Raw genomic sequence first — 506,399 nt, 5'->3', positions numbered from 1 at the left:
ACTGGGGTCTGGTCACATGATCCGAGTGTATGCACCTGAATGGTGAGAGTGTGTAACGTCCTGGAAGGTCTATGTGTTGGAAGGTCCTGGGAGTAGGATGGACATCCTGAATAGCACACGGAGAGGCCGTGGACCAGAATGGCCTCTGTGTTGGAAGGTCCTGGGAGTAGTACTGGACTTCCGGAAGAGCACGGGGTGAGGCCATGGTCCTGCAGAGCCTGTGACAGCTACAGTGTTGGGGAAGCTACCATCCTTCTGTGGGTCTGGAACTGTCAGGTGGCCTGGTGAACAAGGCATGATCCGGGACGGTGATCCCAGTTAGGCAGCTTCCCCGGGAGAGAGGACTGACGAGTCAGCATGTGGAGCAGGAGCTCCTGTAAGGTACCGTATATACTCGAGTATAAGCCGACCCGAGTATAAGCCGACCCCCCTAATTTTGCCACAAAAAACTGGGAAAACTTATTAACTCGAGTATAAGCCTAGGGTGGAAAATACAGCAGCTACCGGTGAATTTCAAAAATAAAAATAGATGCTCCATACCGTTCATTATTGCCCCAAAGGAGGTTCCATATAAAGCTGTGCCATATATAATGCTCCACACCGTTGATTATTGCCCCACAGATGCTCCATATATAGCTGTGCCATATAGAATGCTCTGCACCGTTCATTATGGCCCCATAGATGCCCCATATACAATGCTCTGCACCGTTCATTATGGCCCCGTAGATGCTCCATATAAAGCAGTGCCATATATGCTCTGCACTGTTCATTATTGCCCCATAGATGCTCCATATAAAGCAGTGCCATATATGCTCTGCACTGTTCATTATGGCCCCATAGATGCTCCTTATAAAGCTGTGCCATATATGCTCTGCACTGTTCATTATGGCCCCATAGATGCTCCACATAAAGCTGTGCCATATATGCTCTGCACTGTTCATTATTGCCCCATAGATGCTCCATATAAAGCAGTGCCATATATGCTCTGCACTGTTCATTATTGCCCCATAGATGCTCCTTATTAAGCTGTGCCATATATGCTCTGCACTGTTCATTATGGCCCCATAGATGCTCCATATAAAGCTGTGCCATATATGCTCTGCACTGTTCATTGTTGCCCCATAGATGTGCCATATAAATCTGTGCCATATATAATGCTCTGCACCGTTGCCCCATAGATGTGCCATATAAATCTGTGCCATATATAATGCTCTGCACCATTGCCCCATAGATGTGCCATATAAAGCAGTGCCATATATAATGCTCTGCACCGTTGCCCCATAGATGTGCCATATAAATCTGTGCCATATATAATGCTCTGCACCGTTGCCCCATAGATGTGCCATATATAATGCTCTGCACCGTTGCCCCATAGATGTGCCATATAAATCTGTGCCATATATAATGCTCTGCACCGTTGCCCCATAGATGTGCCATATAAATCTGTGCCATATATAGTGCTCTGCACCGTTGCCCCATAGATGTGCCATATAAATCTGTGCCATATATAATGCTCTGCACCGTTGCCCCATAGATGTGCCATATAAATCTGTGCCATATATAGTGCTCTGCACCGTTGCCCCATAGATGTGCCATATAAATCTGTGCCATATATAATGCTCTGCACCGTTGCCCCATAGATACTCCACATAAATCTGTGCCATATATAATGCTCTGCACCGTTGCCCCATAGATGTGCCATATAAATCTGTGCCATATATAATGCTCTGCACCGTTGCCCCATAGATGTGACATATAAATCTGTGCCATATATAACGCTGCTGCAATAAAAAAAAAACACATACTCACCTGTCTTGCTTGCAGCTCCTCAGCGTCCCGTCCCGGCGTCTCTCTGCACTGACTGATCAGGCAGAGGGCGGCGCGCACACTATATGCGTCATCGCGCCCTCTGACCTGAATAGTCAGAACAAGAGGACGCGAAGACAGAGCGGCGCCCGGCGGGTGGAACGTGGACAGGTGAATATAAAATACTCACCTAGTCCCGGCGATCCTGGCGCTCCCCCTGCCTGTCACACTGTCTTCGGGTGCCGCAGCTCTTCCTCTGTCAGCGGTCACCGGCACCGCTGATTAGAGAAACTAATAGGCGGCTCCTCCCCTATGGGAGTGGAGTCCATAATCATTTCTCTAATGAGCGGTCCCACGTGACCGCTGAACAGGGGAAGAGCTGCGGCACCCGAAGACAGTGTGACAGGCAGGGGGAGCGTCAGGATCGCCAGGACTAGGTGAGTATGCCTCAGCGCCCTCTCCCCCTCACCCGCCGACCCCACCACCGACCGTGACTCGAGTATAAGCCGAGAGGGGCACTTTCAGCCCAAAAATTTGGGCTGAAAATCTCGGCTTATACTCGAGTATATACGGTAACTCCAGATAAAGGGGGTTATGGGCAGATGAGTATCTGCCAGTGGAAGAGACTGTTAGTGCCTATGATGTTCCATGGAAGTTAATGAACTGTGTGGTCTCCCACGGTAACTGGACGAATTGAGGTCTGGCGTGTTTAGAGACTGCAACTTAATGTCGTGCGATGTAAGTAGAGACATTGATACGGCGCACGGACACCCCCGGGAACCAGTCAGAGGAGGACTGGCCAGAGTAGTGTCTGAAAAGTGATTGAAGCCATGTACTATCAACTATATGTGTGTGATGTGTAACATGGTGGTTTAGGATGCCTAAATAAACCACATGCGATATAAACCTGGTATCACTGTAATCGCACCAACCCGAAGAATAAAGTCACCTAATCACTTATACGGCACGAGGAACGGCATAAACAGGAAATAAAACCAATTCTTCACATACTGTTGATTATTTCATTCTGCCTCCCAAAAATCGCAGTAAGGCTTGGCGCACATTTATCGTGCACTGAGCGCTTGCATTGGAGTTTCTGTGTAAATCTCTGAAATATGTGATTCAGACAGAACCTCTGGTAGAAAATTCCTTATAATGAGACAGATGTAGGCACTGTGGACACCGTCTGACCTGTGATCCGACGGTGTCCGTCTTTTAGGATTGCATAAAAGTGCTGTCGGCCACAGTTTTATGCACCTCTGAAAAGCACACCGCTGAACAGAGGCCAGATGGAGTCCAGAATTACTCTGCTGCCTCATTATAGTGAATGGATCCCTCAGGAGTTTTATCTGAATCACGTTACTCAGAGATTTAGATGGAAACCCCAAAGTAACTGTGTAGAGCGCCAGATAAATGTGATCCCAAATGTTATATAAAATGTTCCCAATAAAAGCTTCAACTCAATCCCCCCAAAAATCAAGCCCCCACTCAGGTCTGTCTCCTGATCATGGAAATATAGGGAGCTTCCACGTTACTGGTAATACAAAGGTTCTGGAAAAGAGAAATGGCTCCTCACCCGCCAAAAGAAATTCAGCAATTCTACGCTCCCAAATCCAAATGCCCCCTCCCTTCTTAGGCGCACAGTGTACGCGTCTACGTTTGACATTTCTGAAGTGATGAAAGCCCACCTAACTTACAAGTGCATGCCTCGAGAAGCACGGGCTGGGCATAACGTACTGGTGACTGCAACATACTGGTCACTATAGCGGCAAGTTGCAATTTTCACTCACAAACTCATGGAATGCAACGACCCAACGGAGTCGGTCAGCAGACGGCACAACTCACAACGAGATGGAACAGGGGAGAGGAAGGCCCAACCGTCAGGAAATGAGGGATGGACACCCCCTGAGCTCAAACCTGAGCCTGTCTCTGCACTGCACTAATGCCCTAAGTGGTTCATTCCCCTCACTGCCGTCAGGAACCTTGTCCCTCGCTGACACCTAGCACTGTCCTGGCTAGAGTACGGATATCAGAGAGGCAAGTACCCTCATAGAAGTATGTTCCTTGCATGTGATGGGAGGCCAGAGTGCACAACAAACTCATACCCTTACTTCATACAGAGAGAGACACCACCCTCTCCTGATCCATCCTCCTGAGAGGACACCGAGACTCAGGGTTTACTTGTGATGAGGGTTGAATCCTGACCCTACTTCCTGGTAGCACATTAGCTGCCTCCACTGGAGAAGAGGAGGTAGGTTTAAGAAGGATGGCACTACTTCCCTGGACCGCTAATTTATGACCGGGTTGTGTCTCTTCAGCCAGGGAAGGCCTAGGACGATAGAGGTTAGCATACCCTCCAAGACTTAGCACGACAGGGACTCCTCATGAAGAGTCCCTATAAGCAGGTTAATATAATCAACGACTTGGGACACCCTCCCCTGGCTGAGTGGGACAGAGTTAGTTGCCAGAACACCAATGGGTCTCGCTAGCTTCCTACCCATCAGACCATGGATCCGAACAAAGTGAGAATCAACCAAATTGACTCTAGCTCCACTATCCACAAGCATCGGTATAGTCTTAGTAACCCGGCTAACCACCACTTCAGCAGGAATTGTACACTGAGGCGAAAAGATGGAGGAAATATACACACCCTGGTTGCCTCCCTCCACACGACCAGGGAGATGTGGCTTTTGAGATGGTGTATATCCTTTGGCACGTGCTGGGCAGACATTGATATATTGATCAGTCAGACCGCAGAAAAAACATGCCCCCATCCCACGGCGAACCACAGGCAACCTAGTCTGAGAAGAAACTCCTCCCACCTGCATAGGTTTGTCCATCTGCACCAGTGCATCCTCCTCCTTAGAAAGAACTACAGGGGGTAGATTTGGTGTATGTCTGTCCCTGAGGCGTCTATCCACCCGGATAGCAAGGGCCATGGTGGCCTCCAGTGACCCAGGAGTAGTATACTGCACCAGTGTATCCTGAAGCCTAGGTGACAGCCCCTGACAAATATGGCTCCTAAGAGCAGAGTCATTCCACTGCGTATTAGTCACCCAACTCCGAGCAGTACTCCTCAGTCGGCCGGCCCCCTAGCTTGATGTTACGGAGTCGAGACTCCACCAGGGGGATGCCATCAGGATCCCTGTACACCAGCGCCAATGCTGCAAAAAAAATCATCCATCAACCGCAAAGATGGTGAATCGGTCGGCATGGAAAAGGCCCAGGATTGGGGATCACCCTTGAGAAGGGAGACTATAATCTTTGCACGCTGTTCCTCATTCCCTGAAGAAAGAGGGCAAAGCCTAAAATATAACTTACAGGCTTCTTTAAATACAATAAATTTAGCTCTCCCTCTAGAGAATTTGTCAGGGAGAGATATCTTGGGTTCCGGTTGAACCATGACATGGGCCGAGACCATGAACCCAGACACCTGCTGGAGCTGCTACACCACCTGAGACCGCAGCTCTGTTAACTTATCCGTGAGAGTCTGGATCAGACGAGCCAAAGCCTTTACTTGTGCCATAGGTTCACCGGAAAAAATATGGGTTAATGAAAATGTCACAGAATGTAACGACCCAGGGGATCAGTCAGCAGATGGCACAACTCACTCAGAACAGGATAGAAATGGGGAGAGGAAGGCCCTACCGATAGGGAATGAGAGACGAACACCCCTGAGCCTGTCCCTGCACAAGACAGACAAGGTGAAAACACCACAGTTAGCTTCCAGACTCTGCTGCTAAGCTCCACACTGCAGAAGACATGAAACAAGGACCTCAAACAGCTGATACATGCTGACACCAGAAAGCTCCTTACTAATTGGCTGGTCTCCAGAGAAACTCAATCACCAACAGTCAGCTGATGCATCAGGCGACCATTTAAAGGATGGTGGGAGTGGTCACCACCCACATCACTGACCTAGCAACTCTGCAATTGCAGTACACAGCCAGCAAGGGTAACTGACATTAACCCCTGCTGACCTGAAAGGAAAAAAAGCTACATTTAAATCATAGTGTAACCAGAGCTGCCACGCATGCAAAAATGGATTGTGACAGATACATTCATTACTGCTTGTTTCTGGAAAATACCCATGGAGTCACTACACATGTAGATAAATTCCCCAAGCGGTACAGTTTCCAAAATGGAGTCACAAGAAGGAGAATTTGCTCTTCTAGCAATTAGGGGCCCTGTATATGGAGTCTGCAACTGTTCTAGGAACCTAGAATCTGGGCTCCATGCAGCAAATAGCGGTCCGTTCCTCCCGAGTCTCTCCGCATGGCTTAGTACTGCACAGCCACGTATGGGGTATTATGACGTTCAGTAGAAATTGTAGGATAAATTTATGTGCCATTTTTAGACACATCTTGTGTGAAAATGTAAAATCTGGGGCTAAAACAACATTTTGGTGGTATAAATGTAGTTATTTTTTGTTCACTGCCCAATGGTATAACATTCTGTGACACACCCGTGGTGTCAATATGATCACTGCTCCCCTTGATGATTTAATTGAGAGGTGTAGTTTGTAAAATAATCACTTTTGGGGAGTTCTGCTGTTCTCATGGGTTCTCCCAGTGAGTCATGGCACCTTCAAACCATAGCAGTAAAGTCTGGCACTATGCCTTCTGAGCTTTGCACTGTGCAGATATTTCATGTAGGGTATGGTGCACTCAGGAAAAAAATGGACCTCAATTTGTTGTAAAAAAAAATTCCTACAAAATTTTCCTTACAAAAATTAAAAACTTGGGGCTAAAACAACAAGTTAGTGGTAAAAATGTAATTTATTCTTTGTTCGCCGCTCAATGGTATAACATTTTTTGAGGCACATGTGGTGTCAATATGATCACTGCACTACTAGATAAATTCATTAGGGAACGTAGTTTGCAAAATGAGTTCACATATAGGGGGTTCCTTTTGTTCTGGCACCTCAGGGGCTCTGCCAATGTGACATAACACCCTCAAACCATTCCAACAAAATCTGGAGTCCAATATGGTGCCTCTTCCCTTCTAAACTTTGCACTGTGCCTCAAAAGTATTATTCCCCCACATATGGTGTATCAGGAGAAATTGCACAACAAATTGTGTGGTGCAATTTCTCCTGTTACCCTTATGAAAATGCAATATTTGAGGCCAAAATAACATTTTTGTGGGGAAAATGTGATTTTTTTTATTTTCACGGCTCAACATTATGAACTTCTGTGAACCACTTGGGGGTTCAAGATGCTCACCACACATCTAAATACATTCCTTGAGGGGTCTAATTTGCAAAATTTGGTCATTAGTGGGGGGTTTCCACTGTTTAGGCACATCAGGGGCTCTCAACACGAGACATGTCCTCTAATGATTCCAGGAAATTTTACATTCAAAAAGTCAAATGATGCTCCTTCCCTTCCGAGCCCTGCCATGCGCCCAAACATTAGTTTTCTCCCTCATATGGGATATTGGCATACTCAAGAGAAATTGCACTACAAATTGTATGGTCCAATTTCTCCTATTACCCTTATTAAAATGCAAAATTTGGGGCTAAAATAACATTTTTGTTATGCATCTAAATGCATTCCATGAAAGGTCTAGTTTCCAAAATGGGGTCACTTGTGGGGGTTTCCACTGTTTAGACACATCAGGGGCTCTCTGTTGTGAATTCTGTTCTCGAGCTCCCTCCTGTGGTTATGAATGGTACTTCGGTGAGTTCTGTTCATGGACTCCCTCTGGTGGCTGTGAGTGGAGCTGCTGGTTCTGAGATTCCTTCTCCAGCTGATCTCGTTCAGGCCTTGGCTGGCTGCTCTATTTAACTCCCCTCAGATCTTTACTTGATGCCAGCTGTCAATGTCCGAGTACTGGTTCAGTTCTCTTGGATCTTTCAGATGACCTGTCTATTTCAGCAAAAGCGAAGTCCCTACTAGCTTATTTGTTACCAATGTGTTTTTGTCCAGCTTGCTATTATGATTTAATCTTGTTAGCTGGAAGCTCTGGGATGCAGAGTGGCACCACCGCGCCGTGAGTCGGTGCGGTGGTTTCTTTTGCACACTCTGCGTGTTTTTTTGTTAGTTTTTTATGCTGACCGCAAAGATACCTTTTCTATCCTCTGTCTGTTTAGTTAGCCTGGCCTCCTATGCTGAAACCTATTTCATTCCTGTGTTTGTGACTTCCATCTTAACTCACAGTCAATATATGTGGGGGCTGCCTATTTCTTTGGGGAATTTCTCTGAGGCAAGGTAGGCTGTATTTTCTGTCTTTAGGGGTAGTTAGCTCTTAGGCTGTGAAGAGGCGTCTAGGCAGAGTCAGGAACGCTCCACGGCTATTTCTAGTTGTTGTGATAGGATTAGGGGTTGCGGTCAGCAGAGATCCCACTTCCCAGAGCTCGTCCTGTATTGCTAGTTTGCTCATCTGGTCATTTCTAGTGCTCTTAACCACCAGCCAAACATAACAACTCTCCAAATGGGACATGAAGTCCGCTAATAATTCCAGGAAATTTTACATTCAAAAAGTCAAATGATGCTCCTTCCCTTCCGAGCCCTGCCATGCGCCCAAACAGTAATTTTCTCCCTCATATTGGGTATCAGCGTACTTAAGAGAAATTGCACATCAAATTGTATGGTGCAATTTCTCCTGTTACCCTTTTGAAAATGCAATATTTTGGGCAAAAAACATTTGTGGGGAATTTTTTTTTTTTTACAGCTCAACGTTATAAACTTCTGTGGAGCACCTGAGGGTTCAATGTGCTCACCACACATCTAGATCGGTTCCCTGAGGAGTCTAGTTTCCAAAATGGTGTCACTTGTGGTGGATTTTCACTGTTTAGGCACACCAGAGGCTCTCCAAAAGGGACATGGCGTCCAGCAAATTTTGCATTCAAAAAGTCAAATGGACCTCCTTTCCTTCCAAGCTCTGCCGTGCCTTGAAACAGTTTTCTCTCTGCTTCATATGGGGTATTGGCATGCTCAGGAGAAATTACACAACAAATTTTGAAGTCCATTTTTTCCTGTTACCCTTGTCAAAATAAAAAAAATTTGGCTCCGAAGTAAAAAATTTTGTGAAAAAAAGTTAAATGTTCATTTTTTTATTCCACATTCCAAAAATTCCAGTGATGCACCTGAAGGGTTACTAAACTTTATGAAGGTGGTTTTGAGCACCTTTAGAGGTGCAGTGTTTAGAATGGTGTCACTTTTGGGTATCGGCTATCATATAGACCCCTCAAAGTGAATTCAAATGTGATGTGGTTCCTAAAAAAAATAGTTTTGTAAATTTTGTTGGAAAAATGAAAAATCGCTGGTCAACTTTTAACCTTTATTACTTCCGAACAAAAAAAATTTGGCTCCAAAATTGTGCTGATGTAAAGTAGACATGTGGGAAATATTGTGTCATCCAGTGTCTCTGTGATTTAAAGGCATGAAACTTCAAAGTTGGAAAATTGCAACATTTTTGCCAAATTCCCGTTTTGTTTTTTTTTAAATAAATAAAAAAATAAATAAAAGAAAAGACCAGATTTGTCCTGATGAAGAGGTCCTGCGTGACTTCGAAACATATTGACTTTTAAACCTGTTTAATGAATGTTGTTAATTTTATTTATGACGCGTCATCAGCAGCGCATGAGTGATACCTCCAGCCTCCTTTCGTTACCTTGGTCTACTTCCTCACCGGTATCCGTGCAGCAGCTGTTAAACATGCCCGTTATGTGTTGCCTTTAGCAACCTAACAATGTGAGTGCATCCTCTTTTTTGACACTCCATTGTCACTAGATAAAACCCTATTTCTTCCCAGTTTTTTACTCATTGAGATGGTTTAGTGAATCATGAGCTGCATTGAGCAGGAGGTTGTACTTCATGACCCCTGAAGTCCCTTCCAACTCTAACATTCTATAATTCTAATTGGTATTGCCAGGTTCTGAACGACCCAAGCTATAAAACTGGCACATTATTTATTCCATATGGAAAACGCCATAGAAAAAATAATAAAAAACGTAAAAATGTTTGCTTTTTCATCATACTGACTTTTATTCATAGTGAATAAAATGTCGTATATAAAAAAAAGTATACATAAAAACGCCAAACCGTCTCGCTAAAACCAAGACATAAAATGGCTCGTTTGGCAAAAAAAAGTCACAGTTCTCAGCGTATGAATATGCAAAAACAAATTCATTTTTGTAAAATATTGTTTTTAGTGTGTAAAAATAGCAAAGCATAAAAAAAATCTGTATTTTTCAGACTATAAGGTGCACTTTTTTCCTCCAAAATTTTGGAGGAATGTGGGGGGTGCGTCTTATAGTCCGGATGTACCATATAGTGTGGCTGTGGATGGGGAGGGAGCGGTAGCGGTGAAGCAACGGGTCACAGGATGCAGGAGTCGGCTGCTACAGCTAACACGTGTGCCCTCCCTTAAAATTAATTTTCACTGCTCCCCACGTCCATAGTCTCTCCCACCTCTATGTACTGAAGTCGGCACCGAGAGGTGGGAGGGACTATGGGAGTGGAAATCAGTGAATATTCATTCTTTTTAATAGTGTGCACACGTGATCACACAGCAGCTGCAGGAAGCCGGCCGCTGCGGCTAGCAGTGTACCTGCTCTTAACCTCTTCGCGCCACAGTTCTTTTTCGTTTTTGCATTTGTTTTTCGCACCCCTACTTCCCAGAGCCATAACTTTTTTATTTTTCTGTCAATATGGCCATGTGAGGGCTTGTTTTTTGTGGGACGAGTGGTACTTTTGAACAACATCATTGGTTTTACATGTCGTGTACCTGATAATAATAATAAATAATAATCTTTATTTTTATATAGCGCTAACATATTCCGCAGCGCTTTACATTTTGCACACATTATCATCACTGTCCCCGATGGGGCTCACAATCTAAATTCCCTATCAGCATGTCTTTGGAATGTGGGAGGAAACCGGAGTGCCTGGAGGAAACTCACGCAAACACGGAGAGAACATACAAACTCTTTGCAGATGTTGTCCTTGGTGTGGTTTGAACCCAGGACCTGATAATATTCACCGACACAAAGCACTATATACAAAAGATAAACCAAATAAGACTTATCTACTATATAATTGTCTAAGGCTCACTTCCGTCTGTTTGTCCTTCTGTCTGTCACGGATATTCATTGGTCGCGGCCTCTGTCTGTCATGGAATCCAAGTCGCTGATTGGTCGTGGCAAAACGCCCACGACCATTGCCACGACCAATCAGCGACGCGCACAGTCCGGAAGAAAATGGCCGCTCCTTACTCCCCGCACTCACTGCCCGGCGCCCGCATACTCCCCTCCGGTCACCGCTCACACACGGTTAATGCCGGCGGTAACGGACCGTGTTATGCCACGGGTAACGCACTCCGTAACCGCTGCTATTAACCCTGTGTGTCCCCAATTTTTTACTATTGATGCTGCCTATGCGGCATCAATAGTAAAAAAATTTAATGTTAAAAATAATTAAAAAAAACAAAACTGCTATACTTACACTCCGTAATAGGGAGCAGAGGTGAGTTAAGATGAGGTCCAGTGTGTGACCATCTTTGTGGGTGGCTGTAGAAGACCATTGAGTGAGGCCAAAGGAGGAAGTAAGAGATAGAAGTTTAGTGGCAACTGAGAAGGAAGTGTCAATGGGGATGTTGAAGTCGCCCATGATGATAGTGGGGATGTCCACGGAAAGGAAATGAAGTAGCCAGGTGGTGAAGTGGTCAAAGAAGGTGGTGACTGGCTCTGGGGGGCGGTAAATGACAGCCAGTTGCCAAAATTGTCACTGAGTGAACCGTATAGTTGTCTCAGCTTTATATTTTACATAGAGTGTATAAGTCTCCAGGTGTTTTGTATAAGGCAGGATTGCATGCTAACTCTGAATGCCCTAGGTGTAAGAATGAAAATGCTGGAATATTTCACATGATGTGGACGTGTCCAAGATTGGCTGATTTTTTGGTTGGTGGTTTTGAGTCATGTGGAAGGAGCTTATAGATATGTGGTACCAAGAGAACCGGTGGTTTGTTTGCTGGGTTATGTAGAGGAGATTAAAGTGGATAACACCCTGAAGATATCAATCGCTAGATTAATATATATGGCTCGAAAGGTAATAGCGAGGAATTGGATGAAAGAGGAACCGCCTTCAAGAGGAGAATACCTTATATATGTGAAGCATGGTCTTGCTCTGGAAAAGGGGGTTTACAATAAAAGGGGGGAAATGGGGGTGTTTGACAAATTGTGGACTCCTTGGATGGAAATGGACTAGAAGGTGGATAAGAGGGGAAAGGTTTCGGGGGTCTTTATCTGGAGGAAGTATTGTCTTCGCCGTGACAGTTGGTGAAAATGGCTAATATTCATCTTTGGAGGATTACCGTATGTTAATGAAAGAGTGTGAGCTGTCTAAATGTGATGGGGGGGGGGGGGCTAAGTATGTGATGTTGGGGTTTGTTACTGTTAAAATCTAAAATGAAAGTATTATGGTACTATAAATACTGTGATATTATTCTTAATAAAAATCTATTTGAGTTAAAAAAAAAAAGAAATATAATATAATAAGAAATGCATGATACTGACCTAACCCCATTAGGGGCAATGGGTCAAGGGATTTGGATCTATAAGGGACTTTTTAGGGTAATGGGCTTAAAAATATCTACACAAAGCAACCAAATTGCAATTGGTCATTCAGGCCCTGTGGTTTGATGCTCTTCATGCAAAAAATCCATTTAGCATCTTTCTGGAGAATTAGGCGATCCCAATCCCCACCTCGCACTGATGGTGTCACCACTTCCATCATAGAAAAACTAAAACAGTTCAAGTCACCTCCATGTATGTATGCGTCTGTTTAGTATGTCCCCTATGTGCTCCCCCACCCTTCTACGTAGCTCCCGTTTCGTCTTGCCACATAATCCTTAGGGCAACTACACTGGAACAGGTACATAACCCCCTCAGTCTTAGGCTGCCGTCACACTAGCAGTATTTGGTCAGTATTTTACATCAGTATTTGTAAGCCAAAACCAGGAGTGGGTGATAAATGCAGCAGTTGTGCATATGTTCCTATTATACTTTTCCTCTATTTGTTCCACTCCTGGTTTTGGCTTACAAATACTGATGTAAAAAATACTGACCAAATACTGCTAGTGTGACGGCAGCCTTACAGTGAGCAAAGTGTCTCATGTCATACACGTTTTTCGTATGGGAGCTAGTAAAAGTGTGGCCTCTGGAGATGTACTTGCAAAACTTAAATTTTCCACATTTGAAAGTACCATTATGTCTATTCTCCAACCAAGTAGAGGATACCCCCTTGGGGTTCCAAATGATGCCTTTAAATCATTGAGCAAAAAGGAAAGAAGCTCACTGCTTGTGAGTAAGATCAAAGGCGGAAAGTAATGATCTTAGGATCGTTGCCACTTTTGACGATCATTCATACGAGGTTAAAAATGCTATTTGGAAATATAGAGGTATCCTAAAAATGGATCCGGATCTGTGTGATATTATTCCCGATTCCCCACTAATTACATATAGAAGGGGGAGATTCATTCATAGTGCCTTTGAATTAAAGCTGCCCAATCCACTGTTGATATAGCGTCTCTAAAAACGATTCCCCGACATCTCAGGCTGCGCCATGCTTGTGACCCAGACCTATTAAATATCCGTGGCATAGATCGGGTACACTGCGGAATTGGGGAGGTGACATGAAACACAGGCTGGCGCAGCTTGAATGTCGCTGGATTGTAACTTTGGATACTGTGACCCCTTTGGGGCTAAATGAAAAAATAAGTTTTTCCTCGTTTTTGTAACTGTGTGCGTCTTATCTGGTATTACCCTTGCTTTGCATTGACATATTAGATCATCTACCTTTGGATTCCTTGTTTTTATTGTTTTAATCTAATATTGGTGTGTTTTTGTGTTTTTCACTTATTTTATTAGTGTATATTAAACTGGATTCATGTGCTTTGGCCTTTGACATCATGCCGTATCCATTTTGTGACTGACGTTCCTGCGGGCGAGTGACGTTTTGGCCTCCATATCTCTATCTGGGGTAAATCATCATTGGAATCAGCAGTATACCATGGACATGGGACTATTATTATTATTTTTTTCATATTTCATTTTCTTCAGATTTCATTTTTTATTATTTTTCATTATTGTTATTCTTTCTGTTTTGTCTACTTTTATTTTTTATTATTTTCATTATTTTGTGGCAATTTATAACATTGCAATTTGTAGCTTATATATTTATTTGGTTTTTATATTTATTGCTGTGCTGCAGTGTTATATTTTGAATATTGTGTCCTGCCCTCTTCTGCTGCCCACAGTAAATATGGCCACTGCATTACTTCCTGACGCGGGTTGCACATGCGCGTGGTTGCATCCTCCATCTTCATCCCCTACGGTGTTTGTGTGAAGCGGTAAGTCTAACTGTTGTCACGGGAACTGATTCGCAGTCCTCACCGCTTCCTGACGCCGGACGTGATGATAGGTTGACCAGTGTTGGGCCCCACCCTCATGCGCTCCTCAGACGCGGCCGGCAGTAACCTCCATCGCAGGGGATTGGTTCTCGGTCTCACAGAGGGATACTTAAACTAGCAATATGGCATATTTACACACTGCCCCTTGAAGAAGCAGCAGCGAAACGCGCGTTGGGGTATCTGTGCAGTGGAGCTTGGCATCCAATGGGTAAGAAATGCTTGTCTTTGACATACATGCACTTTAGGCCTTTTAGTTTTGTCTTTTAGGGAGTGTGTTGCTCATGCCATACTATTCATTTACTGAGTAAAATGTCTTTTGACAATTACCATATACCTTACCCATTTACACATGGTTTTTATGAGGTCTCTTTTTTCTATATTCACATATGTGTGGTTATTCAACTTAATATTTTGATTGGGGAACATTTTTGTTCACTTTGAGTGCTCTCATTGTATGGACTGCCTGACCCTGCCAGTTTGCATCATTGCTTATTAGACCTGTCCAGTAATTTTAGGTTTTACTATGTGCACTTGTTTGCCTTTTTTGTATTGAATCATTAATAAATATATATATTTTTATATAACTTTTTGGGGCAATAGTGAGTATTCATCTATTAGTATTTAGGTATATTTGGGAATCTACAGCTCTTGTTTTTGTCCTTATGTACATTATAATATAGTCTCTTCAGAGTATTCCTTATGAATATGGTCATTGCGTACTATCAGTTCTGGTATGTTAATATGAAAAGATGAGAGAGGCCTGTAATTGACATCATAGGTAGACCACAACTGTGAAAGTCAAAATGAGGAAACAAATCCAGACAATCACCTTGTCTGTTTTGGTAAGATTTATTTTACAAATTACAGTGGAAAATAAGTATTTGGTCATCTAAAAACATGCAAGATTTCTGGCTCACAGACCTGCAGCTTCTTCTTTAAGAGGTTCCTCTGTCCTCCACTCATTACTTGTAGTAATGGCACCTATTTGAACTTATTATCAGTATAAAAGACACCTGTCCACAACCTCAAACAGTCACACTCCAAGCTCCACTATGGTGAAGACCAAAGAGCTGTCGAAGGACACCAGAAACAAAATTGTAGCCCTGCACCAGGCTGAGAAGACTGAATCTGCAATAGGCAAGCAGCTTGGTGTGATGAAATCAACTGTGGGAGCAATAATAAGAAAATGGAAGACATACAAGACCACTGATAATCTCCCTCGATCTGTGGCTCCACGCAAGATCTCACCCCGTGGGGTCAAAATTATCACAAAAACAGTGATTAAAAACCCCAGAACCACACAGGGGGACCTAGTGAATGACCTGCATAGAGCTGGGACCACCATAACAAAGGCTACCATCAGTAGCACACTACGCCACCAGGGACTCAGGTTCTGCAGTGCCAAACGTGTCCCCCTCCTTAAGCCAGTACATGTTCGGGCCTGTCTGAAGTTTGCTAGAGAGCATTGGGATTATCCAAAAGAGTACTGAGAGAATGTCATATGGTCTGATGAAACCAAAGTAGAACTGTTTGGTGGAAACAAAACTCGTCATGTTTGGAGGAGACAGAATGCTGAGTTGCATCCAAAGAACACTATACCTATTGTGAAGCATGGGGCCTATTGTGAAGCATGGGGGTGGCAACATAATGCTTTGGGGCTGTTTTTCTGCAAAGGGACCAGGACGACTAATCCGTGTACATGAAAGAATGAATCGAGCCATGTATCGTGAGACTTTGAGTGCAAGCCTCCTTCCATCAGCAAGGACATTGAAGATGAAACGTGGATGTATCTTTCAGCATGATAATGATCCCAAGCACCTCGCCAGGGTAATGAAGGAGTGGCTTCGTAAGAAGCATATGAAAGTCCTGGAGTGGCCTAGCCAGTCTCCAGATCTCAACCCCATAGAAAACCTTTGGAGGGAGTTGAAAGTCCGTGTTGCCCAGCAACAGGCCCAAAACATCACTGCTCTAGAGGAGATCTGCATGGAGGAATGGGCCAACATACCAGAAACAGTGTGTGCCAATCTTGTGAAGACGTACAGAAAACCTTTGACCTCTCTCATTGCCAACAAAGAATATATAACAAAATATTGAGATGAACTTTTGTTAATGACCAAATACTTATTTTTACACAATAATTTTCAAATTAAATCTTGCCAAATCAGACAAGGAGATTTTCTGGATTTGTTTTCTCAATTTGACTCTCATAGTTGTGGTCTACGTATGATGTCAATTACAGGCCTCTCTCATCTTTTTAAGTGGGAGAACTTGCACAATTGGTCTCTGACTAAATACTTTTTTCCCACTGTAGCTTTCCAATGATTGCTTCTCCCATCAGGACTTAACGTTATCTTTGTAGCAGGTTGTAAGGTCAAAGAACAGGGTCCCCTGTTGTCTCCCAACTATCACCAACGTGACGTTCCACACACCCTGGAGACATGTAAGGTCAGCTTGGTACAGTTTTACAAATACACCCCCTGTCCACACAGGCTCAGGGAGGCACGGGGAGTGAGAGGATGTGGCTCACACAACCACTGACATGGCATCACACTCGCTCACAACCCTGACAGGCTGAGAGGCCACTTTCACTAGCACCACTGAAGCAGAGCGCTGCCGCCATCCTTATTAGATATAAGCCCAGTCCGTTAACATGACTATATCGGGCCAGAAACCAGCCCTGGTGGATTCGTGGATCGAGATTAAAGAGCAGCCCGAGATTAAATGACGTATTTAATCACTTTAAGGGCACACTAGACAATACACAATGGTTACACATATACAATTGTCAGATATGCAAATACACATAGTGGTAAGACAAAAGATATAGGCAGATGGATCATGTCAATTACCAGTTAGATGTTAGACCATGTGTGTGCTGGACCGCAGGGGGCATGGGCTCCCAGCTGGCTCCTAGCTCCTTCACAGAACGTTACTCCCCTTTTGAAGTGGACTGCATGGATAACAGAGAGAGGGACCACATGGCCTTGCACTAGCCTTTATCACCTTTGGGTCACTCCCCTTTTCCCTATGGGCTGAACCTAAAGAATTTTGTGTGGGCATCATTGTCATTGTGATGCTAGTCACTTCTCATGGACAAGCCGTGAGTCAGAATGGTCAAGGAGTCCAAGGTCAGAATCCAGGAGGGTACGTCATAAACAGAAGGAAGAGATAAAATCCGTTCCGAGGTCAGAGTACCAGGAGGATAACGGATCAGAGCTGAAGAGGTTAAACAGACGGATGGTCAGAACGAAGTCCAAGGTCAGGCAACAACAGATCAAGCATACATAACTCAAGGCACAGGAGCACAAACCTCACAAGCTGAATGTTCGTCTGGCAGAGGTCTGGGATCCACAGCTCAGTTAAGTAGCATGGCAATCACCTGGAATAATGAACACTTGAAGACAGCCGACGCCTTCAAGCCACAGACTGGATAGTTGAGCTGTCAATCAACACACTGTCAGCTCAGTACGCCCCTGTACCAGATTGGATGGCCAAGCTGTCAGTCTAAGTACTGACAGCTTCAGCACACCCCTATACCAGATTGGACGGCCGAGCTGTCAGTAACTGCATCTCAGACAATCTGAGGTTCTTCCCTATCAGATTTTGGGCTTTGTTTTATATGTTCACCCTTCATTGCACTACCTGACTGGCTATATGTCTAGATAGACTTGGGTTTCGGAGTTCCAGCCCTTCATTTAATTGGTTTATCTTGCATGGTAAATATCAGTTAAATTCTTGCAGTGAGTGTATTTGTTTTCCTTCCCAGTTCTTCTTCCTTTCACCTCTTTAGGTTTTTGGGAGGTCATTCTTGTTTCATATATTTTTGGCTCTCCTTAACTTGCCCTCTCTACCTTATATGATTGTGTTTTAATTTTCTCACTGTGCCTTTTAGTATGCTCCTGCACATTTTCCTCTCTTGATGGCAGTGTGTTGCAGCCTTCCCTCTGGTTCCTCAGGAGGTACGAGAAACCCTTCTATGGCCTTTTAGGGAGCCAGGTCCAAGGTGATATTTTTGAGTTGTGCTGTTAGGGTCTTTTAGTCTATACAGGGAAAAGTTGGATATGGCTGCGGCGCCTCCCAGTAGTACGATATGATACGATATAATACACTTTATTGATCCTGAGGGAAATTATGGTATTACAGCAGGTAGGTCTTCCCTCCTTTTGTTACCCATTAGTGAGTGTGTGTTACGTTCATAACAATCATACTATATTGGAGATCACTGATGGAACCTCATAATTTGTGTATGGGAAATTTGGTGACATTGTGTGCACTCTAGGGTTAATTATATTGTGTTTGTTGGGAGTTATTATGGGGGCATTTTACTGTGTTGGAGGTACTGTGGCATCGTCGAATTGTGTTGGATCACTGTAGCTGTAACATGCTGTGTTGAAGGCACTGGGGCAATATCCTACTTTGTTTGGGGTACTATGGGGTCATCATTCTATGTCTATGAGGGATAATGTGAGGGAAGATTATCAGGTGGTTTCATATTGTGTGGAGAATGGGCATTTTTGTGGGTTTCAAACAATGAGGATCATGAAAGGGATATGAGAACAATAAGGAGCTTCACTTAGGGGCACAATTACTGTATATTTTCTCCAATTCATGTGCCTCTCTCTTTAAATCTTGAGAGGTATGTCCTTCTTTGATTGAGCCTTTATGTAATTACCTCGCCTATTCCTCTGAATTTTTTTTATTTTTTTTAGGGATAGAGGTCAGTTAGGACTCTTATTATGGAACTCCATGATTTCTATAAATTTCCCATGATCATGCGTGTTGATCATATTTGTAGTACCATTACTTATTGAAATAGACAATATCGGCAGCTTGCCTCCTGCTTGATACATAGGAGCCTACAACAGGCTTTAGTTAGCTACACAATATACCAGACTTATTACATTATGTATTTTTTATCACTAACAGGCAATTAAATGTGGATTTTTGTTTCTGTCTAATAATTAGTACATCATACTGCCTACATCTAGACACTGAATATACTGTAATTACTACACTGAGTTCCAGTGTCCATTGTAATAAACTACTGTGTTTTTTTTCATCACTTAAAGCATTTAAATGGGTTTATAGAATAACGCGAAATAATAGTGCTGCATTTAGATTTGTACATTTTTACAATTACTACTTTTATAGCTTAAAGCCGAGAAAACCTATTAAATATATCAGTTTAGCCTTTTGGCTAATTTGATGCTTCTCGGCAAAAGCTGCTGCTATAGTGACAGGGATATGGCCCCATCTCTTGTCGCCCCCTCCATCTCGCTGCTCACTGGCTGGAATGAACATCACCCTGGACATTGCCTTATCATCCTCCTCATCAATGGCAGTGTGACCGAGGAGCTTGGTATGCTCATCACGTCTGCTCATCACTCCCTCCTCTATATCCAGCTGTCACATTGAGCAAGGGAAGGCAGCTTGCCCTACTCTCATCTTCCTCCGATAGGTGACTCCAGCTTTTGTATCAGTCTGAGATTAAACAACATTAGGAAGTGGAGAAATGTCTTAAAGGATACATCTGCAATATATGCAAACTGGCACGTAATAACAGAATAGATACCCACCTTTGGTACCCAGAACACATAAACTCAAAGAAAAGTGCAGCTATTTCCAATCATCTTTTAATAGATGTGTTTAAATAGTCTACACCTTAAGACGTTTCTGTCTAAATTTTTCCTACCAATTATGTAACGTGTTGTCCATGCTCCTGGTGGACAATCTAATGACATTTCATATTGCAATTCCTATTTTTGATAGAATTGTATGTGTCAAGAGCATCATTACTCGCTTGTCTCCTTTTTACATTTCCCCCTCAGTAAATAAAGGAATTGCTTAACCAAACTGTAAACGTATACTTTTTGCCTAAACTATATATTGTTGCCCTTATTCCAGCACTGGATTCCCATGAAGCTGTTTCCCTTCATTGTTTTTCCCCATGCCTAATGTTTTAATGTTTTATAGATAGGAAGCTTTTTTATTGGTAATGTTCTCTCTATGTAATACAGTTGCATTGTCTCACTTTATTATTTGTTTATTTTGTACACATTATGGGAGATGATGGCAAAATATAGATGAATAAAATATATTTACAAATATTTTATCACTTGGGTTTTTATATATAACCAGTAATGGTAGCTACAGATAATTAACCATTTTTTTGTTTGTTTCTATCAAAGCTAATGTTACTTTAATTACAGGATGAAAGGAAAAAAAAGTAAAAAAAAAATAAAATAAATAACAACAAAAATGAGCATATACTCTACAGCAAGTAAATTAATAAAGTATAACGGTATATATAAATAACATAGGGTTTTTAGTGAAATAACATGTTGATAACATAGGGTACTTAGTTTTTCTTTGGTCTTGTCTATGAAATGGCCACAGTGTGAACGTGCTCTTACACTTTACATGTATACCAGCTTATAGTCCAGCTCAGTTTTTTGGTGCATCCTTAAAGACATGGACACATGGAGAAACCACGCTGTCTTGAAAGCTTGCTGCTTGTCAGATAGCCATCAGGTAGCAGCTACTGAGAACTTTCAATTTTTATCTTTACTAGAGGATAATAGGAGCTCTTAGCAAGTGTGAGACCTAGCACCGCTCCATCCATCCCCATCACCCAGATGTGTCTAGCACTACTCGCAGAGTAAGGGGGCTGAGGAGAAGGTTTTGGCAGCTGGGAGCTCCTCCTTCTCTCCCAGCTTGGGAGGTAGTATCCCCCTCTGCTGTTCCACACAAGGAGCTTTCTCTGTGTTTCTCTCCTCCCTCTCTTTCACGTACAGTCACAGAAACATACACACAGAGAGAGACAGCACTACACACTCACACACACCCACTCACACATACACAAAGCAACAAGCGCAAGCCTGAGAGGACTAATGCAGACAGAGGCAGAAGATGGCTGACCTGACAGCAGGGCACTCTCAGCCCAACAGCCTGGCATCCCCAAGCCCTCCCTCCTCACACAGTCCCTGACGTCTTTCACCTCTAGATAGCCACTCCACTTTCCTTCTCCACCATCCTACAAATACGCTTTCATACACGCAGCCATTTCATCAGCGCAAACTATAGAAGAAATGGCAGAAATGGAAAAAGAGGGGAGACCACCGGAAAATAAAAGAAGCAGGAAGCCTGCACACCCTGTGAAGAGAGAGATCAACGAGGAGATGAAGGTAAAGGGCTGCTGCTTTGTCAGGGTATCTTTCCCATAATGTAGAGGTGCCTGTCATTTTGAGCAGAATGCATTGACTGTCTCAGCCCCGCCTCCCTCCTGGGTTCAAGACTCATTCACACACTCAAGTCTTGTCCGTTGACCAGCCATCATTGTGTGTCACCGAAGCTGACCCTTTACGTGGACTGCATGGTGCTCTGTGCACTGCGTATGCTCCTGCGGTCACCCACCTCTAATGACTGCACACCTCACCTACACACCATAGGAAACCCAGAATTCCCAGTCCGAATGCCATGACATCTTCGGTTTATTGACTTAAGAGTTAAAGCATCTAAGAGTTTGCCTTACCTGCTTTTAGCTAAGGAGTGTGCTTTGTGTAGATGAAGCATGCCTCACTTCTCAGCAGCTGTGTCTCCTAGAGTTAGGTGTAATACACCCACAATTGCTTATCCTCTCATTGAGTGTTTTTTTTTTGTTCTATAATATATAGTGTTTCTTGTGTAAGACAAACCCCAGGAGAGCATGTTGTGTTCAGTAGTCCTGCACAACCATGGCCACCCAGATGTTCTGCAGAGGTTGCTTTCAATCTGGTCCTTCAGATGCTGCACTACAAAGAAAGCCAAACCACCATAGAAACCTTCTCTTAGTCATTGGGACCAAAAAGTACTCAAGTGTAAATATAGTTACTTTTTCTAAGGACGGAGCTTACTTTAGAAGAAATGTGCAGGTTTGAGGAGGCGGTGGACAGTTATTACAGTTTATATTTTTCACACACCGCTCTTATACTGTACAGCAATTCATCTCTCTGAGCCCACCTTTGCAGACCACGAGGCCCAGCTCCAATTTATAGACTTACGTATCTGTCTTACCTGATTGAAAATCTATGTAACTTTCTGATGGCAAATTTCCATTCCAAATCAGTGATCCTTGGTATTTTTCAGTTTTCAGGTTGCACATCGTCTAAAGTGGACAGGCATTTCTCCACATCAACTCAGAGGGTCTGTTTTATTTTTCTGAATACAAAACATAAACTATAATTGAAATGGTTAATTGCCTTCCTGCACCCCCCCTCTACCCCACCACCACCCACCCCTTACAGGGCTGCCTAAATCTATCACATTGTCATTGGCTGCTCAGAGCCATCGCTTAATGTGATCTATATGGATTGCAGCTTTTAACATAGGTTCTAGAATTACAAATTAGCTAATTTTAATCAAAACATGTGAAATGTTATCCTGGCTGGATATAAAGGCTGACTGTGCTGGATCCTCTGGGTTTGTTTTGTTTATTTTGGCTGCAGGCTCTCTCAGTGGTTTGGGAGATAGTTGTTCTTCATAGCAGATGTTTGTCTGAACGAGTGGGGATGAAACAAAAACAACATTGTAAGGGGGAAAATTACACTTTTATAACTGATACTTTACTATTGAGGACTAAATCTTATAATGGATTCAGCCTTTCCTTCCACTTTACTGTTACTTTTCATCAGGGTACTATAACTTTTAGTAGCCCTTGATGAGAAGTTTGAGATCTTTTCATTTTATTTGCAGGACTAATGGACAACTTTTTTGAAGGGGGTTATCAACCTGTCTAAGTGTTATTTTTATTTATTATTAAAATATTAATTTGTATTCAAAAGTGAAGTATTTTATACACATCTTACATTCTCCTCCCAAGAGTAATCACTAAAAGTGTTACTTAGATTATTACTTTAATCTATGTCTGGGAAAGTGACCATCAGTATGGCTGCCATTACAGAGGGTATATCTACAGTATGGACACCATTAAATAGAAAATGTGTAGAAAATGCATCATGTCATAAGTAGGCAAATTTTGTATTCAGGATTCTGGAAAAGCTGTCTGACAACTTCAGCGGTAAAAGCTGTCATATTGGTTGTCAACCAGATTTCCTCAAAGCAGATATTGTATTAAGAAATAGGTATACAGCATATTATCTTATTGGTTAGGGGTAAATTCTTTAAAGTTCATAACTTTTGCAGTACATATATTTAAAAAATAATAATTTGAACCCAATTTAGGCTAAAACTCCTCAGCAAAATGAAGTTGCACATGAATCGCACTCGCGATAAATTGTAAAGTGCTCCGGAATATGTTGGAGCTATAGAAGTAGAATTATTATTAGCGACAATTGTTGCCTATGGAGGAAAAATTGAAAAGAACCTTGTAATTATCCCAAAATTCCAGAATTTTTGTAAAGTTGCAAGGTTGCTTGAAACTCTTCTTCTCAAACCTGAAGTTGTACTGGAATCACAATTTAAAAATGATTCGCCCATGACATCATGTTGCAATGTAGCCCTCGCCTTGCCGTAAGAGGACCACAAGCATGCTCATGTTTCACTTTTTCCTGGGTCCCTGAATACAGTAAGCATATAGTGGCAAAATGGTCAAATAAGTTTGATACAAAATGTCAAGAAGGACACAATGTGTTCTTGTGTAGTTTCATATCTGCAATATTCAAACAGTCTGGCTATGTTTCCCTTCATCTGAGCAGCTTTCATCTGGACTAGTGTAAAATAAGCCCTGGTAAGTAATCACTGCAGAGCAGAAAGAAAGGAATGTATACAGCAATAGACGGTCTAAGCTGTAAAAACTGAAACATGAGCACTGGCCACAGATCGGGTATCAAGGCTTTAAGGTAGGGGAAATGAAAGAAATGAAGGAGAGGGAAACACGAGAGTGGGAATGGAAAAGTCAGCTTGGAAAGTAAAGGGGTAGGAGGAGGCCCTCCTCAGGGAAATTTGGCCCAGGGATTAGGGAATTTTATCATGGTGTACAGTGACCTACTCATGTTTCAAACCACATTGGATTGAATTGCCTCTCCCTGCTAACAGAAGAAAAAGAACTGGTGTGCACACTGATTCCCTGTCTACATCCTCACAGTTATAAAAAGCTATTAGGTTTTTTTATTAACCCTTTTAGAGTCTTTCCAGCATAGAATGAGTTAATTGATAACTGTCAGTATGTCCAGACATTGTCATCCATATTATTGATGCTGGCAAGTAATATAGTGTAACGCTCGGCTTATGCAATTCAAGCTCTAAACTGCAGCTGCCCATGTTTTTTACAGAAGTAGCGGGAGTCTGTGAGGCTTTGTGAAGTAGCTTGTACGAGTCTTCTGCTAGTAAGAAATATACAGTGCACTTCTTCTAATTTGTGAACTGTGTTCACAATTTTGAGGCTGTTTTTATACTTGTTTTATAGTCAAAAGCAGAAGTGGATCTTAAAGGGAACCTGTCAGTCGAATCATGCTGTCCAAACCACGGGCAGCGTAAATCGGAAACTGGCACCTGCATTACAAACATCTCATCATTTCAGAGAAGAACATAGATGAAAGCGTGATTGTTGGTGGGGTGACTAGTCCAAGAGGTAAGTCCTCACTGGCGTCTCCCTGCTCTCTCAACTACACTAAGAGGTCGCTCCCTACTCACATAAGGAGGGACCAGACCAGGGAAGAAGGTTGTGAGGACATACCTCTTGGACTAGTCACCTCCTCCATGGCTTTGCTGTCAACTCTGTCATGTTTCAGAATAAGACATAGATGTTTGCAATGCAGGAGCCCATTCTTGAATCATGCCGCCTGGGCACATGAATCAACTGACAGGTTCCCTTTAGGATCCTATTCTAATCTAAGTTCTCTGAACCTAGTCTTATAGTTACCAGTCGCCACCTTCAGCTATTCCTGGCGCTGCTTCAGTCAAGCTGCACATATTGTGACCGCAACTTCTGACTGACCGGAAGTTAGTGGTAACAATCACAAGCACTCAATGGAACTCTCTGAATTCCTCGTTCTGGCTTTCATAGACTTACATTCAGTTGTGACTTCCAGCTCAATCAGCAAAGACTGGAGCGATCCGGCAGGTCACAAATTACTGGAGACTGACCGGAGCGGCACTAATAAAAGATGAAGACTGCAGGTGGTAAGTACAAGAATAGGGTCAGGGAACGTAGATTAGTAGCACCACTGCAGCACTGCAATAAAAAAAATGCTGGAGTGGTGCTTTAACCAAGAGCAAAATGAGCTTCAAAACTATGAACACACACCTGGAATGATAAATTATAATACGTTTATAAGAAGCGCACTGTATATTTCTTATACCAGGAAAAGTCACTAACAGAAGATGCGTATCAGAAGGCAGGTTGCCTTTGAGGTAAATTTGCACCCTTCTGTACAATTTTTCTATTTTCTGCTATGAAGAATTTCTGTAGTTATGGTGTGACCCAATGATATCAGTAACACACAGACTCTTTTGCTCTCATAAACTCAGCTTTACTCAAGGGAGACAAGGCTGAGCCACTTCAGTCGCACCTGTGTTTAGTAGAGCAGAACCAACAAGTGAAGCAGTGGTCAGAAGATAGGAGATTATACAGAATGGTACCTATTTACATTAAAGGGAAGCAAACTAGAAAGGAAATTGTAAACTTCTGATTTTTTTACCCCAACTCTGTTTTTTAGCTGCCAAAAAGCATGTGCCAAATTTGTACCAAGTATAAACATACTTAAAAGAGTATTATCACCTTCTACCATGATGGCATCTCACTTAGACCCGCAAAATGAAGCGAGTGCTGTGCTGTAATAGCACTGTGTCCTTTTATCTCTACACGTTAGTGGTGCTGGCAACTTGGCTGAATAATAAAATACACTTGGCCCCAGAGGTCAACCCCCATGATGATAAAGTAATGACATATCAGCACGCAACATCTTTTTGTTATGTAAATCCGCTTCAAAATCCACCTGAAAAGCCCTTAAAAATACTTAAAAAGAATGAACATATGCACTTAAATGTCAAAACGACTTGCTGTTCATATGTTCAGTGTTTTTGAGCTTTTTTTTAACTACTTCAGGCTTCGGAAGTGGTTACAAGAAGTGACCTTACCATATTTCAGGCAGCTTATTATCATTTATTATGCTCTGCCTATATAATGCGCTTTACAGACATCATCATCTCTGTCCCCATTGGGGCTCATGATATAAATACCCTATCGATATGTCTTTGGAGTGTGGGAAGAAATTGTAGAACACCAACACACATACAGGGAGAACTCCTCGCAGATGTTGTTCTTCGTGGGATTTGAAAACAGGACCCCAGTGCAAAAAAAATGCTAGCATCAAAGCCATCAGAAAAGGTGACAGCAAAGGTGCCAAGAAAGATGCTACAGCAAAAATACCACCAGTGTTATCCTGAAGCGTCTTCTGCTAGAAAAACTCAATGGGTATACAATCATCTAAAGGACGTTGTGTGCACATACCCTTAGATGGCCTTAGCGTGTCAGCGTGTCCGATACTGAACATTATTAGTAATGTGTCCAAAATGACAAAATCAATTCTAACAGAACACAGGAATTTACATTGGACAATTGAAGAATTAACTAGATTCATAGAACTTTCTAATTTAGGTCAATGCACGTCGATAGTGAGGGTAATACAGCTCTGGCAAAAATTAAGAGACCACTGCAAAATTTTCAGTTTCTCTGATTTTTCTCAATATAGGTATATTTTTGTGTAAAATGTGAATTGTTATTTTATTCTGTAAACTACTGATAACATATCTCTGAAGTTCCAAGCAATACATTTTGTATTTATTTTCTGAAAAGGAGAAATAGTCAAAATTACAAAAAAAGACCCAGTGCTTTCAGACCTCAAATAATGGTAAGAAAACAAGTTCATAATCATTTAGAAACAACAATACTAATGTTTTAACTCAGGAAGAGTTCAGAAATCAATATTTTGTGGAATAACCATGATTTTTAATCACAGCTTTCATGCGTCTTGGCATGCTTTCCACCAGTCTTTCACACTGCTTTTGGGTGACCTTATGCCACTCCTGGTACAAAAATTTAAGCAGTTATTTGTTTGCTGGTTTGTAACTATCCATCTTCCTCTTGATTACATTTCAGAGGTTTTCAATGGGGTTCAGGTCTGTAGATTGGGCTGGCCATGACAGGAATTTGATGTGGTAATCCTTCATCCATACCTTGATTGACCTAGCTGTGTGGCATGGCGCTTTGTCCTGCTGGAAAAAACAGTCCTCAGAGTTGGAGAACATTGCCTGAGCAGAAAGAATCAACTGTTTTTCCAGGATAACCTTGTATGCAGCTTGATTCAAACGTCCTTCGCAAAGATTAACCTGCCCAATTCCAGCCTTGCTGAAGCATCCCCAGATCAACACCTGGTCGTCTAATGGTTAGACAGAGACCTGGAGAGGCGTACAAACCACAGTGTCTTGAACCAACTGTGAAATTTGGTGGAGGATTGGTGATGATCTGGGGATGCTTCAGCAAGGCTGGAATTGGGCAGGTTGTTCTTTGCGAAGGATGTATGAATCAAGCCGCATACAAGGTTATCCTGGAAAAACAGTTGATTCCTTCTGTTCAGGCAATGTTCCCCAACTCTGAGGACTGGTTTTTCCAGCAGGACAATGCACTATGCCACACAGCTAGGTCAATCAAGGTGTGGATGAAGGACCACCACATCAAATCCCTGTCATGGCCAGCCCAATCTCCAAACCTGAACCGCGTTGAAAACTTCTTTAATGTAATCAAGAGGAAGATGGATAGTCACAAGCCATCAAACTGAGAAGAACTGCTTACATTTTTGTACCAAAAAAGCAGTGTGAAAGACTGGTGGAAAGCATGCCAAGACGCATGAAAGCTGTGAGTAAAAATCATGGTTATTCCACAAAATATTGATTTCTGAACTCTTCCTGAGTTAAAACATTACTATTGTTGTTTCTAAATGATTATGAACTTGGTTTTTTTGCATTATTTGAGGTCTGCAAGCAATGCGTTTTATTATTATTTTAACCATTTATCATTTTCAGAAAATAAATATAAAATGTATTGCTTGGATATTCAGAGACATATTGTCAGAAGTTTATAGAATAAAAGAACAATTTACATTTTACTCAAAAATATACCTATATAGAGAAAAATCAGACAAACTGAACATTTTGCAGTGGTCTCTTAATTTTTGCCAGAGCTGTATATGCAGATTAAGGGCTCATTCAGATGTCCGTGACTTTTCTTGTATGCAAAAAAAAATGCAGTCAAGTCCACAAATTTTGGACGTGACTGATGCCATGTGCTCATCTGCGTAACGGACTGGTCCAGGAGCTGCTTACTATTTACATGCGCTAATCTAGTCAATTTTGTGACCAGATTAGCGCATGCTACCTTTTGTTTTGACGATCGTGTGGGAAATCACCCACTTGCACTATTATATGGGCTACCATTATCCTGTGTACAGAAACAGAATAAAAATATGTTCATATCAACGTACCTTAAGTGTGAGAAAGTATACAGCACCCTCCCATATCCAGTTTGAAAAATTGCCTCTTTTATATCTGACATAGCAGTTTCACTGTGATTAGACACTAACACTTGTTGCCTTTTCAGACTGATGGATATTATGTTTCATTAGCTTATCATTCGTGTAATGTACATGACAGTTGTAGCAAATATAAATGTGATACAATACAGAGCTGTGTTCAAAAAGTGCATGACTCCGCATAGTTTCCTCATATAATATTTCAATTGGAGAATCATAAAAAATATGTTTACCTTACAGTGACCTTTATCACATTTCTCCCCCTCAGCTATCTCATGCTGCCCCTGTTGCTTTCTTTTACTCCTAATAGCAGTCACATAATTGGGAGACATTTTTAACATACATAGGTTATTTTTTATAAGTCGGTCTCTAAGATCTCACTGTAAAAGCAATCTGTACATCTACTAGGTACAATATTTAATATTTATATTTTGGTAATTCTTCAAATGGTTATTCCCAAAATCACAAGGTAGTCTTATAATAATGTACACATATACATATTCAGTTGTACCAATATAACTTGTTTTGCACATCACAACACAAAGAATTACCTTTCAGGCTGAAAGGAGAGATATTCTTAAGAATAGAGCTGTAAACCAAGGATGGGAGGAGCTGAACTGTTTGTTGCCTGCTGCTGAGAGACCAGTGATATTAAACTGCAAATGTAGTTCTATTGATGCATATGGCAGAAGATTATCTTCCACCATATGCATCAACATAGCAACAATTTCACATCACTGATCTGCCAGTAGCAGGCAACAAACATAGTTTTATACTGTACAGGAGGACAAACACAGGCAACAAACATAGCTCTATGTGAGTGTTGAGGAGTAGATGAGAGTTGAGCTTTGCTAGAATCAGCAGTGTAAAATTACACCGCTGTTATACTGATTGAGACGGTAGAAGTTAAAATCATTCAGGCAGGGTACTGTATAGGAGAAGAGATTTCACAGAAGCATAAGATGAATTATATACTTAGATTAGCTTGATGATAACTCACAGAGGTAGGGCTTGTCAGAAGTAGACAGAGGAGGGATAGGTCTGCAGCACTGATGAGACGCAAGTACTGTTCGGAAACGTAATTTTAGCAGATAAGAATAGGACCCATTCAGCTAAATTTCAAGCTGGATACATAAAGGGGCATGTAGAGATGAAAAAAAATCACAAAGTATAAAAAAAAACTTGTGTAGTTCTTAGTGTGCATATTAACAATTACTGTAGTATGCATTTGCTGTGCTTTCTAAAAAATCAAGTGAGTCTGCAAACAACCCTTTAGATTTGATAATATGGAAAAAATGTTGGCTGTATTTAATAGATATAAACATATTTCATTTGTCCTATGTATTATAATGCCAGATCTCCATCCCATACCCCTTAAATACGGGATTTTATTGCTGATTAAGCCTGAGGCTTCATGGCGACCTTGGTCATGATATAGTTCACATGGCCAAAGTTTGGCCTGTATCACTGCTACATTTCAGCATAATGTAAATGATAGGGATCACAGTTTGCAACCAGCCAGGCACTGCAATCAAAACAAGCAAGTCAAAATCCCACCAGTTCTGACTTTTTTGACTTGGTTGTTGTGGTCGCGCTTCCTAGTGAGTCTCAATGCTACCACATTATACTGCATTGGAGCAATGGCATAGAACAATCTTCGACCGTACGACCTGAGGCCAAAGTCACCGGGTGACGCCAACCTTAATCTTTACGTATATAAAGATTTGACACCATATGGTAAAATGCACTGAACTCACAATACTATAAAGTCAGTAAATGTAATCTATTAGTTGTCCCATTGTATCATATGTACAAAACTCCATTAAGTCTACGTTCACATTAGCGTTCGGCGCCGCAGCGTCAGGCGCCGCAGCATCGCCGCATGCGTCATGCGCCCCTATATTTAACATGGGGGCGCATGGACATGCGTTGTGCTGCGTTTTGCGACGCATGCGTTTTTTTGGCCGCAAGCGTTGGGCGCAGAGAACGCAGCAAGTTGCATTTTTTTTGCGTCCAACTTTCGGCGAAAAAGGACGCATGCGTCACAAAACGCAGCGTTTTAGCGTGCGTTTTGTTGCGGCTTTGTTTGCGTTGTGCGTTGCATCGCCGACGCAGCGGCGCACAACGCAAATGTGAACGTAGCCTTAATTAGATTCTTAATGGGGTATTCTCATCTTTTACATTATGGCCATGGGATATGATCCATGATCATATATGAAATATATGATCCATGCGGATCTCACTACTGGGATCCACAGTTATCTCTAAAATGGGGCCCTGTCATGCAGAGGAGAAGCTCTCCCTATACTCTTCTATGGGAGCTTCAAAATAACTGAGCAAATAGGGTTCATAACAAAAAGCACTCTCTCTGTACAGTACCTCTCCTGGTAACTCTCTGTGGAAAGATCTGCAACACCCGGGCAGGAGGGCATTGGACTTTATATTAATGAATGATTGGGTTCAGACCTCTGGGAACTGCACCACTGATGAATTTATGCCATTTGTCATCATCATCTCAGACTATTTTTTTTAGATGTTTTTGTGATGTTTCTGGTTGTGTTTTCATTATTTTTTGAGCCAATGCAGAGAATTCTTTCTAAAAAAGGGGAGGGAATATAAAAGAAGCACTTATACCTGTTTCTGGTTGATTTATCTTTGTCTGAAACAACTGGATCAGATGATGCCTGGATGATTTTCCTGTAGCTTTGCTTCATTAAAAAAGAACATTCTTACAATAAGAACTGTGAACACAAAATCAGGAGTTTGAGACAGAAAACTGTCATTTGTTGTGTCTGTCAAATGTAACTGATGGCATATGTACAGTATGTGTAGTAAATCAGCAAGACGTGAACACGGTATCCTATTCATAAAATATGAGAGTATTTATCAACACTCTGCTCCCGCTGAAGGCGCTCGTACCATTGGCTGTAAGACATATTGAGCCCACTGGAGTGGATTAATTCAATAGACATAGCTCTCATAGCCTGGGAAATGCTCTGGGCAATTTCATTTGCAGCTTAAAGATAATGGGGGCTATGGTTCAGAAATGGTGGTCTTCTCACTACAGGACGGCAAATTAGGGCACGGATTTACGTAGCACAAGCCTGATTATAGAAGCGGGTCTAGGAAACAATATGTTCTTTTCCAGCTTGTGCATCAGTCAGAGATGATGAGAAGGAGCTACAGGCTGCTAGCTGGATATTCTAACTTGTGGAAGCTCCTATTTAAAAAATGATGTGAAATAAGGCTCATTTCTTAATGCTGTCCTATGAATTTCTGCTTCGTGCTTGTGAATCGCTGTAGGTTAGTATCTGTCGTAATGATATGTCACTGTTGTTTCCAGCATTTTGGCATTTTAGCTGCAGAAAATGTTGATAGAATGTAGAACAGCAGTTAAGGAGCGTTCATCTGGTATCACAGTGTGTTATTATCCTCTGCATTCAATCATGGACACCTATACATGTAAGATAACTGATAAAAGACAATCGGAAAAGGTGGTACTAGATGTAAATACGATGTTCACAAAAGATGTTGATTTTCTTCATTTTTTAATTGAGTTGCCCTAATTCTTCATTAATTACATTTATGCTGAAATTTTTGTGTCATATTTAATGTAAATTGGCCACGTGAACTGGGACATGACAATATACTGTGATCGATCTGGCACTGTATTCATACATTGTCCTTGGCCTTGTTCTTGACTCAGCATATCACGAGATGTATGGTATGAGATGACCAGCTATTGACCATGATTTTGTGATAGTCTGCCATGAGAGGTCTATGCTATGTTTATCTATGAGTAGCAACCCAGTAGTTGGGCCTTGGACTGCAGCCTCTCAAGGGTTTTGTTAGCATGTTGTGATATTGGACACGAGAAGGCATTTACAGAAATATAAGTAAACCGTGGCCCACTTCATCAAAGCTCAAGATTCATGGTGGCTCAGTATTTAGCACTAGTGATGAGCGAATATACTCGTTACTCGAGATTTCTGGAGCACGCTCGGGTGTCCTCCTAGTATTTTTTAGTGCTCGGAGATTTAGTTTTCATCACCTCAGCTGAATGATTTACAGCTATTAGCCAGGCTAAGTACATGTGGGGGTTGCCTGGTTGCTAGGGAATCCCCACATGTAATCAAGCTGGCTAAGAGATGTAAATCATTCATCTGCGGTGATGAAAACTAAATCTCTGAGCACTAAAAAATACTAGGAGGACCCCCGAGCGTGCTCCAGAAATCTCGAGTAACGAGTATATTCGCTCATCACTATTTAGCACTGTAGCCTTTCAGCACTGGTGTCCTGGGCTCAAATCCCAAAAAGGACAACATCGGCAAGGAGTTTATATGTTCTCCTTGTGTTTGCGGGGGTTTCCTTAGGGTACTGTGGTTTCCGTCCACAAACTGGTTATTCCCAGGAAATTTAGATTCTGAACCCTAATGGGGACAGAGATAGCAATATCTGTAAAGCGCTGTGGAATATGATGGTTCTATATAAGTAAACATAATAAATAAAAAATAATAATACGCCAAAAAAGTGGCGTCAAAGTTTTGAAAGTGGCTATATTCTGATGCAACTGGGAATTACGGTAGCTCCTCTAATTCATAACGAGTTGTGGCATTTTAGAGAATGGAGTTAGATTTCTGGTGTAGGGAACACAGGCGCACGTCACTCATCAGATGCTCCAGATTCATAAAGAGGTGTGCACCTCTTCATGAATAAAGAACGTCTGACTCCACCACACCCCCTCATCAAGACCGGCAAGAAAATTGCTGCTCTTGATGATTCGGGGTCTAAATCTGCAAATGCGTGACACATGGAAAATCATTCCTGTGATTGCAGAAAATATTTGATGAGTATTTGTGCAACAATCACCGTGATATTAAATATTGCAAATATGATAATAAGTATTATAGTTCTACCTTGACCATGTTGACCCATTCATATCTTGAAGACTTAGTCCATGTTTCCTTGTAGCAAACACACTGTGTTTTTTAGCTGCATTTTTTTGTGCTGCATTTATTTGTCCAAGCAAAGTAGATGTGATTCTGCAATAACTCATGCCCCCTGTGCATCTAAAGACACTGTTGAATTGTGAGGGTTTTTTTAAAAAAAAATTTTGTCCTAAAAAATATGCATGCAAAAATACATGCAGTTGTTTTTTTAAGTTCAGAATCAACACTTCTTATTTATTCCAAAAGAAAAATGCATTATAAAACACTGTTTCAAATCTGCACTAAAATGCGTCAAATAAAGGGAAATTCCAGCAAAACAATTGATCAAAAATGCAATAATCAGTGATGTATTGCTATTGCATCTTATGGTGCGGACACCTGCAGAAAACATTTACACTACACCGACAGCTGTCAATAACTATCACTGATAAGTGTATTTCTGGTCTCTTTGTTAAAATCTATGTCTTTGTCCAGATGTTTGAAGGTAAGAAGTAGTTAATAAGCAGCAGATTTATCAGGCATCCTTGCTTTTAAAGGGATGTTTTTCTGAGTGCTTTCTCCCTATGGCTTTCAAAATGTGTTTCCAGTGGGTGTTCACTTTGAACTAGCTACTACACATCATTTTCTCTCACATAGCCTGTCATTTGTCTCCCCCCTCACTAGCGCTGCCTCCAGCTCCCTTTTCTTTCTGCTCAGCTTGTTAATGCAGTGTGAACTTATTATGTTTTATGGTCTCATTCCTTTTCTTTATATTTAAATAGTGTAAGTAAATGTGATGTCTGATTGTATAATTTCATCATTACTAGCAGTATATATTGTATAAATCAATTCCCTGATTCCTGTCAATGAATGTAGTGGGCACTGTATTGTAGCAGGCATCATTATGAGGATGCTCGCTATTCAGCGATTTCTAATTGCCAGAAAAGAGCCTGTGCAGTTAATAGCAGTATCCAAATAAAAATCATTACACTTATTAATGGTGACAATTATTCTCAAAACGGCAAAACCTTTTTCTTTTATTTTGATATTTCGGAGTAAGGCATTATTTGGTGAGTTTCACACTTACTGTGTACCCTGTACCCCCAGGAGGGGTAACACCCCAAAACTTGTGTCTGAAAATTGAGATTTTTGTTTAGCATTTTTCCTAAGTCATATGGCAAGGCTCGTTAAAGGGAACTTGTCACTTCCAAAATCGAAGTTGAGCTAAGCCCACCAGCATCAGGGGCTTATCTACAGCATTCTGTAATGCTGTAGATAAGCCCCCGATGTATTCTGAAAGATGAGAAAAAGAAGTTAGATTATACTCACCCAGGGGCGGGTCTGCTGCGGTCCGATAGGCGTCGCGGTCCGGTCCGGGGCCTCCCATCTTCATAGGATGACGTCCTCTTCTTGTCTTCACGCTGTAGCTCCGGCGCAGGCGTACTTTGTCTGCCCTGTTGAGGGCAGAGCAAAGTACTGCAGTGCGCAGGCGCAGGGAAAGGTCAGAGGCCCGGCGCCTGCGCACTGCAGTACTTTGCTCTGCCCTCAACAGGACAGACAAAGTACGCCTGCGCTGGAGCCGCAGCATGAAGACAAGAAGAGGACATCATCGTAAGAAGACCGGACCGGGCCGCGACACCCATCGTACCGGGACCGCCCCTGGGTGAGTATAATATAACCTCTTTTTCTCATCTTTCAGGATACATCGGGGGGCTTATCTACAGCATTACATAATGCCGTAGATAAGCCCCTAATGCTGGTGGGTGGACTTAGCTCACCTTTGATTTTGGGGGTGACAGGTTCCCTTTAAAGGGTCGATATTTACTTTAAGGATTGCTATTTCCAATAGGTGGCACTGTAGAGTTCAAGTACTTTTCTTCTCTGAAGAGGTCATTTGCATATTTAATTTCTCAGAGTAGCATAGCATGGCCTATAAGTTTCGTTACCCTGTCATGTCAGGCATGTCACTCCAGACCTCTGTTACATACAGGGAATCTGTGTAAGTGAATATGGTACAGTGTTTGAAGATCCGGTACTAGATTTCTCAACAGATCTAAGAGAGCTATTTAGTAATATATGCACTTTGGATTGTGATATCTGGTGACACTACTTTCAGCTGTGGCTTGCATCTGTGGCTCTTTTTGCAGCATGTTCCCTATCTTTTCCTAAGCTACACAAACTCCCATCATGCTAATGTCCTCAATTCTATGCCTGTTGCTGCGAATCTAACACTGTTTCTGTACCTGATATGTTCCCCAGTACCTCCAAACACTGTACATTATTATACCATACCTACAGTGACACACTTAAAAAAGTGCCACATCAAGATCACCCTAAAAGCTCCATTTTGTGTCCCAGACATGAGCAGTGCATCACACCGTAAACCCCCCTTTGTGTCTCACAAAGTATTTATGCCACCTGTTGTGCCCCAAGTGATAATAGTGTCCACACATAGAAATAGTTATCTTCTCAGTGGCAAAAACATTAATAGCGCTCCTTATAAGGGCCAAAAAGTAATAGTCCCTCAAATAATAATATCTACCTTCGTTCTGCCTCAAAACAACAATATTTTCCACTTTTGTGCCCACTTCATAGTTGAAATTCCAACTTTGTGCCTTCTACAAGGTGATAATGCCTCCTTTGTTGCCTGTAAGGATTCACACTCTCTGGTAGACATTAGGAAGTGTTCACAGAGGCAATGCAGTTTTGGTCCAAACACATGCAGTTTTTATTGCTTTCCACAGGTTGTACAGCAGCAAAACAAACTCAAAACTATAAATCCAGAGCCTTGTGTAGGTGCTAACCAAACAGAACAGAGCCTTGGCTACTCATACATGGCTGAGCTAGCCCCAGCCTGCTATTTTTCATATCAACCACCTATACTTGCGGATCTCTGCACATAGCCTGTGCAGACAACACTTTTCAGCTCCAAGACACATCCAGTCAGTTCAGCTTCCCTTAGCTGACACAATTGCTTGTGCTGCTTCCAGCAGACTGACTGACTTCCCAGTCGCTCCATTCAGAAAGAGACCCCAGGATGTCTCTCTCTCAGCTATAGATCACATCTTGGCTGGTTCCCCCAATTAATCTACTTCCTGCTTCTTAGAGAAACCATCCAGGTGCTTCTAATCAAACACTGCAAAGATAGGACTTAACCCCGTCTTTCTCAGCTATGCTACAGGCCCTCGAAAATCACAGAGATGCAGTTTTTTTGTGTGTGAAGATCCAAAAGGGCTAGTTATTATTGATTTTGGAGGGCATTAGTGGTAATACAACTTATGTCTCCCCATGATAGAAAAAGAGTGCCCCTGGTAGCAAAATAGTGTTTTAGTTAGTAAAATACTGCCAACATGTAGCAAAATAGTGCACCATAGTAGAAAATATCCCCCATGAAGAAAATAGTACCTCTTTTTTTTCTCATAAAAATATACAGGTTGTTCTGACCTTACCTCAATTCCACTGTGGAATGTGTAGTTGCATGGTGCAGTGATATCATTCCAACATCTGTTCCCGGGATGCTAGCCCCTTGGGACAGAGGAAACCAATATTGAAATTTGTATAGAATTTGCATTTACAATTTCTATTCAAAACTGTCTCTCTGTTTATAGACCACTAGTTTTGCAACTTTTAGACAAAAAGCCTAAAGTGGTGTGGCCTAGTGAAATGCAAGGCAGTGCTCCCTTCTCTGCTGTTGGTTTCAACTCTATTCATGTGTAGGGGATGGGGATAAAGTTAAAAGTTAAAATCATTGTAGAATTCAGGGTATCAGGCCAAAAGTCTGGTGTACTGGGTTCCTGTTGGACCCTCCTTAGGGGATGAAGACCCTAGGCAATTACTAGATGTAAGAGCAGCATATTATAGCTAAGGTCCCACTCACAATTAAGCAAAAAGATTCTCCATTCTTCACTTAAGCGCCCTACATCCTTGGCCTGGCATTCTGTCACTCCTTTGCCCTTATTAGGCTTTGTGATGTCATGTGGTGTGTGAGTGTAGCGCTCCCACCGCCGCAGGGCCGAGGGGTACCCGGTACCGGGCCTGTGAGTCTCTGCTCTGGGGTTGTCACGGTGGCTAGGCCCCGGTCCGTGACCCTGCCGTGGGGCGCACAACAAATAATTGATATGAATGGTGCTGATGGTGATGTGTGGAGGGATGGTGGTAGTGGTCGTGCCGTAGTGGTGCGGTGCAGTAAATAACGAGGACACCAGGTTGCAGTCTCTTTACTTCTTTACTGAAGATCTCAGGGTCCTCAGTCCAGAATACGGTTCACCAGGCTGCGCAAGTCCGGCCGGTCCAATGGCACCTCCAGAGTTCTCTTCACAGGTGGAAATCTGTGCCTTCCTGCTTGCGCTATGTGTTGTGGTCCTTCCCTGCTGTGCTTACGGAAAGTCCCCACAACTGTTGTGTCTGTTTCTTAAGTTCCCTCACAACTCGATTAGATGATGTTCTGCTAATCCTCCGTCCCTCCCTGATGTTCTGGTTGGGACGGCACCCGTTTGACGCGTAGGCTCGGAGCTCTTCCGGGACCCTAGAGTCGCCCCTCTCCACAAGTTGCCCCCCAAGACTGCATAGGTGATTTAAGTTAGACAGCCCGCCTTAGACTGACTGTCCTGCCGCTGTTTAGAGTATTGCTTGAAGCTAGATATTATGATACTCTCTCGGCGTTCCGGCCACCGGTTGTGCGCCTCAGTAGGATGTTGCCTCGGTCTTACAGCATGACTCCTACTGGTGTTCTCCTATTGCTTTGATCTCGTTTCTCACTCAGCACAATCTATCTCGCTTCTAATCCTTCCTTGGGCACCGCCGCTATGCTGAGCAGGCACGGTCCCGTTACGTTCACTCAAGTTGCCAAGCCTCTGTCAGGATCCCACCCCTGACAGAGACCCTACTGTATCTTCCCCCACAACACCCTCTGCCACAAGGTGTTGCCTGGTTCCAACCCAGTCAGCTTCTCATCTAACTTCCTGCCTGACCCCCAGTTTACCCACTATGGTGGGGAGTGGCCTAGTGAATAGAACCCTTAGCTCCCCCCGGAGGCCCAGCTGTGAAATGTATTGATGTCTGTGATACCTGGTCAGATGAACTCCTTCAGTGCCATCAGACGTGCCATAGCTCCCCTTAGTGGCGGAGCCACAGTACTGCAATGACCAGGACTCTGGGGCGCTGCACTCCCCCCTGGTTAACCCCTTCCCGACCCATGACGCCACATAGGCGTCATGAAAACCCGTGCCAATCCGACCCATGACGCCTATGTGGCGTCATGGAATGATCGCGTCCCTGCAGATCGGGTGAAGGGGTTAACTCCCATTTTACCCGATCTGCAGAGACAGGGGGAGTGGTGCTTCAGCCCAGGGGGGGTGGCTTCACCCCCCGTGGCTACGATCGCTCTGATTGGCTGTTGAAAGTGAAACTGCCAATCAGAGCGATTTGTAATATTTCACCTAAAAAACAGGTGAAATATTACAATCCAGCCATGGCCGATGCTGCAATATCATCGGCCATGGCTGGAAATACTTTAGTGACCCCCCCCACACCCACCGATCGCCCCCCCAGTCCTCCGTTATGGGGTCTGGTCCCCTCCGTCCGCCTGCCGGCTCCCCCGTCCTGCTGTCCGCTCCCCCCTGTGGTCCGATCACCCCCCCTGTGGTCCGATCACCCCCCCTGTGCTCCGATCCACCCCCCCACCACCCCTTCATACTTACCGATCCTCCCGGTGTCCGGCCGTCTCCTCGCTGGGCGCCGCCATCTTCCAAAATGGCGGGCGCATGCTCAGTACGCCCGCCGGCAGATTCCTTACAAGAACATTTTGATCGCTGTGGTAGGTTCTACTACAGCGATCAAAATAAAAAAAATAATAAATAAACCCCCCCTTTATCACCCCCATAGATAGGGACAATAATAAAATAAAGAAAATATATATATATTTTTTTCCACTAGGGTTAGGGTTAGAACTAGGGTTAGGGTTACGGGTAGGGTTAGGGGTAGGGTTAGGGTTATGGCATGTGCGGATTTGGCCGCGGATCCGCAGCGGATTGGCCGCGGATCCGCAGCGGATTGGCCGCGGATCCGCAGCGGATTGGCCGCGGATCCGCAGCGGATTGGCCGCTGCGAATTCGTAGCAGTTTTCCATCAGGTTTACAGTACCGTGTACACCTATGGAAAACCAAATCCGCTGTGCCCATGGTGCGGAAAATTCCGTGCAGAAACGCCGCATTGTATTTTCCACAGCATGTCAATTCTTTGTGCGGATTCCGCAGCGTTTTACACCTGTTCCTCAATAGGAATCCGCAGGTGAAATCCGCACAAAAAAACACTGGAAATCTGCTGTAAATCCGCAGGTAAAACGCAGTGCCTTTTACTTACAGATTTTTCAAAAGTCGTGCGGAAAAATCTCACACGAATCCGCTACGTGGGCACATACCCTTAGGGTTAGGGTTGGAATTAGGGCTAGGGTTGGAAATAGGGTTAAGATTAGGCTTGTGGTTAGGGTTACGGATAGGGTTAGGGGTGTGTTGGGGTTACAGTTGTGGTTAGGGTTGGGATTAGGGTTAGGGTTGGGATTAGGGTTAGGGTTGGAATTAGGGTTACGGGTGTGTTGGGGTTAGGGTTGTGGTTAGGGGTGTGTTGGGGTTAGGGTTGGGATTAGGGTTATGGCTACAGTTGGGATTAGGATTAGGGGTGTGTTGGGGTTAGTGTTGAAGTTAGAATTGAGGGGTTTCCACTGTTTAGGCACATCAGGGGTCTCCAAACGCAGCATGGCGCCACCATTGATTCCAGCCAATCTTGCATTCAAAAAGTCAAATGGTGCTCCCTCCCTTCCAAGCCCCGACGTGTGCCCAAACAGTGGTTTACCCCCACATTTGGGGTACCAGCGTACTCAGGACAAACTGGGCAACAACTGTTGGGGTCCAATTTCTCCTGTTACCCTTGCAAAAATAAAAAATTACTTGCTAAGACATAATTTTTGAGGAAAGAAGAATGATTTTTTATTTTCACGGCTCTGCGTTGTAAACTTCTGTGAAGCACTTGGGGGTTGAACGTGCTCATCACACATCTAGATAAGTTCCTTGGGGGGTCTAGTTTCCAAAATGGGGTCACTTGTGGGGTGTTTCTACTGTTTAGGCACATCAGGGGCTCTGCAAATGCAACGTGACGCCCGCAGACCATTCCATCAAAGTCTGCATTTCAAATGTCACTACTTCCCTTCCGAGCCCTGACGTGCACCCAAACAGTGGTTTACCCCCACATATGGGGTATCACTGTACTCACAACAAACTGGGCAACAAACATTGGGGCCCAATTTCTCCTGTTACCCTTGAGAAAATAAAAAATTGCTTGCTAAAACATCTTTTTTGAGGAAAGAAAAATGATTTTTTTATTTTCACGGCTCTGTGTTGTAAACTTCTGTGAAGCACTTGGGGGTTGAACGTGCTCATCACACATCTAGATAAGTTCCTTGGGGGGTCTAGTTTCCAAAATGGGGTCACTTGTGGGGTGTTTCTACTGTTTAGGCACATCAGGGGCTCTGCAAATGCAACGTGACGCCCGCAGACCATTCCATCAAAGTCTGCATTTCAAATGTCACTACTTCCCTTCCGAGCCCTGACGTGCGCCCAAACAGTGGTTTACCCCCACATATGGGGTATCACTGTACTCACAACAAACTGGGCAACAAACATTGGGGCCCAATTTCTCCTGTTACCCTTGTGAAAATAAAAAATTGCTTGCTAAAACATCTTTTTTGAGGAAAGAAAAATGATTTTTTTATTTTCACGGCTCTGCGTTGTAAACTTCTGTGAAGCACTTGGGGGTTGAACGTGCTCATCACACATCTAGATAAGTTCCTTGGGGGGTCTAGTTTCCAAAATGGGGTCACTTGTGGGGTGTTTCTACTGTTTAGGCACATCAGGGGATCTGCAAATGCAACGTGACGCCCGCAGACCATTCCATCAAAGTCTGCATTCCAAAACGTCACTACTTCCCTTCCGAGCCCCGGCATGTGCCCAAACAGTGGTTTACCCCCACATATGGGGTATCAGCGTACTCAGGAGAAACTGGACAACAACTTTTGGGGTCCAATTTCTCCTGTTACCCTTGCAAAAATAAAAAATTCTGGGCTAAAAAAATATTTTTGAGGAAAGGAAACACATTTATTATTTTCACGGCTCTGCGTTATAAACTTCTGCGAAGCACTTGGGGGTTCAAAGTGCTCACCACACATCTAGATTAGTTCCTTGGGAGGTCTAGTTTCCAAAATGGGGTCACTTGTGCGGGAGCTCCAATGCTTAGGCACACAGGGGCTCTCCAAACGTGACATGGTGTCCGCTAATGATTGGAGCTAATTTTCCATTCAAAAAGCCAAATGGCGTGCCTTCCCTTCCGAGCCCTGCCGTGTGCCCAAACAGTGGTTTACCCCCACATATGGGGTATCATCGTACTCAGGACAAACTGGACAACAACATTTGGGGTCCAATTTCTCCTATTACCCTTGGAAAATTAAAAAATCCTGGGCTAAAAATAATTTTTGAGGAAAGAAAAATTATTTTTTATTTTCACGGCTCTGCGTTATAAACTTCTGTGAAGCACCTGGGGGTTATAAGTGCTCACTATGCATCTAGATAAGTTCCTTGGGGGGTCTAGTTTCCAACATGGGGTCACTTGTAGGGGAGCTCCAATGTTTAGGCACACAGGGGCTCTCCAAACGCGACATGGTGTCCGCTAACGATTGGAGCTAATTTTCCATTCAAAAAGTCAAATGGCACGCCTCCCCTTCCGAGCCTTGCCGTGCACCCAAACAGTGGTTTACCCCCACATATGAGGTATCGGCGTACTCAGCAGAAATTGCCCAACAAATTTTAGGATCCATTTTATCCTGTTGCCCATGTGAAAATGAAAAAATTGAGGCTAAAATAATTTTTTTGTGAAAAAAAAGTACTGTTTCATTTTTACGGATCAATTTGTGAAGCACCTGGGGGTTTAAAGTGCTCACTATGCTTCTAGATAAGTTCCTTTGGGGGGTCTAGTTTCCAAAATGGGGTCACTTGTGGGGGAGCTCCAATGTTTAGGCACACGGGGGCTCTCCAAATGCGACATGGTGTCCGCTAAAGATTGGAGCCAATTTTTCATTCAAAAAGTCAAATGGCGCTCCTTTCCTTCCAAGCCCTGCCGTATGCCCAAACAGTGGTTTACCCCCACATATGAGGTATCAGCGTACTCAGGACAAATTGGACAACATTGTTCGTGGTCCAGTTTCTCCTTTTACCCTTGGGAAAATAAAAAAATTGTTGCTAAAAGATCATTTTTGTGACTAAAAAGTTAAATGTTCATTTTTTCCTTCCATGTTGCTTCTGCTGCTGTGAAACACCTGAAGGGTTAATAAATTTCTTGAATGTGGTTTTGAGCACCTTGAGGGGTGCAGTTTTTAGAATGGTGTCACTTTTGGGTATTTTCAGCCATATAGAACCCTCAAACTGACTTCAAATGTGAGGTGGTCCCTAAAAAAAATGGTTTTTTAAATTTTGTTGTAAAAATGAGAAATCACTGGTCAAATTTTAACCCTTATAACTTCCTAGCAAAAAAAAAATTTGTTTCCAAAATTGTGCTGATGTAAAGTAGACATGTGGGAAATGTTATTTATTAACTATTTTGTGTCACATAACTCTCTGGTTTAACAGAATAAAAATTCAAAATGTGAAAATTGCGAAATTTTCAAAATTTTCGCCAAATTTCCATTTTTTTCACAAATAAACTCAGAAATTATCGACCTAAATTTACCACTAACATGAAGCCCAATATGTCACAAAAAACAATCTCAGAATCGCTAGGATCCGTTGAAGCGTTCCTGAGTTATTACCTCATAAAGGGACACTGGTCAGAATTGCAAAAAACGGCAAGGTCATTAAGGCCAAAATAGGCTGGGTCATGAAGGGGTTAAACACAGTACTCCGGGACTGGGAAGAAAACAACAATACAAGTTAGCAAAAAGACATACAATTTTGTTGAGTGCAATAACAATAAGTAAGCTTGAACAGAGCTTCCCTTTATGGGAGGTGAGGACGCTTGAACGTTACAAACATGGTTAACATTATAAATTACAGGCTATAAATAACTCCTGTTACCCAACCGGGTATTCTACTTAGTGCAAACGTTTGCATAATAAGTTAACGTTGTCCTTAAGGATGTACACTCTGAATCCGCTAAAGACCTTCTTATAATCACATTATAAGGCAATTTAACTTTTACATTCTCCTTCTTTAGATCTGCAGGACCGCCTGTCCTATCGGCACCAGACCTACTGCCTCTCCTTTCTTACAGGACCGCTCCTTTCAGCCCGAGCCTTCTGTCTTTTCAACTACTATACACAGTATAGAACATAACATTACTTTCAGTTTAAGAGCACTGAGTCATCTCTACATGACTCCTATGAGGACTCAGGGTTTACCTTCTATCCTCATTATCTATCAACATTATTAAACATTTTCTATAGAACATCAACCTTCTCATTATTTTTCTCGCTAACATGCACGCTGGACACTTCGTCTACCCCTATGGGCCCACTGCGTCCTTCTTCTAGCTTTCACTTTCTTTCAGGGAACATCATCAGCATTTCTTTACAATTAACTAGTTGGATACATATAACTTTCTCTCACAAACATTATCATCACTTCTTCTTTATCAAAGCATTATTGCTATTTCTCAGTCTTAAAGCAATACGATTCTCTCAAGTGCAACATATGAACACCCCTTTAAGAGGGGACCAAGTCTCTATGAGGTAGCATATCTTCTCAAGCTACCAGTCCTTACTCAGCAAAGGTTCCAGTGTGGTATCTTCACAAAGAGTCCTTTTTGAAGTAAAACCAGTAGGGAGCGCCTTTAATAAGGTGCAAACTATGTACAAAAAGTTTGTATCATGCACTGTTCATGATTGCGGCAGTTCTTAAAACTTGCGCAAAACTCAGAAAAAATAAACAAAACACAATAGGGATCCCGGGTCAACAAAGGGATCCCTTTAAAAAAAAGTTAACCCTGAACGGGTTTGAGCAGCAGAAATTCAGGAAAACAGTAACTATATACATACTCATGGTATCGAGGTTTATTCTTCCAAATCTGGGGGTGGTCTCCGCGAGTACTGCCCTCCTCCCGCCACCACATAGAGGGCGTCTGCACCCTGGATAGGGGTCTGGGTACTCACGGTTCTCCTCGGAGTAATAGTCCGTAGACACTTGGCACACAGGGAGATTGGGGCGATGACCGTTGATCTTGGGGAATCATCAGAGGCTGGTGGTGTCACTTCCGGCTTGTATTTTCGCACATGCAGGGCATACCACCCTTTGTCCCCCCAGTGGCGGGTATACCGAACTCGGTCCCCTGGATAGAGGTACCGGCCTGGGTGTCCCTCAATAAGGTGCGCCTCTACATCCCGCCGGTTTACAAACACCTCCAAGGCAAGACCGGACTCTTTAATGAAGCCCCAACCTCCCTGCAGGCGGAAGGTGCTGATCACGCCGCAGCGCTGCGGGCCCCAGTTCTCCTCGGCAGCCTGCCGGATCTGGCTTTAGTCTGAAGGTCCTTCTCTCGCTCAGCCTGACGCCGGAGCTCCTTCTTGCGGGCCCACTCCTCTTCCTGCTGGCGCAGCTGTTGGCGGTATTCCCTCTGGCGGATGACCTCGATGCTCTCCCCTTCTTCCTGGCCATCCCCTGGGAACCCCATCAGATTGGTAGTGGCCGCGCGGGTCCACTTAAAGGTTACCCATTCTCCCTGGAGCTGCGTAGTCTGCTTGATGGGTCGTAGGGGGCTATCGGCTGTCTGCAGGGTTTCCCAGGGTCTCTCGCATTCAATGCGGCTACACACCCGGCCGGGTGGTCATGGTGGAGGTGAGTCTACATCTACCAGCAGGGGCTCCTCCGTCGCCGCGCCAGAGTCGGCGCCGCTACCTGCCTCTGAAGCATCTCCGGTGCCAGCCTCCTCTGTTGTCGGCGGCGGGATCGGCGCCAGATGCTGGTGCGGCTCCTCGCCGGAGGTGGTCGCTCGCTGACACAGACTCCGGAACTGTCGGCACAGCTCCTCTACCTCCGCCCCGAGGATCTCCTGATTCGCGCAGCCTGGCAAGAGCTCCTTCGGCTCCCATTGGCGGGGCTTGATGCGGGTCTCCTCTCCCTCTCCGGGGTGACTTCCGCGCTCCATGCTGCCAATCGGATTCTGCCTCGTGGTGTTCAGAGGTTTTCGCCCTTCCCCTTCCGGAGGGCGGCCCTTCTCTCCTCCACCATCCCACACTAGGAGGTGGACCCTTCTCCTTGATGAGCATATTTTTTGGACATAGTAATACCGGTGAGGGGCAGGTTCCATCTTCGCGCCACTCTTCCAAGCTACGCCCACGATGACACGCCCCATCCTTCCTGCGCGCCACATAGTACTGTAATGGCGGCAATTTTGGCGGGGAATGGCGCAGCACAGTCTTTGCAATAAAGTACAGTCCAAGCACAATAAATCACAGTTCCTAGGCACACATGACCTGATTCTTCAGGCTTAAGTAGATCCTGTTCGTGACGCCAAGTTTGTAGCGCCCCCACCGCCGCAGGGCCGAGGGGTACCCGGTACCGGGCCTGTGAGTCTCTGCTCTGGGGTTGTCACGGTGGCTAGGCCCCGGTCCGTGACCCTGCCGTGGGGCGCACAACAAATAATTGATATGAATGGTGCTGATGGTGATGTGTGGAGGGATGGTGGTAGTGGTCGTGCCGTAGTGGTGCGGTGCAGTAAATAACGAGGACACCAGGTTGCAGTCTCTTTACCTCTTTACTGAAGATCTCAGGGTCCTCAGTCCAGAATACGGTTCACCAGGCTGCGCAAGTCCGGCCGGTCCAATGGCACCTCCAGAGTTCTCTTCACAGGTGGAAATCTGTGCCTTCCTGCTTGCGCTATGTGTTGTGGTCCTTCCCTGCTGTGCTTACGGAAAGTCCCCACAACTGTTGTGTCTGTTTCTTAAGTTCCCTCACAACTCGATTAGATGATGTTCTGCTAATCCTCCGTCCCTCCCTGATGTTCTGGTTGGGACGGCACCCGTTTGACGGGTAGGCTCGGAGCTCTTCCGGGACCCTAGAGTCGCCCCTCTCCACAAGTTGCCCCCCAAGACTGCATAGGTGATTTAAGTTAGACAGCCCGCCTTAGACTGACTGTCCTGCTGCTGTTTAGAGTATTGCTTGAAGCTAGATATTATGATACTCTCTCGGCGTTCTGGCCACCGGTTGTGCGCCTCAGTAGGATGTTGCCTCGGTCTTACAGCACGACTCCTACTGGTGTTCTCCTATTGCTTTGATCTCGTTTCTCACTCAGCACAATCTATCTTGCTTCTAATCCTTCCTTGGGCACCGCCGCTATGCTGAGCAGGCACGGTCCCGTTACGTTCACTCAAGTTGCCAAGCCTCTGTCAGGATCCCACCCCTGACAGAGACCCTACTGTATCTTCCCCCACAACACCCTCTGCCACAAGGTGTTGCCTGGTTCCAACCCAGTCAGCTTCTCATCTAACTTCCTGCCTGACCCCCAGTTTACCCACTATGGTGGGGAGTGGCCTAGTGAATAGAACCCTTAGCTCCCCCCGGAGGCCCAGCTGTGAAATGTATTGGTGTCTGTGATACCTGGTCAGATGAACTCCTTCAGTGCCATCAGACGTGCCATAGCTCCTCTTAGTGGCGGAGCCACAGTACTGCAACGACCAGGACTCTGGGGCGCTGCATGAGGCCTGATCACTAAGCCTCAACCAATATCTTGACAAGTGTCATGTTGTAATGTCACAATCTTGAAAGGCCTACAAAGCAAAAGAGAAGGCCAGGATTGAGCTGAACCTTACATGACATCCTGATTTTTCAGGGCCTATTAAGCACAAAGTCATGCCCAAAATGCTAGGCCAGGGATGCCGTTTTCAGAAGTTAAGACTGCCTTGATTTGGCTGTCACACAGGACTGGACTGGATGCCAATAGTGTGAACAGGTGCTGAACCTAGAGTCACCAACTCGTATACAGTTAAATAAATAAGGCAGCACACTGAGGCGCCAAAACATGCAAACATGAAACATGAAAATTGAACTGCATTACTGCATTAGAAATATGAAAAAATTAGAGCATTTAGCGCATAAATTGGCCAATTCATGTGTACCTGGTAGCCACATTAAGGCATCTCTTGTATACCAGGACCTAGACATTCCTTTCCTCGCTGAGAATAAACGTCTTCATCTGAATGGGAACCTACTGTGAATGTCTGTTTGACCAATAAGGGAATCACCAGATAAATGGGTGCATAGCGGTGGAGGCTACCACTGCCTAAAGTGCAGTATCTTGGACTGAATCACTTTCAGTCTACGTTCACTTGGGTAGTGATCCCCATTTATCTGGTGATTCTCTTATTGGTAAAACAGACATTTTTTTCGTCCCATAAATTCTGGAGTACGCAACTGACGAAGGTCTATGTTTGAGACCGAAATGTTTTGGTGTACCACTGTCTGGGATTGAATAAAAACACTTATTCTATATGAACATAAGTTGAGTACGAGGTTCTTTTTCTTTATACATACCATTCTATCATAATACTGTTCAATAATGAAAACTTATTGATTACAAAAAAAAGCAATATGCTCCATTGTATACTGTACATAGGATCAATTCTTGCCTAAAAGTAATCAAAGGTTCAAGAGGACACCTCGATCTGGAAACAGAGCATTATACAGAAGTGGCTTGCAGTAATGTGCGTACTATGGTTATGTTATGGCACTACATCGTTCAGAAAAGTGTATTAAACATGTGCTGTTTGTGTGCAAACTGATACCATACAACTAGCTCACAGACCAACGCAAGTCAGTCAGGTAGTTCACATGAATATTTTTACACGCAAACGATGGTCCGTCCACATCCCAAAAAAAAAATCTAAGCTTGTGCTACTGTGATCCATTCTGAGGATCAAACTGGCCCATCGTAAGTCAAATGATCACATATGAGTTACCATCTTTCATACGTCATCAGTTTTCCACAGATCCATTGCAATTATAATAATAATAATAATTTTTATTTATATAGCGCCAACATATTCCGCAGCGCTTTACAACTTATAGACGGGACTTGTACAGACAATAGACATTACAGCATAACAGAAATCACAGTTCAAAACAGATACCAGGAGGAATGAGGGCCCTGCTCGCAAGCTTACAACCTATGAGGAAAAGGGGAGACACGAGAGGTGGATGGTAACAATTGCTTTAGTTATTTGGACCAGCCATAGTGTAAGGCTCAGGTGTTCATGTAAAGCTGCATGAACCAGTTAACTGCCTAAGTGTGTAGCAGTACAGACACAGAGTGCTATTAACTGCATAAAGTGTATAAGAACATGATGCGAGGAACCTGATTATGTTTTTTTTTTTTTAATAGGCCACACAGGGATAGTTAGGTTAATGCATTGAGGCGGTAGGCCAGTCTGAACAAATGAGTTTTTAGGGCACGCTTAAAACTGTGGGGATTGGGGATTAGTCGTACTGACCTAGGTAGTGCATTCCAAAGAATCGGCGCAGCACGTGTAAAGTCTTGGAGATGGGAGTGGGAGGTTCTGATTATTGAGGATGCTAACCTGAGGTCATTAGCAGAGCGGAGGGCACGGGTAGGGTGGTAGACTGAGACCAGAGAGGAGATGTAGGGTGGTGCTGAGCCATGGAGTGCTTTGTGGATGAGGGTAGTAGTTTTGTACTGGATTCTGGAGTGGATGGGTAGCCAATGTAATGACTGGCACAAGGTAGAGGCATTGGAGTAACGGTTGGTGAGGAATATGATCCTGGCTGCAGCATTCAGGACAGATTGGAGCGGGGAGAGTTTGGTAAGAGGGAGGCCGATTAGTAGAGAGTTACAATAGTCCAGACGAGAATGAATAAGTGAGACAAGAGTTTTTGCAGAGTCGAAAGTAAGAAAAGGGCGAATTCTAGAAATGTTTTTGAGATGCAGATAAGAAGAGCGAGCCAGTGATCGGATGTGGGGGGTGAATGAAAGCTCGGAATCAAGGATGACCCCAAGACAGCGGGCATGTTGCTTTGGAGTAATGGTGGAACCGCACACGGAGATGGCAATGTCAGGCAAAGGTAGGTTAGTAGAGGGAGAGAACACGAGGAGTTCAGTTTTTGACAGGTTCAGTTTCAGATAGAGGGAGGACATGATGTTAGAGACAGCGGTAAGACAATCACTGGTGTTTTCTAAAAAGGTCGGCGTGATAACAAGAGCAGAGGTGTATAATTGGGTGTCGTCAGCATAGAGGTGGTACTGGAAACCAAATCTACTGATTGTTTGACCAATAGGGGCGGTATACAAAGAGAAGAGGAGGGGGCCTAGGACTGATCCTTGAGGAACCCCAACAGTAAGGGGAAGGTGAGAGGAGGAGGAACCAGCAAAACATACAGTGAAGGATCGGTCAGAGAGATAGGAGGAGAACCAGGAGAGAACGGTGTCCTTGAGGCCGATGGAGTGGAGCATAGTGAGGAGGAGCTGATGATCCACAGTATCGAATGCTGCGGAGAGATCCAAGAGAATTAGCATGGAGTAGTGACCATTAGATTTAGCTGTTAGTAGGTCATTAGAGACTTTAGTGAGGGCAGTTTCAGTAGAGTGTAAAGAGCGGAAACCAGATTGAAGAGGGTCGAGAAGAGAGTTATCTGAGAGATAGCGCGTAAGACGGGAGTGGACCAGGCGTTCGAAGAGTTTAGAGATGAAGGGAAGATTAGAGACAGGTCTATAATTAGCGGCACAATTTTGGTCGAGGGATGGTTTTTTAAGTAATGGATGTATGATGGCATGCTTAAATGAGGAGGGAAAAATACCGGAAGTGAGGGAAAGGTTGAATATTTTTGTTAGGTGAGAGGTGACAGCCGGGGAAAGGGACTGGAGGAGATTTGACGGAATGGGGTCACTGGTGCAAGTGGTCGGGCGAGAAGATGCAAGGAGCCTGCTTACTTCTTCTGTAACTGGTTCAAAGTCAGAGAGTGAACTAGATGCAATGGGGGAGGGAGGACAGTGCATGGTATGAAGAGATTGGGAGATGATTTCCTGTCAAATGTGGTCAATTTTTTCTTTGAAGTAATTGGCCAGATCGTCAGCGCGGAGATCTGTGGTTGGGACCTCCTCTCTTGGGTTGAGTAGGAACTGGAAAGTGTCAAAGAGACGTTTAGGGTTATTTGACAGTGAGGTGATGAGGGTGTTGAAATAGGTTTGTTTGAAGAGGTGAAGGGCAGAGTTGTATGTTTTAAGCATGAACTTATAATGGATGAAATCTTCGGGTAGATTAGATTTTCTCCACAGACGTTCGGCGCACCTGGAGCACCGCTGCAGGAAACGTGTTTCTAAGCGTGTGCCACGGTTGTCGCCGTCTGTGCCGAGTTGTTCTATGTATAGGAGGTGCAGCTTCATCCAGGGCGCTTTGCAGGGTTTCATTGTAATGCTTCAGAGCAGAATCAGGACATGAGATGGAGAAGATTGGGGCCAATGAGGACTGCAAGTTCTTCATAAGTTTCTGGGTGTTAATGGCCTGTATGTTTCTATAAGTGTGGAAAGTGGGGGTGACCTGAGCGGGATGGCTGTTCTTGATAGAGAATGAAAGAAGGTTGTGGTCAGAGAGCGGGAGAGGGGAGTTTGATTATAATTATAATCATCTAATTATAAACATATCATGTTTTTTTTCCAGGTGAAAAAAGAAAGAAATATTGCTTATACTCATGTGAACTCAGACTTATGTATATTGTATAGTTTCTGCCGCAATGTTTTAGATTATGAAACATACTCCGATGATCATTAATTACTATGGTTCTCCAAAGTACCGATGTAGCAGCTGACAACATGACTGCGGTAGTCAATCACTGTCCTCAGCATTGTATAGTATTCTGAGGCCAGTGATTTTTTTTTCCGGATAACTATTAGTGATTTTGTTATTTTATACAATTCCCACACTTTGAATAATTTTTTGTAAGTATGGAAAATCCCTTTAACCTTCATAGTATATTTTAAAATATGTACAGTAGCTCGCTTTTTTAGCCCACTTAAAATGTTGCCAAAAACCTTTATATTTTGCTTCTTTTGAGTAACACTGTATTTTCCTGTAGCAATATTTGTAAAAGGTTTGGTTTAGACGGCCACACAAGTTGGAAGCATCCAACTAGCTGACCACAGATTGCAGAATAAAAGATCTCTTCATGTACAACTTATTATCCATTCAAGTATAACTTCCATTTCCTCTTTCAAGTGAAGTTTTAAACTTATATTCCAATAACATGGGCACTAGAGAAAACTGTAATAACATGTAGTATCTTTGTAATATACTTTACTTGTTTACATTATTATATTTGAGTATATTTTTACTCTGTAAATCAATTTGTTTTTTACTTGAAACCATTGCTAACAATTGCTGCTTATGTGTTTGCTATTTTATGTGTCTATTTAGCACCCTGAATGTATAGTATTGTCCTGCTAATTGAATCATCAACTCAACATGGCCATTTTCACATGCCGTGCAAAATTTCAGCTGCAGAAAGTAGATAAATTCAGTAACAATATCCAAATATTTTACTGCAGATTGGTCCAATTACACTGACAGTAAATATGTAAATAGCGATAGATCAATGCTACTTTATGTTCTCAAATTGAAAGATCTTTTTTTAGCTACTGTAAAGTGGCACAGAATACATGGCCTTTCCACTCCCTGAAATGGTCATCAACATTTTTATACCTGATTAAAAAATTTTTTTTAGAATTTCTCAATCATAGTTCTCAAGTTTGCACTGAGCAATTATCCTTAAAAATTCATTTCTAACCACTTATACTGATAATTACCCAGTATGAATGCACAGATCAATGATAATAATTTGGGCATAATTTACATTGATTTTGGATGGATAAAAATGAGCAGAGGATTCTCCTCCTTAAAGGGAACCTGTCAGCAGGATTGGGCTCAGTAACCTACACACAGTGTCAGGTCGGCGCCGTTATACTGATTACAATGATACCTTGGTTGATGAAATCTGTCTTGTGGTTGTTGTGTAAGCTTTATTTTCAGTTTTGAGTTAATGATATGCTCATGCTCCGGGGCGGCCTGTGGGGGGCTTCATGTGGTGCTCTGATTAGGTGTTCATAATGCAGACTGCTGACAGGCCACTGATCCCTCACTGACCTGCCCCCTAGTTTACATAATGAATATTATATATAGCTTGGAAAAAAATCCCCTTCTACAGGCAGGCTACAGTGGTGGCGCCTGCGCTGCAGCATGATCACATGTGTACTGTGTATATAAACCACCCTTCATGAGTTAATGTACCTTTATGCAAGCAATAACATAAATACAGTAGAATCATAATAGGATCCAACAACAGCAGGTTGCAACAAATTGTATTTTCATTTACTGACAATTAGATTATCTTTAGGAGAGGTCAGAGAGTGGATGAAGAGTTCAACAATCAGAGGAGAGAGAAAAGGGCCCCTTGCAAGAACAATATATGGGCCCTTTGCAGTCCAATAACTAATCACAATGCACCCCTTTAAATTTCTGTGCCAGATCCTTCTTTAGCGGTGAAAATAAACTTTCCTATGTAACAGGTTGCAAAATTGGTATGTCCACCACTATGGGGAGGGCTTTGGCGCATTTTTAGACTCATACGGTCTGTCCTTTCAGGTAGAGTTCTCAGCAAGTATCCTTATCATCAGAGGCAAGAACACAATGACAAGAAACATCTCTATACACAACTGATAATACAGGATCTACCAATCACAATAGGCGATGTCACAGCTAACAATCAATGCTCCCCCTTTGTTTACAATGACCTTTGCTCATGATCAGTAGAAGATTCAATGCTAAATTTATGGTCAGAGTGTGTTCATTGTGGCTGTATACATGTGTTGTTTCCTTAAACAACAAGAAGTTAGAGTCTAAAAAAGCCCCAGTGGACGATCTGTAGACTGCAAGATTTCTATTTTTTTCTAATGCAGATTGTGATATAGAAAAAAATTGGCAAGATTTAAAAAAAAAAAAAAAAAGACTTTTAACACAAAATTCCTTATTTACAAATAAACAATTGGTCTTTTCTTATGATAGCATCACCCCCAAATTGCCTGTACAATGATCTGGGGATCTTAGCTCCTATAAAAGACATAACATCATTGTATATTTTAGTGATACAGCACTTGAGAAAATGACTTTTATATAAACCTATAAAATGACTAACACGAGCAAAATGTAGTACAAATAATTAACCTTTATTGAAGAATTATTTGCTTGATTAAAACTAATTACAAATCTAGAGGATAATCATGTTACCAGGAATTAAAGGGGGAGTATATTTAATGATTGTGGTACATAAGTTATTTATATAAAGTATAGATGCATACATGCAAATTATAAAAAAAAATTGTAATCCATGAATAAACATGCAGAGAACTATAGGATGGAACACGATGATGGAAGGAGTGCTAGGTTATAAGTGCCACAACGCAGCTTAGTAATAAATCATTACATAAAGATTATGTTTGACATCAAATCCAGGCTACAAAATACTCACAAACAAGGCATAGTGTAATATTCACCAGAGCTGCGTATGAATCATACTCCCATGTACCGTATGTTCTGAGGCACGTTTCGCTGTCGCTTCCTCAAGGGGGAGATCCGTTCAAACTGCACAGATAGTTATTTTTGGAATGACAGACTCCATTTAAGTCTTTCAGATAACTTGTTTCTATAAATGACCAATTACAGCTACAGGGTTACAGTGCCCCAAATCTGCACAGATGGCTTAGCATAGCAGTTAGGCTACGTTCACATTAGCGGCGCCCGCCGCAGCGGCGGGCGCCGCAGCGGCGCCGCATGCATCATGCGCCCCTATATTTAACATGGGGGCGCATGGACATGCGGTGCACTTGCTTTTTGCGCCGCATGCGTCCCTGCGGCGCCCGCGTCGGGTCGCGGAGGACGCAGCAAGTTGCATTTTTGCTGCGTCCAAAATCAATGAAAAAAAGGACGCATGCGGCGCAAAAAGCTGCGTTGTGCATGTGTTCACATTTGCGCTGTGCGTTGCGGCGGCGACGCTGCGGCGCACACCGCAAATGTGAACGTAGCCTTAAATCTTACAACAAAATAATTACAGAAACTGTTATCTTGCAGCACTAAGAAAATCTTTATTGGACATTCTCCAGCAGAAGTGCTGGTTCAGCCTAATTAGCGGTAGATATTAATAAGGATTTATAGCACTACTGGCCACGGCCATCAGCTCAGCAAGAGGTTTTATTCCTTGTTGTTAAGGTTGCCTGCTGCTGTTTGCTCCAGCAACCTCTGTTCCAAGCATTAAAATCTCCTTTGTTCTAGCATATTGATTGGACAATAGGACTGGAGAGACTGGATTGAAAGCATGCTGGCTTTAAATGGCTTCAATAAGCTATAGAGCATGTAGCGAGACATTAGTCGTCCAAAGTTTTGGAAAATCACTGTTAAAAAATGCAATTCAGGGCAAGTTTAAAGTGGCTACAAAAATTCATTCCAACAACTGGACGCTTGGCAGTCACTTGGAGAACTGGTGCAGTACAAAGCAGAACATCTTAGTAACATATCTTTGAACATCTGCCCCCACATTAGCAAAAGATACTCTACAGAAAGTGTAGCAGCTTCGAAGATCAATAGCATTAAAGCTATATTCTCATTTCATACATTTATGGCATATTCACAAGGTAGGACCTGCAGCTATCTCGAGAACGAGGCCTGGACGTGCTGCTGTCAATGGAGAGGTGGTCAGAATTACCAAATGAATAGGAACTCTGACCAACTCTCCACTGACAGGGACTCGTTCTCAAGATAAATGCAGGACCCATATATAGGATCTGCGTATACTATATATTGATGGCATATCCTGGGGTTCTGCCATAAATGTATTATAAAACCCATTTAATTGTTCCACTGTTAAAGGTTACCATTGATATAGACAACATGATTTTTCCATGTTAATGGCTACCTTTAAAAAAAGTTTAAACATTTTTCAATCAACAACCTTCATTCCTTCATCATTTTCAGACCCCTTTATATGTAGTTTAAAGCCTGCTTCAAGTTTCAGATTTTGTCTTATGTGAAAATATTTCAGAGGAATACATGCTGGATATCAGGTCTGTACATCCAATCATCCAATGTTCTACTGCCTTCTCTTGTTTATATAAGGAGGGGGGGCGGGTGTGAAAAAAGTATTGAATATGTCACCAAATTTTTAAGTAAATATATTTCTAAAGATGCTATTGACATGAAATTCTCACCAGATGTCTGTAACAACCCATCCAATCCACACAAGCAAAGAAATCAAACCATAGATATCCATAAATTAAGTTATGTGTAATAATGAGAGAAGACACTGGGAAAAAGTATTGAACATGCTTGATGAACTTTATTTAATACCTCATACAAAAGCCTTTCTTGGTGATGACAGCTCAAGATGCCTCTTGTATGGAGAAACTAGTCGCATACATTGCTCAGGTGTGATTTTGGCCCATTCTTCCACATAAACATTCTTCAAATTCTGATGTTCTGTAGGCTCCTTCTATGAACTCGGAGCTTTAGTCCCTTCCATAAATGTTCTCTTGGATTTAGGTCAGGTGATTGACTTGGCCATTCTAGCAGCTTTAGTCTGGCAGGGGTTGTGGATGGTGTTCATAGGAGACTGGGATTTTTTCAACAAGACAGAAATGTGTAATTTGTAATTATTACATATTGCTTAATCTATAGACTTCTGTGGTTTGATTTCTTTACCTGTGTGGATTGAATGGGTTGTTACCAACAACTGGTGATAATTTCATGCCAATAGCACCTTTAGAAATATATTTACTAAGAAAATCAGTGAGGTGTTCAATACTTATTTCATCCTTAATAAGGATTATTAAATCCTTATTAATATCTACCGCTAATTAGGCTGAACCAGCACTTCTGCTGGAGAATGTCCAATAAAGATTTTCTTAGTGCTGCAAGATAACAGTTTCTGTAATTATTTTGTTGTAAGATTGCCGTATATCAGCACAGCTTCTATCCTGCTCTTAATTCCTCATTCTCCATAACCTGATTTATCTGCCCTCTCTGAGATACTTTCTCCTCTCTCCATTCTGTGGTTATTTGTGTACAAACCTTTCCCTCCTACTATCTCTAATACTTAGGGAATGGAAGAGGAAATCAGAGAGAGCTGTCACAGTCTGGAGTTCTGACATATATATTTTTTTGCAGAGCACTCTACTAGATAAAAGACTTACAAACACTCTGCTGCTACAAAATGGTATAAAACTTTTAATGAAAACTATTTGTAAAACCGCTTAAAGGGGTTGTCCCTTTTAAACAACTGTGCGCAATAAGCTGCTGTACTTAGGCAGGCGCTGGCGAGGAAGATCAATGCAGATACAGCCCGTACAAGGGAGGACAGGGTTCAAGAACAGGTCAGTGTCACGATGATGGGAAGGGGGTGATGTTATAATTAAGAGAGGAGGCAGGGATTTCTTCAAGGCATCACACGCCGCAGAGCCTGGAAGAAATCACCACAGCTATAAGGCATACAGGTAAGACTGGTTTAACCATTCAATTACCTGTATGCCCATAGTAATCATCCAGTGGGTGACAGATTCCCTTTAACAATATCTGATCAATAAAATTTCTGTTTCTCAAATCTTAGTGATCAACTGTAATTGACAGCAAAGATTGTGCCGGGAAAAAACTATGCAAAGGCTCGAGGGTCCCATGGGTCACAGAGAGGGGGGCTCTGGAGGGAGTTGAGTATGTGGTATTCCTGCTCAGTTCCATTCACTTTAATGGAGATGAGCTGCACAAGACATAACTATGAACTGGTGTGGCATTATAACCTATGAACTGGTGTGGCATTATAACCTATGAACTGGTGTGGCATTATAACCTATGAACTGGTGTGGCATTATAACCTATGAACTGGTGTGGCATTATAACCTATGAACTGGTGTGGCATTATAACCTGTGAACTGGTGTGGCATTATAACCTATGAACTGGTGTGGCATTATAACCTATGAACTGGTGTGGCATTATAACCTATGAACTGGTGTGGCATTATAACCTATGAACTGGTGTGGCATTATAACCTATGAACTGGTGTGGCATTATAACCTGTGAACTGGTGTGGCATTATAACCTGTGAACTGGTGTGGCATTATAACCTGTGAACTGGTGTGGCATTATTTCGGGTGCAAGGCAGCAATGTTTTTTTCTTATATTGGAGAGCCCCTTTACTGTAGCAAGCAATGTCAGGCAACTGCTGACAAGGTAAAACTGATTATGAGTATTAGGCCGGCGTCACACTCAGCGTATGTAAATACGGTCCGTATTTTACGGCCGTAATACGCAGAAATGTTCCAAAAATAGTGATCCGTATGTCATCCGTAGGCAGGGTGTGGCAGCGTATTTTGCGCATGGCATCCTCCGCATGTAATCCGTATGGCATCCGTACTGCGATATTTTCTCGCAGGCTTGCAAAACCGACATCTAATGGATTTATGTGCTCAAATGTTCGTTAAAACATATATACAATATATATATATATACACTCACTGGCCACTTTATTAGGTACACCATGCTAGTAACGGGTTGGACCCCCTTTTGCCTTCAGAACTGCCTCAATTCTTCGTGGCATAGATTCAACAAGGTGCTGGAAGCATTCCTCAGAGATTTTGGTCCATATTGACATGATGGCATCACACAGTTGCCGCAGATTTGTCGGCTGCACATCCCAAAGATGCTCCATACAAGGCAGGATGGATCCATGCTTTCATGTTGTTTACGCCAAATTCTGACCCTACCATCCGAATGTCGCAGCAGAAATCGAGACTCATCAGACCAAGCAACGTTTTTCCAATATTCTACTGTCCAATTTCGATGAGCTTGTACAAATTGTAGCCTCAGTTTCCTGTTCTTAGCTGAAAGGAGTGGTACCCGGTGTGGTCTTCTGCTGCTGTAGCCCATCTGCCTCAAAGTTCGACGCACTGTGCGTTCAGAGATGCTCTTAGGCCTACCTTGGTTGTAACGGGTGGCGATTTGAGTCACTGTTGCCTTTCTATCAGCTCGAACCAGTCTGCCCATTCTCCTCTGACCTCTGGCATCAACAAGGCATTTCCGCCCACAGAACTGCCGCTCACTGGATTTTTTTTCTTTTTCGGACCATTCTCTGTAAACCCTAGAGATGGTTGTGCGTGAAAATCCCAGTAGATCAGCAGTTTCTGAAATACTCAGACCAGCCCTTCTGGCACCAACAACCATGCCACGTTCAAAGGCACTCAAATCACCTTTCTTCCCCATACTGATGCTCGGTTTGAACTGCAGGAGATTGTCTTGACCATGTCTACATGCCTAAATGCACTGAGTTGCCGCCATGTGATTGGCTGATTAGAAATTAAGTGTTAACAAGAAGTTGGACAGGTGTACCTAATAAAGTGGCCGGTGAGTGTATATATATATATATATATATATATATATATATATATGTCATTGAGACATATATATATATATATATATATATATATATATATATATATATATATATATATATATATATATATATATATATATATATACTGTATTTATATTTAATTCAGCGCGAGATATGTGAAAAGCCGGTAATTCAATTACAGGCTTTTCATTTCTCCTTCCCAAACCCGACAGGATATGAGACATGGTTTACATACAGTAAACCATCTCATATCCCTTTTTTTTTTTGCATATTCCACACTACTAATGTTAGTAGTGTGTATGTGCAAAATTTGGGCGCTGTAGCTTGTAAAATAAAGGGTTAAATGGCGGAAAAAATTGGCGTGGGCTCCCACGCAATTTTCTCCGCCAGAGTGGTAAAGCCAGTGACTGAGGACAGATATTAATAGCCTAGAGAGGGTCCATGGTTATTTCCTCCCCCTGGCTACAAACATCTGCCCCCAGCCACCCCAGAAAAGGCACATCTGGAAGATGCGCCAATTCTGGCACTTGGCCACTCTCTTCCCACTCCCGTGTAGCGGTGGGATATGGGGTAATGAAGGGGTAATGTCACCTTGCTATTGTAAGGTGACATTAAGCCAGATTAATAATGGAGAGGCGTCAATTATGTCACCTATCCATTATTAATCCAATAGTATATATACTGAGGAAAAGTATAAAGGTACCTTCACACTGAGCGACGTTACAACGAGAACGACAGCGATCCGTGACGTTGCAGCGTCCTGGATAGCGATCTCGTTGTGTTTGACACGCAGCAGCGATCTGAATCCTGCTGTGATATCGCTGGTCGGAGCTAGAAGGCCAGCACCTTATTTCGTCGTCAGGTCGGCGTGTATCTTTGTGTTTGACAGCAAAAGCAACGATGCCTGCAATGTTTTACAATGGTAACCAGGGTAAATATCGGGTTACTAAGTGCAGAGCGGCGCTTAGTAACCCAATATTTACCCTGGTTACCATTGTAAAAGTACATACTCACCTTCTGATGTCTGTCACGTCCCCCGGCGTCCACAGGGTTACGCGCTGCTGCCGAGAGCTTCCAGCACTGAATGTGTCAGCTCCAGCCGGCCGTAAAGCAGAGCACAGCGGTGACGTCACCGCTGTGCTCTACTTTACTGCCGGCACTGAGTGCAGGAAGCTCTGAGCAGCAGCGCGTAAACCTGTGGACGCCGGGGGACGTGACAGACATCAGAAGGTGAGTATGTAGTGTTTTTTACTTTTACAATGGTAACCAGGGTAAATATCGGGTTACTAAGCGCGGCCCTGCACTTAGTAACCCGATGTTTACCCTGGTTACCCGGGTGCTGCAGGGGGACTTCAGCATCATTGAAGACAGTTTCAACGATGCCGAAGTCGTTCCCCTGATCGTTGGTCGCTGGAGAGATCTGTCTGTGTGACAGCTCCCCAGCGACCTAAACAGCGACGCTGCAGCGATCGGCTCGTTGTCTATATCGCTGCAGCGTCGCTGAATGCGACGGTACCTTAAGGCTATGTTCACACTGGGCGGTTTTGCAGTTTTTTATGGTAATTTTCAGCTGCGTTTTACATTATCAGCTATGTCTATGAGATTTCAGAAATCTCATACACACATTGTTTTTTTCGTCATCAGTATTTTGTGCTTTGCTGTGTTTTTTGGACATAAAGCATGTCATTCTTTCAGTGTTTTTTCAGCGTTTTGAATTGACTAGAAAAAGCACATAAAAAATGGAACAAAACCACACCAAAAACTGCGCATAGAACGCAGCAAAACCTGAGTTTTTGCAGCAACTTCTTTTTTGCTGCCAAGCATTTAGGTTTTGCTGCAGAAAAAAACACAGCAAAAACGCCCAGTGAGAACTTAGCCTACTAGAAACACATCACCACTTCTGCATTTATCACTCACTCCTGGTTTTGGATTACAAATACTGATGTGAACTACTGACCAAATACTGAAGGTGTGATCGTGGCCTAGCAAGTCTATTCAGATAGGAAATAATACAGAAGCCGGTAATATGCAACGTTGTAAAAACAAAATATTTGGATGAAAACTCTAATTGCAGCCAAATTTGTCACTCAGTAATGGCTGTGACGCACAAGTGACCGATTACAAATTATTTTTTTTATTCTGCATGCATTATAGGACATAATAAAGTTTCTACTGCTTATGATGTGTAAAATAATGCACAAGTACTAGAATCCTAGTTCTAGCCAGATAAAAGTACTCATGGCTGAGCACCATTAACCCAACAGAGAGGAATATAATATATTCAATATATGCATTGTACTGCAGCCTTATTATAGGCTTGTAGGGCTGGGTACTTGGTGAATATTTTAGATTCTCTGCTGTTCTCATCAGATATAAATATGTATATGCACCTTGTTTAAATTCTACCCATGGTTTTCTTTGTATGTCCTTTCATCATCTATCTGTGCCTGTTATTACTTCTTCTCCTACTGTTCCCTGGGTCGACACATTCTATTTTTCCTTTTGGATTTTGTTTTAAAACAAATGTCCAGGCCACTGATAGGGCATTTATTTAGGGTCTCCCACAGGGTGAGAGTAACCATCATTTTAATTTTTATGAATCAACTACAACCCCTGGCAAAAATTATGGAATCACCGGCCTTGGAGGATGTTCATTCAGTTGTTTAATTTTGTAGAAAAAAAGCAGATCACAGACATGGCACAAAACTAAAGTAATTTCAAATGGCAACTTTCTGGCTTTAAGAAACACTAAAAGAAATCAAGAACAAAAAATGTGGTAGTCAGTAATGGTTACTTTTTATAACCAAGCATAGGGAAAAAATTATGGAATCACTCAATTCTGAGGAAAAAATTATGGAATCATGAAAAACAAACAGAAAAACACTCCAAAACATCACTAGTATTTTGTTGCACCACCTCTGGTTTTTATAACAGCTTGCAGTCTCTGAGGCATGGACTTAATGAGTGTCAAACAGTACTCTTCATCAATCTGGCTCCAACTTTCTCTGGTTGCTGTTGCCAGATCAGCTTTGCAGGTTGGAGCCTTGTCATGGACCATTTTCTTCAACTTCCACCAAAGATTTTCAATTGGATTGAGATCCGGACTATTTCCAGGCCATGACATTGACCTTATGTGTCTTTTTTCAAGCAATGTTTTCACGGTTTTTGCTCTATGGCAGGATGCATTATCATCTTGAAAAATGATTTCACCATCCCCAAACATCCTTTTCAATTGATGGGATAAAAAAGTGTCCAAAATATCAACATAAACTTGTGCATTTATTGAAGATGTAATGACAGCCATCTCCCCAGTGCCTTTACCTGACATGCAGCCCCATATCATCAATGATTGTGGAAATTTGCATGTTCTCTTCAGGCAGTCATCTTTATAAATCTCATTGGAAAGGCACCAAACAAAAGTTCCAGGATCATCACCTTGCCCAATGCAGATTCGTGATTCATCACTGAATAGGACTTTCATCCAGTCATCCACAGTCCACGATTGCTTTTCCTTAGCCCATTGTAACTTTGTTTTTTTCTGCTAAGGTGTTAATGATGGCTTTCGTTTAGCTTTTCTTTATGTAAATCCCATTTTCTTTAGGCAGTTTCTTACAATTCGGTCACAGACGTTGACTCCAGTTTCCACCCATTCGTTCCTCATTTGTTTTGTTGTGCATTTCCTGTTTTGGAGACATATTGCTTTAAGTTTCCGGTCTTGACGCTTTGATGTCTTCCTTGGTCTACCAGTATGTTTGCCTTTAACACCCTTCACATGTTGTTTGTATTTGGTGCAGATTTTAGACACAGCTGACTGTGAACAACCAACATCTTTTGCAACATTGCGTGATTTACCCTCTTTTAAGAGTTTCATTCTCCTCTCCTTTGTTTCAATTGGCATAGTAACTAACTGTCCCATGCCCATATACCCATCATATATATCCTCCATCCCATAGTCCCGTGCCCATATTCCCTTTATGACATCATCTTCGCCATGGCAACCATTATGACATCATCGTCACCATGGCAACCATTATGACATAATCATCACTATTGCAACCTATTATGACATCATTGTCGCCATGGCAACCATTATGACATAATTTTCGCCATGGCAACCTTTATGATATCGTCGCCATGGCAACCATTATGACATCATCGTCGATACACACACACACTCGTTTTTATATATATATATATATATATATATATATATATATATATATATATAGATAGTACACATGAGAATAAGCAACAATAAGCAACTTTGTATTATATCTTAGGCTACTTTCACACTAGCGTCGGACGACGCACGATGAATTGCGTCGTTGCGATGTACTGACGCTAGCAGTGAATGCACCGCACAACGGGGGCAGCGGATGCTATTTTTCAACGCATCCGCTGCCCCATTGTGAGGTGCGGGGAGGCGGGGGCGGAGTTCCGGCCGCGCATGCGTGGTCGGAAAAGACGGGAACGTCGCACCAAGAAACGTTACAAGCAATGTTTTTTGGTGGCGACGGTCCGACGCAACACGACGCAACCGTCGCACGACAGTTGCGATGTGTGGCAATGCGTCGCACTGCGTCGCTAATGCAAGTCAATGGAGAAAAAACGCATCCTGCAAGCACTTTTGCAGGATGCGTTTTTTCTACAAAACTGCGCATAGCGACGTGCAGTGCACGACGCTAGTGTGAAAGTAGCCTTATCAGAGAGATCTGCTTCTTTCCCTGCCATGCCTGATCAGTCATTATCCAAATTCTCGGCTCTAGGTAAAATCTGTATTCAGTGAGGACATTTCCCATTACTGATACAACTCTATGTAGACGGGAGGAGGGAGGAGCTAAAGGCAGAGCTCCGCCTCCTCCACATATAATGTTATCAGTAGCAGCCGCCATCTCCTCTCAGTAATGGAAAAGTGTTGTCACTGAATACAGATTTTACCTCAGAGCTGAGACTGTTGATAATGACTGATCAGTCCTGGCAGAGAAAGAAGCAGATCTCGCCGATAAGATATAATACAAAGTTGCTTATTTTCATGTGCACTATTGAGTTATGAAATACAAATTAAAATGAAGGTTAATCTTTAACAATTGTTGGGGCCCCTGTTCTAAACCACGTGACAGTGATGTGAGCAGGACAATGCTGGTAATGTGCCCACTCCATGTCTGTTATGGGTGTATGCACCCTGACAGGACACTGCTTCATTATTGCCACTTCAGGACAATGGTAGCCACAATAAGGGGGACATTTGTTGTGAAATATTTTGTCGCGGTTGCGATTGGTGAAAATAGTCACTGCAGTGAGCCTGATAATAACTAAATGTCATGGCTGAATCCTCTATTCTGACTAGGTATTATATCTAAAGTGACTCTTTGGCCAATGGGAAGTACAAAGGTAATGTGCACAATTACGTCACAGGACAGGGATAACATATACTGTGATGTCACAGTACAAGTATAATGCACATGATGGTGTCACGGTGTCACACCACAGGAACAAAGGTGCCGATTTACTTCTATGTCATGGGTAGGCATACTGCACACGTGATGTGACTGTAGAGGCATAATGCAGTAATGTCACAATGCAAGGTAATGAAAAAAGAAATGCTGGAAAGAAGACATAAAGCACAAAATAGGATTAAAAAATGAGAAAGAGCAGCATCTAATGCCCCCCTTTCATAATGATCACTAATTGTATCTTCTGTAAGAAGGGCCTCCATGTATAAAAGAGTTTCCCACTGCTGAACAGCCACTTATCACAGGGCACAGGGAAGTGAAAAAAAAAAAAAAATGGTATATTGATACTCAGCCAGTTAAGGACTCAAGGGCAAGCCAGTGGCTTTGATTCTGGGGTTAACTATTCAACTACATGTAATATTACTAGATCCTTGTTCACAAAATGATTCTGCATAATATAAAACTATGGTAGTTTATGAAATTAATGGTGAGATGCCACCCTTGTCCGTACATGTTGCATCATATGAGCATTGCAGCCAATCAGCAACCACCGATCAACTGTAGTGATTTTTCCATAGGCACAAAATGCGAACATTGTAGCATGATGTAGGGGCTGAGACGCTGATTCCAATGATGTATCACTTATTAGGCTGTGTGTTGTTGTGTCAATAAACAGTCTCTCTGTCATTGTACAGTGTACACAGAAAGCTGCCAATCAGTGGTGTGGGCGGGGTAATATAGGGCTCAACATTCAGAGAACTGCTACACCTACAGTAGAAAAAGTGAAAGTGTATCAAAATGACAGCATGCAGACCAGTAAGTGACACATCGCTGTTATCAGGGTCTCTGCCCCTACATCATGCTGCTCTCAGATTACATAGCAAACACCTTCTGACAGATTCACTTTAAGTACTGCATTCTGGGAGATACTGGATTTTATGCACATATGACCCAGTAATTCCAAGAGTGTCTACTACATTAGATGAAGACGTCCATATCAATCGATTGCCTGTCTCATAGCAGATACATTTCGTTACACAAGCAGCACAGTTGACAATGATGCAATTAGGGATATTAATTGGTACTGCCAAGTTTTTTTTTTACTGACAATTAGTAATAATGGTCTTAGCTCTTAATATGTAGCATATAACCTCTGGGTTATTTCTAGCACAGTAAAGATGTATACAAATGAAGCATGTAATTCCCTATTCGTATTTCTTAGTGACTTTACTAAAGCAACTGATTTAATTTGTCAGGCCGATTATACGGAAAATCTGGTATGAAACTTCTGCCGCCAGTCGGTTTCTCATGTGGAAAAACTAGTGTTTTACATGTGGATGGTTTTTATTTCTGTCTCAGCAACTGTGTCAATCTATATATTAAAATTACCAGATCAGTAAATTTAACAGAAAACGAACTTTATGTAATATATTCTTATAGGCATGTCAAATCTGATGGCCTATCCTACGTGAGTAATGAGGAATCCCGGCTGACCATCTAAGGTGGATGGGGTGTCACATACAGACGTCCTGGAAAGAATGATGGATTTCAACATGCCTTATCCTTTGTTACCACGTGAGATAGGGAGCTGCCCGCTTATGTAAGGAAAGGGTGCAAGGGAGAAAGATGAAGGTGGCATCAGAAAAACAGATCCCAGCATGTTATTGGCATCTTCCCCCCTTGTGTAGCATTTAGTGACACTGGGGGAATCAGGAACTTTTCTTCGTGATATCACCCCCCTTACCAATCAGTGAGTGTATGTGCCCTCCATAGGGCTATTTATTTCTGCGTACATTTCTATTCACCCCCTGCATGTAATCAGGATGTTTGACAGCTGTCTGCCTCAAATGCTTATTGGAATGATGAAGATTTTTGGTCCCTTTAGTTCTGCTGTAGAGGTGTACATAGAAATGATGGGGCCACATAGAAAAATTAGAATAAGCCCCACCCAATAATTAATTTCAGTTCTGAGACCAGGCATTTTTAGTCATAGTTCCAATTAAAACATTGTTTACACTATGTACTATATAGTTGTATGTATCAGCAACAGTGGGTTCATAAATATGGGTCAGCTTCCAAACCAGACTTTTATTTATACTGGAAAACTGGCATAAGTACACTGATACATTTTCCTAATGAGCTCCAATTTCCCTGGTTATATTCATACTAGCTATTGAACCCGTACTATGCCCAGGTGGCAAGCATTTTTATTGGTACATTTTTGTTCATACATTTTTATTGGTATATTTTTGTCTCTCTCTGTCCTCACCCTCTCTCTCCTCACCTTCTTTCTCTCTCCTCTCCCTCTTACCTCCCCCTCTCTCTCTCCTCACTCTCTCCTCACCCTCTTTCTCTCTTCTCTCCCTCTTACCTCACCCTCTCTCTCCTCACCTTCTTTCTCTCTCCTCTCCCCCTTACCTCACCCTCTCTCTCCTCACCCTCTCTCTCTCTTCACTCTCTCCTCACCCTCTTTCTCTCTTCTCTCCCTCTTACCTCACCCTCTCTATCCTCACCCTCTTTCTCTCTCCTCACCCAATTCAATTCAAATACGTTTTATTAGCAGTACCAAAATACAATTAGTGTTGCCAAAGCAAGAAGAAATAAGTGTGACTGGGGAGGGGATCAGGGTTATGGGGAAGGGACTTTGGGGGGCACAGTTTTGGCACGAATAGTCCATTCGGAGGTCTTATGTTCCTCTCAGCTTATAACATGTGGTGACATATTGGGCAGCCATCTCCACTGTTGATTCCTCTTCCCCCAGTAGGATGCAGAGTGTTCTCTCCTCGTCCGTGGATGGGAAGTCCGAGATGTGAGTCAATGTGATGTTTCTGAAAGTGTGAGGCCCTGACTACTGAGTATTTGTCACAGTGCAGCAGGATGTGCTCTTCCTCTTACAGGGCACCCTGCTGACAGTGCTGGAACCGTCTGTTCTCCTGTGGATTGTATGTCTGTCGGTGCCACCCTATTTCCACCTCTAGACTGTGGGCACTCAGTCTGTAGAGATTCAGGGTCTGCCTGTCTTTGGGGTGGTGTAACCTCTCCAGATATGGGGCTAAAGTGTAGTCCCTATGCAGTGATAGATAGATGGTGAGTTTCTGGGCATTTTCTAATTCACTTTTCCATCCCTTTCTCGTCTTGCAGTTCTCTGAGGTCCCATTTATTTGGGCTTTTGTCAGGGTGTGTTGCTGGCTTTGGCTGGACTGGCTGCCAGGCTTCCTGGCTTGCTCTAGGCATCGGCTCAGAAGGACTTAATGATGGTAGGAGCTAGGGTTGCTGCTCTGTATGTGCACCTGTTGTGATAGTGCCCTCTCGTGTATATATTAGTGACCCATATGGGGAGTCGGCCCAGCTCTGCCCGACAGGCTATATTTGAGGGCCTGCGATGGACCTGGAGGAGATATTTGCAGAACTCCAGGTGGAAAACTTCGGTAAGGCTGAGATCCTATTTTATCTGGTCTGGGTAAGTTGCTTTGCCCCATACCTCGCAGCCGTGCAGCAGTATAGGAGTGATGACACTGTTGAATATCTTAAGCCAGACTTTCACTGGTGGTTTGAGGTGGTACAGTTGTCTTCTGATGGCATAGCAGGTTCTGCGCACTTTTGTTTTCAGGGCCTCTGCTGCTTGCTTGTGGCTCCCTGTTTGGCTTAGCTCCAGATCGAGGTACGTATAGCTTATGGTCTTCTCCAGCGTGGAGCCATTTATTGTGAGGGAGGGAGTGGGGCTTTTTCTTGGTTGCTTTTCTGAAACACCATGCCTTTGGTCTTCTTTTGGTTGATGGGCAGCACCTATGTGGTGCTGAATGTTTCCAGCACTGCCAGGCTATCTTGGAGACCTCTCTCGGTTGGGGAAAGTAGCAGGAGGTTATCTGCATACAGCAAGAACTTCACCTCTTGGTCCTGCAGACTGAGCCATGGGGCAGAGGAGGATTCCAGAGCTACAGCCAGTCCATTTATGTAGATGTTGAATAGGGTTGGGCTCAGGCTGCATCCCTGTCTGACCAACAGCTCTGCTTGAAGAAACCCGTCCTTTTCCCGTTCACCTTCACGCTGCAGTGGTTTTCAGTGTATGAGCTGGTGATGACACCATAGGTTCTGCCGCCTATTCCGCTCTCCAGTTGCTTCAGTTACAGGCCAGGGTGCCACACTGATTAAAGGCCTTCTCGAAGTGCACAAAACATGCAAATATTTTACCTTGTTTTTTGCTGTAAATGTGGGTCTTGATGAGGCTGTGCAGGGTGTAGATGTGATTTGTGGTGCGATAGTTCAGCATTTACCCAGCTTGGCTTCTGCTGATGATGTCATGTTGGGTGAGGAAGGTGGTGATCCCTTTCCCAAAATGCTGATGACACAGATCCCTCTGTAGTTATTTGGATTGTATGGGTCCATAATCTTGTAGGAACCGTGATTGCAGCTTTGGGGGAAGTAGCCGGCACTCAGGACGTGGGGTGAATAGTTTTGCCAGTGCTGCATGTATGTCTGGTGAACTGCATTTCATCATCTCTTGCAAGATGCCGTCACTGCCCCCAGTCTTCTTGCATTTCATCCGTTTCATTCTGTCCTTTATTTCCATCACATTGATTGGTGTGTCCGGAAGATTTTGGAAGTCCTTGATTGTCTCTTCCATGCTCCTCAGTTTTGTGGTTAGATGTTCCTGTTCTGGGGTTAGGTCTTCTTCTGGTATGTTCCTGTAGAGGCCCTCGAAGTAGCTGTGCCAGATGTTGCCGTTCTGTATGTGGAGGGTGCTCTGCTTGGGCTTCGTGACGATATGACTCCAGGTCTCCTAGAATGAGTTGTCCTAGAGGAACTCTTCAAGCTGCTGTAGTTTGTGGGAGATGTGCCTCTGTTTTTGTTTCTATGAGGATGCGCTTGTATTGCTTCTGTAGGATGCCATGGGCCGTTCTTAGGTCTCTGTTGTTGGGGTTTCTGTGTTTTTTATTTGAGGCTACACTTAGGGAGTTGCATATTGCCTTGCATTCTTTGTTGTACCATTTTTGGCACTGTTTATTTATAGGTCTCTTGGGGTTAGTTCTTCTTAGGCTAGCTAGTTCTGACATGGTATATAGGATGTTATTAAAGTTTTTCCCTGCCAGGTTGTCCCCTAGATAGTTTGGTGTATAGGGACTTGGGTTAAAGTTTACAAGTAATTCTTGAATCTCACTTCTGTTGGTCATGTTGGTGTATTCATTAGCTGTTTGGACTACTTGAAGGACGGTAGCTTGTCCGTGGATCTCATGTACAGCAGTGTTTGGTTGTGGTCTGACAAGTGGGTTTTGGGGGTGACTATGAACACATTTATGTTTGCTAGGTCTATGTCTGTTATGGCATCATCTACCACACTTCTGCCCATGTGGGAGTTTAATTTAGATCTCCCTAATGAGTCCCCCCTGCAGTGTCCATTGAGTATATAGAGCCCAAGGCATTGGCACAGGTTCAGCAGTGTTCTGCCGCTTTTGTTCATGATTCTGTCATTTCTGTTTCTTGCTGTCTGTATTGAGTCGTTGTAAAAGGACTCATCTCCCACTATGTATGTGTTTCCATCAGGTAACACATACTGTAGTCCTTCTCTGTACCTGTCCTGGTGTTGAGGTCTCCACAGATGACAACCCTGCCCTTGCACTAGAATTGAGCTGTCTCCCTCTGTAGGACCTCGAAGATGTATGAGGAATGTGGATTCTGATGGAGGAATGTAAGCTGAACAGAGGTAGATGTCCTGTTGAGAGGTGAAAATGGAGCTGCTTATGCTCATCCAGATGTGGCAGTCTCCTCTTTTTATTGGCTTGATATGTTCTTTGATCTCCCCTTGTACCATATTAGTGTTCCCCTTGAGCACCGGCCTTGTTTGGTGTTCTTGTTTTTCTGGGCAAAGACAGATAATTCCCTGTATCCCTAGATGCAAGAGATTCCTCCACTTCTCAAGCCCATGTCTCCAAAAGGATCTGAATGTCAATTTTTTTTAGCCTTTGTTTGAAGTCTGGGCCATATGTCCTGGACCCAAAAGCTGAAACATTCAGTCCTTGAATGTAATATTTTGTCGTTATACCTTATAATAAAGATAGATTTTCATAGGACATAATCGGTTCTAGTGGTGGATTTTGGTTGCATATTTTACGGGTGTCCCATGAGTTTGCTGCACAATGTGTTGAGCAGCGTCCTTATTTCTGCCATGTTGCTGCCCTCTGTTGCTTTATGTTGCCATTGTGGGGCATGTGGGCACCTGTACTTCTGCCCTCTTTGTGGGCTCTCTCTGGGAATCACTGTGGGTTGCCATCTGTTTGGAAGGCGTCTTGCTTGTGGTCTCGGAGGTCTGTTTAGAACCATGTCCTTTAGCTCTTTTGCTAGATGGCTGACTCCTTGTTTATTGAGATGTTTGTCACCATATAGATGATGGAGCGTTATTTCTTGATGTCTTGCCAGCTGTATGTTTGGTGTTGAGGTAATGCTGGTGGCCAGCTCTGTGTTGATTTGCTGGGTTACCTGATGGCATATATCTTTCCTTGGAAGCAGGGCCGACAGGATTATTTTGGTTCTGGGGATTTTTTGCTGGGTTGAAATTGCAAGTTTTGACAGGTCTTGTGTGACTGCCTCTTGGTGGATATGGTATGAGTCAGTGTGTAGTGTGAGGTGTGTGGGCTCTGTGAAGTATGGGTTATTGATCACCTCCTCTGCTTGTGGGATCGCTGAGCACTGAGCAGGGAATTTTTTAAGACCCGTGCCCCCGGGAACAGTTTCTTATTGTCCAGATATTTCCTGTTTGAGTCTATTAATAGAATGATGTCAGGGCCTGGTGTTTTATTTGGGTCATTTGTTGTCTGTGTGCCGTTGGGTCCTTGGCTATCTTTTGCCTTGGGTTGCTATGATGATGGGGCTGTTGTTTCATTGCTAGGGTTGAGGGTGGAGTTTTTCTTTGTGGTGTTGGGTTAACGGGTGTTGGTTACCCTGGTTTGCTCTGCAGATGGGGCTGTGTTTTTATTCCTGGGTTTGTGTGTAGAGTCCATCTGGCTGACCCTGTCACAGGTCTGTGATGTGTCAGGCATTGAGGTAGTTGGTGCAGTCATGAGGGGGGCGGTTTTGGGGGGGGGGGGGTGATTGTATTTTGCTGTGCTCTCTTGGGTTCTTGTTGTAGATTTGATGATTTTAGCTGTGTTATTTCTTCATTGAGGTGTGAATTTTCTTTCTGCAGCCTTTGGAGTGACCATTGCATTTCACACAGGTCTGTTTTCACCCTTGATATTTCATCTCTCAATTGGTCATTTGCATTTTTCGCACCTTTGCTTCTTTGAAATTCCTCCTTGAATTGGATAAACTCCCTTTCTACTTGGGACAGGCAGTCTCTGAGTGTATCCGTGTGGGTTGTGATGTAAACAGGGCCAGGGAACAGCTGGGGTTCCCGATCCCCCCGGTACCACCCAGTGTCCATGGGTCCTCCTGCTTCCCCCGACGGCCGCCAGCATATCCTTCCGGTAAGAAAATGGCGGGCGCATGCGCAGTGCACCCACCGATATCTGCAGGATGGCACTTGGCAACAATAGGAGAATTTTCCTATTGGTTCAATTTGATCACTGTGATAGACCCTATCACAGTTATCAAAATAAAAAAAATAGTAAATCAAACCCCCCTTTAATCACCCCCTTAGTTAGGGAAAAATAATAATAAAAAAATGTATTTGTTTCCATTTTCCCATTAGGGTTAGAGTTGGGCTAAAGTGAGTTGGGCTAAAGTTAGGGTTGGGGCTAAAGTTAGGGCTAAAGTTAGGGTTAGGATTGGGGCTAAAGTTAGAGTTAGGGTTGGGGCTAAAGTTAGGGTTAGGGTTGGGGCTAAAGATAGGGTTAGGGTTGGGGCTAGAGTTGGGGTTAGGGTTTGGATACGGTTACAGTTGGGGTTAGGGTTGGGATTAGGGTTAGGGGTGTGTTAGGGTTAGGTTTGTGGGTAGGGTTATGGTTAGGGGTGTGTTGGGGTTAGGGGTGTGGTTAGGGTTGGGATTAAGGTTAGAGGTGTCTTGGGGTTAGGGTTGGAGTTAGAATTGGGGTGTTTCCACTGTTTAGGCACATCAGGGGCTCTCCAAATGCGACATGGCGTCCAATCTCAATTCCAGCCAATTTTGCGTCAAATGGTGCTCCTTCCCTTCCGAGCTCTGCTTTGCGCTCAAACAGTGGTTTACCCCACATGTGGGGTATCAGCGTACTCAGGACAAATTGGACATCAACTTTTAGGGTCCAATTTCTCCTGTTACCCTTGTGAAAATAAAAAATTGGGAGCTAAAATATAATTTTTGTGGAAAAAAATGATTTTTTATTTTCACGGCTCTGCGTTATAAACTTTAGTGAAACACTTGGGGGTTCAAAGTTCTCACAACACATCTAGATAAATTACTTGGGGGTCTAGTTTCCAAAATGGGGAGGGGGTTTCTACTGTTTAGGCACATCAGGGGCTGTGTAAATGCAACATGACTCCCACAGACCATTCCATCAAAGTCTGCATTCCAAAACGTCACTACTTCCCTTCCGAGCCACGACGTGTGCCCAAACAGTAGTTTTCTCCCACATATGGGGTGCCAGCGTACTCAGGGCAAATTGGATAACAACTCTGGGGGTCCAATTTCTCTTGTTACCCTTGGGAAAATAAAAAAATTGAGGCTAAAAAATAATTTTTATGGAAAAAAAAATGATTTTTGTTTTCACGGCTCTGCGTTATAAACTTTAGTGAAACACTTGGGTGTTCAAAGTTCTGACAACACATCTAAATAAGTTCCTTGGGGGGTCTAGTTTCCAAAATGGGGTCACTTGTGGGGGGCGTCTACTGTTTAGGCACAACAGGTGCTCTGCAAACGCAACATGACGCCTGCAGACCATTCCATCAAAGTCTGTATTCCAAAACGGAGCTCCTTCCCTTCCGAGTTCTGCCATGCGCTCAAACAGTGGTCCCCCCCCCCATAAGGGGTATCAGCGTACTCAGGACAAATTGCACAACAACTCTAATTTCTCCAGATACCCTTGGGAAGATAACAAATTGCTAAAGATCAAATGGCTAAAGATCATTTTTGTGGATAAAATATGGATTTTTTATTTTCATGGCTCTACGTTATAAACTTCTGTGAAGCACTTTGGGGTACAAAGTGCTCACCACACATCTAGATAAGTTCCTTGGGGGGCTAATTTCCAAAATGGTGTCACTTGTGGGGGATTTCCACTGTTTAGGCACATCAGGGGCTCTCTGTTCAGTTTCTCTTTTTCCATCTTTGAAAATAGTGAACACTGATTGTGAATTAAAATGTTTGTGAAAAAAAGTTAAATGTTCATTTTTTCCTTCCACATTGCTTCAGTTACTGTGAAGCACGTAAAGGGTTAATAAACTTCTTGAATGTGGTTTTGAACACCTTGAGGGGTGCAGTTTTTAGAATGGTGTCACACTTGGTTATTTTCTATCATATAGACCCCTCAAAGTGACTTCAAATGTGATGTGGTCCCTAAAAAAAATGGTGTTGTAAAAATGAGAAATCGCTTGTCAACTTTTAACCCTTATAACTTCATAACAAAAAAAAATTGTTTCCAAATTGTGCTGATGTAAAGTAGACATGTGGGAAATGTTATTTATTAACTATTTGATGTGACACATCTCTCTGATTTAAGGGCATAAAAATTAGAAGTCTGAAAATTGTGAAATTTTAATTTTTTTTGCCATATTTCCATTTTTTCAATAATAATGATAAAAATAAACGCAAGTCATATCGAACAAATTTTAACACTAACATGAAGTACAATATGTTACGAAGAAACAAACTCAGAGTCAGTTAAATCCGTTAAAGCGTTCCAGAGTTATAACCTCATAAAGTGACAGTGGTCAGAATTGTAGAAATTGGCCTTGTCATTAAGCTGGAAATTGGCTCTGTCACTAAGGGGTTAATGTACCGGAATTCCTGTTGAAATTCCCCTATTTTGAGTTGTGTTCCTTGTACAATGATAGTTCCATTGTTATAAATATTTATAGAGAGATTAAAAGTCTCAGGGCCCTACTCATCCTGTACTCTACATTGTTTGTAATGTTTGCTGAGAGTCTGGACCCAGTTTTTGTGGTGCCCCGACTAGAATAACACTTTTGTTTATTCCCCTGTTCGTTAAGGCTACTTTCACACTAGCGTTGTGCACTGCACGTCGCTCTGCGTCGTTTTGTAGAAAAAACGCATCCTGCAAAAGTGCTTGCAGGATGCGTTTTTTCTCCATAGACTAGCATTAGCGACGCAGTGCGACGCATTGCCACACGTCGCAACCGTCATGCTACGGTTGCGTCGTGTTGCGTCGGTCCGTCGCCACCAAAAAACGTTGCATGTAATGTTTTTTGGTGCGTCGTGTCCGCCATTTCCGACCGCGCATGTGTGGCCGGAACTCCGCCCCCGCCTCCCCGCACCTCACAATGGGGCAGCGGATGCGTTGAAAAACTGTATCCGCTGCCCGCGTTGTGCGGCGCTTTCACTGCTTGCGTCGGTACGTCGCAACGGCGCAATTCGTCGTGCGTCGTACGACACTAGTGTGAAAGTAGCCTAAGGTCTATCAAGAGGGTCTTAGGATTTTTTTTGATGGTGTACATTTTAATGGCTTTTATTCCTTCCATGGATCTGTCATTCTCAGGGAAGGTTATCACTAATGTGTTGGGTCCACTGCTGGCTCCACCTGCTGTCTCCAGGTTACCAACCTTGCCTGCAGTGCTCCCTGTGTAGTTTCATTTTGAAATTCTTTCTTTTATATTTTCTAATGCGTAATATATGGTAAGGTCTTATCTTAGCAATATATTGGAATAGAGCTTTTACCTTGGGGGTGCACTGTGCTTTATTAGGCTACTTTCTCACATCAGGTTTTTGCCGTCATGCTGGTGCAGCGCCCCAGAGTCCTGGTCGTTGCAGTACTATGGCTCAGCCACTAAGGGGAGCTATGGTATGTTTGATGGCACTGAAGGAGTTCATCTGACCAGGTATCACAGACACCAATACATTTCACAGTCGGGCCTCCAGGGGGAGCTAAGGGTTCTATTCATTAGGCCACTCCTCACATACTGGTAAAACTGGGGGTCAGGCAGGAAGTTAGAGAGAAAGCTGACTGGATATGAACCAGGCAACACCTTGTGGCAGAGGGTGTTGCAGGAGAGGATTCGGTAGGGTCTCTGTCAGGTTTGGGACCCTGATGGAGACCTGGCTACAGGAAAGAAAGTAACGGGACCGTGCCTGCACAGAGAAGCGGCGGTGCCCTAAGGAAGGACTAGAAGAGAGATATATTGTGCTGAGTGAGAAACGAGATCGAAGCAATAGGAGAATACCAGTAGGGGTGATGCTGTGAGAAGAGGGCAACATCCTACTGAGGCGCATTACCGGTGGCCGGAACGCCGAGGGAGTATTTCAATAGACAGCTTCAAGCAATACTCTAAACAGCGGCAGGACAGTCAGTCACAGGCGGGCTGTCTCACCTTAATCACCTATGAAGTCTTGGGGGGCAACTTGTGGAGAGGGGCGTCTCTAGGGTCCCGGAAGAGCTCCGAGCCTACCCGTCAAACGGGTGCCGTTCTAACCGTAACAACAGGGAGGGACGGAGGATTAGCAGAAGATCAGTTAATCGAGTTGTTGTGAGGGAACTTAAGAAACAGACACAACAGTTGTGGGGTACTTTCCGTAAGCATAGCAGGGAAGGACTGCAACACATAGCGCTAAGAAGGAAGGCACTGATCTCCACCTGCGAAGAGAACTCTGGAAGTGCCATTGGACCGGCCGGACTTGCGTAGCCTGGTGAACCATATTCTGGACTGAGGACTCAGAGATCTCCAGTAAAGAGGTAAAGAGACTGCAACCTGGTGTCCTCGTTGTTTACCGCGACCTGCACCCCACAACTGCACCGCTACACCGTCACTCATTCTAGCGGACGTCCCCCACTGACAGACAGGGCCACGGACCGGGTCTAGCCACCGTGACAACCCCAGGACTGAGACCCAGAGGCCCGGTGCCGGGTACCCCTAGGCCCTGCGGCGGTGTGGGGGCGCTCCACTGGATCCATCGACTTTTGAAAAATACGGATCCATTGTAAATTGTGAAAAACTGAGAGAGAGAGACTCCAGAATGGAAAATGCAGCTACGGGGCATGCTCAGTGTAAAAAAAATGGAATCGGTAGCCGGATTCACTCATTTCACCTAACGTTTCATCCGTTTATGGCTGGAACCGTTGCCGTACGTTTTTTCACTGGACAGAAAAAACTTTCCTCTGGTTGTTTTCTCCGGCCGCCGGAAAAGTTATTTTCTATGGATCTGGCAAAAAACAGATGAAGCGTTAAGCCATCCGTCACAATCTGGCGCTAATACAACACTATGAGAAAAAAACGGATCCGGCGGAAAAAAAACAGATCCATTTTTTTTCAAAATTCGCCTGACGGCAACAACCTGATGTGTGAAAGTAGCCTTAGGGTTTGGTGGTTGTCTGTTTGCTGGTTTTCCACTGAGCGATCTTGTCTTGCTTCTGTATCTTTGTGTCTTGATATTTCTTGTGACTTTTCTTGTCATGGCTTAAAATACTTAAAATCTTTGTCCGGTGTGCTTATGTTCTTATGTCTGTAGATTTCCGGGATATGTCCTTCAATCTGCTCATTATAAAGTATAAACTTGGGTTTGATCAGGAGCTCATCTTCCAGTGACCAGCTCTTCTCGTGTCCTGTGTTCCTCTCTTTCTCTCTCTTTTTACCCTCTCTCCCTCCCTCTTTACACTCTCTCCCTCTTTACCCTCTCTCCCTCTCTCTCTCTTTACCCTCTCTCCCTTTCTCTCTCTTTACCCTCTCTCCCTTTCTCTTTCTTTACCCTCTCTCTCCTCACCCTCGCTTTCCTCACCTCCTCCATCTCCCTCTCCTCTTTCTTCACCCTCTCTTTTTGTTCTCACCCTCTCTCTCCACATTCTATCCTCACCCTTTTTCTGACTCCTCACCCCCTTCCTCTTTCTCCTCACCCTCTCACTCCCCCTCTCTCCTCCCCCTCTCCCCTCACCCTCTATCTCTCCTCACCCTCTCACTCTCCCTCTCTCTCTCTCTTATCACCCTCTCTCATTCCTTACCCTCTCTCCCCTTACTCTCTCGCTCCCTACCCTCTCTCTCCTCACTGCCTGTGAAGATGCTCCAACCGATATCCTTGAAACAATGTCAACACTGTGCGGCTTTCGCTGAATCTTGCGCATGCATCGGAGGCTTTGGACAAAAGGACTCATCTCTGGTTATAGTATAGGTTGTAAAAGATAATACACTGGCTACCTCCAGCCACCACTAGGGGGAGCTCAGTGCATATGGATTTACACAGCTGTCAAAGAACTCAACATGAAATGTAAAAATCTGTGTGCACTGTGCTCCCCCTAGTGGCAACTGCAGGAAAAAAGCTATGACTGGGATGAGGAGCAGGAGAAGCAATTCAATGATGGCCCCCTCTTACTTACTTACTCTTACTATGGGCCCCACAACAGTCCTGTGATATGCCTCTATGGAAGATACTGCACTAAATATGTGTATGTACGCGCATGTATAGCATGTAAAAACTCTGCACATCCCGATCTTTTAGTTTTGGCAGACTTTGTGTATATCAGGCTTTGCTTGTTTAAGATTTTTGGCTTCAAATTATAATTCTTAAACTTTTTTTTACAAAACGGTACAGTTTGAAGCAAGATTGTAGCTGGTTTGTATTTCCGTAATGTGCCTTGTGTCTACATTTAGAAGATATATGGTTATAAAATATCTTTTTATTTTAGAATTCTTGCTTTATTTGTGTGCGTGAAAATTATCAAAAGGGTTATGTCATTTTACGACAATACGTTACCTTTAAATGATCACTTTTTTTTTACCACTTGTTTAACCATTCACTCAAAGCACAAGTATTATATTATATGGAGTTTTTCTTATTGTTATTGGGGTTATTTCTCTAGTACAACTATTATTTCTGTCCAGTGAAGAGAAAAGGCAGCACTCACAGTACCGGTCATTTGTTCTTTATTCAAGACCCATGAAAGCGCTTGCAGCGTGAAATGTCCATAGTCCTCCACTGTTCCCACCTCTTCTCCCCTGGCCTGGCGCCACGTCATACTACTCTCTCTATCCACTGGCAAATATTATGTATATAAACTCTTGAGCAGATATCATAGTGGGGATTTTCCACACTCAGGTACACAGGAAAAATCTTAGAATAAAGAGACAACTTCAGTAATTTGGAAACGATACAAAAAAAGCAAAATGAGAATATAGTCTAATAATATTGAAGTAGTCATTCTTATTATCTAGAAGTTGCTACTACAGTGGCTGAGAATGCGTAAAAAAAGAAACCTATGGGAAAAATATTGGACAGTCTGAGAGACTGTAATTCACCCTCGTACGCATTGATTTGTCCATCCCAACACAGTCGTTGGATTGTGCCGACTTTATTGTGGTGTAATTTGATGCTTTTCCTTAATGAACAACATGTTTAAAACTACGTATGCCTATTTATTTGGAATAATCTCCATTTTCCAAAGCTAAAATTACATTATTGCTTGAAATGTTCTTCTAAGAGTGTTAACATGATATCTAGACAGCACGTAAGATACATAAACTACAAGAAAAGAAGTATAGAAGCACTTGTCACTATAGAGAAAAAGTTTATTCATAGGCAAAACACCAGAATGATCACTTTTAAAAATAGTAACCACCACTGAAAAACAGAAAAAAATGAGAAAATCTCAATAAGGAAAACAAATTATAGTTACAAACTATTAATTAAGTTTTGGCTCCTGTTTTTACGTCTGATTTACTAATATATGCCTATTACTGGTTGTTCATATTTTTACTCTTCTTTTTTGAAAGAGGAAATGAAAGCTGAATTAGGCTTTTCAGTCAACACGTATTGATCAGATTCTATTAAATACACATGGGGCTGGATAAGTTGAGCTCGCGTAATGGTTTGTAAAACAGTAAATGTTTTCGTTCAATGAAAGGTTTTATTATGGAAAACAGGATCGAGCTGAGAAAGACATGTTTGATATCTAGAAATGTGGGTGATTGACAATGAAAGATGTATGTTTTTGACATTGCTTGTGATATACCCACTATAGAAGAACTTTTTTCCTTGAGTGCTCAGTGAGTATATTTATATATCTATGGGGATGACCAGTTTTCAGAGACATTTTTGTTTTTATAGGACATTTTTGTGTTTTGAGAAATCAATACAAGTGCCATCTAAGATTCTCCTGAGACTGGTGGAAGTGTGTACATTATTGACACCGGTACATGACCTTGCTAGACATCTTTGAATGAATGACTATCTTCACAATATGAATCTTTTCTAGTCCATAAGAAATAAAGAAATGCATGCTGTGGAGGCTGAATTGTGTAATGATAGTTTGATTGATACTGTACCTCAATTATTTTTCAGTAAAATGTTGTAATAAAGTATAAATTCATATTGAAAAATGTATTGCAAATAGAAGTAGTTATTTATTTTAAAATCTAGTGCAGAGGAAAAAAAGCAATTTGTTCTGTAGAAGATAATCAGATGAATTTTTACCACATAATTAGAGCTATATATACACTGCTCAAAAAAATAAAGGGAACACTAAAATCCCACATCCTAGATATCACTGAATGAAATATTCTAGTTGTAAATCTTTATTCATTACATAGTGGAATGTGTTGAGAAAAATAAAACCTAAAAATGATCAACGTAAATCGCAACTAATACTCACGGAGGTCTGGAGTTGGAATGATGCTCAAAATCAAAGTGGAAAATGAAGTTACAGGCTGATCCAACTTCAGTGGAAATGCCTCAAGACAAGGAAATTATGCTCAGTAGTGTGTGTGGCCTCCACGTGCCTGTATGACCTCCCTACAACCCCTGGGCATGCTCCTGATGAGGCGGCGGATGGTCTCCTGAGGGATTTCCTCCCAGACCTGGACTAAAGCATCCGGCAACTCCTGGACAGTCTGTGGTGCAATGGGACGTTGGTGGATAGTGCAAGACATGATGTCCCAGATGTGTTCAATCGGATTCAGGTCTGGGGAACAGGCGGGCCAGTCCATAGCTTCAATGCCCTCATCTTGCAGGAACTGCTGACACATTCCAGCCACATGAGGTCTGGCATTGTCCTGCATTAGGAGGAACCCAGGGCCAACCGCACGAGCATATGGTCTCACAAGGAGTCTGAGGATCTCATCTCGGTACCTAATGGCAGTCAGGCTACCTCTGGCGAGCACATGGAGAGCTGTGCGGCCCTCCAAAGAAATGCCACCCCACACCATTACTGACCAACTGCCAAACCGGTCATGCTGAAGGATGTTGCAGGCAGCAGATCGCTCTCCACGGCGTCTCCAGACTCTTGTCACATCTATCACATGTACTCAGTGTGAACCTGCTTTCCTCTGTGAAGAGCACAGGGCAACAGTGGTGAATTTGCCAATCCTGGTGTTCTGTGGGAAATGCCAAGCGTCCTGCACGGTGTTGGGCTGTGAGCACAACCCCCATCTGTGGACGTCGGGCACTCAGACTATCCTCATGGAGTCAGTTTCTAACCGTTTGTGCAGACAGATGCACATTTGTGGCCTGCTGGAGGTCATTTTGCAGGGCTCTGGCAGTGCTCCCCCTGTTCCTCCATGAACAAAGGCTGAGGTGGCTGTCCTGCTGCTGGGTTGTTGCGCTCGTAAGGCCCCCTCCATGTCTTCTGGTGTACTGACCTGTCTCCTGGTAGCGCCTTCAGCCTCTGGACACTACTCTGAAAGACACAGCAAACTTTCTTGCCACAGCTCGCATTGATGTGCCATCCTGGATGTGCTGCACTACCTGAGCCACTTGTGTGGGTTGTAGAGTCCGTCTCATGCTACCATGAGTGTGAAAGCACAACCAACATTCAAAAGTGACCAAAACATCAGCCAGAAAGCATTGGTACTGGGATGTGGTCTGTGGTCCCCACCTGCAGAACCACTCCTTTATTGAGTGTGTCTTGCCAATTGCCAATAATTTCCATCTGTTGTCTATTCCATTTGCACAACAGCATATGAAATTGATTGTCAAACAGTGTTGCTTCCTAAGTGGACAGTTTGATTTCACAGACGTTTGATTTAGTTGGAGTTATATTCTGTTGTTTAAGTGTTCCTTTTATTTTGTTGAGCAGTGTACTGTATATAAAAATATAAATCTATATTTCTGTCTGTAAAACTAAGTTCCTTGTGCATATACTTAATATGCTAATTCTAAATCCCTGTTCCTTCTGGAAATTAATTTATTTATTTTACTCACTTATATAGCGCCTTTAATTCCACAGCACTTTACAAACATTAGTGACACTGCCCCCATTGGGGCTCATGATCTAGAATGACTATCAGTATGTCTTTGGAGTGGATTTCTTGTTATCCAAAACTCATTCAGCCTATCTAACAATCCAGAAATATATGGATGTGAGATTCATAAATTGAAGGAGGAAAGGTAAAAATCAGATCACCCACCAGTATGAAAGCAGCCCAGGTTTTGACCAGGGGTGCCCAAACTTTTACATGCCACTTAGCGCACTTAGAGGAAAGATGCACCAAAATATGTGATATGACACTTGGGAGATTTTTCGCCTCTTTAGCAGCCAAGGAGATTACACCTTTTTCTGCAAGATAGCCTCCGAAAGGTGCCAAATAGAGAATAAGAGATGGATATTGTGATACACCACAAAACCAAATTACTTATTTTTCTGTTGTTTGCCTTGTCAAGGAATACAATATAGGAAAAATGGAATGTCCCTCTGTTGGAGAGATCAGTCAACAATCTTATCGATCGATCATTTCCAATAACTAGCAGATAATATGGCTGGGGCTACATGGCGACTCAAACTCATGGTGTCACTTCCTATGGTGACTGCGACACAGAGGCGCACATTTTTCCAAGTGTATTGGATTTTCTATCAATAGTTGCAAGTCATAGTCAATTCACTTGCCATAGACTTCAATGCAAATCTATAAGGATTGTGACTTGTGTGCAACTTATCTGTGATTTGGCTTTTTTTACAGCAAAATCTCAGCTCTGAAATAGTCACTCAGCAGCAAGTTTCACACAAGTTGAACAGATGTTTTTGGTCACAGGACTTGTCTGAGGATTACTGTCATACGACACATGTCGCCGTATAGCCTCAGCCTCACTATAAGGGCTCATTTCCACTTGCGAGGAAAACGGACGAGTGCAATCTGATGAAAAATCGGATTGCACTCGGACCAATGTTATTCAATAGGTGTCTTTTCATTTACGATTTTTTTCTCAGCCGAAATCGGACTGAGAAAAAAATCGCAGCATGCTGCGTATTGCTGCGATTCTCGGACGAGACTCGCCAATGCAAGTCAATGGGTTCGAGAAAAAAATCGCGCAGCACTCGCACCATGCAAGTTCTGTCCGATTTTTATGCACCGGTGTCCTTTGAAAAGCCGGTAATTTAGCGCGGTGTACAGTAAAATCACACTGACAGGTTAGAATAGAATAGATATATACACATAGAATGTGTATATATACATATATATATATGTCAGTGAGACACCTATATATGTATATTTATATTTAATGCAGCGCTAGATAGCATAAAAGCCGCTAATTCAATTGCCGGCTTTTGCTCTCTCCTTCACAAACCCGACAGGATATGAGACATGGTTTACATACAGTAAACCATCTCATATCCCTTCTTTTATTACATATTCCTCTTTACTAATGTAAGAAGTGTCTGTGTGTCAAATTTGGGGGCTCTAGCTATTAAATTAAAGGGTTAAATCGCGGGAAAAAATTTGCCTGGGCACCCGCGCAATTTTCTCCGCCAGAGTGGTAAAGCCAGTGACTGAGGGCAGATATTAATAGCCTAGAGAGGGTCCATGGTTATTGGCCCCCCCAGCTACAAACATCTGCCCCCAGCCACCCCAGAAAAGGCACATCGGGAAGATGCGCCTATTCTGGCACTTGGCCACTCTCTTCCCACTCCCGTGTAGCGGTGGGATATGGGGTAATGAAGGGTTAATGTCACCTTGATATTGTAAGGTGACATTAAGCCACATTAATAATGGAGAGGCGTCAATTATGATACCTATCCATTATTAATCCAATAGTACGAAATGGTTAATAAAACACACACACATTATTACAAAGTACTTTAATGAAATAAAGACACAGGGTGTTGTAATATTTTATTATTCTCTTAATCCAGCTGAAGACCCTCGTTCTGTAAAAAAGTAAAAATAAAAAATCAACAATATCCCATACCTTTCGATGATCAGTCACGTCCCACGATGTAAATCCATCTGAAGGGGTTAAATCATTTTACAGCCAGGAGCTGTGCTAATGCAGTGCTCATGGCTGTAAAACCCCGGGGAATGAATGGAGTGCAGGGGAATGTCCTGTAGTTACCTTGAGTCGTGGTGATGCGCCCCCTGCTGGATGTCCTCATATGAACTCGAGTGTTTGACACTGAAATACTGCAGCGTTTCAGAGAACATACTTTAAAAGCTGTCATGGAGACTAGTCGGACAGGTGGGTTCCCAACAATTTCTCCCCACTTGCTGCCCTGGCGTATCAGGTCTGTCCTTGCACACATGTATTGAGAGACCTGTCACTTCAGGGCAGCGGGCAGGGAGAAGCCACAGGGTAGCAGCTTTAACATGTATTTTTCTCTGAAATGCTTAAGCAGTCAAACATACATGGTTGAAATCGTACCGCCCATGTCTGACACATTCTCTCTCTCTCTCATTATCCTGGCATTTGTCACACATTAATAATAATGGTTATCCTAATTGACCTAAAACGGGAAAGGTTTATTCTGATTTCATGTCAGATATTGAGAAAAACAAGCATATGTGTCTTTTTATATAGTGTATGTAAACTTCGGGTTTCAACTGTATGTATTGTTACCATGTGCTTTGAGTCACAGGAAGAATACTTAAAATTTTTATATATATTTGACTCTTTGTCCTGATGACTTAATATTGTGGCAAATTTTTGTTCTTACGAATAACTATAATATTTTTTCTCTTTTATTTTAGAATTTTGCTGAGAATACCATGAATGAACTACTTGGCTGGTATGGTTATGACAAGGTGGAGTTGAAAGACGGGGAGGATATTGAAATCAAGAACTACCATACAGATGGGGTGGGACGGCAACATATTTCTGTTCTGAAAGGTAAAATAACTTTTATAAATTTGGGGCATGAAGACAATGAAGTCAAAGAGACAAAAGCAAGCATGTTAACCCTTTAACAACCGGCGATACACATTAAAACAGCAGCCTCTAAGGGGCCTTATTCCCTCATCGCCGTTTTAAAACAGCAATCGGGAATACGGATATAGCGCGACAGTCTGAAGATTTTCCGGTCCCCGATCATGTGACAACGGCGAGCACATAAAAAGAAAAAGCGTGCCCGCTACTTAAATCATTTATTTCTCTTCTGAGATGATATACATGTCAGTGGAGAGAAAAAATATGTCACCAAGCCCCCCACCCCGGTACCAGCGCCATTCCCCGGTACTTCCTGCTCCATCCCCCAGCGCTCTGTGTCCTCTTCCTGAAATAAAATGATCGGCACCTGGCAACAGCAGGGATTTTTTCTATTGGTTCCTATCACAGTAAATAAAAGCCAATAATTAGTATGTCATCCCTCTGTGCCATCCCCTTAGTTAGATTACTTTTTTTTTTAGAATTTCTTTTTCATTCTTTGCCATTAGGGTCAGGGTTGGAGTTGGAATTAGGGTTGAGGGTTCAGGTTGAGGGTTGGGTTTTGACGATATGACGATTAGTGTTGAGCGCAAGTGTTCGCTTCCCTTTCTTTTTTGCATCATTTCCTGCTGTCCATTTAATAGAAATGGCATTTTTGCTTTATCAAATTGGAATGACTGGTAAATGGGAATTGCTAAATAGAGTAATATTTGGATTTTATTTCCATTACATCAAGCCTAACAATGTTTTTATGTCTAACGTATAACAATTATCACATTGGTTTTACATTGTGGTAGTATGCCCAGACATGGAGGTCTTGAAGTGGAGATCCACTTGAGATCCATATTAGATAGCTTACGTTTGTCCAACAGGTATGACTGCTTGGCTGAGTGTTCTTGTGTTCCCTATCAAAGAGCCTCAATGGCAGCTAAGGATCAGCCATTGAAATTTCAAAGACCAGATGCTTCTGTCTCCCAAAATCCTCTTACAGCAGAGAGGTTGGAGGTCCCCATACACATTAGATGGCTAACCGGTCAGCAACTTGTATCTAATGTGTATGGGTGCTTTACATGTAAATGGCTCTTGCTTTGGTGGCCATGGCCTGCTATTCATTTGAATGGTTGTCATGTAGTGCTTTATCTTCTCAAAGTTGCAGCAGAAAATGTTTGACGGGCCTCAGCTTTGCTAAACGCTGGAGTCCTCAGGGGCTAAATCAGCTACTATCAACTAATCAGCTGATCTTTTTATTTTTTCTACTCAGTTTTTACATCTATTTGGCTTTTTTTTTTGCCTTGCTAGCTGTAGGTCAATAGGAAAATGTTAAATGCATTACATACAGTGAACCTTTCTGTAGCATATTTAATACTTTTGTGCCTTTTTGATTGCTTGGCATTTGTTTAATGAACATGCTTTCAATATGTCAGTTTTGTTCATGCATTTTCCTATAGATTTCTCTGCAAGATAATTAAACATTTTAAAAATGCTTATGTGTAAAAAAGAGTCTCAAATAAAGGTGGCTAGTATGTTTTTAATTTGCTTGTCACATTTTACAATTTCAATTAACTTGAGGTGTTGATGTTTTCTGGCCTCAAAGTGGCCCACACATAAAGGGTGTTTGGTGTAAAAGCAGATTGTCAATCCAAAACCTGTCACTGCTTTTTGGAATAGAAATTGTGATTGGTGATCGCATTGAGTTGAGCTGATCCTGGTTTTCAGATGAATGGCGAATCCAGGATATGATTGAGTTTTTCCCTCTGCAAAAAAAAAAAAAATACAAATTATTTATTCAGACTGATTTTCTTCCATTGCATTATTTGGGAGTGTAAACTGTCCAATAAGTCGCCTTGCTTACTAAAATCTGGGCATCAAATAAAAAAAAATATGTTAATTGGCAAGATTCAGGAGAAGTTCAAGTTTCCTCTTACTTGTATGTTGATAGAATATTTCGGAGGCAAAAATAGCTCAGTCATGAAGCTTGGGATATGTGTTAGGCACTGCCAGTATAAATAAGAACTGATATACCAGTGTAGATTGTGATCATTTGTCTTTTGCCAGGACAACCAAATAAAAAATGTAAAGACACCATCAGAAATTAAGCTGAAGAAAGGGCCAATTACACCGTACTGACATTGGCAAAATGTAATAATCTAATGGAAAATATAAAAGGGGCTGTTTAGGCGATTAGTAAAAATGTCAATTTTTTCTTGCTGACAGTAATAGGAGTAGCAGAGAAGACTTAGGCCATGTTCACACGCAGGGGTGGATTAAGGGTAGCCAGGGCCCCGGACTGTTCAGACACTGTGGGCCCCCCGGTCATGCGACGGGGTCATGCAACGGGGTCATCATTTACCTGAACCAGATTATTCCAGAAAAATAGTTGCTGTGTGAAACTATAACCTGTCTAACATCCAGTGATCTAGTAAATTTACCCTTCAGTTAGGAAGAAAAAATAAAACACAATACTATCACCATAAGTGCCAGTATTCACAGGAGATCTGTACTTAGTATGCAGTGTCTGTGTGGAAGTAATACAGTGATCACCGGTGACATTATACACAGGACCTCTGTATATAGTACACAGTGTATAGTGTCAGTGTATAGGTAACACTGACTCACCAGTGACGTCTCTAGGTGAAGTCCTTCATCTTTCATCCAGCACAGACCGCCATAACTTCATCCAGCCAGGACTTGTCTCTGCAGGAAATAACACAGTTATCTCGAGCTCTGCCTGCTGAACACATTACTTAATTTTTCCCAACTTCTACATTACACCACATGAAGAAAAAGAGGCGACATAGTGTCACTCTACACAGTAACAGGACCGCCCCCCCATTTAAAACAGTGTCCTTACAAAATAAAATAAATACATCACTGCAGTAATAATATCCCTTAATTAGCCCCTATGGTAATAGTAATATCCCCCATCCTGGGCCCCGTGTATCTCATTCCTGGCTTCAGCCATATGTTCTCCCATCCTGCCCTCGTGAGTATCCATCCTGCCCCATCAGTCTCCATTGTATCCATCCTGCCCCATGATCCTGCACGATCTGTCTCCAATACTGCCCCATGTCTTTCATTCTGCCCCGTGTCTCCAATCATGCCCCATATCTACATTCTGCCCATGTCTCCAATCCTGCCCCATCTGTCTCCAGTCCTGCCCCCAGTGTGTAGAGCATCTCTGCCCCCAGTGTGTCCAGCATCTCTGCCCCCAGTGTGTCCAGCATCTCTGCCCCCAGTGTGTCCAGCAACTCTGCCCCCAGTGTGTCCAGCAACTCTGCCCCCAGTGTGTCCAGCAACTCTGCCCCCAATGTGTCCAGCAACTCTGCTCCCAGTGTCCAGCATCTCTGCCCCCAGTGTGTCCAGCATCCTTCCCCCAGTGTGTCCAGCAAATTGCCCCCAGTGCGTCCAGCATCTCTGCCTCCAGTGTCCAGCATCTCTGCCCCCAGTGTCCAGCATCTCTGCCCCCAGTGTGTCCAGCATATTGCTCCCTGTGTCTCCAGCATTCAGCCCCCAGTGTCTCCAGCATTCAGCCCCCAGTGTGTCCAGCATCCTGCCCCCAGTGTGTCCAGCGTATTGCCACCAGTGTGTCCAGCTTATTGCCCCCAGTGTGTCCAGCTTATTGCCCCCAGTGTGTCCAGCTTATTGCCCCCAGTGTGTCCAGCTTATTGCCCCCAGTGTGTCCAGCATATTGCCCCCAGTGTGTCCAGCATATTGCCCCCAGTGTGTCCAGCATATTGCCCCCAGTGTGTCCAGCATATTGCCCCCAGTGTGTCCAGCATATTGCCCCAGTGTGTCCAGCATATTGCCCCCAGTGTGTCCAGCAATCTGCCCCAGTGTGTCCAGCATATTGCCCCCAGTGTGTCCAGCATATTGCTCCCAGTGTCTCCAGCATATTGCCCCCAGTGTCTCCAGCATATTGCCCCCAGTGTCTCCAGCATATTGCCCCCAGTGTCTCCAGCATATTGCCCCCAGTGTGTCCAGCAATCTGCCCCAATGTCTTCAGCATATTGCCCCCAGTTTGTCCACCATATTGCCCCCAGTGTGTCCAGCATATTGCCCTCAGTGTGTCCAGCATATTGCCCCCAGTGTGTCCAGCATACTGGCCCGGGACTGCCGGATTGCCGTTCGAAATAAAAAAAAAGTTCTCCTCACCTGTCCGTGCTCCAGCGGCGAAGCTCCCTGCAGCAGCGCGCACTCGCCGGCGACTGACAACAACATCAGACGCCGGCGACGTGTGAGCTGCGGCTTATGTCAGCTGCCAGCCTCCGATTGGCTGGCGGCTGTTAACTATTGGCAAGTGGGCGCACGCCCGCACATCAATAGCGTTTAACTGCTGCAGCGCCGGTAGGGGCCCGGTGAGCAGATGAGACAGGGCCCGATGCTGACCCCCTCTGCCTACCGGGCCCATACGCCAGTCAGGGCAGTAATGCCCTGATGGCGGCGGGCAATCTAATCGGTAGCCTATGGCCCCCCCACTCCACTGGGCCCTGGGCTACCGCCCAGCTTGACCTATTATAATCCGCCCCTGTTCACACGTTCAGTATTTGGTCACGTTTTTACCTCAGTATTTGTAAACCAAAACCAGGAGAGGAGCAATCACAAGAAAAGTATAATAGGAACATATGCACCACATCTGTATTTATCACCCACTCCTGGTTTTGACTTACAAATACTGATGTACAAAACTCACCAAATACTCGATGTGTGCATGTGGCCCAAACACTGAACTCGGGAAGAAGTAAGGAAAGCACTGTGTTTTTTTTTATTTTTTTAAAGAAACTGCATCCAATTGAAAGTGGTTTCCTGAAACCAGAAAATCCTTTTAACTAAAGCTTAATAAATCATGATTGCCAGAGGCAAAACTGTATTTTGTAAAGATGCTGGGTACTGTATACATATGGTGCAAAGATAGGATATTCCCCTTTTATCAATAAACGCCATTATCATTAATTATGCAATTACACCCATTTTGACAGGGGAAAAAATGGAATAAATGTCCTATATGAAAATGTTTTCATTTTTGTTGGATCTAAATGATGTGGGACAGATTTAATAAATAGGTGACACCGGGCATTTTTAACTAAAATTAAATACAAATATCATTTGGACATATCACTGTTGGGTAAAAAGAGACTAGTTGGGGAGCAGGGAAGTATTGTCACTGGAGATCTATGTGTTTATTATCATGTAAAATAACTCTATAAACCTGCAGATATGCGTTTAATTTGCAGTTTAATACTCTTTTGACACTGTAGCATTGCATGGAGAGCCCCGCTACTAGGAGGAAGGGAACTTTATTCCCCGGGAGCATTCGGCTTACAGTCATAGGGATAGTGCTGGCCCCGTTTCAGTCGCTGCTCTGTGCATAGAGATCAGGGGCTGTAAACCCCCCTAGCACTGACTGACAGCGGGCTCAGCATTAGTGTCAGCTATCAGTCAGTGCTGGGGGTGCTGTTATAGCCGTTGCTCTCTATACACAAAGCGCCGACTGAAACCGGGCCAGCAACATCCCTATGGCTGTAAGCCGAACGCTGATGGGGGGATGAATAAAGTTACAGTAATTTCCTACCGGCAGCAGACCACACAGTGTTACAATGAGTGACATTAACATAATTGGCTTGCTTCTCATGAGAGAGTATACAGAAGTGTGAGCGAGCCCTTAGACTGTCAAACGGTCTAGACAAAGTCAACAGGTTTAGATGGAAATTAATTTTGTGGGTGCTTTGTTGCAGTAGGGTTGTGAACAATTTTCAGCACCACTACCGCATTCCGCATTGTGTAAATATATGCTATAAACAACTTAAAAAAAAAGTGTCTAACCGCTATATCCCTACACCACGCCAGAGAAACATATTCAAAGTACTGACATGGGCCACGTCCATCATTCTCTATGAAAGTGGTAGTCATTTTACATGAAGAGCTCCCAAGTGTCGATGGAGAGTTAGGTAGTGGGAACAAGACCCCCAATCTCATCTTAATTACTGATTGTCATATCTGTATAAAAATCTGAAAAGTAGTGCTTGGTACATGGCTTCCACCCCAATAGATCCCAGAAGTTACTTTGCATATCATGTACACAAGGCTTTTCCTCTGAACCCAAAGCAAATATTCTCTAGCCACACGTTCCCTTGCCAGATCATAAAGTAAGTAATCAGTATGCAAAGAGCATTGCGGAGATTTAGCCGCAACTCGTCAATGCTACTACATTCTGTCCTTGCAGCTTTTCTTTTGAGCCACCTCTTTTGTTAGCTGTAGGCCCTGCTGTCCACTTATCCACTCTGAATGCATCAGTTCCATATTGCCAGTCACTGTTCACTCAGACTTGACTTTCTGTCTGCTGGCAAAACTTATGTAAAGCTTTCAGCATTACTTTCAGGAATAATTATGCTGACTCGTGAGGCTTAGCTCTCGTTTGCATATATTACGAACTCCATTCTTTTCATTGCCCTATGGCTGCGCTTATGGTTTTTTGTAGCATAAATTATTGTTTACAATGCAGTGTAAAAGTATTTGCTCCCCTTCAGATCCACCATATTTGTCCCACTGAATGGTTTTTGATTTCTTAGTAAAATTAACTTATCAGGAACATGAAGCCTGCCATCTATAACACGAACATATTATAGCTGTTTATTTGTAACCCCATTTATTATGGGGATGAAATTATCCAACATCCATATAATCCATATAAAGATTGTATTGCCCTCTTAAAAATGTGTAACTTGTTAGAGGTTCTGATTCTAGAATTGATTTCTATGGCATAGTTCCTTAGCTGTCCCGATTCATCAATTGTTGTGCCAGACTCATCTTATTTAAAAATATATGCAAATTTTATCTTGATACACAAATATTGCATGATTAAATTACCCTTTAATCATAGCGGAATGTCTCTTCCACCAGCTTATTGCAAATTAAGACAGGCTGCAGAGAGGAAAACTGGTTAAAACGTAGGGTACAACTCATATAATGGCCAGAAATAGTGCTATTCTTCATTTACTCCAAAGACTTACTGATAGGGAAAATTATATTGTGAGCCCCAATGGGGACAGTGATGATAAGGTCTTTAAAGCACTGTGGAATATGATGGCATGATATAACTAAAATAATAATAATAATAATAATCTTTATTTCTATATAGCGCTAACATATTCCGCAGCGCTTTACAGTTTGCACACATTATCATCACTGTCCCCGATGGGGCTCACAATCTAAATTCCCTATCAGTATGTATTTGGAATGTGTGAGGAAACCGGAGTACCCAGAGGAAACCTACGCAAACATGGGGAGAACATACAAACTCCTTGCAGATGTTGTCCAAGGTGTTACTCCTTTTAACTGATTCAATGGAAATACACTGCTCAAAAATATAAAGGGAACACTTAAACAACAGAATATAACTCCAAGTAAATAAAACTTCTGTGAAATCAAACTGTCCACTTAGGAAGCAACACTGTTTGATAATCAATTTCACATGCTGTTGTGCAAATGGAATAGACAACAGATGGAAATTATTGGCAATTATCAAGGCACACTCAAAAAAGGAGTTGTTCTGCAGGTGGGGACTGCAGACCAAATCTCAGTACCAATGCTTTCTGGCTGATGTGGCTCAGGTAGTGCAGCTCATTCAGGATGGCACATCTATGCGAGCTGAGGCAAGAAGGTTTGCTGTCTGTCAGCGTAGAGTCCAGAGGTGCTACTAGGAGACAGGCCAGTACACCAGGAGACATGGAGGGGGCCGTAGGGGGGTAACAACCCAGCAGCAGGACCGCTACCTCAGCCTTTGTGCAAGGAGGAACAGGGGGAGCACTGCCAGAGCCCTGCAAAATGACCTCCAGCAGGCCACAAATGTGCATGTGTCTGCACAAATGGTTAGAAACCAACTCCATGAGGATGGTCTGAGTGCCCAACATCCACAGATGGGGATTGTGCAGGACGCTTGGCATTTGCCACAGAACACCAGGATTGACAAATTTGCCACTGGTGCCCTGTGCTCGTCACAGATGAAAGCAGGTTCACACTGAGCACATGTGACAGACGTGACAGAGTCTGGAGATGCAGTGGAGAGCGATCTGCTGCCTGCATCATCCTTCAGCATGACCGGTTTGGCAGTTGGTCAGTCAGTAATGGTGTGGGGTGGCATTTCTTTGTAGGGCCGCACAGCCCTCCATGTGCTCGCCAGAGGTAAGCTGACAGCCATTATTTACCAAGATGAGATGCTCAGACCCCTTATGAGACCATATGCTGGTGCGGTTGGCCCTGGGTTCCTTCTAATGCAGGACAATGCCAGACGTCATGTGGCTGGAGTGTGTCAGCAGTTCCTGCAAGAGGAAGGCATTGAAGCTATGGACTGGAATGCCTGTTCCCCAGACCTGAATCCAATTGAACCCATCTGGGACATCATGTGTCGCACCATCCACCAACGTCACGTTGCACCACAGACTGTCCAGGAGTTGGCGGATGTTTTAGTCCAGGTCTGGGAGGCGATCCCTCAGGAGACCATCCGCCGCCTCATCTGGTGCATGCCCAGACGTTGTAGGGAGGTCATACAGGTACGTGGACACACACTACTGAGCATAATTTCCTTGTCTTGAGGCATTTCCACTGAAGTTGGATCAACCTGTAACTTCATTTTCCACTTTGATTTTGAGCGTCATTCCAACTCCAGACCTCCGTGGGATATTAGTTGTGATTTACATTGATAATTTTTAGGTTTTATTGTTCTCAACACATTCCACTATGTAATGAATAAAGATTTACAACTGGAATATTTCATTCAGTGATATCTAGAATGTGGGATTTTAGTGTTCCCTTTATTTTTTTGAGCAGTGTATTTAATAACCTCTACTAGGTTATTGGAAAATTAACCCATAAAATTAAGTTATGTCCTACTGGAGCTCTTAGATACAGCTATAGTGGGAATCCATTATAATATCAAAATAGTGCATACTCTGGTTGTCTTGTGGATCAGTAAAAGTCTTTGACCTTGCACAGCAATGTAGAGTAAATTCATAGTGATATTTTTGGTGCCTTCTAGAAAAGTAGTGCTATTTGCTAAAATGACTATCTTTGGGTATGTGCACATAACATATTTAAGACGTCGATGCCCCTGTAGAGGTTCTCCTAGGCGAAGCCACGTCAGGAAAAGTAATTTTCCTGACATGGTTTAGCTGGCGGCTATGCTTTCACTTTTGCGGCAGCACTGCTGACAGGGTTTCTTCCCCTATACTGTAAAGTATGAAGCGCGGGCGGGTTTCCAAGTAAAAGTTGCCCTAAGAATGAGCATTTCACTTTTATTAACTGTTTAATGAGGTTGTTCACTACATTCTACAATGCCCCCACCGATTTAAATCTTGTAAAGAAGTATTTTTGTAAATACCTTTTGTTGTCATCTGTGCCTGTGAGCAGCACTATTGCTGACCGCTCACTCGGCATTACATGACCTCAACTGCAGATGCGCTGATGTCACGTCAAGTTCCAGAACCCCTTGCATCACTTGGATGTGACCCAGTTGTGCGCAACACTCCTGTCACGCTTGGACACGGGTAAGTCCGGTGGACGACACGGCATATAAATACGACGGGATGGAAAAAGGAGATGAAGGCCCTAAAGGTAGGGGATGAGGGATAGGACACCTCCTGACACCAATCTGTGCCCCCAACTGCATGAGTTTGTCTGACAGCACCTGTATGACCTCTCCCCTATTCACCTGGTGAATGAGCTGCTGCAAGCGCAGCATCAGTGACTAGTGGTGACATCATCGCGGTTAACGCCGGTCACTGAGGGTGCGTTCCCAGCAGGGCTGAACTGCGGGTACCTAAGCACTATGAAAAAAAGACAGTGATGAGGTCACCGCAGTTCAAGCTCAGTGAGTTCACAGCAGATCATCGTGAGTTTGAACTGCGGTGACCTCACCACTGGCTTTTTCCCACGGTGCTGATGTCCCCGCAGAACAGCCTGGCTGGGAACGCAGCCTCACTGAGCAGTGTTAACCACAATGTTGTCACCACTGGTCAATGATGCTGTGCTCGCAGTAGCTCATTCACCAGTGGTTCTCAGCCTGGACGGTCGCATCTTAGCACCGTCCAGGTTGAAAACTATTTATCCCCAGGCATGGATTACAGTGTGGCACAGAGCAACGAAGAGGTGAGGGATATGGTTGTTGTTTTTTTTTTTGTTTTTTTTTACAGAAGACAAGGGCTTTGGTGGAATAGGCATTAGGTGAGTACAACTGTGTTTATTATTTTTAAATAAAAATTGAAAACTGTGTTCTGTTTTATTTATAATACAAGACTTTATGCTGGCTTTCTTTTTCTACCATATAGCTATAGGATTAGTAACAGATAGGTGTCTTATAGATGCCTCTCCATTACTAAGCCATGGGCTTGATGTCACATGACAATACAATGGTGACATCAACCCCACCAATATGAACCCCACTTGCCACCGCTACAGAGCTAGTGGGAAGAGCCAGGCAAGGCGCCAGAATTGGCGCATCTAATACATGCGCCTTTTCTGGGCAGCTGCAGGCTGCTCTTTTTAGGTTGGAGGGGGGGTCTATATCAATGGCCCCTTACCTGTCTGAGAATACCAGCCCCCAGCTGTCAGCTTTAGCAAGGCTGGTTGTCAAAAATAGGGGGGACGCCATGTCGTTTTTTTTTAATTATTGAAATAATTAAAAAAACTGCTTGGGGACCCTTCTATTCTTGATAACCAACTGTAGGGGTTTCACTCGCTCAAGTGCGACGGCTGACACTTAGGAGGCACGTTCCATCAAAAGTTCAAAGGTTTATTGCTCCATAAACCACATAGCAAAACAGAAAACAAATAGCTTTTAGCTTAGGCAAAAAGGAAAAACAAGTGTCCAGTCCTTCAGGCTCAGTCCTGGAGCCTTAACACACTCTGGAGGCTAGCACCTCCACACATATCTCCTGTGTTAAGCATTAGCCTTTCTTTTATAGGTCTAACCACTCCCAGAACCCATCACATGATTAGACATGTGGTTATGACATCACCACAGGTCCTGGAACACATATAGTTAGGCATGGTTACATCACCACGGCAAGCCACCTATGTGACACATATCTCCCGTCGACTAGACAACCTTTAGCCACGCTACACAACCTTGCTGAAGCGGACAGCTGAGGGTTGCAGCCCCCAGCTGTGAGTTTTGCCTGGCTGGTTATAGAAAATAGAGGGGAATCCATACCAGAATTTTGTTTAAAATTATTTATTTACAACGCAGGAGCCGGCTGATGAATACTCCCGTCAGCCACCGCCTGCACTCACTGTTATTAGTGGCAGCAGGTGTAGGCTGATGCTAGTAATAGTCCATCAGCAGCCGCCTGCTGTTGCTTATATAAGTTGAATATAATTCTCATCATTCTCCCCTGCTCGCGCTGATCACCGGCAGAGCAGGGGAGAATGATGAGAGCCGTCTTCAGCACCCGACGCCATGGAACAGTGCTTACTGTAGCACTTCTTCCCTGGCACCTGGCCGTGTGGTACTGATGGGCACATGGTTGCTACACATGTGCCGCAAGTATTATACACACGGACACTGACATCTCTGTTATCGTTTTTTTCCTGCACCGGAAATATCAGGACGTGTGACACCAGCCTAAATTTGTCTACAAATCTGTCTGCAATGAGAGATCAAAATTCACCTGCTAGCTATACAGAGGATAGAAGCTGAAAGGAAACCAAAGTACAAAGGCTTAAGGAGAAACTGCTGAGGCTTTTAGAGCAGGGAGAAACTGCTAAAAGTTCAAGATACAAGTCATATCATGGCCAAAAATAGTTTTATTCATCACGTACACAGAAATTATCAACATAATCTACTATGGTAGGTGCCATGTAGATAAGAAGTGAGAAGAAACACAGTAGTAAAATTAAAAAGAAATACTTTATTGAATAACAAAGATAAAAAAAATAGTTAAAAAGACAGGGTAGAGAAAAGCCTCTAAAAAAATGGGGAGCAGAAGCAGCATCAAGTAATATACGTTCACAGAAATGACAACTTATTCTGAAAAGCCACCTAAAAGTACAATTACAGTTAGCATTGTAACTGGAGGTCCTTCTATACTAAATGTTAATTCAACATTTCTCATTTTCACCATAAGGCCTCATTCAGTTGTCTGATTTTTGCGTACGAGTGCTATCTGTGTTCTTTACGGATAGCACTTGTGCCTATAATAGAAAATGAGGTAATTCTCAAAGGAACTGATAATGCAGCTTATTCAAGCATTTATAAGTATTTTATTATGCTGATTTGATGGTTCCTTTTTTGTTACAGCATTTTTCGGGGGCTTGTCCATTTGCTATTTTTCTTGTCATATGTATTGCCACATTCATATATGGATTCTTTTGCTCATTGAGCTAGTTCTAGGTGCACGCATATAGCGGGCAAAATTAGGGGTTTCTCTTCTACTGTATGTGCTATACTGACACAGTGTACATAGAGTGTTTATGATATTGTGTCTTCAGTTTATAGCCTATTGACAGACTATCTGCATATTTTTTGTATGTATATGTACACTTTGCTATGGCCAGATTGCTTTATGATGAATAAAATTACATGATTTTCTTAAGATAGTGTATCGGTCTCGGGGGGCTTACCCCATTGGGGGGTTTGTATTATTCTGTTTTTAAATGTTTTAAGCTGTTTGGTGTGTTTTTGACTTGAATAAAATTGCTATCTTTATTTATTTTGGTGATCCCTGGTTCTAGTATGTTTCTTTCTTTTTTCAATGCAATTTCTCCTGAGTACAACGATACCCCATATGTGGGGGAATACTACTGTTTGGGTGCACGTCAGAGCTTGGAAGGGATGGAGCGCTATTTGACTTTTTGAATGTAAAATTAACTTAAATAATTAGCGGATGCTATGTCGTGTTTGGAGAGCCCCTGATGTGCCTGAACAGTGGAATCCCCCTCAAGTGACCACATTTTGGAAATTATAAACCTTTGGGAATTCATCTACAGGTGTGACAATTTTGACTATGGGTGTTTTCCAGAAACAAGCAGCAGTGGAGTTTGCTGAGTGAAAACTGCAAACTGCCGTTGTAGTGACCAGTACATTATGACCAATTCATGCTTCTGGAGACGCCACCTGTAAATTAGGCGGGCTCTCAACACTACAGAAATGCCATACATGTGGGATCTAAATGTGGTTTAGGCACACTAGGGCTCAGAAGGGAGGGGGCATTAGGATTTGGGAGCGGAGAATTTGCAGAATTTCTTTTGGCGAGCGTGAAGCCATTTCGCTTTTCCATAGCCTTTGTGGTACCAGTAACGGGGAAACACCTATATTTCCATTAACAGATGACGGACCTGAGTGGGAACTTGCTTTTTTTGTGGATTTAGTTGAAGTTTTTTGGGGGAACATTTTACAAAACGTTAGGGATCAGATTTATCTGGTGCTCTACGCTGAGCACTTACTTTGGGGTTTCCATCTAAATCTCTGAGTAACATGAGAGATGAAACCCCCGAGGGATCCATTCTCTGTAATGAGGCAGCAGATTTACAGCAGGGAGCCGGCCCTTTGTACTAGATCGTTCATAAACAACCCAGCACTACTGCAGTGAATGTCTGTGTAATCTCAGCAGCACCAGTCTCTGTACAAATAGGTATTTCTACATAAATATCTGAAAACGTATAGCTATGTTATGCTGCTCCACATAAAAAGTGAAAAAAAAAACATATTGACATACAAGTAACATTAGGTTTCATTTACTGCAAGATACTGTAACCTATGATTAACCCCTTTTTGCCATTGGATGTACTATTCCGTCCATGTGGGGTGGGCTCTAATTCCCAAGGACGGAATAGTACGTCCAGCGCGATCGGACGCGCTCACGGGGGGAGCGCGGCCGATCGCGGCCGGGTGTCAGCTGCCTATCGCAGCTGACATCCAACACTATGTGCCAAGAGCGGTCACGGACCGCCCCCGGCACATTAACCCCCGGCACACCGCGATCAAACATGATTGCGGTGTGCCGGCGGTACAGGGAAGCATCGCGCAGGGAGGGGGCTCCCTGCGTGCTTCCCTGAGACCCCCGGAGCAACGCGATGTGATCGCGTTGCTGCAAGGGTCTCTTACCTCTCCTCCCTGCAGCAGGCCCAGATCCAAAATGTCCGCGGCATCCGGGTCCTGCAGGGAGGGAGGTGGCTTACCAAGTGCCTGCTCAGAGCAGGCGCTGGTAAGCCTGCAGCGCTGGAACTCAGATCGGTGATCTGACAGAGTGCTGTGCAAACTGTCAGATCAGCGATCTGTGATGTCCCCCCCCTGGGACAAAGTAAAAAAGTTAAAAAAAAAAATTCCACATGTGTAAAAAAAAAAAGAAAAAAAAAAAACCTAAAGAAAAAAAATATATATTATTCCCATAAATACATTTCTTTATCTAAATAAAACCAAATCAAACAATAACGACCCCACCTATAAAACTATATCACTAGTTAACCCCTTCAGTGAACACTGTAAGAGAAAAAAAAAAACGAGGCAAAAAACAACGCTTTATTCTCATACCGCCAAACAAAAAGTGGAATAACACGCGATCAAAAAGACTGATATAAATAACCATGGTACTGCTGAAAATGTCATCTTGTCCCTCAAAAAACGAGCCACCATACAGCATCATCAGCAAAAAAATAAAAAAGTTATAGTCCTCAGAATAAAGCGATGCCAAAATAATTATTTTTTCTATAAAATAGTTTTTATTGTATAAAAGCGCCAAAACATAAAAAAAATGATATAAATGAGGTATCGCTGTAATCGTACTGACCCGAAGAATAAAACTGCTTTATCAATTTTACCAAACGTGGAATGGTATAAAAGCTTCCCCCAAAAGAAATTCATGAATAGCTGGTTTTTGGTCATTCTGCCTCACAAAAATCAGAATAAAAAGCGATCAAAACATCTCCCGTGCCCGAACATGTTACCAATAAAAACGTCAACTCGTCCCGCAAAAAACAAGACCTCACATGACTCTGTGGACTCAAATATGGAAAAATTATAGTTCTCAAAATGTGGTAACGCAAAAAATATTTTTTGCAATAAAAAGCGTCTTTCAGTGTGTGACGGCTGCCAATCATAAAAATCCGCTAAAAAACCCACTATAAAAGTAAATCAAACCCCCCTTCATCACCTGCTTAGTTAGGGAAAAATTAAAAAATTTAAAAAATGTATTTATTTCCATTTTCCCATTAGGGTTAGGGCTAGGGTTAGGGTTAGGGTTAGGGTTGGGGCTAGGGTTAAGGCTACAGTTAGGGTTGGGGCTAAAGTTAGGGTTAGGGTTGGGGCTAAAATTAGGGTTTGGATTACATTTACGGTTGGGAATAGGGTTGAGATTAGGGTTAGGGGTGTGTCTGGGTTAGAGGTGTGGTTAGGGTTACCATTGGGATTAGGGTTAGGGGTGTGTTTGGATTAGGGTTTCAGTTATAATTGGGGGGTTTCCACTGTTTAGGCACATCAGGGGCTCTCCAAACGCGACATGGCGTCCGATTTCAATTCCAGCCAATTCTGCGTTGAAAAAGTAAAACAGTGCTCCTTCCCTTCCGAGCTCTCCCGTGCGCCCAAACAGTGGTTTACCCCAACATATGGGGTATCAGCGTACTCAGAACACATTGGAGAACAACTTTTGGGGTTCAATTTCTCCTGTTACCCTTGGGAAAATACAAAACTGGGGGCTAAAAAATAATTTTTGTGGAAAAAAAAATTTTTATTTGCACGGCTCTGCGTTATAAACTGTAGTGATAGAATATATAATCACTGCACTCATACGATGAAGATACTTGATTCATGTGAATAATTTTATTGGATAAATGTTCAGGTGAAGCGATAAGCTTCGCTTCACCTGAACATTTATCCAATAAAATTATTCACATGAATCAAGTATCTTCATCGTATGAGTGCAGTGATTATATATTCTATGACTGAGAGGACCACGGGTTCCGTTCACTTGCACCGTCACTTCCACATTTGTCGAGTGCTAGCCTTCTATACTCTCTATTAACTGTAGTGAAACACTTGGGGGTTCAAAGCTCTCACAACACATCTAGATGAGTTCCTTAGGGGGGTCTACTTTCCAAAATGGTGTCACTTGTGGGGGGTTTCTACTGTTTAGGTACATTAGGGGCTCCGCAAACGCAATGTGACGCCTGCAGACCATTCCATCTAAGTCTACATTCCAAATGGCGCTCCATCCCTTCCGAGCCCTCCCATGCGCCCAAACGGTGGTTCCCCCACATATGGGGTATCAGCGTACTCAGGACAAATTGGACAACAACTTTTGGGGTCCAATTTCTCCTGTTACCCTCGGGAAAATACAAAACTGGGGGCTAAAAAATAATTTTTGTGGGAAAAAATTTTTGTTTTATTTTTATGGCTCTGCATTATAAACTTTTGTGAAGCACTTGGTGGGTCAAAGTGCTCACCACACCTCTAGATAAGTTCCTTAGGGGGTCTACTTTCCAAAATGGTGTCACTTGTGGGGGGTTTCAATGTTTAGGCACATCAGTGGCTCTCCAAACGCAACATGGCGTCCCATCTCAATTCCTGTCAATTTTGCAGTGAAAAGTCAAACGGCGCTCCTTCCCTTTCGAGCTCTCCCATGCACCCAAACAGTGGTTTACCCCCACATATGGGGTATCAGCGTACTCAGGACAAATTGTACAACAACTTTTGGGGTCCAATTTCCTCTCTTACCCTTGGGAAAATAAAAAATTGGGGCGAAAAAATAATTTTTGTGAAAAAATATGTTTTTTTATTTTTACGGTTCTGCATTATAAACTTCTGTGAAGCCCTTGGTGGGTCAAAGTGCTCACCACACCTCTAGATAAGTTCCTTAGGGCGTCTACTTTCCAAAATGGTGTCATATATATAGCCCCCAAAGTCAGCAACATTACTTCATTTGTAATTACTAGATTACAACAAACCTAAAGCCTTGAGCCAGGCAAAGAGGGATGTCCCAGTGCACAAACACAATTAAAAAAACAATACTGAATTATTTGTGGGAGCACAGTAGTGGCAAAAATGAATAAAATATAACTTTTATTAAATATGGGTTAAAAAACATACATGTGTCCAACTCAGTAGACACAAAGACAGATTGGTGAGTGAGCCAACAGGGAAACCCCCATGGTAGAAATAAGTGGCACATAACAGACAATTAGCATAAAATATAGAAAACTTTGTAATGTATACAAAGCATAATAATAAAATAGAAAATTAAGAATTAGTTACAGAGGATAGATTACTAGGATTGGAATGCCAGAAAAACACTTATTGCCTAAAGAAAATGTAAAAGGGTAACATGCTAAAGTAGCAGAGTATGACAGTTCACCCACAAATCACACCCGATGCATGTTTCACAAATTGTTTGCCATTATGAGTGACTACATGAGAAATTACATAATAAATATTTACGATATTGGCTGCCAACTAAAACAGCAAGTACAGTGGCTTGCGAATGTATTCACCCCCGCTTGTTTTATTACCTCTTTTGTTAAATTTCAACCTGCGTTTAAACATTTTTGTAATCCGATTTGTGTGTGATGCATCAGCATTATATAGTCTAAATTGGTGATGTGAGAAAAATATAGGCATAATAATTTAAATTTATGGGATCAAATAACTAAAAATTGGTATGTGCAAATGTATTCACCCCTTTTGCTATGAGCCCCTAAAATTTCTGGTGCAAGCAATTACCTTCATAATTCACATGCTTAGTTAGAGGAAATCCACCTGTGAGCAATCTAAGTGTCACATGGAATGTCAACAGGTTTGGACTGGCCCAGGAGTATCAGGGGAATCCCCCTGTGGGCCCCTGTGCAGATCTGGGCCCCCAACCGTACTGTATGGGCAGTACTTGTCATAATTCACTCTATACAGATAAAGGCAGCACCTCATCATTCATTAACCAAACTACCCAGTTTATTTTATAGAGATATGGGTAAATTTGTGAACCAGGGTTGTATATTATTTGTATGCAGGTGAAAAGTGGGCTCTCAAAGTCAATGCCCTTGGCTCCCCAGTCCGACACTGAATGTCAGTATATAAACGCATTTTCTTAAAGTCCACAGTGGCTGCAACATCATTAAGCAAGAGGCAGCACTAGCCAAACAACACCATGAAAACCAAGGAGATCTCCAAACAAGTCAGGGACAAAGTTGTTGAGAAGTACAAGTCAGGGTTGGTGTCACAACAAGCTGGGAGCTGTGCACACGTTCAGGTTTTTTTGCGTTTTTTTCATGATAAAAACGCTATAAAAACTCATTAAAAATGCATACATTATGCATCTTATCATTTAGAATGCATTCTGCAATGTTTTGCACATGATGCTTTTTTTTCCACGAAAAAAAAGCATCGCGGTAAAAAATAGCAGCATGTTCATTAATTTTGCTGTTTTTTCTCGTTGTTCCCGCTATTCTATGAATTGGGAAAAAACACACAAAAAACGCACAAAAAACGCGCAAAAAACGCATGAAAAACTGGCAAAAAACCGCATGTGGATTTCTGGCAGAAATGTCCGGTTTTTGTCAGGAAATTTCTGCAAGAAATCCTGACGTGTGCACATACCCTAAGGGTAGAAGATTACTGTGTATTGTGAATCACAGATCTTTCATTTAGCCTGTATGTTGGGTCCCATATTAAATGAATTTGGATTCCTCTGGTGCTGAAGAGGATACGATCTTTTCTATGCTGGACAGAAACTGTTGGAGCGCCCCCACACCGCCGCAGGGCCTAGGGGTACCCGGAGCCGGGCCTCTGGGTCTCAGTCCTGGGGTTGTCACGGTGGCTAGACCCGGTCCGTGGCCCTGTTTGTCAGTGGGGGACGTCCGGTAGAATAAGTGATGATGATGGTGCAGTAACGGTGGTGTAGCGGTGCAGTTGTGGGGTGCAGGTCGCGGTAAATAACGAGGACACCAGGTTGCAGTCTCTTTACCTCTTTACTGGAGATCTCTCAGTCCGCAGTCCAGAATACGGTTCACCAGGCTGCGCAAGTCTGGTCGGTCCGATGGCACTTCCAGAGTTCTCCTCACAGGTGGAAATCAGTGCCCTCCTTCTTAGCGCTATGTGTTGTAGTCCTTCCCTGCTGTGCTCACGGAAAGTACCCCACAACTGTTGTGTCTGTTTCTTAAGTTCCCTCACAACTCGATTCACTGATGTTCTTCTCGTATTCCATCCCTCCCTGTTATTCAGGTTGGAACGGCACCCGTTTGTCAGGTAGGCCTGGAGTTCTTCCGGGACCCTAGAGACGCCCCTCTCCCGCAATTGCCCCCCAAGACTTCATAGGTGATGTGTGGTAGACAGCCCGCCTTAAACTGACTGCCCTGCCGCTGTTTGGAGTATGGCTTGAAGCTGTATGCTATTCCACTCCCTCGGCGTTCCGGCCACCGGTAATGCGCCTCAGTAGGATGTTGCTCCGGTCCTACAGCATGACCCCTACTGGTATTCTCCTTTTTGCTTGATCTCGTTTCTCACTCAGCACAATCTATCTCGCTTCTAGTCCTTTCTTGGGCACCGCCGCTATGCTGAGCAGGCACGGTCCCGTTACGTTCTTTCTAATGCCAAGCCTCTGTCAGGATCCCACCCCTGACAGAGACCCTACTGTCTCTTCCTCCACAACACCCTCTGCCACAAGGTGTTGCTTCGTTCAATCCAGTCAGCTTTCTCCTCTAACTTCCTGCCTGACCCCCAGTTTACCCACTATGGTGGGGAGTGGCCTAATGAATAGAACCCTTAGCTCCCCCCGGAGGCCCTGCGGTGAAATGTATTGGTGTCTGTGATACCTGATCAGATGAACTCCTTCAGTGCCATCGGACGCACCATGGCTCCCCATAGTGGCGGAGCCACAGTACTGCAACGACCAGGACTCTGGGGCGCTGCACTCCCCCCTGGTTAAACACAGTACTCCGGGACTGGGAAGAAAACAACAATACAAGTTAGCAAAAAGACATACAATTTTGTTGAGTGCAAAACAATAAGTATACTTGAACAGGCTTCCCTTTATGGGAGGTGAGGACACTTAAACGTTACAAACATGGTTAACATTATAAATTACAGGCTATAAATAACTCCTGTTACCCAACCGGGTATTCTACTAAGTGCAAAATTGTCGAACAATAATTTAACATTGCCTTTAAGGACTCACACTCTAAATCCACTAAAGACCTTCCTATAATCACATTATAAGGCACTTTAACTTTTTCATTCTCCTACTTTGGATCTGCAGGACCGCCTGTCCTATCGGCACCAGACCTACTGCCTCTCCTTTCTGTTACAGGACCGCCCCGTTCAGCCAGGGCCTTCTGCCTTTTCAACTACTATACACAGTATAGAACATAACTTTTCTTTCAGTTTGAGAACACTGAGCCGGCTCTACTTGGCTCCTAGAAGGACTCATTCACTAACCCCTACGGGTTCACTTTCTGTCCTTAGTAACACATTATTAACTTTCGATGGGGAACGCAGGGTCTACCTTCTATCCCCCCTTCTTTTTCTTACCAACATTATTAACTATCTTCTTTTCATAACGTTAAACTTGCTCTCTACTATGCATGCTGGACACCACGTCTACCTCTACGGGTCCACTGCATCCTTCCATTACCTTTCACTTTCTTCTTTCCAAAAACATTATCAGCATTTCTTTACATTTAACTAATTGCATACACATAACTTTTACATGTAAACGTTATCATCACTTTTCTTTATCAGCATTATAGCTATTGGCCTTAAAGCATTATCAACAAATGAACATCCCCTTTAAGAGAGGATCAAGTCTTTCTGAGGTAGTTCGTCTTCTCAGACTACCAGTCCATGCTCAACAAAGGTTCCGGTACGGTATCTTCACAAAGAGTCTTTGTTTAAGTAAAACCAGTAGGAAGCTCCTTTAAGAAGGTGCAAACTATTTACAAGCAGTTTGTATCATGCACTGTTCATGATTCAGCAGTTTGTAAAACTTGTGCAAAACTGTAGAAAGACAAACAATAAGGATCCCGGGTCAACTAAGGGATCCCTTTAAGAGTTAACCCAGGACGGGTTTTAGCAGCAAAACAGCAAGGAAATAAACAGTTAACTATTTACAGTTTCAGGTTTCCGAGGCTTAGTTGGATGGCTTCCAGGGCTGCACCTGGCACTTAACCCTTCTCGGCCTGGGAAAAGTGAGGTCCAGGGTTACACCCAGTGCTGGACAAACGCCGTTAATCCGTCTTTCATGTATGGTTAAATCATGCGCAGCGATGGAGATCTGCGCAGCTTGAGTAGGGGCATTTGTTGCAGCAGAGGTAGAGGCTGCTGCAAGATCAGTCACTGGAACGGGGTCAGCAGCTGTGGCACCAGCAGTCACGGGAGTGGTGTCAGTTGTCAGGGCAGGGTCGTCCTTCATACCTGCTTCAGATGCGGTCCCTCCGGTGCCGGTCTGCTCCGTCTCCACTGGGGTCTGGAACGCTGGTTGCGGGACCTTGTGCTGCGGCGTTGTCATCTCTGCTCGCAGCATACCCCTTCCCGGCAGCGCCTTGCTTTCCAGCTTCGGAGCGCTGGGACTTCTTTCCTGCTCCGGACCAGATGAGGCTGCCGACAGATGTCCGGTGAGGCTCCTGATGATGGCCTTCTTCCACCCGGCCTCGGTGCTCAGCTGCGTCCGCCGGGGTCGGTCGCCGAGCTCGTCCACTCCGGCCTGCAGGAATTCAGCGTCAGCGGTGGAGGCCTGGTTGCGGTGCCCCTCCGGGTAGCTGGGGGAGTCCTCGGCTCCGACCCCACGCTCCGGCTCCGGGTGGCTCGCCATGGCGTCCTCCATGTCTCTGACTTCTGCTTCCTGGTGCTTTTCCCGCTCTCTCCTTCGTGGGCGGTTTCGTTTTCTCTGTCTCTGCCCACCGTTGAGGATCAGGAGGCGGATCTCGGCTGCTGACGGACACGTCCTCAAGGGGCCGAGATATTTAGACTGGGCGGCCATTGTCTTTCGCGCTCTTCAGCTTGTTCACGCCCACTTCCACGCCCTTCTTCTTCTCCTGCGCTCTCCTTAGCGCTGTAATGGCGGCGGTTTTGGCGGGAACTCCTGGCGGCAAGTGGCAACACACAGTCCTTGTAATAAAGCACAGTCCAAGCACGATAAATCACAGTTCCAAGGCACACATGACCTGATTCTTCAGGCTTAAGTAGATCCTGTTCGTGACGCCAAGTTGGAGCGCCCCCACACCGCCGCAGGGCCTAGGGGTACCCGGAGCCGGGCCTCTGGGTCTCAGTCCTGGGGTTGTCACGGTGGCTAGACCCGGTCCGTGGCCCTGTTTGTCAGTGGGGGACGTCCGGTAGAATAAGTGATGATGATGGTGCAGTAACGGTGGTGTAGCAGTGCAGTTGTGGGGTGCAGGTCGCGGTAAATAACGAGGACACCAGGTTGCAGTCTCTTTACCTCTTTACTGGAGATCTCTCAGTCCGCAGTCCAGAATACGGTTCACCAGTCTGCGCAAGTCCGGTCGGTCCGATGGCACTTCCAGAGTTCTCCTCACAGGTGGAAATCAGTGCCCTCCTTCTTAGCGCTATGTGTTGTAGTCCTTCCCTGCTGTGCTCACGGAAAGTACCCCACAACTGTTGTGTCTGTTTCTTAAGTTCGATTCACTGATGTTCTTCTCGTATTCCATCCCTCCCTGTTATTGAGGTTGGAACGGCACCCGTTTGTCAGGTAGGCCTGGAGTTCTTCCGGGACCCTAGAGACGCCCCTCTCCCGCAATTGCCCCCCAAGACTTCATAGGTGATGTGTGGTAGACAGCCCGCCTTAAACTGACTGCCCTGCCGCTGTTTGGAGTATGGCTTGAAGCTGTATGCTATTCCACTCCCTCGGCGTTCCGGCCACCGGTAATGCGCCTCAGTAGGATGTTGCTCCGGTCCTACAGCATGACCCCTACTGGTATTCTCCTTTTTGCTTGATCTCGTTTCTCACTCAGCACAATCTATCTCGCTTCTAGTCCTTTCTTGGGCACCGCCGCTATGCTGAGCAGGCACGGTCCCGTTACGTTCTTTCTAATGCCAAGCCTCTGTCAGGATCCCACCCCTGACAGAGACCCTACTGTCTCTTCCTCCACAACACCCTCTGCCACAAGGTGTTGCTTCGTTCAATCCAGTCAGCTTTCTCCTCTAACTTCCTGCCTGACCCCCAGTTTACCCACTATGGTGGGGAGTGGCCTAATGAATAGAACCCTTAGCTCCCCCCGGAGGCCCTGCGGTGAAATGTATTGGTGTCTGTGATACCTGATCAGATGAACTCCTTCAGTGCCATCGGACGCACCATGGCTCCCCATAGTGGCGGAGCCACAGTACTGCAACGACCAGGACTCTGGGGCGCTGCACTTGCAACTCCATTTTCAGCTTTTTCTGATTGGGTAATTACCTTTACCTATAAAACCTGGCCAGACCCTCTCTGTCTTGCCTGTGAAAGCTTTGCTTCCTAGCTCCTTCGAGACGCTGTGCGGAATTGGGGATTGTTGTTTCTACTAGAGATTGTTGTGTGCTGCTTTTTGAGGTGTATACTTTCCACTTAATTCATTTTCCCATTTGGTTAGTACCTGCCTATCCTTCCCTGTATACATCCCTACAATTGGTGAGTGTTTTTGTATGCAAGTTGCTTTTTGTTATTCCTGTTTGTCTTACGTGTTTATATACTAACATATCTGTCCCAGGCCTCCTGGAGGAGGGCGAGGGGACAGCTCAGGGTATAACAGGAGCATAGTAAGGTCGGAGACTCGGGCCTCTCTACCATCAAGAGTACCAGGGTTAGTTAGGGTCCCAGTTCCAGGGACATTTGGAGGTCCCTCTTCCTTCCTTACTGAAGACCGTCACAGTGTGACAGTTGGGTTATAAAAAAATCCTGATATCTGATGATACCCCATAGCACCATCAAATCCATTATCATCAAATGGAAAGCACACAGGAACTGCAATAAACCTGCCAAGAGAGGTTCACACTCAAACTCTCAGCCCGGGCAAGGAGGGAATTAATCATAGAGGCAACACAGAGACCAAGGGTAACCATGAGGGTGCTGCAGAGTTCCCAAGCAGAAATGGGAGTATCTGTCCGACCACAATAAACCGTACACTCCATAGAGGTGGTCTTTATGGAGGAGTGGTCAGAAAAAGTCTTTACTTACAAAAAAATTGTAAGGCCAAAATAAAATTAGACTCCCCAAATATATAGAGAAAGATGCTGTGGTCAGATGAGACTAAAATTGAACTTTTTTGCCACCAAAGTAAACGCTATGTCTGGCGCCAAACCAACACAGCTCATCACTCCAAGAACACCATATTTTTCATCAACAGGGACAAAACCTGTTTACGTCAGTGATTTGAGACTGGGATGGGGGTTCACCTTCCACCAAGGCAAAAGCATACCGCTAAAACAACACTCGAGTGGTTTAAGGGGAAACGTGTAAATGTTTTGGAGTGGTCTAGTCAAAGCCCAGGCCTAGTCCAATTGAGAATCTGTCGTCAGACTTGAAGATTGCTGTTCACCAGAGGAAATCATCTAACTTGAGGGAGCTGGAGCACTTTAACCGGGAGGAATGTGCAAAAATCCCAGTTGCAAGATGTGGAAAGCTCATAGAGACTTATTCAAAGCGACTTGTAGCTGTAATTGCCGCAAAAGGAGGTTCTACAAAGTACTGACTTTAGGGGGATGAACAGCTATGCACATTGAAGTGTTCATTTATTATTATTATTATTATTATTAATTTATATAGCACCATTAATTCCATGGTGCTGTACATGTGAAAAGGGGTTACATACAGGGTTATAGATATCGTTAACAGTAAACAAATTTACAGTGACAGACTGGTACAGAGGGGAGAGGACCCTGTCCTTGCGGACTTACATTCTTCAGGATAGTGGGGAAGAGACAGGAGGTTGGTGTGCTGCAGCACTGGTGGTGGTGAGGCGGCAGCTCGGGTGGGCATGGCAGCAGCTCGGGTGGTCGTGGCGGCAGCTAGGGTGGTCGTGACGTGGCGGCAGCTCGGGTGGTCAGTGACATGGCGGAAGCTCGGGTGGTCAGTGACATGGCGGCAGCTCGGGTGGTTGGTGACGTGGCGGCAGCTCGGGTGGTCGGTGACTTTGCGGCAGCTCGGGTGGTTGGTGACGTGGCGGCAGCTCGGGCGGTTGGTGAGGCGGCAGAATGGTTATTGCAGGCTGTAGGCTTTCCTGAAGAGATGGGTTTTCAGGTTCCGTCTGAAGGATCCGAGGGTGGTGGATAATCGGACGTGTTGAGGCATGGAATTCCAGAGGATGGGGGATATTCGGGAGAAATCTTGGAGGCGGTTGTGTGAGGAACGAATAAGTGTGGAGGAGAGAAGGAGGTCTTGGGAGGATCGAAGATTACATGAGGGAAGATAGTGGGAGATTAGTTCAGAGATAGGGGACAGGTGGATGGCTTTGTAGATCAGTGTTAGTAGTTTGAACTGGATTCGTTGGGGAATTGGGAGCCAGTGGAGGGATTTGCAGAGGGGTGAAGCAGGGGAGTAGCGAGGAGAGAGGTGGATTAGCCGAGCAGCAGAGTTGAGGACAGACTGGAGTGGTGCAAGGGAGTTAGCGGGGAGACCACAGAGGAGGGTGTTGCAGTAATCGAGGCGGGAGATGATGAGGGCATGCACAAGAGTTTTAGTAGATTGCGGGCTGAGGAAGGGACGGATTCTGGCAATATTTTTGAGTTTGAGGTGACAGGAGGTGGCAAGGGTTTGGATGTGCGGTTTGAAGGACAGGGCAGAATCGAGAGTTACCCCGAAGCAGCGGATTTCAGGTGCGGGAGAGAGTGTGATGCAGTTTACTATAATAGATAGTTCAGGTAGGGGGGATACGCGAGATGGGGGAAAGATGATGAGTTCGGTTTTGTCTACATTGAGTTTTAGGAAGCGACAGTTGAAGAAGGAGGATATGTCTGACAGACACTCCGGGATTCTGGATAGAAGAGAGGCGACATCTGAGCCAGAGAGGTAGATCTGAGTGTCGTCCGTGTATAGGTGGTACTGGAAGCCATGGGACTTTATGAGTTGTCCTAGGCCAAGGGTATAGATGGAAAAAAGTAGAGGCCCTAGGACAGAGCCTTGAGGGACTCCAACAGAGAGGGGGCGGGGTGAGGAGGTAGTGTGTGAGTGGGAAACGCTAAATGTGCGGTCGGAAAGGTATGAGGCAATCCAGGACAGGGCAAGGCCTTTGATGCCGAGGGAAGAAAGAATCTGTAGCAGTAGGAGGTTATCGACTGTGTCGAAAGCAGAGGACAGATCGAGAAGGAGGAGGATGGAGAACTGTCTGTTAGCTTTGGCTGTAAGTCATTAGTAATTTTGGTCAGAGCAGTTTCGGTGGAGTGGTGGGGGCGGAAACCAGATTGGAGGTTGTCAAGGAGAGAGTTAGATGAGAGGTGGGAGGAAAGTTGACCATGGACATGCAGCTCAAGGAGTTTGGAAGCAAACGGGAACAGTGATATGAGGCGATAGCTGGGCATAGCGGTTGGGTCAAGGTTAGCTTTTTTGAGGATGGGTGTGATGGTGGCATGTTTGAAGGCAGAGGGGAAAGTACCAGAAGATAGCGATAGGTTGAAGAGATGGGTTAGGGCTGGAATGAGAGTGTTAGTGAGGTTGGGGAGCAAGTGGGAAGGGATGGGGTCAAGTGCACAGGTGGTGAGGTGTGATTTGGAAAGGAGGCGAGTAAGTTCATTTATTTTGTCCTGTTTGTTGTTTGCTTCACAAGAAAAAGAAAACCAAATGTGTGCAGTTGTAGGCATGTTCTTTTCATGAACTGATGCAAGCCCAAAAATAAAAACTATGAAATTCCAGATTGCGAGGCAGCAAAAGACAAAAAATGCCAAGAAGGTGTAGAATCTGTTGAGTTGTGGGGTGCCAGTTAATATTAATTAACAATAGCTGCAGGATCTTTAAAAGGGGATTTATTACAAATAGGATATTTACAATTATATACATAAGGGAAACCTAACTAAGGGACAATGAAAGAGACAAGGTAATAGGAGATAGGAAGTGGGAAGAATGCCTAACTAGCATGGTGTGCTATCTTTATATTAGTCACACGGTCGGACATAGCCCATACATTACCCATCCCTAATAACACCTCCACATGAAGGTACCATCCAATCAGGTAACAACCTTTTGAGTTCTCCAGTTGCTGATGTGGATGCGTTCCTGAAGGTGGCACTCTTAGGTCCAGAATGGATTAGAAGGTCAAGCGTCAAACGTGATTGAAGTGGTCATCATCTTAATGCAGATGGCATCCTTGTATATAGCCTAAATGTAGTTTCATCAAAAAGGCCTGAGGACAGGTTCAAATTCCATTTAAGCTGGAGTCATGATGTCCATCAAGAACAATGATTTGTAATCCAAACACCACAGAGGTTATGTACCTTTCAAGGAACCAGAGATAGGATGTTCAATTTAAGAGCATTGGTTAAAGGTACCGTCACACTCAGCGACGCTGCAGCGATATAGACAACGAGCCGATCGCTGCAGCGTCGCTGTTTAGGTCGCTGTAGAGATGTCAAACACAGCAGCTCCACAACAATGCAGGAGCGATCCTGTGACTTAGCGGTGACTCACTTATCATTCTCACAGGTCGTTAGCTCCATGCTTAACATTGCTGACATCGTTGCTTTTGCTGTCAAACACGACGATAAACGCCGATCTGACGACCAAATAAAGTTCTGGACTTCTAGCTCCGACCAGCGATATCACAGCGGGATCCAGATCGCTGCTGCGTGTCAAACACAACGAGATCGCTATCCAGGACGCTGCAACATCACGGATCATTGTCGTTCTCTTTGTAAAGTTGTTTAGTGTGAAGATACCTTTAAGGTACCTTCACACTGAACAACTTAACAACGATAACGATAGCGATCCGTGATGTTGCAGCGTCCTGGATAGCGATATCGTTGTGTTTGACATGCAGCAGCGATCAGGATCCTGCTGTGACATCGTTGGTCGGAGCTAGAAGGCCAGCACCTTATTTCGTCGCTGGATCACCCGCTGACATCGCTGAGTCGGCGTGTGTGACGCTGATTCAGCGATGTCTTCACTGGTAACCAGGGTAAACATCGGGTTACTAAGCGCAGGGCCGCGCTTAGTAACCCGATGTTTACCCTGGTTACCAGTGTAAATGTAAAAAAAACCAAACACTACATACTTACATTCCGGTGTCTGTCGGGTCCCCCGGCGTCCGCTTCCCTGCACTGTGTCAGCGCCGGCCGGCCGTAAAGCAGAGCACAGCGGTGACGTCACCGCTCTGCTTTAGGGCCGGCGCTTACACAGTGCAGGGAAGCGGACGCCGGGGGACCCGACAGACACCGGAATGTAAGTATGTAGTGTTTGGTTTTTTTTACATTTACACTGGTAACCAGGGTAAACATTGGGTTACTAAGCGCGGCCCTGCGCTTAGTAACCCGATGTTTACCCTGGTTACCCCGGGACTTCGGCATCGTTGGTCGCTGGAGAGCTGTCTGTGTGACAGCTCTCCAGCGACCACACAACGACGAAACAGCGACACTGCAGCGATCGGCATCGTTGTCTATATCGCTGCAGCGTCGCTTAATGTGATGGTACCTTTATACTCCAAAACCACAGGGGTTATGCACCTTTCAAGAGGACAGACAAGATGGCAATCTCCCATGTAGATGCTCTCTTTATTCTATCAACAGAACAAAAGGCACCACACCACAGGACACACAATTCCCTTCCTGCCTCACAGGTTTTATGACTCCCCACAGCACATGGTTTATCCCTTTGACGTAGTTCTTTGATAATCTTTAGTTCTATACAGAGTTTGTGAATCAAATTGTCACCTCAGTCATTCATATTACATGTATTATCGAAATTGTCCATGTTGGGTTCCAACAGGGGGTGAATACTTTCGCAAGCTACTGTATAAAAGAATAACAAAAAAAAAACAACTAAACGAGTATAAAATCTTTTAAAAAAATCAAGATAACCAAGGTACAGATATACAGTAAATATAAGTTCAGCTCACTGTAGAAGACATCTTTTGGTGTTTGGAGCATAGGAAATGCTGAGTCAGAGCACAGGGCAATCACATAAAGAGGAGAAAATCCAGCTTAACGAATGGACAGTATGCAAAGTAGCGCAACAAGTTATTTGGGAAACACTGAATTAATTAGTGAAGCAATTGTGATATTATATATATATATATATATATATATATATATATATATATATATATATATATATATTGTATATATACACAGTGGGGAAAGAAAGTATTTTGTCAGCCACCAATTGTGCCAGTTCTGTTCTCACTTGTCTGATATGGCAAGATTTAGTTTGCAAATTATGGTGTAAAATAAGTATTTAGTCACCTAAAAACAAGCAAGATTTCTGGCTCCCACAAACCTGTAGCTTCTTTTTTAAGAGGCTCCTCTGTCCTCCACTCATTACCTGTAGTAATGGCACCTGTTTGAACTTGTTATCAGTATAAAAGACACCTGTCCACAACCTCAAACAGTCACACTCCAAACTCCACTATGGTGTAGACCAAAGAGCTGTCGAAGGACACCAGAAGCAAAATTGTAGCACCAGGCTGGGAAGACTGAATCTGTAATAGGCAAGCAGCTTGGTGTGATGAAATCAACTGTGGGAGCAATAATAAGAAAATGGAAGACAATGGACCACCGTAACAAAGGCTGCCATCAGTAACACACTACGCCACCAGGGACTCAGATCCTGCAGTGCCAGACATGTCCCCCTGCTTAAGCCAGTACATGTCAGGACCCATCTGAAGTTTGCTAGAGAGCATTTGGATTATCCGGAAGAGTATTGGGAGAATGTCATATGGTCTGATGAAACTAAAAATTAGAAATTAGAACTGTTTGGCAGAAACAAAACTTGTCATGTTTGGAGGAGACAGAATGCTGAGTTGCATCCACAGAACACCATACCTACTGTGAAGCATGAGGGTGGCAACATCATGCTTTGGGGCTGTTTCTCTGCAAAGGGACCAGAACGACTGATCCGTGTACATGAAAGAATGAATGGGGCAATGTATCGTGAGATTTTGAGTGCAAACCTCCTTCCATCAGCAAGGGCATCGAAAATGAAACGTGGATGTATCTTTCAGTATGCTAATGATCCCAAGCACACCGCCAGGGAAATGAAGGAATGGCTTCGTAAGAAGTCTCCAGATCTCAACCCCATAGAAAACCTTTGGAGGGAGTTGAAAGTCCGTGTTGCCCAGCGACAGGCTCAAAACATCACTGCTCGGGAGATATGCATGGACTAATGGGCCAACATATCACCAACAGTATGTGCCAACCTTGTGAAGACTTACAGAAAACGTTTGACCTCTGTCATTACCAACAAAGCCTACAACCTGCAGTAACCACCGATCGACCAAACCGCTGCATGACCAGCTCTATCCTCACCTACTGTATTCTCACCCATCCCTTGTAGATTGTGAGCCTTCGCGGGCAGGGTCCTCTCTCCTCCTGTACCAGCTGTGACTTGTATTGTTTAAGATTATTGTACTTGTTTTTATTATGTATACCTCTCCTCACATGTAAAGCGCCATGGAATAAATGGCGCTATAAATAATAATAATAATAATAATAATAATAATAATAATAATCTATAATATAACGCTGGGAGCGTCACTCTGTCCGAAGCCTCTATAGACTGCGCAAGCGCAAGCGCCGGCGCAGTCCGGACCGCACAGAGCGACGCTCCCAGGAGATCGCGGTATGTGTAAGCGCTGAACGCACACCGCGATCTCCACCGGACAAGCAGGGACGAGCCAGGAGGCGGAGGGTGAGTATACTTACCTGACCCGTTCCACCGACGCGCTTCCGGGCCGTGACTGTCCCCCTGCTCCCGGAATCGGCGCCTGCGCAGTCCGCGCTTTCCGGCGCCATTTTCTTGAAGACACATTGCAGTGTCTTCAAGAAAATGGCGCCGGAAAGCGCGGACTGCGCAGGCGCCGACTCCGGGAGCAGGACCAAGAAAATGGCCGCACCCAGCACAGCCGTCGCGCCCAGCACAGCCACGCACAGTCGCCCACAGCAACGCACAGCCGCCGCACCCAGCACAGCCGACCATAGCCGCCCACAGCCACGCACAGCCGCACCCAGCACAGCTGCCCACAGCCACGCACAGCCACCCATAGCCACGCACAACCGCCGCACCCAGCACAGCCGACCACAGCCACGCACAGCCGCCGCACCCAGCACAGCCGCCCACAGCCACGCACAGCCGCCCACAGCCACGCACAGCCGCCGCACCCAGCACAGCCACCCACAGCCGCCGCACCCAGCACAGCCGCCGCACCCAGCCATGCACAGCCGCCTACAGCCACGCACAGCCGCCGCACCCAGCACAGCCGCCCACAGCCACGCACAGCCGCCCACAGCCACGGACAGCCGCCGCACCCAGCACAGCCGCCGCACCCAGCACAGCCGCCCACAGCCATGCACAGCCGCCCACAGCCACGCACAGCCGCCGCACCCAGCACAGCCGCCCACAGCCGCCGCACCCAGCACAGCCGCCCACAGCCACGCACAACCGCTGCACCCAGAACAGCCACCCACAGCCGCCGCACCCAGCACAGCCGCCGCACCCAGCACAGCCGCCTACAGCCACGCACAGCCGCCGCACCCAGCACAGCCGCCCACAGCCACGGACAGCCGCCGCACCCAGCACAGCCGCCGCACCCAGCACAGCCGCCCACAGCCATGCACAGCCGCCCACAGCCACGCACAGCCGCCGCACCCAGCACAGCCGCCCACAGCCGCCGCACCCAGCACAGCCGCCCACAGCCACGCACAACCGCTGCACCCAGAACAGCCACCCACAGCCGCCGCACCCAGCACAGCCACCGCACCCAGCACAGCCGCCGCACCCAGCACAGCCGCCGCACCCAGCACAGCCACGCACAGCCGCCACAGCCACGCACAGCCTCCGCACCCAGCACAGCCGCCCACAGCCACGCACAGCCGCCTACAGCCACGGACAGCCACCGCACCCAGCACAGCCACCGCACCCAGCACATCCGCCGCACCCAGCACAGCCATGCACAGCCGCCACAGCCACGCACAGCCGCCTACAGCCACGCACAGCCGCTGCACCCAGCACAGCCGCCCACAGCCACGCACAGCCGCCCACAGCCACGCACAGCCGCCGCACCCAGCACAGCCACCCACAGCCGCCGCACCCAGCACAGCCGCCGCACCCAGCACAGCCATGCACAGCCGCCTACAGCCACGCACAGCCGCCGCACCCAGCACAGCCGCCCACAGCCACGCACAGCCGCCCACAGCCACGCACAGCCGCCCACAGCCACGGACAGCCGCCGCACCCAGCACAGCCGCCGCACCCAGCACAGCCGCCCACAGCCATGCACAGCCGCCCACAGCCACGCACAGCCGCCGCACCCAGCACAGCCGCCCACAGCCGCCGCACCCAGCACAGCCGCCCACAGCCGCCGCACCCAGCACAGCCGCCCACAGCCACGCACAACCGCTGCACCCAGCACAGCCACCCACATCCGCCGCACCCAGCACATCCGCCGCACCCAGCACATCCGCCGCACCCAGCACAGCCGCCGCACCCAGCACAGCCACGCACAGCCGCCACAGCCACGCACAGCCTCCGCACCCAGCACAGCCACGCACAGCCGCCCACAGCCACGCACAGCCGCCTACAGCCACGGACAGCCGCCGCACCCAGCACAGCCACCGCACCCAGCACAGCCACGCACAGCCGCCACAGCCACGCACAGCCGCCGCACCCAGCACAGCTGCCCACAGCCACGCACAGCCGCCCACAGCCACGGACAGCCGCCGCACCCAGCACAGCCGCCGCACCCAGCACAGCCGCCCACAGCCACGCACAGCCGCCCACAGCCACGGACAGCCGCCGCACCCAGCACAGCCGCCGCACCCAGCACAGCCGCCCACAGCCATGCACAGCCGCCCACAGCCACGCACAGCCGCCGCACCCAGCACAGCCGCCCACAGCCGCCGCACCCAGCACAGCCGCCCACAGCCACGCACAACCGCTGCACCCAGCACAGCCACCCACAGCCTCCGCACCCAGCACATCCGCCGCACCCAGCACAGCCGCCGCACCCAGCACAGCCACGCACAGCCGCCACAGCCACGCACAGCCTCCGCACCCAGCACAGCCACGCACAGCCGCCTACAGCCACGGACAGCCGCCGCACCCAGCACAGCCACCGCACCCAGCATATCCGCCGCACCCAGCACAGCCACGCACAGCCGCCACAGCCACGCACAGCCGCCGCACCCAGCACAGCCGCCCACAGCCACGCACAGCCGCCCACAGCCACGGACAGCCGCCGCACCCAGCACAGCCGCCGCACCCAGCACAGCCGCCCACAGCCACGCACAGCCGCCGCACCCAGCACAGCCACCCACAGCCGCCGCACCCAGCACAGCCGCCCACAGCCACGCACAACCGCTGCACCCAGCACAGCCACCCACAGCCGCCGCACCCAGCACAGCCGCCGCACCCAGCACATCCGCCGCACCCAGCACAGCCGCCGCACGCAGCACAGCCACGCACAGCCGCCACAGCCACGCACAGCCTCCGCACCCAGCACAGCCGCCCACAGCTGCCGCACCCAGCACAGCCGCCCGCACCCAGCACAGCCACGTCACATACAGCCGCCCGCACTCAGCACAGCCGCCCGCACTGATGGGGGCGCAGGATGGAGCAGCACGTGATAGGATGGGGGCGCAGGATGGGAGCACATGACAGGATGGGGATGAGGATGGAGCAGCACATGACACGATGGAGCAGCACATGACACGGTGGAGTGGCACATGACAGGATGGGGGCGCAGGATGGAGCAGCACATGACACGGTGGAGCAGCACATGACAGGATGGGGGCGCAGGATGGAGCAGCACATGACACGGTGGAGCAGCACATGACAGGATGGGATGCAGGATGGAGCAGCACATGACACGGTGGAGCAGCACATGACAGGATGGGGGCGCAGGATGGAGCAGCACATGACACGGTGGAGCAGCACATGACAGGATGGGGGCGCAGGATGGCGCAGCATATGACAGGATGGGAGCAGCACATACCAGGATGGAGACCATATTCCAATATAAATGCTCGCCACCCGGGCGTAGAACGGGTTCAATAGCTAGTAATATATAACAAAATACTGAGATGAACTTTTGTTAATGACCAAATACTTATTTTCCACCATAATTTGCTAGATAAATCTTGCCAAGTCAGACAAGGTGATTTTCTGGATTTGTTTTCTCATTTTGACTCTCATAGTTGTGTTCTACCTATGATGTCAATTACAGGCCTCTCTCCCCTTTTTAAGTGGGAGAACTTGTGCAATTGATGGCTGCCTAAATACCTTTTTCCCCACTGTATATAAAAATGTGTATGTTGAATTTATTGTTTTCTTTCTATTTCAGAAAATTCATTGCCAAGGCCAAAACTACTAGAGGAAAGTGTTATCTCACCATTCAATGCAAATCTAAATTATTCAGGGCTTGCTGCAGGAAATGGGTTCACAGAGCTACCAGCAGGATCAAACGATCATGGAAATCATGGAAATATGCCAATTGTTGTACCTTTAATTCCTCCTCCTTTCTTGAAACCACCAGCAGGTATACAATGACTTTATTTATATTTGTATAATGCGTGTTTGTAAAACTTGATGGATTGTGTTGCTGTAATGAATATAAATGTCCATATGCTGTTGTAAATAGATAGACACTTTAGCAATTAAGCACAAATTACACAAAATTTGAATATATTAAAAAACTCTTGTTAATTTAAACCATCCGGTGACCTTCACATTGTAGCTAAATTCAGCTGAAAAAAAATCTAATGATTTTGCTGCAAATCGGTACTGAACCTGCAGCAAAACCCATATTTATTGCATATTTTGCTGCAGATTTGTCATACATTTTATTTATTTATTTTACTCACTTATATAGCGCCATTAATTCCACAGCACTTTACAAACATTATTGGCCCTGTCCCCATTGGGGCTCACAATCTAGAATCCCTATCAGTATGTCTTTGGAATGTGGGAGGAAACCAGAGAACCTGCAGGAAACCCACACAAACACGGGGAGAACATACAAACTCCTTGCAGATGTTGTCCTTGGTGGGATTTGAACCTAGGACCCCAATGCTGCAAGGCTGCAGTGCTAACCACTGAGCCACCGTGCTGCCCCAATTTCAGCATTTATTCAGAAGAGCGCATACACTGCAGATTTTTGTATGGATTTTTCCAATCAGAAAATCCATGCGGTGTTTCAGTTCCAGCAAAGTGTGTAAGGCCCCTTTCACACATCAGTTTTTTCCGTCAGTCACAATCTGGCTTGACGGATCCATTGCAGATTGTGAAAAGCTGATACGACGGATTTGTTTTTTCGATTGATCCGACTTGCGGATCTGGCAAATTGGATCCTAAATAAATCGGAGCATGCTCAGTTAGGGTACTTTCACACTAGCGTTTTTTGCAATACGTCGCAATGCGTCGTTTTGGCAAAAAAACGCATCCTGCTTGCAGGATGCGTTTTTTCACCATTGACTAACATTAGCGACGCATTTGTGACGCATTGCCACACTTCGCAACCGTTGTGCGACGGTTGCGCCGTGTTGTGGCGGACCGTCGGATGCAAAAAACGTTAAATGTAACGTTATTTGCTGCCGACGGACCGCCATTTCCGACCGCGCATGCGCGGCCGGAACTCCGCCCCCACCTCCCCGCACCTCACAATGGGGCGGCGGATGCGCTGGAAAAATGCATCCGCTGCCCCCGTTGTGCGGCGTATACAACGCTAGCATCGGTACGTCGGCCCGACGCTCTGCGACGGGCCGAGTATGACGCTAGTGTGAAAGTAGCCTTAAAAAAAAATGGAATCCGTCACCGGATTCCATCATTTAATAGATCCGGCACCCATAGGCTTCCATTTGAGCAAACGACGGACGGCGACGGATCCGTCGCTGTCCGATTTTTCAACATACACAAAAAACGTTACTTTGTCCATCGTCTCCGGCCGCCGGACAAACAATTTTCGACGGATCCGGTGAACGACGGATGAAACGTGAGGCCATCCGTCGCAATCCGTCGCTAATACAAGTCTATGAGAAAAAAAAAACAGATCCGGCGGCATCAGTTGACGGATTGCGACTGATAGCAAAAAACTGAAGTGTGAAAGGGGCCTAAGTATTTGTAAGCCAAAATCAGGAGTGAGTGATAAATACAGAAGTGATTACACATTTCTATAAGGCCGGTTTCACACGTCAGTGGCTCCGGTACGTGAGGTGACAGTTTCCTCTCGTACCGGAGACACTGACACACGTAGACCCATAAAAATCAATGCATCTGTTCAGATGTCATTGATTTTTTGCGGACCGTGTCTCCGTGTGCCAAACACGGAGACATGTCAGTGTTCGTGGGAGCGCACGTTTTACACGGACCCAATAGAGTCAATGGGTCCGCGTAAAACACGGACCTCACACGGACATTCTCCGTCTGGGGTCCGTGTGGCGTGCCGGAGACAGCGCTACAGTAAGCGCTGTCCCCCCCACATGGTGCTGAAGCCGGTATTCATATCTTCCCTGTAGCAGCGTTTGCTATAGAGAAAATATGAAGAATAGTGTTAAAAATAAAGATCCATGTGTCCGCCGCCCCCCCACCCCCTGTGCGCCCCCCCGCTGGTCAGAAAATACTTACCCGCTCCCTCGCTCCTTCCTGGTCTGGCCGCGCCTCCTACTGTATGCGGTCACGTGGGGCCGATCATTTACAATCATGAATAGTCGGCTCCGCCCCTATGGGGGGTGGAGCCACATATTCATGACTGTAAATGATCGGCCCCACGTGACCGCATGCAGGAGAAGCCGCGGCCAGACCAGGAAGGAGCGACAGCCGACGGGGGACCCGGGTAAGTATTTTCTGACCAGCGGGGGGGCGCACAGGGGGTGGGGGGGCGGCGGACACATGGATCTTTATTTTAAACACTATTCTTCATATTTTCTCTGCAGCAAACGCTACTGCAGAGAGGATATGAATCGCAGCTTCAGCACCATGCAGAGTGGGTACCACACGCTCCGTGTGGTACCCACTCGCCATACGGGCGGCACACGTGTGCCGCAAGTATGGCCTCCGTGAGTTCCCAGGCACACGGACACGGATAACTCCGGTACCGATTTATTCCGGTACCGGAATTATCTGGACGTGTGGGACAGCCCTTATACCGATTTTGGGCTACACATCCTGATGTAAAATACTGACCAAATACTGAACATGTGAACATGGCCTAAGATTTTAATGCTTCGTCCTCATGCTGCATAAAACATTAACATTTGATGCCAATTTTAATTCTTTGTAGTGCATAGGCTGACGTACAATTGAACCTGCAACTAATTTGGATATAACTTACACAGTTTTTGCTGAAGATTCCTTGTAGAATTTTCCACAGATTTTTTTCTACTGAATTTACGGCCCGAGTGGCATAAATTAACTTGATGCTGATTTAAAATCCACACTGCAATATTATAAACAGATTTTATATGCAACATGTGGGTGAGACTTGTTAAAATTTTATCCATTTTTCGGTACAGTAATAAACTGCGGATTCTACACTTGAAAAATCTACAAACAATCCATTCTCTTTTAATATATTTGACAGTAAAAAAAATAAGATCAGAAAATGTCAGCAAAACACTATCTCATGAAACTAGTCTGCTCATATCATATTTTCTTCTTTTTAATTTTAATATTGTAGATATATGGTAATACTAGAAATGTTTTAATAAGAAACACAGTTATTATGTTTTTACTTTTTAAAAATCCTTGATAAATTTTAACATGAATTTATGTAAAAATGCGAAAATAGACCTAATGAAAAAAAATACATATACTTAATGAAAAAATGAAATACAAATCGGATAATATACAATTTAGCTATGACGTTTTCTGCTTATTAGTATATGCTCACAAATGTGTATTACATGATATGATCTTAAAATGTTACTCTTAAAACTCGCAAATGATAAAATAGCTATTATAAGATATTTTTATACTTCATCTCTAATTTTAGAACAGAGAGATAATTCTGAAATAGATATAAAATGAATAAATCAGATTCTGAAAAAAAAAATCTAATGCATGAGAATACAATGTTTTGATTATTCCTCTTGTACAATTCAGTAAAGAATTCATATTTCCTATATATTTGCTTTTTGCAATTTATTATTGAATTTATACTGACCCTGAAATAATTAGGAGCTACAATGGAATGCGAGAGGTTGGTGACCACAACTACATAAATGATCCAGATGATAGTTCATACGCCCTCAAATAAGAGAAGATGTCAGTGAATGAGGTCTCATTCGCAACACTGTATTGAAACATTTGAGAACTTGATGAATAGCTTTGTCAATTAAATCAGTATGTATCGGATCTGTACTTGTTGTAGTTGCATCATCTCTGGCAGAAATCAGATGTGGGAGAAAAAGTAGGGTAGTTCAACTGCTAAACTACAGCAGAAAGCCGATAGCCACTCTTGCAGACCCTTGCATGAGAACCTCTAGTGGGCATTTACCTCTGCAACCCTAGCCCCTTGTCTGATACAGCATCTCCTGCAATCAGTTGTAAATATTACCGGGAAATGGAGCTACTAGATAGTGATGGTGTCACTTTCAACTTTAAGTGGAGTCTTTTTTTTTTTTAAGTGAAATGTAATACATATTTTCCCTGTTGCCAAACACAGAAAGGAAAATTAGCTTCAATGGGTTGCCCAGCTTTGGGGTACAAGTCGGCAGTCATTGTATGTGACTGCAGACTTCTGAATCCTCACATTGTGCGCATTGCGTGCAGTGAGGATTCTCCGGTGCTGGTGCTGTAAGCAGTCGGTCATGTGACGTCATCTATCTGCATACTCCTGGCCACATTCAAACTAAACGTGTCTGGCCTCGCTCAATACACTTTCATTGAGTGAGGTTGTGAATGTCTAGTAGGCATGTGACCGAATCTTTGTGAATCACATACTTGCGGTCACATGCCCGCCTTCTTCCGCCTACCGAAGACAGTGCGTGCGATGTGAGGATTCACAAGTCTACGTTCACATAGAGTGATTGCAGACTTGTACCCTTAAAAGTACAGTCAAATAAATATCTGCATCAACTAACATTAATCTGCATCAACTACAATTAACTCTACATTTAGGACCCTCCAAGCACCTTCTATGCATTTGATCCAATCATGTTTAAAATGCTTAAATATAATGGGAAAGCCTATTCATGAAGATAGAAGACTGTGACCATCGGTATATGAGCAGAATTGAAAGGTTTTATGTGTATAGGGTAACCCAAGCTTAGTCTTGCTCATGACAACCCAACCAATGCTATTTCTGTATATCTGACCAATGTGACCTGAACTGGGAAGTCCATTGTTATTGACAACTTTAATGCCTTAGTCTTTACAGTGAAAACTTTGCTACATAATAGATCCATACTAGTATGTCATTTATAAGTGTATGCATTATCCACTGCAATATTTCTTATTTATCTATTTACTACAAGAAATGACATGATATATTTTCATATATTTCAAGTAAATTATTTACATCCAACCTTAAAGTTTGTCAAAATGAATCTTTTATTGCATAATAAGGTATCTGTTGCGTGTTATCATGTAATGTATTTCCTTTTAGTTGGGCTTTTTGCCAAGACTTATAAAATGGTTTTCTTTTACACGGTTAGATGAGAGAGCACTTTATGGTGATTGGATCCTATTTTCCTGTCTACCAAAATCTTTTTCCTTCTCTCATGACCTTCTATCTCTTACCGGAGACACCCCATTCTCATGTCGTCTTATTCACACAGTCACAAAGTTACTATTCAATCTTCTGATATATTCAGTTTCTTCACATGTTCAACCTTGCTCTCATATCTCACTTATGTAGCTAAATTCTCACACTCAAGACTCGCTTATCTGGACGTGTAAATTTAGTTTTTGTTGAAGGACACGGATCATTATTGACTTATTTTACCCACCCCTCTTACAACATTGTTCCATCTTCTTGCATAAATAAGGAAAATGATCACCTTTAAATCTCTACATTAAACCTTGTAGACTATTCTTGCAGTGCATACTTCATTTTAAAGGCTAAATAAAGATTAATTTTGTTTAAATAAGTTTTTGTCCAGCAAGGAAAGTTGTGAAACTTTGCAAATCAATTTATTTGTACACGCCATGTGGCTTCATTCCTTTTTAATTTTTTTTAAATCATGTACGGGCTTTCAAACCCCTGTTTTTCCCCAGTCTATTTTCCTGCCTTCAGCTGTATTGATAACATACTCATTTGGAGTACTGATGCTGGCAGTGAAAGTGTCAGCACCTACTTCCTCCTCTCAGAGGTCTGCTTACCAGAACAATCTCCTGCAGCAGGCTTGGCAGACCCTCCCTGACCCCTGTATAGTATTCTGTAATGGAAGCAAAGTTAATGCTTCCATTACAGTATACAGGGGGCAGTGAGGGATTGTATACTGACACACACCACAGACATGATTTATCTTACTGCAGTGTGAGGATAGAGCGCTAGCTGAGCTCACTAACTCTAATAACAAGCAAGCCTGCCGCAGAAGATTGTTCCGATAAGTGCAACATTGAGACAGATGCTGCCCTATCACTGCCAGCATCCGTACTCTGCATGAGTATGTTCTAATGTCAGTGCAGCTAAAAGCAAGCAAATAGAATGGGGAAAAGCAGGAGTTTGGAAGCTATCCCCTAATAAAGTTTGCAAAATATCATAGCTTTCCATTCTGATTTCTGAATAAAATGCTACACATTTTTTTTTTTTAAATTAGAGTTTAGTTACTCTTTATGTCTAACATAAGATGCATGTACTGTTCATATAGATCACGCACAGTGCCTTGAAAAAGTATTCATATCCCATGAACTTTTCACATTATGTCACAATATACCAACAAACTTAAAGGCCGCCTGTCAGCAGGACTGTGCACAGTAACCTACAGACAGTGTCAGGTCAGCGCCGTTATACTGATTACAATGATACCTGGGGTGATGAAATCTGTCTTGTGGTTGTTGTGTAATCTTTATTTTCAGTTTTTAGTTATTGATATGCTTGTGCTTTGGGGGGTGGCCTGTGGGGGTCTTCATGTGGTGCTCTGATTAGCTATTCATAATGCAGACTGCTGACAGGTCACCGATCCCTCACTGACCTGCCCCCTAGTTTACATAATGTATATATTATATATACATTGAAAAAAAATCCCCTTCTGCAGGCAGGCGCCATGGTGACATGATCATGTTTATAATGTGTATTTCATTCTTTTATTTAATTGTATCCATAAGTTCATTAAAAAAATGAAAAGTTTGAAAATGGTGCCGGCCTCCCAAGCTTGTTAGAATTGACTCTTACTTTCAAAGAAGGCACCCTCACACCATGTTATTTCTCCCACTCTCACAATCTCTATTCCCATCAGTTTCTATCACAGTATTACTTAGATCACAGTTTCTTATATTTAGACCTTGCTTTCCAGAGTCTTGTCTACCCTCTGTCCACTGTTCTAAGTTTTGTTTCCACATCTAGGTCACTTGATCTAAAGGGTTCTGCCTCTTTGTCACTGCTCTCTGGGCCTCTGCCACTGATCCCTGCATTTCAAGGGTTTGGTTTTCCAGGGCTCTATCTCTTAAATGTACTTTTTCAGTTATGTGCTCTCAACAACGGATGTTCAGACCATTTTTCAAGCCTCCTCTACTGTAGACTGTACTGCCCACAGAGATCCAGTGCCAGCAAATTCTATAGGTCTAACACCCTAGGCTGACAATACACCTCAGTATTCATAGGTCTATGACAAATCATATGCTGCACCCTCAACCCAACCTACACCATAAACTATATAAATCCTAGACAACTGATGGTCAATTGCTAGCTCTTTGATTCACTCACAAGGCGTCATTTAATAGAGCTCCTAAACTGCCTTAAGTTCTGAGGTCTGCACATGCTTCCCCATCTTCTCTCTACAGCTTCTCACAGGCCTTTACGTCATGTGTCCTGATAGCTGGTCTTCCACTTTTGGTCATCCTGTACCTATTGCAGAGGGACTAGCTGCTGCTCCAAGTGTCCACGGTCCCAAACTATCACTCTCCCTGACTAAACACTCAGGTTTAGCAATGCCCATGGTAAACTGCACATTCCCTAAATATCACCAATCTTCTACTCTGTATAATCATTTCTCTGTGCTCCACTCCTGATTTCACCGTCCTCCATACCTACCTTGTGATTAAGGTACATGACACAAAAAGGATAAATAGGCAGTCCATACTCTCTAACAATCTGGGATAACAAATGCCACCCTTGTTTAGCTGTCCAAATCCTATGTTGTCAAATTTGGATGGGTTTGTCAGTATAAGTCCGTGGGCAACCAAAATGTTAACACTGACGGCTGTAAAATGTTGCTTCTAATTTTTGTAAACATTTGAGCAACAGAATTAGATCACATCTGTAATAAGTTGGATAGACAGCAACAGTTTCTCATGGTTCATATAAACAGGTCACTCATATGATTTCTTTATTCAGTATTTTTTAAGGATACCCAAGAATTACTGTCGACGTCAGAGGTGTCAAACTGCATTCCTCGAGGGCCGCCAACAGGTCATGTTTTCAGGATTTCCTTGTATTGCACAGGTGATAATTTAATCACCTGCACAGAATGATTCCAGCACCTTGTGGAATGCTAAGGAAATCCTGAAAACATGACCTGTTGGCGGCCCTCGAGGAATGCAGTTTGACACCTCTGGTCTACGTCACCTCATACAGTGCAGCTGATTCAGTGTTCAGGGAAAATTTAAGAGTCACGTCTATTTTCTTCCAAGTGGAAGTGTACTATTAATCAGTTTCCAATATATATTGTGACTTTCTGTCTAGAAATAAAAAAACAGTCTTTGCCCAGATCTCCTGACACATATCTTTCCATATGTGGGAAAATTGTAAGAAATCAGATATTCCTATACTAAGCTAAGCTAGGAATACATGGAGTAATGACCATTTCATTCACATATACTCTACTTTTAGTGGTCCTGTTCCTGTGTATCACTTTTAACTAGACTGTCATAGGCTATACGTGCCACTCTGCTACTGAAGCATGGATATATTTGCCAATTATAATGATACAAAACATGTCGTGTTTCTTCTATGCTACAGAGGATGATGTGTCAAATGTACAAATCATGTGCGCCTGGTGCCAGAAAGTGGGGATTAAGCGCTATTCTCTGAGCATGGGGAGCGAAGTGAAAAGCTTCTGCAGTGAAAAGTGTTTTGCAGCCTGCCGAAGAGCATACTTCAAGAGAAACAAGGTAAGAAATACAATAAAAATCACCCAAAAAGCACCTAGGTATATTTTGCAGGCTTATATGTGGTTTTCAACAGACACATTTGCATGGTAAAATATAATGTCGTAATATCATTGCCTTTGATTTTACAACACCTTAGTAAACAAATGGTATCTTTCTGCAGGATTCATGTTTAGATTTCATGTTTTACAGGTTACACAATTTACATTTAAATCATAATACCTTTATTAGTGCACAACATTTTCCATTATATTTACATCACATTATTGTAACCTCATTCAGACAGATCAGATTAGGATCTATTGTACTGTAAATTTAATTTAGCAGAACGGCAGAGGGATGCAGGTGTCCCATTCAAAATATAGATACAGTGTCTTTTCTACTTAATATTTTTAGCAGATTTGGTGCAGATCCAGAGCCTGCGCTACTAGATAATAGGCATGCTATATATGCTGCCCAGAAGTCTTCTCAGGTATGGTAGTGTAATTTGTTGTAGAGTTTCATTGTGTAGAATCCAAACAAAATCTACAATAAATCAACTGCCTAATTTTATGGCGGTGCATTTGGCAGCCTTCTTATTTTCCATGGAACTAGTCAAAGGTCAGCTTCAGCGGTCAAGTTGTATATTTAACCCCTTCATGATCCTGGGTATTTTTGTTTTTTCTTTTTCGTTTTTTGCTCCCCTGCTTCCCAAAGCCATAACTTTTTCCATCAGTATGGCCATGTGAGGGCTTATTTTTTGCGGGACGAGTTGTACATTTGAATGACATATTTGGTTTTAGCATGTCATGTACTAGAAAACAGGAAAAAAATTCCAAATGCGGTGAAATTGCAAAAAAGTGCAACCCCACACTTGTTTTTTGTTTGGCTTTTCTGCTAGGTTCACTAAATGCTAAAACTGACCTGCCATTATGATTCTCCAGGTCATTATGAGTTCATAGACACCAAACATGTCTAGGTTATTTTTTATCTAAGTGGTGAAAAAAAATTCCAAACTTTGCTAAAACAATAACATTGCGCCATTTTCCGATACTCATAGCGTCTCCATTTTTCATGACCTGGGGTCGGTTGATGGTTTATTTTTTGCGTGCTGAGCTGACTTTTTTAATGATACCATTTTGGTGCCGATACGTTCTTTTGATCGCCTGTTATTGCATTTTAATGCAATGTCGCGGCATCCAAAAAAACGTAATTCTGGCGTTTCAAATTTTTTTCTCACTACGCCGTTTAGCGATCAGGTTAATCCTTTTTTATTGATAGTTCGGGCGATTCTGAACTCGGAGATACCAAATATGTGTATATTTGATTTTTTTTATTGTTTTATTTTGAATGGGGTGAAAGGGGGGTGATTTAAACTTTTATATATTTTTTTTTCATATTTTTTTAAACATTTTTTTTTATTTTTGCCATGCTTCAATAGTCTCCATCTGAGGCTAGAAGCTGGCACAACACTATCACCTCTGCTACATAGAGGTGATGCACAGATCACCTCTATGCAGCAGAATTACAGCATTGCTATGAGCGCCGACCACAGGGTGGTACTCATAGCAATCTGGAATCAACAACCATAGATGTCTCAAGGAGACCTCTGGTTGTTGTGCTGACGCATCGCTGACCCTCGATCATGTGACGGGTCAGTGATGAGCGCTTTTCCGTCCGGATGGCCGGAAGCGGTAGTTAAATGCCGCTGTCAGCGTTTGACAGCGGCATTTAACTAGTTAATAGCAACGGGTGAATCGCGATTCCACCCGCCGCTATTGCGGGCACATGTCAGCTGTTCAAAACAGCTGACATGTCCCGGCTTTGATGCGGGCTCACCGCCGGAGCCCACATCAAAGCAGGGGATCTGACCTCGGACGTACTATCCCTTCCGAGGTCAGAAAGGGGTTAAAGAGGTGCTATCTCCTCCTTGGAAACCTCATGAAGTAAAAGAAGACCCAAATATAAAGTTTTCTTATTTATAGCTAGAGAGAGGAAGGCTAAAATCAGGGCTGTCTGCTGTCTCACTATTTTGACAACTGTGCGAGACTTCTTGCTTCAAAGCTGGAAGATTTCACTGTGGCGGGGGAGAATATGAGTGTGCAGGAAGTTAACAGAGGTGAAGCGGGGATTTGTGCTGCTTTCTTACTGCATGATTAATGTTCTAACGTCAGAAGCAATGTAAGATGGAAAATTGTGTGTTAAAGGGAATCTGTCAGCAGGTTTTGCTACCTCATCTGATAGCAGCACAATGCAGGCAAAGAGAAGCTGAATCCAACGATTTATCACTTAGTTTAGTCGGTGCAGACGTTCTGACACAGTCAGAGTTTTTAGATTTAGCAATACCACAGAGATTCCCACCCAGGCTCTGTATATACAATGTCATTAGACAGTGAGGTGCCTATCACAGGAGGGGAAACGTTGGACTAGCATGCACGCGCTGCTGTGTCACAGCAATGATAAGCTCCTGTTGGATTTTTTTTCATCACTTAAATAAAAAAACCTATGCATGTTTGGTATCTACAAACTCGTAATGACCTGGAGAATCATAATGGCAGTTTGGCATAATTAGCATTTGGTAAACATGGTAAAAAAAATCTTAAAAACAGTTGTGTAATTGCACTTTTTTTGCAATCTCACCGCACTTGGAATTGTTTTCCCATTTTCAGTACACGATATGGTAAAACCAATGGTGCCGTTCAAAAGTACAACTTGTCCCGCAAAAACAAGCCCTCACATGGCCATATTGACAGAAAAATAAAAACGTTATGGCTCTGGGAAGAAGGGAGCAAAAAACAGAAACACAAAAAGAAAAAGGGCTGCGGCATGAAGGGGTTAATGGAAATCTGTCAGCGGGTTTTGCTTTGTAATCTGAGGACAGCATGAGCTAGGGATTAAAACACTGAATTAAAGATATGTCATACATCAAGCTGTGTGATGTTGTTTACTGAGGCTGCCGTCACACTAGCAGTATTTGGTCAGTATTTTACATCAGTATTTGTAGCCAAAACCAGGAGTGGAACAAATAGAGGAAAATTATAATAGAAACATATGCACCACTTCTGGATTTATCACCCACTCCTGGTTTTGGCTTACAAATACTGATGTAAAATACTGACCAAATACTGCTAGTGTGACGGCAGCCTGAGACTGAAGGTTTCTTCACCTGGTATAATTGCTGTGGCTATCTGGCATGAGGGCAAGTGTCTGACTCCGCCCCTTTCTGTGATAATCAGCTCACTGTCTATAGAGTATGTACACAGAGAGCATGGTGTGGGTGGGGTTAGCTCTCAGCTGCGCTACATTGTTAAATCTAAAAACTGATTGTGTCAGAACTGCTGCACACATTAAACTAAGTGATACATCTTTGGATTCAGGGTCTCCGTGCCTATATCATACTGCTCTCAGATGCGGTACCAGAAACCCAGAAACCTGCTGATAGATTCCCTTTAATTAGGGTGCAGACTATGCCGATGACTTTTTACATGGCTAATTAATAGTAATATTCTATGTGGAGTAAAATTCTGGCTCCTGGTTGGAGGTAAAAAAATGTTTTACCGAAAGATGCATTTCACTGATTTTCTTCGCAATAGGAGGCATTGGAGAAATAACCATGTTTATGCATCAGTTTAAGTGAATTTTTAGAAAAAATAGATTGCTTCTAGCACTGTATTGTATTGACCATCGAATCGGAAATTGACAAAAACAGGCTCATCCTGGCCAGAACTGAGCACAATTGCCTCCACTCAGTTTTTATCTCCCAGAAAAGAATAACTCACCACTTTTTAGCCTAATCTGGTAAAATGATGGTAAAACATTTTTCTTTGGAATCTAAAAATCTAAAGGATTTTTCCTGATTTGCTAATGTTACTTTTTCTCAGAACTGTCTGTTTAGCTATCTCAAGTGCCTTTCCCCTTGCAATAACAGCTGTGAAACGTCTTTTGTTATCCTGCATAACATACAGTACTTTCCCTATCAGGATGCCAGTACCACATCCCATAATGTGGCCTTAAAATATGACTTCACAATGCAGAATAGATATTTATCAAACCACTAAAAGACCTACTTTGTACAACATGTAGGCAGGTGCTGCCTTATCTTTTTATTTTCATAAAGTGGGCCATTTAACTTTTTTATAAAATATCTTCTACCCTCATATATGTGCTTCCAATTGTTGAGTGCAGGCCTGAGGCTCCCACCGCTCCCTCAGAAACCAGCTCTGAGGCACCACTCTTCAGGCAGAAGCCTTCAGCTCCTGCATGAGCAAACACAAAGAGCAGTGTACATGCTCAGCTGAGAGTCTATGAGCCCATGCTCTGATCCGTATACAGGCATTGCTCTTTATATATGACATCGGGCATAATTATTTTTACATCCAAATTCAGAAGAAAAATTAACTTTACGCTTCTGTGACACATGTGGCAATGCAAAAGAGGTTTGAAAAACAGAGCCATAATAAAACCTATATGAGGCCTAATGAAACAAATATTATATAAGCTTTGCTTACACAGGTATGGATAAGCAATTTTCCTACATTAGTATCTTGAGCAGCAGCTTTCATTTGTAGGTTTGCAATTATTAGTCTAAGGCCGGGGTCACACTAGACCGTAATACGGACGAGTGCTATGCGATAAAAAATCGCATAGCACTTGGCCCAATGTTAATCTATGGTGCAGCTCCCATCATCCGATATTTTCTCCGCCGTATTCAGGATCCGAGTGAAATCGCAGCATGCTGCGATTGTCAGCGTATCTCGGCCTAGACTCGCCAATGCAAGTCTATGGGTGCGAGAAAAAATCGTATTACACACGGACCATGCGTGTGCATTGCGAGAAATACGCAGCGGTGTTAGAGAAAAGCCGGCAATTCAATTGCCGGCTTTTCATTTCTACTTCACAAACCCGACATGATATGAGACATGGTTTACATACAGTAAACCATCTCATATCTCTTTTTTTTTGCATATTCCACACTACTAATGTTAGTAGTGTGTATGTGCAAAATGTTGGCGCTGTAGCGTGTAAAATAAAGGGTTAAATGGCGAAAAAAATTGGCGTGGGCTCCCGCGCAATTTTCTCCGCCAGAGTGGTAAAGCCAGTGACTGAGGGCAGATATTAATAGCCTAGAGAGGGTCCATGGTTATTGGCCCCCCCTGGCTACAAACATCTGCCCCCAGCCACCCCAGAAAAGGCACATCTGAAAGATGCGCCTATTCTGGCACTTGGCCACTCTCTTCCCACTCCCGTGTAGCGGTGGGATATGGGGTAATGAAGGGTTAATGCCACCTTGCTATTGTAAGGTGACATTAAGCCAGATTAATAATGGAGAGGCGTCAATTATGACACCTATCCATTATTAATCCAATTGTATGAAAGGGTTAAAAAAAACACACAAACAATATTGCAAAGTATTTTAATGAAATAAAGACACAGGGTGTTGTAATATTTTATTGCTCTCTCAATCCACCTGAAGACCATCGTTCTATAACAAATAAAAAATAATAAACCAACAATATACATACCTTCCGTAGATCTGGGACGTCCCACGATGTAAATCCATCTGAAGGGGTTAAAATATTTTACAGGCAGGAGCTCTGCTACAATGCAGCTGTGCTCGTGCCTGTAAACCCCGGGGAATTAAGGTAATGTAGGTCAATGACTATAGTTACCTTCAGTCGCGGTGATGCGCCCTCTGCTGGATGTCCTCATATGACGTCGAGCGTGGGAAAAAGTTCCCAGGCTGCAGTTCATGAGGACATCCAGCAGAGGGCGCATCACCGCGACTGAAGGTAACTATAGGTCCTTACACCATGGATTGATAGCAGCTGACATTACGCAGCTGACATCAACCCTAAAAATCATTACACATACCAGAATTAAATGCTCTGGCGGCTGGGAAAAGCAGTAGAGTTAGCGCTATTCCCAGGCGCCGGGTGCTAACTACAACTGTCATCATCCTTGCCTGGTCTCCCTGCGAAGCATTTCTGTTGTATTTACATGCGCTGATCTCAGGCCACTAATCGAATGTGATCGACAATACTGAAGTCGTTCGCTTGTTTCCCGGCCACTTTACACCAACTGAGAAAGAATGAAGGGAACAGAACAATCACAGTTAGATCAATCTGTCCCCATACAGTATCATGTTATTAGCAGCACAATTACACTTTACAACGGCGATGTGCTGCTGAGAACAAGGATTTCTGTTCCCACATAAACAATCCAATCACTTGATGAATAGGCAGCATTTTGCTTGTTTAGTATAATACACCCCATAGTCCTCCATACAGGGGCGTAGCTAGAGCTTTTGCCGCCCGGGGCTGTTCCCGAGTTTGGCGCCCCCCCCCCCCCAGAACGTATGCGATTTTCACACTTAGTCATGTACCGACGAGCTCCTCTCCCTTAAGCTCCCAATGTTCAGTGAAAAACTGAGAGAAGCAGAAGAGAAGCTCGTTGTTACAGGACCATGAGTATGAAAATCGCATATGAGTGACGTGTCCATCTGTCGACGACTGGAACCTGCAGAGGTGAATCCTGACATCGCAGCTTCTGAATTCTCACAACGCATGCACTGCACACTTTTAGGATTCTCCCTTGCCGGTGGACAATCATGTCAGCACAAGCATGCGATTTGTATACTTCTGACCACATTCCGACTAGACGTGCCCAGCCTCGCTCAGTTCATTTTCATAGAGTGAGGCCACACATGTCTAGTCAGCACGTGACCGCATGTATGTAAATCGCCAGCACCAGAGAATCCTGACAGTGTGCAGGGCGCACTGTGAGAAGTCAGAAGTCTGCAGTCACAAAGAATGACTGCAGACTCATCACAAACCTGGACATCCCCTTTAATGCTCCTAACATAAATAAAAACATGAGAGTTAGTCAGTATCACAAATAACATGTACATCCAGGTACCTTATAGATGACGTCGCCTCTGGAGTTGTTCTCCTTCATTTCTTCATCTTGTCCAGACCCAATGATGAGTTTTCTCATCCACAGCCATCTCTGCAGACTTCCATCTTCTCCGTTCTTTTGCAGAAAATCTCCACATGATGCCCTTAAAGATACAAGTGTCATTATAATGCTGTCTGCACCCATCCCCCATACTGTTTCCTCATATATGCCCCCCCATCTCCCCCTTTGCTCTTCATTTTGTGTCCTCAGATCTCCCCCACACATTAAATCCCCCCATCCCCATGACAAATCTCCCCCCACACACATTCAATCCCCCATCTCCACACACAATAAATACCCCATCTCCACTCATATTAAACATCCCCCCACAATAAATCCCCCCATCTCCACTCATATTAAATATCCCCAATCCAATAATATATCCCACTATCCCCACTCACATTAAATCCCCCCCACTCACATTAAATCCCCCCACAATATATCCCCCATCCCCACTCACAGTAAATCCCCCCCCACAATATATGCCCCCCATCCCCACTCACAGTAAATCCCCCCCACAATATATGCCCCCATCCCCACTCACAGTAAATCCCCCCCACAATATATGCCCCCCATCCCCACTCACAGTAAATCCCCCCCACAATATATGCCCCCCATCCCCACTCACAGTAAATCCCCCCCACAATATATGCCCCCATCCCCACTCACAGTAAATCCCCCCCACAATATATGCCCCCCATCCCCACTCACATTAAATCCCCCCCACAATATATGCCCCCCATCCCCACTCACAGTAAATCCCCCCCACAATATATGCCCCCCATCCCCACTCACATTAAATCCCCCCCACAATATTTTCCCCCATCCCCACTCACAGTAAATCCCCCCCTGCACCTTCGGTGTCTTCAGCTCCACTGGAGCACTTACCACCGCTCTGCATCTCCTGCACCTGCTCTGCCTCTGCCGCGCAGGTGAGTGACGTCAGCAGCGTGATCACATGACCTGATCACGCTGCTGGCGTCGCTCTGACCCGGAAGTCAGAGCTTCAATTGTACTCGCATCACAGATACGAGTACAATTGAACACTGGGAGCCGGCGCGCTGCAGCTTCTCTGTGCCGGCTGTCAGCTTGACAGTCGGCACAGAGAACAGCTGACTCCCAGTGCGGGGGGTGATAGAATGCAGCCGCCGGGGGAGACACTGCGGACCGCCGCTTTAGGCGGCCCGACTGCGCCCCCCTGCCGGCTGCTCCCCCCTAGATACGCCACTGACTCACTCCCGCATTGTGCCGCCCCCCCGCATTGTGCCGCCCGGGGCGGCCCGCCCCCCCCGCATCCCCCTTCCTACGCCACTGCCTCCATATATTATAATGTGCACCTCAGTCCTCCATCTACTATATAATTGTCTAAGGCTCACTTCCATCTGTCTGTCTGTCCTTCTGTCTGTCTGTCACGGATATTCATTGGTCGCGGCCTCTGTCTGTCATGGAATCCAAGTCGCTGATTGGTCTCGGCAGCTGCCTGTCATCGCTGCCGCGAGCAATCAGCGACGGGCACAGTCCGATTAGTCCCTCTCCTACTCCCCTGCAGTCACTGCCCGGCGCCCGCTCCATAATCCCCTTCCCCTCCAGTCACCGCTCACACAGGGTTAATGGCAGCGGTAACAGGCCGCGGTGTAACGCACTCCATTACCGCTGCTATTAACCCTGTGTGTCCCCAACTATTTACTATTGACGCTGCCTATGCAGAATCAATAGTAAAAATGTCATGTTAAAAATAATAATAAAAAAAAAAACTTGCTATACTCACCATCCGCCGCCTTTCGCGCTCCTCGCGATGCTACGGTGACCGCTCCATGCAAGCGGCAGGTTCCAGTCCCAATGATGGTACGCCAGAAGGACCTTCCATGACGTCACGGTGATGTGACCACGACGTGATCACAGGCCCTGCGACAAGGACCTTCCATGACGTCACGGTCATGTGACCGCGACGTCATCACACCCTGGGACCGGAAGCTGCTGCCTGCGGTCGTCACGGTCATGTGACCGCGACGTCATCACAGGTCCTGTGCGCCTGCGCTAGAAGGACCTGCCATGATGTCACGGTCATGTGACTGTGACGTCATCACACCCTGGGACCGGAAGCTGACGCCTGCACCACGCACAGGACCAGGACTTCAACGGGCCTTCGGAGGGTGAGTATATGTTTATTTTTTATTTTAACTCTGTATACTATGTGGCTCTGTGCTGTATACTCCGTCGCTGTGCAATATACTACGTGGCTGGGCAATATACTACATGGCTGGGCAATATACTACGTGACTGGGCAATATACTACGTGGCTGGGCAATATACTAAGTACGTGGCTGGCCAATATACTACGTGACTAGGCAATATACTACGTGGCTGGGCAATATACCACGTATGTGGCTGGGCAATATACTACGTGACTGGGCAATATACTACGTGGCTGGGCAATATACTACGTGACTGGGCAATATACTACGTGGCTGGGCAATATACTACGTGGACTGTGCAATATACTATGTGGACTGTGCAATATACTACATGGACATGCATATTCTAGAATACCCGATGCGTTAGAATCGGGCCACCATCTAGTATAGTATAATACTCTCCTCAGTCCTCCATATAATATATTAAACTCCTCAGTCCTCCATATAGTATAATACACTCCCCATAGTCCTCCATATAGTATAATACACTCCTCATAGTCCTCCATATATTAAAATACACTGCAATTTCTCCATATATTATAATACCCTCCTCAGTCCTCCATATAGTATAATGTACTGCCACAGTCCTCCATATAGTATAATACACTCCTCAGTCATCCAAATAATATAATACATTCCTCATAGTGCTCCATATCGTATAATGCCCCACCATTGTCATCCATGTAGTACAATTCACTTCCCATAGTATAATGCACCCCATAGTTCTTCATATAGTATAATGTATTCCCCATAGTCCTCGATACAGAATAATGCAGCCCACATATAGTATAATGATGCCACCCCAGAGTATAATGTAGCCACCCCACAGAATATATTGTAGCCCCCTGAGTATAATGTAACCCCCCAGAGAATATAATGCAGCCCCCTCATATAGTATAATGCAGCCCCTGCATATATAATATATGGTAGCCCTCTCATAGAGCATAATGCAGCCCCCCATAGAATATAATGTAGCCCCTCCATAGAATATAATACAGCACCCCATAGAATGTAATACAGCACAGCCCCCATAGAATGTAATGCAGCACAGCCGCCATAGAATGTAATGCAGCACAGCCCCCATAGAATGTAATAAATCCCCCCATAGAATGTAATGCAGCACAGCCCCCATAGAATGTAATGCAGCCCAGCCCCCATAGAATGTAATGCAGCCAGCCCCCATAGAATTTAATGCAGCCAGCCCCATAGAATGTAATACAGCACAGCCCAAATAGAATGTAATGCAGCCAGCCCCCATAGAATGTAATGCAGCACAGCCCCCATAAAATGTAATGCAGCACAGCCCCCATAGAATGTAATGCAGCACAGCCGCCGTGGAATGTAATAAATCCCCCCATAGAATGTAATGCAGCACAGCCCCCATAGAATGTAATGCAGCACAGCCCCCATAGAATGTACTGCAGTACCCCCCTATAGAATGTAATGCAGCCAGCCCCCATAGACTGTAATGCAGCCAGCCCCCCATAGAATGTAATGCAGCACAGCCCCAATAGAATGTAATGCAGCCAGCCCCCATAGAATGTAATGCAGCCAGCCCCCATAGAATGTAATACAGCACAGCCCCCATAGAATGTAATACAGCACAGCCCCATAGAATGTAATGCAGCACAGCCCCCATAGAATGTAATGCAGCCAGCCCCCATAGAATTTAATGCAGCCAGCCCCCATAGAATGTAATACAGCACAGCCCAAATAGAATGTAATGCAGCCAGCCCCCATAGAATGTAATGCAGCACAGCCCCCATAGAATGTAATGCAGCCAGCCCCATAGAATATAATACAGCACAGCCCCATAGAATGTAATACAGCACAGCCCCCATAGAATGTAATACAGCACAGCCCCCATAGAATATAATGCAGCACAGCCCCCATAGAATGTAATGCAGCCAGCCCCCCATAGAATGTAATACAGCACAGCCCCCAAAGAATGTAATGCAGCCAGCCCCCATAGAATGTAATGCAGCACAGCCCCCATAGAATGTAATACAGTGCCCCCAATAGCTCCACAATGCAGTTATCACTCATTGATATATTAAAGGGACTCTGTCACCTGAATTTGGCGGGCTATGTAAATGCCCTCTGTCCGGTCCGATGGGCGGTGTTTTCTCTCCTTTCATTCAGCCCTTCCTTTCCCGCTGGCCGCAATATTTTCTTGAATTTGAGTCTGTTTCCTCCGTAGTTCACACGTGCGCAATGCAATCTTGCCTTGCGCACGCGCAGTATGCTTTGCCCAACTGCGGGCAAAGCCGAAAAGCATTAGTGCGCATGCACCGCCGTACTATGTCCCGGAACACAGCGAAATACTTCCGGGACATAGTGCGGCGACGCATGCGCACTAATGCTTTTCGGCTTTGCCCGCAGTTGGGCAAAGCATACTGCGCGTGCGCAAGGCAAGATTGCATTGCGCACGCGTGAACTACGGAGGAAACAGACACAAATTCAAGAAAATATTGCAGCCAGCGGGAAAGGAAGGGGTGAATGAAAGGAGAGAAAACACCGCCCATCTGACCGGACAGAGGGCATTTACATAGCCCGCCAAATTCAGGTGACAGAGTCCCTTTAAAAAAAAAAACACTCTCCTCACCTCTCCTCGTACCCGTGCTGCTCCCGGCTCCGGTCTAAGCAGCTGCAGTCTGCCCGCCCGACACACACAGCAGGTGCACGATGATATGATTTCATCGCGCACCCGCAGTGTCAGTGCGAGGCAGAGCGGGGAATGATGGGAGAGGGAGCGACAGCAGACGCTCTCTCCTCCATCATTGAAATCAACTATACCAGCGTCATAGATGCCGGTATAGTTGAATGTGGGGGTGAGTCAGCGGCGGGGGGAGTCAGCACTGGCGAGCGGCCCACGACTGCCACCGGCCCTTCTGGCATTTGCCAGAAATGCCCGATGGCCAGTCTGGCCCTGGTGATCAGAATGTCGTATGTACCCCAAAACTGTATCAATAAAACAGCAGGTCAATGCGCAAAGAAACAAACCCTAATACAGCACTAAAGACAGGAAAGTAAAAAAAAGTTATGGGTATCAGAAAATTGCAACACACGCCAAAATATTTTCTACAAATTTTAGAATTTGTTATCCCCATTAAAATAACAAAAACATGGCTAAGTTTGCTAGTGCTGTAATCATACTTACCTGGAGAATCATGTTTGCAGGTTACCCTATTTTATACTGCAAAATAAATGCCGTGAGAGCAAAAAAACAATGGCAGACTTGAATTTTGTTTCACAATTTTGTGGCACTTGGAATATTTTACCCATTTTCTTGTACAGTACAATATATGGTAAAATGAATGGTGTTATCCAGAACTACTACTTGACTCACAAAAAACAAATGTGAACGGAAAAATAAAAAAGTTCTGAATCATAGAAGGTGAGGAGAAAATCAACTTGCTAAGATGAAAAGTTTTCAGCTTGTTAAGGAGTTTATTTAATCTTCCACTGGGTTCAGAAAACACATTTCAGGATAAATCAAGGCTGTTTAGGCCCAAGTATAAAATGATTGAGAAGCCTATAGCCTTTGCTTTTAGTTTGCTTCTAATCAGGGAATAAAATGATCTTATTTCTATAAATGTATCCTCCGTTTTGTCCATTATTATGATTTTTTATTCTAAATTCAAAGAGTAACCGTTGTTTTAATTTTTCTGTTCATAAATCAATAGAAGACATGAAAATAATAAACTGTATTATAGCTTATCAGAGAAGCCTGCTTCTTTCTCCGCCAGGACTGATCAGTCATTATCAAAATTCTGAATTTAGGGATTCTGAATATAGGGGTAAAATCTGTATTCATAGCAACACATGCGTTAACGGGCTGCTGTTAAAGCAAGTGCCGGTATGTCAGCGTGCTAGCGCAGATAGAGCTAGCAGATGCTCTATCTGCGCTAGCAGTGATGGACCCGGAAACGCTGCAGCCCGCGTCCCGGGTCTGTCACTCAATGACGGCACATCGCTAGCGATGTGTCCGACATAGGAATTAATGGCGGCGTTAACGGACTGCATTACACCGTATTATGCCGCGGTGTAACGTAGTCCGTCTAACGGACGCCAGCAACGCAGTGTGAACCTGGCCTTATTCAGACTTTCATTTTTAACGTGCGTCCTCTGTCTATGTTTTTCCCAGATAGAATGTATCCATTATCATGTTTGGAGCTGTACAGATGTTAGTGTTGTTTTGCCGAGTGGGCTACAAAAAAAATTATAATAAAAATGTCCTTCCTTTGATCCTTCCTTTGATGGGTGCATGAAACTCACAGACATCGCACGGATGGAATCAGTGTGTAATCCGTGTGCTGTCTATGATTAGCGAGTTTTGTTATTTATGTATTTATCCATATGTAAAAATCACTGATGAAACGATGGCAAAACTGACACACAGATCAAACATTGATGAGAATCGGATTGTTTGTTGCAAACATGAAAAATCACGGATGTCTGAATGAGGCCTTAAGGTACCTTCACACGAAGCGACGCTGCAGCGATAGCGACAACGATGCCGATCGCTGCAGCGTCACTGTTTGATCGCTGGAGAGCTGTCACACAGACCGCTCTCCAGCGACCAACGATGCCGAGGTCCCCGGGTAACCATCGGGTTGCTAAGCGCAGGGCCGCGCTTAGTAACCCGATGTTTACCCTGGTTACCAGCGTAAAAGTAAAAAAAACAAACAGTACATACTCACCTGCGCGTCCCCCAGCGTCTGCTTCCTGACACTGACTGAGCTCCGGCCCTAACAGCACAGCGGTGACGTCACCGCTGTGCTTTCACTTTCACTTTAGGGCCGGCGCTCAGTAAGTGTCAGGAAGCAGACGCTGGGGGACGCGCAGGTGAGCATGTACTGTTTGTTTTTTTTACTTTTACGCTGGTAACCAGGGTAAACATCGGGTTACTAAGCGCGGCCCTGCGCTTGGTAACCCGATGTTTACCCTGGTTACCAGTGTAAAACATCGCTGGGTATCGTTGCTTTTGCTTTCAAACACAACGATACACAGCGATCGGACGACCAAATAAAGTTCTGGACTTTATTCAGCGACCAGCGACATCACAGCAGGATCCTGATCGCTGCTGCGTGTCAAACGAAACGATATCGCTAGCCAGGACGCTGCAACGTCACGGATCGCTAGCGATGTCGTTTCGTGTGAAGGTACCTTTAGGTGTAGACAGTATGGAATAAAATGAAGAAAATATGTTGTGTACTTTGCAGTAGATTTTAACATATACAATGTACATGACATAACCGAAGACAGAAACAAAATGAACATATACCCTGCTGTAAGTAAATAAGTAAAAGCATTAGTGCATATAAATAACATAGGGCACTTAATAAACACAGTTTTTAATTTAAAATAGCATTGGAGGAGTGCAACAGGGCATGGATGCGCTATAGCCATCCTAACAGCTTTTCACATAAATTGAGTTGAAATAAAATCTCATATGATAGCACACACTATTTCTGCACAAAAATGTGCAACTTTTCTCTGCTTTTTTGCAGATAAATGTTGTATAATCTAAGTTTTTGCATGATCTTGGCAGAGCTTTTACACAGATTTATTAACCATGTAACGCTAAATGACATATATGATGTTGGGTTTCTTATGTGTGGAGAGGGCTCAGCAGCTGAGCTCCTTCCACGTCTGGTAGATGCCAGATGTTAAGTAGCAGGCATCTTTGTCCAACAGTTGTGACCGGAGCTGAGCTCTGATTGCTGCTGTTAATCATTTAACTGCTGCTTTTAATCTCTGACAGTAGTTTTTATCTTCAGTTGCCAAGGGTTCCATAAAATTCTAAACTAGATATATTCATCATCACTGGACAGTTCTCCAGGCAAAAATAGTGTTCATAAATGTAATAGTTATTTAAGATTTATAGAATTCCTTGTCATAATATTCTTTAGGAATTATCATATTACATTGTGGTTACATTTAATGACTTCTACAGCCTTTCATTAAAAACTTTACTATTCTTAATTATTTACAGCTTTTATAATTAAGCCATTACTTTTAGGAATTATTTAGAGTTGGGACTATACAATTAGTTCTTTTTTAATCAGAATGTAGTATGGCACTGTATTCTTTTATCCACTATTTACTAATTGTAGCTGGTTCACTTGTAGACAATGAAGCCATTATTTTTGGGAAATATAGTGGTGTTTCCAGCACTTCTATTGTTTAGGTTGTAGTAAATAGGTTGAAATGGATGTCATAACCTTGCACAGGCGGTTACATGTTAGTCATACGAATAACTATACTACCGTAATCTGTTGTACAGTTTTTACAAAGCAATACTGGCCCAGTTATGTACCTGTATAATCTCTAAAATTCACCCTCTGTTTATTTATATCATAGTTTTGCCATTCTACACCATCTAATTTCTAAACAAGAATACATTTGTCACCTTTCTCTCACTAATGCATGTTCCAGGCTACAAGCTCCAACAACAATTAAGGATCAGGTTTCAAGATACAACTACAACTGCTACAGTCCTGCTATGTGATATGTGTATGTGTTTAGTTAAGAATAGTTTAGAGACTAATATATCTATTTAACATGCAAGAGTAACTTAGGTGTGTAAAATGCAGTGCTATCCATACAGCTATGGGAATTTATCGCTATTCTATTCCACATTACAAGTAGAATTACATTAGTGTTTAAGAAATTCTCCATTCCACACAATACTCATTTTACCTGCCTTGTACGAGAATTGTGTATGAGTAACTAAAATATAAAATGCATATCTAGAGTCAACAGCATTTACTTAATTCATAACATTAACCACAGTTTCATGTAGTTTTTGTCACGCTGTGACAATCTTACGTAGGGGAGGGGGACTTCAAACTATCTCTGGAACGGGGAGTACTATTGGTGGTAGAGAGGCCAGAGTCTCCAATCTCACTATGCTCCTGTTAAAAGGAACCTGTCATCAGGATTGTGCACAGTAACCTACAGACAGTGTCAGGATGGCGCTGTTATACTGATTAAAATGATACTTTGGTTGATGAAATCTGTCTTGTGGTTGTTATTTAATCTATATTTTCAGTTTTCAGTTAATGATATGCTTGTTGGGTCTCCATGTGGAGCTCTGATTAGGTATTCATCAGTATGGCTTCTGACAGGTCACTGGTCCCTTAGTGACTTGCCCCCTATTTTACATAATGATTATATATATATTTATATATATATCCTGAAAAAAAAATTCGCCTTCTGCAGGCAGGTTCCGGTGGTGGTGCTTGCACCACAGCATGATCGCATCTATAATGTGTATATCATTCATTTCTTTGATGTTATCCATAAATTCATAACAGCAACAAAAAAAATCAGCTGGCGGCGCCATCTTGCTAGAGAAAAAATACAATAATTCCTCCTCCAAGATGGCATCGCTGCCATGTTCAAAACTAATTTTTTTTGTTATGAATTTATGAATAACATCAAAGAAATTAATTACATATACATTATAGATGCGGTCATGCTGCAGCGCAGGCGCCACCACCGGCAGCTACCTGCAGAATGGGATTTTTTTTTCAAGATATGTATATATATACTGTATATATATACATATATATATATATATATATATATATATATATTATTCATTATGTAAACTATATGTAAACTAGGAGGCAGGTCATTGAGGGATCAGTGACCTGTCAGAAGCCATAATGATGAATAGCTAATCAGAGCACCACATGAACCCCCCCACAGGCCACTCCGAAGCATGGGAATAGCATTAACTGAAAATAAAGATTAAACAACAACCACACGACACATTTCAACACCAAGGTATCATTTTAATCAGTATAACAGGGCTGACCTGACACTGTCTATAGGTTACTGTGTACAATCCTGCTGACAGGTTTCCTTTAATCCCTAGTCTGTCCTCTCCCCCACCCCATGGAGCCTAAGACATAAATGTAATGTGAACAAGACACACAAGACAAAACAGGGATAACAGAAACCCTCTATCATACAAAAGCACCAACCAACAATAGGAAGGAGGATAGGGACAGGAAGGAAAAAACTAAACGGGAACAGGAACCAGGAGATAAACATAAACGTACAACAGAACACCTCCGCAACAACTTCTCTACAAGCACTTAGCTTAAGTACACTGCACGGGAAGATGAATCTCCAATAGCAACAACAAACTCCTATTCAGCACAGCGTCTCCTAAGAGCAAGGAAGCAGAACTTTCACTGGCAAGACAGAGAAGGGCTGGCTAGGTTTTTTAGGAAGAGTTAGCAACAAGATCAGAAGCATATAAAATGGAGCTGCATGTTTCCATCTAGCATAGAAAGGGTCATTAACCTCTTCATCACCAAAGGAAAACAAATTAATTTAATATGAAATTCAAGCACACAGGCTAAATGGGAGATCTGCGATTCACAATACGCAGTGATCTTCTACAATACATCCAGATCTCCCAGGTTGGCGTGACACACTCGTGACAGATTTGTAGTTTTAAAATTCTTTACATGAGAACAATTTTATTAAGTTCCAATTATCAATTACATCCTATACTATTTCAGCATTATTTTGATAATAATGATTATGATAACTTTTAACATTCTTCTATGGGTTTTCACTTTCCGGCTTCTAATGGACCGAACAGGGATAAAGTAATAAAACCAGATGTTACTCATCTTCTGGGGGGCCACAGTGCTGCCTCTCCACAGCTGCTCTTTTCTCTGTGGTGAAGTCACAACTACAACACCCATCACCCCTGCAGCCAATCACTAAGTTCACTGACTCATGCACTCTACCTCGACTCAGCAATTGGCTTCTGATTTTGACACCACCGCTGCAACCAGTAAACAGAGACCAGAGCAGTTGCAGTGAGGCCTTGCTGGACCTGGAGAGGCTGAGTAACATCTGATTTACTATCTTAGTTCAGTGGAGGCCAATAAAGGACAAAATACTGTAGCTGGAAAACCCTTTTAACTGCAGGGAATTTTTGATTTCCCACAACAAACCCTTCAGCAGACAGCAAATTGTACATGAAGGTCCACAAAGGCCCTTTTGTCACAGAAGAAGCCAGTATTATAACAGGTTTGTTGGGCACTGTTACGGATTTTATCTTGTAGTCCAGAAACTACAAGTTATTCTACTGCCAGATACAGTACAAGTACATTGGCTTTAGGAAATGATTAGACTATTTCTGGAATCATATTTGCTTTTGTAAGGGCTTGGCTATAATTACTGCAGTCAAATACTGTAATAACATTTGTCACCAGCAGCAAATTTCTTTTAGCTACTTAACTACTGGGATTTGTCCATCGGTACAGACAGCCTTCTATCAGATTTGTGGGTTTGGAATTCCCTGCAGAACTTCATGAGATACATGGGGTGATTCCAGTAATGACATAATCCTGCTAATGTATTAGTTGCAGTGGCTCATGTACCTGTACCCGTGTCTTCAGTGTACATACTCTGATTTACTGAGATATTTCTCACTATTAATCTGTACAGACATTAATTTTGGCATGAAATGAATAAGGCAGTTTTTGTCCTACATATCAAATAATCATGAGTAGATAGCAAAGCAATAGATTTATTACAGTACTTTTTTCTGTAGGTTGTGACATTCATTAAAGCAAAAATGTCTGATTTCACAAGTGAAATATTTTTTCACCTACATGATTATACAGATTTTATTACCATTTCTGTATTTCATTTTATTAATTATGGCTCACCACTACATCGCCAATATATCATTAGACTCTTAGCAGTCATAGAAAAAACAACTTTTGTTTTCTGTTACTCAGTCCATAGTACGGTATGTTCTTTTCTGTTCTTATAAAACTATAACTATGTCCTAATTTCAATAATAAAAGATCCAAAAACATTGTGCATAACATAAAATTCCTTTATTTCAATATTTGGCATGTAGATATTGATTACACCATTTTATTAAAATAGAACCTGTCAGCTGCTATAGCCCTTGTAAATGGCCACCGTTTCACTACTGCGCCCTAGTTCTACATTCTAACAAGCGCCTTATTATGCCTTTATGAATTGCTCTATAATTGTAAAATCAAGATTTAATCCAGCATCGAGTTATGGAAATATGTGCCGACTATTCTGATGGGCGTCGATTTCCCCAGATTAATCCTTCCTCCCATCTTGTAAGCATGCTCCTGATGGTTGACATGACTTGGAAAAGCAATATATGTATAAAGGAATAGCATGCCAAGAATAGGCACAAAAGGAATGTTTTTTTGAAAACTTTCAATTTTCAACCCTCAGATCCCAAAAAGTTATTACACTGAGGAGTGAAGTACAGTACAGCAATGCTTCAGGTAATGTACCCTTCATCAGGCTTGGAGTAGACAAGAAAATGCAAAAATCCGCTTGTACCAGTATGTAAAGGGATGGAATCACTGAGCTGTCTAGGGATCCATAGAGAGTGTGGAAATTACTATTGACCATAGGAGAAGGAACCCAGTGGTACAACAAACAGTAGACTTAGATGTCACACCACATTCCCCCACTTTTTCTACATCCTCTGCATGTTGTACCACTGAGATCCTCCTCCTGTGGACAAAAGTCATTTCCACTGTCTCTTTTTGGATCTTTAGACAGCCTAGTAATTCCATCTGTTCATGTGTTGATACAAGTGGATTTTTGCATTTTTTTCATCAAGAAATACATTCCACACATACCATATTGCCAGCCTGGTGAAGGGTACATTACACAAAACGTTGCTAAACTTCATTCTGCAGCATAATAACTTTTTTGGGATATGAGGTTAGAAAATTAAAAGCATTCAATAAAACATTCATTTTGTGTCTATTCTTGGTGTGCTGTTCTTTTATACAATATTAATTTTCTGATGAAGTAGAGAGTAATGTGGTCCCAATAAGTAATGTGGTCCCAATAATGTGGTCCCAATAACCCAATGTCTTCTTTGCAGCATAAATTGGAGCTTGATCTACCCAAGAGCTGATGGTTGTCAATCTTGTGTTTAGATGTGCAAACTGCATGTATGTAAGCATCTTCAAGGTATTAAAGCTGACACGATATACAGTTGGGTCCAGAAGTATTTGGACAGCGACATAATTGATATAATTTTGCCTTTGTACACCAGCACAATAGATTTGAAACAAAGCCATAACAACATAATTGATGTGTGGGCCTTCAGCTTTAATTCAAAGAATGTTAACAAAAATATTGCAATACTGTTGTAAAATTACAGCCAATTTTATATACCGTATTTCAATTATATTAGCAGTAATTGGATAATTTTCTGATTAGCTGTATTATGGTGTGGTGTGACCTGCTACCTCATTATATCATAATAACTTAGGGGATACGGGGTCTGGAATTAATTGATCGTGCTGAATTTGCAATTGGTTAAGAACTCTCAATAGGTGGTCAAAAGATGTGTTTGTGCGAGTAACAGAGGCCATCATTAGGCTGAAATTAAAAGGAAAATATGTAAAAAAAACGATTAGAGGGACAATTAAAACTTTAGGCGTGATCAAATTAACAATTTGATATACCTTTAAAAATAAATAATGCAATGCTGTGCTCACAACCAAAGTAGGTGATTGTAGAATTATTTTTTGGTAAAGAAAAATCTTTTCACAACATCTAGCCAAGTCAAAAAGACTCTAAAATAGGTGGACAAATCATGGCCTCATAGAACCCATTCATACAATAAAAACACAAAACGCTTTAATTGTGGATAAAAATGGCCGTGTAGTTTATTTAGGGTTACATAAATTAATTAATCACCAATAAATAAACTCCATAAATTATAAAACCAAAGTACCAAACTTTTCCAATAAACCAATCCACCCAGACATGGGTGATTTTCCCACAATTAAACTACACGACAGTAAAATTACAAGAATTCAGGGGAGGGAGAGTGGGGTCTTCTTTATCTTCTTCCGCTGACAGAATGACCAGATACCACAAAACAGGTGTTTATATATTCAAAAAAAGAGCGGCAAAGCTGCTAACAGCCAATAGAAAACCGTTACAATAGCTGCCAAACATACCAGAAAAAACTGGATAAAACCAGTGTCACACTTTCAGAGATGACTGACCTGACCTTTATTTGACCTTTCTTCTGACAGAAAGTCATATTAAATGACAGGGTCCATGAGGCCATGAGACCCCCGCTATATTTCTTTCAGGTTTACGCGGGGGGGCTAACATGGCCTCATAGAACCCATTCATACAATAAAAACACAAAACGCTTTAATTGTGGATAAAAATGGCCGTGTAGTTTATTTAGGGTTACATAAATTAATTAATCACCAATAAATAAACTCCATAAATTATAAAACCAAAGTACCAAACTTTTCCAATAAACCAATCCACCCAGACATGGGTGATTTTCCCACAAGGCCATGACTCAGCGAGACATGGCCCCCCCAAACCACACAACCATTTTTCAATGATAGTTTGTAGGTCCAAATTAAAAATATCAAGGCCAATATCAGATAAATGAACCAAATCAGGCCTATAAAGGCCCGGTAAAAAACCCTCCAAATCCAAATGCCGGAATGAAAACCCTGAAATTAAAAGAAAATTTTTTTTCATGGATTTATTGACCCTCCGGATTTTATCTAAAAAAGAAAATTGATTGTCGTGCCACAAAAGTCTGGGAATAATCTTGAAAAAACGAAGTTTGAATCAGGCAGAATTTGCTTAAGATAAATAATATCGGATCGAATGGCCGATAATAAGTCAAGAGTCCTGATTTTTCCGAGATCATTCCCAGCTACATGAAATATAATTAAATCAGGGGAAGGAAATTTAATTAGCCATTTCTTCACTTCAGCAACCAGGCAATGCCATTTCAAGCCGCGAACTCCATGCCACCAAACCTGAATATCAGAAGGATTAAAGGATAAATTTTCAGCATAAGATCGTTGGCTGGCCCTCTTCCTGGCCCAGAAGATAAAAGAATGTCCGACTATCCAAATGACTAGCGGACCTGAAAGAAAACCAATAATTAATAGTCATACAGATCAAGTCGTACATATAATTTGAACCTTTTGGAGTTCCATCTTCCCAATTCCTTTATCCCTGAATCGGAAAGCCCGGCCCTAGAGGCCTCCGTAGCTGCTCCGATTCTAAACGAATGAGATGTGATTTTAAGGTGTTTTTTACCCAAAAAGCGTAAACATTTCTTTAGGACAAAATTAAATTGAAAGACAGTAACAGGAGAAAAATCTCTATGAATGAATAATGGGCCCTGTCCCATAGGTCTGACCTTAATCCAATTTGCCGTGTTATCAACAGGGCAAATGATAGAGACATGGATCGCGTTAATTTTCAACCTAGATCCCCTGCCTAAATAATCTGTCTTTAATTTTCTTATAAATAAAATTTAAAAAAAAAAAAAAAAAAAAAAAAAACTACTCATGAATCTGGACATCCGAAATCATGAGTCCCGAAGGCTCCGATTTCTTAAGGCCGGTTTCACACGTCAGTGGCTCCGGTACATGAGGTGACAGTTTCCTCACGTACCGGAGACACTGACACACGTAGACCCATAAAAATCAATGCATCTGTGCAGATGTCATTGATTTTTTGCGGACCGTGTCTCCGTGTGCCAAACACGGAGACATGTCAGTGTTCGTGGGAGCGCACGTTTTACACGGACCCAATAGAGTCAATGGGTCCGCGTAAAACACGCACCTCACACGGACATTCTCCGTCTGGGGTCCGTGTGCGTGCAGGAGACAGCGCTACAGTAAGCGCTGTCCCCCCCACATGGTGCTGAAGCCGGTATTCATATCTTCCCTGTAGCAGCGTTTGCTATAGAGAAAATATGAAGAATAGTGTTAAAAATAAAGATTTAGGTGTCCGCCGCCCTCCCACCCCCTGTGCGCCCCCCCGCTGGTCAGAAAATACTTATCCGGGTCCCCCGTCGGCTGTCGCTCCTTCCTGGTCTGGCCGCGCCTCCTACTGTATGCGGTCACGTGGGGCCGATCAATTACAATCATGAATAGTCGGCTCCGCCCCTATGGGAGGTGGAGCCACATATTCATGACTGTAAATGATCGGGCCCACGTGACCGCATGCAGGAGAAGCCGCGGCAAGACCAAGAAGGAGCGACAGCCGACGGGGGACCCGGATAAGTATTTTCTGACCAGCGGGGGGGCGCACAGGGGGTGGGGGGGCGGCGGACACCTAAATCTTTATTTTTAACACTATTCTTCATATTTTCTCTGCAGCAAACGTTACTGCAGAGAGGATATGAATCGCAGCTTCAGCACCATGCAGAGTGGGTACCACACGCTCCGTGTGGTACCCACTCGCCATACGGGCGGCACACGTGTGCCGCAGGTATGGCCTCCGTGAGTTCCCAGGCACACGGACACGGATAACTCCGGTACCGATTTATTCCGGTACCGGAATTATCTGGACGTGTGGGACAGCCCTAACAGAAACCACCTCACCAGCGCGAAGTGCTCCAAAAAAGGACAGAGAAAAAAATAGAGCTAAATAATAAGGCTTCCTTAAAATTTACACAAACGTGGATGAGACAGGAGCACAATTCTTTCAATAAAGACAGGGAAATAGGTCATCTCGAGTCAGGTATAAAATTGGTTTTCCTAAAGCCTTTTAAAAACTGCTTTACTGGAAAAAGATTAGTTAAAGCAATACTGCCAGAAAGTTTAAGGAAAAATGAAACTCCTGCTAGGCATTTCGCTATTGCATAGTAAGACAAACCGTTTTGTACTATAGATTCAGCAAACTTTAGTGCTGCTACCGGATTAGAAACTGTTGGGTCAAAATAATGTAGGTTGCAAAAATTGTTCCAATTCAGCCATGCAGCCGAATAGTCAGCCCATGATCTGTTAGATAACGATTTTTATTTTTTTTTTTTTTTATAAAATACTGTATCAGAGTGCAATCATGTCCCAAATTGAAAGGGGTAAGAGGGTCCTTCCGAATCCACGTTGGGAACCTGCAGGAAAAAATTCGACCACTGACGATTTTGTAAAGAGTCAGTTATGAAAAGAAATTTGCTCTTTCCCAACTTTGCTTTCAGGCATTGTAAAACCAATTGTCTCAAAATTCTGGCAGCAAAAGTATTTTTAGAAGATAACGTGTTGATAGAAAAAAAATAAATAAATAAAAATAAATAAAAACAACTACTGCCTGGTTAGTGGAAAGGAGTAAAATCCTGGAATTCTGCATTAGTGATCTCCAAATTAATATTCCTGCAAAAATAGAAAAAAGTTCCAACACCATTACGTTTGAAGTTACTTTCTTAGACACCCAACTTATTGGCCACAGGATGGACATCCAATGGGAGTAAAATAAAATACTGAAGCCACGCTGGCTATCCGCTGTGAAAAGAAAGGGAAAAGAATCGCCAGAGACAAAAAATGACTGCCACAAAGATCTGCCGTTATGCTCTGACAAAAAGGAGAGCCAAATTCTAGCGTCTTCCTTTAGGTCAGAACGGATACTAACATGCGAATGAGGTGAAGATACACCTTAAGTGGCATCCTATAAACTTCTGCAAAAAGCCCGACCTATAGGAATGACGCAAACCGCAAAATGCAATAGACCTAACAATGAATGAATTTCCTTAAGAGTGACCTTGTTCTTGGCTAAAAAATTTGATAACGCAATGCGCAGTTTAAACATTTTCTCATCAGGAAGTCAGATTTCCATTTTTTGATAATCAAGAGTGATTCCCAGAAATTCGATAGATCTAGATGGACCAACTGTTTTTCTGTGAGCAATAGGAACACCGAAGTGCTCACACATTTGAATTAAAAAAAAACAGTCATCAAAATAAAAACCTAAAGAATTAAAACCGCACGGGTGAACAGGAAGGAGTCTAAAAGCAGACTTAATATCTGACTTGGACATTAAAGCATTAAAACCAAATTTCTTGAGGATTTCTAATGCAGAATCAAAAGATGAATAGGACACGGAGCATAAAGCCTTGTCCACTTCATCGTTCATGGATGAACCCAGCGGATATGATAAGTGGTGAATTAGCCGGAAAGAGCCCTCATCTTTTTTTTTTTTGGTACAATACCCAATGGTGATATATGGAAATTAACAAACGGGTTAAAAAAGGGCCTGAAACTCTGCCTAGCTGAATTTCATTAATAATTTTATCCCTAGCTGCCTCAGGGTGAGCCTTTAAAGAGGGTAAATTAGGAACAACAGAACAGCCCACCCCTTTAAATTGTGGGATAAAAAATCATTCTGAAAAACCATTAAAAAGCAGCTCACTGGTCCCCTGGTCGGGATATTTGCTTAGGCATACTGACATGTTTGCCAGAATCACTGGCGTCTGTGCTTTTTGAATTAGGCTCCTTACCTGAGGACTGTTGACCTGCTTGTTACTTAAAACATTTAGACATAGGGTGTGAGTTACCACAGAACGAGCATTCATGGCGGAATCTACAGTTGTTGTTCCACTTACAAAAGGAATCGTTGAAAGCGAAACAAACACCGCGTTTACTTGAACTAGAAGGGGGCTGAAATAACTTGTTGCAGAGATGGGGAGATTTTTCACCCAAAACTGCAGCAAAAATAGAAAAAGCTTGCACCCAGTTGTTGAAAGATTTAAAGTTGGTGCGGTTAAATTCATCTGAATTAGCTTTCTCATCATTCTTTTCGGATTTTGAAAGCTGGTCCTTTCTAGGCAGTAAAGAAAAAATATCGACTAAATGATTATTCCAAATAAGCTCTTTAACAGAAGGGCTTAAATGGAATCCTAAGGGAGACAGTTCGCATGTCAGAGCTTCTTTAAAAGAGTTAACAGGGGCGGTGTTAGCTGATGAAATGTCAGAAATTGCAGCACTGTGTACAGCTGATGTGACAGCTGATGTGACAGCTGATGTGACAGCCGGGGGGGGGGGGGAATAGCTTCTTTTAAAGTTTCAGCTAACACTTTCTTTATGATGTCTTTTAAATGTGAGTGTGGAACAGACAAAGGAACATTGAAAGTCTCACCCCTCGATGAACGCTGGTCGTTTCTCTGCTCCATACAGCAGCTGGAGCTCGAGCCCTCCATGTTGGGCAAGCTCATATGGGAAGCTGCTGTAAGCGGCGTTTCTTCATCCTCTTCTGAGTGTGACGACAGGGGGTCCTCCCGAACCGGTGGTCTGGACCGCAGCTGCAGAAGCCACCGCTGTTGTAGAATCCAATGACACCGCAGCGCTTTTATGGCTGCGGTGTGTTGAAGACATCCCGGCCACTTCAGATGAGGCGGTCGGCGCTCTGTCATGACGCTGGCGGTGGAAGTCTCGCGCTGGGCTGCGAGACTTCTGAGGAGGGCGGCGCCGTGACTTCCTTCTTCCTTCTTGGACACTGCGGCTGGAAGCAGGCGGCGACAGCGACTTCGGAGAGTATGGGGTCCTTTGCCTCCTGCGCCTCCCTGAAGCGGTGGGTGTCGGCAGGACCGGAGAGGCTTGACACGGCGACCGAAGGGTATCTTCTGGAGGATGAGGGACAGCATCGGCAGGCGCTAAGATAGGTTTCATAGCCAGGCACTGCCTCAGCCAGTCCGCTCCATCCTCGCCGTCGGCTCTAGTCAGGAGCTGTTGCAGGAGATTCTCCATCCTGGGGTATGTGTCTTCTTTATCTTCTTCCGCTGACAGAATGACCAGATACCACAAAACAGGTGTTTATATATTCAAAAAAAGAGCGGCAAAGCTGCTAACAGCCAATAGAAAACCGTTACAATAGCTGCCAAACATACCAAAAAAAACTGGATAAAACCAGTGTCACACTTTCAGAGATGACTGACCTGACCTTTATTTGACCTTTCTTCTGACAGAAAGTCATATTAAATGACAGGGTCCATGAGGCCATGAGACCCCCGCTATATTTCTTTCAGGTTTACGCGGGGGGGCTAACATTAGCAAAGTCTACGAAGAAGTGGTGTGTTCGTGAATGTCAATCCAGAAGGTTTAAGTCAACATGCAAACTATGAATATCAGTTTAGACTTTGCTAAAAAAAAAAAGCCCACAAAAAACCCTGTTTAGATCTGTAAAAAGATTCTATAGATGGGTGAAAATAAAATTAATTTGTACCCAAACGAAGGGAAATAAAGAAAGTTGGTGAAAGCTGCAAGATAGGTAGGACTGTTAACAGTACAGATGGATAATGACCAAATTCTAGCAACACAAAAGCACTGAAATAGCTTATTGAAGTTTTTTCTGGGCACATAAAAATACATAAAGAATGACCAAAGCTGTCCGAGTCCCAAAACCCTCATTATCTTTATTTTTGTTTTTAGCTTGCCCTCAGACCCATGCAGCCATCCTTTGGTCTGTTATTGCTTACATTCTGGATTTGCTTCAAGCTCTCCACTTTTCTTCTAGACCACATATCTCCAGAGACAGAGCTATACCTGTCCCACAGCTCACCCACTCCGACCCTATGTTCCCCCCACTACACCTACAAAGCACCATCCTGTGGCTCCCGTACAGTCTCAAGATGGATAAATCACTGCCCACATCATTGACACCTAGTATGTCAATGGTATTACAGGAGCTGACACTGGCTTCATGCAGGCTCAGTTTACTATAGGGAAGCAATGAGTCACATAATGTATTCATGTATTATAGTGTTATCTAGCACACTGGAATCCCAGCAACAATCCCTCTGGTCAAAGTCACAAGTTCATAAAATTACTTGTTCTATGTGGAACCTGAAATGTCTCTGCTTTCCCTCTTCGTACATTTCCTCAGTGCGAAGAATTACAGGCCATGCCCCTGATGCCATCACCATGGCATGCAGAGCTGCTGGCTGAGCTGTTCAAGGTGCAGACACAAAATCTCTGTACTCTGTACTTTTAATGGACTGTAGCAATAAGGAACTGCAGGTTGCATGACTACATGTGACAGTTCAGGAACACAGCAGAATTTTAGCAGCAAGTAAATTATGAATCTCATTTATAATAGGCTTTACAATGCTTTAATAATCAACGTGCCTCTGTAAAATACCTTTAACCCCTTCATGACCTTGGGATTTTCCGTTTTTCCGTGTTCGTTTTTCGCTCCCCTCCTTCCCAGAGCCATAACTTTTTTATTTTTCTGTCAATTTGGCCATGTGAGGGCTTATTTTTTGCGGGACGAGTTGTACTTTTGAACGACATCATTGGTTTTACCATGTCGTGTACTAGAAAACAGGAAAAAAATTCCAAGTGCGGTGAAATTGCAAAAAAAGTGCAGTCCCACTTTGTTTGGCTTTTTTGCTAGGTTCACTAAATGCTAAAACTGACCTGCCATTATGATTCTCCAGGTCACTACGAGTTAATAGACACCTAACATGACTAGGTTATTTTTTATCTAAGTGGTGAAAAAAAATTCCAAACTTTGCTAACAAAAAAAAAAAAAAAAATTTGCCCCATTTTCCGATACCCGTAGCGTCTCCATTTTTCATGATCTGGGGTCGGTTTAGGGCTTATTTTTTGCGGGCCGAGCTGGCGTTGTTAATGGTACCATTTTGGTGCAGATACGTTCTTTTGATCGCTCGTTATTGCATTTTAATTCAATGTTGTGGCGACCAAAAAAACGTAATTCTGGCGTTTCAAATTTTTTTCTCGCTACGCCGTTTAGCGATCAGGTTAATGCTTTTTTTTATAGATCGGGCGATTCTGAACGCGGCGATACCAAATATGTGTAGGTTTGATTTTTTTTATTGATTTATTTTGATTGGGGCGAAAGGGGGGTGATTCAAACTTTTATATTTTTTTATTTTTTTCACATCTTTTTCTACTTTTTTTTACTTTTGCCATGCTTCAATAGCCTCCATGGGAGGCTAAAAGCTGGCACAAGGCGATCGGCTCTGCTACATAGCAGCGATCTGATGTTCGCTGCTATGTAGCAGAAATGCAGGTGTGCTATGAGCGCCGACCACAGGGTGGCGCTCACAGCTACCATGGATCAGTAACGATAGAGGTCTCAAGGACCTCTATGGTTACAATGTAGAAGCATCGCCGACCTCCGATCATGTGATGGGGGTCGGCGATGCGCTCATTTCCGGCCGCCCGGCTGGAAGCACCGGTTAAATGCCTCTGTCTGCGTTTGACAGCGGCATTTAACTAGTTAATAGGCGCGAGCAGATCGCGATTCTGCCCGCGCCTATTACGGGAACATGTCAGCTGTTCAAAACTTTTCTCAGAACCATATTACTTGCATAAAGGCTAATTTATGAAAACCTACAATTTTTCTGGGCCGAGCTGTACAGTATATATCAAACACCTTGGAAACTGTACTTCTGGCAGTTGAGACACTTGTAGCATCTACATAGGTGAAGAGATCATAAATTAATTGCAATAAATTTCAGCTAATAGAAAAATATTTAAAGATTGGTCATGACTTGGTAGATGATATACTGATATACTGTATGTGATATATGTGTCACAGGGTTACTGCAATGGTGTGGAGCCAGAAGACCGTAGCGTCTGATTGCTCCTACCCCGGCGCTGAGTAGAAGCACTTCTACTTCATTTTAAATGTGTTTATTTCTTCTGGCAGAACAGGGTTTTATCTGACCCCACAGTCTGGACTATAAATGTAGAACCATCCTTAAGGGGGCACGCAAGTGGGGGGCACGCAAGCGTCACAGAAGCAAAGCGTCACGAAGATAAGCGTCGTGATACAGCAGTTATTTCATGACAGTTAGTCAGGGCAGGAGTCAGGTAAACCACACTCTGTTCTCCCTTCTATCCAAGTGCTTTATTCCTATCCTCCTATGCTCCATTACAATCCACTTTCACCGCCCAATCCCCCCTCCACCACGACTCATACACATCAGCTCCTCACTCCTTCCCTCTCCCATGTACAGCTCCCATGCACTTCTCACCTTCATGAAAAACCTCAGCCCATCATGCCCAAACACACTGCACAAAAAAACTTCAAACGCTTCAAAAAACTATTTGCTTTTTATCTTGTTACTCCTACTGATTTCGGGGGACATATCCCCAAACCCTGGTCCCCCAACCTCAACCGCTACGCTACCTCATATCAAAACGATACTAACCTTATTAATATTACTTGCACTCCCTCATCTCTCCCTTTCAATTGTGCCCATTGGAATCCACGGTCTGTATGTAACAAGCTTCCTTTCCTGCACAACTACTTTGTGAACAACTCTCTGAATCTGTTGGCCCTCACTGAAACCTGGATCCAGGACTCTGACACTGTCTCCCCTGCTGCCATTTCCCATGGTGGCTTACAATTCTCCCATTCCCCAAGACCCACTAACAGACCTGGTGGTGGAGTCGGCATACTCTTGTCCCCCCAATGCACGTTCCAGGTTATACCCCCGGTTCCTTCACTTTCATTCCCTTCTTTTGAGATCCACACCATCAGGCTCTTCCGTCCCCTCTCCCTCAGAGTAGCGGTCATATACCGGCCCCTAGGCTCACCCACCCACTTCCTGGACCACTTCTCAGCCTGGCTGCCGCACTTCATGTCCTCAGTACTACCAACCCTTATACTGGGAGACTTCAACATTCCCATCAACAGCCCCACTTCCACATCTGTATCCCAGCTTCTATAACTAACCACTTCTCTCGGCCTCTCACAGCTCTCAACCTCTGAAACACACAAAGACTGTAACACCCTGGACCTGGTCTTTGTCCGGCTCTGTTCAATCTCCCACCTAGATAACTCACCACTTCCCTTCTCTGACCACAACATTCTCTCCTTCACACTCACAATTCCTCGCCCACCCCAGCACTCTCCTACCTACCACACACTCAGAAATCTACAAGCCATTAACCCTCATACACTTTCAGACTCCTTACATTCATCACTGTCCCCAATCTCCTCTTTTTCCTGTCCTGATCTGGCAGTACATCACTACAATGACACTCTTAGAAGCACCCTAGACCAAGTAGCTCCCCTCACCATCAGAACCTCCAAACACAGAGTGAAACAGCCCTGGCTCACATCGCAAACCCGATTTCTCCAGCGATGCTCTAGGTGTGCTGAACGCTTATGGAGGAAAACTCACACACCAGGAGACTTCATACACTTCAAATTTATGTTAAGGACCTATAACTCTGCCCTTCACCTTGCCAAACAGTCCTACTACACCACCCTGATCTCTTCACTATCCAACAACCCCAAGAAACTTTTTAACACCTTTCACTCCCTCCTCAGGCCAAAAGCACAAGACCCTATCACAGACATTTGTGCTGATGACCTGGCCTCCCACTTTATAGAGAAAATAGACAATATCCATCAGGAAATCCGCTCCCAGACACCAAGTGCAATGACTCCCATCCCTCCCTGCATCTCCCCTGGCTCACTCTCCACATTCGATCCAATCACAGAAGAAGAAGTCTCCAAGCTCCTCTCCTCTTCTCGTCCGACTACATGCACCACCGACACCATTCCCTCACACCTCCTCCAGTCTCTCTCTCCAGTCGTCACAACTCACCTAACTACAATTTTTAATCTCTCCCTTACCTCTGGCATTTTTCCCTCCTCCGTCAAACACTCTATCATTACTCCATTACTAAAAAAAACCCACCCTTGACCCATCATGCACAAATAACTACAGACCAGTCTCCAATCTCCCCTTCATCTCAAAACTCCTGGAGCGCCTAGTCTACTCCCGCCTTACCCGTTACCTCTCCACCCATTCCCTTCTAGACCCTTCACAGTCTGGTTTCCGCGCCCTACATTTGACAGAAACTGCACTCATCAAGGTGACCAATGACCTTCTGACAGCAAAATGTAACGGTGACCACTCTCTGCTCATTCTCCTCGATCTTTCTGCAGCTTTCGACACTGTTGACCACCCTCTCCTACTCTCTAGGCTCCAGTCACTAGGCATTAAGGACACTGCTCTCTCCTGGTTCTCCTCCTATCTTTCTGAACGCTCCTTCAGTGTTCTGTTCTCTGGCTCCACTTCATCTCCTCTTCCTCTCACTGTCGGGGTACCCCAGGGCTCAGTCCTTGGCCCCCTTCTCTTCTCCCTCTACACGGCCCCAATTGGACAGACCATCAGCAGATTTGGTTTTCAGTACCATCTTTATGCTGATGACACACAACTATACACGTCATCCCCTGACCTTACCCCCGCTGTACTACAGAACGCCACTGACTGTCTGTCTGCAGTCTCCAACATCATGTCCGCCCTCTATCTGAAACTCAACCTCTCCAAAACTGAACTTCTGCTCCCGCCTTCTACTAACCTCCCTAAATCTGACATTTTCCTCTCCGTGGGTGGCACCATCATAACACCCCGGCAGCAGGCACGCTGTCTGGGTGTTATGTTTGACTCCGATCTCTCCTTCACCTCCCACATACAATGTCTTGCCCGCTCGTGCCGCTTACACCTAAAGAACATCTCTAGAATCCGCCCTTTTCTCACCATGGAGACAACAAAAACTCTCACTGTCGCCCTAATCCACTCCCGTCTGGACTACTGTAACGCTCTCTTAATTGGCCTCCCCCTCACTCGACTTTCCCCTCTCCAGTCTATCCTTAATGCAGCATCCAGGGTCGTCCATCTGGCTAATCGTTACTCGGACGTGTCCGCTCTTCGCCAGTCGTTACACTGGCTGCCCATTCATTACAGGATACAATTCAAAGTACTTGTTCTCACCCACAAAGCTCTCCATAGTGCGGCACCCCCTTACATCTCCTCCCTCATTTCTGTCTATCGGCCTAACCGACCTCTGCGCTCTGCAAATGACTTTCGACTAACCTCTGCACTAATCCGTACCTCCCACTCCCGACTCCAAGACTTCTCCCGTGCTGCGCCAATCCTCTGGAATGCTCTACCCCAAGACATTAGGACCATCCACAACTTGCATAGTTTTAGGTGCTCCCTCAAAACACATTTGTTCAGAGCGGCCTATCACGTTCCCTAATCAAACTAATTTTATGTTTTTGTGCGTGTGTAACCCATTCACTACTTCCATCTACCCCCACCCCCGGAAGATGGCTGGACCATCACTGTAAATACACCATTGTAAATACACACCTGTGCTTTGTATCTCCCCACCTCATTGTAGATTGTAAGCTCTCACGAGCAGGGTCGTCTTATTTTGTCTTATTTTTGCTTTATTACTGTATTGTTAACGTTGTTACCTATGACTGTTGTGTTTGAAACTGTTAAACTGTAAAGCGCTGCGGAATATGTTGGCGCTATATAAAGATTATTATTATTATTATTAATTGGCCATGTTGGAAATCCCTGTGTTCACAGTTCGCTTAGCCACTCCCTTCCACTTTATAATCTGGTGTCTATTACAAATTCTTGTCAGAGCAAATATTTGATGCATGGCTAACGGAGGGAGAGACGTTCATATGAGAAGGAGAGTTGGAGGAGTTATCTGTGACTGTTGTTTGGTTTGTATGTTTGGCAATTCCCTATCCTTCTCTATTTTGGTTTATTCCCAAACCTCCATGCCCTGATGTATTCCTCTGTTATATGTGAGTGAATTTTTTGTATACCTTGAGTTTTATGTTAACCCTTGTTTGTGTTGCCTTGTTTGTCGGGTTGGTGTACTGCAGTGCACAGTAGCGCCCCCTCTTCCCTGGGTGGGGGAAGAGAACGGATGGAGGGCTAACTCAGGAGATAAGGCAAGAGTGGAGGCCCCGGCATCTACCATCTGAAGTATCCTGGGGAGCAGGATTAGCTAAGTCACCCCCTAGTGTTAGAGACAGGGTAGGAGCCCCTAGTCCCGGGTCACCCGACAGCTGTGCTGTGACAATATCGCACTCCATAGTTTGTATGAAGCTCTATTAATGAAAACATAAAGTGACATGCACTGAATAACCCAGGGAGAAATTTTGACTTGTAGCAATAAAAGCTGTTTAGCTATAGCATAATGGTTGTTACAGTAGGGATAGTTTATACATGACAATTTTCTATAGCAGCACTAAATAAATAATTAGAAGTGTTCCAGTATTCAACAATGACAACAGCAGGGGAATCTGTCATTTAGTTTACTATATATTTCAATGTGACCACATTAAAGTCTTGCAGATAGCAATTAACAAATTATATCTAGCTGGCATTATCTTTGTATTCCAGCTTTCCATTCTTTTCTTTTTAGAAAATTTATTCAACCAGTAGAAAATGTATTATTTCATTTATTTTACTTCAGCAAACAAATTAGTGCTATTTGTACTATTACTGTATTCCTGATGCTGTGACATTGGAGAGCAAAGCAAAATATTTTATACTTATTAATGTTAAAGGAACCTGGAATATTTGCAGGTCTATCTGCTACTTTTTTATACTATGACGATTTTCTCTAGAAACAATGTACAATTTCAGTATTATTTAATAAGAAGCAAAAAAAATGGAGTTCCATACACATAAATATAATTAAAAAAATGTAAAGGCAGGAAATTAAATATAAACCATCACAATGGTACTAGTGAAAACCACCGCAAATCATACTGGCTCATAATGGTATCCAATGCAATTACCCTACATATACAATGTTAATATAAGCATTGGATATCTTTAACATAGTACGTCCCCCTCAGGCTGTCATAGTGACCAGTATCACCACAACAGAGAAGGACAATTTGCAGTGCATCTATTAGCCAAATAGCTTACCCATAGTGATGTGGTATAATGCCAAAGGACCGGATCCACCCCCTGACGCGCGTTTTGCATAGGCTTTATCACACGCAAAACTTGCACACGCAGAAAGATTGCCACATGCACAAAAGTTGCAACACATGCAAAAGTTGCCTCACACAAAACTTGCACATACTCAAAAGCACCACACATAAAACTCGCCACGCGCAAAACTCGGCATGCGCAAAACTTGCTGCACACAACTTGCAACCCTAACCTGTCACATGCAACTCGACACACAAAAAGTTGCTACACACATTTCGCCACACAAAACTCATTTCACAAAAGTCGCTACATGCATGTTGCCACACGCAACTCAACACACACAACTTGACACATGAAACTCGCCCTAAAACACACACAAGTCTGGTATAATCCTTCAAAAATAAAAATCTGATTAATAAGCAGACAAACTACAAGAGCCACAAATGTACCATATAGGAAATACGGCAGCTGTCAGTCATATGACCTATCTATTATGTGTATGTGTGAGCTAATATATACTGCCAGGGGGAGGGCTTTCTTTTGGCTGGGGATTTATCAGGCTGCCAATAGCAACCAATCACAGCTCAGCTTCTATTTTGCTACAGTTAATTAATCTGAGCTCTGATTGGTTAATATAGGCAACAAAGGACATTCTCAGTATAACAAAGCTTGTCTGACGTAATAGCATGTCAGTTAGGGTGTGTTGGTGGAAAGGCTGATGTCAGTCACATTACCTCTGTGTGAGAGGATATAGAAACTGCCAGTTACAGACTATTTTTACCACAATAATGCCTCATAAGAAAAGGAATTCCATGGCACGAATGTCAGCTGATGCTAAAAGAAAAGCTGCATTACGGGCCAATGAAAAATGTGAAGACCAAGAAACAAGGCTGACACACATGAGAACAGCAGCTGCTTCCTCAAGAGCCATATCCAACTGAGTTCCTCAATTCCTTGGAGCCACAAGGACTTCCTCCTCACAATCTCTTTCTAAAACCTGGAGCACCTATTCTGCTATTGAGAAATTTGGATCCACCAAAGCTGTGTAATGGAACAAGACTCTTGATTAAGAACCTGTTTCCACATGTAATTGAGGCAACCATTTTGACAGGATGTGCCACAGGAGAAAATGTTTTCATTCCAACAATTCCTCTCATTCCATCTGATTTGCCTTTTGATTTTAAACGCCTCCAGTTTCCTGTTCGACTGGCATTTGCTATGTCCATCAACAAGGCTCAGGGACAGTCCTTGAAAGTAGTTGGAATCGATTTACAATCTCCATGCTTTTCTCATGGTCAACTTTATGTGGCCTATTCAAGAGTTGGAACAGCCAAAAATCTGTTCGTCTTTGCACCTGAAGGAAAAACTAAGAATGTCGTTTATCAACAGGCTCTCGAATAAGTAGTAGAAGATTACTTCACATTACTTGGCCAATTTAGTTAAATCTGTGTGGAATATCTCTGGTGTTGAAATATATGTTGTGAAATGCTGCTATTAGCTTAGTTTTTGACTTTGAATAATTACATTTCTAACTATTTGTTAACGCGGGCGAAGCCAGGTAGTACAGCTAAGTGTTATATAAATTTGTGATTGAGGATAATGTCATATTTCCATTTAGCTGAAAAGGGGGGCCCTGGAGTTAGTTACTGGTGGGCCCTTGGCAAACACTGTCCGACATTGCCTGTATGTCATGTCTTGCTAAGGAGTTAACGTACATTTATACTGCACTAATATGGGTAACGAGCATGTGATAGTAAACTGATCACCTGCCAAATGAGCTAAATGTCAGTGGATCAGCTGCCTGTTTACCCGGCAAGGTTGAATCTAGTAACTGTCACAACACAGCCGTTGTGTGACCCGGGACAGGGGCTCCTTCACTGTTCCTAACACTAGGGGGTGCCCTAGCTCGCCCTACTCCTTGGTATACTTCTGAAGATGAAGATGTCGGGGCATCCAACCTTGCCTTCTCCTGAGTTAGCCCTCCATCTGTTCCCTTCCCTCACCAAGGGAAGAGCAGCACTACTGTGCACTGTAGTACACCAAACCGACAAGGCAACACAAACAAGGGTTAACAGAAAACTCCAGGCATACAAAATATTCACTCACATATAACAGAGGAATGTAGGGGGGCGTGGAGGTAGGGGAATAAACCAAAGTAGAGAAGGATAGGGAATTGCCACCATATAAACCAAACAACAGTCACATATAACTCCTCCAACTCTCCTTCTCATATGAACTTCTCCCCCTCCATTAGCCATGCATCAAATGCTTGGTCTGACAAGAATTTGCAATAGTGCCCAGATTATAAAGGGGAAAGGAGTGGCTAATCGAGCTCAGCTGCGAGAACAAGGATTTCCAACATAACCGATTAACTCCTCTTCTGCCAGAAGAAATAAACACATTTGAAATGAAGGAGAAGTGCTTCTACTCAGCGTCGGAGTAGGAGCAATCAGACAGTGCAGTCTTCTGGTGGCTCCACACTGTCGCGGTAACCCCGTGACAGTACCCCCACTTCTACGAGGGACCTCCGGAACCCCAGGACCAGGCCTATTTGGGTGTTCCACGTGAAAATCTCAGACCAGTCTGGCTGTATGACATCAGATGCTGGTACCCACATCCTCTCCTCAGAACCGTACCCCCTCTCATGTACCGGATACTGAAGCGTGACAGTAACGCTTGTCCGCTGATAATTGTGTAGTAGACATGCACCATAACTCATTTTCTTTGTCACAGACCTTACTGTCTTCTGCCATTAATTGGTAGGGGCACACAACTGCTGCCCATGGACTAAACACAATCAAACTGCGATCTAAAGAAATAAATTCAGTTTACATTTGAAACTAGATTTTCTTGTTTTATTAGCTGTGTGAAATACAACTATTTTATATCGCACAGTTTTATTCAAATTTATCATTGAAATTTCCCAAATAATAAGAAACATAATCATCAAGATAAGTTTATGTGTCCAAGATGTTCGCATTTTTCCTAGCTGATAAGCACAAACCCACATCTAGAAATTTCAGACAGAAATCTTTCAGTAAAATGTTAGTCCTTTCTAAAAGGGAGGTTTGCTGTGAAACAGTTGGCAGCTGTCTTAGCCACTTCCATGCATTATATTCTTAGCAGACCTTTGTTGTAGATTCTGCAACTGGCCAGCACCACATAGCTTAAGGTATTGGCATGTCATCTGACAGTGACTACTCGTGTAATAACGACTTTGTTCTCTTGAGCTTCTAAGACTAGGTAAAAATTGTGTTTAGTTCCTGACTTAAAGAAAGCCGCTAACATAATCTCAGGCATATATACCGATCAGCCATAACATTAAAACTAGTGATGAACCACTATATGTACAAATGTTATCTAAATAAATACAGCTTGGAAAATGTATCAAAACTGCCTTATTACTAGACAAAAAACAGAGGGAGGTGTCCAATGACGGACACTGCCCGTCATTGGATGTTAAGAGGTTAATTATTTTGTTCATATTATTTATTTTGATCACTTATATAGCATCATTAATTCCACAGCGCTTTACAGACATTATCATCACTGCCCCCTTTGGGGCTCACAATCTAGAATATCTATCAGTATGTCTTTGGAGTGTGGGAGGAAACCGAAGAACCTGGAGGAAACCCACAGAGAACATAAAAACTCCTTGTAGATGTTGTCTTTTGTTGGATTTGAACCCAGGACCCCAGCATTGCAAGGCTGCAGTGCTAACCACTGAGCCACCATGCTGCCCTGCACAGATTGTAAGTTTAATGCCATTTCTAAGCATCTTTGCGCACATTGCACAAATAGTCACATAGTATGGTTGAAAAAGTCAATTATGTTAAACCTATTCCTTTGGGGTATTAGCCAGCTGGCTCATATTTCTGTCCAAGACCAATAGGGTACTAGAATAAATCACTGAATCAATGACCCATTTCAAGCAATATAACGTGTAATGTTATGTCTTTCTAGAAAGCCATTGGACGTGTACTATAAAATATTCAATTTGAAAGGGCACTGATTGGCATCATTAAAGGGCGGGTACCACTGATGAGTAGCTGTGAAACAATCTGGACCGTATGCCAGGCTGTGTTTGTTTAGTGCACCCTGCTCTGCTTTTACTTGTAAACATGCAGTTATCTTAGCATAAACCCTGAGTTTTTGTTTTTTTTTACTAGTAAATGGTTTTATTTTCCTGTCTGCAGAATCTGGAAGCTCTTCCCGTGCACAGGTGCTAAAGTGACTTGCATTAAACACTAGCAGATATGCTTTACCATGCGGGATTTGGAAATGTTCTTCCTCCATCTGTTTGCAGTAGACTGTTCTCTAAAACTGGCTGACCACCCACGTATTCGCCTACGCACCCACACACTGACAATAACTAAATGAGACGACTACGCTATTATAAGAAATCCCTGGCAGGCACTTAAGGGAACTCTTTCATTGTTGGTATTCACAGAGTGCTGCGCACATACACATTTCTTGTTTGTGAATATTCCAATTTCAGTAATAACTAATTTGATGTGCCCAATTCACTGGGAACCTTTTCTTCCTCTTTGATAACTACAAATGCAATATCCACATGGTGCGGACGACTAGTATCCCAGACTATGCTTGTTTATATTCTGTTACTTGGTAGGAGTTATGAATGACGACGGCCCAAATGTTTGCCATAAAAATTACATTTGAAAATTCAAATGACGTTCCGATTCAACGACATTCAAAGAAAAATAAACTGCAATTTCACCTAAACGGAAAAAAAGTAAATGGGTAGAAATTCTCTTTAAAATTAATAAAATATTGACACGGAGGCGTGTATAAATTGTGTCCGGTAGTAGCAGGTCTGAACGCCGCCTGCATACATGGCTGCGTAGAGCTTGGCACAGCTGTAATTTGTTTCTACCAGTGAAAGCCTCTCAGTATGGGAACAATTGCGGGCACAGCTGCACCATCCCCTTTGTTCAGTAGAAGGCCCTGCGTATTACGTGCAGTTTCCAAGCTACATTTAACACAATCGTTTGCGAGGAAATAGTTACCACAGAAACCCAACGGTGACCAATTAGTGACATGATTCAATTAATTGCCAGAAACCACTGCAGCTGACATTTTCCCTCTATTGATGTACAGGGGGATTGTATACTTAGTTGTATTGACCATTTTGCCATCGGGTATGTCATGTGTTGTTCTATAAATATGTCTACCTACATTGACCTTTTTGCTGCCAGAATAATTCAATTCCTGATACGCTATTTCCTTTGCTTGCATTTTTATGACACGACAAGGTAAACGTAGTGTGCCGTTTGGGTATGGATTGGATTTGCTTGACAGAGCGCACAGTGCCACTCGTATTGATTTCCTCATCTGCTGCTCAGCCATCTGTGAGTGAAGACCTGAACACACTAAAATTAAGAGAGATGCCGCCAAAATGAATAGACTGGATTAAAAATCGAAAGAATACTTTATGAAATATCTCCATGCCAATGGAATTTCTGCAGGGCTCTTTTGTGGGTTTAATGGATCTACAACCATGTCTGCTTTTTACAATTTTTGGGCCCAATTCATCATAATTTATTTGTTGAAGTGACTTTTTTGTTTTGTGTTTTTCGCTGGCTTTTTTTTTTTTGCGGCAATTTCATCAAAGTGACGCACAATGGTTCATAAATATAAATGTTCTTTTTTGTCTTAAACCCCTTAATAACCTTGAACGTACCTATATGTCGTCTCCCTGTCTTTGATGCGGGCTCCGGCGCTGAGCCCGCATCTTTCCTTACACATGACCTTTAACAGCCTGAGATCCACCCACAGCTGTTAAAAAGTTTGACAGCAGCATTTAACACGGAAATAAGTAACAAGACATGCCCATCAGTGCACCTGTCCCATGATTGGGGGGTGCCGATGGGTCATCATGACAGCCTGGGGTCTGCAGAAGACCCCTGTGCCTGTCATTGTAAATCTCCTATGAACATCGGTGGGTGGCCGGCATTCATAGGAGATCATGATTTATGCTGAAGAACTTCTATGTGTAGCACAGGTGATCAGACAATCGCAGCTGCAAATCTTCTACGTGGACTATTGAAGCAAGTAAAAAGTTAAATAAAAAGTTTTAAAAAAATCTAAAAAACACAAAAGTTCAAATCACGCCCCCTTTGCCCCTGTTTAAAATAAACAATCCGAAAAAAAAATACACATATTTGGTATCGTTATGTTCAGAAATGTCCAATCTATCAAAATATATAATAATATTAATTGAATCGGTAAACAGCATAACGAGGAAAAAAAATTGAGATTCCAGAATTACGTTTTTTTGGCCACCACATCATTGCAAGAACAGGTGATCCAAACATGATATCTATCCCAAAATGTTATCTATAAAAATGTCAGCTCAGGGTGCAAAAAATAAAAAATAAACCCTCACCCAGCCCTAGATCCCGAAAAATGGAGACGCTTCGGATCTTGGAAAAAAGTGACTTTTTTTTTCTTAAAAATGTAGGGTTTTATTTTCACCACTTAAGTAAAAGAAGAACGTATACATGTTTGGTATTTGCGCACTCTTAGGCCGGGGTCACACATGCGTGTTTTACGGACGTAAGAGCGCAGAAACTACGTCCGTAAAACTCGCATAACATACGGCACAATTATTCTCAATGGGGCTGCTCCTATCAGCCGTATATTACGGATCCGTAATATACGGCTTTCTACGGCCGTACAAAATCGCAGCATGCTGCGTTTGTCAGCGTATTGCGCAAAAAAATCGCCAATGAAAGTCTATGGGGGCGAGAAAAATACGGATTCCACACGGACCAGCAGTGTGACTTGCGAGAAATACGCAGCGGTGTTAGTGAAAAGTCGGGAATTCAATTGCCGGCTTTTCATTTCTCCTGCACAAACCCGACATGATATGAGACATGGTTTACATACAGTAAACCATCTCATATCCCTTTTTTTTTGCATATTCCACACTACTAATGTTAGTAGTGTGTATGTGCAAAATTTCAGCGCTGTAGCTGCTAAAATAAAGGGTTAAATGGCGGAAAAAATTGGCGTGGGCTCCCGCGCAATTTTCTCCGCCAGAGTGGTAAAGCCAGTGACTGAGGGCAGATATTAATAGCCTAGAGAGGGTCCATGGTTATTGGCCCCCCCGTGGCTAAAAACATCTGCCCCCAGCCACCCCAGAAAAGGCACATCTGGAAGATGCGCCTATTCTGGCACTTGGCCACTCTCTTCCCACTCCCTGTAGCGGTGGGATATGGGGTAATGAAGGGTTAATGCCACCTTGCTATTGTAAGGTGACATTAAGCCAGATTAATAATGGAGAGGCGTCAATTATGACACCTATCCATTATTAATCCAATTGTTTGAAAGGGTTAAAAAACACACACACACACACACACACACACACACGATTTAAAAGGATTTTAATGAAATAAACACAGCGGTTGTTTTAATAATTTATTGCTCTCTCAATCCATTTGCAAACCCTCGCTTGGCAAAATAATAAACGCACAAGATACATACCCTCAGCTGAACCGTCACGTCCCACGATGTAATCCATCTGAAGGGGTTAAAATAATTTACAAGCAGGAGCCCTGCTAATGCAGCGGTGTGCTCGTGCTTGTAATTCCCCGGCGAATGAATGAAATATAGGTCATTGACCTACATTTCCTTCAGTCGCGGTGATGCGCCCCCTGGTGGATGTCCTCATATGACCTGGAGCGTGGGAAAAAGTTCCCAGGCTGCAGTTCCTGAGAACATCCAGCAGGGGCGCATCACCGCGACTCAATGTAAGTATAGATCACTCTGCTTTCCTTTCAGCACCCGGGGATTACAGGCACGAGCGAGTGGTTTATCGCAGCTCGTGCCTGTAATATTAGTTAACCCCTTCAGATGGATTACCTCGTGGGACGTGATCGGACATCAGAAGGTATGTATATTGTGCGTTTATTATTTTGCCAAGCGAGGGCCTGCAAATGGATTGAGAGAGCAATAAATTATTAAAACAACCGCTGTGTTTATTTCATTAAAATCCTTTTAAATCATGTGTGTGTTTTTTAACCCTTTCAAACAATTGGACTAATAATGGATAGGTGTCATAATTGACGCCTCTCCATTATTAATCTGGCTTAATGTCACCTTACAATAGCAAGGTGGCATTAACCCTTCATTACCCCATATCCCACCGCTACACGGGAGTGGGAAGAGAGTGGCTAAGTGCCAGAATAGGTGCATCTTCCAGATGTGCCTTTTCTGGGGTGGCTGGGGGCAGATGTTTGTAGCCAGGGGGGGGCCAATAACCATGGACCCTCTCTAGGCTATTAATATCTGCCCTCAGTCACTGGCTTTACCACTCTGGCGGAGAAAATTGCGCGGGAGCCCACGCCAATTTTTTCCGCGATTTAACCCTTTATTTTAGCAGCTACAGCACCCAAATTTTGCACATACACACTACTAACATTAGTAGTGTGGAATATGCAAAAAAAAGGGGATATGAGATGGTTTACTGTATGTAAACCATGTCTCATATCATGTCGGGTTTGTGAAGGAGAAATGAGAAGCCGGCAATTGATTTACCGACTTTTCACATATATCGCGTTGAATTAAATATAAATACAGAATATATATATATATGTGTCTCAATGACATATATATATATATATATATACTGCATATATGTTTTACCGAACATTTGAGCACATAAATCCATTAGATGTCGGTTTTGCAAGCCTGCGCGAAAATCTCGCAGTACGGATGCCATACGGATTACATACGGAGGATGCCATGCGCAAAATACGCTGACACACCCTGACTACGGATCAATATTTTGGGAACATTTCTCCGTATTACGGCCGTAGTACGGACGTATAATACGTGGCGTATTGTCTTACGCCAAGTGTGACCCCCAGCCTTACTGACCGTCATTTTTTTCCCCATGTTCCAGTACACTATGTAGTTGAAGTAAAAGCAAGTCCTCATACTGTTATATTGATGGTAATATAAAAAAGTTATGGCCCTGGGAAGAAGGGGAGAAAAAAACGAAAGCACAAAAACAGAAAATCACAAGGTGGTGAAGGAGTTAATTGGCTTTGACTTTTTAGCTAAAAAAGTTGCATGCTCTGTTAAAATGTCACAAAGTTTTCGCCAAAATACCTGATTTAAATGAAATCATTTGTAGTACATTTGGGACAAAATTTGTGACTTTTTGAAAAGACGCAAATGATTAATCAAGTGAAAACATCTGGAAACCCTAAACTCTGCCCAGTGGCAAACTAAAAAAAACACAAACAAAATCTTCAAACCAGACGAATATATATAAAAAAGTTACTTTAATGACTGTATTATCGGTCTGAGTGCAATCCGACAAAACATTGGATCACGCTTGGACCAATGCTATGGTATGGGGTCGTGCACACATGTCCGATTTTTCCCTCAGACTGGACCAGTCCAGGGAAAAAATCTCAGCATGCTTGATTTTGATCTGACATTCGGATAGCACTCGAAACTGTGATCTTCAGCTACAAACATGAAATACTATATTTAAGCACACTATCAAACAAGTTTAGCAATTTTCTATAGGAGCAAAATACTGATGTGAAATTATAGTGAAACTGTGGAATTCAGCTTTAATTTAGTTCTATTCAGTGCAATTATGAAATTGACATAATTGCAGTAATAAATGCCCCTATGTATTTTGACAGGGATTCATAGCTATCTGTCTCTAGGAAGCTGTTCAGCTTGTTCAAAAATAACTCAATGGTTGGCAAATACTGTACATTTTTGTAGTAAAAAAAATAAAGTATGAAAGGCGATGATTACAGTGCTCTCCATCCCTAGTAGTACCAGTTATAGTTACCCCTTTTGATTGCTTATATTTTTAACTTTTTTTTTGCAGCTTTATTACTTTTAATATTTTTGCAAACATGTAGGGGCCAATTCCTCAAAGTGTTTATACAACTTTTCTGGCAATTAGCAATTTTTTTTCGCAATGTGAATCTTCACAAAAAAATGTGACTGTTTGCTTTTTCACTCAAGTCCCGACCAGCTGTGCCAAAGTGGGTAGAACATAGGCAGACCGGGGTTGTGGCTGTGCCCGTCCACAGAATTAATCAGAAGTTACACCATTACTTACGCCAAAAAATCTACTCTGGTCCCTGAATCCAGCCTCTTAATGAATGTGGCGTATCCTACTTCACCAAACCCCTTCATTAAGAATGGCGTATACATCATTTTCTTGAATAATTACTGAATTTATACATTAGGATACGCTTTCTGCAATGGTTTGATTTAGATGATGCAATTGTGTGGCTCTTCGATACATCATTGTGTTATTACGTTATTAAGTTATTAAGGGGTTTATGTGCAGATGTTGAATGTATTTTCTCTCTATCTAAAAATAGGGAAATGGATGAGTCTTTCCTTTAAGCTTCTACCTGGAGAGTGCGAAAAACTCCCAAATCGCACTGCCTAATTAAAGCTTTAATGGAAATCTGCTCCATGGTCTCCGTTTACATGTAACTCGAGTGTATTCATCAAAAGGGAAAGAGTAAAACAAAAAACAAGAAAATGGCTCATTCTTTCATACAAATCTACACCTGCTGATAGGAGGCGTGAATTTCTTTTTCTGTCTTAGTTTCAAAAAAGGTTTTATTGTGTATTATTCATGTGGATGAGTAGTGTTCTATAATGACACATTGTAGTACATGAGTCCCACCCACGGGGGTCAAATGGAAAAACACAAGGAGAAGGGATAAGAAGAGATGAACAGAAAAAAAAAAGAAAAGCGGAGGAAATGGATGATTAAGGGAACTAACTGAAGACCCCTGAAGGTCGTAGGAAGGATTATTTGGTCATTTAAAGGCGTTTTAGAGTCAGGGAGATAAGCTGAGGGCTCACCATATTGTACACTAGCTTGTAAATGTGGTCCACACATCCCAGATATCATCAAAAAGGCCTATTGTATCTTGTTTGGTTTAATTTCCTGTTTTAAAGGGGTTTTCCACGAATGCTTAGCTTTAGCATAGGTCATCAATAGTTGATTGATGGGTTCTGACACTCCACACTCCCATCAATCAACTGTTATCAGTTCCTGCGCCTACTAGAAGTCCACAGTGTGTGATCAACTTCAAGGTCACCTAGAAATACTGCAAATGAATTAAGAAGTTTGGCTCTCGTATGGTTTTTTTGGCATTTTAATCCAGCAAAATACGGTTTAAGGCTAGAGTATGGATAATAAATGTGGACCAAAAGTGTTCCCCATAATATTAGCATTTGATGAATATCTTTGTACATCCCAGATTCTGTTGGAACTTCATATTACAGAACTGTAATAGACATCTGATGTGTTTACCGGTGTCCAATAAATTCTGAATATCTTCACGGACCGTCACATTGTGGTTGCCTTTTTCTGTCCTACACATCTAAACCAACATGCAAAGCATCACCCGCTAGGCTTAACAGGGCCTGGCTAGTCATCAAAATGGATTCACACACCTGGCAACACAGAAGCACAGATGCTTCAATAAGAGCAAAAATCTGGTCTCCTAACAAAATACATTGCATGCTGGAGGCAAGCAGGAGCTGACAAACTGCCATACTACTGTTGGAATGGCTGCAGAAATCATTGGCCACACAGATGTGAGTACTTTGCTTTCTGTATTGGAGCTTAGCGTGATTGTTCATAATAAGAACACAAATCAGCTTAAAAGAATTTTTTACCTATAAAGGCACACACAATCAATTCTAGAAACCATTTGCATTCCTGTTTTCATTTCTCTGTAAGCAGTCCAAAAAATTCAGTTTTGTTTTTCACCTTAATTTGCTGCAAAAATGGCAAATAATAATATAAATTTTGGGTGCTTTTCTTGCCAACTCTTTTGGAGTATCATTGAGGAAGATGTACTGTATAGAAATGTCCTGCGGATGCAGGCAATTTGGTTATAGTTACATAGTTACATAGTTATTGAGGTTGAAGGAAGACTTTAAGTCCATTTAGTTCACCCCATAGCCTAACCTAACATGCCCTAACATGTTGATCCAGAGGAAGGCAAAAAAAACCCATGTGGCAAAGAGTAACTCCACCATGGGGAAAAAAATTCCTTCCCGACTCCACATACGGCAATCAGACTAGTTCCCTGGATCAACGCCTTATCAAGGAATCTAGTGTATATACCCTGTAATATTATACTTTTCCAGAAAGGTATCCAGTCCCCTCTTAAATTTAATTAATGAATCACTCATTACAACATCATACGGCAGAGAGTTCCATAGTCTCACTGCTCTTACAGTAAAGAATCCGCGTCTGTTATTATGCTTAAACCTTCTTTCCTCCAGACGTAGAGGATGCCCCCTTGTCCCTGTCTCAGGTCTATGATTAAAAAGATCATTAGAAAGGTCTTTGTACTGTCCCCTCATATATTTATACATTAAAATAAGATCACCCCTTAGTCTTCGTTTTTCCAAACTAAATAGCCCCAAGTATAATAACCTATCTTGGTATTGCAGACCCCCCAGTCCTCTAATAACCTTGGCCGCTCTTCTCTGCACCCGCTCCAGTTCAGCTATGTCTTTCTTATAGAGACCAGAACTGTGCACAGTATTCTAAGTGTGGTCGAACTAGTGACTTGTATAGAGGTAAAATTATGTTCTCCTCATGAGCATCTATGCCTCTTTTAATACATCCCATTATTTTATTTGCCTTTGTAGCAGCTGCCTGACACTGGCCACTGAATATGAGTCTGTCATCCACCCATACACCCAGGTCTTTTTCATTGATGGTTTTGCCCAGAGTTTTAGAATTAAGCACATAGTTATACATCTTATTACTTCTACCCAAGTGCATGACCTTACATTTATCCCCATTTAAGCTCATTTGCCATTTATCAGCCCAAGCTTCTAGTTTACATAAATCATCCTGTAATATAAAATTGTCCTCCCCTGTATTGATTACCCTACAGAGTTTAGTGTCATCTGCAAATATTGAAATTCTACTCTGAATGCCCCCTACAAGGTCATTAATAAATATGTTAAAAAGAAGAGGGCCCAATACTGACCCCTGTGGTGGTACCCCACTGCTAACCGCGACCCAGTCCGAGTGTGCTCCATTAATAACCACCATTTGTCTCCTATCCCTGAGCCAGCTCTCAACCCACTTACACATATTTTCCCCTATCCCCATTACTCTCATTTTATGTAACAACCTTTTGTGTGGCACCGTATCAAAAGCTTTGGAAAAGTCCATATACACTACGTCCACTGGGTTCCCTTGGTCCAGTCCGGAACTTACCTCTTCATAGAAGCTGATCAAATTAGTCTGACATGAGCGGTCCCTAGTAAACCCGTGCTGATACTGGGTCATGAGGTTATTCCTCTTCAGATACTCCAGTATAGCATCCCTTAGAATGCCCTCCAGGATTTTACCCACAGTAGAGGTTAAACTTACTGGCCTATAATTACTGAGTTCAGTTTTTGCCCCTTTTTTTAATATTGGCACCACATTTGCTATACGCCAGCCCTGTGGTACAGACCCTGTTATTATGGACTCTTTAAAGATTAAAAATAATGGTCTATCAATGACTGTACTTAGTTCCTGCAGTACTCGGGGGTGTATCCCATCCGGGCCCGGAGATTTGTCAATTTTAGTGATTTTTAGACGCCGCTGTACTTCCTGCTGGGTTAAGCAGGTGACATTTAATGGGGAATTTTTTTCACTAGTCATTTTGTCTGCCATGGGATTTTCTGTTGTAAATACTGATGAAAAAAAGTCATTTAGCATATTGGCTTTTTCCTCATCCTCATCCACCATTTCACCCAGACTATTTTTAAGGGGGCCAACACTGTCATTTTTTAGTTTCTTACTATTTATATAGTTAAAGAATATTTTGGGATTATTTTTACTCTCTCTGGCAATGAGTCTCTCTGTCTCAATCTTTGCTGCCTTGATTTGCTTTTTACAGAATTTATTTAATTTTCTGTATTTATTTAATGCATCCTCACTACCTACTTCCTTTAATTCTCTAAATGCTTTCTTTTTGTCCCTTATTGCGCCCCTAACAGCTCTATTTAGCCATATTGGTTTCCTCCTATTTCTAGTATGTTTATTCCCATACGGTATATACTGTGCACAGGTCCTATCCAGGATGCTAATAAACGTCTCCCATTTTCTTTGTGTACCGTATTTTCCGGCGTATAAGACGACTGGGCGTATAAGACGACCCCCCAACTTTACCAGTTAAAATATAAAATCTTCTTAAAAGTCGGGGGTCTTCTTATACACCGTATGTCGTCTTATAGGGCCGGTGAATATGTGCCTTTTTTTTTGGGGGGGGGGAGTGATCCTGATGACGATGAGGGGGCGTCTCACAGGAAAGTGAGTATCCCCCATTACCTTATTGTAGCGCTGCAGCGTGGGGGTCTCTGTGCTGGGAGCGGCGGCTGCTGTGCTCCTCTTCTGCAGTGTGGGGCCTCTGTGCTGTGGGGTGGCGGTGGCGTATCTTTATGCAGTCGGGGCTCCTCCGGCATCTCCTTAAAGCCTGGAGGCCCCGCCGGCAACTCCATCGGTACAATGTGGTGGCCTCCGGGAAAATGGTCTCAGCATGCCCTGACAGTGGGGGGCTCTAGTTGCATGTATGGGGTGTGAGGATCCCTGAGTCCCCATAGTGATCTGACCCCGGTGATACTACATCAAATGGTAATATGTCAGTGTGGTGTCAGGGCGCCCTCTGCTGGGAGACTCCGGGAGAGCAGTGTGTAAAACATACCTTTTATATCACACTGGCAAAAGTGCAGACGCCACCTGCTGGGACCAACCCAAACTGCATCACATATCCACAACTTGTTCTGCACACTCATTCTGTAGAGAGTTTGTTACAATGTATCAGTCCAGGCTATTGTCTGAAGTAAAACGCAGCAGCAGTACAACTCTCCCCCGTCCTGTGCTTTGTTACAGTGTATCAGTGCAGGTGCTCCCACAGGTCTTTGGATGTAACCAAGAGCGCTCCATTCACTGACAGCAAGCAGAGGTCTATCAGAGTGAGAACAAAAGTGACGGAGACGCAATGCAGCGGCCATTTTCCCGGAGGCAGCTCAATAGGTGCGATGCGGTGGCCTCCGGGAAAATGACCGCTGGGGGCTGCGCATGCTCAGATTCAGATCTCGTCCCGAAATCTCGGGACACGAGATCTGAATCTGAGCAGCGGCCATTTTCCCGGAGGCCACCACATTGTACCGATGGAGTTGCCGGCGGGGCCTCCAGGCTTTAAGGAGATGCCGGAGGAGCCCCGACTGCATGAAGATACGCCGCCGCCGCCGCCCCACAGCACCAGAGGCCCCACACTGCAGAAGAGGAGCCGCCGCCGCCGCCGCCCCACAGCACAGCAGCCGCTGCTCCCAGCACAGAGACCCCACGCTGCAGCGCTACGATAAGGTAATGGGGGATACTCACTTTCCTGTGAGACGCCCCCTCGTCGTCATCAGGATCACTTCCCCCCCCCCACCCACCATATACACCCGGCGTACAAGACGATTCCCGGCATATAAGACGACCCCCGACTTTTAAGAAGATTTTCAGGGGTTAAAAAGTCGTCTTATACGCCGGAAAATACGGTACTTTTATGTCTCAGGATATCATCCCAGTTAATTGCACCAAGATCCTCTCTCATCCGTTGGAAATTTGCCCTCCTGAAGTTTAGTGTCCTTGTCACCCCCCTACTACCCATCTTATTAAAGGTTACATGAAAACTTATTATTTTGTGATCACTATTCCCCAAGTGACCCCCAACCCTTATATTTGATATGCGGTCTGGCCTGTTGGTTAATATTAGGTCTAGCAGTGCCCCCCTCCTTGTTGGGTCCTGAACCAGTTGTGAAAGGTAATTGTCTCTCATAGTTGTCAAAAACCGATTACCTTTGCTGGAACTGCAGGTTTCTGTTCCCCAATCTATTTCAGGGTAGTTGAAGTCCCCCATAATAATGACTTCTCCTTGAGTCGCAGCTTCATCTATTTGCTTTACGAGGATATTCTCCATTGCTTCCATTATTTTTGGAGATTTATAACAAACCCCTATCAGTAATTTATTATTTTTTCCCCCTAAAGTTGTTTATACCGTAGTGAATTCTCTCCTTCTCACAATGATTCTGCCTGTGTACAGCACAACAACTGCTATTTATTTGGTTGTGACACCCATTATTTGGTGGTGCAGTATGTTCTGCTCATGTCACAGATGGATACACTGGAATCTCGTGGGCACACGGCACTGAAAATGTGTGATCTTTATGTGTTACATAATCCAATGAGAACACTGCAACGAAGGCACACCAATTGTAAATTTGACAATGTGCTCTACATTTGTCACAAATGAAAAAAAAATTGAAATGTAAATGAACACAACTAACCTAATTTTAATTTTAGGAAGGGTAAAGATGTTACTTAATAAAAGAAAGTGTGGAATTACCGTAATAGTGATTTTGAACAATGTTTTACCATGACTTTATGGTTGAATAATTAGCAATGAAGATGATATTTGCTCTCTAATTGTCACGTATTGGAGGGTCTTTACTTCTGTCAAATAGTTGAACATAGAATGACCATGTAACTGTCACGGGGGTACTGGGTAGACTACAGCTGATTACCCGGGCCCCTGCAATATCCCTCAAACTAGGGAAACCCTGTCTGTCCCTCTCCCAGAGTTTACACTGAAGGTGTGCATGTCTGGGCCGCCAGGCCTGACCCTGAGTCCTGTTTCAGTACTAAGCTGAAACCTCCACCCGCCACCCAGTGATAAGACCTCTCACCAATCCCTACAGAAAGCACAGACAGGGAAAACTAATAAACGCACCACACCGCAGACACACGGGAAAACACTATAATGTGCACAGGGCAAATCAATACAAATATAGGAAATACAGACAAGGTAATGGTAAACAACACTTAGCTTAATGCTGCAAGGCACAAAACAGCAGGAAGTAACACCAGATTCACTGGACACAGCAGTAGAACAACAGTTCCCAGCAAGCTCCTTCTCCCAGCTTGGTCGCTTTAGAATGAACTAACACCGACAGTCAGCTGATGAACCAGGTGACCTCTTAAAGGATGGAGGGAGTGGTCACCACAAACATCAGCTGACCCAGCAGCAATGCAATAACACCAGCGGCCACCGGGAGGGGAAAACTGCATTAACCCCCGATGACCAGAAAGGAAAAAAGGTCTTAAACTGAGGTAAACCAGATCTGCCACAAATCCAAAACTGGATCGTGACAGTAACCCCCTTTCAATGAGAGGCCTCTGGACCCTCAACACTGGTCCTCACCAGTAAAAAACCTACAGTGAGAACGTCTCGATTCACCAGAGCTCACCTCCTCAGTCACCTGACCCTCAGGTTTACGGTGGACACAGCACGATGGAGATAACAACGTAGGTGGCACAAATCTCCAGAGCGCCGACCTGTGGAATGAGTTGTGTATGGGCATTACTGAGGGTAACTCCAACTGGTAAATCTTCGGACTGACAATGGCTGACACCCGATATGGCCCAATTACCCTTGAACTCCAGATTCCAGTTCCACACTTCCACCTGATATTTTGGTGGACACCCATACGTAATCATTCACACACAGGTCCGGACCTGAACGTTTATTTTCACGCATGCATCTGCCACAAGATGGTGAACTCTTTACAGAACCGACAGAGGCATCCCCCTGTGTCGCCAAACTCACTCCCCCACTATGCATCGAGGGAACCACCACCCTCCTCTGACCCCTCCTCCTAAGAGGTCTCTGACATACTGGTTTAGAATGTAGTGAGGGTAGAGTCTTGCCCCTACTCCCTTCAAGCACCTCTACTGCCCCCACTGGAGTAGAAGGGGTAGGTTGTAGAAGGACGGCAGAGATCGTAGTTCCTGGGCAGCAGTCCTCACACGACTGACCCCAGCTGACTACTTCTCTGGACCACCAGTCTATGACCGGGTTGTGTTTTTTCAACCAAGGGAGTCCTAAGACCATGGGAGTTGGTATGCCCTCCAAGACGTAGCATGACAGGGACTCTTCATGACAAGCCCCTATACGCAGATGTATATTGTCTACGACATGGGTAATGCTCCCCTGGCTGAGCGGGGCAGAGTCAATGGCCTGGACGCTTAGAGGTCTAGCTAGCGACTTACTCATCAGGTCATGGGTCTGGACAAAATGAGCATCCACCAAATTGACTACTGCTCCACTGTCCACAAGCACCGGAACATTCTCAGTTACCCCACCAACAACCACCTCAGCAGGTAAGGTACACTGAGACGAGAAAATGGAGGAAATATACACTCCCTGGTCGCTTCCTTCCACACAACCAGGGGGACGCGGCTTTTTAGATGGAACAGGAATTTTGGCACGAGCTGGGCATACATTGATAAAATGACCAATCTGCCCACAGTAAAAACATGCCCCCACACCACGGCGAACCCCAGACAACCCCGTTTGGAAACCAACTCCTCCCACCTGCATGGGTTTGTCCGCCTGGTCAGGTGTGACCTCCTCCCTAGCAAGGACTACAGGGGGCACATTAGGTGTATGCCTCTCCCTCAAGCGTCTATCCACCCTGATGGCAAGGGACATGGCGGCCTCCAACGACTTGGGGGCGGCGTACTGTACCAGAGTATCTTGAAACCTAGGGGACAGACCCTGCACAAAATGGCTCCTAAGGGCCGGGTCATTCCACTGTCTGTCAGTGGCCCACCTCCTGAACTCTGAACAATAGTCCTCCACCGGCCGGCCCCCCTGCTTGATCTTACGGAGTCGGGATTCCGCCAAAGAGACGCCGTCCGGGTCACCATATACCAGCGCCAGAGGTGCAAAGAACTCGTCCACTGACCGTAGAGATGGTGAAGCGGTCGGCAGGGAGAAGGCCCAGGATTGTGGATCACCTTTAAGAAGAGAAACGATGATTCCCACCCGTTGTTCCTCACTCCCTGATGTACGAGGGCAGAGCCTGAAGTATAACTTGCAGGCCTCCTTAAAACCAAAAATGTATCTCTCCCTCCAGAAAACCTGTCAGGGAGAGATATCTTGGGTTCTGGTAGAGCCTGTACCTGAGCCGAGGCCCAGAACCCCAACAACTGCTGCAGCTGCTGCACCACCTCACCACGCAGATCCTTGAGCTCAGTGGTGAGAGTCTGGAGCAGTTGGGCAAAGGACTGCATGGACAGCACGGTGGCGCAGTGGTTAGCACAGCAGCCTTGCAGCGCTGGGGTCCTGGGTTCTAATCCCACCTTGGACAACATCTGCAAAGAGTTTGTATGTTCTCTCCGTGTTTGCGTGGGTTTCCTCCGGGCACTCCGGTTTCCTCTGACATTGCAAAGACATACTGATAGGGAATTTAGATTGTGAGCCCCATCGGGGACAGCGATGATAATGTGTGCAAACTGTAAAGCGCTGCGTAATATGTTAGCGCTATATAAAAATAAAGATTATTATTATTATTATTTGAGCCATGACTCACCAGAAAAAATGTGACGGTCGGTGTTAATGTCACGGGGGTACTGGGTAGACTACAGCTGATTACCCGGGCCCCTGCAATATCCCTCAAACTAGGGAAACCCTGTCTGTCCCTCTCCCAGAGTTTACACTGAAGGTGTGCATGTCTGGGCCGCCAGGCCTGACCCTGAGTCCTGCTTCAGTACTAAGATGAAACCTCCACCCGCCACCCAGTGATAAGACCTCTCACCAACCCCTACAGAAAGCACAGACAGGGAAAACTAATAAACGCACCACGCCGCAGACACACAGGAAAACACTATAATGTGCACAGGGCAAAACAATTCAAATATAGGAAATACAGACTAGATAAAGGTAAACAACACTTAGCTTAATGCTGCAAGGCACAGAACAGCAGGAAGTAACACCAGATTCACTGAACACAGCAGTAGAACAACAGTTCCCAGCAAGCTCCTTCTCCCAGCTTGGTCGCTTTAGAATGAACTAACACCGACAGTCAGCTGATGAACCAGGTGACCTCTTAAAGGATGGAGGGAGTGGTCACCACAAACATCAGCTGACCCAGCAGCAATGCAATAACACCAGCGGCCACCGGGAGGGGAAAACTGCATTAACCCCCGATGACCAGAAAGGAAAAAAGGTCTTAAACTGAGGTAAACCAGATCTGCCACAAATCCAAAACTGGATCGTGACAGTAACACTTGATAACTCTCTAACCTAAAGAGTAACCGTCTTTTAATTTGTATTTCAGAAATAAATAGTATCAATAGTAGACATGAAATTAACACTAGGACTACTGGACTCGTGACCCCGCCTAGAACTACTGAAAGGAGTCATTTTGACTCCTTGCTTGTTTTCGTTTATTTTTAGAGTTTCATTTGTGGTTATTTATTAATAATTATATTTTTTGTAATGTATTATTATTGTGAGATCCAACAGTAATGCTTTTGATTGTTTTTTTTCTGCTTTTCTTATTTTTCTACAGAAAATAACAATAATTATAATAGACGTTTTTCAAACATTTTTTTTTATTCAAGTGCACACATATAAACAACAACTGAAGAACAAAAAGCAGAGAAAATGTAGGTGGAGGAGCATAAAAATGAAAATATGGCGCAGAATTCACCTTCTAAACATTTGGTGTTTCGCATTTTAGGCATTGCCTTTGATTTATGGCAGTACATTGCCCACACAAAGACTTACCACAAGTCTTACAATTGCCGACAGATCTATTTTTCTTGCACTTTTCTTTGATCTGGCAAAATTTTGTTTGAACCATCACTTCTGAACATGTAGAAACTTGGGACGTGGAACCCTTTTCCCTATCTGTGACATAAGGACCACTCAACTCTCTCACAAGCGTTTGCAAAAATGCCTTGCGTGACATTTTTTGGTGGGTAATCTCCTTGAATATTATACATGCATTTATACCCACAAAGTCTAAGGCATTTTCAAATGCATGAACAGGCCATCTCCTTGTGGATGTTTGTGTGGTATATTTTCGTGCCATCTGATCCACTACATTTACTCCATATTTTGCTTCATTGTAAAACTTTACCGTTTCTGGAGGTTTTTTTAGCGGAATCAGACGCAACAACAACATCTGGATGGACGGAACTCAAAATGACAACATTTTTGTTGGGCTTTCCTTGATATACTGTAAGTGTAAAATTGTCTTCATTTCTAAACACTTTAGTGTTGTACAATTCCTCTTTCATGGATTTTATTTCTTTAGGCATTTCTCACCTTATCTTATTCAGTGTTCCCACGATGGTTGTTCCTTTGCTTTTTAGCTGTTTAGCTAATTTTACTGAAGTAAAATAATTATCGGTTGTAACATTGCGACATTTTTTCAAAAACGGGTCCAATAACTTCATTACCACATGGTCAGCTAAACGGTCCTCAGCACGGCGTGTGTCATCTTTGCCTAGATAAGGGAAGCCATTTGCCAGATATTTGCTCTCCTTATCAACAGCTAGCCAATATTTGTGGCCATATTTATCTGGTTTGGAAGGCATGTACTGCGTGAATGGACACCTAGTTTTGCTTGGGAAAAGTTGCTCATCCACCGTTATGTATGGGCCAGGTTTGTAACACGCAATACAATTTGCAATAAACCTGTCCCACACAGTAGAAAATAGAGCAAACTTGTCCGTTTGCAGTCTCTCCGATCGAGTAGATTTCTCATCAAATCTGAGAAACCTCATAATTTCAACAAAGCGGTCCCTAGACATTGTCGCTTTGCAAAACGGTATTCCCCAGTCATTACACCAAATACTGCTAATCGAGTGACGGTTCGTGCCAGATATTCCACGAGCATAGAATATCGCAATGAATGCATCTAGCTCCTCATCAGATAGAGTAAACTGTAAATTATTGTTCCTGCATGCTTCTGCAAGCGTACAGTTCTTTATATGTGTCAATATATATGAATCAAAAAATAAACGCCATGCGCTCAAAGGACTATCGATAATGATATTTCTTCTGGCGTATCCTGTAGGGCCAGGCGCTTCTCGAAGAATATTTTGGCTGTCACGCCTACCAGGCAAGTGTTGTCCAATTTCAACAGGTTTCCATTGAATACCATCCGCTGAAACTAGTATTCCTTCAGATTCGCCTTCTCTGGTGTTTGTTGTTGCATTACCTTCGCCGCCATCGTTATCTGTTGTTCTTTCATTTCTGGGACGTTTTGCTGATTTTTTCTGTCCACGACTAGGAGGATGGTCACGAGGCAACATAACTGCATGAGCCCGATCCCCAGTTGATGTGCTTGGAATATCTGGAAAAAAGTTGATGAATATTTAGAATTTTTGTTTTGTAAGGGTCCGTGCACACTGGCTGGATTAGCGGCGGAATATCCGACCGGATATTCTCACCACAATCCGGCCCGTACCTGCCCGCTCAGGTACAGAGCGGAGTTTCATACCTGAAGCTCCGCTCCGAACCCCGGGCTGGAGCTGCTGTCTGGGACGGAGCTGTGCTCGCACGTAAGCAAGCGCTGCTCTGTCCCTGACAGCGGCTCCAGCCCGGGGTTCGGAGCGGAGCTTCAGGCATGAGCGGGCAGGTACAGCCTGTATTGCGGCAAGAATATCCAGATGGCTATTCAGCCAGAATTCTGCTAGTGTGCACAGGCCCTAACTCAGTGTGTGGAAGAACAAATAAATACACATAACTACTTACCTTCTGGATTTGTTCCTTCTGAGTCTTCAGATTCACTTGATATGTTCTGAGGAATGAAATCTTCATCACTGTCAGAATCAAATACATGTTCCTGCAATTCGGATTCCGATTCATCCTCCGGTATGGATTGCAAAGTAGCCAGAATATCCTGAGGCTTTATCAAACGTCTTCTCTCCATATTCCTCACAAATTCCATAATTCTATATAGTTCCCTGCTGAAAAATAGAAATGAAATGAAAACTAAAAGAAATAATAACTGTTCTGCCACCTTCAAAAGTAGGTGGGCTGAATCAGTTGACAGACAGCTAAACTATTTCATAACAATTCATACCTGTATGAGTCTTCAGAGCTCGTATGTCTGCGTCTGTTCTCTTTGTCTCTTCAGCTGAACTGAAAGTAAAGTTACTATCCAGAATACTGTCTCCTGCTAGGACCTTAGAAAAACACCACCCTTCATTAGCATAAGATAAGAGCCTAGAGTAAACAAGCTATTTTGTTCAGCATTACACAGTAATACAAGCAGGTAAAACACAAGGAAAATGTGAAAAGTTGACATGTAAATTGAACTACATCTATATGAACATCAGGGTAAATAAGACAGAGTGAAAAAATTATGCACAAAACTTTATAGCAACATTTAGTGACAAAAGGACCTCAAAATATAGTAGGGAGTCAAAATGACTCCCTTCAGTAGTTCTTGGTAAATTTTGAAAAAAACGCGCAAATTTTTTACCAAAATTATTTATTCTCACAAAATCTTTTTTCACATCATATTTGACGAAAAGTCACCGAGTTTCAAGCCGGAATTCTGAAAAATGTAGTCACAGAAGAGAAATAAAAAACTAAAGGAGTCAAAATGACTCCATCAGTAGTTCTAGTGTTAAGAAACTTTGCGATATATTTTCTCAGGGAAATCTGCTTCTTTCTCCTCTAGAACTGATCAGTCATTTTCAAAATTTTTAATTTTTCGGTAAAATTTGTATTTAGTGCAGGCAGAATTTCCTATTATTGAGATAGGGTATGACAATTGTCACTGATAAAATTCTATGGAAAGGGTAAGAGAGAGGAGCTAGAGATAGTATTCATCTCCATGTCTATAAGGAATCTTGCCAATAGTAGACATGAAAATACGAAAGTTTGTAATATATTTTGCTAGAGAAATCTGCTTTTTTCACCTCCAAGACTGATCATTCATTTTCAAAATTCTAAATTCTCAGGTAAAATCTGTATTCGGTGAAGACACTTTCCCATTACTGAGATAGGAGATGGCGGCTGCTACTGATATAAATGTGTTATCGCTGTAATTGTACTGACCTGAAGAATAAAGCTTCCTTATCAATTTTACTACACGTGGAACAGCATAAACCCCCATAAAAAATCCTGATTTGCTGGTTTTTGTTCATTCTTCATGGACACCTTCAAACCATTCCAACAAAATTTGAACTTCAATATGGTGCTGGATGTACCCTGGAGAAATTACACAACAAATTGCATGGTCCATTTTGTCTCTGTACCCTTGTGAAAATGAAAAATTTAAGGCAAAACAAAAATTTTGGGGGGAAATTATTTTTTTTTTCATTTTCACAGTTCAACGTTATAAACTTCTGTGAAGCACCTGTTGGTTCAAGATGCTCACCACACATCTAAGTAAATTACTTGAAGGTTATAGTTTCTAAAATGGCATCACGTGTTGGGAATTTCACTGGCACATCAGGGGCACTCCAAACCCTACATAGCATCCTCTAACAATTCCAGCCAATTTTACATTCAAAACGTCAAATGGTGTTCCTTCCCTTCCAAGACTTGAGGTGCACATAAACATTAGTTTTCCAGCACATATGGGGTACCATTATACTCAGAAGAAATTGCACAACAAACTGTATTGTGCAATTTCTCCTGTTACCCTTGTTACAATAAAAAAAAATTGGGACTAAAAGAACATTTTTGTGGAAAACGTGATTTTTGAATCTCACAGCTCTACATTATAAACTTCTGTGAAGCACCTGAAGTTCAAGGTGCTCACCATACATCTAGACACATTCCTTGCGGATTCTAGTTTTTAAGATGGGGTCACTTGTGGGAGGTTTCCACTGTTTAAGCACATCAGGGGCTTTTCAAACTAAATATGGCGCCCGCTAACAATTCCAGCCATTTTTGCGTTAAAAAAAAATCAAGCAGTGATCTTTCCCTTCCGAGCCCTGCCATGCACCCAAACAATAGTTTTCCCCCACATATGGCATGTTGACATACTGTTAGGGGTCGAGTTCCCGCCTCTGCACAGGGGGAATCTCGAGCCATCTCCACTGTGGTCTCCCATTCTTCTCCTGCCGCAGTGGAGCCTGCTCAGCTGAGGCGTTGGTCCCAGCATCTCGCTCAGTCTGACACTGTGCAAAGGGTTACTGCTGCCTTTCCAGCTTCTGCCATTTTAGCCAGTACTGGTCAGCGGCGAGCAGACGTCTTTGGGACTAAGTCCTACTTTTCCCCTTCTGAGCTTGCCCAGGGTAAGATCTCTCATTGGAGATCAAGGGTCACATGCTCAGATACTTCAGCAACTCCCATTGGTCCTCTAGGAAGGTCCTGAAGTTGCTGAAGTTCTGTGGCAGCCTCCCATTGGTCCTTCTGGGAAGGTCCTGTAGTTGCTGCAGCTATAAAAGGTTTGCATGACCGCACGGCCATGAGCTAGTATCAATCTATGTTATGTGCTTTGCGCCAGTGTGGTCTTGTGTGGATGTATTTAGGGCCCCGGCTGAAATAAGCCCCTAGAATACCGGCACCTCCAGTGAGGAGTTTTGTGTGTATGTATTCAGGGTCCCGGCTGAAATAAGCCCTAGAATACCGGCACCTCTGGTGAGGAGTTTGTGTGTGTGCAAGACCACTGACTGCTATCAGCTCATCAGTTAGCTGTGTACTCCTGTGAGTCTAACAGGGCATAGTGCTTTCTTTTGTTGGCGACTCTGTGAAGTAACATAGTTTGCTTATACTGTCATATAGTGCCATTTGCTAGCAGCAGGTTCCTCCTGCACGGTGGACCCCGGGCTGCGAATGCACCAATAACTTAATCTATTTACTTGGTGCATTCCACTAGCCCTAACACATACTCAGAAGAAATTGCACAACAAGTGTTGTGGTCCATTTTCTCCTGTTACCCTTGTGAAAGTAAAAAATTTGGAGCTAAAGTAAAATGTTAAATTTTTCTGGTAAAAAGTAAGATGTTGATTTTTTTTCCTTCCACATTGCATTAATTATTGTGAAGCACCTGAAAAGTTAATAAACTTCTTAAATGTGGTTTTCAGGACTTTGAGGGGTGCAGGTTTTTCAATGGTGTCACTTTTGGGTATTTTCTTACATATAGGCCTCCCAAAATCACTTCAAATGTGATGTGGTCCCTAAAGAAATGGTTTTCTAAATTTTGTGGGAAAAATGAGAAACTGCTGATCAACTTTTAACCCTTTTAACTTTAAAAAAAATTATATTTCCAAAGTGACGCAGATGAAAAGTAGATGTGGCAAATTTATGTATTATTTATTTTGTGTGGCGTAACGCTCTTGTTTAAGTGCATAAGAATTAAAACATTGTGACATTTTTGCCAAATTTCTAATATTTTCATAAATAAAAGCAAGTCATAGTGAACAAATTTTACCACTATCATGATGTACAATATATCATGAGAAAAAATTCTCAGAATCACTGGGATCCGTTGAAGTGTTCCAGAGTTATTACTACATATAGTGACACGGGTCAGAATTGTCAAATTTGGCCATGAAGTTGAAAACTGGCTTGAGGGGTGGGATTAAAGAGGTCCTATCAACAGGTCAACAGAGGCCAATTTTTGCTCTTTTGCTATTCCCGTTGCTCCCCTGAATATTGCGTTGTTTTTTTTATTTTTAATTTTTAATTAAATTTGTTGTATGGTTAGAGAGGTATGGACCTTTTCATTGCGTGCTAATTTTTAATAACTTTACAAAGGGGCGTTACTCACAGGATTTTTTGGGGTGGGTCTTGAGGCTGCTTTGTATTATCCCCCTGTGAGCACTGCCCCCTTGTAAAGACTCTAAGAATTTGCACTAAATAAATGGCACTTATCTCTGAAACCATATGATGGATTTAAAGAAAACCCTACAATACTCAGGTGAGCAGCAGGAATAAAGAAGAGCAAGAACTTCCAAGGTTTGTCCTGTTAAAAGGTCCTCTTTAAAAGATTTACTTGCATCTTCATCATAGAGACATTTGGATTCTTCAGTTTTGGTGATTTTGTGAAGTTATATACCTGTAGACAAAGGCATATGTGCAGTGTCGAACTGGGCCCACTAGAGAAAATCATTCTTGGGTCCCACTATGTAGCTGCATATAAATAAATACAAGACCACCAATTGTGCGATAAAACACGCTAATATCAGGGTATAATATAAGGTAGTACACGTCTTAATTATGTAGCAGGGGTTGGGTAGCCCCCTCATAGAATATAATGTAGCCCCTCGTAGAATATAATGCAACCCTCATAGAATATAATGTAGCCTACCTCATATAATATAATGTAGTGCCCTCATAGAATATAATGTAGCTCCCCTCATAGAATATAATGTAGCCGCCCTCATTACACTTTCCACCACCTCCATCATTATCCTCATCCCCACACCCATCATTGCCTTCTCACCCACCACCCCCATCATTGCCCTTTCCACCACCTCCATCATTGCCTTCTCCCCTACCACCCCCATCATTGCCCTTTCCACCACCTCTATGATTGTTTTCTCCCCATCACCCACATCATTACCCATTCCACCACTTCCATCAATGCCTCCTTCCCCACCACCCCATCGTCCTTTCCACCACCCCTTCATTGCCTTATCCCCCACCACTCCCATCATTGCCCTCTCCATCTCCTCCATCATTGCCTTCTCCCCCACCACCCCCATCATTGCCCTTTCCACCACCTTTATCATTGTTTTCTCCCCCACCACCTCCATCATTGCCTCCTTCCCCACCCCATCATCCTTTCCATCACCCCCATCATTGCTCTCTCCACCACCTACACACACACATCTCTCTGCACGTTCCCCCGCAGAGACACACACACCTCTCTGCACATTCCGATGCAGAGACACACACACACACACAGCACCACTCACCTCTCTGCACGTTCCCCAGCAGCATCTTCATCGCCAGCAGCTTTTCTCTCTGGCACAGCCACGTGCTGAATGCTGACATCATCCAGCTGTGCTGCTGTAACAGACAGGAAGCTCCGGGCATGAAGCAGGACAGATCCCTTCAGTTCCGCTGCCATTTTCTCCGGTAAGCAGCGGAGCTGCAGGCATCGCTCCCTGCTCGCCACACATTTGGGTAATCTGGGCATGGGCCCCCCTGAGCCTGGGGGCTAGATAAACAAGCCAGATTGCCCTCAATGTTAGCTGCCTGCAGGCCCCCCCCCCCCACCTCCGTTACAGCCGCACCAGCTTTACATGTGGTGTGTTAGCTGCATCCTGCAGCTAACAGTGAAATTAATATTTACCCCTCTCATGCCCATGGGGGCATGAGGAAGAGTGAATATTAATTTCTCTTTAGCAGCAGGGACAGGCTTCTGCCTCCTGTCTCCCACTGCTGCTCTGCTGGCACCAGGCGGACACCCCTGACTCAAGGGCCCCATAGCAGCTGCATGGTGTGCCGCTATTAGCGACATACCACTGGCTGGGGGCCCCTGGAGCAGCGGAGGGCCCTAGGCAGCTGTCAGCCCTGTATGCCAGCAGGTGTCAGTTACTGGGCCCTCCAGAGAATCCTCCGGTTCTCTGGTGGGCCAGTCCGACCCTACATATGTGGAATGAACTCTACGCTGCTAAACTTTTATATTTTCGGAGGTGTAGGCTCGCTCAGTCTCCAGTTTAAGAGAATCTGCCAACATATTCCACCCTGACCCCAAACTGCTTAAATAAGCAAGTCGTTCTTTGAAACATAAGGAAATCTATACCTTTATTTAAGAAATCTTTTGCTCCTGAATTTTTTTTAAAAGAACATGCTGAGTTATTCCCTAAGCAATTTAGATTGAAGTTATTTGGATGTGCCAAAACACTTCTCCAGCCTCTGCCTCACCGCTTAGCACCACCTTCTTCTGCTTGACTGATAGCACACTAGCTTTACTACACTGTCAGTGAGTTGTCAGTCAAGCATGGGAATGTGGCTATAGGCAGGGAATAGAACTGGGCAGAGGCTAAGGAAATGTGATATCAGGAGAAGTGTATAATTGGGTGTCATCAGTATAGAGATTGGACTGGAAACCAAATAATTATGCAATGAAATTCTGATGAGCATTAAAGACTATTCTGAATTCATCTTTACTATTGTGCAACTGGTTTGCATTTGATCTAAATACAATCAATTAGTGTTTTCATCTGAACCTAATTTGCCTCCAGTGAATTAATCAGAAAGTAGTTATTTTCATTGCTGAGAAGTTGATGGTGAATTTACTTGCAAATTATACTAATTACAAGATAATTCTGGAGGGACAAATTTTAGATATTTTTTGTGTGTTTCTTTACAGTTCTCAACATAAAGTTAATTCTGTATAAATATAGAATGTTTCAAAGGACTATTTAAATTATCCGTCATAGAAAAATCTACTACTACTAAGTAACCAGCCAAACATAGTTTTGTTAAATATACTATATAATCAATAAATTCTTGATTGGCTATTGGAATAACTTATCCCAAAGAGTGCATATTCTTAAACACTAATTAATATGTTTCACTCGTCAATAGTAGATGGAAAATATGTAATTAAGTAGTTTATTGAGATACAAAAGTGTTTTCCAAAAAACTTAAATATGCCTTGTTTTGACAATTTCCATAATGTTGCACAGGTAGTTAAATGATCGTGTGTTTTCTGTTGTGAAATTGGATTTTGGGCTCCCCCGGTGGCCACTGGTGGAATTGAACTGGTGTGCATCATCCCCTCTGTTCACCTGTTTCCATCAGGATGTGGGAGTCGCTATTTAACCTTGCTCCTCTGTCACTTCCATGCCGGTCAACATTGTAATCAGAAGCCTTTCTGTGCATGTTCCTGCTGCTAGACAACTCCCAGCTAAGTTGGACTTTAGTCCTCGTTTGTTTTTGCATTTTGTTCCAGTTCACAGCTGTAGTTTCGTTTCTGTGTCTGGAAAGCTCTTGTGATCTGAAATTGCCACTCTGATGTTATGAGTTAATACTAGAGTCTTAAAGTAATTTCAGGATGGTATTTTGATAGGGTTTTCAGCTGACCATGAAAGTGCCCTTTCTGTCTTCCTGCTATCTAGTAAGCGGACCTCAATTTTGCTAAACCTATTTTCATACTACGTTTGTCATTTCATCTAAAATCACCGCCAATATATGTGGGGGCCTCTGTCTGCCTATCGGGGAAATTTCTCTAGAGGTGAGCCAGGACTATATTTTCCTCTGCCAGGATTAGTTAGTCCTCCGGCCGGCGCTGGGCGTCTAGGGATAAAAACGTAGGCAACGCTACCCGGCTACTGTTAGTTGTGCGGCAGGTTTAGTTCATGGTCAGTTTAGTTTCCATCCTTCCAAGAGCTAGTACCTATGTTTGCTGGGCTATGTTCTCTTGCCATTGAGAACCATAACAGTTTGACCGGCCCTAAAAAAGGGTTAAATTAATTGACAGAGAAAAGAGAAGTCTGCTGAAGATTTTTTTTTTTTTTTTTTTTTTCCTTCCCTTCAGTTCTGAGTGTGCTTGTAATTGAATCTCTTGCAAGTCTGCCTATATTGCAGCCTTTCTCTCTCTCTCCCTCTCTCCTTCTAATCCTGGAATGGCTCTGTGTTCACCTGTTTAAAATGGATATTCAGAGTTTAGCTGCAGGTTTGAATAATCTCACCACGAAAGTTCAAAATTTACAAGATTTTGTTGTTCATGTTCCTATATCTGAACCTAGAATTCCTTTGCCTGAATTTTTCTCGGGGAATAGATCTTGCTTTCAAAATTTCAAAAATAATTGCAAGTTGTTTTTGTCCCTGAAATCTCGCTCTGCTGGAGATCCTGCTCAGCAGGTCAGGATTGTGATTTCCTTGCTCCGGGGCGACCCTCAGGATTGGGCTTTTGCATTGGCTCCAGGGGATCCTGCGTTGCTCAATGTGGATGCGTTTTTTCTGGCCTTGGGGTTGCTTTATGAGGAACCTCAGTTAGAGCTTCAGGCGGAAAAGGCCTTGATGTCCCTATCTCAGGGGCAAGACGAAGCTGAAATATACTGCCAGAAATTCCGTAAATGGGCTGTGCTTACTCAGTGGAATGAGTGCGCCCTGGCGGCGAATTTCAGAGAGGGTCTCTCTGATGCCATTAAGGATGTTATGGTGGGGTTCCCTGTGCCTGCGGGTCTGAATGAGTCCATGACAATGGCTATCCAGATCGATAGGCGTCTGCGGGAGCGCAAACCTGTGCACCATTTGGCGGTGTCTACTGAGAAGACGCCAGAGAATATGCAATGTGATAGAATTCTGTCCAGAAGTGAACGGCAGAATTTAAGACGAAAAAATGGGTTGTGCTTCTATTGCGGTGATTCAACTCATGTTATATCAGCATGCTCTAAGCGTACTAAGAAGCTTGATAAGTCTGTTTCAATTGGCACTTTACAGTCTAAGTTTATTCTATCTGTGACCCTGATTTGTTCTTTATCATCTATTACCGCGGATGCCTATGTCAACTCTGGCGCCGCTTTGAGTCTTATGGATTGGTCCTTTGCCAAACGCTGTGGGTATGATTTGGAGCCTCTTGAAACTCCTATACCCCTGAAGGGGATTGACTCCACCCCATTGGCTAGTAATAAACCACAATACTGGACACAAGTAACTATGCGGATTAATCCGGATCATCAGGAGATTATTCGCTTTCTTGTGCTGTATAACCTACATGATGTGTTGGTGCTTGGATTGCCATGGCTGCAATCTCATAACCCAGTCCTTGACTGGAAAGCTATGTCTGTGTTAAGCTGGGGATGTAAGGGGACGCATGGGGACGTACCTGTGGTTTCCATTTCATCATCTATTCCCTCTGAGATTCCTGAATTCTTGACTGAATATCATGACGTTTTTGAAGAGCCTAAGCTTGGTTCATTACCTCCGCACCGGGAGTGCGATTGTGCCATAGATTTGATTCCGGGTAGTAAATACCCTAAGGGTCGTTTATTTAATCTGTCTGTGCCTGAACATGCTGCTATGCGAGAATATATAAAGGAGTCCTTGGAAAAGGGACATATTCGTCCTTCGTCATCTCCCTTAGGAGCCGGTTTTTTCTTTGTGGCTAAGAAAGATGGCTCTTTGAGACCGTGTATTGATTATCGGCTTTTGAATAAAATCACGGTTAAATATCAATATCCGTTGCCACTGCTGACTGATTTGTTTGCTCGCATAAAGGGGGCCAAGTGGTTCTCTAAGATAGATCTCCGTGGGGCGTATAATTTGGTGCGAATTAAGCAGGGGGATGAGTGGAAGACCGCATTTAATACGCCCGAGGGCCACTTTGAGTATTTGGTGATGCCTTTTGGTCTTTCAAATGCCCCTTCAGTCTTTCAGTCCTTTATGCATGACATTTTCCGTGATTATTTGGATAAATTTATGATTGTGTATCTGGATGATATTTTGATTTTTTCGGATGACTGGGACTCTCATGTCCAGCAGGTCAGGAGGGTTTTTCAGGTTTTGCGGTCTAATTCCTTGTGTGTGAAGGGTTCTAAGTGCGTTTTTGGGGTTCAAAAGATTTCCTTTTTGGGATATATTTTTTCCCCCTCTTCCATCGAGATGGATCCTGTCAAGGTTCAGGCTATTTGTGATTGGACGCAACCCTCTTCTCTTAAGAGTCTTCAGAAATTTTTGGGCTTTGCTAACTTTTATCGTCGATTTATTGCTGGTTTTTCTGATGTTGTTAAACCATTGACTGATTTGACTAAGAAGGGTGCTGATGTTGCTGATTGGTCCCCTGCTGCTGTGGAGGCCTTTCGGGAGCTTAAGCGCCGCTTTTCTTCCGCCCCTGTGTTGCGTCAGCCTGATGTTGCTCTTCCTTTTCAGGTTGAGGTCGACGCTTCTGAAATCGGAGCTGGGGCAGTTTTGTCGCAGAGAAGTTCCGATTGTTCCGTGATGAGACCTTGTGCCTTTTTCTCGCGTAAATTTTCGCCCGCCGAGCGGAATTATGATGTTGGGAATCGGGAGCTTTTGGCCATGAAGTGGGCTTTTGAGGAGTGGCGTCATTGGCTTGAGGGGGCTAGACATCAGGTGGTGGTATTGACTGACCTCAAAAATCTAATTTATCTTGAGTCCGCCAGACGCCTGAATCCTAGACAGGCGCGCTGGTCGTTGTTTTTCTCTCGGTTTAATTTTGTGGTGTCCTACCTGCCGGGTTCTAAGAATGTTAAGGCGGATGCCCTTTCTAGGAGTTTTGAGCCTGACTCCCCTGGTAACTCTGAACCTACAGGTATCCTTAAGGATGGAGTGATATTGTCTGCCGTTTCTCCAGACCTGCGGCGGGCCTTGCAGGAGTTTCAGGCAGATAGACCCGATCGTTGCCCACCTGGTAGACTGTTTGTTCCTGATGATTGGACCAGTAAAGTCATTTCTGAGGTTCATTCTTCTGCGTTGACAGGTCATCCTGGAATCTTTGGTACCAGGGATTTGGTGGCAAGGTCCTTCTGGTGGCCTTCCCTGTCTCGAGATGTGGGAGGCTTTGTGCAGTCTTGTGACGTTTGTGCTCGGGCCAAGCCTTGTTGTTCTCGGGCTAGTGGATTGTTGTTGCCCTTGCCTATCCCGAAGAGGCCCTGGACGCACATCTCGATGGATTTTATTTCGGATCTTCCTGTTTCTCAGAAGATGTCTGTCATCTGGGTGGTGTGTGACCGTTTCTCTAAGATGGTCCATTTGGTTCCCCTGCCTAAGTTGCCTTCTTCTTCCGAGTTGGTTCCTCTGTTTTTTCAAAATGTGGTCCGTTTGCATGGTATTCCGGAGAATATCGTTTCTGACAGAGGAACCCAATTCGTGTCTAGATTTTGGCGAGCATTCTGTGCTAGGATGGGCATAGATTTGTCTTTCTCGTCTGCTTTCCATCCTCAGACAAATGGCCAGACCGAGCGGACGAATCAGACCTTGGAGACATATTTGAGGTGTTTTGTGTCTGCAGATCAGGATGATTGGGTTGCTTTTTTGCCTTTAGCGGAGTTTGCCCTCAATAATCGGGCCAGCTCTGCCACCTTGGTGTCTCCTTTTTTCTGTAATTCGGGGTTTCATCCTCGATTTTCTTCTGGTCAGGTGGAATCTTCGGATTGTCCTGGAGTGGATGCTGTGGTGGAGAGGTTGCATCAGATTTGGGGGCAGGTAGAGGACAATTTGAAGTTGTCCCAGGAGAAGACTCAGCTTTTTGCCAACCGCCGGCGTCGGGTTGGTCCTCGGCTTTGTGTTGGGGACTTGGTGTGGTTGTCTTCTCGTTTTGTCCCTATGAGGGTTTCTTCTCCTAAGTTTAAGCCTCGGTTCATCGGCCCGTACAAGATATTGGAGATTCTTAACCCTGTGTCCTTCCGTTTGGACCTCCCTGCATCTTTTTCTATTCATAATGTTTTTCATCGGTCATTGTTGCGCAGGTATGAGGTACCGGTTGTGCCTTCCGTTGAGCCTCCTGCTCCGGTGTTGGTTGAGGGCGAGTTGGAGTACGTTGTGGAAAAAATCTTGGACTCCCGTGTTTCCAGACGGAAACTCCAGTATCTGGTCAAATGGAAGGGATACGGTCAGGAGGATAATTCTTGGGTGACTGCCTCTGATGTTCATGCCTCCGATCTGGTCCGTGCCTTTCATAGGGCTCATCCTGATCGCCCTGGTGGTTCTGGTGAGGGTTCGGTGCCCCCTCCTTGAGGGGGGGGTACTGTTGTGAAATTGGATTTTGGGCTCCCCCGGTGGCCACTGGTGGAATTGAACTGGTGTGCATCATCCCCTCTGTTCACCTGTTTCCATCAGGATGTGGGAGTCGCTATTTAACCTTGCTCCTCTGTCACTTCCATGCCGGTCAACATTGTAATCAGAAGCCTTTCTGTGCATGTTCCTGCTGCTAGACAACTCCCAGCTAAGTTGGACTTTAGTCCTCGTTTGTTTTTGCATTTTGTTCCAGTTCACAGCTGTAGTTTCGTTTCTGTGTCTGGAAAGCTCTTGTGATCTGAAATTGCCACTCTGATGTTATGAGTTAATACTAGAGTCTTAAAGTAATTTCAGGATGGTATTTTGATAGGGTTTTCAGCTGACCATGAAAGTGCCCTTTCTGTCTTCCTGCTATCTAGTAAGCGGACCTCAATTTTGCTAAACCTATTTTCATACTACGTTTGTCATTTCATCTAAAATCACCGCCAATATATGTGGGGGCCTCTGTCTGCCTATCGGGGAACTTTCTCTAGAGGTGAGCCAGGACTATATTTTCCTCTGCCAGGATTAGTTAGTCCTCCGGCCGGCGCTGGGCGTCTAGGGATAAAAACGTAGGCAACGCTACCCGGCTACTGTTAGTTGTGCGGCAGGTTTAGTTCATGGTCAGTTTAGTTTCCATCCTTCCAAGAGCTAGTACCTATGTTTGCTGGGCTATGTTCTCTTGCCATTGAGAACCATAACAGTTTGACCGGCCCTAAAAAAGGGTTAAATTAATTGACAGAGAAAAGAGAAGTCTGCTGAAGATTTTTATTTTATTTTTTTTTTTCCTTCCCTTCAGTTCTGAGTGTGCTTGTAATTGAATCTCTTGCAAGTCTGCCTATATTGCAGCCTTTCTCTCTCTCTCCCTCTCTCCTTCTAATCCTGGAATGGCTCTGTGTTCACCTGTTTAAAATGGATATTCAGAGTTTAGCTGCAGGTTTGAATAATCTCACCACGAAAGTTCAAAATTTACAAGATTTTGTTGTTCATGTTCCTATATCTGAACCTAGAATTCCTTTGCCTGAATTTTTCTCGGGGAATAGATCTTGCTTTCAAAATTTCAAAAATAATTGCAAGTTGTTTTTGTCCCTGAAATCTCGCTCTGCTGGAGATCCTGCTCAGCAGGTCAGGATTGTGATTTCCTTGCTCCGGGGCGACCCTCAGGATTGGGCTTTTGCATTGGCTCCAGGGGATCCTGCGTTGCTCAATGTGGATGCGTTTTTTCTGGCCTTGGGGTTGCTTTATGAGGAACCTCAGTTAGAGCTTCAGGCGGAAAAGGCCTTGATGTCCCTATCTCAGGGGCAAGACGAAGCTGAAATATACTGCCAGAAATTCCGTAAATGGGCTGTGCTTACTCAGTGGAATGAGTGCGCCCTGGCGGCGAATTTCAGAGAGGGTCTCTCTGATGCCATTAAGGATGTTATGGTGGGGTTCCCTGTGCCTGCGGGTCTGAATGAGTCCATGACAATGGCTATCCAGATCGATAGGCGTCTGCGGGAGCGCAAACCTGTGCACCATTTGGCGGTGTCTACTGAGAAGACGCCAGAGAATATGCAATGTGATAGAATTCTGTCCAGAAGTGAACGGCAGAATTTAAGACGAAAAAATGGGTTGTGCTTCTATTGCGGTGATTCAACTCATGTTATATCAGCATGCTCTAAGCGTACTAAGAAGCTTGATAAGTCTGTTTCAATTGGCACTTTACAGTCTAAGTTTATTCTATCTGTGACCCTGATTTGTTCTTTATCATCTATTACCGCGGATGCCTATGTCGACTCTGGCGCCGCTTTGAGTCTTATGGATTGGTCCTTTGCCAAACGCTGTGGGTATGATTTGGAGCCTCTTGAAACTCCTATACCCCTGAAGGGGATTGACTCCACCCCATTGGCTAGTAATAAACCACAATACTGGACACAAGTAACTATGCGGATTAATCCGGATCATCAGGAGATTATTCGCTTTCTTGTGCTGTATAACCTACATGATGTGTTGGTGCTTGGATTGCCATGGCTGCAATCTCATAACCCAGTCCTTGACTGGAAAGCTATGTCTGTGTTAAGCTGGGGATGTAAGGGGACGCATGGGGACGTACCTGTGGTTTCCATTTCATCATCTATTCCCTCTGAGATTCCTGAATTCTTGACTGAATATCATGACGTTTTTGAAGAGCCTAAGCTTGGTTCATTACCTCCGCACCGGGAGTGCGATTGTGCCATAGATTTGATTCCGGGTAGTAATACCCTAAGGGTCGTTTATTTAATCTGTCTGTGCCTGAACATGCTGCTATGCGAGAATATATAAAGGAGTCCTTGGAAAAGGGACATATTCGTCCTTCGTCATCTCCCTTAGGAGCCGGTTTTTTCTTTGTGGCTAAGAAAGATGGCTCTTTGAGACCGTGTATTGATTATCGGCTTTTGAATAAAATCACGGTTAAATATCAATATCCGTTGCCACTGCTGACTGATTTGTTTGCTCGCATAAAGGGGGCCAAGTGGTTCTCTAAGATAGATCTCCGTGGGGCGTATAATTTGGTGCGAATTAAGCAGGGGGATGAGTGGAAGACCGCATTTAATACGCCCGAGGGCCACTTTGAGTATTTGGTGATGCCTTTTGGTCTTTCAAATGCCCCTTCAGTCTTTCAGTCCTTTATGCATGACATTTTCCGTGATTATTTGGATAAATTTATGATTGTGTATCTGGATGATATTTTGATTTTTTCGGATGACTGGGACTCTCATGTCCAGCAGGTCAGGAGGGTTTTTCAGGTTTTGCGGTCTAATTCCTTGTGTGTGAAGGGTTCTAAGTGCGTTTTTGGGGTTCAAAAGATTTCCTTTTTGGGATATATTTTTTCCCCCTCTTCCATCGAGATGGATCCTGTCAAGGTTCAGGCTATTTGTGATTGGACGCAACCCTCTTCTCTTAAGAGTCTTCAGAAATTTTTGGGCTTTGCTAACTTTTATCGTCGATTTATTGCTGGTTTTTCTGATGTTAAACCATTGACTGATTTGACTAAGAAGGGTGCTGATGTTGCTGATTGGTCCCCTGCTGCTGTGGAGGCCTTTCGGGAGCTTAAGCGCCGCTTTTCTTCCGCACCTGTGTTGCGTCAGCCTGATGTTGCTCTTCCTTTTCAGGTTGAGGTCGACGCTTCTGAAATCGGAGCTGGGGCAGTTTTGTCGCAGAGAAGTTCCGATTGTTCCGTGATGAGACCTTGTGCCTTTTTCTCGCGTAAATTTTCGCCCGCCGAGCGGAATTATGATGTTGGGAATCGGGAGCTTTTGGCCATGAAGTGGGCTTTTGAGGAGTGGCGTCATTGGCTTGAGGGGGCTAGACATCAGGTGGTGGTATTGACTGACCTCAAAAATCTAATTTATCTTGAGTCCGCCAGACGCCTGAATCCTAGACAGGCGCGCTGGTCGTTGTTTTTCTCTCGGTTTAATTTTGTGGTGTCCTACCTGCCGGGTTCTAAGAATGTTAAGGCGGATGCCCTTTCTAGGAGTTTTGAGCCTGACTCCCCTGGTAACTCTGAACCTACAGGTATCCTTAAGGATGGAGTGATATTGTCTGCCGTTTCTCCAGACCTGCGGCGGGCCTTGCAGGAGTTTCAGGCAGATAGACCCGATCGTTGCCCACCTGGTAGACTGTTTGTTCCTGATGATTGGACCAGTAAAGTCATTTCTGAGGTTCATTCTTCTGCGTTGACAGGTCATCCTGGAATCTTTGGTACCAGGGATTTGGTGGCAAGGTCCTTCTGGTGGCCTTCCCTGTCTCGAGATGTGGGAGGCTTTGTGCAGTCTTGTGACGTTTGTGCTCGGGCCAAGCCTTGTTGTTCTCGGGCTAGTGGATTGTTGTTGCCCTTGCCTATCCCGAAGAGGCCCTGGACGCACATCTCGATGGATTTTATTTCGGATCTTCCTGTTTCTCAGAAGATGTCTGTCATCTGGGTGGTGTGTGACCGTTTCTCTAAGATGGTCCATTTGGTTCCCCTGCCTAAGTTGCCTTCTTCTTCCGAGTTGGTTCCTCTGTTTTTTCAAAATGTGGTCCGTTTGCATGGTATTCCGGAGAATATCGTTTCTGACAGAGGAACCCAATTCGTGTCTAGATTTTGGCGAGCATTCTGTGCTAGGATGGGCATAGATTTGTCTTTCTCGTCTGCTTTCCATCCTCAGACAAATGGCCAGACCGAGCGGACGAATCAGACCTTGGAGACATATTTGAGGTGTTTTGTGTCTGCAGATCAGGATGATTGGGTTGCTTTTTTGCCTTTAGCGGAGTTTGCCCTCAATAATCGGGCCAGCTCTGCCACCTTGGTGTCTCCTTTTTTCTGTAATTCGGGGTTTCATCCTCGATTTTCTTCTGGTCAGGTGGAATCTTCGGATTGTCCTGGAGTGGATGCTGTGGTGGAGAGGTTGCATCAGATTTGGGGGCAGGTAGAGGACAATTTGAAGTTGTCCCAGGAGAAGACTCAGCTTTTTGCCAACCGCCGGCGTCGGGTTGGTCCTCGGCTTTGTGTTGGGGACTTGGTGTGGTTGTCTTCTCGTTTTGTCCCTATGAGGGTTTCTTCTCCTAAGTTTAAGCCTCGGTTCATCGGCCCGTACAAGATATTGGAGATTCTTAACCCTGTGTCCTTCCGTTTGGACCTCCCTGCATCTTTTTCTATTCATAATGTTTTTCATCGGTCATTGTTGCGCAGGTATGAGGTACCGGTTGTGCCTTCCGTTGAGCCTCCTGCTCCGGTGTTGGTTGAGGGCGAGTTGGAGTACGTTGTGGAAAAAATCTTGGACTCCCGTGTTTCCAGACGGAAACTCCAGTATCTGGTCAAATGGAAGGGATACGGTCAGGAGGATAATTCTTGGGTGACTGCCTCTGATGTTCATGCCTCCGATCTGGTCCGTGCCTTTCATAGGGCTCATCCTGATCGCCCTGGTGGTTCTGGTGAGGGTTCGGTGCCCCCTCCTTGAGGGGGGGGTACTGTTGTGAAATTGGATTTTGGGCTCCCCCGGTGGCCACTGGTGGAATTGAACTGGTGTGCATCATCCCCTCTGTTCACCTGTTTCCATCAGGATGTGGGAGTCGCTATTTAACCTTGCTCCTCTGTCACTTCCATGCCGGTCAACATTGTAATCAGAAGCCTTTCTGTGCATGTTCCTGCTGCTAGACAACTCCCAGCTAAGTTGGACTTTAGTCCTCGTTTGTTTTTGCATTTTGTTCCAGTTCACAGCTGTAGTTTCGTTTCTGTGTCTGGAAAGCTCTTGTGATCTGAAATTGCCACTCTGATGTTATGAGTTAATACTAGAGTCTTAAAGTAATTTCAGGATGGTATTTTGATAGGGTTTTCAGCTGACCATGAAAGTGCCCTTTCTGTCTTCCTGCTATCTAGTAAGCGGACCTCAATTTTGCTAAACCTATTTTCATACTACGTTTGTCATTTCATCTAAAATCACCGCCAATATATGTGGGGGCCTCTGTCTGCCTATCGGGGAAATTTCTCTAGAGGTGAGCCAGGACTATATTTTCCTCTGCCAGGATTAGTTAGTCCTCCGGCCGGCGCTGGGCGTCTAGGGATAAAAACGTAGGCAACGCTACCCGGCTACTGTTAGTTGTGCGGCAGGTTTAGTTCATGGTCAGTTTAGTTTCCATCCTTCCAAGAGCTAGTACCTATGTTTGCTGGGCTATGTTCTCTTGCCATTGAGAACCATAACAGTTTTCTGTACGGAAACCCTCAAGACAAGGCCTACTGGGGTTCATAGAATCATAGAATGTTAGAGTTAGAAAGGACCTCATGCGTCATCGGATAGATGACTGTCCAGCATCTGTTTGAAGACTTCCAGATGACATCTGACCAAGGAGGAGTAGAGGGAGATAATTACTTCACATGATCTAGACTCAATGCTTCTCTTAATACATCCTAGAACTGTGTTTGCCCTTTTTGGTGCTGCATCATACTGTTCACTCATGTGCAGTCTGTGATAGATTAGTATACCCAGGTTTTTTTCATACGTGCTGATGCTTAGTTCTATTCCTCCCATTATGTAGATGTAATTTTTGTTTTTCTTGCCCAGATATAGAATCTTGCATTTCTCCCTGTTAAATATAATTATTTTAGTCGCTGCCCATTGTTCAAGCTTATCTGGATCTTTCTGAATCCTTTCCCAGTCTTCTCTAGTGTTTGCTATCATTCCTAGCTTTGCATCATCTGCAAATTTGATTAGTTTACCCTCAGTTCCCTTATCTGGATCATTTATAAAATTGTTGAACAACACTGGGGCCAGGACAGAGCCTTGTGGTACCCCACTTGAAACACTCTTCCAATTGGATGTGAAGCTATTTATTACCACTCTTTGAGTACAATCACTGAGCCAGTTATGAATCCACCTAACCGTAGCCTTGTCAGTCCCATATTTGGTCACTTTTTCAATAAGGATAGTATGAGATACTTTATTAAATGCTTTTCTGAAGTCGAGAGATACTATATCAACCCCATTTTCCTGATCCACCCAGTCAGTGATTCCATCATAGAAGGAAATTAGATTAGTCTGGCATGACTTGTTTGCTACAAACCCATGCTAACTCTGGTTAATTACTGTATTCTTACTGTATTACCAATAAGGACAATGCTCTGCTGCATTTCATAACTACTGTATTGACTAATATTGGATTATTGGAAGTCACATTGCAACTTTATACATAAAGACATATTGAATCTTGGTAAATTACTCTGTATATTTGGTTTTATGTGATAGTGAGGTAAAGACTATATATGTAAAATGCAGTTTTTCCTCATTTTTGTTACATGAATATAGGAGCATAACATGAAAGGTACCGTATTTTTCGGACTACAAGACGCACTTTTTCCCCCCAAAAAAAGGGGGGAAAATGGGGGGTGCGTCTAATAGTCGAAATGCAGGCTTACCCGTGGCGGCAGAGGTGCGGTGGCAGAGGTGCGGCGGCAGAGGTGCGGCGGCAGACGTGCGGAGATGAGGAGGCGCAGTGAGCGGGGTCCCTTTCCCCGGTGAGGTGATGCAGCAGCCCGGTAAGGAGCAGAGCCGGGTGAATCCTGTTGTCATCGGTGGTGGCGGCCATCTTCCGGGGGCCGCGCGTGCGCAGATGAAGCGCTCTGCTTCCCGGGGCTTCAGGATAATGGCCGCGGGATGCCGCGCGTGCGCAGATGGGGATCGCGGCGGCCATTTTTCTGAAGTTCTTAGCTTCAGGAAAATGGCCGCGCGATCTCCATCTGCGCACGCGCGGCCTCCCGCGGCCATTTTCCTGAAGCCCCGGGAAGCAGAGCGCTTCATCTGCGCTCGCGCGGCCCCCGGAAGATGGCCGCCACCACCGATAACAACAGCATTCACCCGGCTCTGCTCCTTACCGGGCTGCTGCATCACCTCACCGGGGAAAGGGACCCTCTCACACCATACCTGTCACTGCGCCTCCTGATCCCAGCACCTCCTGATCCCTGCACCTCCTGATCCCAGCACCTCCTGATCGCAGCACCTCCTGATCGCAGCACCTCCTGATCCCAGCACCTCCTGATCCCAGCACCTCCTGATCGCAGCACCTCCTGATCCCTGCACCTCCTGATCCCAGCACCTCCTCATCCCAGCACCTCCTCATCCCAGCACCTCCTCATCCCAGCACCTCCTCATCCCAGTACCTCTGCCGGTAACCAGTGCTGCAACCCTCCCATGGACACCAGGCCGTGGCGTCGCCCACCTAAGCAGGAAGGGACCCTGCTCAGGTGCACGCCGTACCGCATCACCCCACCTCTGCCGACACCATGCCTCCTGTGACCCTGCTCTGCCACCGCCAGCCTTCAGGTAAGATACTGTAAATTCGGACAATAAGACGGACCCCCATCTTATAAAAAATCTTTTTTTCTGCAATTTTCACCCCAAATTTGGGGTGCGCCTTATGGTCCGGTGCGTCTTATAGTCCGCGAAATACGGTAATCTATCAGCAGGTTTTTACTATCCGAGCTGAGAGCACCATGATGTAGGGGCAGAGACCCTGATTTGAGCAATGTATCACCTACTGGACTGCATGCCATAGTTTTGATACAATTATTGTTTTATCTGCTTCAAATCTATCAGTTTTTTATGTATAACCCCGCCCGCTTCATTGATTGACAGTTTTCTATGTACACTACATAGGCAGCAAGCTGCCAATCAGTGGTGGAGGTGGGGTTATACTGAGCTCATGAATAAAGAAGACTACATGGTATCAGGTTTATTGATCCTCCAGTGATAATCTGCTGATAAACATTAATTTTATCAAAATTACGGCAAGTAATGCCGTAGTAAGTGCCCAGTAAGTGCCATATCATTGGGATCAAGATCTCTATCGATCATGCTGTTTTCAGATTAGGTAAAACCTGGTGATAGATTTTCTTTGAGAAATATGGATGTGTAGTGTTGTCAGCAGTTTCTTTAGAAGCATGAGTTAAATACCTGCTTTACATACTGCGGTTTCAATATATAATGTTCAGCTCTCTCCTGTCTGATATATTTAATGGCACTAAGATGATTTGTCAAGGTTCAGCCCCCACATTTCTGCAATGCTCTGTATTTACCTACTGCCATATTTAGTTGTTGAGCTAGTTACACAGTGGGAGACTGAAACAGAAAACTCAGATGTGGGCATCTTTAAAAACCTTTTTTATGCTTTTTATTCATGACTTAAATCCCTCTGAGCATATTGAAAATAAATAGGTGTAATTTAATTTAGATAAATCAAGCTAACATTTAATGTGACAATTAGGTTGCAGATCTGCATTCTACTCATAAAGATGCATGTTTTAATTTAAAGCAATTTCTTCATTGGTTTTCATAGATATTGCATTTATCGCTGTGGATGTGTACAGAGGACAGCTGCGCTCTCTGATAACACAGGATGTGTACATGCAGCCAACCAAGAAAAAGCGGTTCGCTACACTCTGTGATCACTCTGCTTTATATTGCCAGAAATCCTGCCAGCACACCAATATATTATGTTTTGGGAGCAACTATTTCACACTGCTGCCTTGCGCCTGGGGAGATAGATATATATATATATACATATATCTACCTCCCCAGGTGCAAGGCAGATATATATATATATATATATATATATATATATATATATATATATATACTCTATATATTCATACATACTGTATATATTTGCATATTCTGTATATATGTATATCTAAATAGAATAAAAAACAACAGTAATTAAAAAAAAAATAAAAGAAATTAAATTATTTATATATATATATATATATATATATATTTATATATATATATGTATATATATATATAGTAAGGCGGTGACTCGTGTCACAGGTAGGGGTCACTGTGTGCTCTCCCTAGGTTGTGCATGGAGACGGATGAAGTCCATAGCTGTGCATGGCAGTCACGGATTTCCGGTTCGGGTTTTCCATGTGGCTGAAAGCTACAGGTTTGCTTGTTAAAACCCTGCAGTAAGGGGTATGGGTGTGTCGGGTGTCAGATGCAACGTCATTGTCAGTCTGGTGTGTGCTGTTGTGCAGAGCAGAGGCCTGCAGAGTGCTGGCTGTGTGTGAAGCAGCACAGGTCAGCGGAGCCAGCAGCTATGGCAGCTGAATAGCCTGGCACCCGCAGCGTACACAGTGATGCAAGTCGTCCATGGTAACTGGTCTCGGATGTGGATAGTACTGTGCCTGAAGGTGTACCGGAAGTGGATGTCCTGTGCCCGAAAAAGGACTGGCATGTGTAACGATTGCAAACATGTGTACTATAAAATGCTATGCACCTTTATGTGTGAAGTAACACATTAAAGAGACTTTTGTGTTTGAACTTTGTGGGTCACTTCCTCTTCACTGCATACGGTGCTACTGCTCCATTACATATGGTGGAGAATGCGGGCAGTGTAATCTAAGGCATACCCCAAAGTGTGCTGCATAACATTTTGCAGATCTGCTGGAAAATGTTTTTCAATACAGTTTGCTGTTGCTCGGCGGGGCCAAGAAGATTGAAGGCTTCTGGCGGTAACTCGGTGGGGTTATGAAGATTTACTGTGGATTGGCGGGTTCTTGAAGTCTGCATTGCGGAGGAGCTGCAGTTGCAGCAAGAGGTTCTGCAGCAGCAGGAGCTGCAGTTGCAGCAAGAGGTTCTGCAGCAGCAAAAGCTGCAGTGGAAGCAGCAGAGAATGTGCTTATGTGCTGTGTTGGGCGTAGAACCTGAAAATGTTGAGATACCTGCCATAGGGGTCGCCAAATTAGGGTCAGAGTGTAATCCCGATAGGCTCCGCTTAGAGGTATTAGCAGGAGTGAGTAAAAAAGTTGTTTTGGGAGGAGATGTCACAGGGTCATACGGATGCCCTGTCTCGCACTCATATGGGGTAACAAGTGTTCAACCTCACAGGTATGAACTGGGGGGAGGATATGTGAGGCAGTGACTTGTGTCACAGGTAGGGGTCGCTGTGTGTTCTCCCCAGGTTGTGCATGGAGACAGATGAAGTCCATAGGTGTGCATGGCAGTCACGGATTTTCGTCTGGGTTTTCCATGTGGCTGAAAGCTACCGGTTTGTTTGTTAAAAACCTTGCAGTAAGATTTATGGGTGTGTCAGGTGTTAGGTGCAACATCAATGTCAGTCTGGTGTGTGCTGTTGTGCAGAGCAGAGGCCTGCAGAGCGCTGGCTGTTTGTGTGAAGCAGCACTGGCCAGCAGAGCCAGCAGCTATGGCAGCTGAATAGCCTGGCAACCGCAGTGTACACAGCGATGCAAGTCGTCCATGGTAACTGGTCTTGGATGCGGACAGTCCTGTGCCTGGGGGTGAACAGGAGGTGGATGTCCTGTGCCAAAAAGAGGGCTGGCATGTGTAATAATTGCAAATAGGTGGATATGGTGCCCGGCTGCTACCTAGAGGATACCCTGGGCTGTGCACGGCTGTGTGAGTAAAGAGTCTGTGATACAGCGGTGCAGAACACCCACGGGAACTAGTCAGATGAGGACTGGCGTGTGTCGTGTCTGCAACATGTGAAGCTGTGTTTGGTGACTGTAATATGGCGTGCGGTCGCCCCACGGATACTGGACAAGGAGAGGTTCGATGTGTTTAGGGACTGTAATCTAAAAGCCATATGATGTGTAGTGCTATGAAATGGGCACTGAGATGAGATGCAACTGTGTGTATTGAACTTTGATGACATGTACTATAAAATGCTATGCACCTTTATGTGTGAAGTAACACATTAAAGAGACTATTGTGTTTGAACTTTGTGGGTCACTGCCTCTTTCCCTGCATACGGTGCTACTGCTCCATTGCAATATATATACGGTACACACACACAGGAAACAGAAACAGTCGTGAGTCAATGCAAAGTTAAATAATTTTCAAAGAGAAAATAAAATAAGAAAACTAAAATAATGCGATTAAATGATTCAGAAGAACACTTATAATTTTTGATGTGGTTGCGCTCAGAATTAGACAATTACATTTAAATATTTAAAGTGAACCTGATAGGTCTCCCATGTCCCTCAAATCGCCACCATGTGTTTATTCTTATGTTAATACCCTGCCTGACAAGCCCTTTGTACAGTATAAGTGATTTCAGTGTATGCAAAAATGAGTGGTGGAAATCTGTTTCCAATATGCTAATTAGTTTCAGACTAGTCCAGAGGGCATTGGTTTCTGCAGACTGGTCCAGAGGGCTTGGTTTCTGCAGACTGGTCCAGAGGGCTTGGTTTCTGCAGACTGGTCCAGAGGGCATTGGTTTTTGCACACTAGTCCAGGGGGAGTTGATTTCTGCAGACTGGTCCAGAAGGCGTTGGTTTCTGCAGACTGGTCCAGAGGGCGTTGGTTTCTGCAGACTGGTCCCGAGGGCTTTGCTTTCTGCAGATTGGTCATCCTATTCACCATATCATAACCCCTTATGGGCATAATAGCATGATTTTCATCACCGTAGACTCTTTATAAGTCTCGCACATGCGTGACTTGCATTTTTTCATTTCAGTGTGCAGTAAAGCCAGGGAATGTACATCTAGCTCCATAGGCGCACTGCGCATGTCTGGGGAGTACATTGTGATGATTTACAAAGAAAGAAGAAAATGTGGCACTCACCAGCTTGTGCTGCGATAAAAAAGTCCTTTATTGCGCCATAGTGTGAACTGAGGACATCATAATAACAGCTGCAGGTATATGCAAGGGTGCAAGGTGACCGAGGACGATGGCCGTTTCGCGCAGACTGCGCTTCAGCGGGTCCAGGTTCTGTTATTATGATGTCCTCAGTCCATGCTATGGCGCAATAAAGGACTTTTTTATCGCAGCACAAGCTGGTGAGTGCCACATTTTCTTCTTTCTTTGTATATGTTGCTCTTGGACTGCTAATCAATGTTGAGCACCACAAAGCCAGTGCAAGATACTACCTGATATTGTACAGGGAACTTTTGCTGCTGCAGCCACAGAAAACTGCAGGTGTAACCTAGTGCCGTTCTACTTTTCTCTATGAAATTCATAATTGTGATGATTTAACCTGCAGGTTCCTTCATCACAATGTGCTCCCTGGACATGCGCAGCTAGTCTATGAAGCTGGGGGTTATACACTTGGCTTCATTGCGCATTGACATGTAATGGCAAAAGTTGTGCGCATGCGCTTGACTTGCACAGGGCCGATGGGGATGCCAGCTTTTGCAAATCATTTTATCAGGCCCATAAGGGTGTTATTATATGGTGAATGGGACAACCAGTCTGGAGAAACCAAAGCCCCTTCGACTAGTCTGAAACTGCCTAGCATATTGAAATGGATATTTTTTTGCCATTAGCTGCAATCACTTATACTGTACAAAGGGCTTGTCAGGCAGGGTGTTAACATAAGAATAAACACATTGTGACGGTGTGGGGGACCTGTCAGGTTCACTTTAGCTCATGTTAATAGTAGTCAGTACACAGCTGCCATCATGTACAGTAACTCTGATTAACCCAATATAAAGTTTAGCTGTTCTAGTAGGATTTTTCTAACATTTTCTTAGTTATATTTTACAACAAAAGTCATGGTCGATAAACAGAAGTTTCTAGCATTTGAAATCTGATAGCAGAAGACTTTGTTTCATACTGATTGCCAAATGCACTCTGTTTATGGCAAATGTGTTGCAGTAGTAAGCCCACTCGCTCCCCTGAAATGCATGTACAGTTTATTTTGAGAGAAATATTGGTGACCAGTGTTGTATTTGCAGCACCAAGAGCAGTGCCTACCATTTTTCATCCCTTTTTTAAGGAAGGTGAATTCAGGATTCAAGTGTTTCTCTGTGGCAGCAATAAGTCCATTAATTACACTGACCTACATATACAATTTACTTGATAGAGAAACATTGGTGACCAGTGCTTTTGGTGAGTTCAAGTGCTGTTCAATTGCAGAGCTCTGTCCTTGGTGCTGAATAAACAATTAGTGTTTACTTCAAATTTACAGAAGATTAAATCAAAGTGCCCACAGCAATTTTAATATTAACCCATGAAGTTTAGCCGACAATGCCTCTTTTTCTCTTTACATTAGATGAATGCTCATGCATTTTTATGCTTATCTGGTTTGGGGTTTGGTATAGGGCAGTGATGGTGAACCTATTAGCGACCCAGTGCCCAAACTGCAACCCAAAACCAACTTATTTATCTTAAAGTGCCAACACTACAATTTAACCTGAATACTGAGGTTTTAGTTTAGAAAAAGCAATTCATGCTGAGAGCAGCAGGGCAGCAGAGAGAAGGTGGGGCAACAGAGAGCAGCCACAGACAGGAACAGGTGTACAAAACTGCAGATATTAAGGAATATGCTTCCTGTCCTGGTATATGTTCTACCTATCCTGGTATATGCACCCTCATCCTGGTATAGGCACCCTCATCCTGATATATGCACCCACATCTTAGTATATGCCCCAAATCCTGGTATATGTCCCCAATCCTGGCATATGCCTCCCAATCCTGGTATATGCACCTGTCACATACCCACTTCTCAGCACGTGATTAGGGGTTGCTCCTGCAAGGGTTAATCTATTTCCTCTCACTCAATCCAGCATTCAACCTCTGTCCTATACTGCAATGGGAGCATAAATCACACCACGACACGGACCACGCACCCCATTTCGCACACGCTGCCTTCACTCACCGAACATAAGGGCGATGAGTCCCGGAGATATTGCTACTACTGTCTGCCAATCAGCAGGGTCACACACTCTAGGGCTGGGGATTCTTTTAGAGTATACAAGGTTCAAACTTATTAAAGTTTTAAGCTTTAATAGAAAAGGTACAGTGCTTACAATAGAAGGATATAAAAATGTGGAAATAAAAAGTGACATACAAATATGCAAAACAGTTATAAAATAAAAGGGAGAAACTTACAGAAATATCTAAACTTTGCAGTCTGGCATTCGTTTCCTGGGAAGGGGGGGGGGGGGGATATGAAATGAGTCACAGCAGCTTAGCTGCCCTCAATCTGTGAACAACTTTCTTTGTGTAGGGCCCAAGTTATAGGCTTAGCCTGGAGATCAGATTTCTAGACCAGCCTTTCATGTTAATATTCTAATTCCTGGTTTGTGACTGCACCATGGCCACTAAACGCTCTTTGTCATAACCTTTCTGTCCCACAGTAAGTAGACATTGTCAGGGTTCACTAGGTCCCATTTGGCATCTTTCTTCAAAGGCATCAGAGGTGTGAAATGTTTGAAATTCTCAGGAAGTCACCCTGGGGTCTGAGACCCTGTGACCAGGAAAGCTACCTTTGCCATAGCAGACATAGGTTATGACCTTTGTGAGGAGCTGCAGCCTAAGAACAGATGCTAATTTACTGCTGGTCATACATCCATACATCGCCTACAAATACATATTTTCCCTACATCACCCCCATCCTGGTATATGTCCTTAATCCTGGTATATGTTCCCCCATCCTCGTATATGCTCCCTCAATCCAATCCATGTATTTGCCCCCATCCTGATATATGTCCCCAATCCTGGTATATGCTACCCCATCCTTGTATATGCTCTTTATTCTAGTATGTATGCCTACATCCTTGTATATGTCACCCCACCCTTGTAAATGTCACCCCATACTTGTAAATGCCCCCCCATCCTGGTATATATCCCCCATCCTGCCGATGCCATTGTTCAATGCATAGAAAGAAAAAAAATCACAATAAACAGTTCTACTCACCTTCCTTCCTTCCCATCCCCCGGGTCACTGCATCGTCTTCTGAAGCTGGCAGCTGATTTCATCATCCAAGTGACAGAATGCACATGACATCACTGCCATGCACCCAGTCGCATGTACGCCGATGTCAGCTGCTGGCCTCTGATTGGCCAGCAGTGTGTATTGCGGCGCACGGCCTCGCACTTCAATACACTTCAGCTGGATGTGTGTCTGAGGACACAGATCCAGCTGAAGTAAGGACTGGTGTTGCCAGACTCCTCACCTGCCAGCCCCAGCCCCGCATGGAGGGCTCTGTGTGACCCCTTTGGCATCGCTGCTATATAGTATTAAAAGAAGTGAAATTAATACAGGTGACCACTGTGTAATACACTTGTTACACCTTGTCATTTCAATAGATTTACATCACTATCTTCTCTTGTGCAGATGTATGAGGTCACGTTGTAAATCCTAAGATACCATAATAAGCAAAATGCAAAGATCAAATTAGTTCCTACTTTTGCGCCATGCTTATCATGATCCCAGTACCTTAGAGCTAGGGTAGAGAACCTTTTTTCTGCCAACGGCCATTTGGATTTTTATACCATCCTTCGGGGCCCATACAAAATTATCAACTTGAAAATTACCCTGCTACATTTGGCCAAACATTGAATTAACTCACTCCTAATGTGATGTCTGGAGCTGCTTCTCTTTGCTGTGACTGTGATGTTAGGTGGTATGAATGATGTTGCTACTCGTAACTGCTTTTTCAGATTCATGTCTGTCTGGAGCTCAGGCCTGTGTTATAAGTTTTGTAAAGAATTTGAGCACTAAGTCGTACCGAACACAGATGTATATTATACTGCAGGTCTCATAACAGGGGGAAATTCATCATTGCTCAAGTTACATTTAAAGAACTCAAGCAGTGGGAGATCTGCAGTATACACAACATCGGAAACATAGAGTCTGCTGTATACACATCAAATAGACACAGAGAGAACTTTATACATCACATAGGAGATATCGATACAACTGTATATACATCAAAGGAAACATGAGGCTGTGGTATGTACATCACGGAAGCAATGGGGCTGTGGAATAGTTATCACAGGAGACAAAGGCTTGCAACATAGACATCACCAGAGATACGGAGCTTCAGTATAGTCAACATAGGAGACAAGGGGCTGCGGTATAGACATAACAGGAGATATGGCTGTGGCATTGACATCACAGTAGATCTGGGGCTTCGGTATATTTATCAAGGGAGACATGGGGCTGTGGGAAAGACATCACAGGAGACATGGGACTGCAGTATGTACATCACAGCAGACATGGGGCTGTGGCATAGATATCACAGGAGATATGGCGTTGTGGCATAGATATCACAGGAGATATGGGGTTGTGGTATATACATCATAGAAGACATGAGGCTGAGGCATAGACATCACAGGAGATATGGTGCTGGGACATAGACATCAAAGGAGATATGGGGCTGTGGAACAGACATCACAGGAGACATGGGGTTGTGGCATAGATATCACAGAAGCCATAGAGAAGGGGCAAATACATCACAGGAGACATGGGGCTGGGGCATATACATCACAGGAGACCCAGGAGACATTGCCACTACTGTCTTCTACTGTAGGATGGGAGCGCATCACAAGCTTAATCCATTCACATAGTACATCCTGACACTAGCACTATCTTTCATCACATGCGCGGCAGTGGCATCGATGAGTATCAAATGCTGCATTTGTTTGTTTGCAGGGTAAGAAATTGAAGGGCTGGCAGCCGACAAAACACAGGTGCCTTCTCGGTCACTGCCACTGTGGTCCTCAGGAATCTGCCAGGGGGTCTGAGAAAAGTTCTTTGCGGGTTTAAGGTTCGCCACCCCTACCTTAGAGATTGCAATGTGACTCCAGTCACCTGTATTACACTGCGATATAGCAGCTACATGGAGCAATCTTTGTCTGTCTGATCTGTGTTGCTTTCCAGTCCCAGCCTTAAACAGAAGGCAATGGCAAGTTATATCAGAGGTGTTCCATTGACAGTAGTGGTAATCAGTTGATTACAAACTGGTGCACAAAGAATTAATATAAGTTTGTGTATGTAGCAATGATGATCCTATCTGTAGATGGTGATGGAGCATTCTGGGGGACTCTAAAGCCACATTCAGATGTGGTGGAATGAACAAGGGTGCTCACTTCTCAGCCTTTTCTTCTGTTACCTCTGATTATATTAGACAAATAATTGTTGAACAACTCCAACAATTTCTTTTTCAGCAAAACCATATAATCAACGACGCTTACGTAATAGTTGTCATTTTGGATGGTGTTTTCCAGGATATTTTTACTCCATAGAATACTATCTTTTATGGATTTCCCATTTGGTGGAAGGTTTAAAAGACTAAAGGACACATTTCAAACCAAAATGTCACAGAATTCAGTCTCAATTCAGAATTCAGGGAAAATTCCTGAGTGGATTTACTTTAAATGGGTATTGATTAGGCTGGAGGAATTAGCACCAAGACTGTGTCTCAAAAAAAGGTCTAGAGTTAACCATTCAAGAGTCAGTATAATTTTAGACAGAGGTATCTAAAGATGTGCCAAATGTATCATCTAGCATGTGATCCGTTTTGTCTAAGCTGTGTAAATTTTAGCCACTATCAGTAAATCTATGCAGGTTAGAATAAGGAAAGTAAAACTTATTGTCAGCAATGCCAGTAGACCAACATACTTCTGTATACATGATGTAGCATCCTAATTAACAGCGTCCAGCAGGGCTCTGTGGGGAAAGAGCAGGGAATTGCTGACTGGCTGTTTTTACAAGGTGCAGTGAATTGGTCACTTACAAGAAGTGTATATCCTTCTTATCAATTAGATTTGATTTATAAATTGGATTTTGATTGATACAAGGTTTATCAGATTAGGCATGGTAGTCCTCTAAGAAACAAGATGTTTGTCATTGGTAAGGCTTTAGCTTCCTTGGGTAATACCAGTACAAATAGTGTAAGAACGTGTTAAGGTACCGTTACACTAAGCGACGCTCCAGCGATATAGACAACGATCCGACCTAAACTAGATCGCTGGAGCGTTGCTGTTAGGTCGCTGTAGAGACATCAAACACAGCAGCTCCAGAACGATGCAGGAGCGATCCAGTGACGTAACGGCGACTCACTTATCGTTCACGCTCCATGTAAAAACATTGCTGACATCGTTGCTTTTGCTGTCAAACATGACGATACACGCCGACCTGGCGACCAAATAAAGTTCTGGACTTCTAGCTCCGACCAGCGATATCACAGCGGGATCCAGATCGCTGCTGCGTGTCAAACACAACGATATCGCTAACCAGGACGCTGCAACGTCACGGATCGTTGTCGTTCTCGTTGGAAAGTTGTTTAGTGTGAAGGTACCTTTAGTTAGCAGTAATGTCTTTTATTGTGAGAATTTGAAAACATCTATGTTTTAGTCATCTTTTCTACCAGACAAATGCATTAGTTATGGCTGCAGAATTCAGAAGACCAAACAGAATGATGCAGCCCAAAGTTTTTTTTCTCATCACGATGGTCCTAAAGTTGCTCTGCACTGATCACTTTTTTTTATTACATATCCTATGCATGTACAATCAATATAAAATCCTGGAAAATCCTATTTAGTAGTGCTATATTATTTTTATGGAAAATGTAAAGCCCGCTATCAGACGGCTGATGGCAAAACGATACTTTGGCAGATCGTTCTGTCTACAGCCATCTCTCCCATACACAGGAGCTCTCATTCGTACGAGTGCTCCTATGTTCTCTATAAGAAAGCCGCTGACAGAAATGTCTGGCGGCAGCTTATCTCCAGGAGAACAGAGTAATTGGCAGTCTGAAATCAGACAAGACCAATTGATATCTTCTCTGACAATCACTTGGCTGGCACTCCCATGCATATTGAGTGTGATATTAGTCTAATGGATATGACACCAAAGTTTGAAGTTTAGCAAAGATTATTGGGGGTCTCTTTCCAAAGATTTCCCAAGAATGCCAGGATTTCTTGCTACTGCTTGCATATTTTTGTGTGTTTGTGAGGGCACTAAATTTATTGAGCATGTAGTTAATCAGTATAATTATTATACTAGTTTTCTGGAGATGAGTTACTGATCCAGGGATGTTTTATTATTGCTATATTTGAAGTTGGGGGGGTCTTTTGGATTAACACTGCAGAATAATATACTGAGCTAGATGTTTTTATATAATTTTTCAACTTTGTAATCTGTTACTATTGCACTAAGGCCCCTTTCACACATCAGTTTTTTGCCATCAGTCACAATCCGTCGAATTTTGAAAACGGATCCGTCGCAGATTGTGAAAAACTGTTTTTTCACCGGATCCGAATAGCTGATCCGGGTAATTGAATCCTAAAAAAATCGTAGCATGCTCAGTTAAAAAAAACGGAATCCATCACCGTATTCCGTCATTTGACGGATCCGGCGCATATAGGCTTCCATTCTAGCAAATGACAGACAACAACGGATCCGTCGCTGTCCGTTTTTTCGACGGACACAAAAAACGTTACCATGTTTGTTGTCTCCGACCGCAGGACAAACAATTTTCGGCGAATCCGGCGAACAATGGATGAAACATGAGGCCATCCGTAGCAGTCCGTCGCTAATACAAGTCTATGAGAAAATAAACAGATCCGGCGGCATCAGTCGCCGGATCTGTTTTTTTTTCAAAATTCGATGGATTGCGACTGATAGCAAAAAACTGATGTGTGAAAGGGGCCTAATTTAGGGCCTAATTAATCAAGACCGGTATTTTTCATACCAGCCTTGATGAGAAGGCGTGCTGGAATGTGACGCTCCTGATTCGTGAAGGGGTGCACACCTCTTCATGAATCTGGAGCGTTTGATGAGTGGCATGCGCCTCCGTGCACTATACCAGAAATCTAACTCTAGTTAGTGACTGGAGTGAGATTTCAGGTGTACTGCACGCTATAGCCCATCATGAAGTAGCACCCTAATTTTGCGACTTTTCAAAGCTCTTATGCCAGAATTCTGCCATGAAAGCTTTGATGATTGGCCCCTTAGAGAATATTAACACTGAAGGTTTTTTTACATGGATTTTAAAATAAATCTACTTTAAACACCACATGAAAACGTATTCAAAGAGTATTGGAAGGTTCGCTAATGTGGATTTTGAAGCAGATTGAATACAAAATCCCCATAAACCAGATTTGAACGTATAATTAAAGTTCTGTGTAGATCTGTGCAAATGCATACACCACACAGTATATACTATCATGCAAGATCCCCTGTTTATTAAAAGTGATGAAGGCTGCGGACATTTTTGCCATATATGTTAGGAGTAATGGTCATTGGAGTATATGTTCTTTATCTGTAATAGGAAATTTTAGTCTTCTACTAGAGTCTCTTTCTCTTTTTTTATTTTAATTAACTTATCTTTTATTATACATGTTTTCATTGTCCTTAGCATTATACATTTTATGTTTTTATGTTATCATAACTCCACTCGCTTTCTTCGTTTTTATTGTCTTTCCATATAGAAACAGTAAAAAACATTTAAATATGTGTTTACATTGCACTATAAAACATTTATTGCTTTACACTCATTTATGCAGCTGTGAAAACAAGATGGCTATAACTATATGTGTACTAAAAGCTCATTTTAAGCACAATATGTCCTTTAATCACCATATTGCAGAAAATCTCAGCTGCAATAATGTGAAAATTGCTCTGTAAGCTACAATATGTTTCATTGTGTATGAATGCCGAGCGCTTCTTCCTTCATCAATCATTTTAAGAGTAAGGAATTAGTAAACCAGCAGTAAATGATTTGCGCTGTCTCTATATTGTAACTACTCCGGGTTTTATAGCAAAACAGCATCTATTGTTTAACCGATAAATGCAGCAATTCTTAATGCGTTATCTTGAAAGACACAGTGAAGATCAGATCTATTCTCAAGCATTTATTTATTCAGAAAATGAAGAATTCATCTTGAGTAAAACAGACCAGGAATTGGGAATACAAAGCCCTTAGGTTATTTTTTCCCATGCCTTTATATTACCTTGGTAAGCCCCTTATAGGTGGTTGAAATATTTCCTAAACAGCTTTAGGTAAAATTACAATTTAATATATTTAATAAATGAATGCATAATTTATTGTGTGTGCAAGAAATAAATTATACAGATATGCAACTAAGTAGATAATACTTGTATCATATTAATTTTTCACATCTATACTTCATGAAACATCTTAAAATAAACAAAATTCGTTATTAAAACATTAAAATGTAGAGTTTAAAGATGATCTGTCACCAATTTGTGCTCTTATTTTCTTCATGTTTCTGCCTTGAATACTCCCACTTTAATTTTTTTTTAAATGCACCTTACATTTCCAGAGATGTAGGCATTTTTACATAGTACTAATTGTTATGGTCTTTACCAAGTTGTTTACAGCGTTCTTTGGGGGGGGGGGGGGGTCTTTAAGCTGCTATGAATACCGCCCCCTTGGACCATAATAACTAACAATAAAAAGGCCTTTACATTGAATAATATGAAGAAAAACATGAACACTAAATAAACTTTACATATTTGCAGCATGCTGACGATGCATACATTGGGGATGCTCGATGGACTTTAAAGTGCAAACATATGCCCCAAAAGTGTTCTTTTGGCATTTGCCTGAAACAGAAGGAATGGTCAGTAGCCCTTTTCAGTACAGTGATATATGAAAAAATACATACTATGTGTTATACAGTGGGTATCGAAAGTATTCAGACCTCTTTAAATTTTTCACTCTTTGTTTCATTGCAGCCATTTGGTAAATTCAAAAAAGTTCATTTTTGAGGGTCTGAATACTTATGACCATGTGATATTTCAGTTTTTCTTTTTTAATAAATTTGCAAAAATTACTACATTTTTCTTTCAGTCAAGATGGAGTACAGAGTGTACATTAATAAGAAAAAAAGAACAGCACACACTCAGCATGACTAAGGCATCATCCACATGAACACAAGCAAATTGTTCAGAAAAAAAACTGACTTATTTGCTTATCCATTGTGTAAATTTGTTATATCCATATTGCTGTTTTTTAATTCTGTGTTTAGTTCTGTTTTGTACATGCACATGGCTTACAGTTTTTTCAAGAATAATTTGATAAATTTTAAAGGACAAATACAGTTTCCTATCTTAATAACTCTAATGGATCAATCAAAAATTGTATGACTTATGGATGGTAACCGTATGGGATCCTTTTTTTTGAGCACCCATTGACTTATAACGGGCGAGTCTGATCCAGAATACAGATCAAAATAGTGCATGGTTTTGCACGATGCAATTTATATACACAGACCATCGGTTTGCGTGTAGAAAATTTCATGTGAACTACTACATTGACTTGCATTGGTCCTTGTGCTATCCATATGCTACCTCTTTTGCATACAGACTGCACACAGATTTTTAATACGCTTGTTTGAACTAACCCCTAATACTTATGTGTAGCCTGTAAGCACAAAATGAGACCAAGCAGTGTGCCTTTGGTGTGAGCAAACAGTTCAGTATATCTTCCCACCTAATTGCTTCCCATCAACCTCCGCCCATCTCTGCCTTACTTAAATTAAGAGCTGTCAATCAAGAAACAAGAGGGCGGATATAGATGGAAAGCAATTAGCTGGGAAGGAGCTATCAGTATCTGAGCTATGCCAAGAGTACACCGAGCACGTGTGTTTGGTTTGAACAGTCATTTTGTGCTCACAGACTCCTTAACACTCAGGAATAAGCTATTAAGGAGGATTTATATTGGAGGGTCCTTAGGTCATCATATTGGTGGAGGTTCAAGAGCAGGTGTCCAATGTGACTTCCCTATAATCCAGACTTGCGTGCTTTTATTTGCTGTGATTGATACCCGTGGCACATATTCTTTGTAACTAAACACAGGCCCCAACATATTTTATATTTAGAGAAAATAATGTCTTAAAACGATTTATTAGAGAAGCCGTCAGACTCCAACATAAGTAAGTGCAGTGTCAGGCTTATTAGCACCCATACCCCATCCCTTTCTGTACAACTGTTGCGGATGACAGACATTTACATTTGATACATTGAACCCTGTGCTCGGATACCATTGATGATGTTCCTTATAATGACTTCCAGTCGATGCTATATACAATGCTTCATTATAACGCAGGGGTCTTCGTGTTCTCAAGGAAATGAGCACCCTATTTCAGCACAATGGATTATTACCGCAAAGACGGACACACTGGATATTTTACCTCAGAACATGGCACATAACTACCTGCTGCTTTTTCAATGGCTCGCTCACCTCCTCCCATTCACGCTTCCTACTTTCAATTCATCTTTTCCTTTTGGTTCACGGGTATTTTTCTTAAACGAGTTGGCGACGTGCCAGCAAGTCAGAATTTAATGCAGAGCAAAATGGAATATACATAATGATATGCAAGCCATATGGGCTCTAGACAGCTCAGCTGTGAGTTTCAGGAGACGGGGAAAAATGAAAAGGAGAGAGGGGCAGAACCCTGCTATCAGATGAGAGCGCAGCAGAGTGCAAATGTCACAGAAATGAACATTTTAATGAGCATGTTCCTGGCACTCCTCTCACCTTATTCTTCTCGTACGTTCTGCAGAGAGCGAAAGCAAAGCAGTGGCAAAAATCACAAATCCCATCAGCTATCATTAATGGTTCTACTTAATGCTACTATTTAAATTGCAGCTTTCCTAATTAACAATTTACATCAATGCCGCTTCCTTTGTGTCATATGTAATTCTCTAGACATACTTTATCTCTGCATTTATAATGAAGCTCTATTATTCTTGACAGTTCCATAATCTACGACTAGGAGCATTATAGAAACGTGGCATTCAGTGTTACATTCATTATTGCTGTCTGAAAACTGAAGAGCGTCTTTCTGACAGTTTGAACAATTATCTCACAACTTATCACCTGGTATAGAAAACACATAGGTCAGTTTCACATGTGCAACATTTACAGTTTGAGTATGGACTTCAATGTCAGGAGCAGCCGGGGGTCTCCAAATCCAATTCAACAGGGGCTGTTAAGTTCGGGCTTGGAGGCCTGTGTCAACTTGCAGTACATACCCTGACAATGAAAGTCAGACTTCTGAAACCGGCCTTAGGGTAAAAGCACATGACGTCTTTTTCAGGTGGACTCTGCCTGGAAACCTCCTGAACAAGCGTCGCGAAACGGCTGCAAAAAGTTGACATTGGTCATAATTCACAGCTGGGTTCCAGATACTGTTAAGCAGCTAAAGGGTTCAGGATTCTGATACTGTTAAATGGCTAAAATAAGTAACATGTTCAAACTTCAAGCAGTTTTCGCTAGATAGCCACTTGCCATTATAATAGTGGAAAGGACGGAGGAAAGAGATGGTGATACAATGCAAAGCTGCTTCAGGAAAAAAAGTCTCCAAACATCTGAAGCAGATTTGCCTTGAAAAATTTGACAGCTCTGCTAGCAGAACAGCATTATATGCATATTCTTAGGCTACGTTCACATGAACATAGAAAAAAATGGCTGATTTTTATCTCAATTGTTATCTGTTTGCAAACCATAAGGCATCTGTTTTTAGACATTATTAACATTTATCAAATACAGTTTTCTATGTGAAATAGTTCCAAAGTATCCGTCACATTTCAATGTTATGCAGTTTATCAAATGGGATCTGATTTTTTTTGTGCGAGCATAGACTTGAATAGGCGAGTCTCATCCAAGATACGGAAGCAATCTGTGCATGCTGCGATGTTTTTCATGCACAGATTCGGTCTGTGAAAAAAACACATCTGAATAGCCTAATTTACTAACGGTTGTGTGAACTTGGCCTTATGAGTAGACGGATATGTTTTTTAGGAGAGAAACTAAAATATTTCTTTTAAATACAACACCCTGCAGTTCAAATAGGGTGAGGAAACATGAGATGTTCACAAGTGCGAGATTCAGAAGTGGTTGATTCTGTAGCATGCGCATGGATTTCTGCAAACCTCAAGGTAAATATAGTAAATACTCATAAAATACATGAAAAATGATAATCTGGGACACCAGGCGCAATCAAAATTATGGGCCATGCAACTCAGAGCTAATGGAAAAATCTTCAGTCGCCATCTGCAATGGTGAGAGCTATTGCTTTATCCTGCCTTATTAAGAAAACTGCTTATTTTATCATGCAGTGCAAAATTTCCCTGGGGTGTTCTCTCTATATACCTCTATTAAAAAAGATGGCCAAATGTAAAATTGGCCATGTAGTGAACCAAATGATAGAGCAGCAGACAACATTTTGGAATGATCTTAACAGACATTTTTATTTTCACATTCTATTCAAGTTATTCCAATGTGACCTATTGCTGCACTTTTTTGCAAAACTGATTAGTACAGCTAAATGGAAATATGGCAATATCTCTATATGGTACAGACCTGATTTTAGATTTTGGCTACTGGTCTTTTGACATTATTGAAGGAAATCCTCTTTTAGGCATACTTCACACACCAGTGTTTTGGTCAGTTGTTGGTTAGTATTTTGCATCAATATTTGCAACCAGATTTTAAATCTACACTGAAAAATAATATTATATGTATACCGTATTTTTCGCTTTGTAAGAGGCACTTTTTCCCCAAAATTTTTGGGGGAAATGGGGGGGTGTCTTACAATGTGGATATACCGCTTACTGGTACCATTGCAGGCTGGGATGAGGGGGTGTCCGCTGCTGCTTCCCAGGGTGTCTTCCGCTGCGGGAGGGGGCTCTGCCGACATTTTGTGAAAGGCCAGTGCCCCCTGGCAGTTACATGGTTTCTTCCTGTGCGATCGTTCCAGGAAAATGGCTGCCGGAGGCAGTGCACGCGCAGATGGAGATCTTGGGACGAAGATCTCGAGAGATGAGATCTCAGTTCTGAAATCTCATCTCCCGAAATCTTGGTGCTGAGATCTCCATCTGCGCATGCTCTGCCTCCCGGCGGCCATTTTCCCGAAGTCCACCACACAGGAAAGCATGGATGAACTGCTGGGGGACTCTGGCCTTTCACAAAATGTTGGCAGAGCCCCACCGCAGCTCCGGAGATGCCAGCATTACCGGAGACACCCCGCAGCACAGGAGCCCCCCACAGCACAGGAGTCCCCCCGCAGCACAGGAGCCCCCCCACAGCAAAGGAGCCCCCCGCAGCACAGGACACCTGCACACTCCCTAATCCCAGTCTGCGGCCTGCAGCAGCGCTCCGCTCCTGCCTCCTCCAGCAGCAACCCTGGGACCCTGATTCACAGCAGCCACCACCTCCGGTAAGCAATAAGACGCATGGATTATAAGAAGCACCACCATTTTATTAAAAAAAGGTTTTTTTCCTCCTCAAAATTTGTGGTGCGTCTTATAATCTGGAGCGTCTTACAAAGCGAAAAATATGGTATATGTGTATCTCTGTTTTGGACCTACTACCAGTTTTGACTTCCAAAATAATGGATGCTGAAAACCGCCAAAAATAATTCCAAAGGAAGTGGTTAAGGTTAAGTTAATAGATTTAGTGCAGATTTTTCTGGTAGATTCTGCACTGAAAATTTTCAGCAAACTACTGTGAAGTACAAATAAATAATTTTTTAAAAACACATTGAAGAAAAAATGATGTAAAATCCACAGAATGCGGTGATATCTCAGGTTGAAGGGTAAGTCATGCAGGATGTAGACTATAGCTGTTCTCAGGATTGGTTAAGGTCTAAATCGCTGGACCCACAGTGATCATGATTTGGTGATAATGTTGTTTTTGGGCCAACTTCTTTAAATCTTTGTAAATATACCATATGATGTTGTCCATACTACCATGATTGTTCTTCTTTAATTATTCTAATAGTATGTAAGTACTATCACAACTTTTGCATGATTCATGTGTTTTATATAAGGTATATTTGTCAATTCAGTTTTATTATTTTTCATTGCTTTCTTTAAATTTTTGCCATTTGTTTGTTATGCATGTAGGTATTTTTGTTTCAAGACCCTAAATAGGCCATTATATTTTCCTTCAGGCTAGAGATGAAGATGGACATGGTGAAAATTTTCCCCAGCAACACTATGCTAAGGAAACTCCGAGACTTGCCTTCAAGAATAACTGCGAACTACTTGTAAGAAAAATGTTATAATCATAATAATAATAATCATTTTTAAACAAGTCGAGAATGTTACTTTAGCAAAGTGTAAATGCTTCAGTTTTTACAAGCTAACAGTGTCTAAAAGAGCAGGCCGAGCTTGTCATTTAACATTCTGTGATATTATGTATTTTAGAGAAGTTTAGCAGAAATTATATGAAAACCTTGTACATTATCTTGAATCAATAAAGTAAATAGCAAATACATCTGTATATTTTAAAAGCAATGAAATATATGATTATATTTAGGGAAATAGATATATCCTTAGATATCCTCATCATATGTTGCTGAATACACCGTGTGCACAATTATTAGGCAATTTGTAATTCTGATGATTCATTTTTATTATTGAACAACTTCAATGCTGACAGTCAATTGAAAGGGTTATGAAATCTGAACATATAAGAAAGTAAAAGAAATGTTTTATCTAAGTGTGCTGAATTATTGGGCAACTATTAGTGTTCAGAATTACCATGTAACTAAATGAAAAAGAAAAAACAATTAAGATGGACAAATTTCCTTTTTTTCATCTGTTGAATTGAGAATAACAATTAAACAACTCAAAATCTACAAAATACATTTCGGACATTTAAACAGAAAACTATCAGTGACCAATATAGCAATTTTCTTTTTAACAGTCATAAGCCTTTCATCCACAGTGTATGACAGTTTCTTAATCTGTTGTTGAAAAAAATTTTGGGCAGCACCAACCACAGTTTCTCAGACACTATTCAGAGAGGAGTACGGTTTTTCGTCACTGTAAGCTCCTGTTTAAGAAGTGCCCACAAGTTCTCAATACGGTTTAGGTCAGGTGAGGGTTATTCTTTCATCTTTAAGGCTTTTACTAGCAAGACAAGCAGTGGAGTACGTCAATGCATGCAATAAAGCATTGTCCTGCATAAAAATCATGGTTTTCTTGAAAAATGCAGACTTTTTCCTGTACTACTGCTTGAAGTAACTGTCTTCTAAAAACAGGTAGTAGAATTGGGAATTGATTTTTAGTCCATCTTCAATCTTCATCTTTAAAAATACCAGCCCACCTCCACCTTGCTGGTGTCTGAGGGAAAGTGGAGATCTGTGCTTATTACTGACCCAGCCACGACCCATCCATCAAGAGTTACTCTCATCTCATCATCCCATAAAACCTTTGAAAAATCTGTCTTCAGATAATTCTTCCCCCAGTCTTCAAATTTCAATTTCTGTGTATTGTTCATTGGTGGTCGGGTTTCAGCCTCCCTTACCGTGGCCATGTCTCTGAGCACCGAATACCTTGTTCTTCTGGGCACCGAACAGCTTGTACTTATGGAAAATGACAGCACTGGTGAATAATAGGCTCTTCTTACTCACTTCACATTTGTTTCTTTTCAAATCTTTGACAGTTAATGTGCGGCTTTTTTTCTCAGCACATTTTTCGCGAATATGTTGACTATTGGCAACATAACTTTTCATGATTCTGAGATCACACCCTGATGTCTTAGCAATGTCAAGAGTGCTTAACAAGTTTTTACTTTTCAGAGTGAGGTAAATCTCTTTTTTGGCCCATTTTACCTGAGGGGAACAAGCTGCCAAATAAATCTACACACCTTGATAAAGGGTGTTGTATCCCTAGGCCACATCCACTCGCATTACACAAATACACATCACCTGATCTACTTCAAGTTTATACAGCTTGGAATTGGAAAATCTGCATAAAAATGATGGTCAAAATGTTCACTTGCCTAATAATTGTGCACATAGTGTAACAATAGTAAATAGTAGTAATAGACTTTTCTATGGAATCTGTCATTTTGCATCTGCAGACTGAGTCATAGGATCTGAGCAAATTGATATTGAGGTTCATGGGAAATTATAACTTTTATTTTGTTTATTGAAATTTCTGTTCATTCTGCACTGAGAATTCAAGCGGGAGGTATGAATCAGAGATAGATGTCAATCACTGATTAGGGCCACCCCCTTGACTGCTAGACCCAGGATAAGCAGGTGTGTGATTGAAAAATATACAAGTTATTATTATTATTATTTATTTATATAGCACCATTAATTCCATGGTGCTGTAAATGAGAAGGGGTTACATCAAAATACAAATATCACTTACAGTAAACAAAACTAACAATGACAGACTGATACAGAGGGGAGATGACCCTGCCCTTGCGGGCTTACATTCTACTACAGGATTGTGGGGAAGGCGACAGTAGGTCAGGGGTTGCAGTAGCTCCAATGATGTTGAGGTGGTAGTGTGGTCATTACAGGTTGTAAGGTTCTTTGAAGAAATCGGTTTTCAGGTTCCGTTTGAAGGATCCAAATGTGGTAGATAACCGGACGTGTTGGGGCACAGAATTCCAGATGATGGGGGATATTCGGGAGAAGTCTTGGAGGCGATAGGGTGAGGAGCGAATAAGAGTGGAGGAGAGAAGGAAGTCTTGGGAGAACCGGAGATTATGTGAGGGAAGATATTGAGAGATTAGCTCAGAAATATACGGAGGAGAAAGATTATGAATGGCTTTGTAGGTCAGTGTTAGTAGTTTAAACTGGATACGCTGGGAAATTGGGTGCCAGTGAAGGGATTTGCAAAGAGTGGAAGCAGGAGTGTAGCGCGGAGAGAGATTAATTAGTCGGACAGCAGAGTTAAGGACGGACTGGAGGGGTGTGAGAGTGTTAGAAGGTAGGCCACAAAGGAGGATGTTGCAGTAGTCGAGGCGGGAAATGATTAGGGCATGCACAAGCATTTTGGTAGAGTGAGGGTTGAGGAAAGGACGGATTCTGATAATATTTTTGAGCTGGAGGCGACAGGAGATGGCGAGAGCTTGGATGTACGGTTTAAAGGACAGGGCAGAGTCAAGGGTCACTCCGAGGCAGCGTATTACTGGGACAAGGGAAAGTGTGAATTCATTTATTGTGATAGATAGATTAGGTAGGGAAGTTATGCAAGATGGAGGAAAGATAATTAGTTCGGTTTTGTCCACATTAAGTTTGAGGAAGTGAGAGGAGAAGGAGGATATGGCTGATAGACACTCTGGGATTCTGGAGAGCAGAGAGGTGACATTTGGGTTAGAGAGGAAGATCTGAGTGTCATTGGCATATAGATAGTACTGAAAGCCATAAGACTTTATGGGTTGTCACAGGCCAAGGGTATAGATTGAGAAGAGAAGGGGTCCTAGGACAGAGCCTTGAGGGACACCAACAGAGAGGGGGCAAGATGAAGAGGTAGTATGGGAGTAGGAAACGCTAAATGTGCGGTTGGTGAGAAATTAGGAGATCCAGGACAGGGTGAGCTCTTTGACACCAAAGGAAGAGAGGATCTGTAGTAGGAGGCAGTGGTCAACTGTGTCGAAGGCAGAGGACAGGTCTAGAAGGAGGAGTATAGAGAATTGTCTGTTAGCTTTGGCTGTAAGTAAGTCATTTGTAAGTTTAGTCAGGGCATTCTCAGTGGAATGGTAGGGATGGAGGCCAAATTGTAGGTTGTCAAAGAGAGAGTTAGATGCAAAATGAGAGGAAAGTTCAGCATGGACGTGCTGCTCAAGTAGTTTGGAAGCAAATGGGAGCAAAGATATGGGGCGATAGCTGGACATAGCGCTCAGGTCAAGGGAAAGCGTTTTGAGGATAGGTGTGATTATGTTTGTGCATGTTTGAAAGCAGAGGGGAAGGTACCGGAAATTAGTGATAGATTGAAGAGATGGGTTAGGGATGGGATAAGTGTAGTGGTGAGGTTTGGGAGGAGGTGGATGGGATGGGTTCAATAGCACAAGTGGTGAGGTGTGATTTGGAAAAAAGATGAGCAAGCTGTCCTTCAGTGATTTTGGAGAGGGAAGTTATGGGGTTAGGGCATTGGTCTGGCATACAAAGGGGTTGTCTTGTTTGGTCTATCTTACTTTTGAAGTGCATGGCAAAGTCCTCGGCAGAGATTAAGGAAGTCAGAGGGGGCAGTGGTGGGCGGAGGAGGGAGTTAAAGGTGTTGAACAACTGTTTGGGGTTGTGGGATAAAGAAGATGCAAGGGATGTGAAATATGCCTCTTTAGCAGAGGTTAGAGCTGACTTGAATGCGAGTGTTGCTTGTTTGAGTGTAGTGAAATCATCTTGTGAAAGCGTTTTCTTCCAACGCCGTTCTGCAATTCTGGATACTTGCCAAAGCTTTTTAGTGATGTTATTGTGCCAGGGTTGTCTATTGAAACTTCGCACTCTGCTATGCATGACAGGGACGACCGAGTTGATGGCTGATGCCAGAGTGGCATTGTAGAAACTAGTGGCAGTGTCTGTGTTGTGGAGTGAAGCTATGAAGGACAGTGGCTGAATAGAGTCAGAGAGTGTGCGAGGGTCTAGATGTGTGAGGTTTCTGCGAGGGTGCTCATGTTGCTGGACATGGGTGACAGGTGTGGAGGACAGTGATGAGAAAGTGAGAAGATGGTGGTCAGATAGCAGGACAGGGGAGGTTGTGAAGTTAGATAGAGAGCAGAGACAGGTGAACACCAAGTCTAATGTGTGTCCGTCTGTGTGGGTGGCTGAGGAGGAACACTGAGTAAGTCCAAAAGATGAAGTAAGGGACAGGAGTTTGGAGGCTGCTGATTGGTGGGTGTCAATGGGGATGTTGAAGTCACCCATGACAATGGCGGGAATGTCAGCAGAGAGAAAGTGAAGAAGCCAGGTGGAGAATAGGTCAATAAAGGCAGTGGTCGGGCCCAGAGGTCTGTATATGACGGCCATTTGGAGGCTAGAGGGAGAGTAGATGCGGATAGAGTGGACTTCAAAAGAGGGAAGGATAAGGGAGGGTAGAGGTGGAATTGGGTTAAAGGTACAGTTGGGAAAAAGGAGAAGGCACACTCCTCCACCCTGTCTGTTGCCAGGACGAGGAGTGTGGGTGAAGTGGAGGCTGCCATAACATAGCACAGCATGAGAGGCTGTGTCAGAGGGTGTCAGCCATGTTTCGGTGAGTCCCAGGAAGGAAAGATTACGAGAGGTAAAGAGGTTGTGAATCATGTGGAGTTTATTGCAGATGGAGCTGGCATTCCTGAGTGATTCAGAGAGAGGGAGCAGGGTGGTGGGCGTCAAGGGCATGGATTTGAGGTGGGAAAGATTTTGGGTGTTTATGTTGGGTTGGGAGCGATTGAAGGGGGCAATAATGTGGGGGTCCATGATTGGGAGATATGTCGCCAGCAGTGAGGAGAAGCAGAGAGAGACAGAGCAGGTGGGAGGAGAGTGGGCGGCTTGTTTTGTGTTTTATTAGGAGTGATCTGAGGTTGAGGAGCAAGTCAGTGGAGGAGGTCAGGTGGGGAAGCAGGAGGGAAGGAGAGATTATTACTTGGTTAGAGGGTGCTGGGGTTTGGGGATAGTGAAGGAGAGTGAGGAGTAATGGAGCCAAAACTGTTAGAGCATATGTCAGCATGATGAGTAAGTGTGGAGGGAAAGAAGTTTAGTACATTTAATAACAGTGGTTAGTCGTACCTTCTGTTCACTTCTGGCTCATTTCTGGCATATTTCTGCTGTTATCCTTTTAGAGACATCCTTATAAAGACAGACGACGGTCAAGACAGACCTGTGATGCTGCACTTGTAGGCAGCTAAGTGCACATGAAATAGGCCAGGTGTGATCAGGAGTGAGGGGCAGCAGGGAGACAGGAATAGCAGACGGATACAGGGTGAGAGGGATCAGGAAAGATGGGTGATGGTGACGATATTGCCACCAGTGGACATACCAGGAAAAGCAGATGGATACAGGGTGAGAGGCATCAGGAAAGATGGGTGATGGTGATGATATTACAGCCAGTGGACATACCAGGAATAACAAACGGATACAGGGTGAGAGGGATCAGGAAAGATGGGTGATGGTGATGATTGTTGTGAATTCCGCTCTTGGGCTCCCTCCGGTGGTTGTAAGTAGCACTTTTGTGAATTCTGCTCTTGGGCTCCCTCCTGTGGTTTTGAGTGGTATAGCTGCTTATTGGATTTAGCATCAGCAGCTGCTCCCACTGATCGTCTTTCTGGCTCGGCTATTTTAGTCTGGCCTTATTCCTCAATCAATGCCAGTTGTTAATTGTTCCTGCTTGGAGCCACTGCTCTTTTGGATTTCCCTGACACTCTGTCCAGTTCAGGAAAGATAAGTCCTTTTGTCCTTTTGCTGTCCACTTGTTGTGGACTTTATTGCTCAGCACATTCTATGTTTTGCTCATTTGTCCAGCTTATCAGTATGGATCTATTCATCTAAGCTGGAAGCTCTGGGCTGCAGATTTTGCCCTCCACACCTTTAGTCAGGTGTGGAGATTTTTGCATATCTCTGCGGTGGACTTTTTCTAGTTTTTATTACTGACCGCACAGTGTTTCTTCCCTTACTGTCTATCTAGCTAGAATTGGCCTCCTTTGCTAAATCTTGTTTCATACTACGTATGTCATTTCCTTCTCCTCTCACAGTCAATATTTGTGGGGGGCTGTCCTATCCTTTGGGGATTTTCTCTGAGGCAAGATAGCTTTCCTGTTTCTACCTTTAGGGGTAGCTAGTTCTCCGGCTGTGACGAGGTGTCCAGGGAGTGACAGGAACATCCCACGGCTACTGCTAGTGTTGTGTTAAGATCAGGAACTGCGGTCTGTATAGTTACCACCTGCCCAGAGCTAGTCGCATGTCGCTCCTAAATTACCAGTCCATAACAGATGATATTGCAGCCAGTGGACATACCAGGAATAGCAGACGGATACAGGGTGAAAGGGATCAGGAAAGATGGGTGATGGTAATGATATTGCAGCCAGTGGACATACCAGGAATAGCAGACGGATACAGGGTGAAAGGGATCAGGAAAGATGGGTGATGGTAATGATATTGCAGCCAGTGGACATACCAGGAATAGCACAGCGATACAGGGTGAGAGGGATCAGGAAAGATGGGTGATGGTGATGATATTGCAGCCAGTGGACATACCAGGAATAGCATACGGATACAGGGTGAGAGGGATCAGGAAAGATGGGTGTTGGTGATGATATTGCAGCCAGTGGACATACCAGGAATAGCACACGGATACAGGGTGAGAGGGATCAGGAAAGATGGGTGATGGTGATGATATTACAGCCAGTGGACATACCTGAGGATGAAGCAGATCGATTGTCAGATTGATAGCAATAATGAAGCATAACAATAATAATAATAAAGCATCTATAGCAGGGACAATTCAGAAGGGGAGGAGGGGGGAAGAGGAAGGGTTGAAGCTTGACACGCCGAGACAGGCATCTAAGAACCGTTGCAAATGAATATAACCGGTGGGTGCCGTACCTGCTGGTGATTAACAGCTGATGTAGACGAGAGGAGAAATGGGGATTTCCAGCACATCCATCTAGTATAAGTAAAATAACCAAAATTTATTAGGACATTTTAAAAAACAATATTAAAAAAAGAGAGAAGAGAGTTCTTCTCTCTTTTTTTAATATTGTTTTTTAAAATGTCCTAATAAATTTTGGTTATTTTACTTATACTGGATGGATGTGCTGGAAATCCCCATTTCTCCTCTCGTCATCTATAGCAGGGGGTTATTTTTCTGGCATATTTCTGCTGTTATCCTTTTAGAGACATCCTTATAGAGACAGACCACAGTTATACAGAATCCTTTCCCACAAATCTATATATCAGTCTGTTCAGCTCCTCTTCTGTAACATGCTGTCTGTAGATCAGACTGCATGTTTAGTTTAAAAATTCCCTTTAATGCATATCTGACATTATGTATACTAGCTGTAAATGTTTCTGCAGACTGATGAATTGTGTATGTGATCCCAAAAATGTGATCACACTTTTTGAAGCCTGAGTAAAACAAATGGACATATTTCCTTTTTTCTACCAACAAGTACATGACAAGCTGCCAACCTTACACATGTGGAGGTAGCAGTAGCTTTAGGTGACATCTTCTAGTATCAAATATGACTTTTTAATGCCTGGCATTTAAAACAGTGATGGCAGTGCAATGAGCCCTAAATGGACTGCCATAGTTATCATTCCCTACATTACTACAAATATTTAGTTACCTTGTTCTTTAGTCAGTTCATTCTGACTAGTGACCATCTTCAAACTGTCTGTCTAAAGCTGATCATAGACATCAGATGGCTCTTAGACAAACTCTCTTTTGGCCAACAGCTATCAGTCTCAATGCTTACATACACATGCAAGATGCTTTTGGCCAATGCGCCCATGTGTTCTGTATCTGGAGGGTGGAGATTATCTCCAGATTGGCAGATTATCTCCATTAAGGACAACAGGGATTGAATACTTACATTTTAAATGCCTAACACTTCTCAGATGATGTTGGGCATGAGTTAGGATGCCCCCATACACACTTGATGGTCAGCAAACTCCAAAAACACTGGATGGTTCATCTGATTTTACTTTTATTTATTTATTTTATTCACTTATATAGTACCATTAATTCCACAGCGCTGTACAGACATTATATCATCACTGTCCCCATTGGGGCTCACAATCTAGATTCCCTATCAGTATGTCTTGGGAGTGTGGGAGGAAACCGGAGAACACGGAGGAAACCCACACAAACACGGGGAGAACATACAAACTCCTTGCTAATATAAATTATTACGACAACTATCGCATATTCCCTAACTAGCAAATCAATACTCGATGAAAAGTAACATTAATGGAGTCTAGATTCCCTAGCTTTGAATGTATGAGCATAACCATGAGTATGAGCTTCAAATAAATTGAAATAAAAATGTAGGTTAGTGAAGAGTGGCATTTCATACACCTGTCTTAATGAGGAGCATGCCAAAATAAGAGGAGCCAAATTCACACCACTTAATGAATTTGGCACATCTTGTCACTGGCATGTACCTCTGTGCTCCTCGACCAGAAATGGTACTCCAGTCAATCACGGAACATTGACACTTTTTTGCTGAATTTAACTGGTGGATGTAGCCCTGCCGCTCATTTTGGTGGAGCTGCTTGCAACTAACATAAAAACACCAAAAGTAGAAAGTGGCAACTATGCATTGGTCAAACATTCTGCGACTGTTCGAAGTGTTTTACGCCAGTTTCTGTACATAAGGCTACTCAATGTTATAACCGAAAGCGGTTGTCCGGCCTTAGACTACAAGTCTCTAGTCATTCTTTGTGACTGCAGAATTCACCTGATTGTAATTACCATATGTGATTTGCATACATGCGGTCATGTGACAACTAGATAGGCACAGCCTCTCAATGCAGGTGTACTGAGTGAGGCCAGATACAGTCTAGTAGGAATGTGGCTGCAAGTATATAAATCACATACTTACAGTTGCATGACTACATGGTCCTGGTACCAAAGAATCGTCACCGTGTGCGTGATATGAAGATGCACAAGTCTGCAGACACAGAGCGTGAGGCCGGACAACTTCTTTAGAGTGACATTTTCACATAGAAAATGTAATTCAGTCTGCAGGCACCATGTTATAGATCAGGAGAAGCTCAGTAGATTAATATATGGTTTTGTGGAAATGTATTCATTGTATTATATCCTGAGTAGTATTTATTTGAACAACTTATTTTTCTGGGATTTTCAATCAAGGGGGCGGTCCTAATCAATGATTGACAGCTACCTTTGTATGTACACTTATACACGGAAAAGTGTCAATCATTAAGACTGCCGACTTGATTGAAAATCTCACAATGAGCAGCAGTTTAAATAAATAAAACTCATATTATAATGAAATATATAATTAAATATATAAACTAATAAACTATATTGAATTTTTTATCACAGAACTATCAATCAGTTACATCAGTCTGCTCAGCTCCCTCTGCTCTCTATCATGCTGCCCGCAGATTGGACTGCATTATCATGGTGACAGCTTCCCTTTAGAGACAGAGGTGGATGGTCTACACTGCACAGTCGGACTACAGGGCTTTAAACTAGTTTTCATTTTAGTTCTGTCCACTTTAGCATTTTCTTTTTTTGTAGTACATTTTACTTTCAAAGTGATACAAATGGATTAAACAATTGTTGAGAAATCGACAGCAACGATTTACATCTATTTTTCAATTTTTGTTATAATCGAAAGCAAAATATGACATCATTTAGCCTATGAAAAAACAAAACTGTTATTTGCCTTAATTCCCATGCACATGGCAATGCACTGACCTTCTAACACATTGAACCTTTATTCAGCTTCCTATGACCTACATGCCCATATAGACGATTTAGGTGAGTTGATCCTACTGACAGATCCCCTTTAAGGAATATTACATTCTGTCACTATGTAATGTCATTTGAGCTTCTGATTCTGTATTTGTCCATTTATTTTCACAATCTCATCTGTGTTAAAACCGGCACTGCATTAAATAAATACTGGATCAAGCCTACAGTATTTATATAGAACTAGATGGTGTCCCGATTCTAACGCATCGGGTATCTATATATATAAGAGGCATCGTGATTACTCGCTAATCCCGCCCCCTGCATCGTAGCTCCACCCCCACCACATCACCACACATAATCTCGCCCCCCACCCCATTACCACACACAATCCCGCCCCCACCACATTACCACACACAATACCACCCCCCACCCAATTACCACACACAATCCCACCCCCCACCACATTACCACACACAATCCTGCCCCCCACCACATTACCACACACAATCCCGCCCCCCACCACATTACCACACAATCCCGCCCCCCACCACATTACCACACACAATCCCGCCCCCCCACCACATCACCACACATAATCCCGCCCGCCTGCCCACCACATCACCACACAATCCCGCCCGCCCACCACATCACCACACATAATCCCGCCCGCCCACCACATTACCACACATAATCCCGCCCCCCACCACATCATCACAGATAATCCCGCCCCCACCACATTACCACACACAATCCCACCCCCCACAACATTACCACACACAATCCCGCCCCCCACCACATCACCACACACAATCCTGCCACCACCACATCACCACACACAATCCCGCCCACCCACCCACCACATCACCACACATAATCCCGCCCGCCCATCACATCACCACAGATAATCTTGCCCCCACCACATTACCAAACACAATCCCGCCCCCCCACCACATTACCACACACAATCCTGCCCCCACCACATTACCACAGATAATCCCGCCCCCCTACATTACCACACATAATCCTGCCCCCACCACATTACCACAGATAATCCCGCCCCCCACCACATTATCACACAATCCCACCCCCCACCACATTACCACACATAATCCCGCACCCCAACACATCACCACACATAATCCCACCCCCAACACATCAACACACATAATCCCGCCCCCCCATTCCATTACCACACATAATCCCGCCCCCCACCACATCACACATAATCCCGCCCCCTCCACATTACCACACATAATTCCGCCCCCAACCACATCACCACACATAATCCCGCCCCCCCACCACATTACCACAGATAATCCCACCCCCCACCACATTACCACACATAATCCCACCCCCCACCTCATTGCCACAGATAATCCCGCCCCCCACCACATTACCACAGATAGTCCTGCCCCCCACCACATTACCACAGGTAATCCCACCCCCCACCACATTACCACAGATAATCACGCCCCCCACCACATTACCACACATAATCCGGCCCCCTCATTACCACACGAGGCTCCGTCCCCACACATTACCACACGAGCCTCCGTCCCTACACATTACCACACGAGGTTCCGTCCCCCCACATTACCACACGAGGCTCCGTCCCCACACATTACCACACGAGGCTCCGTCCTCACACATTACCACACGAGGTTCCGTCCCTCCACATTACCACATGAGGCTCCATCCACACACATTACCACACAAGGCTCCGTCCCCACACATTACCACACAAGACTCCATCTCCACACATTACCACATGTTAATTTACCACCTGCGTAAGCGCTATTGAATGTTGTCATTATTTACTTTAGTTTAATCACCAGCAGCGTTAATTAGATAGCAATGAGCGTGCCGAGCGTTAGCTGGCTGGAAACACCTAGTTCTAGAATATTCATGTAGTTTATTTATGAAGTTTTCAGAATAATGCAATTTATACACAGGATTCGGCTGGCCGGGCGCGTCCAATTAGCAAAGCGTGGTTCAAGTTCTGCGCCAATTCGCAGCCGGACTGCGCCTGTCACTGATTGTTCGTGGCCGGCCTGGCGTGACCAATCAGTGAAGCCAGGGCCAGCTCCAGGTTTTTGAGGGCCCCGGGCAAAAGAGTCTCAGTGGGCCCCCCTCTTTAACACATACCATGATTCATGATGCACAGATACAGCAGAGAAATATACCACAGCCAAGTAGCATATAACACAGCCCACGTAGCATATGGCATAGCCACATAGCATATAGCACAGGCCACGTAGTCTATAGCACAGCCCAAGTAGTATATAACACAGCCCATGTGGTATATAGCACAACCCACGTAGTATATAACACAGCCCATGTGGCATATAGCACAGCCCACATAGCATATAGCACAGCCACGTAGCATATAACACAGCCACGTAGCATATAGCACAGCCACGTAGCATATAGCACAGCCACATAGTATATAGCACAGCCCAAGTAGTATATAACACAGCCAACGTGGTATATAGCACAACCCACGTAGTATATAACACAGCCCACGCAGTGTATAACAGCCCACGTAGTATGTAGCACAGCCCACGGAGTGTATAACACTGCCCACGCAGTATATAGCACAGTCCACGTAGTATATAACACAGGCCACGTAGTATATAACACAGGCCATGTAGTATATACCACAGCCACATAGTATATAGCACATCCACGTAGTATATTGCCCAGCCATGTATATTGCACAGCTACATAGTATATAGCACAGCCTACGTAGTATATAACACAGCCACGTAGTATATAGGACAGCTCACGTAGTATGTAGCACAGCTCATGCAGTATATAACACAGCCATGTAATATATTGCACAGCTATGTAGTATATAGCACACCTCACGTAGTATATAGCACAGTTCACATAGTATATAGCACAGCTCAAGCAGTATATAACACAGCCACGTAGTATATTGCCCAGCCACGTAATATATTGCACAGCCCACGTAGTATATAGCACAGAGATGCAGTATATAACACAGCTTATGCAGTATATAACACAGCCCACGTAGTATATAGCACAGCGATGTAGTATATAGCACAGCCCACGTAGTATATAGCATAGAGAGGTAGTATATAACACAGCCCACTCAGTATATAACACAGCCCATGTAGTATATAACACAGCCCACGTAGTATATAGCAATGTGGGCACCATATCCCTGTTAAAAAAAATTAAAATAAAAAATTGTTATATAGTCACCTTCAGGCGGCCCCCGGATCCAGGCGAGGCGTTTAGCGATGCTCCTCGCGACGCTCTGGTCCCAAGAATGCATTGCGGTCTCACGAGACCGCTACGTCATTATCTCTCGAGACCGCAATGTATGGAGGAGCGGGAAAGGCGCCGGAAGGTGAGTATATAATGATTTTTTATTTTTGTAATTATTTTTAACATTAGATCTTTTTACTATTGATGTTGCATAGACAGCATCAATAGTAAAAAGTTGGTCACACAGGGTTAATAGCAGCGTTAACGGACTGCATAGCACAGCCATTAACCCTGTGTGAGCGCTGACTGGAGGGGAGTATGGAGGGGGCACTGACAGAGTAAGAAGGGGTGAATTCGCGGCCGGACTGTGCCCATCGCTGGTTGGTCGCGGCCAATCAGCAACGTGGGATTTCCGTGACAGACAGACAAACAGACGGAAGTGCCCCTTAGACGATTATATACTGTATATAGATAACAATTTTAACTGAAAAATGTAAGAAAAATATATCTGTAAGGATAATATCTCATGGCTTTGTGTATACCTTCCTCTTGTGCTCACGATGCCAAAACCAGAGCCTGGCCCGGGGCCAATCTATAGTAGTATCTATCTGGCACACGGTTAGTGATTGCAAGGACTTCTCTGAATGGATTGCCTAATTGGCTGTTTATCTGCAATATTTTCAAGCCGTTTGCCAAGACATGATTTACAGCACGCCTGAACAGCTAATGTATTCACATTCGATTATTTTGCGCTGGTCAGAGATGCTCCGCCAGTTTCAGGCTATTATGTTCTTTTTTTTAGGAGTAAATGGATATTTACTTTCATATGGCAGATACTAAGTTCGAGATGTTGATTTATGTTTTCCAGTATATTAGACAATCTATTTCACAGAATAAACTGAAATTGCCTATTAGCTGCTAGCAAATGTTTCTTTTTCATGGTGTTTGATAAAGATGTTGTTTTTTATCTGTACGGATGTCATACTGTGTAAAGTGGGAACATTGAATATCTGCCAAGACTCATAGTGATAACTGAAATGATTGTATTATTGATGAGATTTCTCGGTGTGAATTAGTACATCTCATCTTTAAGATTACCCTTGAGGGCTTTTTAATTAAAACAAGGGATTTGCTATGAAGATTTTTTTTTTAGCTTGTGAAAAAAGCAATCTTAAAAAATAAGATATCTTAGATCTAACTGTTAATAATTCCGTCTGATTGCGTTTCAGGTATGGTAAGACCAAATGCCCAACTGGAGGGATGGTGCTTTTAATAGTTGTTTTATTTAGTGGTCTGCCAGTAAAGCCCCCCGGGTAGTTTAGATAATTCGGCTGGCAACTATCTCACCTGACATACACTGGGGCACTCCCTCTGCCAGCACTCCTGAGTCCTGAGAGCTGCTGCCCGGCATCTCTGATGGCAGCTTACCTCTTAGAGAACAAAAGGATTGGCAGTCCGAAATCAGACATGCCGGATCCTTATCTCCCCTGGACTTATCTGTTAGGGGAAAGTCAGGAACCGCTGAGAACATTAGGCTGCCGACAAAATCTATCAATATTGGCAACTTTGGCCAACACTAGTTTAATGTTTATGAGGACCTTAAATCTTCATGTTAATGCTGACTAGCACAATCAGGCCAGTTAAAGAAGCAGTCCAATCAAAATCTATATTGCTTCCATCATCTAATATAGCACTGTGTACTTACAGTTGCTCATTTTGCCTTTCTATCCAGCTAATTCCTCTCTTTTCCATTAGGCCTATGGCACCATGTGATTAACCTCTTCACCCTCGGGCCATTTTCTGATTTTTTTTTTGTTTTATTTTTTTCCTCCCCTTTTTCAAAAGAGCCATAACATTTTTATTTTTCCGTCAATATGGCTGTATGAGGGCTTGTTTGTTGCGGGATGAGTTGTACTTTTGAATGATACCATTATTTATCCTAAGTCATATTGCACGACTCGTTAAAGGGTTGATTGTGACTTGTAGGATCGCTACTTCCAATAGGTGGCGCTATAGAGTTAAGTCCTCTTTTTTTCAGCAGAGGCAATTTGCACCATTAATTTTATCATCTGATGCACTAGAAAATGGGAAAACAATTCCAAGTGCAGTTAAATTGCAATAAAAGTGCAATTCCACATTTTTTTTTATTTACCATGTTCATTACATGGTGAAACTGACCTGGCAATATGATTCTCCAGGTCAGTACAAGTACCAAATTGATACCAGATACAAAACTTGTATAGCTATTTTTTATTCAAGTGGTAAAATTTTTGATTTTAACTTTTGTCTTTTTTATTTTTTCATATTTTTAAAACTTTTTTTAAATTGCTTACTTGTTTTCCTTGTCACCTTAGGAGACTTAGTATTCTTATTTCATAGCCTAAAAATTTGCTTTACAAATACTAAGTTAAATCATGACTTTATATTGCATAATATTGTATTATTTTGCTCTAAAATTTGCTGTGCATTCATCTCCATAGAGCCTAACCTTTTTAAATGTACCTCCACTCTTCTTGGCATGCTATTGAGACATGCTATAAGATAGCATTGATGGAATGCCAGTAATCGTACGGTTAAGTTGGCCTTACACTTATAGCCATAGAGAGAAGAGAGAAGCAGAGAAGAAATAACTGGGTAGAAAGGCAAAATGAGCATTGAAGCTATGGACTGGCCTACCCATTCCCCAGACCTTAATCCAATCGAGCACATCTGGGACATCATGTCTCGTTCCATCCAAAAATGCCACATTGCAGCACAGACTGTCCAGGAGTTGACTGATGCTTTAATCCTGGTCTGGGAGGAGAACATCTGCTGCCTCATCTGGACCATGCACAGTAGGGAGGTCACACAGGTACATGGACGCCACACACACTACTGAGCATCATTTCCTTGTCTTGAGGCATTTCCACTGAAGTTTGATCAGCCTGTAATTTTATTTTCCACTTTGATTTTGAGTATCATTCCAATTCCAGACCTCCTTGTGATATTCATTTTGATTTACTTTGATAATTTTTATGTTTTACTGTTCTCACCGCATTCCACTATGTAATGAATAAAGATTTGCAACTGGAATATCTCATTCAATGATATCTAGGATGTGGTATTTTAGTGTTCCCTTTATTTTTTAGAGCAGTGTATTTATTTGGAGAAAAGAATGACATGCAGTTGGGGAGAGACCTATAGGAAAAGTGATTTTTTTTTTAACTGAATGAACTTCAAAAACACTATGTTATATACTGTATTGGTGCTATATAAAGTAGCAGATTAATGAGATTTTCCAGAACTATGTTATTTTTTTGCTATGGACCTAAGAACTGACAGACAGATGGTTGCTAACTATTTGCATGTACTACCTGGCACCAGCTCAGGGCAATCACAGACTGCTCATGCCGGCAATTCTGCTACTTCACGTGAACAGAGCAGCTGTTTCTTTACCGGGTTTTTCAGTCACTGGAAGAGAAGCAACTGCTGTATTGTTGTGACGTCAGTGTAATCCATAGACACGCTAGCAGGAGTGGTTTATGACCACTCTGAGCCAGCGGAGATCGGCAGAGGGCAGAATAGGCAAGTAGTTAACAATTACCTGCTTGTTAGTTCTTAGGCCAATAGTAAAAAAATAAAATAGTTCCGATAACGTCTTTAAGCACACCGTCAGACATTGTTCTGGATGTCAGGTACAGAGAACCAATAGTACATGTTATTTGCTTAAAGATTGTGAAATAATGTTGTTAACAAAACCTGGTGCATTAGCACGTGAAGTAGAACAACTAATTATTTTATATTCTAGAAACTATTTCATATTTTGACAGATTCCCCTTCATCAGATAAAAATAGGCAGTTCACACTATCTACAGTATATTTATCGGATGAAGGAAAATCACCCAAAATGTGTAATAGTTATTAGACAATCAAATAATTTGCTGTTTTTCATTAAGTGCTAACACACTATTTTTTTAATTAACTATTTTTATCCATATAATTAACTTTACTGGTTCATAGTTAACCACTTGACAACCATAATATGGTTACTTATGTTTGTAAGATATATTGGACATACCAATCTGTTTAGTGGTTTACAGATATGAGTAAATGTAGAACATGTATAGGTTACACCTATAGCAGAGGGTTCTAAAATATAACTAAAGCTGTAAAATCACTTATATTTCCATGTACAGATCAGTTAAATCCACAAGGGTTCTTCTTTTACAATTCAGAGAGTCTGTGCTAATGGCCTGTCAGGCAATATTTCGAGTCAGGAGAAACCAAAGTGCTTTCTTACCTTCAGGGTTCAGCTGGTTATTTTGCTGCTTGTTTATTGCTGGCTGAATGGCCTCTTTACCTCTAAAATGAACATGCTCTAGGGGAGCTGCCAGGCTGGATGGAGGGGATTCACAACAGGAGAATGTGGAATTCCCAGTAGTATAGGTACTTGTACTTTTTTAAAGCAATGGTGGTAATCCATAGGGGTAAGGTCCCAGTTTTATTTTCTGTTATTACACTAGAAATCCTAAAATCGATGCTAACAACATTAATACTGTCACTTTTTTTTGAGCTTTCACTAGAAATCTAGCTTGAACAACTATTTATTTATTTTCCTCCAAATATATAGTGCCATCATATTCTGCAGTCAGGGGCATAACAATCGAGATCGCAGAGGTCACGACCGCAACTGGGCCTGTGCCAATTCCAATGCAAACTTCAACTGAATGTGTGTCATACACATTGAAGTGTATTGCGATGCAAGGGTCCGTCCGCTGCAATACATGCTGTCGGTCAATCAAAGACAAGCCGCTGACGTCAGCATGCACGTGACTGGGGGTGCTTGGCCTTGACATCATGCGCTCCTATCGGTTGCACGCTGTAGACAGCTGCTGGCTTCAAAAGAAGACGTCACATGATGGGTGGAGGGAAGGTGTGTAGAGTCATTTATTTTTTCTATGAATTAAAGATCAGCTGCAGAATAGGGGACATATACCAGGATGGGAGATATATATGCCCAGAAGAGGCCGAAGATAAGGGACAAATCTAACAGAATGGGGCCCAATATAAGGGACATTTAAACTGTGATGGAACCCAGGATAAGGGACATATATACCAGGATGGATGGGGGAGATATATACCAGGAAATGCCCAGGATGGGGGACATATATACCAGGATGGGGTCCAGGATATGGGATATATATACGCACATACCAGGATGGGGCATATGTATACCAGGATGGGGCCCAGGATAAGGGACACATATACCAAGATGGGATCCCGTTCATAGGACATTATTACAAGTGTGTGTTATAGCACTGATTCAAATTCTATTTATCTATTAAATCAACTTCATTCTGGCCATCACAAATATTACTTATTTGACATTTATTGAAATTATGAAATCACAGAGGAATAGGTTCCAATATTTGTTTGAGTTTCTGTGTTGTGCATAACTTCTGAACAATTGACGCTTGCTTGGTATTTGGTTGAAAAATGTCCTGTGTACAATAAGGTAGAGAGTTAACTGCACCTAAAGTGAATGATCGACCTGTCATCTCGCTCACATAGTGCACATCCGATGAACGTGGGAAGATGGGTTACTAACCCAGTGTTGAGTGCGAGAAAACTTGTAGGACTTCCAGATAAATAGAAATTGGGAAAAAAGTGGACTTATTCTACGCTGCTGAGTAACTGCAGATCCAGGTATATTAAATAAAATGTGGTTTTATTCAACATGTTTCAAAGTACTGAGACTTCTTCATCAGGAAATACCACAGCAGCGCAGAATAAGTCCATGTTTTTTTCCACAAATTCTATCTATCTGGTGGCCGTTACTGGACCTGTGAATCTACTGTAGCGAATCTCTCCTATAAGCTTAATATATAGCTCCATCTGGTGAGTGCAATTTGATTGTTTTAAACCAATTGTATTTTGGATAATACCCTATTTGGGCTATTTTCTCCAGCAGCACCTACTTGAACTTGTAGGACTTGTAAGTAGCTAAATGCTGCCGGCAAAACCATGGTATGTGGATCCAATGTGAAGAAAAAGGAAAAAATAATCTGCTGAAAAGGCACAGTAGCTGAATGAAAATGGCTGAACATGAAAACCAGTAAGAGGGCTGTGCGACCAAGATGTAGTAAATAGGTCCAAATCCCCACAAACAGTTGCAGCGAGGTTTATTTTGTGTCTCCGTTATCACGTACATACATCTGGTGAAGGAACCCTTACAACCCTGAAATGTGTAGTATTTTTATATATTTTTTATCTTCATGAAATAAACCTTGGCATAACCATTTGTGGTGACTTGGATCAATTTACTACATAATAATAATAATGATAATAATAATAATAATAATAATTTTTATTTATATAGCGCCAAAATATTCTGCAGCACTTTACAATTAAGCGGGGACATGTACAGACAATAAATTCAATACAAGTTAAGACAATTTAAACAGTGACATTAGGGGTGAGGTCCCTGCTCGCGAGCTTAGAATCTACATATTGGTCACACAGCACTCTGTATTTACCCTCATGCTTTAACTGTTGAAGACCAGTTTCATCCAACTACAGCACCTTTTCAGCAAATCATTTTTTTACTTTTCTTCACATTGGATCCACCTATCATTCACTTGTGTTTTCTGAGTCTGGAGAATTCACTGAATGAGTTGTAAAAGTCCAGGTTTGGAAACTTTAGCAACTTATTGATCTGAATGAAATGTCTTAAAGGCATATCTTAATAACCCCGAGCCTTAATGCAAACTGTGTCATTTTGGGTTGTGCGTAGAGATGAGCGAACCTTTTAAGGTTCGGTCCGGTTACGATTGGCGAACTTCCCGATGTTCGCCGAACAATTCGCAAAACGTATTCAAACCCTATTGAACTCAATGGGAGGCAAAGCCAAACGCATAGACAACACCTTCAGATGGGCCCAAAAGCTGCCAAAACAGCTCAAATTAGGGGCAGACACGAGGGAAAGTGGCATCAATTGACTCAAGAGTACAGGCAACACACAAGGAGACCCGAATAATAGACCCATTTACCAAAAATTTGGCTTGTCATGACTCAGGAGGAAGCAAAAGGAGGAGGAATATTAGATGCTTTTTAAAAAATAGGCAAATTGTAAAAGTAACAGTGGTGGACACACCTGATTGTTGCATAACCAAGGTATCATGATCTCCAGTTCGGGTTTTGAGTCCTGTCTGCCCTTTTCCTGGGCTGACCATGTCAAGGGTTAACTTTGCTCTGCCTTATTCTGGATTCACATTTGCTATTTAGCTCCACTGCATCCTGCAGGCGGTCTCTGTTATATTTTCTGCCTACTGCGTGTGTATCTAACTCTGGTAATACCCTGATTGGTCCTGCTGTGCTTCTGACCTTGTCCGTGTCTATTCCTCCTTCCTTGCCTGTCCTGTCTTAGTGTTTCCTGATTGCTTTTGGATTTCCCGGTGTTTGACTCTGACTTGACTTTGCATCTGGTCTCTGGTACTTCTGCCTTTTTTCTGGTATTGACCCTTTGGCTCTCCTCTGACTCTGTGCTTGTTTATCTCTTTGTATTGCATGACGGTCTAGGTTTTGACTCGGCTTGTTTGATTTTTCTGCTGCCACCTGATGCTAGCTTCGCTGCAGCACTGCAGGTCTGCTCTTGCAGACTTGTTACTATCCTTCCACTCTATTGCCATCTAGCTGAAGTTGCAGTTACCTGCATAGTTGCAGCATGACATTATAACTGATCATTGACGTTTTTTTTTTCTCTTTACTCCTCTCTTTATGGATCCGCTTCGCGCTCTGGCGGATCAGATGTCTAGCCTGACTCAAATGATGCAGGATTTTTCTGTTGACCATAGAGCCCTGGTCACTTCTCATCATCAGTTTCAAAAAGAGCTCTCTGAGATGGTTAGGTCTGTTCAGGGTTCTATTTCCCAATCTGCCTGTAGGCACACGAACCCCATAGATATCTCGTTTCACGCTTCTGAACCTACGGTCAGGCTCCCAGATACTTTTTCTTGAGAGTAGGAGACATTCTGTACATTCAGGGAGAGTTGTAAGTTATTTTTCTCCCTGAGACCCCGATCCTCTGGGGACAAGAGTCAACAGGTGGGTATAATTATTTTGTTGCTCCGTGAGGGAACCCAGACTTGGGCATTTTCATTACCTGCTACTGCCCCTGAACATGTGTCTGTGGATAGGTTCTTTTAGGCCTTAGGACTGATTTTCGACGAACCAGACTGGGTCAGAGTGGCAGAGGACACTATCATGGGTCTCTTCCAAGATAAACTCACCGCCGAATGGTATTGCTCTGAGTTCAGGACCTGGAATGACTCTGCACTTAGATGTCAGTTCCGGAGAGGACTGTTGGATCATCTTAAGGACGCTCTGGCTCTTAATCTGCCACCCAGCTCCTTGGAGGAGGCTATGACTCAGGCCATTTTTATGGATTGGATCTTGCGGGAGAGAGGTGTTATGCAACAAGAGACTCCTTTACATCTGGCTAATTCCAATGTGGCACCCTATACTGAACTTATGGAGTGTCACGATATTGTATGAAATATACAATTTAAGTTAGTCTCTCTTGCCTGTTAGTGCCATGCGGTGGGCTAAAACCCCTCCCTTCACTCTGTGTTTTGTTTGCTGAAGTGTGTGTGAGCTATTCTTCTCAATGCTCTGCCCTGCCCCAATCCCAGAAAGGTTTATTACGCTTGCATAGGCACAAATCTCCCTTTTAAAACCATGAGGTCCTTTGTCCTAATATTGTAAGATTCTGGGCCAACGACTGGGGATAGGAGAATAATAAATGCATATTGTTATAGTCCATCGGCGGATCTACCAACCCCTGTAAGGAGCAACCTCTAACTCCATCAGGTAAAAAGTTTGGATTTGTATCTGTATTCTGTAATTATGCATCACAAATAGGACATATTTGATCTCATTAGAATGCCAACGTTAATACGAGATGAATGCTGGGTTTGTTATGACTATGACATGGTTTGTAGTGGAGTTATAGGCATTAGACAAACTTGTGTAAATTTACTAAGACTGAAGAGATAGGAGGGACTGTGGAAGCCAGCCCTGGTGGTGATGTCACGGGCTGCGGTTTATAAGTTTCTGCCACTGCCAGGCCCCCAGGAGAGTGAGTTTTTTGACCTGAGAAGCCTGACTGCCGTCCTAATGAATTGGGACATATGGGAACTCCACCCACTAGCCTGGTTGCCTGCAATGCCCTGAGAACATGTGAGTGTTACCTTTTCTCATTTAATCCTTTCATTTTATAATTACCTTGTACATATTTGCAATTGTCTCATATTGTAACATCTTTATATAACTGTTTATAAACACTTCCTTAAACCTTTTATGGAGTATAATATTTAATATACTAGATTCGTTCTTCCTGCTCTAAAACGTACCCTAGTCTTCTGAAGGAAATTACGCTACTGTTTTGGGTTAGCTTCGGACCCGTTTAATCGAAGCTGGTGGCAGCAATACCGTGCACTGTGCCTTTGGGAGGCGTTGTAGCGACGGCGACATTGATAATTATTGTTCCTGCCTGAGCGGGAGTAGTTTAATCACCTCGCTGCAGCATGCTCAATAGCCAGTACATAGCAGGCAGCCTTTCTGGCGACTAATTATCCTAGGTGCAGTACCTAATCTGACCTGAGGGTAAAGGGGGCGCCAGAGAGCTGCAGGTTTCAAGTCGAACTGTAAGCGGGATATACATAAATCCCTGCAGTTCGTGTTATATTGAAGAGCAGTGGGATAACTAAAATAAGCCCCTGCTGTAAACTAAGAGGTCAATAGCCTTGTGTGTGTTTTTATCACATTGTAGCAGTGGAGGGATAACTAAGATAAGCCCCCCTGCACATGTGATAGCCATCTGTTGGCCTAAAGTCACCCCGATCCGTGACGTAGGGGTGACGGTCACGGTGAGAATCTGTGACATATTGGCAGAGGTGTGGATTTCGTGACATGGAGGTAGGGGCCACCAACCTGAAAGAGAAGGAGAGGAGGTGACGACGAGAGAGGAGATTGTGTTTTTTCTGTGGAGATCCTGGACATTGGAAAAAGGACTGCCTCTCTTACCCACCAACTAACAAGTTGCCAAGAAACACCTAAGTCTGGGTGATTGCCGAGGAGATCACTCAGACTCTCAGGTACCTTTTTCCTCATGTCAAAAATGTTGTTGGAGGTAGAACTTTGTTATGGGGATTGTTTTACACCCACTTCAGCTTTCGTGGACTGTGTGTCATCCATGAACTTCATTGACTCACGCTTGGTGTCTAAGTGTCAGATAGGGACAGTTAGGCTTGAAACACCAATTCATATCATTGCTATTGATAAGACTCCGTGGTTAAGAACACTGTTAATTTTGTCTCAGAAGGAGTTCCTCCTCAAGGTGGGTTCCTTGCATCAGGAACGCATCTCATGTTATGTTCTGGACAATCTTCATGCAAGACCGGTGTTGGGATTACCCTGGATACGGTTACATAATCCTGTTATTAACTGGGAATCTCGGGATATTGTAAAATGGGAGCCTAAATGTTTTAAACATTGTCTTTCTACTGTACTGGTGTCATCCGTTGGTCTGGAAGGTATTGTGGATTACCTGAAGGATTTTAAGGATGTATTTTCCAAAAAAGAGGCTGAGGTTTTACCACCACATCGCTCCTATGATTGCGCTATCAATCTCATTCCGGGTGCTAAATTGCCCAAGGCCCGTCTGTACAATCTTTCTGGCCTGGAACGTTCCGCTATGAAGGAGTATGTTTCTGAAAGTTTACATAAAGTACACATCCGTCCCTCTGTCTCTCCTGTGGCTGATGGATTTTGTTTTGTTAAGAAAAAAGATGACCGTTTACGCCCTTGACATTTTGTGAACTTAATAAGATTACGGTGAGAAATACTTACCTTCTCCCACTTATCCCTGATCTTTTCAACCAATTGTCTGGGGCTAAGTGGTTTTCCAAGTTAGACCTCAGGGGAGCATATAATCTTATTCGTATTCGTGAGGGGGATGAGTGGAAATTTCTCACCTCTGAGGGTTTGTTTGAAAACTTGGTTATGGCCTTTGGTCTCACCAATGCGCCAGCTGTGTTTCAGGATTTCATTAATAATGTTTTTTCCGACTCCATCAGATGCTTTGTGGTGATATATTTAGATGACTGGGAGTTATTACCTATAAAACTGGCTTTTGAAGAATGGAGGAACTTTTTGGAGGGAGCTGTTCACCGGATTACGGTGATTACGGACCACAAGAACCTATCCTACATTGAGTTGGCAAAACGCTTAACTCCTAGGCAGGCAAGTTGGTCGCTTTTTTTTCACGGTTCCATTTTTCCATCACTTTTCGGCCTAGTTCCAAGAATGTCAAGGCCGATGCCTTATCTCGCAGTTTGGATCCGGTATCACCTCCCGAACCTCCTTCCTCCATTATTCAGCAAGTGGTGGTTGTTCCTGGGTTGTCCTCCAAGTTGGAGCGGGAGATTCGTGAAGCTCAGTCTCTTGCTCCTCCGTAATTGCTTGTGAATAAGCTCTTTGTCCCTGTTCAGTATCGTTTAGAGTTCTCCAGGAGTTTCATTACTCTGCTCTCAGTGGGCATCCAGCAGTCTCGGCTACCTGGAGAGCTATGGCTAGACTGTTCTGGTGGTCCTCCCTGTCTCCTGACCTTGCCAGGTGTGTGTCTGCTTGTGATACGTGTGCCCGTGCTAAACAGCTCCCATAACCGGCCAGCCAGGGAATTGGTGCCATTGCCAAATCCGGATAGACCTTGGACTCATTTGTCCATGGATTTTGTCACTGATCTCCCTCCTTCCAATTCCTAAACTGTTGTCTGGGTAATGGTTGACAGATTTAGTAAACAGGCACATTTTGTACCATTGGCAGGACTACCTAACGCTGAAACTTTATCCAAGTTATTTATTGAGCATGTTGTGCAGTTGCAAGGTGTGCCTCTGTATTTGGTGTCTGACAGAGGGGTACAATTTGTGTCCAAGTTCTGGAGAGCTTTCTGTAAGAGACTGGGTATTGATTTGACCTTCTCCTCGGCCTACCATCCTGAAACCAACGGGCAGACGGAGAGAGAAACGACCAGTCACTTGAACAAATTTTCCGGTGTCTTGACACATCTCGGCAAGATGATTGGTGCTCCTCACTGCCAATGGCTGAATTCGCATTCAATAATCGGGTTAAACAGTCCACTGGTATCTCTCTGTAATTACGGTTTTCACCCCCATTTTGGTGAATTTTCCAGGCTGCATTCGGGGTGTCCAAGGTCTGATTCGATGGTTCAGCGGTTGGAGGAGGTGTGGAGGGAGGTTCAGAAGAACATTGGGGCGGCTCAGGGCAAACAAAAACATTTTGCTGATAAGTGACGATCTGTGGGACCTAAGTTGCTGGAGGGAGACAAGGTGTGGTTGTCTACCAGGAACGTACTTCTGAAGGTTCCTTCCGTTAAGCTGGTTCCTAAGTTTATTGGTCCTTATGAGGTCATTGAGGTTGTCAACCCAGTTGCCTTCCATTTGCGCTTGCCTCCGTCGCTTTGGATCCCCAATGTATTCCATAAGTTCCTTCTTAAGCCATGTGTACCTGGCTGGGTACCTGCTAGGTCGCCATCCTCTCTGCCACCTGTCTCAGTGGATGGTCAGACTGAGTATGAAGTTGAACGGATTCTCGATTCTCAGAGGGTTCACAGTTTGCTTCAGTACTTGCTTCATTGGAGAGGTTACGGTCCTGAGGAGCGATCTCGGGTTCCAGTGCGTTCCGTCCATGCCGATCATCTGGTTCGGGCGTTTCATGCACATTATCCTGGAAAACCTGGGGGTCCGGTGGCCCCCCTTGAAAGGAGGGTACTGCCATGATCCAGTCCGGGTTTTGAATCCTGTCTGCCCTTTTCCTGAGCTGATCATGTCAAGGGTTAACTTTGCTCTGTCTCATTCTGGGTTCAGGTTTGCTTTTAGCTCTGCTGCATCCTGCAGGTGGTGTCAGTTATATTTTCTGCCTACAGCTTGTGTATCTGACTCTCGTAGTACCCTGATTGGTCCTGCCGTGCTTCTGACCTTGCCCGTGTCTATTCCTCTTTCCCTGTCTGTCCTGTCTTAGTGTTTCCTGATTGCTTTTGGATTTCCCAGTGTTTGATTCGGTTTTGACTCTGACTTGACTTTGCCTCTGGTCTCTGATACTTCTGCCTTTTGTCTGGTATTGACCCTTTGGTGCTCCTCTGACTCTGTGCTTGTTTTTACCTTTTTTACCTTTGTACTGCATGATGGTCTAGGTTTTGACTCGGCTTGTTTGACTATTCTGCTGCAACCTGGTGGTAGCTTTGCTGCAGCACTGCAGGTCTGCTCTTGCAGACTTGTTACTATCCTTCCACTCTATTGCTATCTAGTGGAAGTTGCAGTTACCTGCATAGCTGCAGTGTGGCACAAGGCACTTGTTAGTAACATCAGCAGCAGTAGCAACAGGAACCACAGAAGACACGACAAAGGTGTCACATACTGCAATAACATGAGATCAATGCAGCAGACTGAAAGCTACACCATTGCCTAGTCTGCCCAGTCTGTGACTGGGGTGCAAAAGTCATTGGAGATCCATGACTTGTTCATCTTGATGAAAGTTAGGAAGTCTACACTTTCAGGTGACAGCCAGATGAGCTTATCCGTCAGGAATCCACGAGCAGCAGTACTGAGAGAACGCTGGCTTCCGGTCATGATAAAACCTCCAAGGATTGACTGGCAGGCTAAATCCACTCTTCCATTTTTGAAGACCAAAATACAAAAGGGTCCATCCCCCCCTGATGGCTTTGATCTTGAGCTTGAGAAACTCCTGCACCATCCTCTCCAGTCGTTCACTATGTGTTAGTACTTTGTTCTGTTGGTGCTCGTGGTGGTGTAAAAATTGTGTGAAACGACTCACAGAAATTTCTTCTGCCACTTACACTGCTGCTGCTGCTTGTTGATGTTTTTGTGTTTGTGTTTCCAGGGGGAAAACATCTGGCAAAATTTACTCTTGTATAGCGGATCTAACAGAGTGGCAACCCAGTAGTAGTAGCACTATTTTTAATCCTAACAATATATTGCAGATAGTACAGCAAGAAGGTGCTTATGTATCGGGCACTTCCATGAGGTCCAAGTCCATGGTGTTTTGATGGCGGAGTAACACTCAAACTTGCTTTCTCTGTCCCCTCCCACCAACCACGAACAACAGAGAGGGGATCATTATCCTTTTCATCTCCTGACTGTTGCACGACCATCTCTTCTTTCTCCTTGTCCTCCTCCATTTGTTCCTTGGCTCCTGCACCTTCACTAACAGTTTGTCTGGTACCATGAGCCCCCTTCGATCGTTGTCCCATGGTAAAAGCCTGTGCGACCTCGGTCCAGAACTTATCGCTATTGTTATCCTTTCTGCATCCTCCTCTGCTTCGTTCTCTCCCTCTGGAACCTCCACCTCCTTCAGCATGTAGATGACCGGAATAGTGATGCTGATGACAGCATTGTCAGCACTAACCATCTTAGTAGCCATTTCAAAACTGTGCAGAAGGCTGCAGAGGTTCTTCATCTGTGCCCACTCCGCAAGTGTGATTTGCACCACGTCTGTACTTCAATGGCCAAGGCTATGCAAAAAGACATACTGCACTAGGGCTTGTTGTTGCTGCCACAGTCGCTGCAACATGTTGTGACAGGGTCACTAGCACAGTGTATGAGGGGAGATATAATAGGAAGGTCAAAAGTGGTGCACTCATCAAGTTAGGTGGTGCTCAAAGGAAGAAAGCCAAAAACACGAGGAGAATAACCTTCGGCACTCAACAAGTCCACAATTTTTTCTCTCAGAAAGGATGGATTTATTAGTAGGCAGCCAGCAACAAAATAACATACATCAAAATTCAAACGTTTCGGCACACTCTGCCTTTTTCAAGGAAGTCTGTATATGATTAGTAATGCACATAATATGTCACCTGCCAATATGGCATACAGGAAAAGCAGCGTTACTGCAGTAGATGATGTACTGGCGTGCATCCAGTGGTTCGCCCTGCCACGGTGTCAGAGGAGGAAGAAGCAGCAGATGCGGTTGATAGGGCGACCTGTGTTTGGCAAGACCTTCTAGGCCCCATTTTAACGACGTAAGATTTCCAGATTAACGAATATTGATCGCGCGTATGCAGGTCCACACTTGTAGTAGTCAAATTATTGGAATATTTGCCTCTATTGAGTTGTTTTTTAAAGAGTTGGAAGATAACGTGAATTGGGTCATCCATTGTGGTCTCAAAAAAGGACCAGGTGAGGCAACCCTTGCCACCACTGAGAACTGCAGACCCGTGACTGCTGTTGGTCACGGCCAGAATTGTAGGTGAGGATACAGTGCTTGTCATGGTTTCCTCACTCCGTGTCTATGCGGGAAGCCACAAGGTATCCTCCTCGTCTTCCTCCTCCTCCACCCTGTCTGCTGCACTACTCTGCTGGGTGCCTCTGTGTTCACACCAATTGGGATCTACAACCTCATCGTCATCCTCTATGTTCTACCACTCCTTGTTCTGAGAGTCACCCTCCTCCTCTTCTTGACCTAACAGCACAGTGCAGTCCTCTTGCGCCTCAAGTATTTGAGTCTCATCAGGATCACCTCCACCCCCGGAGCTTAACATCTGGTGACAAGGGTCTGTATTCTGCTCGGACTCTCCTACATCCGGGCTTAGATCCAACTGAAAAAAATGTTGGCATTGGTGCAGACACTTTCCTCCTCTTGAGTCTGTGAAACTTTGGAGCTGACCTCTGATGCCAATGGAATAGTCAGTTGGGTGCTTTGAGAGTTGCCACATGGGGAAACAAGGGTAATTGGGGTTCCAACTCTGAGGACATTACTGTGTGTGATGTTAAGGTGGAGGAAGAGGAGGAGAGGCCAATTGAGGCAGCCCTTGCCATCCACTGTAGCACATGCTCTTTCTGGACCTCATTTACAAAGCATACCACTGTGCGGCTGCCAAAGAAAGGGAGTTGAGTAGCCCATCCAGTAACATGAGTTATCAGTTGTCTTTGGATAGGACAATCCGGTGTTTGTTCAGTAGAGCTTTAAGTAAAATTACCACCTACTCCACAAATACCTTGAAAACCAAGCCTATTCCCCCTTCCACCATGACCTCGATTTTTCCTCACTCATGTTTGATGTACTCTTACCCTCTTTTAATCAGTTGTATTTTAATCAGTTGTACCCTTGGCCCAGACCTTTCAGTCACTTGTCACTAAATTAACAGGCAGTATTTATTGGCTGATAAAGTGTGGCTGGACTACAGAATTAGCACAAAACATTTATATGCTTAAATATGAACTGATGGCAGGGCCATAGAATTAGCACAAAATAATTTTTGATAACACGTGGACTGGTGGCTGGACCACAGAATTAGCACAAAGAATTTAGATGCTAAAATGTGGACTGGTGGCTGGACCACACAATTAGCACAAAGGATTTTTATGCTGAAATGTGGACTGGTGAAGGGACCAGAGAATTAGCACAAAATATTTATATGCTGAAATGTGGACTGGTGGCTGGACCATAGGATTAGCACAAAAGATTTATATGCTGAAATGTGCACTGGTGCCTTGACCACACAATTGGCACTAAGGATTTAGATGCTAAAATGTGGACTGGTGGTGGGACCACACAATTAACACAAAGAATTTTTATGCTGAAATGTGGACTGGTGAAAGGACCACAGAATTAGCACAAAATATTTATATGCTGAAATGTGGACTGCTGGCTGGACCAGAGAATTAGCACAAAGGATTTAAATGTTGAAATGTGGACTGGTGGCTGGACCACACAATTAGCACAAAAGATTTATATGCTGAAATGTGGACTGGTGTCTGGACTACATAATTAGCACAAAAGATTTATATGCTGAAATGTGGACTGGTGGCGGGACCACAGAATTAGCCTAAGATTTATATGCTGAAATGTGGACTGGTGGCTGGACTATGCAATTAGCACAAATTATTTTTATGCTGAAATGTGGACTGGTGAAGGGACAAGAGAATTAGCACATAATATTTAGATGCTGAAATGTGGACTGGTGGCTGGACCACAGAATTAGCACAAAAGATTTATATGTTGAAATCTGGACTGGTGCCTTGACCATGCAATTGGCACAAAGGATTTAGATGCTAAAATGTGGACTGGTGGCGGGACCACACAATTAACACAAAGGATTTTTATGCTGAAATGTGGACTGGTGAAGGGACCAGAGAATTAGCACAAAATATTTATATGCTGAAATGTGGACTGCTGGCTGGACCACCGAATTAGCACAAATGATTTAGATATAGAAATGTGGACTGGTGGCTGGACTACACAATTAGCACAAAAGATTTATATGCTGAAATTTGGACAGGTGGCTGGACCACAGAATTAGCCTAAAATGTATATGCTGAAATGTGGACTGGTGGCTGGACCACACAATTAGCACAAAGGATTTTTATGCTGAACTGTGGACTGGTGAAGGGACCAGAGAATTAGCACAAAATATTTATATGCTGAAATGTGGACTGGTGGCTGGACCACGGAATTAGCCTAAGATTTATATGCTGAAATGTGGACTAGTGGCTTGACCACACAATTGGCACAAAGTATTTAGATGCTGAAATGTGGACTGGTGGAGGGACCATACAATTAGCACAAAGGATTTAGATGCTGAAATGTGGACTGGTGGCGAGACCATGCAGTTAGCACTCCAGATTTATATGCTAAATGGTCGATTTGACACAGGATCCTTTCTATCTGAACTAGCTGAGAATAAACCGTCTAGCTAACTATTTGACTACTTGCAGCAGCAGCATTCTTACTACCCTGTTTCAGTTACAAAATGATGCCGAAGCCACGTGTCCGCTTTTTATTTGGAGAGGGATATGTGACTTTGGCAGCTAATGACACAAGTCCTCGTGTCTCGACGTGGTGGATGGTTTCTGCGCCCTGGTTGGCTGCTGGAATCTCCACACATTAAGTTAATAAAAAAAAGAATAACACTCCGCCTCTGATCTATCCCAACCACCTTCCCTTATCAAACACATCCCCCCGCTCATCATACAGCACCACTATCCTAGCCTAAGTCTGAATAAAAGCATTAGTGGAAACAAGATCATTTGTCGAACAGTGCCCAAATTTTGCCAACTGGGAGTGAAAATGCTCGGGAATCCAACATGAAAACAAATGTGCTACTCCCTTTCCGAATTTGAGATTGGTTAACGGCTTCCGAACAAGTTAGCTCATCTCTAGTTGCGTGCACCCTGTAGCATTATGTTCTTGCATATTAGGTGAACCATTGCTTGAAAATTTCATTTAGAATTTGGGCAGTAATTTATGCGATCTCCCATGTTACAACTTTGTTGCCTTCTTTCCCATTCATAAAGTAGTAAAAGAATATATCATAATCTCTCATCCTAGATACGATTTGGCCAATATCCTTTCTCCCGACTTACAAAATTAAATAGTTTCAAGTAAATATCTCTACACAAAATACTTGTAATTGTAAGTATCTTGCTACGTCATCCAGCTGTGCTTTCGCTTTCTGTATTCTGGCTCAGCTTCTCTGACAAATTGTTAATAAAGACATCATTGTTCTGTTGTCAACATGGTGCCTTAGGGTACCGTCACACATTGAAATTTTCATCGCTGCGACGGCACGATTCGTGACGTCGCAGCGTCGTATAATCATCGCTCCAGCGTCGTAGACTGCGGTCACACGTTGCAATCACGGCGCTGGAGCGATGCCGAAGTCCCCCGGGTAACCAGGGTAAACATCGGGTAACTAAGCGCAGGGCCGCGCTTAGTAACCCGATGTTTACCCTGGTTACCAGCGTAAATGTAAAAAAACAAACAGTACATGCTCACCCGTCGGTGTCCTTCAGGTCCCTTGCCGTCTGCTTCCTGCTCTGAGTGCAGCCGTACAGTGAGAGCAGATCGCAGCACCGCTGTGATCTGCTCTCACTTTCCGGCCGGCACTCAGAGCAGGAAGCAGACGGCAAGGGACCTGAAGGACACCGACGGGTGAGCATGTACGGTTTGTTTTTTTACGTTTACGCTTGTAACCAGGGTAAACATCGGGTTACTAAGCGCGGCCCTGCGCTTAGTACCCGATGTTTACCCTGGTTACAAGCGAAGACATCGCTGGATCGCTGTCACACACAACGATCCAGCGATGTCAGCGGGTGATCAAGCGACGAAAGAAAGTTCCAAACGATCTGCTACGACGTACGATTCTCAGCAGGGTGTCTGATCGCAGTAGCGTGTCAGACACAGCGATATCGTAACGATATCGCTAGAACGTCACGAATCGTAACGTCGTAGCGATGGAAATTTCAATGTGTGACAGTACCCTTAGTGCTTCCCTTTTAATCATAGTGATTGGTTGTTACCAAGAGCAACTAATTACAAAAAAAAAGTCTTACATAGATGGTGCTCAAGACTGAGGACAAAGGGAGCTTCAAATGATAGATGCTGAACCATGTAAAACAATCATGTAGTAACACTGCAGTAAATAGATTGGTAACATATATTTGAGCCATTGTAAAATTGCTGGAATTTCTTACTCAGGAGTAGAAAGCGATCAGTTTTCAGGGCCTCAAAACTTACTGCTAAATTATTATGCTCCTATATTTTGCTGACCTAGAAGCCGGAACCCTAATGTCTCATGTGAGCCTTACTATTCATTCACATGTCAGCACTTAGAATTGATGATTGAAGTGCTTTTTCATTAAGCTGGTATTACAGTCTCAAACTAGAAAGATATTAGTTTATTATTACAAATGATTGATGATTTGGCTTTGAGCATATTTCATACGTGTAATGTATATTTACACTTCAGAATCGCAGTCGTTTGATTATTCTTCTGCCTGAATATTTTTTGTGTGCTTCTGATTGTCCTATTAAACCAGTTCTCTTACATATGAGAAGTTGTTTTGGGATGCAATCTATTGGCTGACATGTATAGCACCAAGTGCCAGCTTGTGCTGAAATGACGACAGTTTTTTAGGCAGTTTGAAGCATTCTGCAAGCACCATTTTTACAAAATGTCTACCATTGATACATACACTGGTGGACACAGCAGAAGGAGGCCCCTGTCCAATAACAATATGTGGGCCCTTTTGCAGTCCAATAACTCATCATAATGTAGAGTTCCATCTCCTTTGGAGGTGCACATGGGCCCGTACGTCTTGGATGGCCGCACATATGGCCCTGCCCCTGATTACATATCTCGCCTTGTTATTACAGCACAACATCATTCACATGGCATCATTTCATATCAGATGAATAGCTGAAAGGGGTGTAAAGGTATTTGTTGGCACCCGGGCAAGGTGCCGGGGGGGGGCTCAAAGACCATACTGCCGCATAACCAAACACAGGTATTCTAAATGATCTATGAAAATCGGTAGATTTTGCATGCCCCGCTGCATTAACTTATGCCTCTAATATTACATTCCTATAGTAGTTAGCTTTCTAAATTACTAACAAACGTATAGCAACCACCATCTTCATTCTTATGGCCTGTGTGTCAGATATTCAGGAAGGAGATTCCTTCAGACAAATCATCAGTTAGGCTCCATACACTTGCTCTAATTAATTTCTGAACACCTCTAATTACTCTCATGAAGAACATTTAACATATTAAAAGAAGAAAAGATCATTTACATTCATGAGCTGCAATGTACTGAGCCTACATCTGTCTTTTTTTTTTTAATGAATCAATTATATCGCTGTGTAATTACTCATAACAGTATGTATTGAATAAATGTAGCTTGTCGGTCTCAGAGGACTCATGCATTGTAGAACGCACCTGCAGTGATCTCTTTCTTGGAAAGCACATACTACTGTTTTGGTAAGCAATTACCATTAGGAAATGTGTTTTGACATTGTGACATCTATGCAGAAGAATATTGTGAGACACACATTTAGGTCAAAATCATTATTGCTCTCTTTTAAACCAATGCAAGTTGACATTTACAGAACTTCTATCTAAAGCGTCTTAAGAAATAGGATATTAATAATGCAAAAATATTGAAAGACTGGGAAATATAAAATTCCTGTTGTAAGACTTAAGTCCTGCAGTATGAGATAAGTGTGAAGCCTTGTGTAAATGGATGGGGCAAGTGATTTAAGAATATTTACTCTTGTAAGAAGTACAGTAAACAGTATACATCGTGCAGTCCTTGGGTTCCTAAACAATAAAGACATCCATCAGAGAGCATCTGTGAGTAGCATTAGTCCATAATGACATGGTAGATAGATATAGTAACTATAGGGTTGAAAGAGTCACTTGTTTGTGCCAAGCATCTGCTGCTCATAGTGTTAAACATTTGGAAACATGAACAATAGCAAAGGAGTCCTGCTGGATGTTCAGATGATGAATGGTATTGTCATTGCACATGTGTTCTCTCTAGACCTTTCTATGCCACACAGGTATCACCTGCACAGCAGGTTATTTCTATCTTTGGGACAATATACAGTATGTGGGGGATATACTACAGCACTGATGCCACCAGCTGTGACGTAGACTGCAAGAACCTTGACAAGACATAGTATAAAGAGAAGCCTGATTACAGAGTCTATTTTGATTCTTTGATTGGTTCTGATTACTTTCCCTCATTGAGTTTTTTGTATGATAATCCTGGATTTAGGGGAAAAAAGGAGTCAGATGAGGATAAAATAAATCAGTGGATTGTCATGCGGTTCCTTTTGTCTCCATTCTTAGTTATCTTCTCAACTGTAGATTATAATTATTGTAAAAATGAGATACTGTTGAATAAATATTTTCATTTTGTTAGAAAAGTGAAAAACCTACATCTTGAATTATGTCATTTCACACATTTTATTTGCATCAATTTCTGTGATACATCATAATGAAACACCATAGGATATGTACTACATGATATTCTTAAAACATCACTTCAACATTTTTGCGTCTATATAGTGCGCTCTGGGTTATTATTAAAGAATAATGCATGGTCTTATAAAGAGCAGAAGACTTTACCGAAACAATGGAACAATGGCGGCACTGGTGGAAAAACAGAGCTACAGAATAAAAGAGAAAGTGAACATCCAAATGTATACAAATTTATTATTTAATTTGAACTCCTTAACCCCTGGACAGTTTTCCATTTTTGTTTTTTGCTCCCCTTCTTCCCAGAGCCATAACTTTTTTATTTCTAGGTCACTATGGCCATTGGTCATGTGAGGGCTTGTTTTTTGCAGAATAAGTTGTACTTTTGAACGACACCATTGGTTTTAACATATCGTGTACTGGAAAATGGGAAAAAAATTCAAGTGCGGTGAAATTGCAAAAAAAGTGCAATTCCACAGTTGTTGGTTTTTTTTTTACCATGTTCACTAAATGATAAAACTGACCAGCTATTATGATTCTCCAGGTCAGTGTCATGAGTGTCATCCAAGTGGTACAGTTAGTCTGTGAAGGAGCTAATCTTGCAATAGCAGCAGTTGAGATGGAAGCTTGTTTCCAATTCATGGAAGGAAAGGGAGTCTCCCGTGCTGGAGCCCCTGCATAGGGCTGTCAGAGGCCTAGTTGTATTCAGAGACTGGTGTCCTCACTAGTTTCTCTAACCTTTGTGTTTAACTCATATAGCCACTGCCTTGCTCTCTATTTTAGCAACTCTTCATTTTCTGCACAAGCTTGGGCCTCTCTTCGAGTGTTATGTTACTAAGTATTACATAGTTACATAGTTATTAAGGTTGAAGGAAGACTTTAAGTCCATCTAGTTCAACCCATAGCCTAACATGCCCTAACATGTTGATCCAGGGGAAGGCAAAAAAAACCCATGTGGTAAGAGTAAGCTCCACCATGGGGAAAAAAATTCCTTCCCGACCCCACATACGGCAATCAGACTAGTTCCCTGGATCAACGCCCTATCAAAGAATCTAATATATATACCCTGTAACATTATACTTTTCCAGAAAGGTATCCAGTCCCCTCTTAAATTTAAGTAATGACTCACTCATTACAACATCAAACGGCAGAGAGTTCCATAGTCTCACTGCTCTTACAGTAAAGAATCCGCGTCTGTTATTATGCTTAAACCTTTTTTCCTCCAGACGCAGTGGATGCCCCCTTGTCCCTGTCACTGGTCTATGATTAAAAAGATCATCAGAAAGGTCTTTGTACTGTCCCCTCATATATTTATACATTAACATAAGATCACCCCTTAGCCTTCGTTTTTCCAAACTAAATAGCCCCAAGTGTAATAACCTATCTTGGTATTGCAGACCCCCCAGTCCTCTAATAACCTTGGTCGCTCTTCTCTGCACCCGCTCCAGTTCAGCTACGTCTTTCTTATACACCGGAGACCAGAACTGTGCACAGTATTCTAAGTGTGGTCGAACTAGTGACTTGTAAAGAGGTAAAATTATGTTCTCCTCATGAGCATCTATTCCACTTCTAATGCATCCCATTATTTTATTTGCCTTTGTAGCAGCTGCCTGACACTGGCCACTGAATATGAGTTTGTCATCCACCCATACACCCAGGTCTTTTTCATTGACGGTTTTGCCCAGAGTTTTAGAATTAAGCACATAGTTATACATCTTATTACTTCTACCCAAGTGCATGACCTTACGTTTATCCCCATTAAAGCTCATTTGCCATTTATCAGCCCAAGCTTCTAGTTTACATAAATCATCCTGTAATATAAAATTGTCCTCCTCTGTATTGATTACCCTGCAGAGTTTAGTGTCATCTGCAAATATTGAAATTCTACTCTGAATGCCCCCTACAAGGTCATTAATAAATATGTTAAAAAGAAGAGGGCCCAATACTGACCCCTGTGGTACCCCACTGCTAACCTCGACCCAGTCCGAGTGTGCTCCATTAATAACCACCCTTTGTTTCCTATCCCTGAGCCAGCTCTCAATCCACTTACACATATTTTCCCCTATCCCCATTATTCTCATTTTATGTAACAACCTTTTGTGTGGCACCGTATCAAAAGCTTTTGAAAAGTCCATATACACTACATCCACTGGGCTCCCTTGGTCCAGTCCGGAACTTACCTCTTCATAGAAGCTGATCAAATTAGTCTGACATGAACGGTCCCTAGTAAACCCGTGCTGATACTGGGTCATGAGGTTATTCCTCTTCAGATACTCCAGTATAGCATCCCTTAGAATGCCCTCCAGGATTTTACCCACAGTAGAGGTTAAACTTACTGGCCTATAATTTCCGAGTTCAGTTTTTGTCCCCTTTTTGAATATTGGCACCACATTACAGGTTCAGCATAAGATATCGGGAATAATAAAAAAAACAACAACAAAATATTCAACAAAACAAGAAAAACAAAATAGAACACAAATGAAAAGATGTCTGCTAGGTCAGGTATCACATATAATGTCTCTCATTTAGGTTGGGCAAATGCACATAAAAGCCCGAGAGCGACTGAGGCCAATCCCTCATTGTCCTCTCATCAATAAATGCTATACTTAGTCCTATGAAGGCTCATTTGTATGGGTGACATAAATGTGCACCCTAGGTGCCATACAAGTTCAGCATCATATATCAGAAATAAAAAATAAAAAATAAGCAAAATATTCAACAAAGCAAGAAAAAAAGTAAATTTTGGGATGGCGAGATGGGACTAATTATGTCACATACTCAGATAAGTTTTTTTCTTTTTTTCTATTTGTTATGGCAGACCGAGCATAGCAGTTATCTATGAGAAAGCAATGAGGGATTGGCCTTAGATGTTTTTGGGCTACTATAGGCACTGGTCTAATCTAAATGAGAGACACTATATGCGATGCCTGATATAACTTCGCTTTTTTTGTGTCTTTTACTTTTTTTCTTGCTTTGTTGAATATTTTGCTTATTTTTTATTTTTTATTTCTGATATATGATGCTGAACTTGTATGGCACCTAGGGTGCAAATTTATGTCACCCATACAAATGAGCCTTCATAGGACTAAGTATAGCATTTATTGATGAGAGGACAATGAGGGATTGGCCTCAGTCGCTCTCGGGCTTTTATGTGCGTTTGCCCAACCTAAATGAGAGACATTATATGTGATACCTGACCTAGCAGACATCTTTTCATTTGTGTTCTATTTTGTTTTTCTTGTTTTGTTGAATATTTTGTTTTTTTTTTTATTATTCCTGATATCTTATGCTGAACCTGTATGGTATCTAGGGTGTAAATACATCACCCAAACATATGAACATTTACTAAGTGAACCGATATATCTGCCAATTTAGATTTGAGACATCTTGTCTTGGTATCCACTCTGCATATAGGTCGTATGTATAGGTCTGCCCTTTATGAAATGTAGGTCATTATTTACTAACAAAGACAGTAACGCATTGGCATATATACTAGAGGTTCTTATTGTTTATGACCTCTGAGTATTTTTGAGCACATTATATTCGTGCTCTACTGTACCCCATAGTTCTTGACTATTGCCTGAGTATTATGATATTTATCTAAGAACAGCTTTTCATCTACATCGTTTGCAGACATAGCCTTGGGGTACTTGCAATATAGTGGAACTTCACACAGCAATATTTCTTGCTGCGCTGTTTTTAGTCATTTTTGTTACACTTTTTTTCACTTTTTTCACGTTTTTAGTTAGTGTGACCTTTGGTCAATTTGTGTGTATGTTTGTGGGGACCTGGGCGTGGGTAGCTGGCAGGACCTATTAGGGCAAGAAGGGACAGTCGACGTGGAGTGGGGGCGCCACATCGTAATCTAGGGTGCCAACCTCCGCTGTTAGGTAGGTGTAAGCTACTATAGGGCCACCTAACAGGGACTTTGTCAGGAATACCTCCATTATTTCCTACTTTACTAGCTTACCCGAACCCAGGTGATTGATGTTGGTAGCATACATTTAAGTATATTTAATTGTCTATGTGAATTTTAGATATTATCATTAAAGTATTTTTTTAGGATAGTGCGGTTCTTTTTGGTTGATCAAATAAGTATATCCTTTAATATTCTAGCTGGTTTTTCACTTATGTTTCAGATATCCCCACCATGTCATAATTATGCTCCAACAACATTAATTCTAATTCGTCCATTTTGTTGGCGAGGCTTCTGGCATTAGTATACATGCACTTGATGTTCCTCTCTGTACCTCTATTCTTTCTTAAATTACTAACTGTTCTAACCCCACCCCCCATGCCACCGCCACCCCCAGCTTCCTTATTTGTGCCCAGGTCTCTATCTGCACTATCTTCCCCTCCTATAAAATGAATACCCTCCCCCCCAATCCCTAGTTTAAACACTCCTCCAACCTTCTAGCCATTTTCTCCCCCAGCACAGCTGCACCTTCCCCATGGAGGTGCAGCCCATCCCTAGCGTAGAGCCTGTAGCCAACTGAGAAGTCGGCCCAGTTCTGCAGGAACCCAAACCCCTCCTTCCTACACCAATTCTTGAGCCACTTATTAACCTCCCTAATCTCCCGTTGCCTCTCTGGCGTGGCACGTGGTACAGGCAGTATTTCGGAAAATACCACGTTGGAGGTCCTTGCTTTCAGCTTGCAGTCTAATTCCCTGAAATCATCTTTAAGGACCTTCCACCTACCTCTAACTTTGTCATTTGTGCCAATGTGCACAATGACTGCTGGGTCCTCACCAGCCCCTCCCAGTAATCTGTCCACCCGATCAGCGATGTGTCGGACTCGAGCGCCAGGTAGGCAGCACACCGTTCGACGATCCCTGTCTTTGTGACAGATTGCCCTATCTGTTCCCCTAATAAATGAGTCCCCCACTACCAGCACCTATCTGGCCTGCCCTGCTTTCCTATTTCCCTCCTTACTGGAGCAGTCACTCCTCCGGCTTTCAGAGGGCATGCCTGGCTGCAGCAGTGCTACCCCTGTACTGGCACCCCCCTCATCTGCCAACTTAGCAAACTTATTGGGGTGTGCCAGATCAGGACTAGCCTCCCTGGCACTCTTCCCTCTACCCCGCCTTCTATCTGTCACCCAGCTAACTGCCTCACTGTCCTGCAGCTCCATCCTACCATCCCCCCCCTCATCTATCCCATTGAGCGTCTGCTCAGTGAGCAGAAGACTCCTCTCCATATTGTCTATGGATCTCAGTATTGCCAGCTGCACATTTAGATCCAGAATCTGGGCTTCGAAATGCACAACGTGCTCACATCTCGCACAGCAGTATGCACCCTCGACCGGCTGATCAAGGACTGCATACATGTGGCAAGATGTGCACTGGATGGCATTAACAATAGTGGAGCACATTTCCTAATGGGGATTGCACCACACAAACGTTAATTAAAAATAAATACAAAGTATTAACAAAAAAAAAAAAACAGGCAGCAATTCCTCCCTTGGAAACTCCCTGATTCTAAAGTCACTGAATCACAAGTCACACTTACCGCCGTCCACACTTACGCTCAGGTCACACTCAGCTCGCTCACACTCGCTATGCTGAAGATTTATAGATTTTTTTTTTTCCTCTCTCTATTTCCCTTCAACAACAAGCCGCCTTGCTGTTCAAATGCACTTTACAATAAAGTAAACGGTGATCTACAATGATTCCCTTCCTCAGTGCTGAAAAGAGAGCAACCTTTTATTCAGAAGGATGTGGTGCATAACACTCTAGTGTATGCCATGTGCTTACCTGTTTTAGTTATTGTGAAATTTCTGCATTATATGCTATGTTGATTCCTTCTACCCCTCAAATATGGTCCTCCTAATACAAACTGTGCTTTTTTCTGATTGTTATGCAAAAAGATCACTTTTTCACCACATTACTGTTGCTCTTCTATGAGTTCTATTAAAGGGCAGTAAGTGATTGATCAGTGACAGACAACTGCTGTTCCGAGTCGCACTGCAGTATGAGTATTCTACATAATGCAGCTTGAGCCTGCCTTCTGCTTGTAATAGGTTTTCCCATGTCAACTCTGAAATACAGGAAGTAGAGGAGACAGATAGAAGCAGCATCTCATAAAAAACAGGAGATACTGCACATATATTTCATAGATATAAACAATGTAATTTAGTGGAGCTTTATATCTGCAGCTGATTTTTGTATGGACTCATTTACTATAATACTTGTCTCTTATGTAAAACAGCATTGATATCTTCAGCTGCAAGCGTAATCACAGAGAATGTAGTTGAGTAGGGAGAGGAGTTTTCTGTGAGCTACCTGGAGTGACTGGATAGGTGATTTTGTCATCCTGTAATTCATAGGAAGACACTCATTGACCTCTATGCACATAGGAAAGTGGGTACTGTATTTGTAGTCAGGCTTCAGATCACAAGAAAGAGTTGTCCCTAATGAAAGGATCAGAATGTATGAATGCACCTGAACTGAGATAAAACAAATTATACAACTGGAATATTGCTGTGAGTTAGCATTATATGTGTAAAAAATGCTCAAGCGCTACTTTAAATGCAATATTTATTTAACACCTAAGCTTTTTGACTAAAAGCTGTCATAGCTACAAACAAATTTTCCCGAGTGGAAGCAATTAATCATTGTGTAGACAAAGTCAAAGACTTTAAAGTAAAACCAAAGCAAAACGTAGCACTTATTTGAACACTTCATGTTCCAGGCATTCTCATATAAATGGGATAAAATGGTATTTTTTAAGCACCTATTACCTCAGTCATCTAGTACATACTGCTATTACATGGTACTTTTATTATTGTGTCGCTACTAGTTATTTTAAGAGCAAGGGAAAAGCCAAGACATTTCTACTGTCTAATTGTGGCCTCTACCCTGCTATCTACTGTAGTCGCTAATTTAGCATTTTTTAATTGCAGTTTTTAAATAATTCATACATTTCCAAGAGCAATAAGATAGGAGCAACACAATATAGAGTTCCAAAAAAATGCAAATAAACTTCTATATTGTTATATTATGTCGAATTCAAGTATTTATTAGAACATCCATGTCAAGGAAGCACCACTGTTGGTGTTAGCCAATTCCACATAGTTTAACCAACTATCTAACTTTCATGCAAGTCAACTATTATATGAGCATACTAGGTAATGCTGGTATAATTTATGTTTATGGAGGATAACCAGAACATATACAGATGAGTTTTTCCTCCGTTGTAATTTGTGAGAAACACAATATTTAAATGGCAAATATATGCTTTGGCCCACGTACCCTTTTGGGCATGAACACACCAACGCATAGACCAGGTTCCGGGACCTGCAATTAAAGTACGCCTAAGTGGGAGTCTGTGGAAACAAAGAAGGCACCGTAATTCTTTCATTACCACTGGTATACGGACAAATACTGCAGTTTCCGCAGGGAAAAGTGCCCATCAGTCTGCCCCCTCTACGGATTTTAGTGACAGGGCGCTGGAAGTGGCTATGACTTAAACAATCCCTAAAACTTCTAGCCCTTCTGGCTATTAAATTGGGTTGAGGGGAAATATGGGGGAGCAGCTTAGATTCACTTTGTAAAATACCCCAGTATTTCGATAAAATACCCCGTAAGTCATGCCACTGGTTGTTAAACATTGTAATAATTCCCAGTGGTCTCTCTGTAGTTTTAACATTGCTTTGTAAAAGGTCCCCCCTGTTGCTATGATTAGCTGCAGAAAAAGCACGGGAAATAACCCGTTTGGGGTAGCCCCTCTCCCGAAAACGTGCAGTGAGATCGCGAGAATGTGTGGTGAAGTCTTGATGGTCACTACAATTTCTCCTGACTCTATAGAATTGGCCCTTTGGACACAAAGCAATGTTAAAACTACGGAGAGACCACTGGGAATTATTACAATGTTTAACAACCAGTGGCAAGACATACGGGGTATTTTATCGAAATACTGGGGTATTTTACAAAGTGAATCTAAGCTGCTCCCCCATATTTCCCCTCAACCCAATTTAATAGCCAGAAGGGCTAGAAGTTTTAGGGATTATTTAAGGCATAGCCACTTCCAGCGCCCTGTCACTAAAATCCGTAGAGGGGGCAGACTGATGGGCACTTTTCCCTGCGGAAACTGCAGTATTTGTCCGTATACCAGTGGTAATGAAAGAATTACGGTGCCTTCTTTGTTTCCATAGACTCCCACTAAGGTGTACTTTAATTGCAGGTCCCGGAACCTGGTCTATGCGTTGGTGTGTTCATGCCCAAAAGTGTACGTGGGCCAAACTACACAGGAACTCAGAAGACGCATACAGCAACATTTTTCCACCATTACAACGGCAAAAAGGGACAAGGCAAAGGGAAAAACCCTCACATCTGTGGCTGCGCACTTCCTGGCAGAACACAACTCACAATGGGCTGGCACGAAGGTTCTTGGACTTGAAGCAGTTAATATGAACATTAGGGGAGGAAATGTCACCCTTGAACTTTTAAAGCGGGAGTCCAAATGGATCTTTGATTTGAACTGTGTCATTCCCATGGGCATTAACAAAGATGTATTATTCACCGGTTTCTATAAACAATAAGTTGCATTATTACTTGGCATTTTTCCTGTGTTGCTAGTGAACTTCTGTTTGTTTCTCTCGTCGGACCATCTCCCTTAGTATACCCTATTGTTATGACCCCAATGGCGAGGGTCTCAGAGATATCAGCAAGTCTGCAAAGTACAAAAATCCAGCTCATAGGGCAGTGGTAACTGGGTTGACCATATATCTACTCCTAACGCCAACCCTAGAAGTAGCCGGGGAACATGCCTACGTTGGTCGCTAGATGTCTCGCGCCAGCCGGAGAGCTAACTACCCCTAGAAGAGGAAAACAAAGACCTCTCTTGCCTCCAGAGAAAGGACTCCAAAAGTAGGATACAAGCCCCCCACAAATAATAACGGTGAGGTAAGAGGAAATGACAAACACAGAGATGAACTAGGTTTAGCACAGAGAGGCCCACTTACTAATAGCAGAATATAGTAAGATAACTTATATGGTCAACAAAAACCCTATCAAAAATCCACGCTGGAGATTCAAGAACCCCCGAACCGTCTAACGGCCCGGGGGGAGAACACCAGCCGCCCTAGAGCTTCCAGCAAGGTCAGGATACAGATAATATACAAGCTGGACAAAAAATGCAAACAAAAACGAATTGCAAAAAGCAAAAAAGCAGACTTAGCTTAATCAAGCAGGAACCAGGATCAGTAGACAAGAGCACTACAGATTAGCTCTGATATCAACGTTGCCAGGCATTGAACTGAAGGTCCAGGGAGCTTATATAGCAACACCCCTGACCTAACGACCCAGGTGAGCATAAAAGGAATGACTGACAACCCCAGAGTCAAATCACTAGTAGCCACTAGAGGGAGCCAAAAAGTAAATTCACAACACCCTATTAGGGGTGTTTGCTTTGTTGCTTTTCTCCTTACAGTGGGTATCTGAGTGGGGCTAGCCTTTGAACATGTCGGGTTGTTTCTATTGAGACATCTATACCCCGTCTAGGTTACCATCCGGTATTTTTGTCAGTATAGGGCTTTTGATAATGTTTGCCTTAACAATGTTTCTGTATCCTGGAATCTACCATTTCTCTGTATTTGGGTATATATTATTTTTGGAGTATTTTCTATATTTCTTAGTTTTCTATTCCTTTTTTCACATATTTTTTTATTTTTATTTTTTCATCTTTTTCATTTTCATGGCTTTTTCTGTATATGGTTCCCATTTTTTACAAAAAAAAAGAATCTTTTTATATTATTTTTTATGTTAATTCTCCTTTTTCAGTTATGGTATTTAATACTTTGCACTTAGGTGCTTCTAGGCAACGTTATCGCCGACAGATTGATATCCTATACCAGTCTGTGCTTACTTCACTCTTTTTTTGGGCTTTTTGCGCAAGCGTACTCACTGCAGTGCGCGTGCTGCCTTGGCAACCGAAAGCGGACTATACACTTCCGCTCCGTGATGCCGGCGCATGCGCAGTGCTTACACGCCGGGCCCGGCGGGTGCAAACGCCATTGCACACATTCCATGCGGCGCCGGTAGCAGCCACACAGCTGTTCTCGGTAAGTTACCAATTATTTTGCATTTACGCAAGAGGCAGGACTTACACGCATCACCCCTGACGAAGCCACTAGCGTGTGGCGACACGCGTTGGGTGCCTGCTGCCCGCACCTTTTTCTTCTTTCAGGGTACACATGCCTTATTGATTTTGCCTGACTTTGCCTGACATCGGTACCCATGGGATGTGGTTATCTTCACATCCCACCTTTGGTTTACGTACTCTAGGTGGTCTGTTGCAGGTGTGGTGGTTATTGGTTAGTATATTAGATGTTTTTCCATATTCGCCTGTACTACATTGCCTTTATCCGCCGACATTGTTGGTTATATGGTCTCTATTTAATCGCTTCATTTGAGGCAACTATGGCACATTTACCATATGGTGCTTGGTAGGCCATACTTACCCCTAGGGCATTATTATGTTCTTTCACGTGAACAATTGTATGGGGCTGGTCGGGCTACTTTTGCTGTGTTATCACACTGTTATTTAGGCTATATTTAGTTATTAGACATGTGTATTATACTCTGCTTGGGTAGGTGCGGTTCTTCTGCCTTATTTTGGGCCCTTTGAAACTATGGGGGTATCTTATATCCCTTTGTTGTTTTAAATGTTTTTAGTGTGTTTTGTCTCTTGCATACATGTTAAATAAAGCTGTTTTTTGATACTGATTTGGTGGTGACTCCCATTCATAAGGCCTACCTTTTTTCTCTCAGCATATATTTGGCATTTGTTTAGGCCTTGATTTGAGTCCCACCGACCGTGGTGCCCCCACTAACTTCTCTTTGGCACAATATTTAAATGGCATACACTTAAGGACTATGAGATAACATTATACTAGATAGACATACAAACTACATATAAAGGCAGTATGGAGAAAAATACAAGAAAATCTAACTCCTTAAAAGACTAAAATATAGTTTGGGTAGCAAAGCAGCACAATACTATGTCTTTTCTTTAACACTAAAAAAATTCTTAATAATTATAACCATTGTCATTTTGCCTGCAAATAGTTGGGATTTTTTCAGCTTTTATTTATTTTTGAAACTCCAGAGACCAGAGCTCATTGGGTGTTTTAGCAGCTGCTTGTCCCTCTTCTAGTGGTAGTGACTGTGAGCTATGCCTAAGGCAAAAAGTCAGTGTCGGCTAAAACCAGAACTTGCCTCCAACACATTTTTGGTCATTAATGTAATTATAGCTGTGTCAGCCGTATAACAGAACAAAAAGCATTGATTTTTTTTCACACATTTATAATTCTGTTGAAAATATAGTTGTCTGTATCCATGTTAAACGATTATAAACGGGAGTCATTGAAAAGAAACACTTTTTTAACATAGGAAATTATATTCGATATTACATTAACAAAAGCATATTATAAGATACTAATAAGATTATTATATTACATTCATTTTTTATTCTTGAGGATTCCTGTTGTGAACTCTATTTTTGGGCTCCCTCTAGTGGTCACAAGCGGTACTGTGTAGTGTTGTCTTTCTGCAGGTTGGCTTCATCAGCTGTTTCATTATCCTTGGTTGGTTTCCTATTTAGCTCACCTGGATACTCAGTTCCTTGCCTGCTATCAATGTATTCAGTGCTCTTCAGATTCCTGGTGGCTACCTTGCTCCCAGTCTCTCCAAGACAAGCTAAGTTTTTGTTTGTTCAGTTTCTGATTATCAGCGTTCATCATGTTTTTTGTCCAGCTTGTTAAAATGTGATTTCTTACTTGCTGGTTGCTCTTGGGGACTGAGTTTCTCCCCTCACACCGTTAGTTGGTGTGGGGGTTCTTGAAATCTCAGTGTGGATATTTTGTAAGGGTTTTTTACTGACCGCATAGACCCCTTTTCTATTTTCTGCTATCTAGAATTAGTGGGCCTCTTTTGCTGAATCTGCTTTCACCCCTGTGTATGTGCCTTCCTCTTACCTCACCGTTATTATCTGTTGGGGGCTTCTATATCTTTGGGGATTATTTCTCTGGAGGCAAGAGAGGTCTTTCTTTCTCTCTAGGGGTAGTTAGTTCCTCAGGCTGGCTCGAGACGTCTAGGATTTTAGACACGTTCACCGGCTGCCTCTAGTGTGGTTGGATAGGTTCAGTTTTGCGGTCAGTCCAGTTTTCCACCTCCCTAGAGCTTGTCCTATGTTTAGTCACCTTGCTGGAGTAATTTGTGATCCTCAACCACTAAGGATCATAACAGATTCCTATGTTATTTATGTTAAACTTTAGCTCTTAACATATCTGCTAGTAGTTTCAGACTTGTGTGGCAAAAGCCCACCAGTAACATTGATTCTGAGGACCCACTTTTCGGCTACATGCAAATATTATATTACCCTTTAACAAATGTACCTTTGCTTCTATATAATAAGATAGGTAGTTTGTTCAGTGAATGATTGGATGATGCTTTTGTCTGTACATAGTGAGTCAATTGTATTGGGCCATCTACTGCTCATGGTGGCGGGAAGTGACTTTATCCTGCACAGAGGCCTACCACTTGATTTACCTGTTCCCTTGTGGGCCAGTCCGGAGTGAGTCCACTAGAAATATGACTTTCTTTGCCACTTCCTAATACAGAAAGCTGAGGAAAAATATTCAACTACTGAATGTTTGCACATGGCCTTAGGATAGTTGATAATTTGTTTTCACCGTAGAATAACTGTAAATGCTGTGAGATAGCGCTCACTAGCGGGTTTTTGGCATACTCGCTTGGCAGCGATAAAATAGACGGCAAGACTGTCTTTCCTTAAAAGACCGTGAGGGATTATTACTCCATAAAACCCAGCAGCACAAATACAAAATAAACAGTCTTCAGATCCGGCAAAACAAAACAACAGTGTCCATAACAGGGCTTTGCTCCATCAGGCCCGTGGCCACACACACTCGGTTGGAGTCCAGTACTCAGGCTTGGTGTGAGCCAAACACACACAGTTCCCCCAGGCTCTGGATTACCTGCTTAACAGTTGCTCCTCAGGTTTTCCCAGCCTGGCTTCATATAGGTCCTGTCGGTTGTCCGGACCCTGAGTGCTTCCTGGACTGAAAGGAGCACTAGCCAGCTCCTTTCTCACATATGGGCATCCTCCCCATGTGCTTCAAACAGGCAGCATATAGGACCTTCCTGACATCACAGGAGCACACCCCTTGGGAGGTGTGTGGTTAACCAGTCCTACCCATCACTTCTGGTTAACCCTAAATCCAGCCCTTTACTAAGAAAACAGGCTTGTGGGACTACAAACCCCAGCAACCTGTCCTGGATTCAGAACGCAACAGACTTCTGTCTGTGTGATACACACCAATTCCTGTCAATACCACTAACTGGTACATCACATTGCATATTTGCAACTATGCAATAGTCACAGAATAGGAAGAGGTTAAAAGTCCAAATATTTAATCTCTATTGGAAAACAAGAATCTTCCCCATATTGATATCAGAGAGAACAAGTGACCTCCATACACAACACAATCCACTATACCAAGACCAATAATACCACATACAAGGAATAAATACCACCACGCCATGACCAGAACCACACATTACCACCACATAGGACCCAATAATACTACATACAGGGGATAAATACCACCACAGGGAATGAGTGACATACATTTACATTTTTTTAAACAACCATTAATACCACATACAAGGGACAAATACTGCCACACCATGACCAGACCACATATAACCACCACTCAGTGACTGAATAATACCACATACAGGACATAAATACAATCTCACCATGACCAGACCACATAGTGACTGAATAATACCACATACAGAGGACATATTATTATTATTATTTATTTGTATAGCACCATTGATTCCATTGTACTGTACATGAGAAAGGGTTACATCAAAATACAAATATCACTTACAGTAAACAAAACTAACAATGACAGACTGGTACAGAGGGAAGAGGACCCTGCCCTTGCAGGCTTACATTCTACAGGATTAAGGAAACAGTAGATCGGGGATTGCAGTAGCTCCAATGGTGTTGAGGTGGCCGTGTGGTCTTTACAGGCTGTAAGCTTCTTTGTAGAGGTGGGTTTTCTGGTTTCTTTTGAAGGATCCAAAAGTAGTGGATAACCGGACGTGCTGGGGCACTGAATTCCAGAGGATGGGTGATATACGGGAGAAGTCTTGGAGGCGATTGGGTGAGGAGCAAATAAGCGTGGATGAGAGGAGGAGGCCTTGGGACGACCGTAGATTACGTGAGGGAAGATATTGAGAGATTAATGTGGAAATATACGGAGGAGAAAGGTTATGGATGACTTTGTAGGTCAGTGTTAGTAATTTAAACTGGATGCGCTGGAAAATTGGGAGCCAGTGAAGGGATTTACAAAGAGGGGAAGCAGGAGTGTAGCGAGAAGAGAGATTAATTAGTCGGGCAATATCCCACCACATTATGACGAGACCACATATTACCACCTCATAGTGACCGAATAATACCACCACGCCATGACCAGGCTACATATTGAAACCACATAGTGACTGAATAATACCACATACAAAAGATAAATACCGCCACACCATGACCAGATCACACATTACCACCACATAGGAACAAATAATACCATATACAGGGGATGAATACCACCACATCATGTCCAGACCACATATTACCAGCACATAGTGACTGAAAAATACCACATACAGGGAATAAATACAGTCACACCATGACCAGACCACATAGTGACTGAATAATACCACATACAGAGCAAAAAATACAGCCACATCATGACCAGATCACATATTACCCATGACATAGTGATCGGATACTGCAATACTGATCATTAATAAAAACCACAATACTAATAAGGCTAATATTACCACTGGTTGTTATGACCCCAATGGCAGAGGGTCTCAGGAATAATGCTAAGTCAGTAAATACAGAAAACCAGCTCATAGGGCAGTGGTAACAGGGCTGACCATATAACTAATCCTAGCACCACAAATACCAGCAGCCGGGGAACGTTCCTACGTTGATCCTAGACGTCTCGCGCCAGCCGGAGAGCTAACTACCCCTAGAAGGGAAAAGAAAGACCTTTCTTGCCTCCAGAGGAAATACCCCAAAAAGTTGGATAGAAGCCCCCCACAAATAATAACGGTGAGGTAAGAGGAAAAGACAAACATAAGAATGAGCTAGGAATTTAGCAAAGAGAGGCCCACTAGCTAATAGCAGAATATAGAAAGATAACTTATATGGTCAGCAAAAAATCCTATCAAAAATATCCACACTGGAAATTCAAGAACCCCCGAACCGTCTAACGGCCCGGGGGGAGAACACCAGCCCCCTAGAGCTTCCAGCAAGGTCAGGAATAACATTTAGTACAAGCTGGACAAAAATGAAAGCAAACAAATAACCCAAAAAACAAAGAAGCAAGACTTAGCTTAATTTAGCACGAACCAGGACCAGCAAACAGGAGCAAACAGAATGTGTCTGATAACACCGATGCAAGGCACTGGACTAAGGTTCCAGGAGGTTAATATAGCAACACCCCTGAAGTAACGACCCAGCTGGGTGCAAACAGAGGGAAGGAAATCCCAGAGTAATATCACTAGTAACCACTAAAGGGAGCCAAAAAAGTCTAATTCACAACAGTACCCCCCCCTTAAGGAGGGGTCACCGAACCCTCACCAAGACCACCAGGGCGATCAGGATGAGCAGCGTGAAAGGCACGAACCAAATCGGCCGCATGCACATCAGAGGCAACCACCCAGGAATTATCCTCCTGACCATAACCCTTCCACTTGACCAAATACTGAAGCCTCCGCCTGGAGAGACGAGAATCCAAGATCTTCTCCACCACGTACTCCAACTCGCCCTCAACCAACACCGGAGCAGGAGGCTCAGCAGAAGGAACCACAGGCACAACGTAGCGTCGTAACAAAGACCTATGGAACACGTTGTGAATAGCAAACGAAACCGGAAGATCCAAGCGAAAGGACACAGGATTAAGGATTTCCAATATCTTGTAAGGACCGATGAAGCGAGGCTTAAATTTAGGAGAGGAGACCTTCATAGGAACAAATCGAGAAGACAGCCACACCAAATCCCCAACACGAAGTCGGGGACCCACACCGCGGCGGCGGTTGGCAAAACGCTGAGCCTTCTCCTGTGACAACTTCAAGTTGTCCACCACATGATTCCAGATCTGCTGCAACCTATCCACCACAGAATCTACTCCAGGACAGTCAGAAGGCTCCACATGTCCCGAGGAAAAACGAGGATGGAAACCAGAGTTGCAGAAAAATGGCGAAACCAAAGTAGCGGAACTAGCCCGATTATTTAGGGCAAACTCAGCCAACGGCAAGAAGGTCACCCAATCATCCTGATCTGCCGAAACAAAACACCTCAAGTAAGCTTCCAGAGTCTGATTAGTTCGCTCAGTTTGTCCATTAGTCTGAGGATGAAAGGCAGACGAGAACGATAAATCAATGCCCATCCTAGCACAAAAGGATCGCCAGAACCTGGAAACAAACTGAGATCCTCTGTCAGACACAATATTCTCAGGAATGCCGTGTAAACGAACCACATTCTGAAGGAACACAGGAACCAGATCAGAAGAGGAAGGCAGCTTAGGCAAAGGCACCAAATGGACCATTTTTGAAAAGCGATCACATACCACCCAGATGACAGACATACCCCGAGACACCGGGAGATCAGAAATGAAATCCATGGAAATATGTGTCCAAGGCCTCTTCGGGACAGGCAAGGGCAAGAGCAACCCGCTGGCACGGGAACAGCAAGGCTTAGCTCGAGCACAAGTCCCACAGGACTGCACAAATGACCGTACATCCCGTGACAAGGAAGGCCACCAAAATGACCTAGCCACCAGATCTCTGGTGCCAAAAATTCCCGGATGACCTGCCAACACCGAGGAATGAACCTCGGAAATGACTCTGCTGGTCCACTTATCAGGAACAAACAGTCTGTCAGGTGGACAAGAGTCAGGTCTACCAGCTTGAAATCTCTGCAACACACGTCGCAAATCAGGAGAAATGGCTGACAAAATAACTCCTTCTTTAAGAATACCAACAGGCACAAAGCTCCTTGAAAGAGCATCAGCTTTCACATTCTTTGAACCTGGTAAATACGAGACCACAAAGTCAAAACGGGAGAAAAACAATGACCAGCGGGCCTGTCTAGGATTCAAGCGTTTAGCAGACTCGAGATACATCAAATTTTTGTGATCAGTCAAGACCACCACACGATGCTTAGCACCCTTCGAGCCAATGACGCCACTCCTCAAATGCCCACTTCATGGCCAGTAATTCCCGATTGCCCACATCATAATTCCGCTCAGCAGGCGAAAACTTCCTAGAGAAGAAAGCACATGGTCTCATTACCGAGCAACCAGGGCCTCTCTGTGACAAAACGGCCCCTGCCCCAATCTCAGAAGCATCCACCTCGACCTGAAAGGGAAGTGAGACATCAGGCTGGCACAAAACAGGCGCCGAAGTAAACCGGCGCTTCAACTCCTGGAACGCCTCCACGGCTGCAGGAGCCCAGTTAGCAACATCAGAACCTTTCTTGGTCATATCCGTCAAAGGTTTAACAACGCTAGAAAAATTAGCGATAAAACGACGGTAGAAGTTAGCAAAACCCAAGAACTTCTGAAGACTCTTAACTGACGTGGGTTGAGTCCACTCATGAATAGCTCGGACCTTGACTGGGTCCATCTCCACAGCAGAAGGGGAAAAAATAAACCCCAAAAAGGGAACTTTCTGTACTCCAGAGAGACACTTTGAGCCTTTAACAAACAAGGCATTCTCACGCAAAACCTGAAACACCATCCTGACCTGCTCCACATGTGAGTCCCAATCTTCAGAGAAAACCAGAATATCGTCCAGATAAACAATCATAAATTTATCCAGATACTTCCGGAAAATATCATGCAAAAGGACTGAAATACTGAGGGAGCATTAGAAAGCCCAAAAGGCATCACCAAGTACTCAAAATGACCTTCGGGCGTATTAAATGCAGTCTTCCATTCATCACCTTGCTTAATGCGCACAAGGTTGTATGCACCAGGAAGATCTATCTTGGTGAACCACTTGGCACCCTTAATCCGGGCAAACAAGTCCGACAAGAGAGGCAAAGGATACTGAAATTTTACAGTGATTTTATTCAGTAGCCGATAGTCAATACAAGGTCTCAAAGATCCGTCCTTCTTAGCCACAAAAAAGAATCCCGCACCAAGAGGGGAAGAGGATGGACGGATATGCCCCTTCTCCAGAGACTCCTTGATATATGAACGCATTGCGGCATGCTCAGGTACTGACAGATTAAATAATCTTCCCTTAGGAAATTTACTACCTGGAATCAAATCTATGGCGCAGTCACAGTCCCTATGAGGAGGCAGAGCACTGGATCTGGACTCACTGAATACATCCTGATAATCAGACAAATACTCAGGAACTTCTGAAGGAGTAGAGGAAGCAATAGACACCGGCGGGGAATCAGCATGAATTCCCTGACAGCCCCAACTTGACACTGACATTGCCTTCCAATCCAGGACTGGATTGTGGGTCTGTAACCATGGCAGACCCAAAACGACCAAATCATGCATTTTATGCAGAACAAGAAAACGAATCACCTCCCGATGTTCAGGAGTCATGCACATGGACACCTGCGTCCAAAACTGCGGTTTATTTTCCGCCAATGGCGTAGCATCAATACCTCTAAGAGGAATAGGATTTACTAACGGTTCAAGAACAAAACCACAGCGCTTGGCAAATGACAGATCCATAAGACTCAGGGCGGCACCTGAATCCACAAACGCCATAACAGGGTAAGAAGACAAAGAGCAAATTAAAGTCACAGACAAAATAAATTTAGGTTGCAAATTACCAATGGCGACAGGACTAACAACCCTTGTTAGGCGTTTAGAGCATGCTGATATAACATGTGTAGAATCACCACAGTAAAAACACAACCCATTCTGACGTCTATGATTTTTCCGTTCATTTCTAGTCTGAATTCTATCACATTGCATTAAATCAGGTGTTTGTTCAGACAACACCACCAGAGGATTAGCGGTTTTGCGCTCCCGCAAACGCCGGTCAATTTGAATAGCAAGCGCCATAGAATCATTCAGACTTGTAGGAATGGGGAAACCCACCATCACATTCTTAATGGCTTCAGAAAGGCCATTTCTGAAATTTGCGGCCAGAGCTCACTCATTCCACTGAGTAAGCACAGACCATTTCCGAAATTTTTGGCAATACACTTCAGCTTCATCCTGACCCTGAGAAATAGCCAGCAAGGCTTTTTCTGCCTGAATTTCAAGATTGGGTTCCTCGTAAAGCAATCCGAGCGCCAGAAAAAACGCATCAATATTCGCCAATGCCGGATCTCCTGGCGCTAGCGAGAAAGCCCAATCCTGAGGGTCGCCCAGTAAAAAAGAAATAACAATTTTAACTTGCTGAGCAGAATCTCCAGATGAACGGGGTCTCAGAGAAAGAAACAATTTACAATTATTCTTGAAATTCCTAAACCTAAATCGATCTCCAGAAAACAATTCCGGAATAGGTATTTTAGGTTCAGACATAGGACTACTGGTAACAAAATCTTGTATACCCTGCACACGAGCTGCCAGCTGGTCAACACTTGTAATCAAGGTCTGCACATTCATGTCTGCAGCAAGCACACGCCACTCAAAGGTAAAGGGGAGGAAGAGAAGGAAGGAAAAAAAAACCTCAGAATTTCCTTTCTTATTATCCCACTTCTGCAATGCTTTAAACATTCAATATTGGCCTGGCATACTGTTATGACCCCAATGGCAGAGGGTCTCAGGAATAATGCTAAGTCAGTAAATACAGAAAACCAGCTCATAGGGCAGTGGTAACAGGGCTGACCATATAACTAATCCTAGCACCACAAATACCAGCAGCCGGGGAACGTTCCTACGTTGATCCTAGACGTCTCGCGCCAGCCGGAGAGCTAACTACCCCTAGAAGGGAAAAGAAAGACCTTTCTTGCCTCCAGAGGAAATACCCCAAAAAGTTGGATAGAAGCCCCCCACAAATAATAACGGTGAGGTAAGAGGAAAAGACAAACATAAGAATGAGCTAGGAATTTAGCAAAGAGAGGCCCACTAGCTAATAGCAGAATATAGAAAGATAACTTATATGGTCAGCAAAAAATCCTATCAAAAATATCCACACTGGAAATTCAAGAACCCCCGAACCGTCTAACGGCCCGGGGGGAGAACACCAGCCCCCTAGAGCTTCCAGCAAGGTCAGGAATAACATTTAGTACAAGCTGGACAAAAATGAAAGCAAACAAATAACCCAAAAAACAAAGAAGCAAGACTTAGCTTAATTTAGCACGAACCAGGACCAGCAAACAGGAGCAAACAGAATGTGTCTGATAACACCGATGCCAGGCACTGGACTAAGGTTCCAGGAGGTTAATATAGCAACACCCCTGAAGTAACGACCCAGCTGGGTGCAAACAGAGGGAAGGAAATCCCAGAGTAATATCACTAGTAACCACTAGAGGGAGCCAAAAAAGTCTAATTCACAACAACTGGTGACATGATACACAGGAGCTCTGTATATAGTGTATAGTGTGCAGGTAAAGCAGTGATCACCAGTGACATTATAATCAGGTGCTTTGTATATAGTATTAGTGTAAAGGTAATACAGTGATCACCAGTGACATTATACACAGGAGCTCTGTACATTGTGTCAGTATACAGGTAATACAGTGATCACCAGTGACATTACAGTATATACAGAGCTCCTGTGTATACTGTATAGTATGCAGGTAATATAGTGATCACCGGTGACATTATACACAGGCGCTTTGTATAGGGTGAACAGGTAATACAGTGACCACCAGAGACAGAGCTCTTAATATAGTACAGTGTATAGTGTCAGTTTACAGGTAACACACTAACTCATTATTGACATCTGCAGTTCAAAGTCCTTCATCTTCGCTTTTCTTCTTCATCCAGTGCAGACTGACATCACTTCTTCCAGACAGGACTCGTCTGTGTGGAAAATAAGACACAGTTATCTATAGCTGATCGCTTCCAGAGAACATTCCCCATTTTTTCCCCAACGTTTATACTACATCAGACCAAGAAAAAAGCGACACAGTGCCGCCCTGCACAGTAACAGGACCCCTCATTGCGCCATCTGCCATGAGACGTAACAGAGTCAGAAGACGCTGAAGACACTGGAGCTACTGGAGAGGTGAGTTTTTGAGTGGGGATTCTGGTGCCAGAGTTGGCAACAGGCTTCCCTTACTCACCGACCCCATAGCATCCCATTGTCTCCGATGGCGAGTTGGCTCCCCCTGCCATCCAGTGCCCCGGGTGAGAGTCTGGTGGTGATGCCGACCCTGGTCATTGCAGCTATTCAGGTTGAACCCTGTATGCGTGCATCCCTGCCTGCACTTTTAGAAGGCCTGTGTCCCTAAAAACAGTATACTGTAACAGTACTGTAACAGTATATTTATAAGCGGGCCCTGCTTATAAATATACTTTTTTTAAATATTAATAGGTTTAATATGATCACATTAATATCATTAAGTTAATTTTGTAACATCAAGTTTAAATAATAAAAGCCAATATATTCCTATGAAACACTCCCTGAAATTGAATTTTTTTTAAAATATATTGGAACGTACAAATACCACTCTCACGCATCTGTACAACACAAGTACAATTGTTCAAAGTGCTATATCTGTAAACCATTTTTCTCTTGTATAGGAATGCCAAATGAAACACTTACTAACTAAGTTACAGGATCCCAGAGACCGGGCTTAGATTTTACTTTATCAAAAGAGACTAATATTTCTGCTGATTCCATGTCTTTTATGTGGTATACTGGAGTACAATGTTTCACAGGAAAGAAGTGGATTGAGCTCACATCCATTCAGCTTTTAAGTAGTAGTCGGGCAAAATGCCATGGAAATATAAATAGCTGGCCCCACAATGAGACTAATTTAACTTTTTTTTATCACGGCGTTTCTCTGCTACAGAGAAATAAATAGCCGTGCATAATTTCAACAAATTATAATAATAAATGTGTAGCACCTAATCTTCACTCCATTAAGTGATTTTTCTCATAATATGGGGCTTGAAGGTCCAGGGGTGTTGTTATTATCCCATCTTTTTGGAGTGACCAGCACAAATCTTAAAGGGGCTGTTTATGTGACTGCAGGCTGCGAAATCATGATAGTATTCGATGTGCACACTGTTATGATTCACCTGTATTGCCCGTGTGGGTGGGAGGTCACCTGATTTATGCAATTTCCATTCTCATGGCCATGTGCCAACTAGTTTAATCCTGCTTCTCTCTATTCTCAGATTCAGAAAAGCCCGGTGAGTCTAGTTGGCACGTGAATACAAGTATACAAATTACTCATGGGCATTACATGGGAATCCTTACAGGGGGTACATTGCACATGTCACATAGTGTGACTGCAGACTTCTCTTCCAAGACTGGACAACCCCTTTAATTAGGTTCATATTAAATATTTAGCAATATTAAGCAATATTAGTTTTTCTTCTTGAACAATGCTATGGTTAACAATTATACCATTTTATCAACTACCGTAATTTTTTATACCAGTTGTTCAATTCATTCACTGTTGATCATTTTTATTACTAACCTTCAGGAGATACCATCTTCATTCTCCCAAAATTAAAAAGAAATAGAAAATTTTTTATTGTCGCGTTAGAGGGTACCTCTTGATTTTTTTCATGGTTTCTTGACCACCTTTTCAGGATGACCCCTCAGAGTAAAAAATCTAATTAATGCCCTTTGTCCAGTCCTTCCATTTAAAAAATAGGTGCTACTTAAACCTATACCCTCTCGCTGCTTGTGCTCTAATGTCTGATCAGTCCTCCATTTCTCCTTACTGAGTCTCCTCAGTCACTGAGGCCTTCTCTGTGACATCTGAATGGATAAGGCTGTCGAATTAGTTGCTAGAAAGAATAGTCTTTATGCTGGGCAGCTTAGATAGAATCTGGGTACAGAGCTTGTTTGTATTCATAATCCACTAAATAATCACTGGATTCTGCACATCAATAGCAAAAGTTATATTGCAAAGTGGTATATTCTGTATATATTGGCTTCAATTGTTTCAGTAAATTTGTATTTCCATTTGCAAAGATGTATAACCACTAAGAAATCATTGTCACCTTGTTACGAGTGACTGAACTTCGAGTGTTGTGAGATTACAAATGGTTAAGCAATATATTAAAAAAAATAAAAAGGAGTTCCATCTAGAATATTGTCTCTACTGGAATAGTAGGCACCAGATCAAAGAAATGTTATAGTATTCAAATGGTAAATCGTGGAAAAAGTGTTCTATAGGTTTACATTACTATTATGGGACTTATTTAGGTGTATACATTGCTTTATAATGTGTGACTATACTGGTTGCTGTAACATAGCAGTCAATTTATTCGAAAATTATGAGTGGCACTTTTTGTAGCCGTTGTCCCCTAGATTATCACTTTGCCACTGATTTGTAATAAAAAGAAAGTATATTATAAAGTGTATAATGGTAAGTGAATATTTTTAATTAAATCATAAATATTTTTTGGATAAACTTTTTATTGCATGAAAGTGTGGGTTCACCCCTAAACATTATACGAGTTATGTTTAGATATAATCTACATAAAACGTTGAATTGGGCTGTATTATGGTCCAAAGCTGCGTTCATAGTTCTTCTGGTTGCTATTGAACCCTGTCCTCAGCTTGTTGGCAGTCACTTCCCTTTAAGGTTCGCTGTACTTATACTGTAAAAAGGCAGCACTATATGCAGCACTGAATTCTGGCAAAATTTGTTTTTTAAAAACTTCACCGCTGAAAGTAGAAATCACCAAAAAAAGTCTTTGCAGACATTGCACTAGTAGGGTAAGACAGAAGATGTAAGATGTCAGATACGTAAGACAGAAGAAAGGAAAATTTAACTATCCATGACCTGCTTTTCAGATATACTGTAAAATAAACTCTCAGGGTATGTGCACACGTCAGGATTTCTTGCAGAAATTTCCTGAAGAAAACCGGAAATTTTCTGCAAGAAATCCGCATTTTTTTTTGCGTTTTTTTTCCCGTTTTTTTCGCGTTTTTTTTTTAGCATTAGCGTAATTAGCTTGCAGAATGCTAAAGTTTTCCAAGCGATCTGTAGCATCACTTGGAAAACTGACTGACAGGTTGGTCACACTTGTCAAACATAGTGTTTGACAAGTGTGACCAACTTTTTACTATAGATGCTGCCTATGCAGCATCAATAGTAAAAGATAGAATGTTTAAAAATAATTAAAAAAATTTAAAAAATGGTTATACTCACCTTCTGCAGACAGCCGATCTCCTCAGCGGCGTCCGTTCCTATAGATGGTGTGTGTGCAGGACCTTCGATGACGTCGCAGTCACGTGAGCGGTCACATGAGCGGTCACGCGACCAATCACAAGACCGCGACGTCATCGCAGGTCCTTCACACACACCATCTATAGGAACGGAAGCGGCAGCATGCATCGCTGAGAGGCGGGAAGACTCCGGGCCATCGAAGGTGAGTATATCACTATTTTTTATTTTAATTCTTTTTTTTTTACCAATTATATGGTGCCCAGTCCGTGGAGGAGAGTCTCCTCTCCTCCACCCTGGGTACCAACCGCACATGATCTGCTTACTTCCCACATGGTGGGCACAGCCACATGCAGAAAGTAAGCAGATCAATGCATTCCTAGGTGTGCGGAATCCCCGCAATTCTGCAAATTTAATGAACATGTTGCTTTTTTTTCCGCGATGCGATTTTTTAGTGGAAAAAAATGCAACATTTGCACAAGAAATGCGGAATACACTGTAAATAATAGGAGGCATATGTAAGCGTTTTTTTCGCGTTTTTATCACGTTTTTATAGCGAAAAAACGCGGAAAAAAAACACGAAAAATACTGAACGTGTGCACATGGCCTTACTGTTAAATGGGTTTCCCAAAATGGAAAGATATCCCCTATTCTATCCCATATTCCTATGGGACCCCAGCTATCCTGAAACTGGATTCTGTAGAACTCTGCTATGAATGGATTGAAGGTGATCATACCTCCGCTCCATTCATTGAAACAACAAAAACTGACTGGCACATCCAAACTAGTGTGAATAGGTGCAAACCAGGAGTGCTACCTCCATATACAATATACAAAATAACATTGCACTCTATTGTGCTAAAGCATGTCAATGTGAAATATATGAAATATGAATACCAATATGGCTTTTGAATATTAGGAAAAATGAATGAGACACTTTGCAAAAAATCATGTCTGCCCATCAACCAACGTCAAGGTGGTCTTAGGCCTCTTTCGCACTTCCGTCATTTAGCTCCTGTCGAGATCCGTTGTTTTTTGAAAAAACAGGATCCTGCAAATTGTTCTGCAGGATCCTGTTTTTTCCCATAGACTTGGATTGTGACGGATGGCCATCCGTTTCATCCGTCGTGCACTGGATCCGTCGAAAAATTGCTGTCCATCAGGTGGAGAAAACGTTCAGAGGAATGTTTTTTCTGCACGTCAGAAAATCGGTCAGCGACGGGTCCTGCGCTGTCCGTCGTTGGCTATAATGGAAGCCTATGGGCGCAGGATCCGTCGCTGACCGTCAAAAACTGGAATCCAGCGACGTATCGCGTTTTTTTATTCTGAGCATGCCTGGAAGGATTTTCTAGTCAGGGAAAAATCAATCAATCTCTCTCCAGAATTTTCTACATTCAAATTCAGGCAGTGCCTAATTCAACGCATCCGTCAAAAAACTGAATGCGCTACATTCGTTTTACACTATTTTTAAGACATCCGTCGATACGTCACAGTGACGCATTCTGACGGCCGCCAGCTGACGGAAGTGTGAAAGAAACCTAACATAGAAACAACAATTCATTATCAGTGGGACTTCCGGAATTAGATGAGCGCTTACTATGCCTTGCTTGGGAATGTTCTTGACAATAAAAAGCATGCATACCTCGTTTCCATTTATTGTTGGACCCTACACCCCTATTCTCAGGGTTTTAGAATCTTGTTCTCACTATTGCTGAAGAATATACAGTACATAGGGGATCACTTGTGATTTTTCAAAAACCCCTTTATAGGGAGAATATAACATGGATAGAAGAATAAGAAGTAATGCAAAGTTTGTAAAAATTTTGGATGCTACTTGCCTCACAAAACATGCGACTTGGCACAACAAAACATATCTTCTCCAGCAGGAAGAAAAGACACTGCAAATTCTATCCCTTTGCTGTTAAAAGCAGTCGGTCACCCTCAAAATGCATTTTAAATAGGTTATAAAGTGGGACTTAGCCCCAATAGCAATCATATTAGCACCGTTCCTGTTACCGGGACAGTGCTGAAAAATATATTTTAATTCAAATGCTGCGGTGCACCCTTGGTGTGGCCAATAGTTTGATGCACCTTTGATGCCTCATCATTTGCACATTGTGAAAGTTCCTCTGCTTCTGATTGATAATTGTGAATGCTGCCGCCTGCCTTTTCCTCCCTGTCTCCTTTCTTCTGACGCTGCTTGCTACACTCATACACCTGGGAGTGCATTGAGCTGCATCAGGGGAATGGAGACAGGGAGGAGAATGTGAGGCCACTTACCAGCCAGCAGCATTCAGACAGTGATCACTCTGGGAAGCACGTACTGTCAATTAGAAGCAGAAGAAGGGCCCCAATATGCAAAGTAGGAGGCATACAGGTGCGCCAAGCTCTTGGCCACGGCAAGGGTGCCAGAAGCATATGAATGACAAGTTATTTTTTTCCGGCACTGAAACAGGTGCAGTGCTAGTATACTATGCTAATATGGTTGTTATAGTGGCTAAGTCCCCTACAACACTATATAACCCATTTAAAATGCTTTTTGGGGGTGACGGAAAAAAGTCAATGTATGGATGTAAAAATATAATTTTCATAATTTTTGGAGGCTTTCATAACTTACTTTGATAGATGTTTCCCAGCATCTAAGATGTAACATTATCGATGCCGTTGCTCTATGCTTTTGTCTTCACTCCCTTGTGCACTTCCATATTGCAATAAGTAAAGTAAATCAGGCCCCTGGCTGCTCGCAAATTGAGTTAATTGGACTGTCACATATGACAGGAATGAGGGATCAGATGTTGGTTTGCTAATAGCAACTATTAACATGAAAAGTTACTGCATTTTGTTGAAGTGTGGAGATATACAAACAGTCTAAATATTATCTTAGCATATACCGTAGTTCTATTTTTGATTGCTGGAAGTTGGTTTATTTCTTTCAGAATTGAATTATATTTGGCAATGTATTGATTTATGAATAATTGGAAAAGCGCAAACATCACGGATGGGTAAATGATACATTTCTTCTATCCTGTCCAAAAATGAAGGCATCAGGAGAACCGCTGACATCTGTTTATCTGTTTATAGCAATGGCAAGATAACCCATATTAATTCTGGTTCAAAATGCCACACAAAGGAAAGGCATTAGTGCAAACAAGAGTTGTATTTGCATTGTAGATCATGTCTTAGCCATCTGTGAGAACGGATGGTGCTATGAAATTAATGTGTTAATGAAATCACAATAATTTCACAGAAGCAGTTACCAGGAATCTTAAGACGTTAGTTTTAGAGTTAAAAGGTAATGGTATTGAAAGTAGGCAATGCGCTTTGGTGCTGGAATGTTGTTCTAAAGAAACCAAATGTGAGGTCCTACGGATACCATACAAATTCATTATTGTGCTCCATGTACCTGGCAGAATCGTAGGTTCTATGTACTTGCATACCGTACTAGATGTGGAGCCATATTACAAAGCTATCCTTACTAGAAGCATTGCTTTCAGAGGAAGAATAGGTCCATAATAGTTTACTTAATGCCATGCTTTGCCGAAACCTGAGACACATCTAGTAGACTCCACAGAAGTATATGCTTGCCAGATACAGTGGGGAAAATAAGTATTTGTGACAATTGTTACAGAATCTTAAAAATAATCCAGAAAATCACATTGTATGATTTTTACATAAGTAATTTGCATTTTATTGTGTGAAATAAGTATTTGATACAATAGAAAGGCAGAACTTAATATTTGGTACAGAAACCTTTATTTGCAATTACAGAGGTCAGATGTTTCCTGTAGTTCTTGACCAAGTTGCACACACTGCAGCAGGGATTTTGGCTCACTTCTCCATCCCGATTTTCTCCAGCTCTTTCAGGTTTCGGGGCTGTCACTGGGCAACATTCAGGTATGGAGACTTTCTAGGCCACTCCAGGACCTTGAACTACTTCTTACGGAGCCACTCCTTAGTTGCCCTTGCTGTGTGTTTCCGGTCATTGTCATGCTTGAAGACCCAACCATGACCCATCTTCAATGCTCTTACTGACAGAAAGAGGTTGTAGGCCAAAATCTCATGACCCCATCCATTATCTCTTAAATATGCTGCAGACATCCTGTCCCCTTTGCAGAAAAGCACCCCCCAAAGTAAGATGTTTCCCTCACCATGCTTACTAGTGATGAGCGAATATACTCGTTACTCGAGATTTCCCGAGCACGCTCGGGTGTCCTCCGAGTATTTTTTAGTGCTCGGACATTTAGTTTTCTTCACTGCAGCTGAATGATTTACATCTGTTAGCCAGCTTGATTACATGTGGGGATTCCCTAGCAACCAGGCAACCTCCACATGTACCTATGCTGGCTAACAGATGTAAATCATTCAGCTGAAAACTAAATCTCTGAGCACTAAAAAATACTCGGAGAACACCCGAGCGTGCTCGGGAAATCTCGAGTAATGAGTATATTCGCTCATCACTAATGCTTACCTGTAGGGAGGTGCTCTTGAAGTTGTACTCATCCTTCTTCCTTCAAAAACGGCGAATGGAGTTGATACCAAAAAGTTTTATTTTGGTCTCATCTAACCACATGACCTTCTCCCATGCCTCCACTGGATCATCCAGATGGTCATTGGCAAACTTCAAACAGACTTGGACATGTGCTGGCGTGAGCAGGAGGACCCTCCGTGAGCTTTAAGATTTTAATCCATGACGACATACTGTATTACTAATGATAATGTTTGAGACTGTGATCCCAGCTCGCTTCAGGTCATTGACCAGGTCCTCCCATGTAGTTCTGGGCTGATTCCTGACCTTTCTCAGAATCATCCTTACGCCATGATGAGAGATCTTGCATAGAGCCCCAGACCGAGGAAGACTGACAGTCAATTGTTGCCTTCTCACCAATGTGCTTGCCTAAGGTACTATAGCCCCTCTCAGCCTCGTGCAGGTCTGCAATTTTGTCCCTGGTGTACTTAGAAAGCTCTTTGGTCTTGGCCATGGTGGAGAGGTTGGAGTGTGACTGATTGAGTGTGTGGACAGGTTTCTTTTATACAGGTAACAAGTTCAAACAGGTGCAATTAATACAGGTAATGAGTGCAAAGTAGGAGGGCTTCTTAAAGAAAAACTATCAGATCTGTGAGAGCAAGAATTCTTGCTGGTTGATAGGTGATCAAATACTTATTTCATGCAATAAAATGCAATTTAATTGTTTAAAAATCATACAATGTGAGATTCTGTTTTTTATTTTTAGATTCTGTCTCTCAGAGTTGAATTGTACCTACAATAAAAATTACAGACCTCCCATTCTTTGTAGGTGGAAAAACTTGCAAAATCATCAGCGTATCAAATACTTATTTTCCCCACTCTAACTACTCTGCATAACTAGGAGGCTGTTTAGAGCCAAAATACACTTGCGTGCATGAGTCCTTAGAGTAACTACTTACAATCATATTCCTATCCTGGCTAGTAAGTCTTTCTGGAATAACTCCTAGAATTTAAAGGGGTTATTCACGATTAGGACAGCCCTTTCTTAAACTGAATGTTCGGCCTCAATAAAATAATAAAGCCTATACTCACCTCCCGTGCCAACTCTGTGCCAGCTCCGTTCCAGCGGTGTCAGCACTCACGGTCCCAAGGCTGTCGATGTCCTTTCCATAGAGTAGATCATAAATATTAGTTTGATGTGAATCTAATACCAAGGAACCCCACTGATAAACTGTTATTAACTCCATGGGCAGCCATATTTAATAATAATAATAATAATAATAATAATAATAATAATAATACTCTTTATTTTTATATAGTGCTAACATATTCCGCCCATATTTAAATAATTTATATAGTCAAAAAAGCCGATCTCCATACACTGCATAGTGGCTGTTCCCTGGTACTGCAGATCAGCTTCTATTTAAAAGAAGGACACCTATCTGTTAGTTAGCCCTGGACAACCTCTTTTAATAAACAATCATATCAGCATCTGAGATAGCACAAGAGCTGGTGTTATTTAGAAAGTTTTGATGTGTATCATGTATTTTTGTTGTATACTATTGTTAATTTTTTCATATTGCTCATTTTGTTACTTTATTTTAGGTATGTGATTGGTGTAAGCACATACGGCATACAAAAGAATACCTGGACTTTGGAGATGGAGAAAGAAGGCTTCAATTCTGCAGTGCAAAGTGTCTAAATCAGTACAAAATGGACATTTTTTACAAAGAAACACAAGCCAACCTTCCAGCTGGACTGTGCAACACATTACATCCTCCAGTTGACAATAAAGCAGAAGGCACAGGGGTACAGCTGCTAACTCCAGATTCCTGGAATATACCGCTGACAGATGCTCGAAGAAAGGTTCCTTCCCCAGTGTCTGCAGCTGGCCAAATGCAAGGTCCTGGATCATCAGCCTCAACCACTGCCTCCCCTTCTGAAAATGCCAACAGCTCAGTTACTAAAATCCCCACACCGGTTCCCAAATCCATTCCTCTAAATGAAAGTCCAAATATAGCCCCAGTCCCTGTTCCACCACCTGCCAGCATTGTGCCTCCAATGGGTATGCCACCCAGGAGTCCACCGATGATTATGACAAATAGAGGACCGGTACCTTTGCCCATATTCATGGAACAACAAATTATACAACAGATGCGACCACCATTTCTAAGGGGTCCTCATCACTCAAATCCTAATAGTCCTTTGTCAAATCAATTAATTCCTGGTATGGGTCCACCACCAGGTGGTCCTAGAATGATGGGACCTACATCAAGTCCTATGCATAGACCAATGTTATCGCCTCACATTCACCCACCATCTACCCCTACAATGCCAGGCAATCCACCAGGACTGATTCCACCACATCCACCTGGAGGTCCTTTACCTAGTCTTCCTTTCCCTCCTATGAGCATGATACCAAACGGTCCTATACACATGCCTCAGATGGTGAATTTTGGTTTACCATCACTTGCTCCTTTAGTGCCACCACCTACCCTTTTAGTGCCATACCCAGTTATAGTTCCCTTACCTGTTCCAATTCCGATTCCTATACCTATTCCTCATCCAATGGATTCAAAGCCTCCAAAGGACTTCTCCAGTAATGGTGAAAACATCATTCCAGGTTCATCCAGTGACAGCCCAGGAGCAAAGCCAAAGGAAGATTCTTTGCCTATGAGGGAGTACAAACAAAGCTCTTCAAAACCTTCTGATACTTCACCTGGTTGTTCAGGGCACTCTTCTCACCAGGCTACAGATGTTCAAGAACATTTGAAAACTGAACTAGTGGATTTGACTTTGAGGACAGTAAGCCCAGGAAAAAGTAAACCTAGCATCCCCAACACACATCAGGTACCACAGGATGGGGTCATAGATTTAACTGTGGCACATAGGTCTAGACTCAATAATGTAATTCATAAAGCTGTTAAAACTCAGTTAAAACTTGAACCAGAACCCATCAGTGTTGTAAGCCTGGCTTTTGGTAACTCAGACAGAACCAACTGTAATGACTGTATGGATGGTAGTAACCCAGTGGAAACAAAGTTGTATCCGTCCAGTGATTCAAATTTTTGTGGTTTAAACTCACGGGCACCAAGTAACCCAGGCCATGAAAGCAGTGCAGCAGTTTGCAATGTAATTGTAAATGGCACAAAGAGCACAGAGGGCACTAAAAGCTCTGATAAGTCACATGAGCAGAAAAAGACAATAGACAAGGAGCCAGTAGTTAGCGAGTTGGAATCTGTTAAAGAAAATAACTGTGCTTCAAATTGCCACTCTGAGCTTGAAGCCGGCAAGAAGGGTCTTGTAGAAGAGTCTCTGACACCAGGGGACAAACAAGATCCTAATCTAAACAACCCCGCAGATGAGGACCATGCTTATGCTTTGAGGATGTTGCCTAAAACAGGCTGTGTTATCCAGCCTGTGCCAAAACCAGCAGAAAAGACTGCAATATCACCATGTATAATCTCATCTCCAATTCTCACCACAGGGACAGAAGATTTGGAGCCACCAGTCAAAAGAAGGTGTCTCCGTATTCGAAATCAAAATAAATAAAGGTTTGTGAATATATCATCCGTACAAATTTTAATTCCTTCGAAATTTGTAATGTTTATGACAGAAAAACAGCAATCAAAAAGTTACCACATCTGCTGTGCTCATATGTTTCTTTGTCAGTTTATCATATCATGTTTGGCTAATACTTGGTAAAACATATTTATATATTTACTTTTTTCTGAAATAACCAAAAAGTGAAAAATAGAACATTTTACCTCAAAAATCAACTCTCCTGGTTGCTAAATATATGTAACTGTTCTAGTGTAGCTGTTTCTCCTAATGTGTCTTTTTTATACATTTGTGTTCTGAGATTATGTTATTGCCAACATGTCTTAATCGGTACACAGTTGAATAGATTAAAGGTGTTGTCCGGGAATTTTTGTTGATGTCCTATTTTTAGGATGGGTCGTCAACATCTGATTGGTTGGGGAACGACACCTGGCACCTTTACTGATTAGCTGTTCCTGGTGCCATAGCCAGTACAAAATAGTGGTCGCAGCTGGGAACTGCACATCCCCCTTATTCAAATTAATAGTGGGCGGATGTGCTGTACCTGGCTGCAGCCACCACGCAGTTGATGAAGCAATGCAGCTCCCCACCGAGAACAGCTAATCCGGGGGGGGGGGTACCAGGTGTCACACCCACACGATCAGATATTGATAATCTGTCTTAAGGATTGGCCATCAATATAAAAGGCCCAGACAATACCTTTAAGTGCGGGATAACTAAAGAGGTATAAGATAGCCCATATGCGGTGGAAAACTACTGCTTGGACACACGGATGGACTTTGAAGAGAATGAGAGTCTATTGAATTCTGGAGCGCAATTTTGGCTGGAACAGATTGCAAATGCCCCCTGACATGCCAAAACAGCAGAGACCCCCACAAGTGACCCTATTTTGGAAACTACACATCTTGAGGAATTCATCTAGGGGTGTAGTGAGCATTTTTATCCCTCAAGCGATTCACAGAATTGTGTAACAGTGGGCTGAGTCAATGGAAAATGTAACATTTTTTCCACTAAAATGTTACTTTGGACTCAAGTTTTTAATTTTCAATACTGAAAATGGACCACAAAATGAGTATGCCAATGCCTTATATGTGGTCAAAAGCTATTTTAGAGGCACAGTGCAAAGCTCCAAAGAGAGCCATTTTATAGTGCACATTTTGCTGGAATGATTTGAGGGTGCTATTTCACATTAGCAGAGCCATGGAGAGGCCAGAACAGCAGAACCCCCCCATAAGAAACTCCATTTTACAAACTACACCTCTCAATTAATTAATCTAAAGTGCAGTGACCATATTGACCCCATGGGTGTCACAGAATTTTATACCATTGGGCAGTGAAGAACAAATAATTACATTTTTACGCAAAAAAAATTGTTTTACTCCCAGATTTTACATTGTCACATGGGAAAATGGGTAAACACGGCACCAAAATTTGTCACACAATTTCTGCTGGCAATATTCCATATGTGGCTATACAGCACCGCTTAGCCACACAGCAAGACTCGAGAAGGACGGAGCGCTATTTAACTCTTGGAGAACAAATTATAGTAGAACAGTTTGCGGGCTCCATCTACAGAGCCCTTAAGTGAAAGAAGAGCAGAATCCCCCTCCATTTTGGAAAAATCTCCCCTCTGGAAATTTATCTATAGCTGTAGTGTTGATTTTGGGTGTTTGCCAAAAAAAAGCAGCAGTGAAAATTGCAAATCTGCCAGTGTAGTGCCCAGTATGTTATACTGTGCCTGTGCTTCTGGAGACATGCACCCATAAATTAAGTGGGCTCTCATCACTGCAGAAATGCCAAACATGTGGATGCTAAATGTGGTTTAGGCACACTCGGGCTCAGAAGGGAGAGGGGCTTGTGGATTTGGGAGCGCAAAATTTGCAAGATTTGCACGATTTTATTAGGGTGATGAGAAGCCATAGCTCTTTTCAAGAGCCTTTGTACTACCAGTAACATGGAAGCCCCCTATATTTCCATTGACAGATGATGGTCCTATGCTTTTTTTGCTTGTTGAGTTGAAACTTTTGTTTGGATCATTTTACATAACATTTGGGATCACATTTATCCGTTGCTTTATGCTGAGCACTTAAATCGGGGTTTCCATCTAAATCTCCGAATGATGTGATTCAGATGACACCCCCGAGGAATCCATTCACTATAATGAGGCAGCAGAGTTACTTTGGACTCTGTCTGGCCTCTGTTCAGAGGTGTCCATCTTTTCAGAAGTGCGCAAAACTGTGGACGACAGTGCTTTTATGCAGTCCTAAAAAGACGGACACCATCGGATCACAGGCCAGACGGCGTCCACAGTGCCTCCATCTGTTTCATTATAGGGAATCTTTGAGTTCCGTCTGAATGGGGTATTTGAGATTTACATGGAGACCCAAGTGTAAGTGCTCAGCGCAGAGCGCAGGATAAATGTAAGCCGAGCCTTACTGCGATCTTTGAGAGACAGAATGATCAAATCAACAGCAGGTGAAGAATTAATTCTATTTATTTTTTACGCCGTTCCTCGTGCGGTATAAATGATTAGACAACTTTATTCTTCGGGTCGATGCAATTACAGCTGTCACACACTAAAAGCCTTTTTTTGCAAAACAAAGTTTTTGCTTCACCATATTTTGAAAGCTATAATTTTTCCATATTTTGGCCGACAGTCATGTGAGAGCTTGTTTTTTGCCTGAAAAATTGATGTTTTTATTGGTACCATTTTCGGGCATATAACATTTTTGATCGCTTTCTATTCCGATTTTTGTGGGGCAGAAGGAACAAATGCCAGCAATATAGGAATTGTTTTTTAGTATTTTTTTATCCTGTTTACCGTATGGTAAAGTGATAAGTCAGCTTTATTCTTCTGGTCAGTAGAATTACAGCAATATCGCACACATAATTTTTTTATGTTTTGGCACTTTTACACAATAAAAACTATTTTATAGAAAAAATAATTGTTTTTTACATCGCTTTATTCTGAGAGCTATAACTTTTATTTTTCTGATGATGGAGCTGTATGTCACCTTATTTTTTGCGATGTTCACTGAAAGGATTAACTAGTGGGACAGTTTTATAGGCCAGGTCATTTTTGAAGCAGCAATACCAAATATACACTCACCGGCCACTTTATTAGGTACACCATGCTAGTAACGGGTTGGACCCCCTTTTGCCTTCAGAACTGCCTCAATTATTCGTGGCATAGATTCAACAAGGTGCTGGAAGCATTCCTCAGAGATTTTGGTCCATATTGACATGATGGCATCACACAGTTGCCGCAGATTTGTCGGCTGCACATCCCAAAGATGCTCCATACAAGGCAGGATGGATCCATGCTTTCATGTTGTTTACGCCAAATTCTGACCCTACCATCCGAATGTCGCAGCAGAAATCGATACTCATCAGACCAAGCAACGTTTTTCCAATCTTCTACTGTCCAATTTCGATGAGCTTGTACAAATTGTAGCCTCAGTTTTCTGTTCTTAGCTGAAAGGAGTGGTACCCGGTGTGGTCTTCTGCTGCTGTAGCCCATCTGCCTCAAAGTTCGACGCACTGTGTGTTCAGAGATGCTCTTAGGCCTACCTTGGTTGTAACGGGTGGCGATTTGAGTCACTGTTGCCTTTCTATCAGCTCGAACCAGTCTGCCCATTCTCCTCTGACCTCTGGCATCAACAAGGCATTTCCGCCCACAGAACTGCCGCTCACTGGATTTTTTTTCTTTTTCGGACCATTCTCTGTAAACCCTAGAGATGGTTGTGCGTGAAAATCCCAGTAGATCAGCAGTTTCTGAAATACTCAGACCAGCCCTTCTGGCACCAACAACCATGCCACGTTCAAAGGCACTCAAATCACCTTTCTTCCCCATACTGATGCTCGGTTTGAACTGCAGGAGATTGTCTTGACCATGTCTACATGCCTAAATGCACTGAGTTGCCGCCATGTGATTGGCTGATTAGAAATTAAGTGTTAACAAGAAGTTGGACAGGTGTACCTAATAAAGTGGCCAGTGAGTGTATGTACTTTATTTGTTTATTTTTGTTTTAACATAAATAAATGTATGTATTGGATTAATATTTTTTCATTTTTTTTGTTCTTTATTTTGTGATTTTTAAAAAATATTTTTACAATTTTTAAAAACTTAATTTCTACTTTTTTACCTTGTCCCAGTATGGGACAACAACTTTTCCTGCCCTGATCGCAGGACATAAGATCAGCATCTGGCAGACAGGGAGGAGGCATGTCAGCTCCTGCTTTGAGCAGGAGCTTACAGGCCACCGTCCCTCTGTGACTATGCGACCATCTTGGAGACCATCGGCAGAACGCAATTGCGTTGTGCCGATGGGGACAGAGAGGGAGCTCCCTTCCTCTGTGATGCCCATCGGTGTCACAGTCACTGTTGGCAGCAGCATCAGAGGGATTTAATGTCTGCAATCTATGTTAGCACGGATTATGGTTATTGCTGCAATATGCCAGCTTTCATATAGCGCTGACACCCGAATTTGATCCCGGTGACGCTCGGTGTGAGCCGGCGCAATCGTAGTAAAGTATGTATGGCGGTTTGCAGGAATACAGCTCCTGCAGCACCATACATATATGGAGCATGTCAGGAAGGGGTTAATAAATAAATAATAAATGATCATAAATAATAAAGTTAGTTTATTCAACAAAAACGCATACAAAAAACTTTGCACTTTAATTGCTTTTATGTGAATAAACTTTGCAAAAACACAGCTAGAAAGCTGAAAGAATTGACCTGCTGCAGATTTAAAAACATTGCATATGCAGTTTTCAGATCCAGTATGGAAAACACTAAAACAAACGTGTGTATGAGAGTTTTGACATTTCAAAGCTTTTGCTGGTAGTGTAAAGTGCTTGTCAATATAATGTCACTATTGAAAATGGAATGTTACAATTCAAGATTGGACACAATCTAAAAGTCTTCTATTCCTTAGCCTAAATCGCAACTGCTATTCCCTAGCCTAAATCTCATAGCCGCTCCCATGTTGGATGGTGCCACCACTTTTCTCCTTGGAGAATACTTGAGAATACTTTGGTATTGTGCACTGTGCCCAGTTATAAGTGGCATGCAGTTTGGTTGCTAACGAGGTGGGACAGTGATGTGCACCAAAAGTATCCATGCTGTTTGAAACTAATGTTTACAGCATCTATAAATAATGTCTACAATTCATCAAAGTGTTTGACCGATTTCTGGAGTAAAACACTTTAAAAAGTCTAAAAATGTTTACGCAACTTGGATTTGTGCAAAAATGTGGTGCCTTTTGGTGTTTTCAGGCCAGCCCTGGCAACCTGCCACTGTGGGTGAAGCATGGCCCACCCGACAAATTCTTCAAAAGTTATGCGATTTTATTGGTGTAACTTAGAGCAGAAATGTGCTCCAGTCCCTTGCTGTAGTGACGGAGGCACACATCTCATTTATTAAATGCCAGTCTTAAAGAATCGGGTTCTATGAATTTTGCTAGAAGTAGACTGTGCTAATAATTTGACTTTGTAAAAACCTTCATTGTCTAGAATTTAGAGACATTGGCAAAACCTTTAGTGATTACCGTACTAAGTTTAAGGGCTACTTGTCATCTCGTTGTTACATATGGAAGTAATGGTATGGCTGAATAGGAAGTTGTCATCCTCCAAAAAATGATCCTTTTTTTGTACAGATCAGATTTGTCAGTCACAGGAAAAATAGTTTACAAACCATATGCAAATCAGACTTGAACAGCACTGGGGTGTTTCAATGCACTTTGACTGATCATTCCAAGTGGATTGACATGCCCCTAGTGCACTTCCAGGATCATATGCATGTGGCTTCCTCATTAGATTTCTCATAATTGGCACAATTGATCTCTAATATATATATATATATATATATATATATATATATATATATATATATATATATATATATATATATATATATACTGTATATATACACAGGGGGTGCAGAAGGTATTCGGATCCCTTTAAATTTTTCACTCTTTGTTTCATTGCAGCCATTTGGTAAGTTAAAAAAAGTTTGTTTTTGTTCTCATTAATGTACAGTCTGCACCCCATTTTGACTGAAAAAAACAGAAATGTAGAAAATTAGGCAAATTTAATAAAAAAGAAAAGCTGAAATATCACATGGTCTTAAGTATTCAGACCCTTTGCTCAGACACTCATATTTAAGTCACATGCTGTCCATTTCCTTGTGATCCTCCTTGAGATGGTTCTACTCCTTCATTGGAGTCCAGCTGTGTTTAATTAAACTGATAGGACTTGATTTGGAAAGGCACACACCTGTCTATATAAAGGCCCTGTCACACACAGCGACGCTGCAGCGATACAGACAACGATGCTGATCGCTGCAGCGTCGCTGTTTTGTCGCTGTGTGGTCGCTGGGGAGCTGTCACACAGACAGCTCTCTCCAGCGACCAACGATCAGGGGAACGACTTCGGCATCGTTGAAACTGTCTTCAACGATGCCGAAGTCCCCCTGCAGCACCCGGGTAACCAGGGTAAACATCGGGTTACTAAGCGCAGGGCCGCGCTTAGTAACCCGATGTTTACCCTGGTTACCAAAAAAACAAACAGTACATACTCACCATCTGTTGCCCGTCAGGTCCCTTGGCGTCTGCTTCCTGCTCTGACTGAGTGCCGCCATACACTGAGAGCAGAGCGCAGCGGTGACGTCACTGCTGTGCTCTCACTTTACGGCGGCTCAGTCAGAGCAGGAAGCAGACGCCAAGGGACCTGACGGACATCAGATGGTGAGTATGTAGTGTTTGTTTTTTTTTACTTTTACGCTGGTAACCAGGGTAAACATCGGGTTACTAAGCGCGGCCCTGCGCTTAGTAACCCGATGTTTACCCTGGTTACCAGTGAAGACATCGCTGGATCGGTGTCACACACACCGATTCAGCGATGTCAGCGGGACCTCAACGACCAAAAAAAGGTCCAGGCCATTCTGACACGACCAGCGATCTCGCAGCAGGGGCCTGATCGCTGGTACGTGTCACACATAGCGAGATCGCTACTGAGGTCGCTGTTGCGTCACAAAACTTGTGACTCAGCAGCGATCTCACTAGCGATCTCGCTATGTGAGACGGGGCCTTTAGACCTCACAGCTCACAGTGCATGTCAGACCAAATGAGAATCATGAGGTCAAAGCAACTGGCCAAGGAGCTCAGAGACAGAATTGTGGCAAGGCACAGATCTGGCCAAGGTTACAACCAAATTTCTGCAGTATTCAAGGTTCCTAAGACCACAGTGGCCTCCATAATCCTTAAATGGAAAAAGTTTGGGACCACCAGAAGTCTTCCTAGACCTGGCCGTCCAGCCATACTGAGCAATCATGGAAGAAGAGCCTTGGTGAGAAAGGTAAAGAAGAACCCCAAGATCACTGTGGCTGAGCTCCAGAGATGCAGTAGGGAGATGGGAGAAAGATCAACAAAGTCAACTGCAGCCCTTCACAAGTCGGGCCTTTATGGCAGAGTGGCCAGACGGAAGCCTCTCTTCAGTGCAAGACATATGAAAGCCCGCATAGAGTTTGCTAAAAAACACGTGAAGGACTCCCAGACTATGAGAAATAAGATTCTCTGGTCTGATGAGAAGAAGATAGACCTTTTTGGTGATAATTTTAAGCAGTATGTGTGGAGAAAACCAGGCACTACTCATCTCATCACCTGCCCAATACAATCCCAACAGTGAAACATGGTGGTGGCAGCATCATGCTATGGGGGTGGTTTTCAGCTGCAAGGGCAGGACAACTGGTTGTCATTGAAGGAAACATGAATGTGGCCAAGTACAGAGATATCCTGGCTGAAAACCTCTCCCAAAGTGCTCTGGACCTCAGACTTGGCCGAAGGTTCACCTTCCAACAAGGCAATGACCCTAAGCACACAGCTAAAATAACAAAGGAGTGACTTCAGAACAACTCTGTGACCATTCTTGACTGGCCCAGCCAGAGCCCTGACCTAAAAATGGCTGTCCACCAACGTTCACCATCCAACCTGACAGAACTGGAGAGGATCTGCAAGATAGAATGGCAGAGGATCCCCAAATCCTGGTGTGAAAAACTTGATGCATCATTCCCAAGAAGACTCATGGCTGTACTAGCTCAAAAGGGTGATTCTACTCAATGCTGAGCAAAGGGTCTGAATACTTATGACCATGTGATATTTCAGTTTTTCTTTTTTAATAAATTAGTAAAAATTACTAAATTTCTGGGGGGGGTTTCAGTCAAGATGGGGCACAGAGTGTACATTAATGAAAACAAAAATGAACTTTTTTTAATTTACCAAATGACTGCAATGAAACAAAGAGTGAAAAATGTAAAGGGGTCTGAATACTTTCCCTACCCACTGTATAATTCTAATTGTGGTACAAGTACCTAAATAGCTGTACTTCCTTTCCTTATATAAAAACGTGCTGACAGGTTGCCTTTAACATCTTTTGCACTTTTAAATAGAATCTATCACCCCTGGGACCTATATGACCTATTAATATGAGGTAACACGTAATAAAAATGTTACACTAGCCCTACCTGTATGCCTCATATTAACGGTCTTGTTGTTGAGAAATGTTATGTTCTTTCTTTATGTTAATGATTTCTTCCAGGCTCCGTGGCGTGCAGTGCTTGGAAGAAATCCCTGCCCCCTGTCTTCATTGTAATACTTACCCCCTCCCATCAGCGCCAGTTATGGTGGCACTGAAATTCTGTGCCTGCGCCCTGCACTCTCTCAAAAATCCGTACCTCATCCTCCCTTCTATGGACATCTCATTCAGGGATCTTCTGCGCAGGCGCAAGCGACATCCGCTCCAGTGACCTCCAACGTGAGCGCCAATTAGGTGCTCTCCCCACTTCCTACCTGCATAGTCATCGCTATGTACACATGGTTCCTAGCTATGACTGTGCAGGGAGGAAGTGGGGTGAGCATATTATCGGCGCCCCCACCGGAAGTCACAGTGGCTCACATGCGCCGAAGATCCCTGAATGCAGTGCCCACAGAAGGGAGGAGGAAGTATGTATTTCTGATGGAGTGCAGGGCGCAGGTGCAGGATTCCCACGCCGTAACTGACGCTGATGGAAGGAGGTAAGTATTACAGTGAGGACAGGGGGCAGGGATTTCTTCCACGCACAACACGCCCCAGAGCCTGGAAGAAATCATTAGCATAAGGAAATGGAATGCCCGCCAGGGCCGTTGGGTACTCGGTACCGGGTCTGGTACTTAAAGGGGATGTGTCACGGTGGCGACGACCCGGTCTGTGGCCCTGGGCGCCCAAGTAAAAGGGATGGTCTTTAAAGGGGTTTGTGAAATAATAAAAGTTTGTGACACCACCTGTGTTACTCGGTCAAAGGTGACTGATGCTGCTTATAGGGGTCCTCTGGGGTGATGTTGTGGCAGCAGGGATGGTATGGCTTCCCACAGGTGAAGCTGGGTCCCCAGGGCTCCCGGACTGGTAGGTACAGGTGGTTGGTTGTGTAGGAAGAAACGGAGGACACAGGGTTGCAGTCTCTTTACCTGGTTTACTGATGAATTCAGGCAGCCAAGGTCCAGAGTACCAGATCACGAATACAGGTGTGGTCTGGCCGGCTTGGTAGTGAGTTGGGAGTCCTCCTTACCAGGTGGGGTTAGAAGCCTTCCCTCTAGCGCTGTGTTTTAGTCCCTTGCGGCCTTAAGCCTCTCACAAGCTCCTCACGTTCTCTGTCTTCCAGGTTGGTAGGACACTACCCGTACGACAGGTAGCTCGAGCCTTTTTTCAGGATCTCTATCACGACCCGGGATCTATGCGCTACTGTGTTCTCAGGTTTCAATGTGGACAGGTGACTTGTAATCCAGCTGTCCTGCCGGTTTATGCTTTGAATGGAGAAGAAATGGTGTGCACTAGGGATAAAATAAGACGAGGTGCAGGTGTAGAGGACTGAATCGTCCTAATACACTAGGGATAAATTGAATACACCGCACACTCTAGGGGTATAATTTGTGACAAACTCAGAATTTATTGAAGTGCTATAAGTTTATTATTCAACAATGCAGAAGGCGACCGGAAGTCAAACTGACAACGTTTCGATTCCTCCCGAGTCTTTATCATGTGGTCGCTGGAAGGAACAAAACATATATAAGCAACTGTACAGAGAATATATACAATAAACATTATGTTCCATAATGTAGCGCACAAAGCCCGAAAGAGGGAAAATATATACATACAGTTAGGTCCATATATATTTGGACAGAGACAACATTTTTCTTATTTTGGTTATAGACATTACCACAATGAATTTTAAACAAAACATTTCAGACGCAGTTGAAGTTCAGACTTTCAGCTTTCATTTGAGAGTATCCACATTAAAATTGGATGAAGGGTTTAGGAGTTTCAGCTCCTTAACATCTGTCAACATCTGTCCAAATATATATGGACCTAACTGTATATACATACATAAACACATAACATCCATGGTCTTACCTACGGAGTGACAATCTCTCTTTCACCTGGGACAGGATATAATACCTGTTATATGCTATGTTATGTGTTTATGTATGTATATATGTATATATTTTCCCTCTTTCGGGCTTTGTGCGCTACATTATGGAACATAATGTTTATTGTATATATTCTCTGTACAGTTGCTTATATATGTTTTGTTCTTTCCAGCGACCACACGATAAAGACTCGGGAGGAGTCGAAACGTTGTCTTGAAGTTTGACTTCTGGTCGCCTTCTGCATTGTTGAATAATAAACTTATAGCACTTCAATAAATTCTGAGTTTGTCACAAATTATACCCCTAGAGTGTGCGGTGTATTAAATTTATCCCTGGTTTATGCTTTGAGACGTAGAGTCCTTCACAACCCCGGTCTTCCAGATACCGATATCTGCATTCAGTAGGGAGGTAGCTCAGTCGCAGCTAACCTCCAGTTCTTCACTCCCCTGCACTTCCCTTCCCCTACACACTCTCTACAGCTTGTTTTCTATCTCTTTCCAGGAGCTGCAGCACCTCTCGTGGCTGCATGGTCCCTCTTGTCCCTTCTCCTCTTGTCCCTTCTCCTCTGTCTCTCTGACAGACTACTACTACTAGTCTGCTGTCTGCCACTCACTGACTAACTTCCCCTCCAGACCAGAATATATATAGGGGAGCCACCCACAAACTGGATCAGAGCTCCACGTTCTGGCCTGGAGTATGAACATGTTGCATGCTTGTGATTACCTGATAAAAGAGATCCTTCCTCGCTTCCAAGCGTGACATCACTCTCCCCGTGAGGAAAGCAATGCCACTGTAACAACCAGAAACCTGGGGTGTTACAGAAAGAATATAACATTTCTCCACAAGAAGACCATAATGTGAGGCTCAACATTGACTACTCTCTGAATTAAATAGCTGTTTGAACAATGCTCATGAAGTTCTAAACTGTTAAAAATCTAGATAATTTTTTTTAAGCATCATTAATTTTGTGTTTATACATGCATGCCAAGGTCCGTCATCTCTTAATATTATTTATCTACGGATACAATTGAGTAAACACATAGATTTAAGTTAGTGCAGTGCATTTGTGGTGTTGGTTGCTTCTTGAATAGACATACATTTTTCCAATTTATTAGATCCATACTAACAGTTGATAATACATGGCATCAAAGCTACTTTATGTGAATAAGGTGTAATATTAAAAATGGACTTGTGAATAAGGACCATTATACTGTGCTGCCATCTTGTGACCACTTTTGGAGATCAAGTAGATGCCAACTCTGGAAAACATCTGTAATAGACAAGACTTTGTGCTGTAGATATTTTTGTTGTTCTTTAGTGTTTACATATCATTATGTGATTATATATTTAATATGATATCTTTTAGTTTCTGTAATATATTAGTTAAAGGCTATTTTCATCTCAGACATTTATGGCATTTTCCATTGGTCATACCGTAAATGTGTCAAAGATGTGGAGCCAACCTCAGAGACCTGAAACTTTTTTGAGACTGGGGTATAATGTACCAAAGCTGCTGCTGATGAAGTGTGTTTACATGCGCAGCTTTCTCTATTGACTTCTATGTGAGTTATGAAAATAGTCGATAAAAATTGAAACCTGCATTTTCCCATGGCGCTCGCATTGACATCTATAAGGTGAAGTTAGTTAATTGGCTGTGAACTTGCATGACCTGTCTGACGGCACTGCGAGCAGGAGAACTTTCTCACGCACGCGGTGCCCTCAGACAGGGAATAGGAGTTTACAGGGAGACACTGAGCACACGCTGCTCAGTGTTTCTGCTGGATGACAGGCTATATGGTTGCATCCTGCAACTAAGCAGCCTGCCATCTAGATGTAGCAGAGCTAGACCCGTCATGGGACAAAAAGATTAGCAGCATCTCAGCGGAAAGGTGAGGAATATTGTTTTTAATTTTTAACTCTTTTGCAGATGACAAGGGCGTCGGTGGAATGGGCGAGGTCGTAAGTATGGTTTAATTAAGATTTAGTAAAGGAGTCTGTGTCATTCTTTCAATTAAAGGACTTTATTCTGGGTGTTTGTGTTTTCATACAATGTGACTATGGAGTTAGTAATGAGGGCATCTTATTGATACCTCTCCATTACTAACCTTGGGGCTTGATGTCACCTGACAATCCAAAGGTGACATCAACCCCCCCAACTATCACCCCACTTACCACCGCTACATGGCAAGTGGGAAGAGAGAGGCTAAGCGCCGAAATTGGCGCATCTTAGAGATGCGCCTTTTCTGGGGTGGCAAAGAGCTGATGTTTTTAGTCTGGGGGGCAGTATCCATGGCCCTTCCTATGCTAATAATATCATCCCGCAGCTGTCTGTATAGTCTTTGCTGGTTATTAATTATAGGAGTACCCTATGTCATTTTTTTGGGGTTCCTCATTTTAATAGTAAAGGCTAAATATACAGTTGTGAGCTGATATTTACAGCCTGGGAAGCTTCATGGGTATTACCCCCTTCCCAGGCTATAAACATCAGCCCCCAGCTGTCGGCTTTCCCTCTGCTGGTTAGGAAAATTATGCAGGAGTCCACGACATTTTTTTCAGAAAAATCTTTTATTAATGAAATACATGTACAGTAAGCTGCACACAAACTGTACTAATTGTATATGTCACAGACATCGGTATATTTACCTATTCTATTTGCATTTATTGTGTGAAATCCATCTCTTCTATCCTGTCGGCTCCTGCTGTGATTTTACACTATGCGGCTGCTGAATTGCTGGGTTTTCTGCTATCTATTTATTTATCTATGTATATATCTATCTACCGTACATACTCAAGTATAAGCCGACCCGAGTATAAGCTGAGGCACCTAATTTTGTCATAGAAAACTGAGTAAGCTTATTGACTCGAGTATAAGCCGGGTATGTATTGTCCTCTCATCTCCAGTATGCGTGGTTTCCCCTGTCCTGTCCTGCCCTGTGTGGCTCCCCCTGTTGTATGCATGGCTCCCCCATCCCATCCTTGTATGCATGGCTCGGCTCCCCGGTCCCATCCTTGTATGCATGACTCGGCTCCCCCGGTCCCATCCTTGTATGCATAGCTTGGCTCCCCCGGTCCCATCCTTGTATTCTCAGCTCCCCCGGTCCAATTCTTGTATGCTTGGCTCGGCTACCCCGGTACCATCCTTGCATGCTCAGCTCCACCGGTCCCATCCTTGTTTGCTCAGCTCCCCCGGTCCCATCCTTGTTTGCTCAGCTCCCCTGGTCCAATCCTTGTATGCATGGCTCGACTCCCCCGGTACCATCCTTGCATGCTCGGCTCCCCTGGTCCCATCCTTGTATGCTCAGCTCCCCAGTTCCATCCTTGTATGCTCAGCTCCCTCGGTCCCATCCTTGTATGCTCAGCTTCCCAGTCCCATCCTTGTATGCATGGCTTCTCCGTCCTCCCCTGTCATACTCACCCTCCCCGCTCCTTCGCTGAATGTCCCTGCATCTCCATTGTCCCGGCGCAGCAGCTCTTCCTGTGCTAAACAGTCAAGTGGTACCGCTCGTTAAGGTAATAAATATGTGCTCCACGCCTATGAGAGTGGAGTCACGTCCATATTCATGACCTTAATGAGCGGTACCACCTGACCGCTGAGCACAGGAACAGGAAAGCGCTGCCGGTGCCGGGTCAGAGATGAAGGGACGAAGATGCAGAGACGGAGGGTGAACATTGATGTCTTCTGGAAGCCGGTGGCTGCAGCTGTCACTGTGCTACAGCTGCCGGGTCCCCGCTCAACCTCCGGCTTTCTGAACCATGACTCGTGTTTAAGCTGAGGGGGCGTTTTCAGCACAAAAAAATGTGCTGAAAATCTCGGCTTATACACGAGTATATACAGTATCTGTGTAATATATATATACTGTATATATATATATATGTGTGTCACTGACATCTATACATCTATCTATCCTATGTGTATATATCTATTCTATTCTAACCTGTCACGCTGTGATTTTACTGTATGTGGCACATGAATTGTCGACTTTTATTCAATCTATCTATCTAAATAGAAAAGACAGATAGCAGCACAAACTTGAGCAGATTTTGGGTGCAATACTTCCTGAATAATGCAGTTGTCCAACGCAAAATATAAATGGAAAAAAATCAGGCAGCATTCCAGTTCAAGGAAAAATTGTGGGCACCAAGTGGTGCAACGTTTCGACCTCACAGAACGGTCTTTGTCTATCTATCTATCTATCTATCTATCTATCTATCTATATGACGAATATTTCCTTTGAAAACAATGTGTAAATGTCACAGAGAATTGCTCTATGTTCATGTTAAAATCACATTGCAATCGGATAGCAATCGCACTGCACTAGGATGTAAATCGGATGCTAGGTGTGAGAGATTGGATTGTATTCGCATGACACTTGCATTACACTCTTGCGACTCTTGGCAGGGAGATTCGGACCGATTTTGTTTGGTGTGACTACGGCATTAGTGGAAATTTAAGGCTCAGCACAAGTTCTGCTGTAAAACATTCAGCTTTCAGTGTTTTTTTTCTGGAGTGTACACTGCTATCACTATATTCATAAATAGATATATTTCATGTGAATAAGTACACGGCTCAGGAAAGCGAGATCCTTGATTAGGAGCACTACTCTGGAAACTACTGATGGTGTGCATTGGTGATTTTGCAAGATTTATAACAGCAGCTTGTCAGGAGCTGAGAAGGAGAGGGAGGGGAGCAGCTAACTGATGTATAGAAATCAATGGGCTGAAGAAAGCTGGGTGGGATATTAGAAGTTTACTTGTCTCCTGTAATGTAATTACTGTGCACTCTCAGCCTGGGCAGGCACTAGGGGTCAAGCTCCATGGAAACCAGCTGTACAATATGAAAGATTTAAGTTCTCATTGCAAGAGAATGGCAGCACATAGAAAAGGCAAGTCAGATGCAAACTTTTTTTTTATGCTGTCTAACTTATTAAAGAAATTAAATAGCTTTAATTACAGTGTTTTAAAATCTTCCTGTAGAAAGAAGGAGGCATTGGTTGTCTCACCTGTCATCATTCACTTATTTAGACTGACAGTGGGACTGATGCACTTGTGCTTCCTTTTGTTTTGATTCCAATCCCAGCATTTCTCATTATTTGTCCATGTATCAATGTGCATTTTCTATAGCAATCAAAGTATGTATGCTGTAGCTTTAAGAGGGATGGGCCACAAATGGAGATTTATGGTTATATGATCATGATCATACTAAGTTTAGACAATGTTGTAATGTTTGAAGCAACATATGTAAGAGATACAGTATCATGTTGATTTCTTATTCCAGTAACTATACAAACACAGCTTGACTGTAGCTCAGTAGCAGTAATATCGTCATACTTAATTCATTGAATTCAGTAATAATTTCTGTATAAATTAGTTGCTGATGAGTTATAAATAAAGACGATGGTATGCTATAAACCATCTGGCCTCTAATCACAGATGACATCGCTAAAATTAAAGCGAACAATTCAGAGAAACACATTAGAAGCTAGATTAGACATTTTATAGCTGGCTGCCCTTAGTCTGCCTGCTGCATACATTAATGATCCGAAAAAAAGAAATATTCCCATATTATCCAAATATAACTAATTCTATTTAAGTAGATTTTTATTTTCAGGCAGCCTTTACTTCAATTTTTTAATAAAAAGATGAAGTGGTTTTTAAAGACCATTTAGATAGTTTTACTTAATTCCCTGCTATTAACTATGCCTGTAATAGAATAATTGTAATATGTGGTGTACGCCATTCATATTATGCTAAACATTGTCTTTTATACTTATTACAGTTGTGTTAGCTGAAAACTTCCAAGAGTCAATGATCCGTACAGAGAAGAGCAAATAACTTCACAATCACAAACACTAGATAACAGAAAAAAAAACCTTGCAACATTTCTGAAATTGAGGCATGATGAAGCTTCTGAGCCTTGATGTAATGTACACCTAGGGCAAATATCAGTTACACTATAGGTGTAATATACCTGATAGAAAAAAAATAAAAATGCACTTGTATAGTGCCTGGTTAAGCTACTGTATAGACAGTATGGTGCAGTATGTCACTATGCATCAAGGGTCACTTACATTATCGCTGGTCTTTTATGTGATAGACTGGCCTAGAGTCTGATGAGTCCAGTTGCTGTATAAATCTCTGTATTCCCTGTTGCTATTATACCACTAGATATAATTTTTAGTACAACTATATATTATAAATTATAATAGACACTCCTCAACATTAAAACTGCAACACCAAGAAGGAAAAGTAGTGCAGTTACCGAACTTACAGACTAGAGGGGTACTGCTTCCATACGTTATGACATGCCACACCAGAATCTTGGGAGTAGCATAATGTAACATTCCCTTCGAAAATACCTCTTCATGGCATTGCCCATGTGGTCTCATCAGAATCAACGAATGTCGCGTATTGAAGCATTCTGTACTGTAAGAGAAATTGGACATCACATATGAAGCCTAAGTCGTCAACAGTGTCTACATAAACCAACAGAAAGCATGTGTATGACATTGGGCTGCAAGCCAGAATTCCAGCATCAGGTGTTCCATTGACCTCACACCATCGCTCTCAAAGTATATTATGGTGCAAACCAAAACAGCAATGGAGGGGTATCGCTTCCGTACGTTATGCCATCCCACTCCATAATCCTGGGAGTAGCAGAATGTGGCATTCCCTCGAAAAAAACTTCATGTCGTTGCCCATGTGGTCTCATCAGAATCAAGGTGTTCTATTGACCTCATATCACCGCTCTTAAAGCCTATTATGATGCAAGACAAAACAGCAGTGGAGGCTGGAAAGGGGCCTATCCACTTCAACGATGGGTCCTGCTTTGATATTGGACCTAATAACACTTGAAGATTGGGAAGGAGACATGTAGGCAATGCCATGAAGTTTTCACGAGGGAACTTGAAAGTGTCCCAAGAGTTTTTCAACATGACAATGTCAGGTTGCATGCTCCAGGTGCTACTGTGAGCTGCCTGTGTTGCCTAAAAATGCTCCCATTGCCGTTAGCGACTTTGCTTCCATTTGGGATGTCATTGGTTAGCTGCAATGATAAAGGGAGCTGCCAGAAGCGAATCTTGATTATTTGTGAGCCCAAGTGCATTCAGTATGGCAGAACATTTTTCAGACAACCACTAATAGCCTCACTGATAACATGACAAGGCTGTAAGTGTGTGTATTTCTGTACATGGAGCTAATAATTGATACCGAATAAATCGAGATATTTTGAAAATTTTGTTTCAATTTTCCATCGTTTGCATATTATTAACATGTCTATCCAGAATGTGATTTCCATAATTCCATGACTTTTCCTTCTTTGTGTTGCAATTTCAATGTTGAGGATTGTAGATATAATATTATATTAGCTATGGTTACAGTAAATCAGCAATGCAAACCATCACAACCAGATAAATGCACAAATCAGCCATAACATTAAGCCAACTGAAAGTTGAAGTGCTAAAAATGTTGGATTTTTTTGGTGTTTTTACGCCAGTTTCTGCCAGCCCCAGATGAGGTGGATCGTGAGTCGGACGTTTTTGTCTAATTCATGAGCTGTGGCGTTCCTTATGCTACAAAGCTTATTGCAGTCCCTGACAGGAGTACGTTTTGTGGCTAGGTGCACGGCACTTTAAATACATGGCTGATTTATTTATAGCTGTGCACCTTTTAATGAATCTTGTGCGTCTCACTCCAACACACCGATCTTGATCAATCGTGACCTTTATATTAATACATGTGACCGCTGCAGCATAAAAAGACATGCTGCAGTTTCCAATATCTGCACCACAGGTCAGTTTCTTAAGGAAATTTAAAAATGTATTATCTTTAAAACTCGTTGACCAATGGTCAGATCACAATATTCACCCTCACTGTTACCAGTAGTCAAATGACTGCTTATCTCATATTCTGTGTCCTATGTTGTGTAGTAAGGCAGCTATTATAATTCCATAGGTCAAGTTCTGCTTTAGAAACTTTAGTTTGGATTTTTAAAATTATCCAAATGTGGTATATACTATACAAAATAACCTTTATGGATGGACCAAAAGGCCATCGATATGATATAACACTTATTTAGACTTCTAGTTGACAATGTAATGGTATATGCACATAACATCTTTTAGATGGCCTGCGCACTCGCCAAGTTCCAAAAACGGACGCCCTACACTCTATCAAGATATGACAGATTTTTCATGTCTATATTGATATGTAAATACTGTAATTACTATAATTACCTTCTAGATTAGTTTTAGTTTGTTATTTAAAATCTAAGAAGATGGATTTTATTTTTTTTTACCATATGAATAAGAATGGTCAGAGCTAATTTGCACGTTTTAGTATACAGTTCTCTATAATCATGTACATAGCATCACTAGTGCTGAAATAGCTCCATTTATACACCACAGCATCATCTCGTTCTACTCGCCAACTATACAAATAATGAAGCAATTAAATCTAATTAATGTCTATTTAAAGAAGCTATGCCATGCCAGTAAGAACAGTATTGTTGTCCCAGAATAATAATCCTTCTAAATTATTACAAACTCATTCACCGTAACAGATGTGCAGTGGCATATAAAGTTTGGGCACCCCTGGTCAAAATGACTGTTATTGTGAACAGTTAAGCAAGTTGAAGACGAAATGATCTCTAAAAGGCCTAGAATTAAATATGACACATTTCCTTTGTATTTTAGGCTAATTGACTCTGGTTATACCGTAAGTGATTTTTATTCATATGAGTATATTTCCAGATCTAAATTTGACACCACATGCAACTTGATTCCTCCGGCATATTAGAAGATAACCTTAAATTCATGGAATAAGCTTTCAGGGGTGGAGGGCTGATGGCTCCTAGTACTTGATCAGTGGAGCATCAGGCCTGTGAATCGTGAGATGCTAGGTGTCCAATTTGGATCTGTAAATATACTTGTAGTATAATAGTAGTCCCTGAACCATCTGAATCTTTGAAGCCTTACTACATCCTAGCATAAGCCATCCATACTCCATGGTGCAGCTACCATGACTGTCTGGCAACAGCATCATTTAACAGGCTAGCACCCCTTATGATGTCATCACTTGTAAAGTACCTTCACACTAAGCGACGCTGCAGCGATACAGACAACGATGCCGATCGCTGCAGCGTCGCTGTTTGGTCGCTAGAGAGCTGTCACACAGACCGCTCTCCAGCGACCAACGATGCCGAGGTCCCTGGGTAACCAGGGTAAACATCGGGTTACTAAGCGCAGGGCCGCGCTTAGTAACCCGATGTTTACCCTGGTTACCAGCGTAAAATGTAAAAAAACAAACACTACATACTCACCTTTGCATCCCCCGGCGTCCGCTTCCTACACTGACTGAGCGCCGGCCCTAACAGCAGAGCGGTGATGTCACCGCTGTGCTGTGCTTTCACTTTACGGCCGGATCTCACAGTCAGTGCAGGAAGCGGACGGCGGGGGACGTGTGACAGACATCAGATGGTGAGTATGTAGTGTTTGTTTTTTTTACATTTTACACTGGTAACCAGGGTAAACATCGGGTTATTAAGCGTGGCCCTGCGCTTAGTTACCCGATATTTACCCTGGTTGCCATTGTAAAACATGGCTGGCATCGTTGCTTTTGCTGTCAAACACAACGATACACGGCGATCTGACGACCAAATAAAGTTCTGAACTTTAATCAACGACCAGCGATATCACAGCAGGATCCTGATCGCTGCTGCGTGTCAAACACAACGATATCGCTATCCAGGACGCTGCAACGTCACGGATCGCTAGCGATATCGTTTAGTGTGAAGGTACCTTTACACAGTATGTTAGATAGTATACTGCCACTTCTTATTCCAGTTACCAGGTTTGCTATCTACTTGTCCTACCTTCTACACACACAATTTGTGGCCTTTCTGCTTACTTATCTGTTTTCAGTTTAACCACAACTACCTAATCAACCAGCTAGCACCCCCCTTTTTATTTCAAGGTCTCCTCCCAGCAACCTGTCTACTCAGCTGTAACTATCTAAAGCCAAGACAACTGCTCTAGCCATGATGTTTCTGCAATAAAACATCCCAAGGAAGACTGGAATAGATAGTAAGATTCCAAGTCACAGAAAATGTATCATACAATGTATATTACGTCTAGCCTGATATAATGTGAACATAATGCCCAACATTGCAACTGTCAAAAGCATATCTTACTGTACATGTCCCAAAAATATTTTGCTTGCACTGAGGGAGTTCACTGCGCATTGATTTATTACTGAATTTTATGTAAACTGAATTGCTGTATTTCTATTCAGTAGGCACCTTCTGGTGGAAATGTAGGAGAGCGCGGGGGCAAATAATCACAAATAAAATCTTATCTGACAATAATCTAATTATTGAAACAGGATATGCTATCCTAATAGAGTAGTATAAGACAACATTTTGTGTTGTTGATCCATATCCAATTTTTACACATTTTTGTTTGACCTATTTATTCTATAATTGTGGTTCACTCCTGAATCCTCTTTCAGTACTTCCATTTTCCGTGGCTCACTCAATAGCATCCTTCATGGACATCTGCATCCCCATAAAAAATCATCAGTTCAGTTGTGTTTGATTTTATTTTCCACACAATTTTTATTTTTTTAATAGAAGAAACTAAAGTATTTTCCTTTCAAACTTTTTAAACATAATATAGCACACCTGGTTTTTGCTTAATACAAACAATATTTTAATGTATGGCTATATTTTATACTGGGATAATTGTAATCATTCTTTCATTGGAATGGTTAAGAAGTGAACTCTGACATGTCATCTGCTTCTTTGGCACCTTTATTTGAAATCCGTTTCTTTAAAACTGTCTTTTCTGTCAATGTGTCTGTAGGTGATTGGATCCTGAGGAAGAAGTGTGTTACACTTCGAAACGCGTCAATAATAACACCGCAAAAACTAAAGCTCGTTGCGACCGGTTTGCAGCTCCTAATAATCCACCATTTCTTCCTTCTCATTTCCTTATGGTGGAAGGTAGACAGAATATTATGGTTGCTTGGAGGGATGGTTGAGATCTCACAATGCTCTGTACAAGCTGCAGCTATTAGTCAAGCTCGGTGTGTGGAGATTGAATACACTTGGGCTCAAATGCTATTTGATTCTATAGCTCTACAAATAAAATGCTCATCTTAATATCAATGGATTTTCAAAGTAAATATACTAGACACACCAGGTCTAAAAGAGCTATTTACTAATGTATAGAGTTGCACTGGGAGATCTAATGACAGATCCACTTTGAGTTCAGATTAAAACCAAAGGTGAATCTTCTTATTCATCTTTCTAGACACTATGATGACTTTTCACATCCACAGCTCTCCACTGAAGAATTTCCTCTTCTCCGGTCTTCAGCAGGAATTCTCTTGCATAAAAATATCTGCTCTATGTTGTTCACAAGAATAATTGTCTCTCCCTGTAAGATGACTCCCATACCGTCTCTCTTATGGTATATGGCCTCCATACTGTCCTCTCTCCTGTATAGGGATAGGGACACCTATTACTGTGTACCCCTATACTGTCAAGTCTCTATACTGTGCCCCCTCCTTACCCTCCCCCTGTACATACTGTCCCTATTCTGACTCCATAGCTAGGCTGCAAGTGTAGAGTGCTTGAGACAAAATTTCTAGGCTGACGCATTATAATCCAGTACTCACACACAGATATATCATCAGATAGCTTGAACTCGACTATAGGAGGCATGTGTGAAGATTTCACAAGAAGGTTTATTTTACAGCTGAATTATTTTAGATATCCACACATACAGCAGGTAAAAAAAAGACTTTTCTGACCAGAGCTGCAAACATATGGGCTTTTTAGAATGCTAATACAGTAAATGAGGAAGACAATGGGGAAGAAGGGAGGGGTTGCTGACATCAGAGCTACATCAGAGAGAGACAGGGAGAGAGGAAGGACAAACTTCTAAAGACGGCAAACCTTATTGCATAACAAAAAAACAGCACACTATACCAGCACATTGATAATGCAATACTGTCTGTAGGGTTCCCTAATCATGGGACATGAAAGTCCCCTCCATACTGTACCCCATGCCTTTCTCTGTCTATACACTGTGTTCCAAATTATTATGCACATAGAGTTTAGGAGTGATAAGGTTAGAATTTTTTTGTTTGTCATTTAAACTCATTGATGGTGATGTGTGTCAGGGCTCTTTATATCACTGAAAGCAATTGCAGATACCTGTGCACATTAGTTTGGCAGCTGTGTCCAAATAAAGGCAAGAATACTTAAGAAGGCTGTTCCACATTATTAAGCAGCCTACATTTTTTGCCAAAATGGGAAAGAAAAAGGATGTGTCGGCTGCTGAGAAGCAACAAATTGTGGAGTATTTAGGTCAAGGCATGACTGCAATCAACATTGCCAAGACACTTCATCGTGATCATCGCACAATCAAGAAGTATGTAGCTGATTCCCAGCACACAAGTGTGCGTGCTGATAAGGAAAAATTGAGGACTCTTTCCAACAGGCAATTGTGTAAGGTTAAAAGAGCAGCTGCAAAAATGCCTTGTCATAGCAGCAGACAAGTTTTTGAAGCTGCTGGTGCCTCCAACGTCCCCAGAACAACAAGATGCAGGGTCCTTCAGAGGTTTGCAGCTGTGCGTAAGCCATCCTGTCGACCACCTCTATCCACTGCACACAAGCAGAAACGGCTCCAGTGGGCCAAACGATACATGAAGACTGACTTCCAAACTGTTTGAGTGCCGTGCAAAGCTCGATGGTCCAGATGGATGGAGTGGAGGATGGCTGGTTGATGGACACCCCATGAAAACACGGCTAAGGCGCCAACACGGAGGAGGTGGAGTAATGTTTTTTGCTGGAATCATGGGGAGAGAGATTGTCGGCCCCTTTTTGATCCCTGAAGGGGTAAAGATGAACTCCATAATCTATGTGGAGTTTCTAAAACAACACTTCCTGCCATGGTTCAAGAGGAAGAACTGTGCTTTCCGCCGCAAGATCATTTTCATGCATGATAATGCACCGTCTCATGCTGCAAAAAACACATCTGTATCTCTGGCTGCTATGGACATAAAAGAGGACAAACTTATGGTGTGGCCACCATCTTCCCCTGACCTCAACCCCATTGAGAACCTCTGGAGCATCATCAAAAGGAGTGTCTATGATGGCGGGAGGCAGTTCACATCTAAGCAACAGCTCTGAGAAGGTATTCTGTCCACATTTTAATAAGCTGATAATGCTTATAACTTCACAATTGACCATGTTTTTGCTCAAAATAAAATAAAAAAGGTTGAAAACTCTGCTGTGCATAATAATTTGGAACATGCATTTTGAGTGTTTATTTTTTTTAAAAGATACTGTTTTCATAGGCAGTTTGTTCCAAAACATTGCAATTATACTAGAATAGTAGGTGACTGGAAAATAACAATGACTGCAATTCAGATAGGTAATTTAGAGAAAATATGAGGAAATGTTATTTGCATAATAATTTGGAACACAGTGTACTGCCTCCCCACACTACACAACATTACCCAATATCTGTACTGTGCCCCCTCACATTTTTCACCCCCATACTGTCCCCTCCCAGTACCCCCAACTCATCATTATTTTATTTATATTATATTATTATTTCATTCACTTAGTGACATTAATTTCACAGCTAGATTAACAATGTAAAAGTGCAATAGGGTCTTATCCAAGTATTAAAGAGAAAGCAAAAGGGTAGGGGGTGCTCACCTTAAGGGGTTGTGTGAGAAGCAACACCTAGAAAAGCATAACTCACACCCGATGCAGCTTCCAAAGGCTATATATCGATGAAATTAAGAATTGTTGGTTTAATGTCAACGCATTTCAGAGTCACTCAGACTTCAGGACAAACCACAAATAAATCAAATTTCAGCATGGATTGTCATTTATCAACAGAGCATGATACTTTCATAGCCCTTGTCATTAATTTCACAGCGCTTTATAGACAACATCATCACTGTCCCCATTAGGGCTCACAATCTAAAGTCCCTGTGAGTATGTCTTTGGAGTGTGGGAGAAAACTGGAGTACCCAGAGGAAACCAACATACCAAGAACATACCAAGTAATTGCAGATGTTGTCCTTGGTTGGATTTGAACCCAGGACCCCCAGGCTACAAAGTAACAGTGCTAACTATGGAGCCACTGTGCTGCCACTTCAAATATTCCCCCTGCCCATAGGGTCTCCTCACATATTCCCCTTGCTCATATTGTCTGCTTACACATTCTCCCCTCAGCCCATACTGTCTTCTTACATATTCCCCCCTTCGGGCCTCCTCAAACATTCTTCCCTCACCCATACTTCGCATATATTCTCCCCACTACCCATATTATCTCCACACATCTCCCAACCCATACTGTCTCCTCACACATTCCCGTCTCCTCACATATTCTCACCCATGCACATATGGTCTCCACATACACCCACCCATACTGTCTCTATGTACATTACCCACCCTCCCATACCCATATTGTCTCCTCACACATTCCTTCCTAATTGTTCTTTACTAATTTCATATAACCCGGTATGAAAATATATTTTATGTGCAACACTCTGGACTAGGTTGGCATTATGTAGCTACTAAATAAAATATATTGATATAAAATATTTACTTTTCCATTATGCAGTAAGTGAACTAATGTGTATAATTTTTTTTTTTTTTAGGATCTTGGCTAACAGGGTATCTTGCATGGGAAATGGGAGCAGCACAGTCTACGTACACTTCATCATATTACACCAGCTGGTCCACTTCTTACTCCTATTCGTCCACCTGCCACTGCCTTTGCCGAATAGAAACTAACTTCCTGCTGTCTCTACTCATCTGAGGTCCTGCAAGAATAGCCATGCCATCCATATCTCATAGGATGCTGAGCATTCCTTTCCACTTCACTTTCCCCTGCAACTACAGTCATAAAGAAGAGAGTGGACCAATGAATTACTCACCCCCTCAATGTCTTTAGTGGAAGGAAAACGTACGACTGGAATTATATAGACTTCTTTTGCTTAAATGACTTATTGCTGCTACAATGAGAATAGTACTTTGTTATATAAGGTGTGGAACTGTTAGAAGGGTAAAGGTTTTGCATTGGAGTAGCAACACTTCATCGTCATCTCCCTATTACCCATGATGCACTTTGAATTGAAAACGTTTTAATGGCTAATATTGTACTTTTTATTTTAACAAAGGCCACCTTTATGTCTAATACCATATTAGACACATTAGTGTTAGGCTTTATGATTTTAATCCGCACAGAGTGCAGTAGAAGGCAGCATGAATAGTTAATATTGTGGTTTCTTGTACAGGCTAGATGGCAAAAGAGATCTGTAAATGTTTATTCTACTCACATTTCTTTGAAAACTCCCCCTCAACAGCACCTCAATTGGGAACAGAGCAAAAGTGTTGAACTAAAAGACCAAAATTCCCCTAGGGTGTAAAATAATCCGACAAGGGAGGGAGGAGATATTTGCTGAGCGTCATAAGAGATACAGGATGAAATTTCAACCTCCCTAGATTTCACTGATCCAGGAAGCCAGCGAGACAATCTCTCCGCACACACACAGCCCTTTCATGATAATTAGAATAGTATGGGCATGCCAATGGTGGAATGGGGGCCAAGTGGATTTTTTTTTCCCCAGACACCCCTTTTCTTGGAACCACAACCCCCCTTTTTTCCTGTCTGCTATTCTGTTTTCGTGTTTGCTTACTCCTGTCTTGATGAAGAAAAATGTGCAATTCAGTCCTCAGTCACTGGAGTGAGGATATAACAGGGTAGAAGACACATTTCTATAATTATGTGCACTTGTACAGATGTAGCCAAGAGTCCAAACGACATAGCACAGAGCTTGTGTGCCAGCACTTATCTTTAAGAAAAAGTGGAACTGATGTAATGTATCCCCATCATTTTTTTCATACATGTTTGGAGAAATCTCATTAAATCACATTGTGATTCAGTGTATATGTTTACTAATACAAATAAAGCATTTGCTCATTCACTTTTTCTGCACAGTGCCTGCTAATTGAAGTAGACATACATTTTTGTATAATTCTGTGGATTCAATATAAAGGCATTCTGTGCAGTATGGATTGGAGCATAGCAGCTTTTTTAGTGTATGTGTACTGTTAGTACCATGTATATACTGTATTTCTATAGCTTTGTTTGTAAAAAAGAAAAAAAAAAGACAAAAACAATTTCAATTAGCAGTTTAAACTACTGTTTCGGAAATGACCCCTTTATTTATTAACATGGACTCGATTCCGAATTTGTGGAGTTGTCAGATCCTCTTTCTGTCATGTTACATGTTTCCAGAATTGTAACTTTTAACCTGTTGGCAACAGCTGACCTATCCATTTATTTCCAAAATTAAAATGCTACACATCATTCTTACGTAAATTTGAAGAAACACTGTACTGTTATTCACATTCCCTCCGTGATGAAGGCGACTTGTGTGCGTGGAAAGGACGTGAACTGAAGTGTTTGTGTTTTGTTGGATTAATAGGATAATGATATCTTTATGGACTGTTCTTAAGAACATCTCTTTTTATCCTATAAATTTCTGTGCAAACTTTGAAGATGTTGTTTTTTCATGGTTTCTATACTACTTGGCATATATAAGACAAAGCAGTCAACGCTATAAGTTCTTAGAATTATTAATTTGTGTATTATTATTATTTATTATTATAGCGCCATTTATTCCATGGCGTTTTACATGTGAGGAGGGGTATACATAATAAAAACAAGTACAATAATCTTAAACAATACAAGTCATGACTGGTACAGGAGGAGAGAGGACCCTGCCCGCGAGGGCTCACAATCTACAAGTATGCAGTTATCATGTCATAAGTGTTAATGCCATTGGCATATCAGCTGTATAGGAGATGTGAATGTCATCATACTGAACCTGTTTCTCAAATCCAAATTTGGAGAAAAGATGCTTTCTCATCTGCTTTCCTCTGCTACCAATATCTGTTCTAAGATCTGCAAATCTGTACACTCGAACTGGGGAAAAAGACCTATGGACTATAGGCACCTAAGGATATGCCTGGATTTCGGTAGTATGGTCCAAGGGCCACAATGCCACATTGAACCAATCCCAAGGTCCTCAAAAAATGTTATTTAATTAATTTAATGTATTTATATCAATACATCACCAGAACCAAGTTTTGAGTATTTGAGGAGGATTTGGAGAGATTCTGCTAATTATTTTGCTCCAAAAAATAAACGTGAACAAAAGCTAACTTACACTGAGTTTTTAGAGCATAAACTGAGCACAATCTGGCCACATGCTCCTCATAATCTCAAATTTTTTACTTTTATCATAGCCATGTTGCAAGTTGTGGACTGCCACATGCAGTGGCGTATCTAAGGGGGGGCAGCCGGGGCATGTGCCCCGGGCGCAGCTGGCTGGGGGGCGCAGTCGGGCTGCCTAAAGCGGCGGTCCGAAGTGTCTCTCCCGGCGGCTGCATTCTGCCGCCCCCCGCACTGGGAGTCAGCTGTTCTCTGTGCCGACTGTCATGCTGACAGCCGGCACAGAGAAGCTGCAACGCGCCGGCTCCCAGTGTTCAATTGTAATGCATCTGAGAAGCGAGTACAATTGAAGCTCTGACTGCCGGGTCAGAGCGACGCCAGCAGCGTGATCAGGTCATGTGATCACGCTGCTGACGTCACTCACGCAGATCGGTGGTAAGTAGTGTTGAGCGATACCTTCCGATACTTGAAAGTATCGGTATCGGATAGTATCGGCCGATACCCGAAAAATATCGGATATCGCCGATACCGATACCCGATACCAATACAAGTCAATGGGACTCAAGTATCGGAAGGTATCCTGGATGGTTCCCAGGGTCTGAAGGAGAGGAAACTCTCCTTCAGGCCCTGGGATCCATATTCATGTAAAAAATAAAGAATTAAAATAAAAAATATGGATATACTCACCCGTCCGGGGGCCCCTGGACCTTACCGATGTAACCGGCAGCCTCCGTTCCTAAGAATGAGCAGTTTAAGACCTGCGATGACGTCGCGGCCTGTGATTAGTCGCGTGAGCGGTCACATGAGCGGCACGCGACCAATCAGAAGCCGCGACGTCATCGAAGGCCTTTCACGCGCTCATTCTTAGGAACGGAGGCTGCCGGTTACAGCGGTAAGGTCCAGGGGCCACCGGAGAGGTGAGTATATCCATATTTTTTATTTTAATTCTTTATTTTTTACATGAATATGGATCCGATTCTGATTTCCGATATCACAAAAGTATCGGAACTCGGTATCGGCCGTTACCCGATACTTGCGGTATCGGAATGCTCAACAATAGTGGTAAGTGCTCCAGTGGAGCTGAAGACACCGAAGGTGCAGGGGGGGATTTAATGTGAGTGGGAATGGGGGGGATATATTGTAGGGGGGATTTAATGTGAGTGGGGATGGGGGGGATATATTGTGGGGGGGATTTAATGTGAGTGGGGATGGGGGATATATTGTGGGGGGGATTTAATGTCAGTGGGGATGGTGGGATATATTATTGGATGGGGGATATTTAATATGAGTGGAAATGGGGGGATTTATTGTTGGGAAGGGATTTAATGTGAGTGGAGATGTGGGGGATTTATTGGGGGGGGAGATTTAATGTGAGTGGGGATGGGGGGATTTATTATTGGATGGGGATATTTAATATGAGTGGAGATGGGGGGATTTATTGTGGGGAAGGGATTTAATGTGAGTGGAGATGGGGGTATTTATTGTGTGTGGGGAGAATTGGAGTGGAGATGGGGGATTGAATGTGTGTGGGGAGAGATTTGTCATGGGGATGGGGGATTTAATGTGTGGGGTGATATTTGGAGTGGGGATGGGGGGATTTAATGTGTGGGGGAGATTTGTTATGGGGATGGGGGTGTTTAATGTGTGGGGTGATATTTGGAGTAGGGATGGGGGATTTAATGTGTGGGGGAGATTTGAGGACACAGAATAAAGAGCAAAGGGGAAGATGGGGGGCATGTATGAGGAAACAATACCAGGAAATGGGGGGCATATATGAGGAAACAGTATGGGGGATGGGTGCAGACAGTTTGGGGAGCAAACGGGGGGGGGAATGTACGCAGACACAGTATGGGTAGCGATGTGAAAAACGTATGTGGACAAAGTACGGGTAGTGAGGGTGTTGGGATGTGTGCATGTGTAGCATGAGGGGACAGTGTTAAGGGCACAGCCAGGAGGGGACAGTATACCAAGGAGGGGGAATGTGATGAGAGTACAGTATAAATACTAAGCCCTATAGGGGGACACAGTATGAGAGGACAGTGTGAAAATGGGGGCAAGTATGGAAAGGGGAGGTCCGTGTAAAGAGCATGTACCATAAGAGGGACAGTGTGGGGAAGATGGAAGTCTGCAGAGATGGCTGTGGATGAGAAAACTCATCATGGGGCCTGGACAAGATGAAGAAAAGGAGAACGGCTCCAGAGACGACGCCATCTATAAGGTACCTGGATGTAAATGTTATTTGTGATACTTACTAACTCTCATGTTTTTATTTATGTTAGGAGCATTAAAGGGAATGTCCAGGTTTGTGATGAGTCTGCAGTCATTCTTTGTGACAGACTTCTGAGTTCTCACAGTGCGCACTGCACGCTGTCAGAATTCTCTGGTGCTGGTGATTTACATACATGTGGTCACGTGCTGACTAGACATGTGTGGCCTCACTCAATGAAAATGAACTGAGCGAGGCCGGGCACGTCTAGTCGGAATGTGATCAGAAGTATACAAATCACATACTTGTGCTGACATGACTGTCCACTGGCCAGGGAGAACCCTAAAAGTGTGCAGTGCATTAGTTGTGAGAATTCAGAAGCTGCGATGTCAGGATTCAGCTCTGCAGGTTCCAGTAGTAGTCACATGGACACCTCACTCATATGCGATTTTCATACGTATGGTCCTGTGACAACGAGCTTCTCTTCTGCTTCTCTCAGTTTTTCACTGAACATTCAGAGCATTAGGGAGAGGAGCTCGTCGGTACATGACTTAGGGCTCATTTCCACTGGCGAGGAAAACGGACGAGTGCAATCCGATAAAAAATCGGATTGCACTCGGACCAATGTTATTCAATAGGTGTCTTTTCATTTGCGATTTTTTTCTCGGCCGAAATCGGACTGAGAAAAAAATCGCAGCTTGCTGCGATTTGCTGCGAGTCTCGGACGAGACTCGCCAATGCAAGTCAATGGGTGCGAGAAAAAAAAATCGCACAGCACTCGCACCATGCGAGTTCTGTCCGATTTTTACGCACCGGTGTCCTTTGAAAAGCCGGCAATTCAGCGCGGTGTACAGTAAAATCACACTGTCAGGTTAGAATAGACTAGATATATACACATAGAATGTGTATATATACATATATATATGTCAGTGAGACACCTATATATGTATATTTATATTTAATGCAGCGCTAGATAGCATAAAAGCCGCTAATTCAATTGCCGGCTTTTGCTCTCTCCTTCCCAAACCCGACATGATATGAGACATGGTTTACATACAGTAAACCATCTCATATCCCCCTTTTTTTTGCATATTCCATACTACTAATGTTAGTAGTGTGTATGTGCAAAATTTGCTGCTCAAATAAAGGGTTAAATGGCGGAAAAAATTGGCGTGGGCTCCCGCGCAATTTTCTCCGCCAGAGTGGTAAAGCCAGTGACTGAGGGCAGATATTAATAGCCAGGAGAGGGTCCATGGTTATTGGCCCCCCCGTGGCTAAAAACATCTGCCCCCAGCCACCCCAGAAAAGGCACATCTGGAAGATGCGCCTATTCTGGCACTTGGCCACTCTCTTCCCACTCCCTGTAGCGGTGGGCTATGGGGTAATGAAGGGTTAATGCCACCTTGCTATTGGAAGGTGACATTAAGCCAGATTAATAATGGAGAGGCGTCAATTATGACACCTATCCATTATTAATCCAATTGTTTGAAAGTGTTAAAAAACACACACACACATGATTTAAAAGTATTTTAATGAAATAAACACCGGTTGTTTTAATATTTTATTGCTCTCTCAATCCATTTTCAGACCCTCGCTTGGCAAAACAATAAACACACAATATACATACCTTCTGCTGACCCGTCACGTCCCACGAGGTAATCCATCTGTAGGGGTTAAAATAATTTACAAGCAGGAGCCCTGCAAAAGCAGCTGTGCTCGTGCTTGTAATTCCCCGGCGAATGAAGGAAATGTAGGTCATTGACCTACATTTCCTTCAGTCGCGGTGATGCGCCCCCTGGTGGATGTCCTCATATGACCTGGAGCGTGGGAAAAAGTTCCCAGGCTGCAGTTCATGAGAACATCCAGCAGGGGCGCATCACCGCGACTGAATGTAAGTATAGATCACTGCTTTCCTTTCAGCACCCGGGGATTACAGACACGAGCGAGTGGTTTATCGCAGCTCATGCCTGTAATATTAGTTAACCCCTTCAGATGGATTACCTCGTGGGACGTGACAGTTCATCAGAGAGGGTATGTATATTGTGTGTTTATTGTTTTGCCAAGCGAGGGTCTGAAAATGGATTGAGAGAGCAATAAAATATTAAAACAACCGCTGTGTTTATTTCATTAAAATACTTTTTAATCATGTGTGTGTGTGTTTTTTAACCCTTTCAGACAATTGGATTAATAATGGATAGGTGTCATAATTGACGCCTCTCCATTATTAATCTGGCTTAATGTCACCTTACAATAGCAAGGTGGCATTAACCCTTCATTACCCCATATCCCACCGCTACACGGGAGTGGGAAGAGAGAGGCCAAGTGCCAGAATAGGCGCATCTTCCAGATGTGCCTTTTCTGGGGTGGCTGGGGGCAGATGTTTGTAGCCACGGGGGGGCCAATAACCATGGACCCTCTCCTGGCTATTAATATCTGCCCTCAGTCACTGGCTTTACCACTTTGGCGGAGAAAATTGCGCGGGAGCCCACGCCAATTTTTTCCACAATTTAACCCTTTAATTTCATAGCTAGAGACCCTAAATTTGACACACAGACACTTGTTACAATAGTGAAGAGGAATATGTAATAAAAGACGGGATATGAGATGGTTTACTGTGTGTAAACCATGTCTCATATCCTGTCGGGTTTGTGAAGGAGAAGGAAAAAGCCGGCAATTGAATTAGTGGCTTTTATGCTATCTAGCGCTGCATTAAAAATAAATATACATAAATAGGTGTCTCACTGACATATATATATGTATATACAGTTAGGTCCATATATATTTGGACAGAGACATCATTTTTCTAATTTTGGTCATAGACATTACCACAATGAATTTTAAACAAAACAATTCAGATGCAGTTGAAGTTCAGACTTTCAGCTTTCATTTGAGGGTATCCACATTAAAATTGGATGAAGGGTTTAGGAGTTTCAGCTCCTTAACATGTGCCACCCTGTTTTTAAAGGGATCAGAAGTAATTGGACAGATTCAATAATTTTAAATAAAATGTTCATTTTTAGTACTTGGTTGAAAACCCTTTGTTGGCAATGACTGCCTGATGTCTAGAACTCATGGACATCACCAGACGCTGTGTTTCCTCCTTTTTGATGCTCTGCCAGGCCTTCACTGCGGTGGTTTTCAGTTGCTGTTTGTTTGTGGGCCTTTCTGTCTGAAGTTTAGTCTTTAACAAGTGAAACGCATGCTCAATTGGGTTGAGATCAGGTGACTGACTTGGCCATTCAAGAACATTCCACTTCTTTGCTTTAATAAACTCCTGGCTTGCTTTGGCTTTATGTTTTGGGTCATTGTCCATCCGTAGTATGAAACAACGACCAATCAGTTTTGCTGCATTTGGCTGGATCTGAGCACACCGTATGTCTCTGAATACTTCAGAATTAATTTGGCTGCTTCTGTCCTGTGTCACATCATCAATAAACACTAGTGACCCAGTGCCACTGGCAGCCATGCATGCCCAAGCCATCACACTGCCTCCGCTGTGTTTTACGGATGATGTGGTATGCTTTGGATCATGAGCTGTACCACACCTTTGCCATACTTTTCTCTTTCCATCATTCTGGTAGAGGTTGATCTTGGTTTCATCTGTCCAAAGAATGTTCTTCCAGAACTGTTCTGGCTTTTTTAGATGTTTTTTAGCATAGTCCATTCTAGCCATTTTATTCTTGATGCTTATGAGTGACTTGCACCGTGCAGTGAACCCTCTGTATTTACTTTCATGCAGTCTTCTCTTTATGGTAGATTTGGATATTGATACGCCTACCTCCTGGAGAGTGTTGTTCAATTGGTTGGCTGTTGTGAAGGGGTTTCTCTTCACCATGGAGATTATTCTGCGATCACCCACCACTGTTGTCTTCCGTGGGCGCTCAGGTCTTTTTGCATTGATGAGTTCACCAGTGCTTTCTTTCTTTCTCAGGATGTACCAAACTGTAGATAATGCCACTCCTAATATTGTAGCAATTTCTCGGATGGGTTTTTTCTGTTTTCGCAGCTTAAGGATGGCTTGTTTCACCTGCATGGAGAGCTCCTTTGACCGCATGTTTACTTCACAGCAAAACCTTCCAAATGCAAGCACCACACCTCAAATCATCTCCAGGCCTTTTATCTGCTTAATTGAGAATGACATAACAAAGGGACTGCCCACACCTGTCCATGAAATAGCCTTGGAGTCAATTGTCCAATTACTTTTGGTCCCTTTAAAAACAGGGTGGCATATGTTAAGGAGCTGAAACTCCTAAACCTTTCATCCAATTTTAATGCGGATACCCTCAAATGAAAGCTGAAAGTCTGAACTTCAACTGCATCTGAATGGTTTTGTATAAAATTCATTGTGGTAATGTCTATAACCAAAATTAGAAAAATGTTGTGTCTGTCCAAATATATATGGACCTAACTGTATACCTATTCTATGTGTATATATCTTCTCTATTCTAACCTGTCAGTGTGATTTTACTGTACACAGTGCTGATTTGCCGGCTTTTCAAAGGACACCGGTGCGTAAAAATCGGACAGCAATACGGATGTCATACGGATGTTGCGATAAAAAATCGCATGACACTCGCATGATTTTCCTCCGTTTTTTCGGTCCATTAATCGGACCGATTTGTCTCTCGCCAGTGGAAATGTACCCTAAGTGTGAAAATCGCTGGGGGGGGCACCAAACTGAATTCTTGCCCCGGGTGCCAGAAACCCTAGATACACCTCTGGCCACATGTGTACAAGATCAGAACTACCATCACCACATGAATGCAGGGGAAAAAGTGCCAGGGAGCCCAGTCCAGATCTGGCACAACCTAGTAAATAGGCCTGTTTGGCTGATATTAGGAATGCAGAGCCAGGACTGGGATCACTACAGCAGGATGTTGCTCCTAGCAACCAGGAAAACAACTGCTGTATTAAAGAGGGAAATAGGAGTGCAGCAAAGGCCAGACAGATGTTGGTGGTAGGGGACTTTATAATTAGACGGACAGACAGGGTCATCTGCCACTGAGACCGTGAATGCCGAACAGTATGTTGTCTGCCAGGTGCTCGGATTCGACATATTGTGGATGGGATAGACAGATTGCTGGGTGGGGCTGAGGAAAACCCAACAGTCATGGTACACATCGGTACCAATGACAAAGGTAGAGAGAGCTGGAAGGTCCTTAAGGATGATTTTAGGGAACTAGGAGAGAAGCTGAAGACCAGGACCTCTAAGGTGGTGTTTTCAGAAATACTGCCAATGCCATGAGCATCAACAGATAAGCAGCGGGAGCTGAGGAAGTTAAATAAGTGGCTTAGAAACTGGTGCAGGAAGGAAGAGTTTGGGTTCTTGGAGAACTGGGCCGACTTTTCTGTCAGCTACAGGCTCTACGGTAGGGACGGGCTGCACCTCAATGGGGAGGGTGTAGTTGTGCTTGGGGAAAAAATGGTAAGATGGATGGAGGAGCTTTTAAACTAGTATCTGGGGGAGGGAGGGTAGTAGTGCTAATAAGGGGATAGATAGAATAGACAGAGAGAGAGAGGCAGTAGGGGTAAATAAGGATTAGGGGAGCTGGGATATGTAAGGAAAGCAGGGAGCTGAATAGGAGTAACAAATGTGCTAATAATATTTAATGTTTGCTGGCAAATGCAAGAAGTCTAGCAAGCAAAATGAATGAACTGGAGACTCTTATGATGGTCACATAATAATAATCTTTATTTTTATATAGCGCTAACATATTCTGTAGCCCTTTACAGTTTGCACACATTATCATCCCTGTCCCCAATGGGGCTCACAATATAAATTCTCTATCAGTATGTCTTTAGAATGTGGGAGGAAACCGGAGGAAACCCACACAAACACCGGGAGAACCTACAAACTTCTTGCAGATGTTGTCCTTGGTGGGATTTGAACCCAGGACTCCAGTGCTGCAAGGCTGCAGTGCTAACCACTGAGCCACTGTGCTGCCCTCAGAATACGAAATGGTGGGCATTACGGACACCTGGCTTGATGAGAGCCATGACTGGGTGATACATGTAAAGAGTTACACTACATTTAGAAAGGACAGGTAAGAAAAAAAAGGTGGAGAGGTGTGTATCTTCGTAAAATCCACATTAAAACCTGTGCTCAATGAAGACATTGGGGGAGTTACAGCAATGTAGAGTCACTATGGGTAAATGTACATGGAGATGGCAATAATGGAAAGTTGCTCATTGGAGTTTGCTACAAGCCTCCTAATATTTATAATCAACTTAATGATCAATAATCTATGTATGCTGTCAACAATATCAAATTCCGTCCGTATCACTAATAGCTCTCATAAGCAGTGAAACAGAAAGCACACAATTCACTTTATATAAAATCAATCTTTTTATTAAACACATTTAATAAATAAACCCATAATGCAAAATTCCTCACAACCACAATATCTCAGTTATAAGGGAGGTCAGGTGGAGTGCTCTGACTCGGGTCTTCCCGGCTGCAGACTCGGAATTCCTCGGTCCTTAGAGTCAGCTGATGGGCACATGAGCAGTTACAGCTGCTGCGTGTGTCATCGGCTCCTCGCCAACCGAGGATGATGAGTCACTTGGTAGCGGCGGGGGAACGACTCGGCGCGCCGGGTTACCTGGACAACCACTGATCACATGAGGTTCAGGGCAGATTTGGTATTGGATACAGGGCACTATAAGAGACCGTACTTCCCTCTTCCCCGACATGCCCCCTGAAGAATTTTTGGACGAAACGCGCGTCGGGGTAGAGGGACCGGGCACTCTTCATACAGCTCTGTAAGTATAGCAATTTTCTGTTGTTACCATGAAGCCTACGGCATGTAGCAAGCTTTAATTATGACATAAGGGAAGTATGTAATACGGGCATTATTGCTGTGGTAGTTTGAAACTATATGGTAATTGGCTGGAGCGCTAAGTTTATCACCCTCTATATGTATTGATATTTGATTGATTTTATGTCATTGGAGGGATTTAGAAACTATTTTTGCTCAGCCCATGTTGATTAATAATTACATATTGCTAGTATTCAGCGCTTTTTGTGATTAGTAGCCTTGTCGGTCCCTTATAACTGAGATATTGTGGTTGTGAGGAATTTTGCATTATCGGTTTATTTATTAAATGTGTTTAACCCCTTAGTGACAGAGCCAATTTGGTACTTAATCACCGAGCCAATTTTTACAATTCTGACCACTGTCACTTTAAGAGGTTATAACTCTGGAACGCTTTATCGGATCCCGCTGATTCTGAGATTATTTTTTCGTGACATATTGTACTTCAAGTTAGTGGTAACATTTCTTCGATATTACTTGCGATTATTTATGAAAAAAATGGAAATATGGCGAAAATTTTTAAAATTTTGCAATTTTCAAACTTTGTATTTTTATGCCCTTAAATCAGAGAGATATGTCACAAAAAATAGTTAATAAATAACATTTCCCACATGTCTACTTTATATCAGCACAATTTTGGAAACAAAATTTTTTTTTGTTAGGGAGTTATAAGGGTTAAAAGTTGACCAGCAATTTCTCATTTTTACAACACCATGTTTTTTTTAGGGACCACATCACCTTTGAAGTCATTTTGAGGGGTCTATATTATAGAAAATAACCAAGTGTGACACCATTCTAAAAACTGCACCCCTCAAGTTGCTCAAAACCACATTCAAGAAGTTTATTAACCCTTTACGTACTTCACAGGAACTGAAAAAATGTGGAAGAAAAACTTTTTTTTGCAAACATTTTACTTCAGAACCATTTTTTTTAATTTTCACAAGTGTAAAAACAGAAATTTAACCACAAATTTTGTTGTGCAATTTCTCCTGAGTACGCCAATACCCCATATGTGGAGGTAAACCACTGTTTGGGCGCACCGCAGAGCTTGGAAGTGAAGGAGCACCGTTTGACTTTTTCAATGCAGAATTGGCTGGAATTGAGATCGGATACCATGTCGCGTTTGGAGAGCCCCTGATGTGCCTAAACAGTGGAAACCCCCCACAAGTGATACCATTTTGGAAACTAGACCCCTTTAGGAACTTATCTAGATGTGTGGTGAGCACTTTAAACCCCCAAGTGCTTCACAGAAGTTTATAACGTAGAGCCGTGAAAATGAAAAATCGCATTTTTTCTACAAAAATGATCTTTTTGCCCCCAAATTTTTATTTTCACAAGGGTAACAGGAGACATTAGACCACAAAAGTTGTTGTGCAATTTCTCCTGAGTACGTCGATATCCCATATGTGGGGGTAAACCACTGTTTGGGCGCACCGCAGAGCTTGGAAGAGAAGGAGTGTCGTTTTACTTTTTCAATGTAGAATTGGCTGGAATTGAGATCGGACGCCATGTCACGTTTGGAGAGCCCCTGATGTGCCTAAACAGTGGAAACCCCCCACAAATGACACCATTTTGGAAACTAGACCCCTTAAGGAACTTATCTAGATGTGTGGTGAGTACTTTAAACCCCCAGTTGCTTCACAGAAGTTTATAACGTAGAGCCGTGAAAATAAAAAAATCGCATTTTTTCTACAAAAATGATCTTTTTGCATCCAAATTTTTATTTTACCAAGGGTAACAGGAGAAAATGGACCCCAGAAGTTGTTGTACAATTTGTCCTGAGTACGCCGACACCCCATATGTGGGGGTAAACCACTGTTTGGGCGCATGGCTGAGCTCGGAAGCAAAGGAGCGCCATTTGACTTTTCAATACAAAATTGACTGGAATTGAGATCGGACGCCATGTCGCGTTTGGAGAGCCCCTGATGTGCCTAAACAGTAGAAACCCCCCAAAAGTGACCCCATTTTGGAAACTAGACCCCCTATGGAACTTATCTAGATGTGTAGTGAGAACTTTGAATGCCCAAGTGCATCACAGAAGTTTATAATGCAGAGTCGTGAAAATAAAAAATATTTTTTTTTTAACAAAAAAGATTTTTTAGCCCCCAAGTTTTTATTTTCACAAGGGTAACAAGAGAAATTGGACCCCAAAAGTTGTTGTCCAATTTGTCCTGAGTATGCTGGTACCCCATATGTGGGGGTAAACCACTGTTTGGGCGCATGGCTGAGCTCGGAAGGGAAGGAGCGCCGTTTTGGAATGCAGACTTTGATAGAATTGTCTGCGGGCGTTATGTTGCGTTTGCAGACCCCTAATGTACCTAAACAGTAGAAACCCCCCACAAGTGACCCCATTTTGGAAAATAGACCCCCCAAGGAACTTATCTAGATATGTGGTGAGAACTTTGAATGCCCAAGTGCTTCACAGAAGTTTATAATGCAGAGTAGTGAAAATAAAAAATATATTTTTTCCCCACAAAAAAGATTTTTTAGCCCCCAAATTTTTATTTTCACAAGGGTATCAAAAGAAATTGGACCCCAAAAGTTGTTGTCCAATTTGTCCTGAGTATGCTGGTACCCAATATGTGGGGGTAAACCACTGTTTGGGCGCACGGCAGAGCTCGGATGGGAAGGAGCGCCATTTTGGAATGCAGGCTTTGATAGAATGGTCTGCGGGCGTTATGTTGCGTTTGCAGAGCCACTGATGTACCTAAACAGTAGAAACCCCCCACAAGTGACCCCATTTTGGAAACTAGACCCCCCAAGGAACTTATCTAGATATGTGGTGAGAACTTTGAATGCCCAAGTGCTTCACAGAAGTTTATAATGCAGAGTAGTGAAAATAGAAAATATTTTTTTTTTCCACAAAAAAGATTTTTTAGCCCCCAAGTTTTTATTTTCACAAGGGTAACAAGAGAAATTGGATGCCAATATTTGTTCTCCAATTTGTCCTGAGTATGCTGGTACCCCATATGTGGGGGTAAACCACTGTTTGGGCACACGGCAGAGCTCGGAAGAGAAGGAGCGCCATTTTGGAATTCAGACTTTGATAGAATTGTCTGTGGGTGTTATGTTGCGTTTGCAGAGCCCCTGATGTACCTAAACAGTAGAAACCCCCCACAAGTGACCAAATTTTGGAAACTAGACCCCCTAAGGAACTTATCTAGATATGTGGTGAGAACTTTGAATGCTCAAGTGCTTCACAGAAGTTTATAATGCAGAGTAGTGAAAATAAAAAAATATTTTTTTTCCCACAAAAAAAGATTTTTAGCCCCCACGTTTTTATTTTCACAAGGGTAACAGGAGAAATTGGACCCCAAAAGTTGTTGTCCAATTTATCCCGAGTACGCTGATGCCCCATATGTGGGGGTAAACCACTGTTTGGGCGCACGGCAGAGCTCAGAAGGGAGGGAGCACCATTTGACTTTTTTTAGCGCAAAATTGGCTGTCGTGTTTGGAGACCCCCTGATGTACCTAAACAGTGGAAACCCCCCAATTCTAACTCCAACCCTAACTCCAACACAGCCCTAACCCTAATCTCAACCCAATCCATAGTCCTAATCACAACCCTAACGATAATCACAACCCTAACCCCAAAACAGCCCTAATCTCAACCCTAACCATAACCCTAATCAAAACCCTAAATCCAACACACCCCTAACCCTAATCTCAAACCTAACCTCAAACCTAACCCTAATCCCAATACACCCCTAACCCTAATCCCAACCCTAACCTTAACCCTAATCCCAACCCTAACCCTAATCCCAACCCTAATCCCAAACGTAACCCTAATCCCAACCCTAATCCCAAACGTAACCCTAATACCAACCCTAATCCAAACCCTAACCCTAATCCCAACTCTAACCCTAACTTTAGCCCCAACCCTAACTTTAGCCCCAACCCTAACCACAACTTTAGCCCCAACCCTAACCCTAACCCTAATTTTAGCCCCAACCCTAGCCCTAACCCTAACTTTAGCCCTAACCCTAAATTTAGCCCCAACCCTAACCCTAAATGTAACCCTAACCCTAACTTTAGCCCCAACCCTAACCCTAGCCCTAAGGCTACTTTCACACTTGCGTCGTGTGGCATCCGTCGCAATCCGTTGTTTTGGACAAAAAACGGATCCTGCAAATGTGCCCACAGGATGCCATTTTTGCCCATAGACTTGTATTACCGATGGATGGCCACACGTCGCGTCCATCGTGCACTGGATCCGTTGTGTTTTGGCGGACCGTCGTCACAAAAAAAGTTCAATGTAACCTTTTTTTTGTACGTTGCGTCCGCCATTTCTGCGCATGCGTGGCCGTAACTCTGCCCCCTCCTCCCCAGGACATAGACTGGGCAGCGGATGCGTTGAAAAACTGCATCTGCTGCCCACGTTGTGCACAATTTTCACACCATGCGTCGGTACGTCGGGCCGACGCATTGCGACCGCCCCGTACCGACGCAAGTGTGAAAGAAGCTTAAGGCTACTTTCACACTAGCGTCGTACTCGGCCCATCGCAGTGTGTTGGGCCGACGTACCGACGCTTGCGTTGTAAGCGCCGCACAACGGGTGCAGCGGATGCTGTTTTTTCAATGCATCCGCTGCCCCATTGTGAGGTGCAGGGAGGCGGGGGCGGAGTTCCGGCCGCGCATACGCGGTCGGAAATGGCGGACACGTCGCACAAAAAAAGTTACATGTAGCTTTTTTTGTGCCGACGGTCCGCCAAAGCACGACGCATCCGTCGCATGACGGATGCGACGTGTGGCAATCCGTCGCAATGCGTCGCTAATGCAAGTCAATGGAGAAAAAACGCATCCTGCAAGTACTTTTGCAGGATGCGTTTTTTCTCCAACGACGCATTGCGATGGAAGCCAAAAAACGCTAGTGTGAAAGTAGCCTAACCCTAACCCTAACCCTAGCCCTAAATTTAGCCCCAACCCTAACCCTAAATTTAGCCCCAACCCTAGCCCTAACCCTAACCCTAGCCCTAACCCTAGCCCTAACCCTAACCCTAATTTTAGCCCCAACTCGTCTCTCCTGCCGGCCGGCAGATGGCAGCAGATGGCGGGCTGTCATGGTTCCCAATGGCAGGGGAACGTTAGGAGCATAAGAAAAACGGACAAGCTCTCGGGTGATGGAAACTGGAGCTGACCGCGATACTAAACCTATTCACGCAACTAAAAGTAGCCGGGGAGCGTGCCTGCGTTTTCTCTAGACGCCTCGCGCCAGCCGGAGATCTAACTACCCCTGGAAGAAGAAACACAGACCTAGCTTGCCTCCAGAGAATACCCCAAAAGTTGATAGCAGCCCCCCACATATAATGACGGTGAAATCAGATGAAAAGACACACGTAGTATGAAAGCAGATTTAGCACAGCGAGGCCCACTTAACTAGATAGCAGAAAAATACAAAAGGGGACTTCGCGGTCAGCTACAAAACCCTAGAAAATACCATCCTGAAATTACCTTAAACTCATGTGTCAACTCATGACACCGGAGTGGTAATTTCAGTCCACAAGAGCTTCCAGCTGCAGAGAGTCACATAACTGCACGCTGGACAAAACATACATAAATAGACCAAGGACTAAATAGTCCAACTTAGCTGATCAGAAGACTGGAGCAGGTACATGCAACAGAAAGGCTCTGGTTACATTGATGGCCGGCGCCAGAATGACTGAGCAGCAAGGCTAAATAGGATACACCCATATCCAGATGGAAACAGGTGAACAGAGACAGAAAAGCACACAAGTCCAGTACCACCAGTGACCACCGGGGGAGCCCAAAAACCAAATTCACAACAGTACCCCCCCCTCAAGGAGGGGGCACCGAACCCTCTCAAGAACCACCAGGGCGATCAGGATGAGCCCTATGAAAGGCACGGACCAAATCAGAGGCATGAACATCAGAGGCTGTCACCCAAGAGTTATCCTCCTGACCGTAGCCCTTCCACTTGACCAGATACTGAAGTTTCCGTCTGGAAACACGGGAGTCCAAGATCTTCTCCACAACGTAATCCAATTCACCCTCAACCAACAACGGAGCAGGAGACTCAACGGAAGGCACAACCGGTACCTCATACCTGCGCAATAATGACCGATGGAAGACATTATGGATAGAAAAAGATGCTGGGAGGTCCAAACGAAAGGACACAGGGTTAAGAATCTCCAAAATCTTATACGGGCCGATGAACCGAGGCTTAAACTTAGGAGAAGAAACCCTCATAGGGACAAAACGAGAAGACAACCACACCAAGTCCCCAACACGAAGACCACGGCCAACACGACGACGGCGGTTAGCAAAACGCTGAGTCTTCTCCTGGGACAACTCCAAATTGTCCACCACCTGTCCCCAAATCTGATGCAACCTATCCACCACAGTATCCACTCCAGGACAATCCGAAGACTCCACCTGACCAGAAGAAAAACGAGGATGAAACCCCGAATTGCAAAAGAAAGGAGAAACCAAAGTGGCAGAACTAGCCCGATTATTGAGGGCAAACTCCGCCAACGGCAAAAAGGCAACCCAGTCATCCTGATCCGCAGACACAAAACACCTCAAATAAGTCTCCAAGGTCTGATTAGTTCGCTCAGTCTGGCCATTAGTCTGAGGATGGAACGCAGACGAAAAAGACAAATCAATGCCCATCCTAGCACAGAACGCTCGCCAAAATCTAGACACGAACTGGGTCCCCCTATCAGAAACGATATTCTCAGGAATACCATGCAAGCGAACCACATTTTGAAAAAACAGAGGAACCAATTCGGATGAGGAAGGCAACTTAGGCAAGGGCACCAAATGAACCATCTTTGAAAACCGGTCACACACCACCCAGATGACAGACATTTTCTGAGAAACAGGAAGATCAGAAATAAAATCCATAGAGATGTGAGTCCAAGGCCTCTTCGGAATAGGCAAGGATAACAACAATCCACTAGCCCGAGAACAACAAGGCTTGGCCCGAGCACAAACATCACAAGACTGCACAAAAACTCGTACATCTCGAGACAGGGAAGGCCACCAGAAGGACCTAGCCACTAAATCCCTGGTACCAAAGATTCCAGGATGACCTGCCAACGCAGAAGAATGAACCTCCGAGATGACTCTACTGGTCCAATCATCAGGAACAAACAGTCTACCAGGCGGGCAACGATCAGGTCTATCCGCCTGAAACTCCTGCAAAGCCCGTCGCAGGTCTGGGGAAACAGCAGACAATATCACCCCATCCTTAAGGATACCTGTAGGTTCAGAATCACCAGGGGAATCAGGCTCAAAACTCCTAGAAAGGGCATCTGCCTTCACATTTTTAGAACCTGGTAGATATGAGACCACAAAATTAAACCAAGAGAAAAACAACGACCAGCGCGCCTGTCTAGGATTCAGGCGCCTGGCAGACTCAAGATAAATCAAATTCTTGTGATCGGTCAATACCACCACCTGATGTCTGGCCCCCTCAAGCAAATGACGCCACTCCTCAAAAGCCCACTTCATAGCCAAAAGCTCCCGATTACCAATATCATAATTTCGCTCGGCGGGCGAAAATTTTCGAGAAAAGAACGCACAAGGTCTCATCACGGAGCAGTCGGAACTTTTCTGCGACAAAACCGCCCCAGCTCCGATCTCGGAAGCGTCGACCTCAACCTGAAAAGGAAGAGCAACATCAGGCTGACGCAACACAGGGGCAGAGGAAAAGCGGCGCTTAAGCTCCCGAAAGGCCTCCACAGCAGCAGGGGACCAATCAGCAACATCAGCACCCTTTTTAGTCAAATCAGTCAAAGGTTTAGCAACATCAGAAAAACCAGATATAAATCGACGATAAAAATTAGCAAAGCCCAAAAATCTCTGAAGGCTCTTAAGGGAAGAAGGTTGCGTCCAATCACAAATAGCCCGAACCTTGACAGGATCCATCTCGATGGAAGAGGGGGAAAAAATGTACCCCAAAAAAGAAATCTTTTGAACCCCCAAAATACACTTAGAACCCTTCACACACAAGGAATTAGCCCGCAAAACCTGAAAAACCCTCCTGACCTGTTGGACATGAGAGTCCCAGTCATCCGAAAAAATCAAAATATCATCCAGATACACAATCATAAATTTATCCAAATATTCACGGAAAATGTTATGCATAAAGGACTGAAAGACTGAAGGGGCATTTGAAAGACCAAAAGGCATCACCAAATACTCAAAATGGCCCTCGGGCGTATTAAATGCGGTTTTCCACTCATCCCCCTGCTTAATTCGCACCAAATTATACGCCCCACGGAGATCAATCTTAGAGAACAACTTAGCCCCCTTTATTCGAGCAAACAAATCAGTCAGCAGTGGCAGAGGATACTGATATTTGACTGTAATTTTATTCAAGAGTCGATAATCGATACACGGCCTCAAAGAGCCATCTTTTTTAGATACAAAGAAAAAACCGGCTCCTAAGGGAGATGAAGAAGGACGAATATGTCCCTTTTCCAGGGACTCCTTAATATATTCTCGCATAGCAGCATGTTCAGGTACAGATAGATTAAACAAACGACCCTTTGGAAATTTACTGCCCGGAATCAGATCTATGGTACAATCGCAATCTCTGTGAGGAGGTAGTGAACCAAGCTTAGGCTCCTCAAAAACATCACGATAATCAGATAAAAATTCCGGAATCTCAGAGGGAATAGATGACGAAATGGAAACCAAAGGTACGTCCCCATGAGCCCCCTGACATCCCCAGCTTAACACAGACATTGCCTTCCAGTCAAGGACTGGGTTATGAGATTGTAACCATGGCAATCCGAGCACCAAAACATCATGTAAATTGTACAATACAAGGAAGCGAATCGTCTCCTGATGGTCTGGATTCATACGCATAGTCACTTGTGTCCAGTATTGTGGTTTATTACTAGCCAATGGCGTAGAGTCAATACCCTTCAGAGGTATAGGAACTTCCAGCGGCTCTAGATTAAACCCACAGCGCCTGGCAAAGGACCAATCCATAAGACTCAAAGCGGCGCCAGAGTCGACGTAGGCGTCCGCGGTAATTGACGATAATGAACAAATCAAGGTCACAGACAGAATAAACTTAGACTGTAAAGTGCAAATTGAAATAGATTTATCAACCTTTTTTGTACGTTTAGAGCATGCTGATATAACATGAGTTGAATCACCACAATAGAAGCACAACCCATTTCTTCGCCTAAAATCCTGCCGTTCACTTCTGGACAGAATTCTATCACATTGCATATTCTCTGGCGCCTTCTCAGAAGGTACTGCCAAATGATGCACAGGTTTGCGCTCTCGCAAACGCCGATCAATCTGAATAGCCATTGTCACGGACTCATTCAGACCTGTAGGCGGAGGAAACCCCACCATAACATCTTTAATGGCATCAGAGAGACCCTCTCTGAAATTCGCCGCCAGGGCGCACTCATTCCACTGAGTAAGCACAGACCATTTACGAAATTTTTGGCAGTATATTTCAGCTTCATCTTGCCCTTGAGATAGGGCCATCAAGGCTTTTTCAGCCTGAATCTCTAAATTAGGTTCCTCATAAAGCAACCCCAAAGCCAGAAAAAACGCATCCACATTGAGCAACGCAGGATCCCCTGGTGCCAATGCAAAAGCCCAATCTTGAGGGTCACCCCGCAGTAAGGAAATCACAATCCTAACCTGTTGTGCGGGATCTCCAGCGGAGCGAGATCTCAGAGAAAGAAACAATTTACAATTATATTTGAAATTCAGAAAACGAGATCTATCCCCGGAGAAAAACTCTGGTATAGGAATTCTAGGTTCGGACATAGGAGCATGAATAACAAAATCCTGTAAATTCTGAACCTTCGTAGCAAGATTATTCAAACCTGCAGTCAAACTCTGAGAATCCATTTTAATCAGGTGCGATCAGAGCCATTCAAGGATTAGAAGGAGAGAGAGAGAGACAAAAGCTGCAAATTAGAGCAGAAATGCAACTGAGTCAACTATAGAGCAAGCTCAGAGGTGGAGAAAAAAAAAAAAAAATCTGCAGACTTCTTTTCCTCTCCTTTCTTCTGCCAACAGTTTTAACCCTCGGCCGGCCATACTGTCATGGTTCCCAATGGCAGGGGAACGTTAGGAGCATAAGAAAAACGGACAAGCTCTCGGGTGATGGAAACTGGAGCTGACCGCGATACTAAACCTATTCACGCAACTAAAAGTAGCCGGGGAGCGTGCCTGCGTTTTCTCTAGACGCCTCGCGCCAGCCGGAGATCTAACTACCCCTGGAAGAAGAAACACAGACCTGGCTTGCCTCCAGAGAATACCCCAAAAGTTGATAGCAGCCCCCCACATATAATGACGGTGAAATCAGATGAAAAGACACACGTAGTATGAAAGCAGATTTAGCACAGCGAGGCCCACTTAACTAGATAGCAGAAAAATACAAAAGGGGACTTCGCGGTCAGCTACAAAACCCTAGAAAATACCATCCTGAAATTACCTTAAACTCATGTGTCAACTCATGACACCGGAGTGGTAATTTCAGTCCACAAGAGCTTCCAGCTGCAGAGAGTCACATAACTGCACGCTGGACAAAACATACATAAATAGACCAAGGACTAAATAGTCCAACTTAGCTGATCAGAAGACTGGAGCAGGTACATGCAACAGAAAGGCTCTGGTTACATTGATGGCCGGCGCCAGAATGACTGAGCAGCAAGGCTAAATAGGATACACCCATATCCAGATGGAAACAGGTGAACAGAGACAGAAAAGCACACAAGTCCAGTACCACCAGTGACCACCGGGGGAGCCCAAAAACCAAATTCACAACAGCGGGCGCACTGCGCATGCGCCCGCCATTTTCTTTCCCGAGGGGGAAGCCAGCCGGCAGGAGGAGACGCAGGAGGACCCAGGGACACCGGGTAAGTATGATAGGGTCCCCGAATCCCCCTATTTCTCTGTCCTCTGATGTGCGATCACATCAGAGGACAGAGAATTGCAGATCGCTTTTTCTTTTTTTTTTTTTGCGGTCGCCGGTAAACAGTTAATTACCGGCGATCGCAAAACAGGGGTCGGTAAAAACCGACCCCGATCATGTTCTTTGGGGTCTCGGCTACCCCCGGCAGCCGAGACCCCAAAGATCTTCCGGGTGCCGGGCGGCGGGTGCACTGCGCATGCGCCCATCGGGAGCCACGAGGAGCACCGGGGGAGATAGGTGAGTATTGGTGGGCTATTGGGGGCGATCGGGGACCCTATTTCTCTGTCCTCTGATGTGCGATCACATCGGAGGACAGAGAAATTAAATGGCCAATCGCGTTTTTTTTTTGGTTGCGACCGCCGGTAAACGGTTAATTACCGGCGATCGCAACTCGGGGGTCGGTAAAACCCCCCCGAATCCTGTTCTCTGGGGTCTTGGCTACCCTCGGCAACCGAGACCCCAGAGAAAATCCGACTCTGGGGGGCGCTATTCACTTTTTCCACAGCGCCGTTAATTAACGGCGCTGTGGTTTAAGTACCCTTAGCGGCCGCCGTTAAAAGGCGTATCGGCGGTCGTTAAGGGGTTAATAAAAAGATTGATTTTATATAAAGTGAATTGTGTGCTTTCTGTTTCACTGCTTATGAGAGCTATTAGGGATACGGACGGAATTTGAAGTCTCCTAATATAGCTGAACAGGTAGAGGTTGAAATACTGCAACAAATTAAAAAGGCAGCAAACATTAATAGGGTTCTTATAATGGGGGATTTTATCTATCCAGATATTCAATGGGACATAGAATCTTCTGGCTGTGCTAAAAGCTACAATTTCTTACAGTTTCATTCCACAGTTCAAGACAATTACCTCTCTCAGCTGGTAGATGAACCAACCAAGGGAGGTAATCTGCTGGATCTGGTTCTGTCAAATAGACCAGATACAATTTCAGATCTACATGTCAGGGATCATGTGGGAAGCAGTCACCATAACATGGTAAGTTTTTAGTCAAACATTCAAAAGTGAAAATGCCAAAGCCTGCAATTTTAAGAAAACTGATTTCAACAAATTAAAGGAAAAGCTTAATCATATAGACTGGGACAGCGTCATTGTAACTTTTACCCTCAGGCAATAAAATGTCAAGGAATTTAAAAGAAACCATTGTGGATGAATAAAACAGTACAAAATAAACAAAATAAGATAAAAACAAAGGGCATTCAAAATCTTGAATGCCGAGAATACTGAAATAGCATTTCAGGAGTATAAAGATCTAAATAAGAAATGTAAAAAAGAAATCAAGCTAGCAAAGTTATCCATAAAGAAACAAATCGTCAACAACATTAAAATAAATCCAACATTTTTTTATAAATACATCAATGCCAAAAAGAAAAAATAGATGGTATTGGCCCCTTAAAAGATGACAATAACAAGATAATCACAGAGGATAAAGAAAAGGCTGAGATATTAAACAGGCACTTTTCATCCATGTTCAACAATGAGCTGCCTGTTACAGGGATCATTCAACAAGGCAAAAATAAAAATTCACAACCTGATATACCTAGTTTATCACAAAAGGAACTGCATCTACGTCTGAGCAATTTAAACATTGACAAGTCCCCTGGCCCAAATGGCATTCATCCATGGATAGTGAGGGAATTATGCTCAATAACTGACAGACCGCTGTATCTCATATTCTTAGACTCTCTTGTACCAGAGTTGGTGCCACACGATTGGAGGATGGCTGATGTGGTACCAATATTTAAGAAAGGTGGTGGATCCAGGCAGCTACCATCCGGTAAGCCGTGTCATCAGTAGAGTGCAAAATTTTTAAGGGCATTATTAAAGATGACCTGCAGAAATATAGTGTACATAATAATAACTGACAACCAGCATGGATTCATGAAGAATAAGTCGTGTCTAACTAACTGTTGGGTTTGTCTGAGGAGGTGAGTGCGAATCTGGATGTAGGTAATGTGACTGATGTGATCTATCTGGACTTTGCAAAAGCATTTGAGACAGTTCCACATAATAGCCTTAGGCTATGTGCACACGATGCGGATTTGCTGCGGATTCGCAGCGGATTTTTCCGCCCAGAAATGCTGCAGATCCACACTGTGATGTACAGTACAATGTTATTTAATGGGGAAAAAAAAGATGTGCAGACGGTGCGGAAAAATCAGTGCGGAATTGCTGCGGATTTCAAAGAAGTGCATGTCACTTCTTTTGTGCGGATCTGCAGCGTTTCTGCACCCCTCCATGTTAAAATTCCACAGTGGCAAAATCCGCAGCAATTCCGCATAAAAAATGCACAAAATCCGCATAAAAACCGCGGCAAATCCACGGCTGCGGATTCTGCCACGAGATGCGGATTTTGTTCCGAAAATTCTGCACCTCTTTTCCTACGTGTGCACATACCCTTATACTTAACCTACAAAAGCAAGGACTGGGGGAAACTATATGCCGATGTGTAAGGAATTCGTTAAATGACAGGAAGCAAAGAGTTGTCATAAATGATACGTTCTCTAAATGGGATATAGTCAGCAGTGGGGTACCGCAGGGATCTGTGCTAGGACTGATTCTTTTTAACCTCTTTATTAATGACCTTGTGGGTAGGATTGAGAGTAAAGTGTCAGTCTTTGCTGATGACACAAAACTATGTAGGATACTAAAATCTGACCTTGACATTGCAATATTGCAAAATGATCTGAATAAGATGACTGAATGGGCAAACACTTGGCAAATAAGATTTAATGTAGATAAATGTAAAGTAATGCACCTAGGATGGAGTAATCACATTGCTGCATTTACATTAAATGGGAGTATACTTGGGACTATACAATAAGAGAAGGACAAGTAAGCTGAGCAGCAGTACTCAATGTCAAGCAGCAGCCGCAAAAGCAAACAAGATTTTAGGATGTATAAAAAGAGAGATAAAATCCCACGATCCCAACGTATTTTCACCACTTCATAAATCACTGGTGAGGCCACATCAAGAATATGGGATCCCGCTTTTGGGCTCCACATTTTAAAAAGGATATATGAGGAGAGGTTGTAAAAGTTGGGCTTGTTTAGCTTAGAAAAAAGACGCCTCAGAGGGCATCTCATTTACATGTATAAATATATGTGTGGCCACTGCAAAACACTGGCACATGACTTATTACTTCCAAAGACCATACTGAGGACTAGGGGACACTCATTACAGGTGGAAGAAAGGCGAATTCTGGCAGCTAAACTGGAAAGGGTTCTTTACAGTTAGGCTGCCGTCACATTAGCAGTATTTGGTCAGTATTTTACATCAGTATTTGTAAGCCAAAACCAGGAGTGGGACAATTAAAGGAAAAGTATAATAGAAACATATGCACCACTTCTGCATTTATCACCCACTCCTGGTTTTGGCTTACAAATAATGATGGAAAATACTGACCAAATACTGCTAGTGTGACGGCAGCCTAAAGGTCAGACTGTGAAATGCCCTACCACAGGAGGTAATAAAGGCAGACACTATAACAGCTTTTAAAAATGGCCTAAACAATTTCCTTGATACACAAAACATTGTGGGTTATAGTTAACCCCTTCCCGACATTTGACGTACTATCCCGTCGAGGTGGGGTGGGCCCGTATGACCGCCGACGGGATAGTACGTCATAGCCGATCGGCCGCGCTCACGGGGGGAGCGCGGCCGATCGCGGCCGGGTGTCGGCTGCATATCGCAGCTGACATCCGGCACTATGTGCCAGGAGCGGTCACGGACCGCCCCCGGCACATTAACCCCCGGCACACCGCGATCAAACATGATCGCGATGTGCCGGCGATGCAGGGAAGCATCGCGCAGGGAGAGGGCTCCCTGCGGGCTTCCCTGAGCCCCCCGCAGCAACGCGATGTGATCGCGTTGCTGCGAGGGTCTTACCTCCCTCCCTGCCTGCTCCAGACCCGGATCCAAGATGGCCGCGGATCCGGGTCCTGCAGGGAGGGAGGTGGCTTCACAGACGCCTGCTCAGAGCAGGCACTGTGAAGCAGCCTGTACTTCTCGCAGATCGGTGATCTGTCAGAGTGCTATGCAAACTGGCAGATCACCGATCTGTATTGTCCCCCCCTGGGGCAAAGTAAAAAAGTAAAAAAAAAAATTTCCAAATGTGTAAAAAAAAATAAAAAAAAATATTCCAAAATAATGAAAAAAAAAAAAAAATATTATTCCCATAAATACATTTCTTTATCTAAATAAAAAAAAAAAAACAATAAAAGTACACATATTTAGTATCGCCGCGTCCGTAACGACCCAACCTATAAAACTGCCACACTAGTTAACCCCTTCAGTAAACACCGTAAGAAAAAAAAAAAAAAAACGAGGCAAAAAACAACGCTTTATTACCATACCGCCGAACAAAAAGTGGAATAACACGCGATCAAAAAGACTGATATAAATATCCATGGTACCGCTGAAAACGTCATCTTGTCCCGCAAAAAACAAGCCGCCATACAGCATCATCAGCAAAAAAATAAAAAAGTTATAGTCCTGAGAATAAAGCGATACCAAAATAATTATTTTTTCTATAAAATAGTTTTTATCGTATAAAAGCGCCAAAACATAAAAAAAATGATATAAATGAGATATCGCTGTAATCATACTGACCCGACGAATAAAACTGCTTTATCAATTTTACCAAACCCGGAACGGTATAAACGCCTCTCCCAAAAGAAATTCATGAATAGCAGGTTTTTGGTCATTCTGCCTCACAAAAATCGGAATAAAAAGCGATCAAAAACGGTCACGTGTCCGAAAATGTTACCAATAAAAACGTCAACTCGTCCCGCAAAAAACAAGACCTCACATGACTCTGTGGAGCAAATGTGGAAAAATTATAGGTCTCAAAATGTGGAGACGCAAAAACTTTTTTGCTATAAAAAGCGTCGCTGGTTTCACACTTCCGTTTTTGTCTGCAGCGTTTTTTGCACAAAAAAACGCATGCGTTTTTTCCCTATATTTAACATTGAAAACGCATGCGGTTTTTTTGTACGCGTTTGGTCGCGTTTTCAAACGCATGCGGTTTTTTTCTGCATGCGTTCATTTTCAGAAATACAACCTGCAGTATTTTCTTGCGTTTTTAAGCACATGCGTTTGTTTGCGTTAAAAACGCATGCATTTTTATCGAAAAAAACAGAAAACACACTGAAAAGCCACCCACCACCATCAAGGTGATAAAGGGATCCAAACCCTAACCCTAACTCTACCCCTAACCTCACCCCTAACCGTTTAATGAACATTTTCTGACAGTCATAGTGCCACGTATTTCAGTGCCACGTATTTCAGTGCCACGTATTTCAGTGCCACGTATTTCAGTGCCATGTATTTCAGTGCCACGTATCACGTATTTCAGTGCCACGTGTTTCAGTGCCACGTATTTCAGTGCCACGTATCACGTATTTCAGTGCCACATATTTTAGTACCACGTATTTCAGTTGCACGTATTTCAGTGCCACGTATTTCAGTGCCACGTATTTCAGTGCCACGTATCACGTATTTCAGTGCCACGTGTTTCAGTGCCACGTATCACATATTTCAGTGCCACGTATTTCAGTGCCACGTATTTCAGTGCCACGTATTTCAGTGCCACGTATTTCAGTGCCACGTATTTCAGTGCCACGTATTTCAGTGCCACGTATTTAAGTGCCACATATCACATATTTCAGTGCCACTTATTTAAGTGCCACGTATTTCAGTGCCACGTATTTCAGTGCCACGTATTTCAGTGCCACGTATTTCAGTGCCACGTATTTCAGTGCCACGTGTTTCAGTGCCACGTATTTAAGTGCCACGTATCACGTATTTCAGTGCCACGTATTTCAGTGCCACGTATTTCAGTGCCACGTATTTCAGTGCCACGTATTTCAGTGCCACGTATTTCAGTCACGTTTAGGGTTAGGGTTAGGGGTAGGGTTAGGGTTAGGGCTAGGGTTGGAGGTAAAGTTAGGGTTGGGGCTAAAGTTAGGGTTGGGGCTAAAGTTAGGGTTAGGGTTTGGATTACATTTACGTTTGGATTAGGGTTGGGATTAGAATTATGGGTGTGTCAGGGCTAGGGGTGTGGTTAGGGTTACCGTTGGGATTAGGGTTAGGGGTGTGTTTGGGTTAGGGTTTCAGGTAGAATTGGGGGGTTTCCACTGTCCAGGCACATCAGGGGCTCTCCAAGCGCGACATGGCGTCCAATCTCAATTCCAGCCAATTCTGCGTTGAAAAAGTAAAACAGTGCTCCTTCCCTTCCGAGCTCTCCCGTGCGCCCAAAAAGGGGTTTACCCCAACATATGTGTTATCAGCGTACTCGGGACAAATTGAACAACAACTTCTGGGGTCCAAGTTCTCTTGTTATCCTTAGGAAAATAAAAATTTGGGGGGCTAAAAATCATTTTTGTGGGAAAAAAAAAGATGTTTTATTTTCACGGCTCTGCATTATAAACTGTAGTGAAACACTTGGGGGTTCAAAGTTCTCACAACACATCTAGATAAGTTCCTTGGGAGGTCTAGTTTCCAATATGGGGTCACTTGTGGGGGGTTTGTACTGTTTGGGTACATCAGGGGCTCTGCAAATGCAACGTGATGCCTGCAGACCAATCCATTTAAGGCTGCATTCCAAATGGCGCTCCTTCTCTTCCGAGCTCTGTCATGCGCCCAAACAGTGGTTCCCCCCGACATATGGGGTATCAGCGTACTCAGGACAAATTGGACAACAACTTTTGGGGTCTAATTTATCCTGTTACCCTTGTGAAAATACAAAACTGGGGGCTAAAAAATCATTTTTGTGAAAAAAAAAAAAGAATTTTTATTTTCACGGCTTTGCGCTATAAACTTTAGTGAAACACTTGGGGGTTCAAAGTTCTCAAAACACATCTAGATAAGTTCCTTGGGAGGTCTAGTTTCCAATATGGGGTCACTTGTGGGGGGTTTGTACTGTTTGGGTACATCAGGGGCTCTGCAAATGCAACGTGACGGCTGCTGACCAATCCATTTAAGTCTGCATTCCAAATGGCGCTCCTTCCCTTCCGAGCTCTGTCATGCGCCCAAACAGTGGTTCCCCCCCACATATGGGGTATCAGCGTACTCAGGACAAATTGGAAAACAAATTTTGGGGTCCAATTTATTCTGTTACCCTTGTAAAAATACAAAGCTGGGGGCTAAAAAATCATTTTTGAGAAAAAAAAAAAATTATTTTCACGGCTCTGCGTTATAATCTGTAGTGAAACACTTGGGGGTTCAAAGCTCTCAAAACACATCTAGATAAGTTCCTTAGGGGGTCTACTTTCCAAAATGGTGTCACTTGTAGGGAGTTTCAATGTTTAGGCACATCAGGGGCTCTCCAAACGCAACATGGCGTCCCATCTCAATTCCAGTCAATTTTGCATTGAAAAGTCAAATGGCGCTCCTTCCCTTCCAAGCTCTGCCATGCGCCCAAACAATGGTTTACACCCACATATGGGGTATCAGCGTACTCAGGACAAATTGCACAACATTTTTTGGGGTCCAATTTCTTCTCTTACCCTTGGGAAAATAAAAAATTGGGGGCAAAAAGATCATTTTTGTGAAAAAATATGATTTTTTATTTTTACGGCTCTGCATTATAAACTTCTGTGAAGCACTTGGTGGGTCAAAGTGCTCACCACACATCTAGATAAGTTCCTTAGGGGGTCTACTTTCCAAAATGGTGTCACTTGTAGGGAGTTTCAATGTTTAGGCACATCAGGGGCTCTCCAAACGCAACATGGCGTCCCATCTCAATTCCAGTCAATTTTGCATTGAAAAGTCAAATGGCGCTCCTTCCCTTCCAAGCTCTGCCATGCGCCCAAACAATGGTTTACACCCACATATTGGGTATCAGCGTACTCAGGACAAATTGCACAACATTTTTTGGGGTCCAATTTCTTCTCTTACCCTTGGGAAAATAAAAAATTGGGGGCGAAAAGATCATTTTTGTGAAAAAATATGATTTTTTATTTTTACGGCTCTGCATTATAAACTTCTGTGAAGCACTTGGTGGGTCAAAGTGCTCACCACACATCTAGATAAGTTCCTTAGGGGGTCTACTTTCCAAAATGGTGTCACTTGTAGGGAGTTTCAATGTTTAGGCACATCAGGGGCTCTCCAAACGCAACATGGCGTCCCATCTCAATTCCAGTCAATTTTGCATTGAAAAGTCAAATGGCGCTCCTTCCCTTCCAAGCTCTGCCATGCGCCTAAACAATGGTTTACACCCACATATGGGGTATCATCGTACTCAGGACAAATTGTACAACAACTTTGGGGGTCCATTTTCTCCTGTTACCCTTGGTAAAATAAAACAAATTGGAGCTGAAATAAATTTTGTGTGAAAAAAAGTTAAATGTTCATTTTTATTTAAACATTCCAAAAATTCCTGTGAAACACCTGAAGGGTTAATAAACTTCTTGAATGTGGTTTTGAGCACCTTGAGGGGTGCAGTTTTTAGAATGGTGTCACACTTGAGTATTTTCTATCATATAGACCCCTCAAAATGACTTCAAATGAGATGTGGTCCCTAAAAAAAAATGGTGTTGTAAAAATGAGAAATTGCTGGTCAACTTTTAACCCTTATAACTCCGTCACAAAAAAAATTTTGGTTCCAAAATTGTACTGATGTAAAGTAGACATGTGGGAAATGTTACTTATTAAGTATTTTGCGTGACATATGTCTGTGATTTAAGGGCACAAAAATTCAAAGTTGGAAAATTGCAAAATTTTCAAAATTTTCGCCAAATTTCCATTTTTTTCACAAATAAACGCAAGTTATATCGAATAAATTTTACCTTTAACATGAAGTACAATATGTCACGAGAAAACAATGTCAGAATCGCCAAGATCCGTCAAAGCGTTCCAGAGTTATAGCCTCATAAAGGGACAGTGGTCAGAATTGTAAAAATTGGCCCGGTCATTAACGTGCAAACCACCCTTGGGGGTGAAGGGGTTAAATTGGAGACGAAATGTACAATTGGTGGAGAAAGGTTGAACTTAATGGACCTAGGTCTTTTTTCAACCTACGTAACTATAAAACTGACTCAGAAGGGTTCTATGAAGATTCACCTAGTGGTGGATACACCTCTTCCTCCAGAAGATGATTCCTATTTATTTTGGTGTCCCCTTGTATATGGGTGGCATAATGGCCAGTGGAAACCAGAAGTTTTGGTATCTTGTGCCCATTGCAACAAAAGCTACTTGCTACTTTGGAAGTGGAAGAGAGACCAATTAAAAGGGGTTGTCCAAGTTTGGCATGAAAGTCTGCATCACTCTGTGACTGTACAGTTGTGAATCCCCACATTGCGCATAGATCGCACTCTCAGGATTCTCCTGTGTTGGTGGCTAGACCGGGCAGTCATGCAACCACAAGTATGCAATATGCATATTGCTAGCCACAATACAATTAGAAGTCTGTGGCCTCAATATAGGTGAATTGGGCATGTCCAATTGGCACTTACCCAGCAGCTGTACAGGGCCGGCCGCCTAATGGCTACGCACAGCCGTATCACAGTCTATCAGCGCACACGTCTGCACCGGGGCCGGGAACTGTGCACGGCTGTCTAACCTTGATGGCTGCGCAGATCCTGCTCCCTCCATGTTCTCCATGTCTATGTGATATGCACAGCCGTATCACAGTCTATCAGCGCACACGTCTGCACCGGGGCCGGAAACTGTGCACGGCCGTCTAACCTTGATGGCTGCGCAGATCCTGCTCCCTCCATGTTCTCTGTACTTCCGGGTCAGGTGTCGGGCAAGCACGATACATCGTCGCACACGCGCCGACATGTCCTGGACGCAGGAAGCAGAGAGGAGCTGCAGGGGAGCGACTGTGAGGTAAGTATGAAAAACTTTTTTGTTTTCTTTATAAAAAGAATTCAATGGGTGAGGTTAACTGCAAGTGATGAAGTGGGGAGGAGTTAGGAGGACTGCACATGATGGAGTTTGGGAGTTAAAGGAGACTGCACATGATGGAGTGGGGGGGTAAGTGGGGCTGCACATGAAGAAGGGGGAGTGGGGCTGCACATGATGGAGACTGGGGGTTAAAGGAGACTGCACATGATGGAGTGGGAGGTAAGTGGGGCTGCACATGATGAAGGGGGAGTGGGGCTGCACATGATGGAGTTCAGGGAAGTGGGGCTGTACATGATGGAGTGGAACTGCACATGATAACATGGGGGGTAAGTGGGATTGCACATGATGAAGGGGGAGTGGGGCTGCACATAAAATGGGGGTAAGGTTGACTGCACATGATAGAGTGGGGGGAGTAAGGGGGACTGCACATGATGAAGGGAGAGTGGGGCTGCACATGATGAAGTGGGTGGGTAAGGGAGACTACATATGATGCACATGATGAAGTGGGTGGGTAAGGGGGACTGCACATGATAAAGTGGTGGGTAAGGGGGACTGCACATGATGAAGTGGGGGAAGGGGATGGCACATGATGAAGTGTGTCTGAGGTGGGACTGCACATGATGAAATGGAAGAGGGATAGGGGGCTGCAAATGATGAAGGGACACTACAGATGAAGTGAGGGGGTGGTAGGGGACTGCAATGGATGAAGTAAGGGGACTTAAAATTAAAGTGGGGAGACTGCAAATGATGAAGTGGGGAGAGGATGGGGGACTGCAAATGATGAATTCAGTCTGAGGGACGGGGACAGCAATTTAATTGAAGGTGGGGGTGGGGAGAGTAAATGATGATCTAGGGGGAGAATAAATAATGAATTTTGAGGGTGGAGAGTAAATGATGTATTGAATGTGGGGTAGAGCAGTTGATAATGAATAGAGGGTGGGAGAGAAAGACATAACAATGAATTGGGGCAGGAGGGGCATGTAAATATAATGAATCGGGGATAGGGTTAGAGCGGGAGGTACATAGTGGGGGGCGTTGAGGATGAAGTGACTGGTAATGAATTGGAGGAAAGAGTATGCAGCGCCCCAGAGTCCTGGTAGTTGCAGTACTGATGCTCCGCCGCTAAGGGGGGCTATGGTACGTCTGATGGCACTGAAGGAGTTCTTCTGACCAGGTATCACAGTCACCAATACACTTCACAGTCTGGCCTCCAGGGGGAGCTAAGGGTTCTATGTATTAGGCCATATCCCGTGAGCACAGCAGGGGAGGACCACAACACACAAGCGCTAGAAGGTAGGCACAGATTTCCACCTGCGAAGGGAACTCTGGAGGTGCCATCGGACCGGCCAGGCTTGCGCAGCCCGGTTAACCATATTCCGGATTGAGGATCCTGAAGTCTTCAGTAAAGAGGTAAAGAGACTGCAACTTGGTGTCCTCGTTATTTACTGCGACCTGCACCGCACCACCATAACATCATCACCATTCCCTCCACCTTTATTGTACACCCCTCAGCAGGGTCACGGACCGGGTCTAGCCACCGTGACAACCCCAGAACAGAGACTTAGAGGCCCGGTACCGGGTACCCCTTGGCCCTGCGGTAGTGGGGGCGCTACAACTTGGCGTCACGAACAGGATCTACTTAAGCCTGAAGAATCAGGTCATGTGTGCCTTGGAACTGTGATTTATTATACTTGGACTGTGACTTATTGCAAAGACTGTGGATTGCCATTTGCCGCCAAAACCAGCCGCCATTACAGCGCTGAGGAGAGCGCAGGAGAAGAAGAGGGGCGTGGAAGTGGGCGTAAACAGGCTGGAGAGCGCGAAAGACAATGGCCGCCCAGTCTAAATATTTCTGCACCGTGAGGACGTGTCCGTCAGCAGCCGAGATCCGCCTCCTGATTCTCAATGGTGGGCGGAGACAGAGAAAATGAAACCGCCCATGAAGGAGAGAGCGGGAAAAGGATCAGGAAGCGACCCACGTGGAGGACGCCATAGCCAGCAGCTCGGGACCCGAATGTGGGGTTGAAGCAGAAGTCTCCCCCAACTACCCGGACGAATACCGCAGCCAATTCTCCACGGATAGCGCTGATCTCTTGCAGGCTGAGATGGGAGACTTGATCCACCAGCTCCTTCAGTTGAACGTGAAGGCCCAGGCTCCGCACCAGGTAGCGCCGGAAGGAAGTCCTCTGGCATCGGATCCTGTACCACCACCGGAGTTGTTGCTGAGGCCCTCGCCGGCACAGCCAGCGGAACCCGCCGCAGAGGAGGAACCTGCATTGGCTGGTGAGTCCGCCGACCCCGTCCCGCTGGCAGAGGGCTTGTTAATAGGCCCCGTTGCGGCACCCCCTCTCCCTGGGACCCATAGACTCCAGCGCCTGTTACCATGGGAGGAGGCGATGGGTATGGAACACCTCCTGAAAGCCCCGATTCCGCCAACTACCCTGCTGTGTGAGGCCCATGCGGAGCGTACGGTATGCCGCTGGGTGAACCCAGGATCCAGCCTCATGGGGTTCCCCGGGGTGAAGACACGGGAAGGGAAGATGGTGCAGGCCCTGAGCTGGGAGGAATACCAGACCCAGCTGGCACAGCAGTGGAAGGAGAAGGAAAAGGCGTACCAGGCCGGGCTGGAGGCCCACCATCAAAAAGACCTGGCGGTCAAGGACCGGGCCCGCAAGGACCCCACCGCTCACCAGGCCCCGCGCAGGCAGGGCACTATTGTCGCCTTCAAGCTCCGCGGAGGTTGGGGCTTTATAAAGAGCCGGGCCTATACGCCGAAGTCTTCGTCAACCGGCGGGATGTGGAGTCGCATCTCAGGGAGGGCCACCCAGACCGAGATCTCTATCCGGGGGACGAAGTCACCTACACCCGGCATTTTGGGGAGAAGGGGTGGTTCGCCCTGAATGTCCACAAAAAGCGCAGCCCCGTGACACCCTCGACTAAGGTGTCGGAGAAGCTGTCCCCCATAGCCAAGGTGCTCCCTTATGATCAGCCCACGGTCATCACCAAGACCACCGTGGTCACTCCAACGTGCACTATGGTCAAGACCACGACCTGCAGCATAGTCACCTCAACCACCCTCGTGGCCAAGGAGGCGCCTCTTCAGGTGGGCGGTGCCCCTGCTGCTCCAGAACTGAAGACAGTGGGTATGCAGACCCCCAGATGGGACAACACTCCTCCTTACGCAGTACCAGGCGGCGGGCAATATCCACAGGGGTTGCCTCCGCCGGTGCTGCCTCCTGAGTGGTTCAAGTAAATATCCTAACACTCTGCAAATGTAAATAGTTGATTGTTTGTTTCCCGTTTGCTGCTACAACCCGATCAGGGTTAACTCTTAAAGGGATCCCTTTGTTTACCCAGGATCCCTATTGCTTTTTACTTTTTGTTTTCTACCTGTTTGCACAAGTTATCAATAACTGCTGAATCATGAACAATGCATGATTACAAACTTTTTGTACATAGTTTGCACCTTCTTAAAGGTGCTCTCTACTGGTTTTACACAAGGAAAGGACTCTTTGCGAAGACACTGGCCTTGGAACCAGCACCGGAGTCCTTACTGCGAACAGACTTGCAGCTTGAGAAGTTGCACTACCTCATAGAGACTTAGTCCCTTCTTAAAGGGGATGTTCATCAAAAGCACTTAAAGAATGATGATGTTTTGAAAGAAAGTACTGATAATGCTGATATGTAAAAGTTATATATAGAAAGCTAGTTAAATTGTAAGAAATGTTTAATGATGTTGATAAAAGAATGAGGACAGAAAGTGAACCCAGATGGGGTTAGTTAGTGAGTCCTCCTAGGAGCCATACAGAGATGGTTCAGTAATCCTGAACTGAAAGATGGATGATAAGTTCTATACCGTGTATAGTAGCAGAAAGGCAGTAGGCCCAGGCAGAAAGGGGCGGTCCTGTAACAGAAAGGAGAGGCAGTAGGCCTGGAGCAGATAGGACAGGCGGTCCTGCAGATGTAAAGAAGGAGAATGCAGAAAAGTTGATTAGCCTTATAACGTTTTATAAGAAGGTCTTTAGTGGATTCAGCGAGTACGGCAATGTTAAATTATTGTTCAAAAATTTTGCACTTAGTAGAATACCCGGTTGGGTAAGAAAAGTTATTTATAGTATGTTATTTAAAGTATTTAACCATGTTTGTAACGTTCAAGTGTCCTCACCTCCCATAAAGGGAAGCTCTGTTAAAAAGTTTACTTGTACTTGCATTTTCAAAAATTGTATGTCTTTTTGCTGACATGTATTGTTGTTTTCTTCCCAGTCCAGGAGTACTGGATTTAACCGGGGGGGAGTGCAGCGCCCCAGAGTCCTGGTCGTTGCAGTACTGATGCTCCGCCGCTAAGGGGGGCTATGGTACGTCTGATGGCACTGAAGGAGTTCTTCTGACCAGGTATCACAGTCACCAATACACTTCACAGTCTGGCCTCCAGGGGGAGCTAAGGGTTCTATGTATTAGGCCACTCCTCACAATCTGGTAAAACTGGGGGTTAGGCAGAAAGTTAGACAGAAGCTGACTGGGTTGGAACCAGGCAACATCCTGTGGCAGAGGGTGTTGCAGGGGAAGATTCAGGGGGGTCCCTGTCAGGGGTGGGATCCTGACAGAGGCCTAGCGAACTGAGAGAACGTTACGGGACCGCGCCTGCACGATATAGCGGCGGTACCCCAAGAAAGGACAAGAAGCGAGGTTCATTGTGCTGAGTGATAAACGAGATCAACGCAACAAGGAGAATACCAGTAGGAGTCGTGCTGTAAGACGAGGCAACATCCTATTGAGGCACATAACCGGTGGCCGGAACGCCGAGGAAGTATAGCGCTCCAGGCCAAACTTCAAACCTACGGCAGGACAGTCAGTTATAGGCGGGCTGTCTCACCCAATTGACCCAGGAAGACACAGGGGGGGTAACAACAGGAGTGGGGCGACGCTAGAGTCCCGGAAGAGCTCCAAGCCTCCCCGTCATACGGGTGCGTCCTAACCATAAGATCTGGGGGACGTGGAAGAACATCAGAATCGAGTTGTGAGGGAACACGAGAAACAGACACAACAGTTGTGGGGACTATCCCGTGAGCACAGCAGGGGAGGACCACAACACACAAGCGCTAGAAGGTAGGCACAGATTTCCACCTGCGAAGGGAACTCTGGAGGTGCCATCGGACCGGCCAGGCTTGCGCAGCCCGGTTAACCATATTCCGGATTGAGGATCCTGAAGTCTTCAGTAAAGAGGTAAAGAGACTGCAACTTGGTGTCCTCGTTATTTACTGCGACCTGCACCGCACCACCATAACATCATCACCATTCCCTCCACCTTTATTGTACACCCCTCAGCAGGGTCACGGACCGGGTCTAGCCACCGTGACAACCCCAGAACAGAGACTTAGAGGCCCGGTACCGGGTACCCCTTGGCCCTGCGGCAGTGGGGGCGCTACAACTTGGCGTCACGAACAGGATCTACTTAAGCCTGAAGAATCAGGTCATGTGTGCCTTGGAACTGTGATTTATTATACTTGGACTGTGACTTATTGCAAAGACTGTGGATTGCCATTTGCCGCCAAAACCAGCCGCCATTACAGCGCTGAGGAGAGCGCAGGAGAAGAAGAGGGGCGTGGAAGTGGGCGTAAACAGGCTGGAGAGCGCGAAAGACAATGGCCGCCCAGTCTAAATATTTCTGCACCGTGAGGACGTGTCCGTCAGCAGCCGAGATCCGCCTCCTGATTCTCAATGGTGGGCGGAGACAGAGAAAATGAAACCGCCCATGAAGGAGAGAGCGGGAAAAGGATCAGGAAGCGACCCACGTGGAGGACGCCATGGCCAGCAGCTCGGGACCCGAATGTGGGGTTGAAGCAGAAGTCTCCCCCAACTACCCGGACGAATACCGCAGCCAATTCTCCACGGATAGCGCTGATCTCTTGCAGGCTGAGATGGGAGACTTGATCCACCAGTTCCTTCAGTTGAACGTGAAGGCCCAGGCTCCGCACCAGGTAGCGCCGGAAGGAAGTCCTCTGGCATCGGATCCTGTACCACCACCGGAGTTGTTGCTGAGGCCCTCGCCGGCACAGCCAGCGGAACCCGCCGCAGAGGAGGAGCCTGCATTGGCTGGTGAGTCCGCCGACCCCGTCCCGCTGGCAGAGGGCTTGTTAATAGGCCCCGTTGCGGCACCCCCTCTCCCTGGGACCCATAGACTCCAGCGCCTGTTACCATGGGAGGAGGCGACGGGTATGGAACACCTCCTGAAAGCCCCGATTCCGCCAACTACCCTGCTGTGTGAGGCCCATGCGGAGCGTACGGTATGCCGCTGGGTGAACCCAGGATCCAGCCTCATGGGGTTCCCCGGGGTGAAGACACGGGAAGGGGAGATGGTGCAGGCCCTGAGCTGGGAGGAATACCAGACCCAGCTGGCACAGCAGTGGAAGGAGAAGGAAAAGGCGTACCAGGCCGGGCTGGAGGCCCACCATCAAAAAGACCTGGCGGTCAAGGACCGGACCCGCAAGGACCCCACCGCTCACCAGGCCCCGCGCAGGCAGGGCACTATTGTCGCCTTCAAGCTCCGCGGAGGTTGGGGCTTTATAAAGAGCCGGGCCTATACGCCGAAGTCTTCGTCAACCGGCGGGATGTGGAGTCGCATCTCAGGGAGGGCCACCCAGACCGAGATCTCTATCCGGGGGACGAAGTCACCTACACCCGGCATTTTGGGGAGAAGGGGTGGTTCGCCCTGAATGTCCACAAAAAGCGCAGCCCCGTGACACCCTCGACTAAGGTGTCGGAGAAGCTGTCCCCCATAGCCAAGGTGCTCCCTTATGATCAGCCCACGGTCATCACCAAGACCACCGTGGTCACTCCAACGTGCACTATGGTCAAGACCACGACCTGCAGCATAGTCACCTCAACCACCCTCGTGGCCAAGGAGGCGCCTCTTCAGGTGGGCGGTGCCCCTGCTGCTCCAGAACTGAAGACAGTGGGTATGCAGACCCCCAGATGGGACAACACTCCTCCTTACGCAGTACCAGGCGGCGGGCAATATCCACAGGGGTTGCCTCCGCCGGTGCTGCCTCCTGAGTGGTTCAAGTAAATATCCTAACACTCTGCAAATGTAAATAGTTGATTGTTTGTTTCCCGTTTGCTGCTACAACCCGATCAGGGTTAACTCTTAAAGGGATCCCTTTGTTTACCCAGGATCCCTATTGCTTTTTACTTTTTGTTTTCTACCTGTTTGCACAAGTTATCAATAACTGCTGAATCATGAACAATGCATGATTACAAACTTTTTGTACATAGTTTGCACCTTCTTAAAGGTGCTCTCTACTGGTTTTACACAAGGAAAGGACTCTTTGCGAAGACACTGGCCTTGGAACCAGCACCGGAGTCCTTACTGCGAACAGACTTGCAGCTTGAGAAGTTGCACTACCTCATAGAGACTTAGTCCCTTCTTAAAGGGGATGTTCATCAAAAGCACTTAAAGAATGATGATGTTTTGAAAGAAAGTACTGATAATGCTGATATGTAAAAGTTATATATAGAAAGCTAGTTAAATTGTAAGAAATGTTTAATGATGTTGATAAAAGAATGAGGACAGAAAGTGAACCCAGATGGGGTTAGTTAGTGAGTCCTCCTAGGAGCCATACAGAGATGGTTCAGTAATCCTGAACTGAAAGATGGATGATAAGTTCTATACCGTGTATAGTAGCAGAAAGGCAGTAGGCCCAGGCAGAAAGGGGCGGTCCTGTAACAGAAAGGAGAGGCAGTAGGCCTGGAGCAGATAGGACAGGCGGTCCTGCAGATGTAAAGAAGGAGAATGCAGAAAAGTTGATTAGCCTTATAACGTTTTATAAGAAGGTCTTTAGTGGATTCAGCGAGTACGGCAATGTTAAATTATTGTTCAAAAATTTTGCACTTAGTAGAATACCCGGTTGGGTAAGAAAAGTTATTTATAGTATGTTATTTAAAGTATTTAACCATGTTTGTAACGTTCAAGTGTCCTCACCTCCCATAAAGAGAAGCTCTGTTAAAAAGTTTACTTGTACTTGCATTTTCAAAAATTGTATGTCTTTTTGCTGACATGTATTGTTGTTTTCTTCCCAGTCCAGGAGTACTGGATTTAACCGGGGGGGAGTGCAGCGCCCCAGAGTCCTGGTCGTTGCAGTACTGATGCTCCGCCGCTAAGGGGGGCTATGGTACGTCTGATGGCACTGAAGGAGTTCTTCTGACCAGGTATCACAGTCACCAATACACTTCACAGTCTGGCCTCCAGGGAGAGCTAAGGGTTCTATGTATTAGGCCATATCCCGTGAGCACAGCAGGGGAGGACCACAACACACAAGCGCTAGAAGGTAGGCACAGATTTCCACCTGCGAAGGGAACTCTGGAGGTGCCATCGGACCGGCCAGGCTTGCGCAGCCTGGTTAACCATATTCCGGATTGAGGATCCTGAAGTCTTCAGTAAAGAGGTAAAGAGACTGCAACTTGGTGTCCTCATTGTTTACTGCGACCTGCACCGCACCACCATAACATCATCACCATTCCCTCCACCTTTATTGTACGCCCCTCAGCAGGGTCATGGACCGGGTCTAGCCACCGTGACAACCCCAGAACAGAGACTTAGAGGCCCGGTACCGGGTACCCCTTGGCCCTGCGGCAGTGGGGGCGCTACAAGTACAGGTGCTAATTAATTTATAAATTAAATGGGGAAAGTGGCTATTTATAGTTAGTGGGTGCACGGTGGTGGATTATAATTTATATTTGGAATGGTGGGTTAATAATAATAATAACAATAATAATAATTTTATTTCTTTAGTGCCAACATATTCTGCAACACTTTACTTTTGTAGAGGGGACTTGTACAGACAATTGACATTAAGTATAATAATAAACAGATAGATCAACAGATACCAAAAGGAATGAGGGGCCTGCTCACAAGCTTACAATCTATGAGGTTGCATAATAACCAATTATATATTGATTGTGGGTGCACCTCTGTATTCAGATGTGTAGTGTAGAAGAAAGGGAAAAAGTGGGGAGTGTGCTCTGGAAGAGGTGCTCTAGGTAACTGTGTTATTTTATGCAGAGACAAGTCCTGGCTGGAAGAGGTGATGGCGGTTTGTGCTGGATGAAAAAGAAAAGCAAAGATGAAGGACTTCAGCTAGATACTTCACTGGCAAGTCAGTGTGTTACCTGTACACTGACACTGTATACTATATAAAGAGCTCCTGTGTATAATGTCACTGGCAGTGGTGATCACTGTATTACCTGTACACTGACACTTTATACAGAGCTCCTGTGTATAATGGCAGTATTGTGTTTTTTTTAAATTAATTATCAGTATTGTAGTATTCAATCACTATGTGGTGGTAATATGTGGTCTGGTCATGGTGTGGCGGTATTTGTTCCTTCTATGTGGTATTATTCAATCACTATGCGATGGTAATATGTGGTCTGGCCATGGTGTGGCGGTATTTGTCCCTTGTATGTGGTAATAACGGTTGTTTAAAAAAAAAAGTAAATGTATGTCACTCATTCCCTTAAAGAAAAATGTATAAAAATATATTTATTTTTAATAGTTTAGAGTAGAGTAGGGCCCGGCCGAATTATTTTGGCCTGAACAAAAGCTGCTGGTTATGAATCTGATCTACTGTTTGATGGGAATTGTTAATATCTGATCGGTGAGGATGTGGTGGAGAAGTTGAGTTTTTCCAAGAGTGGGCAGCAGGATGGTGGAGGCAGAGCTGGTGCGGAATCTGGGCGGAGTGTCAAGGGAACCCGAAAATTTTGCCAGTATGGAGCCCTGAAATTCCTAGTGGAAGCCCTTGTCTGTCTCATAAGCTGCAGACCGTAGCTTCCTGAGACTTCAGTGTGGTCACGCAGGCGGTGCAATGACACTATTGCCTCATGCCGCTCTGTGGAAAAGAAGAGAAAATGGAGGCTGCAGTGCCGGGAATCAGGATGAGGTGAGCATAATCTTCATTATTTTCAATATGGAGAACTGGGGCCATTACTCTATACATATATATATATATACACACAGTATATATATATATATATATATATATATATATATATATATATATATATATATATATATATATATATATAGAAACTGGTGCCATCTTACTACATACATGGGGAGAACAGGGGCAATCCTACTATATATATGGGGAGAACAGGGGTCATCATGCTATATATATGGGCAACTGGTGCCATCGTACTATATTTATGGTGGGAACTGGGGCCATCGCACTTTATATACTATATATGTGGGGACCATCATGCTATTTATGCGGGGCAGTGGGATACCTTCATACTATATATAATATATATAAATAAAAAAAACTGTGGGGACCATCATATGGGGCTGTAGGGCCACCATATTCCATATAGGGGGCTGTAGGGACATGATACTATATATAGAGGGGATGCGGGATCATCATACTATATATAGGAAGCTGTGAGGTACATAATATCACAATTAGAGAGCTGCAGGTGACCATCACACTATATATAGGGGGTTTGGAGACATACTATTTGTGGGGAGCTATAGTATATATAGAAAACTGTAAAGCCTCATACTATATATAGGAGGTAGTGGAGACATCATATTGTATATAGGGGGCTATGTTGCCCTTTTACTATAGATAGGGAGTTTTGGGGTCCTCAATGTATAATAAAGGGGTATTGAGGGCTGTAGAACCATCATTCTGTATATACAGAGCTGTGTGGGTGCTCAGTGGACATTATTTGATATGAATGGGGACATTATTAGTTTTGATAGGGGCACTCAGGTTCCTTTAGTTTGGGGGGGGCATTGTTACTTTAAGTGGGCACTTAAGGGTATTTGTTGCTGGAAGGGGGCACTTGGGATATTATATCCTTCAAAGGACCATACAGGTCTTTGCACAGTAGGGGCATTAATACTTTCTGTGGGACACTTTAATTTTTTGGGGGTGGGAGTAATCCTAGTATTGACACAATTGATTAAATATTGGGGTCAGTTGTCCACACTGAGGTGCACACAGAGTGGGGAGTTTTTGTAGGTTGGGAATAGATGGAGACGGCGCTGGAAATGTGAGAAGTCAAATGTACCTTTGTGGTAATCTGTGCAGACGAGTCTCCTGGCTGGAGAAGTTGTCATGTCGGTCTGGGCCAGAAAGAAAAGTGAAGGATCCGAATCAGACAGAACGTCATGTGTAAGTTACTATATAAAACTGTACTGTAATCACTTGTTCTGCGGAACTGGTATCTACTAATATACGGTTACTGTAAGGTTGTAATATTGCTCTTTTTAGGTAGCATTTTTCTTAAATTTAGTAGCAGCTTAATGTAATTCCGTCATTATAGTAAAAGATGTATGGTGGTATCATTGGTCTTTGCATAGAGTGTAGTTTTATGTTGAGGTAATGGTGATATTATAATATTATGTATTCGCTGTGTGGTGGTGATAGTAGTAGGCACTGTGTAGCCGTATTGTTGTATGTTTGTAAGTAAGCTCCGTTATGGCACCATATCTAAACAGTAAGCTTGGTTCTGGTACTGTATCAATAAAGTAATCTAGAAGTAATCTAGATTATGGTACTGTATGTATGCCATAATCTCTGTTCTGCTCCAGTTTCTATGTAGAAGGCTTGGTTCCATGTAGTAGACTTATTAAGCTCGGTTCTGCTCCTTTATCTCTGTAGTAAGTTCGATTCTGCTCCTTTTTCTCTGTAGCAAGCTTGGTCCTGCTCCCTTATCTCTGTAGTAAGCTCGGTTCTGCTCCCTTTTTTCTGTAGTAAATTTGGTCCTGCTCCCTTATCTCTGTCGTAAGCTCGGTTCTGCTCCCATAACTCTTTAGTAAGCTCGGTTCTACTCCCATATCTCTGTAGTAAGCTCGGTTCAGCTCCCATATCTCTGTAGTAAGCTCTGTTCTGCTCCCATATATTTGTAGTAAGTTCGGTTCTGCGCCCATATCTCTGTAGTAAGCGCCGTTCTGCTCCCATATCTCCGGAGTAAGCTCTGTTCTGCTCCCATATCTCTGTAGTACGTTCCGTTCCTATATCTGTGTACCAGCCTGATTTTAAAGCCTGTTATCTCTGCTGCTTCAATGCAATGGCAAAAGATAAGCAGGGAAAAGGAGGGCCACCACTACTGGAGGGCCACTGTCTTGTGATTGCCCGCAGGCTGAAAAGTGCCAGCCAGCCCCTGCTGCCCCTGGTTATGCTCTTTATGAACTGCTAACACTGCATGCTGTCGTTATAGGCTACACACTATATTGGAGAAGGTCTGACAGGGATTATAGTGCTACAATGCCTACAGTGTGCAGCCATACCCAGAATGTAAGTGTCAGGGCCATGTATGTTGAATGATGGTAAAACATCTTGCTGACATGAACCTTAAAGGGACTCTGTCACCTGAATTTGGAGGGAACAATTTTCAGCCATAGAGGCGGGGTTTTCGGCTGTTTGATTCACCCTTTCCTTACCCGCTGGCTGCATGCTGGCTGCAATATTGGATTGAAGTTCATTCTCTTTCCTCCATAGTACACGCCTGCGCAAGGCAAGATTGCCTTGTGCAGGCATGTACTACGGAGGACAGAGAATGAACTTCAATCCAATATTGCAGCCAGCATGCAGCCAGCGGGTAAGGAAAGGGTGAATCAAACAGCCGAAAACCCCGCCTCTATGGCTGAAAATTGTTCCCTCCAAATTCAGGTGACAGAGTCCCTTTTAGGGGGAATGTGATTAGAAACAAATGAAAAGTGACAAGCGTGCATTTCTTACTCACGGAACAGTACAGAAGTGACAGAGGTATACAGTAGATTTTGTGGCCTATATTTCCTATCAGCTTTAGTCATAATCCAACATAAAAATAGAGACATAATGATAAATTGCTGTCTTTGTTCAAGGGCATCATTTTCGTCTATATATTTACTCCAGGCTTTCCCAGCTGGATCCCCACTGCAAACAACAATGAGAAACACTGCCAAAGTTGTAGGGTGACGCTGCCTGACGGGCATTCATAACATTCCGCCTAAGCATCTGGGCATCTTTCTAAATCTACTCTCTGCTTCTGTATAATGACAGTGTACAGCCTGGACACAGTCACGTAGCAGCGTTATCAGCGCACTGGATGGTTATGGGCTGGTGACACTTGAGATCTATAGCTCAGTACGTGTAGCAATTAGTGATGAGCGAGTGTACTCGTTGCTCAGGTTTTCCAGAGCACGCTCGAGTGACCTCCGAGTATTTAAGACTGCTCGGAGATTTAGTTTTCATCGCGGCAGCTGAATGATTTACAGCTACTAGACAGCTTGATTACATGTGGGGATTCCCTAGCAACCAGGGAACCACCACATGCACTCAGCCTGGCTAGTAGCTGTAAATCATTCAGCTGCCACGATGAAAACTAAATCTTTGAGCAGTCATAAATACTTGGAGGTCACCCGAGCGTGCTCTGGAAAACCCAAGCAACGAGTACACTCGCACATCACCAGTAGCAATGTAACACTGGTTTTCTCAATGAAAAGACAATATGTAGTAGAGTAATTGTTAAGTATATTAATTGTCACTAAATTTACCCAGATACTAAGTCTGTTGTAACTGAATTAATAACAAAACACTCTCTGTGACAACAAAAGAGTTAAACTGAAAATTGAAATCCCAAGTAATACATAAAAAATCATTGCAGTGGCCACTTTTGTAGATTGACAGACACAAAGAGGTCTCCTGATATTTGTGTTTGCATTTGACATGAATAAGCAGAGTTATACAACTGTAACAACTCTGCTGGCATCACGGCATGGCCTCGCATTTCTCACACTATCTTACCCACTGCTCCAGGCCATGATGTGGTTTCTGTTTCTTGCCAGCTCCATGTTCTGTGTCTCTGCTCTCTGCATGCTTCATAGTTCTGTGTATAGAGGGGCGGCGCCTGAACTCTCTGGTTCTTATAGGAATCAGGTGCATCTGTCCAATCTGTTCCTGACCAATTGCCAGGAGACCTCCAGTATTTAGTTCAGCTCCACCCAGTGGTCTGGGCCTGTGCAATGTGTTAGCTCAGTTAGTGTCTTGCTTCTGAGTTTGCCTGGCCTTTCTCTGAGTTACTCCCTCTCTGGAGGATTTTCTGTGTTATTTCCTTGGTCTTGTTGTCCGCCCACCAGGAGGCAGTATATCCTGGTCCCAGTGTCTTTGTCCTTGAGTCTTGTTCCATTGCCTTGTCTGTACTTAGTCTTATCTCTGTCTCCTAGTCTTTGGCTTCCTTCCCTGTTGTCTTTCCTTGTATTCTCAGTCTGCTTTCACTCCGCACTCTTGCAGCTCTGCCTGCTCTGAACCTTTGTGACTTTACCTCTGCTCCTCACTTCTGCATTTCTGCTCCTTTCTACTCAGCTTATCTTCTGCTGTTGCAGTTATCCCTTGCTGCAGCTTCTCTCCACATTCTTTGTGGCTCTGCTCAGCTTTGCTGCAGAGACCCCTCCCGCAGCACCTCTCCGCTCCTTGCAGTTCTACCTGGCTCCGCTCCTTGCGGTTCTACCTGGCTCCGCTCCTTGCGGTTCTACCTGGCTCCGCTCCTTGCGGTTCTACCTGGCTCCGCTCCTTGCGGTTCTACCTGGCTCCGCTCCTTGCGGTTCTACCTGGCTCCGCTCCTTGCGGTTCTACCTGGCTCCGCTCCTTGCGGTTCTACCTGGCTCCGCTCCTTGCGGTTCTACCTGGCTCCGCTCCTTGCGGTTCTACCTGGCTCCGCTCCTTGCGGTTCTACCTGGCTCCGCTCCTTGCGGTTCTACCTGGCTCCGCTCCTTGCGGTTCTACCTGGCTCCGCTCCTTGCGGTTCTACCTGGCTCCGCTCCTTGCGGTTCTACCTGGCTCCGCTCCTTGCGGTTCTACCTGGCTCCGCTCCTTGCGGTTCTACCTGGCTCCGCTCCTTGCGGTTCTACCTGGCTCCGCTCCTTGCGGTTCTACCTGGCTCCGCTCTTTGCAGTTCTACTTCTCCTGCACTTGGCTCCGCCGCCAGCTCTTGGCTCTGCCTCCTGCCTGTCTGCACTTGGCTCCAGCTCCTGTGCTTTCGCTCTGCATCCGCTCTTGCGGTCTTTATCTACTTATTCCTAGGTCCTCGTGTCTGAACAGGTTCTTACCCGTTCTACATACCTGCCTGCAGACCGGTCCCTACCGGTTCTTCCAGTGTACCAGTCTTGTCCGCCAGTCCTGCCAGAGAGCCAGCCATGCCCGCCTGCCTACCAGAGAGCCAGCCGTGCCCGCCTGCCTGACAGTGTTCCTGTTGTACCCGTCTGCCTGCCTATGTGCCAGCCGTGCCCGCTTGCTTGTCTATGTTCCGTTCCCTGGTGGGATCAGCAGCCACAACCAGACTCCACCCTGGAGTGGTACCTGGTAGCTTCCTATTGCACAAGTCTGACCTCACCATCAGAGGCTCCAGCGAACACCTAGGAAGCTACTTAGTTACGCCCCTTCCAGGGAGGTTTGGTCTGTGGTCCAGTGGGGCCACTCCCCCGCACGCCCGCGCCAACCAGTCTGGGCGTGAGCATGACAGTTTGCACAGGCCATGGCCTCCGCTGTATCCCATGTCCTACCGCTCACAGAGCATGATGAACTTTTTTCCTGCCCGTATGAGCAACCTGAAAAATTTGTTCCACCAAGGGTGGTTCAGATTGAAGAGACCTCTGACCCAATTATTATCTCTAATGCTCTCTTCAAGCAACTTCAGGCCTATGAGGAGGAGCACTACCCAGCTGACCCACCTAGGTTCTATGGGAATCCTGAAGAATGCCAGGGGTTCCTGAAGCAGTGCTTACGCTACATCCTGCAGAATGCAGCTTGTTTCCCCTCTGACTGGGTCAAGGTGGGTTACATCATGTCCTACCTGGCCGAAGATGCTCTAATATGGATAACTCCCCTCTGGGAAGCAGGGGATCCTATCGTCATGAACCTGGGGGCCTTCCTGGTGGCCTTCCGTAAAGTCTTTGACAAGCCTTGTCCTGCTGCTCCTGTTAAGTCTTCCCCATCTAGATCCGAGAGGCGCTCCAGACGGGCGAAACCCGTGAAGAAACCCCCACGTCAAGCCATGACCGTCTGTGACCCTCCTGTTCCTCTACTCGTTAAAGCAGCAACCTGTGTGAAGCCTAAGAAGGTTGATGAGAGTGGGCTGGCAAAGCAGCAGCCTGAAATCAGCCATAAGAAGGGCATACAATGTCGCTGCTGTTGTGAGGAACACCTGGATGGCCTCTGTCCAGGGGATCTTAAGCTCCAAAACCTCGGGCCAGTTGGAGAGGCTGCCCCTGGCGAGAGTACTTCCTCTCCATCTAAGTTAATGACTGTTTCTCTGCCTTCTGGGAGCTTTGGTGTGTCTAAGCCGCCTGTCATACGGAGTCGGTGTATGGTCTCCGTTCTTCAGCTCCAGAACCCAGTGTGGGCGTTGCCTGATAATGGCCGAACCCTGCTAAAGAGCAGTCTAGTCCTGCAAGGACAACTACAGCTCCAAGTTGGAGCCTTATACACGAAGAAGTTTGTTTTCCGTATGCTGTCTATTATGCCCATGGGTCATTCTAAGCCAAGGACTCTACCACCCGCTCTGGTCAAGAGTTGCAGTAAGGTGCTTCGTTTGAACTTACCCAGTCTTGAGAAGTGTCTGGTTCCCATGCGTCAAAGACACTCAGCAGTGACATCTTCTTCTGCTGGTCTGCTAGTCGTCGAGTCAAGCTGTGCTGACGTCACCGAAGATGGGGAAATGGTGACTATGTCTCCACACATCTCCAGCGACTATACCAGTAAACACTTAGTCGTCGAGTCAAGATGTGCTAATGTCACCGAAGATGGGGAAGCGGTGACTATCTCTCCACACATCTCCAACGACTTTACCTGTATTCCGTTCCTAGGAACATCCCCGCCGCTTGGACGATTTCTTCTGGATAACGGGCAGAAGATGGTTCCTATGTTTATACCTTCTGCGTCCTTGTGGCCGGCTGGTGAAGATTTCAAAACAGAAGTTTGTTCACCTCAAATTTTCTCTGACCCGGTGGAGCTGATGCTCTCCACACTCATCTCTAGTGACTTTTCCTGTGTTCAGTATCCGGGAGCTTCTCTACTACCTGTTGGGCAAAATTTGAATCCTATGAGACGGTTTCCAGTTTCCAAGTGTCTGGCTGGTGAAGATATTAAGACCGCAGCATTCAAGTCCCTGTTACCTATGTACCTGGAGGAGGTGGTCCTGCTCATTGTGGAAGCAAACCCTGTTGAGTACCAAAAGACTTTGTTTTCTGAGATACCTGGTGACCCTCCTGCCGCCTTCTACCCTGAAGATGTCATGTTGGCCTGGACTATGTGTGCTCCCATCCTTCTTCTACAAGTTATTCTGGCGGGCTTGAAGAAGAGGGGCCGTAAAGGGGGGGGTACTGTAACAACTCTGCTGGCATCACAGCATGGCCTCGCATTTCTCACACTATCTTACCCACTGCTCCAGGCCATGATGTGGTTTCTGTTTCTTGCCAGCACCATGTTCTGTGTCTCTGCTCTCTGCATGCTTCATAGTTCTGTGTATAGAGGGGCGGTGCCTGAACTCTCTGGTTCTTATAGGAATCAGGTGCATCTGTCCAATCTGTTCCTGACCAATTGCCAGGAGACCTCCAGTATTTAGTTCAGCTCCACCCAGTGGTCTGGGCCTGTGCAATGTGTTAGCTCAGTTAGTGTCTTGCTTCTGAGTTTGCCTGGCCTTTCTCTGAGTTACTCCCTCTCTGGAGGATTTTCTGTGTTATTTCCTTGGTCTTGTTGTCTGCCCACCAGGAGGCAGTATATCCTGGTCCCAGTGTCTTTGTCCTTGAGTCTTGTTCCATTGCCTTGTCTGTACTTAGTCTTATCTCTGTCTCCTAGTCTTTGGCTTCCTTCCCTGTTGTCTTTCCTTGTATTCTCAGTCTGCTTTCACTCCGCACTCTTGCAGCTCTGCCTGCTCTGAACCTTTGTGACTTTACCTCTGCTCCTCACTTCTGCGTTTCTGCTCCTTTCTACTCAGCTTATCTTCTGCTGTTGCAGATATCCCTTGCTGCAGCTTCTCTCCACATTCTTTGTGGCTCTGCTCAGCTTTGCTGCAGAGACCCCTCCCGCAGCACCTCTCCGCTCCTTGCGGTTCTACCTGGCTCCGCTCTTTGCGGTTCTACTTCTCCTGCACTTGGCTCCGCCGCCAGCTCTTGGCTCCGCCTCCTGCCTGTCTGCACTTGGCTCTGCCTCCAGCTCTTGGCTCTGCCTCCTGCCTGTCTGCACTTGGCTCCAGCTCCTGTGCTTTCGCTCTGCATCCGCTCTTGCGGTCTTTATCTACTTATTCCTAGGTCCTCGTGTCTGAACAGGTTCTTACCCGTTCTACATACCTGCCTGCAGACCGGTCCCTACCGGTTCTTCCAGTGTACCAGTCTTGTCCGCCAGTCCTGCCAGAGAGCCAGCCGTGCCCGCCTGCCTACCAGAGAGCCAGCCGTGCCCGCCTGCCTGACAGTGTTCCTGTTGTACCCGTCTGCCTGCCTATGTGCCAGCCGTGCCCGCTTGCTTGTCTATGTTCCGTTCCCTGGTGGGATCAGCAGCCACAACCAGACTCCACCCTGGAGTGGTACCTGGTAGCTTCCTATTGCACAAGTCTGACCTCACCATCAGAGGCTCCAGCGAACACCTAGGAAGCTACTTAGTTACGCCCCTTCCAGGGAGGTTTGGTCTGTGGTCCAGTGGGGCCACTCCCCCGCACGCCCGCGCCAACCAGTCTGGGCGCGAGCATGACAACAACTATATGTAAAGTAAATGCAAATCGGTATGCAAATTGTTCCCTCTGCAGTCTGCAGCTGCTATGACAGTATCATGGTAAGTAGAGGAAGCATTGCAGATGGGACATTGCCCAAAGAAGTGGTGTGCTCTGCCTAATAATATATGGTAATATGCAACTATAGGGAGGAGAACCAAGTTGATGGTCTCTCCCGAGTATCTGGGCCGGAACTGTCGGGGCTGTCACCAGTGTTGCAGGGGGAGAGATTGCTGACCGAAGTAGTACAGGGCACCTGCCTGATGGGGGAGGGCCGGACTTAAATAGCAGTTTGAGCAGGAAGACAGGAGGACACTTGGCGGGGACCGAGCTTGTGAGTAGTAAGACGGTTAACTCCCTCTTCACGGACCCACGCCCGCTAGCTGTGCCTATACCCCCAGCTAGGCAGACTGCTGATGCTTCCTACCCTCAGCCCAGTGAGACTTCCTCACCGGGTAGTGACCAGGATAGAGTACGCTCTGCTCATCACCGCGGAGGCACCGCTTAGTCCCATCCTTGCAGTGCCTGCTGAGAACCGGCCCGTGCCTGTGTCCGCTGGACTGTGTGCTCCTATTGCGGCCTTGCTCACTGAACTCTCTGCTACTACTTCTGTGCCGCCTACCATCACCTCTGCCTCACTGTGTGTGGAGCGCCCCCACGTTAAGGCAGTGGGTTACTCGGAGCCGGGTCCATCGGTTCGGTAGGGATGTCATGGTGGCCCGACCCGGTCCGTGGCATTTGAGGGACGTCCAATAAAAGGGAAAGTTCGTATGGGATAATGTTCGTGACGCCACCTGTGGTATTTGGTCAGGGTGACCGACGCTGCTTAGGGGTCCGCTGGGGTGATGTGATGGCAGCTAGATGGTATACCTTCCCACAGGTGAAGTGTGTCCCCAGGACTTCCCAGAAGTGTAGATGGTGATGGTGGGTGATGTAAGGCGCAGAGAATAACGAGGACACAAGGTTGCAGTGTCTTTACCTTTTACTGGAGGCTTCAGCATCCACAGTCCAGGGTACAAACCACAGGGTAGGCAGAGTCCAGCCGGTCCGAAGGAAAATCCAGAGTCCCCTTATCCAGGTGGAAATCAGTAGCCTTCCTACTAGCGCCTGTGTGTTGTAGTACCTCCCTGCTGAGCTTCCTGGTAAGGTCCTCACAACTCTTGTAGATGTTCTAGATGTTATTTCTTCCTCTCTGTCCCCAGATGGTGTGGATAGGACTAACCCGTATGACTGATGGCCTGAGGCTTGTTTATAGAGACCCTAGAGACGCCCCGACCCCACAAGTTGCCACTGTGTCTTCTTAGGTATTAAGGTCGGGCAGCCAACTTGGAATTGACTGTCCTGCCGGTCTCTGAAGTAAAGCATAGAATCAATTACTCCCTCGGTGTTCCGGCCACCGGCTACGCACCTCAGAAGGAGGCAGCCTATTTCAGGGCAGAACTCCTCCTGGTGTTTTCTCCTTGTGCTGTGACTTCGTTTCTCACCCTCTACAATACAATTCTCTTCGTGTCCTTTCATAGGATGCTGCCGCACGTGGGGCAGGCGCAGCTCCGTAGCTTTCTGTCCCGCTAGGCCTCTGTCAGGATCCCACCCCTGACAGGAACCCTCTGTCTGCAGCTCAGATGTTCCTCCTTTCCCCCTGTCTGCCTGACAGGTGTTGCCTGGGCAAAGCCCAGTCAGCATCTCCCTAACTTTCTATCCAGCCCACCAGTTTTACCCTTCTGTGAGGAGTGCCCTAATAGATAGGAGCAAGGCTCCCTGTTGTGAATTAGACTTTTTGGCTCCCTCTTGTGGTTACTAGTGATATGACTCTGGGATTTTCTTCCCACAGTTTGCACCCAGCTGGGTCGTTAGTTCAGGGGTGTTGCTATATAAACCTCCTGGAACCTTAGTCCAGTGCCTGGCATCATTGTAATCAGACACATTCTGTTTGCTCCTATCTGCTGGTCCTGGTTCGTGCAAAATTAAGCTAAGTCCTGCTTCTTTGTTTTTTGGGTTATTTGCTTGCTCTCATTTTTGTCCAGCTTGTACTAAATGTGATTCCTGATCTTGCTGGAAGCTCTAGGGGGCTGGTGTTCTCCCCCCGGGCCGTTAGACGGTTCGGGGGTTCTTGAATTTCCAGTGTGGATATTTTTGATAGGGTTTTTGCTGACCATATAAGTTATCTTTCTATATTCTGCTATTAGCTAGTGGGCCTCTCTTTGCTAAATACCTAGCTCATTCTTATGTTTGTCTTTTCCTCTTACCTCACCGTTATTATTTGTTGGGGGCTTGTATCCAACTTTTGGGGTCTATTCTCTGGAGGCAAGAAAGGTCTTTCTTTTCCCTTCTAGGGTTAGCTAGTTCTCCGGCTGGCGCGAGACGTCTAGAACCAACGTAGGAACGTTCCCCGGCTGCTGTTATTTGTGGTGCTAGGATTAGATATATGGTCAGCCCAGTTACCACTGCCCTATGAGCTGGTTTTTTGTGTTTGCAGACTTAGAAATTATTTCTGAGACCCTCTGCCATTGGGGTCATAACAGTATGCCAGGCCAACATTGAATGTTTAATGCATTGCAGAAGTGGGATAATAAGAAAGGAAATTCTGAGTTTTTTTTTTTTCTTTCCTCTCTTCCTCCCCTTTACCTTTGAGTGGCTTGTGCTTGCTGCAGACATGAATGTCCAGACCTTGATTACAAGTGTAGACCAGCTGGCAGCTCGTGTGCAGGGCATACAAGATTTTGTTACCAGTAGTCCTATGTCTGAACCTAAAATACCTATTCCGGAATTGTTTTCTGGAGACCGATTTAGGTTTAGGAATTTCAAGAATAATTGTAAATTGTTTCTTTCTCTGAGACCCCGTTCATCTGGAGATTCAGCTCAGCAAGTTAAAATTGTTATTTCTTTTTTGCGGGGCGACCCTCAGGATTGGGCTTTCTCGCTAGCGCCAGGAGATCCGGCATTGGCAAATATTGATGCGTTTTTTCTGGCGCTCGGATTGCTTTACGAGGAACCCAATCTTGAAATTCAGGCAGAAAAAGCCTTGCTGGCTATTTCTCAGGGTCAGGATAAAGCTGAAGTGTATTGCCAAAAATTTCGGAAATGGTCCGTGCTTACTCAGTGGAATGAGTGTGCTCTGGCCGCAAATTTCAGAAATGGCCTTTCTGAAGCCATTAAGAATGTGATGGTGGGTTTCCCCATTCCTACAAGTCTGAATGATTCTATGGCGCTTGCTATTCAAATTGACCGGCGTTTGCGGGAGCGCAAAACCGCTAATCCTCTGGTGGTGTTGTCTGAACAAACACCTGATTTAATGCAATGTGATAGAATTCAGACTAGAAATGAGCGGAAAAATCATAGACGTCAGAATGGGTTGTGTTTTTACTGTGGTGATTCTACACATGTTATATCAGCATGCTCTAAACGCCTAACAAGGGTTGTTAGTCCTGTCGCCATTGGTAATTTGCAACCTAAATTTATTTTGTCTGTGACTTTAATTTGCTCTTTGTCTTCTTACCCTGTTATGGCGTTTGTGGATTCAGGTGCTGCCCTGAGTCTTATGGATCTGTCATTTGCCAAGCGCTGTGGTTTTGTTCTTGAACCTGTTGTGAATTTGGATTCTGGGCTCCCCCGGTGGCCGCTTGTGGAATTGGACTTGTCATCCTCTTTCCTGTTTCACCTGATTCCATCAGTAGTGGGTGTCGCTATTTAAGCTCATTTCTCTGGTGGTTTCTTGCCGGTCAACAATGTTATCTGATGCCTCTCAGTGCTTGTTCCTGCTTCTAGACAACTACTGATAAGTTGGACTTTTGTCCATTTTTTGTTTTGCCTATTTGTTCCAGTTCGCAGCTGAAGTTTTGTTACTGTGTCTGGAAAGCTCTCGTCGATCAGGGATTGCTACTCTGGCGTTATGAGTTAATGCCAGAGTTTAAGGTAATCTCTGGATGGTGTTTTGTTAGTATTTTTCTGCTGACCATGAAAGTATACTATCTGTCTTCTGCTATCTAGTAAGCGGACCTCAAATTTGCTAAGACTATTTTCCTGCTGCGTTTGTTGTTTCATCTGAACTCACCGTCATTATATGTGGGGGGCTACTGTCTTCTTTGGAATATTTCTCTAGAGGTGAGCCAGGTCTTATATTTCCCTCTGCTAGCTATTTAGGTCTTAGGCCAGAGCTGGGCATCTAGCGATAAATAGGAAATGCTACCTGGCTATTTCTAGTTGCGCGGCAGGCTTAGTTCATGGTCAGTATAGTTCCATCTTCCGAGAGCTTGTCCCTCTATAGGCTTGCTATGATCTCTGCCTGCAGAGATCATGAGAGTTTGACCGGCCAATAAAGTGTTAAAGACCCAGGTTGAGAAAGGAGAGTTATAAGAAGTCTGCTGGAATTTTTTTTTTTTTTTTTTTTTTTTTTTTCCTCCAGTCTGCCTTGCTGCAGTCTTTTTTCTCTCTCTCCTCCTAATCTCTGTATGCTCTGTGTGCACCTGACAATAATGGATCTCCAGAGTGTAACTGCGGGTTTGAATAATCTCATCACGAAAGTACAAAATTTACAAGATTTTGTGGTACATGCTCCGGTATCTGAGCCGAGAATTCCTTTGCCGGAGTTCTTCACAGGGAATAGAGATAGCTTCCAGAATTTCCGAAATAATTGTAAGCTTTATTTGTCCCTGAAGTCTCGTTCAGCTGGAGACCCTGCTCAGCAGGTTAGGATTGTGATTTCCTTGCTCAGGGGTGACCCTCAAGATTGGGCCTTCTCATTGCCAGCAGGGGATCCTGCGTTACGCGATGTGGATGCGTTTTTTCTGGCCTTGGGCTTGCTTTATGAGGAACCTCATTTGGAACTTCAGGCAGAAAAAACTTTGATGGCACTATCTCAGGGGCAAGACGAAGCTGAAGTTTTCTGCCAAAAATTCCGTAAATGGTCTGTGCTTACTCAGTGGAATGAGTGCGCCTTGGCGGCAACTTTCAGAGAAGGTCTCTCTGATGCCGTTAAGGATGTTATGGTGGGGTTCCCTTTGCCTGCAGGTCTGAATGAGTCCATGACAATGGCTATTCAGATTGATAGGCGTCTGCGGGAGCGCAAACCGATGCACCATCTGGCGGTGTCTATGGAAAAGACGCCAGAAAGTATGCAGTGTGATAGAATTCTGTCCAGGAGCGAGCGACAGAATTTTAGACGGAAGAATGGATTGTGTTTCTATTGTGGGGATTCTACTCATGTTATATCGGCATGCTCTAGGCGTACAAAGAAGCTTGATAAGTCTGTTTCCATTGGCACTATTCAGTCTAAGTTTATTTTGTCTGTAACCCTGATTTGCTCTTTGTCATCCATTGCCACGGACGCCTATGTTGACTCTGGCGCCGCTCTGAGTCTTATGGATTGGTCCTTTGCCAATCGTTGTGGTTTTGATTTAGAGCCTTTGGAGACTCTTATTCCTCTGAAGGGGATTGACTCCACCCCATTGGCTAATAATAAACCACAATACTGGACACAAGTAACCATGCGTATCAATCCGGATCACCAGGAGATTATTCGTTTCCTGGTGCTGTATAATTTACATGACGATTTGGTACTGGGATTGCCATGGTTGCAGTCTCACAACCCAGTCTTGGACTGGAGAGCTATGTCTGTGTTGAGCTGGGGATGTAAGGGTATTCATGGGGACGTACCTTTGGTTTCTATTTCGTCGTCCATTCCCTCTGAAGTCCCTGAGTTCCTCTCTGATTATCAAGACGTCTTTGACGAACCCAAGCTTGGGTCGTTACCTCCGCACCGTGAGTGCGATTGTGCCATAGATTTGATACCGGGTTGTAAATATCCAAAGGGTCGTTTGTTTAATTTGTCTGTGCCGGAACATGCTGCTATGCGGGAATATATAAAGGAGTCTTTGGAAAAGGGACTTATTCGTCCATCTTCTTCTCCCTTGGGAGCTGGGTTTTTCTTTGTCTCAAAAAAAGACGGCTCTTTGAGACCATGTATTGATTATCGGCTTCTGAATAAGATCACTGTTAAGTATCAATACCCATTGCCATTGCTTACTGATTTGTTTGCTCGTATAGAGGGTGCTAAGTGGTTCTCTAAAATTGATCTTCGTGGGGCGTATAATTTGGTGCGGATCAGGCAGGGGGATGAGTGGAAGACCGCATTTAATACGCCCGATGGCCACTTTGAGTATTTGGTCATGCCTTTTGGTCTTTCTAATGCCCCTTCAGTTTTCCAGTCTTTTATGCATGATATTTTCCGCGATTTTCTGGATAAATTTATGATAATATATCTGGATGATATTCTGATTTTTTCTGATGACTGGGACTCTCATGTCCAGCAGGTCAGGAGAGTTTTTCAGGTTCTGCGGTCTAATTCTTTATGTGTGAAGGGGTCTAAGTGCGTTTTTGGGGTCCAGAAAATTTCCTTTTTGGGGTATATTTTTTCTCCCTCTTCCATTGAGATGGATCCCGTCAAGGTGCAAGCTATTTGTGACTGGACTCAGCCCTCCTCTCTTAAGGGTCTTCAGAGATTTTTGGGCTTTGCCAACTTTTACCGCCGATTTATTGCTGGTTTTTCGGATGTCGTTAAACCACTGACTGATTTGACCAGACAAGGCGCTGATGTTGCTAATTGGTCCCCTCATGCTGTAGAGGCCTTTCAGGAGCTTAAGCGCCGTTTTGCCTCTGCCCCTGTGTTGCGTCAGCCTGATGTGAATCTGCCTTTTCAGGTTGAGGTTGACGCTTCGGAGATCGGAGCTGGGGCAGTGTTGTCGCAGAAAGGTTCCGACTGCTCCGTCATTAGGCCTTGTGCCTTCTTTTCTCGCAAATTTTCGCCCGCAGAGCGGAATTATGATGTTGGGAATCGGGAGCTTTTGGCCATGAAGTGGGCGTTTGAGGAGTGGCGCCATTGGCTCGAGGGGGCTAGGCATCAGGTGGTGGTATTGACTGACCACAAAAATTTGATTTATCTTGAGACTGCCAGACGCCTGAATCCTAGACAGGCGCGCTGGTCTTTATTTTTTTCTCGCTTTAATTTTGTGGTGTCATACCTACCGGGTTCTAAGAATGTTAAGGCAGATGCCCTTTCTAGGAGTTTTGACCCGGACTCTCCTGGTAATTCTGAACCCACAGGTATCCTTAGGGAGGGAGTAATTTTGTCGGCCGTTTCTCCTGATCTGCGGCGGTCCTTGCAAGAGTTTCAGGCGGATAGACCGGATCGTTGTCCGCCTGATAGACTGTTTGTTCCGGATGATTGGACCAGCAGAGTCATCTCTGAGGTACATTCTTCTGCATTGGCAGGTCATCCCGGAATTTTTGGTACCAGGGATTTGGTGGCAAGATCCTTCTGGTGGCCTTCTCTGTCACGAGATGTGCGAGTCTTTGTGCAGTCATGTGACGTTTGTGCTCGGGCCAAGTCTTGTAGTTCTCGGGCTAGCGGACTGCTGTTGCCCTTGCCTATTCCTAAGAGGCCTTGGACACACATCTCGATGGATTTTATTTCAGATCTGCCTGTTTCCCAGAAGATGTCTGTCATCTGGGTGGTCTGTGACCGTTTCTCTAAAATGGTCCATTTGGTTCCTCTGCCCAAGTTGCCTTCTTCTTCTGAGTTGGTTCCTCTGTTTTTTCAGAATGTTGTCCGATTGCACGGTATTCCTGAGAATATTGTTTCTGACAGAGGTACCCAATTTGTGTCTAGATTTTGGCGGGCATTCTGTGCTAGGATGGGCATAGATTTGTCTTTTTCATCTGCTTTTCACCCTCAGACTAATGGCCAGACCGAGCGGACTAATCAGACCCTTGAGACATATCTGAGGTGTTTTGTCTCTGCTGACCAGGATGATTGGGTTGCTTTTTTGCCATTGGCAGAGTTCGCCCTCAATAATCGGGCCAGTTCTTCCACCTTGGTGTCCCCGTTTTTCTGTAATTCGGGGTTTCACCCTCGATTTTCCTCCGGTCAGGTGGAATCCTCGGATTGTCCTGGAGTGGATGCGGTGGTGGAGAGATTGCATCACATCTGGGGGCAGGTTATGGACAATTTGAAGTTGTCCCAGGAGAAGACTCAGCGTTTTGCCAACCGTCATCGTCGTGTTGGTTCTCGGCTTTGTGTTGGAGATTTAGTGTGGTTGTCTTCTCGTTTTGTCCCTATGAGGGTCTCTTCTCCTAAGTTTAAACCTCGGTTCATCGGCCCTTATAGAATATTGGAGATTCTTAATCCTGTTTCTTTCCGTTTGGACCTCCCTGCGTCCTTTTCCATTCATAACGTTTTTCATCGGTCGTTATTGCGCAGGTATGAGGTACCTGTTGTACCTTCTGTTGAGCCTCCTGCTCCGGTGTTGGTTGAGGGTGAGTTGGAGTACGTTGTGGAGAAAATTTTGGACTCTCGTGTTTCCAGACGGAAACTCCAGTATCTGGTCAACTGGAAGGGTTATGGCCAGGAGGATAATTCTTGGGTCAATGCATCTGATGTTCATGCTTCTGATCTTGTTCGTGCCTTCCATAGGGCTCATCCTGGTCGCCCTGGTGGATCTGGTGAGGGTTCGGTGCCCCCTCCTTGAGGGGGGGGTACTGTTGTGAATTTGGATTCTGGGCTCCCCCGGTGGCCGCTTGTGGAATTGGACTTGTCATCCTCTTTCCTGTTTCACCTGATTCCATCAGTAGTGGGTGTCGCTATTTAAGCTCATTTCTCTGGTGGTTTCTTGCCGGTCAACAATGTTATCTGATGCCTCTCAGTGCTTGTTCCTGCTTCTAGACAACTACTGATAAGTTGGACTTTTGTCCATTTTTTGTTTTGCCTATTTGTTCCAGTTCGCAGCTGAAGTTTTGTTACTGTGTCTGGAAAGCTCTCGTCGATCAGGGATTGCTACTCTGGCGTTATGAGTTAATGCCAGAGTTTAAGGTAATCTCTGGATGGTGTTTTGTTAGTATTTTTCTGCTGACCATGAAAGTATACTATCTGTCTTCTGCTATCTAGTAAGCGGACCTCAAATTTGCTAAGACTATTTTCCTGCTGCGTTTGTTGTTTCATCTGAACTCACCGTCATTATATGTGGGGGGCTACTGTCTTCTTTGGAATATTTCTCTAGAGGTGAGCCAGGTCTTATATTTCCCTCTGCTAGCTATTTAGGTCTTAGGCCAGAGCTGGGCATCTAGCGATAAATAGGAAATGCTACCTGGCTATTTCTAGTTGCGCGGCAGGCTTAGTTCATGGTCAGTATAGTTCCATCTTCCGAGAGCTTGTCCCTCTATAGGCTTGCTATGATCTCTGCCTGCAGAGATCATGACATGAACCGTTAGTAAATCCTATTCCTCTTAGAGGTATTGATGCTACGCCATTGGCGGAAAATAAACCGCAGTTTTGGACGCAGGTGACCATGTGCATGACTCCTGAACATCGGGAGGTGATTCGTTTTCTTGTTCTGCATAAAATGCATGATTTGGTCGTTTTGGGTCTGCCATGGTTACAGACCCACAATCCAGTCTTGGATTGGAAGGCAATGTCTGTGTCAAGTTGGGGCTGTCAGGGAATTCATGCTGATTCCCCGCCGGTGTCTATTGCTTCCTCTACTCCTTCGGAAGTTCCTGAGTATTTGTCTGATTATCAGGATGTATTCAGCGAGTCCCAGATCCAGTGCTCTGCCTCCTCATAGGGACTGTGACTGCGCCATAGATTTGATCCCAGGTAGTAAATTTCCTAAGGGAAGATTATTTAATCTGTCTGTACCTGAGCATGCCGCAATGCGTTCGTATATCAAGGAGTCTCTGGAGAAGGGGCATATCCGTCCATCCTCTTCCCCTCTTGGTGCAGGATTCTTTTTTGTGGCTAAGAAGGACGGATCTTTGAGACCTTGTATTGACTATCGGCTTCTGAATAAAATCACTGTAAAATTTCAGTATCCTTTGCCTCTGTTGTCGGACTTGTTTGCCCGGATTAAAGGTGCCAAGTGGTTCACCAAGATAGATCTTCGTGGTGCGTAAAACCTTGTGCGCATTAAGCAAGGAGATGAATGGAAGACTGCATTTAATACGCCCGAAGGTCATTTTGAGTACTTGGTGATGCCTTTTGGGCTCTCTGGTGCTCCCTCGGTGTTTCGGTCCTTTGTGCATGATGTTTTCCGGAAGTGTCTGGATAGATTTATGATTGTTTATCTGGATGATATTCTGGTTTTCTCTGAAGATTGGGACTCACATGTGGAGCAGGTCAGGATGGTGTTTCAGGTTTTGCGTGAGAATGCTTTGTTTGTTAAGGGCTCAAAGTGTCTCTTTGGAGTGCAGAAGGTTCCCTTTTTGGGGTTTATTTTTTCCCCTTCTGCTGTGGAGATGGACCCAGTCAAGGTCCGAGCTATTCATGAGTGGACTGTTATGACCCCAATGGCAGAGGGTCTCAGGAATAATGCTAAGTCAGTAAATACAGAAAACCAGCGCATAGGGCAGTGGTAACTGGGCTGACCATATAACTAATCCTAGCACCACAAATACCAGCAGCCGGGGAACGTTCCTACGTTGATCCTAGACGTCTCGCGCCAGCCGGAGAGCTAACTACCCCTAGAAGGGAAAAGAAAGACCTTTCTTGCCTCCAGAGGAAATACCCCAAAAAGTTGGATAGAAGCCCCCCACAAATAATAACGGTGAGGTAAGAGGAAAAGACAAACATAAGAATGAGCTAGGAATTTAGCAAAGAGAGGCCCACTAGCTAATAGCAGAATATAGAAAGATAACTTATATGGTCAGCAAAAACCCTATCAAAAATATCCACACTGGAAATTCAAGAACCCCCGAACCGTCTAACGGCCCGGGGGGAGAACACCAGCCCCCTAGAGCTTCCAGCAAGGTCAGGAATCACATTTAGTACAAGCTGGACAAAAATGATAGCAAACAAATAACCCAAAAAACAAAGAAGCAAGACTTAGCTTAATTTAGCACGAACCAGGACCAGCAAACAGGAGCAAACAGAATGTGTCAGATAACACCGATGCCAGGCACTGGACTAAGGTTCCAGGAGGTTTATATAGCAACACCCCTGAAGTAACGACCCAGCTGGGTGCAAACAGAGGGAAGGAAATCCCAGAGTCATATCACTAGTAACCACTAGAGGGAGCCAAAAAAGTCTAATTCACAACAGTACCCCCACTTAAGGAGGGGTCACCGAACCCTCACCAAGACCACCAGGGCGATCAGGATGAGCAGCGTGAAAGGCACGAACTAAATCGGCCGCATGCACATCAGAGGCAACCACCCAGGAATTATCCTCCTGACCATAACCCTTCCACTTGACCAAATACTGAAGCCTCCGCCTGGAGAGACGAGAATCCAAGATCTTCTCCACCACGTACTCCAACTCGCCCTCAACCAACACCGGAGCAGGAGGCTCAGCAGAAGGAACCACAGGCACAACGTAGCGTCGTAACAAAGACCTATGGAACACGTTGTGAATGGCAAACGAAACCGGAAGATCCAAGCGAAAGGACACAGGAATAAGGATTTCCAATATCTTGTAAGGACCGATGAAGCGAGGCTTAAATTTAGGAGAGGAGACCTTCATAGGAACAAATCGAGAAGACAGCCACACCAAATCCCCAACACGAAGTCGGGGACCCACACCGCGGCGGCGGTTGGCAAAATGCTGAGCCTTCTCCTGTGACAACTTCAAGTTGTCCACCACATGATTCCAGATCTGCTGCAACCTATCCACCACAGAATCTACTCCAGGACAGTCAGAAGGCTCCACATGTCCCGAGGAAAAACGAGGATGGAAACCAGAGTTGCAGAAAAATGGCGAAACCAAAGTAGCGGAACTAGCCCGATTATTTAGGGCAAACTCAGCCAACGGCAAGAAGGTCACCCAATCATCCTGATCTGCCGAAACAAAACACCTCAAGTAAGCTTCCAGAGTCTGATTAGTTCGCTCAGTTTGTCCATTAGTCTGAGGATGAAAGGCAGACGAGAACGATAAATCAATGCCCATCCTAGCACAAAAGGATCGCCAGAACCTGGAAACAAACTGGGATCCTCTGTCAGACACAATATTCTCAGGAATGCCGTGTAAACGAACCACAATCTGAAGGAACACAGGAACCAGATCGGAAGAGGAAGGCAGCTTAGGCAAAGGCACCAAATGGACCATTTTTGAAAAGCGATCACATACCACCCAAATGACAGACATACCCCGAGAAACCGGGAGATCAGAAATGAAATCCATGGAAATATGTGTCCAAGGCCTCTTCGGGACAGGCAAGGGCAAGAGCAACCCGCTGGCACGGGAACAGCAAGGCTTAGCTCGAGCACAAGTCCCACAGGACTGCACAAATGACCGTACATCCCGTGACAAGGAAGGCCACCAAAATGACCTAGCCACCAGATCTCTGGTGCCAAAAATTCCCGGATGACCTGCCAACACCGAGGAATGAACCTCGGAAATGACTCTGCTGGTCCACTTATCAGGAACAAACAGTCTGTCAGGTGGACAAGAGTCAGGTCTACCAGCTTGAAATCGCTGCAACACACGTCGCAAATCAGGAGAAATGGCTGACAAAATAACTCCTTCTTTAAGAATACCAACAGGTTCTGTGACTCCAGGAGAGTCAGGCACAAAGCTCCTTGAAAGAGCATCAGCTTTCACATTCTTTGAACCTGGTAAATACGAGACCACAAAGTCAAAACGGGAGAAAAACAATGACCAGCGGGCCTGTCTAGGATTCAAGCGTTTAGCAGACTCGAGATACATCAAATTTTTGTGATCAGTCAAGACCACCACACGATGCTTAGCACCCTCGAGCCAATGACGCCACTCCTCAAATGCCCACTTCATGGCCAGTAATTCCCGATTGCCCACATCATAATTCCGCTCAGCAGGCGAAAACTTCCTAGAGAAGAAAGCACATGGTCTCATTACCGAGCAACCAGGGCCTCTCTGTGACAAAACGGCCCCTGCCCCAATCTCAGAAGCATCCACCTCGACCTGAAAGGGAAGTGAGACATCAGGCTGGCACAAAACAGGCGCCGAAGTAAACCGGCGCTTCAACTCCTGGAACGCCTCCACGGCTGCAGGAGCCCAGTTAGCAACATCAGAACCTTTCTTGGTCATATCCGTCAAAGGTTTAACAACGCTAGAAAAATTAGCGATAAAACGACGGTAGAAGTTAGCAAAACCCAAGAACTTCTGAAGACTCTTAACTGACGTGGGTTGAGTCCACTCATTAATAGCTCGGACCTTGACTGGGTCCATCTCCACAGCAGAAGGGGAAAAAATAAACCCCAAAAAGGGAACTTTCTGTACTCCAAAGAGACACTTTGAGCCTTTAACAAACAAGGCATTCTCACGCAAAACCTGAAACACCATCCTGACCTGCTCCACATGTGAGTCCCAATCTTCAGAGAAAACCAGAATATCGTCCAGATAAACAATCATAAATTTATCCAGATACTTCCGGAAAATATCATGCATAAAGGACTGAAATACTGAGGGAGCATTAGAAAGCCCAAAAGGCATCACCAAGTACTCAAAATGACCTTCGGGCGTATTAAATGCAGTCTTCCATTCATCACCTTGCTTAATGCGCACAAGGTTGTACGCACCACGAAGATCTATCTTGGTGAACCACTTGGCACCCTTAATCCGGGCAAACAAGTCCGACAAGAGAGGCAAAGGATACTGAAATTTTACAGTGATTTTACTCAGTAGCCGATAGTCAATACAAGGTCTCAAAGATCCGTCCTTCTTAGCCACAAAAAAGAATCCCGCACCAAGAGGGGAAGAGGATGGACGGATATGCCCCTTCTCCAGAGACTCCTTGATATATGAACGCATTGCGGCATGCTCACGTACTGACAGATTAAATAATCTTCCCTTAGGAAATTTACTACCTGGAATCAAATCTATGGCGCAGTCACAGTCCCTATGAGGAGGCAGAGCACTGGATCTGGACTCACTGAATACATCCTGATAATCAGACAAATACTCAGGAACTTCCGAAGGAGTAGAGGAAGCAATAGACACCGGCGGGGAATCAGCATGAATTCCCTGACAGCCCCAACTTGACACAGACATTGCCTTCCAATCCAGGACTGGATTGTGGGTCTGTAACCATGGCAGACCCAAAACGACCAAATCATGCATTTTATGCAGAACAAGAAAACGAATCACCTCCCGATGTTCAGGAGTCATGCACATGGTCACCTGCGTCCAAAACTGCGGTTTATTTTCCGCCAATGGCGTAGCATCAATACCTCTAAGAGGAATAGGATTTACTAACGGTTCAAGAACAAAACCACAGCGCTTGGCAAATGACAGATCCATAAGACTCAGGGCGGCACCTGAATCCACAAACGCCATAACAGGGTAAGAAGACAAAGAGCAAATTAAAGTCACAGACAAAATAAATTTAGGTTGCAAATTACCAATGGCGACAGGACTAACAACCCTTGTTAGGCGTTTAGAGCATGCTAATATAACATGTGTAGAATCACCACAGTAAAAACACAACCCATTCTGACGTCTATGATTTTTCCGCTCATTTCTAGTCTGAATTCTATCACATTGCATTAAATCAGGTGTTTGTTCAGACAACACCACCAGAGGATTAGCGGTTTTGCGCTCCCGCAAACGCCGGTCAATTTGAATAGCAAGCGCCATAGAATCATTCAGACTTGTAGGAATGGGGAAACCCACCATCACATTCTTAATGGCTTCAGAAAGGCCATTTCTGAAATTTGCGGCCAGAGCACACTCATTCCACTGAGTAAGCACGGACCATTTCCGAAATTTTTGGCAATACACTTCAGCTTCATCCTGACCCTGAGAAATAGCCAGCAAGGCTTTTTCTGCCTGAATTTCAAGATTGGGTTCCTCGTAAAGCAATCCGAGCGCCAGAAAAAACGCATCAATATTCGCCAATGCCGGATCTCCTGGCGCTAGCGAGAAAGCCCAATCCTGAGGGTCGCCCCGCAAAAAAGAAATAACAATTTTAACTTGCTGAGCTGAATCTCCAGATGAACGGGGTCTCAGAGAAAGAAACAATTTACAATTATTCTTGAAATTCCTAAACCTAAATCGGTCTCCAGCAAACAATTCCGGAATAGGTATTTTAGGTTCAGACATAGGACTACTGGTAACAAAATCTTGTATACCCTGCACACGAGCTGCCAGCTGGTCAACACTTGTAATCAAGGTCTGCACATTCATGTCTGCAGCAAGCACACGCCACTCAAAGGTAAAGGGGAGGAAGAGAAGGAAGGAAAAAAAAACCTCAGAATTTCCTTTCTTATTATCCCACTTCTGCAATGCTTTAAACATTCAATATTGGCCTGGCATACTGTTATGACCCCAATGGCAGAGGGTCTCAGGAATAATGCTAAGTCAGTAAATACAGAAAACCAGCTCATAGGGCAGTGGTAACTGGGCTGACCATATAACTAATCCTAGCACCACAAATACCAGCAGCCGGGGAACGTTCCTACGTTGATCCTAGACGTCTCGCGCCAGCCGGAGAGCTAACTACCCCTAGAAGGGAAAAGAAAGACCTTTCTTGCCTCCAGAGGAAACACCCCAAAAAGTTGGATAGAAGACCCCCACAAATAATAACGGTGAGGTAAGAGGAAAAGACAAACATAAGAATGAGCTAGGAATTTAGCAAAGAGAGGCCCACTAGCTAATAGCAGAATATAGAAAGATAACTTATATGGTCAGCAAAAAATCCTATCAAAAATATCCACACTGGAAATTCAAGAACCCCCGAACCATCTAACGGCCCGGGGGGAGAACACCAGCCCCCTAGAGCTTCCAGCAAGGTCAGGAATCACATTTAGTACAAGCTGGACAAAAATGATAGCAAACAAATAACCCAAAAAACAAAGAAGCAAGACTTAGCTTAATTTAGCACGAACCAGGACCAGCAAACAGGAGCAAACAGAATGTGTCAGATAACACCGATGCCAGGCACTGGACTAAGGTTCCAGGAGGTTTATATAGCAACACCCCTGAAGTAACGACCCAGCTGGGTGCAAACAGAGGGAAGGAAATCCAATAGCATGGAGGCGGCAGACCAAGCAATTGGGGGTGGTCCCAGGACTAGCCTTTCCTTGGGGGCCATGCTGAGTAATTTGCCCAAGTTCACAGGGAGAAACACTATGCTTTGGAGCTGGACTGAGTGCCTTAGAGGCATGATGAGAATGCACCCCATGACCCCCGCGCTGGAAGCTGAGGTGACCATTATGGCCCTGGATGGAGAAGCCAGGGATTCAGTAATGTTACAGACCCCACGAGACCAGGATACTTTTAATAAGGAGCTACAGATCTTGGAGGAGACCCACAGGGACCCCACAGACGTAGGGGAACTGAGAACACGACTTTTTAGTAGGATGCAGAAGGAGGGGGAGACCGTGACCCAATATATGAATGCCTATCAAGAGCTACACACCGCAATTATTAGGAAAGACGGCAGGGGAGTAGGATCCACAGACGTAATGCTAAGAGACCTCCTAGTGACAGGCTTGAGAGACGTGCTGACAAAACAAGCCCTGCGAGAATGTGTATGGGTGAACCCCCAAATGACTTTCCCTGAATTAGGGAATGAGGCACGCATGCGTGAACAGGAGCAGGGGGTGACAGTCACGGAGGGGAAGGTCCAGAGCCTGGGGGTGTCTGTAAATGCTATTGCTGAACCCCAGTGGGTAGAAGAACTGAGAAGAGAACTTCTGAGTGTGAAAGTTGAACCCCCCGACATAAAAAAAAAAAATGGAGGCAACCAGTAATCCTTCAGAGGGCAGGGAGGGCCCGGAGCCCCACCATGACTCCAGAATACTTTGCCAGTTGAGGCTTTTCACATGTTACAACTGCGGAGAGTGGACACATGGCACGGGAGTGCACTCACCGCAGAAGAGTGACGTCTCGTCGCCCGTTAAACTAGAGGGCTCCAAAGCGGGGGGACGCCACCCGGAGCCAAAACAAGTAGGAAAAGTAGTGGAAGTCCCTCAAGTTTAGTGTCAACATGCCCCCTAATATGGGCAGAAATGGATGGACGTGCAGTGCAATGACTGGTGGACACGGGCTCGCATGTGACAACGATGCCAGAGGCTTATTACTGGAAACATTTTCCCCGGGCAAACCGACCCGAATGGGGCTCTGAGATAAAATTAATGGCGGCCAACCAACTACCCATCCCAGTCACAGGGGTTGTATGGATGCAAGTATCCATCTGTGGAAAAGACCTGGGACAGAAAGGCGTGGTACTGACACAGGGAGAGGTGAACTATGGACCCTTCGTCACCTTGGGGATGAATGTGCTGAAGGAATTTGGAAGCCTTTTCCTCAGAGACCCCTCTAACGAGACTTTGAAAGAATGGGGCCCGCACACCACAGAGAAGAATTTTCCAGCAACTGACACAATTGGCATAAGCGCAGGAGTCTAACTGCGAGGGGGGAGTGTTAGGGAAAATAATTGTTCCGGCCGCCACCAAGACTGTACTTCCACCAGGACAAACAGTGCTGCCCCTGCCCGTTTGTGCTTGTGTCCCCCTGGAGGGGGTTGAGGTCCAAATTGAACCATCCTCTTCTGAACAACTACCCACAGGACTCCTGGTGGTGCGTACGTTGGCCATTGTAAGAGGAGGAACTGTTTCAGTGCGGTGCATTAACTTAGAAGATCAGGACATTACTGTCGTTCCCAGAAGTGTGGTGGCCCAAATCATGAACCTACCAGAAGAAGTAATGCTCCCTCAAACAGTGGAATTGGAGGTACAACCTGGAGACCCCTGGACTGTGTCAGTGAACTCCATCTCAGTGTCAGAACCTTGTTACATCAAGGAAGGCCGACTCATATTGGAACAAATGTGGGCTGAACTGACTGAACTGGAACCCGCTCAGGTACAACAGGTAGAAGCTCTGCTGGGGAAGTATAAGGAAGTCTTTGCCCTCCACAAAGATGATTTTGGCTGCACCGCGGCCATTGCGCATGAAATACCAACTGGAAGTGCCACGCCCATATGAAAACGTTACCGAAAAATTCCCCCACAGTTGTACCAGGAAGTGAAAAACATGCTGAATCAGATGTTGCAGGCTGGTGTGATCTGGGAGAGCTAGAGTCCGTGGGCTGCCCCAATTGTGTTGGTGCGAAAGAAAGACGGCACCTTGCGATTTTGTGTGGACTACTGAAAACTTAACGCCTGTACGGTGAAGGACTCGTGCCCGCTGCCCCGGATTGAGGAGTCCCTGTCTGCTCTGGGGAAAGCCAGGTTCTTCTCTACACTGGACCTCGCCAGTGGCTACTGGCAGGTCCCCATGTCTGAACAAGATCGAGCAAAGACTGCCCTCATTCTTCCCATGGATCTATACGAGTTCAACCGCATACCTTTTGGTCTAGCCAATGCTCCCTGAAATTTCAAACGTCTCATGGAGAGATGCCTGGGGGACTTGAACTTTGAGTCGACACTCATCTATCTGAACGACATTATAGTCTTCACAGCTTCATTCAAGGAACATCTGCAATGCCTGGAACAAGTGTTGGCCTGCTTTCAGAAGCACGGACTAAAGGTGAAGCCCCAGAAGTGTCATTTGTTCAGCACACAGATTGAATACCTGGGTCATGTCATTTCTGCCGAAGGGGTGGAACCCTCCAGAGAGAAGGTCAACATGATTCAAGACTGGCCCACTCCAGAGACCGTGAAAGATGTGCGGGCGTTCCTGGGACTGACTGGTTATTACAGGCAGTTTGTTAAGAATTTCGCTTGATGGGCAAAGCCCTTACAGGAACTGTTGAAAAAGGTACTTCCTGGTGGCAAGAACTGGAAAATCTGTTAGGAGCCTCAAGAAGAAGCCTTTTGAGATCTCAAAAGGGCACTCACCAAAGCTCCCATCCTGGCCTAAACAGATTTCTCTCAACCGTTCATTCTCCACACTGACGGGAGTCTTCAGGGACTTGGGGCTGTGTTGCCGCAGATGCAGGACGGAAGAGAGAGGGTGATCGCTTACGCCAGTCGGTCTCTTCATGATTCCAAACACATTCCAGACAATTACAGTTCTTTCAAATTGGAGCTGTTAGCGTTGGTGTGAGATTCACGGAATATCTGTCCGGCTCTGAAGTGCTGGTGCGAACCAATAACAACTCGCTTGCGCACCTGGAGAATGCGAGACTGGGGGCCTTGGGACAGCGGTGGGTAGCCAGGATGGCAAAATTCTTTTATATAATCACCTACAGGATGGGGACAGAAAATACCCACGCCGATGCAATGTCCCAGAGGAAGAGTACCAGACCTGAGCGGGACAGAGACGAAGAGCTAGAGGATGAAGAGGTCCCTACATTTTGGAGGTCCACCAGGATGGTGGTGGCAGCGCGGGGACAGATACATACCCCAGCCCAAGATGACATACTGGTACGAACTCGAGATAAGTGGGTTCAGCTTCAACAGGAAGATGGCGAACTGGCTTTACTAAGACGATGTGTGGCTTCTCAGAGACTACGAGCTCATCGGAAAGGGGGACCTTGTCCCCGGAGGCGTTGTGGATCCTACGATAGTGGGAACAACTACGAATGAAGAATGGCTTACTATATCGAAAAGTGCAACTGCGGACCAAGCCAAATGTGACCTGGCAAGTCCTCATTCCAACAACATCACTATCTGAAATTGCTGTTGCTGCGCACAAGCAAGGAGCCCACTTCAGTCCAGAGAAGACCTTCCAATGGCTAAAACGGTTCATCTTCCATCCTCAGTTGAAGGCGAAAGTAGGCGAGGCCTGTAGGATGTGCCGTGCATGTGCGCTGGCTAAGCCGCCAGAACAGAAGGCTCCCATTCAGTCTATTATAACCTCTGCTCCACTGGAACTCCTGACAATAGACTATCTGACCATTGGCCTGGCCCATCAGGGCTACAAATATTGCTTGGTAATGGTGGATCATTTTACAAAGTTTGCCGTGGGGACTCCAACACGGCATCAGACTGCAGAGTCCACTGCATATGCAATATGTAAGAACTTAATTCAACCCTATGGGTGTCCGAAGAGAATTCACTCCTATCAGGGAGCTTGTTTCTTGGGAAAAGTAATGGATGAATTGCACCATCTGTACCGGATTGACAAATCCCACTACACACCGTAATGGTGCATGTGAACTATTCAACCGTACACTGATCCAGATGCTAAGGACTCTAGAGGAAGATCAGAAGGCCCGGTGGCCAGAATACATCTCGGAACTGGTGTGGGTGTTCAATAATTGAATACACCAAACCACGGGATATACACCTTATTCCCTTCTATTCGGCCGAGATGGAAAAGGAATCACCGAGTTGGGGTTGGACCCAGAAGAGGACTACCCTCGGATGGGGGTGTCCTCCTGGGTTCGAGAACATCGACACCGCCTGCAGACCTTACACCGGTTGGTCCAGACCAGGTTACAGGAACTAGAACATGCAGAGAGGATCTCGTCTGGAGCCACAGAGTTTAGAGTTGGAGACCGTGCCTTAGTACAGGAGAAGCGCCCTCGAGACAAGCTGGAAAATCGTTGCGAGAAAGACCCGTATTGGGTGAAGAGAAGAGTTAGTCCAGAGAGACCTGTTTTCGAAGTTCAACCTGAGGGAAGAGAAGATGCCCCCCCTCGAATTCTTCATCGGAACATGCTCCGACTCTCCTTGTCTAAGAACCCTGTTCAAGTAGAAGAAGAGCCCGAGGTTCCCGAAATGCCCCAAATGCCGTTAGAAGCAGAGGACGAAGAAGGGGTTGAAGGATTAAGCTCCGAGAGGTTAGAACCAGAGGATGCAAGCTCCCCCATGGCTCTTCCCCCACAGCCGGATTTGGCCCCACAAGAGGGCTTTACTACTTCTTCTGAACTGAGACGCTCCGAGCGAACAACAGCTGGCAAGCCCCCCGAACGCTATGACCAAGAGAACTTCATCTGGCAACAATTCGCATAGAGGAAGAGAAGACGGCCATACACTTCTTAAAGAGTCTTGCCCATGGAATGGCGAGGAAAAAGAGAGGGGAGTGTAGGGAGGAGAACCAAGTTGATGGTCTCTCCTGCGTATCTGGGCCGGAACCATCGGGGCTGTCACCAGTGTTGCAGGGGGAAGAGATTCCTGACCGGAGCAGTACAAGACACCTGACTGATGGGGGCCGGTCAGACTTAAAAAGCAGTTTGAGCGGGAAGACAGGACACTTGGTGGGGACTGAGCTTGTGAGTAGTAAGACGGTTAACTCCCTCTTCATGGACCCATGCCCGCTAGCTGTGCCTATACCCCCAGCTAGCCAGACTGCCGACACTTCCTACCCTCAGCCCAGAGAGACTTCTTCACCGGGAAGTGACTGGAATAGAGTATGGACCTTCGCTCCGCTTACCACCGCAGAGGCACCGCTTAGTCCCATCCTTGTGGTGCCTGCTGAGAACTGACCCGTGCCTGTGGCTGTGTCCGTTGGACTGTGTGCTCCTACTGCGGCCTTGCTCACTGAACTCTCTGCTTCTTCTGTGCCGCCTACCATCACCTCTGCCTCACCATGTGCATGGATCAGATTGCGTGCCGTAGAGCCCGGAGAATTAATTGTTGCAAGGAGAAAGTGCATCGCTCATCTGCGGGACCGGATCAGAGACATATTGTGCCACCTGAGGTGCCACCGTGGGATCTTCCAGCCACCTTCCTCCAGCGCACATAGACTGATAAGTTAACCTGTTACATTCTATTGCATTTGACTTTCCTCCTATCCTCCAATCACATTCCTTACTCCCCTGCTTGCACCATTACTGTTCCTATACATAAAGAACCTGTTAACCCTTGTTCTGCCTCCTGTGTGTCACTGCATCCTATGCACCTGCTAGCATCCTACACAGCAATACTGTATGTGAAGAATATTGGAGATATAATTCCATGTCAATAAGCTGTAAAGTATTTGGGCCTGATCAAACCCTTTCAGCATGTGCTGTGGCAACATGACACCTGGCCACCTGAATCAAACAAAAGGATTCCCACCCCCTCTCTAGAGCTGGTATGCATGCTTTTACAGAAAGATCCCCTGTGGATCCAAGCCATGTGGCTTGATCCCTTTGTTCAGCCAGCTAGGGTTTCATAAAGGAAGTATGGAAATATTAAACTTTCTAGCTGTTCCAGATATGTATATATTTCTGAGACCCTCAGACCAGGGCAAACATCTGTCAGGGTCTCTAGTCATTCTAACCCGCACGGGAAGGGAGATACATGGAACAGCCACTAGCTGTTAGGTAGCAAAATTGTGTTTAGGCTCTATGAGTAGCAGGGGCTCGGTCAGATCCAATGGCACCAGAATCGCTGCCCTAGGACCACCCACACAGGAGTTATGATATTCCCTAGGTTTTGGGAAATTATCTCCTAACCTCCAGGGGAGGAGATTTAGGTTCAGCCCAGAGGGCAGGAGGGGAAGTGACCCATAGGGTTAACGGTTTGTCTGAAGCATTTTCCCTGGCTTTTTCTCTGGGAGGTCACAAAGTCATCGTGTGGGGACAAGTCACACCCATAGGGCAACATAGCCTCCCATGTGGCAGCCCTCCTCCCCAAGCCAGGAGTTTCATGTAACTGGTAATTGACTATATGTTCTGCATATACCCTTTGTCCTACCACTATTGTGTTTGCAAATCTGACCATTATATATGTACAACCTTCGTGTATATATGGTGTATTGTCTAGTGTGCCCTTAAGGTGATTAAATATATAATTTATCCATGGGTTGATCTATTAGCTCGATCCACGATCCCACATGTCCGTTTCTCAGCCTAATTACATGCTATTGGGGGTTGGTTTCTGGCCTGATATAACCCTGTTAACGGACCAGGCATATATCGAACAAGGAATTGGTGGCAATCCTACCGAGCTGATAAGGTTCTGTTTCACTGGGGCTAGTGAAAGAGGCCTCTCAGCCTTTCAAAGTTGTGGGTGAGTGTGGTGCCACCTTCTCTCACTCCCGAAATCTGCCTGGGCCTGTGTGGACAGGGGTGGGGCTGTGTAAATGCAGCGCCCCAGAGTTCTGGTCGTTGCAGTACTGTGGCTTCGCCGCTAAGGGGAGCCATGGTACGTTCGATGGCACCGAAGGAGTTCCTCCAATCAGGTATCACAGACACCAATATATTTCACAGCTGGGCCTCCGGGGGGAGCTAAGGGTGCTATTCATTAGGCCACTCCCCACCATAGTGGGTAAACTGGGGGTCAGGCAGAAAGTTAGGGAGAACGCTGACGGGATTGAACGGAGCAACACCCTGTGGCAGGGGGTGTTGTGAAGGGAGAGACTGTAGGGTCTCTGCCAGGGGTGGGATCCTGGCAGAGGCTTGGCATTGAAAGAACGTAACGGGTCCGCGCAGGCTCCTGGAAGCGGCGGGACTCAAGAAAGGACTAGAAGCGAGATAGATTGTGCTGAGTGAGAAACGAGATCAAGCAGAAGGAGAATACCAGCAGGGGTTTTGTTGAAAGAGGCAGCACCCTGCTGAGGCGCAATACCGGTGGCCGGAACGCCGAGGGAGTGGATTAGAATACAGCTTCAAGCCATACTCCAAACAGCGGCAGGACAGTCGGTCTCAGGCGGGCTGTCTACCACATATCACCTATGAAGTCTTGGGGGGCAATTGCGGGAGAGGGGCGACTCTAGGGTCCCGGAAGAACTCCAGGCCTACCTGACAAACGGGTGCCATTCCAACCTGAATACAGGGAAGGGGTGGATTGCAGAGGAACATCAAATCGAGTTGTGAGGGAACTTAAGAAACAGACACAACCGTTGTGGGGTTACTTTCCGTAAGCACAGCAGGGAAGGACTACAACACATAGCGCTAGAAGGAAGGCACAGATTTCCACCTGAGAGGAGAACTCTGGAGGTGCCATTGGACCGGCCGGACTTGCGTAGCCTGGTGAACCGTGTTCCGGACTGAGGACTCAGAGATCTCCAGTAAAGAGGTAAAGAGACTGCAACCTGGTGTCCTCGTTATTTACCGCGACTTACACCCCACAACTGCACCGCTCCACCGCTATCATTACTACCACCTATTACACCGGACGTCCCCCACTGACGGACAGGGCCACAGACCGGGTCTAGCCACCGTGACAACCCCAGGACTGAGATCCCAGAGGCCCGGCTCCGGGTACCCCTCGGCCCTGCGGCGGTGTGGGGGCGCTCCAAACTTGGCGTCACGAACAGGATCTACTTAAGCCTGAAGAATCAGGTCATGTGTGCCTAGAGATTGTGATTTACTGTGCTTGGACTGTACTTTATTGCAAGACTGTGTGCTGTGCCATTTGCCGCCAAAATCCGCCGCCATTGCAGCGCTGAGGAAAGCGCAGGAAGAGAAGAGGGGCGTGGAGTGGGCGTAGACGAGCTGGAGAGCGCGAAGAATAATGGCCGCCCAGTCTAAATATTTCTGTGCAGTGAGGACGTGTCCGTCAGCAGCAGAGATCCGCCTCCTAATCCTTAATGGGGGGCGGAGACAGAGAAAACGAAACTGCTCACGCAGGAGAGAGCGGGAAAAAGACCAGGAAGCGACCCACGTGGAGGACGCTATGGCCAGCAGCTCCGAACCCGACAGCGGGGTTGAAGTGGAAGTCTCCCCTGACTACCCGGCTGAGCCCAGCAGCTTGTCCTCCGTGGATAACACCAAATTCCTGAGAGCCGAGATGGAGGATTTATATAACCAGCTCCTCCAACTGCATGTAAGAGTCCAGGCCCCGCATCAGGTGGGACCGGCAGTGGATTCCCGGACATCGGAAGAACCAGCGGGACCTGTTGCGGAAAGTGGAATCGTACCAGTGGGTGAGTCCGCCGATCCTACCCCATTAGCAGAGGGTGTGTTAGTGGGTCCCGTAGCAGCACCACCTCTCCCGGGGACCCATAGACTTCAGCGCCTGTTACCATGGGAGGAAGCCACGGGCATGGAACACCGTATGCGAGCCCCAATCACCCCTACTCCCTTGCCGTGTGAGGTCAGCGCGGAGCGCACGGTGTGCCGCTGGGTGAACCCTGGATCCAATCTCATGGGGTTCCCCGGGGTGGAGACCAAGAAGGGAGAAATGGTACAGGCCCTAAGCTGGGAAGAATACCAGATCCAGCTAGAACAGCGGTGGCGAGAGGAAGAGAAAACACATCAGGCTAAACGGGAGGCCTATCATCAAAAAGATTTGGCGGTCAAGGACCGGGCCCGTAAGGACCCCACCACTCACCAGGCCCCGCGCAGGCAGGGCATCGTCACTGTCTTTAAACTCCAAGGAGGCTGGGGCTTCATTAAAGAACCGGGGCTATACGCGGAGGTCTTTGTTAACCGACGGGATGTCGAGTCACACCTTAGAGAGGGTCACCCCGATCGAGACCTCTACCCGGGAGACAGTGTTACTTACACTCGGCATTTTGGGGAAAAAGGGTGGTTCGCCCTGAACGTCTACAAGAAAGAGAAACCAGCCCCTGTAGCCAAAGTGCCGCCGTGTGACCGACCTGTAACCACCCTGGTCGCCTCCACCTGCCCAACCACAGAACTTGCGATCTGCCGCCCGGTCGCCGCAACCACCGTAGTGGCTAAAGAAGTTCCTCTTCGGGGGATCAATGTCCCTGATGTACCAGCACAAAGAGAAGTGGGGACACAGACCTTTATCGCCGCGCACGACCTGGTCGTGCAACAGACCCGAACCCATGGGGTGTATCTGGCAGCGGGAGTGGACCTGAAACCTGAATTGCAGGGGTCCGCCCACCAGGTGGCGCCTCATGGAAATTTCTGAAAGAAGAGTAAGATTGCTTTATGAAAATGTAAATAGTTACTGTTTGTCTTTTATTCCTTTAAGTTGCTGCTAAACCTGCCCAGGGTTAATGGATCCCTCTGTTGACCCGGGATCCTCTTTGTTTGTTTTCCTTTTCTGAAGTTGTTGCACAAAAGTTATACAAACTGCAGAAATCATGGACTGTGCATGATTCGAACTTCCCTTGTAAATAGTTTGCACCTTCTTAAAGGTGCTCCCTACTGGTTTTAGCCAAAGACACTTTGCGAAGATATTTGCCCTATTTGTTTGAGCCAAAGACACTTTGTGAAGATACCTTTCCTACCGGTTCTAGTTAAAGACACTTTGCGAAGATACCATACCGGAACCTTTGCGTGGGCTGGTAGGCTGAGAAGACGAGCTACTTTAGAAAGACTTGGTCTCCTCTTAAAGGGGATGTGAGAAACTGAACTTGAGAGAGATACTGTTGCAGAACAGTATGCCATAATGATGCCTTGAAAAGAAATGTAACTGTTTTACATGCTAAGTTATATGTGTTGAATTTGTTGAAATGTCTAAATAATGTTTGCAGAAAGAAAAGATGCAGAGAGCCCGTAGGGGTAGAGATTGAGGTCTGCATAGTTGAAAGTAAGCAAAGTAATAATGAAGGTGAGGATAGAAGGTAAACCCCGCGTCCCCATTGAAAGTTACTTTGTTACTAAGGACAGAGAGTGAACCCGTAGGGGTTAGAGAGTGAGTCCTTAAAGGAGCCGAGTAGAGCTGGCTCAGAGTTCTTTAAACGAAAGGAATGTTATGTCTATACCATGTATAGTAGAGAAAGGCAGTAGGCCCTGGATGAACAGGGCGGTCCTGTAAAAGAAAGGAGAGGCAGTAGGTCTGGTGCCATAGGGACAGGCGGTCCTGCAGGTTCAAAGTAGGAGAATGTGAAGTTACCTTACCCTGTAATGTGATTATAGGAAGGCCTTTGGTAAACTAAGAGTGTATGTTTCTTAAAGGCAATGTTAATTTATTGTTCCAGAATTTGCACTAAGTAGAATACCCGGTTGGGTAACAGGAGTTATGCATAGCCTGTAATTTATAATGTTGACCATGTTTGTAACGTTAAAAGTGTCCTCACCTCCCATAAAGGGAACCCTGTTCAAGTATACTTATTGTTTTGCACTCAACAAAATTGTATGTCTGTTTACTAATCTGTATTGTTGTTTTTCTTCCCAGTCCCGGAGTACTGTGTTTAACCAGGGGGGAGTGCAGCGCCCCAGAGTTCTGGTCGTTGCAGTACTGTGGCTTCGCCGCTAAGGGGAGCCATGGTACGTTCGATGGCACCGAAGGAGTTCCTCCAATCAGGTATCACAGACACCAATATATTTCACAGCTGGGCCTCCGGGGGGAGCTAAGGGTGCTATTCATTAGGCCACTCCCCACCATAGTGGGTAAACTGGGGGTCAGGCAGAAAGTTAGGGAGAACGCTGACGGGATTGAACGGAGCAACACCCTGTGGCAGGGGGTGTTGTGAAGGGAGAGACTGTAGGGTCTCTGCCAGGGGTGGGATCCTGGCAGAGGCTTGGCATTGAAAGAACGTAACGGGTCCGCGCAGGCTCCTGGAAGCGGCGGGACTCAAGAAAGGACTAGAAGCGAGATAGATTGTGCTGAGTGAGAAACGAGATCAAGCAGAAGGAGAATACCAGCAGGGGTTTTGTTGAAAGAGGCAGCACCCTGCTGAGGCGCAATACCGGTGGCCGGAACGCCGAGGGAGTGGATTAGAATACAGCTTCAAGCCATACTCCAAACAGCGGCAGGACAGTCGGTCTCAGGCGGGCTGTCTACCACATATCACCTGTGAAGTCTTGGGGGGCAATTGCGGGAGAGGGGCGACTCTAGGGTCCCGGAAGAACTCCAGGCCTACCTGACAAACGGGTGCCATTCCAACCTGAATACAGGGAAGGGGTGGATTGCAGAGGAACATCAAATCGAGTTGTGAGGGAACTTAAGAAACAGACACAACCGTTGTGGGGTTACTTTCCGTAAGCACAGCAGGGAAGGACTACAACACATAGCGCTAGAAGGAAGGCACAGATTTCCACCTGAGAGGAGAACTCTGGAGGTGCCATTGGACCGGCCGGACTTGCGTAGCCTGGTGAACCGTGTTCCGGACTGAGGACTCAGAGATCTCCAGTAAAGAGGTAAAGAGACTGCAACCTGGTGTCCTCGTTATTTACCGCGACTTACACCCCACAACTGCACCGCTCCACCGCTATCATTACTACCACCTATTACACCGGACGTCCCCCACTGACGGACAGGGCCACGGACCGGGTCTAGCCACCGTGACAACCCCAGGACTGAGATCCCAGAGGCCCGGCTCCGGGTACCCCTCGGCCCTGCGGCGGTGTGGGGGCGCTCCATAAAACTCTGCCAAGCTGACCTTACGTGCACCTAGGGGGTGCGGAATGTCACGTTGGTACATGTGGGGAGGCCTTACCACGTGATCCCTCTGACAAATTATTGACGTCAGTGGGGTGTCAAGGTATGGCTCCCTCAGGGTTTCATCACACTGTACATCACAATCTGCAATCACAACCAGGAGATTTTCCGTTCAGAAAAATCTACAATGTATACACATAAGATAAAATCTCACCAGATTATGAATAAACCTTGATGTTTTATCCAGCATCACTGATGAAAACTAAATACTGTTTTTGATATGTAAGGTAAAGAAGGAATAATAAGAATATAATACAGTACAATATTAATCCATTCTTGGGTGAGGGAAGCTGCTTAATGACAATCTTTTGCAACACAAAATACAGTTAAATCCCCTACTTGCAAAGATGCTATGGAAGATTTGGCAGGAAGTCCTATGTATCCTCCTGGTATGTGATCTCATGACATAAGCATTCTACATGGAGATGCAATGAAGAAACCATATAATGTTTCAGAAACATTACACCAGGAAAAAAATACTCTGTTGAAATCATGTTCTAGAGATAGGAATAAATTACATTGCTTCTTGAGTGGAAAAGAAAACATGAGATGTTTGCTGATCTCAAGATGCCTTTCACTTTTCTACAGCACAATTCGGGTAAGGCCGGTGTCACACTTGTGAGTGCAATGCGAGAAACTCATGCGAGTCTCTCGCATCAATTCCTGGCACTGCCACCGGCACTCGGGACCGGAGTGTGTGGCTGCATGTATTTCTATGCAGCTGAACGCTCCGGTCCGAACCGCCGGCAGCAGTGCCAGGAATTGATGCGAGAGACTCACGCGAGCTTCTCGCATTGCACTCGCAAGTGTGACTCTGGCCTAAGTCTCTGTCCACGCCATGGTTTTGGCCCATCAAGAAAGAGTAAGATGTGATACATCATACAGATAGACTTTTGTGTTGCAGATGTATGTGAGAAGTGCGACTATTTGGCATAAGCTTGTATGCACTTGATTGCTTTTCAGAACATCAAGAGAAGTTTAACCCCTTAACGACCATAGGTATTTTTGGTTTTGCATTTTCATTTTTTGCTCCACTTCTTCCCAGAGCCATACTTTTTTAATTTTTTGGTCAAAATGGCCACGTGAGGGCTTGTTTTTGCGGGCCGAGTTGTACTTTTGAACGACACCATTGGTTTTACCATGTAGTGTACTAGAAAACAGGAAAAAAATTCCAAGTGTGGTAAAATTGCAAAAAAGTGCAATCCCACACTTGTTTTTTGTTTTGCTTTTTACTAGGTTCACTAAAAGCTAAAACTGACCTGCCATTATGATTCTCCAGGTCATTACGAGTTCATATAGACACCAAACATGTCTAGGTTCTTCTTTATCTAATATCCACAAAAACAGGCAACAGAAGCAAAGAGCGGCACAGTCCCTCGCCTTGAGGTTCTTCCCAGACTCTAATCAGGGTGTATTACGCAGACTTGCAAATTATACAGTCATTCAATCGAGACTTTAAAGTGCTCCTCTGAAAAAAGACGTCCATCAGCACATTCCATATATGAGAAAATGAGGGCACTCACCAGTCTTCACAACTTCAATCCTTTATTGATAACCAATCCAGATAAAATTCATGGCCGGGGGAGAGGGAGCCGAAGCTCGTGTGAGCAGGGGAAGACAAGGACGACAGCCGTTTCGCGCTGTGCTTGCGCTTCTACGGGTCAGTTACCCGTAGAAGCACAAGCACAGCGTGAAACGGCCGTCGTCCTTGTCTTCCCCTGCTCACACGAGCTTCGGCTCCCTCTCCCCCGGCCATGAATTTTATCTGGATTGGTTGTCAATAAAGGATTGAAGTTGTGAAGACTGGTGAGTGCCCTCATTTTCTCATATATGAAATGTGCTGATGGTCTTCTTTATCTAAGTAGTGGAAAAAAAAATTGCGCCACTTTTTGATACCCATAGCATCTCCATTTTTCGTGATCTCGGGTTGGATGAGTGCTTATTTTTTGAGCGCTGAGCTGAAGTTCTAATGATACCATTTTGGTGCAGATGAAATCTTTTGATCGCCCGTTATTGTATTTTAATGCAATGTTGCAGCGACCAAAATAACGTAATTCTGGCATTTCGACTTTTTTTCTTGCTACGCAGTTTCGTAATCAGGTTAATTCTTTTTTTATTGATAGATCGGTGATTCTGAACTCGGCGATACCAAATATGTGTATGTTTGAGTTTTCTAATTGTTTTATTTTGAATGGGGCGAAAAGGGATGATTTGAACTTTTATATATTTTTTATTTTTTTTAAAACTTTTTTACTTTTGGCATGCTTTAACAGTCTCCATGGGAGACTAGAAGCTGCCATAACTCGATCGGCTCTCCTACATACAGGCAATTATCAGTTCGCCTGTATGTAGCTGAATTACTGACTTGCTATGAGCGCCGACCACTGGGCGGTGCTCACAGCAAGCCAGCAGTTACAACCATAGAGGTGTCCAGGAGACCTCTGGTTGTCATGCCAACCCATCGGTGACCCGCGATCATGTGCCGGAGGTCACCGGTGGGCGGATTTCCGGCATGATTGCTGGAAGCGCATGTTAAATGCCGTTGTCAGTGTTTGACAGCGGCATTTAACGGGTTAAGAGCCACGGGTGGATCGCGATTCCACCCACTGCTGTTCCGGGCACATGTCAGCTGTTCCAAACGGCTGACATGTGCCAGGAAAGATGTGGGCTCACTGCCGGAGACCACATCAAAGGGAGAGTTAATAGCCACAAAAACCTCTCTGACATATTTAAGTCAGAAGCAAAGGCTATAGTTAGCCCATATAGCAAAAAGAAATATACCTACTCAAAACAACATGCTATAACTGGAGAAATGAGAGTTAAACTAGGTATGAATAAAGTAGAAAAAGTTCAAATTTATTAAAGATACACATAACATAGACTGGACATTTTACATGAATAAAATAAATTGGTACATGTGCAGAGACAACACACAGGGGTAACCATAGCCCTCCAACGACCCAGGTCACTTGAAGCCTATCAATCCATATATGGATTGATAGGCTTCAAGTGACCTGGGTCGTTGGAGGGCTATGGTTACCCCTGTGTGTTGTCTCTGCACATGTACCATTTTATTTTATTCATGTAAAATGTCCAGTCTATGTTATGTGTATCTTTAATAAATTTGAACTTTTTCTACTTTATTCATACCTAGTTTAACTCTCATTTCTCCAGTTATAGCATCAAAGGGAGAGTGTCCGACATCGGCGTACCATTACACCCGATGTCGGAAAGGGGTTAAACGGGTTTTCCAGTGAAGATAAGTTTTCACCTCCATAGAATAGGGTATAACTTATAGATCAATGGTGGTCTTGTAAGGAAGTGGACAAGAGTAGAGATGAGCAAACTTTTCAAGGTTCGGTTCGGTATTGCTGAACGAACCTCTGTTCGCCGAACGGTTCAACGAATGTGCCCGAATCCCATTAGATTTAATGGGAGGCTAAACCAAACACATAGATAACACCTTAAGGGGTGGGAAAAAGCTTCCCAAACAGCTAAAATTAGGGGCAGACCCCATGAAAAGTGGCATCAATTGATCCAGAGTAGAAGTTTGCTAATGGCACAGCAGCAGTCTGCTATGGGCCATGCATGAGTTATCAGGCTCTTGCCCAGCATTTACAGCTTGGAAATGAAATTTTCCATATGGACCTGGTGGTTAGGGTAGAGGTGTAAGCTTTCCTAGATGTGATACCTCACACCTCATGCAACACCTCCAATTTTTTATTTTTTCAATCCAGTCACAGACAGATGTGTGGCTCCCCAGGGTCCTGGTCATCACAGTAGCATTGCTTTCATCACGGGGAGGGTGATGTTACGCTTGAAGGCAAGAAGGGATAACTGTAACCAGGTAACCACAAACATGCAACACATTCACACTCCAGGCCACCAGGAGGAGCTTTTAATCCTATTTACTAGGTGACTCCCCATATATATATATCTGGTAGTCTGTAGGGAAAGTCAGTCAGTTCCAGGACGGTCCAGACAGTTCTTGCCAGGAGACAGACTGGATCAGTCTGAGGCAGAGGAGGGTTTACGGAGCTGTGTAGCTGCAGTGCAGCAGTTCCCGGAAAGAGACATTCAGAAAGCCGAATCGATTGTAGTGAACGTGCAGGAGAGCAAAGCACAGGAGAGGATATCATGGGGAGATCAGCCCCGAGCAGGCTGCCTTCTTCTGAGGTGCAGAGACCAGTAGCCGGAACATCGAGGTTGTAAAGACCTCTATGACACATCAGAGACCGGCAGGACAGCTGAACTCCAAGTTACCTGTCCGACCTAATAAACAGGAGGCACGGTGACACCCTTAGAGGCTGGGCGTGCTACAGTCCCTATAAACCGCCTCAAGTCACCAGTCATACGGGTTATGTCCTATCCTATCGGGGGACAGAGAGAGATAACATCTGTGAGGACCTTATGTGAAGCCATAGGCAGTAAGGGACTACACCACCACGGCGCTTTGATTTCCACCTGGATAAGGGGACTCCTATCTTGCTTTCAAGCCGGTCGGACCCTTCCTGCCCTGTGATCTAGAGCCCTGGACTGTGGCTGCCTAAAGTTGACAGTAAACAAGGTAAAGAGACTTCAACCTTGTGTCCTCGTTCTTTACTGCGCCATTCACCATCTACCATCCACACACCGGGAGCCCTGGGAAATACTTCACCTGTGGGAAGGTTTACCATCTAGCTGTCATAACATCACCCCAGAGGACCCCTTAAAGCAGTGCCGGTCCCCACTGACCAAATACCACAGGTGGCGTCAGGAACATAAACTTTATTCCCTTTAAAGACCTTTCCCTTTTACATGTACATGGGCGCCCAGGGCCATGGACCGGGACGCCACCGTGACATTCCCCTGTGAACGCAGGACCCGGAACCGAGTACCCCACGGCTTTGGCGGGCGACTTAGATGGCACCAACATCAATTTTATATTATTGATAGAAAAATTTAAGAATGGTAACACAGGTAGTTGACTGATCAATTGATCCACAGTAGAAACTGTTATAATTGCACAAAAGCAGTCAGCCATGGCCCATGCATCATGTATCAGGGTCTGGCCCAGCATTTACAGCTTGGAATTAAAGTTTCAACGAGGACCTGGTGGTTAAGGAAGCGGTGTAAGCCTTCGTAGCTGGGAGACCTCACATCTCATGCAACACCTCTATTTTTTTTTTTTTTATTTCAGCCACACTCAGATGGGCCAAACATCAGTTTCATACAGTAATATTGGTAGAAACATGTAACGAAAGGAACACAGGTAGTTGACTGAAAGTAAGTGCAGGCCTGCCTGTCTGGGAGACCTACTTACACTGTCAACCCACCAGATGGAGAGCGAACTTGGAGTCTCCACATTTCAAAAAACTAATTGTCACACAGCACAAAAGTGGCATCAATTTCCAGAGAGTAGAAACAGTATAATAGGCCTCTGACACACATTCTACTACAGGCAAGCCACAAGATGGAGACCCAACTTGGAGTCTCCACATTTTAAAAAAAATAATTGTCACACAGCATAAAAGTGACATCAATTTCCACAGAGTAGAAACAGTATAATAGGCCTCTGACACATCTTCTACTACAAGCAACCCACCAGAGGGAGACCCAAGTTGGAATGACCACATTTCAAAAAATAATTGACACACACCACTAAAGTGGCATGAATTTCCACAGAGAAGAAATATTATAATACACCGACACACCTTCCACCACAGGCCACCCACCAGATGGAGACCCAATGTAAGGACTCTGGATTTCTTGTTCATCTGTGGTGCTTTATTGCCATTTTCCAAGATGGCGTCTGCTGCCTCAAATCTGCTCATGTGATCTGACTTCCCTGTCTTTATAAGCCTGGCTTGCTTCATATTCCTTGCTTGTGTATTCTGCCTGAATCCCTGGTTTGTGCTGCTGCAGCTTATCTTGTTTGGTTTCCACTGCTAGTTTATTTGACTGTTTCTGGACTCGAAGCTCTAAACTGCTTCTGGACTCTTTGCTAGTACTGCCAGTCCTGGTTTGAACTGTGCCTTATGATCTGCATTTCCCCAGAAAGTACTACGCCCATAAGACTTTGCCTGCAGCAGAGCTGCTAACGAACTATTCCTAAGAAGAACCCTGTTTGCCGTCCACTAGAACTGCTGTGCCCGTACTGCACCCACGTTTGTGCATTTGAATATTGACTTTGCCTGCAGCAGAGCTGCAAGGAACTTATCCTGTTTTCACCTTATTTGCTGTGTTTTGAACTTGCTCATGCATTGCACCAGTGTTTGTTTTTGAATAATACAGACTTATCACTATACTTGGTTCTGCTGCTTATTTGTCTCAAGCCAAGAGATTCCTGAGTGTTCCACTATAATTGTTACACCCAACTTGGAGTCTCCACATTTCAAAAAATTGAACATCAGCAGCAGTAGCAACAGCAGGCACAGAAGACACCACAAAGATGGCACAGACTGCAATAATGCAAGAACAATACATGACACTAAATACGACACCATCGCCTAGTCTGCCCAGTCTGCGACTGGGGTGCAAAAGTCATCGGAGATCTATGACTTGTTCATTTTAATTAAAGATAGGTGGTCTACACTTTGAGGGGACAGCTGGATGCACTTATGGAGCGCCCGCTAAAGCCTTAGGGTACTTGGAACCGGGCCGGTTCATAAAGGGATGTGTCATGGTGGCAGTGACCCAGTCCGTGGCCCTGGGCGTCCAATATAAGGGGACACAGTGTATGGAAGTAAAGTCTATGGTAGTAGTGTTCGTGATGCCACCTGTGTATTCAGTTAGGGATGACCGACGCTGCTTAAAGGGGTCCACTGGGGTATGATGGTACAGCAGCAGGGATAGTATGGCTTCCCACAGGTGAAGCTGGATCCCCAGGGCTCCCGATGTAGTAGGCAAAGATGGTGGGTGTGGTGCCAGAAAGAATCAGAGGACACAAAGTTGCAGTCTCTTTACCTTTTACTGTAGTATTCAGCCACAGTCCAGGGTACGGATCACAGGTGATGGTGAGGTCCGGCCAGCTTGGAAACGATTCAGGAATCCGCCTAGCCAGGAGGGATTGGAAGCCTTCCTTACTGCACTGTGTTGTAGGTCCTTGATGCCTAAGGCTTCACACAAGGTCCTCACTTTCTCTGTCCCCTTTTGGTAGGACACTACCCGAATGGCAGGCAACTCGAGCCTCTTTACAGGTGTCTCTAAGTATGACTCCGGGCACAATGTGCTGCTGTGAATTCGGGTGTTAATGGTGGACAGGCCACTTGAAATCTCCTGTCTGCCGGTTTCTGCTGTGGGGCATACAGTTACTCCCACAACCTCGGAATTCCAGCCTTTGGTATTCTGGGCTTCAGCGTGGAAGGAGCTCAGTTGCAGCTCCCCTCCAGCTCTTTCCTCTCCTTCGCGTCTTCTCCCTTATCAGTCTCCTACAGACTGTTCTATTCCTCTTTCCTCCTTCCAGGAGCTGCAGAACCACTTGTCTGCAGGGCCTCAGCTTTCCACTCCTCAGACTCTCCTCTGTCCCTCTGACAGACTCCTCTCACAGACTGACTATCTCCTCCCCAGGCAAGAATATATAGGGAAGTTCCCCTGAATCCGGGTCTCGAGCTCCGCCTTCTGGCCTGGAGTCAGAACAGTGTTGCATATACTTGTTACCTGTTAAAGGGATCCTTCCTCGCTTCCAGGCATGGCATCACCCTCCCCGAGAGGAAAGCAATGCCACTGTAACAAACGGTTACCTGGGGTGTTACACTTATCCATCTGGACACCACCAGCAGAGCTGAAGACACGTTCTGAGAGAACGCTGGCTGCTGGGCATGACAAAACATCCAAAGCATGACAGGCGAGCTCAGGCCACTCTTCCATTTTTGAAGACAAAAATGTAAAAGGGTCCAAATCCCCACTGATGAAATTGATATTGAGCTCCAGATACTCCTGCACCATCCTCTCCATTCGTTCACAACGTGACAGACTTGTACTCTGTTCTGCTGGGGCACGGGCTGGTCTAAAAAATGTGTTAAACGACTCACAGAAATTGCTTATGCGACTTACACTGCTGCTGCTAATGTTTTGGTGATGACACCTTGACATTCCCTGGTTGGACTTTTACGACTGGGCTACTGTGTGCCTCATTGCTGTTCGGTAAATCATGTGTCGGACTGCATCAGCAGTTCTTCGACAATTTTTTCGTCTTCTGTTTCATTAAGATGCAGGTTACGCATCCGTATGCAATTCGCTTCTCTACTTGCAGCAGCGCACTCAATTTGATCCATCTTTGCAATGTTGTGAGTCGCCAACCAGGGCGATGGGGATACTCTGTACCGGGTCCGGTCGCTTTTAAAGGGGATGTCACGGTGGCTGAGACCCGATCCATGGCCCTGGGCGCTCACTTAAAAGGGGAAAGGTCTTTAAGGGGATTTTGGTAATCAAGTCTATTCGTGACGCCACCTGTGGTTCTCGGTTAGAGGGACCGACGCTGCTTAAATAGGTCCTCTGGGGTGATATTGTTGCAGCAAGATGGTGATGCTTCCCAGAGGTGAAGCGGGGACCCTTGGGCTCCCAAGGTGTATGGCAAGGATGGTGGGTTGCCGGTAAATAACGGATGACACAGAGTTGTAAAGTCTTTACCTGGTTTTCTGGTGGTAGCAGTCCACAGTCTAGGGTGCCAGGCACAGGTGGTGATGTGGTCTGGCCGGCCTGGATGCGATAGTGTATCCCTCTCCCAGGTGAGGTCCGTAAGCCTTCTTACTCGCGCTAGTATGTGAGGTTCCTGCTGCCTGTAGCTTGCTAGCAAAGTCTTCTCCCTCCTGTCTTGAGACAGGTACCTGTATGGTTGGCAGTTTGAGCCGTTTTTTGGGTCTCTATCATGACCCGGGCTCTTCAGGTGCTGCTTCGCCTCCAGGCGTGGTGTGGGCAAATAACATACAGTCCTATGCCCTCCGGTTCTGCCATGTGTCCTGGAGTACAACACAGCCTCCGGCTCCCGATGCCCTGTTCCTGCGCTTTGTCTCAGTGTGCCCGGTGAAAGTTCACCTCTGAGCCCCTTTGCTTCCTCTGTGCTCCATTCCTCAGTAGCTCCACCACATTCAACCCCTCAGATTCACTTCCTTTCTGGAGCTGCAGCTCAGTCCTGGCTGCACGGCTCTGCTGTCTGCTCTCTGTTCCAGACTTCCTTCTCTGTCCACTGTCTCTCACCAACTAACCTAACTCCTCCTCCAGACCAGAACACTTAAAGCTGGGGAAGCTCCCCTGAATCCAGGTCCTGAGCTCCCCCTTCTGGCCTGGATTCAGAATGTGTTGAATGTGGTTGCGTTACCTGGTAAAGGGAATCCTTTTTGCCTCCAAGCGTGACATTGCCCTCCCGAAAGGAAGGCAACATCACTGTAACAACCGGTTACCTGGGGTGTTACAGTTGCCTCACACTGTTGCCTCAGTATTGCCTGAGTGTTGCCTCACAATGTTGCCTCACAGTGTTGCCTCACAGGTTAACGTTCAAAAAAGGCTTATGCCTTAACTCGCCACCAGGTTGAGCTCCTCTCCAAGCTGCTAGTGGTAGTAACTATGGATACCTAAGCTACTGTTCAGCTGTGGATGAACAGACACACAGACACGTCCAAATTAGGAACTGAGAGGACACACTAATAATGCTACCTGTGCAATAATATTGCTTAGAAGTTTTGGCAAAGTCTCCTTCCTAGTGGAAATATTTTACAATGTCTCCTGATGAGTCGTTAATAAAAAAAGCAACAAAATGTGTCAAGATGAGATAGGCTAGGTTCACATTGCGTTAGGGCAATCCGTTTAGCGCATAGCGCTAGCGGGTTGCGCTAACGCAATGCTTCCCTAGGGTCCGCGTTCGGTGTCCCCGCTAGCGCAGATCCCCGATCTGCACTAGCGAGGAACGGACCTCGGGCGCGCCGCGGACGCTGCAAGCAGCGTCCGAGGCGCGTCACAGAAGAACGGCACATCACTAGCACGAGCCGAAAAAGGCACGCGCTAGTGATGCGCTGCAGGAGAAATTTACATTGCTGTCAATGGGCACGCTAACGGACCCGTTGCACGGCGTTAATTGCGACATTTTCGCCGTGCAACGCTGTCCGTTAGCGTGCACACATTAACGCAATGTGAACCCAGCCATAGAGACAATGTTGTTGAGATGCTTGGTATTGGGAAAAAATGTCACATTAGTGATACTTTGTTTTTTTTTTTTTTGTTGTTAGTTCAGTAATTTCCTGAATGTTCAGGATTTTTGTTACTTTAGTGCACTATTGTTGTATGGGTTATTTATTATTTGATTATTAAAAGTTAAGTTTCCAGAAACAATTCTATATTGAGGGATTTACTAACACAAACAGTGATTTTCATGTTCTTATATAAGGGACTCATGACTAGGTATGAGCTGACCTGTGGAATTTCGGGTTCTGGACCTGACCCAAACTTTATGCAGAACGTCATTGAAAATAATGGGGACCCAAACTTTTGAGCTGGAAAATTTTCTCTCTCTCTCATTCAGCTTACTATAAAATGGTTATCTACAATTAGAGACTTTTTTCTTAATTAAATTTGTGTATATTTGATTAAATATTATTTTAATTAAATATGTTTCCCCTTTTGAAGACTGCATGTTATACTGTCTATGGCCAGGGTCACACTAGCGATGAATACGGAAGAGTGCTATGCGAAAAAACATTGCATAGCACTCGGACTAGTATTCATCTATGGGGAAGCTCACATCACCGTTTTTTTTTTTGCTCCGCCGTATTAGGCTACTTTCACACTAGCGTCGGGAACAACCCGTCGCCGTGCGTCGGGCCGACGTTCCCGACGCTAGCGTGGTCTCCGCCGCACAACGGGGGCAGCGGATGCATTTTTCCCACGCATCCGCTGCCCCATTGTGAGGTGCGGGGAAGTGCGGGGAGGTGGGGGCGGAGTTCCGGCCGCGCATGCGCGGTAGGAAAAAGCGGACCGTCGGGAGCAAAAAACGTTACATGTAACGTTTTTTTCTTCCGACGGTCCGCTACCACACGCCCAAGCGTCGCAAAACGGACGCACCGTTTGGCAATGCGTCGCAAATGCATCGCTAATGTTAGTCTATGACGAAAAAACGTATCCAGCAAGAACTTTTGCTGGATGCGTAGTTTCGGCAAAACGACGCATTTGCGACGTATTGCAGTTAACGCTAGTGTGAAAGTAGCCTTATATGTGCGAGTGAAATCGCAGCATGCTGCAATTGTCACGGACACTCGGCCGAGTCTCGGCTCACTCGTACCCATATAAGCCTATGGGTGTGAGTGAGACAACGCACATCACTCAGATATCATCCGAGTGATGTGTGTTATACGCTGACCCCGGCAATGGAGGAGATGGAGAAATTAATTTCTCCGCCTCCTCCGCAGCTGTGCTCCGTTCCTCTCTGTGCGAGAGGCTCGGAGCACAGACGCATGACACTCGGCTCCCGCTCGCAGCAGAGCAGGATCCGAGGGTTATTAGCATATCGCATCCGATGCTCTTGCATCGCATGCCATACGCTCGTCTGATCCCGGTCTATCGCAGATTGACAGATTTCCATTTTCCGAGTGCATTGCGATTGCTATCCGATTGCAATGCGATTTTAACATGAGCTTTTACATACAGAAGTTCTCTATGTCATTTACACATCGTTTTCAAAAGAAATATTAGTCAAAACACACACATATAAATATATATATATTTCATAGATAGAAGAAAAGCCAGCAATTCCTGTGCGCGTACAATAAAATCACACTGACAGGTTAGAATAGACAGAATAGATATATACACATTGAATAGATGTGTGTGTATGTATATATATATATATATATATATATATATATATATATATATATATATATATACACTGTATATATATATATATATGTATACTAGATGGTGGCCCGATTCTAACGCATCGAGTATTCTAGAATATGTATGTAGTTTATTTATGAAGTTTCCAGAATAATGCAATTTATACAAAGGATTCGGCTGGCCGGCCGCCACCAATTAGCGAAGCGCAGTTCAAATTCTGCGCCAATTCGCGGGCGGACTGCGACTGTCGCTGATTGTTCGCGGCTAGGCGTGACCAATCAGTGAAGCCAGGGCCGGCTCCAGGTTTTTGAGGGCCCCGGGTGAAAGAGTCTCAGTGGGCCCCCCTCTTTAACACATACCATGATTCATGATGCACAGATACAGCAGAGAAATATAGCACAGCCAAGTAGCGTATAAAACAGCCCACGTAGTATATAGCACAGCCACGTAGTATATAACACAGCCCACGTAGTATATAACATAGCCACGTAGTATATAGCACAGCCACGTAGTATATTGCCCAGCCATGTAGTATATAGCACAGCCCACATAGTAAATAGCACAGACACGTAGTATATTGCCCAGCCACATAATATATTGCCCAGCCACATAGTATATAGCACAGACATGTAGTATATTGCCCAGCCACTTAATATATTGCACAGCCACGTAGTATATTGCCCAGCCATGTAATATATTGCACAGCCACGTATATAGCACAGCCACGTAGTATATAGCACAGCCACGTAGTATATAGCACAGAGACGTAGTATATAGCACTGCTTATGCAGTATATTGCCCAGCCACATAGTATATTGCCCAGCCACGTAGTATATTGCCCAGCCACGTAGTATATTGCCAAGCCACGTAGTATATAGCACAGACACGTAGTATATTGCCCAGACACGTAGTATATAGCACAGACACATAGTATATTGCCCAGCCACGTAATATATTGCACAGCCACGTAATATATTGCACAGCCACGTAGTAAATAGCACAGCCACGTAGTATATAGCACAGAGACGTAGTATATAGCACTGCCCATGCAGTATATAACCCAGGCCACATAGTATAGAGCACAGCGATGTAGTATATTGCCCAGCCACGTAATATATACCACAGCCACATAGTATATAGCACAGCCCACATAGTATATAGCAGAGATGTAGTATATAACACAGCCCATGCAGTATCTAACACAGCCCACGTAGTATATAGCAATTTGGGCACCATATCCCTGTTAAAAAAAGAATTAAAATAAAAAATAGTTATATACTCACCTTCCGTCGGCCCCCGGATCCAGCCCAGGCATTTACTGATGCTCCTCGCGATGCTCCGGTCCCAAGAGTGCATTGCGGTCTCGCGAGATGATGACGTAGAGGTCTCGCGAGACCGCTACGTCATCATCTCGTGAGACCGCAATGCATGGACCGGAGCATCGCGAGGAGCGGGAAAGGCCTGGGCTGGATCCGGAGGCCGACAGAAGGTGAGTATATAATGTTTTTTTTTTTATTATTATTATTTTTAACATTAGATCTTTTTATTATTGATGCACATAGGCAGCATCAATAGTAAAAAGTTGGTCACACAGGGTTAATAGCAGCGTTAACGGAGTGCTTTACATCGCGGCATAACGCGGTCCGTTAACGCTGCCATTAACCCTGTGTGAGCGCTGACTGGAGGAAAGTATGGAGCGGGCACTGACGGCAGGGGAGTAGGGAGCGGCCATTTCGCGGCCGCACTGTGCCCGTCGCTGATTGGTCGTGGCAGTTTGACTGCGACCAATCAATGACTTGGGATTTCCGTGACAGACAGACAGACAGATGGAAGTGACCCTTAGACAATTATATAGTAGATATATATACAGTACAGACCAAAAGTTTGGACACACCTTCTCATTTAAAGATTTTTCTGTATTTTCATGACTATGAAAATTGTAAATTCACACTGAAGGCATCAAAACTATGAATTAACACATGCGGAATTATATACTTAACAAAAAAGTGTGAAACAACTGAAAATATGTCTTATATCCTAGGTTCTTCAAAGTAGCCACCTTTTGCTTTGATGACTGCTTTGCGCACTCTTGGCATTCTCTTGATGAGTTTCAAGAGGTAGTCACCGGGAATGGTCTTCCAACAATCTTGAAGGAGTTCCCAGAGATGCTTAGTACTTATTGGCTCTTTTGCCTTCACTCTGCGGTCCAGCTCACCCCAAACCATCTCGATTGGGTTCAGGTCTGGTGACTGTGGAGGCCAGGTCATCTGCCGTTACACCCCATCCCTCTCCTTCTTGGTCAAATAGCCCTTACACAGCCTGGAGGTGTGTTTGGGGTCATTTTCCTGTTGAAAAATCAATGATGGTCTAACTAAACGCAAACCGGATGGAATAGTATACCGCTGCAAGATGCTGTGGTAGCCATGCTGGTTCAGTATGCCTTCAATTTTGAATAAATCCCCAACAGTGTCACCAGCAAAGCACCCCGACACCATCACACCTCCTCCTCCATGCTTCACGGTGGGAACCAGGCATTTAGAGTCCATCCGTTCACCTTTTCTGGGTCGCACAAAGACACGGTGGTTGGAACCAAAGATCTCAAATTTGGACTCATCAGACCAAAGCACAGATTTCCACTGGTCTAATGTCCATTCCTTGTGTTCTTTAGCCCAAACAAGTCTCATCTGCTTGTTGCCTGTCCTTAGTAGTGGTTTCCTAGTAGCTATTTTACCATGAAGGACTGCTGCACAAAGTCTCCTCCTAAGAGATGTGTCTGCTGCTAGAACTATGTGTGGCATTGACCTGGTCTCTAATCTGAGCTGCTGTTAACCTACGATTTCTGAGGCTGGTGACTCGGATAAATTTATCCTCAGAAGCAGAGTTGACTCTTGGTTTTCTTTTCCTGGGGCGGTCCTCATGTGAGCCAGTTTCTTTGTAGCGCTTGATGGTTTTTGCCACTGCACTTGGGGACACTTTTAAAGTTTGCCCAATTTTTCGGACTGACTGTCCTTCATTTCTTAAAGTAATGATGGCCACTCTTTTTTCTTTACTTAGAATTTGTATTATGGCAAGAAAAAAGCAGCTAACTGTCTATTCAGTAGGACTGTCATCTGTGTATCCACCAGACTTCTGCACATCACAACTGATGTTCTCAACCCCATTTATAAGGCAAGAAATCACACTTATTAAACCTGACAGGGCACACATATAAAGTGAAAACCATTCCCGATGACTACCTCTTGAAGCTTATCAAGAGAATGCCAATAGTGTGCAAAGCAGTCATCAAAGCAAAAGGTGGCTATTTTGAAGAACCTAGAATATAAGACATATTTTCAGTTGTTTCACACTTTTTTGTTAAGTATGTAATTTCACATGTGTTAATTCATAGTTTCGATGCCTTCAGTGTGAATTTACAATTTTCATAGTCATGAAAATACAGAAAAATCTTTAAATGAGAAGGTGTGTCCAAACTTTTGGTCTGTACTGTATATTCTTTATATTTCATAGAGAGGTGGAAGACTAGCCGGTAATTAATTTGTCAGCTTCTGTAAAATCACCGCAGGAGCAGACAGGATAGAAGACATGGTTTACATACAGTAAATAGATGCAGAATAGGTAGATATATAGGTGTCAGTGGCAAATATGATTAGTACAGTGTGTGTGCAAATTACTAGACATGTATTTAATTAATAAAGGATTATTTATTGGAAAAAAATGGTGTGGGTTTTGCACAATTTTCAAAACCAGCAGAGGGAAAGCCAGCAACTGGGGGCAGATGTTTATAGCCTGGGAAGGGGGTAATAACCATGGAGCTTCCTAGGCTATTAATATCAGCTCACAGCTGTATACTTAGCCTTAACTGTCTATTAATGTGAGGGACCCCCCAAAAAAATGACAAGGGGATCCCCCATAATTAGTAATCAGCAAAGGCTATGCAGACAGCTGCAGGCTGATATTAATAGCCTAGGAAGGGGCCATGGATATTGCCCCCCTGGCTAAAAACATCAGCACACAGCCACCCCAGAAAAGGCGCATCTCTAAGATGCGCCAATTCCGGCACTTAGCCTCGCTCTTCCCACTTGCCCTGTAGCGGTGGCAAGTGGGATAATAGTTGGGGGGGTTGATGTCACCTTTTTATGGTAAGGGGACATCAAGCCCATGGCTTAGTAATGGAGAGATGTCAATAAGACACCTATCCATTACTAATCCTATAGTTGGTACATGTTAAATAAAGACACAGCCAGAATAAAGTCTTTTAATGAAATAAAACACAGCACAGTTTTACCATTTTATTGTTACCCCTAATCCATGTGATGCCCTCAATCTCCTGTAATAAATGTAAAATAATAAACAAATAATATACCCATACCTGTCCATAGGTGTGTCCCATGCCGTAATTCATATCTGGGGTATATACAGTTTTGAACCAGAACAGAGCCAAGATGTGATCGCCCCGGCTGAAAACCACTGATGAATGAATGAAATGCTGTCTGCGCAGCTTCAGTGACTAGCGGTGCTTTCACTGAAGCTGCGCTCCCTCATAGCCTGACCAGCACTGAACTCTGGAGCGTGGGAAAAAGCCAGTTCAAAAAAGCACAGTGGGCGTGAGATTTCAATAATCTCATCCACTTTGCTGGAAATGTGAGACATTGTTTTTTTGACCCAGCAAAAATATGCAGCATCAAAAACTCATCATGAGAACACAGCCTTAATAAGCTTCATATTGATGTCAATGGGGGAAAAAGTCTACAGTGCACATGGTGCTGTTTTTTCTCATTTGGTTTTGTCAGCATGAAAAAAGCAGCATATCAATTACTGAGGAGTCTCTGTTTCAGAAATAATGTTAGGCACCAAGATTCTCCTTCTGCACAGGATAGATCCCAAGCCTTGTCTTCTTCTGTGGTTTCCCATTCAGCCTCAACCGCAATGTATGCTCCTGAGCAAAGACGTCGGTCTCAGCATCTTGCTCAGACTCAGGCTGTGCGCTCTCTCCAGTTTCAGCTATAGTAACTGATAATACTCAGTGGCGAGCAGTCACTCCTGAGACTAAATCTAGGTTTCGCTCAACTGGGCATGCTCCTGGGTCGACTTCTTGTCACACACTCAGGTCCTGGTCCGGCTCCGGATTGGTCGGTGAGCAAGGTCCTGTCAGATTGACAGAAACTATAAAAGGATCTTTGGCGTGCCCGTCGGTGCGCTAAGATCATTTATGTTTGGTGTGTGTCAGGAGCCTAACGGCAGTGTGGACTCAGCTGTACGTGCTCAAGACAGGCTCAGTGCCTTTAGAATTCCGGCTGCTCCAGAGAGAAGTTTGTGTGGTTGAATTCAGGGCAGGCACTAGTGCCTTTAGAATTCCGGCCCCTCCAGAGAGGAGTTCTGTGAGTGCTTGGAGTCCACAATCGGTTCCCGTGCCCCAGTGATGCTAACAGGGTACACGTTTAGCACCATATTCACTCTGCGGCCGTGTGCTGATAAACACGGTCTCATAGCACAGTTCCTTTTCCGTCACTGTGTGCGATTGGCACAGCCACGTGCTACTCCATTGAGTGACGTAAATTCATGGTGAGTCTGTTACACTCGCTGCAAGTCTAGCCATTGTCCTCTTAGCTGCAGTGTACCATCTCTGCTCAGTGGACCCTGGGTGGCACTTCATTACTATAATTTATTTAGTGCATTCTGCCCACCCTAACACTATCTTAGCACCAGGGTCTGACTAGCAGGGGTGGACGAGCAGCGTTTACAGCGGTTCATCCAGCAGCTAGAGGGCTGGTTGCCTGCTCTTGAGGTCGCAACCTCAGCTGTGAATGTCACCGTGGTAGTGGCTCAGGCATCCTCTGAAGCTGCGACTCGTGTGTCCGCTGCCACCTCTGTTCCGTCTCTCAATCATCTCCCCCTGCCTGATAAGTTCACAGGAGACAGTAAAACCTGTAGGGGATTCGTGAATCAGTGTGCTATACATATGGAGCTGCTGGCATCACATTTCCCATCTGAACGGGCTAAGGTGGGATTCGTCATCTCTCGGTTGACGGACAGAGCGCTGGAGTGGGCTATACTCTGTGGAAGCGCAATGATCTGATGGTGCAGAGCGTCTCGCATTTTTTGAGCGCTTTGAAGCAGGTCTTTTGGGGACCTTGTGTCACCTGCGATATCGCGCTCCAACTTTTGGCTTTAACCCAGGGCTCCTCCATGGTCAGCCATTTTGCCATCCATTTCCGGACTCTAGTGTCACGGGGTGACTAGGTGAGCGAGAGCTAATAACCCGGGCCCCTGCAATTTCCCTCAGACTAGGGAAATCCTGACAGACCCTCTACCTGGAGTTTACACTGATGGTGTGCATGTCCAGGCCTCGAACCTCATCCTGTCTCCTGTTTCAACCCTAGGCTGAAACCTCCGCCCACCACCCAGTGAAGAGGTAATACACTAATACCCACAGTTAGCACAGACAAGGATAAAGGAAAATATACACCACGCCGCAGTCACTCAAGAATACACTATAAATGTGCAGGGCAAAATAAATACAAATATAGGAAGGAGTAAATAAGACTAAGGAAAATACACCACCAGCAACGAATCTCCAACAACCAGCTCTCCACTCCAGACCGAGATAACAACACACAAGACAGAAGCTATAATCGGCGACGCCCAATGATCAGGAGAACTATTTAAAGGCAATGGGCATGGCCCAGCTTCCAATCCGAGGATCAGGTAAATTAACCCCGGAACAGGTAGATAAAATCTAGCCGACGCCAATGAGCAAATAGTGGTCAAAAGCGGAATTACCGCTGTCTGTCGAATGACCTATTCTGAACAGCGTCCGACATGACAGTACCCCGCCTTCTACGAGGGACCCCAGGGCCCTCACGGCTTATAGGACCCGGCTTGTCTGGATGGCGACGATGAAAAAACCTGACCAGCCGATCCGCATGAATATCCGAGGCTGGTACCCAGGACCTCTCCTCAGGCCCATAACCACGCCAGTGTACCAAGTACTGTAAAGTGCGACGCACTACACGAGAGTCAACCACCTTGGAGACTTCAAACTCCAAATTACCATCCACCAAGACTGGAGGTGGCATAGGCGCCGTGTCCACAGAACCCACCACCTTCTTTAGAAGAGACCTGTGGAACACATTGTGTATCTTATACACCGTAGGGAGCTCCAATCGGTACGCTACTGGGTTAATGACGGCGGTGACCCTAAATGGACCAATAAACCGTGGACCCAATTTAAGGGACGGTATTTTGAGTCTTATGTTTTTTGTGGATAACCACACCCAGTCATCCACACTCAGGTCCGGACCTGGCACACGCCTACTGTCAGCCACACGTTTGTACCTAGCACCCATACTCAACAGGCGCTGTTTAACTCTCCTCCAGACTGATGACAATTGTGCTCCTAACTGATCCTCCTCCAGAACGCCGGAAGAGCCCTTCCGACTCAAGGTACAAAATTGAGGATGTAGCCCGTAAACACAAAAAAACGGAGACTCCCCAGATGACTCCTGGCGGTGATTATTGATGACAAACTCAGCCAAAGGAAGAAAGGTGTTGTGAATTTACCTTTTGGCTCCCTCTAGTGGCTACTAGTGATTTGACTCTGGGTATGTCATTCATCCCTTGTATGCTCACCTGGGTCGTTAGGTCAGGGGTGTTGCTATATAAGCTCCCTGGACCTTCAGTTCAATGCCTGGCAACGTTGATATCAGAGCTAATCTGTAGTGCTCTTGTCTACTGATCCTGGTTCCTGCTTGATTAAGCTAAGTCTGCTTCCTTGCTTTTTGCTATTTGTTTTGGTTTGCATTTTTGTCCAGCTTGTATATTATCTGTTTCCTGACCTTGCTGGAAGCTCTAGGGTGGCTGGTGTTCTCCCCCCGGGCCGTTAGACGGTTCGGGGGTTCTTGAATCTCCAGCGTGGATTTTGATAGGGTTTTTGTTGACCATATAAGTTATCTTACTACATTCTGCTATTAGTAAGTGGGCCTCTCTTTGCTAAAACCTAGTTCATCTCTGTGTTTGTCATTTCCTCTTACCTCACCGTTATTATTTGTGGGGGGCTACTATCCTACTTTTGGGGTCTATTCTCTGGAGGCAAGAGAGGTCTTTGTTTTCCTCTTCTAGGGGTAGTTAGTCCTCCGGCTGGCGCGAGACATCTAGCGACCAACGTAGGCATGTTCCCCGGCTACTGCTAGTGTTGGCGTTAGGAGTAGATATATGGTCAACCCAGTTACCACTGCCCTATGAGCTGGATTTTTGTACGTCGCAGACTTACTTGTTTCTCTGAGACCCTCGCCATTGGGGTCATAACAGTTTGCCAGGCCAGTATTAAATGTTAAATGCATTGCAGAAGCGGGATTATAAGAAAGAAAGTTCTGAGTTTTTTTTTCTCTCTCTCATTTTTTTTTCTTTTCCCCTTTACCTCTGAGTGGCTTGTGTTTGCTGCAGACATGAATGTCCAGACCTTGATTACAAGTGTGGACCAGCTTGCTGCTCGTGTGCAGGGCATACAAGATTATGTTATCAGAAGTCCTATGTCAGAACCTAAGATACCGATTCCTGAACCGTTTTCCGGAGACCGATTTAAATTTAGAAATTTCAGGAATAATTGTAAATTGTTTTTGTCCCTGAAACCCTGTTCATCTGGAGACTCCGCTCAGCAAGTAAAAATTGTTATTTCTTTTTTACGGGGCGACCCTCAGGATTGGGCCTTCTCGCTGGCGCCAGGAGATCCGGCATTGGCTGACATTGATGCGTTTTTTCTGGCGCTCGGTTTGCTTTATGAGGAACCCAATCTTGAGATTCAGGCAGAAAAGGCCTTGCTGGCTATGTCTCAGGGCCAGGACGAGGCTGAAGTGTATTGCCAAAAATTTCGGAAATGGTCCGTGCTGACCCAGTGGAACGAGTGTGCATTGGCTGCTAATTTTAGAAATGGCCTTTCTGAAGCCATTAAGAATGTGATGGTGGGTTTTCCCATTCCCACAGGTCTGAATGATTCTATGGCCCTGGCTATTCAAATCGACCGGCGGTTGCGGGAGTGCAAAACCGCTAATTCCCTCATGGTGTTGTCTGAACAGACACCTGATTTAATGCAATGTGATAGAATCCTGACTAGAAATGAGCGGAAAATTCATAGACGCCAGAATGGCTTGTGTTACTACTGTGGTGATTCTACACATGTTATCTCAGCATGCTCTAAACGTCTTACTAAGGTTGTTAGTCCGGTCGCCATTGGTAATTTGCAACCTAAATTTATTCTATCTGTAACCTTGATTTGCTCACTGTCATCGTATCCTGTCATGGCGTTTGTGGACTCGGGTGCTGCCCTGAGCCTTATGGATCTGTCATTTGCCAAGCGCTGCGGATTTGTTCTTGAGCCATTGGAAAATCCTATCCCTCTTAGGGGTATTGATTCTACGCCATTGGCAAAAAATAAACCGCAGTTTTGGACACAGGTTACCATGTGCATGACTCCCGAACATCGGGAGGTAATACGTTTTCTTGTTCTGCATAAAATGCATGATTTGGTTGTTTTGGGTTTGCCATGGTTACAGACCCATAATCCAGTCTTGGACTGGAAGGCTATGTCAGTGTCAAGTTGGGGCTGCCATGGAATTCATGGAGATTCCCTGCCCTTGTCTATTGCTTCTTCTACGCCTTCGGAAGTTCCGGCGTATTTGTCTGATTATCAGGATGTCTTCAGCGAGTCTAAGTCCAGTGCACTGCCTCCTCATAGGGAATGTGACTGTGCAATAGATTTGATTCCTGGCAGTAAGTTTCCTAAGGGGAGACTGTTTAATCTGTCGGTACCTGAACATACCGCGATGCGTTCATATATCAAGGAGTCTCTTGAGAAGGGGCATATCCGTCCTTCTTCTTCCCCTCTTGGTGCGGGATTCTTTTTTGTGGCCAAAAAGGACGGATCTTTGAGGCCTTGTATTGACTATCGGCTTTTAAATAAGATCACTGTCAAATTTCAGTATCCTTTGCCGCTGTTGTCAGATTTGTTTGCCCGGATTAAAGGTGCCAAGTGGTTCACCAAGATAGACCTTCGTGGTGCGTACAACCTTGTGCGCATTAGGCAGGGCGATGAATGGAAAACCGCATTCAATACGCCCGAAGGTCATTTTGAGTACTTGGTGATGCCATTCGGTCTTTCTAATGCACCTTCAGTTTTTCAGTCCTTCATGCATGACATTTTCCGGAAGTATCTGGATAAATTTTTGATTGTTTATCTGGATGATATTCTGTTTTTTTCTGATGATTGGGACTCGCATGTGGAGCAGGTCAGGATGGTTTTTGAGATTCTGCGTGAAAATTCTTTGTTTGTAAAAGGCTCAAAGTGTCTCTTTGGTGTACAGAAGGTTCCCTTTTTGGGGTTCATTTTTTCCCCTTCTGCTGTGGAGATGGATCCAGTCAAGGTCCGAGCTATTCATGATTGGACTCAACCCTCGTCAGTTAAGAGTCTTCAGAAGTTCTTGGGTTTTGCTAACTTCTACCGTCGTTTTATCGCAAATTTCTCTAGCGTTGTTAAACCGCTGACGGATATGACCAAGAAAGGCTCTGATGTAGCTAACTGGGCTCCTGCTGCCGTGGAGGCTTTCCAGGAGTTAAAACGCCGGTTTACTTCGGCGCCTGTTTTGTGCCAGCCTGACATCTCACTTCCCTTTCAGGTTGAGGTGGATGCTTCGGAGATTGGGGCAGGGGCCGTTTTGTCGCAGAGAGGCCCTGGTTGCTCTACTATGAGACCTTGTGCCTTTTTCTCTAGGAAGTTTTCGCCGGCAGAGCGAAATTATGATGTGGGCAATCGGGAGTTGTTGGCCATGAAGTGGGCATTTGAGGAGTGGCGTCATTGGCTCGAGGGTGCTAAGCATCGTGTGGTGGTCTTGACTGATCACAAAAATCTGATGTATCTCGAGTCTGCTAAACGCCTGAATCCTAGACAGGCCCGCTGGTCATTGTTTTTCTCCCGTTTTGACTTTGTGGTCTCGTATTTACCAGGTTCTAAGAATGTGAAGGCCGATGCTCTGTCTAGGAGCTTTGTGCCTGATGCTCCTGGAGTCGCTGAACCTGTGGGTATTCTTAAGGAAGGAGTTATCGTGTCTGCTATTTCTCCAGATCTGCGACGTGTGTTGCAGAGATTTCAGGCTGGTAGGCCTGACTCTTGTCCACCTGACAGATTGTTTGTGCCTGCTAGATGGACCAGCAGAGTCATTTCCGAGGTTCATTCCTCGGTGTTGGCAGGGCACCCGGGAATTTTTGGCACCAGAGATCTGGTGGCCAGGTCCTTTTGGTGGCCTTCCTTGTCAAGGGATGTGCGGTCATTTGTACAGTCCTGTGGTACTTGTGCTCGAGCTAAGCCTTGCTGCTCTCGTGCCAGCGGGTTGCTCTTGCCCTTGCCTGTCCCGAAGAGACCTTGGACACACATCTCTATGGATTTCATTTCTGATCTTCCGGTGTCTCAGGGCATGTCTGTCATCTGGGTGATATGTGATCGTTTCTCCAAGATGGTCCATTTGGTTCCTTTGCCTAAGCTGCCGTCCTCTTCTGATCTGGTTCCTGTGTTCTTCCAGAACGTGGTTCGTTTGCACGGCATTCCTGAGAATATTGTGTCGGACAGAGGATCCCAGTTCGTTTCCAGGTTCTGGCGATCCTTTTGTGGTAGGATGGGCATTGAGTTGTCGTTTTCATCCGCTTTCCATCCCCAGACTAACGGACAAACGGAGCGAACTAATCAGACTCTGGAGGCTTATTTGAGGTGTTTTGTCTCTTCTGATCAGGATGATTGGGTGACCTTCTTGCCGTTGGCTGAATTTGCCCTTAATAATCGGGCTAGTTCCGCCACCTTGGTTTCGCCATTTTTCTGCAACTCTGGTTTCCATCCTCGTTTTTCCTCGGGACATGTGGAGCCTTCTGACTGTCCTGGGGTGGATTCCGTGGTGGATAGGTTGCAGCGGATCTGGGGGCATGTGGTGGACAACTTGAAGTTGTCACAGGAGAGGGCTCAGCGTTTTGCCAACCGCCGCCTCGGTGTGGGTCCCCGACTTCGCGTTGGGGATTTGGTGTGGCTGTCTTCTCGATTTGTTCCTATGAAGGTCTCCTCTCCCAAATTTAAGCCTCGCTTCATTGGTCCTTACAAGATATTGGAAATCATTAATCCTGTATCCTTTCGCTTGGATCTTCCGGTGTCGTTTGCCATCCACAACGTATTTCATAGGTCCTTGTTGCGGCGGTACGTTGTGCCTGTGGTTCCTTCTGCTGAGCCTCCTGCTCCGGTGTTGGTTGAGGGCGAGTTGGAGTACGTGGTGGAGAAGATCTTAGATTCTCGTCTCTCCAGGCGGAGGCTTCAGTACAAGTGGAAGGGCTATGGTCAGGAGGATAATTCCTGGGTGGTCGCCTCTGATGTGCATGCGGCCGATTTAATTCGTGCCTTTCACGCCGCTCATCCTGATCGCCCTGGTGGTCTTGGTGAGGGTTCGGTGACCCCTCACTAAGGGGGGGGTACTGTTGTGAATTTACCTTTTGGCTCCCTCTAGTGGCTACTAGTGATTTGACTCTGGGTATGTCATTCATCCCTTGTATGCTCACCTGGGTCGTTAGGTCAGGGGTGTTGCTATATAAGCTCCCTGGACCTTCAGTTCAATGCCTGGCAACGTTGATATCAGAGCTAATCTGTAGTGCTCTTGTCTACTGATCCTGGTTCCTGCTTGATTAAGCTAAGTCTGCTTCCTTGCTTTTTGCTATTTGTTTTGGTTTGCATTTTTGTCCAGCTTGTATATTATCTGTTTCCTGACCTTGCTGGAAGCTCTAGGGTGGCTGGTGTTCTCCCCCCGGGCCGTTAGACGGTTCGGGGGTTCTTGAATCTCCAGCGTGGATTTTGATAGGGTTTTTGTTGACCATATAAGTTATCTTACTACATTCTGCTATTAGTAAGTGGGCCTCTCTTTGCTAAAACCTAGTTCATCTCTGTGTTTGTCATTTCCTCTTACCTCACCGTTATTATTTGTGGGGGGCTACTATCCTACTTTTGGGGTCTATTCTCTGGAGGCAAGAGAGGTCTTTGTTTTCCTCTTCTAGGGGTAGTTAGTCCTCCGGCTGGCGCGAGACATCTAGCGACCAATGTAGGCATGTTCCCCGGCTACTGCTAGTGTTGGCGTTAGGAGTAGATATATGGTCAACCCAGTTACCACTGCCCTATGAGCTGGATTTTTGTACGTCGCAGACTTACTTGTTTCTCTGAGACCCTCGCCATTGGGGTCATAACAGAAAGGTAGACCACTCCTCCTGGTTATCAGAGACAAAGCAGCGTAGGTACTGTTCCAAATTTTGGTTCATATGCTCATTCTGACCATTTGACTGAGGATGGAACGCCGAAGAATGAGACAACTTGATCCCCAGCCGTGAGCAAAATGCTTTCCAAAATTTTGCCACAAACTGAGACCCCCTATCAGACACGATGTCAGACGGAACCCCATGAAGTCTGACCACCTCCTGCACAAGTACCTGAGCCAGAGTCTTAGCGTTAGGCAACGAAGGCAAAGACACAAAGTGCGACATTTTAGAAAACCGATCAACAATCACCAAGATGACCTTGTTCCCAGCTGATGAGGGCAAATCAGTGATGAAATCCATGGATATTTCCGTCCATGGCTTACTAGGTACTTCAAGAGGAAGTAGTGTGCCAACAGGACGGGAGCGGGGCGTCTTAGCCCTAGCGCACGTGGTACAAGCTGACACGTATGAGACCACGTCCTGTCGGATCTTGGGCCACCAAAACCGACGTGACACCAACTCCAAGGTACCTCTAACCCCTGGGTGGCCAGCCAGGACAGCATCATGATGCTCCGCCAAAACCTTTAAGCGGAGATGAAGCGGTACAAAAGATTTGTTGATGGGAAGCTCAGATGGTACCTCCTCCTGAGCCTCGGCAATCTCAGCCGAAACCACAACACCCTTTTGGAGGATGGGTACTGGATCTTCCCGAGGTTCACCCCCCGGAAAACACCTGGACAGAGCATCCGCCTTAGTGTTTTTAGACCCCGGTCTGTAAGTGACAACAAAATTGAACTGCGTGAAAAACAATGCCCAGCGAGCCTGCCTGGGGGACAGACGCTTGGCTGACTCCAAATACAGCAGATTCTTATGATCGGTAATAACAGTAACCTGATGTACCGACCCCTCCAAGAAGTGTCGCCATTCCTCAAAGGCCAACTTGATTGCCAACAACTCCCTGTTGCCGATATCGTAGTTACGTTCGGCGGACGACAGTTTCTTGGAGAAATAGGCGCACGGACGCAAACCTCTCAAAGATGAGCCTTGAGATAGTACCGCCCCCACACCAACCTCAGACGCATCGACTTCCACAACAAAGGGTTTTGATACGTCTGGCTGCACAAGAATGGGGGCTGAAACAAAACTGTTCTTAAGAAATTCAAATGCGCGCAGAGCAGCCTCAGGCCAAACGGAGAAATTTGTACCCTTTTTAGTCATGTCAGTTAGTGGTTTAGCAATGATGGAAAAATCCTTGATAAATTTCCTATAGTAGTTAGAAAACCCAAGGAACCGATGAAATGCTTTCAGGTTATCAGGACGTTCCCAATGCAGCACCGCTTGCACCTTAGCGGCGTCCATTTTAAAACCAGAAGCAGACACAATATAACCCAAGAAAGGCAACTCTAGAACAGAAAATACACATTTCTCAAGTTTAGCATGCAGCTTATTCTCTCTGAGAAGCTGTAACACCTGCCTGACATGATTTAAATGAGCATCACGGTCGCAAGAATATATGAGGATGTCATCTAGGTACACGATAACGAATTTCCCCAAAACATGCGAGAACACATCATTGATGAAATGTTGGAACACTGCAGGTGTGTTAGTCAACCCAAAAGGCATCACCAAATTTTCAAAATGACCCTCAGGGGTATTAAAAGCCGTCTTCCACTCATCACCTTGACGGACTCTTATGAGGTTGTACGCCCCCTGAGGTCAAGCTTGGTAAACCACTTAGCACCCGCCACCTGGTTGAACAAATCTGGTATCAGTGGCATCGGGTATGGATCACGAACCGTAATCTGGTTCAACTCCCTGAAATCCAAACACGGGCATAATCCGCCATCTTTCTTCTTCACGAAGAAGAACCCTGCTGCCACCGGCGAGGATGACGGCCTGATGTGCCCTTTGCTCAAGCTTTCAGCAATATAATCTTTTAACGCTTGTCTCTCCGGACCGGAGATGTTAAACATCCTTGCTTTAGGCAACTTGGCCCCTGGTTTAAACCTGATAGAACAGTCATAGGGACAATGTGGCGGCAACTCCGAGCAACCCTTTTCAGAGAACACATCCACAAAATCCAGAAGTGACTCCGGAACGCTTGAAGTCACCGCAGCCACACATGTGGCCAGGCAATTCTCCTGGCAGAACTCACTCCACTGAATTATGTCCTGAGTTTTCCAGTCAATTACCGGGTTGTGCATGGACAACCAAGGAAAACCCAAAACTACCTGAGCAGGAAGATTCCTGAGCACCTTACATGTAACCTGCTCGGAATGTAGAACCCCAATGTGGAGTTTCACCTCAGCCACAAATTCAGTAATCTCCCCCTGAGAGAGAGGAGCAGCATTGATGGTGACCACGTGGATAGGATGAGACAGTTTTTCAATCCTAAAACCTGCTGTGCGCGCAAACTCCTCATCAATGAGATTTGTGGCTGAACCACTATCCACAAAAACAGTAATTGGCAGCTCACTGCCAGCGATAAAAACCTTAGCATGGAGCATGCATTGAGAAACCACCATGGAGGATATACATAAAGCTCAGATTGGTCTCCTCCACACCCTCTGAGCTTAGAAGTTTTCCGCCGTTGCATTTTTCTTAGACAGCAGAGGACAGATGTTAATAAAATGACCAGTTTTACCACAGTAAAAACAGGCTCCCTGCTTCCTGAGCTCAGGGGCTCGACGCTTCACATGTGACACCCCTGCGATTTGCATAGGCTCCGTGGGCTCACCTGCAGCAACCTCACGTGAACCTAAACCCTCTCCCATAGGCGGTGTCTCATGCTCCCCCTGACGCAAACGGCGATCAATGCGGACAACCAGACTCATAGCGGAATCTAGAGAAGCAGGAGTTTCGTACATCAGAAGGGCTTTTTTAACCCTTCCAGAAACCCCATGAATAAACTGACTCCGCAATGCTGGATCATTCAATTGTGTATCGATCGCCCAGCGACGAAATTCAGAACAGTAATCCTCTGCAACTCGCTCCCCCTGGCGAATAGTGCGTATCTTAGATTCTGCTAGAGCCATTCTGTCAGGTTCATCGTAGATTTTTCCAAGAGAGGAAAAAAAACTCTCCACAGAGACAAATGCAGCAGAATCAGATGGCAAAGAAAACACCCATGCTTTGGGATCCCCGCTTAACAATGACAACACCAGGCCCACACGCTGAGCCTCATTACCCGAGGAGTTCGGGGCATACGGAAATATAGTTTGCAAGCTTCACGAAAAGAAACAAATTTACTGCGTTCCCCAGCAAATTTTTCAGGCAAAGGGAATTTAGGCTCAGCAACTCTTCCTGTCGCTCCAGCTTGCACATTAGATACTGCTAGTCCCTGTTGCTGAACTGCCCCCCTCAACTCAGTGACCTGTAGGGACAGCGCCTCCAACTGGCGGGTTATGGAAGTCATGGGATCCATGACAAAAGAAAAAAAGAAACCCCTTTTCTTTTTTTTTTGTTGTTGTTGTTGGGCCGATTATAATGTCACGGGGAGACTAGGTGAGCGAGAGCTAATAACCCGGGCCCCTGCAATTTCCCTCAGACTAGGGAAATCCTGACTGGCCCTCTACCTGGAGTTTACACTGATGGTGTGCATGTCCAGGCCTCGAACCTCACCCTGTCTCCTGTTTCAACCCTAGGCTGAAACCTCCGCCCACCACCCAGTGAAGAGGTAATACACCAATACCCATAGTTAGCACAGACAAGGATAAAGGAAAATATACACCACGCCGCAGTCACTCAAGAATACACTATAAATGTGCAGGGCAAAATAAATACAAATATAGGAAGGAGTTAATAAGACTAAGGAAAATACACCACCAGCAACGAATCTCCAACAACCAGCTCTCCACTCCAGACCGAGATAACAACACAGAAGACAGAAGCTATAATCGGCGACGCCCAATGATCAGGAGAACTATTTAAAGGCAATGGGCATGGCCCAGCTTCCAATCCGAGGATCAGGTAAATTAATCCCGGAACAGCTAGATAAAATCTAGCCGACGCCAATGAGCAAATAGTGGTCAAAAGCGGAATTACCGCTGTCTGTCGAACGACCTGGTCTGAACAGCATCCGACATGACATCTAGCTTCAGAGCTGGAGTGGCCGGATAAAATCCTCATCCCAGTCTTTTGGAGGGGACTGGCTGATCATGTGCTGACCCCTGTGCTTGTCGGCCATGCGGTACGCGACTTTCGCGCCAAAGTCGCGTTTCAATGACGCGAAAAGCGCCATTTCTCAGCCAATGAAGGTGAACGCAGAGTGTGGGCAGCGTGATGACATAGATCCTGGTCCCCACCATCTTAGAGAAGGGCATTGCAGTGATTGGCTTGCTGTCTGCGGCGTCACAGGGGCTATAAAGGGGCGTTCCCGCCGACCGCCATCTTACTGCTGCTGATCTGAGCTTAGGGACAGGTTGCTGCCGCTTCGTCAGAAGCAGGGAGAGCGTTAGGCAGGGTCCACTAACCACCAAACCGCTTGTGCTGCAGCGATTTCCACTGTCCAACACCACCTTCGGTGTGCAGGGACTGTGGAAGCTATTTTTTTTTTTTTTTTCCCCTCAGCGCTGTAGCTCATTGGGCTGCCCTAGAAGGCTCCGTGATAGCTGTATTGCTGTGTGTACGCCACTGTGGAAACCAACTGCTTTTTTCAAAGCACATATCCTCTTGTTCCTTCCTTTCTGCACAGCTATCTTTTTTGTTTGTCCACACTTTTTATTTAATTTGTGCATCAGTCCACTCCTATTGCTGCCTGCCATACCTGGCTTACATTACTGCAGGGAGATAGTAATTGTAGGACAGTCCCTGTTTTTTTTTTGTTTTTTTTGTGGGAGATTAAGATTGGCATTTCTGCTACAGTGCCATCCCTGTGTGTGCCATCTCTCACTGAGTGGGCCATAGAAAGCCTATTTATTTTTTCCGTGATTTGTGTTCTAAATTCTACCTCAACACAAAAACACTACATCAATCAGTGGGAGAAAAATATTGGCCTCAGTCAGGGCTTGTGTGCCACTGCTGTGTGTGCTATCTCTCATTCAGTGGGCTATAGCAAGCCTATTTTTTTTTTTTTTTTTTTTAATATTATTTGGTTTCTAAAGTCTCCCTGAAAAAAAAAAAATACCTAAAAAAACAGTGGGAGAGTAATATTGCCCTTTCAGCTTGTGTGCCAGTCTTGACTCCTGGGTGTGCCACCTCTCTCCCTCTCATTCAGTGGGCCATAGAAAGCCTATTTTTTTTTTTTTTCAATATTATTGGGTTTCTAAAGTCTCCCTTAAAAAACAAAAAATACATAAAAAAACAGTGGGAGAGTAATATTGCCCTTTCAGCTTGTGTGCCAGTCTTGACTCCTGGGTGTGCCACCTCTCTCCCTCTCATTCAGTGGGCCATAGAAAGCCTATTTATTTTTTTTTTTAAATATTATTGGGTTTCTAAAGTCTCCCTTAAAAAACAAAAAATACATAAAAAAACAGTGGGAGAGTAATATTGCCCTTTCAGCTTGTGTGCCAGGCTTGACTCCTGGGTGTGCCACCTCTCTCCCTCTCATTCAGTGGGCCATAGAAAGCTTATTTATTTTTTTTTTAAAATATTATTGGGTTTCTACAGTCTCCCTTAAAAAACAAAAAATACCTAAAAAAACAGTGGGAGAGTAATATTGCCCTTTCAGCTTGTGTGCCAGTCTTGACTCCTGGGTGTGCCACCTCTCTCTCATTCAGTGGGCCATAGAAAGCATTTTTTTTTTTTCCTTGATTTGTGTTCTAAAATCTACCTCAACACAAAAACACTACATCAATCAGTGGGAGAAAAATATTGGCCTCAGTCAGGGCTTGTGTGCCACTGCTGTGTGTGCTATCTCTCATTCAGTGGGCTATAGAAAGCCTATTTATTTATTTATTTTTTTTCTTATTATTTGGTTTCTAAAGTCTCCCTGAAAAAAAAAAAAAAAACATAAAACAACAGTGGGAGAGTAATATTGCCCTTTCAGCTTGTGTGCCAGTCTTGACTCCTGGGTGTGCCACCTCTCTCCCTCTCATTCAGTGGGCCATAGAAAGCCTATTTTTTTTTTTTTTAAATATTATTGGGTTTCTAAAGTCTCCCTTAAAAAACAAAAAATACATAAAAAAACAGTGGGAGAGTAATATTGCCCTTTCAGCTTGTGTGCCAGTCTTGACTCCTGGGTGTGCCACCTCTCTCCCTCTCATTCAGTGGGCCATAGAAAGCCTATTTATTTTTTTTTTTAAATATTATTGGGTTTCTAAAGTCTCCCTTAAAAAACAAAAAATACATAAAAAAACAGTGGGAGAGTAATATTGCCCTTTCAGCTTGTGTGCCAGTCTTGACTCCTGGGTGTGCCACCTCTCTCCCTCTCATTCAGTGGGCCATAGAAAGCCTATTTATTTTTTTTTTTAAATATTATTGGGTTTCTAAAGTCTCCCTTAAAAAACAAAAAATACATAAAAAACAGTGGGAGAGTAATATTGCCCTTTCAGCTTGTGTGCAAGGCTTGACTCCTGGGTGTGCCACCTCTCTCCCTCTCATTCAGTGGGCCATAGAAAGCCTATTTATTTTTTTTTTAAAATATTATTGGGTTTCTAAAGTCTCCCTTAAAAAACAAAAAATACATAAAAAAACAGTGGGAGAGTAATATTGCCCTTTCAGCTTGTGTGCCAGTCTTGACTCCTGGGTGTGCCACCTCTCTCTCATTCAGTGGGCCATAGAAAGCATTTTTTTTTTTTTTCCTTGATTTGTGTTCTAAAATCTACCTCAACACAAAAACACTACATCAATCAGTGGGAGAAAAATATTGGCCTCAGTCAGGGCTTGTGTGCCACTGCTGTGTGTGCTATCTCTCATTCAGTGGGCTATAGAAAGCCTATTTATTTATTTTTTTTTTTCTTATTATTTGGTTTCTAAAGTCTCCCTGAAAAAAAAAAAAAAAACATAAAAAAACAGTGGGAGAGTAATATTGCCCTTTCAGCTTGTGTGCCAGTCTTGACTCCTGGGTGTGCCACCTCTCTCCCTCTCATTCAGTGGGCCATAGAAAGCCTATTTATTTTTTTTTTTAAATATTATTGGGTTTCTAAAGTCTCCCTTAAAAAACAAAAAATACATAAAAAAACAGTGGGAGAGTAATATTGCCCTTTCAGCTTGTGTGCCAGGCTTGACTCCTGGGTGTGCCACCTCTCTCCCTCTCATTCAGTGGGCCATAGAAAGCCTATTTATTTTTTTTTTAAAATATTATTGGGTTTCTACAGTCTCCCTTAAAAAACAAAAAATACATAAAAAAACAGTGGGAGAGTAATATTGCCCTTTCAGCTTGTGTGCCAGTCTTGACTCCTGGGTGTGCCACCTCTCTCTCATTCAGTGGGCCATAGAAAGCATTTTTTTTTTTTTCCTTGATTTGTGTTCTAAAATCTACCTCAACACAAAAACACTACATCAATCAGTGGGAGAAAAATATTGGCCTCAGTCAGGGCTTGTGTGCCACTGCTGTGTGTGCTATCTCTCATTCAGTGGGCTATAGAAAGCCTATTTATTTATTTATTTTTTTTCTTATTATTTGGTTTCTAAAGTCTCCCTGAAAAAAAAAAACAAAAACATAAAAAAACAGTGGGAGAGTAATATTGCCCTTTCAGCTTGTGTGCCAGTCTTGACTCCTGGGTGTGCCACCTCTCTCCCTCTCATTCAGTGGGCCATAGAAAGCCTATTTATTTTTTTTTTTAAATATTATTGGGTTTCTAAAGTCTCCCTTAAAAAACAAAAAATACATAAAAAAACAGTGGGAGAGTAATATTGCCCTTTCAGCTTGTGTGCCAGGCTTGACTCCTGGGTGTGCCACCTCTCTCCCTCTCATTCAGTGGGCCATAGAAAGCCTATTTATTTTTTTTTTTAAATATTATTGGGTTTCTACAGTCTCCCTTAAAAAACAAAAAATACATAAAAAAACAGTGGGAGAGTAATATTGCCCTTTCAGCTTGTGTGCCAGTCTTGACTCCTGGGTGTGCCACCTCTCTCTCATTCAGTGGGCCATAGAAAGCATTTTTTTTTTTTTCCTTGATTTGTGTTCTAAAATCTACCTCAACACAAAAACACTACATCAATCAGTGGGAGAAAAATATTGGCCTCAGTCAGGGCTTGTGTGCCACTGCTGTGTGTGCTATCTCTCATTCAGTGGGCTATAGAAAGCCTATTTATTTATTTATTTTTTTTCTTATTATTTGGTTTCTAAAGTCTCCCTGAAAAAAAAAAAAAAAAACATAAAAAAACAGTGGGAGAGTAATATTGCCCTTTCAGCTTGTGTGCCAGTCTTGACTCCTGGGTGTGCCACCTCTCTCCCTCTCATTCAGTGGGCCATAGAAAGCCTATTTATTTTTTTTTTAAATATTATTGGGTTTCTAAAGTCTCCCTTAAAAAACAAAAAATACATAAAAAAAACAGTGGGAGAGTAATATTGCCCTTTCAGCTTGTGTGCCAGTCTTGACTCCTGGGTGTGCCACCTCTCTCCCTCTCATTCAGTGGGCCATAGAAAGCCTATTTATTTTTTTTTTTAAATATTATTGGGTTTCTAAAGTCTCCCTTAAAAAACAAAAAATACATAAAAAAACAGTGGGAGAGTAATATTGCCCTTTCAGCTTGTGTGCCAGGCTTGACTCCTGGGTGTGCCACCTCTCTCCCTCTCATTCAGTGGGCCATAGAAAGCCTATTTATTTTTTTTTTAAATATTATTGGGTTTCTAAAGTCTCCCTTAAAAAACAAAAAATACATAAAAAAACAGTGGGAGAGTAATATTGCCCTTTCAGCTTGTGTGCCAGGCTTGACTCCTGGGTGTGCCACCTCTCTCCCTCTCATTCAGTGGGCCATAGAAAGCCTATTTATTTTTTTTTTTAAATATTATTGGGTTTCTACAGTCTCCCTTAAAAAACAAAAAATACCTAAAAAAACAGTGGGAGAGTAATATTGCCCTTTCAGCTTGTGTGCCAGTCTTGACTCCTGGGTGTGCCACCTCTCTCTCATTCAGTGGGCCATAGAAAGCATTTTTTTTTTTTTCCTTGATTTGTGTTCTAAAATCTACCTCAACACAAAAACACTACATCAATCAGTGGGAGAAAAATATTGGCCTCAGTCAGGGCTTGTGTGCCACTGCTGTGTGTGCTATCTCTCATTCAGTGGGCTATAGAAAGCCTATTTATTTATTTATTTTTTTTCTTATTATTTGGTTTCTAAAGTCTCCCTGAAAAAAAAAAAAAAAACATAAAAAAACAGTGGGAGAGTAATATTGCCCTTTCAGCTTGTGTGCCAGTCTTGACTCCTGGGTGTGCCACCTCTCTCCCTCTCATTCAGTGGGCCATAGAAAGCCTATTTATTTATTTTTTTTAAATATTATTGGGTTTCTAAAGTCTCCCTTAACAAACAAAAAATACATAAAAAAACAGTGGGAGAGTAATATTGCCCTTTCAGCTTGTGTGCCAGTCTTGACTCCTGGGTGTGCCACCTCTCTCTCATTCAGTGGGCCATAGAAAGCATTTTTTTTTTTCCTTGATTTGTGTTCTAAAATCTACCTCAACACAAAAACACTACATCAATCAGTGGGAGAAAAATATTGGCCTCAGTCAGGGCTTGTGTGCCACTGCTGTGTGTGCTATCTCTCATTCAGTGGGCTATAGAAAGCCTATTTATTTATTTATTTTTTTTCTTATTATTTGGTTTCTAAAGTCTCCCTGAAAAAAAAAAAAAAAAACATAAAAAAACAGTGGGAGAGTAATATTGCCCTTTCAGCTTGTGTGCCAGTCTTGACTCCTGGGTGTGCCACCTCTCTCCCTCTCATTCAGTGGGCCATAGAAAGCCTATTTATTTATTTTTTTAAATATTATTGGGTTTCTAAAGTCTCCCTTAAAAAACAAAAAATACATAAAAAAACAGTGGGAGAGTAATATTGCCCTTTCAGCTTGTGTGCCAGGCTTGACTCCTGGGTGTGCCACCTCTCTCCCTCTCATTCAGTGGGCCATAGAAAGCCTATTTATTTTTTTTTTAAAATATTATTGGGTTTCTACAGTCTCCCTTAAAAAACAAAAAATACCTAAAAAAACAGTGGGAGAGTAATATTGCCCTTTCAGCTTGTGTGCCAGTCTTGACTCCTGGGTGTGCCACCTCTCTCTCATTCAGTGGGCCATAGAAAGCATTTTTTTTTTTCCTTGATTTGTGTTCTAAAATCTACCTCAACACAAAAACACTACATCAATCAGTTGGAGAAAAATATTGGCCTCAGTCAGGGCTTGTGTGCCACTGCTGTGTGTGCTATCTCTCATTCAGTGGGCTATAGAAAGCCTATTTATTTATTTATTTTTTTTCTTATTATTTGGTTTCTAAAGTCTCCCTGAAAAAAAAAACAAAAACATAAAACAACAGTGGGAGAGTAATATTGCCCTTTCAGCTTGTGTGCCAGTCTTGACTCCTGGGTGTGCCACCTCTCTCCCTCTCATTCAGTGGGCCATAGAAAGCCTATTTATTTTTTTTTTTTAAATATTATTGGGTTTCTAAAGTCTCCCTTAAAAAACAAAAAATACATAAAAAAACAGTGGGAGAGTAATATTGCCCTTTCAGCTTGTGTGCCAGTCTTGACTCCTGGGTGTGCCACCTCTCTCCCTCTCATTCAGTGGGCCATAGAAAGCCTATTTATTTTTTTTTTTAAATATTATTGGGTTTCTAAAGTCTCCCTTAAAAAACAAAAAATACATAAAAAACAGTGGGAGAGTAATATTGCCCTTTCAGCTTGTGTGCAAGGCTTGACTCCTGGGTGTGCCACCTCTCTCCCTCTCATTCAGTGGGCCATAGAAAGCCTATTTATTTTTTTTTTAAAATATTATTGGGTTTCTAAAGTCTCCCTTAAAAAACAAAAAATACATAAAAAAACAGTGGGAGAGTAATATTGCCCTTTCAGCTTGTGTGCCAGTCTTGACTCCTGGGTGTGCCACCTCTCTCTCATTCAGTGGGCCATAGAAAGCATTTTTTTTTTTTTTTCCTTGATTTGTGTTCTAAAATCTACCTCAACACAAAAACACTACATCAATCAGTGGGAGAAAAATATTGGCCTCAGTCAGGGCTTGTGTGCCACTGCTGTGTGTGCTATCTCTCATTCAGTGGGCTATAGAAAGCCTATTTATTTATTTATTTTTTTTCTTATTATTTGGTTTCTAAAGTCTCCCTGAAAAAAAAAAAAAAAACATAAAAAAACAGTGGGAGAGTAATATTGCCCTTTCAGCTTGTGTGCCAGTCTTGACTCCTGGGTGTGCCACCTCTCTCCCTCTCATTCAGTGGGCCATAGAAAGCCTATTTATTTTTTTTTTTAAATATTATTGGGTTTCTAAAGTCTCCCTTAAAAAACAAAAAATACATAAAAAAACAGTGGGAGAGTAATATTGCCCTTTCAGCTTGTGTGCCAGGCTTGACTCCTGGGTGTGCCACCTCTCTCCCTCTCATTCAGTGGGCCATAGAAAGCCTATTTATTTATTTTTTTAAATATTATTGGGTTTCTACAGTCTCCCTTAAAAAACAAAAAATACATAAAAAAACAGTGGGAGAGTAATATTGCCCTTTCAGCTTGTGTGCCAGTCTTGACTCCTGGGTGTGCCACCTCTCTCTCATTCAGTGGGCCATAGAAAGCATTTTTTTTTTTTCCTTGATTTGTGTTCTAAAATCTACCTCAACACAAAAACACTACATCAATCAGTGGGAGAAAAATATTGGCCTCAGTCAGGGCTTGTGTGCCACTGCTGTGTGTGCTATCTCTCATTCAGTGGGCTATAGAAAGCCTATTTATTTATTTATTTTTTTTCTTATTATTTGGTTTCTAAAGTCTCCCTGAAAAAAAAAAAAAAAAACATAAAAAAACAGTGGGAGAGTAATATTGCCCTTTCAGCTTGTGTGCCAGTCTTGACTCCTGGGTGTGCCACCTCTCTCCCTCTCATTCAGTGGGCCATAGAAAGCCTATTTATTTTTTTTTTTAAATATTATTGGGTTTCTAAAGTCTCCCTTAAAAAACAAAAAATACATAAAAAAACAGTGGGAGAGTAATATTGCCCTTTCAGCTTGTGTGCCAGGCTTGACTCCTGGGTGTGCCACCTCTCTCCCTCTCATTCAGTGGGCCATAGAAAGCCTATTTATTTTTTTTTTTAAATATTATTGGGTTTCTACAGTCTCCCTTAAAAAACAAAAAATACATAAAAAAACAGTGGGAGAGTAATATTGCCCTTTCAGCTTGTGTGCCAGTCTTGACTCCTGGGTGTGCCACCTCTCTCTCATTCAGTGGGCCATAGAAAGCATTTTTTTTTTTTCCTTGATTTGTGTTCTAAAATCTACCTCAACACAAAAACACTACATCAATCAGTGGGAGAAAAATATTGGCCTCAGTCAGGGCTTGTGTGCCACTGCTGTGTGTGCTATCTCTCATTCAGTGGGCTATAGAAAGCCTATTTATTTATTTATTTTTTTTCTTATTATTTGGTTTCTAAAGTCTCCCTGAAAAAAAAAAAAAAAAACATAAAAAAACAGTGGGAGAGTAATATTGCCCTTTCAGCTTGTGTGCCAGTCTTGACTCCTGGGTGTGCCACCTCTCTCCCTCTCATTCAGTGGGCCATAGAAAGCCTATTTATTTTTTTTTAAAATATTATTGGGTTTCTAAAGTCTCCCTTAAAAAACAAAAAATACATAAAAAAAACAGTGGGAGAGTAATATTGCCCTTTCAGCTTGTGTGCCAGGCTTGACTCCTGGGTGTGCCACCTCTCTCCCTCTCATTCAGTGGGCCATAGAAAGCCTATTTATTTTTTTTTAAAATATTATTGGGTTTCTAAAGTCTCCCTTAAAAAACAAAAAATACATAAAAAAACAGTGGGAGAGTAATATTGCCCTTTCAGCTTGTGTGCCAGGCTTGACTCCTGGGTGTGCCACCTCTCTCCCTCTCATTCAGTGGGCCATAGAAAGCCTATTTATTTTTTTTTTTAAATATTATTGGGTTTCTACAGTCTCCCTTAAAAAACAAAAAATACCTAAAAAAACAGTGGGAGAGTAATATTGCCCTTTCAGCTTGTGTGCCAGTCTTGACTCCTGGGTGTGCCACCTCTCTCTCATTCAGTGGGCCATAGAAAGCATTTTTTTTTTTTTTCCTTGATTTGTGTTCTAAAATCTACCTCAACACAAAAACACTACATCAATCAGTGGGAGAAAAATATTGGCCTCAGTCAGGGCTTGTGTGCCACTGCTGTGTGTGCTATCTCTCATTCAGTGGGCTATAGAAAGCCTATTTATTTATTTATTTTTTTTCTTATTATTTGGTTTCTAAAGTCTCCCTGAAAAAAAAAAAAAAAACATAAAAAAACAGTGGGAGAGTAATATTGCCCTTTCAGCTTGTGTGCCAGTCTTGACTCCTGGGTGTGCCACCTCTCTCTCATTCAGTGGGCCATAGAAAGCATTTTTTTTTTTTTCCTTGATTTGTGTTCTAAAATCTACCTCAACACAAAAACACTACATCAATCAGTGGGAGAAAAATATTGGCCTCAGTCAGGGCTTGTGTGCCACTGCTGTGTGTGCTATCTCTCATTCAGTGGGCTATAGAAAGCCTATTTATTTATTTATTTTTTTTCTTATTATTTGGTTTCTAAAGTCTCCCTGAAAAAAAAAAAAAAAAACATAAAAAAACAGTGGGAGAGTAATATTGCCCTTTCAGCTTGTGTGCCAGTCTTGACTCCTGGGTGTGCCACCTCTCTCCCTCTCATTCAGTGGGCCATAGAAAGCCTATTTATTTATTTTTTTAAATATTATTGGGTTTCTAAAGTCTCCCTTAAAAAACAAAAAATACATAAAAAAACAGTGGGAGAGTAATATTGCCCTTTCAGCTTGTGTGCCAGGCTTGACTCCTGGGTGTGCCACCTCTCTCCCTCTCATTCAGTGGGCCATAGAAAGCCTATTTATTTTTTTTTTTAAATATTATTGGGTTTCTAAAGTCTCCCTTAAAAAACAAAAAATACATAAAAAAACAGTGGGAGAGTAATATTGCCCTTTCAGCTTGTGTGCCAGGCTTGACTCCTGGGTGTGCCACCTCTCTCCCTCTCATTCAGTGGGCCATAGAAAGCCTATTTATTTATTTTTTTAAATATTATTTGGTTTCTAAAGTCTCCCTGAAAAAAAAAAAAAAACATAAAAAAACAGTGGGAGAGTAATATTGCCCTTTCATCTTGTGTGCCAGTCTTGACTCCTGGGTGTGCCACCTCTCTCTCTCATTCAGTGGGCTATAGAAAGCCTATTTTTTTTTTTTTTTTTTTTTATATTATTTGGTTTCTAAAGTCTCCCTGAGAAAAAAAAAAAAATAAATTAGGTGGGAGATTAATATTGACATTAGTGCTTGAGTGACAGTCCTGCGTGTGTGTCATCTCTGTGATTTTGTGCCACAGAAAACAGAGTGTGTAACATTGTGCCTGATTTTCCTTGTGGTCTCACCAACCTGTTAAGGGATATTGAAATCATACTGAAGTTATAGCTCACCGTGTAAGTTGTTTGACAGCAACAAATAAAGTTACTTTGGTTAAGATTTTAAAACAATGAGGAAGTCTGGTGCAAGAGGTCGTCGTGGGCGTTCATTGTCAGCTGGTAATGATGGTAGTGGTAGTGGAGCATCAGGTGGTCGTGGGGATAAAAATATTCCACCTAAGTCTGGAGCTGTGGAGCCAGTTTCGTCGTCAGGCTACACAAGGCCTCGAACGCTCTCTTTTCTGGGAGTAGGAAAACCGCTTTTAAAGGCGGAGCAGCAACAGCAAGTTTTGGCTTACATTGCAGACTCAGCCTCTAGCTCTTTTGCCTCCTCTTCCGAAACTGGTAAATGTAAAAGCAGCGCGTCGCTTGTGGATGTTCACGGTCAGGGACAAGTCGCTTCCTTGTCCTCCTCAGCAAAAACTACAACAAGAGAGAAGGATGCAGCAGGCGACACAACGGGTCACTCCATGGAGCTCTTTACACATACCGTCCCTGGCTTAGAAAGTGAAACATTTAACAGGCCATGCCCATTACAAGTATATTCTGACATGGAGTGCACTGATGCACAGCCACAGCCAGAGTACTATGCTGCTCCTTTGACTCAGACCACCACATTGCCCTCTCAGGGTACAGATCCACAATCAGACCCTGATGAGACTATGTTGCCCCGCCACGAACGCTATACCACCGACCGACACAGTGACACAGACGAAGTTGCACACGAGCTCGAAGAGGAGGTAATAGATGACCCAGTTATTGACCCCGATTGGCAGCCATTGGGGGAACAGGGTGCAGGCGGCAGTAGTTCAGAAGCGGAGGTGGAGGAGGGGCCGCAGCAGGCATCAACATCGCAACAGGTTCCATCTGCCGGGCCCGTATCTGGCCCAAAACGCGTGTCAAAGCCAAAACCTGTTGGAGCACAGCGTTGCCATCCGGTTAAAGCTCAGTCTGCAATCCCTGAAAAGGGATCCGAGTCTAGGAAGAGTGCAGTCTGGCATTTTTTTAAACAACATCCAACTGATCAGCGCAAAGTCATCTGTCAAAAATGTTCAACTAGCTTAAGCAGAGGTCAGAATCTGAAAAGTCTAAATACTAGTTGCATGCATAGACACTTAACCACCATGCATTTTCAAGCCTGGACTAACTACCAAACGTCCCTCAAGGTTGTAGCACCCTCGGCCAATGAAGCTAGTCAGCAACGCAACATCCCTTCCGTCACTGTAAGGCCACCATTTTCCGCACCACCGGCAGTATCTGTGCAGGTTTCTTTGCCAGCCAAAAGCAGTCAGGGTCAGGGAATCACCAGTTTTGTAGGAGGAAATATTGCATCTAGGGCACCGGCGGAAACAATACCATCTCCAACCGTCTCTCAGTCTGCCATGTACACCGGCACACCCGAAAGTTCCACGATCTCCAGCTCTCCAGTCCAGCTCACCCTACATGAGACTCTGGTTAGAAAAAGGAAGTACTTATCCTCGCATCCGCGTACACAGTGTTTTAACGCCCACATAGCTAGACTAATCTCGTTAGAGATGATGCCCTACCGGTTAGTTGAAAGCGAAGCTTTCAAAGCCCTGATGGAGTACGCTGAACCACGATACGAGCTACCCAGTCGAAACTTTTTTTCCAGAAAAGCCATCCCAGCCCTGCACCAGCATGTTAAACAGCGCATCGTCCATGCACTCAGGCAATCTGTGAGTACAAAGGTGCACCTGACTACAGATGCATGGACCAGTAGGCATGGCCAGGGACATTATGTGTCCATCACGGCACACTGGGTGAATGTGGTGGATGCAGGGTCCACAGGCGACATCAATTTAGGGACAGTTGTGCCTAGCCCACGGTCTAGGAAACAGTTGGCTGTAGGCGTTCGCACCCCCTCCTCCTCCTCCTCCTCGTCCTCCTGCAGAAGCTACAGCTCTTCCACAGAACGCAGTCTGCGAACCACTCCATCGGCAGATGACACTGTTGCACACCAGTTGTCCCATTATGGGCCAGCTACTGCCAAGCGTCAGCAGGCTGTATTGGCTATGAATTGCTTGGGCGACAACAGACACACCGCGGAAGTTCTGTCCGAGTTCTTGCAACAAGAAACGCAGTCGTGGCTGGGCACAGTAGATCTTGAGGCAGGCAAGGTAGTGAGTGATAACGGAAGGAATTTCATGGCTGCCATCTCCCTTTCCCAACTGAAACACATTCCTTGCCTGGCTCACACCTTAAACCTGGTGGTGCAGTGCTTATTGAAAACTTATCCTGGGTTCTCCGACCTGCTCCTCAAAGTGCGTGCACTTTGCTCACATATCCGACGTTCGCCTGTACACGCCAGCCGTATGCAGACCTATCAGCGGTCTTTGAACCTTCCCCAGCATTGCCTAATCATAGACGTTGCAACAAGGTGGAACTCAACACTGCACATGCTTCAGAGACTGTGCGAACAGAGGCGTGCTGTTATTTATTTGTGGGAGGATACACGGGCAGGCAGTAGGATGGCAGACATGGAGTTGTCAGGTGTGCAGTGGTCTAAGATACAAGACATGTGTCAAGTCCTTCAGTGTTTTGAGGAATGCACACGGCTGGTTAGTGCAGACAACGCCGTAATAAGCATGAGCATCCCCCTAATGCGTCTGCTGATGCAAAGTTTGACGCACATAAAGGAGCAGGCGTCTGCACCAGAGGAAGAGGAAAGCCTTGATGACAGTCAGCCATTGTCTGGTCAGGGCAGTGTACAGGACGAGGTAGCGGGCGAAGAGGAGGTGGAGGACGAGGAGGATGATGGGGATGAGTATATTTTTAATGCCGAACCTTTCCCGGGGGCACAGGAAATTGGTTGCGTGTCACGGCCGGGTTCTGGTTTTTTGAGGGACACAAGTGACGTAGATTTGCCTGCAACTGCCCCTCAACCAATCACAACCGGAGATTTTACAACTGGAACTTTGGCCCACATGGCGGATTATGCCTTACGTATCCTAAAAAGGGACACACGCATTACGAAAATGATGAACGATGACGATTACTGGTTGGCCTGCCTCCTTGATCCACGCTATAAAGGCAAATTGCAAAATATTATGCCACATGAGAACTTGGAACTAATATTAGCAACCAAACAATCAACTCTTGTTGACCGTTTGCTTCAGGCATTCCCAGCACACAGCGCACGTGATCGTTCTCACACGAGCTCCAGGGGGCAGCAGACTAGGAGTGTTAGGGGTGCACACATCAGAAGTGGCGTTGGACAGAGGGGTTTTCTGACCAGGTTGTGGAGTGATTTTGCTATGACCGCAGACAGGACAGGTACTGCTGCATCAATTGAAAGTGACAGGAGACAACATTTGTCCAGTATGGTTACTAACTATTTTTCATCCCTTATCGATGTTCTCCCTCAACCGTCATTCCCATTTGATTACTGGGCCTCCAAATTAGACACCTGGCCAGAATTGGCAGAATATGCATTGCAGGAGCTTGCTTGCCCGGCAGCAAGTGTCCTATCAGAAAGAGTATTCAGTGCTGCAGGTTCAATATTAACCGAAAAAAGGACTCGTCTGGCTACCCAAAATGTTGACGATCTAACATTCATTAAAATGAACCACAACTGGATTTCGAAATCTTTTGCCCCACCTTGCCCGGCCGACACCTAGCTTTCCTATGAAAGGCTCTTGCCTGTGAATTACTTTTCTAATGTCTAATTTGCTGCAGCTGATTGTACAGCATACGACATGTTTACACCTCCCTAAATGGCCAAACTCCCCACACGGGGCCGTGGTATCGCGACTTGGCGCAAGCACCCGTGAGACTGCTGTTTGTCTGAAGAGGTGGGTGTGCTCACTTTTGGTTGACGGCATTGCTACTGGGTCCCTCATAGTACAATGTAGTGTCTCTGGCGGTGGTGGTGCACACCCAACGTCAGACACACCGTTGTAACATGAGGGGCCCTGGGGCGGTCCCGCCGGCCTCTAGAGAGTTCCCCCCTACCCCAGCTCAAAATGTGCTCTACCACATGCAAAATTATGTCGCACAGCTCCACCAATCTTTAGTCTATTCGCTGACATCATTCAATGTCTGGCACTGACAATACAAATTTGTAGACATCTACGATGCAACTTAAAGTAGTCTGTGTCTGTGTCCTATATTGGCACCATTAAATAGTTACTGCCAAATTACTATGTCAGAAACTCAGCAGATGAGCCCACCCCTGTACCTAAGTATGCCACCTTTTTTTTTGTTTTGGTTGTTTTGCGAGACATTAACATCTATTTATATTTTGGGAGTACTGGGACAGACACTCCTTGCACTACTCCTCCACTCACCACCAAGCTGCCCGTGTATCCATGTAACCGCTGTAAAACTGCCATGAGCCTATTGTTTGTTATTTTAGGCCTTTGAAGCCTGTCTGCGGTCCCTCCTTCCACTAGTCCTCCACTGACCAGACCACTGCTGCCCGTGTACCCCTGGAACCAATTATAAAGTGCCTACAGCCAGCCCATTTTTTTATGTTAGGCCTTTGAAGCCTGTCTGCGGTCCCTCCTTCCACTAGTCCTCCACTGGCCAGACCACTGCTGCCCGTGTACCCCTGGAACCAATTATAAAGTGCCTACAGCCAGCCCATTTTTTTATGTTAGGCCTTTGAAGCCTGTCTGCGGTCCCTACTTTAAATACTCCTCCACTGACCACCAAGCTGCCTGCCCGTGTATCCATGTAACCGCTGTAAAACTGCCATGAGCCTATTGTTTGTTATTTTAGGCCTTTGAAGCCTGTCTGCGGTCCCTCCTTCCACTAGTCCTCCACTGACCAGACCACTGCTGCCCGTGTACCCCTGGAACCAATTATAAAGTGCCTACAGCCAGCCCATTTTTTTATGTTAGGCCTTTGAAGCCTGTCTGCGGTCCCTCCTTCCACTAGTCCTCCACTGACCAGACCACTGCTGCCCGTGTACCCCTGGAACCAATTATAAAGTGCCTACAGCCAGCCCATTTTCTTATGTTAGGCCTTTGAAGCCTGTCTGCGGTCCCTACTTTAAATACTCCTCCACTGACCACCAAGCTGCCTGCCCGTGTATCCATGTAACCGCTGTAAAACTGCCATGAGCCTATTGTTTGTTATTTTAGGCCTTTGAAGCCTGTCTGCGGTCCCTCCTTCCACTAGTCCTCCACTGACCAGACCACTGCTGCCCGTGTACCCCTGGAACCAATTATAAAGTGCCTACAGCCAGCCCATTTTTTTATGTTAGGCCTTTGAAGCCTGTCTGCGGTCCCTCCTTCCACTAGTCCTCCACTGGCCAGACCACTGCTGCCCGTGTACCCCTGGAACCAATTATAAAGTGCCTACAGCCAGCCCATTTTTTTATGTTAGGCCTTTGAAGCCTGTCTGCGGTCCCTCCTTCCACTAGTCCTCCACTGACCAGACCACTGCTGCCCGTGTACCCCTGGAACCAATTATAAAGTGCCTACAGCCAGCCCATTTTCTTATGTTAGGCCTTTGAAGCCTGTCTGCGGTCCCTACTTTAAATACTCCTCCACTGACCACCAAGCTGCCTGCCCGTGTATCCATGTAACCGCTGTAAAACTGCCATGAGCCTATTGTTTGTTATTTTAGGCCTTTGAAGCCTGTCTGCGGTCCCTCCTTCCACTAGTCCTCCACTGACCAGACCACTGCTGCCCGTGTACCCCTGGAACCAATTATAAAGTGCCTACAGCCAGCCCATTTTTTTATGTTAGGCCTTTGAAGCCTGTCTGCGGTCCCTCCTTCCACTAGTCCTCCACTGACCAGACCACTGCTGCCCGTGTACCCCTGGAACCAATTATAAAGTGCCTACAGCCAGCCCATTTTCTTATGTTAGGCCTTTGAAGCCTGTCTGCGGTCCCTACTTTAAATACTCCTCCACTGACCACCAAGCTGCCTGCCCGTGTATCCATGTAACCGCTGTAAAACTGCCATGAGCCTATTGTTTGTTATTTTAGGCCTTTGAAGCCTGTCTGCGGTCCCTCCTTCCACTAGTCCTCCACTGGCCAGACCACTGCTGCCCGTGTACCCCTGGAACCAATTATAAAGTGCCTACAGCCAGCCCATTTTTTTATGTTAGGCCTTTGAAGCCTGTCTGCGGTCCCTCCTTCCACTAGTCCTCCACTGACCAGACCACTGCTGCCCGTGTACCCCTGGAACCAATTATAAAGTGCCTACAGCCAGCCCATTTTCTTATGTTAGGCCTTTGAAGCCTGTCTGCGGTCCCTCCTTCCACTAGTCCTCCACTGGCCAGACCACTGCTGCCCGTGTACCCCTGGAACCAATTATAAAGTGCCTACAGCCAGCCCATTTTTTTATGTTAGGCCTTTGAAGCCTGTCTGCGGTCCCTCCTTCCACTAGTCCTCCACTGACCAGACCACTGCTGCCCGTGTACCCCTGGAACCAATTATAAAGTGCCTACAGCCAGCCCATTTTCTTATGTTAGGCCTTTGAAGCCTGTCTGCGGTCCCTACTTTAAATACTCCTCCACTGACCACCAAGCTGCCTGCCCGTGTATCCATGTAACCGCTGTAAAACTGCCATGAGCCTATTGTTTGTTATGTTAGGCCTTTGATAGCCTGTCTGCGGTCCCTACTTTAAATACTCCTCCACTCACCACCAAGCTGCCTGCCCATCTATCCATGTAACCGCTGTAAAACTGCAATGAGCCTATTGTTTGTTATTTTAGGCCTTTGATAGCCTGTCTGCGGCCCCTACTTGCAATACTCCTCCACTGACCACAATGCTGCCTGGAGTGCCTGCCTGTGTATCCATGTAACCGATGTAAAACTGCCATGACTGCCTACTGTTTGTTATTTTAGGCCTTTGATAGCCTGTCTGCAGCCCCTACTTGCAATACTCCTCCACTGACCACACCAATGCTGCCCGTGTACCCCTGGAACCTATTTAAAAGTTCATAGAGCCTAGTTATATATTTTATTTACTATTAATAAGGCCATGATGGACTACGCTGTACCACGCTACAAGCTAACCAGTCGACACTTCTTTTGCGAGAAAAGCCATCCCAACCCTCCACCAGCATGTAGAAGACCGCATTGTCCATGCACTCTGGCAATCTGTGAGTACAAAGGTGCACCTGACAACAGACGCATGGACCTGTAGGCATGGCCACGGAAGATTACGTGTCCATTACGGCGCAATGGGTTAATGTGTTGGATGCATGGTCCACAGGGGACAGCCTACTAAGTCTGTCTGCAGTCCCTAATTCAAATTGTCCTCCACTGTCTAAATCGGAGCTTCCACCTTCTGGCTTTCGGCCTATAGTATCAGAAATTAAACTGCATTTGGCCTTCAACTTTGGTTATGGCCTACTAACGGCTTCTGCCCCTCCCTGGTGTTGCCCTCAACTAAATAAAGCTGAGCTTCAACCTTCTGCTCCAAATTACCATTTTAAAAAATGCAATAGGCTTTTCCGGCCTACTAAAGGTGTCTGTCTGTGTGCCCCTGCCTGGTGTTGTCCTCAACTAAATAAAGCTGAGCTTCAACCTTCCGGCTCTCATTAAGTGGTTTTTTAAAAAAAAAATGGTGGTTAGGGCCTACTAACGGCTTCTGCCCCTCCCTGGTGTTGCCCTCAACTAAATAAAGCTGAGCTTCAACCTTCTGCTCCAAATTACCATTTTAAAAAATGCAATAGGCTTTTCCGGCCTACTAAAGGTGTCTGTCTGTGTGCCCCTGCCTGGTGTTGTCCTCAACTAAATAAAGCTGAGCTTCAACCTTCTGCTCCAAATTACCATTTTAAAAAATGCAATAGGCTTTTCCGGCCTACTAAAGGTGTCTGTCTGTGTGCCCCTGCCTGGTGTTGTCCTCAACTAAATAAAGCTGAGCTTCAACCTTCCGGCTCTCATTAAGTGGTTTTAAAAAAAAAAAAGGGTGGTTAGGGCCTACTAACGGCTTCTGCCCCTCCCTGGTGTTGCCCTCAACTAAATAAAGCTGAGCTTCAACCTTCTGCTCCAAATTACCATTTTAAAAAATGCAATAGGCTTTTCCGGCCTACTAAAGGTGTCTGTCTGTGTGCCCCTGCCTGGTGTTGTCCTCAACTAAATAAAGCTGAGCTTCAACCTTCTGCTCCAAATTACCATTTTAAAAAATGCAATAGGCTTTTCCGGCCTACTAAAGGTGTCTGTCTGTGTGCCCCTGCCTGGTGTTGTCCTCAACTAAATAAAGCTGAGCTTCAACCTTCCGGCTCTCATTAAGTGGTTTTAAAAAAAAAAAATGGTGGTTAGGGCCTACTAACGGCTTCTGCCCCTCCCTGGTGTTGCCCTCAACTAAATAAAGCTGAGCTTCAACCTTCTGCTCCAAATTACCATTTTAAAAAATGCAATAGGCTTTTCCGGCCTACTAAAGGTGTCTGTCTGTGTGCCCCTGCCTGGTGTTGTCCTCAACTAAATAAAGCTGAGCTTCAACCTTCTGCTCCAAATTACCATTTTAAAAAATGCAATAGGCTTTTCCGGCCTACTAAAGGTGTCTGTCTGTGTGCCCCTGCCTGGTGTTGTCCTCAACTAAATAAAGCTGAGCTTCAACCTTCCGGCTCTCATTAAGTGGTTTTAAAAAAAAAAAAGGGTGGTTAGGGCCTACTAACGGCTTCTGCCCCTCCCTGGTGTTGCCCTCAACTAAATAAAGCTGAGCTTCAACCTTCTGCTCCAAATTACCATTTTAAAAAATGCAATAGGCTTTTCCGGCCTACTAAAGGTGTCTGTCTGTGTGCCCCTGCCTGGTGTTGTCCTCAACTAAATAAAGCTGAGCTTCAACCTTCTGCTCCAAATTACCATTTTAAAAAATGCAATAGGCTTTTCCGGCCTACTAAAGGTGTCTGTCTGTGTGCCCCTGCCTGGTGTTGTCCTCAACTAAATAAAGCTGAGCTTCAACCTTCCGGCTCTCATTAAGTGGTTTTAAAAAAAGAAAAGGGTGGTTAGGGCCTACTAACGGCTTCTGCCCCTCCCTGGTGTTGCCCTCAACTAAATAAAGCTGAGCTTCAACCTTCTGCTCCAAATTACCATTTTAAAAAATGCAATAGGCTTTTCCGGCCTACTAAAGGTGTCTGTCTGTGTGCCCCTGCCTGGTGTTGTCCTCAACTAAATAAAGCTGAGCTTCAACCTTCTGCTCCAAATTACCATTTTAAAAAATGCAATAGGCTTTTCCGGCCTACTAAAGGTGTCTGTCTGTGTGCCCCTGCCTGGTGTTGTCCTCAACTAAATAAAGCTGAGCTTCAACCTTCCGGCTCTCATTAAGTGGTTTTAAAAAAAAAAAAGGGTGGTTAGGGCCTACTAACGGCTTCTGCCCCTCCCTGGTGTTGCCCTCAACTAAATAAAGCTGAGCTTCAACCTTCTGCTCCAAATTACCATTTTAAAAAATGCAATAGGCTTTTCCGGCCTACTAAAGGTGTCTGTCTGTGTGCCCCTGCCTGGTGTTGTCCTCAACTAAATAAAGCTGAGCTTCAACCTTCTGCTTCAAATTACCATTTTAAAAAATGCAATAGGCTTTTCCGGCCTACTAAAGGTGTCTGTCTGTGTGCCCCTGCCTGGTGTTGTCCTCAACTAAATAAAGCTGAGCTTCAACCTTCCGGCTCTCATTAAGTGGTTTTAAAAAAAAAAAAGGGTGGTTAGGGCCTACTAACGGCTTCTGCCCCTCCCTGGTGTTGCCCTCAACTAAATAAAGCTGAGCTTCAACCTTCTGCTCCAAATTACCATTTTAAAAAATGCAATAGGCTTTTCCGGCCTACTAAAGGTGTCTGTCTGTGTGCCCCTGCCTGGTGTTGTCCTCAACTAAATAAAGCTGAGCTTCAACCTTCTGCTCCAAATTACCATTTTAAAAAATGCAATAGGCTTTTCCGGCCTACTAAAGGTGTCTGTCTGTGTGCCCCTGCCTGGTGTTGTCCTCAACTAAATAAAGCTGAGCTTCAACCTTCCGGCTCTCATTAAGTGGTTTTTAAAAAAAAAAAGGGTGGTTAGGGCCTACTAACGGCTTCTGCCCCTCCCTGGTGTTGCCCTCAACTAAATAAAGCTGAGCTTCAACCTTCTGCTCCAAATTACCATTTTAAAAAATGCAATAGGCTTTTCCGGCCTACTAAAGGTGTCTGTCTGTGTGCCCCTGCCTGGTGTTGTCCTCAACTAAATAAAGCTGAGCTTCAACCTTCTGCTCCAAATTACCATTTTAAAAAATGCAATAGGCTTTTCCGGCCTACTAAAGGTGTCTGTCTGTGTGCCCCTGCCTGGTGTTGTCCTCAACTAAATAAAGCTGAGCTTCAACCTTCCGGCTCTCATTAAGTGGTTTTAAAAAAAAAAAAGGGTGGTTAGGGCCTACTAACGGCTTCTGCCCCTCCCTGGTGTTGCCCTCAACTAAATAAAGCTGAGCTTCAACCTTCTGCTCCAAATTACCATTTTAAAAAATGCAATAGGCTTTTCCGGCCTACTAAAGGTGTCTGTCTGTGTGCCCCTGCCTGGTGTTGTCCTCAACTAAATAAAGCTGAGCTTCAACCTTCTGCTCCAAATTACCATTTTAAAAAATGCAATAGGCTTTTCCGGCCTACTAAAGGTGTCTGTCTGTGTGCCCCTGCCTGGTGTTGTCCTCAACTAAATAAAGCTGAGCTTCAACCTTCCGGCTCTCATTAAGTGGTTTTAAAAAAAAAAAAGGGTGGTTAGGGCCTACTAACGGCTTCTGCCCCTCCCTGGTGTTGCCCTCAACTAAATAAAGCTGAGCTTCAACCTTCTGCTCCAAATTACCATTTTAAAAAATGCAATAGGCTTTTCCGGCCTACTAAAGGTGTCTGTCTGTGTGCCCCTGCCTGGTGTTGTCCTCAACTAAATAAAGCTGAGCTTCAACCTTCTGCTCCAAATTACCATTTTAAAAAATGCAATAGGCTTTTCCGGCCTACTAAAGGTGTCTGTCTGTGTGCCCCTGCCTGGTGTTGTCCTCAACTAAATAAAGCTGAGCTTCAACCTTCTGCTCCAAATTACCATTTTAAAAAATGCAATAGGCTTTTCCGGCCTACTAAAGGTGTCTGTCTGTGTGCCCCTGCCTGGTGTTGTCCTCAACTAAATAAAGCTGAGCTTCAACCTTCCGGCTCTCATTAAGTGGTTTTAAAAAAAAAAAAGGGTGGTTAGGGCCTACTAACGGCTTCTGCCCCTCCCTGGTGTTGCCCTCAACTAAATAAAGCTGAGCTTCAACCTTCTGCTCCAAATTACCATTTTAAAAAATGCAATAGGCTTTTCCGGCCTACTAAAGGTGTCTGTCTGTGTGCCCCTGCCTGGTGTTGTCCTCAACTAAATAAAGCTGAGCTTCAACCTTCTGCTCCAAATTACCATTTTAAAAAATGCAATAGGCTTTTCCGGCCTACTAAAGGTGTCTGTCTGTGTGCCCCTGCCTGGTGTTGTCCTCAACTAAATAAAGCTGAGCTTCAACCTTCCGGCTCTCATTAAGTGGTTTTAAAAAAAAAAAAGGGTGGTTAGGGCCTACTAACGGCTTCTGCCCCTCCCTGGTGTTGCCCTCAACTAAATAAAGCTGAGCTTCAACCTTCTGCTCCAAATTACCATTTTAAAAAATGCAATAGGCTTTTCCGGCCTACTAAAGGTGTCTGTCTGTGTGCCCCTGCCTGGTGTTGTCCTCAACTAAATAAAGCTGAGCTTCAACCTTCCGGCTCTCATTAAGTGGTTTTAAAAAAAAAAAAGGGTGGTTAGGGCCTACTAACGGCTTCTGCCCCTCCCTGGTGTTGCCCTCAACTAAATAAAGCTGAGCTTCAACCTTCTGCTCCAAATTACCATTTTAAAAAATGCAATAGGCTTTTCCGGCCTACTAAAGGTGTCTGTCTGTGTGCCCCTGCCTGGTGTTGTCCTCAACTAAATAAAGCTGAGCTTCAACCTTCTGCTCCAAATTACCATTTTAAAAAATGCAATAGGCTTTTCCGGCCTACTAAAGGTGTCTGTCTGTGTGCCCCTGCCTGGTGTTGTCCTCAACTAAATAAAGCTGAGCTTCAACCTTCCGGCTCTCATTAAGTGGTTTTAAAAAAAAAAAAGGGTGGTTAGGGCCTACTAACGGCTTCTGCCCCTCCCTGGTGTTGCCCTCAACTAAATAAAGCTGAGCTTCAACCTTCTGCTCCAAATTACCATTTTAAAAAATGCAATAGGCTTTTCCGGCCTACTAAAGGTGTCTGTCTGTGTGCCCCTGCCTGGTGTTGTCCTCAACTAAATAAAGCTGAGCTTCAACCTTCCGGCTCTCATTAAGTGGTTTTAAAAAAAAAAAAGGGTGGTTAGGGCCTACTAACGGCTTCTGCCCCTCCCTGGTGTTGCCCTCAACTAAATAAAGCTGAGCTTCAACCTTCTGCTCCAAATTACCATTTTAAAAAATGCAATAGGCTTTTCCGGCCTACTAAAGGTGTCTGCCCCTCCCTGGTGTTGTCCTCAACTGAACAAAGCTGAGCTTCCACATTCTGGCTTTCGCCCTATACTATCAGATATTAAACTGCATTTGGCCTACTAGTGTGGTTAGGCCCTTGAAACAGTGTCTGCTGCTCTTGGGTTTGCTACTCCACTGAACAAAGCAATGCCGCCTGTTTAGTCCTGTTACCAATTTTGAGCTGCATGTAGCCTACTTTATTCTTTGGCCCTATATCTGTTTCCTCCTCATCCTGCCCATTGCCCAGCCACTGCTAAATGAGTCTGCTGGTACATTGACCTAGACCACTACATTCCCCTTGTACTCTACACAGCCAGAATCTGACCCTGCTGAAAGTAAGGTTCCCCTTCCCGCATGTTATACCACCTTACACAGGGACAAAGAGGAAGGTGCAGATGAAAGTGCAGGTTCCTTCATCAGGTGGGGGGGCATACTCGTTGGCGACGTCACTGGCACAGGGCCCCTCAGAGTACGCAAAAGTGTCGCTGCTGGTGGGAGGCGCCCCCGCCATGCAAACACACCGCCGTACTTTGAGGGGCCCTGTGCCAGTGGCAATGCGAACGAGTGGGCCCCCCCCTGCTTGCTCAGGATCACAGCACTTGCAACTTTTAAATACTTACCTTTCCCTGCAACACCGCCGTGACGTAGTCCGCATTTCCTGGGCCCACGAAAAACTTGAGCCAGCCCTACTCCCCCCACAACTTTCCCCCAATTCCCTATGCCCAACTATTATTATACAGTTAATTAAGATTGGCAAGCTTCAGAAACAAGAATGGATGTTTTTGGCATTAAAATGGGCACTGTAGGTGTTTTCCTGGCCTCCACTCACTGCCGACTATGCTTCCCCATTGACTTGCATTGGGTTTCGTGTTTCGGTCGATCCCCGACTTTTAGCGATAATCGGCCGACTGCACTCGACTCGACTCTGGACAAAATCGGGTTTCCCAAAACCCTACTCGATCTTAAAAAAATGAAAGTCGCTCAACCCTAGTCCTCTGCCTTCGCCCAATGGCACGCTATACCCCTGGTAATGCTCTCCAAGCCAATTACCATCCGGGTGGTAAATGGGTCCGCATTGCCCTCACAAATTACACATCAGACCATCCCACTCTCTCTGGTCATGTCTCAAGAACATCAGGAGATAATTTCATTGCTGGTCATTCCCGAGGGTATCGAAAAGGTATTATTCGGGATACCTTGGTTGCACCACCGCTCCCCTCATATTGACTGGTCTACTCTACTGGAAGCATATTAGCTTGGAGTGGGTCATGTAAGGGAAGATGCTTGAGGGCTCCGGTTCAGGTTGTCACATCTGAGGTCACCGCGGATCTTACACCTCTTCCTAAACAGTACACGGACATGTTCTCCAAAAAGGCAGCAGAGACCCTTCCACCTCACCGCCCCTATGACTGTCCTATAGATCTCTTGCCAGGTGCTGAGCCTCCTCGGGGACGGGTTTATTCTCTATCCCTCCCGGAGACTGAGGCTATGTCACAATATATTAAAGAGAATCTGGCAAGAGGGTTTATTAGGAAGTCAGTGTCTCCTGCAGGGGCTGGGTTCTTCTTTGTCCAGAAGAAGAGTGGGGAACTGCATCCGTGTATAGATTACAGGGGATTGAACACGATTACTGTTAAAAACAAATAACCTCTACCTCTCATCTTGGAGCACTTTGACAGGCTGCGAGGGGCTAGGGTATTTACTAAGTTAGATCTGAGGGGCGCTTACAACCTGATACGTATTAGTGAGGGAGATGAGTGGAAGACCGCGTTTAATACATGGGATGGGCACTATGAATATCTGGTGATGCCCTTCGGTCTGTGTAATGCCCCAGCTGTCTTCTAAGACTTTGTCAATGACATCTTCCGAGTTGTTGTCCACCTCTGTGGTCGTCCATCTGGACATCCTTATTTTCTCTCCAGATATTGAAACTCACCGGAGGGATATCTACAAAGCCTTTGAGCTCCTACAAGTCAATTCCCTGTACGCCAAGCTAGAGAAGTGCATGTTTGAGCAGGAGTCTTTGCCTTTCCTTGGCTATATCATCTCAGCCAAGGGTTTGGCCATGGATCCTGCCAAACTGGAGTCCGTGATGAACTGGCAGGAGCCACATTCCCTTGAAGCAGTGCAGCGCTTTATGGGGTTCATTAATTATTATCTCCAGTTCATCCCTCACTTCTCTACCATAGTAGCGCCCTTGGTAGCCCTCACCAAAAAAGGAGCTAATACCAAACTGTGGTCGGAGGAGGTCTCCAAGGCTTTTACTTCTGTGAAGTCCCATTTTGCCAGGACTCCCGTGCTACAAAACCCCTATATAGATAAGCCCTTCATATTGGAGGTGGATGCCTCTTCCGTCGGTGCTGGAGCGGTCCTGTATCAGAAGGACACTCAAGGTCGGAAACATCCGTGTTTCTTCTATTCCAAGACCCTCACACAGGCTGAGAGGAATTATTCGATCGGGGACAGGGAGTTACTGGCCATGAAGTTAGCCTTCTCTGAGTGGAGACATTTCCTTTCCAAGTCTTCACAGATCACAAAAATCCTCGCCAGGCCAGATGATCCTTATTCTTCTCCCGGTTTAATTTCACCTTCCATTTTCTCTCTGGGGAGAAGAATTTACATGCCAATGCTCTTTCCCGTTCCGCTGTCTCATCTGAGGAGGGGGATGAGCCTCGGCTTATTGTCCCATCAGTGAATCTGCGTACAGTAGCTCCGGTTTCGCTTGAGTCGGTGCCTCCGGGCAAGACTCTTGTACCACCAAATCTGCGGCCAGAGGTCCTCTCTTGAGCTTACACGCCTAAGTTGGGTGGTCATTTCGGGACCAAAAGGATGTCTGAGCTTTTGGCGAGGTCATATTGGTGGCCCCGAATGGCATCTGATGTTAGGGACTACGTCCAGGCGTGTGTCTCCTGCACCAAGAACCGGCCTTACCAGCAGAGGCCTGCGGGCTTGTTATATCCTCTGCCGGTGGCAGATAGGCCCTGGGAGATGGTTGGGATGGATTTCATTGTGGGTTTGCCTAAATCCCGTAATAATTCTGTCATTTGGGTAGTAACCGACCATTTTTCAAAGATGATACATCTTGTCCCGCTTCCATGTGTACCATCGGCACGGGCTCTGGCTGCTCTGTTTGTGAAGCACATCTTCCGTCTTCATGGGATGCCTGACAAGATAGTCAGTGACTGGGGTCCCCAGTTTGCCTCTTGGTTCTGAAGAGAGCTCTGTCGGCTGCTCTGTATTGAGCTAAATCTCTCTTCTGCTTATCATCCCGAGATAAAAAGAAAAAAAACACAAGGCGCCCCCAATGTGTCACACTGTATATAGATAAATACAGACTTGGTAGGGAATATGCTCACCTATTGCAGTTGTGAAAATGGGTCACAACTCCCATGCGGGTGTAACCGTAGCAGCAGGTCTCCACAGAAATCCAGGAGGATGTTGGGAGTAGTAGTCTTAGGCAAAATGAAGACCGCGCTCACGGGATATATTTAAAATGGTTTATTTTAGCCTACGCGTTTCAAGAGCGTTCCTGCTCTCTTCCTCAGGGCCTCATCCCGAGATGAATGGATTGGTAGAGAGGGCCAATCAGATTCTGGTCACGTACCTACGGCATTTTGTCTCTGCCAGGCATGATGACTGGGCATCTCTACTGCCGTGGGCAGAGTTTGCATTTAATAATGCCGTCGCTGACTCTACAGGGCAGACTCTGTTCCTCCTTAATTATGGTCAGTATCTGTGCGTTTCTGTGCCCATGCCCCTCTCATCCTCCAATTCCAGAGTGGAGGATTGGGCTTTGCAAGCTTGGGACATCTGATAATGCACACAGGATGCCATCAAGCCCTCTAAGGAGAGAATGAGGGTCTCTGCTGACGCACATTGCTGCCCCGCTCCCGTCTTTGCTCCCAGCGACTTGGTGTGGCTCTCAGCTCGCAATATCAAGCTGCGTGTAGAGTCCACTAAGTTTGCTCCCCATTACCTAGGTCCCTTTAAAGTCCTGGAACAGGTTAATCCTGTGGTGTATCACCTGGTGAACAACCTTTCACATGTTCTTCTTGAAAACCGTTCACATGTCCCGGTTTTCTGAGTCATCTGCCGAGATGTTGGGTGCGTCATCAGACGACTTTGAGGTGAACACAATTGTCGGTTTCAAGGTAGTACGCAGCAAAAAAATGTTATTTAATGGACTGGAAGGGTCATGGGCCAGAGGATAGGACCTGGGAGCCGGTTGAGCTCATTCATGCCCCATAGCTTATTGCGGCCTTCTAGCATGATGAGGTCCACAGGAAGGGGGGCGCTAGGAGGGGGGTAATGTTAGGCGCTGGGATTCTCCTTCTGCACAGGATGGATCCCAAGCCTTGTCTTCTGCGGTTTCCCTTTCAGTCTCGACCGCACTGACTGCTGCTGAGAAAAGACGTCGGTCTCAGCATCTTGCTCAGACTCGGGCTGTTCGCTTGGTTACTGCTGCCTCTCCAGTTCAGCTATAGTAACTGGCAATACTCAGCAGCGAGCAGTCACTCCTGAGACTAAGTAAGGGTTTCGCTCAACTGGGCATGCTCCTGAGTCGACTTCTCGTTGGTGGTCGCCCGTCACATGCTCAGGTCCTGGTCCGGTTCCAGATGGGTCGGTGAGCAAGGTCCTGTCAGATTGACAGAAACTATAAAAGGATCTTTGGCGTGCCCGTCGGTGCGCTAAGATACTTAGTGATGAGCGAATATATATTCGTTACTCGAGATTTCCCGATCATGCTCGGGTGACCTCCGAGTATTTTTTAGTGCTCGGAGATTTAGTTTTCATTGCCACAGCTGAATGATTTACATCTGTTAGCCAGCATAAGTACATGTAGGGGTTGCCTGGTTGCTAGGGAATCCCCACATGTAATCAAGCTGGCTAAGAGATGTAAATCATTCAGCTGAGGTGAGGAAAACTAAATCTGCGAGCACTAAAAAATACTCGGAGGTCACCCGAGTGTGCTCGGGAAATCTCGAGTAACGAGTATATTCGCTCATCACTAGCTAAAATCATTTATGTTTGGTGTGTGTGAGGAGCCTAACAGTAGTGTGGACTCAGCTGTACATGCTCAGGGCAGGCTCAGTGCCTTTAGAATTCTGGCTTCTCCGGAGAGGAGTTTGTGTGGTTGAATTCAGGGCAGGCGCTAGTGCCTTTAGAATTCCGGCCCCTCCAGAGAGGAGGTCTGTGAGTGCTTGGAGTCCACTACTGGTTCCCTTACCCCAGTGGGGCTTGTGTACTCCTGTGACGCTAACAGGGTACGTGTTTAGCGCCATATTCACTCTGCGACCATGTGCTGATAAACACGGTCTCATAGCAGAGTTCCTTTTCCGTCGCTGTGTGCAATTGGCACAGCCACATGCTACTCCACTGAGTGATGTTAACTCAGTGCGAGTCTATTATGCTCGCTGCAAGTCTCTCCATTGTCCTCTTAGCTGCAGTGTACCATCTCTGCACGGTGGACCCCGGATGGCGAACGCACTTCATTATTATTCCGCCCATGCTAACAAATAACGTCCAAATGTTACCACTGAATCTACATAAACAAAAAAAAACGCTCCAAAATAGCATTTTTAAACAATTGTTTTTTTATTACATGGATTTTTCAGCCAGAAAGCTCCATGTGAATATAATCTAACACAATTTCCTTTATTGCTTTTCTAGCACTAGATGTCAGTAGCGATCTTTCTGGAGGTTAAATGATAGGGCTTTTAACATTGCACTGATGTTATACTATACGATATGGCTATCCTTTACACAAAGGCTGCGGAACGCTTACAAATTAGTATTTGAAGGTTCATATTGATTAAAAAACGCCATCCATGAGTTGTCCAAAAATTTGCTTTCTTTCATACCCATAAAATTCTATTGGGTTAAAAAAAAATATTTCCTAATTCAGTTTCACTTTTGTCTTTGATCAGTAAAAATGGATATCATACGAATAGTGGCCATATGATACTGTATATGTTTTAAGGGTATGTTTCCACGTTCAGGAAACGCTGCGTTTTTGACGCTGCGTTTTTCCGCAGCGTCAAAAACGCAGCGTCCAGATGTTACAGCATAGTGGATGGGATTTCATGAAATCCAGACTCCACTATGCGTTAAAAAACACATGCGTTTTTGCCGCGAAAACGCATGCGTGGTGTGTTTTTTCGAAACGCAGCATGTTGCTACTATGAGCAAAACACGCAGGTACACCGCAGGTGACCTGCCAGTGACCTCAGGTGCAGTTTTGGTCAGGATTTTACCTGCATAAAATCCTGACCAAAGCCTGAAGCAAAACTGAACGTGGAAACATACCCTTATTGTGCACCCATTTAGCTTAATGGGTGAGTCTTTAGGGTACTGTCACACAGTACCATTTTGATCGCTACGACGGCACGATCCGTGACGTCGCAGCGATCGTATGATTATCGCTCCAGCGTCGTAGACTGCTGTCACACGTTGCAATCAGGGCGCTGGAGCGATGCCGAAGTCCCCGGTAACCAGGGTAAACATCGGGTAACTAAGCGCAGGGCCGCGCTTAGTAACCCGATGTTTACCGTGGTTACCAGCGTAAAAGTAAAAAAAAACAAACAGTACATACTTACATTCTGGTGTCTGTCCCCGGCGTTCTGCTTCTCTCCACTGTGTAAGCGCCATAGCCGGCAAGCACAGCGGTGACGTCAGACGTCACCGCTGTGCTCGCTTTCCGGCTGGCAGACGCTCACACAGTGGAGAGAAGCTGAGACGCCGGGGACAGACACCGAAATGTGAGTATGTACTGTTTGTTTTTTTTTTACTTTTACGCTGGTAACCACGGTAAACATCGGGTTACTAAGCGCGGCCCTGCGCTTAGTTACCCGATGTTTACCCTGGTTACAAGCGAACACATCGCTGGATCGCTGTCACACACAACGATCCAGCGATGTCAGCGGGTGATCAAGCGACGAAAGAAAGTTCCACACGATCTGCTACGACGTACGATTCTCAGCAGGATCCCTGATCGCTGCTGCGTGTCAGACACTGCGATATCGTAACGATATCGCTAGAACGTCACGAATCGTACCGTCGTAGCGATCAAAATGGTACTGTGTGACAGTACCCTTATAAGTTATCACTAAACAAGACTTCACTAGTTCATGTTGCAGTTTCTTTTCACACAGACCATTGCGACAGCATGCAGACTAAAAACACACTTATCAAGCACCTGTCACTTCCTAAAAAATATTTAGTCAAATATCTTGTAAAAATCCCTGAGCACCACTGATTCTGTAGCTTTTTCCACTTTGCACTGCGTCACTCCATTGCAGAGATGGTTTGCTCCAAAAGCAAGAAATGTGACTGTGTGATATCTATGTTTTGCTGTTCAACCGGACTTTTCTTCAGAGTTTTCTCTGGGGACATGTGGTTTCAGCCCTGCCTTCTTGATACTGCTAATCACAGCTTGGCAGCATCTGAGATTGCTAGATCAGCTGCTGAGCTGTGATTGGCAGCATATAGGAGGGAGGGCTGAAACCACACGCCCCCAGAGAAGACTCTGAAGAAAAGCCCAGTTGGTCTGCAAGCAGAAATTTCACATGCTGCGCTCCAAAATCAACAAATGTGAATATCTGTTCAATCGAATGATACAGCACAAAAGTGAAAAGAACATCAGTATCATGGTAATTCTGGGAGTTTTTCATGATGTTTGACTCAATTTTTTGAGCAAGTGACAGGTCCTCTTTAAGACCTGCACAAACAAGGGATGCATTCATACCACAACAAAAACTGCATGTACTTTCTATTGTGACTCAAAAAGTGTTTATTCACATTGACCTAGCTTGTATGTTTATGTTGATAATGTATATTTCTCTACTACTATTAAATCACAATTTATATTTTTGGGCTATTAACTCCCAATTTATATTTTTTTAAAAAGGAGCGCTGTCTTCATTTTTTCTATTTCTTTATTGAGGCTTGGCACTCGACTTTAAGGGTATGTGTCCACGCTCAGGATGGCCGGCGGTATCGCCGCAGCGGCGAAGCCGCTCGGCGCTAAGCCCCGCCCCCTTTCTGGGACGCGATGGTGCCGGATGTGTACAGTACACATCCGGGATCATCGCACCCCTCGCCATAGGGCCCTGTGATATGCCTTGCGGGGACGCTGCATCCCCGCAAGGTGTACGGACATGCTGCGATCTGAAAAGACGCGCAGCATGTCCGGAGTCGCAGGGCCGCCGCGTGCAGGTTTCCACGCATAGTGGACACGGGATTTCAACAAATCCCCTCCACTATGCTGGAACATCTGGACGCTGCGTGTTTGACGCTGCAGCGTCAATCACGCAGCGTTTACTTACCGTGGACACTCACCCTTAGGGTATGTGTCCACGTTCAGGATTGCATCAGGATTTGGTCAGGATTTTTCATCAGTATTTGTAAGCCAAAACCAGGAGTGGGTGATAAATGCAAAAGTGGTGCATATGTTTCTGTTATACTTTTCCTCTAATTGTTCCAGTCCTGGTTTTGGCTTACAAATACTGATGAAAAATCCTGACCAAATCCTGATGCAATCCTGAACGTGGAGGCATACCCTTACACACTGCTTTCTAATGTTTCTTTTTTTTTTCTGTCCTACTACTAGGTACCTTTAGCAACAATAAAACTTAATTTTCTCTCCTTAAGGTACCTTCACACGAAACGATATCGCTAGCGATCCGTGACGTTGCAGCGTCCTGGCTAGCGATATCGTTTCGTTTGACACGCAGCAGCGATCAGGATCCTGCTGTGATGTCGCTGGTCGCTGAATAAAGTCCAGAACTTTATTTGGTCGTCCGATCGCCGAGTATCGTTGTGTTTGAAAGCAAAAGCAACGATACCAGCGATATTTTACACTGGTAACCAGGGTAAACATCGGGTTGCTAAGCGCAGGGCCGCGCTTAGTAACCCGATGTTTACCCTGGTTACCAGCGTAAAAGTAAAAAAAACAAACAGTACATACTCACATTCGCGTCCCCCAGCGTCTGCTTCCTGACACTGACTGAGCTCCGGCCCTAAAGTGAAAGTGAAAGCACAGCGGTGACGTCACCGCTGTGCTGTTAGGGCCGGAGCTCAGTCAGTGTCAGGAAGCAGACGCTGGGGGACGCGCAGGTGAGCATGTACTGTTTGTTTTTTTTACTTTTACGCTGGTAACCAGGGTAAACATTGGGTTACTAAGCGCGGCCCTGCGCTTAGCAACCCGATGTTTACCCTGGTTACCCGGGGACCTCGGCATGGTTGGTCGCTGGAGAGCTGTCTGTGTGACAGCTCCCCAGCGATCAAACAGCGACGCTGCAGCGATCGGCATCGTTGTCGCTATCGCTGCAGCGTCGCTTCGTGTGAAGGTACCTTAAGCCACTGCTCCAGTAAGCCAGCCATAAAAGGATTTAAATACTATTTAAATGCAGATTACTCTTACACCTGCAGGTAAATAACTTTTCTGGATGTCACAGGTTACCTTTAAATAACAAATATTTTCCCAGGAAAATATCTGCGCTACATAAGCAGGCTCTTGTAGAATACAGAGAGACAGTACACTCAATAGAAGCCTTCAATAGAAGATTACATTCACAGTGCTTGTTGTACTATATAAATACCCTATCTAGCTGATCAAAGGCTATTACAATGTTGAGGATTAGAAGAAGAACCTCTCTAATATATGGATTACATTTAAGTCTTGTGTAAGATTTTTTTTATCTTTGAAGAATTTCCTCTCGATCAATCCTCATTATTATAGTATTTGCATGTTCGAGCTCACTTTACTGGAATTAGGACAACATACGATTTTCTTCAAAGCTGAGATATTTTTTGGAAAGGGAAGGAAACCTTTCGATTGTGTTTGACAATGTTTCTTAAAATATAGTTAAATGTAGTTTTAAACATCTTTTTAGCTTTTACTTCCACTTTCTCAGTGAAGCAAAGCTTTCAAAACTTATCTTATCTAGGTCATCGACAATCCTGATGGGCATGTATCAATCTTAAATGTAATTCCATAGAGTTTCTAAATCTTTCCTTAGACTAAGGGTACTGTCACACTCTGCAACTTTCCAACGATCACGACCAGCGATACGACCTGGCCGTGATCGTTGGAAAGTCGTTGTGTGGTCGCTGGAGAGCTGTCACACAGACCGCTCTCCAGCGACCAACGATGCCGAAGGCCCCAGGTAACCAGGGTAAACATCGGGTTACTAAGCGCAGGGCCGCGCTTAGTAACCCGATGTTTACCGTGGTTACCAGCGTAAAAGTAAAAAAAAAAAAACCGTACATACTCACATTCCGGTGTCCTTCAGGTTCTGCTTCCCGCTCTGACTGAGTGCCGCCGTAAAGTGAAAGCAGATCACAGCGGTGACGTCACCGCTGTGCTCTGCTCTTCTTACTTTCCGGCCGGCAGTCAGTCAGAGCGGGAAGCAGACGGCAAGGGACCTGAAGGACACCGGAATGTGAGTATGTACGTTTTTTTTTTTTTTACTTTTACGCTGGTAACCACGGTAAACATCGGGTTACTAAGCGCGGCCCTGCGCTTAGTAACCCGATGTTTACCCTGGTTACAAGCGAACGCATCGCTGGATCGCTGTCACACACAACGATCCAGCGATGACAGTACCCTTAGGGTACCGTCTCACAGTGGCACTTTTGTCGCTACGACGGTACGATCCGTGACGTTCCAGCGATATCCATACGATATCGCTGTGTCTGACACGCAGCAGCGATCAGGGACCCTGCTGAGAATCATGCGTCGTAGCAGATCGTTTGGAACTTTCTTTCGTCGCTGGATCTCCCGCTGTCATCGTTGGATCGGTGTGTGTGACACCGATCCAGCGATGCGTTCGCTTGTAACCAGGGTAAACATCGGGTTACTAAGCGCAGGGCCGCGCTTAGTAACCCGATGTTTACCCTGGTTACCGTCGTAAATGTAAAAAAAAACAAACAGTACATACTCACATTCCGGTGTCCGTCAGGTCCCTTGCCGTCTGCTTCCCACACTGACTGACTGCCGGCCGTAAAGTGAAAGCAGAGCACAGCGGTGATGTCATCGCTGTGATCTGTTTTCACTTTACGGCCGGCAGTCAGTCAGTGCGGGAAGCAGACGGCAAGGGACCTGACGGACACGGAATGTGAGTATGTACTGTTTGGTTTTTTTTACATTTACGACGGTAACCAGGGTAAACATCGGGTTACTAAGCGCGGCCCTGCGCTTAGTAACCCGATGTTTACCCTGGTTACCCGGGGACCTCGGCATCGTTGGTCGCTGGAGAGCTGTCTGTGTGACAGCTCCCCAGCGACCACACAACGACTTACCAACGATCACGGCCAGGTCGTATCGCTGGTCGTGATCGTTGGTAAATCGTTTTGTGAGACGGCACCCTAAGCCAAAGTACATATACTATAATGGCCTCCTCGGTAGATGGGGCACTTCAGAAATGGATGATAGACTTTTGTAATAAATACCTTCATATTCGGATATAACTTAAATTTTTAATGGAGTCTTGCTGTTTTGAGATTCTGCAGCTCACAATCTAATATATAAAGCTGAATGTGTGTGTGTGTGTATGTGTCTGTCCGGGATTGGCATCTGCACCGTCGCAGCTACAGCCACAAAATTTTGCACAGTCAAACGTCTGGACCCCGAGAGCGTCATAGGCTATGTTGCGAGGCGAAATGTTAACCCCGCGCTTTCCAATTCACCAAACCATTTTGCCCCTATCTACATAATGGGGATAAAGTGAAAGGAAAAGTGTTGGAGGCAAATTGACAGTTGCTAGATGTGAACAAAGGGGACTTAAAGAATGAGAGCGATGGCGCCAAAGAGTATATACCGTACAGTTGCTATGGTGGGGCCCCGACATGGGATACTCACCACACACGGGGATATGAACACACACAAAATGCGCCACGCACTACCATGTGCTTGAACACATATCACCCTCAGCACACATTTCACCACACATACACCAACCTCGCCACATAAAAGTCGAAACACAAAAGTTGCCACTCAAAACTCGCCACGCGTAAAATTCGCCACATGCAAAACTCACCACACGTGCAAAACTCACCTCATGGTAAACTCGCCACATGCAAAACTTGCACACGTGGAAAAATTGCCATATAAACAAAAGTTGCAACACATGCAAAAGTTGCCTCACACAAAACTTGCACATACTCAAAATGCACCACACATAAAACTCGCCACGCGCAAAACTCACCATGTGCAAAACTTGCTGCACACAACTTGCTACACTAACCTGTCACATGCAACTCGACACACAAAAAGTTTCTACATGCATGTTGCCACACAAAACTCATCTCACAAAAGTCCCTACATGCATGTCGCCACACGCAACTCAACACACACAACTTGACACATGTAACTCTCCCAAAAACACACACAAGTCTGGTATTATCCTTCAAAAATAAAAATCTGATTAATAAGCAGACAAACTACAAGAGCAACAAATGTACGATATAGGAAATACGACAGCTGTCAGTCACATGACCTGTCTATTATGTGTATGTGTGAGCTAATATATACTGCCAGGGGGGAGGGTTTCCTGTTGGCTGGGATTTATCAGGCTGCCGATAGCAACCAATCACAGCTCATCTTCTATTTTGCTACAGTTAATTAATCTGAGCTCTGATTGGTTAATATAGGCAATAAAGGACATTCTCAGTATAACAAAGCTTGTGTGAGGTAATAGCATGTCAGCTAGGGTGTGTTGGCGGAAAGGCTGATGTCAGTCACATTACATCTATGTGAGAGGATATATAAACTGCCAGTTACAGACTATTTTTACCACAATAATGCCTCATAAGAAAAGGAATTCCATGGCATGAATGTCAGCTGATGCGAAAAGAAAAGCTGCATTACGGGCCAGTGAAAAATGTGAAGACCGAGAAACAAGGCTGACACACATGAGAACAGCAGCTGCTTCCTCAAGAGCCAATGAACTTTCTGAGCAGAGGGAAGCGAGGCTTGCAGACAAGAGAACAAGAGCTGCTTCCTCAAGGGCCAATGAACTTTCTGAGGAGAGGGAAGCGAGGCTTGCAGACATGAAAACAAGAGCTGCTTCCTCAAGAGCTAATCAACTTTCTGAGGAGAGGGAAGCAAGGCTTGCAGATAAGAGAAGAAGAGCTGCTTCCTCAAGAGCCAATGAACTTTCTGAGGAGAGGGAAGCGAGGATTGCAGATAAGAGAAAAAGAGCTGCTTCCTCAAGGGCTAATGAACTTTCTGAGGAAAGGGAAGCGAGGCTTGCAGACAAGAGAACAAAAGTTGCTTCCTCAAGAGCCAATGAACTTTCTGAGGATGTGAAGGAACAAATTAAGAAAGATTCTCCATTTTGTGCTTTTCGACTCCATTTTGCTGTTTTGATATAAATTTTGTTACTAGGCTAAAGTTCACAGCTGTTATGAGACCTTGATTGTTGCAAATTGAACAGGACATGAGACTGAGGGTGTATTGTTCTACGAGACTTTGACATACAGACTGTTCCTGTATTCTTATAGGTTAAGAACTGTGAGGGTGTTCTTATGCTGATTGGTTGAAGTATAATTTCTATGATTATAAAAAGTGATACACAATAAACCGGGGCCAGAGATCTGCTTGATCCCCCCCAAACAGAGACACACGTCTCTGTCTGGTCATTTTCAGTTGCCAGCAATGCCCTGTAGATTAATTTGGAAATCACTGAGTCAACCATGAAGGATCAATTTAGATCCTCCCTCAACAGTTGGCGCCCAACGTGGGGCCCCAAACAGGAATGCCTCTGCCCCCCGGAGGACAACAAGACAAAGGACCCTCGGACCGGACACAGGCACTGGAAAATTGGGACTGATCATCCCCCACAACAACCACGGTAAGTTGGCAGTTATACTGTTCAGACTGACAGTTTGGTGTGGTTTTCCTGTGCTTGTGCTGCAAAGAGGATCTGAGGTTTGTCCCCGATGGTGGGGTGATTCTTGGGTGGAATCATATAGAGGTGTAGTTCCGTTGGGAGCCCACTGCTCGAACCGTATCTCATAAGGGACAGTCACCCCGGATTGACCAGTGATGTAATTCTCTTTATAGTCAAAATATCCTGAATTCCTGATCACTGTTAGAATCAGGCGTGGTGAGGTGATCGAAGATGGGTAGGATGCGTAACTCAGGAATATATAGATATATATATTTCCAGAGGTGTCTGGAGGGTTAGTTTGAGACGCTCTCCTCCTTTCACTGAGTACCGTGTTTTTTGGGTTGTCCCCGTGGGGGACAGGTAGACCCAGTAGAATAGACTATAAGGCCGCTCTAGTACTGTACACAACTTAAGTAAGGATTTTTAGCTCTAAAGTAGAATCATGTTTCCATGGAAAAAAAAGAAGAATTTGAATTTGTGTGATGGAACTGATACTATTAGTCTCATGATTCAAAGACGGGGAAAGAAATCTGTCAGGAATGCAGGAAAAATATTCTCAATCATGGGTTTTCCTAAGGGCGGGAGGCTACAGCCTACGTTATGGGATGAAGGTATCAGAAGGAACAAGGGAAAGTTAACTGATAATGGTTTGCTTAAAGACACTGAGGAATTCCGTGGTCTGGCACATGAATTGTGTGATGAAGATTATGTGGAAGTGGAAGAGGAAGTGAATTCTAGTTGTTTTTGTTACCATTACGTTGAAAAAGGAAAGCTGTGTACTACTATGACAAAGACTGAGAAAGTGGCTGAATGTTTTGTGGTGCAGGAAGGAATTGAGAAAGTGATTGAGGGTAATGTGTTAGAAAGACAAATAATTAAAAATAATAATCTGAGACAGGGGGCTCCCTGTTAGATGATATGGTCCCTCCCCAGGAAATCAAACCTCTCCTCCCGACTTTAAGCTTCGTGCCCCTCAATCCCAAAGCACCAATATATTCTGGGTTGCCAAAACTTAGTGCGCCCCCACCCTATGATCCTGCTGGGTGGATTTGTGATGAATGCGGAGTTACTAGTTCTCAGTGGAGAGAGGTCTGTTACAATTGTGGAGCGAGGAGACCCGGAGTCGTAGCCCCCACCTTTCCCTTGCTAAACGCTGATGGCACCTATTATCAGCCACCGACAGCACCAGCTCCTGTCATGCCTAGTTTTGCTAGTGGTTATGAGTATCCACGCCCACCTACCTTAGCCACTTGGTCAGAGACAGGATAAACAGAGGAGATAGAAGATTTCCAGGAAATGTATTCCAATGTTATTCCTGGACCCCACCGTCATGATGTGCTCTTTAGGATAACGACAGGGGATCTCACAAAACAACATGTTGGAGCCATAGTAAATGCCGCAGATAACCAGCTCCGCCATGCTGGAGGACTGGCTGCAATGATTTCACAGAAAGGTGGACCCATGATATAGGAAGAATCTAATTCATATATACAAACTTATGGCCAGGTAGAAACAGGACAGGTCGCAGCAACCACAGCAGGACAGCTGCCGTGTCAATATGTAATACATGCAGTAGGACCACGATATAATCTTACCAACATTCCCAGGTCCCAACAGTTACTTACCGAGGCCGTCGAGAACGCAATCCTGTATGCCTCCTCTGTTCTCCCTGGTAGGATGCCTCAATGTACAATGGCCATACCATTAATCTCTGCTGGTATCTTTCAATATCCCAGGAAGGATGCCGCCATGGTCATAGTATCAGCAATAGAGCGCTGTATACAGGAAAACCCCATAAAATTAGAGGAGGTCTGATTCGTCCTTGACAGCCACCTAACGGCCCATCAGGCAATACAATCTCTAACTGTAAGGAGCCTTCTGCCCCGCCTCCTCAGCAGATGCCTCTTGTGCCTGTACTACCGCCACCTCCTCCCGCCCCCGAGTCAGTAATATCAGTTTGAAGAAGATGATGTGAAAACTACTCCTGACAGGCCAAAGTATACCCCCTTTTCTCCATCCCAGATAGACACCCTTTGTAACCAGTTACCCGATCCAGAAACCTCCCCCATGGCCTTCTATAGACAAATAGCAGCAAATCAAGAGATTTATTCCACTCTCCGGAGAGATCTGTTACACTTGCTCCAAGTGAAGGCTAGGGAGGGGTATTTTCCAATTATTGAGGGTGGCATAATGTATAATGTGAATTTGGACGGGGGAACTTTTGAGAGTGGTGTTGATTTCTGTAATACTTTAAAAGTTTGGGCACAAGATAGACTAGCGGACCAAGCTACCTCCCTCACAGATGTCACACAGGACAAGGGGGGGACTGCCGAGAAGTTTTATGGGCGTCTTATGGTAGTGTTTAAAGATTTGGGATTCTCATTGTATAATAAAGCCCATTCACACCTTTCTGTGGCAGCTTTAATGTCCGGCCTTAAATCTGAATTGAAAGAGGCAATAATGTCAGCTTGACCTGACATCGAGACTTCCACTCCATATGATGCATTGAAAATAGTAAAGAGTTTTCAAAAGAACTTAGCCCATTCTGCATCAGCAGGAAAGGCAAAGGTTAGACCAGTAGCCACAGCGATTCCCGCTTCAACCTCAGACCCCCAACAGCTACAAGGACACAGCTGGTTCCTTATCAGTGGCACACACAACAGACTTCAGCTCCAGCGCTTCCACCGTACACAAATTCAGTTCTCTACTCCAATACCCCTTTTAACCCTATGTTTGGGAATCTCACTCCCCAGCCCCACCCTGCCAATTTTTGCTTGCAGTGTTGGCGCTGTGGCCAGCCCGGTCACTTTCAGAGAGATTGTCATATCCCTACTGACAGATGCTACCTTCCGTTTCCCCCTTCCACCTGTAATCTGAATACTGGGAACTCTGGGGGATACTCTGGTTACAGACAGCCTCAAAATCCTGATAATCACCCATACTGACGGGGTGGCCAACCAGGGTCTGCCATCACAATGTCCTCCACCAAACCTGGGGCATGCTCATCAGTCACGCTTCCTGTTGGAGACACCCTCGTCAAGTTTATGGTAGACACTGGGGCGGCCAATTCCATAATCAAATCATCAGATGTACCTAAGGATATCCCTATTCAATTTTCAGACCAAGAGCTTGTTTTAATTGGAGTAGATGGCAGACCCAATAAACATACACTTACAAAACCCATGCCTGTGGGACCTTTCCCTGAAGTTACTGCTCAGTTCGTAATCTCTCCCACATGTCCGGTAAATTTACTGGGGGCAGATTTATTATCACAGTTCCGCTCCAGAATACAATTCCAAGATGATGGTCAGATGGTCTTCACATTATATAACCCTTATGCAGATGAACACAATGAGGAGATCTGTATCCTTCACGCCCTTCCCACGGTTATGATGTCCCTGATAGGCCCAGATCCTCCCCTAATAATGCCTGAGGATCAGCGACTCACCCCATATCTCTCAGAGATACCACCCAAACTTTGGTCAAAAGGGCCAGATGATAAAGGGAAAATGCCTGTAGAACCAGTAAAAGTGTTTCTCAAACCTGGTGCCCCTTTTCCCAAAGTCCATCAATACCCTTTGAAACATGATCAGGAGCGGGGTCTCAAGGAGCAAAAACAAACGTTACTCGATAATGGTGCCCTTGTACCCTGTGTTTCCCCATGTAAAACGCCCTTGTTTCCTGTTAAGAAAAAGACCCCACCCGGCCAACCACCTGTGTACCGGCTGGTACAAGATCTACAGGCAGTTAATGCAGTTATTGTTCTAGAAACTCCTGTGGTGCCTAATCCACATACTCTTTTGTCCCAGAGACCTCAGTGTTGTGAATTCCGTTCTCGGGCTCCCTCCTGTGGTCGTGAATGGTACTTTGGTGAGTTCTGTCCTTGGACACCCTCTGGTGGCTTTGAGTGGAACTGCTGATCTTTGAGGTTGGCTTTCTCAGCTGCCCTCGTTTATTGCTGCTCCTGGCTTCCCTATTTAACTCTGCCCAGGTCGTTAGTCCATGCCAGCTGTCAATGTCTCAGTACTGGTTCAGATCTCTCTTGGAATTCTCAGATGACCTGACTACTCCAGCAGAAGCTAAGTCCTTGCTAGTCATTTGCTGTTCATTGGTTTTTGAATATATTTTTCAGTACATGCTATGTTTCAGTCCAGCCTGCTATTATGATATTTCCTTGCTAGCTGGAAGCTCTGGGGGTGCAGAGCTGCACCTCCACACCGTGAGTCGGTGTGGAGGTCTTTTTGCACACTCTGCGTGGTTTTTGTAGTTTTTTATACTGACCGCATAGTTCCTTTTCCTATCCTCTGTCTTTCTAGAGAAGATTTGGCCTCCTTTGCTAAAATCTGTTTCATTCCTGTGTTTGTCACTTCCCTCTTAACTCACAGTTAATATTTGTGGGGGGCTACCTCTACTTTGGGGAATTTCTCTGAGGCAAGGTAGGCTGCTATTTCTATCTTTAGGGGTAGTTAGCTCTTAGGCTGTGAAGAGGCGTCTAGGGAGAGTTAGGTACGCTCCACAGCTATTTCTAGTGTGTGTGATAGGATTAGGGATTGCGGTCAGTAGAGTTACCACTTCCTCAGAGCTTGTCCCAGGTTTTCTGTTTTGACCATCAGGTCACTTCGGGTGCTCCTAACCACCAGGTCATAACAGTACAGCTGGCCTACAAAGTGTTAATGCATCTCAAAAGAGGGATAAGAGAAGTTCTGAGTCAATTTTTTTTTCTTTGCAGCTTGTTTTGTCTTTCTTTTCCCCTTAACCTCTGGGTGGTTCAGGACTCAGGTGTAGATATGGATGTTCAAGGTTTGTCCTCTTGTGTGGATCAACTCGCTGCTAGGGTACAGAGTATTCAAGATTATGTAGTTCAGAATCCGATGTTGGAGCCTAGAATTCCAATTCCTGATTTGTTTTCTGGGGATAGATCTTAATTTTTGAATTTCAAAAATAATTGCAGACTGTTTCTTGCTCTGAAACCCCGCTCCTCTGGTGATCCCATTCAGCAAGTAAAGATTGTTATTTCTTTGTTGCGTGGTGACCCGCAAGACTGGGCATTCTCCCTTGAGCCAGGAAATCCTGCATTGCTTAATGTGGATGCATTTTTTCTAGCGCTTGGATTGCTTTATGATGAACCTAATTCTGTGGATCAGGCAGAAAAGATCTTGCTGACTCTATGTCAGGGTCAGGATGAGGCAGAAGTATATTGCCAGAAGTTTAGAAAGTGGTCTGTGCTTACTCAATGGAATGAGTGTGCCCTGGCAGCAATTTTCAGAAAGGGTCTTTCTGAAGCCCTTAAGGATGTTATGGTGGGTGTTGTGAATTTGGATTCTGGGCTCCCCCGGTGGCTACTGGTGGAATTGAACTGGTGTCTTCATCTTCTCTGTTCACCTGTTCCCATCAAGATGTGGGAGTCGCTATATAACCTTGCTGCTCTGTTAGTTGCTTGCCGGTCAACAATGTTATCAGAAGCCTCTCTGTGCTTGTTCCTGCTCCTAGACAACTACTAGATAAGTTGGACTCTTGTCCATGTTTGTTTTTGCATTTTTGTTCCAGTTCACAGCTGTAGTTTCGTTACTGTGTCTGGAAAGCTCTTGTGAACAGGAATTGCCACTCTGGTGTTATGAGTTAATGCCAGAGTTTTAAAGTAATTTCTGGATGGTGTTTTGATAGGGTTTTCAGCTGACCATGAAAGTGTCCTTTCTGTCTTCTGCTATGTAGTAAGTGGACCTCAAATTTGCTAAACCTATTTTCATACTACGTTTGTTATTTCATCTTGATTCACCGCCAATACATGTGGGGGGCCTCTGTCTCCTTTCGGGGTATTTCTCTAGAGGTGAGCTAGGACTAATATTTTCCTCTGCTAGCTTTATTTAGTCCTCCGGCTGGTGCTGGGCATCTAGAATCAACGTAGGCATGCTACCCGGCCACTGCTAGTTGTGCGTTAGGTTTAGTTCATGGTCAGCTCAGTTTCCATCTTCCAAGAGCTAGTTCCTATATATGCTGATGCTATGATCTCTTGCCATTGAGATCATGACAGTTTGACCGGCCCACTAAAGGGTTAAAATCCTTGGCTGAGAAAGGAGAGTAATAAGTAGTCTGCTGAAATTTTTTTTTTTTTTCTCTCCTTTGAATGGCTCTGTGTCCACCTGTTTGCAATGGATCTTCAGAGTGTAACTGCAGGTTTGAATAATCTCGCCACGAAGGTACAAAATTTGCAAGATTTTGTTTGTCATGCACCTGTATCTGAGCCGAGAATTCCTTTGCCGGAATTTTTCTCGGGGAATAGATCTGGGTTTCAGAATTTTCGAAATAATTGCAAATTATTTTTGTCCCTGAAATCTCGCTCTGCCGGAGATCCTGCACAGCAGGTCAGGATTGTGATTTCCTTGCTCCGGGGCGACCCTCAAGACTGGGCTTTTTCATTGACACCAGGGGATCCTGCGTTGCTCAATGTGGATGCGTTTTTTCTGGCCTTGGGGTTGCTTTATGACGAACCTCATTTGGAGCTTCAGGCAGAAAAAACTTTGATGTCCCTATCTCAGGGGCAAGATGAAGCGGAAATTTACTGCCAAAGATTCCGTAAATGGTCTGTGCTTACTCAGTGGAATGAGTGCGCCCTGGCGGCGACTTTCAGAGAGGGTCTCTCTGATGCCATTAAGGACGTTATGGTGGGGTTCCCTGTGCCTGCGGGTCTGAATGAGTCCATGACAATGGCTATTCAGATCGATAGGCGTTTGCAGGAGCGCAAACCAGTGCACCATCTGGCGGTGTCCACTGAGAAATCGCCAGAGAGTATGCAGTGTGATAGAATTCTGTCCCGAAGCGAGCGGCAGAATTTTAGACGGAAAAATGGGTTGTGTTTCTATTGTGGTGATTCTACTCATGTTATATCAGCATGCTCTAAGCGCACTAAAAAGCTTGGTAAATCTGTTTCCATTTGCACCTTACCGTCTAAGTTTATTCTATCTGTGACCCTGATTTGCTCTTTGTCATCTATTACCACGGACGCCTATGTCGACTCTGGCGCCGCTTTGAGTCTTCTGGATTGGTCCTTTGCCAAACGCTGTGGGTATGATTTAGAGCCTTTGGAGACTCCCATTCCTCTGAAGGGGATTGACTCCACCCCATTGGCTAATAATAAACCACAATACTGGACACAAGTAACTATGCGTATTAATCCGGATCACCAGGAGATTATTCGCTTTCTGGTGCTGTATAATCTACATGATGATTTGGTGCTAGGATTGCCTTGGCTGCAATCTCACAACCCAGTCCTCGACTGGAGAGCTATGTCTGTGTTGAGCTGGGGATGTAAGGGGGCTCATGGGGATGTACCTGTGGTTTCCATTTCATCATCTATTCCCTCTGAAATTCCTGAGTTCCTGTCTGACTATCGTGACGTCTTTGAAGAATCCAAGCTTGGTTCGTTACCTCCGCACCGAGAGTGCGATTGTGCCATAGATTTAATCCCGGGTAGTAAATACCCAAAGGGTCGTTTATTTAATCTGTCTGTGCCTGAACATGCTGCTATGCGTGAATATATAAAGGAGTCCTTGGAAAAGGGACATATTCGTCCATCGTCATCTCCCTTAGGAGCCGGTTTTTTCTTTGTGTCAAAAAAAGACGGCTCTTTGAGACCATGTATTGATTATCGGCTTTTGAATAAAATCACTGTTAAATATCAATACCCATTGCCGTTGCTGACTGATTTGTTTGCTCGCATAAAGGGGGCCAAGTGATTCTCTAAGATTGACCTTCGTGGGGCGTATAATTTGGTGCGAATCAGGCAGGGGGATGAGTGGAAAACCGCATTTAATACGCCCGAGGGCCACTTTGAGTATTTAGTGATGCCTTTTGGTCTTTCAAATGCTCCGTCAGTTTTCCAGTCCTTTATGCATGATATTTTTCGCGATTATTTGGATAAATTTATGATTGTGTATCTGGATGATATTCTGATTTTTTCGGATGACTGGGACTCTCATGTCCAGCAAGTCAGGAGGGTTTTTCAGGTTTTGCGGTCTAATTCTTTGTGTGTGAAGGGTTCTAAGTGTGTTTTTGGGGTACAGAGGATTTCCTTTTTGGGATATATTTTTTCCCCCTCTTCCATTGAAATGGATCCTGTCAAGGTTCAAGCTATTTGTGATTGGACGCAGCCCTCTTCTCTTAAGAGTCTTCAGAAATTTTTGGGCTTTGCTAACTTTTATCGTCGATTTATTGCTGGTTTTTCGGATATTGCTAAGCCATTGACCGATTTGACTAAGAAGGGTGCTGATGTTGCTGATTGGTCCCCTGATGCTGTGGAGGCCTTTCGGGAGCTTAAGCGCCGTTTTTCCTCTGCCCCTGTGTTGCGGCAGCCTGATGTTGCTCTACCTTTTCAGGTTGAGGTCGACGCTTCTGAGATCGGAGCTGGGGCAGTGTTGTCGCAGAAAAGTTCTGACTGCTCCGTGATGAGGCCTTGTGCCTTCTTTTCCCGTAAATTTTCGCCCGCTGAGCGGAATTATGATGTTGGGAATCGGGAGCTTTTGGCCATGAAGTGGGCTTTTGAGGAGTGGCGCCATTGGCTTGAGGGGGCCAGACATCAGGTGGTGGTATTGACTGACCACAAAAATTTGATTTATCTTGAGACCGCCAGGCGCCTGAATCCTAGACAGGCGCGCTGGTCATTATTTTTCTCTCGGTTTAATTTTGTGGTGTCATACCTACCGGGTTCTAAGAATGTTAAGGCGGATGCCCTTTCTAGGAGTTTTGAGCCTGACTCGCCTGGTAACTCTGAGCCCACAGGTATCCTTAAGGATGGAGTGGTATTGTCAGCCGTTTCTCCAGACCTGCGGCGGGCCTTGCAGGAGTTTCAGGCGGATAGACCTGATCGTTGCCCACCTGATAAACTGTTTGTTCCTGATGATTGGACCAGTAGAGTCATCTCTGAGGTTCATTCTTCTGCGTTGGCAGGTCATCCTGGCATTTTTGGTACCAGGGATTTGGTGGCAAGGTCCTTCTGGTGGCCTTCCCTGTCACGAGATGTGCGAGGCTTTGTGCAGTCTTGTGACGTTTGTGCTCGGGCCAAGCCTTGTTGTTCTCGGGCTAGTGGATTGTTGTTGCCCTTGCCTATTCCTAAGAGGCCTTGGACGCACATCTCGATGGATTTTATTTCAGATCTGCCTGTTTCTCAGAAGATGTCTGTCATCTGGGTGGTGTGTGACCGTTTCTCTAAGATGGTCCATTTGGTTCCTCTGCCCAAGTTGCCTTCTTCTTCCGAGTTGGTTCCTCTGTTTTTTCAAAATGTTGTTCGTTTGCATGGTATTCCTGAGAATATCGTTTCTGACAGAGGGACCCAATTCGTGTCTAGATTTTGGCGGGCATTCTGTGCTAGGATGGGCATAGAATTATCTTTTTCGTCCGCTTTCCATCCTCAGACGAATGGCCAGACCGAGCGGATTAATCAGACCCTGGAGACATATCTGAGGTGTTTTGTGTCTGCTGACCAGGATGATTGGGTTGCTTTTTTGCCATTGGCGGAGTTCGCTCTCAATAATCGGGCCAGCTCTGCCACTTTGGTGTCCCCGTTTTTCTGTAATTCGGGGTTTCATCCTCGATTTTCCTCTGGTCAGGTGGAATCTTCGGATTGTCCTGGAGTGGATGCTGTGGTGGAGAGATTGCATCAGATCTGGGGGCAGGTGGTGGACAATTTGAGGTTGTCCCAGGAGAAGACTCAGCTTTTTGCCAACCGCCACCGTCGTGTTGGTCCTCGGCTTTGTGTTGGGGATTTGGTGTGGTTGTCTTCTCGTTTTGTCCCTATGAGGGTCTCTTCTCCTAAGTTTAAGCCTCGGTTCATCGGCCCATATAAGATATTGGAGATTCTTAACCCTGTTTCCTTCCGTTTGGACCTCCCTGCATCCTTTTCTATTCATAACGTTTTTCATCGGTCATTATTGCGCAGGTATGAGGTACCGGTTGTGCCTTCCGTTGAGCCTCCTGCTCCGGTGTTGGTTGAGGGTGAGTTGGAGTACGTTGTGGAGAAAATCTTGGACTCTCGTGTTTCCAGACGGAGACTCCAGTATCTGGTCAAGTGGAAGGGATACGGCCAGGAGGATAATTCTTGGGTGAATGCATCTGATGTTCATGCCTCTGATCTGGTTCGTGCCTTTTATAGGGCCCATCCTGATCGCCCTGGTGGTTCTGGTGAGGGTTCGGTGCCCCCTCCTTGAGGGGGGGGTACTGTTGTGAATTTGGATTCTGGGCTCCCCCGGTGGCTACTGGTGGAATTGAACTGGTGTCTTCATCTTCTCTGTTCACCTGTTCCCATCAAGATGTGGGAGTCGCTATATAACCTTGCTGCTCTGTTAGTTGCTTGCCGGTCAACAATGTTATCAGAAGCCTCTCTGTGCTTGTTCCTGCTCCTAGACAACTACTAGATAAGTTGGACTCTTGTCCATGTTTGTTTTTGCATTTTTGTTCCAGTTCACAGCTGTAGTTTCGTTACTGTGTCTGGAAAGCTCTTGTGAACAGGAATTGCCACTCTGGTGTTATGAGTTAATGCCAGAGTTTTAAAGTAATTTCTGGATGGTGTTTTGATAGGGTTTTCAGCTGACCATGAAAGTGTCCTTTCTGTCTTCTGCTATGTAGTAAGTGGACCTCAAATTTGCTAAACCTATTTTCATACTACGTTTGTTATTTCATCTTGATTCACCGCCAATACATGTGGGGGGCCTCTGTCTCCTTTCGGGGTATTTCTCTAGAGGTGAGCTAGGACTAATATTTTCCTCTGCTAGCTTTATTTAGTCCTCCGGCTGGTGCTGGGCATCTAGAATCAACGTAGGCATGCTACCCGGCCACTGCTAGTTGTGCGTTAGGTTTAGTTCATGGTCAGCTCAGTTTCCATCTTCCAAGAGCTAGTTCCTATATATGCTGATGCTATGATCTCTTGCCATTGAGATCATGACAGGTGGGGTTCCCCACGCCTGCTGGTCTGAATGAGTCAATGTCTTTGGCCATTCAGATTGATCGGCGTTTGCGCGAGCGCAAAGTTGTGCACCATTTGGCGGTGTCCTCTGAGCGGAGGCATGAGCCTATGCAATGTGATAGGACTTTGACCAGAGCTGAACGGCAAGAACACAGACGTCAGAATGGGCTGTGTTTTTACTGTGGTGACTCCTCTCATGCTATCTCTGATTGTCCTAAGCGCACTAAGAGGTTCGCTAGGTCTGTCACCATTAGTACTTTGCAGCCTAAATTTCTCTTATCTGTTACTCTGATTTGCTCACTGTCGTCCTACTCTGTTATGGCATTTGTGGATTCGGGTGCTGCCCTGAACTTGATGGACTTGGAGTTTGCCAGGCGCTGTGGTTTTTCCTTGGAGCCTTTGCAGAGTCCTATTCCCTTAAGGGGGATTGATGCTACGCCATTGGCCAAGAATAAACCTCAGTACTGGACTCAGCTGACCATGTACATGGCTCCCGCACATCAGGAAAATATTCGCTTTTTAGTGTTGCATAATTTGCATGATGTTGTCGTGTTGGGTTTGCCATGGTTACAGGTTCATAATCCAGTACTGGATTGGAAATCAATGTCTGTGTCTAGTTGGGGTTGTCAAGGGATACATGGTGATGTTCCTTTGATGTCAATTTCTTCTTCCACTCCTTCTGAAGTCCCTGAGTTTTTGTCGGATTACCAGGATGTATTTGATGAGCCCAAGTCCAGTGCCCTACCTCCTCATAGGGACTGTGATTGCGCTATTAATTTGATTCCTGGTAGTAAGTTCCCTAAGGGCCGACTGTTCAATTTATCTGTGCCAGAACATGCCGCTATGCGGAGTTATGTAAAGGAGTCCTTGGAGAAAGGGCATATTCGCCTGTCTTCGTCGGCGTTGGGAGCAGGGTTCTTTTTTGTGGCCAAGAAGGATGGCTCTCTGAGACCCTGTATAGATTACCACCTTCTCAATAAAATCACGGTCAAATTTCAATACCCTTTGCCTCTGTTGTCTGATTTGTTTGCTCGGATTAAGGGGGCTAGTTGGTTTACCAAGATTGACCTTCGAGGGGCGTATAATCTTGTGCGTATTAAACAGGGCGATGAATGGAAAACAGCATTTAATATGCCCGAGGGCCATTTTGAGTACCTGGTGATGCCATTCGGGCTTTCTAATGCTCAATCTGTGTTTCAGTCCTTTATGCACGACATCTTCCGGAAGTATCTGGATAGGTTCATGATTGTATATTTGGATGATATTTTGGTCTTTTCAGATGATTGGGAGTCTCATGTAAAGCAGGTCAGGATGGTGTTCCAGGTCCTTCGTGCTAATGCGTTGTTTGTGAAGGGCTCTAAATGCCTCTTTGGAGTTCAGAAGGTTTCCTTTTTGGGCTTCATTTTTTCCCCTTCTACTATCGAGATGGATCCTGTTAAAGTTCAGGCCATTTATGATTGGACTCAACCTACATATGTGAAGAGTCTTCAGAAGTTCCTGGGCTTTGCTAATTTTTACCGTCGCTTCATCGCTAATTTTTCTAGTGTGGTTAAGCCTTTGACTGATTTGACGAAGAAAGGCGCTGATGTGGTGAATTGGTCCCCTGCGGCCGTTGAGGCCTTTCAGGAGCTTAAACGTCATTTTACTTCGGCCCCTGTGTTGCGTCAGCCAGATGTTTTGCTCCCTTTTCAGGTCGAGGTTGATGCTTCTGAGATTGGGGCAGGGGCTGTTTTGTCTCAGAGAAGTTCTGATGGCTCCTTGATGAAGCCGTGTGCTTTCTTTTCTAGAAAGTTTTCGCCTGCCGAGCGTAATTATGATGTCGGCAATCGGGAGTTGTTGGCTATGAAGTGGGCATTTGAGGAGTGGCGACATTGGCTTGAGGGAGCCAAACATCGCGTGGTGGTCCTGACTGATTACAAGAATCTGACTTACCTCGAGTCCGCCAAGCGGTTGAACCCTAGACAGGCTCGATGGTCACTGTTTTTCTCCCGTTCCCGGGATCTAAGAATGTGAAGGCTGATGCCCTTTCTAGGAGTTTTTTGCCTGATTCTCCGGGAGTCCCTGAGCCGGCTGGTATTCTTAAAGAGGGGGTGATTCTGTCTGCCATCTCCCCTGATTTGCGGCGGGTGCTGCAGGAGTTTCAGGCTGATAGACCTGACCGCTGCCCAGTGGAGAAACTGTTTGTCCCCGATAGATGGACTAGTAGGGTTATTTCTGAGGTTCATTGTTCAGTGCTGGCTGGTCATCCTGGGATTTTTGGTACCAGAGGTTTGGTTGCCAGGTTCTTTTGGTGGCCTTCCTTGTCACGGGATGTGCGTTCTTTTGTGCAGTCCTGTGGGACTTGTGCTCGGGCTAAACCTTGCTGTTCTCGTGCCAGTGGGTTGCTTTTGCCTTTGCCTGTCCCGAAGAGGCCCTGGACACATATTTCCATGGATTTTATTTCTGATCTTCCTGTCTCTCAAAGGATGTCTGTCATCTGGGTGGTTTGTGATCGGTTTGCTAAGATGGTTGTAAGACTACTCTTACTGAGTGTATTGAGGGACACTCGCTTGACCGCGATATTCAGCACACGGGCACGGGTTTTTAAAACAAAACAGTCTATTTGGTTTATTAAGGTATCATAAACCACGTCATGAACAGTCCATTTACACACTGTACCAGGACATCACATCAAGTTTCATACCTGGTCTGCAGCAACTAAACATGCTGGTCCTCTCCTGACCAGTTGTGGTGGGCTACCACACAGTTCATAGAACATAACAAGCACCATCAGTCACTGATACCTTATGGGAGCTCCTGCTCCATCTGCTGACTCCTTGTCAGTCCTCTCTCCTGGGGAAAATGCCTTACGGGGTTCACCAACTTGCCTGGCCGGCACACATCAGTCAGTCCAGAGCCTCCGAAGGCCGGTAGCTTCCCCAACATCGATCATCCAGGTCCACAGTCTCTCAGGTGCTCCAAGAAGACTCCACTCACAGGAGCTTCTACCACAGACTGTCCAGGACCATGATCACACTGTGGTCTTCAGAACGTCCATCCCACCTGGGACCATTCAACACAGAGGCATGTGGCCTGTCTGGGTGCTATTCAGGACTTAGTCCAACACCACAGGCCACCAGGTCCAAGCCATGTGCTTTCCAGGAAGCCTCCTCCCAGATCTTCCAACACAGGCCTCCAGGACCTTGCACTTGGACCTATCAGATCCAAACACTGGAACCACACAGGAACCACACAGAAGACCATGTGACCCACACCCTGGCAACATTATGTACCCGTAAGCACACCCACAGTAATGGATCACCTGGGCTGGTCACGTGATCCTGACATCACTGCAGGTCGATTCTCACGGCCTCAATACGACTCCGTGCACATACCGGGGAGACCATGCAGCGCCCCCTACCTGTTACAGGGGTCACTGCATCACATGGTCCATTTGGTACCCTTGCCTAAATTGCCTTCCTTCTCTGATTTGGTTCCATTATTTTTTCAGCATGTGGTTCGTTTGCATGGCATTCCGGAGAACATTGTGTCGGACAGAGGTTCCCAATTTGTTTCTAGGTTTTGGCGGTCCTTTTGTGCTAAGATGGGCATTGATATGTCTTTTTCTTCAGCGTTCCATCCTCAGACAAATGGCCAAACCGAACGAACCAATCAGACCTTGGAAACCTATCTGAGATGCTTTGTTTCTGCTGATCAGGATGATTGGGTGACCTTCTTGCCATTGGCCGAGTTCGCCCTTAATAATCGGGCTAGTTCTGCTACTTTGGTTTCGCCTTTTTTTTGTAATTCTGGTTTTCATCCTCATTTTTCTTCAGGGCAGGTTGAGCCTTCTGACTGTCCTGGTGTGGATTCTGTGGTGGACAGGTTGCAACAAATTTGGACTCACGTGGTGGACAATTTGACGTTGTCTCAGGAGAAGGCGCAACGTTTTGCTAACCGCCGTCGCTGTGTTGGTCCCCGACTTCGCGTTGGGGATTTGGTTTGGTTGTTTTCTCGTTATGTTCCTATGAAGGTTTCTTCTCCTAAGTTCAAGCCTCGTTTCATTGGTCCTTATAAGATTTCTGAAATTATCAATCCTGTGTCGTTTCGTTTGGCCCTTCCAGCTTCTTTTGCCATCCATAATGTGTTCCATAGGTCGTTGTTGCGGAGATATGTGGCGCCTATGGTTCCTTCCGTTGATCCTCCTGCTCCGGTGTTGGTTGAGGGGGAGTTGGAGTATGTGGTGGAGAAGATTTTAGATTCTCGTATTTCGAGACGGAAGCTTCAGTACCTGGTTAAATGGAAGGGCTATGGTCAGGAGGATAATTCCTGGGTTGTTGCCTCCGATGTCCATGCTGCCGATTTGGTTCGTGCCTTTCATTTGGCTCGTCCTGATCGGCCTGGGGGCTCTGGTGAGGGTTCGGTGACCCCTCCTCAAGGGGGGGTACTGTTATGAATTCCGTTCTCGGGCTCCCTCCTGTGGTCGTGAATGGTACTTTGGTGAGTTCTGTCCTTGGACACCCTCTGGTGGCTTTGAGTGGAACTGCTGATCTTTGAGGTTGGCTTTCTCAGCTGCCCTCGTTTATTGCTGCTCCTGGCTTCCCTATTTAACTCTGCACAGGTCGTTAGTCCATGCCAGCTGTCAATGTCTCAGTACTGGTTCAGATCTCTCTTGGAATTCTCAGATGACCTGACTACTCCAGCAGAAGCTAAGTCCCTGCTAGTCATTTGCTGTTCATTGGTTTTTGAATATATTTTTCAGTACATGCTATGTTTCAGTCCAGCCTGCTATTATGATATTTCCTTGCTAGCTGGAAGCTCTGGGGGTGCAGAGCTGCACCTCCACACCGTGAGTCGGTGTGGAGGTCTTTTTGCACACTCTGCGTGGTTTTTGTAGTTTTTTATACTGACCGCATAGTTCCTTTTCCTATCCTCTGTCTTTCTAGAGAAGATTCGGCCTCCTTTGCTAAAATCTGTTTCATTCCTGTGTTTGTCACTTCCCTCTTAACTCACAGTTAATATTTGTGGGGGGCTACCTCTACTTTGGGGAATTTCTCTGAGGCAAGGTAGGCTGCTATTTCTATCTTTAGGGGTAGTTAGCTCTTAGGCTGTGAAGAGGCGTCTAGGGAGAGTTAGGTACGCGCCACGGCTATTTCTAGTGTGTGTGATAGGATTAGGGATTGCGGTCAGTAGAGTTACCACTTCCTCAGAGCTTGTCCCAGGTTTTCTGTTTTAACCATCAGGTCACTTCGGGTGCTCCTAACCACCAGGTCATAACAGCTCAGGATGCTGCTTGGTTCACAGTCATCGACCTCGCCAATGCCTTCTTCAGCATTCCATTACACCCAGATTGCCAGTATCTGTTTGCATTCACTTATCAGGGACGACAATTGACGTGGACAGTTATGCCACAGGGGGCCCAAAACAGTCCCAATCAGTTTGCAAAAAATATGGGCGAGTGTCTTTTACCCTGGCAGTTAGAACACCCCTATGTCACGCTACTTCAGTATGTGGATGATCTTTAGTTGTGTGCACGAACAGAGCAGGAAGCCATTGCTGCCACTGTTAGCCTCCTCAAGTATCTGGCTGATCTGAACTGTCGGGTTTCGGCCTCGAAACTTCAGTTCTGCCTTGGTCAAGTGAAATTTTTGGGTCACTGTCTCCTTTAGGGTGTCAGACACCTCACAGAAGAAAGAAAAATAGCCATCAGCTCCCTTCCTTTTCCGAAAGATGAGACTGAACTCCAGCGTTTTCTTGGACTATGTACTTATTGTCGTCAGCGGATACCAGACGCATCCCGCATAATGCAACCTCTCTACAATGCCCTGAAAGACAGTATAATGAACTATAAGGAGAGATCACCGGTTTGTATGGAAAGCCTTTATCGTGCCTTCTCTGAATTAAAGAGGCTTATTGCTTCCGCCCCCGCCTTGGGCATCCCGGACTATACTCGACCGTTCCATTTGTATGTGTCTGAGAATGAAGGACACGCAGCAGGGGTACTTACACAATCACAAGACAATAGGCAACGACCAGTGGGGTATTATTCAGCCCGCCTCGACCCGTGGCCTGAGGATCACCAAGTTGCATGAGGGCAGTTCACGCCACTCACTCATTGCTTGACAAGACTGCAGACATAATTCGCGAATAAGACGCACATTTTTGCCCCGTATGATATTGTGGCAATACTGACACTCCAACAGTTAAGACATCTGACTGTACAACGACACTTGCGGCTGCAGTGTTCACTCCTTTTGCCTGACTACGTCAAGTTGCATCTCTGTACTACAATCAACCCAGCTACTTTACTGCCGGTCCCCAAGAAGGATGGCAGTGATGAGGATTACCTCCAACATGACTGTTCCCAACTTCTGACTCAAGAAACAGCTACTCCGTCAAATGTCAGTGGAAACCCACTTCCAAATCCTGATCTGGTGTTATACACGGATGGTTCAAGATATGCTGATGAGTTTGGCAGATTCCACACTGGATACGCTGTTACTACGGAAGACACTGTAGTGCACGCAGCTGCACTCCCTCCCTCACAGTCAGCACAAGAAGCAGAACTTCTTAATATTTACACGGTCTCACAGTATGCATTTGGTATTGCTCATGATTTCGGAGCCCTATGGGCCAATCGAGGGTTCATTACTACCGCCAGGACTCCAGTGAAGAATGCTGAAGCTGTTAAAACCCTCATGGACTCAATCAGATTACCTACTCACGTGGCCATTATCAAAATTAAGGCGCACGGTCCTAGGAACAGTCCACAGACTGTTGGTAACGCCTTTGCGGATATGCAAGCAAAAGCTGCTGTTCTCCTACCCGTTGAACCGACCATACCAGCTATGGTGACCACACGCTGTCAGCGTAAACAGTTACAAGAAACACTGACTCTACAGGAACCTGATGATCTGCGCCAGACTGAGGTTTTCTGCTGGACCCCTCGAGACCGCTTAATGACGATGCAGAGAATGTCCCCAAAGGAAGAAGTGAAGCAGTGGAAGGCTGATGGAGCACGTATGGACAATGGTCTCTGGAAGAAGGACCAACTTGTGTGTCTTCCTAAGCGGATGTACCCTGCTATTGCTACGTGGGCACATGGGCCCACACATCGAGGAAAAAACCAGGCCCTAGCCCTGGTACAAAAATTCTACTGGGCTCCAGGTATTTCTACAGTCCTGACAGCACTCAACCGTGCATGTAATATCTGTTAGACCTGCAATCCTGGTCAACTTCAACGTGTACCCCCGAAGCACCTTGCTAAGCCTGACTATCCTTTCCAAAGGCTCCAGGTGGACCACATCACGTTGCCTAAGTCTGGAAGGTATGAATATTGTCTGGTGGTTGTCGACATGTTCTCCAGTAGGCCAGAAGCATTCCCCGTTACCAACATGACTGCAAGAACTACAGCAAGAAAACTGGTGATGGAAGTCATATGCAGATATGGTGTTCCGGAAGTCGTTAAAAGTGATCGAGGCCCGGCCTTTTCTTCTCATGTGTATCAGGAGGTTCTGACAATGCTTGGATCCACTGTAGCCCTCCATACTCCGTACCATCCACAATCCAGTGGGAAAGTTGAGAGGCTGAACGGCACACTGAAGGGACAATTGACTAAAATGATGCAGGAGACTACGGCTCCATGGCCAGAGCTCCTACCCATTGTACTGTACCATATTCGTACTACCCCTATTGCAAAACATGGCCTGTCCCCATATGAGATATTGTTTGGTACCAGGCCCCCAGTTGCAAATTTCCAGCCTCAGCAGTTATCAGAGGAAACTGACTGTACTGTTCAATATGTTATTCAGCTTAGTAAAAATCTTGCTAACACCCATGCTTTAGTTTCTTTTTCCCTTCCAGATTCAGCAGAAACCGACACTTGTCACAACTTGAAGCCTGGTGATTTTGTGGTCGTGAAAAGACATGTCAGAAAACACGGACTAGAACCCTTGTATGACGGTCCCTACCAAGTCCTCCTCATCACTCCTACGTCAGTAAAGCTGGAAGGAAGGTAGACGTGGATCCACGCATCGCACTGCAAGCTGGTCAAACAGACAAGTAGCAAATAAAAGGACATAATGTTTTGGTTTTTCGTACTTTCTATAATAACATTGGTAACCGCATGGGACAGCCTAAATTCCCCAACATCCTTGAACAATAAGTTTGTACAACATCATGAAAGATTACTGAGAGATTTGTTGGATAATTCCCAGTCTCTGGCAGATTGCTGGATTTGCACACATTCGCCAGTGTCAGCCACAAGTATCCCTATTTGGCTATTCCCGTCCCACCTGAGGAGTTATTTGCTTGGACTAACTGTTCTGACACATTTGTTAACAATGCCACAAATAATGCTAAATTATGGAATACTACTGTTGGTATACCTATTGTGGGATGGGTTGGGTACCCTTGGTGGCAAGGTAACCTTTCAAGAAGCGATACACACCTTCAATATCTGGCCTATGAAGGAAGGGCTTGGGTACCTAAGAATATGACTAGCCTAACCAATCTAGGGCAAGTTCCAATGTATGGTTTACAAATTAGTTTTGATGTGACTTCATATTCTACTGATGCTTTCAAACCAATATTGTTAGAAAGAATGATACATAATACGTCATGGAAATTTTCTAGTCTGTTTTTACGAGGTTCTAAAGATATCTGCGCTAGCATTCCTGGCAATATATTTTGTAAGGAGCTTTCTGGATATGTGCCGGGAACCCCCACTTGTGGGAATCCTGATGTAGGTTATTGTAGCCCTCTAGGACAGTTTCTGTCTTGGTGCATGCTCCAGAATGCCTCAGCCTTCATAGACTTAGTTCATAGATTGGTACTACAACATTCAGCTATGGGATTTACCTGTTGATATGTTCTGAGTGTGTGGAGACAATGCTTATAAATGGTTGCCAGCAGGGGTGAAGGGCACTTGTACTCTAGGTTGACAATGCTTATAAATGGTTGCCAGCAGGGGTGAAGGGCACTTGTACTCTAGGTTGATTGACCCCGGCCACCTTTGTCCTCTCAAGTAGAGTTGAGCGACTTTTACTTTTTTCGAATCGAGTCGGGTTTCGCGAAACCCGACTTTGTCAAAAGTCGGGTCGGGTGAAATCGGTCTATTATTGCGAAAAGTCAGGGGCCGACTGAAACACGAAACCCAATGCAAGTCAATGGGGAATCAAAGTCGGCAGTGAGTGGAGGACAGGAAAACACCTACAGTGCCCATTTTAATGCCAAAAACATCAATTCTTATTACTTAAGCTTGTCAATCTTAATTTACTTTATAATAATAGTTAGGCATTGAAAACTGGGGATCATTTGGCTAAAGTTGTGGGGGGTAGGGCTGGCTCAAGATTTTTGTGGGCCCAGGAAACGCGGAATACGTCACGGCGGTGGAGCAGGGAGAGGTAAGTATTTCAACTTTGCAAGTGCTGTGATCCTGAGCAAGCAGGGGGGGCCCACTCGTTGGCACTGGCACAGGGCCCCTCATAGTACGGCGGTATGTTTGACGGCGGCTGGCACCTCCCACTGGCAGAGACACTTTTCCATACTATGAGGGGCCCTGTGCCAGTGACGTCACCAACAAGTATGCCCCCTACCTGATGAAGGAACCTGCACTTTCATCTGCACCTTCCTCTTTGTCCCCGTGTAAGGTGGTATAGTATGCGGGAAGGGGAACCTGACTTTCAGCAGGGTCAGATTCTGGCTGTGTAGAGTGCAAGGGGAATGTAGTGGCCTGGGTCAATATACCAGCAGACTCATCTAGTAGTGGCTGGGCAATGGGCAGGATGAGGAGGAAACACAGATATAGGCCCAAATAATAAAGTAGGCTAAATGCAGTTCAAATGTGGTAACAGGACTAAACAGGCGGCATTGCTTTGTTCAGTGGAGTAAAACTGTAATGAGTGGCAGACACAGTTAGTAGGCCCAAATAATAAAGTAGGCTAAATGCAGTTCAAATGTGGTAACAGGACTAAACAGGCGGCATTGCTTTGTTCAGTGGAGGAAAACTGTAATGAGTGGCAGACACAGTTAGCAGACCCAAATAATAAAGTAGGCTAAATGCAGTTCAAATGTGGTAACAAGTAGTGTTGAGCGATACCGTCCGATACTTGAAAGTATCGGTATCGGAAAGTATCGGCCGATACCGGCAAAGTATCGGATCCAATCCGATACCGATACCCGATACCAATACAAGTCAATGGGACTCAGGTATCGGACGGTATTCCTGATGGTTCCCAGGGTCTGAAGGAGAGGAAACTCTCCTTCAGGCCCTGGGAACCATATTAATGTGTAAAAGAAAGAATTAAAATAAAAAATATCGCTATACTCACCTGTCCGACGCAGCCGGGACCTCAGCGAGGGAACCGGCAGCGTTGTTTGTTTAAATTTCGCGCTTTTACTTGGTTACGTGAAGTCCCGGCTTGTGATTGGTCAGGGCGGCCATGTTGCCGGGACGCGGACCAATCACAGCAAGCCGTGACAAAATTACGTCACGGCTTGCTGTGATTGGTCCGCGTCCCGGCAACATGGCCGCCATTAACCAATCACAAGCCGTGACGTCACGGGAGGCTGGACATGCGCGTATTTTGAAAAGCGCGCGTGTCCAGCCTCCAGTGACGTCCCGGCTTGTGATTGGTTAATGGCGGCCATGTTGCCGGGACGTCACTGGAGGCTGGACACGCGCGCTTTTCAAAATACGCGCATGTCCAGCCTCCCGTGACGTCACGGCTTGTGATTGGTTAATGGCGGCCATGTTGCCGGGACGTCACTGGAGGCTGGACACGCGCGCTTTTCAAAATACGCGCATGTCCAGCCTCCCGTGACGTCACGGCTTGTGATTGGTTAATGGCGGCCATGTTGCCGGGACGCGGACCAATCACAGCAAGCCGTGACGTAATTTCGTCACGGCTTGCTGTGATTGGTCCGCGTCCCGGCAACATGGCCGCCCTGACCAATCACAAGCCGGGACTTCACGTAACCAAGTAAAAGCGCGAAATTTAAACAAACAACGCTGCCGGTTCCCTCGCTGAGGTCCCGGCTGCGTCGGACAGGTGAGTATAGCGATATTTTTTATTTTAATTCTCTTTTTTACACATTATTACATTAATGTTGTTGCGATACCCGATACCCGATACCACAAAAGTATCGGATCTCGGTATCGGAAATTCCGATACAGCAAGTATCGGCCGATACCCGATACTTGCAGTATCGGAATGCTCAACACTAGTAACAAGACTAAACAGGCGGCATTGCTTTGTTCAGTGGAGGAAAACTGTAATGAGTGGCAGACACAGTTAGTAGGCCCAAATAATAGAGTAGGCTAAATGCAGTTCAAATGTGGTAACAGGACTAAACCGGCGGCATTGCTTTGTTCAGTGGAGGAAAACTGTAATGAGTGGCAGACACAGTTAGTAGGCCCAAATAATAGAGTAGGCTAAATGCAGTTCAAATGTGGTAACAGGACTAAACAGGCGGCATTGCTTTGTTCAGTGAAGGAAAACTGTAATGAGTGGCAGACACAGTTAGTAGGCCCAAATAATAAAGTGGGCTAAATGTCTGCTAAAAAATTGTTCATAAATAAACAGGTGGCATAGCTAGGTACAGGGGTGGCCTTCTCTGCTGAGTAGCAGACAGTGGTAGTAGGCACAAAGTATTAACTGGTCTAAATGGTGGCCAGGGCCCCTGTATATTTTAACTATCATCTATCATGTCAACAAATTTGTATTGGCAGTGCCATTGAAGGATTTAACTGCACAGACTACACAGTGGTGGAGCAGGGAGAGGTAAGTATTGCAAGTGGTAGAGCACTGTTCGAGCTGGGGGGAGAACACTCTCTCGTGGGTGGCGGTACTGGCACAGGGCCCCTCATATTACGACGGTGTGTCTGACTTTGGTTGTGCACCACCACCGTCAGAGACACTTCATTGTACTATGAGGGACCCTGTGCCAGTGCCGTCGCCCAAGAGTGGGCCCACCCACCTGTCCAGGCAAACGGCACTCGCATGGGTGCGTGCGCCAGGTGGTGACCACGGCCCTGTGGGGGGAGTCAGCCCATTTAGGGAGGTATAAAAATGGCCTATGGTGGACATTCAGCAGCTGCAAATGGAGGAATTGGAGAAGTCAGTAAGAGGAGGCCAAAAGCAAGACATTTTTCAGGCAAGCTACATATCAGCAGGGGAAGGTGGGGCAAAATAATTTGAAATCCATGATTGGTTCATTTTAATGAAAGTTAGATCATCAACATTTTGGGTAGCCAGACGTGTCCTTTTTTCGGTCAGTATTGAACCAGCAGCACTGAAGACTCTTTCTGATAGCACACTAGCAGCAGGGCAAGCGAGCTCCTGTAATGCATATTCTGCCAATTCAGGCCAGGTGTCTATTTTAGATGCCCAGTAATCAAACCTGTGAGGGAGAACATCGATAAGGGAGCTGTAAAAGCTGTTTTCCTACTCCCAGATAAGGAAGCCTTCGAGGCCTTGTGTAGCCAGACGATGACGCTGGCTCAACACCTCCAGCCTTAGGTGCTATTGTGCTTTTGCCACTACCACCAGATGCACCACCACCACCACCATCAGTACCAGCTGGCAACCACCGCCCACGGGCTCTTCCACCAGACTTCCTAATTTTTGGGAAAATCTAACCAAAATAACAACCGTTATATGGTACTGTAAAACAAGGTAGAAGGTGTATATAAACTTGTTGAGAATTTAAATCTCCCTTTTTTTGAGGGGAGACTGAACCAAAACTCAGGCCCTGTGCATAAAACAACACAATGTAAGTGGCAGAAAGTGGCTGGCTGATATACGACAAACTAACAGGACTGAAGTATATCCACTTTGTGAGAATTTGAATCTCACTTTTTTTGGGGGGGAGACTGAACCAAAACTCAGGCCCAGTGTATATATAACAACGCAATTTAAGTGGCAGAAAGTGACTGTCTGACATACGACAAACTAACAGGACTGAAGTATATCCACTTCGTGAGAATTTGAATCTCACTTTTTTGGGGGGGAGACTGAACGAAAACTCAGGCCCAGTGTATATAACAACGCAATCTAGGTGGCAGAAAGTGGCTGGCTGACATACGACAAACTAACAGGACTGAAGTATATCCACTTTGTGAGAATTTGAATCTCACTTTTTTGGGGGGGAGACTGAACCAAAACTCAGGCCCAGTGTATATAACAACGCAATCTAAGAGGCAGAAAGTGACTGTCTGACATACGACAAACTAACAGGACTGTAGTATATCCACTTTGTGAGAATTTGAATCTCACTTTTTTTGGGGGAGACTGAACCAAAACTCAGGCCCAGTGAATATAACAATGCAATCTAAGTGGCAGAAAGTGGCTGGCTGACATACGACAAACTAACAGGACTGAAGTATATCCACTTTGTGAGAATTTGAATCTCACTTTTTTTTGGGGGGAGACTGAACCAAAACCCAGGTCCAGTGTATAAAACAACACAATGTAAGTGGCAGAAAGTGGCTGGAAGATATATGAAAAAAATACAAGGACTGTAGTACAATTTCAATCACCCTACAATAATCTCAGGACAAGTATGGCAGCAATAAAAAGGACTGCTGCATACAAAAGTGTGGACAAATAAACAAGATAACTGTGCAGAAAGGAGCAACAGGATTTTTGCTTTTAAAAAAGCAGTTGGTTTGCACAGCAGCGGTGCAAACAGCAATGCAGTGATCAGGGAGCCTTATAAGGCAGCCTAATAAGCTACAGAGCTGATGCACAAAGATATAGCCTCCACTGTCCCTGCAAAAAAAAGGTGGTGTTGGACAATGAAAATCGCTACAGCACAAGCAGTTTGGGGGTTAATCTTCCCTCCCTAACTATATCCCTTCTGATGAAGCTGCAGCAACCTCTCCCTATGCTAAGATCGGCAGAAGTAAGATGGCGGTCGGCGTGCACGCCTCTTTATAGCCCCTGTGATGCCGCAGAAAGCAAGCCAATCACTGTCATGCCCTTCTCTAAGATGGTGGGGACCGAGACCTATGTCATCACGCTGCCCACACTCTGCATCCTCCTTCATTGGCTGAAAAATGAAACGTGACTTTTGCGCGCAGATCGGCGACCTAATGGCCGATCCCACACTAGGATTGGGTCGGGTTTCATGAAACCCGACTTTGCAGAAAGTCGGCGATTTTTGAATTTGTCCGATCCGTTTCGCTCAACCCTAGTCTTCATCCCAAGCCTAACCCACCTCTTCATCCTGTCACTAACAACTGGTATCTTCCCTCCTGATTTAAACATACCTTGATCACACCCATCCTTAAAAAGCCCACCCTTCACCCAACCTCTGTGTCTAGCTATTGACCTCTTACAGTCTGGCTTCAGACCGCACCATTCCACTGAAACTGCCCTGACTAAAGTCACGAACGACCTACTAACCACCAAATGAAAATGAAGCGAGTTTGTCCTTCTCCTTCTCCTTCTCCTGGACCTGGCATCTGCCTTTAACACAGTAGATCATTCCCTCTTACTACAGACTTTCCAATCAGTTGACATTACAGACTTAGTCCTTTGTTGTATCTCCTTGTACCTAACAGACAGGACATTCAGTGTCTCCCACTCACATACCACCTCCTCATCTCACCCCCGATGTGTCAGTGTCCCCCAAGGTTCAGTTGTAGGCCTGGTCACTATGCTTAGGGTGTGTGAGCACACGCGCTCCCTCCCTCTTAAAGGGACCACCCACATCAACCAGCCTATAGCTGGGCGACATCTTCTATTTAAGGCTTCGTATAGCATTTTTTTGTCTGTAATTCTTGAATCTATATTTGCTTCCAACTATGTGTGGCCACTGATATTAATATTATTTAATATTAAATAATTATACCACCTTCTCTATAGATCCTTTTACCACTGTCCGCCTCATTAAATTGGACAAGACTACGCACATACTGTGCAGTCTGGTAGGTGTTTGTTCTCTTTACTTCATCTCTCCCTCCCTGACATTAGGTAATAAAACCCTTGTTTTGAAATTTTTTGAAAAAACATTTTTTCTGATTTCTGTAAAGCCTAACACCTACCTGTTTATTGTGGTTTTGAGCAATGTATTTGGATTTTCTCACATTTTCCTATGCTATACGATCTCACGACTATTAAATCTATTGGTTTGGCTTTTGTATATACCTCATTTTTTGTCATTTTGTTATTTATTTTTGCTTCACTTTGTTCTAATTTATGCATTATGAATTTCCATTTTGTAGTAACTGATGAAGGCCAAACAACGACGAAACATTTTGATTTCTGACCGCATTAAACACAAAATAATCTTCCAAAGTTAAGTGCCAAGTGTTCTTCTTAATTGTATACGGTGTGGGAACCTACTTGAGCAACATCCCTAATAGAGCATACGGTGTTCTCTTCACCTTCTTTAGGTCAGCCCTGGAATAGCACCTGGTGCCACCTCCTAGTCCCTCCTTGGGTCGCAGTTTTTGCCTGCTGCCACTTCTCCAAGTTTGGATTTGGTTGGCCACCTAGTTACGCCCCTCCAGGCTTTCTGAGGGATATGGCACAGTGGTTCCACCACCTTGCCTATTACAATCTACATCTGACGGGTTGGCTGTAGTGGAAGAGGTGTCAGTCCCCGTTATACTAGTTCTGCTCTATTGCAATTGATGCGACTTTGCAGGTGTCAGCCACTAATTTATGTAAATGTGTAGACACCTGGTTCGGTCTCCTTTATGCGTGTTGCCTGTAGCAGTAGGCCTTCTGAGACCATCAAGCCTCCAGTTCCTTGGAGTCAACTACCCATGTTACTATCTTACATTTTTCTGACATTAGTAGTCCCAGCACAGCAGGCCTACATTGATTCCTCACCCACCTCATCTTACTCTGAAGCTCAATTGAAAGCTGTAAATGGTGGCCCAGACACCGATACCTCATGCATGGCTGATTGCTGCCATGTCATGCTACAATTTGTACTGTGGGTGAATTGAGGTCACTTTCCTGGTGTCTGTCCCACATTTGACTTGTCTCGGCAGCTTTTGGGGCCGTTTGAAGGTGTTGTGCATGCATTTGTTTTTGCCTCCCATTGACTTGAATGGCGTTTGGTTATGTTCAGCGAATATTCGACTAATAAATTGGCGAATATTGCAAATTCGGTTATCGTAATCCGAACCGAACATTTAAATATTCACTCATCTCTACTCAGGAGACACATTGGATTTTTAAAATGTACATAAGGGTTCTATCATAACTGAATAGAAAATATGATTTATTTCTGCTTACTAGAAAGGAGGTTTTCCAATTTTTCCATATTTTTGATTTTTTTATGATTTTTTTCTATATTGGGTTCTTCATGGGTAGGAATCTGTTGTATCGTGAATAATATACATGTTGATTTCTGCCTGCAGGGGTTAAATTCTCAGCTGATCCTGCTCCCTTTCCTTCTCTGATGTATCATGGTTTTTTTTAATTAGTTTGTCATTAGTATTTATGTGTTATCTGGGGAACATGAGTTATACTACGAATAACAACACGTTTCCTTTTCCATGTGCTGGATGATTTTAATTTTTCTCCAAAATAAAAGATGTTTTCATATGTTTTCATGCGTGTAAGTGCCGGATTACTTCCATTTTTGTCTGATAGTTGCAAGTTCTATTTACAGGAGTCTAACCTCTTGAACGTTCACACAGAATTTTCTGACAAGGGCTTTGAATAGGTTTCCGATTTGAATGGGAAAACCTCCTTTACACACAGTACTGTTTTTTATGGTAATTTTAACATTTAGGAAAACTAATAGGAAGCTTATTCATAATTTTTTATGTTGATTTGCAGTAAAATCCGCTTCTTAATCCTCATTAAAAAATGATGTAAATAGGCCCTAAGGAGGAAGAGGTCATGACTGCACATGGCTTTCTACAATACATTGTGGTGTTTTGATACTGTCTAATGTTTCAGAACTTCCGTAAACTACAGTGGAGTGAGCTGACCACAGACACAGAACGTCACCAGTCAAATTTACATACTCCTTTCTGATGTGCCAAACAGGTTAAGAGACCCCATTCTCCTAATGTATGAGGCGTTCATAGATGCCTGCACAGGGCACCATTACTGCTTGCCAGTCCTCGCTCCTCAGCTGCTGTCACGTCCCTTCTGTGTGTGGCTTCCTAAATATAGTTAGCCTATTGGACAAACATTTTTCTATCCATATGGTTGGGGGCCGCACAGAATGCAATCCCAGTGTCATGCTGGGTGAGGGAGCAGCTAGATGCACATCAAGAGGAAGAGGGAGGGGGAAGCCCAAACACTAGCAAAGGGGGGAATGGAGACCCCTAGGCAGATCTGACAACACTCTGCCTGCCCTAAACATCCCTTAAAAGGTTCCGCACTTATCGCCTAGCAGGAACCTAATCCCTGACTGCCCCCAGCGATAGGCCTTGGAAAGTGAGGGGATGGGGTTGTACTAGTCAGCCCCCACTGCCACTAAAGACAAAGCAGGAAGACGAACGAGGGAGCACTTAGCTTAACCCTTTCGCGACATGCGCCGTACATGTACTGCGCATGTCGGGTCCCCTGCTTTGATGTGCGCTCCGGCGGTGAGCGCACATCAAAGTCGCGACATGTCAGCTGTTTTGTACAGCTGACATGTGCGCGTAATAGCGGCGGGTGAAATCGCTATTCACCCGCCGCTATTAACCTGTTAAATGCCGCTGTCAAATGCAGACAGCGGCATTTAACTACCGCATCCGGCCGGGCGGCCGGAAATGACGTCATCGCCGACCCCCATCACATCATCGGGGGTCGGCGATGCATCATGAAGGTAACCATAGAGGTCCTTGAGACCTCTATGGTTACTGATGCCGGCCTGCTGTGAGCGCCCCCCTGTGGTCGGCGCTCACAGCACACCTGCATTTCAGCTACATAACAGCGATCTGATGATCGCTGTTATGTAGCAGAGCCGATCGGGCTGTGCCTGCTTCTAGCCTCCCTTGGAGGCTATGGAAGCATGGCAAAAGTGAAAAAAAAAAGTTTTTAAAAATGTGAAAAAAATATTAAAAATATAAAAGTTTAAATCACCCCCCTTTCGCCCCATCCTAAATAAAACAATTAAAAAAAAAACAAACCTACACATATTTGGTATCACCGCGTTCAGAATCGCCCGATCTATCAATTAAAAAAAAGCATTAACCTGATCGCTAAACAGCGTAGCGAGAAAAAAATCCGAAATGCCAGAATTACATTTTTTTGGTCGCCGCGACATTGCGTTAAAATGCAATAACGGGCGATCAAAAAAACATATCTGCGCCGAAATGATAATATAACTAAAGGAGTTAGATATTGAACTTAAGAAAATACAGGATGAGATCAATAAATGTCTGACAGGCGACATGGTGGTAAAATTTAAAAATGAGGTGGACGGAGCCCTAAAAAAATGGGAAACAGAACTAGTACAAAATAAAACAAAAAAGTATCAACGTGACCTAGGGGATCGACAGCAGGACCGGGTCTACAAGTGGCATAAACGTATTCCATATAATAGGCAACATTCTAGAAATCGTTCCACCTCAGTGTCATCAGCATCCTCAGCTGAAGAAAGAATAAGTAACAGAGATAGTTCCACACCATATTGGGAGAGGAGAGATCATGTGAGAAACAATGAATGGAGAAGTGGACGGTCCAAAAACAAAAGGAAAATGACGTCCTCCCCACAAGCAGATAAAAAAACCAAAACTAACAACTTAGAGGTAATAAATTTGTCCTCACATGATCTCTCTGGACCACAACGGGAGGTTTTAGAGCTGGGTTTGTCGTTTTCCCCATCTAACAATTTCGATTTTTTTGTAGCCCTGAAGGACCTCCAACTGTTTTCTAGAAAAATCATTCTTAAAAAATTACATCTACAACCCTCTTCTTCAACTTCCGGAATAACTGACCCAATTGAAATGGAAGCCCTACAAAATCTCGAGGAACTGGAGCGAGAATCGACTGATACTGTGGTGAGTACCTCTCCACCTAACATCTCAGCCAGGTGTACTACGTTTCCCCCCCTGTCTTCGTGTCCTCAGGTGGAAATTTTCACGAAATTAGTAACGGAAGAATTTAAAAGAATTAGTAATTATAAAAAAAGAGATAATCTAACTAAAGAGCAGAGACACGCACTACAGGAAATTAAACAATGGGATGACGTTGTTATAAAACCTGCGGACAAGGGGGGCAACGTGGTCATCTGGCCTGTGGAGAGGTACGAACGAGAAGCATTTAGGCAGTTAAAAAATAAAGACACCTATATGCAATTGGCACAGAACCCTCTCCCAAAGTTCCAGAATCAACTCCAGAATATCTTGGAGCTGGCCTTTGAGAGAGGTCTGATAACCAAAAAAATTTTGGGTGGTCTCTTGCCCCAGGATCCGGTGATACCTACCTTTTACCTTCTCCCCAAGGTCCATAAAGACCCAATTTCACCACCCGGACGTCCGATTGTCTCTGGCATGGGAGGGCTGTGTGATATGACGTGTAAGTTCATTGAACACTATCTGAGGCCAGAGGTCGAGACGCTGCCCTCCTATGTCAGGGACACGACGGACGTCCTTAAACGGGTTGATGGCCTGATCGTGGAGGGTGATATGTTGCTGGTAACAGCTGATATCGAGGCTCTTTACACGAGTATTCGGCACGTGGATGGCATGAGGGCGGTGAGGTTTTTTCTTGAATCAAGTAATTTGGATATTGATCTTCGTGAGCTGATATTGGAGTTATTGGATTTTGTTTTGACACACAATTTTTTTGTATTTAAAGATCGATTTTTTCTTCAGAGACAGGGCACCGCCATGGGGGCGGCCTGTGCACCATCTTATGCAAATTTGTTTTTGGGTTTCTGGGAGAGAGAAATCTTCTCCAGTGAGGCACAGGCCGTCCCCCAAATACTTGGCTGGTACCGTTATATCGATGACGTGCTGCTCATATGGCACGGCCCTGTCTCTGAACTAGTTAATTTTATGGCTCAGCTCAATCTCAATGACTCCAATATCAAGCTCACCTACACGTATCATAAAAAAGAAATTCCCTTTTTGGATATTATGTTGAGAGTACAGGAGGATGGGACAATTTATACTGATATGTATAGAAAAGAGACCTCTGTAAACGCCCTTCTGCACTCCACTTCCTCACATCCGCCCTCCACGATCAGGGCTATTCCGATTGGACAATTCCTTCGGGCCCGGAGGATTTGTACCTCTGACTCAATGTTTGAAAGTCAGGCGGTGGACCTTGGGGAGAGGTTTAGGGCACGTGGTTATAGCGGCCACGCCATTAAAAAGGGTTATCGGAGAGCAAAATGGACCAGACGAAACGATTTATTAGCAGTAGGGAAGAAGGATAATCAAAAGAAGAGAGAGGGTGATGGACAACCAAGGTTCGTGTCAACCTACAACCACAAATGGGATGTGATGAGGTCCATTATGAATAAGCATTGGTCTGTTTTATTAACAGACCCAGTATTACGTAAGCATCTGTCGGACCGACCTCTGATGACGGCACGGAGGAGCACCAATATACGCGACATGGTGGTACATAGCCACTATGTCGCCAAAACCCCGAATCCTTTTGGAGCAGGACAACCATGAAAGGGTTTTTTTCCATGTGGGAGTTGTCTTGCGTGCAAAAATTTGGTGCGGTCCACATCGTTCACGTCATCCAATGGTAGAACTTTCCAAATTAGGGAGCACATTACATGTAGCTCCACTTTCGTGGTGTACTACGCAATATGTACATGTAAATTGATATATGTAGGATTAACCACACGTGAACTACGTGTACGCGTCCGTGAACATATACGGGATATCATGGGAGCAGGTGACGTGGACGATGTGGACAGTCTTAAACCAATACCCAGACATTTTCGCCTGCACCATCAATGCAACCCGAAACATCTAAAGGTCTGGGGTATTGATAAGGTGCGTGCCGGCATCAGAGGAGGTGATCTGAAATGTAAACTTGCCCAATGTGAATGCAGATGGATAACTCTGTTGGATACCATCTCCCCATTAGGGCTTAATGAACATCTCAGCTTTAGTTCCTTTTTATAATAATATACTTTGTCTCCTTTTTTATGTTCATTTTTTAGTTGTTCACTTATGTGTTTGTGTTTTGTATGGGTTATTAATTTATATTTTGTATTATACCTTCATCTAGTTTTGTATATACTTTTCATCGTATATGGGTCCATGTATGGAGTAGTCCGTGAGTGGCTCCGTGGAAGAATATGGAATGACTCTGGATCAAGATACCAATAGTGGGACTATGTTCGTGACCAATATATAACGTGTCATCGGGATCGTATTGCGCGCAGTAATATTATGCCTCTGTCAGGATGTTTATATTACGTGTTGCCAGAATTGTATGGCTTGCAGCATTAAGTAATGATCACATTATCTTTATCTTTATTATTATTTTTTATATTTTTTCATTATGAATATTTTGGTTTTCGGTATATATTTATAAAATCATATACTTCATTTTTTGTATATATATACACTTTATCCCCTGGTTGTTTATTGGGTTTTATGTTTATATTTTATTATGATTCCAGGGTGATTTTTCTCATATATATACGTGATAGGCACTGTTTTTATTCACTGGCAGTTTGTCTGCGTTTATCACATTATTATGGCTTGTATTATGCTTATTATATTGTGATTTGTAGTATAATGCACATCCATTCTTGTTATTTGTCCTTTTTATTTTTGTGCACTTATGAAAATTTGTTATTATTGGGGTCTGTGCGTTCTTCTTTTTTTCTTCACGTCTGTGCTGCAGCTGATGATTTAAAAAAAAAATCCGTTGTTTTCGGTGCGCTTGAGCGTCCTGTTTTGAGTCATATTATATTGCGGTGTAGCGTTCTTTTTTCGACGCTTCAACGTCACGTTTATCTCCATGTTCTTCCATGCCTAGTGCGCATGTCCCTCGTGGCCAATCGCCGGGGCATTGTGGGCGGCGCCCTGACAGTGACGTGTGCGGTCCAGTGACGTCATCAGGACGTGACTGTGTACCGCAGCGCCATCTTGGGCGCCGAACACCATGCAACTCCTGGCGTGGATGACGAGCTACATGCGCCGCAATTAGGCGCACATGATCCGGTATCATGGACACTATATATTTTGGGTCCAATACAGAGCACTTCACTGCCCCCTGAAGAAGCAAGCCGACGCGAAACGTGCGTTGGGGCTGCGGCGGTGATTCCCCCAACACCGGCTCTTTTATGGGTAAGAGTTATACCTACCATGCTGGATGCTATATAAGCTGATTGGGCTAATGGATTCCTTGGTTGGGTCCAGGCACATCCCCACACACTAGTGAGGTAATATGGTGGGCTTCTCTACCCAAAATATGCACTAACAGCACTTTACGAGTAATACTGCCAGTGTTTGAGTGGGTTTCACTGCTGTTATTTTTCAGTGTTCCATGAAGGTCTTTTCACTGTCTTCAGTTATATGTTGTTATTTATTGTTATGTATTATCTGATTAATAAAAATTGTATTTTGCATTCCTAAAATGGGACTTTAACTCCGTATTGTCTCTTCAGTTTATATCTGCGCCGAAATGGTATCATTAAAAACATCAGCTCGGCATGCAAAAAATAAGCCCTCACCCGACTCCAGATCACGAAAATTGGAGACGCTACGGGTATCAGAAAATTGCACTTTTTTTTTTTTTGGAATTTTTTTTCACCACTTGGATAAAAAATAACCTAGACATGTTAGGTGTCTATGAACTCGTAATGACCTAGAGAATCATAATGGCAGGTCAGTTTTAGCATTTAATGAACCTAGCAAAAAAGCCAAACAAAAAACAAGTGTGGGATTGCACTTTTTTTTGCAATTTCACCGCACTTGGAATTTTTTTCCCGTTTTCTAGTAAACGACATGGTAAAACCAATGATGTCGTTCAAAAGTACAACTCGTCCTGCAAAAAATAAGCCCTCACATGGCCATATTGACGGAAAAATAAAAAAGTTATGGCTCTGGGAAGGAGGAGAGCGAAAAACGAAAACACAAAAACGAAAAAGGGCCGCGACTTGAAGGGGTTAAGGTGACACAAGAGAGCTCACACCAGCAATCCTCCAAAAGGTTCCAAGAAGAAACTAGTCAACTTCTAGCACTTCCGACAGACAGAGGTAAATAGAGCTAACACTAGCACCCTGCTGAGGGATCTCAGGTTATTTAAACATCCAGCAAGGGTGTGTCAATAAGCAGCAGAAGGTGGAGGTGGCTGTTAGGTCCTAAAGGGAGAAGGACATCTCTCCATAACATGAGGCAAAAATCAAGAAGGTGTTTGCAAAGCCATGCCAAATGACCTTCTACAGCCGGATCCAAAATGAATATCTGTTGCACTTGGCACACCCGTGACACCCAGAACGCAGGTTGTGCACCCCTAGTGTACACTGTACATGGACAGAAAGCTGCCGAACAGTGGTAGGGGCATAGTTATGCACAGAAAGCTACTAAACAGTGGTTTGGATGGGGTTATATAGGGATCAACATTCAGAAATGTCTAGATCGTTAACAGATAAAACTGATTTTATTAAAATGACAGGAAGAATACTACACATCGCTGGAATCAGGGGCTCTGTCATTACATCAGGCTGCTCTTGGATTAAATAGCAAAAACTTGCTGACAGATTCCCTTTTTTAGGAAACAGATTTACAATCATGTCTGTACAATGTTGCCATGCCTTAATATGTTCATAATTTAAGAAGCCACTCCATTTTGTTTTCATTAACAGAGTCTTCCCATCTCCTAGTTCATATCCCAACATGTAGTAGGTGTAATAACAATAATATTACAAATATCTCTAACTGGAAATGTAGTATAGTTTTTCTGATTCGCTATGCTGCTTACCTCATATGCAGGCATTGCAAGACCTTAGGTATCCATGGTTATGACTATTAGTAACTGGTTAGCTAACTGTCGCTATATCAGTGACCATCGTAACCATGGATTCCTAATGGATACCTAAGGCCTTGCAATGCCTGCACATGAGAAAAGAGACATAGCGAATCAGAAAAACTTGAAGCTTTTAGAGAATGCCGATCTCTCCAACGCAGGGCTTCTCTAAGTCCCTAGAAATAAGGCCTCACGTGGCCTAGCCCAAGATGCTGTGTCCTTGGTTGTCCTCACCGAGTCAGCTCATGTCAAGCTGAACAACGTGTCCTAGAGTCACCAACAGATCCAGAGTCGCACCACTCTATCCAGACATTTTTCCAACAATGCGCAGCTTCATCTCCCCAAGCAACTGTCACCAACTGCCAAACCCCCGTGCTGCATCTCCGGCCTCTTTGCTGCCATCTATTGGCCAGATCATATAACACATCACAAATCTCCAACAATATAGTAAACTGAAATTAACCCCTACATGGTGTGTAGTGTGAATGTATTAATATACTCACCTACCACCTTACTTCAAGATCCAGAACTGTTCTGCTCCTCTTCTCAGTGACGTCACCACAATTCAGACCAACCGTCTCAATCTATGCTCTATATGTGAGCCGGTAGTCTTTTTAGGCTATGTGCACACATCAGGATTTTATGCAGAAATTTCCTGAACAAAACCGGACTTTTTCTGCAGGAAATCTGCATGCCTTTTTCTCCCGGCTTGTTTGCGGTTTTCTCACGGTTTTTGCGCAAATTTTTCGCGTTTTTTTCCAGAGCTTTAAAATGCAATAAATAGTGGGAAATCCGCAAAAAATCCGCAAAACTAATGAACATGCTGCGTATTTTTCCGCAATGCGTTTTTATTGCGGAAAAAAAAACGCAACATGTGCACAAAAACTGTGGAATGCATTAAAAATTATGGGATGCTTAATGTATGCGTTTTTAAAGTGATTTTGAAGCGGAAAACAGCCAAAAAAATGCGCAAAAACAGCAAAAAATCCAGAACATGTGCACATAGCCTTACTGTGTATTAGGTTTGTGTTGTAAAAACCACTTCTGGGTCATGCACATTGCAGTGTGACCCAGAGAGTCTGCAGAGCAGTGACTTTGTGAGGGTACAGAAGGCACATAGGATGCAGTAAGAGACCATATACAGACCAAGGAAAGCAGGGGTTTATTGTACAGCAGATTCTCCATGCAGGGAGGAAACAGAGGGATAATTTTCCCTAATACAGCCAGTAACAACAGACAATAACTTAAGTAACAGAATAAACTAGACAGAAAGTTCAATAATCAAGACTTATCACTCTGGAGCCAGTCACTGTTGAACTCCTGGAGGTCGCTGGTGGTGCCTAGATTGTGACGCAGTAAAAGTCTAGCGCAGTCCTGAAGAAGTCGGTGTCCTGAATTAAGACAATGGCGGTGTTTCCTCATGGTCCTGATGTTGGCGGTGTTTCCTCGTAGACCTGACATGGGTCTTGGGCACAGAAGTCGTGGAGGCCGAGAAGAAAACGTCCTTATCACCGGCTGTGATTGTTTCAGCACGACAGAGGCGAGCAGCACTCTCAAAGCATAGGTAAATTGGACAGCCCGGTTCATTGTACCGCATAAATGTGCGCCTACATCCCACTCACAGAACTTATCCCTCACAGTCAGTGATGTCGGCAGAGTCAGCTGTGACAGCCGTGTCAGCAAGGTCCGTACAGCTCTCGGTCGACAGTTTCTAGAGATATCTCTGTCACGTCCCAGGTTTGGACCTGAACCTCCCCTTACAGCTGTAGACTTTTCGCAGGCGTCTCGCTCGTTCAATGTTCCCGCCCAAATTGTCTGATCACTCGCGCACTGCTCTGCCCTGGCGCCAGAGTGCCTTCTTTCACGCGCTTTCTTTTTCTTCTCTTCTGCCCACCTCTGACAGCAAGAAGCCCCTCCTCTCTAGAGCTTTTCCCAAACTACAGGAGATCCGCCTCACTCAGGCTTCCCCCAGGGAACAGAGGATGCAGCCTTTTTAGTTCCAGACCCAGCATGCAGGTACCCGCGATCTCGTTGACCTCCTTACATTCCCCCTCCCTTTCAGCTTGCCACTCCATGGGCGAGAACTCTTTGCACTCCACTATGCTTGTCTGAGGGATGACAGTTGCCTCTCTGGCTCCAGCTTCTGCCAGTAAGGCTCGCCACTGGTACTCCAAACTTCGGGTAAAGTGGCAGATAATGGGCATTCATGAGGGTTTCACGGAGCAGCAATCTCCGGGGTCTGTTCCTCTTCTGAGTCAACATATGGTGGATCAGGAGATTCCGCCTCTTCATCATTCATAGCTGCCGGAGAGAGATCACATGCGTGACCGACACTTGTGCCCTGACATGGGCAGAGAATAGTTGTCCTGACCCTTGTTACCTGACCACCGCAGCTAAGATACTTGTCAGGACTCTGAACATTTTTATTACCTTTTGTGCATTACTGCCGTTTTCCAAGATGGCGTCTTTGGTCTCATGTGCACTGTGTCTTCCTGCTATAAAACTCCACCCCAGCCTTCAGTCTGTGCTAGAGTATTCTGCCTTGCATCCAGCTCCTGACTCTGGTGACTCCCTGGCTATATACACCTGCTCCTGTGAACCTGTGTGGTGATCCTGCTACTCTGCTCTGAGTTCCTGCTGCATACACCAGTTTCCAGTAATCCTCCTTCATCTGCTGCTCATGTTTACTTCCATCTGCATTTGCTGGACATGTAAGCTGTTGCTGCTCTGCAAAAACCTGAGACTATTAACCAGGCCTCCCTGGTTGAGCTAAGATATTATTTGAACTGCCTTATAAGCATATCTATCTATGTTTGGACTAAGACAAGGACTTATTCGTGTCATGTATCCTCCAGAATAATTGTGCTTCATAGACTTTCTGCTTGATTGTATTTTCCACTGAAGTTTCCTATAGACTGTGTGGTGCAGTGACCAATGTTACAGCCAGGGGGCGCTGTCTGTGCACTTCAAGATGCACTTGGAAGTATAATTGTGATGAAATAGTGACTGGCAGTGTTGTGAATGGCCGGTATGTATCGCAGAGGTGGGTGGCCCTGTGATGGAAGCCTGGGTATGTTTTGCTCACACAGATCTACTGCTGAGGGATTTGTTTACATTGGGAAGGCTTCCACTTGATTGGAGAGATTGGTGGGTCCAGTCACCTACAAACCCACCCAAAGAGGCGTGTCTGAACACCTAAGATGGTTTTGTGTTTAAGGACCTGTGGTGATGTCACGCTTACATGACTGGCCATGTGACAGGTACCTGGGTGTGGTTACACCTATGTAAAGGAGGTGTGTGTAGCACATGATGTGAGTGTTTCGTAGTCTGCAAGTGTGGACAGACTTCCATGTGTCCTGGTGGGACACTGCAGAGTGGCCTGTGTGCTGTAGGTCCTGGATGGTCAGTGTTGGAGGCTCCTGGCAGTGGAGTCGTCCTGGAAGCACCTAGAGACTGTGGACCTGGACGGTCAGTGTTGGAGGCTCCTGGGAGTGGAGTCGTCCTGGAAGCACCTAGAGACCGTAGACCTGGTCGGACTGTGTTGAGGACCTGGGATTGACGTGAAGTCAGCATGAGGAGTGGAACTCCTGAAAGGTAACCCCGGACAAGGGGATTATAATATATGGCAGAGAAGTTTATCTGCTGCATGAACAGACTGGTGGTCGTGATAAGTTCATGGACATGATGAAATAAACTGTATGTCATGTGGTTTATGAAGTTTAATAAACCAGATTTGACCATATTTGTGTGAGGTACCGTGCCTGAGTGCTTGAATCCTATGCCAAGCGAGTGTCCCCCAACACACTCAGGTAGCGTATCACCACAACTGTTAAGCTGCGTTTAATATTTACACCAAGTGTTGTGGACTTGAGTTTCTCTCTGCACCTGTTTGAATCACTGTGTGATAATACAGACTTTATCACTTATAAAACTGTGTCCTGTAGTTGTCTTGTTCAACGCAAAGAGTCTCCTGAGTTATCCCCTATAATTATTACAATACTTAAGGAGCCACGCTGGGCTCGCACAGGACTCTGGCCCGTGCTTTTGTTAGCCACATCAGTATATGGACAAAAGGCAGTGGGAGGTACCGGAGACCGACCACTGCTGCCAGAAGACAGACCAACGACTACAGTACCATCCTGGAAATGGCACTGTGCGTGGTATTGCCAGCGCTATTGAGTTCGCAGATGGAGCTGCAGTGTTAGGACTACCTGATCCGCTTGCTACCGAAGTGTTGTTATCTGTACCGTTCTACCTCACTTTACCATTCACACTGTTTAACCCTTTACCTCCTTGCATTGAGTATTCCCATGTAAATAAACCTATTAACCCTTGCTCTGCCTCCCATGCATCACTGCATCCCGCATTCCTGTGATTTCTACACTTGGCGTAGTCGGCAGGATCAGGAAGTCCTAACACTGCAGCTTCTCCTGCAAACTCAATAGCGCCAACAACGGCGGGCACAGTGCCTTTTCCAGGATGGTACTGTAGTAGTTGGTCTGTCTTCTAGCCTTAATCAACATCCGAGAACAACCACTCGGTGATCTCAACGGTGCACATTCCAGGCATTGAAAACTGGACGGCGGACTTCCTCAGCCGTCAGGGGCTTGCCTCAGGGGGAGTGGGAGCTTCATCCAGAAGTGTTCAGCCAGATCTGCCTTTGCAGGGGGATCCCAGATGTGGATCTGATTGTGTCCATACTGAATGCCGAAGTTCCCCAGTTTATAGCGTGGTCTCGAGAGCAATCTCAAGAGCAATCGGAGTGGATGCTCTGGTTCTTTCGTGGTGCCAATTCTGTCTTCTGTATATTTTTCCCCGATACCGTTACTACTGAGAGGCGGAAGGAGTCCCAGTGATCCTGGTCGATCCCGACTGGCCATGATGCACGTGGTTCGCAGAGTTGTTACACCTTGTCACCGATGTACCCTGGCGGCTGCCGGATGGGCCAGATCTGCTTTCCCAGGGCCCGATTTACCACCAGAACTCCGGTTCCCTGTGTTTAACAGCGTGGCCATTGAATCCTGGGTATGACCCCGGCTGGGTTTTCTCGACAGGTCGCTTCCACTATGGTTATTGCCCGTAAACCCACATCGGTATGCATTTATCACAGTACCTGGAAGACATTTTTTGCTTAGTGCAAGGATCGTGGTCCTTCCCCTCTCGTCTTCTCAGTTTTCACCATTTTAGAGTTCCTACAGGCTGGTCTAGACTCTGGTTTAGCACTCAGCTCTCTCAAGGGCCAAATCTTCGCTCTATCAACCCAGCCTGGATCAAATCCCAGGATGCAACGGCCACGCCATTAAACACAGGGCCCCTGAGTTCTGGTGGTAAATCGGGTCCTGGGAAAGCAGATATGGCCCACCTGGCAGCCGCCAGGGTATGTTGCTGAAGAGGCGTATCAACTCTGCGAACCACACATGGCATGGCCAGTCGGGATCATCCAGGATCACTGGGACTCCTTCTGCCTTGATAATCCTGATTACTCTCCGGAGTAACGGTAGCGGGGGGAAAATGTACGGAAGACAGAATTGGCACCACGAAAGAACAGCGCATCCACTCCGATTGCTCTTGAATCTTGAGACCGCGCTATAAACTGGGGAATTTTGGCATTCAGACTGGACACCATCAGATCCACATCTGGGATGCCCCAGCAAAGACAGATCTGGTTGAAGACTACCGGATGAAGCTCCCACTTCCCCGAGGTGAGCCCCTGATGGCTGAGGAAGTCCACCATCCAGTTTACCATGCCTGGAATGGGCACCGCTAAGATTACCTGGTGGTTGGTCTCGGATGTCGATTGAGGCTAAGAATTCCCTTTCTTCCAGAGAAGTGATATCTGAGCACAGAGATTCCATACGGAAATGGCGGACCTTGACAAACTTGTTTTGAAGTATGGGTCTTACCTTTCCGTCCTTCTTTGGGATGATGAAAGGTTCGAATAGAAACCCTGAAACATTTCTCTTTCTGGGATACGATGTACCCGTCTATGTGGCCCTATGATAATAGGGACTGCTGAAAAGGGTTACTCCTGAAAAGGGTTACAGCAGGGAGGAGGATGCATATTGCAGCACTCCCTTACCCAGATCTGTGTCCCCCGCTCTTCCTGTGTAGCTCTCCAGATCTGTAGCCCCTGCGCTGTGAACACCTGCTGTCGTGCCTTTTCCAGGATGGTACTGTAGTCGTTGGTCTGTCTTCTGGCAGCAGTGGTCGGTCACCAGTACTCCCACTGCCTCTTGTCCATATACTGATGTACCTAACAAAAGCACGGGCCACAGTCCTGTGTGAGCCCAACATCTTAGCTGGAGTAGTCAGGTAACAAGGGTCAAGACAACTATTCTCTGCCCACGTCAGGGTGCAAGTGTCAGTCACATGCGTGGTCTCTTTTGGGCAGCACGTGTGCGGCACTCACGGTCACGCAGTGTATGGTACCCGGTTCTCTCTGGCGGTCACTGGACACACACCACACGTTCCGCTCTCCTTGGTCCCTGCTGTTGGCAGCGGGCTATGCTAATTTGCTTGGCACTGGTGCTCCCAGCCGGAGCACTACTCTCTGTGGCTTCTGCAACACCCGGCTATGCTTTGTGTGCATGACTCTGCACGGCTCTGCTCTGCATGGCTCTGCTCTGTATGGCTCTGCTCTGCACGGTTCTGCTCTGTACATCTCTGCTCTGCACAGCTCTGCTATGTATGGCTCTGCTCTGCATAACTCTGCTCTGTACGGCTCTGGTCTGCATGGCTCTGCTCTGGCACTACTGCTGGGCACACTGCTTCCCTCAGCACAGCAGTCTCTGCCCTTCTAATTGACTGCATCCCATCCTGTCGCAGCGCCGATACTCTGTATTGGGATGGGGAGCGGAGCACACTGCTCACTTGACTGCCGTTGATCAGAAGGGCAGAGACTGCTGTGCTGAGGGAAGCAGTGTGCCCAGCAGTAGTGCAGAGCAAAGCCATACAGAGCAGAGCCATGCAGAGCAGAGCCATAAAGAGAAGAGCTGTGCAGAGCAGATCCATACAGAGCAGAGCTGTACAAAGCAGAGTCATGCAGAGCAGAGCCGTGTAGAGTTGTGCACACAGAGCAGAGCCGAGCCAGGTGTTGCAGAAGCCACAGAGAGTAGTTCTCCGGTTGGGAGCACCAGTGCTAAGCAAATCAGCATCACCCACCACCAACAGCGGGGACCAGGGAGAGCAGAACATGCGGTGTGTGTCCACTGAGAGCCAAAGAGAGCCAGGTACCGTACACTACGCGACCGTGAGTACCGCACACGTGTTCCCCAAGAGAAACCACACACCAAGAGAGACCACACACGTGACTGACACTTGCGCCCTGACGTGGGCAGAGAATAGTTGTCCTGACCCTTGTTACCTGACTACTCCAGCTAAGATACTTAAGGAGGCACGTTGGACTCGCACAGGACTGTGGCCCGTGCTTTTGTTAGCCACATCAGTATATGGACAAGGGGCAGTGGGAGGTACCGCAGACCGACCACTGCGGCCAGAAGACAGACCAACGACTACATTACCTTCCTGGAAAAGGCACTGTGCCCGCCGTTGCCGCAGCTATTGAGTTTGCAGCAGGAGCTGCAGTATAAGGACTTTCTGTGTTATGATCCGGTGACCTTGGAGCCGCATGAGAGACTTTCTCAGGAGTAGGTGGTACCTGTACTGACCGCAAACCCTAAACTAACACCGCAACTAGAAGTAGTCGTGGGATGTACCTAACACGTCCTAGACACCTCGACACAGCCGGAGGACTAAATACCCCTATAGATGGAAATGGGAATTCTATCTTGCCTCAGAGCAGAACCCCAGAGGATAGGCAGCCCCCCACAAATATTGACTGTGAGAATAAGAGGAAAAACACACGCAGGCAGAAAAACAGGGTTTAGCAAAAGAGGCACTTCTAGCTAAACAGGAAAGGATAGGACAGAATTCTAAGCGGTCAGTATTAAAATACTAAAAATATTCACAGCAGATAATACAAATATAAAAAATGTGTATATGCTTGCGCATATACAGGTACGCGCTGGGTAGTGGTAAAGATGAAAAGAAGGTAAGTAAACCAGGGCAATGAATAAAAATTCGCATAGATCTAGATCAGAAATTAGATTAAAATGTTGGTCAAAGTGAATACTACTAAAATAGCCCAAAAAAGCCATTAGTTAGATGAGTTGGAGTAAGTTTTTCCCTACCTTTGCTGATGGCAGTTCACACAGATGAGAAGGCTGAAGTACTGCGTGTCTTCTTCTCCTGCTGAATCCAGGTAGCGGTGCGTATATCAGAACTAGTGGCTGCCCCGGCCGGTAGCAGCCACCTGGAACTAACCTTCGGTTAGGAGCGGTGATCCAGCAATACCGGTGCCGCGTGTAGTGTAAGCGGTGATCCGGATGGTGCGCAGGACCTGCGTGACGTAGGCAGTCACGTGACCGTTCACAAAAGCCGAGGGTGAGTACGGGGTGCGATAAGGATCAAAAACCAACGCGTTTCGGAGAACACTTTCTCCTTCCTCAGGGTTAATCCATGCCCCGTACTGGCGATCCTTATATAGCCTCACCCCTTGTTAACTCATTACTGGAAACCAAACAGTTCCACTCCAATATTAAGTCCTCTTGGTGTGATGGTGTCCAGAGTAAAAATCCATTTGGTCTCCATTCTAGACATAGCTTTGATGTAGTCCCCACCTCTCCAATGTTGTTGTACCGTAGCTATGCCTTGTATTTTCATCTGCCCCGTTTGTCCGCTATGGTACTCTAGAAAATGTTGGGAAAGTGGGTGTCCCACAAACTTCTTTTTGATATTACAGATATGTTCGCTAATCCTGGTTTTTAGCGATCGTTTAGTTCTCCCCACATATAATTTTCCACAGGGGCACTCTACAGTATAGATTACCCCTGTGATTGAACATGTAATAAAATCCCGAATCATTATTGACTTTTCTCCTCTTTTGATGCATGTGCCCTTTTGAGTGAGCACCTGTTTACAAACATTACATTTTCCACAAGGAAAAAAGCCTTTTAATTTAGTGTGAAAAAGAGTT

The 506,399-nt window shown here is 44.4% G+C and overlaps 1 protein-coding gene and 2 long non-coding RNA genes across 6 annotated transcripts; 1 reads left to right on the top strand and 2 right to left on the bottom strand.

Annotated features, from left to right (window-relative positions):
* Positions 1–20,960: 20,960 nt before the first annotated feature.
* SOBP (sine oculis binding protein homolog) lies at positions 20,961–319,280 on the top strand. Of its 3 annotated transcripts, XM_077289617.1 has the most exons (9): positions 20,961–21,404; positions 22,345–22,401; positions 84,634–84,772; positions 119,243–119,437; positions 128,018–128,169; positions 224,555–224,650; positions 290,277–291,521; positions 292,159–292,225; positions 317,375–319,280. In XM_077289617.1, the coding sequence occupies exons 1-9, from the start codon at positions 21,309–21,311 to the stop codon at positions 317,533–317,535; spliced, it is 2,208 nt and encodes a 735-aa protein (XP_077145732.1). In that variant the 5' UTR covers positions 20,961–21,308; the 3' UTR covers positions 317,536–319,280. The 3 variants fall into 3 exon arrangements, with proteins under 3 accessions (XP_077145732.1, XP_077145730.1, XP_077145731.1); XM_077289615.1 differs by having other exon boundaries at positions 290,277–292,225; XM_077289616.1 differs by lacking the exon at positions 22,345–22,401 and having other exon boundaries at positions 290,277–292,225.
* LOC143809887 (uncharacterized) lies at positions 29,746–37,606 on the bottom strand. 2 transcript variants are annotated; one of them, XR_013222510.1, is made up of 3 exons: positions 37,551–37,606; positions 31,380–31,486; positions 29,746–29,869 (listed from the first exon to the last, which is right to left on the bottom strand). It is a non-coding gene; the product is annotated as an uncharacterized LOC143809887 (long non-coding RNA). The 2 variants fall into 2 exon arrangements; XR_013222511.1 differs by lacking the exon at positions 37,551–37,606 and adding an exon at positions 37,123–37,186.
* On the bottom strand, positions 185,029–186,253 carry LOC143809885 (uncharacterized). Its single transcript, XR_013222509.1, has 3 exons — positions 185,821–186,253; positions 185,490–185,704; positions 185,029–185,088 (listed from the first exon to the last, which is right to left on the bottom strand). It is a non-coding gene; the product is annotated as an uncharacterized LOC143809885 (long non-coding RNA).
* Positions 319,281–506,399: the final 187,119 nt, after the last annotated feature.

Source organism: Ranitomeya variabilis, chromosome 2 (assembly GCF_051348905.1).
Source record: "Ranitomeya variabilis isolate aRanVar5 chromosome 2, aRanVar5.hap1, whole genome shotgun sequence".
Lineage (NCBI taxonomy): Eukaryota > Metazoa > Chordata > Amphibia > Anura > Dendrobatidae > Ranitomeya > Ranitomeya variabilis.
This window is presented reverse-complemented; position numbering and strand designations above follow the sequence as displayed.

Coding starts and splice junctions, on each gene's coding strand:
- SOBP (XM_077289615.1), top strand. CDS start 21,309: ATGGCAGAAATGGAAAAAGAGGGGAGACCACCGGAAAATAAAAGAAGC. Junction 22,402..84,633: donor TCTCCACATCAACTCAGAGG/GTCTGTTTTATT, acceptor CTTTTATTTTAG/AATTTTGCTGAGAATACCAT. Junction 128,170..224,554: donor CATACTTCAAGAGAAACAAG/GTAAGAAATACA, acceptor ATTTTCCTTCAG/GCTAGAGATGAAGATGGACA.